Source organism: Oryctolagus cuniculus, chromosome 17 (assembly GCF_051225735.1).
Source record: "Oryctolagus cuniculus isolate XC-2025 breed Fujian yellow rabbit chromosome 17, ASM5122573v1, whole genome shotgun sequence".
NCBI classification, from domain to species: Eukaryota; Metazoa; Chordata; class Mammalia; order Lagomorpha; family Leporidae; genus Oryctolagus; species Oryctolagus cuniculus.
This window is the reverse complement of record NC_142883.1, coordinates 46,206,737-46,640,324: the sequence shown is the minus strand read 5'-3', so window position 1 is coordinate 46,640,324 and position 433,588 is coordinate 46,206,737. Positions and strand designations below refer to the sequence as shown.

Genomic DNA, 433,588 nt, shown 5'->3' with positions numbered 1-433,588 from the left:
ACTGCTTGCAATGCCAGCATCTTGTATTGGAGCGCCAGCTCAAGTCCAGGCCGCTATGCTTCCAATCCAGCTCCCTACCAATGCACCTGGCAAAGCAGCAGATGCTGGCCCATGTGTTTGGGCCCCGGCACCCACATGGGAGACCCAGATGGAGTTCCTGGCTCCTGGCTTGGGCCTGGCCCCAGTCTGACCACTGTGGCTATCTGGGGAGTGACCCAGCAGATGGAAGATCTCTTTCTTTCTCCCTTTCCCTCTCTCACAATGCCTTTCAAGTAAGTAAAATCTTTAAGAAGACACACATACAATCAGGCGGGGATTAACATCCTCCATGGGTACAGAAGCGCCCCCGCTCAGAGCCCGTGGATTAGGACGGGCCTCTTTCCCACACCCAGGCTGCGTCTCTGCCCACTCCTCCGGAGGCAAGGAACAGAAGACATGCTGAGCACTGGTTTACCAAGGGGAGCGACGACTTACAAAGCCGCTGGCCCGGGGTCAGCGGTGGCGTCAGGCATGGCTGGATCCAGGAGGCCATGCTGTGTCATCAGTTTTTCTTTCCCCACGTCTTCCCCATGCCGCCTCGGTGTAGCTTCACGTTCAGGCAGAGTCTTAGCACCCGTCAGCAACAGTGGCCACTGACATCCTCACGGTTCTTTGAAAACCAAGAGTTACTCCTGGGCGCCCACCCAGCGTGCACGTCAGTCCCAGGCCAGGCGTGTGGCTGAGCAGCGGTCATGTGCGCACCCCTGAACTCACCGCCGCGGTCAAGGAAATGGAGGACGTGATGGCTGCAGGGACCCAGAGTGTGGTGGGGGCGGGGTCAGAGGCCACCCCGCTGGGTGCATGAACCAGAGTGTTCTAGAACCTTTACAGAGCCTACCGAAAGCGATTCCCTAAAGAGCCGTGGCATATAGACAGAGATGTGGCCACTGCCCTCCGAGTGGAGGCGGAGTCATTTTTAAAAGGCCGAGGCCAAGGGTCATGGGCGTGGCTTGCAAGGCACGAGCTCATCTCCCCAGGTCCGGGTTGACTACGCACTTATCTCAGAGCCAGCTGTCACCCAGGACAAACACTGTCCCATCATCACATGACCACAAGCTGCCCAGAGCAGACGGTGGCAGTAGCCCCGTCCAGCCATCATCACTGGGTTTCATGATTTGTACCTGGTTTCGGTGGAGCCCAGGGTGGGTTTAAACCGTGAGGGCTGGCCTGGTAGCAAGAACACGGCTCACTGCGAGAGCACGAGCAGGCCTTTGGGTTGCCTGGCACCCAGGGGCTCCCTGCACACACAACGGGTCCGGGCCGGAACAAAGCACTCCCGAGGGCACCGCAAGGGACAGCAGCATTCGTGTGAGCTGGCACGGGCAGACCCCGGTGACTGCCGCCTCCTGCTGGGGTGGGATTTGGCACAGCCATTAGGACGCGGCCGTGCACTGGGCGATGCAGCCCTAGCTCCCTCCCTCCTGCCCCTGCACCCCACAGCAGCCTCAGCACTGAACTGAGGCTGCAGAGCCCCCAGGCCAAGCCGTGCAGAGCAGCCATGCGTCACTGCGACACCCACTGCCCGCGCTCAGAGGACCCCAAGTTTACTTCCAGGAGGGGTGCTGTGTCCTACTGGGTTGAGGTCGCTGCTAGGCGAGTGAAGAGCCAGCTAGCATTGCATGGGCCTCCTTGATGTCCTTGCTTTTTCAGTCGTACATCAGTAAAGCTGGGGAAGGAAGCAAGACGGGCCGGTGTGCCCTGGCTGCGCTCGGGGCAGGGTGCACCAGCCATCTGCGGATTCTTTCCCGGATGCGTCTGTGCCTGTGCTGGTTGACTGGCATGTCATAGCCGGCAGGTGCATCTGTCTCGCACAGGAATTATCTCCAGTTAACAAAGGAGGTGACCTGTGCGGATCACACACTCGCCTGAGCTCTGCTCCAAGGTCTCGGAGGTCTTTTCAGGTCCTGTTCACCCAGCAGCTGCGGAACACACTGGCAGTGACAATCGCCGTGTCCCCGGCACCGGCCCTGCCCAGGCAGGGCGTCAGCCACCCAGCACACGATGTCCTTCATTTCCATGCTCACCTCTGAGTACGAGGGGCCACAGCTTGGGGACCTGACACAGGGACAAAGAGGAGGAGCTGGCGTTCAAACCCATGTCTGGCTGGTCCCAAAGATGCTGTCTCCTGCTGCTAATTTCCGCATGCAGTGTTTAAGACAGGCTCCCAAAGCAGGCAGCGCCCGGCTGCACACAGCCCCAGAGGTCAACAGCAAAGGGAAGAGAGCGTTGCGGGTGGGGCTTGCACCAACACGGGCTGGCAGAGGGAGCAGTCCCTGGCCGCTGGGGCTGGCGGCGGAGCTTCCTGGGAAGACGCGGCCTGCAGCTGGGAGAGGGCTCTGCTAGGCGTCCTGGCCACATGGCATGCTTGGTCGTGGTCAAGGTCAAATCCAGCCTATGAAACCTCTGACATGTTCCCTTCTGATCTCCACTGGAAAGGGTTCAACCCAACTCAGCCATCCCCACTGCACCCCAGCACCCAGGGACCTCAGCCTGCAGCCACTGCCCGTGCCTGGGCCATGAGGATGGGTGTCTGAGGCCTGGAGGCCCCAGTGAGGCTCAGGTGGCTGGCTGCGGGTGCAGCGGGCAGGAAGGAGGAAGCCAGCTGCCCGAGCACGCTACTGCTGCGTAAGGAGCCATCCCCAGGGCAGGGCAGCAAGAGCCGTGGCTCAGGGGTCTGGGGCAGTTCAGCCAGATGCCTCGGGCTCTGGGTCTCTCGCCAGGCCGGGACCAGTGTGGGCAGCCACTTTTTTTTTCTTCAGTCCTGTGGGGCCCTGCAGTGCTAGCATGAACGTGAACCCATCAGCAACTCTGGTGAGCAGACTCCTGAGGGGATCCACCCCAACCAGACCTGCCGGGGCAGAGCCGGCTGTTTACCAAGACCCTCGCCAGTCCACGTGCACCTTGAATTGGAGAAGTTAGGGCCGCGCTGTGGAGCAGTGGGGGAGCTCCTGCTGGAGACACCCACATCCCGTGTGAGTGCCTCTCTCATTTATATATTTTTACTTTTTAAGTTTTTTTTTAAAAGATGTATTTTTTTTTTATTGAAAGTTATCAGGTTTGTTTTTTTTTTTTTTTAATTTTTTACAGGCAGAGTGGACAGTGAGAGAGAGAGACAGAGAGAGAAAGGTCTTCCTTTGCCGTTGGTTCACCCTCCAATGGCCGCCGCTGCAGCCGGCGCACCGCGCTGATCCGATGGCAGGAGCCAGGATCCAGGTGCTTTTCCTGGTCTCCCATGGGGTGCAGGGCCCAAGCACCTGGGCCATCCTCCACTGCACTCCCTGGCCACAGCAGAGAGCTGGCCTGGAAGAGGGGCAACCGGGACAGAATCCGGCGCCCCGACCGGGACTAGAACCCGGTGTGCCGGCGCCGCAAGGTGGAGGATTAGCCTATTGAGCCACGGCGCCGGCCTTAAAGATGTATTTATTTATTTGAAAGTCAGAGTTAGAGAGGAGGAGGGACAGAGAGAGAAAGAGAGAGAATCTTCCATCCGCTGGTTCGTCCTCCAAAGGGCCACAGAGGCCAGGGCTGGGCCAGGTCAAAGCCAGGAGTCAGGAGCTTCATCCAGGTCTCCCACATGGGTGCAGGGGCCCAAGCACTGGGGCCAGCCTCTGCTGCTTTTCCAGGTGCACTAGCAGGAAGCTGGATGGGAAGTGGAGCAGCCGGGACTTGAACTGGAGTTGTATGGGATGCTGGCTCACAGGTGGAGGCTTAACCTGCTGCACCATGAAGCTGGCTCCAAAGAGTAGATTTTCTCAGAAATGATTGTAGAAGATTCTGGTTCCTGAGCTCAGAATTGCCTTCCCGTGACACAATCATTTATTTTTTTGGTGTCAACTGGACCCTCTTCACACCACGCAATGAGCCTGGGCTTGGGGCTGGCAGTGTGGCTCAGTGGGTTAACACCCTGGCCTGAGGTGCCGGCATTCCATATGGGCACCGGTTCGAGTCCAGGCTGCTCCACTTCTGATCCAGCTCTCTGCTATGGCCTGGGAAAGCAGTAGAAGATGGTGCAAGTCCTTGGGCCCCTGCACCCGCATGGGAGACCCGGAAGAAGCTCCTGGCTCCTGGCTTTGGATTGGCGCAGTTCCAGCCACTGCGGCCAATTGGGGAGTGAACCAGTGGATGGAAGACCTCTCTCTCTCTCTCTCTCTCTCTCTCTCTCTCTCTCTCTCTCTTTCTTCCTCTCCTCTCTCTCTGTGTAACTCTTTCAAATAAATAAATCTTTAAAAAGAAAATGAGCCTGGGCCCTGGTGCAAACACTGACACTTTCTCCGGCCACTGCTGGGACAGACACAGTGCCTTTGGCAACACCCATGAAATCACCATGGGACAGGTGCTTGGCCTGGCAGTTAGTATGCCCGCGTCCCATATCAGAGTACCTGAGGGGAGTCCCACCTCTGCTCCCCACTCCAGCTTCCCCCGAATACAGACCCTGGGAGGCAGCTCAGCTCGCTGGGTTCCTGCCACTCCTGTGGGAGACCCAGGCTGAGTTCCCCACCCTCTGCTTTGGCCCCAGCCCCGGGCATTATGGGCACGTGGGGAGTGAACTAGCGGGTGGGAGCTCCGTCCATCTGTCTCTCTACCTCTCAAAAAAAAGTGGTTTTTTTTTGTTTGTTTTTTTGTTTGTTTGTTTTTAACTGTGGCAGGCTGTTAGCTTGCAAACAGCATAAAACCTCCTACTACTTCCTGTTCTTGACTTTGACTAAGGGACAGACCCACCATCTGACGCTCTGGTTTCTTTACACTTAAATGGGATCCCCAGAAGCTGCGTGATGTTCTACACTCAGGCTTGTTCCACTTTTCAAATTGCAGAGGAAATGCATGCATATAGCAGGCAAAATAGAAAACAGAGACACACACACGCACACACACAAAAGCTTAAAAACCACCCTGGCCTGAGCCCACCCTTCAGGCAGCAAGCCTTATTTCTTCGGGACGCATCCTTCCAGAATTTTCCTATTAATACATTTACATATGGGAGAACAAAATTAATAGGATAACAATACATATGAGATCTCTAACTGTTCTCCTAAAAATGTGGCTCTGGGCTCCTTCCCAAGTCAGTAGATGGACGCCCCCATGGCACTTGGCAATGCTGGCCGGCCATGCCACTAACAGACCATTCGATCCCCTTCTTGTGAACATGTAGTTGGTTTCCCGGCTTTTGGCTTTTCTAACCAACTCTGCAATGAATATCCTTGTGTGCACATTGTAGTGCAGCTTTCCAGGGCTTTGGGTACATTCTTGAGAGTGAAGTTACAAGCCAAGAAATAATTAAAACAATAAACACTTGCATTGCTTTTAACTCCTGCCAGCGACTGTTCCAAGCACTTTGCGAATACCAGTTGATGTCATCTTGACAGCAGCTCAGTGAGAAAGAGCTCTTGTCGTCTCCAGTTTACGGAGGGTTTCAGGGACTTGCCCAAGGCCACACCGCTGAGTGACAGTGCAGCTGGGACTGGAAGCCAGGCGTTCCAGCTCAGAGCCCTCGTACGCCTGTCCCACTGTAGATTACCACCTATCTTATACCTTTACTTATTTATCTGAGAGGCAGAGACACAGGTAGAGAGAGCGAGGGAGCCAGAAACACAGAGACACAGAGCTCTGATCTGCTGGGCCACTGACGCCCTCAGCTGTGTCATCCGGGGCCAAACCTGAAGTCAGGAGCCAGAAACCCAACCCCGGTCTCCTGTGAGGTGTTAGGAACCCAGCTACGGGAGCATCACCACTGCCTCCCCGGGTCCGCCTTACAGGAAGTGGGAGCCGCAGCCGCAGCCGGGGCGGGAACCCAGGCCCTCTGATGTGGGACACAGGCGTAGGAGTCCCTAAGCCTAGCACCCACCCCACTGCCTACCGCAGATGTCCTCTTTGCCTTTCCCGTGAGTCAAGGAGGAACCGGCACCCGGAGAACCGTGCCCCATGTGCAGCGAAAGGCGGCGACGGCTTCCTTGCAGGGGACCCAGGGCCCACCCCGCTCAAAGCTCAGCCCCTCGCCTTAGCCCAGGCCCTGGTGACAGCCCCTCCAGCCTGCGACCCCATCGCCACCTCGCCTGTATCCCTTCACCCTGGTTTTAGGTTTTAGGGTCTCTACCACATCGGAGGCACTGAACCTCAGAAAGTTCATAGGAAACAGAATTCAAAGAGAAGTTCATTTTGGTACCAAAAAACTGAGAAAAGCACGGGTGAGCTGTCCGTGACGCACGTTTCCTGGGCACGTTTTGAAGACCCCCTGCGGGAGGGGTCTCCGGTTCTGCTCCCTTTTGAAAGCAGGCAGGCAAGCACGCGCTTAAAGGAACTCTCGGAGCCCCCTTTGCTCTGTTACCAGCAGCTGGCTTGGCCACCCACGACCCCTGCGCTCTCCTGAGACAGACGCCCTGAGCCCTGATGGAAACCACAGACCCCGGGGGCGCGCGGAAGAGCCCCGGGGGCACCACGGCCGCACCTTCCTCCGGACTGGCCTGTTCTTAGCGCCATCAGCAGCTTTCTCCCAAACTCCTAGCAATGGTTTCGTGCTGGGGACAAGACGAGCGATTTTAATTTTTGCTAATGTGTATTTTCCAATTTTTTAAAAAATGAGCACATATCAGGCACGTGATAGAAACACTATGAGTGATATACTTCTCTCATCTTTTTCAACCTGAAAGCCAGAGAGAGAGAAGCACACATGAGACAGAGAGGTCTCTGGTCCAGGAGTTCCCTCCCCGCAGGGCTGGGCCAGGCGGCAGCGGCAGCAGGAGCCGGAGCCGGGGATTCCATCCAAGTCTCCGACCTGGGTGGCAAAGATTCAGCTACTGGAGCCACCACCAGCAACCTCCCAGGGTGTGGCATTAGCAGGAAGCTGGAATTCCAGAGCTGGGGCCCCTGCACCTGTATGGGAGACCTGGAAGAAGCTCCTGGCTCCTGATCGGCTCAGCTCCAGCTTTTGTGGCCATTTGGGGAGTGAACCAGCAGATGGAAGACCTCTCTCTCTCTCTCTCTCTCTCTCCCTCTCTCTCTCTCCCTCTACCTCTCTGTAACTGCTTTTCAAATAAATCTCTCTGTAATTCTTTCAAAGGAATAAAATAAACCTTTTAAAAATATTTATTTACTGGGCCCGGCGCCATGGCTCACTTGGCTAATCCTCCACCTGCGGCGCCAGCATCCTATATGGGCGCTGGGTTCTAGTTCTGGTTGTTCCTCTTCCAGTCCAGCTCTCTGCTGTGGCCTGGGAGTGCAGTGGAGGATGGCCCAGGTGCTTGGGCCCTGCACCCACATGGGAGACCAGGAGGAAGCACCTGGCTCCTGGCTTCGGACCGGCCCAGCGCCAGCCGTAGCGGCCATTGGGGAGTGAACCAATGGAAGGAAGACCTTTCTCTCTGTCTCTCTCTCTCTGTAACTCTACCTGTCAAATAAATAAATTTTTTTTTTATTTACCTACTTACTTTATTTGAAAAGCAAAGAGACAGAGATCTTCCATTCACTACTAGCCAGTACAGATCTGGGAGAAGCCAGGAGCCCATAACTCAATCTGAGTTTCCCGTATGGGTGGCAGGGACCCAAGCATTTGGACTATCACTGCTCTTCCCCAGGGTGTGCAGCAGCAGGAAGCTGGAGTCAGAAGTAAAGACAGGGGGCTGGTGCTGGGGCACAAGGGTTTACTTTGGCGACAACAGCATCCCACATGAGCACCGCTGCTCCTCTTCTGATCCGGCTCCCTGCTAATAATGTTCCTGGGAAAGCAGCGGAGGATGGCCCAGTGCTTGGGCCCCTGCACTCATGTGGGAGACCTGCAAGAAGCTCCTGGCTCCTGGCTTTGATCTGGCCCCGTCCCAGTCATTGTGGTCATTTGGGGAATGAACCAGCGGATAGAAGACTTCTCTCTCTCTCTCTCTCTCTCTCTCTCTCTCTCTCTCTCTTTCTCTCTCAACTCTGATTTTCAAATAGACAAGGCAGGCAACCAAAGTTGGTTAACACGAGAGCTCCCAGCTCTGCAATCAACAGGTTTAGCATTCTTCAGCGTTTCATCTCCCTAAGCCTCGCTGGTCACAGGCTCTTATTTGTGTTCCACAGAAAACATTTTGGAGAACAGCAATAAAAACAAAGCACTTGATAGTGATGGTATGCAATCCAATGATTGCAATCTGATTTTCAAAACAGGCATTGCTCACAATAGGAGGTGTTACCCAGTCACTAGGGTCTCCTTTCTTAAATTTCTGGAAGGATACCAAGCAGGCTACGATGACCCAAACTATTGTTAATTCACCTACTACCTTCTCTCTCGGGGACCAGCTAAATCTGCTATACCTAAAGCTTGGGGAAACAAGGATTATCAGTTTTCACACACCCGGCTGTCCCTACACACACACACACACACACACACACTACAGCTTTATTCTCATGTGCTTTAAATATTTTCGCAAAACCTTGGGACTGCTGATTAGCTGATTCCCACTTTATGGGAATTTATACTATAAAACCTATTGGGAACAAATAGCTCATTGTTATTCAAACAGCCAAATGAAACTTAATTCCTATTCAGAAGAGACTGGCTTTTTATCAGAATGACATGGCACTCCTGGAGCCTATTTGCTCCTGGTCTACCTCACAAGACCAACAGGTCCGGCAGGGAGGGAACAAGGGGCCTCCCTGCGGGTGCTGCTCAGGGAGCTCGCTCTGCCTCGCCCGGAGGGGCTGGCGGGAGCAGCCCACGCTACTTGCAAACATGGTGCTTGGCAAGCTGTGATTTTAAGCAGAAGGAAACCGAAAAAAAACAGCAGAGGCGGGAAGGTCGCTCTGCTCTGCTCCCACCCCCTTCTCCCTGAGCCAGCCACAGGAACGAGGATTCCGGGGGCACAGGAGCTCCTGGCTCCTGCGAGGCCCAGCTCCGGCTGTGGGGGCTTTTGGGGAATGAACCAGTGGATGGAAGATCTCTCTGTGTCACTGCCATTCAAATAAATAATAAACCTTTAAAAACAACCACCTAGGATGCTAGGATTCCTTTCTCGGCCCCTCCTTCCCTGAAACAGGTGGCTCACCCCGGGGGGTGCCCTCGCTGACCTCCGCCCTCCCTTCTCTCCTGTGAGCCCTCCCTTCTCTCCTGTGAGCGTCCTCCCCTCCACCTGTGGGGAGGAGCCCACTGGGGAGGCCAAGAAGAAACTGGGAAACACGGCCTTGCCACACACACCCCGCCCCCAGTACTACCACTGGACCCCACCCTGCTGCCCCCCATCACCTGCTGCGCCACCGCCCACAAAACACACCCTGTCCCAGGCTCTCTGCGCCTCCAGCTCCGAAGGCCCCCGCATCACCGTCAGGCTTACATGGAGTAGAGATACACGTATGTCTTGCTAGCATGTTTGTGTGCAGGGGTCTCAGCCGAGAACCTGGCGCAGGTGAAACATGTCCCTTCCTCTCCATGCAGCCTGGGAGGGCTCCCTGGAGATCACCCACACTTCTGAGACATTGGAGGGGAGGAGCCCCCGACTCGATGGAACCTCGGGCATGACGCCCACACGCACACCTCTGGCAGCTGGTCCCAGCAGTCCCTCTGTCTGTCGCCTGCAGGTTTTTCCTGCTCAGGGCCAGGGGCCAAGTGACACACGGGTTGGACTAAGGCGAGCACTTCTTCTGGAAGGTGGGAGAAGGGCAGTCTGGGAGGGGCAGGGGAAGGAAGGAGCCAACATTTTTGGGCAGCCCAACTTTAGGAACGCGTTCCCATCGAATCTGAAACAAACCCCCTAAAGCCTTCCTGCGCCTAGGTGTCCCGGGAACTCCCCCACCCCGCCACTCGCAGACTAATGAACGCAGGTACATCTTAAGGCGTCTCAAGAGAAGCAGTTGTGTTTCTCATTTTGCTTATATAAATATCAAAGAGACTTCTCTAGGCTTTATTTTTTTTTTTGATAATTTATTGTTAAATGAAGAAGTCACAAAGCAAAACAGAGTGGGACAGATGTCAAAGGTAAATTTAAAATATACTTTTTGTCAAATACTATCCAGTATGTCCCAAGGCCAGAAACAGGCAAAGAAACGCTAAGGCACTCATTCAAATGATGTCTTCCGGAGGCCTGCCATTGGACAGGAAGACGACTCTTCTCCGGAAACACAACTCATTCCTATTCCATGCAAGCCATAAGTTAAGAGACGGAACAAAAAGCTTTTTAATTAACACATAAACTGCGTCTTCCAGATACACTTAGGAATGTTTGTTTTTTGTTAAGTTTCAAAAAAAAAAAATCACTGCTTCCGCCTTGCACACAAACAGGAATCCACTCTCAACGGATGCCACAGGGCCCACACGGCGCGGCCACAGGGCCCACACGGCGCGGCCACAGGGCCCACACAGCGCGGCCACAGGGCCCACACAGCGCGGCCACAGGGCCCACACAGCAGCAGCAGCCACAGGGCCCACACGGCGTGGCCACAGGGCCTCAGCACGCACTTCCTGCCCTGCAGCTTGCAGCAAAGCAGGTTTGGGGGAAAAGAGGATTAGAAGGAGCCAGATGGGCTCCCGCCCGCGTGACTTCACAGGAGCGCTCCGGACACGCACAGCCGCCACTCGCCACTCGCCGCCCCTCACTTTATAATAAGGGAATGATTCACCTGAACTTGACACAATCGCTCCAACACCAAAACTAGCATCTCACCCCAAGGCCAAGCTCACCACTCTCCTGTGCCGGGCACCGGCCCCGAGGCTGCCAGGGGCTCCGCCGGGGCAGAGCGAGGCCTCCGGGATCCTCCCGACACGACCTGGAAGTTGCCTTGCCTACTTAACTGACCACATCATGAAATCGATAGGAAAACCCATTCTTGTCCTTCAGCGCTGTGTAATTCGCCCTCCTAATGCAGGGAGCACTTGCTGCTCTGAGGTGGCCCGGGGTCCCCAGTGCCTGCCTCGGGGTCCCTGCTGAGCCTCGCCCTGGCACACTCGCCACCCGGTGGGCTCTGTGCAAGGGGACGCAGCAGTCAACACCGCCATCCGCCCAGGACTCCAGGACAAGGCTCGCTCCAGGCCGCCAAAGACTTCCAAACGGGGCAGTTCCCATCCAACCTGCTGTCAGTGTTACCCAAGCGCCACTGTGGCTCCAGGCCACCCGGGAGAGCAGTCAGTTCCGCTGTAGGAAAGACGCAGGGCAGCCTCGGAACCGGGAGCCCGCGGGGCACGCAGCTTCCCAAGCCCCCTCCCCGTGTAGCCTGCGACATCACGGAGACGTATTCCAAGGAAACACGTACAGCCGTTCTTTCTGACAGCGGGGAGGAAAAGCCACCTGCTACTTGCTCTACTCAAATACGCAGGGATCTCCAGGACGTTGGAAGAAGCCGAGGCAGGGGCCAGGGGAGATGGGGCACTGCCCCCCCCCCACCTCCCGGCCCGGGCACCCCTGCCTCTGCAGCAGGCAGAGCTGACTTCACAGCTTCTCTGGGGCGTCCTGGGGCACACCCGACTCCACCACCATCACTTCCGCTACCCAGGGCCCGGAAGAAGCGGGCAGGTGTGGGAGTTGAACGCCGACTCCGACCCTGCCCTGAGTTCACCTCAGTTTTACCGGGTGCAGGGGCCGGTTCCTTTGCACTGGGACTGGACTGACATTGGCGTTGGCGGAATTCCTCGGCAACTGTGACACCCCGCTGACTTCCGAAGAGCAAGTCGCCACTCACTGAGGCGGACACTGACAGCCGCCGCCTCCGGGAGGCAGCCCGGCTTGGGCGCAGCCCCGGTTCCCTTCGTGGAGCCCCAGCAAAGTGTTTTTCCAAGCATTCTTTAAAAATGCTGTCTTCTCTATGATGAGACCTCTGCTGTATTTTGCCTCATGGAAAAAAAAAAAAAGGCGGGGGGGGGGGGTGTCTGGGAACTGCAGAGCACTTACCAGGAGTGTGGCAGGAGCCCGCGGCTCAGCTCACGCCGGGCAGAACCAACCTGGCGGAAGGAACCCGAGCGGAAGCCACTGCTCCCCGCTCGGCCACCCGCGGGCCTGACTTTCCCCAGATGGCCCCAAGCAGGGCGAGCGTTTGTTTCTTTTTATTTTTCTTTCTTTCTTTCTTTCTTTTTTCTTTTCTTTTCTTTCTTTCTTTTTTTTTTTTTTTTTTTTTTGAACTTTTTCTTGTTAAGGCATCTTATATCATGGTTTGGGTTTTGTCTTGGTTTTTTGATAACATGAAAAAGAATTAGAGAATTCCCAAAGTTTTGGTTAGCAGGAAATACAAATGGAAGTGAAATTAAAAAATGGCATGGAACGAGCCGCCCGCCCCACAAGCTGAACCCGCACAGGCGCGTGGGCACCGCGCTGGCACCACGCTGGCACCGCTCACGGGCAGAGACGTCTGCGAACCTGTTCTCAGGCCCCTCTTCAGCCCGGGGGAGGGGGCGCTCCCCTCCCCCTCCCGCCTCAAATGCTGGCATTTTCCTTTCCCTCAGTCGCCGTTATTTTTCTTATGAAACTGAGATCTGGGAGATGACCCAGGAAAGGCGCTGCTTCGAGAAGCCATCGGGAAACCGCGCCACAGCCCGAGCGCGGCAGCCGTGAGCGCCCGCAGCGGTTTCTTCCCTTCTCCCGCAGGCTGCGCGTGGAGGCACCGCACGGTCCGCGGCCCGCGAGTCAGCATTCATCCGAGAAGCAGTCGCTGCCCAGGAACTCCATGGCCTCGAGCTCCACGCTGGACAGAAACCGCCTCAGCTTCTTGCGGCAGTTGTAATCCAGGGTGGTGGTGTAGACGGTCTTGGGGTACTTGGGGTAGACGATGGTGGTGCTGAGGAAGCGCGCGGGCTTGTGGCGGGGCTCGAAGCGCACCTCCGCCTTGTAGCTGCGCCACGTGCAGTTGGGGACGCAGGTGACCGTCTGGCTGCAGGAGGCCACCGCCAGCCCCAGGGGCAGCTGCACGTCGTCGATGAAGTGCCGCTCCGAGTCGTACTTGACGGAGGACGTGTACCTGGGCAGGAGACACAAGGCAGCGTGAAGCCGCGCCCGGGGCTGGGGGACCCCTGACGCCCCAGGCAGGGTGCAAACGTTGAGCTGAGGCTGCTCCAGGGAGAAGCAGCCCAGGGTTTACGAAGCACAGGTGCAGTCGCCTGCGGGGACCTGACCTGGGATCCCCAAATCTGCAGACACCCAGGTCCCACGGTAGAGTCTGGGCAGCCCTCCCACCACTTTGTACCATCTCCAGGTAATGCGGAGCCCCTGATAGGACGCATGCGCAGTAAACGCTACGAAAGCCATGGTCACACGTCCTTGCCGAGGGAATAACGAATGGCAAGAGGAAGTCTGGGTTGCATCGGCAGTGTGCAGTCCGCAGAGGCGGGGCCGGCCAGGTGCCGTCCAGTGCAAGTGCCTGGCTTCCAGGACCTCACTGAGCTCCCCAGCAACCCCAGGAGAGGACGTCACAGGCCACATTGGAGCCGGAACAAGCAGGGGCGTGGGACTCCGCCAGCGCTCCGTGTCTCTCACTGGATTCTGCTCTGAGACCGTAGTCTAGCTTCTTCACTAAGGTTTCCCGGCCTTATTTCCTCTTTGAGCAAAGGGCACTCAGGAACAAACGGGCAGAGTCAACACAAAGCAAGGGTGCTGGGCCCACGCTCCTCAGAGGGACTTCAAGAAACCCACCAAGGGGTCGGCGGGTGGCACCGCGGCTTCAATCCAGCTCCCAACTAACGCCCCTGGGAAAAAGCAGCAACAGATCCCCAAGCGCCTGGGCCCCTGCACCCACACCGGGAGACCAGGATGGAGTTCCCGGTGCATGGTTTTGACCTGGCCGAGCCCCAGCTGCTGTCATTTGGAGAGTAATGCAGCAGATGAAAGTGCTCTCTCTCTCTGTTACTCTGCCTTTCAAATAAGTAAGTAGATCTTTTTTTAAAAAGTTATATATTAATTTTATTTGAGAGGCAGAATGCCTGTTGCATGAGTAAATACATCTTTAATTTTTTAAGGATTTATTTATTTTTATTTGAAAGCGTTACAGAGAGCGGAGGGGAGAAGCAGACAGAGAGGTCTTCCATCTGCTGGTTCACTCCTCAAATGGCCAAAAGGCCGCAACAGCCTGAGCTGGGCTGATTCGAAGCCAGGAGCCCAGAGCTTCTTCCAGGTCTCCCACATGGGTGCAGGGGCCCAAGGACTTGGGCCATCTTCCGCTATTTTCCCAGGCACTCCAGCAGGGAGCTGGATCAGAAGTGGAGCAGCTGGGACTGGAACCAATGCCCATATGGGATGCCGGCATCACAGGCAGCACTGGCCCCAGTAAATAAATCTTAATAACAACAAACAGAAGCTTACGGATGGGCAGAGTGGACAGTGAGAGAGAGAGACAGAGAGAAAGGTCTTCCTTTGCTGTTGGTTCACCCTCCAATGGCCGCCGCGGCCGGCGCACTGCGCTGATCCAATGGCAGGAGCCAGGTGCTTATCCTGGTCTCCCATGGGGTGCAGGGCCCAAGCACTTGGGCCATCCTCCACTGCACTCCCTGGCCACAGCAGAGAGCTGGCCTGGAAGAGGGGCAACCGGGACTAGAACCTGGTGTGCTGGCGCCACAGGTGGAGGCCAGCCGGATGGAAGATTGATCTCTCTCTCTCTCTCCCTCTCTCTATGTAATTCTTAACTTTTAAATCAATCGATTTTTGAGAAAAGCAGCTCATGTCAAAGCCTATTATGAAGAAACTATACGGATTTCAAAATCGCTTTCACAAAGTAATCTTTTAATTCCACTTTCCACAAACTTTTTGAAGTCCCTGAGTACAATGAGGTGGCCTCTATTGCTCTGTAGGGAGCCTCCTTAACGAGAGGATGAAGGAACACGAAAAATAAAATTGCGGATGCTGGGCCAGGTGGATCCTGGTTGCTCTGCTCCCCACTTCCTGCTGAGGTGCCCAAGAAGCAGCAGGTGACGGCCCGGGTCCTTGCGCCCCTGCCACCCATATGTTCCTGGCGTCCACCTGGCTCAGCCTTGGCTGTTGCAGGCATTTGGAGAATGAACTGCTGGGTGGAAGATCTTTTTTTTATTTATTTATATATTTATTTATCTGTTTGAAACGCAGAGTTACAGAGGCAGAGAGAGAGAGAGAGAGAGAGGGAGAGAGAGAGATTGATTTTCCATCTGTTGGTTCACTCCCTAAATGGCAGAAATGGCCAGAGCTGTGCTGCTATGAAGCCAGGAGCCGCTCCAGGTCTCCCACACAGGTGCAGGGGCCCAAGCACTTGGGCCATCCTCCACTGCACTCCCAGGCCACAGCAGAGAGCTGGCCTGGAAGAGGGGCAACTGGGACTAGAACCCAGCGCTGCTCCACTTCTGATCCAGCTCTCTGCTGTGTCCTGGGAGGGCAGTGGAGGATGGCCCAAGTGCTTGGGCCCCTGCACCCACATAGGAGACCAGGAGAAGCTCCTGGCTTTGAATCGGCACAGTGCCGGCCGTAGCAGCCATTTGGGGAGTGAACCAACAGGAGGAAGACCTTTCTCTCTGTCTCTCTGTCTATAACTCTACCTGTCCAAAAAAAAAAAAAATGGATTAGCAGGGACTCGAACCAGCGCCCATATGGAATGCTAATGCTGCAGGCAGCAGCTTTACCCACTCAGGCTGTGGCTTTACCTGCTATGCCACAGTGCCGGCCCCTGGAAGATCTTTCTCTCTCTTTCACTCTGCCTTTCAGATAAACAAGTAAATCTTCAAAAAACTCAGGAATGCTGGTTGTGAAAGCTTCACTGGTTGGGAGTCTCTCCAAACACAGGCACTAGCGGATCAATGAAACCCAAGGACAACCTGGATTTCCGGAAGAGACCATCCCCGCCCCCCTGTCACTTTATCAGCATTTTTTTGAAGTCCTTCCTTGGTAGTTTGGGAGCTCATGTGTTCATGGATGCAAAGCCTGAATGCACTCTGCTGCATATTATACAAATACAGGTGCGCACCCCAGACACGCAGCCGACAGCACTGCCGGCCGCCCGTGCCGGCGAGTCAGGCCCGGTGCAAAGGCACGCTCTCCGGGCGCTGGCTGCACAAGACACGAGCTGCCCGGGCGGAAGGGCTGAGCCGCTCACCTGCACGCCCACAAACCTCTCCGGCCGCCTCAGAGGGCCCTTTGTGCTCCCACAGCCACACCAGCTTCCAGAAGCCAACCCCCCAGAGCCCTCGGTGCCCCTGTACTCCTGGCTGAGTTCCCTCTCGGGGGCAGACCCAGGGAGCCTGGTGAGGATGTGACAAGGGACAAGGGTGTGGCGCCTCCAGGGCTGCTAAGGGCTTCTGGCCAGAGGAATGAACAGTGCAAGATCCCACACACCTGGGGGCCTCGTGGCTGCAGCGCGGATACCATGCGACTTCCTTCTTCACTGGGAGGCAGGAAAACACAGCTAACAACGCCCCCCCCCCCCCCCCCCCCGCCAAGTATCAGTCTGCTTTTCCTTTCCCATGGACTGCGCCTCCAACAGCACGAAACTTCAAAAATGAAATAAAATCAGGCCTGGAATATTTACCTCACTTCCTTCGGGGGTAAGGGGTCAAACTCCACTCCTTCGCCAAAGGACAGTGGGCACAGTCTTGGCGGGCAGCCGGCGGCCAGGGCACTGGGGACGGATGCTGGAGCCTTCCAGGACAAGGAGAAGGCAGTTAGAGCCGGCCCAGAGCCAGGGGATGCACCCCCCCCACACACACACACATTCCCGTGCCCCCCATCCCCATGCCAAGGTCACAGTCCTGAGCCTCCAGCTGTGGGGATCAAGGGCTGAGCCACACCTGGGAAGAGCACTGGACAGGGAGCCAGGAGGTCTGGGTTCAAATCCCCGTCCTTGCCCCCTGCACTGTCAGAGGACACTGAGCCATGTTCAGGCCAGGGGCAGCCTGCAAAGCAGACCTGACCCGCAGAGCCCCCAACCACGCTCTCTCTGGGACACTCTGGAGAAGGCTCTGACAAAAATCACCACTGGGAGTTTTTCTCAGCTAAGGATTTGGTGCAACTTCCTGCGTTTCTGGGGCTGTGGGATCAGCACCCATCCCACAGCAGGAAGCCGGCAAGCGCAAGTTCATGGGTGAGGTGAACCCCAGGATGTTCTCCACTTTGCCCTTGGTTCTCCAGCCTGCACAAGCATCAGGGGCCCTGCTTCACGGTGACAGTGCCAGCCCCGATGTGACGGCCGGTCCCACCCGGCTACTGGGGTCAGAGCTTCTGCATTAAGTGCAAAGTCAGCAGCCCCTGCGCGCCCTCCTTGCGTAAGCACCTGTCATTCTCTGATCTGAGAAGGAAAAACACCTGGGCCCAGGTGTGGTGGCGGCAGCCCCTCCTCAACACCTTGCAGGCGGCCTGAGAGACCCCCTGCATGACAGGCCACGAGCAGGGGCAAACAGGGGCACAGGGGGCAATGCAAAAGCCCACAGAGACTTGGACAGGACCGGGCAGAGGGTCCTGAGCACTCGGCTTCCGGGTCTGGGTGGGGAGTGTCCTAAGTCCAGGCAGAGGTCACGGTCGAGGCGAGAATCAGCTTCTGGAAACAGCCTCTGACTGGGACAGTTGGGCCATGCTCTGGCCGCAGCCCCACACCCGGACAGCAGGGGGCACCTCCCAGGCAGCTCCCCGACACACACCCCACATCCTTCTCCCAGGTATCCACACCAGCACCGGGTTCTCTGCCCTTCTCTCCCCTTCCTGCCCATCAACAGACGCTCCCCGTGCACCCACCCTGCCCCAGGTGCACCTCGGGGAGGGGGTGGGGCAGCCGAGGTTATAACCCCCCAGCCCCAAGCACAAAGCGCCCCTGGCACGGCTCTGGGGAACATCGGGGAAGGTTTCCCAGAGGAGGTGACCCGGGCTGGGCACTGAAGGGCCAGCAAGACCTTGCTGGAAGAGGTAATAGACCTTGTGAATGTCAGGGGGGAGGGGAGGGGAGGGGAGGGGAGGGGAGGGGAGCAGGCCAGCCTGCAGCAAGGCTGCAAACCCCGGAGGCTCCCCTGGAGGCAGGGGCAGTGCAGGTCCTTAAGGGGCCACCACGACTTCAGCCCCGGGGCAGAGGGCAGTAAACTGTGGTGGAGATTTTTTCGTTGAGTAAAAAAAAAAGTAAAGTAAAGTAAAAGGCTTAATACTGAAAAGGCCTCAGCCACCTGCGACACACGGGACACTCGGGCGCTCTCGGGACAGGGGCCGCCGCCAGGAAGTCAAGGCTAGGGAGTGACCGAAAGCAGGGCGCGCTTGCTCTCAGAATCGGGGAGCCCGGGGCACAGCGGAGTGGGCTCACGGGCCTCGGAAGGCAGGCTGGGGTCCCGTGCCAGGTCCCGGGGGCCCCGCCCGCCCGCCCGACCCGGGAGCGAACGTGGCTGAGCCGCAGCCTGGCGGCCACCGGGGGCGGCCACCCGAGGGAGGGGACAGCGGCGCGCCTCTCCCGGCCCCCGCGCGCCTCCCAGGCGACGACAACTTTCCAGCCTCCGACTCCAGCTGGCCAGTATCGCGCTGCTCCCGCCCGGGCTCCCGGCGACAGCCACGCCGACGGCGCGTCCCAGGCAGGGCGACACGGCCTGCCGGGGTGGGGTGGGGGGACGGGCGCGCTGGGGAGGGAAGGAGTCAGATCTGGGCCACTCACCGGGGCCGCGGGGGTCGCCGCCGCGTCGGGCTCCAGCGCCCCCGGAGCCGGCGCGCGCTCCCCGCCGCCGCCGCCCGCGCCGCCGCCCGCAGACGCCGCGAGCCCCCAGTGGCTGGGGCTGGGGCTGGGGGGCAGCCCCGAGTCCGGGCTGTCCAGGACGCCGTCGCCCTTCTTCTTGGCGTCCACGAGCTCGGGCACATCCTGCAGGCTCAGCCGGCCCACCATGGCTGGGCGCGGGGTCGCGGGCGAGCGAGGGCCGCGAGGGGCGCAGACGCGGGCCGGGGCCGCTGCCCGCCCGGCCGCCCTCCCTGCCCGGCCGCCCGCGCGCGCCGTCCGGGTCTCGCCGGCGGCCGCGCTCCGGGGCCCGCCCTCCGCCCCGCCCCGGCCCGCCGCGCCCGGGCCGGCCCAGCCCTCACAGGCCCCGCCGCGAGGACCGGCGCCAGGGGCCGCTGCGCTCCCGCCGTGCGCCGCCCGCGCCGAGCTCCGCCGGGCCGCCGAGCCCGCCCCCGGCTGCTGCCCACCGGCGCTGCAGGGGGCGCCGGGCGGGCGGGAGAGGCACCCCCAGCGCCGTCGACCCCCACCAGGCTACAGGTGGGCGCGGGTACCTTCCCCCACCCACTCGCCCACCCCCGCGCCAAAGCCCTGTGCCCGCGGGCTGGGAGGCGCTCGCCCCGGGCTCTCCAGAACTGGCGGTCGGGGGCAGCCGGCGGAGAGCCGGCCACAGCGAGCTCACAACTGGAAATTATTAATAGTTAATGTGCGTCGGATGGCTCCGGCCACTGCCGACGCTCACGGCGGCCCGGAGGAAAGAGGGCCCACCGCGGGGCTCCCGGGGGCCCTGGTTTCGGTGGGGGCCCACTCGGCAGGGGAGACGGTGACGTGGATGAGCTCAGCCGGCTGCCCGGGCGCCGCCTCGGGGGCCAGGGCCCCGCAGTGGGGGGAGGCAGCTTCCCCGCCGCCGCCACGGGAGCTGTGGGCTGCGCGCCCCCGGGGAACCCCGCACTGAGCAGACCCAGACGTCTGCCCTGGCCTCTGGCTTCGCAGAGAAGCCCCGTTGCGGGCAGGACCTGGTTTCAGGGGGTCTGGACTGACCCCAGAGCCAGCACCTTTCCCGGGATCCGCCTGACCCGCATGCACAGGGGGCACCCCTCAGCCCTAGGGGTTCTGGTGGAGTTCAACCAAGAGCCTGGAGATTGGGGCCTACGGTGTGGCGTAGCAGGTAAAGCTGCCGCCTGCAGTGCTGGCATCCTATATGAGTCCCAGTGGCTCCACTTCTGAGCCAGCTTTTTGCAATGGTGTGGGCCCCTGTACCCACGTGGGGGACCCGGAAGAAGCTCCTGGCTCCGGGCTTCGGATCAGCCCAGCTCCAGCAGTGGCAGCTATTTGGGGGAGTGAACCACCAGATGGATGATCTTTCTGTTTCTCCCTTTCTGTCTGTAACTGTCTCCATTTTGACCTGTGTCACCTGGGAGACCATTGGTTTCCCTGCACAGACGGGGGTCTGCTGAGCCCAGTGGACAGCAGATGTCACAGGCAGCTGGCAAGGAGGCAGATGATCAGCCCCTGGGCGAGGTCCACCCTGGAGGCCCCCTGCCTGGGAGCCAGGGGCTGATTCTTCCAACCCTCCCCAAATGCACAAAAAAGAGCCTTCCCGAGTCCCCAGAAAATAAAGGCCGGAAGGGATTTTTGCAAGGAGGCCTCACATCAGCAACTTGCGCTCCTGGCTCCACTCAGAGAGTCAGGTGGACCAGAACTTGCGGGCCGGGAAGAGCCCTCGCTGTGGTCAACCCTAGGGAACCAGCTGCTCTGAGCTGCCACCCCTGAGGGGCGGCCTCTAGGATCCCACAGTGCACAGCCTGTGGCGGCTGCCTGGGAAGGAAGGAGGGTGGGAGCCCTTGGGGCAGCCACTGTGCTCCACGTGGTGACCTTGGGCTGAGTGTGTCCTTCCCTCAGCCCCAGGCCTCCAGGGCACTCCTCTTGCAGCCCTAATTCAAAGCAGAACGTGCAGTGCATGCAGGCTGGGGGCGGCTGTGGTTTGCAGCTTCCTACTGCTGGGAACTCCTCGTGCTCGCTGGAGACATAAAAGGCGTTGTTTTGCAGTCTTGGGTCTTTACTGCAAGTGAGCTGGGGTTTGGGGAGAACTGAGGATGAGAGGGGAAGGCTCACCCACCACTTGCCAAGCTCCCACCTGGAACCTGGCTGCTGCTGGCCCCGCGCGATTGCAAGACCCCCAACCCCAGATGGAGAGTTCCAGAGATCTGAGAAGGCGTCTGTCTTGTGCCCTGTGCACAGGAACAAATCTGCTCACACAGAGGCCTCTGACCCATTTGCTTTGCTTTTTTCCAATCCCACTGTCCCAGCCTCAATAAGGCCCAGCTGTGCAATGCTCTCCCGGCCCCCCGGCCCCCGCTAGGGCCTCTCACTGGTCACCAGCCGGTGGTCCAGCGGCTTCACCGGCCACCCGGGATGGGTGCCATGTCTGCCAAAGCTCCAGACACGGCTGCGGGTGTTGCGGCTGGTGGGAGGGCCCGGGCCCCTCCTGCTGGTTTCCTGGATGCCTGCCCTGCTCCAGGAGTCAGACTTGAACCCTGCAGGGCAAGACCAATAATCAGATCTTCATAACACTAATACGACCTTGCAATTCCAAACCCCTCTTCCTCTCCTGCTCCAGATCTACCCTCCTGGCTCCTTTTCTTAAGGTTTCTGCTCAAGGCTCCTGGGTCCTACAGGCCAAGAGGCTGTCTGAACTTGGGGACAGCAGGACAGTCCCCCTCAGCCCCAGCTGGGACCCCTGCTGCCCGCCCTGCTCGCTCGCCCCTCTATGCACCTTTCTTTTTCTTTCTTTCTTTCTTTTTTTTTTTTTTTTTTTTGGACAGGCAGAGTGGACAGTGAGAGAGAGAGACAAAAAGAAAGGTCTTCCTTACGTTGGTTCACCCTCAATGGCCACTGCGGCCAGCGTGCTGCGGTCAGCACATAGCGCTGATCTGAAGGCAGGAGCCAGGTGCTTCTCCTGGTCTCCCATGGGGTGCAGGGCCCAAGCACTTGGGCCATCCTCCACTGCACTCCCTGGCCACAGCAGAGAGCTGGCCTGGAAGAGGGGCAACCGGGACAGAATCCGGTGCCCCAACCGGGACTAGAACCCGGTGTGCCGGTGCCGCAAGGGGGAGGATTAGCCTAGTGAGCCGCGGCGCCGGCTGCACCTGCTTTCAAAGATGCTGCTGCTTCCCAGGTTGTCAGCTAAGGGACATCCTCAGCATTGAGGATGCTCATGCCTGGCGGGCTTCTGGGGCCAGATCTGTCAGGGAGAGCATCTGAGAAGGGGCCTTTTGCTGTGAGCAGGCTGTTAGAAGTTTCTAGAAAATCAGGCCTTCTCAGCAGGACAGGTGATAAGCGAGACATCAACATATGCTAGCCACCTGCCCCTTTGTGCCCTGGCACAACAGTGGCCGTGTGACGTGAGCTTGGCCTTGGCTGCTCATCACACTGGCTCTAAGGAGTCGAGGAGCAAACGTTGCAGTACAGCAAGTTAGTCGCACCCTGAGATGCCCGCATCCCATATCAGAGCACCAGTTCAAGTCCCAGCTGCTCCACTTCCAGTCCACCTCCCTGCTGAGGAATTAGGCTCTGTGTTCCTTATTGAAATACCGTTGGTCAACAGCTGTCCTGGCCCTAGCCGTCAGAGTCCACTGTGCGTCTTCAGCCCAGGCCCACAGCTCTTTCGAGAATTTGCTCTGGGGCAGGGTCTGCGTGCTCGCGTCTGCGCTGCTCTTCTGCGAGGCTTGCTCACTCACTGCCCGATGCCAGGTCTGGAGACTTCAGGCAGGGTGCAGAGGCAAACAGCAGGGCAGGGTGTGTGGGAGACTCTCGGAGGCCTGGAGCCCGGCTGTCTCAGAGTCCCTGGTGCAGAGGGGACAGCGCAGCAAGGGTGGAGCTCTGCCGGCCCCTCTGCTTGTCGCTGAGGGGACCCGAGGCGTCCTTCCCTCCAAATCCCACCTGCTTCATGGCCAAGGAACGGCTCAGACTGCCTAAACGATGGGGACACGGAGCACGGTGGGATCCACCACGACTCACGCTCCCCTCGCACTCCCGGCAGAACTCAGGCTTAGTCTCCTCCAGTGGAGAGCATCGCAGGTCCCAGCATTCAACCCCTCCTGCAGCCAATCAGCTCTCTCCTGCCAGGCCCCCTGCACAGGTGCTGCACAGGTGCCCAGGGCAGGCAGGAGCTGGAGTGGCTCGGTGGCGTCTTACCTTCTATGACTCTGGGTGATTACTGCTCCTGTCCCTTCCTTTCCTCTGGTGGTCTCGGGGGCGGGGGGGGACTTATATAACCTCGTGGCAGTGAGGATGGGGTGGCTGGTGGGGAGCACCCATGCCTGGGCCGTCCCTCCACCTCTCTGGCCTTGACTGAGGTATTATGTGTTGTGCTTGACCGCCGAGTCCCTCCCTTTGCTTTTGATGTCCATTTACTGCACCTGCGCTGCCTCCAAGCTGTCCCAACCCAAGGTCTCCTCCAGTGCGCAGCCCTTTTACCCCTTCTCGGGAAGTGGGCGCTCTGGAAGCTCGGGCACTCTGAGCAGCTGCACCTGCACACGAGAAGCTGCGAGGGACTCTGCCGTGGTCTGTCTTAGGCCCACCTGGCTGGGCCACTCCTCCTCTCTCTGGGCCAGGCTGCACACAAGATGGCTCCGTGGAGACTGCAGCTCCCAGGTTCACTGGTGGAAGCCAGACTACGGCCTTGAGATCGGCACTGCCTTCAAAGGGACGGGGCCCATCACACAGCAGGGATCAGCCAGAGGGGTGGGCTTCTCAGGGACCTGGCAGCCCCCAAACCAAGTCAAAGCCGCTCTGGCATTTCCTTTTCCACGTGCTGGTCGGAATTCACTTTTGGCCTGTGTGTGGTGGGGGACAGTGAACGCTTGTGTCAGGGTGCACCGCCCCTGGAATGACCATGGGCATTGTATGTGAAGTCCTCTGGGGCCTTGGTATTTAAATTTTTAAAGCATACTTTTAGAATAAGAGAAAATCAGGAGCTGGTGTTGTGGCCCAATGGGTTAAGTAACCTGGCTGCTGCGGGCATTTGGGGAGTGAACCAGTAGATGGAAGCTCGCTCGCGCATACTCCCCCCCCCCTCTTTCAAATAGATACAATCTTAAAAGAAAGAAAGAAACAGAACCAAAATGTTACACATTCCACTGTTCTTGCATTATTGAAATACCGTTGGTCAGTAGCTGTCCTGGCCCTAGCCGTCAGAGTCCACCGCCTGCCTGCAGCCCAGGCCAGGCCTGGCTTCCAGGGCTCATATCTCTCCTGCAGAATGACAGAAGTCCATACAAGGCTTCAAAGCCACCTGTGCCATTGCACCTGAGCGTGCTGCTGCAGGAGCGGGGCGGGTGCAGGGGTGGGGGGGAGTACAGGTCAGAAAGGACAGAAAAACTGCCCAAGTTAACATCGACATACTGCCTGACCCCAATCACAGCGGAGGGCCCCCGACGTCAGGGGTGGACCATCACTGTGCCCCCGGGAGCCCTGGCCGCGGCGGGGAGCCGCGCGTCTTTGACTCAGCAGATCTGGAACGAGGAAGCCTTCTTGCACGAGCTCAGGGCAGATTGGGCCACACCTGGACTTGGGCAATGAAAACCGAGGGGAACTTCCGTCTGCCGGGCTGCCCCAGAGCGAGCCGCGGCCGCACCCTCCAGCTCAAGAATCCGGAAGCAACACTGGGGCGCACTGGGGACCCACGCAGCGCCAGGAGTGCACCCAAAATGGGCTCCGGGAGGCCCCCCCCCCGGCAAGAGCCGGTGACATTTCACTCCTGTGCATCCCGTAAGTGGGGGTGTAACCATCGCTGGGCAGTGGCCTACAAAAATGCAAGCACAGGTATGCAAAGACCAAGACTTCAGCCAGGAGGTGTCTATCCCTAAAAGTAGGAACAATTCGTTTGCAGCCTGATGGCGAGGGGGCTGCTCCGCTGGCGGTGAAACTTCTAAAGAGGGATTCAGCTTCCCCAGTTCTGGAGGCCAAGGCCAAGTCCACCAGCCCTGCAGACTGGGCATGTGCTTCCAAGACGACACTTTGGTGCTGCCTCGTTACGCGATGGGTGGCAGAAGGGATAAGGGGCCCAACAGTGCCTCGTGATTCACTGCAAGGTCGCGAAAGCCCTAGCCTTGTGACGTACCCACTCCTAAGGGCCCGGCACTTTCTGTTCTAAAATTGTATGTGTTTGAGAGGTAGAAAGAGAGAGAGAGAGCGGGTGAGTGAGAGCTCTTCCATCTGCTGGTTCACTCCCCAAATGCATGCAATGGCTGGGGCCGGGCGAGGCCATAGCTGGGAGTCTCCCATGGGTGGCAGGAACCCAATCACTTGAGCCCTCACTGCCTCCCAGGGTCTGCACTAGCAGAAAGCTGGGGTCAGCAGCTGAGTCAGGCAGCGAACCTGGGACGCAGCATCTTAACTGCCAGGCCAAACTCCCAGAACAGGCCTACTTCCCGATGCTGCCACATGGGCAAGTCAGTATCAACGAATACATTCTGGAACCATGCATGCATACATTCCAACCACAGCGCTGATGGCCTCACTGCTGGGAGACCTGAAGGATGAAACCACCCGGCCCCGGCGTAAAGAGGCGGCGGAAAGACGGCCACTAAGCCACAGAACAAGGCGCCAAAGCTTGAGGGTTTTGGTTCTGTCTTTGGCAGAGCCCCCTCCCCGCCCCTTGAAGACCCGGAGAAACTCTGGAAGGAGAGGAGCACCCTGATCCCCCTCCACGTTGTTTCACTGTTAATACAAATTCTAACATTCCACCTTAAAACCAGTGTTTCTATTACGATATTTGATAAGGTAAAGACAACAGAAGCAGCAGCCCTGGAGACGGCAGGAGATGGCCCGCAGAGCCACCGGGGTGGTCAGGTCGGCGCGAGGGGGGACCAGGCGCCCACCCCCTGCTCCTGAGAAATGCAGGGGCATTGTGGGGCTCAAGCTGAGCGGGAGCACAGAGGGCAGCTTCCAGGGGCTGCACGCGCGCCTCCCTGGCCCGGGACTGCTTGGATTTCCACGCTTGTGTGCGATCGTTAACCATGAAAGGCGTTCAGGAGAAACCACCACAGTGGCTGCCAGAGGTCTTGAGACAGAGGAACCAGGAAAGGAGGTGGTGCCACCTAGAAGCAGGGCGTGCAGGAAGGGAGCCGCGCTGACCCCGAGAGGGTACAGGACCTCTGCTTTCTGTTGCTGCAAAAAGGCTGAGACTTCGCCCAGACAAGGGGCGGATTTAGCTCACAGGTGTGGGGGCTGCCAGCCCAGGAGCAGGCGGCCGCATCTGTTGGGCCTCTGCTGAGGGCTCCAGTGGCTGGGTGGCAACATGGGGGTGGGGGAGGTGCGCAGACGGGGCCAGGTGCCTGGGGTGGGGGCTCCCTGTACAACAGCCCACTCTCTGGGGCACCAGCTGGGGTCCTGGGAGAGCACCACTAACGCATTCCAGGAGCATTGCCAGTGACCTTGCCTTTTAAAGCTTCCAGCACCTCAACACCATTACACTGGGGACCAAGCTTCCAGCATGAACCCCAGGAGACATACCCCGTCCACACCACAGCCGGGGGAGGCTGACAAGGACAACAGGACATGGGGCTGGCAGGGACACCCAGGACAGCAGGCAGTGCTCAGCAGGAGAGCACAGGGAAAACAGCAGAGGTCAAAGACCTCAAGGTCAGGTCACAGTCAAGGCCCAGGAGGAAAGGAGCCAGCAGGGAGGCTGAGCCACTGCCCCCAGGAGGGAATTCCCACAGGGAGGGTGCGAAGAGGACATGAACGTGACCTTGATGAGAAGTTTCAGGAAGGTGGTTGAAGTGGGAGCTGAACTGCCTAAGAGGAAATGCACGTGAGGACGGGGGCGGTGGACCGCTCCGCTGAAAAGCTAACCAAAGCCACGGGAGAAGCATGGTGCCGGCAGTGGGATCACTCCTGCAGGTGGGGCGGGGAGGGAGGCCCGGGCTGGGCAGAAGGGTAGAGCCCCTGGAGGGCCGGCAAAGGAAAGCAGTGGAAGGGGGCAGCACGGTTCCGGGGTGGCAGCCGTGGTGCCAGTCGGTCCTCTCTCGTGGCAAGGGGGAAGCAAGCGTTTGTAGTTCTCCAGCCTCACTTTCCCATCTGCAAAAGCAAGGACCTGGACCAAAGCCCTCAAAGAAACCAGGCCCCCAGTCAACGCTGATGCTTCAATGCTGAGCTTATCCACTGGAGGGTGGGGGCGGCTACTTCGGTGCACAGCAAATCCCCAAGGCCTTCGGGCTGGTGCAGAGGGGAAGGGGCCGCCTTGAGGCCGCAGCAGTCCCCAGGCCATTGCCTCAGGGTCTGAGGCCTCTTCTGGGTGAGACTTGCTGTCACTTCCCTTCCACCCGTGCAGAGGCTGCGGAGCACTGCAGCCGCAGACACGCAAGGCCTCGGGTGTAAGATCTGGGGCTCCTGCGGTTTTGCAAGGATCCGGCTTCCCTTGCACGGTTGCCCAAGCCTCACTCTGCTGGGTGCTGGGGGAGGGGCTTGCTACCTAGAACACGGGTAAGGAAGGGTTACACAGCCGAGCTGCCTGCAGGCCCCGGTTCAGGGGATGTTTACTCAGAATGTGGGTGACAGTTCAGGAGCTGTTGAAAGGGAGGTGCACTTCAGGGGCTCTTTCCTGTGTTCTGGTGCCGGCTGGTGCCAGGCCTCCGCCTCCCTTGAGGTCAGAAACACAGCGAGCGGCACATCTGGGGGAACCTTGCTCCAGAGACGTTCGGTGGGGTGAACAAAACCAACACAGACTGTTTTGTGTCTGCTCCTTAAAAACCGCATTAACAGGACCCGCATCTGGAATATGGCAGGCTCAGGTGTGAGAAGCTGGAGCACCTTGGCTGGGTCATCCCTTTTGCTACCAGGGTTGTTCCTGCCCCTGTGTTGGCATTTTTCTTTTAATTTAATTTACTTGAAGGGCAGAGAGATCTCCCATCCCCAGTTCACTTTCTTTTGTTTTGTTTTGTTTTGACAGGCAGAGTGGACAGTGAGAGAGAGAGACAGAGAGAAAGGTTTTCCTTTGCCGTTGGTTCACCCTCCAATGGCCGCCGCGGCCGGCTTGCTGCGGCTGGCGCACCGCGTTGATCCGATGGCAGGAGCCAGGTGCTTCTCCTGGTCTCCCATGGGGTGCAGGGCCCAAGCACCTGGGCCATCCTCCACTGCACTCCCTGGCCACAGCAGAGAGCTGGCCTGGAAGAGGGGCAACCGGGACAGAATCTGGATCCCCGACCAGGACTAGAACCCGGTGTGCGGGTGCCGCAAGGCGGAGGATTAGCCTAGTGAGCCGCGGCGCTGGCCCCAATTCACTTTCCAAATGCCCGCAGCAGCCAGAGCTGGGCCAGGCTGAAGCCAGGAGCCCAGAACTCAATCCAGGTCTCCTATGTGATGGCAAGGACTCAAGTGCTTCCCTGCTGCCTCCCCAGGTCCGTATTTGCAGGAAGCAGAGCTGGATGAGAAGCAGGCACTCCCACAGGGCATGTGGGCAGCCTAGCCATCGTGGTAAGCACCGCACTGCCCACCTCTGCATCTCTAACTGAAGAGTATCTGTGATGGGAAGCGGAGCCGCTTAAACAAAAGGAAATGACACTGTTTGCAAATTCTTAGCTGGATCAAATCTCTATTCTGTGCAACCAAAGCAAGAGAGAAATAAATCGGATGCTCGGGTTGATACAGCTTGTCATCTACAACCTTGGATGTGCAATGCTTTCTATTCCCTCAAAGAGTTTCATTGATTTGCCTTGCAAACAATTTGGACTCATAAAATACATTATTAATCTGCTCTGTATGGTGAGGGTCACATGTGAAATTTTGTCTCATGGCTTTGGAAAGTACTGGTGTAGGACCAGGAGTGTGGATGACAGAATGAGACCCGAGCTGGACCCTGGCTTCACCCTTTCCTGGCCAAATAGCCTTGGGCATGTCACTCTTCCTTTCTGAGCCACCGAGGTATCACATGGTGGCCGGGCACAAAGAGTCCTCAGTCAGTGGCTCCCTTTTTCTTCTCGCTCCTGCCCTCCCCAGGCACAGAGAGCATTGAAGTGCCCAGACCCTCTCAGGATACTCAGATGCAGGTCAGATAGCAGCTGAGCCGGCTGGGACCTGGGCTCCCGTCGTCAGCATCCTCCCCCGACAGCCCGGCCAGCCAGCTGCACAGCAATGTTCGGACCCACCAGGAGTTGGGAGTGGGGTGCACCGGATGCACCAGGCATGAGGTTGTGGAGGTGTCTCTGTGAGCTGATGTTTTCTTTGCACAACACTGAAGCCTTTTCCATGTGCCTGCTGCAGCTCCCCAGTGGCTGCCCGGCTGGCCTAGCCACAAGGCTTTATTTTGGGAAGAGCCCCGAGGGAGGAATGTGGTCTCTTGGGCAGCTGGTGTGTGTATTTTCTGGCTCCCTGGGAAGAGCCTTGCCCGGTTCCAGCCCCGCACAAAGCAAACAAGCGCAGGAAGCCGGGTTCCTTGCCACCGTTTCACCTGCTACCCCAGAAAGCTGAGGCCCACTCAGCAGATACTTCCCTAGGCCCCAGAGATACAGGGGAGTTGGCTGGGAAGCTGCTCCTAATTTCTTGTTGAAAAGTTGCCCCAGACAAGGAGGTGTGGCAGCCCTGCAGATTCCACTAGCTTACTGAGCAGAAGCCCGCGAGCCCTCAGGCTAAGTGAGGAGCATTCCCAGGGGGTGAAGCAGTTAACAAAATTCTGTCACATCATTCTGTTGTCCCACATTCTCTGCAGCAACATCCCTGCAGGGGACTGAAGGAGCCAGATAGGAACCTCTCGGCTGACCGCAGGGACTCAGCCGGCCTTGGGAAAGGTCACGGCTTCTTTGAAGGGCAACTGTAAAGTAATCCGGACAGATTGTGAACCCAGGCCTCGCCAGGTAGGGCTGCTTGTCTGAAGATAATCTTGCTTTGTAGGTCAGAAAAAAAAAAAAAAAAAAAGAGTGCAGGCAGGCTTGCATTAGCCGCACACGGTACTGAAGAGCTGTTTTTAGAAGGAAGGTTTTGGCAGCCCCTCTCCCTCCTCGTTTACATTCAGAGGAAACGTGCGTGCCCCATTTCCCGTAACAGGCAGCCCGGCCAACAGCACCTCGAGGGAGGAAGCTCTCTTCCCAGTGTCTGCAGGTTTATCCCGAAACGCTGCAGGAACAGCAGTGCCAGGGCAAAGGGCGCAGGACGCAGTCTTTAAAAACTCCTGAGTAGGCTGCGTCTCGTCATCATGACCCAACAAGGCCAGCAGCAGACAGCCTGCCGTTTGCCACACTCGCAGCCATCCAGGGCTCCACAGCAACCACAGGACCAGCCACAGGCTCCGCCCGGCAGGTGGTAATGAACCCTCCCCATTCCACTCTCCCGTCCCGCTTACGGAGTCAGTGCACACAACCCAGTGCTGTCTGACCTTTGCAGCCTGTCGCTTACAGTCCCTGTTCTCAGAGACTGAGAACCAAGGCTCAGGGGACCCACGACTCGCCCAATGTCAACCTCGTCACAGAAACCTGCAGCTCAGCCCGTCTGTGGGCTTCTGGTCCCAGGCTGCTGTCCTTTCACATGGACACACTGTGCACACCCCGCTTCTCACCTGCTGTGTGGGCAGGAGGAAGAGAACTGGAGGCACACCACGGTACACTGCCCTCTTGGGCAGCTCACTGGGAAGCCTTTCTTATTAGATTGATCCCTGGCTGCCCTGTTAAAAACGGAGCTGGCAAAAACAAAGAATGGAAACTAGGTAACGAGCTCGAAGCCAAAGGAATGGATGTGCTGCACCAGATTTTCCACTGGTGAAAGATCGCCTGACTTCCCAAAAACTCTTCACTGCAGAATGCCCACCCAGTTACTGAGAACACAGGATTAACTTACTGTGTGCGGGAGCGGGCTCCCCGGCAGTCGCTGTGCTGGGACGGTAAGGTAGACACGGGAAAGTCACAAGTCACAGAATCATGCAGAGCGTGAGAAAGGTTCCAACGCAGAAGCCCGGCACATTACACACGTTAACAGAGTGGTTCCCCCGCAGTGGGCAGCCGGGCCCTGACCCTGACCCCTGACCCCTGCATCAGCAGCCACACCGCTCCTGTGTGTCTGCGCTGCTCCCTTACGCTGTCAGAGAGGGGACATCTTCCCCGGGGGAGAAGGGCAGAGGCTGGGGGTGGGGGGAGCCCGGGGCTGCTGGGCTTGCTAATTCTTTCCTACAGTCCGCTCTGTTTTCTGTCAGGGGTACGGAAACACTGCAGCAGCAAATGACATCCAGTAACGCTTTAATTAACTGCGGTATTTTGTGCCCCGGTATGCACCAGGAAATCACTTCCAGATGGGCAAAATCAGAGATATTTACCCAGAAAAGCAATCCTTTTATTCAAGAAATTTATGTCTCCCAGAAGCGCAGAACTCTGCGGGTCCAAGAGGCTATCTAGCTTGACAGAGACTAGAACGCGCCTGGAAATTTCTATTTAATATGTGAAATGCCCCGGGACTCGTTACCTTCGACAACTTTGCAGGAGTCCGCCGTTTCCAGGGCTACTGCTTACATGGCCCCGCGTGGCTCTGACGGTTTTATTTTTAGGAATCTGCCTTGGAGTAGACAAGAAGTGTGAAGCGTTTGCCTTCACCCTCAAGCAGCCTGGCTATTTTGAGAACTCTCTTCCTAGGGAGAGGAAGCACATTTCCAGCTGTGCACTCCTGGCACCCCCGGAGCGTTCCGTAAACAGGCAACTAGGTTTCCCTGTCCGGCGGCAACTCAGGATGGGCCGGGGCGACACCCGGCAGCCCTCACTCCTGTTCCCTCGCACACAGGAGGCCCCGGGCGTGAGAGGCAGGCAGTTTTCGGGTGCTGCTTTGTTCTGTGAGAGAGAGGAGGGCTGATAGTCACCCTCGTCCCCAGGATGGAATCTGGGAGTGAAAACACACCGTCGGCGGTGGCTCCTGTCTCCCAGGCACAGTCTGGCAGGCACCTGGAAGCCTGTCCACAGTAACGAGGAGCAGACTCACCGATTATAGATGATCAGTACTTATTTTAACCAAAAAGTGACTTGGAAGTTGTTTCTATTCACCGATTCTTACTGCGGCTGACGTGAGGGCAAGGCACGGGCGCAGTGTCAGGCCGGCTGAACCACAGAGCTGCCTGCTTTGCCGAGGGGTGCTTCTTTATACACTTTACTTGGAAGGGACAAGGACAGCCACAGCTCTGTGAGTCCCGCTCACTAAAACAGAGTCTCCCGATCATCCTGGGGACAGCCTGCTTCCTGGTGTGCAGTCCCTGCCTGCTGTCGACGCACGCTTAAAACTTAGCGCAGAGACTCTGCACCGTGTTGGTACCAGCTCCACTGTACAGCAGTTACACTTGCTCAGAGGACCAGAAAAGCATACACTTACGAGAATGTGCTGTGGGAGCCCTTCCAGAAAGCAAATTTCTCTCATTGCAATGGTTCTTAACAAGGAGTAAACAGTATAATCACCTTTGGAACTTCTGAAACTATGCGCTGGTTCCCGGTGCAGCTTTACCGACTCAGAATCTCCGGGCATGTTTTTAAGCAGGGCTCCAGGTGGCTCTGACGCATCCCTCCCATGGAGAAACACGCTCTGCCTTCACGGGGTGCATGCACGGTGTTCAGTCGCCATCAACGAGACATTTAACATAACTCCTACTGACATCGCTTGGCTCCTTGGGGATCACTGACAGCGTAATAAATCAGGCAAGCAACTTCCCTGGCTGTGACCACCAGCTGGGGAAACGGCAGCCTGACATCTCAATGCTGCTATGGAGATGTCCAGAAAAGACGCCTCCTCGACAAAGAGCCTGAAGAACCGCGGGGCCGTACACACTGCGAGTGGCCGGAGCCAGGTGCAGGCACGCCCTGGCTCTCCCAGCTCCCCAGGCCAGGCACGGGCAGCCGACCTGGCCGCGGTGTTTGGAGGTGGGCCCACCACCCCTCCTTTCCAATTAGTGCAGGCCATACAGCCTCAGGGGGGCAACCTGGCAGCAAAGTGGAATCTGCCCGCCGAGCTGCCTGCTGCAGAATCTCTTCCCCATTGAGTTCAACTAAGGGCCAGGCCTCTTTCTTTTGCCATTTTTTGTCTTCCCAGGGTTCTTGAACTTGAGATCCTCAATACACTGACCTTCAAGGACAGGCTGGAAGCTGATGACAAAATGAGGCCTGGGACGGGAGCTGGGACGGGCAGATGGAGTTGATGAGACGGGCAGGGGAGCAGCGCAGGGGCACACACTGGCAAAGCAAGATCAGGGCCAAATACTCGCCTTCAAACCTCGCTTCCCACAGTATGGCTGCCACAGGTTTTGTAGGTTCCAGAACACTTCCTCTGTCCTGAACACTGACCTGTGTGCGGCTGATGGTACCTCATTCCATCCTCAAGCCTCCTGACAGAGCCCGTCTCCTCCATGCTCTCCCAGTGAGCTGAGGCGTGCTGGTCAACCAGGTGACGGCTGCCCCTCTCTGGACCAGGGTGCTGGGAGGGGCTGACCCAGTGGGGGCAATTCTCTTGGGCAAAGCTCTGCCGCCGAGAGCCCGGGGAGGGCAGGCTGCACTGTGGGTCGTGTGAGGTTCTCTTCCTAGGACCCAGGCTCTTCCTTGCTAGCCACGCGGCAACACGGCACTCGGCTCAGCCCGTCAAGTCTGCTGTTTCCGATGACTCTGAACCAGGTGTGTGTGTGCGGGAGGGGGCTGGTGGGTATGGGTGTCCTGGGCTTTTCCATAGCTTCATCTGAGGAGAAAGCCTAGAAGACATGTCCCAAGAGAATGCTGGCCCCTGTACCAAGGCAACCCCTTCTACAGAAATCAGAGTGGGGATGAAGAGACAGAACAATCTGCTCACATACCCCGCTGAGTGCCAAGTAGAACCCTCTCTCCAAGTCAGATCTGGGTCTGTCCCCTCCCCAGCTCAGGGGCCCGACAGCCCAGGTGGGGCACAGGCAGCCTCCAGGGTGGCAGACAGGCGCCCTCTCCGTGGGTGACCGCTACGAAGAGGAGAGAAGCAGGCTAAGCCGAGAAGAAGACCAAAAGCAACATCTGTCCCAGGAAGCTCCCTCGGAAGAGTACCGTGCTGCTCCCTCTATCACTCGTGAACTCGGGCCCCAGAGCCACAGCCGAGTGGGAGGAAAGTGCCCGGTGCCCTGGCTAAGGGGTGACCTCCCCCAGTGGCATTGGGAAGGGATGAGAGCCAGGCTTCCCACCTGTCGCCTGCATGGGTGTATGGTGGAAAGCAGGGCCCACACGTTGGAAGGCAGGGCAGGGCTGCCAGGGTGAGGCCGCGGGAGCCAGTAACGGCCCAACTGGTCGAGAGCAATCCCAACAGCAACTGCTTCTGCTTTAGGCATCATGGATCATCTCAATTGCCTTTTTATAACCCGGCTCTTACTCACAGGAATCAAGACAGGGCATGGGGCAAACATGTCAACAGCCCCCGAAGTTTCACGACAGGTGATCTGAGGGTTACGGGAACACAGGAGCGGATGGGGCTTCGGGTAACCAGGTGCTGAGGGATGCTGGCCAGGAAAGAGAAGGCGCCCCTGTGTGCTCCTACAGTCTCTTTTTAATGAGTTTCTCGAGTTTGCGGATTCGCGAGGACTCCTGTTCCGGGGTTGGAGCCATCAGGGACAGAGAGCTGGAGCCTTCTGGCCCTGAGGGCGGGGCGGGGAGCCGCTGGCGGAAGAGTTCCAGCATGCTGCTCTGCTCACTTCGCTTCAGCCCCTGGGTGCAGAGAGAAAGCAGAGCCGTCACGCTGAGGCCATGCAAGCAGCACAATGACTGCAGGCTGGGGATGCACCCGCTCGTCAGGCGACTGCCAGCCCTGGCCAGAGAAAATCAGAGGGAGGAAGGGTGATGGGAGCCAAGGGGGGTGGGGGACAGGTGAGAAGGACGGGGAAGGCGCTGTTCCCGCCCTCGCTCTACTCCAGCCCAGCCTCCTCCCAGCGAGGCATGGAGGTCGGCTCCGAAGCCTCAAGTTCATACACCCAGGCCCCTCCTCTCCAAAGGCTTCTTCCCATCTGCCCAGCAGTGTGGTGCCGGGCACACGGGCCAGCAGCCTACCTCCGCCCCAGTGAGAACCACCGAGTGTGAGAGGGACAAGCAGGTCTGACAGAATGAGACACTGTGCTCACCTTCATGTCCAGTATCTTCTGGAAGGTTTCTGTGTTGCAGTCTGTCAGGAGTTTGATGTAGTTGTCGACAAACACCACCAGTGGTTCATGAGGGGCCATCACTACCTACAGGGGCAGGAGACAAGCTTAGGCCCTGAAAGAGCACTCGTGGCTGGGGGCAGGGGTCATCTCCCCTAACTCGTCAGCTGAGCACAAAACGATTCCATCAGGTTTTGGGAAGCGGCGGTAACCCCGTTAATCAGAGCGCTGTTTCTTGGGGTTGCTGTGTAATCATCGGATTTGCCTGTTACAGCACAGAAGGTTCCGACGCCGTAGGCCTGGGTGGGCTCCCAGGCCAGGAGGACTTGGGAAGCACTGTGTGGAGGGTCTGCTGTCTGAGGCACTGCGTGCACACAGGGTACCAAGGAAGTGAATCTTCTCGGAAACAGAAATTTCAGAGCTGTCTCCCCCTTCTGTGTGCCTAGAATCTAGAAGTTCACTCACCTACCTTCATTAAAGCCATCGACAGACAGATGGGGGGAAAGGAGGCATTGAACGCCTCGCATTCATTGCCATCGGGCTTCGGGACGCGGACGGACGTGATTTTCTCCCTGCAGCAAGCTGACTTTTGTTTGGAATCCCTGAGAGTGCACCAGAGAGGGGGCAGGAAGAGCTCCCTCAGCACAGCCTGCAGACAACTCCTAAACTGTACGCTCTTCTCCCCAGCGGGGGAAGAAAATGATGAGCTGCTTCTGATGTCCGCACTTGGCTCCACAGCTGTCTGGGGCCTGCGGCTGCCTTTTCCCCTGCCATCATTTGAGTTACTGTTTGGGAAGGAGGACTGACGAGCCTGCAGGCCCTGAGCCTCCAAGACCACGACTCGATAGTACCGCTGTTCTCTGCCCTCGCCCTTCTCAGAGCACAGGTGAAAATCAGATGCAGATGCCCGAGGCTTCAGACAGGCTCAACACCATCACCTGTGACTCAATATTTTGTTAAATGAGGCTTTAAAAAACCCATTTGCTCGTTAGATTCATTTAGTACAACATCTGTTCAGGTTCGTTTAATGCTGCAAAGCACAGACGGCCAAGAGGCTGATGTGGAAGGGCGTCACGGACAGCCGGGCCTGGAGTCCCTGCTGAGAAGTAAGGCTCCCTGCCTTGCGCAGTGATTCACAGCCACAACGCCACCGACTTCCAGTTTTGGCCAAATCTAATTACAAGAGATTCCCTTGACAACAAAGAATTTATTTGTCAGAAAGACAAAGTAACCGTCCACTGACTTTCAACAGTATGATGAGGCCAACATTTAGTTCAGCCAAAGGATCTGGACAGCCCTTTGGGACTGCTGGGGATGGGCCGTACTCTGGGCTTTCAAAACCAAAACTAGAAGGGAAAAACGATCCAGTGACTTCCAGCGGCTCCCGGAGGCAGCCACGAGCCATCACCTTGAGGATCATCTCGGCCCGCGTCATGCCCTTCACGACAATCTTGGTGTAGCTGGCGGGGGCCTTCCTCACCACCTGCGAGCCGATGGACGGGAGGTCGAGCAGGACCATCTTCAGGGAGTGGGTGTCCAGTAGCAGCTGCGGAGTGAAGTATAGAATTAGGAGCCCCTTCACCGGGACATGACACCCAAGCACCCACGCCGGCTACTAACATTTTCCTTGTGATGCCTGTAATACGTTCTCTTTGCAGACAATTCAGAAAATACACAGAAACATAAAAGAAAAAATTATCATTTCCACTACCCAGGCAAAACAATATCAAGAGGCCATGGTGAAATGTGGTGTTAAAAACACTAGAAGTATACCATATGCATACACAGTTTTATATCTTAGTTTTCATACTTAATACATGAAGTTTGTATTCCATTTTTCCATCATGGAAGTTTGGAAAAACACATGATTTTCTTTTAAAGATTTATTTATTTATTCAAAAGTCAGAGTCACAGAGAGAGAAAATCTTTCATCCACTGGTTCACTCCCCAGATGGCCGCAATGGCTGGGGCTGATCCAGGCTGAAGTCGGGAGCCAGAACCCCTTCTGAACTCTGACATGCACGCAGGGGCCCAGGCACTTGGGCCGTCCTCTGCTGCCTTCCCCAGTGCATTAGCAGGGAGATGGATCAGAAGCAGAACAACTAGGACACAAACCGGCACTTATATGGGATGCTGGCATTGCAGGTAGCAGCTTTACCCACAATGCAAGCCCCCAAAACCATGGTTTTGTTTTGTTTTTTTTTTTTTTTTTGACAGGCAGAGTTAGACAGTAAGAGAGAGAGAGAGAGAGAGAGAGAAAGGTCTTCCTTTTCCATTGGTTCACCCCCCAAATGGCCACTATGGCAGGCGCGCTGTACCTATCCGAAGCCAGGAGCCAGGTACTTCCTCCTGATCTCCCATGCAGGTGCAGGGCCCAGGCACTTGGGCTATCCTCCATTGCCTTCCCGGGCCACAGCAGAGAGCTGGACTGGAAGAGGAGCAACCCAGACAAAATCCGGCACCCCAACTGGGACTAGAACCCAGTGTGCCAGCGCCGCAGGCAGAGGATTAACCAAGTGAGCCGCAGCGCCGGCCCAAAACCATGATTTTTAATAGCTATAAAGTACAACTATGGGTTGTCTGTGCAAAACTTCAGGATATTAAACTATTCTATTTAATTTGCTTCTTTAATTTTTCTTAAGATTTATTTATTTGAAGGTTGAGTTACAGAGAGGCAGAGGAACAGAAAGAGAGAGAGAGAGAGAGAGAGAGAAAGGGAGAGAGAGGTCTTCCATCTGCTGTTTCATTCCCCAGATGGTTGCAACAGCCAGAACTGCACCAATCCAAAGCTAGGAGCCAGGTGTCGCTCCCCCTCTTCGTGGAGGAACGACACAGGACCCTGCGCTGTTCTTTCGTCTGCTCGGCCCTCCCCGGGTTTGCTGCTGGTTCTTCCCGGGTTGGCTACTATCCCTTCCACCTCCGTGGAAGGGCAGTTCCCCCTGGCCGCATTCCCCACTTCCGCAGGGGAGCGGCACACCGCCGGCCGGCTCTCTGGGGGCTGCACGGGTTCCCTTAGATGTTCCCCATAGATGTTCCTGGTGCATGCCGTCTCTCTCCTCCTTTATAGTCCTCCTCCGCCAATCCCAACTCGGCTGCCCACACGCCGAGTACGCTGCTCTCCTCCAATCAGGAGCAAGTCCTACAGTTTATTAGTTGAACTGGAGGCAGCTGTGCGGAAGCTGTTTACTTCTCTCCCAGCGCCATATTGTGGGAGAGCAGATGCATAGAATAAGTCTTAATTCCAGTAACTCAGTCCAGTCCGGATTGCTCCCCACAGATCCCCCTTTCTTTTTATTTTTTGGCGTTGATACGCGCCTGTCTTCGGTGTCCCGCGGCACACACTCTGCTGTACTTGCTAGAGTTGCCACAGGCTCTTACAAGTCCTATCCATCAGGCAAACCGAATCCGGGTCCTCTCTTCGCCATGTTGTGAGGAGGTTTTTAGGCGCTGATGCGTGCCTGTGTTCGGTGCCCTGCAGCGCATGCTTTGCTCTGCCTGCAGGGGCTTACAAGCTCTATCAGGCAAACCGAATCCAAGCCTTCTCATTGCCTTTTTGTGGGGAGGCCTTACTGATGTTAATTCGTGCCTGTCTTCGGTGACCTGCGGCGCATAAGCTGCTAGCCGCCGCAGGTGCTCATCGTGCTCATCGCCTCACTTAATCAGGCAGACCGAATCCAAGCTCTCACATTGCAGTGTTGTAGGGAGGCCTTTCTATTTCTCTATTTCTCTATCTCCGGGCATTCCTATTTCTCCCATTTTACTTCTATCTTCCAGCATTCCTATTTCTCTTTTACTTCTAAACTTCTGTTTCTCTTATCCCCGCAGCTTCCCGCTGCCCGCCCCGAGGCTACTTCTCGGCGGCTTCCCGGCTGAGCCGCTTTAGCCCGCGCCTCTCTCATCTGCGCAGCTTCCCGGCTTTGCGCGGCTTGGCTTCGCGCGCTCCGCGGTCTCCACGCCCTTCGCGTCTGCACCACGGCCTCGCGCCAGCCCCGTTCCCTATCTATTCACGCCCCGTGCTCTCTGCACGCGGCGGCTTCCGCGAGTAACACAGCGTAGCTTACGTGTCCGCCACTAGCATTCAATCTAAGTTCCCCGGGCTAGCCTGGCGAATTCAACCCAGCATACGTCTCCGCCCCACGGTTTGGCTTCCCGTCCTTTGCTCCCCGGGCTAATCAGACGGATCCCAATCTGGCTTACGTCTCAGCTTCTGGTTTCAACTTTTCGCCCCCTATTCCCGGGCTAACTTGAGAATCCCAAAGTGGCTTTCGTGTCCGCCTTGGCCTGCCCCCCGCGGCTTCAATTTCCCTAACATTTTTCTCTACCCGGTATGTTTCCCCAAGCTTTCCTCCAACAATACTCCTCCCTCATTTCACCTGGCCTCTCCCCACAGTCTGCATCCGAGTCTGTTTGTTCTAACTTTCACTTTCGCTTTCGACCTTAGAGATTTCTCCCAGCTTCCCCCCGTAGTCCGTATCCGAGTCTATGCCTAGGCTTTCAATAGCTTCTTCCGGCACCCTTTTCGTCCGGCTTTTCCCTAGGCTGTTTGCTAGTCTCTCTCTCCGGTATTTTCCCAGTTCTTCCCGTTTCTTCCCTCCTAAGTTTCCTATCCGTCCTAGGTTTCCTATCCGAGCTAGGTTTCCTATCCGACCTAGGTTTCCTAATCCGAGTCACGGCACCATTATGTCGCTCCCCCTCTTCGTGGAGGAACGACACAGGACCCTGCGCTGTTCTTTCGTCTGCTCGGCCCTCCCCGGGTTTGCTGCTGGTTCTTCCCGGGTTGGCTACTATCCCTTCCACCTCCGTGGAAGGGCAGTTCCCCCTGGCCGCATTCCCCACTTCCGCAGGGGAGCGGCACACCGCCGGCCGGCTCTCTGGGGGCTGCACGGGTTCCCTTAGATGTTCCCCATAGATGTTCCTGGTGCATGCCGTCTCTCTCCTCCTTTATAGTCCTCCTCCGCCAATCCCAACTCGGCTGCCCACACGCCGAGTACGCTGCTCTCCTCCAATCAGGAGCAAGTCCTACAGTTTATTAGTTGAACTGGAGGCAGCTGTGCGGAAGCTGTTTACTTCTCTCCCAGCGCCATATTGTGGGAGAGCAGATGCATAGAATAAGTCTTAATTCCAGTAACTCAGTCCAGTCCGGATTGCTCCCCACAGCCAGGAGCTTGGATCTTCTTCCAGGTCACCCACGTGGGTGCAGGGGCCCAAGGACTGGCCATCTTCTACGGCTTTCCCAGGCCACAGCAGAGCACTGGATCGGAAGTAGAGCACTGGATCGGAAGTAGAGCAGCCGGGACTTGGACCAGTGCCCATATGGGATGCCGGCACTGCAGGCAGTGGCTTTACCCGCTACGCCATGGCGCTGGCCCCACTTCTTTAATTTTAATATTAATAATAAATGGTCTGGTGAACAGCTTGTACATATATTCTAGGTCTGTTAATAGTATTTCTTAGCAGAGTCTTCAGGACAGCTTAAAACATAAGGACATTTCTAAGGTTTTTGGTACATATCTTGAACTGCTTTCCAAGTGGAATGTACCTATTACCCTGCCAGCAGTGCAGACTGCACCCTTACTGGCACTGAAATCTGTCCTAAAATGCCTGCCTACTCATTAGAAAAAACTGCCAATTCATTATTGCTGTTATTTTAATGCCTTCATAAGGCCCTGCCTTGCAGGTACTTAATAGTTCCCGTTTGGCCGGCGCCGCAGCTCACTAGGCTAATCCTCCGCCTAGCGGCGCCGGCACACCGGGTTCTAGTCCCGGTCGGGGCGCCGGATTCTGTCCCGGTTGCCCCTCTTCCAGTCCAGCTCTCTGCTGTGGCCCGGGAGTGCAGTGGAGGATGGCCCAAGTGCTTGGGCCCTGCACCCCATGGGAGACCAGGAAAAGCACCTGGCTCCTGGCTCCTGCCATCGGATCAGCGCGGTGCGCCAGCCGCAGCGCGCTGGCCGCGGTGGCCATTGGAGGGTGAACCAACGGCAAAAGGAAGACCTTTCTCTCTGTCTCTCTCTCTCACTGTCCACTCTGCCTGCCCCCCCCCCCCCAAAAAAAAATAGTTCCTGTTTAACTGCTTGCTAAACTTACCTCAGTTGATGGCCGGGTTATAGGGTGGGGTGGAGGTGGATGGGCGCTGTATTTGCCTTTCCCCCCGCCCCCAGGCAGTTTGGACCCACAGCTCAGACTGCTTCCTGCTGTTCCCCCTGCTGTGACCAGGTGGCAAAGAAACAGCTGACCCAAGAAGGGTGTACTTGTGTCTGCTGGTCAGTTTAGGAGACCTGGTTGCTCCACTTCTGATCCAGCTTTCTGCTATGGCCCAAGAAAGCAATGGATGATGGCCCAAGTCCTTAGGCCTCTGTACCCTTGTGGGAGGCCCAAAGGAAGCTCCTGGCTCCTGGCTCCTGGCTCCTGGCTCCTGGCTTCGGATGGGTCCAGCTCCAGCCATTGCGGCCATCTAGGAAAACGGAAGACCTCTAGCGGATGGAAGACCTCTCTCTCTGCCTCTTTGTAACACTGCCTTTCATATAAATAAATACGTATTTTAAAAAAAAAGACACTTAAAGACTGCAAACAACCTGAATGGCCATAAATGGCAGAATGAACAATAAATGGTGTTGTTCATGTGAGGGCTATGATCCTGCATAAAATGAAAGGATGCAAGAGATATGTCTCACCATGGATTAGTCTCAAAAATCATTCAGTTGAGTAAAAACAGCAAGTGGGGGAACGGACATGTATAGCACCATTTATATAAAGTTTAAAAACCTGCAGAACAAAATCATATACCATGTGTATTCAATATATATGCACATATCAAAACATATGTGGGGATGATAAAAATAAAGACCAGAATAGTGTTTACCTTTGAGTACAGAGGGAGAGGGAGAGGGAGAGGGAGGGCAGGGTAGGGTCCCCAGGGGGCTTCAGCAATAACTATAATTACTTACTTTACATAAGAAAGTTACAAAGTGAAAGTGGGAACATGTTGGATTTTTTACTGAGTGGTAAGCTGATGTTCTTGACATTATCCTCTATACTTTTAATAAATGGAAAAAAATTTTTAAGGTATGCTGTTTGAGGTCTGGCAAGAATTCAACTTTGTCTTCCATGTAGCAAATTCTGAGAGCTTTGTCAAAATTCAAAGCTGTGCCTTGGCATTTATTTATGGGTAGAAAATAACCCCCCATGATTATACTTTAAAACATATGAGGATACTTCCTATTTCTCTACACCCCCTAGTTCCCAGAGATATGCTATACGCATAAATAATTGCACAGTCTCAAGTGACAGGAAGAGGTCGGAATGAACCAGACATAATTCTCCAGCGTCCCCGTATCTAGGGAGATCTGACACGTTCGCTTGCAGGCCAGTCTCAGTGAAACTCTGTCTTTACCGCACAGTGGAAGAGCTGGAAACCGTGGCCTCGCTGCTTTCACATAGAGCAACACAGTCAGAAAAGGCGGGAATCAGTTGAACAGATCTAGCAGCTGTGGGAAGTGACGATGAATGGCTCCATTTAGCATGAAAACCCGCTGGTTCTCAACCTTGAAAGTAGCTAATAATTCATCTTTTAGGCATGAGACTTTGGGCCAGAGTTGGTCACTGCCGAATCTGCACTGCAGAGAGAATTCTGGGACTGATGTGAGCTGACTGATGCTGCAGGGTGCAAGGCAACAAGAACCTTTGGAGAGGACCCTGTGCTTCCTAACGAGTGTCCTACAGTTCCTGGAGGGGTGAAAATCTTGAGTGCATAAGACAAAGGCACACTCCTAGAAGGCAAAGGACCTGATGTGCACTGCCAAGTTCTGCCATGAGGAGCACAGAGGGGACATTCAAGGTCTCAAGGACGGAGAGACCCGGCTGGGGATGTCCTCTGTTTTTCTTTTTCTCCACTTTAGGAATAGCTCCCACACAGCACAGTACACACAGAGCCAGCAGACCGCTCCATGACCTTCTGCATGCATACACAGCCTATTGCTTACTTGAAGAAACAGGATATCGCTGGCATCACTGAAGGCTCCCTCGTGCTCTCTTCCAGCCAACACTCTCCTTTCCTTCCCACAAAGTAAGCCCTCTTCTGGCCTCCATCACTCTACATCGGCTTACTGCTCATAACCCTGCTGTGGTTATTATTTTTAAAAAAGATTTATTTATTTGCAAGGTAGAGTTTAGAGAGAGAGAGGGAGACAGAGACAGAGACAGAGAAGGAAATCTTCCATCTGCTGGTTCACTCCTCAACAGCCAGGGTGGGCCGGACTGAAGCCAGGAGCTTCTTCTCTGTCTCCCGGGTGAGTGCAGGGGCCCAAGCACTTGGGCCATCCTCCACTGCTTTCCCAGGCTATTAGCAGAGAGCTGGACTGGAAGTGGGGCAGCCGGGACTTGAACCAGTGCCTGTACGGGAAGCTGGTGCTGCAGGCAGTGGCTTAAGCTGCTGTTCCACAGTGCTGGCCCCTGGTATGTGGCTTTTGGTGGTCATGAGGCCTCACCTCTAAGGTAGCGGCTGGTCAAGAGTAGAACTGCTAGATCCAAGGGGCAGCACATGCTTAGCTGTAGTAGAGGCTGCCAAACAACCTCCCAACGTGCCAGTGTGTCAACTTCCATTCCTCCCAGCATGTACGGTGGTTCCAGTTGCTCCGTATGCTCACCAACACTTGATTTGTCAGTCAGTCAAATTTTAGCCATTCTGAGATCATTGTGACTTTAATTTACATTTTTCCTGATGACTAACAAGCTATTGGATTTTTGGATATCCTTTCCCTGAAATACCTATTCAACTCTTTTGTCATGTTTCTGTTGGCGACTCACCTTTTTCTAATTGATTTGTTAGAGGTTTTTAAAAATATGGCTTTTGAATACGAACACTTAGTTATATGTACTGCAAATATCACCTACTCTGTGACTGTGACTTTTTTTTTTAAATAAGATTTATTCTATTTATTTGAAAGGCAGAGTTACAGAGAGAGAAGAGAGAGACAGACAGAGAGACAGAGAGAGAGAGAGAGGTCTTCCATCGGCTGGTTCACTCCCCAGGTGACTGCAACCACCGGAGCTGTCCTGATTTGAAGCCAGAAGCCAGGAGCCTCTTCCAGGTTTCCCAAGCAGTTGCAGGGGCCCAAGGACTTGGGCCATCCTCCACTGCTCTCCCAGGCCACAGCAGAGAGCTGGAACGGAAGTGGAGCAGCTGGGACTAGACAAGGGACATGAGATGCCAGCACTGTAGGCGGCGGCTTTACCCCCACACCACAGCGCCGGTCCTAGGCATAGTGCTTCTAAGGCTTACCCTGGCACAGCATGTCAGGACTTCATTCCTTTGAATGGTTCAACAATACTTCACTGTATGATTATATACATTTTGATAATCCACTCATCATCTGATAAATGTCTGAGATGTTTCTATTTCTTGGCTGCTGCTATGAACACTTGTGTACAAGTTTTTGTGTGAATACATACATTTCTTCAATTCTTTTGGACTTTACCTAGGAGTAGAACTGGTGGATCATGTGGTAACTCTATGGTTACTGTCACACTGTTTTCCAAACTGGATTTACTGTTTTAAATTCTCACCACCCATGTATGAAGGTTCCAATTTCATGAAATCCTTGGTGGGATTAATTTTTGTGTATGGTGTGTGATAAAAGTCAAGATTATAATTACCTATCACTATTTATTGGAAATTAAGTGTCTATATATGTGTGGGTCTATTTCTTTATTTAAATGGAAGAGTTACAGAGAGGTAAAGGCAGAGAGAAAGATAGAAATAGAGAGGGAGAGGGAGAGGGAGAAGGAGTGGGAGAGGGAGGGAGGGAGGTATTTTCCATGCACTGGTTTACTCCCCAGATGGCTGCAATGGTTGGAGCTGTGCTGATCCAAAGCCAGGATCCAGGAGCTTCTTCTGGGTTTCCCATGTGGGTGCAGGGGACCAAGGTCCTGGGCCATCTTTTACTGTTTTCCCAGGCCATAGCAGACAGCTGGATTGGAAGTGGAGCAGCTGAACTGGAACTGGTACCCACATGGGATGCCAGCACTGCAGGTGGCGGTTTTACCTGCTATGCCACAGCGTCAGCCCCTGTTCCACTTCTGATCCAGCTCCCTGCTAATGTGTCTGGGAAGGCAGTGGAAAATGGCCCAACTGTTTGGGCCTCTGCACACACTGTGGGAGACCTGGAAGAAGCTCCTGGCTCCTGTCTCCTGGCTTTGGATTGGCTCAGTTCTGGCTACTGAGGCCATATGGGGTGTGAACCAGTGGATGGAAGACCTCTCTCTCTGTCTCTACCTCTCTCCATAACTTTGTCTTTCCAATACATAAAATAAATCTTTAAAAAAATTAATGTAAGTCTTGATATCCTGAGGTTTAAGTTCTCCAATTTTGTTCTTTAAGAGTTTTTTTGTCTTTTGCATTTGTCTACCTTTTAAAATCAGCTTATCAAATCTCTCCCTCCCACACCCCCACACACCTCTGCTGGGATTCTTATTTGAAATGTACTGCATCTATGGATTAATTTTGGAGGAATTTACATCTTTTTAATAGTTTTTTAATTCATGAACCTGAGCTATTCTGACATCTTAAAGATTTATTTTAATGTGTCTTTAACATTGTTTTCAGTGTAGAAGAGTTATACATTTTTCTTTTTTAAAAATGTTTTATGATTAAAAATATTTATTCATTTGCAAGGCAGAGAGACAGAGAAACAGAGAGCTCCCGTCTGCTGCTTCACTCCCCAAATGCACAAACAGCTGGGGCTAGCCCAGGTTGAAGCTGAGAACTCAATGCATGTCTCCCATGTGGGAGGTAGGTACCCAACTACTTGAGCCTGCTGCCTCCTGGGGTGCATATAAGCAGGAAGCCAGAATCAAGAGTGGAGCTGGTTCTCAAATCTAAGGTCTCTGATATGGGATGCACACATCTTAACCAGTGTTTTAACTGCTGGGCCAAATACCAACCTGCATATTTTTCTTGATATATTCCTAGGTAGCTAATGTTTCCTAATGCTACCATAAATAATTTCACTCGAAAATTTAAAAAAATTTTTAAATTTACTTGAGGGACAGAGACACAGGGAGAGGTTCTATTCACTGGCTTACACTTCAAATGTCCCTAATGATCATGGTTGGGCTGGGGCTGGAGCCAGAGCCAGTACCCAATGTGTGTCAGGAACCCAAATAGTTAAGCCATCACCACTGCCTTCCCAGGTCTTCACTGGTGGGAAGCTGGAGTCAGAAGCTGGAGTTGGGAACTGAACTCGGCATTGTGGTATTGTATGTGGGTGTCCTAAACCACCAGACGAAACAAATGCCTGCTCAAAATTTTTCGTTTTCATTCATTTATTTAAATTTTATTTATTTGAGAGGGGGAGAGAGACAGATGGGGGTGGTGAGAGGAGAGAGGGGTGCTCTCCCATCCCCTGTGATGCTGTGGCTGAGGGCTGAAGCTGGGAGCCAGGAACACAGTCTGGGTCTCCCATAAGGGTGGCAGGAACCTCCCAGGGTCTGCATTAGCAGGGAGCCAGAGTCAGTAGCTGGAGTGGAAAATGAACTCTGGTACTCTGGTGTGGCACATGAGCATCTTAACTGCTAGGCTAAATGCCCACACCCACAATTTTCATATTTGTTTGTTGCTGATACACAAAATAAATTTTTAATATTGACTTTATATTAAGCAATCTTGCTAAATTTATATTCCAGTAGTTTAACTGTATTTTTTGAAGATATTATTAACAATCACAACTTCTGTGAAAAACAACAGTTTTGTCTCTTCCTTTTTTATCTGTATACCTTTTGCTTAAAATTTTTTTGCTGGGGCCAGCGTTGTGGCACAATGGGTTAAGCCATTGCCTGCAACACCAGTATCCCTTATGGGCACTGGTTTGAATCCCAGCTGCTCTACTTCTGATCCAGCTCCCTGCTAATGCACATGGGAAAGCAGTGGAGGATGGCCCAAGTCCTTGGGCTCCTGCACCCACATTGGAGACCTCAAAGAAGCTCTTGGCTTTTGCCTGGTCTAGCCCTGGCCTTTGTGGCCACTTGGAAGTCAACCAGTGGATGGAAGTTCTCTCCTTCTCTGTCTGTAACTCTGCCTTTCAAATAAATAAATAAATAAATCTTTTAAAGATATATTTTTTGTTTTATTTTTTCCATATTATCTTAGCTAGGAATTCAAGGGCAACATGGGATAGAAATGGTGACAACAGACACTCTTGTCTTATTTCTAATCTCCAGAGAGAAAAAAACTTTCTACATTTGGCCAGTGAGTGTGGCATTTATAGTGATTTTTCATTAATTGGTTCATGCTTATTATAGTGCTGGCTGGTCTTCCTGTCTCGGGGTCTCTGGTGACAGTGTCGATGTAGTGAACCCCTCTGGAGGGTGGCTCTCGGAGCCTAACTCCTAGCTGTGTGTGGCACAAAGGAAGGGCTCTTCTGACCAAGCAGCAGGAGAGGCAGGGAACTCTCAGGGGGTAAGGAGGGCTTCATGGAAATCAGGATGAGTCAGAGTGATTGAGACAAGGAAAACTGAGAGGTGGTAGATAAGAGATTTAAAAAGTTCTTTGGAAAGAAAGAAAGTACTGAGTAAAAAGAACATTCTACTGTCTGGGCAGAACCACATATAGACACAAAAAAGGAAAGGAGACAGTTCAGCTGTTCTGAACCTAAGTTCTGCCATCAGAAAATCTAGAAAGAAGCCAGTTTAATTTCAGGAAGCATGGGCGTTTTGCGTCAACTCCCAAAATAGACTTTTATTTTAGATTATACATGAATGGGCATGTATAAAGTAGGAACACTTTTTTTTTTTTTTAAATCTTAATGTGCTGGGGAATTTCAAAGTTACATCAAGTAAACAGAACACGCTGACTGAACTCATGGGCACCCCCTATCCAGCTTCAGTAACAACATTCTGCCATTCTCATTCCACCTGTGCTCTGACCCTGTGGCATTCATCCCATCTTCAGTTCAGGGGACACCTGGCAATGTCTAGAGGCATTCTGGCTGTCACATGTGACAAGGTATATCTGGAATCTTGCATGTACAAGTAATGGATGCTATTTAACATGGAAAGGATTCTCTGCATCAAAATGTCAACAATGCAGAGGCTGAGCTACCCTGCTAGGTTCACTTCCCCTAGCCCTCACTCATTTTTTTTTTTTAGATAAAATTTATATATGTTGAATAATTCTTAACTGTATACTTTTAAAATTTATTTATTTATTTGAGATAGAATGATCATGAGTGAGCTCCCATCTGCTGATTCACCCTGCAAATACCCATAATGGCTGGGGGTGGGCCAGGCCGAAGCCAGGAGATGGGAACTGACTCTGGGTCTCCAAAGTGGGTGGCAGGAACCCAACCACTGAGCTATCACCTGCTGCCTTCCAGGGTGTGCGTTAGCAGAAAACTGCAATCAGGAGTGGAGACAGTGACTCCAACTCAGAAAGCAGGCGTCCTAATTGGCACTTTTACCCCTAGGCCAAATGCCTAGTTTTGGTAAATAGTTTTGACAAATGGATATACCTTTATACTTCATGTCCTCTAATAAGCTTTTGTATATAACCTTTATCAGATCTAATAAGTTCCCTTTTCTTAAAAAAAATATTTATTTCTTTTACTTGAAGGATGGAGTTAGAGAGAGAGAGGGAAGTAAGGGGCAGAGACAGAAAGAAAGAGAGAGGAGAGATTTTTCATCCACTGGTTTACTCCCCAAATGGCTGCAAAGGTTGGGACTGGGCCATTGTACACTGCTTTCCCAGGCATATTAGCAGACAGCTGGATCAGAAGTGAAGCAATCAAGGGACTCGAACCAGCGCCCATATGGGATGCTGGCATTGTAGGTAGCACCTTTAACCTGATGTGCCACAACAATGGCCCCAAAATTTCTCTATTTCTTTTACTAAGGCTTAAGAAAATTTTTTATCATTAATGGTTATATTTTATCAATCCGTTTTATAAAATATTGTTAAAAACACCCTGCTATCACAGATCCCTGCTGATATGCCTGAAAGCAGCAGAGGCTGGCCCAAGTGCTTGGGCCCCTGCACTCACGTGGGAGACCCAGAGGAGGCTCCTGGCTCTTGGCTTTAGCCTGGCCCAGCCCCGCCCGGGTCGTTGAGGCCATTTGGGGAGTGAACCAGCAGATGGAAGACCTCTCTCTCTGTCTTTACCTCTCTCTGTAACTCTTTCAAATAAATAAAAATAAATCTTAAAAAAAAACCTGAGACTTTTATGACATTTTATATAAAAGCATGCCTGAGAATCACCATCCTACATTTTCATTTTTCTAACTGCCAGGATTATCTCCTATCTGCTGTGTTTGGGCTTTTAAAAAAAAAAAGAGGTTTAAAATTTGCTTTAAACATTTTTTTGTTGTTGTTCAGATGTGTAGTTTTTTAAAAAGATTTATTTACTGGGAAAGCAGAGTGACAGAGACAGAGGGAGAGACAGAGTGAGATCGATCTTCCACAGCTAGGAGCCAGGAACTCCACGCAGGTCTCCCACATGGGTTGCAGGGTCCCAGGTACTCGGGCCAGCAACCACTGCCTCTCTACACACATTAACAGGAAGCTGGATCAGAGACAGAGATAGCAGCAGAGAAGCCAGGACTCAAAACCAGCTTGCTGATCCGGGATGCTGGCACTGCTGCAGTTTAACATGCTGTGCCAAACGCAGGCTTTCAGAGAATCTGGGATTTTTGAAATAGGTGGGTCTAAAAGTCAACATGGTCAAATACGGTGTGTATGTGAAATGCTGCATTGTGGATAAACTATAAAGACATTATACTAAATGAAACAAACCAGTCACAGGAGGAGAAACACTAGGAGGTACTTAGGGCAGGCAAATCCTCAGAGACAGCCAGCAGACTGTGGCTGCCAGAGATGGGTGCACCCGCCAATGGGTACAGAGGTTCAATCTGGGAAGGTGAAAAAAGTCTGGAGGAAGCGGTTGCACAGCAAAGGTGTACAGGCTCAATGCCACTGAACTGTACATTTAAATACGGCTATAAATGTGAATTGCATGTTATAAATATTTTACTACAGTTTTTTAAAAAGTCAACATTATACATAAGAACAAAGGAAAAGAAAACTTGAGAGACATGAAGTGTATTGTGCTCCGAGTATTTCAGACTACACAATGTGACAGATCTATCTAGCAGGGGCTCTTGCAGCTGGGTGTTTTGGCATAACAGGTAAAGCTGCCCCCTGTGATGCCGACATCGATATGGGTGCTGGTTTGTGTCCTGGCTCCTCCATTTGTGATCCAGCTCTCTGTTAATGGCCTGGAAAAGCAGTGGAGATGGCACAAGTGCGTGGGGCCCTGCCACCCATGTGGGAGACCCGGAGGAAGCTCCTGGCTCCTGGATTTGGCCTGGACCAGCTTTGATCATTGCGGCCATCTGGGGACTGAACCAGTGGATGGAAGATCTCTCTCTCTCTGTAACTCTTTCAAATAAATAAATTTTAAAAGTGTGAGGAGAAGGCTCTTAGGAGTGTCCGGTTCAGTGCTCTTATTTAAACAGGATGAAACCGGGCCCATGGGAGACACTGTTTATGATCACAGGGATCATTAATTGCAGTGGGGACCCGATCCTACGTCTCCTTCCCCCCGACCATACTGTGCTACTTTCTCTGTTGTTAAGTTGGGTGAATGGATACCATTTCTACTGTGTGCTCAGTCACAGACAACTATGGCCATAAGATAATTAATGACCCTGCAAATCCCACAAGGTTCTATGAAAATCACAAACCAGCAAGAAGCATTACAAATTCTGGTATGGTTCAGTTCCATGTGCCCTTGCAATTGCTCAAGTGGAGGCCAAAGATTAAGAACTCACTTTATAGAGTAATCAGGAAGAGGACCAGGAGCAGGGAAATGCCTACTTTCTCATTTTCAGCGTAAGTATTTAAGTATCACTTACATTTAGGACCTAGCACTTTTGTGGCAAAGCAGATGGATCTGAGATTAGGCTGAATCTTAATGCCTTGAATTTCACAGCTGTGGTTAAAGCTTGGCGTACAGGCCTCCACCAATGAAAGCAGAATCTGCTTCACTCCATGAACATCTCTGTTACCTCTGGATTCATATGGTTCCGCTGCCTGAGAGGACACGCCTCCTGCTACATGACTGCTCAGGTTTCAGAGCCCAGAGATGTACTCAGCACAAGCAGGGGCCCAACTAAACCTCAGCTTCACACAGAGTCCTGCCGGGGCCACGCTGGCCCGCAGTGTCCACCTCTGCCCTCTCCCCGGCTGTGCCTGCAGAGATCCCCGCCCTGCTGCTCCCCACTCCTACTTGCCTGGGGTCTGATAAAGTAAAACTCCAGTTCCAGCAGATGGTTTTCCCATCCACACCTAAAAGCAGAAGTAAACACTGGTCAAACTGAAAATTTTCTGTTGCTACTGGCTTTGGGTCTGAGCTGATTATTCTAATGTTCTTTTAAAGAAGGGAAAATCTGTATAAAATGGATATGACAGTGCATTTAGATCACAAAATGAAAATATCCTGGTTATTAGACAATTAAATCAGCTAGCAAGGCCTGGGCAAAGCTCAAACTCATGTTCCCAGTGAGTCAACTTTGTGTTGCAGGGGCTTTGTCCAGTCTGGAGACAGAAACACAGCAACTGAGAACTCAAGAACTTCTCCCACAGACCCAGATCGTAATCAGCCACACCCTTTGGGATCACACACGACAGTGAGGTGGAAAGAATGGGTGCCCAGTAAGTGTGTGCTACTGAAACTGGAGAGACACGCCAGGGCGTGTTCCTGCTGTTTCCAAAGGAGAGAGAGAGAGAGAGAGAGTGAGTTCTGCGGCTGTGACAAGGGTCAGGAATGTCTGGACGCTGCACTGCTGCAGTCAGGCCCATGTGGCGTCTGAACCCTCACAACCTCCCAGGAAGCTTTCCGAGACAACGTTCTGACTCCGGCTACCACTGGCTGGCGAGACAGATGGGTGATGGAAACAGAAACAGAGTCATGTCCCCGGTCTCAGGAAGCTTAAAATTACTAAGAGCTGGCATTTACTGTGGCTTACCACATGCCAGACTATGGCAGGCACGCTGTGCATTTTCTCGTTTAATCCTCACAATTACTCCGTGGGGTGGCACTGTGATTTCAGAGCACCCGCTTTACAGACAAGGAGATTAAGCCATTTGTCTGAGGCAAACGGTTGCCATGCTGCAGACAGAGGATTCAGCCTCGACCCCTATAATCCCAAAGCCCAGGCCTTAATGCTCACACCACACTTCCTTTCCCGATCCTGGGAAGGCCACTCATGGAAAGAGGGTTACAAAGACATTGCACGTCACAGGTTCAAGAGATCATGCTGCTCACAGACGCTGGCTATGGCTCTTCATGAAGACCATGATGCCCTGGGGCATGTGCTAACTTGCCGTCTTACTGGGCATGACTCTGGCTGGAAAGCAGAGGCCAGGGGGAGGGCAGGGGAGCTAGGGGAGAGCTGAGCTTCAACCACGTCTGCTCGCTCACTGGAAGAGCAGGATTTGTGGAAATGTCTTGGGTTACAGAACCTTCTCATGCTTTGTAAGCATTGACAGAGGTCTAGAGAGGATTCATTTAAATGAATGTGCAAGAATCACTCACGGTCACCATGAAGACTTGGCATCTCAGTGGGTGCTTGGGCTGCACATGACTGTCGTAAAGTCTGAACTGTTCTCTAACTCAGATTGCTCAAGTTCCAGGTCACAGGTGACAGCAGGCAGGAGGCCTGTAACTCAGCTCATCCACCCAGAGGTGACAGGCATGCTCTCGAGAGGTGTCTTGATGCACAGAATTCAAGTGAACTGAGTGGGGCTGGATGAGTCAGCTTCTTGGGAGAGGTGAACAGTACCAACGAGATAAGCCCTTTCGCTGCTTGCTACTCTTAAGTGGTCCCCGCCCTGGCCCCCATGGGATCTGAAGTAATCACAGCCTTCGCTGTTCCTCCGCCTGGAACGTTGCTCCTGGTCCCCCTGAGCTTCAGCTTTCGCAGGTGCTTTCTTTGACCGCCTCCTCTCCCCCTCCATTCCTCCTCTGCTCCCTGGAGATACTCCTGCACGTGAGCGGGTCTCCCACCCTTCAGCACACAGCTGAGATGATCTTCATCTACTAGAACGTGAGCGTCATGAAGGAGAGTCCTTTTCTGTCTTGTTCACTGTGGGATACTCTGCATCCAGAACAAAACCTGGTACTTACCTTGTAGGTGCTAAACCAAAAATTTAAAACTAAATGGGGGAGTGGACTGAGGAAGTTACCAGGTCATATGAAACAAGGGACATCAACCAATTCATGTCTCCAGAGCACATATGGACAGGAAGGGCATGCACTGGATTCTGACAAAGTCCATCTTACCTGCTCTGCTCCCACCATGCTAATTGGCTTGCACTTGAAGAGGTGAGTGATAAACTTGGGAATGAAGGAGCTGTGGATAAGAAAGAAGGGGCAAATTAGGCTTATTCTCTCTTTAGTAAAGAACTGAAGACACTTGTTAATTAAAGCTATACTTCCTTCCAAGAGAACACAAAGAACCAAGGCACATATCACTGCCTTCCTTTTCTTTCCAACCAAAGCCCTGCTTTTGTTCAGGTACGCAAGGTCTTCAACTGGCCCAGTCACATCAGAGTGAAGGACTTCACTGCAAGGCTGGGGCAAGACTCTGTCTTCTTCACTGGGACGTTGCTACATTTGGATATAACATCAAGAGCTGCCATTCTGCCATTCTGAAGATGAAGCCAGTCCAAGGGCACCAAGGGAAAGGACCTGAGTATAAGGACATCATTGAACCACCAAGTCAGCCACCACTCTTGAATCTGCCCTACCACTGGGTTCTGGTTAAATGAAATAAAAAATTTACTACTATTTTAGTAAATTTGAATCAGGGTTTCCATTATTAGTAGCTGGAAACAATCCAATAGATATAAGAGCAAAATAAAATGGCACAGTCAGGGAGTCTTAAATGCAAAACAGGGGCTGGTGTTGTGGCACACAGGTGTTGTTTGCAATGCTAGCATTCAATATCAGAGTGCTATTTCAAGTCCTGGCTACTCCGCTTCCCATCCAGCTTCCTGTTAATGTGTCCAGAAATTCAACAGATGATAGCCCAAGTACTTGGGTTCCTTCCTGGCTTCTGGCTTCAGCCTGGCCCAGACCCAGCTGTTGTGGCCATTTGGGGATGGAAGATCTCTCTCTCAGTGTCTCCTTCTCTTTCAGTCATTCTGTTTTCCAAATCAATCTACTTTTTTTTTTTTTTTTTAGATTTATTTATTTATTTGAAAGTCAGAGTTACAGAGTGAGAGAGAGAGAGAGAGAGAGATCTTCCATCCACTGATTCACTTCCCAAGTGGCTGCAGTGGCCAGGGCTGAGTGAGTCAGGTCGAAGCCAAGAGGTGCATCCAGGTCTCCCACATGGGTGGCAAGGACCCAAACACTTGGGCCATCTTCTGCTGCTTTTCCTGGGCCTTTAGAAGGGAGCTGGATTGGAAGTGGAGTAGCCAGGATATGAACTGGCATCCATATGGGATGCTGGCATTGCAGGTAGAGGCTTTATCTGCTGTGCCACAATGCTGGCCCCACAATCAATCTTAAAAAAAAAAAAAAAAACAAAAACGCAAAGCCAAGGCCAGTGCTGTGATGTAGCAGGTAAAAGTTGCTGCCTGCAGTGCTGGTATCCCATAGGGGTACCAGTTTGGGTCCCAGCTACTCCACTTCCGATCCAGCTCTCTGCTAGGGCCTGGGAAAGCAGTAGAAGATGGCCCAAGTCCTTGGGCCTCTGTACCCACATGGGAGACCCGGAACAAGCTCCTGCCTTTGGATTAGCCCAGCTCCGGCTATTGTGGCCAATTGGGGAGTGTCCTAGCGGATGGAAGACATCTCTTCCTGTCTCTCCCTCTCTCTGTAACTCTGCTTCTCAAATTAATAAATAAAATCTTTTAAAAAAATGCAAAGCCAAAAAATAACTGCTAAGAGATCAAAAAATAATTAGGGATAGGTGTTTGTACAGCAGTTACATTGCTTGGGACACCCACATCCCATACTGGAGTGCCTTGTTCAGGCTGCAGCTCTTCTACTCCTGATCTAGCTTCCTGCTAATGTGCACCTTGGCAGGTAATATATAAGGGTTCAAATATTTGGATTCCTGCCACCTATGTGGAAGACCTGGATTAAGTTCTGGGTTCCTGGCTTTGGTCCTGGCTATTGCAGACATTTGGGGAGTAAATCGGCAGAGAGAAGATCTCTCTCTCTGTTTCTCTATCTCTAGGTCTCTGCCTTTCAAATAAAATGAAAATAGAATAAAAACACTTAAAAAGAATAATAATCATCAGATCAAGAAACTAAATACAGAATCCTGAAAAATGTCCTGGGTCCCGACAAGTAATCTGGATCCTTTGGGCTGATGGTGCTCATTTTGGGGAAAGGGTGAGTGAAACTGAAACATGTTGGGAGGGTTTTTTGGGAAACACTGCAGAGGCCTCAATCAAGAAAGCTGGTTGCACTGATCTGGAACAGAAGTTGTAGAACACAAGGCCGGCCCGGAGGTGTCACGAGGGCCCACGACAGAGGAAGGAATGATAGAAGTGAAGCAGGATTTGCAGGCTTAGCTGAAGGCTGGCTGGTACCTCTCTCCTCACTCTTCAAATGCTGCTACCAAGTCTGCAGCCTCCTCCTTCTTCAATCTCTACTTCTTTTCCTGTGCACTTGTACCCACTCTAATATCTAATGAGTCAGATGCCCTAACAGAACGGGTACCAGCACCCAGCATATCCAACTTAGCCCCTCTCCGGACTCCAGGCACAGTGGACTGGCTCTCTCTCATCCATTCAGTGACCCATTCAGTGACCCAGTCTAAAACCTAGGGTTACCCAAGACTGCCCCTCACCTTCAACTCCAACATCCATTCACTCACCCACTCTGGCCCTGAATGCTCTTAGCGGCTCTTCCAGACCATCCCTACTGGCATTGCCCTTATCACTTTTTACTTTGCTACCAATCTCAGGTTCTTTGGCATAACTGCAAACAGAAATTGACAAGAGGCCAATGTACAACCCAGACCAGGTTTACTGGCGTTTATGCTCCAAATACAAGAGAGACGGCATGCTGGGAAGGACTAGCTCTTGGGCAGAAGGTTAACAGGTGCTTTTATGGGACTGAGAGGTGTGGTGGTTCACCATGGGCATCCAGTTGGATCTGCACCCAGCCTGGTGCACCCAGCCTGGCTTGTTCTCTTCGGCATTCAGGGACTGTTGATTCTTCTGCACACAACAGCTGAAGATGGCTGTGTTGCTCACTACTGCCACCGCAGGAAGGTCACATTATGAGTCACACTGGACTATTTTGAACAGGTGACCAGATTAGGGAATTTCCTAACGGGGGGTGGGGGTGGGGGTGGGGGGTGGGGGAAGAGTTGGAGGGGGGCCTGGAGATGGATACCTGTCAGGTTGGGAGGGGCCTGATTGAGTGAGTCCCTGAACCTGAACTCTTTCAGTAGGTGCCTAACTGGTTTCCCTGCCTTTGGTTACATACTTTCTTTTATTTTATTTTTTTTTAATTTTTGCTTTCTTTCTTTTATTTTTTTTATTTTTTGACAGATAAATTTAGACCAAGAGAGAAACAGAGAAAGGTCTTCCTTCTGTTGGTTCACCCTCCAAATGGCTGCTACCGCTGGAGCTATGCCAATCTGAAGCCAGGAGCCAAGTGCTTCCTCCTGGTCTCCCATGCGGGTGCAGGAGCCCAAGCACTTGGGCCATCTTCCATTGCCTTCCCGGGCCACAGCAGAGAGCTGGACTGGAAGAGGGGCAACTGGGACTAGAACCCAGTGCCTATATGGGATGCCGGTGCTGCAGGCGGAGGATTAACCAAGTGAGCCACGGCGCCGGCCCTAGTCACATACTTTCTATCCCAACTGCTGCCAAAAGTACTTATTTCAAACACAAATATAAGCAAGTTCCTCCTCTGATTAAAGCTCTTCAATGGTTGCAGCCAAGACCTTCCTCGGTTCTCGATTCTCTGTGTTCAGCCTCATGCTGAATCCTGGCACCCTGTACTTCAACCTGGCCGATCTGCCTGCATATCCCATGACTTTGCAGGTGTGAGTGCTTCTGGACCTTTGCATACACTGCTTCCCCTGCCCAAGCACCCTTTCCTAAGGCTTAGACTCTGCCCAGGGGTGGCTTTTCTAGGAAGCTTTCCCTCCACCATATTCTATACAATGTCCACAGGCCCCTACCTGAACAGCTAACCTAACCGCACACTTGACTGTTAAGGCAAATGAAGATGAGGACTACGTTTATTAAGCCAAAGCACTTAATTCAGTATCTGGGACACAGGAGTTACTCGAGGGAATGCATGCTAATAAATGTTTTAATTATGGTAGCAGATACCACTCTTTGGATATCAGCTTGGTATCAACACTTTATCAGGAAACTGACATGTGACTTCTCATTTCAGTTTTCTAACCCCTATTAAGAGATTTGTCTTATGGGGGCTGGTGGTGTGGCAGAGTGGGTAGAGCTGCTGCCTGTGATGCTGGCATTTTATATGGGTGCTGGTTCAAGTCTGGGCTGCTACACTTCCAAACCTGCTAATGGTTCTGGGAAAGCAGTGAGGACGGCCCAAGTGCTTGGGCCCCTGCATCCATGTGGGAGACCAGAAAGAAGCTTCTGGCTCCTGGCTGCGACCTGGCCCATCCCCAGCCCTGGTCATTTTGCAGCCATTTGGGGAGTGAACCAGTGGATGGAAGATCTTTCTCTGTTTCTCCCTCTGTTTGTTTGTTTCTTTCTTTCTTCCCTTTTTTTTTTTTTTTTGGACAGGCAGAGTTAGACAGTGAGAGAGAGAGAGAGAGAGAGAGAGAGGAAGGTCCTTCTTCTGTTGGTTCACCCTCCAAATGGCCACTACAGCCAGCGCACTGCCCTGATCCAAAGCCAGGAGCCAGGTTCTTCCTCTTGGTCTCCCACGCAGATGCAGGGCCCAAGCACTTGGGTCATCCTCCACTGCCTTCCCGGGCCACAGCAGGGAGCTGGACTGGAAGAGGAGCAACCGGGACAGAATCCGGCGCCCCAATCAGGACTAGAACCTAGGGTGCCAGCACCACAGGTGGAGGATTAGCCAAGTGAGCCACGGCACTGGCCTCTCCCTCTGTTTCTGTAACTCTGCCTTTCAAAATAAATAAAATAAATCTTAAAAAAGAGAAAGATTTGTCTTATCTCCATTACTGAATGGAGGAGAAACAGCTTAGTGGATGAGGAAAGTTGTGTGTGTGTGTGTGTGTGTGTGTGTGTGTTTTGTTTTTGAGAGGCAGAGAAACAGAAACAAAGAGAGAGTGTCCATCCACTGATTCAATCTCCTATGCCTGAGATGACTGGGGTTGGACCAGGCTGATGCTGGAAGCTAGGAACTTAATCCAGGTCTCTGCCAGGGACCCAAATACTTGAGCCATCACCTATTGCCTCCCAGGGTCTGCATTACCAGGAAGTTGGAATCAGGAGCAGGATGTGAGTATCCAACCCTGGTACTCTGATATGGGAAGCAGGCATCCAAACTGATGCCTTAGCCATTTGCTTGTGGTTCTAATCGCAGTTCCAATCAGTAGGTCACCTTGATTATACAAAAGGCTGACATTGTTTCAGACGCCAAATGGTGCCAAAGGAAACATCCCTGGCTGTGCACTGGTGGAACAGGAAAGGAAGTTAGGGGAAAGGAGCTGAAAGCCCAGAGGTCAGGTCTAGGGGTCGGCCTGCTGACCAGAAAGGAGTGTGAACAAGCCACTGTTGGGAAGGGATTCTTCAGTGCTGTCAACTAGGACCAAACAAGCAATGTGAGATCAAATTCAACCAATAACTGTTCTGTTGGCACAGCTGTAACCCAAGTTACTTCACACAGGAGTCATCTATGGTTGAGCCGTGGAGCTGGCTCTGCATGCTACTCTACAGGCGAGGCATGGGACACAGAGGGGCCAGCCACATGTCTTGGCGGAGTGAGTCCCAACCATATGATGACTGTGAAGGGCTTCTGCAGGCCATCGGGTGGTGTCAATTACCTTTGGCTGGGGAACCGTCACCTTAAAACCGCCACCCCTAAGGTTTCCAGTCTTAGACTAGGATTTTACCAGGATGTGAAAGTACTATGGATCAAAACACAAGTACTTTGTAGATTATGGTTGAACTTTCCAAGATGTGAGAGATGGGTATCCTACCCCCAGTCAGTCACTAACAGTAAAATATTTACGGGGCTCAGAGGGAATATGAGGCTGATGCTGGGATGAGCTAAGCAATGGACTCCTTATTCACTTTGCTGTAAGTTCAATCAGACCCCTGGGCAGCCACAGTGGAGGTTTTCAGTCACAGTAAATCTTTATAGAGACACTGCTTCTACCAGCATTATGGGGAGTGTCACAATGTGATTTATCAAGAAGGCTTTTAACACACACTAATGAGCACCCAGAGAGTGAAGAGAATGTCAGCTCCTAGTCCATCTGCCACACTGCAAACATTAATGCCTCCCCGGAGAGCATACGCTATCCTTTCTTGACAAACCAGAAACTAAAGCTAACGCTACAAGCCACTCAATTATTGTTGTTCCTAAGGGATTTATCTGTGTGCGAGAGAGGGAAAGCCCTACTTGAATATAAACTGGGAGAGATTCAGGGAAGACAGGAACTTGGAGCCCTGAATCATCATGTGAGAACCCTAACACAGTAGCCTGGGCTGGGCTGACCTTCCCCAAGCCCTCTCCTGAGTAGTCAGCCAAAATGCTTGTTTGATAATTGAGCAGAGGAGACACCGACCCGCTACACTGCTTGGTCTCACGGGAAATGGTGCTATAGCCAGATGCTGATTGGCGAAGGACCAAACCATTTCCTGGCTTCAAAACTCAAGGCAGAAACGGCCACACACGAGGCCATGGCCGCAAGACATGCAGCTCTGTATTTACTCCATCTACCTTGGCAACAGAGTTCCATGACTTGCTCTTCTCCATTTCTAGTACCTGCCCAGGACCCAGGGACATTCACAGATGGATTCATTTTGGCGGTCACAGTAACAAGTACTATTGGGAGGAAGAGAAGGCTCAAAAGAAACAGAAATGACAGTCCCTACCATTAAAAAGCTTACACTCTAGCCATAAGCAATGTGCATACAATAAATCACTGGAAAAGAATTTTAATGATGCCAACCTGGGCAAGGGGTGGTGATGGCCATATAATTCAGAATAATAAGATTCCCTCAACTCATTTTTGTTTGTCTTGATGTGGCTGATGATTGTATTGCTATAACTCTATGACTTTAAGTAGCACATTTAGCTTTCTTATTATGCTTCTTTTGGGTACAAATTAAAATTAGTTTGCCTGTAGTCACTAGAATGAGATCAGTTGCATTGTGAGCATACTGGGTAGCGTGGATGGCATTAAAATACCCATCTGGCATTGTGTAGAAAGGGTAAATATAGACCATTATACATTTTTCCAAATCCACAGAATGGACAACAGCAAGAGTGAAACCCAACGTAAACCATGGACTTTGGGGCAACGATGGTGTGTCAGTGTAGGCTTATCAAATGCAGCCAATGTACCACTGCGGTGGGCGTGCCGATGACAGAGGAGAGGCTACTCATGTGTGGCAGCAGAAGGTATGTGAGGAATCTCTGTGCCTTCTGCTCAACTGTGCTGTGAAAATAAAACTGCTTTTAAAACAAACCCAACCCAGTGCTGAAAATGCTCTGGGACTTACTTTGCAAATTTAATGCAGAACTGAGTGAAGTATTTCCGCGTGGAAGCCAGGTTGTCGCGGATGATAGGGACATTCTGCTTAATGTGAAGAATGACAGAGGTGACATAGGGGCTCTGGTCACCAACGTGCTCCACGTTCTGCCACTGCATCTGAAATAGAGGAGAGGGTGAGGCTTGAGATCCTTTGCAGAGCAGTGTCACCTGTAGCCAGGGCAGGGGCAGGGTGGAGCAGAAATGAGTTCACAGCTTGGTACCACGGGAACTGGCTCCTTCTATCCTGGGGAATTTGTATGACCAATTTTTTTTTTTTTTTTTTTTTTTTTGACAGGCAGAGTTAGACAGTGAGAGAGAGACAGAGAGAAAGGTCTTCCTTTTCCGTTGGTTCACCCCTCAATGGCCGCTGCGGCCGGTGTGCTGCAGCCAGCGCAAGGCGCTGATTTGAAGCCAGGAGCCAGGAGCTTCTCCTGGTCTCCCATGCGGGTGCAGGGCCCAAGCACTTGGGCCATCCTCCACTGCACTCCCGGGCCACAGCAGAGAGCTGGACTGGAAAAGGAGCAACCGGGACAGAATCCAGTGCCCCAACCGGGACTAGAACCCAGTGTGCCAGCGCCGCAGGTGGAGGATTAGCCTATTGAGCCGCAGCGCCGACCTCTTATTGCTTCTTTTAGGCAAGTTACTTGCCTGATTTTGCCTCCATTGCCATGTTTGTCAACATGACTTATTAAGAACTCCATATGCATAGTGTGGTGCAAATCCTGCAGAGAGGTAAGTTTGAATGCTGGCTCTGCCACATGCAAGTTAACAGATCTTGGACAACCTCTCTGGGTTTCAGTTTCCCTAACTGTGAAAGGGGAGTAACAGAACTACCTAGTGAGAACTACCTAGTGAGCCACGGCGCCGGCCTTGTCTGACCAATTCTGTACTGGCTGATCATGAATAGTAACAAGAATGCCCACCGGTCCTTGATGGTGGAGTAGAACTCAGAAAACTTTCCCTTTCCTATCTCGTCCCTGTCATGCTTGGAACAGCTTTCCTTCTAAGTTGCTGTCTTGTACAGGGACCTTTACCTGCCACATGAATAGGAATCTTGCTTTTGTTTATCCTTCTGTTTCATTTTATTTGAAAGACAGAAAGACTGACAGAGGGAGATCTATCTACTGGTACAGTCCCCAAGTGTGCATAATAGCCAGGGTGCTCCAGAACCAGGAGTCTGGAACTCAGTACAGGTCTTCCACATGGGTGGAAGGGACCCAAGTACTTGAGCCATCACCTGCTCATCAGCAGGAAGCTGATCAGAAGTGGAGTAGCCCAGACTCGAAGCAGGCACTCTGATTAGAATGCAGGCACTCAAGCCGCGACTTAACCCCTGTGCTGCACACCGACCCCAGGGATCCATTCTTCTGCCAAGTGTTCTATTAGTAGTGTGGGAGAACAGCGGAGAGGACATCCACTCCAAGTGGACACAGTGTGGAAGACTGGAGAGGCAGCTGGGCTAGTGAAACAAACCCTGGAAGAAAATTAACTTACACCTTTCTCTCAAGTAATTGGTAAGAGTTTGGAATTCTTTAAAAAGGAAACTAGAAATGAGAAGACATGTGAGCTTTGCTTCAAAGTCATCTGAGGTTGGAGGAGTGAACAGGGGTGTAAATTAGTGAAGCTGGGTGCTGGGTACACAGGGTTTATTGCACTGTTATCTTTACTCATGAGTGTATTTGAAATTTCCCACAATAAAACATTTTAAAAGGTGTGCCTGTAGAATATTAACACTCTTAAAACCTTCAGGACCGTGACAAGATTTCATTAGAGGGAAAGGAGAAAGGATCTCTGACAAACACTAGGGGCTGATTGGGTGAGAAGGGGAGCAGGGCAGGAAAGAGGTCTGTGCCTAGGCCATGAATGAGCAGAATTAGGGTGTGTGTTCTGGAAACATCTGCAGTAAACTGACTGCAGAATGGGCCCTAGAAAGCAGGAAGAAGCAATGGGTTGGTGCCCGCCCTTCATGGGTGTCTACGGAAGAATGGGACAGCACCATCTCCCGGTCTGCCGGTAAGCCCACAGGGAATAGGCGCTGTGATCTTAAGAAAAGCAGGCATATGCTGCAGTTCTGCTGAGTCAGCTTTCAGACTGGAGCTTCACTGTCTGCCACAGAGATCCTGCAAGCACAGACCGTACAATACGTTCACAGAGGGAGCTTGGTGGTTCTGAAGCCGGTTTCTCTGGCAAGGAAACACTGTTTTTATAGAGCTCCTGGGGAAAGGAGAAATTCAAGACAGAGTGAAGTTGTTTAAAAGAATCCTATTGTATATGGAAGAGTCCCCAGCCCTGGGAAGCTCAAACAACACTATGTTTTGTCCCAGTGTTTTTTCAAATCAGCAGGTACTCATATTCTATAAGTGTTCAGTGTGCGTAAGCACACTGTGACCACAGCAAAGTGGGAACAGGTCTCTTTGCTGCTAAATGATAGGAAGACCAAGGTCCAGAGACATGAAGAGTCTTAAGCAAGGGTTTACAACCAGACAGGAAAAGGTCCCTAATTTTTCACTGGGGGAAAAAAACCGAAGCAAACAACGGAAGAACAGTAGACAGGTCTAATATGAACTTTATATTCCAATGCTTTGGTTATGTGTCATGTTTTCCACATTATCTTTTATCTTACTAAAGATGCCTCTTTTTCGATCTGATTTTGTAGCTTTGACCTATCCAAATAATGAGCACCCTAGGTGACGTTAAATGAGCTCACAGGATGAGGCCAGAACTGACGGGCCTGTGAAGTCTGCACTTCAGCTTCTCCCAGAGCTGCAACGAGCCTTGCGGCAGAACACACTGGGTACACAGAGAGAGCTAGGCAGGCTTGACGCCTCCACTTCCAATCAACAAGAAGCTCCTCCATGGTAATCAGCATTGTGTTCCAAGTTGGAAGCATCATGCATTTCAAATCTGAGAAGAGCTTATAAACAATTACCAAAACACTGTATGTCTCCATTCATAGAGGAGGCCCATAAACAGAGGTGGTGAAGGGCTCTGTCACTGGTTACAAAGTAACTCTGAGGCAAGAGGGCAGGAGAAACCTGGGACTTCCTCCAGTTCTTGCTGGTGAGTCTGTACATCATCTAATTCTTCTTGAAACCACTGGCCAAGTCAGTGCATATCCATGTTAGGAGTATATTGGAAAAGAAGTGATTTGCTTTAATACCTTAGCCAATGATGACTCCACTGGTCAAGTTAAAAGAAGTATTAGCACAAGTCAAGTGAATTCATGATTTCAAGTACTAGAAAACAATCAGAATTGGCATTGCCTTTACTATTTTTTTTCAAATTTATTTGCCAGGTAGAGTTATAGACAGTGAGAGAGACAGAGAGAAAGGTCTTCCTTCCGTTGGTTCACTCCCCAAATGGCCACCAAGGCCGGCGCTGCGCCAATCCAAAGCCAGGAGCCAGATGCTTCTTCCTGGTCTCCCATGTGGGTGCAGGGACCCAAGCACTTGGGCCATCCTCCATTGCCCTCCAGGCCCACAGCAGAGAGCTGGACTGGAAGAGGAGCAGCCGGGATTAGAACCCAGCGCCCATATGGGTTGCTAACGATGCAAGCTGAGGATTAACCAAGTGAGCCACAGCGCCAGCCCCAACCTTTACTATTTTTTAAAAATGCGCAAAACACAGCTGGTAGCAATTCTGTCTGGTCACTACTCCAGATGGCTGAGGTCTCACGCAGCCCATCCAGGGTGACTGAAGGTTTGGGTTACTTGAATTGCTCAGGATACTAATGCTAGATTGAACCTACTGTGTGCAGGTCACTTTGTCTTGGGAAAAGGTCTCCTGAGAAACTAACCTTCCTCAACTGAAAACTTCAATTCCCACTTTTTCAGTTTGATTACTGGATTAAAGAGCTACAAAACAGAGACTTAGAAATTCAGACTTTGGGAACATTTGGGAGACTAGAGGTAAGGTTTAGGATGCATCGCTGTGGCCCCAAGCAACGGATGTTTCGCTCAAGTGTACTTTCACTCACTCTTACTCCCCCCTCACCACTTTCACTCCTACAACAATCATTTGCTGGATTTACAGGTACCTTCTGTATGCACAGCACTGAACCATGCATTGTGTGGGGAACAGTAAGGGGGAAGGAATATAATTTTTTTTTAAAGATTTCTTTATTTGAAAGGCAGTGTTTAAAGAGAGGGAGAGACAGAGACAGAGAGAGAAATGGTCCATCTGCTTGTTTACTCTCCAAATGGCTGCAACAGCCAGGGCTGGGCTAGACCAAAGCCAGGAGCTAGGAGCTTCTTCTGGGTCTCCCATGAGGGTGCAGGGGCCCCAGCAATTGAGCCATCCTCTGCTGCTTTCCCAGGCATATTATCAAGGAGCTGGATCAGAAGTGGAGCATCCAGAACTCACACAAGCACCGATATGGGATGCTGGCATCACAGGTGATAGCTTTGCCTACTACAGCACAACACTGGTCAAAGGCAGAAGAAATATTTACAACCATCTACCTTGTGTGTACCTGGCCCTGGGGTTGACACTGTCACACGAACTTACTGCTGACAATGATGCAGTGAGGGAGGTATGGTTACTCTTGCTTTACAGACAGGCTTGAGGACAATGAGTGACAAGCCTAATGAGGCATAACTTGCAAGCTGGCGGGACTGAGGACTGCTGGTTTGTCTAACTCCAAGGCCCATGTTATTTCTGTTTTACTGTGTTATTTTCCAAAAGAAGAGTTATCCCCCTAAATGAACTCCAAATTAGCTGAAAGAATTATGGCAAGAAATATCCACATCTGGAATGAGGGTGTAAATATATAAATGATGCAGTAGTGGTGATGGTGGTGCAGGGGAGGAAGGAATGACCTCTCTCACCTCTTTGCCCAATCATATGTGTTCCTCAACCCCAAAGGAAGGAAAAAAATCAAGATGATCTAGAACAGAAAGTAGAGGAACAAAGGGTTTAAGGTGTTTGTGTATTACCATTCACTGATGGGCTAATGGGAAAATGAATTTAAAAGCAATTAAGCCGGCGCCGTGGCTCAATAGGCTAATCCTCCACCTTGCGGCGCCGGCACACCGGGTTCTAGTCCCGGTCGGGGCGCCGGATTCTGTCCCGGTTGCCCCTCTTCCAGGCCAGCTCTCTGCTATGGCCAGGGAGTGCAGTGGAGGATGGCCCAGGTGCTTGGGCCCTGCACCCCATGGGAGACCAGGAAAAAGCACCTGGCTCCTGGCTCCTGCCATCGGATCAGCGCGCTGCGCCGGCTGCAGCGGCGGCCATTGGAGGGTGAACCAACGGCAAGGGAAGACCTGTCTCTCTCTCTCACTGTCCACTCTGCCTGTCAAAAAAAAAAAAAAAAAAAAAAAAAAAAAGCAATTAAAAAATATCAGAATAGTGGAGCCAGCACTGTGGCATTTTGGGTAAAGCTGCCACCTGCAGTGCTGGCATCCCATATGGGCACCAGTTCGAGTCCCAGCTGTTCCACTTCAGATCCGGCTCTCTGCTATGGCCTGCGGAAGTAGCAGAAGATGGCCCAAGATGTTGGGCCCCTGCACCTAGGTGGGAGACCTGGAATAAGCTCCTGCTCCTGGCTTCAGATTGGTGCAGCTTCGGCTGTTGCGGTCAATTGGGGAGTGAACCAGAGGATGGAAGACCTCTCCCTCTCTTTCTGACTCTCCTCTCTCTGTGTAACTCTTTCAAATAAATAAGTAAATCTTTTAATGAAAGACAACTCACGGAATGCTCTTAACATAGTGCCTCACACACATGAATTCCATGGTAAATGTTAGTTTTGGTCATAATTTTAATAATAAATTCTTTGTACTACAGAATATGCAATCACTAAAAATATGGTAACTCTCTAGATTAAATGCTATAGGAAAGTATTAACATCTGCTAAGGGAGAAAAACAGGTTATAAAACAATGTATAAAATATGAACTTATTTTCATTTTAAAATGTATCTGCATAAAAAGAAATATATCTGTTCACTGGAATTATGGGTAATTTAAATTTTTTTCATTTAAAAATTCTAGGGGTGGGAGTTTGGTGCAGTAGTTAAGCCACTGCTTGAGATGCTTGCACATCCAGGTTGGGATGCCTGGGTTCAAGCCCTGGCTCTGCTCTCAATTCCAGTGGAAGGTAATGTGCATCCTGGGAGGCAGCAGGTGATGTCTGAAGCAGTTGGTCCCTGACATCCACAAGGGACGCCTGGATGAAGTTCCTGGTTCCTAGCTACAGCCTGGCCCAGCTCTGCCTGTTGTGGACATTTGGGGAGTGAACCAATTGATGGACAATTTCTCTCTCTCTCTCTTTCTCTCACCACTCCCTCCCGCCTTCTGCCTATCCCTCCCCCCAATGACAGAAAAAGAAAAAAAAAAAAGACAAACTAAATAACTGTATTTTCTAAAATGAAGGTGATTTGCTTTTATAATAAAATGTAGTTTTCTTCAATGGAAAAAGAAAGATGTGTCTTTATAACTAGAAAGTGAACTTGATGGTTTTCAAACCAGGGTGTTCTGTGGGCCTTCTGAAATAGATCTGCATTTTAATGACAAGGAAAAAAAAATGAGAACAAATTTGAGGACTGTTCTAGTTATTTCCAAATGTCTTTGGGGGATGGTAATATGACTTCCTAAATTAGCACATGTTCACAATCCTCAAACCGATTAGAAATTACATGCCAGACTTTAAGGGAATTTAATTTGCATGGCTACTTTCTGTTTTTTTCTAAAACTACCATTAATGGGCAAAAAGCTAAGTATGTTTCATTTTGGACAGAGGGTTAAATTCTCTCAAGTTCGTGTTGTGAGTGGTCCTAGGAAAAAGGACACAGTGAGGAGCAGTCCATGTGACCATGGGCCTTATAAGGAGGCCACAGATCTTATTTCTCATCCTACTTGTAAGGCCATATTAGACATACTCATTCCTAAGGACTTGCAGAATTTATATCTAAAAGACAGAACTCTTTATATTCCACCAAAACAGTCCAAACAACTATCTTTTCAAGACTCTAGAGACAGTTTTACTTCTGGCTTCACTACTAAGAGACCCATGGCTTTGGGCATAATATGAGAGTAAAATACTCAGCAAACACATCAGAAGGCCAGTTCATTAATTTTCAAGAAAAAATATACCAAGCAGACTGGAATGCCTGGATTGGCTGCCCAACACACTTCCCTCTTGTTGGGAAGTCATCAAGAAAAGCTGAAGACTAACATCTAACGCAGTGACCGAATGCCTGGTGAGATCAGAACCGAGGGTGCATGAACACTTTGTCTGGGGCACACTGACCGACTGCTCTCATTTCTTTCTTCCTTCCTTCCTTCCTTCCTTCCTTCCTTCCTTCCTTCCTTCCTTCCTTCCTTCCTTCCTTCCTTCCTTCTTTCTCTCTTTCTCTCTTTCTCTCTTTCTCTCTTTCTCTCTTTCTCTCTCTCTCTCTCTCTCTCTCTCTCTCTCTCTCTCTTCTCTCTTTCTCTCTTTCTTTCTCTCTTTCTCTCTTTCTCTCTTTCTCTCTTTTTTTTGACAGGCAGAGTGGACAGTGAGAGAGAGAGACAGAGAGAAAGGTCTTCCTTTTCTGTTGGTTCACCCCTCAATGGCCGCTGCGGCCGGTGTGCTGCAGCCAGCGCAAGGCGCTGATTTGAAGCCAGGAGCCAGGTGCTTCTCCTGGTCTCCCATGCGGGTGCAGGGCCCAAGCACTTGGGCCATCCTCCACTGCACTCCCGGGCCACAGCAGAGAGCTGGACTGGAAGAGGAGCAACCGGGATAGAATCCGGCGCCCCAACCGGGACTAGAACCCAGTGTGCCAGCGCCGCAGGTGGAGGATTAGCCTATTGAGCCGTGGCGCCAACCTCTTATTGCTTCTTTTAGGCAAGTTACTTGCCTGATTTTGCCTCCATTGCCACGTTTGTCAACATGACTTATTAAGAACTCCATATGCATAGTGTGGTGCAAATCCTGCAGAGAGGTAAGTTTGAATGCTGGCTCTGCCACATGCAAGTTAACAGATCTTGGACAACCTCTCTGGGTTTCAGTTTCCCTAACTGTGAAAGGGGGAGTAACAGAACTACCTCATAAGTTTACTGTCAGAACTAGATGAGACAATGCATTTGGCTGTCTGATTCCTGGTAAGCCCTCAATAAACAGTACCTTGTTACTGTCTCATTATTCTGAGGGAATAATGCAAAGCAGTCTGAAAGGTAAGGTTGACATAATTTATCAGCAACACTACTGTGATCCAACAGTTACAGCTTTGGAAGCTCCAGTGAACTTTCACCATATTTTGCTTCCTCTGCTTGGCACTGTCCTGTTTAAGGCTGCCCTGCCAGAACCCCATCACTCTGCAATTTCCTCTCCTTGTCCAGCGGCAGGGCTCTTGCCCACGTCCAGGGGAGCTAATAGTTGAGTGTGGGCATTCGTAATTCTGACTTTTCTTCATTAAGCTCAAGGATGCTACCTGCTCAAGTAAGATACCCACTGAGAAGCATCATTTCATTTTCAACTGTACTTTTTATGAGCCTAAAGATTTCAGGGAGTTGATGAACCTGCCACCTGCAAAGATGGCCAGGTCTCCTACTCTATGTCTGCCAGCCCCACCCAGCTAAATATGCTCACCAGAGTTATCCACATCTCACTTTGTCAGCAATCTTTGGTCAAAAGGGTGTTGTTGTGGTCTTTGACTTCTCTGTCTACCCTCAAAGTCATCCAGTACTGCTGTGAAGTAAGTACTGTGTCATGCCACAGACACCCAGAGAAGAACACTTGTAGCCCTCACATTGTTCAAAGCTGAACAGGGAAGGCAGAGATGCAAACATTAATGTAAAACAAAGCAGTCTTGGCGTCTAGACAGTGTGGTGGTTTGAAGGAGAAAGACAAATACTCTGGGTGAGATAAGAACTGGTGACATTGTAAGAATAGCCACAAAAAATGTTGAAAAACAGTGTTCAAAAAGAACAAAGTTGGAGGACTTGCACTTCCTTATGTCAAAGACTACTACAAAGCTGTAACAGTGAAAAGGGTACACTGTCACACACACATGGATTAACGGGACAGACCTGAGAGTCCAGAAATAATCCAACCATTATGTATATTGTTAAATGATTTTTTCAAGAGGGGCAAACTCATCCAGTGAGGGAAAGATCATTCTTTTGGGGGTGGGCATTTGGTATATGGGTTCAGATACCACACAGGGCAACTGCATTCCACTTTGGAGTGCCTGGGTTTGAGTTTTGGCTCTTCTCCAGATTCTAACTTCTTGCTAATGCACATCCTGGAAGGCAGAAGTGAAGGCTTAAATACTTGGGTCTCTGCCATCCACACGGGAGACCCACATTGGATTTCTGGCTCTTAGCTTTGATTTGGCCCGGTCCCAGCTGTTGTGGGCATTTGGAGATTAAACAACTAGAAAGGAGATCTCTGCATGTTTCTCTATCTTTCTGTCTCTCTGCCTTTAAAGTAAATTTTAAAAAGAAATAAAAATAAAAATGGAATCCTCACTTCAACAAAGGGTGCTGTGAAAGCTGGATATCCACGTGCAGATACATGAAGCTAAATCCTATCTTCATACCGTCTACAAAAAATCAAGTCAAGATGGGCTGAAGACTTAAATGTAAGAGCTACAGATCTTTGTAAATTTGTGATTTTGGCGTTAGGCAATTGTGTCTTAGCTGTTGACACCGAAGCATAAGTACCAATAAATTAACAAACAAATCTTTAGCAAAATCAAAGGATATTCTCAGGAAAGGAAAATACAAATGACAAGATGGGGGAACATATTTGCAAATCATATATCTGATAAGGGTTCTGGTATCCAGATTATAAAAAGAACTTTTACAACTCAAGAATGGAAATAAACATAGCCCATTGTAAAAATGGGCAAAGGGCTTAAATGACATCTCTTCAAAGAGGATAGACACATTGCTAACAAGCACATGAAAAGGCACTCAGCATATTCATCATTAGGGAAATGCAAATTGAAACTACAATGAGGTATCACTTGACACCCCGAAGAATGATATAATTTTAAAAAATGGAAAATAGGTGTTGGCAAAGATTCAGAGAAACTAAAATCCCATACTTTGCTGTGGGAATGTAAAATGGTACAGTCACCTTGGAAAACTGTTTGCCAGTTCCTCAAAATGTTAAATGTAGAGTTATCACATGACTGAGCGGATCCACTCCTAGATACATATTGAATAGAACTGAAAATAAAATCTCATACATGAATGTTCATAGCATTATTCCTAATAGCTAAAAAATAGAAATAACTCAAATATCCACCAAATGATGAATGGCTAACAAAAGGTGGTGGATCTATACAACAGAATATTATTCAGTTATAAAAAGGAATGAAGTACTGATGTATGGTACACCACAGATGAAGCTTAAACACTATGCTAAGTGAACGAATTCAGGAAAAAAGGTCACATGTCATATGACTCGATTTATGTGAAATGACCAGAGTAGGCAAATCCATGGGGACAGAAAGTAGATTAATGGTTGTCAGGGAAACAGGGCATGACTGCTAATGGGTATGGAGTTTCTTTTAGGGATGAAAAAGATGTTGTAGAATTTTTTTAAAAAAGATCTATCTATTTATTTAAGAGAGAGAGAGAGAGAGAGAGAGAGATTATTCTCTACCCATTGTCTCACTCCCCAAATATCTACAACAGCCAGAACAGCCAGGGCTGGACCAAGCTGAAGTCAGGAGCCAGAAACTCTATCCTGGACTCCCACATGGGTGGCAGGGATCAGGTGCTTGGGTCATCCTCTGCTGTTTTGCCATGCACATTAGCAGGAAGCTGGATGAGAAGTGGAGCAGCGGGGACTCAAACCAGCACTCTGATACAGGAAGCTGGCACTATAAAGGGCAGCTTAATTCACTGCACAACAATGCCAGCCCTGATACTGTGGAGTTCTATAGTGAATATGCTCCTGTGAATATACTAAAACCCACTGAATCATACACTACAGAAGGACAGATTTTGTGTATATGGATTATACTTCAGTTTTTAAAAAGGGGGCAGATATCTGAACTAAATCTTAAAAGGTGTTATTAAGTAGACAATAATGGGAAGAAAATTCTAGGCAGAAAGAATAGAATGAGGAGAGGCATGGAAGCCACAAAAAAAGCAATGTACATTTAGGGATGTGGAAATGGCTCAGAGAGTAGAGTACGGGAACCTACACAGGTGCGTCCGAATTGAGCTAATAAGCTGGCCAAGGGACAAATAATGACAGCCCTGTAGGTCAACAAGGGGGAGACCGCGTGGTGCCGTCAATGGGAATGAGGTCTCCTCTAGGAGAGTGAGCTACCAAATTGCCTGACTCAGCCCATCTTGTCAAGGAAGCCTCTGCTATTAACTGAGAACATGCAACAACTCTACTCCCCTCTGGCAAGCACAACTTCCACTTCCCTGACCACTTATAAAACACATTTACTTATAACCCAGATGCTTCTGTTTTTCCCTAGCAGAGTAGAAGCTTCGTGAGGACAGTCTTGACTGCATCAGTCCATGCTCAGAGTGCCCTATGGAATTCCTAAGATGTTTAATGAGATTGGCAATTTTGACAAAACCTTCAACGTCCTTAGCTTCACAAACCTTGCTCATTTGGCATGAATGCCCTCCTACTGGCAAGTTTGTTCAAAAGTCACCCTGCTCTATCCCAGACGCTACGTCCTCCGAAGGCTTTCCTTGCCTCCCTTCTTGGCTGTGAACTCGCCCCTCTTTTAAAGAGGTTGTATTTTGTACTTTTCTTAAGGTACTGATTTTTTTCAGACCTTCATGGTACAGTTCTCTTGCTCCATATTTACTGGGATCCAAGCACCTCAGGATACTACAGTCAGTGCCTTGCCCAGCTTTGCAATTCCCAACACTGTGTTGGGTAAAGTCTGAAATGAACTGTTCAACTAGTGGCAAAGGTGACAGAATAAGAAACAGAAATAATCATTACCACACAAGTTTTTAAAAAATCCTAGAAGAGGCTGGCACCATGGCTCACTAGGCTAATCCTCCGCCTTGCGGCGCCGGCACACCGGATTCTGTCCCGGTTTCCCCTCTTCCAGGCCAGCTCTCTGCTGTGGCCCGGGAGTGCAGTGGAGGATGGCCCAAGTGCTTGGGCCCTGCACCCCATGGGAGACCAGGAGGAAGCACCTGGCTCCTGCCTTTGGATCAGCGCAGCGCGCCGGCCGCAGGGGCCATTGGAGGGTGAACCAATGGCAAAGGAAGACCTTTCTCTCTGTCTCTCTCTCTCTCCCTGTCCACTCTGCCTGTAAAAAAAAAAAAAAAAATCCTAGAAGAAACAACACAAAACAGGATGCAGGCACAAATAATAGTGTGTGTTGAATCAATTTGCGACCACTTGGCTTGTTGATTTTCATCACATGGATTTCATTTTGCTAGAACTCCAGAAGACCCAGACAAAAAATTAACGCTCTCCCAGATGCTGCCTGCCCAAGTCTGTGGTTTTCCTATGATATAAACAAAAGATTCTGAAGGTAGGATCTCTGCTAATTCTTGCTGGTGTGGGTCTGGGGGCAGGCTAAGGATAGGGGGATTTTGAGGGAAATCCACCTAATGAGCTGACAGTTCGTGTAAGCAACACCTGCAGTGTTAAGCTCCCTCCAACTGTTATTGTACTGGCAAAAAAATTCCACTCTTACTTTGGTAAATGCAAAAATTCTTTCACCAGCTGCATTCCAATCTAAAGTGTGTGGCAGTTCAAGAGAGATGGCAGCTGGAACATATCACATTCAGGATGTAGGGAATGCTCACCAGCAGCTAGGGGATAATCAGAGCCTACAAAATGAACCCTGAGAGCCATGTTCCTTTAAGGAAATGGATTAGCTTCAACCTGCCTGCTCAGAGTATTCTGCTTCTAAACACTGAGAATATTAGAAATATATGTCGTAACTGATTGGTGAAAGGCTCAGTCTTTTGAAGAGAAACTCCGAGACAGCTGTTATTTCAGGACTTCCCTGTTTGCTTCATGAAACTCCAAAGCCTAAGTTTTGGTTCTGGCCTCATTTTTCTTAAATATTTACAATCTATGGCAAAATCAAGTGTATACCAAATGCCTGCTAACCCGACCTGTGACACGGCCACTCCTCCTGACAAGAGGAAAAGAGAACAACATTTCTTGAGCACCTGCTATGTGACTGGCACCAGACCAGCCCCTCTCTTCACGTTCTATCCTCGCAACAAGTTGGGGAGGCAGACATCCACATTTCACCCACAGAAGAGCCAAATTGGGCCCACTCAGGAAAAGTCATTTGGTCAACACTCTCAAAGGAAAACCTGGAAGGGTTAGATCTGTCTAACTCGAAGTCAAGGTTCTTTCCGTTGCCCTGTGCTACTGGCCTGGATGCCTCAAAGTAGTTGTTTCTCCAGAATGTGCAAGAATGCTACCACAGCCTACGACTCTGGAATTGGAGCTGGCAGGCATTTTCTGCAAAGGAACAGACAGTAAATATTTTAGGCTTTGTGAGCAACATGGTCTTCCTGTTGTCACTCAGTTCCACCACTGTGGCACAAAAACAGCTACAGGTAATATGTAAATGAACAAACGTGGTTGTGGTCTCAAAAAAAATGCATAAAAATAAGCCTTTGGCTTCCTAGCTACAAGGCAGCTTCATGCTGTTTGGGCTTAGAAAGCAACAATCGCCTATTTCCACACGAGAGTGTTCCATATTCAAGACAAGATGGGGGTAGGGTAGGCAGTGAGCAGTGTTGTGGAACAGCCTGCAGCACTGGAATCCTACCTGGGTGCCACTTCGTGTCCTGCTCCCTACTAAGGGCCTGGGAAAGGCAGTAGCAGACAGCCTGAGTGCTTGAGGCCTTGTCACCCATGTCAGGAACCCCTGGCTCCTGGCTTTGGCTTGGCCCAGCCCCAGCCATTGTGACCATTTGGGGAGTGAACCAATGGATGGAGTATCTCTCTGTCTCTCCCTTTCTCTCTGTAACTCTGACTTCCAAATAAATAAGTCTTAAAAAAAAAAAAAAGACAATATAAGGGTGGTACAAGATTTGATCCATGCACTTAAGGAATTATATTTTTTTGAGAGGAAGAAAAAGCACAAGCACATAAAAGCCAAATATAGCAACCAAAGTGGCACAGAATCACCAAAGCAGTGGATCTGAGGGCCAAGGGCTGACTGACAGGTTATCACAATGTTAGAAAACCAGAGTTCACAACCATCAAATAGTTTTGCACTGGCACCAGAGCTCAGAAAGAGTCAGAAAAACTTCCCAGTGCACAAGAATGAAGAATGAGTCAGAGTTACTGCTTTAAGCACTAACAAAAACAACCATTCTTGGGAGACCACAGTAAGGTTTTTAGCATGTGTCAGATGCTAATTAAGATTCACCAAACACATTTGCCACTCCCCCACTCCCCCAACAAAGGACAAGCAACTGACAAAAGGCAAAAGGCAGTAGAAGAAGCGAGTGCCTCAGGGAACTCTGGGAGGTCCTCCCATTCTCCTCTCGCTGGTATCTCTGGAGCCTTGAAGAGCAGAGAAGCAAAGGTCTATGGAAACTACCAGGTCATCCTTGGAAGTCTGGTAGGGACTGGTTTCCTGAAACCGTACCTTGCTCATGGCAGTCAGGGCAGGATCACAAGCAGCATCGAGGTCCTGAACCAGCAGCTGAATACTGCTGGAGATGACACTGCAAATCAAACAAATTATTCTGGTCACCACTGAAAAAACGATTACCTCATGACTTGACACAGCTCCTTCGAACAGTTCAGACACGCGTGTACAAGTGAGATGCGTCATTCCGTCAGGAAGGCATGAGCTTTGATGAATGACAATGGAAAAGCTGTCTGGCTCTCTCTGCGTGTCATGATCTTACTCGGAGTCAACCCCATCACAACACAAGGTTCCAGGTCAGTCTCCCTGACTGCAATTTCAGAAACCCCTCTTTGCAGCCTACTTCAGAAGTACCCATTTCCCAAAAATATTTATGTCAGAACCAAAAAAAAAAAAAAAAAAAAAAAAAAAAAAAAAAAAAAAGAGGTGAGAAAAGAGGAGGAAACAAACTGAGAATCTTGATTTTTCCTACATTTAGTAGTTGACGTAAAAGCAAAAGCTTGGCTCCTCTGTTTCATTTAATGGCAGCAGTAGAGCAACTAATCACAACAAAAACACTGCAAGGTAACACTGAGGAACTATTCCAAATGGTGTGACTGTTTGAACTTACTGGGCAGAGTTGCCAAACACACGCACACACGCACACTGGCTGAAATCTGGTCGTTCACACACCCTATTTCAAAACATGGGGGGTGGGCCTGGCCCTCTGTGGATTTAGGTGACAGCACAGAGGAGACCTGGAACCTGACTTTCCTGCAGGGATGGTTATGGGAAGATTTCTTCTCTTTGATTATTTTCAATAGTGCCACAGTGAAGACCCTATAAGCTAAAAGAATGCCTGCATCTGGGGAGGCAGAACGGGAGGCAGCTGCACCACCTTTAATGCTCGTCCTTAGTGGCTGGTGCAGAACAACCAGGCCCAGCAGAAGGCTCTGGAGACCTCCTAGGTTCTGTAGTGACTAAAGTTCGCAGCCTGGGACATGCTGCTTCCTGAAGCAGGGAGGGCAGGCCCTGGCAGTCACGAGTGTGAGGTACGTACGTGCTGAAGGTGTCCATTTCTCCAGTTAGATTGATTCGTTCAGTCAGACTTACATCAACTTTTTCTTTGAGTTTTTCTTCTAGCTGTCAAGAAATGAGAGAAATAGAAACATGTTTAATGATTACCGAAAGGAGTAAGCTAACAGTAACAGCTAACCTTAAGTTTGATGACGCGGGTATGGTTTTATTGACTGACTCATGTAATTCTCATACCCCTGTGAACAAGATTCTAGAATTATCTCCATTTTGCACATGAGAAAAGGGAGGAGCTACCTACTTAAAATACTAAGTAGTAGAGCCAGGAATCAAACTTCCTCCAAAACCTGCATCCTTTAGTGCTCTGCTTTTTATGACACATCTGTAACTCCCACCATTAATTCTGACAAGATCCAGATTTTAAGATATTTTGTGATTCATGAACTGCAGACTTGATAGTGGTGGTAATATCAGATAAAATATTTAGTAAGTGTTAGAATGAGCCAATTACCTAGATAAAGTGTTGGGGATACATTGGGAAACAAAAGAAATATGGTCCCTGACTTCATTAGCCTATGGTCTAGGACAGAAATAGCCAAAATGCCCCCATAGTTTCAAAGAAAAATACAATTGGCCAGGAATTATAACTATTTGAAAACATCCCTGGAAGTTGGTTAATATAGCACTTCGAAATCTCTCAAACTCTAAGAATGACATTTCGTTTTAAATTTCAAAATGCTCTTAGGGGTATATAAATCAGTGTAAGCTTTTTGGGAAGCAATTTAGTAAGTATACACACACTATTTTTTTTTTAAAGATTTATTTATTTATTTGAAAGTCAGAGTTACACAGTGAGAAGGAGAGGCAGAGAGAGAGAAAGAGAGAGAGACGTCTTCCATCCAATGGTTCCCTCCCCAGATGGCCGCAACAGATGGAGCTGCGCCGATCTGGAGCCAGGAGCCAGGAGCTTCTTTGGGGTCTCCCACATGGGTGCAGGGGCCCAAGGACTTGAGCCATCTTCTACTGCTTTCCCAGGCCACAACAGAGAGATGGATCAGAAGTGGGGCAGCCGGGACTTGAACCAGTGCCCATATAGGATGCTGGTGCTACAGACTGGGGCTTTAGCCCACTGCGACACAGCGCAGGCCCCTGGCATGATTTCTTGAATTTTAGTTTCTAATTCTTCATTGTTCAGATTCTGATTTCTCTTTAGTTTCTTTGTCCATTTCTCTTTACTTCTCTGTAATTTTTTCTTTAAGGAAACTGGGTTGTTTTCCTGTAGGTTTTCTCATGTTTGGGTTTTGTTGATAAAGTCTACAGTTATGAATTGACCTGTTCCTGTGTCCCTTGTATTTCCTGTAAATGGGTAGTTATAAGTGAAAGCTTGATCAGGCTCACATTCTTTGTTCCGAGAAGACTTTGTGACAGTACAGATTTGAGATCTCAGCAGTCACTGAGGCTCAATGCCTGCACCCATTACTCCATTAGGAAGTACAGACACGGATATTTTAAATTTATCTTTCTTCTTCTTTCTTTGTTTAACTTTATTTATTTATTTGAGGGGAAAAGAGGCAGAAAGAGGGATCCTACCTGCTGATTTACTCCCTAAATGCCTGCAACAGCCAGAACTAGGCTGAGACCATAGCAAGTAGTTTGGAACTTAATCCAGGTCTCCCATGTGGGTGGCAGGAACCCAATTAACTATCTTCCAGGTTCTGAAGTCAGAAGCAGAACTACACATCCCAGCTATATTAATCACTAGGCCAAAAGCCCACCTATCTTCTTTACTTTTTAGCTAAACTTCAGCTACAAAGAGAAACTTCTTCCTGTTAATGATACATATCAGATATGAAAGGCAGGACAAAAACTTTTCCTTTATTTATCAATATTTGATTCATACCGGTGGTTCCTTAACATCTTCAAAGGTGATAGATGAAAATTTTTTTAATATTTATTTATTTATTTGAGAAGCAGAGAAAGAGAAAGAGAGGTCTTCCATCTGCTGGTTCCCTCCCCAAATGGCCGCAATGGCCGGAGCTGGGCTGATCTGAAGCCAGGAGCCTGGAGCTTCTTCTGGGTCTCCCACACAGGTGCAGGGGCCCAAGGACTTGGGCCATCTTCTACTGCTTTCCCAGGCCATAGCAGAGAGCTGGATCAGAAGTGGAGCAACTGGGTCTCAAACCAGCACTCACAAGGGATGCCGGCATTGCAGGCGGCAGCTTTACCTGCTACGCCACAGCACCAGCCCAAAGAATGCTACTTTTATAATCAGGAAAAACAACTTGCAGTAAATAAAAATGGCCACATATATGAGTCATCAAAAGTTTCTGATCTAGTAATACTTCTAGAATTTCTAAGAATTTGTTCTAGAAAAGTAATACTAAACATTTAAGGTGCTATATTCAAAAGATGTTATTTGTAGAACTTTTACAAAAGCAAAAATTTGAACAACAAATAATTATCAGGGACATTGTTAAATAATGTGATATAGTCCCTTAATAGAATGTTATATAGCTACAAACAAGGGCAGTAATAAAGATATTACAGCAACAGAAGAAATGAAAATGCTATAATACTACTAATAATAAAGAATACAAAATTGAATTCAGGCTATAAGATATAAAACTATCTATGAAAAAGGATTGAAAAGGAAAGAAAGAAAACATGTCAAATTGCTAACAGAATTATTTGCAGGTGCTGGGATTGAAAGTGATTATTTTTATTGTTTACATTATGGCTATTTTACTCAAAATACTGTATTTATATGTGTGTATGATTTTCTGCACACACATAAAATAGTTAAATAGGGTTTCTATGGGGCTGGCATTGTGGTGTAGTGGGTAAAGCTGCTGCCTGAGACACTGGCATCCCACATGGGTGCTAGTTTGTGGCCCTGCTGCTCCACTTCCAGTCCAGCCCCCTGCTAATGGCCTGGGAAAAGCAGTGGAAGATAGAAGTCCTTGGGTCCTTGTTGCCCACGTGGGAGACCCGGATGAAGGTCCTGGCTCCTGGCATCAGCCTGGCTCAGCTCTGGCTGTTGCAGCCACTTGGAGAGTGGACCAGTGAATGTAAGACCTCTCTTTCTTCATTTCTATTTCTCTCCTCATCACTGTGACTTTCTAATAAATAAATAAATCTTGTTTAAAAAAATAGTGTTTCTTCATAAAAGAGCTCAGAGCCCTGCCCTGGAGGCCCTCACAGACACTGCCATCTTGCCCCAGAGTGCTGGCACTAAGTGGATCGCTGACTGCCAAGTGTTACGGGTCATCCCCTGTGGCACGCAGCGTGATCACATCCCCAGCAGAGCAGCGCCTCTGCCTCTGGCTGGCTCGTCCTCAGCTGTGGGCCTGCGGGAACACTTCTCCAGCTCCTGCTCCTGCATTTGTGCTCCGGCTATCCTTTAACGACTGTCTTCCTATAATCCAGACATGGGTACATAAATACAAAAAGGTGGGAGGATGGACTCTTCCCAAATTATGTTCTTCCTCTCGGCCTTAGGAGATCCCAGACCAAACGTGAAAAAGAACTTCTAATCCCATGTCGAAGGCTGAATGGAAAGTTATTCCAGGTCTTCCTTTGGCTCCATCAGTTCTCTGAACTACTGCCATTTGGGGACTCCAATAGTCATCACTCTTTCCTGCTTCAGTTCCCGAACGTCAGCATCCCAAACAATGGTTGTTTGTTTCGGCAGAGTGAGAATGCCATATCAATTTCAGGAGACATATAAAAACCCGAAGGATTTTTCTGCTTAGCTTAGTAACACTTCTAAGGGTGGAAGAACTGCCCCTGACTCATCGCCACCACAGGCTGGGTCCTAGTACCATTAAGCATGCTCTTAATTTTCTCCTATGGGAGACGGTGCTGCTGACCCACTTTCAGGAGGTCACGCCCGCTGGGCGGCTCACACAGCTCCGGGAGGAGGCCGGTCACACATTTCTGCCCAGTCTCCTCTGAACAAGGCCCTTCTGTAGGATGGCTGCCCCGGCAGTCTTTTGGCTGTACCCTGAGTTCACCTCTGTGGGAGGCCAACTGGTCTGCCCAAGGCTGTGGCAGCAACAGCCCTGTTAGGGCTCAGACTTCCTGACTGAACAGTGTGACCCAGAGTTCAGGACAATGAGGTGGTGGGCGGGGCGGCCGGGAAGGCTCACCTGCTGAGTGGTGGCCAGTGAGGTGGTGGGCGGGGCGGCCGGGAAGGCTCACCTGCTGAGTGGTGGCCAGTGAGGTGGTGGGCGGGGCGGCCGGGAAGGCTCACCTGCTGAGTGGTGGCCAGTGAGGTGGTGGGCGGGGCGGCCGGGAAGGCTCACCTGCTGGGTGGTGGCCAGACAATGAGGTGGTGGGCGGGGCGGCCGGGAAGGCTCACCTGCTGGGTGGTGGCCAGACAATGAGGTGGTGGGCGGGGCAGCCGGGAAGGCTCACCTGCTGGGTGGTGGCCAGTGAGGTGGTGGGCGGGGCGGCCGGGAAGGCTCACCTGCTGAGTGGTGGCCAGTGAGGTGGTGGGCGGGGCGGCCGGGAAGGCTCACCTGCTGAGTGGTGGCCAGTGAGGTGGGGGGCGGGGCGGCCGGGAAGGCTCACCTGCTGAGTGGTGGCCAGTGAGGTGGTGGGCGGGGCGGCCGGGAAGGCTCACCTGCTGGGTGGTGGCCAGACAATGAGGTGGTGGGCGGGGCGGCCGGGAAGGCTCACCTGCTGAGTGGTGGCCAGTGAGGTGGTGGGCGGGGCGGCCGGGAAGGCTCACCTGCTGAGTGGTGGCCAGTGAGGTGGTGGGCGGGGCGGCCGGGAAGGCTCACCTGCTGAGTGGTGGCCAGTGAGGTGGTGGGCGGGGCGGCCGGGAAGGCTCACCTGCTGGGTGGTGGCCAGACAATGAGGTGGTGGGCGGGGCGGCCGGGAAGGCTCACCTGCTGAGTGGTGGCCAGTGAGGTGGTGGGCGGGGCGGCCGGGAAGGCTCACCTGCTGGGTGGTGGCCAGACAGTACTCTGCTGTGCTCAGGATGCTGCAGAGGAGGCAGAGCTCCTCGAGGGTGAACTTGGCAGCTTCTGAGCCCTCCTTTTCCTTGAGGAGGCTGCTGATGGTCAGCCCTCCGCTGCTCGTGGTGGTTCTGAGGAGAAAGAACAGGAACTGGTTAGGCTGGAATGTCTAACTTGCTCCCTCAACCGGAAACTGCACATTGTCAGACAAAGACGACGGGGAGGAAAGGCTGGACGCAGCTCAAACAAATCCACAGACAAGGAGTCCTTTTCCTCTTGACCTTGCCTTGACCATCATCTGTTAAGATCCTCTCACCAAAAAGGGAGAGAGGATTCTAAGCATCAGCCGGTAGTTGGTCACACTAACCATGTGATCTGATGATCACAGAGAAGCCCACTGGGCTGCTTTTCCCTTTAGCTTGTAATTTCCTGATACACAGAACTCATTTAGGATCACTGGGAGCTCAACAGCTAGTCCCCAACTACTTGTGTCTGGAAAATCCTGCACTGGAAGTTGTGTGTTGTGCTTGTGGAGTACACAAGTGAACACTACGGCACGGTGCATGCTCGGGAGACCAAAAAGCATCTCACACCGCCACAACTGCATTTTCTGTGGGGCAGCCCCTCACCCTCAGCCCCAGCTCCCAGTGACTTCCAAGGTGGTAACCTTACCCACTAGTATTAAGATGCTTTGGAATCCTCTGTGGGTTCCCTTCTCCTTGTCCCCACTTTTGTGAGCAGTCTCTTTACTATGAAAATCCCAGCTAAGGACGCCATTTGTTTCCTGCTGGGATACTGACCGAGACCCATGGGAAAATGCTCCCAGGATGATATTAAGCTAAAAGCAGCAAGCAGGGTATAAAGCCATAAGCAGCCTAGTCCCAGTTCTGTTAAACAAATGAAAGCACACATATCACATACATTGTATATAAAAGATGGAAAGATATATACCAAAAGTTGAACAAGTTTTCTTAGGTGGTGAGATTACAGATTATAGATTTTAATTCTTCTTCATGCTTTTCTGTGTTTTCTAAGCTATAATGAATTTGTATTATCTGCATAATTAGCACAAAATTCTTAAAAAAAATTTTTTTTGACAGAGTGGACAGTGAGAGGGAGAGACAGAGAGAAAGGTCTTCCTTTTGCAGTTGGTTCACCCTCCAATGGCCGCCGCAGCTGGCGCGCTGCGGCTGGCGCACCGCGCTGATCCGAAGCCAGAAGCCAGGTGCTTCTCTTGGTCTCCCATGGGTGCAGGGCCCAAGTACTTGGGCCATCCTCCACTGCACTCCCTGGCCACAGCAGAGAGCTGGCCTGGAAGAGGGGCAATCGGGACAGAATCCGGCACCCTGACCGGGACTAGAACTCGGTGTGCTGGCGCCGCAGGCGGAGGATTAGCCTACTGAGCTGCGGCTCCGGCCTGGCCAAAATTTTTTAAAATAATTTTTTCTATAGTAAAAGAAGTTATCATTAGTAAAACATTCCTGTCACTTCAAGTCTGGAAAGGATTTTATTCTTTTTCCTCTAAATAATGTAAAACTCCCATAAGTGACATATTTTAGTGACAATGACAGAAACTAACTCCAGGATTATTAAATTTAATGATGGGAGATTTGTAAATGCTAGAATCAGAAACATTACTTATGGTCATGATCGATTACAGTAAAAATTACTGTATAACCAACCTGGCCCTAAAGCCCTAGTCAAATCATCCACTAACTTTAAGCAATAAGCAATGTAACAACACTTTATGTCCAGACTAATACAGTGTTAAGCAATGCTCCTGTCTCCACCAAATCCTACCATACCTTTAAACAACAGACTGTCCTGCAAGATGCAAACACATGGTAAGAAACACTTGAGAACCTAACAAGACAAGGGAAACAGCACTGACATGCCTCCCTCGTGGCTAGCACTCCAGGGCATCATTTCACTGAATGAGGTCTGAATGAAATTGCTGATGCTATGTTAATAGTTACTTCCACCATCATCTCACTTTTTTTGGGGAGGAAGGGCAAGCACCTATAGTGGAATTCGTGTGAATGAAGCCCCATGTTAGTGGAACAGAATCCCTTTAGACCACTGTGGTAAGATCTGACCTACAGTGGCAGCCAGCATGGGGATTTCTGCTAATGGTCTTGATCAGCTGTGGAATGTCGTTAGGGAGGAAATAGTTTCAGGCCCTGGGGAACTCAATCACACTGTTTTCCTCCTTAGTAGTTCAGTAAACAACTTCAGAGTGGATTTCCTAGCAGATTCCATATTTAGGCATACTTACGATCTCACTTCACCACCCAGACCACGAAGAATAGGACTCACTTGGGCAGATTGCCAGAGAGGATTTTCCAGGCATATTCTCGGAGGTACTTCTGGAAAATGGTGGTCAGGGCGATCATTGGCTCCCCAGTGCTGAGCTGAGAGCACTGCACCATGCACTTCTTGTAGTAGACAAAGAGGTCGGCACAGCTGGGGAGCACGGCACCCCCTTCATCAGTATTGGGCTTAGGTGGCCCTTGGGCTTTGAAATCAGCCACAAACCGATCTATCAACTCTCCAAGGTTTCTAGAAAGAAAAAACAAAATGTTCTTTTACTTCAAGAAAGGCAAGGCAAATGTGCTTTTTTGCAATGTACATAAATTACTGCTGAATAATCATTGCTACTGCTTTTTATCAATATCCTCACTCGCCACCACCACCCCTGTGCTAAGGGTGGCAGCGAAGCTCGGTATTTGTAGGCTGTTTTATGTTCGCAGGGCATTTCATTCCCACACCGACCCAAATCCCTGTGAAAGACACGAGTGATTGTTGGCCCTCTAAAAGAAGAGAAATCAAGACTGAGGCTGTTTGTCACACAATTCAGTGGTAGAGCTGAGTCCAGACTCCAAGTACATACAGTGGTTCTACTACCATATTCGTACCATCTCCCCATTCCACAAGTGAAGGCCCTGGATAACAACAGCAATCATTTTCTGAACACTTATGCTCAAGGAGGCATTAGGTTGGTGCTTTGGATGCATCACCTCATTGAATTTCATTTATCCTTCACAATAACCTTACAAAGTAGGCACTACTCTCACTTTTAAAGTTAACCACTCTACTGCTTAAAACACAAAGTTACGATGTCAGCAAATATTTAGACATCACAAACCTAAATGTGTCCAAGAGACAGATGCCTAAATAAAGAGAAACTGTAAAAACATACACAAAAATTAACACTTTTCTTCTCTTTGAATGCAGCTTTTTCTTAGCACTTCCAAAATCAAACACATTATGATTTTTTAAATCAAACACATTAAAAAAAAGAAAGAAAGCAAGCAAGCAAGCATCCTGTGACACAAGGGGGTAGGAGCAGCTCCAGATCTGCCCTGGGCCCCGGTGGTAACAACGGGTGCAATTTTCTTCTCTTTCTCACTCCCAGATCCCTGAATGTGCCTTGGCCACACGGAGTCATGACTTGTCAGAATCCAGCAGAGCTCTGTCGATTGTTCTCTGCACTGCACTGCACCGCTGTGCTGTGTGAACAATGGGAGGGACCCCCTCTACTCTTGACATTTTGCATCTTTTTAGGTTTCTGTCTAAGGCTACAGGAATCCAGCTGTGTTTTTAAAATGTATTTATATAATAGTCAAGAAGAAGAAAAAAAGGAACCACACACAGCATCAATTAGCAGGGACAAGAAAAAACTGACATTTTACTCCAGGGCTTTTGTTATTGAAGGTTTATTATATCCAGATGTGGCTACTCTGCCGTCAAAGAACTTCAGGCTTAGGCTGGGTCTTTGTCTGTGGCGACAGAAAGCAGGGAAGGCTCTCGCTCATTTGCCCTGGGAAGCTACGTGGCCACCACCCCTATTCCTCACAACCTCTTCTTGCCTCAAGTTTCCCCTGGCCCTCCAGCCTCTCCTCCACAGCTCACCCTACACACTGAGCAGTGAGTGTCACCTCCTCACCCCATGACTACCCCCTCCTGCCTGGCCGCCACGTTCTCCCTCCATATTTCATTCACCCTTCAAGTTCTGCTCAGGTACAACCACTCACATCAATTCTCTCTCGCAACCACAACATCCACCATCTATCACGTACTGACACTGGATTAAGAAAAAAAATTCTATTAATTGACTCACTCACTCATTCATTCATCCATTCAGCAGAGGCAAAGAAAAGCAGAGAGAGGACATTCCCATCAGCTGGTTCACTCTCCAAATACCCACAATGGTCAGGGCTAGGCTGAGGTGGAAGTGGAGACAAGAATTCAATCTGTTTTCCCACACTGGTGGCAGCAACCCAGTGACAGGATGCATCACTGCTGTCTCCTATGGTCCGCATGGGTAGGAAGTTGCAGTTGGGTAATAAACCCAGACACTTTAATATGGGACAAGAGCATCTTAACCACTGGCCTTGATGCTTACTTATAAAGTGTAAGGACACCATGGGGCTGGCGCCATGGCTCACTAGGTTAATCCTCCGCCTGTAGCACCGGCATCCCATATGGGCACCAGGTTCTAGTCCCGGTTGCTCCTCTTCCAGTCCAGCTCTCTGCTGTGGTCCAGGAAGGCAGTGGAGGATGGCCCAAGTGCTTGGGCCCTGCACCTGCATGGGAGACCAGGAGGAAGCACCTGGCTCCTGGCTTCAATCAGCACAGTGCACCGGCCGTAGCGGCCATTAGGGGAGTGAACCAATGGAAGGAAGACCTTTCTCTCTGTCTCTCTCTCACTGTCTATAACTCTACCTGTCAAATAATAATAATAATAATAAAAAGTGTAAAGGCACCAAATATTGAAAAAACACGCCAGCCTTCTCCTACCCGGGGCCCACTATAGGCAATGCTAATTAATAATGGCTCTCTTTGTCACTGAACTTTAGTGTCATTCTAGAATCTTTCTTCTTCATTTTTTAGGAAAGATTTACTCATTTACTTAAAACAGCGACAGAGAAAGGGGGAGACAGAGGTTGATCTTCCATTTACCTGGCTTACTCCCTAAGTGGCCCCAACAGCCAGGTCTGGGCCAGGCCAAAGTCAGGAGCCAGTAATTTCATTTTGGTTTACCACATAGGTAGCAAGAGGCCCAAGTACTTGAACCATCTTCTGCTTTCTTCCCAGGCACATTAGCAGGAAGCTGGATTAGAAGCAGAGAAGCTGGGACTCAAATAGGCACTCCAGTAAAGCCACATAAGCAGTGGCTTAACCCACTGTACCACAACACCAGCCCCCAAAATGCTCCTTGAGACAGCACTACAACCAGTCACTCGTAACCTGAAGTCGGTACAAAAGGTGGAACTGCTTGCTTCACAGCAGAAACTCCCGTGTCATGCCATGTTATCATAAGCTCCTTGAGAACAGAGATCACGCTTACGCTACTTCTGCTTCCCTGGCCCACTGCGCACACTACGTGTGGTGCTGTCATGCTGATGCCCATATATACTTAGTTGTCAACTTCCACACTGTGCTCCTAAGGGATGGGCATGGAGTGGTGGGGAGAGAGAGATGGATGGGGCTGGTGTAGTGGAGAACATGTAACAGAAGGCAAAGGACTGCACCTCAGTCTTCCTTCTTATGAGACTCTAGTCTCCAAGCTGACAGTGGCAACCAAAACAGGGGCCAGAACTCTGAGGCGCATTCACTTTCATCACTCTTCTCTTCCCCAGAAGCTGGGTACTTACCCACTTACTTCCTATTTCACAGTCAACTGATGAGTAGGATAATAAAACAACTGTGACCACAGAAGATAGAGAGAATTCTCACTTTAAAAGAACTCTAAATATCTACATTTTTGCAGAATGCCTACTGGGTTACTTTTGACATTGTTCTCCAGCATGGATGAGAAACAAATCCATCAGGAAACCTTCCTCTCCCTTCCACCTCCCATTCGGTGCATCGGCAGGCTTTGATGCCACCCATTAGAAATGGGGCCAGCAACGTTTCTCAGAAAAGAAGGGAAAAAGTTACCCCAATGGGAATGGGTAAGGTTCATTAGTTGTGAAAAAATGATCCAATCAAAGATTGATCAAGTACTTATTATGTGGAGAGTTTGGTGGCCTGTTAAGTTTAAAATATAAATGATTTTTTTTTTAAAAAAGTTATTTCTTCCATGCAACAATGACTCCCCTGATTCTTGGCATGGTCTTTGTGTAGGACCTGTGGAGCAAGGGATGCATGGGTGAAGGAGTAGAATCACAAGGGGGTGCCTCTTACACTTCAGAGCAAGTACAACCAAGCAGAGTTTATGAAAGGCAAAGTCTGGATCTGGCGCTGCACGGATTAAGACACAGTTCCTGAAGCAGGTGTGTGGCGCAGTGGTAAAGCCGCCACTTGAGATACGCACATCTCCTATTGGAGTGCCTGGACTCGAGTCCCAGCTCCTTTCTTGATTCCAGCTACCTGCTGGTGTGCACCCTAGGAAGTAGCGGGTTATAGCTCAAGTAGTTAGATCCTTGACAACCAACTAGAGATCTGGTTTGAGTTCTGGAGGCCCAGACTTGGTTGTTGCAAGCATTTGGGAGAGTGAGCCAACAGAAAGAAAGCTCTATCTTTGTCTCTGTCTCTTTGCTGCTCAAATAAATAAATGAAATTAATAACAGCCCTGAGTAGAAGCAGAAGGCATTGTTGCCTCCATTTTGTAGATGAAAAAATCAGGTTGAGAATATGAAGTTACTTCCCTAAGATCACAGAATTTATTGGAGCTGGGTCTGATGCTAAGCTCTACATGGTATACCATGCTTTGAATTCAAAACTATAAAATACTACACAGCTAGACGGTATCACTGCTGTTACCTACATTTTCTCCAGCTTAAAGAACCAAGGCATGGATGTGTGGTTTCTTTCGTCCTCTTCTCTGCAGCTTGAGTTTTGTACTCAAAGAATGTTTAAGCATTTCAGGGTATCACGTGACACACTGTTGGGAGTTCTACTGATAATGCCCTAGGAGTAGACTATTGCAGAGTGGTTATCAGTAGAGGGAAAGGTTAAAACAAGAGGAGGGAAAAGGCTGGCGCCGCGGCTCAATAGGCTAATCCTCCACCTGCAGTGCCGGCACACTGGGTTCTAGTCCCGGTCGGGGCGCCGGATTCTGTCCCGGTTGCCCCTCTTCCAGGCCAGCTCTCTGCTGTAGCCAGGGAGTGCAGTGGAGGATGGCCCAAGTGCTTGGGCCCTGCACCCCATGGGAGACCAGGAGAAGCACTTGGCTCCTTGCTTTGGATCAGCACGGTGCGCTGGCTGCAGCATGCTGGCCGCAGTGGCCATTGGAGGGTGAACCAATGTAAGGAAGACCTTTTTCTCTGTCTCTCTCTCTCACTGTCCACTCTGCCTGTAAAAAAAAAAAAAAAAAAAAAAGAGGAGGGAAAAAACACCCCACTGAAGACTGGGCTTATCCACAGATGACCAAAGCCATTTCTTCCAGTGGATCTGCAGTTAGCATTCACAGAAATAATCCACTGGAAAGTAAAGTAGTAGTTAGAGCAGTAGTAAAGTAGTAGTTAGAGCAGTGGCAAGGGAGGTAACGAAGGGTAAAGCAGCTGAAGACAGACTTCTGAGAGTTACAGAGCTTGCTCATCCAAGCACTCACGTTAACATGCACCTTTTCTGCTTCCCTTTTGTTGGGGCCAACAATTTGGCTCTTGGGCAGCCAGTGGGTTTGGGCAGGGAAGGTTTGATTGAGCACCTCTGGGAGGCTGGTTACACATAGGCAAATGGAGCAAACAAATGAATATATTAAGCCAAGTTTCTCACTGTTGTAAAAGGTGGTTACCAACATGGAAAAGAAGAGGCTAAAATAAAACTATTGTATTAGATTGGAACTTAAACTATCAGCAAGAATTCATGGTTTTAATACATAAACAGGTATAAAAATAGTCATAGATATGCATGAGTAGATACATGTATATTTATACACAAAAATGTCTTTCTTAGCCCTCTCAGCTAACAGGACCTAGATGCGATGACATCCAAGCAGCAAAGAGCATTCCAAATGTCTAGAATTTGGTTTCTAAATACCATTTCCCATCAAAGGAATAAGGGATTCTTGGAAAAACAGATGATTCCAGAGATGGGATTAAAAAAAAAAAAGCTAAGATAAGCCTTGTATTTTTTTGTTGTGCCTAAAAAGAAGAAAGTATTTAAAAAAATGACAGGCATACATAACAAGAATGAAGAACCAGCTTGTAGGGGTTCTCAGTGGCCCAATCTGGGATGATTTGGCATTAAAGTAAATAATTATGGATCCTGAAAGAGAAAAAGGATGACAGTAGAAAAACTGGTGAAATTCCAGTATGGTCTGGAGATTAGTAAAAAGTATGATACCAATGTTAACTTACTAGTTTTGATAACTACCTATGTAAGATGTTAACATTAGGAGGAACTAGGTGAAGAGAATACGAGAAAATTATACTACTACTGAAATTTTTTGTAGGCACAAATATATTCTAATACAAAGTAAAAGAACAAAAAAGACAGTAATGTTAATAATCCCTTGAATAAAATAGGAACCCATGAAGCCATGCTGTTACAGAGAATGTTGACATTTTTTATTTGACAGGTAGAGTTACAGACAGTGAGAGACAGAAAGAAAGGTCTCTCCTCAAATGGCCGCTACGGCCGGTGCTGCGCTGATCCAAAGCCAGGAGCCAGGTGCTTCCTCCTGGCCTCCCACACGGGTGCAGGGGCCCAAGCACTTGGGCCATCCTCCACTGCCTTCCTAGGCCATAGCAGAGAGCTGGACTGGAAGAGGAGCAACTGGGATTAGAACCCGGTGCCCATATGGGATGCTGGTGCCACAGGCGGAGGATTATCCAAGTGAGCCACAGCGCCAGCCAAGAATGTTGATATTCTTAAAGGAGAATGTCAACTAACAGATGTAAAGAGATGACAACTAGACAAGTTATCAATTGGCAACCCTCTTAGTAATAAATGATTCAAGTAAGAATCATCAATGAATAGTAAAATAAAGAAGTGAACAATGAGAAAAAGCTATGATATAGTCTTAAGGATTCTCCCCAAACTTATTGTTTATTAATATATCAAGAAAACTGGAAGACAACATCCTAATGATGTAATACAAATGAACATCAGAAGTTATGATACAAACTGACATTGTGAACCTCCTGGTAAGCTTTTTTTTTTTTTTTTTTTTTTTACAGTCAGAGTGGACAGTGAGAGAGAGAGACAGAGAGAAAGGTCTTCCTTTACCATTAGTTCACCCTCCAATGGCCGCCGCGGCCGGTGCGCTGCTGCCGGCGCACCGCGCTGATCCGATGGCAGGAGCCAGGAGCCAGGTGCTTCTCTTGGTCTCCCATGCGGGTGCAGGGTCCAAGGACTTGGGCCATCCTCCACTGCACTCCCTGGCCACAGCAGAGAGCTGGCCTGGTAGAGGGGCAACCAGGACAGAATCCGGCGCCTTGACTGGGACTAGAACCCGGTGTGCCAGCGCCGCAGGCAGAGGATTAGCCAAGTGAGCCACGGTGCCGGCCCCTGGTAAGCACTTCTAAGAATACAGCATCACTTACACATCAATTATAAATCACAAGGAAACATCAGATACACTCAAACTGAGACATTCCACAAAGTTACTGGTCTATAAGCTTCAAAAATTTCAAGGTCACAAAACACAGAGACAAGTTATTCTTCTGGATTGAAGGTGAACAAAGAGGAAAAATAAATGTGAGCTATGAATCCTGGATTGATTAAATGGCAATATTGGATCAATGTTAATTTTTTATGTGGTTATGTGGCTGTATCCTTGTTTTTGGAAAATAAGGAATAATATATATTTTAAGGAATAATAGTTTGAGAATTCTAATGGTAAAAATGAAACACATTTGTGTAAGTGTGTGTACGTGTGTGTGAGAGAGCGATGGGAAAGGTAGCAGTTAACTGAGAGATCTGGGTGAAGGATGTACAGGAGCTTCCTGTGTAGTTCTTGGAGCTCCCACTTCATGCCCCTTCCCTGGGTTTTGGCTCTGCAGTTCTATTGCTGCTGCACTTCTGGCTAGGGTCAGTGCTGTCAGAATGTCCCCTGGGCAGGTGGAAAGCTGGGGAGATGAGGGAATGGACCCATGCCAGGCCCAGCAGAAAGCTGAAACAATGATAAGGCCACACACCCCCATAAGGGCCTCAGACATGATCAGAGTGAGGGTAGGGCAGGACCAACTCCTAGGCAGGCCCGCTCCTGAGTACAATTTACTGTGTGCCAAGGTCCAGCATGTCACCTCTCCATCCTCACCACAGAGTCTGTGAGGTAGGCATTATTAACCTCGCCCTAGAGAGGACAAAAAATCTGGCTCCTGGCTTCAGACTGGTACGTGCAAAGCTCTGATGCAAATCCCGGTCTGTCTGGCATGCAGGTCCACGCTCTTTCCCCTGTACTGTGTTGCGTCCCTGTCACATGGAGTTTGTGACTGGTCTGAGACTATCCTCTTTCGCAGATCTGTGAGTCAGTGTGACGGAAAGAGTTCTGTTTTGCACAACGTTAGTCCCCATCTGAGTTGCTTCCTCAGCTTCAGGATTCTTTGACTGAAGGGAGGAAGGGTTTCCTGGAGTTCCTTGAAATTATACTCAAAACTGTGTGTGAGTGTATGTGGAATCCTTCTCTTTTTTGACAAGAGGATTTCCACTGGGTTCCTACAAGGATCCATGACTTCAAAAGGGCTGTCTGACTCTCTCCTTTGACAGATGAGGAAATGGAGCTCTTTAACTCTCTTTGTAACTTCAAGCCTTTTCTGCTTACTCTGGAGCGACAACAGTGCAACCTACGCAGTTCTCCTCTGGGTCGCTTCCGCTGCCCGCCTCGCGCCGTGGAAACATGCTAGGGAGGCCAAGCAGCAGGGTGAGAGGCCAGCACTGCATTTTTCGTAGAGAAATGGAGACTCCCTAAGGAAGGAGGTCTGGCTCCAGGAACAATGAATGTACTTTGTATGAGGCAAGGCTGCATGGCGAGTGGGAAAACGGCTCTCCAGGTCAGGTAGGCTTTGTGAAGGACGTGCTTTTCTCAGGTATGCGCCTCACACCCTGGACCCCATAGCTTCTAAGTCTTTCTAAAATCAGATTCTGGATTGGTAAGAGGAGATGGAGCTTGAGCCAGGTGGGTCACTCTTAAACCCGCTAATGTGTACAAGCAAATAACTGACCCTTTCTCTTGACTCTCAGTGGCGTCTTACTAACTTCCTGGGAGGAAACTTGTGAATGCAGAAGGCAGTGCTCTCAAAGGATGAAACAGTGACACTAACTACTGCCCCCTGTGCAGTAGCTGCACACATGTCCAGTTGACAGGAGGAGGGAAACCAGCCTTTACAAGGCAAGCAACAGCAAAGCAACTTTTTTGAAAGCACTTGTTTTAAGCTATTTTATAAAGTTCATGTAAAAAATCTGTATGCATTTATTTAAGAAATGTGTAGAGGGAAGGGGAGGGAGAGAGAAAGGGTGAGGGAGAGAGAGAGGGAGGGATGGAGAGGGAGAAAGAGAGAGAAAGAATGAGAATGAACTCTCATTTGCTGATTCACTCCCCAAATGCCTGCAATCACTGGTTTGGGCTGGGCTGAAAGCTGGCAGCTGGGAACTCAGTCCATGTCTCCCACATAGGTGGCAGAAACTCAATTACTTGAGTCATCACTTATGCCCCCCAGGTTCAGCATTAGCAGGAAACCGAAATCAGGAGAGGAACCAGGTATGGAATCCAGGCACTCCATCTAGAAGTAGATGTTTTAATTGGTGCTTCAACCACTAAGCCAAATGTCCCTTCTGGGATTTTAATAAGAAATATGAAGCAATTTAGAAAATAAAACAGGGGCCAGGGACCAGCGCTATGGCAGCGCAGGTAAAGCTGCTGCCTGCAGTGCTGGCATCCCATATGGGCGTCAGTTTAAGTCCCGGCTGCTCCACTTTCAATCCATCTCTCCGCTATGGCCTGGGAAAGCAGAAGATGGCCCAAGTCTTTGGGTCCCAACATCCACATGGGAGACCTGGAAGAAGCTCCTGGCTCCTGGCTTCAGATCGGCACAGCTCCAGCCATTGTGGCCACCTGGGGAATGAACCAGCTAATGGAAGACATCTTTCTCTGTCTCTATCTCTCTCTGTAACTCTGCCTTTCAAATAACTAAAATAAAGTATTTAGAAACAAAAAATAGGGGCCAGAGCTGTGGCAGAGTAGTAGGTTAAGCCTCTGCCTGTGGCACTGGCATCCCATATGGGCACCGGTTTGAGTCTCAGCTGCTCCACTTCCGATCCAGCTCCTTGCTAAAGGCCTGGGAAAGCAGTAGACGATGGCCAAAGTGCATGGGCCCCTGTACCCAAGTAGGTAGCCTGGAAGAAGCTTCTGGCTTCAGACTGGCCCAGCTCCCAGCCACTGTGGCCATTTGGGGAGTGAATCAGTAGATTAAAGACCTTTCTCTCTGTCTCTCCCTCTCTCTGTAACTCTACCTGTCAAATAAATAAATAAAGTCTTAAAAATAAAAAAGAATTTTCTCGGAGCTGCTGCTGTTCTCCTTCTGTCAGCCATGTTCTGGTTCTCCTACAAGCATTTGAAGCCCAGTCCAGTGCATCTCCGGTCAACCCAGCTTTTCCAAAATCTGCCCTCCAGCACGGAGAGGCCTCCAACAGCTACTCTGACAGCAGCACATATTCAGGCAAGAGGAGGGGTCTCCCTCCTTGGCCAAAGCCCCTCACAGAAACCACAGATACAAATGTGCACACACTCTTCTGGCTGTGGAAAGTCGTGGCAGCAGTAGGCTCCTTTGTACCGATATTTGGAACCTGTGAGTTTGTGAAAAGGATATACATTAAATGGATGATAAGTAAAATAAAGAATCCTTGAGTTCGCTGTTAGGTAAACAAACAAATGAGGGAGAAGGGAAAGCTCGTCCTTGAGGTGGAACTCCAGCGAGTAAATACAGGAGAGAGGACAATCAACATCTGGCGAACTCTGCAGTAACAACTACTTCAGGAGGAATCATCAAGGGACTAAACAAGAGTGGGCAGAAGCCTGATGAGAAACAGGAAATTTACATAGTCTCAGTCTCCCCCTGCAAGATACTGACTAGTTACAAAGAAAAACAGTGACTCCATGGTAGAGAAAGCTGGCCAGAAACACCACCTAAAGGAAGTGATCGAAAGGAATATTAGCAGTAAAGAGATACATCGACCTAACTCCCGGAACTATGCAAGGGGTCACATCGATATATTCTTGCCAAAAACACATAACCTGGTTTACTGCAGAAGAAACATTAGCAAACTGAAGTTGAGGGCACTGTGCTGAATAGTTGGTGGATACTCTTTTCAAAAAGTTGAGGTTGCAAAAGATAGAAAAGACGAGAAACTATTCAAGACTAAGAAGGCCCGAGACCTAACTGTATGATTACAGATACCTGAACACGAAATGGTATGTTAGTAAGACAAAGCTTTTTTCCTGATTTTGATAACTGTGGTTATACAAGATGTTAACATTCTCAGGGGGGAGGGTATGTGAGAACTTCTTTTCCTATTTTTGTAACTCTAAATTATTAGAAATGAAAAGTTAAGTTATACTTGAAAACATATACATCAGAGATTAGGCATTCTTACCATGTCGAGTACCTAATGCTGTAAGGCTTTCTGGGCTGACGTACACCAGGGCTCAACACCAAAATGCAAACAAGGGGAAGTGTGGGGATCCGTATGGGGCCTTATTAGAGTCAAACTCGGGCTCCTGAGATTTACAGACACAATAAATAACATTGAAGAGATGTAAAAATACCCTAAATGGGTTTCCAGAGAGGGCCGCAGGCGAGCCAAGTCCCTCCTCCGGCTTCTGGAAACAGTTGTGCCCTTGTAAGACCCCGCCAAGATCAGAGGGGTGAAAAACGCAGGCAGAAGACAGAAAAATGTACACCACTCACTTGTCTTGGGACTCGATGTACACATAGAGATGAGGCTCAAAACACTTGGAAACAAGGCCGTGAAATGGATTGTCTGGGGCTTTGGGCTTCTTTGGCTGCAAAGAAAAAAAAAAAAGAAAGAAAAAAGAACTCTATATTTGAGCAATCTTTGCAAAATTTCAAAAATAGTCACTTCAAAAATTCACATGAAGCTTCCAGGCAAGCGAACACTTGATGTCACTGTAGCAGGAGCACACCCTGCATCATGATCCATCCCAGGCTGAATTAGTGTCATTTGCTTGCTTTGTATGTGGTGAGAGATTTACTGTGACTTTGATAACACGTGCATTTTTCCTTTGAAAGCTATTCATCATCTGACTGTTTTAAAAATTTAAATCCCGGGGCCAGCACTGTGGTACAGCAGGTTAAGCCACTGCTTGAGATGCTGGCACCCCATATGGGTACCAGTTCAAGTCCCAGTTGCCCCACTTCAGGTTCAGCTCCCTGCTGACGGCCTAGGAAAAGAAGTGGAGGGTGGCCCAAATGTTTGGGCCCCTGCCATCCATGTGGGAGACCTGGATGAAGCTCCTGGCTTCCATCTGGCCCAGTGCTGGGCATTGTGGCCATCTGGAGAGTGAACCAGCAGATAGAAGCGGGATGCAATGGTTGGAGCTGTAAGGCCGCCACCCTGCAACATCAGCCCCAAACTCTTTCAGAAATAAATACATCTTTTTTTTTTTTTTTAAAGATTTATTTATTTGAAAGTCAGAGTTACACAGAGAGAGAAGGAGAGGCAGAGAGAGAGAGGTCTTCCATCTGCTGGTTCACTCCCTAGCCATCCCCAGATGGCTACAACGGCCATAACTGTGCCAATCTGAAGCCAGGAGCCAGGAGCTTCTTCTGGGTTTCCCATGTGGGTTCAGGGACCCAATGGCTTGGGCCATCTCCTACTGATTTCCCAGGCCATAGCAGAGAGCTGCATCAGAAGTGGAGCAGCTGGGACTCGAACCAGTGCCTATATGGGATGCCAGTACTACAGGCAGCGGCTTTATCTGCTACGCCAAAGCGCCAGCCCTAATAAATACATCTTAAAAAAAATTTCACCCCTGATGAATAGCAGCACTTTGTGTTTGTGTGATTTAGAATTGATAAAATGTTTTCACGATTTAATTTTTTAAAAAAAGATTTATTTACTTGAAAGACAGAGTTACAGAGAAAGGTAGAGCCAGAGAGAGAGAGGTCTTCTATTCCACTGGTTCACTCCAAATGACTGCAATAGCCAGAGCTGAGCTGATCAGAAGCCAGGAGCTAGGAGTTAGGAGCTTCTTCCAGGTCTAACCACGTGGGTACAGGGACCCAAGAAGTTGGGCCATCTTCTATTGCTTTCCCAGGCCATAGCAGAGAGCTGGATTGAAAGTGGAGCAGCCAGGACTCGAACCGGTGCCCATATGGGATGCCGGCACTGCAGGCTGGGGCTTTAACCTGCTGTGCCACAGTGCCGGCCCTTACGATTTAATTTTTTTTTTTTTTTGACAGATAGAGTTAGACAGTGAGAGAGAGAGAGACAGAGAGAAAGGTCTTCCTTCTGTTGGTTCATCCCCCAAATGGCCACTACAGCCGGCGCTGCACTGATCTGAAGCCAGGAGCCAGGTGCTTCCTCCCATGCAGGTGCAGGTGCAGGGACCCAAGCACCTGGGCCATCCTCTACTGCCTTCCTGGGCCATAGCAGAGAGCTCGACTGGAAGAGCAGCAACCAGGACTAGAACCCAGCACCCATATGGGATGCCAGTGCCGCAGTCGGAGAATTGACCTAGTGAGCCACGACGCCGGACCCTATGATTTAATGTTTTTTTGTTTTTGTTTTTTTTTGACAGGCAGAGTGGACAGTGAGAGAGAGAGAGACAGAGAGAAAGGTCTTCCTTTGCCGTTGGTTCACCCTCCAATGGCTGTCACGGCCAGTGCTGCGGCCGGCGCACTGCGCTGATCTGATGGCAGGAGCCAGGTACTTATCCTGGTCTCCCATGGGGTGCAGGGCCCAAGCACTTGGGCCATCCTCCACTGCACTCCCTGGCCACAGCAGAGAGCTGGCCTGGAGGAGGGGCAACCGGGACAGAATCCGGTGCCCTGACCGGGACTAGAACCTGGTGTGCCGGCGCCACAAGGTGGAGGATTAGCCTAGTGAGCTGTGGCGCCGGCCCCTATTTGATAGCCTTCATTTGCTCATTGTTACTGTGGCCAAGCACTTTGCTATAGAACAGTATCTCGCTGACTTCCCACAACCATCTTCCATGCAGGTATTATGACTTATATGACACCTCAAGTCCTAGAGGTTCAGAGGCTGCTGTTTTGTTTTGTTTTAAAGAGTTTATTTATTTGAGAGCCAGAGTTATAGAGAGAGGGAGAGACAGAGAGAAAGATCTTCCATCTGTTGGCTCACTCCCCTGAGCTGGGCCCATCTGAAGACAGGAACCAGGAGCTTCCTCCGGGTCCCCCATGTGGGTGCAAGTGCCCAAGTACTTGGGCCATCTTCCACTGCTATCCCAGGCCATAAGCAGAGAGCTGGATCAGAAAAGGAACAACTGGGAGTCAAATCAGCATCCATATGAGATGTTGGTGCTGCAGGTGGAGGCTTAACCTACTATACCACAGTGACGACCCTCAAAATTTTTAATTTTTTAAGATTTAAAAAATTGGTAATATTTTACCATATTTACTTCACTTATATTCTACACATATATACTATTTTTTAAAAAACAGATATTAATATCACAGAATGTGGGTTTCATGACAGTGGTCAAAAGTGATCATAAAGGGGACGGAAGAGTAGCTTGCCACACACATGGTATAATTCAGCGCAGCAATGTTTGTAACCACATATCCAATAATACAACATCCACACAAGTTTTAGACTGTACATTTTAATTTCCACAAATAACAGAAAACATGTGATACTATTTTATCCATTTTACAAGTCAAAAATGCATAGAAATTTATGCCCGGCAGTATGACAAAAATAATACTTTCCTACTATAGTGGGTTATTATTTTGCTACATTTTAACAAAGAACTGTCAAGTCATTTTAACTCAATAACAAATTACAGTGATAAAGACATTCCAGCCTTTACCCTTAATCACAGAACAATTTGAAAAATTCCTCATGTTTTGAAGTCAATTTAACTACATTTACTTAGTTTATCAAATGGGATATGATTTTTTAGAGAAAACTCAACTGCCAAAAAAAATTAGAAAAATACAAACAAAAACAAAACCACTTGTACAGTTACAAACCTTCTTTCTAGTCTGTTTAGCTTTATTCTTTCAGCCAGTGACTGGTTTAGATCTACAACTCTCATATATCATTGTTTTCCTGCAATACTTCCTACATTTTTTGATTTCACCAACAAGTGTTAAGAAAGAGAAAGGTGGGGCCGGTGCTGTGGCTTAGCTGGTTAAGCAGCTGCCTGCAGTGCTGGCATCTCATATGGGCGCTGCTTCTCGTACTGGCTGCTCTACTTCTGATCTAGCTCCCTGCTAATGCGCCTGGGAAAGCAGTGGAAGATGGTACAAGTGCCTGGGCCCTCACCCACATAGGAGACCCAGATGAAGCTACTGGCTCCTGGCTTCCACATGGCTTCCAGCTGGCCCAGCCCTGGCCATTGCAGCCATTTGGGGAATGAACCAATGGATGGAAGACTCTCTCTCTCTCTCTCTCTCTCTCTCTCTCACTCTCTCTCTCTCTCTCTCCCTTCCCTCACTGCCGCTGCTTCTTCCTCTCTGTAACTCTACCTTTCAAATAAATAAATAAAAACCTTTAAAAAAAAAAAAAAGAAAGAGAAGGGTGAGGGACCAAAATAGGGTTGCTAATTCTTTATTTTGTTCCTTTCTCACCACAAAATCTTAAAAGAAAAAACATTTTTTTCCAAAGATTTATTTACTTGAAAGGCAGAGTGACAGAGGGAAAAGGAGAGATCTGTGTGCTGGTTCACTCCCTAAATAGCCGCAGTGGCTAGGACTGGGCCAGGCTGAAGTCAGAGGCCTGGAACTCCATCCAGGTCTCCCACATGGGTGGAAGGGGCTCAAGTACTTGAGTCATCTTCTGCAGCTTTCCTAGGTACATTAGCGGGGAGCTGCATTGGAAGTAGAACAGTTGGGACTTGAACCAGTGCTCAAATGGGATACTGGTATTGCAGGTGTCAGCTTAACCTATTGCATCACAAAGCCAGTCTCAAAAGAAAAAACATTCTATAGTCCCAAAGTTTCATGAAAATAGCAACATAAAGGTAGTCCTTTTTAAGAATGACAATTATACCAGATGGCTAGAAAGACAATATTGTCTCTAGTTTTTGCCTTAGATCAATGAAAACCTAGGCTGGTACTGGTTACCAGATTGAAACTTGGAAATCAACAATAGCTTATATAGCAGGCAAGCATTTAAAAACTATATTTGCTATTTAATTCTTTTCCAAACATCTAAAAGATAAACAATGAGAAGCCTACACTTTACTTTCTATCTTAAAAAAATGTCTATTTTGGGGCTGGAGTTGTGGTACAGTAGGTAAAGCCACCGCCTGCAACGCCAGCATTCCATATGGGTACCGGTTCATGTCTCAGCTGTTCCACTTTCAATCCAGCTCCCTTCTAAGGACCTGGGAAAAGCAGCAGAGGGTGGCTCAAGTGCTTGGGCCTCTGCTACCCATGTGGGAGACTCTGGAGAAACTCCTAGCTCCTGGCTTTCACCTGGCCCAGTGCTGGCCTTTGTGGTCATCTGGGGAGGAAACCAGTGGATAGAAGATCTTTCTATCTCTCTCTCTCTCTCCACCCCCTTCTCTCTATAACTCTGCCTTTTAAAGTAAATAAATCTTTTAAAATGTCTATTTTGTCTACAAAAGGATCCTTAGCTAGACCTCTGACTAGGGTTGATGCCACGGTATAATTTGGGCACAAACTGACACCCATAACACTGGGTGAAATGAACTGCTCACATCATTTTTTGAAAACTAGTTTGCTGAGCTGATTGACACAAAGAAAGCAGCAGGGACATGTATTGTAATGCAGCAGGGTTAAGTCACTGCCTGGGATGCCTGTATCCTGTATCAGAAGGCCTGGCATTGAATCCCACCTTCACTTCTTTTTTTAAGATTTACTTATTTATTTATTTGAAAGAGTTACAGAGAGAGAGAGAGAGAGAGAGAGAGAGAGAGGTCTTCCATCCGTTGTTTCATTCCCCAGTTGGCTGCAATGGCAAGAGCTGAGCTGATCCAAAGCCAGGAGCCAGGAGCCTCCTCCAAGCATTCCTACCTGGGTGCAGGGGCCCAAGGACTTGGGCCATCTTCCACTGCTTCCCCAGGCCACAGCAGAGAGCTGGATTGGAAGTGAAGCATCAGGGACTTGAACCAGCGCCCAATGGGATGCCAGCACTGCAGGCGGCAGCTTTACCTGCGCTGCCAAGGCGCCGGTGCCCCACCTTCACTTCTAATCAAGCTTCTTGCTAATGTGCATGGGAGGCAGCAGATGGTGGCCCAGGTGCTTGTGTCCTACCACCCATGTAGGAGACTCAGATGGAGTTCTGGGCAAATAATGATTACCCTTTTCTGGTCATTTCAAAAATACAACATTGCAATAGTTAGAAACATTATGGTAATGATCACTAAAAATTAAATGTCCATTTTAGGCACACCTCAATCTTGTACTTAGCCTGTTCTTTTCATCATCTAAGACTCCTGTGTCTACATTTTTTGGCAAAATTTCCAGTTATTCCTAAGAATAACTGCAGTTTGCTTTAACCATCTGGAAGCCAATACTGAAAGCAAACCTTATAGTGGACTACAAGAGGGCCACACAAGACTGGTTCCCTGGGGTGTCTGGCACAGTTAAGACACTGTTTGTTGGGGCAGGCACTGTGGCATCGCAGGTTAAGCCACTGTCTGCAGTGACAGCATCCTATATGGGCACCAGTTCAAGTCTCAGCTGCTCTACTTCCAATCCAGCTCTCTGCTATGACCTGGGAAAGCTGTGGAAAATGGGCCAAGTGGTTGGGCCCCTGCACCCACGTGGGCAACCTGGAAAAAGCTCCAAGCTCCAAGCTTTGGATCAGTCCAGCTTCAGTCATCGTGGCCATTTGGGGAGTGAATCAGCAGATGGAAGACTCTCTGTCTCACCTCTCTCTCTCTGCAACTCTGCCTTTCAAATAAACAAATCTTAAAACAAACAAACAAGCAAACAAAAAGACACTGTTTGCAGCACCCAAACCCCATATTAGAGTGCCTGAATTGGAGTCCCAGCGCCTCTGCTTCCAGTCGAGCTTCCCACTCACGTGCACTCTGGGGGACAGCAGATGATGGCTCAAGTACTTTGGGTCCCTGCCATTTAAATGGGAGACCTGGACTGAGCTCCTGACTCCCAGTTTTGGCCTGGCTCAGCCCTGTTGTTGTGGCCATTTCGGGGAGTGAACCAGACCATGAAGATCTGTCTTCTGTGTCTGTGTCTGTCCTTCTGCCTTCAAAAAACACACACACAAAAACCCCACTGGTTCACTGAGTGAGTCTGCTGGAGGCGGAGAGCTCCACTCCAGCGCAGATGCTCTGGGAGGCCGTTTGTACTTCAGCTCTGACGGTTATATGGAAGTGGCCCGCATCCCTTCCACTTTCCCGAGGCAGTATCTCTTTTCTTATTTTACACTTTTCAATAAGGTGACTTGTCAAATGAATAAACAAATGTTACTTAATCCATCTAACTTTGTAAAACTGGATATCCTGATTTTAGATTTGGAAAATATGACCACTATACCCCAAGGTCTTGATTAATTAAAATATAATGATGAGTAATACTTCTTTTATTCAAAAATTTTTTTTTCCTACTGAAGGAAATATTCACACTTCTGTAGTATAACTTCCGGTAATCATAAATGGAAGCTTACATAATATACAATGTTGGCATTTTTAAAATGAACATGGACATTGCGTATTTGGCTCTACCGACTTACCAACAATGTTTTAATTTATCACTTTAAAATGAGTCCATACTTATATTTGGGAGTTCTCAGTAATATTCTTACAATTTTTTCCCCTAGGCTTGACACTACTTAAAAAAGAAAAAAAGAATAACAACAAGAAAGTTGAGGAATGGGAGTTAATTGCCTGGCAAAAAATCCTGGACGGCAGTGATGCGCTCCTCCAAGGGCCACATCCGCGGTACTCCACGTGGCCGGGAGGGCAACCGCGCAGACATCTGAGCAAGAGGGGCTTGGACCCGTTTCCTGGCCGGGTAATGCGCTGCAGTGATGTCAGCTACCACCACTGGGGGACGCTCTGGAGGGGCACATGCAACTCGCCACACTATGCTGGCAACTTAGGAAGTCTAATTACTTTAAAATACAAAGCTTTTTAAAGTAAATGAAAAGTGGTTCAGAAGAGTTGAACCCTGCATGTGAAGAAATTTCAGGAAAACCTTTCTTTATTTTGTTTATAGTTTCCTTTATGCACAGAAGAGACATACAATAAAAATCTGTCTGAATAAGTCTAAAGGGCTCATTCAGTACATTTAAAATGCAGACCCCAAGTGATAAGAGAAAATGGGTAATGGTCTTCCAACAAACGTCTGTTTGTCAGTTTCCATAGGTCCTGTACGTGGTAAAACCCCACAGAACACCCAGAAGGATGCATAACCAGACAGGGCTGGCATCCCAACCCTGCGTTTCCTTGCCTTGTCCCCTTATGGTGCTCTTCTGCGATGAGGACACACTGCTTGGTCTTGTCACTGCAGCACCCAGCTCAGCCTACCATGTGAGCTGAAGCTTGAGGGTATAGGAGTGACTGCCAAAGTTTCTTTCTTTTTCTTTTTTTTTTTTTTTTACTTTTTCCCCACAGGGCTGTCACCTGTGGATATAGTGCTTTATGACTGTGCTCATGCTCAGACAGTAGGTGCTGGAACTTCAGCTCCAGCTGCTGTCTCCCTTTCTACTCTCTAGCTCCAGCTTTAAGAATGTACTAAGTCATTTAGTGGTACCATTCAGCTAGATTTCTGAGTCTGTGAATTCTGTCCAAAAGCTGCAGATGTTTAAGCTATTTCCTCCTGGAGTTTGATGGAATAATAAAAGGTTACTGTTGTCGCAGTAAGGAGGTCTGCAGCTGGTCCCATTTCCTTTTATTACTATCCAATGTAAACAGATTAAATCTAAGTGCTCCAATCACCAAAACGGTACATTTTAAAACCAGAAATTCCTGACTTCTCATTCTTTCTTTTTATGCTTTGAGCACCCCCTACCCCTACCCCCTTTCAGGTATCATTTTTTTTTTTTTTAATCTTTGGGAATATCTTGGCAACTGATTGTTCATAGCCTCTTCTTAACTAAATGCCTATCATCTACCGTAGTGAGCAGGAAGTAACCCTGACCTTGAGGGCCCCATGCCCTTGACTGAATTCATTACTAACATCGTGAGGCATCCCTCCCTGACACCAAACAGGGCTTCTGCTCTTCCTTGTGTCCAGCTCCAGAAGCCAACAGGCTGGTGGGAAGGAGGAGATGCTGGGGCTCCCACCTAACCACACACAGAAGCCCTGGGAGGTCGGGGTAGCACTGAGGAGGCATTAGTCACTGGTGTGTAAGTTTTATTACTAATGAGTAGCAGCTCATGGAATTGAGGATGGATCATCTAGTCCAGGGGTTTTCATTTTTTAAAGAGACATAAAAGGGCCAGTGCTGTTTTGTAGTGGGTAAAGCCGCCTTCTGCAGTGCCAGTATCCCTTATGGGTACCGGTTCAAGTACCCACTGTTCCACTTCCATTCCAGCTCCCTGCTAATGCACCTGGGAAAGCAAAGAAGATGGCCCAAATATCTGGGCCCCTACACCCATGTGGGAGACCCAGAAGAAGCTCCTGACTCCTGGCTTTGGATCCATTCAGCTCCAGGTGTTGTGGCCATTTGGGGAGTGAAACAGTAGATGGAAGATTCTAACTCTGCCTTTCAAATAAAATAAATAAATCTTTTTTTAATAAAGAGAAACATAAGACTCCTGTTTCAAAAAAAAAAATTCTATCTGAAAGTCTTCAGTACAAATCGACTCAAAATGGGATGCCCTGATTGCAGGGACATAGGTCCCTGGTCTCCTCCCAATTCCACATAGCAACATCTGATAGGAGATAAAAGAATATACTTTGCAAAAAATTAGCCCTCTTGGGGCCCATGCTGTGACATAGTGGGTGAGGCCACCGCCTGCAGTACCAGCATCCCATATGGGCACTGGTTCAAGTCCTGGAGGCTCTACTTCCAATCCAGCTCTCTGCTATGGTCTGGAAAGGCAGTGGAGGATGGCCCAGGTCCTTGGGCCCCTGAAACCGCATGGGAAGACCCAGAGGAAGCTCCTGGCTCCTGGCTTCAGATTGGTGCAGCTCTGGCCATTGTGGCCGGATGGGGAGTGAACCAGCAGATGGGGGACCTCTCTCTCTCTCTCTCTCTTTCTGTGGCTCTGACTTTCAAATAAATAAAATAAATCTTGAAAAAAAAAAAAAAAAAAAACAATTAGCCCCGTAAAGATAAAAAAAAAAAAAAAAATAGGGAGGCCAAGAGAGAATGGGAAAAAAAAAAACAAACCCTACCTAAGGTCACATGGTCAGTTAATGGCAGGCCAGAGCCCAGCATTTTCCTCACTGTATGATCTGCTTTGCCCCACATATTCATCATATGTTAGTGTTTTGTCTCTAAAACAAGCAGGTTGGGGCTGGCACTGTGCCATAGCAAGTAAAGCCACCACCTATGATGCCAGCAACCCATATGGGTGCTGGTTCAAGTCCCCGCTGCTGGGGCCAGAGCTGTGGCGCAGTAGGTTAAGCCTCCTCCTGCAGTGCCAGCATCCCATATGGGCGTTGTTTTGAGTCCCGGCTGCTACTCTTCTGATACAACTCTCTGCTGGCCTGGGAAAGCAGTAGAAGATGGCCCAAGTGCATGGACCCCTGCACCCGTGTGGGAGACCCAGAAGAAGATTCTGACTTCTGGCTTCGGCCTGGCCCAGCCCCAGCTATTGTGTTCATCTGGGGAATGAACCAGGGATGGAAGATTTCTCTGTGTTTCCTTTTCTCTAACTCTGGCTTTAAAATAAATTTAAAAATCTTTTTAAAAAGTACATCTATATAGTGTATTAAAAAATCATTACCTGACAAATTTCATCTGGCAAAATTGACTTTATAGGTAAAGGAGACTCTCTGTATCATCCAGTTTAGTAACATCCAGAAATGACTAGGCTAAAGAGCAACTCTTCATGGCAGCAATACCATCTGTGTTCAAGGGCACAATGCTGGACGTGATGTTGGCAGCTCCCAGCACTGGGAAGACTGTGGGCCCTGCCCACAGCACATGTGCAACAGGTGCAGGCAGCCCAGTGTGGGTAGAAGACACAGCACGGGAATGAGCTCTAAACCCAGGTCCCTCCCACCCGAGTCCTTGCTCACAAAATGTGAGAACTGAATTTCTGCAGTGAGAAGAAATCTTTCGTTTTCTCTTGTGACAGCAATAATTGGATAATTTTAAATCAACGACATCTAATCTGACACATTTTTAGGACACAGCCTCAGGCTATCCCTTTAGGTTTGTTCATGTACTTTTTTTTTTTTTTTTTTACAGGCAGAGTGGACAGTGAGAGAGAGAGACAGAGAGAAAGGTCTTCCTTTGCCGTTGGTTCACCCTCCAATGGCCGCCGCGGCCGGCGCGCTGCGGCCGGCACACCGCGCTGATCCGATGGCAGGAGCCAGGAGCCAGGTGCTTTTCCTGGTCTCCCATGGGGTGCAGGGCCCAAGCACCTGGGCCATCCTCCACTGCACTCCCTGGCCACAGCAGAGGGCTGGCCTGGAAGAGGGGCAACCGGGACAGAATCCGGCGCCCCGACCGGGACTAGAACCCGGTGTGCCGGCGCCGCTAGGCGGAGGATTAGCCTAGTGAGCCGCGGCGCCGGCCTGTTCATGTACTTTTATACTGGTGGCTCACTTCTCGTTCCCCCACTCTTGAGACACAAAGGTACTAAAAAAAAAAAAAAAAAAAAAAAAAGAGCACTGGGAAAGGATTCCTACTTTTTGACTTTTGGACCTGGGTTCCAGTCTCAGTACTTCCACATTCTTTTCTTTTCTCTTTTTAAAGATTGGTTTATTTATTCATTTGGAAGGCAGAGTTACAATAAGAGGCAGAGGCAGACACAGATAAAAGCTTTCCATCCCAAATAGCTGCTATGGCCAGAGCTGGGCTGATCCAAAGCCAGGAGCCAGGAACTTCCTCTGGGTCTCCCACATGGGCACAGGGGCTCAAGGACTTGGGCCATCTTTTACTGCTTTCCCAGGCCATAGCAGAGAGCTGGATTAGAAGAGGAGTAGTTAGGACTTGAACCAGTGCCCTTATGGGATGACGGCACTACAGGTGGCAGCTTTACCCACTACACCACAGTGCTGGTCCCAGCACTTCCACTTTCCAGCCAGGAAACCCTGGGAAAGTCACTTAGTGTCTATGAGCTACAGTTTCATCACCTGTAAAGAGGTAGGCATCGTGAAGACGAAATGAAATCTAGCAAGTGAAAGACTTTCATATTACAAAGCATGATGAAAATGTGAGGGGAACATCTTATAAGCATTTACTCGATGGACCAGACACATTTTAGTGTAGCACTTCAGAACTGCTCCTGGAAAGTCTATTCCTATAGCTCCTTCCAGGACTGTACACCTACCCTCACCATGCCAGAAGCACAGGGCTAGCTGCAAAGTGCATGGCTATGCTTCCCCAGCCAGTCTCCCTCCTGGTGGAGTCTGTAGAAAACAATACTAGAAAATAATTCTCCCATAGCCAAGTGTAGAAAATTAAAGAGAAGGCCCACTAATCCAGAGAGGAAAAGTTCTGATTTATTGCTCTAACCTCTCTTGTCATAAAACGGCAGTGAAACAAAACCTCCATTCTGTAGGATGAAGGGAGAGGAAATTTAGAGTCGGACAGAAAAATCCAAAGGAAATTAAAGAGCTGGTGTGCTCTGGAAAGTAACTCTCCAAATATGCCATCGGCCACCTCGGTATTCCCAGGCCTCCCCAGCAGCTTCCAGACCTAAAGCGATCGGCTTACACTGCGTGGAGGTCTCTCCTGGCCGACAGTGCTGCTTACTTCCCTGGGATCTTTCAGCCTCTCACATCATCACGGTACCAGGTGACAGTACAATCAAAAGCTACACTGACAAGTTCAGGAGATGAGGAATAAGGCAGAGCCGAATTATGCTGGCCCCACAGCATGGGCATGTAATCAAGCTCATGTGCGTTGCCAACTCCTGGCCGTGAGGCTCTTCAGGCGCAGAGGGGTGGGACAGGAAGTGCTGCTCTTTCACTTGGTTTTCTACATGCACTTTCAGATCAAGGCCTTCTATACAGATCACCAAAGCTATAATTTGAATGAGGTCAACAGCAAAAGAACCGTATCTGGAGCGAGCCTGTTCATTTTCAGAAACATTAGGCAGGCTACCTGTGGTAATGTGAACCAGACTTACTTGATCTAAATCTCCTTTCTCCACTGGCAGCTCTTCCATCTCTGGTGCTGTGTCATCTTCCAGGAAGGGATTGGTAGATGAAGGTGGAGACTCGAGTTTTTTCTATTCAGAGGATATAAGAAAAAGATAAGGTATTTTCTGAGCATACATAATAGCCTTCCCCATTGATCTGCTTTTGTCAAGATTCCCCAACAGCTATGTAATGAGAACTCATCTAATAAGCAGGAACAGGCAGCATGGACCATATTCTCACCTCCAGGCTTTGCTTTTCCAACCGCTGGAAACTTTATTATTCATCCCAATACTTCAATCCTAATCTAGCTAAAACTCCCACTCATCCTTCAATCCTCAAATTAGAAGTCCTCTCTTCTGGGAAGCCTCTCCTATTTGTCAAGTTTGGGTCAGATGTCCCTGCCATGTGCTCCCAACCTACCCTGTATGTTCCCCACCCAGGTATTTATTAAGATATTGCAACTGCTCATTTTTCTTCTCCTCAGGAGATTTCAAGATGACAGAATCATGTGTGTCACATTCCCCACCCCCTTTCTGGTGCCTGACAGACAACAGATGCTCAAGAAACATGACTGAATGCAAATGCCAGATGAGTTTGAACTCAAGAACAAGCTATAATCCCTTGTTTTAGATTACAGTCAAGAGTCTCTACCCAAATAAGTCCTATTACAACAATCACAATGATCCCAAATATGACTACTATTTCCAAAACCTATCACCGAGTGGGATCACAGGTCAGTGGGGAAGCTGAGGGCAGAAGATGGGGTTTCAGCTCTGACTGTGCTGTGCTGGCCAAATCATCTAGCTTCCTTGAGCCACAGTAGCTTCATCTGCTGAATGAGGACCTAGCCACAGGACTGTCTGAAGGATCAAATGCAATAAACTATGTGAAACCCTAGAAGCAGCACATGACACATGTGAGGGTCACTGATGATGCTAATTCCACTGCAACAGAACGGAGAGAGCACTTGGGACATTTTCACATTGACCTAGGGATGTTGTTTACACCCGTGAGTTGAGAGTTGTAGCAGAAAGGAAGCCAAGTGGACAAGTAGGAGAACTAGGACTGGGCGGTGCTGGGGATGAAGGGATGGGACATGGAATGGCTCTGTGAAGACAAGAAGCCAAGTGGAAATGGAGTTTGCAAATTTACTCTGACATTTTAGCATACGCCAGAGCAGCAAGTTGAGCTAATCCCTACGCCTAGAGGGACAGCACATGGGCTGTGGTGTGAATGACTTCGCCAAGTGCCAAGACGTCTTCTGAAGATATTAGAAACAAAACCAAGAGCAAAAATAAAAACCGAAGACAATTCTGTTTACAATCATTTAAACTATTTAACTCCTGGCCAGAAAGCTTGGATGTTGTTACGCAGATAGATGTAGCTTCAGTGGATGAGGAAAGCCTTGCACTGATTGCATTAGCTGAGGTAGTCATTAGTAACACAATGACTTTTTTTTTTTTGGACAGGCAGAGTGGATAGTGAGAGAGAGAGACAGAGAGAAAGGTCTTCCTTTGCCGTTGGTTCACCCTCCAATGGCCGCCACGGCTGGCGCGCTGCGACCGGCACACTGCGCTGATCCGAAGCCAGGAGCCAGGTGCTTCTCCTGGTCTCCCATGGGGTGCAGGGCCCAAGCACCTGGGCCATCCTCCACTGCACTCCCGGGCCACAGCAGAGAGCTGGCCTGGAAGAGGGGCAACCGGGACAGAATCCGGTGCCCCGACCGGGACTAGAACCCGGTGTGCCGGCCTACACAATGATTTTTGTGGTATCCTGGTGAGAGATGATAGGGTCTGACAATCAAGCATTTCAAATATGCATACTACCAATTTTGGCTTCTTTGCCTGATATGGGAAAAAATTCCTATTAAACTTAAGGTTATTTTTAGAAAGCTTTAGTTGTCTTTTTCCAGAGTTGCTGGTATTTTAGGGAAAGAGGAATATTGAGAAGGGAAATCTACCAAGCCTAAGCTTTAACAAAAACAACAAAAATTTACATTAGGAGAAGGTGTTTGGCACAGTGATCGAAACATCACTTGGGGGCTGGCGCTGTGGTGCGGTAGGCTAAGCCTCCGCCTGCAGCGCCAGCATTCCACACAAGTGTCAGTTCATGTCCCGGCTGCTCCTCTCCTCTTCTAATCCAGCTCCCTGCTGATGGCCTGGGAAAACAGCGGAAGATGGCCCAAGTGCTTGGGCCCCTGCACCTATGTGGGAGACCCAGAAGAAGCTCCTGGCTCCTGGCTTCAGATCAGCCCAGCTCCAGCCTTTGTGGATATTTGGGGAGTGAACCAGCAAATGGAAGATCTTTCTCTCTCTCTTTCTGTCAATAGCTCTGTCTCTCAAATAAATAAATAAAATCTGAAAGAAAGAAAAAAAGACAACACTTGAGAGGCCTGCATCCCATATCAGAGTGCCTGGCTCAAGTCTTGGCTCCTTTGCTTCCAATCCAGTTTCCTGCTAATGTGTACTCTGGAAGGTAGCAGAGGATGGCTCAAGTACTTGGGTCCTACCACCCACACAGGAGACCTAGATTGAGTTCCAGGCTCCTGGTTTCAGCCTGGCCCAGTCAAGTTGTTATAGGCATTTTGTTGTGAGCATTTGGGGGAGTGAATTAGTGGATGGGTCTCTTTCTCTCTGTCTTTGAAATAAAATGAATATATAAATTTAAAAATTCTTATAAAACTAAATTAGTGAACAGCATTGGACTCTACTGGCTTACTCGTGGGTTTTGGGCTCATACCACTGAGCTATGTCACTGATTCGGAATCTTCCAGTGCTCTATAGATGTGGAGAGCCCATGAGGGTAGCAGGAACCTAATCACTTAACCAACACTACCTGGCAGGAAGACAGAGTTAGAGCCAGAGCTGGGGATTGAACCCAGGTACTCTAATGTGGAACACAGGTATCTCAACAACTAGGCTAAACACCTACACCAGTAGGATTATTTTCTTCTTACTGGAATTGGGCAGTCACTGGGGATTTTAAACAAGGAAGTGAAATGATCTCATTTGGATTTTAAAAATATCATTACACTGTCATGGGAAGAATGGACCATAATGGAAGAGAAGGCAAGAGCTGATGGGGTACTGGATTAAGCTGGAGATGTGGAGACAGAGAAAAGTGGCCAGGCTTGGGACATAACTAGATGACAGAGCCAAGATGATGGCTGAGGAGACATCAGGGTGAAGGAAAGAAAGGAATGAAGGATCATCCACTCTGTAGCCCTAGCAACAGGGTGGCTGGTACCGCCATTAACTGAGATGGGCATAGGCAGCAGTGAAGGCACAAGCCCTGCAACCTGGGTCCACGGCCAGGCTCCACCACGTGGATGTGTTAACTTCTCTAGGCCTCAGTTTTTTCTTTTTTAAGATTAATTCATTTATTTGAAAGTCAGAGTTACCCAGAGAAAGGAGAGGCAGAGAGAGAGAGAGAGAGAGAGAGAGGTCTTCCATCCAATGGTTCACTCCCCAATTGGCCCGCAACAGCTGGAGCTGCGCCGATCCGAAGCCAGGAGCCAGGAGCCAGGAGCTTCTTCCAGGTCTCCCACATGGGTGCAGGGGCCCACAGCAGAGAGCTGGATTGGAAGTGGGGCAGCCGGGTCTTGAACTGGCACCCATATCGGATACCGGTGCTTCAGGCCAGGGTGTTAGCCCGCTGTGCCACAGTGCCGGCCCCACAGGCCTCAGTTTTCTTATTTGTATCAGGAAGGGATATTGACAGCCCTCTCAGAGAGCTTCATGAGGATCTATGAGGTAATGTGTACCATACATGAGACATAATGCACATAAAGCACCTTAACACACATTTTGGCACAGAGTGGAAAAGTTCAGTAAGTAGCTTTCCTTAGTATATAATAGGGGTGAGCAACTAACTAATTGTTGTGATTCTCTTAAGGAAGCAACTTGCAGAAGGGAAGTAGGTCAGAGTGCAGAACTAAGTCTTTAAACACATTTCTTTTAGGGGTTGAGCCTGTGGCAAGAAAAGCCTCTGCCTATGGTGCCAGCATCCCATGTGGGAGCTGGATGAGTCTTGGTTGCTCCAGTTCCAATCCAGCTCCCTGCTAATGTGCCTGGGAAATCAGTGGAAGATGGCACAAGTACTTGGGCCCCAACATCAACGTGGGAGACCCAGAAGTTCCTGGCTCCTGGATCCAGAATGGCCCAGCTCCAGCTGTCGCAGCCATTTGGGGAGTGAGCCAGCAGATGGAAGATTTCACTCTGTCTCTCCCTTTATCTCTCTTTGCAACTCAGCTTTTCAAATAAACAAATAAATCTTTAAAAAAAATTTTTTTTTCTTTTAAGCACGACAAGTGAGATCCTGACTCTGCTATCTCATCTCGTTGGGATCTCTCCAAGAAATGAAAGCAAGGGACCCATCAACTTACAAGTGCAAATGCACAGTGAGTCACTCCCTCATCTATAGTGATGTCCTCACAATACTGCATAGATCACCACCCTGTTGACAAATGCTTTATTATGAAACCCTGAGGTGCACATACAGATTTCTGCTACAGAGAGAGCTACACAACTGCCCAGATGGATTTGCTTGTGATGAAAGAAAAAGCCGTTGCAACAAGCAATCTCTGTGCAGCTCAGACCTCTGTGCAGGAGCCCTGTTGTCAGAGCTGGCCAGACCACACTTCTCAATCCTGCTCTGCAGCTGTCGTGGACCAGAGAGAATTACTAGTTTGGAGTTAGATTTTAAATAACTCAAATGACATATTCCATGAACTCCATGGTTGCTAAATGAAGCTAAAAATTTGCCAAGAAGTAGACGACTTTCCAATTAAAAAAAATTCATTCTTTTTGCTTCAAGTGATTTCATGTCCATACAGCAAGGTAAAATTCTTCATATATTTAATTAATTTCTACTGACTAAATGACATGGGATTCCCAGCAACTCCAAAGCAATAAGGGCCACAGGACAGCCAAGCTGTCTAATTTACTGTTGGGAAGAGCAAGTCTGGCTTTAGTTATGAGCATATCCATGCCCGAGTCTGCCTACACAAATCCCTTTTTGGGGCCCTAACTGGACACGTCAAATTATCAAAGAAGGAACTCTGAAATTTAAGACTAATTTTTTTCCTTTCCCTTGAGGAGAAAGGTTTCAGTTATGAGATGAAAGTACCACAATTTCTGCATTTCTCATTCCATAAATGCTTCACTCCAGCCCAATTCCTGGTGTGTCTATAAAGAGATGGCCTGAGGGCTTTTGCTGATAGTCAAGATTGTGAGCCCAGTACTATGCACACCTGGTGTTTACTATGTGGGACCACTCCCGATACCACATGTGCTCATCTTATATTGTGACAGTTATTACAGCTTTCTTTCTCCTCCTAGACCATAAACACCTGCCTGATTCCATTTTCTCATCTTTCCCCAAGGTCCTCCATAAAGAGGAAGCATCAGAATCATTCATGAATAAATGTTGATCAGATGCAAAGTTCTCAAAATCCTCTTCAGAAACATGGGAAATGTTCTATTTTTTGTAAATGAAACAAAAAGCCTATATATGTGTGTACGTGCACGTTTGTAAGATAGCATCTCAAACATATACCCCATATTATTAAACAGTGGATACCTCTGAGAAGAGGGATTTAGAGCAGCCAAGAAAGATCTGTCTTTTTAAAAATTTATTTGAAAGACAGAAGGAGAATGAGAGAGACAGAGACAGCTCTCATCTGTAGCTCACTCCCCAAATGTAAGCCAAGAGCCAGGAACTCACTCCTGGTCTCCCATGTGAGTAGCAGGAACGCAATCAAATCACTTTAGCTATCCCTGCTGCCCACGAGGGTCTGCACTGACACAAAGCTGGAGTCAGAAGTGGAGCTGGGTATGAAACCCAGGCACTCAGATATAGGACACAGGCATCTTAACCAGCGTTTTCACAGTTACATGAAATGCTCATCTTAGCTAGATTTTTTTCTTTTAAAACATTTTATTTTGCTTGAGCTTTTAGCAAACATGTGGCATGTGTTACTGGGTTGGTTTTTTTTTTTTTTTTTTTTTTTTTTTTTTTAGCTGAAAGAATACATTCAGGGTTTGGTGTTGTGGTGCAGCAAGCCCAGCCACCACTTGCAAGGCCAGCATTCCACACAGGAGCACTGCTTTGAGCCCCGGCTGCTCAGCTTACAACTTGGCTCACTGCTGAATCACCGAGGAAGGCAATGGAACATAACCCAAGTGCTTGGGCCCCTGCCACACATTTGGGAGACCTGGGTGGAGTTCCCAGTTCCTTGCTTTGGCCTGGCCCAGCCTCAACAGCTGTGGCCATTTGGGGAGTGAATCAGCAGATGGAAGATCTCTTTCTCTCTGTCACTCTGCCTTTGAAATAAATAAACTTTTTATTTATTTTTTATTTTTTTAAAGACTTATTTATTTATTTGAAAGTCAGAGTTACACAGAGAAAGGAGAGGCAGAGAGGTCTTCCATTCGTTGGTTCACTCCCCAAATGGCAGCAACAGACAGAGCTGCGCCGATCCGAAGCCAGGAGCCAGGAATTTCTTCCCAGTCTCCCACGCGGGTGTAGAGGCCCAAGGACTTGGGCCATCTTCTACTGCTTTCCCAGGCCATAGCAGAGAGCTGGATTGGAAGAAGAGCAGCCAGGACTAGAACTGGCATCCATACAAGATGCCAGCGCTTCAGGCAAGGGCATTAACCCATTGCACCACAACGCCCGCCCCCTAAACTTTTTATTTTTTAAAAAAAGGATATTTATCTGATGAAGAAGATATATAACTAAACTCATGTAGCATTTTTCTAAAATTCTTAATATTTTTAAATTGCACTATAATTCATGTAGCATAAAATTCATCATTATAATCCAGTGGCTGTAGGTATATTCACAAGATTGTGCAACTCTCACAACTTCCTAATTCCAGTGTTTCTTTACCTTGAAAGGAAACCTCACACCTATGAGCTGTCTCTATGGGTCAGCCTAGTCCAGACATTTCATGTCAGTAGAATCATGTAGGATGTGAACTTCTGTGCCTGGACTCTTGCATTTGGCATACATTTCCCACATTCAGCCACTTTGTAGTACGTGTCAGTACTTCATTTATTTTTATGGCTGAACAATATTCCATTATATAGATATTCCACAATTTGTTTATCTTTTAGTCCATTAATGGATATCTGAGTTACTTACACCTTTTAGCTCTTGTAAATAGTGCTACTATAAACATTTGTGCATGAAGCTTTTATATGAACATATGTTTTAAATTTTCTTGAGTACATACCTAAGAGTAGAAACTTGAAATAAAAAAAAAAAATCAGGGGTAGCATTTGGCCTAGCAGTTAACATACCACTTAGGACACCCATATCCCATATCAGAGTGTCTGGGCTTGAGTCCTGGGTCTGCTCCTGACATTAGCTTCCTTCGGCAGCAGGTGATGGCTCAAGTACTACCACCCCCGTGGGGGACCTGGATTGTGTTTCTGGCCCCCAGCTTTGGCCTGGCCCAATCCTTGTGATTGTAATTGGGAAGTTAAGCATCAGATGGATATCCTCTGTCTTGTCTCCGACTCTCAAATTAAAAAAAAAAAAAAAAAGAGAGAGAAACTTTTTTTTTTTAAGTTTCAAATGGCTTTGCCTTTTTCATTTGGCAGAGTTAACCCTTTCTATTAGACATCCTTGCATTAACATTGTGATTCTAATAAAACATCACTAATATCAACAGTCACTGAGAGGAGAAACCAAGTTGTTACACTCAAAAGAACAGAAAGAATAAGAATCCAGATAGCAGTTTCAAACAAAGGCAATTTAAACTTGAAAATGCTCATCTCTTTTAACCCTATAATTCAATGAGTACCACAAGGATCTCAAATGTGAACAAAAATTTGTTCAGAAAAACGTTGACGTGAACTTATTTATAAAAGTTAAAAAAAATAAGGGTCTAACAGAAAAAGACTGACTAGGGAAATTTTGGAACATCTGAGATACAATAAGAACAGTGGATAAAATCATCATATACAAAAATGAACTCAAAGTGGATCAAAGACTTAAGTGAAAGATCAAAAACTATAAAACTCTTAAGAGGAAACAAAGGTAAAAATCTTGTGACCTTGAGTTTGACAAGTTTCTTGAATATGACACTAAAACACAAGCTACAGCAACAACAAAATAGTGTAAATTGGACTTCATCAAAAAACCCTGCATGGCCAGTGCTGTGGAGCAGCAGGGTAAGCCACCATCTGTGACACCAGAATGCCAAAGGAACACAAGTTTGAGTCCCGGCTGATCCATTTCCGATCTAGATCCCTACTAATGCATGTGAGAAACCAGCAGAGGATGGCCCAAAAGCTTGGGCCCCTCCCCTGGTTCTTGGAGAACCAGATAGAGTTCCAGGCTCCTGGCTTTACAATGGCCCAGCCTGGCCATTATGGTCATCTGGAGAGCAAACCAGCAGATGGAAGATTCTCTCTCTCTCTCTGCCTTTCCCCTCCACTTGGCCTACACCTGTAACTCTAACTTTCAAATACATAAATCCTTAAAAAAAAAAAAAAAAAAAAAAAAAAAAAAAAAAACCCAAAAACTTACATGTCAAAGGACACTATCAAGTGAGTGAAAAAAAAACTCAAAGAATGGGAGAAAATGTTTGTGAATCATATATCTGATATAAGACAGACTATATAAAGAATATATAGAACACATCCAGAACACTTATAGACACAGAAGTCCTACAACTCAAAATTAAATGGACAACCCCATTAAAAATGGGCATAGGACTTGACTAGACATTTCTCTAAAGAAGATACATTAATGGTCCATAGCACATGAAAAGACAGTCAATGTCATTAGTCATTAGGAAGAAGCAAATCAAAGCTGCACTGAGGGGCAGGTATTAGGTGAAGCAGTTAAGATGCACTTAGGACACCCACATCCCATGCTGGAGTGCCTGAATTTGAGTCTTGGCTCTGTTCCTGATTCTAGCTTCATGCTAATGTGCACCTTGGCAGGTAGCAGGTGATGGCTCAACTACTTGGTCCCTGCCACCTATGTGGGAGACTGGATTAAGTTCCCAGGATTTAATCCAGCCTGGCCCAACCTTCACTGTTGTAACCATTTGAGGAGTAAAATCAGTAGACAACAGATCTTTGTGTGTCTATCCATCTGTCTCTCCACCTTTTAAATATGTGAGTGATGGGAGCTGGTGCTGTGGCATAGCAGGTAAGGCCTCAACCTGCAGTCCGGCATCCCATATGGATGCCAGTTTGAGTCCTGGCTGTTCCACTTCTTATCCAGCTCTCTGCTGTGGCCTGGGTGGGCAGTGGAAGATGGCCCAAGTCCTTGGGCCCCTGCACTCGCATGGGAGACTGGAAGAAGCTCCTGGCTCCTGGCTTCAGATCACTGTAGCTCTGGATGTTGCAGCTAGCTAGAGAGTGAACCAGTGGACGGAGGACCTTTCTCTCTCTCTCTCTTTCTGACTCCCCTTCTCTCTGTGTGTGTGTAACTCTTTCAAATAAATAAATAAATATAAAAATAAAAAAATGAGTGAATGAATGTAACTACATAATATATATATAAAAAGAATACATCAAAATTCTCATCTTAAAATGATGGGAAAATAGATGTCTTTCAGCTCCTCTATTCTTGCCTATAACTTCCAAATTTCTGTCTTGACCATGTATTACTCTTTTCTCAGACACAGAAACACAAAAGCTAGTTTCCCCTTAAAATGTATTCAAATGGAAGAATATATTCCTTTAGCATTAATAAAATATTTACAAAATATTTCCAAACACTAAAGGAAGCCCATCAGGTAAGAGAAGGCTATTTCCTTGGTCAAGACAAAAGAGACAAAAGTCCTAGTGCTACGACGTGCTGGGAAACCCTGCCTCTTCGAACTCTTACTAGTGTGAAGCCGCTGGAAGCCTGGGAGAGTAAAACGTTCTGTGCAGGCTTGCAGAAGTAGAGTCTTTTGCAAATGTGCTGATGTTCAAATTGCATAGCTGATAACTGCACTGATAGTTTCTGTTTATAACAGCAAATTTTCTTTTAAAGATTTATTTATTTATTTGAGTTACAAAAAGAGAAGCAGAAAGAAAGGTCTTCCATCTGCTGGTTCACTCTCCAATTGGCTGCAATGGCCCGTGCTGCGCCAATCCGAAGGCAGAGCCAGCAGCTTCTTCCAGGTCTCCCGCGTGGGTGCAGGGGCCCAAGGACTTGGGCCATCTTCCACTGCTTTCCCAGGACATAGCAGAGAGCTGGATTGGAAGTGGAGCAGCCAGATCTTGAACAGGTGCCCCTGTGGGATGCTGGCACCGCAGACAACAGCCTTAGCCGCTTTGCCACAGTGCCGGCCCCAATAATAACAATTTTAAAACTGAGAAAGCATAGGAGTATTTCAAAAAGCTTATAGAAAACAGAATTAAAAGATAAGTTTATTTTGGTGCAGAAAGCTGAAATCCATGCATAATTTCTTTATAATACATACTGTCCACATGCTTTTTGGAGTACTCCTGTATACATATATATTAAAATGACCCCTATCAACCAAAGGGCAATTCTACTTAGAGAGGCAACGGCCAGGAGGAAAGGAAATCCAGCTGCATGAAATAGGGGAAAAATTATTTTCTCTAAAAAAAAAAAAAAAAAAAGCCTAAAACCTCTTAAATTCAATGAGGCAGTCATAAAAACCTAACCTAATCTATTCTGCTTTCAGCAGAAGGCTGAACATAATATGTTCACCTTCAAGCTAATCATCAAGTCACTAATAATGCATATGGATATAGTTAAATCACATCCAGCGTTTGCTTTTAATTTGAAGGCATGTAAATTTACAGGTGATCCTGAATCCCTCCTAAAGGGTCAGAAGTGAAGGCAACTGGAAAAAGCATTGGCAGCTCTCTTTCTCAAGTAACAGTTCTAGAACAGGACACTATAAAACTTGATAGAGCTAGTAGAGTAAACACAAGAGAAACCCTGTCCTTAAGGCTTTTTAACTCTAAAGTTCTAGCAGATGTCAAAGTCACATCTCTCAAGAAAGAACTAAAGGAACTGGCACTGTGGTGTGGTGGCTGAGGCTGCAGCCTGCAGTGCTGGCATTCCACGTGGGTGCTAGTTTGAGACCCAGCTGCTCCACTTCTGATCCAGCTCTCTACTATGGCCTGGGAGGGCAAGGGCAGTAGAGGACGGCTCAAGTGCTTGGGCCCCTGCGCCCACATGGGAGACTGGGAAGAGGCTCCTGGCTCTGGATCTGCCCAGCTGTAGTCGTTGCAGCTATTTGGGGGGTGAACCGGCAGATGGAAGACCTCTCTCTCTGCCTCTGCCTCTCTATAACTCTCCTTTCAAATGGATAAGTGGATCTTTAAAGAGAGAGAGAGAGAGAGAGAGAGAGAGAAAGATGATGCATCACACTGGTCAGTTAGGAGGAGCCAGTCACCCTCTCAGGCTCACCATCAATGTTTCACCCCCAAGTCCCCAAGGATTTAAAAGGTTCTGAGTGATACAGTGAAGTGAATGCCTACAGCCCAGGGACAGGGCAGCGAGAAGGGTATCTCTGGCCAATTCTGCTCCTTGGCTGACTTCTTACCTGCTTCATGATAACTGTCCAAGGAATTCACTAACTTCAAGGAAATTTGCATATATAAAATGGTAATAAAATATATCGTTACCATTTCATAGTTTATTCTGATACTCTGAAGCAAAATGGTGGCCAAAAAGATTTCCAAAAAAGTATATCTTGGAAGCAGGACAGCATGGGGAGTAGGCAAGAGGTCAGGAAGCAGCAAACACTCAGGTAAGGAGCCCAGGAGCTAGACTGGAAGTCAGGGCAGCCTCTTCCCAGTGTTGTCTGTTGGGATCACGGTTGGTGGCCACGACTAACTCACTAGAGTCCTTGCCACTGAAGGTTGCAGAATACAGGTAAAGAGCTGTGGCTTGGGAGCAGACATTTAGTCCAGTGGTAAAGATGCCTACATCTCCAGGCTGGCACCGTGGCTCAATAGGCTAATCCTCCGCCTTGCAGCGCCGGCACACCAGGTTCTAGTCCCGGTCGGGGCGCTGGATTCTGTCCCGGTTGCCCCTCTTCCAGGCCAGCTCTCTGCTGTGGCCAGGGAGTGCAGTGGAGGATGGCCCAGGTGCTTGGGCCCTGCACCCCATGGGAGACCAGGATAAGTACCTGGCTCCTACCATCGGATCAGCGCGGTGCGCCTGCCGCAGCATGCCAGCCACGGCGGCCATTGGAGGGTGAACCAACAGCAAAAGGAAGACCTTTCTCTGTCTCTCTCTCACTGTCCACTCTGCCTGTCAAAAAAAAAAAAAAAAAAAAAAAAAAAAAAAAAAAGCCTACATCTCACACTGCAGTGCCGGGGTTCAATGTCTGGCTCTAGGGCTGAATCCAGCTTCCTGCCAGTGCAGAACCAGGGAGGCAGCTGTGATAGCTCAAGTAACTGGCACACATGGCAAACCTGGATTGTGTTCCCAGCTCGTGGCTCTGGCCCCACTCCAGTCCCAATGTTGAAGGCACATGGGAGTGCTGACCCTGCTTCCTTCCTCTCTGCATCTCAAATAAATAAAAAATAATAATTAAAAAAAGAAGAAGTGGCATCACTTGGCCCACAGCAAAGCAAAGGCAGGGACCAGGCTCAGTGCAGACATCACCTAAGAGTGAGAACCTTCGCATCTCCCTAGTGAAGCCACAGAGAACAACTGTCCTGCCTCGCCGATGAAGCCACAGAGGTTCTGCTGCCTTTCCAACAACTCATGTTCAAGAGAAAATCCTTGAAGGCTGTGGGATAGCCATTGTTAGGACTTATAATGCAGTATGGTTGCCAGATCACAATAACCAGGACAAAAAACAGTCCTGGGGAAGAGGCTGAATTAAAGAAGTGAAACGATTGGGAGAAGTCTGAGTAGAAGACAGCTAAACAACGAAGTGTGGGTGAACAAAGAGCTCCTGGGACTCAGCAGGATTTTCTGGTCAAAGATTTATACTCTGAAGTTCTCTGCAAACTTGACAGGAGATGACTGCAACAACAGAGCATCTGAAGGGGAGATTCACACGCCAGTTCAACAAGACAGTCTCAAACACGGTAAACCAAAAGAGAAAGGGATTGGGAGAAAAGGCTCAGGTCTTCCTAGCTGACTACTGACCACCGACACATAGCGCAGTATCTCCCAGAGATGTAAACACTCTAGTCCAGGAACTCGGTCCCAGTGGAATAAGGAAAGACAGAAGAGGGCGTTCTGCTCTGAGAACAAGCCCCTCCAGCCCTGTCCCCCTTGCACCAAAGTGGTGGCTGCCCACTTTGACAGTCCTACACCTGTTTTCTCCACAAAAGCACTGTCTTTTGCAAACTGTAGTAGAGTCCTGTCAGTTTTTCAAGGTCTCTCCATGGTTACCCTGCTCAGCAGCCTCAGTTGGCCTAGAGGAGGTCTCCCCTGCCCATACTACTCCAGTACACAATTTTGACCTTTGAAGGATTTCCCTGGACAGAGGACTGTAGTATGTCTTGGGACAGACTCAACTTGACAGACTACTCTGATCGTCATATATAGCGGGGCCATTTGTACTTCTGTGATCCTATGGCTCCCTAAATGTAAAATAAAAATCACCAGGAAACAGGATCCAGCTGAAGGAGGCAAAGCATGGCTCAAAACAGGGAGTTGGCATGAATTTTATCCAAGCGTCCTTCTTCAGGACTTATTCCCCACCAGTTAGCTGGATGCCTGACTCATGGAGCATGCCTTATGCTTTACTGACCCTGCCCAGCCAGAAGCCATGGGAGCTCTAGGGGCTACTCCTAGAGCAGAGCCTCTGTGCAATTCTTAACCTCCTTGTTGGAGCTCAGTGGGGCTGACCAAGTGCTGCATAAGTCTGCTTGACACGGGGCCAGAAGCGTGGCGTGGGCAGGCAGACAGGAGAACCAGTGGGAGGAAATGAGGCGAGTGTCAGAGCCAAGCACATACCTCTCACAAGAAACACGTGCTTCCTCCAATGGCATCTCTGTCAACTGTTTCCCTTTGTGACTTGCATTTTCTTTAAGGACATTCGCATCTGGTCCGTGGCTTTTTTCCTGTGAAGCTGCACTTGCTTTTCTAAAGGGTTTTCTTCCTCTTACTGGTTTTTAGAAGTTCTTTATATTTGTCATTAATCATCAGTCTTGTACAGCCAAAACTATTTTATTATCCTTTAATTATGTGTATCATCTTTTTCCCCCCCAAAATAGAATTTTGTTCTTTTTATATTGCCAAACTTTTGGGTACTTTTCTTTATAGCTTCTGGGGTTTATGTCTTGGCTATTCCCCATAGCACTGTTATTAAAGGATCGTCTGTTCCTCTCATTTAACAAGGCAGGTGGCTCACTAAATTACAGCACTGTCAGTGCTAGACCATGAGTCTCTCTTAACTGCTTCTCCAAGGACTTTAGTACCAATCATATCGTTTCTCTAACATACCAGCAGTTTTATGACAACAAATTTTCTATAAAAAAATAGAAATTTGGGGGCCTGAGCCATGGCGCAGTAGGTTAATCCTCTGCATGCGATACCAGCATCCCATATGGATGCCAGTTCTAGTCCTGGCTGCTCCACTTTCAATCCAGCTCTCTGCTATGGCTGGGAAAGCAGTAGAAGATGGCCCAAGTCCTTGGGCCCCTGCACCCACGTGGGAGACTGGAAGAAGCACCTGGTTCCTGGCTTTGGACGGATCGGCGCAGTTCCAGCCGTTGCAGCCATTTGGGGAGTGAACCAACGGAAGGAAGACCTTTCTTTCTGTCTCTCCCTCTCACTATCTGTAACTCTACCTGTCAAATAAAATAAATAAAATCTTCAAAAAAAATAATAGAAATTTGGCTTCTCCATGGATAGGGAATCTGAAGAAAGCACACTGAAGTGCTAACAGGGAGCCTGGACCTCCAAATCAAAAAGGTTTTCAGAAAGATACTTTGGAGCAGGTCTTTGATTACATAGAGATTAAATATTCTTTTTCTTTTATTATTTATTTGAAAGGCAGAGAGAGAGAAAGAGCGAGCGAGCTTCCATTTTTTGGTTCACTCCCCAAAAGTCTGCCATGGCTGGGAATGGGCTAGATTGAAGCTGGGAGCCGGGGACTCAATCCAGGTCTCCCATGCGGGTGTCAGGGACTCAACTACTTCAGCCATCACCTGCTGCCTCCCAGCATCTACACAAGCAGGAAGGCTGGAGTTAGGAGCCGAAGCCAAGGGTCAAACCCAGGTACTCTGCCGTGGGATGCGGACATCCTAATTAGCAGCTTAACTGCTGGCCAAACACCCACCCAGATTTAATACTTTTAACCAGAAATACCACATTCTATCATTCCAAAGTAGGGGGAGAGTCCCAGGCATGTGTACCTGGTTTGAGGTTTACAGAGACACACTAACCTGGTTTGTTTTTCAGAAAGGCTAAAAGGCAAACCCTAAGGCAAAAACATATCCTAACTGTAATCAACTTTGATAGTTGATAACGCAATAAGGTATTTTTAACTGAGTAAGTAAAACCTGTATGACTCAGAAAATTACCAGTCTGTAAAATGGGACCAATACTTAGATAAAATGAAGATAGGACATTCTAAAAGCATGAGAAACTGTATAACACACAAACAACAAAGCCATAAGAGTACTGTCACTTTTCACAGTAACTCAGTCAAATCACTGGAATGGGGTTTAAGCACTTGAGTCAACAGGTGGATTCCCGGTCACTGAAAATCACTGAAACACCAAGGCCCAGCCACACAATTCGGCCTCCCTCAGGAGGTCTTACCAGGCTTCCATCTGTCAGGGTGCAACCGGAGAAGCGTTTTGCAAGAAATCCTTCAAAGTTAGTTGTTCTCTGAATGGCAAAAAGAAGCAATTTCACTTCAATTTCCTTGGCTCTGGTACGCATAATCTTGGCAAGTTCTGTCCTTCAGAACAGAGATAAGAATGTTGTCAAACAAAGCAATCATTCATTCAAGATAAGACAAATAAATACCTTTAGCTTGCATTTAAAAAAGTATATGTGATCATTTCAAACCCTGAAGTCTACAACTAACTTGGTCTAAATCCCCTTAAACATTCCAAGACATTCTGTTGATGCCTGAAATCATAGATAGTTGTTTCAGAAATCAACAAATCATACACACACACACACACACACTATACTTTCTCCTGTACTTATATATTTATGATAAAGTTCAATTTATAAAATAGTCACATTAAGAGGGTAAGAACAATAGCAAATAAAATTGAATAATATAATAAGACACTAATAAAATTATTTAAAGCTTATGAATTGTCCATTTCTGGAATTTTCCACCTAGTATTTTTGGGCCGCATTTGATTGTGGATAACTGAAACAATGGAAACCAAAATTGTGGCTAAAGGTGAATTAATAAATATATTCTAAAAAATAAATTTTAAAGTGAAATTATCAGCCAGTAAAAAAAAAATCAAGGATTATGGATGCTAATTTGTTACTAATATGTAAACTGGTTACTACTATGTTTTTTGGTCTCTAAAATTTATTTACTCATTCATTCATTGAAAGACAGACAGAGACATAGAGAGAAATGAGGGATGGGAGAGTGGGAGAGAAAGACAGAGACAGATCTCCCACCCCCTAGGTTTGCTCCACGAATGCCCACAACAGATGGGGTGTGGCCAAGCTAAAGCCAAGAGCCGGGAACTCAATCCAGGTCTCCCTTGTGGGTAAACTATCACTTGCTGCTTCCAAGGGTGTGCATTAACAGGAATTGGAATCAGAGGCAGAGCCAGGCACTATGTCTTAACCACTGTGCCAAATGTCCACCCCATGACTATGTTTTTGTCTGTAAGTTTTTCAATAATTTAAAATATATGAAGTACTTACTTGTGTTTTATTAAAATACATATATCCTATATAATCTCACTAATCATTAATTACTGAATTACAACATTTGCCCTCTTCCACAGAGCTCAGTAACTCTCTCTCTTCAACCAGAGAGCAGAAACGCTGGAGACTGGGATCCTATGTAAAAGGTGACACAGATATGCTTCGTGGCTCCTGCCTGGGAAGCTCATGCGTAACTCACTCCAGTGTTCTGTTTCAGATTTTAGGTTATTACAGAACAGTGATATGTGAATTTTTAGAAGTACTAAGCTATCATCATCTTCCCACACAAATAAATGACAAAGTCAAACAAAGAGCCTCTGAGTTTATTTGAGAATGATGTATCTGTAGGATTTTTGCCAAAACATTAACAATAAAAGCTTGGCAGCAACGCTGCCATTAGCTGAGACAATAGCAGGTATTGACGTTCACAGAGAATTGTTGGCTTTAGTGTATTTCCAGTCTCTTGCAGGCTTCATTTTTCACAGTTACTTTGCATGTCTGCTGAACTACAGGCCTAAGAGAATTAGCCAACATTTTCTCAAGGAAGTCACTCTTTGATAATCAGGATTCAGAAGGTGACAACCGCAACAGAACTTGAATCTATCCTTAAAAGGTTATCTCTATCTAAGGTAGCAAACTTGTTTCTTAAAACAATAACCACACAAAATGTATAATACAAGAGTGAATTTTAATGTAAACTATGGATTCTTGGTGCTAACATGTCAGGGTAGATTTATCAGCTGCAACAAATGTACATTCTGGTGGGGGATGCTGATAATGAGGGTGGCTGTGCCTGTGCGGAGGCACAGAGTACACGTGCTCAGTTTTGCTGTGAATCTAAAACTGTACTGCAAAATAAAGCTTCTTTAAACCAATGCTCCTTAAAACCTCTTTTATTCACAGTATGTCTAAACCCTGCAATCTGTACTTACTATGGTTTTAAGGAAGATGACCATCATGAATTACGCTAAGGGGCTGAAACATGCTTAGATAGGCCTTTTTATTAACCTGGTGTTAGATATTGTTTCGTACCACTGGAAGAGAATACACAAGGGATATTCAAACAGTTTATGCAAAATGTGTATTATGAAGATAATATACATGGATCTCAAAAAAAAATCTCTGCACCAAAATAAACATACCTTTCTATTTAATTTTTCCATGAACCTGAACTACTTTCATATAACTAATAAGAGCCAGTTACAATCACTGTTGTTGTACTGCTGCAAGTAAAGAATAAAAAAGAGGCAAGTATTTGGCACAGTAGTTAAGGTGCTGCTTAGGATATCCGCATCTTGTACTGGAGTACCTGAGTTCGAGACCCAGCTCTGCTTCCAATTCCAGCTTCCTGGGAGGCAGCAGTGATTACCCAAGTCCTGGGGTCCCTGCCACCCACATAGGAGACCTGGATCAGATTCTGGCTTTGGCCTGGCCCAGCTCCAGTCATTGAGGAGATTTGGGGAGTGAATCAGTAGCTATAATATCTTTGTCTTTGTTTCTCTCTCTGATTTCAAACAAATAAAAATTCATTAATAAAAAAGTTGGATTCTGGGACTGGTGTTCTGGCATAGCAGGTTAAGCCTCTGCCTACAGTGCCAACATCTCATAATGACACCAGTTCGAGTCCCAGCTGCTCCACTTCTAATCCAGCTCCCTGCTAATGGCCTGTGAAAGCAGTGGAGGATAGCCCAAGTGCTTGGGGCCTTGCACCCATAGGAGATACCTGGAGGAAGTTCTTGGCTTCGGCCTGGCCCAGCCCTGGCTGTTGCAACTATTGGGGAGTGAACCAGCATATGGAAGATCTCTCTCTTTAACTCTGCCTTTCAAATAAATAAAATAAATCTTTAAAAATTAAAAAAAAAGTTTGGTTCTAGACCTCTGTCATGTATATACTGAGCTAATCCTCTTGGGCTTTAATTCTCCAACATAAAGGGACCATTTGGCCTGGGCTAAACTCATGGATACTGTAGAGAGGATAAATGAGAAAGTTATCAAAATGTTTAGAGCACTCAGATGTCAGTAATACTAACCATCCAGAGACTATAAATATCACATTGAGAGTGGCAAATTTGTTCAACAAATATTTCCTGAGTGTCTGCTAGGTCATTAAAGTAGATAAACTCCTGTCTCTCTGGAACCATCTATCTAGCATGGGGGCCAGGGCCATAGCGTAGTGGGTGAAGCCACTGCATGTGGTGCCGGCATCCCATGTGGGTGCCGGTCTATGTCCTGGCTGCTCCACTTCCAAACCAGCACCCTGCTAATGTGCCTGGGAAAGCAGTGGAAGATGGCCTAAGTGCTTAGGCCCTTGCACCCACCCATGTGGGAGACCTGGACAAAGCTCCTGGCTCCTGGCTTCTGGCGGTTGCAGCCATTTGAGGAGTGAACCAGTGGATCTAAGATTTCTCTCTGACTCTTCCTATCTTTCTCTGTAACTCTGCCTTTCAAATAAATAAATAAATCTTAAAATAAAAACATCAAAATGATGATTGTATACACAATGTTTTCTGCAATACAGATGGCAAGGGAAAATGTGAGGGTGATGAATCACTACTGTTAAGTCTGGCTGGTACATCTTAAGTTGGTAAAGTAGAGAAAGGAGACTTAATTAGAGACAAGGGCTATGTCACAGCAAAGTCCTGATGCCAACAAGGAAACAGAGAGGGGCTGGTGCTATGGCACAGCAGGTTAAAGCCCCGGCTTGCAGCACCAGCATCCCATATAGGTGTTGGTTCGAGTCCCGGCTGCTCCACTTCCAATCCATCTCCCTGCTAATGTTCCTGGGAAAGCAGTGAAGGATGGCCCAAGTGCTTAGGCCCCTGTACCCACATGGGAGCCTGGAAGAAGCTCCTGGCTCCTGGCTTCGGATCACTCAGCTCTGGCTATTGCGGCCATTTGGGGAGTGAACCAGAAGATGCAAGACCTCTGTCTCTGTCTCTACCTCTCTCTGTAACCTTGTCTTTCAAGTAAATAAATCTTTAACCAAAAAAAAAAAAAAAAAAGAAGAAGAAGAAGAAGAAGGAAACAGAGGTGGCCCAAACTCAGTTACAGGTGTGGTGCCAGTCATCTGGTGGCGTCTGGAAGTGGCACCCAATCCACAAAACAACATGGAACCACTACAGACTAGGGGATTGATTTTGAAAATTCAGGAAGCACTGGAAGTAGCAGAGAGATGGACTCTACCTTGTCACATGGCAGAATTCTACTGCAATCCTCTCAGTCATGTACCACTCACGTGGAAACATACGGCCATATTTCTCCTCATAGTCCACAAGCTGGCGTTTTATCCAGGCATAACGTCTGTCAATTTTGTCCAGCCAGGCAACCTTATGAAAGTGAGGAATAAAAATCATCCCAGTGCTTAGAAGTGGTATTGACAGTTTACAAAAATAAGAGAAATACAGAAATAAGAAAAAGACAACCAATCTCTGTATTTCCCATAGTAGTAAAGAATCCAGAATACTTTTTTCATGTGATCCACAGGTTCTTAACCTGAGGTCCACAGTTGGGCTTCAGGGGTCTACAAATTTCCTAAAACTGTATGTAAAGTTTTATGCATAAGTGCTTTTTTTCTGGGGAAAAGATCCATAGATTTCATTAATTTTTCCAGAGACTGAATGACTTCAAAATGGTTAAGAACCACAGAGCTGTAAAGTCTACCACCAGGATTCATGGTTCAACAAGCAACACTATAAGATAGTATTCTAACGACATATAAATCAGTAGGCCTGACAGCCTTCATTTTTCAATAAAACGCAAATGTTACATCTGATCTCATTTGATCAATACTTACATCTTGATTTTCTTGAAAAAGCACTAGATATTCTGACAGGTGCTGTTTAATAAACTTTTTGATGATTTCCTGCTTGACTCTGGGGTCCAAAATATTAGCAACCAGACACGCATCTCGTAGGACATTGCTGGGTCCTCCTGGCCTCTAGGAAACAAACGACATGCACCAGTTCAGAAGCCAGAGGCAGTCTTCAAATCTCACGGTCTCTGACAGCTGCTGCAGCCTGTTTCTCACTGTTATCATTATCCCCACTCCCTTGACACTCATTCTCCCTACTGTGGATGCATATTTTAGTTGCTTGTTCCTTGATGAAAGCATCATTAAGCTAGTCTCGCAGTAGCCATCAGAAAAACCACCCTGTGAATCAGCAATGAGACATTTCGGAAAACAAGGCCAGCAAAGACCGTAGGGAATTTTACTTTCTGAATGCCAAATGGAAAAGATTTAAAAAAGTCAGAAAGACACTAGCATCTGATGTCCAAGACTCTGTCAGAGAGGCCTAAAAGTCAGAGCGACACTAGCCTTACTCAACGCGTGGCACTTCCCTGACTCCCCACTCTGGGACGCCTACTCTTATAGTGCTGTATTTGTGCCAAATATTGTCGGAGCCAGACAGGCAGCCAAAAGCAACATACTGTGATATTGGCCCCTTGACCTGCAAAGAATAGTGGAAGGACACTGACTCGCCACCAAGGGAAGACCTTCGTTATTATAGAAACTATTTCAATCTAGCTGAACCTTTCTTGATAGGAAACCACTGGATGAGTGTGGCTGGCTGAGGGGACTATAGGAAAAAGAACACTTGGAATCTACTCTTGGCTTGGTTAGGAAGCCACGTATCACTGGTGCAGTTATTCAACCTCATCTGAAAAATAATGGACTTTAGGTAAATGAATAAGGTAATTCTAAATCTTTTTTTGTTTTTGGTCAATTTTGTCCACTCCTATGCATCTCAGTGGTATTTAAGTGTTTCCCTAAGACCTAAAAGTGTTGCCTGAGAACTAAACTGTTAGAATACTGATTTGCTCCACACTGGATGGTTGTCACATCATCCCCAACACACTAACTACTCAACCCTTGCTTTTGGATGAGAGTGTTTCATTTGACAAAGAAGTCAGAGAGGTCAAAACTTTTTTGTTCATGGATTTTTTTCACATATAAAAACATGATTAAGTTATCTTGGATACTTTAAAAAATATCTTGATTCCATTTGTAAAATAGGAATAATAACACAAGGCCTTTAAGAGAAATCAATACCTCTGACAAGGAAAAAGAAACATCGGCACTGTGGTATAGCAGGTTAAGTCACCACCTGCAGTGCCGGCATCCCATATGGGCGCCAGTTCAAGTCCCAGCTGCTCCACTTCCAATCCAGCTCTCTGCTATGGCCTGGGAAAGCAGTAAAAGATGGCCCAAGTCCTTGGGCCCCTGCACCCATGTAGGAGACCAGGAAGAAGCTCCTGGCTCCTGGCTTCAGATTGGCGCAGCTCCGGCAGTTGCAGCCATCTGGGGAATGAACCAGCAGATAGAAGACCTCTCTCTCTCTCTCTCTCTCTCTGTGCCTCTCCTTCTCTGTGTGTAACTCTGACTTTCAAAGTAAATAAATAAATCTTTGTAAAAAACAAAACTGTTTAAAATAACAACAAGTCACAGAGCCAGAGAGAAGACAGATGAATCGTAAAGAAAACCCTTTAATTTCATCCGCCTGGTGGGACCTGGGAAAAAAGACAGAAAGCAGTTCATGGTTGGTTCCTTCTACGTAATTAAGACTAGCCTCACTCACGTCCTTCTGAACTGGCTCGAGCCTGAGATCAGACAGTGGCGCTCACAGTCAGAGACTGTCCCCACAGTCCCTTTCGACTGCTCTGCCCTGCATGTTCCTCAAGTAGCACAACAGGAATAATGGCTTGTCAACATCTGCCACCTGCCTGCAGTTATATCAGAGAACTAAGGAAGATGACGTCTCCAAGAACAGTACTTTACAAATAAATACCTGATTACCTGCAGATAGCCACAAAACGACATGAAAGTCTGGAGCAGTTTTCCTAAATAAAGCTGGGGCGGCCACTCCCCCCTACTTCCTAAGTTTCCTTTATGGAGCACAAAGAACAAATGCTTAAGATATTTCCAGTTATTGAATTATAAAGTAGATCCAGGAAATGTCCCTTGGCCCAGGAGTGAAACCATACCCCCCTCCCCCCACCCAGTGCCGCAGGGAGGGCTGACAGCCTGTGTGTGCTTCGGTTCATTTCTGCCCTTAACAATTCTTTCTCTTGAAATAGCTCAAATAATACAGAAAAAAGATTCTGAGGATTTTCCCCTCTTGGACACATGCAAAGCATTAGGATGACATCTGCTACAATTTGAAGGAGAGAGCTAACAGCAGTTAACTAAGTCCAGCTAAGTGCAGGAAAGCTTGTTATATGAGAAGAGTAACCAATAGCTCACACACAGAATACTGTGGGCTTCGCAGACACAACACAAACAGCTCTGCTACCAGTGAGAGCTAAAGGGCAGTCATTCCAAAGAACAGGATTATGTTCATTAGAAGTGAGTCTCATGGTGTCACCCTGAGAATTACATAAGTCTGCGGATACTCCTCCCCGTTGTCTTTTCACCAAACCAAAACCCATAAATTATGTAACAATCCTAAAAAACACTGTGGCTTGAAGATTTTTTTTTTCAAACACAGCCATGAGGGAAAAAAAAAAAAAAGAAATGTTTAGGGCAGACAATATACAAAGTTTGACATAGACTAAATGAAACCAAAATAAATCCTTAATTTTTAAGGCTGGGAGAACATCACTCTGGAAATATTTAAAAATCAAGGTCAGTCTCATTACTCTCAATTTTCAGCAAACATATATTTGCTGCCAGCGACTACTTTTGGAATGATAAATGAATGGCAACTATAATGAACATGAATTAGGTAGGCAAGATTAGTAATAATACCTAAAGACTGAGGGAAAGTGCAAAATAGTACCTTGGTACCCTGGGAAGGAAATGCTTCTTCAAAATCTGCCAGGATTTGCTGTCCTAACTCAGTCTGCGCAGCTTTCACTCTGTGATAAGAAGAGCACACATCAGCATCGGCACCAAACACACAATCCATAAGGAGTAAAACTGTGGAAGTCTTCAGACAGCATCCAGGCGGGCTGCAGGAGAGTGTTTGGCTGGATGAGCGTGGCCACGCTCTAGTTGGCCGCAGGTTTACAGGATCGGGACCCAGCACCTGATGGAATTTTTGTATGTCCAGAGTTGTTCAAGGCCACCCTCCACCTGCTGTGAGGTAATCTGTGTTAGCCTTCACAACATTTCATAGAAGGGTAGTTATGCTATGGGAGAATGTCATATACATAATGACACCCAAATCAAATATAAGCCCATTTTGGATTGCTGGTATAACTGTTCTCTGGCTCCTTGGAGAATGGGATGAGGGGAAGAAGGCTCCAAACTGTTTCGGGGTGTTTTTGTTTTGCTTTGTTTTAAACTTAGAGACCAAAAGGATCAACATTTTTAAACACATGAACAGAACGAATGTTTTCTAAAGTAAAAAGAAAAAGAGCTCAATTATAAGATGAACTGCTAACTAACAGCGAAGGCCACTGCATCATTATCAATGCTCAGCAGACTGTGAAGATGAAGACTGAACCGCAAGGCACCCAGTCAAAGAGAGGAGGTCAGTACTTAACAGCGGTTTGCATGTGTACCAGGAGTTCAAGATGTTAACTGTCTTGAATCAAACAGAAGATGGGAAAAGTGCTAGGATGAGGAAGGAACGGTCTGCCCGTCAGCACCCCCTGCACGTGGTCGCACCCTCCCCGTCCTGCACTAGCTGCCTTATGCTGGTGGACGCCTCGTGCCAGCAGACTCCCAGAGCCGGAGGGAAACTAGGCTCTAGGGGTGTTGCTGAAGTGCCTGAGCCCGAGACAAATACTTCAGCTCTGTGAAAGCAGCATAAAACAGCATGCTTCCTTTCTTGGTCTCCACCCTGCTACTTTGGAATTAACTTTATGAAGTTTCTAGAAATAGTGAACAGCTCAAAACCACAATTTCTTTGGCTACGAAGGAGTACCTGGCAACTTGCTGAGTTTTTTTTTTTTTTTTTTTTTTTAATGATGGGATAGGCACAACTCACAACAGTCTGTTTTTTCTGTGGCATAGTTATAATTATGCCTTATTCCAAATACTTTCCAGGGTTTTTCCACTATCTTTAAAACTTTTCAGACTTTTCAAACTTTCAAACTTTTCTCATAGGTGTGCTTGCAACCTTTTAAAGTCAGTTTTCAAAGTTTTCTCAGCCAGAAGTGGCTGAGATAAGGCTATTACTGGAATAGCCTCGCCTCCCAGATCAGAATCAGGGCCATCATCTAAAGTTGCCCAACAGACAATGGGAAACATCCCTAGAGCGTGAACTCAGATAGGAGAGAAAGGAACATTCACAAAACTGCACCTCAGAGCATCTTGTGACTCCCACAGCATGGGCCAACAGATGGCCTCCTTCGGTGCCAGGTCACAAGACACAGCTTCCCGCAGTCATCCCTCTGTTCCTTCCCTCCCCTTGGAAGCACAGACACAGCACGAGTTCCCTTCTCAACCAGGACAATCTCTGGAGGGGAAGGCTTACCCCTGGCCAGAAGCACGTGGGGCCGTACTCCCAGGGCTCCTGATCACCTCCATGATAATCACAACAGACCCAGCAACGTCTCTTCACGCCCACTACCCCGACATTTCCTCACCCACATTCTTTCTGACTCTGAGACTAAGGTGGCTGAAAAGGCAACAGGCGTCCGTCACAGGGTTTTGGCACTACCAGAGCACAGAAGTGAACTGACAGACAATGATTTGTAGACCTCCTTGCCATGATCTGCAGTCTGTTTTTAAAGTCACTTCCGGGCACAGGCGAGACTTGAGCTGTGTGTGCCCCACAACTAAGAACACTTGTGAAAAACAGGGTAGGGCTAGAAGCCTGTATTAGAGGACTTCCAGTGTCCTCTTCAGCAGTGACTGATCTACAACTGTCCTCTTTCGGCACTAGCTGGCAACAGCATCCATCTCTGCAGGTGGCTACAAATTGTATGTTAATTAGGGTAGGAAATGAAGAATAAGCTTCTGCATTTAAACACTTCCAAAAGAAGTTTGTAAAGTGTGCGTCAGTGCCTTGGGTGAAAGAGCATTCCCTTACAGAAATTACTGATGGGTATCAACAAACCCAAATGTGAACCCATGCATCGTGGAGGTGAGAGGTGAATCAGTCTTTACAGCCAGTTGCCTCAACAGGATCCTAGAAGGAAATCAACATGTAGATTAGTTCTTTGACCTCACTTCTTAAATTCTTTCCTCTTCTAACAATGGAAGGTAAGTTCCTACTGTGAAATGATGGATCAAGTGAGAAAGTCAGCATAGCAAACATGAGTTAACCACCGGGGGCCAGCACCGTGGAATAGTGGGTAAAGCCGTTGCTTGCCGTGCTGGCATCCCACATGGGTGCTGGTTCCAGTCCTGGCTGCTCCACTTCCAATCCAGCTCTCTGCTGTGGCCTAGGAATGCAGTGGAAGATGGCTTTGGATAGGCGCAGCTCTGGCCATTGTAGCCATTTGGGGAGCGAACCAGCGGATGGAAAACTTCTCTCTCTCTCTCTGCCTCTGTCTCTCTGTAACTCTGCTTCTCAGATAAATAAACAAATCTTTAAAAAAATTAATCACCATTTTCCTATTAATTTTTTTAAAGATTTATTTATTTATTTATTTATCTGAAAGGCAGAGTTACAGATACAGAGAGGGAGAAACACAGAGAAAGGTCTTCCGTCCGCTGGTTCACTCTCCAAATGACTGCAATGGCTGGAGCTAAGCTGATCTGAAGCCAGGAGCCAGGAGCTTCTTCCAGGTCTCCCATGCAGGTGCAGAGGCCCAAACACTGGGCCATCTTCCACTGCTTTTCCAGGCCATAAGCAGAGAGCTGGGATAGGAGCAGCGGGGACACGAAATGGCACCCATATGGGATGCCAGTACTGTAGGCAGAGGTTTAGCCCCTATGCCATGGAGCTAGCTCCCCTACTCATTCTTAAGAAAATCAACCAGGTTGGTGCCACGGCTCACTAGGCTAATCCTCCACCTGCGGCACTGGCACCCCGGGTTCTAGTCCCAGTCGGGGCGCCGGATTCTGTCCCGGTTGCTCCTCTTCCAGTCCAGCTCTCTGCTGTGGCCTGGGAAGGCAGTGGAGGATGGCCCAAGTGCTTGCGCCCTGCACCCTCATGACCGGGAGGAAGCACCTGGCTTCTGGCTTTGGATCAGCGCAGTGCGCTGGCCATAGCAACCATTTTGGGGGTGAACCAATGGAAGGAAGACCTTTCTCTCTGTCTTTCTCTCTCACCTCTCACTGCCTAACTCTGCCTGTCAAAAAAAAAAAAAAAAAAAAAAAGAAAAGAAAAAGAAAAGAAAAGAAAAGAAAATCACCTACAACTAATGGAGAATATTGTAACTATAAATCCCTCCTGGCACCCAACTGAGCTCCACCTGTTATGCAGCGACAACCCAATGTTGGTTACTCTTAGGAAATGAAAACCAAGTGTCTCTGGCATCCTCCATGTCATGTAGCCTTGGGGTGTCCAAAGGTGCCCTTTCTCAGATATGTTATCAGTCTTTATAAGGGGTGGTAGCAGAGGAACAACAAATTATGAATATTATTCAAACATCTGTGGATAAAGTATCTGATACTTTTGTTGCCCTGTTGATAGTCCCAAAGAAACAGTTCTCAAATAAATATGTTCATCTCCCAAATTACCCAGTCTGTACTGAACAGAAGGGTTAATTAGTCAGATGCTGCATTTCCAAGCACACAAACTCTGTAAAGAATCTCCACCTAGAATCACAGAGTGACAGCAGGGTGGGGGTGTGGGGTCTTCTGAGATCATCAAGGACCATCTTCACACTTGGGAAACTGAGAAGGAGGCCCAGACAGGAAGTGTCACAGTTACACAGCTACTCGGGACTGATCATTGCCTAGTTCAGTTCTCTTGTCATTCTGCCATGAGACCGTCCAACCTGCCAAGACTCTCTCACATAGAAGGGATCTTCAAGAACGTTATGGAAAATGCACATTATGAAAAATCTGTGCATGGATTTCAAATTTTTATTGCTTGAAAACAAACTTATCTTTTAATCCCATTTCCCATAAAATTCTGAAGTGCCCCTGTGTAAAAGGCTGGAAATAGCTCTGAAAAATATATTTATAGTTCAAGGGTTTCATGGTTTTCAAAAAATGTAAGAATCTTCCATGCTTTCTCAGGAAATGTTAACTGGCGACTAGAAACCTCTGTGTTCATGAATATGCTTAAGTCAGAAGGATTTGACATGTAAAGATATTAAAGAGAAAAAAATTTTTCCTTCAATGCTACATTAAACACTGACGCATTTGCCAAAAGGGTAGTTGGAAGAAACCTCTATATTCAAACCAAGGCTCATGGACTTTGTATTTCAAATGTACAGGCAAAGACTTCAGAACAGAGCCTCTCAAATGACTTCTAAAATTTATAGACAGCAAGATAATAAATTAGAGAAACTGAAAAAGTACATAGGGTGTAACTCTCCTGCTTTCTCTTCTCCCTCTCATCAAACAGCTATTTCTATCATTTCCAGATGGCTCTGCCATTGCTACATAAACATAAAGGTGGAAAATTCTCCAAAAATGATGCTAAAAATAAGCAGTTCTTAAAGTTTCAGGGCTTCTTTAAAAACAATTGTAGTCAAGTACTGAAACCAAGAAGCTTGTGTTCTAGTTAGTGTTTAATAGCACAAATTCTGTATTAACCTACACACAATTATTGTAAATACAGGCCATGACATGAACTAATGGAAAGCAAATCCTCCCATATTTGTAGCAACCCTATATGATAATGAATGTTTGGAGCACTAACATACAATGATAGAACACTGTATGTTTTCTTTTTAAATTTTATTTATTTATTTGAGAGGCATAGAAAAGCAAAAAAAAAAAAAAAAAACAAAAAAAAAAAAAACAAAAACAAAACTCCAATCTGCTAGATTATTCTCCAGATGCCTAAAATGCCCAGGGCTGGGACCACAATCCAGTTTCCCTTCCTGGTGGCAGGAACCCAATTACTAGGGCCATTACCACTGCCTCCCAGGGTCTGCAGTGGTGAGGAGTTAGAATCTGGAGTCAGAGCTGGGAACTGAACCCATCCGATATGGGATGTGAGCCTCTTAACCACCAAACTAAGTACTCACTACAGATGTTCTCTTTTAAGGCAATGTCATAACGATAGTGATCACTAAGTTCCTTCAAATTTTTAAAACCACCTCTTGAAAAAAAGTTTAAAAGTGAGGAATATACGAAAAGCACAGGCAGCAAAAGTAAAATAAACGATAGGGAGTACATCAAACTTAAAAACAAACAAACAACAACTTCTAGGGCTGGAATCATGGCACAACAGGTTAAGCTGCCACTAGCAAAGCCAGCACTCAAAGTGCCAGTTTCAGTCCTGGCTGCTCTTCTTCTAATCCAGCACTCTGCTAATGTACTTGGGAAGGCAGCAGAGTATGGCCCAAGTACTTGAGCCCCTGTCACCCATGTTGGAGATCTGGATGGGGTTCCTGGCTCCTAGCTTCAGTCTGGTGCAGTCTAGCTGTTACAGCTGTTTGGGGAATGAACCAGCAGATGGAAGATCTCTCTCTCTCTCTCCTTCTCTCTGTCACTCTGCCTTTCAAATAAGTTCACATAAATGGCCAGTGCTGCAGCTCAATAGGCTAATCCTCCACCTAGCGGCGCTGGCACACTGGGTTCTAGTCCCGGTCGGGGCGCAGGATTCTTTCCCGGTTGCCCCTCTTCCAGGCCAGCTCTCTGCTGTGGCCAGGGAGTGCAGTGGAGGACGGCCCAGGTGCTTGGGCCCTGCACCCCATGGGAGACCAGGAGAAGCACCTGGCTCCTGCCTTCAGATCAGCGCGGTGCGCTAGCTACAGCGCACCAACCGTGGCGGCCATTGGAGGGTGAACCAACGGCAAAAGGAAGACCTTTCTCCGCCTGTCAAAAAAAAAAAAAAAAATTTCACATAAATTAATCTTCATTTAAAAACTTTCTGTTGGCCAGCGCCGTGGCTCAATAGGCTAATCCTCCGCTTTGCGGCACCGGCACACCGGGTTCTAGTCCTGGTCGGGGTGCTGGATTCTGTCCCGGTTGCCCCTCTTCCAGGCCAGCTCTCTGCTGTGGCCTGGGAAGGCAGTGGAAGATGGCCCAAGTCCTTGGGCCCTGCACCCCATGGGAGACCAGGAGAATCACCTGGCTCCTGGCTTCGGATCAGTGCGGTGCGCTGGCCGCAGCGCGCTGGCCGCAGCGGCCATTGAGGGGTGAACCAACGGCAAAAGGAAGACCTTTCTCTCTGTCTCTCTCTCTCACTGTCCACTCTGCCTGTCAAAAAAATAAACAAAAACTTTCTGTTTAGCAAAGTAAGCAATCCACAAAATGAAAAGGCAATGTACTGATTATGAGACAATATTTGGGAACCATATATCTGACAAGGGGTTAATATCCAAATCACTTATATATAAAGGAATTCATAAAACTCAGTATCAAAAAAACCCAAGTTTTAAAAATGGGCAAAGGACCTGAATAGACATTCTCCTCCAATGAAGATATAAAAATGGTGAACAAGTATATGAAGGGTGCTCAACACCACCCATCATCAGGGAAATGCAAATCAGAACCACAGTGAGGAAACGGGCATTTGGCCTAATGGTTAAGATGTCCACATCCCACATTTGAGTGCCTGGGTTCAATTCGTGGCTCTGGCTCTGACCACTTTCTCGGTGGCTTCACATTCCCAGTCTGATATGGCAATCAGCCAGCTCTAAGCACGAAGGGGTTAGGAAGGATGAGGGGAAGGGTGGTGACTTCCCTAGCACTCTGCCAAGCTCTAGTCCAACATTCCTTAATAATTCTTTGGCATTTCTACTATAAGATGGCACATTGAGCAGCACATGTTGCAACTTTCCATTTCAACACCAAATCTTCAGAAATAAGGGAAAGATTTTAATAAAAATTCAGAACTAGGCAAGAAGAGAAGTGGTAGACTAGAAACTCTTAGCACTTCCAGGAAGGACTAGATTAAAGAAAAAATCACTGCCTAAGACTGCTTCTAAATAATGAAAGCCAGGGGGCTCACACTGTGGCGTAGTAGGTAAAGCTGCTGCCTGCAATGCTGGTGTCCCATAAGGATGCCAGTTCTAGTCCTGGCTGCTCCACTTCCAATCCAGCTCTCTGCTATGGCCTGGGAAAGCAGTAGGAGATAGCCCAAGCTCTTGGAACCCTGCACCCATGTGGGAGACCTGGAAGAAGGTCCTGGCTCCTGGCTTTGGATCAGCACAGCTCCAGCCACTGTGGCCATTTGGGGAGTGAACCATCGGATGGAAGACCTCTCTCTCTCTCTCTCTCTCTCTCTCTCTGCCTCTCCTCTTTCTGTGTAACTCCAATTTTCAAATGAATAAATAAATCTTTAAAATATATATATATATAAAAAGAAGAGCTGTCTGTGGTACACACAACCAAAGAACACACCCTGCTCTCTCCCACTAGCAGGTGGCATTCCTAAACAGACTGACAGACGATGTCAAAAATAACAAGTGAACTTTCAGTTAAGACTCACCAAATATTTGAAGAATGTTATTACCAAGAAAGAACTGCCGTGCTCAACAAATTGAAGACCTTATACCAGAGCACAGAGAGACAGAACAGGCAACTCAGAGCTTTCAAATACATATAATTTATATTCTCTGAGAGATTTAAGATGCTATTATGTCCATGAAAAAAAAAAATAAAGAATCATCTAGGTATTTGAGGAATTTAAAAGTTGGATTATTAAAATAAAGATTCAACAGCTGAACCAAAAGCATAATGGGCACACGTGAAGAATAAGTTAAAGCAGGAAGACTGAATTGAGGAATTCTTTCAGAAAGTAGCCCAAAAGGACCAAGAGATGGAAAGTATGAGGAACAACAACAACAACAACAAAAAAAAAAAAAAAAAAAAAAAAAAAGGACACATGGCATCAGATGTAGAAGTTCCAATATTCATGTAATAGGAATTCCACAGAGAGATTAGGAAGAACGAAGCATAGACAACCAAAGGAATAAAAGAGAACACTTTCTTAGAACTTGACAGACTCATGAGTCTTTGGATTAAGCATACATGAGAGCAACACAAATGGAAGGGAAATGTACACCCTCCTAAAATTCCTGACCCCACTCAGTCCCAAATATCAAACACATCTAGAGCAAAAGAACACCAAACAGAAGTACATTTTCTTACAAAGGAATGGGACTCAGATTGACTGCAGGTTTTAAATAAGCAATACTGACTGCCAAACAATATATCTGCTTATTCTGTCACATAATAGTTAAAAGGCGGAAACAACCCAAACTTTCAAAAGCAAATAAACAAACAAATGTGGAATATACTCATACATACAATGGACTATTCAGCTTAAAAAGGAATGAAATTCTGAGGCCAGCACTGTGGCACAGTGGGTTAAAGCCCTGGCCTGAAGCACTAGCATCTCATATGGGCACTGGTTCTAGTCCCAGCCGCTCCTCTTTCCATCCAGCTCTCTGCTATGGCCTGGGAAAGCAGTGGAAGATGACCCAAGTGCTTGGGCCCCTGCACCCACTGGGAGACCCGGAAGAAGCTCCTGGCTCCTGGCTTCAGGTCAGCTCAGCTCCAGCCTTTGCAGCCATCTGGGGAGTGAACCAGCAGATGGAAAACTTCTCTCTCTGTCTCTACCTTTTTCTGTAACTCTGTATTTCAAATAAATAAAATAAATCTTAAAAAAAAATGAAATTTTGATACACATTAGGACACAGCTGAATCTTGAAAACATTATGTTAAGTAAAAAAAAAGTCAGACATAAAAAGGCAAATATGGTTTCATTTCACTTATATGAGGTAGCAAGAATAGGCAAATTCATAGAAACAGAAAGTAAAATAAGAGGTTACCAGAAAAAAAACTATTAAAATAAAATTTAAAATGGTTAAATAATATGAGATATGTTATATGCTGGAATTGCATACAACAATTAAAAAGAATGTGGTAAGTCTATACACACAAGAGTACTTCAAAGTGTGGAAAAAATGGAAATTAAATTAAAAGCTTATTTTGGTGAAAAAGTATTAATCTGGGGCCAGCACTGTGGTGCAGCAGGTTCATGCCCTGCCCTGCAGTGCTGGTATCCCACATGGGCACCGGTTTGAGACCCAGCTGCTCCACTTCTGATCCAGCTCTCTGCTTCTTGGCCTGGGAAAGTAGCAGAGAATGGCCCAACACCTTGGGCCCCTGCACCTATGTGGGAGACCTGGAAGAAGGTCCTGGCTCCTGGCTTCAGATTGGCGTAGCTCCAGCCGTTGCGGTCATTTGGGGAGTGAACCATCGGATGGAAGACCTCTCTCTCTCTCTCTCTCTCTCTGCCTCTCCTTCTCTCTCTGTGTAACTCTTTAGAATAAATAAATTAATACTTTAAAAAAAGTATTAATCCATGCATAGTTTTTTCATAACACATTTTTTTTTTATTGTTTTGACAGGCAGAGTGGACAGTGAGAGAGAGAGAGTCAGAGAGAAAGATCTTCCTTTTGCCGTTGGTTCACCCTCCAATGGCCGCCGCGGCCGGCATGCTGCGGCCAGAGCACTGCGCTGATCCAAAGGCAGGAGCCAGGTACTTATCCTGCTCTCCCATGGGGTGCAGGGCCCAAGCACTTGGGCCATCCTTCACTGCACTCCCTGGCAACAGCAGAGGGCTGGCCTGGAAGAGGGGCAACCGGGAAAGAATCCGGCGCCCTGACCAGGACTAGAACCTGGTGTGCCAGCGCCGCTAGGCGGAAGATTAGCCTAGTGAGCCATGGCGCCGGCCCATAACACATATTTTTCACAAATATTTTGAAGACTCTTCATATGAAAGGATATCAAAGATCTCTCTCCTCCCTCCCTCTCCCTCTATCACTTTGCCTTTCAAATAAATACACTTTTCAAAAAATAATCAGAGTTCAGAATAAAGTACATAGTATGAATCCATTTACTTAAAATGACAAAATTGAAATTATAAATTTATGTAAATCTAGATTAAAAACCTAAGAGAAATTTATTAGCTCGGTTTTAGTCACCAGCTCAATAGGATCTGAAGGGCAGCTAAAGGGACTAAGTTTCATCTGTATATTTGAGTTCTTTAAATAAAATAAAATGTGTACACATAAACTTTACTTGTATAATTAAAAATTAAGACATTAGGAAAAAGGAAGCCTGTAGCAGTCAGGCCTTATAAAGCAGGCAGAGTGGAGAACGATGTCTGCTGCTAAGTGCCAGCCCCTTCACTGTGTCTTTGCAGTGAGGAACGTCAGGGTTTGTCCCTGCCGTCTCAGAGTTCCGTGCCTCACAGAAAAGGCATTAAATTCACCACCCCTTGTCCTCCTTTAGCACCCTCATCTTCCTCCTCTCTGAGCACCTACCTCTCTTTCTGCTGTATCTGAATCTGAGATTAAAACTCAACAGCAGTAGAAAGGAAAGAATAAGATTAGAGAGAGTCACCATTTTGTTGTCAGAGGGTCTAGAGAGCACCGGACTTCCTTTCAAACTCTGCCACAGCAGCGTGGCACACCCCCGACGCGGGGAGTGGACAGAAGCCATACCCGTGTCCTCTGGAACCTCGGCAGCCTCGTGGCTTCCAAGACCTGATTTCTCAGGAGGTCCGTTCTTGGAACCTGGCCGCATTACTATCAGGAGGCCCAAGCAACCCATGGGGCCAACCAGGGATCTTAGTCCATAGCACGGCTGAGTACAGATGAGCTGTTCCCACTGAGCCAGGTCAAAACTGTACGAACAAAACAACTGTTTTAAGTTATTACATTATGTGGTAGCTTGTTACAAGGAAACAAATACTGGAACAGTTCCCTTCAGAAATACGGAGAACTGAGAGCAGTCCACATCAGCAACTGCAGCTACCTGACGCATCACCAGGAGCCTGCGAATACGCCTGCCTCAGAGTGAGGTCACTTTCCCACGGTGAGACTCCACAACAAACACGCTGAGCTCAGCGTCTCAGTGCTTTCTGGCATCAGCTTCTCTTAAGGGAAGATCACACTCTCCACCGACATCTTACCTTTCAGAAAGCTGCCGGATCTGCGGGATGCCCATGTACTTGTGGAAGTGCTCCAGGACATTCATCACGCCCTGCAGGAGATTGGCAACTTCCCCATACTGCCTTCTCCTGGTCATGGCCCTGCAAGGAAATAAAGAGTGGAAAACTTAAAAACAAACAAACAAAACCACTAAGGGCACAAAATACAGATTTTGAACAATTTACTCTAGCTCTAAAACAGACATCAACTCAATTTAATAAACACATACCACGCACTGGGTATGTGTGGTGCTGTACACCGGAACAGAAAAATAAGACCTGGTCCAAATCCTTAAGGTGATATCATTTAGCAAGGGAGAATGTCAATACATACCTCAGTAGTAACATGCAAGATGAACTAAGTTTTAAATGGAAGTACAAGTTATGTGCTACGAGGATACAAAAGAATGTGTGGGTGATGGGATTCTCATTGGGTGCGGGAGGAGAATCTGGGAAGAATTTATGAATTTGGGATTTGGGTTGCGTATTATAGGATCAGTAGGCTTTGTACAGAGAACAGAGGGAGAGATGTTATTAGCCAAGGCTTATAGAATATAGACAAAACAAATACATCTTTCTAGGAGGATACAATAGGAGACATTTACATAGTAACTCAAATCTGAAGGTTTTAAACCAATAATAAGCAACTCTGTCAGAGATATCGACTTTCCCCTTTGCTAGGGCTAATGAGGCATAAATAAAAGGATGCTGATGAAATCAAGTTATACCCAGTGAGGAAGTACAAGCTATTAGATCTAAATTTTTCATTAGGGTTGGGCTTTTAAATTAAATTTATAATTTATGACCTTCTTAAGAGGATTTAAAAAGCCAGGATCAAGTTCAGGCTAAGGTGTTATGTTGCCACTGCTGCCTGGTCTGAGAGTTGGTGGCAAACACTGGATCCCTGGGGAAGAAGCAAAGCAGCCTGCTTTTCCATCTCCCTGGCCTGCTGCCCCGACTGACAGCTCCTCCTGGGAAAATGGAGCAGGGATTCCCCTGACACTCATACAGTGTCTGAGAGAGGTCAGGGAGGCGTCTGCTTCCTCCTCCTTCCCTACAACACACTGCCCATGGCCCTGCTCTAAGACTCTGGATGCGATATTCAGATCAGTGTTTCTGCGAAGATGCTCTGTCCACACATGGAATCAACCTGCAGGTGGGATGCAGAAAGCCTTAGGCTGAGACAGAGCACAGAGGTGCGCCGGGATGGCAGAGCCCTGCTACTAAACCAGAGTTTTGGATTGCTTTGTTATGGCCAACAATCAATTCTTCCTTTTAACACTATTTCCAATGTTCTCTTATTTAAGTCCTCCTACGAGCCAAACAAGAAGCTTCATTGTTTGAAAAACTGAATTAAAACAAAAAGGGGTTGAGTGATAAATCAAAGATCTGTTTCCACAAGTAGCTTCACTGACAGTGTAACTTGGCCCAATACCAGCAGGAAAACTGGCTGAGGCAGATGATTTAGGTGGGGAGTGCCTGAACCCCCTTGCCTGCCTTAACAAACACAGTCGTAAATGTGAATGGTCCATGTTCCTAGAGTATTCTCACGTGCATTATGGGTCTCCTTTCAGGCGTTAAGTTTTGAGCACCAGAGGGCACAAGGCAAAGTGATGACAGAACACTTCAGGCCAATTTGCACAGGGTGGGCCAGGATGGTGAGACTCTCCTGGCTGAGAAGGGAAGAAACCTGTAAGCCCGTTTTCTGTAGGTCATGGGATTCCTGTGGGCCCAGCAGAGGAAGTCGACATGGCTTACTCGAGGGAGTCGACACCACCCGCCAGCATGTGCAAGTGGTTCAGCGTGGTGATTGAGGTGGTCAGGTGGCGTTTGGCATGATCTAACTGCTTGATATCACGGGTGATTTCTTTAACCTAAATATTAAAAGACCACAGGGGAGAAAGGAAGAAGGTTAAGAAGAATGTAAATCCTTCTGCAATTAGCTCCATGAGAAAACAATGCAAATGAAGCCAGGACAAAACCTCTGGGTTGGCCCCAGGAGAAAATGCAAATATCCTTACAATATGAAATTCCAGTAATCCCCAACCAGTCCACTTAATTTCACTTGGCATTTATTCACACTTTGTTCTGGGTTACAAACCCTTCAGCTGTAGGAATAAAATCAGCTTTATTTTTCACCATGAATCGAACAATCCAAAGAGCAAGGCAGGACTAAGCATTCAGGGTGCGGGAGCAGCCCAGCCCATCTCCCGTGCAGGAAAGTAGGCCCTGCTGCTGCAATGCCTGGGTTCTGTGTAACACAGACAGTACTAGTCAGCTAACCCAAGGCAGAGGGTCATCATTTATGGATCCTGGGTTTATTGCCCAGGTCTGCAGCAAAGAAAAGAAGTTCTCTCAAACCAAAAGGCAACTAAAATGTGACCCCTGTCACATAAGCTTAACATGTAAGTTCCTGAGAGGACAGTCACAGTCTTTGGAAAAACAGAGAGCAATCAGGCAATAAAAATTCTGACTGTGGACCCAGCAGGTCTGCAGCTGGGAACACAAGTATATTTCAGTTGTTAGAAAAGTGTATTTGACAGTGATGCTGGGAAGAATTCTCCAACTTCACTAACATCCAGGTGCAATCTTCCACTCAGCTGAGTCCATGAGGATCAAGAAACTCTCTTTATGGCGATCTGATTTCCCAGGTTCTGTGATACTTAGAGGGAAGAGTGCCCTGGACACCAGGAATAGATATTCTAGTCACTGGATACACACATCCGTTAAACTGAAAAACCTGGAAATGAGTTGACATCATGGGATCTCATACGGTCATCACCTTGGCTGAACTCACACAGTAAAGATTAGGACCTACAAGCCTGCAAGGTTAACCAGGGTCTCAGCAGGGACCTCCCCATCAAGCCTGCATTCCCTCTAGAACCCTAAGGCCATTAATCTACCTCCAATTACATTAAGAAGGAGAGGGAGGCAGAGGGACAGGGAGGGAGAAACGGTGAAGACCCACGGAAACTCTACTGAATAACGAAGCTTGAGGCCAAAAAGATCAGGAGTTGTAGAATAAATTATTTGTATGAGTCTGGCCCTATAATCTGATCACCCACTTCTAACATTTAAAATCATCATCTTATTTCCTACACAGAATCCCTGTACCTCTTTTCTAGGTTCCTCAGTTTCAGCATTAATATCAGGTCTGTGACCACTGTGTTCAAAGTCACAGTCACCTACGATTTGTCACTTTCCCTGCAGCTTACTCATCCTGAAATCCTGAGTATTCTACCTTGGCCTCATGTTGAGAGTCCATTCCTGCCCCTTTCCTCCTTGTTCAGGCCCTCACTGCTCTGCACTGGAGCTTTTCAGTCCTAATATCTCCCATCACTCCCTACGCCATAGCCTACGCTTCTCTACACAGTCTGTACTGCTGGTCATTCCCTAAACAAAACCTTTGCTGGCTGGGCAGGCAAGGAGCGCTCAAGTCAAATGTATATGACACCATTCTGCAAACCAAGTAAGAATACTGTTAACCTCAGGGCTGGCACTGTGGCACAGTGGGCTAAGCCTCTGCCTGCAGCACTGGCATTCCATATGGGCTCTGCTTTGTGTCCCGACTGCTCCTCTTCCCATCCAGCTCTCTGCTATAGCCTGGGAAAGCAGTGGAAGATGGCCCAAGTGCTTGGACCCCTGCACCCACAAAGGAGACCGGGAAGAAGCTCCTGGCTCCTGGCTTCAGATCGTCCTAACTGTGGCCATTGCAACCACTGAGGGAGTGAACCAGCAGATGGAAGACCTCTCTCTGTCTTTCTCTCTCTCTAACTCTACCTCTCAAATAAATAAAATCTTAAAAAATAATAATAAATTAACCTCAACTGTGAACGATGGCAGCCAAAAAGGCACAGAATATGCTGTGGCTGGGTTTGGAGTCAGAAAGATCTAGGACTGAATTCCAGCTCTACCACTCACAATCCATGCCCTTGGACAAGTTTCTCAGCCTCACCAGGCTCAGTGTCCTCATCTGTAGAACGGGCAATCATAAAGATAATGACAACAAAATCTAGTTCATAAGGTTGTCATGGGAGCTAATTCAGATCACTTGGACAAGGAACTGGCTTAGTGCTGGGCACACTGCAAAAGCTCAGCAAACATGGTTTCCCTTCATTGCTACCTCTTCTTCCCTTTGGCAAAGCACTGTCCAGGAAAGCAAACTGCTTTAAAACGCGAAGTGCAGTAACTTTACAAGAAGCTCAGTCACACTGTCACTGTACCCCTTTGGCTGGAAGAGGGCACACACACCACAGCTGTAAAACTGGAATCATAAGGATGGCGATAAGTAAGAGACCTGAGTACAATAAACTCTAGCAAAAGATGCACTTGACTCCTGGTGACCATGCTTCAGCGGCCCTGAATGGTATAGAGGGGAGTGCCCCCTTGGGGAAGGACCGCAGATCCAAATCCCCAGCGTGACGTCCAGTGCCCTTCACATGGTGAATTTTCACAACACTGTGGGGTAGGTGCTGTTGTTCTTGTCTTACAGTTGAGGAAACTGGAATTTGGGGGTCTTATGTGACCTACGATTTCAACCCAGGAGCCTCCCACGAAGGAGGAGTGGGTGAACGCTGAATTTGTAGTCAGCAGAGTGCCCCTGTAAGTACACCATTGGGGATCCTGAATTTGTAGAGTGAGAACTTCATCAAAACCACATGTGTGTGTTTCCTGGGTGGAATACATCCCACATCCCAGATGCAGGCCCAGTTTCACAGTGCTACCAAGTTACCAATCACATACCTTAATTGAGAAAATGTGTGATATAAACAAAACCAAGAGAAAGGAATCCAAAATGACCATGAAACTATTTTGGGGGAAGGAAAAAGACCAGCTTTCCTTTCTAAAAGAGGGCTGTAGATGTAGGGCAGCAGGGATGGTGAGTCACTGCTGTCTAGCAGCTCTGCATGAACTGATCTGGAATGGGCTCACAGGGGCTCGGTTTAGAATGTGGGTGAAAGAAGTTGACAGGAAGTGGGAGGAAAAAGCCTATTACTTAGCATGACTGAAGGAGAAGTTAACTTCCTCTTTTGTTTTTTTTTTTTTTAAAAAGGGGGGGGTTACAAAGAAACCTTAACTTACCATTTGCTCTGATTTTTCTGCCTTGTCTTTGATGTCTTTGATTTTGCCAAAGAGCTGCTGAATAGCCTTCTGGGCCTCTTCAAGTGCCTAGAGTAAGAGAAGTAAGTGAAACACAAGCAGCAGTGCAAGCCAGCTCCCGTCACTACAATACAGTCAATTCCAGCCTCCACAGAAAATTACCACAAAGCTCTCTTGATTCACTGTGCCTCCACCAACTATTTTACTACCAAAGTAGTAGAGACCTCCAGAGTCTAGTATTTACGCCGGACTCTTACCGATCAGTATCATACAGTTTTACTTTAACTATTTGTTTACCTTTTTATTTGAAAGGCAGAATGACAGAGATAGAGAAAGATCTTTCATCTGCTGGTTCACTTCTCAAATGCTTGCAACAGCCAGGGCTGGGCCAGGCTGAAACCAGGAGCCAGAAACTTCATTTGGGTCTCCCACATGGGTGGCAGGGGCCCAGGGACATTAGCAGGGAGCTGGAATGGAAGTGGAGCAGCTGCAACTCAAACCAGCACTCTGGTATAGGCTATCAGTGTTGTAAGCAGCAGCTTAATCTGCTATATCACAAGGCCAGGCCCCATAAAGTTTTAATTTAAAAATTGAACTAATTCCCTCCACCTCACTGATTACTACATGTTGGTGATGACAATAAACAGGACATGCACAATTGTGTGTCTGCACAAGTCTATAGGAGACAGAGATGGGCTCTATGTTGGGAACAGGGGAAGCTCTGGATTAGCCTATTGAGCCACGGCGCCGGCCAGAACATGTGTTCTTCAGTGTCCAGCGGCTGAAGACTCCCTATAACTGACTGCTGCTCTGAGTGCCACCCACACCAGTCAGCATTTCACTAACCCCTGCACTCTGTCAATCATTCAGCAGGGCCTTCCTGAACACCTCCCATATATCTTGTATTACTCTAAGCACTGAGAATCCAATGGTAGACAAGATAGCTCCTGGTCACTCTCCCTGTCCTCATGGAACTTACTCTGAGAAGTGGAAGGAGGAGATATTGGAAAAGAAACTAAAGAAAAAAAGAAGAAAATGTCTGAGTGTGTTAGGTACAGAGAAGGAACTGAGCAGAGTGACAAGAATGTGGAAAACAATGGTCAGAGGGTCTCCTGAGACACACTGTATGAACTGGACCCCAGAGGTAGGGAAGACACAGGATTTGTAGATGTAGAGCAGGAGAATTCCAAGTAGACAGAAGAGCAAAAGCAAAGACCCTGAGATCAAAAGACCTTGGTGGTTTGGAGACCAAAAAGAGAGGCAGCAGGTGGTAATGCCATAATCAGAGTAGGAAGTATTCTGGAATATTCAGAGGTAGGCAGGAGCCAGGGCATGGAAGGCCTCAAAGGCCTGGTAAGAAGCATGAGATTCTATGCTAAGTGCAATGAGAAAACATTGCAGGGTCTTAAACAAGGAACTGGAGTATGGTTTATGTGTACAACAGCCCATGCTGGCTGCTATGTGCCAACGGGCTTATACAGAAGAAGGAGTGCAAACACTAGAGAAAGAACTGTTAGGAAGCTGCTGCAGTTGTCTAATGACAGATGGGGAGGTAGCTCTTGGGGATCAGAAACAGTGGGGCAATTTGGGGTTTATACGGAGATGCACCCTTCAGGATTCACTGATGGCCAGGGAAGGCTCGTGGATCACTCCTAGCTTTTGATTTGAAAAGTCAGTGGTGCCAGCACTGTGGAATGGAGGATAAGGCCGCCATCTGCAGTGCCGGAATCCCATGTGGGCACCTGTTCTAGTCCTAGCTGTTCCACTTCCAATTCAGCTCCCTGTTGTGGCCTGGCAAGGCAGTGCAGGATGGCCCAAGTCCTTGGGCCCCTGCACTCATGTGGGAGACCTGGAAAAGGTTCCAGGCTCCTGGCTTCAGATTGGTGCAGCTCTGGCCATTGCAGCCATTTGGGGAGTGGGCCAGCAGATGGGAGATCTCTCTCTCTCTCTCTCTGCCTTTGCCCCTCTGTAACTCTGCCTTTCAAACAAATAAATAAATCTTAAAAAAAAAAAAAAAGGTCAGTGAATGATTCCATTTACGGAGCCAGGAAGACAGGAGAAGGGACAGGTTCAATGGGCAGACATGGTGGTGGTGACCTGGAAATCAACAGTCCATTTTCACGGGCTGGGGCTGTGGAGGCATGGGTTAAGTCACTGCCTGCAACACTGGCATTCCATATGGGTGCCAGTTTGAGATGATGTTTTCTAAACCCATTGGAACTTTCTAAAAACTTTATAAGAAAGCACCATGGAGACCTCTGCAGGCAACTGACCACTAGAAAGGACTGACCTTGGCATGGCTGGCATAGAATTCTGGGATACTGCGTGTGGTATCATGTTATGAAGTGCTAATGGGATGGCAACCACTGTCTTCTAGCCAAATGCCCTAAGAAACAGGAAATTTGGCCAGGAATGCGTACAGGGCCAAGTTCTATCAAGAGATCTAAAGTCTGAAGGAGTCTGTGTGGCACTCCTCAGAGAGGGGGTTCTTAGCCCCTTTTCTCACTTATCACTGATCTGGCTTCTAACCAGGACTGTGCTGAGGGTACCAAGCTTCCCTTCCAGCAAACAAGTAAGACTTGCACACCCTCACATTTCACAGCCTTCAAGAAAGATAAACTGTCTGCCAGATTTTTTTTTTTCAGGCTGGAATACTTTTGCTTGTTATAATCATGTACTAAAGTTGGAGAAATTTAATGTAATTCTTTTTCCAGAGTCAAAAAGGTTCCTCTGAAGTATCCACTCTATCAAGCACATCCATTTTTAACACACACACACACACACACACACTCGTATGTGATCACAAACCTTCTGTAACACAGAGAGAAGAGCATTTTGTATTTGGAAGCATCATAAGACCTACAGAGGGAAACAATCTTATTTTTAAAAAATATTAAAACATTATTACTACATGGTTAATCAGAAAATATGGTGAAAGAAAGATTGTGGTGCTGTCTCTAGACTCTCTTTAAAATAAAATGTGGCTGCTTTTCCATTCCAAGCTATACGTGGATTAAAAACGGAACAAATCTCCCCAAAATGTCTGCTTTCAATCGCCCTGAGTGTCTCCCTCTACCCGGAGTTCCGGAATTGAGCACTGGAGCGTGGCCACAGCCTGCATGGGAGGGTGGCAGTAAGAAGCAGTCACTGGAGTGGCCTTCAGCAGCAACTCAAATTCTGTAACCAGGAGACCACTGAGCTAGCCTAGAAAGCTCGGCAAAACCAAAGGCAGTAGCTGTGTATTTCTGTGCATCACCAACTGTAGCGGTTCCTCTTAATTTTCCTTGCCTCCTGAAGCAGACTCTGAGCAGGCTCACAAAGCCACCCCAGGTCATGTGTGTGGAAGATAAGCAGCAGGGGACCTGGCACAGACTCTGCTGTCTTCTTTCTTTTTTCTCTTTTTGCAGAATTGCTGTCTGCCTCCTGTGTAGATAGAGGGACTCTGATCCAATGGCGGCGCCTTGAGAAGTAGACATCCCCTGTCGTTCTTAAGATGCATGTGATCTTGCAGTTTGCTCTGTGAGAGAGCTATAGTGCCTTCACTCTGTGCGTGTGCAGGCAGCCCTTCAGAGATGTTAAACGGAGATCCCATTTGTGGCTGGTGGAGGAAGGAGGAAAGGCTGTTCGTCTTCAGAACAACTGGTATGGTTTTAGATTGTTCTTTGAAGAAATAAGATGACTGGGAAGAAAACCAGCTTTTCCCACTATTTGGCTACCATTTTTCTTTTCCAATGTTACATTTATCTGCTAGTTCTCTTTTCTTTTATACAGTATGGAAAAGCAACATGTTGTTTAGTTAAAAGCAAGGGATTTTGAATCAGCACACTGGGATTTGACCTTTGGCCTTGCCACTGACTAACATGACCCCTGTCAATCTGCGTAATCTCTAGGAGGCAACCAAAATCAGGTCACCTTTCTCAGAGCTCTTTCTTTTCTTTTTCTTTTTAAGATTTTTATTTATTTGACAGGTAGAGTTACAGACAGTGAGAGAGACAGAGAGACAGAGAGAAAGGTCTTCCTTCCGTTAGTTCGCTCCCCAAATGGCCGCTACGGCCAGCGCTGTGCCAATCCGAAGGCAGGAGCCAAGTGTTTCTTCCTGGTCTCCCATGCGGGTGCAGGGCCCAAGCACTTGGGCCATCCTCCACTGCCTTCCTGGACCACAGCAGAGAGCTAGACCTGAAGAGGAGCAACTGGGATTAGAACTGGTGCCCAAATGGGATGCCAGCGCTGCAGGCGGAGGATTAACCTAGTGCGCCACAGTGCCAGCCCCCTCAGAGCTCTCCTGTTAGGAAGGAACATCGGAGTCAGTAGTATGTATCTTTGGAACTGTGGCCCCAGTGCTCTTCCCTCCTCTTGCACATCTTCTTACTGGATTATTACAGAGTCTGCTGTCCAAAGGGTAGACATGTTCTGGGCTGGGCCAAATCAGAATTATCTTGTAACTTCCCTGAACTAGAACTGGGAAACAGATTTCATCTCATTCTGGTGGTAGGAGCCCCCCGATGTGAGACTGGGTTAAACAGCAGTGAGGTTCCCCCGTGAGGGCAGGAGGCTGGTCTCCAGGTAGAGATGCTGGAGCTGAGACAGAGTTGCTGAGCACTGTTCCAGTCTGCGCCTACAGTAGTTTGACAAACCCAGCTGAGGCATCACTCTAACAATGGCCACACTGTTCAACCTCTCCTTCAAAACAAGACAAAACAGCATCCTTCCTCAAAATCTCCATTTCTGCTTACGGTAGTTTAAGTCAGGATTTTTGTCTTCTGCAACCAAGAGAGTGCTGAGTATATAAAACATCAAACCCATAAAAGGAGCTCTCTATACAGCAACTATGAATATTACTGCCAGATCTCCCAGAGTGCACTGCCTCAGGTGGAGCTATCCTTCTAACAGTCAAAGCTTGCCGACCAATCTTACTGCTTTCTAGGTAAGCTGATGAAGTTCAATATCTGCAGGCACACTCAGAAAAGTGGTTTTCATGTTCAAAATGAAATGCTCTACAGAAAAGTTTAAAAGTTTGGTCCAATCCTTCACTAAAAAGTGAATGCTGGAGCTGGCACTGTGGCACAGCAGGTAAAGCCGCTGCCTGCAGTGCTGGCATCCCATATGGGTGCGGATTAGAGTCCCGGCTGCTCCACTTCTGATCTGGCTCTCTGCTATGGCCTGGGAAAGTAGTAGAAAATGGCCCAAGTCCTTGGACTCCTGCACCTGCGTGGGAGACCTGAAAGAAGCTCTTGGCTCCTGGCTTCGGATTGGCGCAGCTCCGGCCATTATGGCCAATTGGGGAGTGAACCAGCAGATGGAAGACCTTTTTTTCTCTCTGCCTCTCATCTCTCTGTGTAACTGACTTTCAAATAAATAAATCTTTAAAAAAAAAAAAAGGTGAATGCCTACTATGTGTACTCTGCTAGATACTGAAAGAAAAGGATCACTAAACAGGGGACATGTCTTTGAAAGCTTATAAGAAACATAAATAACTGTAAGACAAGAATGATACCAGATGTTTGAATAACGAATCGTTCAGTGTCATTTGGTAAACAAGAGAATTCTCCAGACAGTAGAAACACTGATGAAGGCTACCACATCAGGTAAGTCCCACAAAAAAGCCACTGAAGGTGGACACTTAGTGTTAAGTAGTTTCCATTTACGGAAAGCCCTGCCTTTTGAAACGACTGGCCGCCCTGTCACTACTAAGGGCTGTTGCTATGGAAACAGGGCATCCCGAGCTGAAGCAAAGGAGCCTTAAGAATCCTCCGCAACAGCGACAGTGCATCCTGTTCCCCACACTGATGCCAGACAATAGCAGAGGCTGCAGGACTCTCCCAGCCCCGGATGGCTGCCCACGCACAGCACTGTGCCTCCCTGCATCCTCAAAGACACCAGGCACCTACTGGGTCTGGCAGCCCTGGTCAGAAGCCAGAGGGCACTCAGCAGACGAGAATCATTAGTGTTAATACTAATTCTTTCATAAGAAACCATTCAGAAACCTTGAGGATAAAGGGGCTTTATTTAAAGCACAGACATCTTTCCAAGTGCACAAATCTAAAGAATGTAAGAAGGGAGTAATTCTCACCTTATTTATTAAAATGCTCTGTTCCACATAGGTTACTTTTATTTATGATTTATGCAAACCACATCCACTTAAAATATGAACCAAAGAGCTCATTTTTATTGTTTTTAGGAGACAGGGCTGGGACACAAATTTAGCAGTGTCCAAACAAGACTAAACATTTACATTTTAAAGTTCTGCTTATATCTGTTATCACCCATAACAGAATACGCCAGCCCTGAAATAGCTGGGGGTGGGGGTGCATTCATGCACGGCTTCCTCTGATGAAATGCAACCCTTGAGGAGGTGCACACTGAAAGGAACGACTCCAAATGCCAAAAGAAAAAGAAATGTTTAAGAAAGAGTCTCAACTGCTTTTGCCAAATAAGAGGTACAGAAATTCAATACTTTAGGAAACAGAACATTTCAAGGAACAACTCGTCCAAGTTTAACAAAGGACGACTTCCCACAAACAGCTAAGACTTCCAGTTGCCAAGTTAGAGGCTGCTTAGTTCACCCTCATGCCCTATCTTACTGTGACTTCTAGCTTCAGCCACTTAGTAGTGCTCATCTACATCATGGGTCTTCAGTCAGGGGAAAATGTCCTTCTGTGGTGACTTCTGGATGTCCCTGCAGGGGTTTCTGGAGACACTTCCAGGCACCAAATGCCCTTTGGGCGATGGATCCCTTGGGAGCTCTACGTGGATGACTCTCTCCTCCTATCTCATCTCTTTGGGACCACAGTGGTGCCTATATGTTCAGTTACCCAGGCGTGCACTGTTGTTTTCATTCTTGAGCTCTTTTCTCAGTCCAATTTCTTTATTATGCTAAGGGAGATCCCACTGGTTAATGAGACCATGGTCAATGTCACTGGGTTCCCTTGCAAATCAGTTAACTTTTCAGGTTCTGTAGTGACAAAAAGTAGCTTCCAAATCTGCTTTAAAACTTTTGTCACTGTTTAGAAAAAGAATTTGGGGGGCCATTGTGGCACAGTGGGTTAAGCTACCATCTGCAACACCAGCATCCCATGGGAGTGCTGGTTCAAGGCCAGGCTACTGCACTTCCAATCCAGCTCCCAGCTAATGTGCCTTGGGAAAGCAGGAGAAGATGGCCCAAGTAATTAGGCTTCTGCCATCCACATGGGATGGCGTTCTAGGCTCCTGGCTTCAGCTTGGCCTGGCCCTTGCCATTGTGGCCATTTGGAGAGTGAATCAGCTGATGGAAGATCTCTCTCTCTCTCTCTGTCTCTTGCTCTTTCTGTAACTCTGCCTTTCAAGTAAAAAAGAAGAATAAGAATAATTCTTTAAAAAAAAAGAATAATAAATTTTGTATGTACAAGGATGTAGCCTATCAGGAATCAAAAAATCTGGATGTGTGATTAACTTACTGAATGTGATTTTAGGCAAGTCACAGAATGCCCAAGAGCCTGCTTCTTCATGTATAAAATGAGGAGACCATCATCTACATGGTCTAATTCACATCTCTGTGAGAATCAAGTAAAGTAATATGTGCAACAATGTTTTGTAGAATGGAAGTGAAACATTTATAATGTAATAAAACATTAGCAATATAGATCAAGGCAAAGGACTCAAAATTTATGTTTTACAAAAGCAACTCATGCAAAGCAATGAGTCTCTGCTTACAATGAATCAGTCAAAAAAATGTACTAGTTTTGTAACAGTACATTCTTAATTCTAGTGATCTGGAACACTTCAGGGCTGACAAGTGGTATCTAAATCTGCACACAAGATGCTAATTTAGTATCAGAAATCTACGAAGATCAGAATCTCCCAGCATTAAGTGAAAATAAAGAATAGATTTCTGACTTAACAGAAGCAGCCCTTGGCCTAGGTTATGATACCGGTCTTATCAGAGGAACAAGAATACACCATCCATCCTTACTATTCCCAGATGGCGGAGAACAAGAGAAGTTCAAGAATGACAAGAAGGCAAGGCTTGGTAATTAGGCCTGAGGTGGTGTAAAGACCCCTCAACTCACTTCTCCTGCTTGTTGAAAGACAGTGTTTTGATCATCAGATTTACTTATCAGTAAGTATATCTCCAGAAGAAATGTCTCCCTTCTAATCAAGGGCTGTTTTAGAGTGGCACTAATGGATTTTGCCTACCTTCTGTATTCTAGGTTATCAAACTTAAGAATATCAAAGGAAGCAGATTGGCAGGGAGGGGGCGGGGTGCGGTCAGGCCAGGCCTGCTGGGCTCTGCAAGCTGCAGGTGAGCCTGCATGCTAACCTGAGCCAGTGGCCCAGAGCCAGCCAGCAGGCGCCCCAGAGGCGGCAGCACAAGCAAGGGACCAGTGCACATGCTTGCTCCAGCTGCTGCCATGGCGACAGTGGCCCTAGTCCCCAGACCGGGCAGCGGCGGCCCAGGGCCTACTTTCAGAGTCTCCCTGGGGCTACAGGCGAGGGCCGGGATGCATGGCCATGAGGGCCCTGTGAGGCGCCAAGGAAAGGGTCACTGTGAAGTGTGACCTCAAGGAGCCATGGAAGCGCCTCACCCTGGAGGAGTGGATCCTGGAGCAGCTCACGCGCCTCTACGACTGCTAGGAAGAGGAGATCCCAGAGCTGGAGATTGATGTGGACGAGCTCCTGAACTTGGAGAGGGATGATACCCAGGCTGCCATGTCAGTGAGCTGCTGGTCGACTGTTACATACCCTTTGAGGTCTTTATTTCTGGACTGCTTGACCAGATCCGGGGCACGCAGAAGCTGAGTGCACCCCAGAAGTAAAGGTCCCTGACCCGGAAGAATGGTGACTCCCACAGGACAATCATTGCCCCTGGCCTCGTAGCAACAGCAATACCGGGGACCTTGTAGCCAGGCCTCCTGCCGGAGGGGCTTCTTCCCAACCACTTTGTTTCCCATTTTTAGAGTTCTCTTATTGTTATTCAGTGGATGGGACTTTTTGTGCTTTTATACTGACTTCGCGGTGCAGGCCCTTTAATAAAGCTAGGGTATGCTTCTGGTGCAGAAAAAAAAAAAAATATGGAAGGACACGTGTATATTGAGAGTCCACGATACAATGTGAAAACAGAAATTAGACTTTGTGGCATGTAAGGCAATACCACATGGAGCAAAATCAGTTTCTAATTTTTTAATTTTTAATTTAATTTCTTAATTTTTAATTTTTTTTTTTTTTTGACAGGCAGAGTGGACAGTGAGAGAGAGAGAGAGACAGAGAGAAAGGTCTTCCTTTGCCGTTGGTTCACCCTCCAATGGCCGCCGCGGCCGGCGCACCGCGCTGATCCAATGGCAGGAGCCAGGAGCCAGGTGCTTTTCCTGATCTCCCATGGGGTGCAGGGGCCAAGCACCTGGGCCATCCTCCACTGCACTCCCTGGCCACAGCAGAGGGCTGGCCTGGAAGAGGGGCAACCGGGACAGAATCTGGTGCCCCGACCGGGACTAGAACCCGGTGTGCCGGCGCCGCTAGGCGGAGGATTAGCCTATTGAGCCGCGGCGCCGGCCAAAATCAGTTTCTGGTATATTCAAGACTTTAATCTAGATAACTACAGAACACCAAACTGAAACACACTGAAAAAGTACTATCTCTGGTTTGACAAAATTAATCTCCTTCTCAGAGTCCAAATTAGAGCAGAGGAAATTTTCAGCTACATTACAGATTCCTGAAAATATAGATTTAAAACTGGAAATGCTGACAGAACAACCACAGCACTGAGTCTGGGCTATTCCAAATACTGCACCTCCACAAATGAAGGTGGGAAGAGGGAGAGGAGGTCAAGTTCTCACACACAGAGTTTCGGCTTCCTATCCATTGTTCAGACACATCTGAATGACTTCTTGTATGAAGGACCTGAAACCCAGAAAGCCCTGCTCTGTCAGCAGTAACACTGCCATTTTTCTAATGCACACCCACACACCCAGGATGGAATCTTCCTTACAAAATCTCTAACTACAAGCAGCCAAAAGCAAGAGGAGTTGGGGAAGAGCCAGAGCAGCTACCGTAGTCATGAATGGCATTTTCCTCTTTGGAGGCAGAAATTTTAGTCTACACTTGTGACTGCTTAAATTTAATGAGGAAACAGGTAGATGGCAAAAGTTATACTTAACTTTCCTTTCTTGGTTCCCAGAGAGTGCCAACTTTTGTGGCAATGCCTCAGAAGAATAATAAACCTCAGTGTTCCTTTTTGGCGTGCTATTTTCCTAAAACTATTTTCAATAATCATGTTACAGACAAGTGGGACTTGTGTTTCTAAGTTCAGGAAGGAAACAGTACAACTGGTGGACTTGCTAACTAAATAAAAGAAAAAAAGGGGTGCCGGATTCTGTCCTGGTTGCCCCTCTTCCAGGCCAGCTCTCTGCTGTGGCCAGGGAGTGCAGTGGAGGATGGCTCAAGTACTTGGGCCCTGCACCCGCATGGGAGACCAGGAGAAGCACCTGGCTCCTGCCTTCGGATCAGCGCAGCGCGCCAGCCATGGCGGCCATTGGAGGGTGAACCAATGGCAAAAAGGAAGACCTTTCTCTCTGTCTCTCTCTCTCTCACTGTCCACGCTGCCTGTCAAAAAAAAAAAAAAAAACAAAAAAACAAAAAAACAAAAAAACCAGGGTGGTTTTATTCTTATTAGGGGAGAGTATCTCTATTATAAGATACTGAATACAAAAGCTTAAAATGCTAGAGCTAGGGGCTGGCGCTGTGACACAGTGGGTTAAAGCCATGGCCTGAAGTGCCGGCAACCCATATGGATGCCAGTTCTAGCCCTGGCCGCTCTACTTTCAATCCAGTATTCCGGCTAATGTGCCTGGGAAAGCAGCAAAGGATAGTCTAGGTCCTTGGGCCCCTGCACCCACGTAGGAGACCCAGAATCTCCTGGCTCCTGGCTTCGGATGGGCTCAACTCCAGCTGTTGCAGCCATTTGGGGAGTGAACCAGCAGATGGAAGACCTCTCTTTCTATCTCTACCTCTTTTTGTAACTCTTTCAAATAAATAAAATAAATCTTAAAAAAAAAAAAAAAAAAAGGATGCTAGAGCTAATCTGAAACCCATAGTCTGGATTAAATGAAGACAAAAACAGGAAGTATGCTTGTATTAATGTATTCTGTGTCTAATGGAAAAAAATCTATTAAAGTTCAGAATATGGAAAAAAGTGTCCCAAGAAATTAAATTCTGAAATGATTAAAAATTGCCACATCATCCAGCAATTCCACTCCCCAGGTATTCACTGAAAGGCATTGAGAGCAGCGACTTAAACAGATACGTACATGCCAATGTACACTGCAGAACTGTTTACAATAGCCAAAAAGTGCAAACAACCCAAGAGTCCATGAACAAATGGATGTATAAACAAAATGTAGTATTTTCTATGCAATGAAATACTATTCAGCCATAAAGAGGAATGAAGTTCTGACACATGCTACAACATGAATGAATCTGAAGACATTCTATGTGAAAATGTCAGCTACTAAAGGTCAATGTTGTTGGACTCCACTTACAAGAAGGACCTAGAATAGGCAATTTCATAAAGAGAAAAAGTAAATTAAAGGCTACAGAAAGCTAGCGAGGTAGAAGGAGGACTTATTGCTTGGTGACTTCAGAATTCCTATCTGAGATGACAAGTAAGTTTTGGAATAGAAGCATTGATGGTTGTTAAGTGCCGCTGGACACTTAAAATGGTTAAAATCATAAATTGTATGTTATATATATATATACACATATATATAAATTATATATATATATATATAATTTATTTTATTTGAAAGTCAGAGTTACAGAGAAGCAGAGGCAGAGAGAGAGAGGTCTTCCATCAATGGTTTACTCCCCAGATGGTTGCAACTGGCAGAACTGTGCCAATCCAAAGCCAAGAGCCAAGAGCTTCCTCAGGGTCTCCCACAGGAGTCCAAGGACTTGGGTCATCCTCTACTGCCTTCCCAGGCCAGAGCAGAGAGCTGGATCAAAAGTGGAGCACCAGGGACTCAAACTGGTGCCCATACAGTAAAACAGCACTATAATCAGCGGCTTTACCTACAGCCACAGCTTTACCTAAGCCACAGCACCAGCCCCTTTATATATTTTTAAGATTAATAATGCCAGCACCCCAAGTTCTAGTCGCAGTTGGGGCACCAGATTCTGTCCTGGTTGCTCCTCTTTTAGTCCAGCTCTCTGCTGTGGCCCAGGAAGGCAGTGGAGGATGGCCCAAGTTCTTGGGCCCTGCACTCGCATGGGAAACCAGGAGGAACACCTGGCTCCTGGCTTTGGATCGGCGCAGCACTCCGGCCGTAGCGGCCATTTAGGGGGGTGAACCAACGGACAAATGGAAGACACCTTTCTCTCTGTCTCTGTCTAACTCTGCTTGTCAAAAAAAAAAAAAAAGATTAATAATGTGATCTATCAAAAACCATTGAATAGTATACTTTAAACACATGTATTGTATGTGAACTAGAGTTTAAAAAAGCTGTTAAAAATGTAGCAATATAACCTATGTGAGAGACCTAGATGGAGTTCCAGGCTCCCAGATTTAGTCTGGCCCAGGTTTGACCATTGCAGCCATTTGGGGAATAACCAATGAATGGAACACCTCTCTCTCTGCTACCCTGCCTTTCAAACAAATAAATCAATAAATCTTTTTAAAAATATATAGCAATAGGGGCCAGCACCATGGCGTAGCATGTAAAGCTGCTGTCTGCAGTGCTGGCATCCCATATGGGTGCCGGTTCAAGTCCTGACTGTTCCCCTTCCGATCCAGCTCTTGGACATTACAGTATGAGTTTATGTGGTTATTTTTACAGACACATGCCATTGTTGGAAATTAAAACTAAGAATTTTTAGAAAATCGGGGTGGGTGTTGTGGTACAGTGGGTAAGCCATTACTCGGAATGCCCAAATCCCATTTCAGAGTGCTAAGTTCAAGTCCTGGCTTTACTTTCCACCCAGCTTTCTGTTAATGCACAGCACAGGAGGCAGCAAGTGATGGCTCTAATACTTGGGTCCCTGCCACTCACCTGGGAAACTCAAATGGAGTTTTAAAAAATCACCTTTCCGGGCTGGCACTGTGGCATAAGTGAGTGAAACTGTCGCCTGCAGTGCCGACATCCCATATGGGAACCGGTTTGAGTCCCAGCTTCTCCACTTCCAATCCAGCTCTCTGCTGTGGCCTGGGAAAGCAGTAGAGGATGGCCCAAGCCCTTGGGCCCCTGCACTCATGTGGGAGACCTGGAGGAGGCTCCTGGCTCCAGATCAGTGCAGCTCCGGCCTTTGCGGCCAACTGGGGAGAGAACCAGTGGATGGATGACCTCTCTTTCTCTGCCTCTGCCTCTCCTTCTCTTTGTGTGCAACTCTGACTTTCAAATAAATAAACAAATCTTTCAAAAAAATCACCTTTCTTGGGGCCAGCGCCATGGCATAGCAGGTAAAGCTGCCACCTGCAGTGCTGGCATCCCATATGAGCACCGGTTCAAGTCCTGGTTGCTCTACTTCTGATTGAGCTTTCTGCTATGGCCTGGGAAAGCAGTGGGAGATGGCCCAAGTCCCTGGGCCCCTGTACCCACATGGAAGACCCAGAGGAAGCTCCTGGTTTCAGATTGGCTCAGCTCTGGCTGTTACAGCCAATTGCGGAGTGAACTAGCGGATGGAAGACTTCTCTCCTTCTGCCACTCCTTCTCTCTCTGCATAACTCTGACTTTCAAATAAATAAATCTCTTTATTTAAAAAAAAAATCACCTTTCTTTAATTGATCAAAGTTGAAGACAATCAAGCATCCTGAAGTTCAAGAATGGTCATGCTCCCCCAAGAAAGAGAGGCCACCGGACTGTCTCACATGTGGCAGAACACAGGAGGAAGATGGGGATGCCACACTGCAGACACGAATGAATCAACTACAATTTTTAGCAAATACTAAAGGCCACATGTAGGTTAGTACGATAGTATATAACCCTTCTTGGAATGATATGCACAGGGCAGTTTGTATCTGCTCTTAGGCTCCTTCTCAGGACCTCTACTGATACTCACAAGAAAAATTGGAGCATTCTCTCCTCTTATACACAAAATACTTGAAAATCAATTAAAATCATAAGACTCTACTGCTAGAAACAGAGAGAGGGAGAGAGAGAGAGCCCATTGTCAAGAGACAAAGGAGAAGAATCATATATCTGAACTAACAGGGTGTAGAGGAGGAGATTAAAAAATAATGATGAGGGGCCAGTATTGTTCATAGCAGATTAAGCCACCACCTGCCATGCCAGCATCCCCTATGGGAGAGTTCCATCTGCTCCACCTCCAATCCAGCTCCTTACTAATATGCCTGGGAAAGCAGCAACAGATGGCCTTGGCTTCAGTCTGGCCCAGATCAGGTTATTATGGCCATGTGGGGAGTGAACCAGCAGATGAAGATCTCTCTCTCCCTCTCTGCATAACTCTGCCAATTAAATAAAATAAATAAATCTTTTTTAAAAATGAATAAAGCATTACAAACAATCTAAAGGAAAAGGTGTTCAATGCATGTGAACAGATGGGGAATTACAGCAGAGGGCTAGAAATTACAAGAGTCAAATAGAAATGTTAGAAAAAGAACATGGTGTCAGAGCTGAGGAGTTCCTTCAGCTGACTCATCACATTTTACACAGCAAAAAAAAGAATTTGTCAATATAAAGTAAACTCAAACACAAAGAAGGGGAAAAAGAGAGAATCCCACAGCTACAGGATAGTTTGAAATGGTCCAATACAATGGAATTGTAGGTGCAGGAGAGAGAACAGAACAGAAATAATGTGGTTGAGAAATAAGGAAAATAAATAACAAAAGACATTAAACCACAGGTCAAAAAATACAGAGACTCCAAGCAGGGAAACTTGAAAAATAGAAGAAGCCATCAGACACTAGCTCCATCTTAGTGAAACTACTGAAAACAAGATGAAACATAAGGAAAATCTTGTTATCTATCTTTGTTTCTCAAATGAAAGAATGAACCTGAAAAATTAAAAACAATAGGATTAAATTAAAAAGATCTTTTTAAAAATTACTCTTGGCCAACGTGGTGGTACAGTAGGTTAATCCTCCGCCTGTGGTGCCAGCACCCCATATGGGTGCTGGTTCTAGTCCCAGCTGTTCCTCTTCCAATCCAGCTCTCTGCTGCTGGGACAGCAGTAGAGATGGCCCAAGTCCTTGGACCCCTGCACCTGTGTGGGAGACTGGGAGAAAGCACCTGGCTCCTGGCTTCGGATCAGCACAGCTCCGCCATTGTAGCCATTTGGGGAGTGAACCAACGGAAGGTAGACCTTTCTCTCCGTCTCTCCCTCTCACTGTCTGTAACTCTACCTCTCAAATAAATAAATAAAATCTTAAAAAAAAAATACTCTTAATTAAAGTTAAAAATCAAGGGATGGGGGTTTTAATGGCACAGCAGGTTAAGTTGCCACTTGGGACTCCTGCATCCCATATTAGAATGTATAGGATCAAGTACCACTTCTACCTCCACCTCTGCTTTTTTTTTTTTTTAACCTTAAGATTTACTTACTTATTTGAGAGGTAGAGTTATAGACAGAGAGAGAGAGAGAGACAGAGGAAGATATCCTCAATTCGCTGGTTCACTCTCCAAATGGCTACAACAACCGGGACTGAGCCAGGCTGAAGCCAGGAGACAGGAGCTTCTTCCAGGTCTTCCACATGGGTACAGAGGCCTAAGCACTTTGGCCATCCTCCATTGCTTTCCCAGGCATATTAGCAGGGAGCTGGATCAGGAGTGGAGCAGCTGGGACTTGAATCAGTGCCCATATGGGATTTTGGTGCTTCAGGCCACAGCTTTAACCTACTGGGCCACAAAGCCAGCTCCACCACCTCCGCTTCTGATCCAGCTTCCTGCCAGTGTGCATGAGAGGCAGCACGGGATGGCTCAAATACTTGAGTCCCTAACACACATGTAGGAGACCCAGATGGAGCTCCTGGCTCCTAGCTTTGGCCTGGCCTAGGCCTGGCTGTTACAGACACTTAGGTAATGAATCAGTGGATGAAAGCTTTTTTTCTCTGTTTCTAACTCTGTCTCTCTCTGTCACTCTGCCTTTCCGATAAATAAAAATGAATAAACAAACATTTTTTAAAAGTTAATTGTCTTGCCGGCGCCGCGGCTCACTAGGCTAATCCTCCGCCTGCGGCGCCGGCACACCGGGTTCTAGTCCCGGTCGGGGCACCGGATTCTGTCCCGGTTGCCCCTCTTCCAGGCCAGCTCTCTGCTATGGCCCGGGAGTGCAGTGGAGGATGGCCCAAGTGCTTGGGCCCTGCACCCCATGGGAGACCAGGAGAAGCACCTGGCTCCTGCCATCGGATCAGCGCGGTGCACCGGCCGCAGTGCCATTGGAGGGCGAACCAACGGCAAAGGAAGACCTTTCTCTCTGTCTCTCTCTCTCACTGTCCACTCTGCCTGTCAAAAAAAGAAAAAAAAAAAAAAAGTTAATTGTCTTTAGTAAAAATAGTTAACTATGTATTACAGGATTTATAACATGTAAAGCAAGACAATATTATATACATACACATAGTACATGCTATAATACTTACTGAAACAAAGGATAGGAGGAAAACAGCATTACCTATAATCTCAAATTCCAAAATTGGCACAAACCAAAGATTCTGTCCTTGTGTCGAGGATGCACCTTCCTGCCTCTGGAATGATGCTGCACCTGCACTGCACCCTGGCAAATGGCTACCACAGGTTAGATACCAGCACCTCTGATGCAACAGCAGGTATTCTGGACCACGAGTGGGCTGTACTACAATGTCCGTTCTCTGAGAACAGCACACCAAGGGCAGTAAGGAGGCTCTAATACACAAACCAGAGCAAGTAAACCTAGAGCTGCTGTAACACAGAGCAGTAGCGATGGACAGGAGTGGCAGTGATGGAAAAGCCACAGGAACCCGACAAATGCCTGGATGTACAGAATCAGGAACACTAATATTCCAACAGGTTAGATCACAATCAGTAGCAGCAACATCACTGCTATTTGCTAAAAAGCAGTGAGCTTGATAATGTGCTGGGTATTTTCAAATGGCTTACCTCTAATCTCTACCACCCTGAGCTAGGTATTACTATCTCCGCATCACAGAAGGAGAACCTGGGGTTTGGAAAAGTAGCTTGTTCAAGGTCACATAGATAGACAACAAACTTTAAATTCAAAGCTCGGGGCCGGCACTGTGGCACAGTAGGTTAATCCTCCGCCTGTGGTGCCAGCATCCCATATGGGTGCTGGTTCTAGTCCCGGCTGTTCCTCTTCCAATCCAGCTCTCTTCTGTGGCCTGGGAAAGCAGTAGAAGATGGCCCAAGCCCTTGGGCCCCTGCACCCACGTGGGAGATCGGGAAGAAGCTCCTGGCTCCTGGCTTTGGATTGGCGCAGCTCCGACCGTTGCAGTCACTGGGGAGTAAACCAGTGGACGGAAGACCTTTCTCTCTGTTTCTCCCTCTCACTGTCTGTAACTACCTCTCAAATAAATAAATAAATAAAATCTTATAAAAAAATCCAAAGCTCAAGTTTTGGGGTCTGTGTTGTGGCATAGCAGGTAAAGTTGCCACCTGCAACAATGGCACCCCATATGAGCTGGATTTGAGCTCTGGCTTTTCCATTTTCAGTCCAGCTCCCTATTAATGGCCTGGCAAAAGCAGCAGAAGATGGTCCAAGTGTTTGGGCCCCTACCACCCATGTGGGAGACCCAGATAAAGCTCCTGGTCCCTGGCTTTGGCTACTTGGGGAATGAACCAGAGGATAGAAGATCACACACTCTCTCTCTGCTTCTCACTCTCTCTGTAACTCTCAAATAAATAAACACACTTAAAAAAAAAAAAGCTCATTTTTGTTTTCACTTGACCAGGCTGCTATCCAATGTTACATTAGTGACAATGTCCAATTACTCCCATCCCTAGAGAATTCAAATAAAATGCTCAGTCCTTTATTGTACACAGAGGAGTTAAAATAGCTGCTGGACTCCTTATCTAAAAATGGGGAATTTTAGATGAAACTGAGAAAAATTTGGAATCACACCACAAATATGTCACTCTGTCAAAAAGATACTATCAAAGTTCCTATGCAATAAACAGAATGAAGCATGGCAGACAGACTAAGCCCAGTCATACTGCACTGAGAAACAATGGACATTCAGGAGACCTTGCCTCAACCACGGTCAGTAGTGCTCTCAAAGCAGGCAAAACTGAACATTCACTTGGATTCAATTCCTCAAGTAAAGGAAAGCCAACCTTGACCTCTGCACCAGAGGAAAGACAGCCTGACTGGGGAATGATGGAGAGCCCAAACAAAACTTGGGAAACGGAGCCCTAGCAGGGGATGTATTGGCTGTACTCCTGGGTCCTGTCCAGACTTTAACAATTTCTTAAGTTTAGTGTTGTCTGTGGCATTCTGAAAATCTTAAAAAAAATTAAAAAATAAAAAATGTCCATCTATTTTCACTATTAATGGGAAAAATTAAGGCTCTACTTGAAAAAGCCCAGTTATTTTAGATTTAATATGTTTTAGTAAGAGGAAACAAGTGGCAATTACCATTTTTTCCTAAACTATTTAAGGTCCTTTTAATAGTAATTTATTTTCTTCAACTTTTACCAGTCAGTGGATTTCATTTCCTTCCAAGAAAAGAGAAAGGATAAATTCAAAATGATACAAACCCTCCTGCTAGAGAAATGACAACGACAAATTCATATTCTCACAAAATGAAGATCAATGCTATGTCATGAAGTCTTCACCAGCTTCCTGGTTTAGAGTCTTGGAGAGCCCAATTATTTCTGTTCTAAAGCTTCAAATAGGTGGCATGCTAATTTTGAGTGAAAACTAGGAAGTCGAACATGCTTTGCTGATTTGGTTAGTATTTTTTATGATATTTCCATGCACAGTAAAGAAGACAAGTACTGGCTGGCGCTGCAGCTCAATAGGCTAATCCTCCGCCTGCGGCGGCGGCACACCGGGTTCTAGTCCCAGTTGGGGCGCCAGATTCTGTCCTGGTCACCCCTCTACCAGGCCAGCTCTCTGCTATGGCCCGGGAGTGCAGTGGAGGATGGCCCAAGTCCTTGGGCCCTGCACCCCATGGGAGACCAGGAGAAGCACCTGGCTCCTGGCTTCGGATGAGTGTGATGCGCCAGCTGCGGTGCGCCGGCCATGGTGGCCATTGGAGGGTGAACCAATGGCAAAAGGAAGACCTTTCTCTCTGTCTTTCTCTCTCTCCCTGTCCTCTCTGCCTGTCAAAAAAAAAAAAAAAAAAAAAAAAGGCAAGTACTTTTGGCTTCCTTTTTTGGGGGAAATCAAGACATGGAGAGGTGAAGAAATATGACCCTGGATGACAGCTGGGGTCAAGGGTTTTCTGGATCTGGCACTTTGTACCAAAAAGAGGATGAGAAGAACAGGAAGCCTCCAATGACCTGACACACAGCTGCAAATCCACTGCACTCTGATTTTCCATCGACAACTTGAATGAAGACAGAGAAGACAAGTCTGACAAATCTGCCTCTGACAAAATGATGAGGGCATCAAGATTCTGAAAGGTCTCAACAGGCTGAAACAATCACATAAAGCTAGCAAGATGAAATTAAGGTTGAGACACATAAAGTCTGGCATGTAATTTCAAAGAATCTCTTGCACAAATAGAGGAGGAGAAAGTTTAAATGAAGTTCATATGAAAAAAGACCTGAGGCAGTAGAGCAAACTGTTGGCCCACAGATGTGTTTTGTTTGGCCTTTGCAGTGTTTGTGAAAAATACAAAGCCAACAGTTAAAAACTGGGAGAGTCACACAAAAATCTGGATTTCTGGATTCTCTTGAAAAACTGATAGATCTGTCAACTCCAGGTCTGCATTCAAACATGACAATAACTGGTGAAACCCGATTTGTGGCTGTCCTCTTTAGAGAACACTCTCTCTCAATGGATGCCTATGGATGCATATCAGGGTACTTAAGATACCTGCTTACTTCCTTAACTCTGGGGGCATCTGTTTGCAGCTCTGGACTTGGGGATTTTTTCAGGTGATTGCCAACTCAGTAGAAGCCAATGATGTGACACGGCTCACAAAAATTTCACCAAATCCAAGGTGATGGAAGAACAATGTCTTAAACAGAGGTCCTTAACTTTTGCAGTCTCAGACTCCTTACAGAATCTAGAAAAATCAGGAGTCTTTTTTTCCAGAAATGTGTATCCATATAAAAATCTACAATTAATTTCAGGGAGGCTCAGTAAACCCCTGGTTCCCAAGTTTATGACTCCAGTCCATACCAAAGAGGTAAACAGTTCAGCACGGTGTGCACACAAAGATATCTACTGGGAACCACATTTCAGAGGGATGCTGACAAACTGCTGACCAGACAAGGCAACCAAAATGACAAAAGGGTCTGGAAACTACATCAGAAAGGTGAAGAAACTTAGAATGGTCAGCCTGGAAGAAAACACTTAGAAAGGAACATAATGCTCATTTTAAATTTCAGAAGCTGTAATAAGGAAAAGGGATTAGGCTTACACTGTCCACTTGGCAGAAGTAAAATCAGTCAGAAATTACAATGAGGTCAAAGTTACTATTTCAGTAAGTCTAAGGAAGAAGTTTCTTCCTATCACAGTTATACAAAACTCGATCAGTTTGTCCCGCGGACCAATCAAGTAGTGAGAATGAAAGGTCAGAGATGTTACACAAAGGATTCCTGAACTGGGTGGAAGGCTGTATTACACTTATCTAAAGCTTTTTACAATTCAGAGTTTTGAGGAGCAGAGCTGGAAAGGGCAATAGTAATTCTCTTCTTCTCCCAAACTTTCATCTTGCTCTGATCAAAAAAATAGCTACACTGCAACCAGGTTCCACCTAAGAGACAGAAACCCAACGGCCAACCTTCTTTTGGTGATTCAGTGACTTAACTGGGAATTGGTCAAGGTTTGGTCACCCTCGAAAATTCACACGTCAGTATTTTCTTCCTCTAACTTGCTCCCCTGTTTTCCTCTTTCTACCTTCCTTCAATCTGTCCATTTTAATTCATTGGAAGGCTGCATAATTTTGTAGCCTATCAGATGATGCGCTTGTTAAACTAAATTCATCTACAAAGTTTCAAAAAAGTGGGCATTTAATTAAAAGTTTTGACTGATGACTTCAGCAGATAAACATGGGGAGGACTCAGTGCCCACTGACTTTGCAAGAGCATCACAACCTGGTGGGAAGGGCCGCAGTCTAGAACAATTCAAGCTGGTCCACCCAGGAGGTGGCCAACAATTCTAGACTCTCCAAAATGTCCCACAGAGTACTAAGCCAGCAACTAGTCTCTCAGAAATTTCAAGAAACAGCTTTACTATGCCTTCAACTTCAGAATCGTTCTCTGTCCCCCAAATAAGTTTGAGTCAGAAACACCACTTTCCAACAAGAGTTTTTCTGCTAAAAATGTCTCTTAAGATACACTGAATGTGGAGTAAAAACTTTCCTCTTGGGGCCGGCGCTGTGGTGTAGCGGGTAAAGTCACTGCTTTTGGTGCTGGCATCCCATATGGGCGCTGGTTTGAGACCCTGGCTGCTCCACTTATGTTCCACCTCTCTGCTATGGCCCTGGGAAAGCAGTGGAAGATGGCCCAAGTGTTTGGGCCCCTGCACCTGCGTGGGAGACCTGGAGGAACAGCTCTAACGGTTGTGGCCATTTAGGGAGTGAACCAGTGGATGGAAGACCTCTCTCTCTCTCTCTGCCTCTCCTTCTCTCTCTCTGTGAAACTTTGACTTTCAAATAAATAAATAAATCCTTAATTAAAAAAAAAAAAAAACCTTTCCTCTTAACTACGCAGGTTGAAAAGCACACCTGTTTGGGTTGAACATGACTGAGATTAAACTCATGAAAGGAAAGCTTCCCTCTGTCCACATCGCCAGTCTCCTCCTGAGTGCTCCTCAGAAGCTCAGGAAACAAGTTCTGAAAGAAAACTTTCCCTGTGTTCCAAGGAAGAGGGAAACATGGGGCCTCTTGACCTATAAAACTCAATATTTTGGAACATCCATAATTCTCCCAAGTCTGTGCCAGTCAAATAGAGACTCCCTTCAGCAAACCACCAGCCAGCCAGGGCTGGAGAGTAAAGCTTTCATCCCTCAGAGCTGACAAGGACAGGACCCAAAAGCTCCCTGGAAGTGGGGGGAGCCACTTCAGCTTGCATTACAAACTGCTGGAAAAGACAGATGGAGGGGATGACAGGAAAAGCAATTATTTCTTCTGGGTTTCCTTTCTGTCTGGATTCTAAGGAGACGAATACAAAATTCCATCACAGATTGAAATGCTATCTAAACATTCTTGCAAATGTGGTCTTGCTCTCTGAAATATGACCTGCTCTGCTGCAGCAACCTGTAACCTATTACTACGTGAAGGTGGGGGATGCCCACACTCCTGCAGCCTGTCTAGTTCTGGGCCCGACTCTGCAGCGCTGCCACTCTGTGACCCACAGATTAACCATGAAGAATGAAAAGATATATATCCACAGAACATGACCCAAGGAAAAGTCCTCACGAATCATTCACTTGTAATTTCACATTCTTGGAATTTTAAACACCTGAGACTTTTTTAAAGTATTTTAAGGTTTTGAAGAGCCACTCAAAACAGTTATGCTATTATGCTAAACAGCAGTAAATTGAGACTATTCATTCACAAAACAAGTTTTTTTCTTTTTTTTGACAGGCAGAGTGCACAGTGAGAGAGAGAGACAGAGAGAAAGGTCTTCCTTTGCCCTTGGTTCACCCTTCAATGGCCACCTCGGCCTGCGGACCACACTGATCCGATGGCAGGAGCCAGGTGCTTTTCCTGGTCTCCGATGGGGTGCAGGGCCCAAGCACCTGGGCCATCCTCCACTGCACTCCCTGGCCACAGCAGAGAGCTGGCCTGGAAGAGGGGCAACCGGGACAGAATCCAGCACCCCGACTGGGACTAGAACCTGGTGTGCTGGCGCCGCAAGGTGGAGGATTAGCCTAGTGAGCCGCGGCACCGGCTACAAATCAAGTTTTAAGCAATTTAAAGGAACTTACACACTGATCTGATTGTAAAGGACATTTGTTTGCAACTAATAAATAATTTTATACACATCAAATATTCGATACAGTTGAGTAAGATGTTGTTTTGCATGCACTCTGGTGTACTGACATGTAAAAATGAGAAAGATACAGTTCTTACTGTGAAGGAGTTTATAAGCTAGTCAAGAGGACAAGATGTGTTCATTAGTGAGCCCAGGAAGACCACAGAAGCAAAGGAAAAGTACAAGCTTCGGGCTGTGGGGTTTGGGGCAGAGACAAGACACAGCTGACTGAGCAACACTGGGACCCATCTGCTCCTCTGTAAGACGAGGGGATGTGAACCAGATGAGCTCCAAGTCATACACGGTTCTAAAATTCTGACTCCTTTGGCATATGCACATGAGGTAAACAGAAAGAACCATAAAAGAAGCTGTATTTGAGGTGGCCCTAAAACGGATGAGATTTCGAAATGTAGCTACTGGAAGAAATAAAGAGGACAAAAAGCATTTCAGGCAGAAAGAAGAATATATAGCACAGATCCAGGAAGCACAGGGCATACTTGTTTAGCACAATGACTTCAGCCGGGTAGAACCCAACAGGAGACAAAATTGGAATGGAGAATGAATCTGAATAGTAAGAGCTTGGATTTCATTATTAGTCAGGAGTCAGCAGAGTTTCTGAAGAGGCAGAGGACATGGACAAACATCTATTAGGAAAGTTAATCAGTAAAATGGAGCTCAAACGTTTGTAGGCTACTCTGTTTTTTTTTTTAATTTATTTATTTGAGAGGCTGAAAGAGTGAGAGACAGCTAGAAAAAGTTTTCATCTGTTAATCTGATCCCTAAATGCCCATAACATCCAAGGGGCCAAGCTGAGAGCCAGGAACTAAATCCAGATCTCCCAAGTGGGCAGCAGGAACCCAATTAGTTGAGCCATCACCACAGTCTCCCAATGTGTGCATTATCAAGAAGCTGGAATCAGGAGCTGGGGCTGGGACGTGAACCCAGGTATTCTCATGTGGGACAGAGACATCCTAACTGACAGCTTAACAGCGAGGCCAAACTCCCACTCTGTTCGTCTTCATGACTTACAGGGGGCCCATTTACATGGGCCTCATCTGCCAGACAAGCAGTGCTTCATAGGAGTATGCCAACAGACTAAGAACCAGGCACCATACAAGAGACCAGGCAATAAGACCAGTTTCAGGGACCTAATACATCTATAAAGAAATACTGATGACAACAACAAGGAAGAAAGCAGATGACTTACAAATAGGTCAATGGCAGAGGGCTATTCAAAGGGAAAACAAAGGTAGTGGTAAAATTCAGGAAAAAATAGGGAGATGGATAAAACTGAAAATGGAGGGGGGTCCGCGCCGTGGCTCACTTGGTTAATCCTCCACCTGCAGCACCGGAATCCCATATGGGCACTGGGTTCTAGTCCCGGTTGCTCCTCTTCCAGTCCAGCTCTCTGCTGTGGCCTGGGAGGGCAGTGGAGAATGGCGCAAATGCTTGGGCCCCTGCACCTGCATGGGAGACCGGGAAGAAGCACCTGGCTCCTGGCTTCGGATCAGCGCAGCGCCGGCTGTAGCAGCCATTTGGGGAGTGAACCAACAGAAGGAAGACCTTTCTCTCTGTCTCTATCTCTCACTATGACTCTACCTGTCAAATAAAAAAAAAAAATGTAGGGGTTGGCATAGCAGGTTAAGCCACTGTCTGTAGCATTGGCATCCCATATGGGTGCCAGTTCAAGTTGTGGCTACCCTACTTCCAATCCAGCTCCCTGCTGAGAGAAAGGTCTTCCTTTGCCATTGGTTTACCCTCTGCTGCGGCCGGCACACCGCGCTGATCCGATGGCAGGAGCCAGGTACTTATCCTGGTCTCCCATGGGGTGCAGGACCCAAGCACTTGGGGCATCCTCCACTGCACTCCCGGGCCACAGCAGAGAGCTGGCCTGGAAGAGGGGCAACCGGGACAGAATCCAGCGCCCCAACCAGGACTAGAACCCAGTGTGCCGGCGTCGCAAGGTGGAGGATTAGCCTATTGAGCTGCGGCGCTGGCCATAAATAAATCTTAAAAAAAAAAAAAAAAAAAGGCACTGAAAATGTAAAAGAAAGAAGCTCATATCCCTGTGGGCCTCTGGCAGCAGGAACAGGAATATCGAGGATCGGAGAGTTCAGTGTAGGATGGCACCCTTCTCTCCACTCCAGATCTGGAGGCATAATGAACATTTTTAGAAATTAGCTATAATAGAGCCGGCGCCGTGGCTCAATAGGCTAATCCTCCACCTTGCGGCGCCGGCACACCGGGTTCTAGTCCCGGTTGGGGCGCCGGATTCTGTCCCGGTTGCCCCTCTTCCAGGCCAGCTCTCTGCTATGGCCAGGGAGTGCAGTGGAGGATGGCCCAGGTGCTTGGGCCCTGCACCCCATGGGAGACCAGGAAAAGCACCTGGCTCCTGGCTCCTGCCAGGATCAGCGCGGTGCGCCGGCTGCAGCGGCGGCCATTGGAGGGTGAACCAGCGGCAAAGGAAGACCTTTCTCTCTCTGTCTCTCTCTCTCACTGTCCACTCTGCCTGTCAAAAAAAAAAAAAAAAAAAAAAAATTAGCTATAATAAAAAATGCCAAAGAGGACAAATAACAGAAACGAAGCTGTTACAGTGTCACACGCCTGACCTCACTGAATTAGTGCAGAAAACGGAAAGGAAAACTAAAAAAGGCATGCTCAGCATTTCTGTTATGATAGCAATTCCTGAAATATGATGCCTCAACAGAAGAACAGAGTCTACATGCAAAGGAGAATGGTTAATAGACAACAGATGGCCCCCAGTCGCTGAAGAACAGCTCCTTCCCACATACTCTTTTCCTCCTCATTCCTTTCCAACAGCCCTTCCTAGCTAGATCCAAAAAGAACTGCAAACCTCTGAAAGGAACCTCAGTACCTGTTTGCCGACAAAGGCGGTTTGAGGAGCTGCTGCTTTCTCGGGTTACTAGCTTTTGCGCAACAAAAGGAAAGTCAAACCCTAACAACTTAGCTGTCAGACAAAAGCAGCAACCTTATTTAGCCACAGTAGTCGAAAGAAAGGAGGGCACAGGAGATGCCTGACGCTAAGGAGAAAAACAAGGAAAACGTCAGTTCTCTCATTTCGGTCTGCATGTCCCTGGCCCTGGGTGAGCTGAGCTCCCATGTGATCCTGGGTCACTGAGTGACAGCTCATGGCTGGTCTCGACAGCCTAACCTGGCTATAGGGAAGTCAGTCATGCACGTTTTCCACTGTAATTGTGACAGATCAGTAAGAAAGCACTCTGTAAGAATGCAGATCAACGTGATGGTCGCTGGGTTGCGTGATGGTCGCTGGGTTGCCAGTGTTGAGGAATTCAGAGGAGTGTAACTTAACACAGAGGAGCCAGCTACTTACCTGCCTCCCATCTTGCCCCACATTTGTCTGACCTCTTACAACAGTTCGAATATTGTCATCCAGTCTCCTAGCAAAAGAGTTGAAGGATACAAATCATTCAAATAATATTTATTCTACAAAGTTAGTAACTTATCCAGTAATCTCTTTAGATTGAATCTACTTCTCCAGAAAACCAAACAAAATGTGAATGACATAAGAATGGGGCCTTAGACCACACGAGGCAGCAACAGTAGTGCCAGGAACCAAGCCCAGAATGAGTTGTCTTTGTTTTAAAAAAGTGCTTAGTAAAAAAAAAGTGTTTAGTTTCACATAATATTCAGCAGTCCAAAAGGAAAACTTTTAGTGCTTTTCATGGAATAAATCAGGAATGACAAAGTTGTGGAAACTTTAGGGGTACAGAACAGAGAATTCAAATTATCCCACACAAAATGCCTTCCTCAGTAACCTCCTCAGTGACCTTAACACAGATGAGGGGCCAGGGTGATGTATGTAGTCAGTGCTTCACCCTCAGGGCCTTGACCATGCACTCTGGGGATGAAACAGATCCATGGCTTCCAGATCCTCTTCCCTCGTGGCTCAATTTACATCAGTAAATCCCACTATTCATTTGATGAATCCACTGAAGGCATGAAAGAGAGTGCATGGAGCCGGCGCAGTGGCGCAGCAGGTTAATGCTCTGGCCTGAGGTGCCGGCATCCCATATGGGCACCGGTTCTAGTCCCAGCTGCTCCTCTTCTGATCCAGCTCTCTGCTGTGGCCTGGGAAAGCAGTGGAAGTTGGCCCAGGTCTTCGGGCCCCTGCACCCATGTGGGAGACCCGAAAGAGGCTCCTGGCTCCTGGCTTCGGATCAGCACAGCTCCGACCATTGCAGCCAATTGGGGCGTGACCCATCGGATGGAAGACCCCTCTCTCTCTGCCTCCCTTCTCTCTGTGTAACTGACTTTCGAATAAATAAATAAAATATTTATAAAAAAGAGTGGAAAATAATAACCTTGGAAGTAGTTTTTTGGATCATCAGGGAAGTTCCATTTCTGCCCAAACCCTGAACACGTTAGTGGTCCCTACTGGAATTGTTCCAACTAAGGTCCACTACAACAATAAGGAAGCTTCTTTGTACGCCCTGAGGCACCAATGGAACATTGTGTTCATATAGCAGAGCTATTCACTGAAAGATACAAAGATGTGTGGAAAAAAAATTCAGTTCTTGGATTCAAAATGAATGTTTTTCCTCATCAAAAGTTTTAAAAACAATCAAAAAATCCCTCAAAACTGCATTTTAAATAATGACACCAACCTATTTCTATAGTAAGGATATTTTGTACCCAATCATGTGTCAAAACTGGAAATCCGGATATGGACAAACCAGCTATTGGGCAAGAAGGACACCTGATGACCAACCTGGACAATGGCACCCTGCACTAGTCACAGTGTTTAACACTGGGCCACAACCCAAACCAACGGCAGACCTGATACTCAGCTGCAATGGAAGCAGGCAATACCTGTGTGACTCCATCTCCTCCTAAACCTTGAGAATACCAAAAATAATAATAATAATAATAATAATAATATTCCTGGGGGAAATAAAAAATCATTTTTTTAAAGATTTATTTTATTCATTTGAAAGAGTTACACAGAGAGAGGAGAGGCAGAGAGAGAGAGAGAAAGAGAGAGAAAGAGAGACAGAGAGAGGAGAGAAAGTCTTCCTTCCGTTGGTTCACTCCCCAGATGGCTGCAACCGTCAGAGCTGAGCTGATCCAAAGCCAGGAGCCAGAGGCTTCTTCCGGGTCTCCCTTGCAGGTGCAGGGGCCCAAGGACTTGGGCCATCTTCCACTGTTATCCCAGGCCATAGTAGAGAGCTGGATCAGAAGAGGAGCAGCCGGGACTAGAACCAGCACCCATATGGGATGCCAGCACTTCAGGCCAGGGCATTAACCTACTGCGCCACAGCGTCGGCCCCAATCAAAAATCATTTTTAACAAATATATTCCCCAGTTCAATCTGGGCTGCCACAAAGACAGAAAGGGCAGGGATTTTTCTTTCACATCCCAGTACAAACCAAAAGAACAACAGCAAGTTGTTCAAAGTCTATCTATCAGTGGATGCAGAGAAAATAGTTTAAAAATCTTTTGCTCCCTTCTATAACTAGCTATTTTGGATAGACTGTCTGTTACGGTGTCTTTCCCTTTCTACAAATTGCAGATTGATCAAAGAATCAAGTTCTTTACCACAAGGCTCATATGGCAACTCAGATAAAAAGATTATTTCTAAAAAGTTACCATTTGCAGCAAACTTGAGATTCCTGCGTTCTCTAAAAAATAAAGTGTGATTTACAATGTGATAAACTAAGTTAACAATACTTTTCATTAATTAAAATTCACATGGTATTACTTACCTGATTTTCAGTCTAATTTTGTTCACGACTTCATCTATGTTTGCCAGAGACTACGATAAAGAAGAAAGTGCCCAGCTGTTACTTCACCTCCTGGAACTCCTCTTTCACAGAGAAATGACAAGCCATACAGGCTATTTACAAAATCTCAAAAAACTGAATTACATGATATGATTTTGACTTTTTTAAAAAAGGGGAAAGCAGTAGTTGGCAACTACTGCCAAATCTGGCCCAGTACTCATTCTTTATAAATAAAGTTTTATTGGAATATAGCCATGCCCACTCACGTACATACTGTTGATGGTTGCTTTTGAGCTACAATAGCAGAGTTAAGTAGTGTTGATATCATGGTATTGTCCATAAAGCCTAAATTTTTTTATTATCTGAACCTTTAAGTTTGCTGACTCTGGGATATACAGGATTGTGACAGATCCATACAATACTCACAGTGAATACATAAACAATGATAAGGAGCTGGTATTGTGGCACAGTAGGTTAATCCACTACCTGTAACACTGGCATCCCATATAAGCTCCAGTTCGAGTCCTGGCTGCTCTACTTTGGAACCAGTACCCTGCTAATGCACCTGGGAAAGCAGCGAATGACGGTCCAAGATGGGGAGTGAACCAGTGGATAGAAGATCTCCTTCTCTATCTCTCCCTCTCCCAAATTCTGCCTTTCAAATAAATGAAAATAAATCTTAAAAAACACTATCAGAACGTTGCATGACAAAAAATAGCCAGACAAAAGGGTATATCTTATAGGATTTTACTTATGCAGTTCAAAAACCAGGTGAACTATTCTCTTGTTAGAGGCCTGGGTAGTGGTTCTCTTTGTGAGAGAGGCAAGAAAGACCTTTTGAAGATGTCTTACTAATGTTTTATTTCTTGATCTGGTGGTGTTATTTATTTTGTGAAAATTCATAGTTTTACACTAATGATTGTGCACTCTTCTGTATTGTTATACTTTGATCAATAAATATACTTATTCATTTATTTCAAAATATTTATTTATTTAAGAGGTAGAGACAGAGAGAGCAGAGGGAAGGAGACTGTGAATCTATATGGTGGCTGGCTTCCAGTATGCCCAGAGGCACCAGGGCCTGAGGGAAGGTACCTGATGGCAGGGACCAGGAACCCACATGGTGGCAGGAAGCTATTTGAGAAATCACCTGTTACCTCCCAGGGTCTGCTGTAGCAGCAAGTTAGAATCAGGAACTGAACCCTGGTACTCTGATGTGGGATACAAGAGTCCTAATCAGTGTCTTAACTGCTGGGCAAAATGCCCATCCCAATAAATTTATTTTTTTCCAGGATATAAATCCACGAGAAAAAAAAGTCTGGATGGATACACAAGCATACAAGGGTAATTCAAAAAGTTAGTGAAAAATACCTATTAAAAAACCATGATGGTATTTTTTTAAAGAATTATTTTATTTATTTGAAAGACAGAGTTACAGAGACAGGTAGAGACAGAGAGAGGTCTCCCATTCTGCTGGCTTATTCCCCAAATGACTGCAACGGCCAAAGCAGAGCTGAGCTGATCCGAGACAGGAGCTAGGAGCCTCCTCCAGGTCTCCCACATGGGTGCAGGGGCCCAAGGACCTGGGCCATCTTCTACTGCTATCCCAGGCCATAGCAGAGAACTGAATTGGAAGAGGAGCAGCCGGAATGCAAACGGGCGCCCATATGGGATGCTAGCGCTGCAGGCTGGGGTTTTAGCCCACTGCGCCACAGCGCCGGCCCCACTATGATGGTATTTTAAAAAATTTAGTGGGCCGGCGCCGTGGCTCACTAGGCTAATCTTCCGCCTTGCGGCGCCAGCACACTGGGTTCTAGTCCCGGTTGGGGCCCCGGATTCTGTCCCGGTTGCCCCTCTTCCAGGCCTGCTCTTTGCTGTGGCCAGGGAGTGCAGTGGAGGGTGGCCCAAGTGCTTGGGCCCTGCACCCCATGGGAGACCAGGAGAAGCACCTGGCTCCTGCCTTCGGATCAGCGCGGTGTGCCGGCTGCAGTGCGCTGGCCGCGGCGGCCATTGGAGGGTGAACCAACAGCAAAAGGAAGACCTTTCTCTCTGTCTCTCTCTCTCACTGTCCACTCTGCCTGTCCAAAAAAAAAAAAAAAAAATTTGTGGTTGGGCCCGGCGCAATGGATCACTTGGTTAATCCTCTGCCTGCGGCGCTGGCATCCCATATGGGCACTGGGTTCTAGTCCCGGTTGCTCTTCTTCCAGTCCAGCTCTCTGCTGTGGCCCGGGAGGGCAGTGGAGGATGGCCCAAGTGCTTGGGCCCCTATACCTGCATGGGAGACCAGGAAGAAGCACCTGGCTCCTGGCTTTGGATCGGTGCAGCGCAGGCCATAGCGGCCATCTGGGGAGTGAACCAACAGAAGGAAGACCTTTCTATCTGTCTCTCTCTGTCAAATAAATAAATTTTTAAAAAAATTTTGTGGCAAAATCATATCTTTTCTATTTGAAAGGCAAAGAGAAATAAAGATAGAGAATGCCAATCTGCTGGTTTACTTCCAAAATGCCCACAGTGGACCCTAGCTGAGGCCAAAGCAGAGGAACCAATAATTCAATTCAAGTCTCCCAAGGTGGTAGCAAGGACCCAATCACTTGAGCCATCACCACTGCCTCCCAGGGTTTGCATTAACAAGAAGCTGGAGTCAGGAGTGGAGCCAGGTATCAAATCTAAGCATTTGGATATGGGTCAAAGTATTTTAACCAACCACAAGGTGAAACATCCATGCTAAAATAAACTTATCTATTAATTTCATTTCTCCATGAATTTTTATTTCATTTTTAAAAAAGATTTTATTATTTGTTTATTTAAAAGGTAGAGTTATAAGCTGGCGCCGCGGCTCACTAGGCTAATCCTCCGCCTAGCGGCGCCGGCACACCGGGTTCTAGTCCCGGTCGGGGAGCCGGATTCTGTCCCGGTTGCCCCTCTTCCAGGCCAGCTCTCTGCTGTGGCCAGGGAGTGCAGTGGAGGATGGCCCAGGTGCTTGGGCCCTGCACCCCATGGGAGACCAGGAAAAGCACCTGGCTCCTGGCTCCTGCCATCGGATCAGCGCGGTGCGCCGGCCATAGCGCGCCGGCCGCGGCGGCCATTGGAGGGTGAACCAACGGCAAAGGAAGACCTTTCTCTCTGTCTCTCTCTCTCACTGTCCACTCTGCCTGTCAATAAATAAATAAATAAATAAATATAAATAAATAAATAAAAGGTAGAGTTATAGACATCCATTGGTACTCCCCAAATGGCCACAATGCCCAGAGCTGGGCCGATCCAAAGTCAGAAGCCAGGAGCTTCTTCCTGGTCTTCCACATGGGTGCAGGGGCCCAAGGACTTGGGACATCTTCTACTGCTTTCCCAAGCTACAAGCAGTGAGCTGGAGCAGAAGAGCAGCCAGGACACAAATCGGCACCCATATAATATGTCAGTACTGCAGGCAGAGGTTTAGCCTACTATGCCACAACACTGGGCCCTCTCCATGAACTTCTGAAGTATTCTCATAGTAGCTGTAATCTATGAAATCTGTATTACTAGTTTTACTCCATGAAAAGGAGGAATTTCAAACTTTTCTTCTTCTTTGCCTATCAGTATTTTCTAATTATTCCACATAGACTATGCACTGTTATTGTAATTAAAAATTTTTTTAAAGATAACAACAAAGCCATTAAAAGACCATTTCGGGCCTACGTCCTAAGAAAATGTGAGGAAATGCTGCCCCTTAGTGGAGGAGAGGAGGTACAATTTTACAGCATCATTTTAACTCAAGTTTTCAAAACAGAATCTTATAAAAACCTCTTTCTCTCTCTCCCAACAGCTATTTTATCTCAGAAAGAATTGGGGATGGTATTAGAAGTGTGCTTATAAACTCATTCTGGCTACGGAGGGGCCAGACGCCCTCAAGAAGGTTTGGTAAGAGAAACAGGTCATGAGTGTACGAGAAGTCAGTCTTGGCCGTTCAGTCTCCCCTCCACTCTGACCAAGCCAATGGTTATCCAGAATTTTCAGAAATCCAAGAATAGCCTGAAGTAACAATGATTTTCCAAAAGAGAAGTTACTTTAATCTAATTCTGTCGAGTCTGTCACTTCAAAACTGCACTGAGTGTAACAAAAGTCACTGCCATGTTAACAACAGTGCAGGTGTCACAGGACCGGGGCTTTGGCCTAACTCCGATGCGGCTGACTTGCTGGGGGCAAGCTGTTGAACCTGAGTTTGTTTCCTCATATGAAAAATGTGCATCACAACTTCTAACTCTACTGGAACTCATTCTTTTTTAAAAAAAATTAGCTATTTTAAAAACATCTATTTTAAAGATGTTAAAATGTTAGGATGGAAGGGAGGGCATCTAGCCCAAAAGTTAGGTTGCCAGCTGGGATGCCTACATTCCATATTGGCGTGATACCCAACTCTAGCTCCTGCCTCCAGCTTCCTGCCAACAGAGACAGCAGGTAGGGCTCAAGTAACTGGGTTCCTGCCACCCAAGAGGGAGACTTGGATTAAGTTTCCAACTTGGCTTTGACCTCCCAGCCCTGGACTGGGTCATTTCAGTGTCTGGGGAGTGAACCAGTGGATGAGAGCACATGTGCTCTCTCCCCTCACGTGTCTCTCAGATAGATTTTTCTTTAAACATTAACACTTGGAAAATCATAGGTGAACATTAATCATGAGTTCTCTGTATTGTTCTAAAAACTTACCTGAAAATGGGGAATTCTATAAAAATTATACAATTTATACTTTTAAAGATTTTTTATTTATTTATCTGACAGGTAGAGTTACAGACAATGAGAGGGAGAGCCAGAGAGAAAGGTCTTCCTTCCGTTGGTTCACCCCCCAAATGGCCGCTACGGCCGGAGCTACGCCAATCCGAAGCCTGGAGCCAGGTGCTTCCTCCTGGTCTCCCATGCGGGTGCAGGGCCCAAACACTTGGGCCATCCTCCACTACCTTCCCAGGCCACAGCAGAGAGCTAGACTGGAAAAGGAGCAACCGGGGCTAGTATCCAGGGCCCATATGGGATTCCGGCGCTGCAGGCTGAGGATTAGCCAAGTGAGCCATGGCACTGGCCCCAAAATTTGTAACCTCTATAAAATTGGTAAAACTGTATATGACCAAAAACCTCAGAGAGTGAACAGAGTATGGAGGGAAAAGCAAGGCTTCCACTCATCTGTCCTGCCCGTGCCCTTGGGTCCTCTCCCTGAGGCAATGGCTCTGCGCCAGCTGCTTCCCACCTTCTGGGAGACAGACTATGCGCTAAAAGCACATCCAGGGGGCTGGCACTGTGGCGTAGTAGGTAAGGCCACTGCCTGCGGTGCCAGCATCCCATATGCACACCAGTTCAAGTCCCGGCTGTTCAAATTCCGATCCTGCTCTCTGCTATGGCCTTTGAAGGCAGTGGAGGATGGCCCAAGTGTTGGGGCCCCTGCACCCATGTTGGAGACCCGGAGGAGGCAGCTGGCTCCTGGCTTCGGATTGGTGCAGCTCCGGCCGTCACGGCCATCCGGGGATTGAACCAGTGGATAAAGACACCTCTCTCTCTCTGCCTCTGCCTCTCTGTAACTCTGCTGTTCAAATAAATAAATAAATCTTAAAAAAAAAAAAAAAGAAAAAGAAAAGAGCATCCAGGAGTGGTCTGCACTGTGCTTTTTTCACTTGACAATATAATCTGGACGTCATTCCACAGAAACCATTTCTTAAATTTAGTAATCCTTAGATATTCAAGTCTTGCTTAAGTTTTGACCATTTTTCTAAGAAGAGTAATGCAAAATATGCATGTAATCAGATGCTTAACTGTACTTTAAAAAGCAAAAATCTGGAAATGAACTAAATGCCAATCAACAGTTAACAGATTGGGCCTTGTTTATTCAACAGGCCTTCAGGCCACCAGTAGAGACAGGGCTCAGGGAGGCTACCAACTGACAAGGAAGACTGCCGGGATGCCACACTACAAGTGGAAAACAGTCTCGAAGCAGCAAGCACTCTGTGCTTATTCAGAGAACAGAAAGAAACATCCTACAGCCACAATCCTTGACTGACTGGCAGATGGCGGAGGGCGGGGAGGGAACAGATTTCCCTTTACGTCCCAGATTTCCTACTGGGGAAGCAAAAAGGAAAGTTGCTAACATCTAGTGTAGTTCTCCCACACAGCACTGTGCTAGACACTACACAGAAGTTGTGTCCCTTATCCTCCCGGCCTCATCAGGCACAGCGTGATCTTTAAAGGGAACCCTGGGATGTGGCCTCTGAAAGGACAGGCTTTGTCCCAGAGCACAGCTGCACTCACTGAGTGTGACTGCCTCCAACACCTCTGCTCTGTCCCACTCTCCATGCCGCCTCTCATGCAACGGATCTTCTTCATTTTTTAATTTTAATTTATTTGAGAGGCAGAAAGACAGAGACTGACAGGCAGACACAGAGAACGCTCAAGTGCTACTTCACTCCCTCAGTGTCCAAAGCAGCCAGGGCTGGGCAAGCTAAAGCCAGGAGATGGGAACTCAATCCGCATCTCCCAGATGGTGGCAGGAACCCATCTGCAATCCCCTAAGGTGTGCATTAGCAAGAAGTGAATTGAATTGGATGTGGAGCGGGAACTCAAACCTAGGCACTCTGACATGTAATATGGGAGGCATAGCAACGTCTTAACTGCTACGCCAAACACCCACCCCTACAATGGCTCTTGATCTTTTTCTGTACCCTAACACTTGAGACTTGACACACTCCTTCTGAAGAGTTAGTGCCCCACATGGCAGGAATCCTCACTGCATTTGAGGGCGCCTCCTGGGGAGAGCCCCGGAGGAATCCAGATGGGCCACCCCTAGGTGGAGGTAGTATATGCCCTCTGAAAACCACTCAGCTAGTTCAGCTGCATGCAAGAAGGTTGCACAGTTTTAATTTTAAAATGTTTTAATTACTGAAAAGTATTTCCTGGGTTTAATGGCAATTCATGCTGACTACAGAAAATAAGTAAATTCATTCTACACTTCCAGGAGAGTATAACCTCTACAGTATTTTTGCATCAATAAATTGTACTTTATGGTTCTTCCTATGAAAATATATGGCTTTTTTTTGGAGCTGGCACTGTGGCATACTGGGTGAAGCTGCCGCCTGCAGTGCCAGCATCCCATGTGGGTGCCAGTTTGAGTCCCAGCTGCTCTACTTCCAATCCAGCTCTCTGCTATGCCCTGGGAAAGCAGTAGAGGATGGCCTAGGTCCTTGGGCCCCTGCACCTGCGTGGGAGATGGGAAGAAGCTCCTGGCTCCTAACTTTGGATTAGCCCAGCTCTGGCCATTGCAGCCATCGGGGAGTGAACCAGCAGATTGAAGACCTCTTTCTCTGTCTCTGCCTCTCCTTCTCTCTGTGTGTAACTCTGACTTTCAAGTAAATAAATGAATCTTTTTTAAAAAATGGCTTTTTAAAATCAATAGATGATAAGCAATTTGGCATGCTGATTTAAAAAAAAAATTTTTAATAGAGATCTAAAGTATTCAGTGGTGGGGTGGGGGCTCATTAAAATTCTTTCAACCTGGGGCCAGTGCTGTGGCATAGCGGGTTAAGTCACTGTCTGCAGCACCAGCATCCGAGATGGGCGCTAGTTCAAGTCCCAGCTGCTCCACTTCTGATCCAGCTACCTGCTAATGTACCTGGGAAAGCAGAAGAAGATGGCCCAAATACTTGGGCCCCTGCATCCATGTGGGAGACCTGGGTAAAGCTCTTGGTTCCTGGCTTCAGTCTGGTCTAGACCTGACCATTGCAGCCATTTGGGGAATGAACCATTGAATGGATGATCTCTTTGTCTCTCTCTTTCTCTCTGTAACTCTGCCTTTCATATAAATAAAAATAAATCTTAAAAAAAAAAAACAAAAAAAAAAAAAAACCAAAAAAAAGTGAACCAGAAGATCTCTTTCTCAGTCTCTGTTTTTTAAATAAATAAAATAAGTAAAAATTAAATATAAAACCAAACAAATACATACACCAATGCTTCAGGAAGAAATGAAAACCTGGCTATTTCCTACATAATATTTTTAAAAAAGATTTATTTATTTGAAAGGCAGAGTTACAGAGAGGCAGAGGCAGAAGCAGAGAGAGAAAAAGGTCTTCCATCCGCTGGTTCACTCCCCAGATGGCTGCAACGGCTGGAGCTACACCAATCTGAAGCCAGGACCCAGGAGCTTCTTCCAGTCTCCCACATGGGTGCAGGGGCCCAAGGACTTGGGTCATCTTCTGCTGCTTTCCCAGGCCATAGCAGAGAGCTGGATCAGAAGTAGAGTAGCTGGGACTTGAATCAGCACCCATATGGGATGCGAGCGCTACAGGCAGTGGCTTTACCTGCTATGCCACAGTACCGGCCCCTCCTATGTAATTTTCAATTCAAATACTTATTTTTGTTTTTTGGGGGGATCAGCATTCTTGATAAGGTGGGACAAATATTTCAAGGCTTATAATGCTATCTTTATACCAGCTGTTACCAAATGTCTATCTCTAGATAATTTCTCGAATTCTCCTTTCAGAGAATGAGTTATAAAGGCCATTTATGAAATCTCAAAAAAGACAATCACACAGTATATAATTTTTTAAACTTTATTTGAAAAATGAACACATCCGGCTGGTGCCGCAGCTCAATAGGCTAATCCTCCACCTAGTGGCGCCGGCACACCGGGTTCTAGTCCCGGTCGGGGTGCCAGATTCTGTCCCGGTTGCCCCCCTTCCAGGCCAGCTCTCTGCTGTGGCCTGGGAGTGCAGGGGAGGATGGCCCAAGTCCTTGGGCCCTGCACCCCATGGGAGACCAGGAGAAGCACCTGGCTCCTGGCTTCGGATCAGCGCGGTGCGCCGGCCGCAGCACGCTGGCCGCAGTGGCCATTGGAGGGTGAACCAACGGCAAAAGGAAGACCTTTCCCTCTGTCTCTCTCTCTCTCACTGTCCACTCTGCCTGTCAAAAAAAAGAAAAAAAAAAAATGAACACATCCTTCAGAAAGTTTGGAAGGATATATACCAAGATACTAACAATGATGGGGATTATGGATTCCACACTCAAACATCCAACTATGTACTTCTACCTGGATGGCTCAAATATGATCCAAAATGACTATTCCTACACCCTACTCCTGCTCTACTTGCCACTGAAACCTGTTCTTCATCTTCACTCTCAATATTGGGTAAAGGCGTCAGCACCCACGTAGTAAGTCGGGCTAGGAATCAAAGACCAAAATCCTTCACATGGCTGCAATGCCCAGTAAAATGTCATTTCCTTAGGGGAGCCTTTGTGGATCCCTCAGACTGCTTTCCCCAGAGAAGAACTCGTGAGGGTGAGGTTCCCTCGTGGCCACCCCAGTAAGCTGAGCCTTCCTTATCTCTGTGCTTTACTCTCCACATTGTTAAACAAGAATGAAAACAAAGTGGAGAATTTACTAATTTGCTGAGCACTTAGAATGGTGCCTGCAGCACAGTGAACATCCTAACTACTGCTACAGGTGTGGCAGAAGTTAGGGCTCTTTTAAGAGGAAGAAACAATAATAATTATACAAATAAGTCACTGTAACCATGATTTACTTACATTATGTTAATTGTGCAATTATCTATTTAGAGATAGACTGGAAGCTCTGTGTTGGTAAGGACCATTTCTGTCTTGCTTAGCCGTGAATTTTAAAAATTAATTAACAAATTAATGAATTAGAGAGGCAGGGAAACAGAGAAGGATGGAGACAGACAGACAGAGAGAGATCCCATCTGCTGGTTTGCTCCCATTCGCTGTTTCAATCCCAAATCTCCACAACGCCCAGGGCTGGGCTGGGGCCAGGAGCTCATTCTAGGTCTCTCATGTAGGTGGTACGAACCCACCCACTGAGACTCTACTGCTGCCTCCCAGGGTCCTCATTAGCAGGAGCCAGAGCCAGGAGCCACAACCAGGAACAGGTACTCCACATCTTAACTGCCAGGCCAAATGTCCATCTCTAATTTCCTTCTAGAGCTCAGCAGAAAGGTGGGTTTTTATTGAATAAATAAGTGATTTTGAGATTCCACAAAAGCCTCTACCTTCAATCCTTCAGACACTAAATTCCATGAGTTCTGTCTCCAAAATAGCTCTCAGATTGTGTCTCCATCCCCAGCCTTCACACAGGCTTCATAAGTACATAATATTTTGGGGATACAGACTTAAAAATTAGCCCAGGAGAAATTAGTTCTGTGAGAACTAATGCCTCACTGGGAAGCAGGCAGTTTCCCAAATGTCGGGGACCGGAAAGCCTAGAGGACAGAGAGTCTTCAGGATTCCTGCTCTACTTAACCCCTCAACCTCAACCCCGCACAGCCCTGACACCACGCACACTTAGCATTTCCTGTCCCTGAGCCTTAGCCTATGTGTAAAATGACCTTCTTCTCCCTCATCATCTTACAACATTTACGTCGCTGCTCCCTGTTGAGAATGAGGCTCCCCCAGAATGCCACAAGCCTGCCTCCTTCATATCTATTAGGTCTCAGTTTAAAGGGAGCTTCCTTTAAAGATGCAGGCCATCATGTGCGCGTGCGCACGCGCATGAGAGAGTGAGAGAGAGAGAGAGAGAGAAAGATTGATTCTTATTTGAGAGAGAGAGAGAAAGATTGATTCTTATTTGAGAGAGAGAGAAAGATTGATTCTTAATTGAGAGAGAGAGAGAGAGAGAGAGAGAGAAAGATTGATTCTTATTTGCTTATCTACTCCCCAAATGCCTGTAACAGCCAGGGCTGGGCCAGGTTGAAGCCAGGAGCCAGGAACTCAGTCCAGGTCTCCCATCTGAGTAGTAAGGACCCAACTACCTAAGCCATGACCTGTTGCCTCCCAGGGTTCAGGGTCCACCTCAGCAGGAAGCTGGAATCAGAAGCAATGCTGAGACTCACACTCAGGTACTTCAATATGGGATGTGGGTGTCCCAACCAGCATCTTACCAGTTAGGCCTAATGCCCATCCCTATACTGGCTTTTCATGACAGAATTATCCATCCTTGATAATTTCTTATGGGTTTATTTGTTGACTTATTTCTTGTCTTCCTCCCCCACAACAGACTCCATGAGACCAAGAACTTATCTGTCACGTCTACCACTTCTCTGTAGCTTCTAAAACAGTGCCTGGCACTTGGCAGACCCTTACTAAATGACTGTCAAGTTCGACTAAATGAACAGTGAATGAATCCTGCAAGACTCCAAGGGAGGGCTACCTTCTTCCTGAGGTTTTCATTGTCACAAGAACTCTTCTTTGTTCCTCACTATACCACTCCACACCTTTCTTAGGGCACTCACTAGTGTCTCCCTCTACTTAATCATGAAGACCTTAAGGCATGGACTAAGGCTCATTTTTGCACCCAGTGCAGTGGCTGAGAACATATGATAAGCGCCCAATGAACATCTGCTTAAAGAATAATTTCATGGGCGCTGGCGATGTGGTGTAGTGGGCTAAGCCTCCACCTGCAGCACTGGAATCCCATATGGGTGCCAGTTCGTATCCCAGCAGCTCCTCTTCTGATCCAGCTCCCTGCTATGATCTGCGAAAGCAGCAGAAGATGGCCCAAGTCCTTGGGCACCTGCACCCACATGGGAGACCTGGAAGAAACTCCTGACTCCTGGCTTCAGATTGGCTCAGCTCTGGGCATTATGGCCATTTGGGAAGTGAACCAGAGGACAGAAGACCTCTCTCTCACCCTCTCTGTCTGTAACTCTACCTCTCAAATAATAAATAAATAAACTCTTAAAAAAATAACTTTATGAAAAATATGAGCAGGACGCTAGCTACCATTCTCTTTACTGCTACTTCTCTTTATTTATTTAAAAAGGAAAGCAAGAAGGACAAACAGGGAGATGCTCCATCTGCTGCTTCACTCCCCAATTGCCCACCACAGCCAGGACTGGGCCAAGCCAAAGCCAGGAGCCAGGAACTCTATCCAGGCCTCCCAAATGAGCAGCAGGAACTCAGTACTTGACCCATCAACTACTGCCTTCCAGGTGCAACAGCTAGAAGCTGGATCAAAGCAGAGGCAGAGGTAAAACTCCAGCCCAGGCACTCTGATATCAGATGCAGGCATCCAAATGGCAGCTTAACTTGATGTGCCACAACACCCACCCACCAACTCTGCTGCTTCTAATTCTGTTCTACTTCTCACCCAGACACCCAAAAGATAATTCTGTAGGAAAAATTCATGTGTATAGGCAAATCACCCAACAAAGTGAAACGAAACATAGTCTAAACATTTACTTCTTGAAATAGTGGTGAAAGTGAATTTATTAGACAACCTGACTACCTTATCCCTTTTTTCTATTACATTATAAAAATTCTTCCTCTTTCCAAATTTACTACAGAAAATTTGAGGGGATTCTTACAACCTAAAGGTACACTTTGTAATAACATGCTAATTACACAAAGAATTTCACTTTAATACAATTTAACTAACCATCCCATTTGATCGTGATGGAGTTTGATTTGAATCCAACCCTCTTACTTATCAAAGAGCTCTAGATTACACAGAATAACTCACCAACCCTAACACTCATGGTGAGCCACAGCCTACTGAAATGAAGAAAATCTAAAACTCTATACTTACTTGCTCTGTTGGAAAGAGGGTATTGATATACTCAACAGCATTGAAATCTGCTCGATCTAAAGGATCCTGACTCGGAAATACCTGTATAAAAAGAGAGGACTAATGTCAAAACATCATATTGTACATCATAAGTACATACAATTTGTATTTTATTTTTCAATTTAAGATACACATTCTAAAACACTTAAAAAGGTGATTAAAGGGCCCGGCACTGTGGCTCACTTGGCTAATCTTCCGCCTGTGGCACCGGCATCCCATATGGGCACCAGGTTCTAGTCCCAGTTGCTCCTCTTCCAGTCCAGCTCTCTGTTGTGGCCCGGGAAGGCAGTGGAGGATGGCCCAAGTGCTTGGGCCCTGCACCCACACGGGAGACCAGGAGAAAGCGCCTGGCTCCCAGCTTCGGATCGGCGCAGCGCCGGCTGTGATGGCCATTTGGGGAATGAACCAATGGAAGGAAGACCTTTCTCTCTCTCTCTCTCACTGTCTATAACTCTACCTGTCAAATAAATAAAAAAAAAAAATCTTAAAAAAAAAAAAGGTGATTAAAAATAACTGCCACTGTTCTACTTTTGTTTTTGTTTTTGTTTTTGTTTTTGGCAGGCAGAGTTAGACAGTGAGAGAAAGACCGAGAGAAAGGTCTTTCTTCTGTTGGTTCACCCCCCAAATGGCCGCTATACCTGGCACGCTACGCCGATCCGAAGCCAGGAATCAGGTGCTTCCTCCTGGTCTCCCATGCAGGTGAGGGACCCAAGCACTTGGGCCATCCTCCACTGCCCTCCCAGGCCACAGCAGAGAGCTGGACTGGAAGAGGAGCAACCGGGACAGAATCCGGTGTCCTGATCGGGACTAGAACACGGGGTGCCGGTGCCGCAGGCGGAGGATTAGCCAAGTGAGCCGCAGCGCAAGCCTCTACTTTGTTTTATGCATCATTTCTTTTCTCCCTACCAGACTGTAAGGTCCCTTAAGACAAAAAGCACACCTTTTTCCATGTTGTAATGCTTCCCCACACAACAGCTGCTCAATAAAATATCTGTAAATAAAGCTTTAATTTTCAACAATATCTGTAGTTTTAACATTTTGACACAATGAAAACAATGTGTGAATGAGAAAAAAGTTCCACATACATCAACAATCTCAAGAACAGGAAGAAGTCAGTAGGTAATGTGCACTATTAAGCTGACGGTGACATGGGTGTGCTCGTATTAGGAAGCCTTGATAACAGACTTAGGCACCATGTCTCAATGGCATCTCAGCAGAATTCATGAAACGTCAAAGCAATTTTATTTCTTCAGACACTGTCAAGAAATGGAGAGCTGGGGGCCGACATGGTGGCATAGGCGGTAAAGCTGGCACCTGCAATGCAGGCATCCCTTATGGGTGAAGGTTTGAGTCCTGCCTGCTCCACTTCCAATCCAGCTCCCTGCTAATGGCTTGGGAAAAGCAGAAGAAGATGGCCCAAGTGCTTGGGCCCCTATAAAAATCTACGTTGGAGGATAGCTCCTGACTCCTGGGTTTGGCCTGGCCATTTAGGGAGTGAACCAGCAAACAGAAGACCCCTTTCTCTGTCTTTCCTCCTCTCTTTGAAACTCTGAGTTTCAAATAAATAATAAATAAGTCTTTAAAAAATGGAGATCTGAGTGTTTGGTGCAGCGATTAAGATGCCACTTGAGATAGCCAGGGTTGGCGTCCCAACTCGGCTTTCCATCCCAGCTTTCTAATAATGTGTACCTAGGGAGGCAGCAGGGGATGGCCCGAGTACCTGGGTTCCTGCCACCACGTGGGAAGCCTGGACTGCATTGGTATCTCCTGATTTTGACCTGAACCAGTCCTGGCAATTGTGGGCATTTATGGAGTGAGCCAGTAGGTGGGAATCAAGTTCTCTCTCTCTCCCACTTTCAAATAAAATAAAAAGAAATTTAAAAAAGAAAAGAAATGGAGAGGTGGCATTCAGATTAACAGAAGAAAGAAAGCCACTTCTGAGAAATATGGCTAACACCCTTCAAAAGTCCCACCTTCAAGAACATGAAAAAAAGGTAGGTTATAAAAGCACCCTCCAGGGCACTGGATTTCACCATCTCAACATACTATAATTCTGGGAGGCAGCCTTCTTGAAGAAGCCTTCCAAAGAAATAGTGTCAAAGAATTTTCTAAGAGAGGTCAAGGACAATGGGTATAGGAGTTTAGGGTTTCCACAATGTTAAGGACAAGAGGAGGTAAGTGGATGAGAATAAAGTATAATACACATTTGTGGTGGGAGATACTTATGTCCATGTAATTTACACAACCTCAATTATATGCGCTCGCCAGAGGGGGTGCTGGCTACCAGGCCTGCTCTGAGCATATGCTCCACTGCAAGCATAGAAATGTAAATTGTTTCTTTCCTCAAATTGGGCAATTCTGGTATTCTTCTTACCGCTCCTGGGTGGTTATCCTAGGTTTTTGCTTTTATAAAAAAATATTTATCTATTTACATATTTGAGAAGGGGAGAAACAGAAAGGGGGGGAAGATGAAGAGAGCAATGAGACAGCAATATCCCATCCATCTGTTCACTCCACAAATGCTCGGAGACAAGAATTCCATCTAGGTCTCCCATGTGGGTAGCAGGAGCCCAATTACCTGAGCCATCACCACTGCCTCCCATGGTCTGCATTAGTAGGAATCAAAACCAGGCACTAGGATGTGGGATGCAGGAGTCTTAACTCCCTAAACATCTGCTCTTATCCTAGGTTTTAATGTGTTTTCATGTAGCAAGGCCCTAACACAAGCCAGCTATTTCATCTGGTAAAACCGACAGAAGAGATTACCGCCAATGCTGGAGGAAAAAACGAACAGCACTAGACTTATCAAAGAGATGCTGACACATTGTACATCCTAAAGAATTTGAAAGATAACATATCTATAAAGATTTCACTTTGTGAAATGACTGTGAGTAAAATGTGATTCTATCATATCAACCCTTCCTAAACCCTCACATATCACATTGGCAAGCTGAAGAATTTCTATCTCATACTATGGAAAGAAAAATTTTTAAATTCATCTTGACATCAAGATGTCTGCTTACTAGGTAAACCTATGGCAGGACACTTATTTATTTATTTATTTATTTTGACAGGCAGAGTTAGACAGTGAGAGAGAGACAGAGAAAGGTCTCCCTTCCATCGGTTCACCCCCCAAGAGGCCGCTATAGCTGGCATGTTGTGTCCGGCGCGCTGCGCCCATCCGAAGCCAGGAGCCAGGTGCTTCCTCCTGGTCTCCCATGCAGGTGCAGGGCCCAAGCACTCAGGCCATCCTCCACTGCACTCCTGGGCCACAGCAGAGAGCTGGACTGGAAGAGAGGCAACCGGGACAGAATCCGGCACCCTGACCGGGACTAGAACCGGGGGGTGCCAGCGCCACAGGCGGAGGATTAGCCTAGTGAGCCACGGCACCGGCCAGGACACCTGTTCTTAAAAAACACCACAAATGTGCTCTTCTGAAATTCGCTTTCAGTCAAACAATAACTGACTGTATTATTGGTTTCTTCCATCAGAGCCTAGTAAGCCCGAAGACTAAGTCCACATCAAATGTACAGGTTTTTCTTGTAAGTGGAGGCTAGTGGCGAACTGGTGTGGCCTGAACACCAAAAGCTTGCCCAGTGGTATGGTAGTCTCAGGATAGGCCAGATGGGGTTTACACGAGTAAGGCAAGCACTCCTAGGAAAACACACACACCAAAGTCTATAACAGGGACAACAAACACACTACTTAGTATAGTGGCAGACTCAATGGTAAGTATCAATGGTCAATATACGTTAACCATTAGTAATAGCAGAATTAATGTTCACTTCCAAAAACTTCCCAGAGGCATGAGCCTAAATCAGACATAACCATGACAATTACACTAGGAGAGACTTTTCTCCCTTTATCAGAAGCAATGCCCCGGATGAGGGTCTATATCGCTACTTCTAGTGTTGTTACCCTTAAAAATTCATGAGGACTGCAAAGAGAATTTCATCAACCAAAGGGTTCCCGCAGGAAAGGGAGGCTTCCCGGGAACATTCTCCAACCTGACCCTAACCAACCGACTGCAGGAGTCTCAACCTTTCAAGTGCATTTAACCGGCAGCTTTTCAACACTTCCCTCTGCTCCGCCAGCTGCTTCGGAAATCAGTGTCCCCCGCCTCCAATTTCGAGCCAGTCGCAAGGGGCAAGCTAGTCTGTGAATGAACCCCTACAACCCCCGACCCCCGAGATGCCACCCCCAAGGGTCTTTCTCCCAGGTTCACGCCTTCAGGAAGCACAGTCCTTCGCCGCCGCCCCGCAAAGACCGGCAAGGCCTAGAAGCGACACTTTCCCTCCCCCGGTTCCGAGACCCCTTCCCACCTCCGCCTCACCCCAAACCTTGCTCTGCCTCCTGAACCTGGCCCCCACCTCTCCCCAAAGACTTCGCCTTCCTCCGCTCTCCCCGCCCCCCCCATCCTCCGCACTCCCTTCTTGAGGGGGCGGAATGCTCACCTGCTCGATGGCGAGCTGCACCTCGGGCGTGAGCTGCAGCACGGCTTCCAGCTCCTCCACGAACTCCAGTTCCTCCTCCTCCATCATCCCGCCACCCAGCCCCCTGGCGACACCCGCCTTAACCCCTGCCTGCACCTCCAGCCGCCTCCCAGCCTCCAGAACAGCAAGCCCCGGCTCTGTCAGCCAAGCCCAGCACTTCCGGGAAACCCGCCACTTCCGGGATCCGGGGCACTCTGGGATAGCGGAGGACTGACCTCTGGAGAAATTCCTGTCACGTCCCGGAGTCTCCCGGGCAGCCCTTGAGCCCGGCGGCTTCTGCCTGCCCTCAGCTCGTCCTCTAGATGGTGGGGGCCTTCTTCACCTCGCCGGAGGGCCCGATGCTGGGGGGCCTGGCCCCCTGGCAGGACGTCGCAGTGAGCGTAAGCCCAGCAACGTCGCGACCGACCCCCCGCACCCCGCGCGGGGCCCCCTTGGTCGGTGGCAGTAGGTGTCCCCCTGCCATCGGGGGTGAAGTGACCCCAGCTGGTAAGTGGCGGCGTTGCCAAGGACGTTGGTCGGGTGGGACGGCGTCTACTTGGTAGAGATGTTGCGCTAGTGCCCAGCCGCTAGGCAGGGTTTTCCGGGTGACTGAAAGCTTCCCTACGGGGCGGGGGCGGCGAACAAGACCGTGTTCACTTTATGAGGCTGAATATCGGGGTCCGCGGCCCACTGCACCCTGATACCCCGTGTGATCCTGAAAAAATGACTCCGCCCCGCGTACCCTGCACGGACCTAGTGAGGGTGCAGTGTGGGGGTGTTTAACCCTGTGCACCAAAGGGAAAAAAGCCAGATCACCCTGTGCAACCACTTTTCCTGCAGACACTTAAAACAATGAGGGAGTTGCGCCAAAGGAAGAGTTGCTTTACCAGTTGAACGTTGTGAAACCGTGATGGAAGAACGGGAGAGGCCTGGCCCCACCTAGCTTTTTTTTTTTTTTTTAACGTTTTATAAGAGTTGCTTACAGTAAAGGAAAAAAAAAGTGGAAATTATATATTTTCTTTTTAATGTCTAACTAGCAATTATATGAACAATACAATTTCTAACAATAAAAATGCTTAAGATATAAATTGGCTATGCCATGGAATATTACCGACCCATAAAATCATGGTTTTGGAAATTATTTAATGACATGGAAAAATGCACACAATATATTTCAGAAGGCAAAAATATACAGCATAGTCCCATTTTATGAGTGTGTATGTGTATTTTGTGCCTATAAAAATGATAGCATGGAATATTACTTTTCCAAAGGTGATGGGATATAAATTTTTTAAAAACCTATTTTTTTTTATTTGTAAGGCTGAGACAAAGACAGAGAGATCTACCCATCTGCTGGTTCATTCCGCAATTGCCCACAACAGCTGGGGCTGGGCCAGGCTGAAGCCAGGAGCTGGGAACTCAGCCAGGTCTCCCACGTGGGTGACAGAGACCCAAGTACTTGAGCCATCATCTGCTGCCTCTCAAGATGCATTGGCAGAAAGCTGGATTGGAAACGGAGCAACCAGGACTCAAACCAGCACTGATATAGGATGCGGGCATCCCATGCAGTCTTAACTGCTGTGCCAGATGCCCTCCACGATGTAAGGTACATTCTTTGCACATTTTCCCAAATGTCTACAATGATTCTTTTATACTTTTATACTCAGAAAATGAATTCCTTTTAAAAAGGCAATTATATCTACATGTCTTGGACTTTTCCATTTTAAAAATGAAGATAATTTACGTACACTAAAATGCACCCTTTTGGGTTGCCGAGCCATGAGTTTTGATAAATGCATGCTTGCTTGAACCACTGCCACAATCTAGCTCTCGGACAGTTCCATCATCGCACAAATCTCCCTCTTACCCCATTTGCTGGCAAACGCTGACCCGATTGCTGTCCCTGTAGCCTTGGCATCCCCAGAATGACCTATAAATGGAATCATACAGTGTCACCCCTTGGGTCTGGCTGCTTTCACTTGGCTTGTGCCCTTGAGATTCATCCACATGGCTGCACGGAGCAGTGTTCATTTCTTCTTGCTGAGTGGTAGTCTACCGTGTGGATATCCCACAGTACTGGTCCATTCCCTGGATGAAAGATATTTGGTTGTTTCCAGTTTTTAGCAATGATGAATAAAGCTGCTACAAACATTTATGTGCAGATTTTTGTGTGAACGTAAGTTTTCTTTTCACTTGGATAAATACCTTGAAGTGGGCTTGGTAGTTTGTGGTGTGTCTGTGTTTGTAAGAACTGGTAAACTGTTGTCCAGAGTGGCTGTGTTTCCATATTCCCACCAGTAAGGTATGGGAGCTCCAGTGGCCACAGAGCATAAGTTAATGATGATATTTCCTAGCCCTTGCGTGCCAGACACCATGCTAAGCAAATTACTTGCATTGTCTCTTTTAAATCTACACAGCAGTCCTGAGATAGACAGTTATGGTCATTATACCCATTTAACAGAAAAAGAAATGAAAATCCAGTTACCATAAACAAAAACCCCAGATTCTAAAGATAAATCTTTTTGCTATTCATTCATCCATTCAATGAACTCACTGTTCCTGTTAGTGTTAGGTGTAAGGCTAGGTTCTGGGAATTGAGAAATGAGCAACACAGACCAAGTACCAGCCTCCATGGAGCTATTTCTGTGCATGAAAAGGGTATTCAGGCCAGTGCCACGGCTCAGTAGGCTAATCCTCCGCCTGTGGTGCCAGCACACCGGGTTCTAGTCCTGGTCGCCCTTCTTCCAGGCCAGCTCTCTGCTGTGGCCCGGGAGTGCAGTGGAGGATGGCCCAAGTGCTTGGGCCCTGCACCGGCACGGGAGACCAGGAGGAAGCACCTGGCTCCTGGCTTCAGATCAGCACAGTGCACCAGCTGCAGCGGCCATTGGAGGGTAAACCAACGGAAAAGGAAGACCTCTGTCTCTCTCTCTCTCACTGTCCACTCTGTCAAAAAAAAAAAAAGGTATTCATACAAATAAATGTAGACTTGTGATAGGTCCAACGGAAGACTGGTAAAGCATATGTTGAGAGACTCTACAGATTGAGTGTGTTCTCATTGGCTTTAGGGGTCAGAGAAGTCTTCTCTGAAGAAGAGATTTTTAAGTGGAAGGAAAGGATAGGGAGTGAATATGTGGATGACAAACAAAAGGAACAGTATGTACAGAAACCATGAGGATGAAAGAAACCTGTCAGGGTGATGGGGCTTAAAGGACAAGGGAAGGGGTTGGTGGTGTGGCACACTGGGTTAAGCCACTGCTTGTGATGCTGGCATCTCATGTCTAAATGCCAGTTCAAGTCCCAGCTGCTTGGCTTCCAATCCAGCTACCTCCTAATGTGCCTTGGAAGGCAGCAGAATTTGACCCAAATACTAGGGCCCCTGCCACCCACATGAGAGACCAGAATAGCATTCCTGGCCCCTGGCTTCAGACTGGCCTATCCCTGGCTGCTGTGGACATCAGGGAAATAAACCAGCAGGAGGAAGACCTCTGTATCCACCCCACCGCACCCAACCCCCACCCCTTCTTTCTCCCTCTCCCTCCCTGTAACTCTGCCTTTCAAATAAAAAAAAATCTTAAAAAAAGATTGGTAAAGAGGAGGATGGAGGAACAGGCAATGCCAGGTGGGGAGGGTTGTGAGGGTCCTGTTAAGGAATGGGCATCCACTGAAGGACTGTAAGCAAAGAAGTGGCCCACCCAGATTTACCATCCGTGTCATCGGCCCAGGTCCTACTACTTTAGCCTCTCTGCTTCTGAGCTGCCTGCATGTTTGTGGAGTCATGAAACAAGGGTGACCATGTCCAGTGCAAATTCATGCTAATTTCCAACAAGTGCCCTTCAATGCATGCACTGTTAGTTTTCTTTTCTTCTTCTTCTTCTTCTTCTTTTTTTTTTTTTTTAAAGATCTATTTATTTATTTGAGAGGTAAAGTTACAGAGACAGAGAGAGGTCTTCCTTCTCTTGGTTCACTCCCCAAATGGTTGCAACTGCAGGAGCTAGGCTGATCTGAAGCCAGGAGCCAGGAGCTTCTTCCAGGTCTCCCACATGGGTGCAGTGGCTCCAACACCTGGGCCATCCTGCACTGCCTTCCCAAGCCATTAGCAGAGATCTGGATAGGAAGAGGAGCAGCTGGGACACAAACCAGCTCCCCCCCCCCCTTTTTTTTACAGGCAGAGTGGACAGTGAGAGAGAGAGACAGAGAGAAAGGTCTTCCTTTGCCGTTGGTTCACCCTCCAATGGCCCCGGCGGCCGGCGCACTGCGCTGTTCCGATGGCAGGAGCCAGGTACTTATCCTGGTCCCCCATGGGGTGCAGGGCCCAAGCACTTGGCCCTCCTCCACTGCACTCCCGGGCCACAGCAGAGAGCTGGCCTGGAAGAGGGGTAACCGGGACAGAATCCGGCGCCCTGACCGGGACTAGAACCCAGTGTGCCGGTGCCGCAAGGCGGAAGATTAGCCTAGTGAGCCACGGCACCGGCCAATCAGCTCCCTTCTTAACCTACTACACCACAGCACTGGCCCCTGTATTGTCAGCTTTCAATTGCATTCCCCCCATAATCCCAAATCTTCCCCTCCTGTGAGGGTCCAAACTCCATTATATTCCTTCTCTCTGCAGATAAGCTACTAATAATGAAAATAAGTTTGGGTTTAAGGGAGTTACGCAGTACAAGAAGTGCAGGTGGACACTAGCTTAAAAAAACTGCATTGGGATAACTAATAACAGGCCAGACTGATCTGTTTATGATAAGCAAAAGAGGGAAATACCTCTAATGGAAGAAGACCTGGAAAGACAGATTATATGCCTTTAAGATAAATGTGGAGGTTGATGGGTGTGAGAAATTTCAGAATGAAAATAAACAGCACGTGATACTCTCACAAATGAGCCAGCCTTGAAAAAACAAAAAACAGTCAGGGCAGTGGTTAAGATACTGGTTGTGATGCCTGCATCCCATATCATAGTGCCTGGGTTTAAGTGCCAGCCTGCTTCTGATCCTGGCTCCCGCTAATGTGCACGCTGCAAGACAGCAGGAGATGAGGCAAGTAGTCGAGTCCCTGTCACCCACGTGAAAAACCCAGATTGGGCTCCCAGGCAATTAGGGAGTAAATTAGTGGGTGAACAGTCTCTATGTCTCTCTACCTCTCAAAAACTGTCTTTTTACACTCCTTTTCTGTCACAATCTTCCTCTAAAGAGCTGGGCTTTTTTGGGTGTAACTTCTTGTTAAAAAATAATGCAGGATATCTGAATGACCTGGTCTGTATTCACTAACTGCCAAGAGACAGCACTTCTCTCAACACTGATACAACCAAACACGCCCTCGACAGTTCTTGAGCATCATCACGCTTAGATTCTGTGTTACCACGAGTGCAAAGGCGCCCAGCCCAACTTGTAGCAGGCGAACGTAGTTTAATTTCACGTGACATCTGGTTCAGAGTGTTCTCGTGGTGCTTCTTCAAGGGCTGTTTTAGTAGATGGTTGTTCATGATGATGGTTTGTGTGTGTGTGTGTGTGTTTTGGTTTTCGCTGTCCTTCATTCCTGAATTTTCTAGATACACTAGACATGGCATTTGTTTTGATTGACATTCCCTGTTTCCTCGGCACTAGCTTTATTTTGATTGGTACTTTGGTTCTCCATGCATGTCCGTTCTTGCTAAGCAGATCCTAATCTCCGACTAGCTTCAGCAGCACTCCTGTTCCCACGGTCACAGCGGAGGCACTCGTCTTGCAGAGCCTCAGCTCTCGGATGCTTTTGGGTCAGGACCCTTCCCATTGTCTACACTGAGCTCATAGTAATCCCCTCATTTACTCACTGAAGTGATAATTATATAGCACTCCCTTTCGTGCAGTTCTTACACATGCCAACAAATACAAAAACACTTGCTCTATAAAAACTGACATTAACTAGTACAATCATTACTACCATCAATTCACTGTAACTAAAGCCCCAAAGTATCTCTCAATACTACAGCCGCTCCCAGACTTCTCTCCCTGTTTCTTTGGCTGCACTTCCTGCTAAGTTCTGATGATCCCGAGATAATGATTCTGTGAGCTGCCATACTTCTCCTAGTCTAAACCAGTACTTCTTAATCTTCTTTGAATCTTGGCAACTTGGAGAAGCTAAAGAACTCCAGGGGCTGGCGCTGTGGTGTAGTAGGTAAGCCACCGCCTCTGGTGCTGTCATCCCATGTGGGCGCCGGTTTGAATCTTGGCTACTGCACTTCCAATCCAGCTCTCTGCTGTGGCATGGGAAAGCAGTGGAAGATGGTCCAAGTCCTTGGGCCCCTGCATCCATGTGGGAGACCTGGAGGAAGCTCCTGGCTCCTGGCTTCAGATTAGTGCCGCTCCAGCCATTGTGGCCAACTGCCCCTCCTCTGTGTAACTCTGACTTTCAAATAAATAAATCTTAAAAAAAAAAAAAAAGAACTCCAAACAGATTGTTTTTCCATTTGGATAACATTTTGCATGCTGTTTTAATCAGGGGGATATTTCACTGAGTATTTAACTTTTTTTTAGCCCAAATCCTCTGCTAGCCATAGGAATCTTGTGAAAAATCCTCCCCCCCCACAGGATTCTGATAAGAGGTATGACCCTCATCCTCCAGGCAGAGTGGACAGTGAGAGAGACAGAGAGATAGGTCTTCCTTTTCCGTTGGTTCACCCTCCAATGGCCGCCGCGGCCGGCGCGCTGCGGCCGGCGCACCGCGCTGATCCGAAGGCAGGAGCCAGGTGCTTCTCCTGGTCTCCCATGGGGTGCAGGGCCCAAGCACTTGGGCCATCCTCCACTGCACTCTCTGGCCACAGCAGAGAGCTGGCCTGGAAGAGGGGCAACTGGGACAGAATCTGGCGCCCCGACCGGGACTAGAACCCGGTGTGCCGGTGCCACAAGGCAGAGGATTAGCCTAGTGAGCCGCGGCGCCGGCCAATATTATTCAAAATTCTAATAGTTCCCTCCATCCCAAGCCAGTCCCTATTTAAGAGTCATTGCTTTAAGAGACCACTCATGGGGCCAGTGTTGTGGCGTAGTGGTAATGTCAATGCCTGTGATGCTGGCATCTCATATATATGTGTGTGTGTATATAAGATTTATGTATTTGCTTGAGTTACAGAGAGGCAGAAGCAGAGAAAGAGAAGGAGGTCTTCCATCCAATGGTTCAATCCCCAGATGGCTGCAACAGCCAGAGCTGGGCTTGGTCCAAAGCCAGGAGCCAGGAGCTTATTCCAGATTTCCCACGCAGGTGCAGGGGTCCAAGGACTTGGGTCATCTTCTACTGCTTTCCCAGGCCATAACAGAGAGCTGGATCAGAAGTGGAGCAACCAGGACTTGAACCGGTGCCCATATGGGATGCCAGCACCGCAGGCAGCAGCTTTACCCACTGCACCACAGTGCTGACTCTGGCATCTCCTATTGATGCCAGTTTGTATCCTGGCTATTCTGCTTCCAATCCAGCTCCCTGCTGATGGCCTGGGAAAAGCAGTGAAAGATGTCCCGGGTGCTTGGGCCCCTGCCACCTACATGGGAAACCTGAAAGAAGCTCATGGCTTCCAGCTGGCCCAGCCCCAGCGTTTGTGGCCATCTGGAGAGTGAACCAGTGGATGGAAGAACTCTCTCTCTCCCTTTCTCTAAATCTGCCTTTCAAATAAATAAAATCTTTTTTTTTTTTTTTTTGACAGGCAGATTGGACAGTGAGAAAGAGAGAGACAGAGAGAAAGGTCTTCCTTTACCATTGATTCACCCCCCAATGGCCGCTGTGGCCGGCACGCTGCGGCTGGCACGCTGCGCTGATCCGAAGCCAGGAGCCAGGTGCTTCCTCCTGGTCTCCCATGCAGGTGCAGGGCCCAAGTGCTTGGGCCATCCTCCACTGCACTCCCAGGCCAGAGCAGAGAGTTGGACTGGAAGAGGGGCAACCAGGACAGAATCCAGCGCCCCGACCAGGACTAGAACCCGGTGTGCTGGCGCCACAGGCGGAGGATTAGCCTAGTGAGCCACGGCACCGGCCTAAATAAAATCTTAAAAAAAAAAATGAGAGAGGGAGGAAGGGAGAGAGAGAAAATTCATGCGGCCATCATTAGTTTCCAAATCTTTTATATACAAACTTGGATTTCTCGCCCTAGGGTCAGTCACATTTTCAACTGCCTGTGAAAATCTTCATTTGTTTCTTTTCAGCCCTAATTGTCCTTCCAAAATACATTCATCTGTTGTGTTCAGTGTTTAAGATTTTATGGGCAGGGGCTGGCTCTGTGGTGTACTGGATTAAGCTGCCTGGAGCACCAGCATCCCATATGGGTGCCTGTTCAATTCCCAGCTGCTCCGCTTCTGATCCAGCTCCCTACTAATGTGCCTGGGAAACCAGTGGAAGATGGCCTAAGTCCTTGAGCCCCTGCAACCTGGAAGAAGCTCCTGGCTTTGGACTGGCTCAGCTCCAGCCATTGCAGCCATTTAGGGAGTGGACCAGCGGATGGAAGATCTCTCTCTCTCTCTCTCTCTCCCTGCCTCTTCTCTCTATAACTCCACCTTTCAAGTAAAATAAATAAATCTTTTTAAAAAATGCTTTATAGGCAGATGCCGTAATCCACTATTCTACATCATGGTGAGTGCTTATAGGGATTTGCATAGTGCTTTATGCAAACACCTACATTTCCATATATTTCTTAGTGTTCACCATAGCCCTTGGATAGGTAGCATCGGAGAATGACACTGATACCAGGTCTGTTATGTTCCAACCCAGTACTTTTGCAGTAGGGACTCTCCAACCTAGCCAAAATTGGTCCTAACGACAGATATTACTTGGAAAAACCAAAGCCATTGCCTCCTAAGAGCTTATGTGATACTTCAGCACTTTGAAAAATGATGACACCAAAAACATGTGCATTATCAAGTTGTGTTTTTTTTTTTTTTTTTTAAGATTTATTTGAAAAGCCAAGTGAGAGAGAAAGGGAGACAGATCTTCCATCTGCTGGTTCATTCCCCAAATGTCCACCACAGCTGCACCTGACTCAAATCAAAGCCAGAAGTTCCAACTGGTCATCCCACATGGGTGGCAGACACCCAAGTACATGGGCCTCATTTGCTGCCTTCCCAAGCACATTAGCAGGGAGCTGGATCAGAGGTGGAGCATCCAGGACTGGAAGCAGCACTCTAATTAATGGGATGAGGGTGTAGCAAGTGGAAGGTTAACCTGCCGCACCACAACGCCTGCCTCATGTTGCAAAATACAATTTTTCATGTGCTCTTCAAGGCTATTCTTGCGTCATCATCGACTTTCTAACTGTATTTCACATTTGTTTCTTGTACACTCTTATCTAAGTTGTAGGATGTTTTGATCCATAGTAAATTCCTTCCCTCCTTACGTGTTCTTTTTTTATTTTTTATTATTATTTTTTTGACAGGCAGAGTGGACAGTGAGAGAGACAGAGAGAAAGGTCTTCCTTTGCCGTTGGTTCACCCTCCAATGGCCGCCGCGGCCGGCGCACCGCGCTGATCCGATGGCAGGAGCCAGGTGCTTCTCCTGGTCTCCCATGGGGTGCAGGGCCCAAGCACTTGGGCCATCCTCCACTGCACTCCCGGGCCACAGCAGAGAGCTGGCCTGGAAGAGGGGCAACCGGGTCAGAATCCAGCGCCCTGACAGGGACTAGAACCTGGTGTGCCGGCGCCGCAAGGTGGAGGATTAGCCTAGTGAGCCACAGCACTGGCCCACGTGTTCTTAAAATTTTTTAGGTATAAAAATATATGTATTCTTGAGATACACAGAGCTCGCACCTGCCACTTCATCCCCAAATGCTTGCAACAGTTGGGCCTGAGCACTGGACAGAGCTAGAAGTTGGGAACTCAATCCAAGCCTCCCCTGTGGACGGCAGGAGCCCAATTACTTGAACCATCCCTGTTGCCTCAACAGGGATGCTTACAACAGGACTGCTTACAGCAGTAAGCAGGATACTTAGAATCTAGTTAGAAGAGAACAAGCGTGACACAATCAGACCACGGCTGACATAATGAAACCATGGACTTACAACAGGAAAGAAGGAAGGTGCTAGGCAGCATCTTGACCAGCTCCCTGCTCTCACCATGCACTAATGTTATTTAAAGTCTCTGAATCCTCCTAAGACCCAGGCCGGGCAGTTCATGGCACCTGGCAGTGTGGGAATCTGCTCTGCCTGCAGGGCAAAATTCACAACAGTTGCTCAGCCTGGCCTAGCTCACAAGTCGAGCAGTCTTTAGATTGGCCAATAATAGTTCACGAGGTGGGGCAGGCATTTGGCGTAGCAATTAAGCTGCCAGTTAAAACACCTGTATCTCATATTAGGGTGACTTGGTTTGAGTTCCAACCACACTCCTGAGTCAGCTTCCTGCTCGTGTACACCCCAGGAAGCAGCAAGTGATGGCTCCAGTTGTTGGGTCTCGGCCACCCATGTGGGAGACCTGGATTGAGTACTCAGCTCCTGGCTTTCCAGCCCGGCCCAGCCCTTGTTGTTGAAGGCATTCAGGGAATGAACCAACCAACAGGAGCTCTGTTCCTCTCTGCCCCTCAAAGAAATGCAAATTATTAAAAAAAAAAAAAAGTTCACAAGGTCTATCACAAACACGTGGTAACCCTTAGCTGCCGCGTAAGCTCGTGCCAGTGTGCAAAACACTCAGGTTTTAGTTGCTCCGTTATAAACAGGATTCCTTCCCAAATATGACTTTACTCTCCTTGTCAATAATTAGCTTTCTCAGCATTGTTTTTAGATTTTGGCCATTTGGGTTTTCAACTGTAATTTTGTTGAGAAATAACACTTGGAGTTGGCGGTGCATAGTGAAAATCAACACAGGCCTAGTTTCAAAAAAGAATGGCTTTTCCTTCTTCCTTCAATTCTTTCTCTTTCAGATTTATTTACTTATTTGAAAGGCAGAGTCAGAGAGAGAGAGAGAGAGAGAGAGAGAGAGAGAATCTTCTATTCACTGGTTTACTCCCCAAATAACCACAATGGCCAGGGCTGGGCCAAGCTGAAGCCAGGAGCCAGGAGATTTTTCCAGGTCTTCCACGTGGGTGCAAGGGTCCAAGGACTTGTGCCATCCTCTGCTACTTTCCCAGGAGCATTAGCAGAGAGTTAGGTGAGCAGTGGAGCAGCTAGGATGGGATGCCAGCGTTACAGGTGGTGGTGTAACCCTCTGTGCCACCACACCAGCCTCCCTTCGTTTACCAAAGGCCTGCATAAATGTACTGCTTACTAATGGGGTTAATAGAGCACGGCCTACATAGAGAACAAACCAGATACTTAAATAGGACCTTGGGTTTCTATAGATATTATGATGCCCATTTTAAAGCCAGAAACTAAAGTGCTAATTAGTGCTAATGATCTTAATCATTTTAAGATTAAAGTTATCAGAAAAGGCCTTGTTCATGTTGTTATAACAAGGCGTGTCCATGAACAAACAGGGAAACTTCTTTCCCCTCTTTGAAAGATAATCTGTAACAATTCACATGACTTATTAAAAATGAGATTTTTGAAGTTTTAAATAACTTTGAAAATACTTATAATGTAAGTGAAGTATTGATATTTAAAATTAATTTAAAGCATGATTTCAAATATAGAACAAATGCACATAAAAGAGACTGGAAAGAGTTCTACCAAAATGGTAACAGTGATCAGTTATTGTGATTATTGTTTTCTATAGTGGGAATGTGTTACTTTATTTTAACATTTATTTTATTTATTTGAAAGAGTGACAGAGAAGGAGAAATAGAGAGAGAGGGAGATCTTCTATCTACTGGTTCACTCTCCAAATGGCCACAATAGCTGGGGCTGGGCCAAGCTGAAGGTAGGAGCCTGGGACTCCAGCCGGGTCTCTCTTGTGTGTGGCAAGGGCCCAAATACCTGAGCCATCTTCTGCTGCTTTCCCAGCAAGTGATTAGTAAGGAGCTTGATTGGACACAGAGCAGCTAAGACTCAAACTAGCGCTCCCATATGGGATGCTGGTATTGCAGGGGGCACAACATTGGCCCCATGTTTTACTTTTTAATATACTGCTTCTATGAGCAGAAAAAAAAAAAGTCAACTGATTTGAGTAAGCAAATTAGCCTCTGATTATTAGGAAGGCATCTGAATTTGTTCAAAGGGATTTTTCTGGTTCCTACTGACTCATTTCAAAGGCAATTTCCTTAATAGTTCAATATCCTTGAATTTTTTTTTTTGAACCTGAGTTTAGAAATGCTTACTTATAGGTCAGAATGACTATCCACAAACAGACCAATTTTGCATTTATCACAAAAGAAATGTGTGTGAAAGTGCTCTGTAAAAGTACAAAGGAACACACAAAGGCAAGCACTGCATAATCAGGTCTTTGTGTAAATTGTGATTTTTATTGACAAGAGTTATTATCACTGTGTATAAGCGTAGACTTCCCCTATGGTGTGCAGCTGTGCTCACTGTTTGCAGAAACCATGTGCACGGGGGTGTGACCGCGCTTCTCACACTCACAGTTGGCTTCTGCAAACAGTCTGCAACAAAACCGAGACAGCTGCCGAGTGGAGGTGAAGCCCGGCCTGGGTGCACCTTCACTGCGACAGGCGGGGGAGTGTAGGAGCTGGGAGCCGAGCTGCTGGAGTCCACGATGAACAGTAACCCCTTGCCATGCCCAGCACGTAGTTGAGCATGTGCTTCTGCAAAGTGTCTCACCTGATTCTCCTAGCCACTCTGGGATGCAGATGGAAGAAGCCCATTTGACAAGGGAGCTTAGTTCATTTTCTCCATGTCACACAACTTCTAGGCTGCGAAGCCAGGCCTGGAACTCACGTCCTGTGATCCAGCTTCGGTGCTGTCTGCCACGGCTGCCTCCGAGACAGTCCTGTCATCGGGGCACACAGTCCTGTCATCGGGGCACGTGGTCTGCTGGGAAACAAACATGGAAATAAGAGGCCAGGGTGGCACTGAGCAGGTGTTCTCACTGAGTACAAAGTGAAGGGAAAATTAAGAAGGGCAGTCAGTTCATTCACACTCTCAAGCCTAAGAGCAAGGGGCCTCTTTATCTGGCCAAATTTTTTCAAATGCATTTTGGTTTTTGTTGGCCTTAGCCTAAGGGAGGGATGTTCCCTGAGGCTGTCACTCCTGTCTGTATGCCTCCTTCTATGTCTTCCCATTCTTTTCTCCTGTTCACTTGATGTGACTGCCAGTGTCTGGATCTGGATCTGTGCCTACTTCCCTGCGTCCCAGAGTGTACCCTAGCCTTTGTCTATCTTGGTCTCTCCCCAAGGCATTGTCTTCCTGTGTGTTGTATCATTCTCACCATGTCTCTTCCTGTCACTTTATTTCTACTTTTTCTCTCCTTTCTGCTTTGTGTCTGCCTGAATTGTTCCTAATGAAGGGTGGCCCTAAAAAATAATTTTTAGTTCAGAACAGAGTGTCATTTTCTCTGACAGGATTTTTTAAAAGATGTATTTATTTATTTGAAAGAGTTACAGGGAGAGGAGAGACACACAGAGAGAAATCTTCCATTGCTGATTCACTCCCCAGATGGCTCTAATAACTAGGGCTGCGCTAGGCTGAAGCCAGGAACTTCTTCTAGGTCTCCCATGAGGGTGCCGGGGTCCAGGGACTTCAGCCATATTCCGCTGCTTTCCTGGGTGCATTAGCAGAGAGATGGATTGGAAGTGGAGCAGCCAGGACTCAAACTGGTGCCCATATTGGATGCCGACACTGCAGTCAATGGCTTAGCCTGCTACACCACAGTGCTGGCGCCTCTGATAGGATTTTTAAAGCGAGCGAGTAGATGGAGACCTCCAAGTTCTCTTTCAATTCTGGAGTTCAATATAAAGATGTTTCATGTGAGAACATCAATTGCTTTTCCTGTAGATGCATTTTCCTAGACTGGAAGACAATGTCCATGGTCAAGGACAGCAGTCCACACATCACTTCTGGCACTGGCTTGAGAATTCGCAAAGCCTGTCACAAGTAAATACAAAATCTAATTTAAGGCTGGGGACACCCGAGCACAGATATGGGGAGAGTTCCTGTAACCATCCCTTAATGGTAGCCGGAATGGGGCTTACAGAGACGGAAAAGCAGGCTCAAAGCCCTCCCCACTGGGAGCTTTACACATTCCCTGTTCAAGAGGTGAAACTGTGAGTCCTATCTTGGCATCTAAATTATCCAAGCTTCATTCTGAAACCCCCTCGAGCACAATTACAAACTCCTCCCGCCCCAGCCCCAGCCCCAGCCCCAGCCCCAGCATGGAGTAGCTGAATTCACCTGGAGCATGAACCAGAAACCCCAGCCTGGCGTGAGCCTCGCCACTCGGGAGGGTGGTAGAGCCATTTGCCAGTGTGCACTGAGGTTTCTCCATCTGTACAATGAAAACCATATGTCCGGCCTACCACACTGCGTTATTTTGAGAACCGAGTGTGAGAACATATGTGAAAGCCCTTTGAAAAATCGTAAAATTACTTATAAATATAAAATGCCATCAATAATAGCAGCACCACAGCCCATAAACTCCATCCCACACATTTATATTTGTGAGTACACAATTAGGAACAGTGGTAATTAATCAGAAACTATACTGTGAAGAATTATTTCCCTCTCCTGGCTTATCAAGTATGAAGTCAGTATAGTCATTACATATGTTGACCTTGAAGGCAGAAAGCAGAGTGCACATCTCTGCCACCAGCAGGGTGACCTTGGCAATTTTATTTACACACACACGGGTACTTCAATGAGTTTGTGGAAAAATGGAATTAAGTTTATTCTAGTGCAAAAAAAAAATTGAAATGCATGCATGGCTTTTTTATAATTAGTATATTCAGGAACTTTTTAAAAAATATTTATTTATGAGGCTGGCGCTGTGGCGCAGCGTGTGAACGCCCTGGCCTGCAGCACCGGCATCCCATATGGGCGCTGGTTCGAGACCCGGCTGCTCCTCTTCCGATCCAGCTCTCTGCTATGGCCTGGGATAGCAACAGAAGATGGCCCAAGGTCTTAGGCCCCTATACCCGTGTGGGAGACCCGGAAGAGGCTCTTGGCTCCTGGCTTCAGATCTGCGCAGCTCCAGCCGTTGCGGCCAATTGGGGAGTGAACCATTGGATGGAAGACTGCTTGCTCTGTCTCTCCTCTCTGTGTAACTCTGACTTTCAAATAAATAAATGTGGTTTTTTAAAAAGATTTTATTTATTTATTTGAGTGGCAGAATTACAGAGACGGAAGGAGAGACAGTGAACCATCTACTGGTTCACTCCCCAAATGGCTGCAATGGCTAGAGCTGGGCCGATCCAAAGCCAAGAGCCAGAAGCTTTTCCCAGTTTCCCATGATGGTGCAAGGGTCCAAGCACTTGGGCCATCTTCTACTGCTTTCCCAGGCTACAACAGAGAGCTAGATGGGAAGAAGAGCAGCCAGGACACGAACCAGCACCTATATGGGATGCTAGCGCCACAGGCGGAGGCTTAGCCCACTAAGACACAGCACAGGCCCCTTCAGGAACTTTTTGAAGACACCCCCCCCCCCACATGCATAATTTCAAAATTTTTTGCACCAAAATAAACTTATCTTTTAATTCAATTTTCTAAGAACTTCTGGAAGTACGTGTGTGTGTGTGTGTGTGTGTGCTCACAGAACTAGGATAAAAGATTTGTTGGAGGATTTGATGAGATAACACATGCAAATTGTTTGATAGAGTGCCTGGAATATAATAAATTCTGACTAAGCATTAGGTTTAAAATGTATCAGATATTTATTGAGCCCCTACAATGTGTCAAGCCTAGCTTGGGATACAAAATGAAATGATACAGTCTTTTGTTTCAAAAACCTAAGTCTGGTGAGAAAAACATACAGACCCATGAAAAACAAGAGGGTCACTACTCAAATGCAAAGGCAGATGAGAAAATGAATCCGTCTGGAAAAGACGCAGCCATCTTCTCAGAGGAAGAAGCATGTGGCTCCAAAGTTCTGAAGGGTAAGAGGAAGTCTGTGCAAACAAGGCTTGGCGCTCTGACTTCATCATTTGCCCACAGGCGTGAGATCCCTTGGAAAGCTGAAGTTCATGTTTATGCTTGTTGACCTGAACACTCCAGTGACTTCACTGAGCGGGGTGTCAGAGACTGATTTCACCTGCTCTTTCCTACGTGTGAAACATGTGTTGTTTTATTTTCATTTTACAAAGACTCCTTAAGAGTTGTACAAAAACTTCTGTGTAAAGGATAGATTGGTTCCACCACTTAAAAGGCTTAGCATTCTTGGTACAAGTTGTTGATCCCTTTAAAGAGTGGGGAGGCCCTGGAACCTCTGAGTCTGGCAAAGCTGGAGCTGGGAAGGGAATAGAAAGTGGAATGCAGAAAGATTTGTTCTGGAAAGAAGGAACGTTCACAGATGGCTATTTTTGATCTACATATAAATGCAAAACTATAGAAAGCTTTGCATTTGCCAGATACGTTAGCACCAAACTGAAGTGTCTGTCTCATTCTACAGGTATGCAAGAGGTAAACTGGAAGGCTAGAGATGGTGCCCTAATGGGCTGAAATTTCAGACATTTCTTTGGGCTTGCTGCTTCCTTAATAGCTAAATTCCTCATGTTAACAATATGTAAGAAGATGTCAAAAGCTGTGTTCACCCAAAAAGATCACAACTTAATAAAAGGAAAACAATCTTTCAGACCTAAAACACATTCTCAGACTCAATAATTAAAAACAAATTGAAATAAACAAAAAGAGCTGTGTTCACTATTGTTGCTATACCAGGAACCACCATTTAGAGTTAACGTAATTGGTAATGGAAATCACCTGCTACGTTATAGACGTCAGAATCAGGAATTTAGATCTAGAAGAGCCTTAAAGAGCTGGTAATCCAGCCTCCTCCTCATTTCACAGATGAGAGGACAGTGGCCCAAAGAGGCAGAGCCCCGTGGTCCCACACAAACGCCAGGTGTGGGGCTGTGGTCAGCATTTGAAGATATGAAGAGAACGGGGTGTGTGTGTGTGTGTGTGTGTGTGTGTGTGAGACACAGTCCAAAGCAGAGGAAAACTCCTCTCCCAAGCGAAGCGAAGCCAGTCACACTGAAACTACTGTATGAGGGCACCTCAGAAAAGATCACGGAAAAGAAAATGGAATGAAAAGATAAGCTTAGAAAGGGCATTTGGCCTATCTTTTAAAATGCTGGTTAAGATGCTTCCACTGGAGTGCCTGGATCCAATGCCCAGCTCTGGCTCCTGACGCCAGCTTCCTGCTAGTGCAGACCCTGGGAGGCAGTGGTGTTGGCTCAAGGTTCCTGCCCTGGACGTGAGTGCCCTGGATTGAGTTCATGACTCCTGGCCAGGCTGGGCTATTGCAGGCCTTTGAGGAGAGGGCCAGTGGGTAGGAGGTCAAATAAATACATAAATACCTAAAATCAAGCTAAGGTTACTTTGGTGCCAAAAAAAAAAAAAAAAAAAAAAATCCACGCTTGATTTTTTTCACAATACACATTTTTCCATAAACCTTTTGAAGATCCCTCCTCTTGGTCCACATGATTGGTGCTGAGTGAAAATGAGAGAGATTCCAATCCATTCAAGTTTAGGGCATGTAGCCCAAGAACTTTTAAATAAGGACACGTCGTCAACAACGGCAAAACAGTCACCAAGACTCTGGACAGTGTCTTGACCCAAACCCAAGGGCATCACAGGAAGCCTGCAGGCCCTTCGCGTGGACGGAGAGGAGCAGCTGGAGCTCAATACTGAGAGACTGCCCAGCAGTTGGCGGGACGTGGGACAGACAGACAGACACCTCTGTTGTGTAGAAAAACTGCTTCCTGACGTTTGGAGACGAAAGGTCAGAGGTGGCTCTAAGCCCGTCGGCCCGCGCCTTCCTTCCCCACAAAGGTGGTGCCCACCGCGCCCCTCGCACGCGGCACTCCCGGCCCGGACGTCGGCACCGAGCGCGTGCTCCTACCTGGCTTTCTCCGGCGCTCCTCGCCCGGGGCCGGGCAGGGCGGCGGGGCCGCGGGGGCGGGGGAGGTGTCCGCGGTGACGGAACAGAGGCCGGGAGAGCCTCGGCCCTTCCCGCCACTACCTGGGCCCCGCGGCCGCGCGGGAGACGGCGGCGGCAGCAGCCACTCGCCCGGGCCGCAGCGTTCGCGGACTCGGAACCCGCTCGGCTGTGCGCGCCTCGGCACCGGCCGGGGCAGCTGCTCCCGGGGGGCCGAGCCGCCGCCCACCCGCCGGCCGGCCGGGGGAATCCGGGGAACCCTCGGGGCCCAGGGGCGGCGGCGGCCAGACCCCGCCCCGCCCGGCCGGCCCGCGCCTATCGCGGCCGCCCGGCCTGGTCACGCGGAGAGCCGCGCTGCGGGCTCCGGGCCAGCGCCCGGCGGCTGCCGGAGTCGCGGCGGGCTGGGGCTGGGGCTGGGGCTGGGGCTGAGGCGAGGGCGGAGGGGAGAGAGAGGGACGGGCGGGCCGCGCCAGTCCCAGAGCCGCGCGCAGCCGACCCGAGCCACGCCGAGCGGCGCCGCTGCAGGCGGCCGGACCCCGCGCACCCATGCTGCTGACGCTGGCCTGGGGCTCGCTCTTCTTCCCCGGGCTCTTCGCGTTCTGCACCTGGGCGCTGCGCCGCTCGCGGCCCGAATGGACCGACATCGACTGCGTGATGATCAGCACCAGGTACCGAGCGCGGCGGGCGGCCCGCGAGGGCCAGGGCGCTGCCCACCCCACCAGCCGTGCGCGCCTGCCCAGCGCCCGGCCCCGCGCCGCTGCGGGCGGAAAAGGGGGGCGACAGGAAGCGAGGGGGCCGCCTCCCTGGCCTCCTTGCTCCTCTCTGTCCCGCCTGCCAGAGCTTCCCAAAGACCCTGTGGGTCCTGCCCTGGGGGGCCTGGGGGCGCCCACACTAGGCGGGGTAGGAGGCGCGCATCTCTCGGAGCCACTGCCCACCTCGCCGCCCTGGCATCCGGGGTGGGGGAAAGGCAGACCCAGGAGTTTGGCTCCGTGCTGCCCACCGCACTGGACCGAGGGCGCCTTCTTTCATTTTCCTTCTCTCCCTCCTTAGGCTGGTTTCTTCGGTGCAGGCTGTGCTGGCCACTGGCTCCGGCATCGTAGTCATCCGCTCCTGCAACAACGTGATCAGCGACAGGTAACACCGCGTCCGGGGCTGGGGCGCTTTCCGGTCTCCACGTGTTAGCGGCTCACAGGCGCTGGATCTCGACCAGCGCAGGCTGGTGGTCACGGACTAGAGTGAAAACGTGGGCACCAGAATCAGTGTCTGCTGCTCTCCTTCCTTCAGCATCCCCAGCCTACGGGAGCCCGGGAGGCTGTCAGGTGCGAGGTGGCCGCGTGGGTCCGGGTCTTCATGCCTGGGAGCACTGTTTGCAGTGGGAGTAAGGCTTCGAGTTCTTGCAGATGATCCCATTGCGGTCCCACTCTGGAGCATTCAGGGGCCAGGGTACGCCCAGTGCAAGCAGCAGAGCCCTGGCCTTGAGAGGAGCAGACCCGCCACCTCCTTCCTTGCAAATGCTGCTCTTGTTTTTCCTCTGGATTTGCTTAAGATGAGGAAGAGGTTTCTGGGGCTTGCAGAAAATGGACTTGCATATGTGCTGGAGCCCAGTCCAGCGGCAGGTCAGGAAGCATGCATCTGTCTGCAGTTTGAGTCCAACAAGCCATAAATTAAGGCCAGAATGGTCTATTTTATATGGTATTTAGAACGGAGCAGTGTACCGCTTCTACTTATTTTTAAGCCATTTTTTTCACCTGTTGTCTTAGGAAAACAGTTGCTTTTCACTGGTACACTGAAGCGTGGCCGTCAGATGTGCAGGGGCGCTTGGCCGGCCTTTCCTCATCCTTCCCCTGGTCAGACCGTGCCAGGTGTTGCTCCTTGCATTCCCGAGACTGGGGTGCAAGGGGAGCCTGGTTGAGCATCTGTCTCCCGGGGGGCCTGCAGTCGTGCTTGGCCATGATCCTGCTGTCTTCATTTTCTTTTTAAGCAAAACCAGTTATTGGTGATGAACTGTAGATGGTAAGTGAAGCTAGAACAAGCGACTTTGTATAGCACCAAAAGGCTTGCTCTGCTGGGTTCGGTTTTTACTGTAATTCAGTATTTTCCCATCTCATGCAGCAAACTCCCTCACTGACCCCAGACTGTCAGATCAAACTTGAAACCAGCCTCGTCTGCAAAGATTAAACCAAGGCAGGGGCATTCCTGCTGCATTCGTGTGAGTTAGCATGGTGGGCCGGCGGCAAGCAGCCCTGTGCATTTAAGGAACAGATTCTCGCCCATGACTACTGAGTTCCATGGCACCGCTGTTTGCCCTCAGAACCTGTGTGCTTTTGTGGCTTGAGCATGGTAGCAAGCCTGCTTGGTTTTAGGTTCCTCCTTTTATGTATCTTTATGCCTTAGAGTCCCCCCCCCAAAAAAAAAAATGGAAAGAGACACCGCATTTCTGTGCCATCCTCCTGAGTGAGGACAACCAGGGATGCTCTAGGCCCCTCCATCGCCTCACAGGGCTCCTGTAGTGGACAGCAAATCTTTTGTTGTTACACACCTACACTCACCCTCTGCCTTCATACAGAATGTCTAAGGACAGGAAGGGTATCGAGAAATCCTCCAAATCTTCTGCACGGTATAGTATGGGGCCAAGGATTTAATCTGATTCTTAAAGCAGTAGAGACCCTTGAAGAGGACTAAGTCACAAATGTAAGTTTTGTCAATTTAAGCACTTTTATTTGGATACTATATTTTTACATTTTCATACTTTGAGTTTAATCCTCACAGTAACTGTCAGAGAAGTTAGATGGGGATTACCATCTTCATTTTACAAAGACAGTAAATCACAGGCTAGTGGTGCCTAAGATTATAATCCAGATCTCATGCTAATAAGTCTTAAGAGAATTCTTCCTGCCTAAGAGTCAAAATTTCAGTTCTCACTAAATTGGTACTGTGTGCAGAATATTAGACCCTATGTGATACTCAGGGGAGGGGCCACTTGCGTTTTAGCCAAGCAGTAGTAGCTCTTTATACTTATGTTACTTGGGATTACTTCAGGAAAGCAGCTGATGGGCTGGCGCCGTGGCTCACTAGGCTAATCCTCTGCCTTGCGGCGCCGGCACACTGGGTTCTAGTCCCGGTTGGGGCGCCAGATTCTGTCCCAGTTGTCCCTCTTCCAGGCCAGCTCTCTGCTGTGGCCCAGGAGTGCAGTGGAGGATGGCCCAAGTGCTTGGGCCCTGCACCCCATGGGAGACCAGGAGAAGCACCTGGCTCCTGCCTTCTGATCAGCGCAGTGCGCCAGCCGCAGCACGCCAGCCGTGGCAGCCATTGGAGGGTGAACCAATGGCAAAGGAAGACCTTTCTCTCTGTCTCTCTCTCACTGTCCACTCTGCCTTTCAAAAAAAAAAAAGAGAGAGAGAGAGAGAGAGAGAAAGCAGCTGAGGGGCAAGCAGTTGGCATAGCAGTTGAAATGTCATTTGGGGCACCCACATCTCATACCGGAGTGCCTGGGTTCAAGTCCTGGCTCTGCTTCCAGACTAGCTTCCTGCTAATATGTACCACTGGGGATGCCAAATGATGGCTTGAGAGTAGTTGGGTCCCTGCCACCTACATGAGAGACCTGGGATGAGTCCCAGCCTCCCAGTCTGGCCTGGTACCCACCTGGCTGTTGTGAGCACTGGGGAGTGAACCTGTGGATGGAAGATCAATATCTGTCTCTCTCTCCTCTCCACACGTTTCAAATAATCTTTTTTTAAAAAAAGCAACTGAGACTATTGATAGACAGACTAATTATTGCATTTTTTTGCCTACATGGAACCTAATTAATTTTCCTACAAGTGTACTATATTTGCCATTACGATTTGTTTCCCTTTATTTCATTGTTAATTCACTAGCTATGTCGTGGTACCTGTGAGGTCATTCAGAAAGAGAGACTTGAATGGCACCCTCTGTAGCGTAAATTAGCGGTGTTGCAGGTCAGTGGGCTGGCACCTTAGGAAGTCACCCCTGAGACCAAGTGAAAATACAGGTGTGCGAGCCCTGGGCACACACTGTAGAATCTCTGGGGAGTGGAGCCTTTAACTAGCACTGCAGAGGGAATCTGATGTTCAGGTTAGTCTAAGAGCCATCAGATCATTTCTGCTAACACACGGAGGCGTAATTAAAATGTGCTGACTCAGCGAATCCAATCTGTCCCATCATGGCACATTATTTCTGTTTAGATTTTTTTTCTACATGCAATTTCTGTAGAATGCGTAATTATCACTGGGAACAACACTGTGGTTGCTGTCGAGACTCCTTGCTGTCTGCTCTGGGATACCAAGAGACTATCAGTTGGACTCCGCGAGTATTGATTCCTGCCTGGGATGGGTACACGGGAACCCCTGTATCTGTTGCAGGCTCTGCTGGTATCTAACTGCTGGTGTGTGGTGCTTGAGCTCCAGGGCCACGCCAGACTTGCTTTTCTTAACGAGCAGAAGTGGGATCAGCTATGGAACTGGAAAGAGAATGGCCAGCCTGGCTCCCAGAAGCTCCCGGAGGGGCATTGCCAGCAGTTGCAGGAGACTCGTGGGTTCGGAGTTTAAATCAGCAAACTACTCCCAACTCTTGAGCAACCAAGGAGTTAAACTGGAACGATTAGATCTGGGACTTGGGGCACCTTCCAAACCAGTTTCTTGGTGGGGCTGTTGAATCATTTGTAAGTCAGTTTGTGCCACAAAATGCCAGAAAGCCATTACAAACGAGCAGAGCAGCTCCATCAGGCAGGTGGCGAAGCTGCTTTAGCGCCCAGGGCGGAGTGGGTACCCACCTTTTGCCTCCGGCAGGCATGAGTCTGCCGTGTGATGTGGAGGACGTGGCCCACTCTCCTTACTTGCCAGTTTCAGCGCCGTCATTGTAAAGCGCCCAGAATCATAGCCGCTCAGTCAGCACAGCACGGAAGGGAGCGTGTCTGAGGAGGTGGCTTTGCGCCTTCACGCCCGACATCGTGATCATTCTTGGACCATTCCTATGCTTTCTTTCAGGCACTGGCTTGCCCGAGAGTACGTCTGGTTTTTAATTCCGTACATGATCTATGACACTTATGCAATGTACCTCTGTGAATGGTACCGGGCCAGAGACCAGAACCGTGGACACGCCACCACCTTCCGAAACTTCCTCAGTCAGAACCGCCTCATGATCACGCACCATGCAGTCATTCTGTTTGTCCTCGTGCCGGTCGCACAGGTACAGCCCTCCCGGACAGCCACCGGGCAGCCCTGGTGTCCCCGTCTCCTCCTTGAACGGCACCCCTCCTCTGTGCCAGCTGCTTGCAAGCAGTGGAGGAAAATCATGAAATCTGGAAACGTTCCCGAGCCTCGTTACCAACTGAATCGTTCTAGCAGTCCCCTAGGCCTCTGTGATTCCTCAGCAGTCGTCAGAGGTTCTGTCCATCAGACGTAAAGACGATAGGAAATACAGAGAGAGAAAGACAGTGCCCCACTAGCGACGGGGCACTGAATGCCTCGTTCTCATGTCACAACATGTCACTCAGAGCAGACAGCCACATCCATCTTCCCCACGAACACCTACCCAGCACGGAAGAGAAACAGAAATGCAGAGAAACTTACAGTCCTGAGCGCCTGCGAAGTGGCAGGCACTTGAGAGCTCCTAGCCCTATCCCGTGGGTGAAGAGTCTGGGCCTCTAAGAGTTGACTTCTGTCACTCAGTGGTGCTAAGTGACAGCTAGTACCTACTAGGCCCCACTGCTTGCTTGGAAAAAGAACAAGCAAAGGCTGTTAGATTCTGCAAGAGGCCGCTCTAGACTGTTCTGGGACCCTCCCACCTAACACACGGGCTGGACAGGCTAAGTGCCCTTGGCGTGGCTAGGTCAGACACAGGTAGGCTACACATTTCCTTCTGGCTGTCACTGAAATTCAGAGAAAGCTTGGCGTGTGATGCCGTCAGCCCCTGGATCTCGGGGAGGCAGCCGTCCCAGCGCTGGAAGTAGCGGAGCAGTCACGGGCTGTGCTCGCGCTCGGTATCTTCCCTTCCCTTCCCTTCCCGGTCTCGTGGTCACGTCACAGGGCCCCCACTGGGAGTGGCCTTCTGGTGGATCCATGCCCTCTACTCCTTCCTTCTCCTGCAGAGGCTCCGGGGACACCTCGGCGATTTCTTCGTTGGCTGCATCTTCACGGCAGAACTGAGCACTCCGTTTGTGTCGCTGGGCAGAATTCTGATTCAGGCATGTATGAAAGCAGTGGGAGGCAGTGGAGCCCGCTTTTCCCACAGGGTTTGGGGGACAGTGGGATCGGAGGCCCCGCAGCAGCCCTCACTGTCAGTCAGTCCTCCCGGCCAGGGCGGATTTGTAGCTTCTTTTTATATATATTCCCCCTGGCCACAGAGGTCCTCTAGTCCACTCTTCTGCCCTCCTGTCACCTGGGTGGCCCAGGCCAAGCTCAAGGCCACCATTGGAAGCTCTAGGAGGCTGCATGCATATATAACCGTGACAGCACTCAGACCACCTTTTCTACACCTCTGAGAAACCAGACACATGCCTTGGTGTCAGGGAAGCGGACGGCCTAGGTCCGGGTCAGTCCCCACGCCTGCTTGGCCTTTCCTGCCGTGGGACCCGGGCTGGGGATTGCCTGACGCCCGAACCTTGTGGTGACCTTGCATTCTCTTTCCCCTTCTGCAGCTAAAGCAGCAGCACACCCTTCTGTACAAGGTGAATGGAATCCTCACGCTAGCCACCTTCCTATCCTGCCGGATCCTCCTTTTCCCCTTCATGTACTGGGCCTACGGCCAACAGCAGGGGCTGAGCCTGATCCAAGTGCCATTCAACATCCCTTTCTATTGCAACGTGGCCAACGCCTTCCTCATCGCTCCCCAGATCTACTGGTTCTCTCTGCTGTGCAAGAAAGCAGCTCGGCTCTTTGACGTTCCCGAGGTCAAAAAGGAGGGGTAACCGCTCCTGGGGCTCAGGCAGGGAGGCTGCCTCCTCACAGGAGCCGCATCCTGCGCTCAGCATTCTGTGGACCAAATCCTCGCCCTGGGTGGCCTCAGCCTTTATGTATTGATAAGCAGATGGATTTGAGTTTTTCTAAAGAATATTCATATTGCCTCCCTCTTCTAACCTGCCCTTTTTGCAAAAGCACTTTTTCTTAACCATTCGATCCCGTCAGACCTCCACTGGCAGCAAGGTGGTTTTACTGCGAGCCTAAGGATGCTTCCTTGGGTCTTATCTCAAGAGCTCTGGGAGGTGGAAGCCCGGGGTGTGGAGACCAGTGGACCAGGGTGATAAGTGTCTGGGCGCCTGCCTGGCCCAAATGTTGGCGGCTGCCCACCCTTCCAGCCACTCAGGACAACATCCACTGCACTGGGCCAGCGGAGCAGACGACGACTTGGTTCTTGAAGTAATGTCTGCTTGCAGTGTAGGCCTGGGAAAATCACTGTGGGTAGAGAGTTTTCAAAGTGTTTACCCGGTAACCCGTTGGTTCTTTGCCTCACCCTCACTGCTGTGTCTACTGACTTCCAGTCAGAAGTCTCCCTGGCAGTGAGGCGCGGGGATGGGACCCTGAAGTACTTGAGTAGGCAGGAGGCCAAGAGGTCAGCACGACCTTCGCAGGCGGACTTGGTAGAAGACCAGCATCAAGCCCGAGTTTGCTGCAGTCACAGACACTATTCCCCTCTTAGCATGTCCCCTCATGCCCAGCTCTCCCCACATCCACACGCAGCGGATGCGTCCCCGACAGCTACGGGCAAACTACTCACTGGGTGATCCCGCTCTGGGCACTGTTGGAAGTGGACTTTTATGCTCCCAGCCATGAGGTGGCTCATCTAGACTGCAGGGTACTCCCCACAGAGCCCCTGGGCAAGCCAGAGCTCGTGGTCCAAAGCCCATTCCCTTGTTGAGCGTACTGCTGTTTAACCACAGGATGCTGGAGAGAGGGCAGCCTGTCTGGCCTAGTACGTCCCATGTGCTGACACCTTCACCCCATATGCAAACAGGATCCTCTGGTGCCAACACTAATCATTCCTTATCAACTAGGAGGGGTCTGAGACTGTGCTACCAGTTTTTCAAGTGGTAGTGAAAAACTAGAATTCTAGAAGTGCCTTCAACTCTTAAAAGGATGGAATGTCATGTAACAGCATCTGAAATTCTGACTGGTCGTCTTTAATGGGTGCCATTTACAAAATGTAAGATGCTACAATTTTTTATACTGTTTTATTTACTGTATCTATCTGTGTAAGTCATCCCTGTGGTGATTAAATTGCACTAATGTTTCCCAACTTACTCTCGCTTGCGAAATCCTTCGTTACCGATGTCCTGGGAGCAGCAATCCTTTGACCCAGTTTGATTGGCTGCACTGTGCTGTGTGCTGACGGCAGCAGGTGCGCCAGTGCTGAGCTGCAGGAGGACCCAGCCCACGTTACCCCAGCATGTTCCTGTGATTCAACACCCCGCGAATACAGTCTCCTGGAGTCCACGCTGAGTGGTCTCCTGTAACTTTAGGCCCTTCTCTTCATGGGTGAGTCCCACTGGAGCTGAGGGTGGAAGCCTAATTGTTGGTCACAGAGCAGGGGCTGGGGAACTGACCTGAGAAATGCCAATTTTGAATGAAGGTATGGACAGGCAGGTGATAGGACATGACCTTTTCCCTCTGTCTCCGGAAATAAACATCTCCTCAGCCAGCTGTTGCCCGTCCTGTAATAATACCCTGGACACCTTCAATTCTCATATTTACGCTCCTGGACACACTATTCTCTGCTCCCACTCATTCATCAAAACCGTGACAACCCCACCCCAGCCAGAAGATAATCACCCCTGTCCTTTAAACACATCTCTGTTTTCCTGACCTAGTTTGAACACAGCCCCCTCTGGGTCCACCGAGGGAAGGCTCCAGGGCAGGCATCCACCCAGAAGGCACCCATTTCTGTGAGGCCATTAATCTGCCCCCTAACACTTCAAAGTGTTTATTGGTCCAATCCTCTCCTTTTACAATGGTGCAGGCCTCTTGGGTGCGTAAATTACACGGCCAGAGGCAGAGCCAGGGTAGACCAGACTTTTTTCCCAGGGGCTGCTCTGAGATACTTGGTGAAATTTACTAATGAAACGTCTCTTGCAGAGGGTCTCAGTGCGCAGAGCGCACACACACCCTGCAGTATTTTTCCCCACCTGGTTTCACCTGTGGGCCTGTTTGCCCAGTTCCTCCCAGCGGGACTTCATCTCGGAGTCTCTGCCTACAGCCGTGCATTCAATCCCTGCTGAGACAGACTCAGGCAAGACGAAACTTTAACAGAATTTTATTATAGTTTGTTACAAATAAGTATGAAACTATTTCCTTTACACCATTATTGCCATATACTTTTTAATCCTGTGTACAATTTCACGGAACTGCGAAGCCTTGCTTCTTGGCCACAGCCCCTAGAGAACCCCTGGGGCGGGCCCCAGCTCCTTCCTGCCTGCGAACGTCAGAAGCTGTTGATCTTCTGCAGCAGGGTCTGGCGCCGCTCCTCCGGGCTGATGTTCTCGGCGATGGACTTTAAGAAGCGCTGCTCATTCACCTTCTGTAACAGGGAGCTGATGGAAGGGTTGGTCTTGCTCAGGGTCTCATAGCAGGTGAGGATTTCCAAGGCCAGCACATACAGCGGTTCACAGACCTCTTGGTAGAGCATGGCCATGATGTGCAGAACATGACAGAACACCTGGGTATAAACAAACAGGGTTTCCTGGGTCAGGTCCTGCTCTTGGCCTTGGGCGCAAGGGCCAACTGACTGTATCAGCCTAACGGAGTCCAGGAGGTTGGTCACACTGCTGCACAGGAGTTTGACCACGTGGCTCCAGCCTTCCATAGGAAGCCAATTACGACAACTCTGGCTGCAGAGAAACTGGAAAGCTCTCAGGAAGAGCACAGAGAGTTGCAGCTCCTGGGCAAAAGGCTTCAGGTTGAGCAGGGGAACAAACTGAATGTACTCCAGGCTATAGGGGACATGGAGGAGCTGTTTCTCCAACAGCTTCCTGGTCAGCTGGTGAAGTCGCTGCCACTCCTGGGGGCTGCACCAAGGCATGACTTGCACCAGGGCCACCAGAAAGCCCTTGCTGAACAACCGGACCTCCTCAGGATTGCCCACGTCCACCACCAAGAGGGACAGCATCTGCTCCGAGACGCTGCTGGACACGTAGCTGCACTCCATCCAGGCCAGAAGCCCTGTGCCCGGCCCATACCCTGGGTGGGCCTGGGAGGTCCACTCAGACTCAGAAAGCTTACAGATCTCAAAGAGTGTGGTGGGCACCTCGCACTTGAAGTGGCCCTCAAAGAAGTGCTTGAGTCTCAGGCCCACTGTCCAGTCCAGCTGCTCCAGCTTCCGGTGGAGCCAGGACAGGGACTTGCCCCAGGTGTCTGGGGAGAAGGTGTCCGCGTTGGCCGACACAGTGTCACAGAGCAGCACCAGGAGACGGATCACCAGATCTTTCCCATCCAGGGAGAGGCAGCGCCTCTCTTTGGGCAGCTGCCAGTACTTGCTGAAGCTGTCCAGAAGCTGGCACAAGCTGAAGAGGAGGGGGAACGGGGAGCAGGTCTGGAGCCAGTAGTCCTCCAAGCACGCGCTGGCCTCGAGGGTCTGCAGGCAGATCTTCAGGCTGAGGTCCACCTCGTCCATGTCCAGCATCAGGAAGGGCAGCACAAACTCCTTCAGCACCTCGTCCGGCTCAAGAAGGGCGGCGACTGGGATCCCCGGGGGCCTCACAGGCCTCATCAGGCAGCTCAGCAGCTCCAGAAACTGCTTCTCCTCTCTGGGTGTTGAGAACTTGGTCCAGACAGTTTCTCGGAGGCACGACACCATGAAAGTGCTGGGTGAACGCGGCCCTTCCTCTTCCGTGAACCTGAGGGCGGGGAAGGCGGTGAGAATCTGAGCCAGGAATCTGTGGGTGCCCAGGTTGATCACGGCCATGCTGCACATCTTCTTCACTGTGACCTCCGGGTACAGCACCACCAGGCGGGCCACGGAAGCTACAGCCCTGGCCAAGCCCTGCTCCGAGGTGCCCTGGGTGAGCTGGTTAAAAGTCGTATTGAGGTCTTCCTGGAAACCCTCCAGGTAAGGCAAGAGCTTTTCAGAGAGGCCCTTGCGCCCCCAGGAATGCAGCACGCCCGACAGGACTTTGTTTTTATCTGGCAGTGAGAGGTCTGCGTAACATTCCAGGATCAAGTGGATCACCTGTTTCATCTGAGATTCAGGGATGATTCTGTTGCTCGCGGTGACTTCTACCACCGTTTCTAGCAGCCTTAAAATCAAGCCTGGCTCCCGGAAGAGAGCCCTGTTGTTGGCCAGGCAGGCTACCCACTCGTCTGAGAAGGCCCACTTCTTCTCCGCAGCGAAGACGTAGCACATCTCCATGTGGCGCTCCATCTTCTGCTCGATGATGGCCATGGCGATGGAGGCCATGATGGCCTCAGAGCCCTTGTCCTTTGGCACCCTGCTTGTCTTCCTCAGGAAGCCCTGGACACACTCCGCCAGCTCGGACACCACCCGCCTCTCCTCCAGGGACAGGCTGGTGGCGTCCAGGTAGAGCTTCAGGTTCTGGCTGAAGGACGTCAGACTGTCACACAGCCGGTAGCTGTCGTAATTCGTCCCCTGGCTGCTGTTGAGCATGGCCTGCAGCTCCTCCCCCCACTCCCGCAGCAGGCTGTGCATGAACTCAAACCCCAGGAAAATGGTCTCACTCGGCAGCTTGGCCAGGGAGGTCAGGCTGACATCCCGCTCCGCCTCCTTGACCTTCTCTACCAACGCCTGTTGGTGGTACGGGTTCTGCGTGTCCGAATTCCATACAGAGATCACCGTGGCCAGTTTGTCCAGGTACATGGTCGCAGACACTTCCTGGGGGTCGTCCTCCATCAGCGCAAACACGGTCAGCATGTCAGCCAGGTTGGCCAGCGCACAGCACTTCATCCCCAGGCCCAGGATCCTGTTCTGGATTTGCTTCAACCCATTGAGCAGCATGGCCAGCAAGGGCATGGTGGGACACACATCTGGGTCCGACTTAAACCTCTTTGGAGGGTGGGAGAACTCGTCTGCAGGGTGCAAGTACTTATGGGCCATGGTCCTAAACTGGGAGAGCAGGGGGTCCTGCTGAGGGCCCTTGTGCTTCATCATCTCCCACCAGACGTCGAGGAAGAAGGCCACATCCTTGGAAGAAGTGTCAATGGCCATGTGCTCCAGGAAGCGCTCCAGTTCTGCACGGCAGACGGTGGTGGGCAGGGCCATCAGGAGCTGGATGAAGAGTCCAGATGCTTCCAGGGACTTGAGCAGCTCAAAGAGAACCGTGTGGTTGATGGTAGGAATCATGTTGCCTACGGAGAAGAATATGTCTTCCTGCCACCGAGCTTCCGTGTCAGAGGGGGTGACGGGACAGGGCTGAAGAACCTTGGCCCAGATGATGATCAGAGCTTTCTTCTTCCACGCAAAGGGCTGGGAGTGTGCTGTGGCCGAGGAGATCTCCCTCAAGGCCTCCACGATGGGCCGCCCAACGTGTTCCCAGTCAGACTTGGTCAATTCTGCCAACGCTTTGGGGCGGAATAGCTGCTCGGCCAGCAAGAAGCCCCCGTGCAGAATAGTCATTTCCTCACAGATGTTCAAAGGCCCTGCAGAGAGAGAAGCTGAGTGAGAGCGGGGGCAGTGAGAATGCCTCAAAGTAGTGAGCGCGGGTGGGAGGGAGGGAGGACAGTGGGCTGGCTGTGGCTAGCAGGGTTGGAGGGATGCTAAAGGTCTTCAGTGACACATGAGAGAGAGGCGAACAGGGAAGGTTTTAAGAGTGATTGCACTACGGCGCCGTGGCTCAGCAGGCTAATCCTCCGCCTTGCGGCGCCGGCACACCGGGTTCTAGTCCCGGTCAGGGAGCCGGATTCTGTCCTGGTTGCCCCTCTTCCACGCCAGCTCTCTGCTGTGGCCTGGGAGTGCAGTGGAGGATGGCCCAGGTGCTTGGGCCCTGCACCCCATGGGAGACCAGGAGAAGCACCTGGCTCCTGCCTTCGGATCAGCGCGGCGGCCATTGGAGGGTGAACCAAAGGCAAAAGGAAGACCTTTCTCTCTCTCACTGTCCACTCTGTCAAAAAAAAAAAAAAAAAAAAAAAAGAGTGCCTGCACAGGGGCAGTATCCTCTGGCCATGGAAACCAGAGTTGAAGCTCAGGAGGAAAGATCAGCCCAGAAATGTTATTCGAGGGGGTGTCTGTCCAGAGGAGAGCACTGGAACCAAGGCAGTGCATGAGCTCAGCACAAGTGTGGGAAAAGGAGCAGCTGGACTGTGAGGCTAGACCCTCCAGCACAGGGCTTGGCGAGCAGGGCTCAGACACAGAGACTACACAGGCCCACCACGTCTGATTAGAGGACATGCCTGCTGAGCTCGGTCATGATCAAGACACGAGAAAGGCCACGGCCCAGGAGCAAGCAGACCGGCCCCGCCCCTTTCTCTTGCAGCCTTGCGAACAGGCTGCAACCACTCTTCTGCCTGCCAGGGAAACAGTTTCTCCCATGGCTTTTTCCAGTCAGGGAAGACGCGCTACTTCAGACTTGGCTCTGTGGCGCAAACCAGGTGGTTGACAGAAAACATACAGCATTAGAGTAAGAAAAGCAATGTTTCCCCTTCAGCGGGCCATGAATTGACAAACTTATTAAGGCAGGCATCTCGGGTTTAAATCCTGGCTCAGAGCAATGTGATCTTGGACTGATTACTTCTTTGAGCCTGCCTTCCAAATACGGGAGCACAATATAGATGTCATGTTATAGCTGTGAAAATCCAATGATTCAAGCACTAGCCAGCCCTTGGCAACGGGCTGGTGCTGCTACTTCCTGATACCATCTCCCAGGGATGCGTATGGATTATAAGATACAACCACACGAAGCACTGGGCTAATTAAATGCTCCAATGAATGGTTTCTCCACACATTTCCACTGTCATGGGGGCCAGAGTGTGGTCACTATTCTGTGCTTCCCCGGCTCAGAAACATGAAAGGACACGGGTCTTTATCAGGTCCGTTACTTTGGGCCCAGGAACTAAATTCAGAGTGCAAACACTGCTCACTGTCCAGCACTGACTCCGCCCCTTCCCAGGACCCAGAGATGCAAGCCCTTGCACAGTCCCCCAAGCCCCAAGAGCACCTCTTCACCATTTCACAGGGCAGACGCCAGCAGAGAAGATGCTGAACGGGCAACACTGAATCACACAGCCCTGCAAGGGCGGCGGAAGGCCCAGGGAGGAGGCTCCCCCGCGCCTAGGCAGAACCCCCCCTTCAGCGGAGGAGCTGAAGGATCTGCCTGGGGCAATGGCTCTTCTCTCCAGCCACAGCTCTCCCACAGCCCCAAGTATGCTCCCTACTGAACTTATTCTGGCCAGCACCGGGCCAGGCTGAAGACAGCAGCTTCATCTGGGTCTCCTCCCACTGCTCTTCCCAGGCCATCCGTCCGGAGCTGGACTGAAAGTGCAGCAGCTGGGACATGAACTGGTGTGGCAGGCAGTGGCTCTGCCTGCTACGCCAAAATGCTGGCTCCTCACCTGTGACTCTTCTCGGCGCGCTGCGCCGATCCGAAGCCAGGAGCCAAGTGCTTCCTCCTGGTCTCCCATGCGGGTGCAGGGCCCAAGCACTTGGGCCATCCTCCGCTGCCCTCCTGGGCCACAGCAGAGAGCTGGACTGGAAGAGGAGCAACCAGGACAGAACTGGTGCCCCAACTGGACTAGAATCCGGGGTGCCGGCACCACAGGCAGAGGATTAGCCTAGTGAGCCGCGGCGCTGGCCAACCTGTGCCTCTTCTCAGTGTAATTTTATCGCACTATCAGCTCAGCAGAGCAGATGCATGGTCCCCAACAGACACAGGAATGTCCAAGTGCTCCCTGAACAAGCCCCAGGAACAGTTAGCAACTGGGAAAAACCCAAGTGTTTTATCACTAATGGTTAACTGGTGCCCACTTCTGATGTTTGCTAAGTGCCTGTGCACACCAGGCACCGTGCTAGCTGGTACACATGGAAGGTCTCTTTTAATCTTCAAAATAACCTTCTGAGGACTATTCCTGTTTTAGAGGTTGATGTTCAGGTATTTTGCTCAGGGTGTCACCACCACAAAGCAGTGGCACTGTGACTTACTGGTTTGAGGCCCTCCCCACCATGCACCTGGGAAAGCAGCGTAAGATGGGCAAGTCCTTTGGCCCCTGCACTCACGTGGGAGACCTGGAAGAAGCTTCCGGCTTCAGCCTAGCTCAGCCCCAGCCGTTGCCGCCATTTGGGGAGTGAATCAGTGAATGGATGATCTCTCTCTGTTTCTCCCTAACTCTGCCTTTCAAATAAATAATTTTTTTTTTTTGACAGGCAGAGTTAGACAGTGAGAGAGAGAGAGAAAAAGGTCTTCCTTTTTCCGTTGGTTCACCCCCAAAATGGCCGCTATGGCCGCCGTGCTGCGTCAATCTGAAGCCAGGAGCCAGGTGCTTCTCCTGGTTTCCCATGCAGGTGCAGGGCCCAAGGACCTGGGCCATCCTCCACTGCACTCCCGGGCTACTGCAAAGAGCTGGACTGGAAGAGGGGCAACCAGGACAGAATCCAGCGCCCCGACCGGGACTAGAACCCAGGGTGCCGGCGTCACAGGCAGAAGATTAGCCTAGTGAGCCACGGCGCCAGCCTCAAATAAATAAATCTTAAAAAAAAAAAAAAAAAAAAAAAATTCGCCACAGCTGCAGGGATGCCCCTTCCCGATCTGTCATTCCACCACCACGAGGAGCTGGCTGGGGGACAGACTCAAACCCTGCTCCACACCATACTACTATCAGCGTTTCTCAAGCTGCCTCCCGGGCTCAACCCGAGTTTAAGGGCATATCCCACAGGTTGGGACACTTGGCAGGAGCCACTGACTTCTATTAGGTCCTCCCTCCCTTTTTTCCAGACCTTGCCAGGATTCTCAACCAACAGGCAGGCAGGTTCAAAGAGCACCATATTCCAAGTGGGACACCCACGTCCCACACCCAAGTGCCCGGGTTCGAATCCCGGCTCCGCTTCCTATCCGGCTTCCGGACCATGTACACCGGGGGAGGCAACAGGTGACGGCTCAAGCACTTGGGTGCCTGCACCCGAGTGGGAGACCTGGACTGAGTGCCAGGGCATCTGGGCACTGAGCCAGCGGATCCCAGATCAGAAGAAAGCAGGGCTTCCGCAGCCGCGCGCCTCCGCCCAGGCCCCGCGGCAGGGGCACTCCGCACCCGGCGATCCCAAAGTTTACTCCCGGCCACTCGGCCAGGGCGGCGCGGTGTCGTCACGCCCACGTTATCCGGCAGGGAACGCAAGTGGGTGAGCAACTCGCTGAGCAACTCCGCGGACGCTCAGCTAGCGAGGCCGGCATGGCCCCCGGCACGTGCGCTAAGCCCGTCGCTCCCGGGACACCTCGCTTTACCGCCGCTCCGCTTCTCACGCACGACGCGGGACCGGAGGGCGCAGGAGGCCGGCTCAGGAGCGCTGCGCCCGGCCTCGCCGCCGCCCTCCCGCTCTAAGGACACCCTGGATCCTCCTCAGCCCCTCCCGACCACGAGGGCCCCAGGAGCCCGAGCCCGAGCCCGCCGGGCGTGCGCGGCGGGAGGCGGCGCGTCGCGGTCCGGCCCGGGGCAGCGTAACCGGGGCACCCACCTAGGTCCATGGCGGCGACGCGGGAGGTGGCGCGGGGGGCGCCAGGCCGCCAGGAGCGCGGCGCAGGCGCCACCGCACAATGGGCGGCGCGGGGGGGCGGCAGGCCCCGCCCACGGCCTCTGCCGCCGCTCTCGCGCCGTTCGCCGCCGACTCCCGCCGCTGCGCGCGCACGCGCGCTCCTCACCAGCGAGCTCGCGGCGCCGTGGCCGCCAAGCCCACAGCGCCCCCTCCCGGCCCGAGGCCTCCCTCCAGCCAGCAGGCAGGTTCCGGGGGCCTTCCTCTCCCGCCGCGTGCTCCGCCGGGCCACCCACCTGGCTTCCTAGGTCCCAGTCGGTGCTGTGCAGGAGCCCCCGGCCTCGTAGTCACCGTCCCACAGGACAGGAGCGCGGGTATGTCCCGCACACAGTTCACCCATACTGATAAAAACATGCACCTGAGGCCGGCGCCTCGGCTCACTTGGCTAATCCTCCACCTGTGGCGCCGGTACCCCAGGTTCTAGTCCCGGCTGCTCCTCTTCCAGTCCAGCTCTCTGCTGTGGCCCGGGAGTGCAGTGGAGGATGGCCCAAGTGCTTGGGCCCTGCACCCCACGGGAGACCAGGAGAAGCACCTGGCTAGGCCAGCTCTCTGCTGTGGCCAGGGAGTGCAGTGGAGGATGGCCCAAGTGCTTGGGCCCTGCACCCCATGGGAGACCAGGAGAAGCACCTGGCTCCTGCCTTCGGATCAGCGCAGCGCCGGCCATAGCGGCCATTTGGGGTGAACCAACGGAAGGAAGACCTTTCTCTCTGTCTCTCCCTCTCTAACTCTGCCTGTCAAAAAACAAAACAAACAAACAAACAAAAAAATCATACACCTGAACAGACACAGTGCCGTCTCCCTTTCCTTTCTAGCCAAGACCTCGTTACTGGCCTCACGTGTTTCTAACTCTTCCCCCCGCAGCTCCTGCGCCGGCTAGGAAGGCCAGAGGGGCCGCGCCTCAGGCATGGCAATGTGCCAGGTAGAGTTCGAGTTGGCGTGCGCGGCCGTGAAGCAGCTGAAGAACCCCATGAGCGATCAGGAGAAGCTGCAGCTGTACAGCCTCTATAAACAGGCCACCCAGGGCGACTGCAACATCCCCGAGCCTCCTACGTCGGAAGTGAAAGCCACGGCCAAGTGGGAGGCGTGGAACAAGAATAAAGGCATGTCCAAGATGGATGCCATGAGGAACTACGTGGCCAAAGTGGAAGAGCTGAAGAAAACTGAGGCTGGCTAGGGAAGCGGCACGGCTCCCCTGGCAGGGAGTGTGCTTCTCCAGTGCCCTGGAGGGGGGCGGGGATGGCTGGGCATCAATAAACCCTTAGACCACATGCCTGCGACTGCTCGTGGAAGGGGGGCTTGGGGCCGAGAAGCCCACTCCCCTGGCTCTCCTCTCGGCATGGGTCTGAGTGCCCGTCCCAGTCTCCCATGCCCAGAACATGGGAGCTGTTTGTCAGGGCTGGGAGGAGACTCACGGCACACGCCTGTCCTGAGATCAGCAACTTGGTCTCTAGAGAGGCTGGGGCCCTAGACCCCTAATTTCTTCAACTGACCAATAACCCAACACTAAGGGAGGGCAACAGGGCTCTGTCTTCCAGGAGCTCCACGGAATACAGCCGGGGAAAGGCAACCTTTCAGCGCCACGCATCACAACACAGCGGTTGAGAATTGGTGGGGTGCGTGGTTTTAAAATCGCAGCCTCTCAAAGTCACCTACCTAGCAGCAACCAAAATTTCTTGAAAGTATTCCATAGCTAACCCTGTAGGGAATGACACGAATGTACCCGTGTATGTGGGATCTGTTGGAGGCACACATGCCAAGCACACACAAGCGCCGGGGCTCAGCGGCTCAGCTTCCAGTCCTCAGCCGCAAGGATCAAAGCACTAAGTGGTATTCTCCATTTTCTCGGGAAAGTCAGGTCTGCGGGGGCTTGAAAAACCACAACTCCTGCAACATGCCCATTCTAAATCTCTATTTAAGCTCAAGGCACATCATAAAGCCAACACATTGCAGGTGGGTAAACAGCATTAACTTCAGTTATGCACGGTTGTAAATTTAAGAAAGGCGTTTTGATATATTAAACTCTAACGTACATAGATGTGTTAGTCATTTATTACTTACACTTAGAAAATTAACAAGCCATTGTCTAAAGACACAGAACCTTATCTGATTATATGCAGCTTGTATACTAACTTCCCCATGTATAGAAAGAAGTAAGAACTGATTCCCCGGGGGGAGGAGCAAATATAACTTAGTTTGCTGTGAAACTCATGACTGCTTCTCAAGAAAGGCAACTCAGGGTCAATGAAAAGTGTGGGGTGCTCCAGGGAAGGGAAGATGGTCTGTGAGGAGGCAGGCTGACTGCCCGCCACGGCGGCACGCCTCCCGCACACGCGAGAACAGGCCGGGACTCGGGGTCACGTCATACACACTTTTTTGCAACTGGTATCCTCCAGGTCTATCCGTTCCCTTCTCCCTCTCTACAGTCTGCGCCTGGCTAGCACTTTCAACTGAGAGACTCAGACTGGTCTAACAGTTTGATTTTGGAAGCCAATTTTCAAAAAACTTTAATAACACACCCAATACAATTCTGTTTGTAGTGACGTTTTTGGTTCTGTTCCAGTGATTAAAGCCAATTTGTCCCTTGAAACTAAACAGAAAACTACAAAAGAATTTTTTTTCAGGCTGAAGAAATCACTTAAGAAATTTTAAGAAATCTAATATGATGTTCTATCTTGGGAGGATTAAAAAAATTATATGAAGAGCATGGCACAGAGCCACCCAACACATGAAATCCCTGCTGCTGTTTCCTCTGGCTGCCCAAAATGTCAGAGCAAGTGAGATGGGGGTGCCAAGCAATTCTTTTGAAACAAGGAACAAAGCTCCTCTAGAACAATCTTCAATGTCAAGATCTGCCAGATCAAGACAAGAGCAGCTTTCCGTCATCAGGAACTCCAGTCCGACCATAACGAGCAACTGACTTGGATTTCTCTGAGCAGTTGTGCTTGTAACTCCTGCATGACTCACAGCTCATCAAAATTCCCTCCATCCCCAACCAAGGGTAGCGTCCCACGCGGCTGCCCCAGGTTGGAAAGTGACTGTCACACCTCTCGCACAGTTACACGTAGAACATGCCATTCCGGTGAAGAGTTTCTCCTCTGCATGGACTAGTCATTGAATTTCATTACTAAAATATGCCGTAGCTCTGAAAGATTAAAATCCACCTCTATCTTCATCACCAAGGCCCCCCGCCTGCCCAGCGCCTCTTGGGTGCTGGCCAGGAACCACGGCACTTGCGTCACACGATGTCTTCCATTAACCCGAAGCCTTTGGTTTCTTCTGCTTAGCAAACCACTCATCACTTTTATCCGCCGCCATCGCCTACAGAAACAAATGGAATATTTGCTTATTCTAAGTCTGAAAAGCAAAAGACACAGCCCCTGTTACATCTCACTGCGCTATCAGAACTCAAGGATTTAACACAGCTGGAGGAGTGGAGCAGTCTGTGACAGGACTGGGCAATTGCGTGGGGAGACACACCCTGCAGTCAAGGCCTTACAGAGCAGGCACCATGCACACCAGGATGTGGGCTCTTTGGCAGAAGAGAAAGTGCTGTCACTCCTAGCATCTGGATGGATGATGGGCTCTCAGGAATCTTGACGTGCTTGTGAGACTCGGCCTGATACTGGGCTTCACTAAGCTTTTCACTGGGTGCAAAGCAGCTGGGGGGCTGGCGCTGTGGCGTAGTGGGTAAAGCTGCCGCCTGCAGTGCCACATCCTATATGGGTGCAGGTTCAAGTACCCGCTGCTCCACTTCTGACCCAGTTCCCTGCAAATGTGCCTGGGAAAGCAGTGGAGGATGGCCTAAGCACCCTCCTGGGAGACCCGGAAGAAGCTCCCGGCTTCGGACTGGCCCAGCTGCAGCCATTGCAGCCATCTGGGGAGTGAACCGGCGGATGGAAGACCTCTCTCTCTGCCTCTGACTCTAACTCTGCCTCTCAAATAAATAAATAAACCTTTAACAATAAATTAAAAAATAAAAAGAACTTTAAAAAAAAGCAGCTGGATGCTTCAGCGAGCAATCCCAGCATCATTGCCTCTTGCTAAGGCCCTGAAAAGCCTGATTGACCAAGGCCAGTTCCGTCTGGTGAGCTGTGCACCTCTGCATTCAAGGTGCTGTCTTCAAAACCTTAGCTGTCACATAAGAAAAGTGTTCATTCAGTCAGTCAGGAAGCAAGTATGGAAGTCACCTTTTGAAGCAGTGGCGGTTCTGAGGTGCTACACTGGCGCCAGGCAGCAGAGGCCGAGGCCCTGAGCGGTGCACGGAGCAGCTGAGGGCTCGCATGTGGAAACTGCTATTCTGCACGCAGGGACACACACGTGTCTCAAGGCAACTTCTATGAGACATGAGTGAGGCAGGCGCAGACCCAAAAAAAAGGAGCAACCGATGAACAGGAGAGAGTGTGAAATACTCCTCTTCCTCACCCAAGTTGCAGGATAATGACTGTGGCTGAAAATCAGGGGACATTTTTCTCTCCATCTAACTAAATGTAGTCTTTTTTTTTTTTTTTTTTTTTTTGACAGGCAGAGTGGACAGTGAGAGAGAGACAGAGAGAAAGGTCTTCCTTTTGCCATTGGTTCACCCTCCAATGGCTCACTAAGCTAATCCTCCGCCTGTGGCGCCGGCACACCGGGTTCTAGTCCCTGTTGGGGCGCCAGATTCTGTCCCGGTTGCCCCCCTTCCAGGCCAGCTCTCTGCTGTGGCCCGGGAGGGCAGTGGAGGATGGCCCAAGTGATTGGGCCCTGCACCCCGTGGGAGACCAGGAGAAGCACCTGGCTTCTGGCTTCGGATCAGCGAGGTGCGCCGGCCACAGCGGCCATTGGAGGGTGAACCAACGGCAAAAGGAAGACCTTTCTCTCTCTCTCTCTCACTATCCACTCTGTCAAAAAAAAAATTAAAAATCTCATAAATATGCATAAGTTCCTTTAGGAGCCATAAAAAGTGAAGGAAACGAGCACCTAACTGGTTTGGGGAACCCAAGAAAGCATCTGAGGTTTTTTTTTGTAGTTGCAATTTTTTTAAATTTTTTTAATTTATTTATTTGAAAGTCAGAGTTACACAGAAAGGAAGAGAGAGAGAGAGAGAAAGAGAGAAAGATCTTCCATCCATTGGTTCACTCCCCAAATGGCCACACCAACTGGGTCTGGGCCAGGCTTCCATTGGTTCACTCCCCAAATGGCCACAACAACTGGGTCTGGGCCAGGCTGAAAGTCAGGAGCTTCTTTCGGGTCTCCCACATGGGTGCAGGGGTCCAAGCTCTTGGGCCATCTGCTGCTGCTTTCCCAGGCCACAGCAGAGCAGGATGGGAAGTGGGGCGGCTGGGTCTCAAACCAGCTCCCAGATGGCTTTACCAGCTACGCTATGACACCAGCCCCAGCATCTGAGTTTTGAGGGATAAGCTGAAGAAGAAGGGAGAAGGAGAAACCCTTTGGGTGGAGATGAGATGTTCTACTTGGTTCAAGTGAAAAGCTCAGAGAACTGACAGGCCAGCAGGGTCCTCAGGGAAGTCAGTGCAGGGAAGGGCTGGCCCTCTGCCAGCAGACTGGAGCATTTCTGGGATGCTGTACCTAGTGGAAGATGAGGCACTTTTCCCACTTTGATTTCTGTTTAGGAAATAAACGCTACCCGCAGGAAAGCTGAGAAGGGCTAAGCCACTCTCCTGTGACTATCAACAGGCACTGGGTGCCAGGCAAGGCTCTCCTCTCTACCCTGGACAGCACCTTGTGTCTGGGAGTCCACTTGTCCAAGCTAGAATCCTCCAAGACAGTTTTGTTGTTGTTTTTAGCATTTAAGATACTTTTTATTTTTTAAGACTTATTTATTGGGGCTGGCACCATAATGTACTGGGTAAAAGCTGTCGCCTGCAGCACCAGCATCCCATATGGATACCAGTTCAAGACCTGGCTGCTCTACTTTCAATCCAGCTCCCTGCTAATGGCCTGAGAAAGCAGTAGAAGATGGCCCAAGGGCCTGTGGCCCTGCACCCACGTGGGAGACCCAGAAGTACTTAAGAATTTAAGAGTAACATGATATGACATCTGGGATTTGCCTTAGTACTTCCCAGTCCAAAACCAGAAGAAAATTTGGGGTGGGGTTGGTGGGAGGAAATGATTGACAGATGGCATCACACAGGGATTTGTTGTGCTCTCTCTGGGTATACTGGAATCTTTAATCATGAAATATTAAAAAAACCAAAACCTGTCAGGGCCACCGCTGTGGCGTAGCAGGTAAGGTTGTCGCCTACAGTGCCGGCATCCCATATGGGCACTAGTTCAAGTCCCAGATACTCCAGCTCTCTGCTATGTCCTGGGAAAGCAGTAGAAGATGGCCCAAGTGCTTCAGTTCCTGGATCCTCATGGGATAACCAGAAGGAGCTCCTGGCTTTGGATCGGCATTACTCCAGCCATTGCAGCCATCTAGGGAGTGAACCAGCAGATGGAAGACCTCTCTCTCTCTCTCTCTCTCTCTCAGCCTCTGCCTCTCTGTAACTCCGCCTTTCAAATAAATAAATAAATAAATCTTTTTAAAAAAAAACCTGTCGGCCGGCGCCGTGGCTCAATAGGCTAATCCTCCACCTTGCAGCGCCGGCACACCGGGTTCTAGTCCCGGTCGGGGCGCCGGATTCTGTCCCGGTTGCCCCTCTTCCAGGCCAGCTCTCTGCTATGGCCAGGGAGTGCAGTGGAGGATGGCCCAGGTGCTTGGGCCCTGCACCCCATGGGAGACCAGGAAAAGCACCTGGATCCTGGCTCCTGCCATCGGATCAGCGCGGTGCGCCGGCTGCAGCGGCGGCCATTGGAGGGTGAACCAACGGCAAAGGAAGACCTTTCTCTCTCTCTCTCTCTCTCTCTCACTGTCCACTCTGCCTGTCAAAAAAAAAAAAAAAAAAAAAAAACAACAACAACAAAACCTGTCATGGGAAAACATGGACAAAGGGTTTGAACATATAATTCACAAAACATAAATAACCTATGAATAGGTGTTCCACAGCTTTTAAACAGGACAGGACAAATTAAAATCACATTGGGGAGGCCAGTGCCGTGGCTCACTAGGCTAATCCTCTGCCTGCGGCGCCGGCACCCTGGGTTCTAGTCCCGGTTGGGGCGCCAGATTCTGTCCTGGTTGCCCCTCTTCCAGTCCAGCTCTCTGCTGTGGCCCAGGAAGGCAGTGGAGGATGGCCCAGGTCCTTGGGCCCTGCACCAGCATGGGAGACCAGGAGGAAGCACCTGGCTTCGGCTCCTGGCTTTGGATCAGCGCAGTGTGCTGGCTGCAACGCACTGACGGTAGCGGTCACTTAGGGGATGAACCAACGGAAAAAGGAAGACCTTTCTCTCTGTCTCTCACTGTCTGACTCTGCCTGTCCAAAAAAAAAAAAAAAAAAAAATCACATTGGGGAACCATTTGAACATGTGCTAGAATGGCTGAAAAAAAATCAGCAAAATACTGAATGTTGGCGATGAAGCGGAGGAATGGAAACCCTCATACACATACAGTGAATGCCCAGATGACTTTGGACACCGGGAACTTTCTTTTTATGAGGAATAAAGTCTCTTCTGGGCTCAGGTCAGGAGTCATGGGTCATGAGGACTTCTGTGAACCTGAATTTCCTTCTCCACATTCTTTCTGGCCTGTTTCACAGCCTTGTAGCCTCATGTCCTGTTTCTTTCTTTTGGCAATAGATCTTGGCCTTCTCCTACCCCAGGTAGGCAAACTTTCTTATGGGCTTCAGGTGTGCAACCCTGAAGGCCAGGGGACCCGCCACCTGGTTTCTTGTCAGAGGAAGGCGACATCCCATCGGACACCCAGACGTGCTCCAGGACAGGCTGGCCTCGCTCGGCCCGAAGGGCAGCATGCAGTGGCTGTAGGCCCAGCAGTGGCAGGGGCATGGGATGGGTTGGTGTTCATTTGTCTTTGGAGGAAGCCCTGTCACTTTAACTTGTTTCTGTAGAAACTGCACGGAATGCAGGATATGATCAGTACCTTCTGGCCCAGTAGTAGCTGCATGGCCACAATGGCCATCAGGTGTGTAAGAGATGGCCTTGGCCATCCAGCACCAGGACCTGCCCTGCTACCATCTTCAGTAGCTCCCTGTGCCATTCAGCATCTTCTTATGCAGAAAAAGCAACCTGGGCCAGCGCTGTGGTGTGGCAGTGAAGTGAGCGCCTGCAGAGCCGGCATCTGCCTGGGAGAGCAGTGTCGACTGGCCTGAGTGCTTGAGCCCCTGCACCCACTTGGGAAACCCGGGGCAGGCTCCTGGCTCCTGGTTTTGGTCTGGCCCAGCTCCGGCCATGGTGGCCATTTGGGGAGTGAAGCAGTGGACAGAGATCTCTCTCTCTCTCTCTCTGTCTCTCCCTCTCTCTGTAGCTCTGCCTTTTGAATACAATAAATCAATCTTTGAAAAAAAAAAAAAAAAGAATAAGCAATTTGACTCCTAGATATATGCCCAGGAGAAACAAAAGAGATATCTAGAAGAAGGTTCAAGCAAGAATATCCACAGCTCTCTTCCTTATAACATATAAAAATATGGAAACAACCCCAGTGTCCCACCTCAGAGGAATGGGTGAACACATTTTTATGTTCATAAAATTAAGTAACATTGAACAATAAAAGAGAACAAACTACAAAATATGCGATTACATCAAAGAATCTCAGCAATGTTCTGCTGGAGCCAGGCACAAACAAGAACCTACTGAATGACTGTTTGTATGAAGTCCAAGAGCAAACAAAACCAACCCACAGTGGCAGGACTCCGAACAGTACTGCCTCTGGGAGGTGAGGGCACAAACCAGCTGAAAATGGCCAGGAGGGAACTCGCTGCAGGGAGGACAATGGTGTGCACTGAGTTTTGAGCAGTGGTTCTATGACAAAACACACCACGTTCTGCAGAAAGGTATCTCGTCATCAACAACAAATACTCATCTGGGGCTCAGAGAGGATTCAGGAACTGGAAGTGAGCAAGTCAGAGAACGGCTGATGGTGGAAGTTCACAGCAGAGGTAACCAGAGTAGTAGGTGACCTCCCTTCAGAGTAGAATGTAGAATAAGAGACAGCCAAGGGCTGTGGTGCAGTAGGCTAAGCCTCCATCTGCAGTGCAGGCATCCCATATGGGCGCCAGTTCGTGTCCCAGCCGCTCCACTCTGATCCAGCTCTCTGCTATGGCCTGGGAAAGCAGAGGAAGATGGCTCAAGAGCTTCGGCCCCTGCATCCACGTGGGAGAGCTGGAAGAAGCTCCCGGCTCCTGGCTTCAGCTCCAGCAGTTACAGCCATCTGGGGAGTGAACCAGCGGATGGATGGAAGACCTTTCTCTCTGCCTCTCCCTCTCTCTGTCTGTAACTCTGCATCTCAGATAAACAAATAAAATCTTAAAAAAAAAAAAAAAAAAAAAAAAAAGAGGCAGACAGCCAAGGGGGGACTGTGGGTAAAAGCTGCCCTGGGAAACGACCCAGGAAGGGGTGCCCGGCACTGGAGAAGCGAGCAGAGGCACGAAGGGGGCTCACAGGAGGGGGCCATCGGCCGGCAGTGGTGTGCAAGGGCGAGGAGGAGAGCAGAGCAGATTTGCCAACTGACAGGCTGCTTGGTTTCTCTTTCCCTTCATGATGACATTTATAAAGGCTGTATTTTCTAGATGTTTCCTGTTTTAATTAACACTAATTGAGTTTCTGCTATTATGTCAGCAGTCTGGCAGGCTTTCTGTAAACTACACAACAATCCTATAGGGTGGACACTCTCACTGCCTCAAAGTTTCAGATAAAGAGGCTGAAGTTTAGAGTTTAATTGCTTACGGCCAGTCATGTAGATATTAAGTGATAAAACTAGGGTAGACTGATTCATTCCTTTAATCATTCAACAGAACACAGAGTATCTATCACTTGCCAGGTATGTGCTAGGTAGGAGGTGGGGAACCTTTTTTATTGCCAAGGAACCAGCAACTGCAGGCCAGACAAAATTATCAACTTAATTAGACTTATTTATCAACTGAATTTATCAACTTCATTATCAACTTAATTAGACTGCAATGCATTTACTGAATTTCGAGCCCCACCTGCGGTTGCCTTGGCAGGGCCAGCCCAGATGATTTCGCAGGCCAGACGTTCCCCGCCCTGCACTAGGGGCTGGGATACAGAAAGGATCGCTGCCTGGAGTGCCTGATAACACAATGGCTGCTGGGCGGCCAGTGATGAGTGAACAAGAGCACGTAGCTGAGTGATGAAAGCCGTGTAGAATGCAGAGCGAAGTGTAAACGGGAGGTGGGAAGTAGGGACTGCATAGACACACTGTTTAAGAAGAAACCTGGAGCAGACGTGTGGCACCGTGGTTAAGGGCCACATCAGAGGGCCTGGCTTCCAGCCCTGGCTCTGCTCCTGACTCTAGCTCCCTGCTCTTCTGCACCCTGGGAGGCAGCGGCGCGGCTCAGACAGTTGGATTCCTGCCCCCCGACATGGGAGACCCGGACTGAGTCCCAGACTCTTGGCTTCAGTCTGCCTCAGCCCCAGATGTTGCGGGCATTTGGGCAGTGACCCAGAGGATCAGAGAGCTCTGTCTCTGCCTTTTAAATAAACAAATCTAGCTGTGAAGAAATCTGGAGCAAGGATAGAAGATAACTAGAAGGAGCTGCTGGGGCTTACTAGGATGCGGGCAAGAACACTTCACCAGGCGGGCAGAGATGGGCGTGGGAGGACGGAGGAGAGGTCACCGGAAGAGCAAAGGCAGGGTGAAGGCTTGGTTTCCAGGCTTTTCCATGCAGTGAGCAGAATAATGATACAAACAGGAGCAGTGGTTCCCCAGAGCAGCCTGAGGCCGTGGGAAGCACAAATGCTGAGCCCAGAGATGACATGGAAGCAGCAATGAAGACACAGCTCCCACTACAAAAGGACACGGTTCTCTGGCCCTTCCCGTACCCACGTAGTGCTGTCCCCACCGAGGCCTAATGAGACTCACGTCATCCAACAACTTGCTTCCTTCCGGATCCACCTTAGAAAGTTCTCGAAATGCTTCATCCCCGACAAAGCAAATTTCATGTCCATCCTGCAACAGTAAAGAGGAGAGCAGTTTGTCAGAAAGACGTTGCTGGGGAAAGCACTGGCACAGCTGTCACTTTCCTAAGTAATACTCACAGGGTCGGCCAGAATGACCACGTGCACGGTTGCTTTTCCTGGAGTATCCAGACTCACCAGGGGAGTCAGAATCTTCTGGTTCTCCCTTCTCATCAAGTCTTCTAAGTCGGGCAACTTGAGGACAACAAAAAGGCACAGTGAGCAAGGAGTCACGCACTACTTTGATGGCGTGGTCCTCATTAGCTGTAGAGTAGCAGCACGTCAATTAGAAAGAAACAAAGCACCACAGGGGTTCTTGAACCAACTGTTGAACTTGATACCAAAGCCACTATCACAGTGAGCCTAAAGAAGGGAAGGCCGGAGTCAGTGCTGTGGCATAGTGGGCTAAGCCTCCGCCTACAGTGCCAGCATTGCATGTGAGCGCCAGTTTGAGTCCTGGCTGCTCCTCTTCTGATCCAGCTCTCTGCTATGGCCTGGGAAAGCAGCGGAAGATGGCCCAAATGTTTGGGCCCCTGCACCCATGTGGGGAGCCCTGAAAGAAGCTCCTGGCTTTGGATGGGCTTGGCTCCAGCCATTGCAGCCATTTGGGGAGTGAACCACCGGATGGAAGACCTCTCTCTGTCTCAACCTTTCTCTGTCTGCAACTCTACCTCTTAAATAAATAAATAAAATCTTTCCAAAAAAAAAAAGAGGGGAAGGCCAGGCTTCGTGGCAGGGTTGAAAGAGCCAGTCACAAAGCGTAAGCCCAAGATCTGCTATCAAATATTACCTCTTTTTTGGGGCAAGAAAAGGCAATTCTTCCAAAAGCTGCTGCATGATCAACTGTACCCTTGATGCCCTGTAGCTCCAGCTTACACTGAAAAAGAGTTGAAGTGGGTTGATTTTGGAAACAGTTATATGCACATATGGTAGAAACTTCAAATGGTACTAAAGGGATAAAGTAAAGCTAGGTCTCCCTTCTCCCCCACCCCAAAGGCCCTGCTAAGTGCACACATGCATCTTTTTCTTATACTCATATGGTAGCACAATTCACGAAGTATTCTGTTCCTTGTTTTTCTTTACTTAATGTTATCAGTACATAAAGACTTGCCCCAGTGTTTTTCACAGCTACATAGTAATCTATTCTATGACTGAATGCAAATTATAGACATTCCTGTAAGCCACAGGCCCCTGGGGTTCTTATCTTTCAGTGTTACAAAGCTGTGACAGATAACCTTGTACTTGCTCTTTTGTGTGTGCAAGTTCATCCTAGGAGGATTGCTGGAGCAAAGTACAAGGACTAAACAGTACTCAAATGCTAAGTTATCTAGAAAAAGAGCAGATAGGGGCCCAGTGGTTAAGAGGCTCAATGCTCAGGTCCCAACAGGAGTCCCGGGCTCTGATACCCAGTTCCACTAATGATCCAGCTTCCTGATAACGTGGACTTGGGAAAAGCAGGTAAGCAAAAGCTCAAGTAATTGGGTTCCTGCCACCCATGTGGGAAACCTGGATTGAGTTCCTGGCTCCCAGTTTCAGCCCCCGTCACTGCGGGCATTTAGGGAATGAACAAGCAGACGCCAGTTCTTTCTCTGTCTCAAAAAAAAAAAATTAAATTAAATCTTGTCTACATCTCTTCTGACTAAGCAATTCCACTTCTGAAAAGCTATCTGTGTGGTGAGGTTATCACTAATTTCCTTTCTCTGTTTGTATAAATATTGAATCACTATGAAGAAACTATGGGAGCAATCTTCATGTTAACCTCATTCATAAGCCAAGTCCAAAGTAAGAGGTTTGTCATTTCTCCCCAAGATTGCTCACCTGGTTATCTGCATAGCCCAGCAAGGCCCTCTGCTTCTCTTCATCCTTTTCGTAAATTTTCATTCCCAGTAGATTAGACCAGTAGTTCAAGGACGTCTGAAGATCAGACACGGCTAGAGTTACTTTCACTACAGAATCTGCAGGGGAAGAAACGGCAGGCTTAAGTAGGTGAGTTCAGTGCCACAGAGTCGAAGGGCAAAACTGGCCCAAGTGGAAACAGAGATGTGGTTCACAGTTTAGGACGGAAGGGCTCATTATTCAATAAATGGCACTATGATAACTAGTACATCATTTGGTGGGGAAAAGCTACAGGTTTGAACTAACTCGCAAAACATATTTCTGATAGGTTAAAGAATGAAACCAGGGCCAGCACTGTGGAGCAGCAGGTTAAGGCACCACCTTAGAGGCCGGCATCCCATATGGGCACCGGCTCAAGTCCCAGCTGCTCCACTTCTGATCCAGTTCCCTGCTAATGTGCCTGGGAAAGCAGAAGATGGTCCAACTCTTTGGACCCCTGCGCCCACGTGGGAGACCTGGAAGAAGCTCCTGGCTCCTAGCTTCAGCTCGGTGCAGCTCTGGCCATTGCAGCCAACTGGAGAGTGAACCAGTGGATGGAAGACCTCTCTCTCTCTCTGCCTCTCTTTCTCTCTCTGTGTAACTACGACTTTCAAATAAATAAATAAATCTTTTAAAAAATTAAACAAAGCAGGAGAAAAATTTGAAATATTGTTACTTTTTGTAACAAAAAATTTTAAATCACCTTTAAACATTAACAGGAAAAAGACAAACATCAAAGAAAAATAGGCAAAAGGCACAAAACAGTAATCCATAAAGGAAGGGATTAGAATGGTCAACGAACGTATGAAAAGACATAAAACCAAAGACACTGGAAAGCATATAAAATATTTTGTTATCTAAGGGGCAAATTGTTTTCAAAGTCAGCACATTGCTGACTTGTTCAAACAGCCTGAGCACACTGCTTGCTTTGACAACATAAATTCTAACATTTAAAAACAAGTTAGCGCAGGGGTAAAACTCACAATTATCACGCACGTGTGAGTTAGTGCATTCCTGGGCAATAATTTGACAGAATGCATCAAAAGCCTTAAAAACGTCCATTCTCAGCAACTCAAAATGTAACTATGGATGTAAGAAGGGCTTTCGTCGCCAGACAGTCCTCACAGAGCTGCTGGGAACAGCACTGGCACAGCACAGCCAGCCAACACCAGCGCTGTAGCACCATGCAATTCCTACAGTGGAATGTGAAGAGACAGACCGTTCTCTCCATACATTTGAGTAAAAGATTAGGGAGATAAACAAAACTACTAACTGCAGTCATGTCTGAATTTAAAGGTACTGTTTTCTTTTTTCTGCCTTTTGCTTCTGCTCATCTAAGAAAATAATTTTATTTTGTACAAAGAATACAAATTAGAACACCTGACATCACTGCAAACTTTTGTACTGCACAGAGACTTTCTAAGGAGCTGTTCCACATCTACATCTGACTATGAAAAATTCAAAATATGTTTCTCGGGTTTTCTCTGCCTTAATCCTGTTTGCTAGGACAGCAGCACCATGACCAAGGCAAGGTGCTCCTCACAGTGTCCCTGGCTGAGACTGGAATTCAGTTTTCCCACTCATATCTTTGTTTGTTTGTTTGTTTAAAGATTTATTTATTTATTTGAAAGTCAGAGTTACACAGAGAGAAGGAGAGGCAGAGAGAGAGAGAGAGAAAGAGAGAGGTCTTCCATCTACTGGTTCACTCCCCAATTGGCCACAACGGCTGGAGCTGTACCGATCTGAAGCCAGGAGCCAGAAGCCTCCTCTGGGCCTCCCATGCAAGTGCAGGGGCCCAAGCACTTGGAACATCTTCTACTGCTTTCTAAGCCACGGCAGAGAGCTGGATCAGAAGTGGAGCAGCAGGACTTGAACCGGCACCCATATGGAATGCCAGCATTGCAGGAAGTAGCTTTATCTTCTACGCCACAGTGTCACCCCCCCAACCCTCCCCCCATTTCAAAATCAACAAATCCCAGTGGAACTGGAGCCTGGAGGGATGCAGGGACAGGAATGGGAACAGGCGGGTAGAACCACATAGCAGGGAGTGATTCCAGGGGACAGAGGCCAGCGGGGCTAACAGAGTCCACTACATCACCGACCAGAAGCTAAGGCCTGAAAAGTGCGGCCATTTCACATTACAGCAACATGCCAGGACGGTCGTGCAGGTGGGAACGCTTGGGCCCAGAGGTGTTTCAGACTCTGGAGTTCTTCTCATTTCAGACCATTTGCATAGACCTGACTGGTTAAGCACTGCTGATCTGAAAATCTGAAACCAAAATGCTTTCTGAGTGCTGACACTTAAAAAGGTTCAAATTCTAGAGCAGTTTGGATTTCCGATTTTCAGGCTAGGGATGTGCAATTGATACTGAAAGACCACGTAAGCCTGGAGAAGAAGACACAGTGGAGTTGGCTATAGGAGTTAGGGTCAGTACATAAAACAATCACTGGCAGCAAAAATAACAACAAATCCCTTCCGCTGCCGGGGAAGTACAGGACCGCCAGCTCTCTGCAAGTCCCACTCGGCCACTCCGCCTCCCAGGCTGGGAACTGGTCTGTGTTCTGCTGAGTGCCGGATGAGAAACAAGTCCAAGTGAACATGAACGTCAGAGCCAGCAGGAGGGCACTCGGCTCCCGGGGCAGACACGCGGGGGAAAACACAAATGATCCGGCTGCCATCGCAGGCCCAGAGGGAGACGGGAAGCAGAACCACCTGGGTCCATCCCCAGCACTCCCCCACCCCAACCTTTGTTTTGCTTTTGTTTTTGATTCACAGACTACATAGCTGAATTTGCAGAAATTAAATACACACAGCGAGACTGTCCCTGCCACGTGCGAGACACGCCTTGCCAAGTTTCCTTCCTGCCCCAAGCAGCTGTCGGTGGCGGGCTGCTCATGGCCGTCCCATCCCTGCCTCCCTGCCGGCCAACACTGGAGTCTGGGAACTGACCCGGCTCCAGGAGGTGGCTAACTGGTCTAGGGACAGTTCTACGTCCTGCGCCAGTGGCGGGTACCAAGTCTGACTGGAGGTTGGCCCAGGGGTTAGGTGCCACTTGGGATGACTGCCTCCCCACCAGGGGCCAGCGCTCTGAAGCAGAGTTCTGCCTCGGCTTCCTGCCAGTGTGCACCCACGTGGGAGGTCCAGGTGGAGTTCAGTCCCCGTCTTTGTCCTGCCCCAGTCCCAGGAGTGAACCAGTGGGCAGGAGATCTCTGTCTGCCACTCTGTCTTTTAAATTAACTTAAAAATGAAATTCTCAGAAAAGGGCAACAAGGAACCAGTTGTGAATGTGGGAGCACGCAGCACCGACCGCTGCTGGCACGAGGGGACTAGTCCTAGGAGGAGCAGATGGAGGATAACAGAGTGGACAAAGCAAAATGCTGGGTTCTGGGTGCATTGCTGAGCTGCTCAATCAATGAACCCTGACATCTTTCTTACTATAGTGTCTACCCTCTGAGCTAGAAAATATCCCTGTGGTTCAAACAGCTTGAGCTGGATTTTCTGTAATTTGCAGCTAAAAGAACCTAAATAGATAGGTTACCAGTAGGAGAACAGCAGCAGTCTAGCTCCCTTACAGTTATATACTCAAGTCTTTCTTTTTCTTAATTTTTTACATAATTATTTATTTGAAAGGCAAAGTGCCAGAAAGACCCAGAAAGAGAAGAGACCTTCTATCTGCTGGTTCACTCCCCAAATGCCCATAACATCCGGGGCTGGGCCAGGCTGAAGCCAGGAGCTGGAACTCAATCCAAGTCTCTCCACTGTTGGGGAGGCTGGGCCCAAACAGCTGAGCCATCATCTGCTGCTTCCCAGATGCATTCGTCAGCAAGGAGCTGGATCAGAAGCAGAGCAGCCAGGACTTGAATCAGCGCTCTGCCAGGGGATATGGGAGTTCCAAGCAGCAGCTTAACCTACAGGACCACAATGCCTGTTCCTTTAAAAACATTATTTACTTATTTATTTAGGAGGGAGGGAGAGAGAGAGAGAGAGTTCCTATCCTCTGGTTCACTCTCCAAATGCCAGCAACAGCTAGGGCTAGGCTGGTCCAAAGCTGAGAGCTGGGGACTCCATCCAGTTTCCCTTGTGGGTGGAGTGACCCAAGTACGTGAGCCATTACCGCTGCCTCCAAGGGTGTGCACTAGCAGGAAGCTGGAGTCAGGAGGCAGAGGGAAGGACTGAACTCAGGTCCTCCAATGTGGGGTACATCAGTCTGCACCACTGGGTCAAACGCCTGTGCCCATACCCTGAAGTTCCAACAAGAGAACATAATTCCTAAGAGAACAGTGAAGGCACTGGCTTGGGAAAAGCATGTCATGTGAATAAAGATTCCACAAGGGAAAGAAATCTTGCATCCTCTCTCCTTTCCATCAAAGACGCCTTTAGACAGAGGCGTTATGTCCTAAGATAATTACCTGCCTGAGGCGCACTGTGCTTCTGCAAGTAGAATCTATATCCTCCTGGGGCCTCGGTTTCAAAGACGCCTTCGGCAACTTCCGTGAGCGGCCACTCCAGCTTCTTGGCATTGCTGACGGCCTGGCTGGAAGCCAGTGTGATACCCTGTGAAAACAACATCAGCCCCGTACATAACTGCAACGGATCTCTGATCCAGCACGACGGCGAGCCAAAACCCCACTCTCCTCGGGCCAAATCACCCAAGGCTTCGCTGGCATTGCTGTGTCTTCCCAGTGATTGCACCGAGGGTGCTGGACGCTTTCTCCCACAGGGACAGACCTCCGTCCGCTGTAGGAAGCGTGCTCCGTTTAACACCACAGACAACCTCTTCTGATTTTAAAGCTCTATCCTGAAAAATCTCATTCTTACTTACTTTGGTTTACCAGCTACCTATGAGGTAACTAGTTTTTACTTTCATATTTTAAGTAAAAAAATTTAAACAAACTATCGAAGCATTCTTTGAGTCTAATCAAAGTATCCAATAATGTACACTTATGCCTCTGATAAGGCCAGCTTCGTTTCTAGCTTGGATTACGTTTAACAGATGCTCTGTTTCAGTCTTGTTCTGCCATCAACCATTCTGTAGTTAAGAGTAAATTTTCTAAAACACACCCCTTAGGCGGCTGGCATTGTAGTGCAGCAGATTAAGCCACTGCCTGTAATACCAGCAGCCCATATCAGAACACCAGTTTGAGTCCTAGCTGCTCAGCTTCCAATCTAGCTCCCAGCTAATGCACCTAGGAAGACAGAAGGTGGTCTGAGTGCTTGGGCCCTACCACGCACTTGGGAGATGGAGTTTCAGACTCCTGGCCCAGGTCCTGCCACGGCAGCCATCTGGGGAGCGAACCAGCAGATGGAAGACCTCTGTCTTTCTGTGGGGCTGGCATTGTGGTATAACAGGTGAAGCCGCTGCCTGCAACATTAGCATCCCATGTGGGTGCAGCTTTGAGTCCTGGATGCTCCACTTCCGATCCAGCTCCCTGCTAACGGGCCTGGGAAAGCAGTGGAAGATAACCCACATGCTTGGGCCCCTGTACCCTCTCTCCTTCCATTAAAGATGGAAGACCCAGGTGAAACTCCAACTCCTGGTTTCAGCCTGGTCCAGCCCAGGCCATTGTGGCCATTTGGGGAGTGAACCAGTGGGTGGAAGATGTCTCTCTGTCTCTCCTTCTCTCTTGGTAGATTTTTCAAATAAATCTTAAAAAAAAAAAAAAAAAAAAGAAAGAAAAGAAAGGCTGGCGCCGCAGCTAACTAGGCTAATCCTCCGCCTTGCGGCGCCGGCACACCGGGTTCTAGTCCCGGTCGGGGCGCCGGATTCTGTCCTGGTTGCCCCTCTTCCAGGCCAGCTCTCTGCTGTGGCCCGGGAGTGCAGTGGAGGATGGCCCAAGTACTTGGGCCCTGCACCCCATGGGAGACCAGGAGAAGTACCTGGCTCCTGCCATCGGATCAGCGCGGTGCGCTGGCCGCAGCGCGCCGGCAGCGGCGGCCATTGGAGGGTGAACCAACGGCAAAGGAAGACCTTTCTCTCTGTCTCTCTCTCTCACTGTCCACTCTGCCTGTCAAAAAAACAAAAACAAAACAACAAAACACACACACAAAAAACAAAAAAACCGAAAAAACCTCTCTGTCTCATTCTAACTTTGCCTTTCAAATAAAAATAATGCTTAAAAAGAAATAAAACAGACCACGTCCCATGGTCTATTCTCAAGACAACGGGTGGACTCTGCTTCTCCTCTGCTCAAAACCCCTGATGGTTTTTCGCTTCTCTCAGGGATAGCTCATAATGGCTGCAGAGGCCTGACCCACTGTGAGGCCACCTCCTACCCCTTCCCCGGCCCACCCCACTCGGGCCGCACGGCTTCACGGCGGGATCCTGAGCACGCCAGGCACTGCGTGAGGGCCCTGCCCACACTGCCCACCCCTGCCCGGGACACTCCTCCCTCAGAGATCCCCACGGCTAGCTCCCTTGCCTCCTTCAAACCTGGGCTCCCATGTCACTTCCTCACTCACACACACCTTCCCCACCTGACCTCAGATTAAAACCAGCCATCTGCCCCGGCCAAAAAGTAGCTGGAACCAAACACTGCTCACCAGGAAGTCATTGCCAAGCTTGTAGCTGCCAATGCCATAATTGTACGTCAGTTCTGCAACAAAATGATCATCCTCAGGCCCAAATCCCACCATGGTTTTACTCCATCTCCCATCGTAAGGCCTAGAAGGGGCAAAGAAAACAAGCCCAGTGACCGCAAGTAAAATCTGCCTCCCGCTTCCCCCAAGGAACTCTCTGGGACACAGGTGGGCGCTCCCTCGGGTCCCACAGACGGTGCTGAGAAGGCTCCTGGGCCGCACCGACAAGCTCCAAAATCACCTATCTGGCACTGACCGGGGGAAAGATCCATTTACCTTTACTTTAAAGCAGGAAGCAGAGTCCCAGACAGCTCCCCGGGGAACCTTCGTTTATTTCCTTGCCTGTCCTTCAATAAGCAGGCAATGGCCTACAGGCCTTGGAACTGTGCGTCTTGCCATGGCTGCTAAGCTTCAAGGTAATCGTCAGGCAGTGCTCACCCAGAGCCTGCATTTACTTGTTCACAGTAGGACATAAAATGTATTTAGTCTGTGTCCCTGGCTCCTGTCACCCTTGAAGCTCCGAGTGCCACGGCTGTCTTCGTTACTCAGTCAGTACCTTCACAGAACCCCTGAGTTTATGCTAAGGAACTGATTCAGCCTGAGTCCCTGGGACGGCCTCGGGACAGCCTCAGGACGGGGCTGGTCACCAGAAAGAGCCAGTGAGTGAAGCGGTGGAAAGACCAGCCTCACTCCCCTTCGGCAAGGCAGGGCCCGGCTCTGTTCCTCCGTACGAAAACTCCTGACCAAGGCTGAACGAGTTTCTGGGCGGCCGGCACGGCAGGGGCAGGGAGAGTGGTGTGCCCCCACCATGCCTCGCTCTGTGCGTCTCCGCTATCGGCTGTCTCTCAGTTGTATCCTTTAGAACAAACTGGTCAACAGTAAAGTGTTCTGAATTCTGCGAGACATTTCAGCAAATGATCGCATCCGAAGAGGGCTCTTGAGAATTCCGTTTACAGCTGGCCGATCAGAAACACCCGAGGCTTGGACTTCCGAACTGGGGGTGGTCTTATGGGACTGAGCCCCTGACCTGTGGGACCTGACACTGACTCCAGGAGGACGCAATCAGAACTGAATTACAGGGTAGGATACCCAGCGGTATTCAGAGCGCTGGCGAATTGCTTGGGGTACCCGAAGCACCGTGACACTGTAGAGGAAGGGTACTGCCCAGTGCTCCTGAGTGGCTTTGCTAACTTACTGCCTGTTGAATTTACTCCTGCCTCCTGTTCTCCTGGGGATCAAAGCCCAAAGGAGACTGTCAGACACAGGGGGCATACCCATTGCAGGAAGCTTTGCAGCCTTCTTCAAACTCCTCGTGCCGCAGAACCTGCCAAGGGAGTTCAGACAAACGACACAGCTTTACTTCCACTGCACCCGGCGAGTGTAGCTCAGACAAAAGGTCGAAATACAGGTACTACCATTTGCAGGCTTTATTTGTCCAAGAAGAAGAAGAGAAAGAAGGAAGAAGAAAAGGAAGAAAAAGAGGGGAGGGGAGGGAAGGAGAGGGGAGGAGATTACCTTCATGCTCTTCCTGGGCTACTTGGCCGATTGGTTACGACCCCCCATTCTACATCAGAGTGCCTGGGTTTGATTCCCCGCTCCAGCCTCCCTCCAATGCAGTCCCTGGGACGCAGTGGTGGTGAAGCACAGCCCGATAGCCAAGGCCAGGCTACCCAGCAAGCCGTGACATCAACTGAGGCTAGGAAGCAGTGCCGTGCTGTGCAGTGGGGAAGTCCGGCCCCAGCCTCAGAGCAGGCTGGGTCACTGACGATCTGGGCCTCGGCCTCCAGGATGCCGTGGCGGCGAGTGTGTAACTCACTAAAGCAGCTGCCACTGACCTCAGACACGGCAGGCGCCTGTGCAGGAGGCTCTGCGCCAGGTCAAACTCTCAACGCTTGTCCTGAAGACTCAAATCACAGCACGAGACGAGGTCCCTACAGCACCGTTCTCGACACATCGCTGCCCTGTGCGAGGGTGTTGAGCAAGCTCCCTCCTCCCAGCAGCATAAAGTCCAAATTCCTCGGCTCGGTGCTGCTATCAGAAGCAATCCCAGCCTCTAACCCTGATACCCCAGCTCCTCAAGCCCAGCCCTGGCTAAAGGCAGACACGACTGCTGTTTCCCAAACACACCCTATCCTCACATCGCTTATTCAGTGTGTGTAGTGTAACACCTCCCTTACATTTTTTAAAAAACTTGGGTTTGGAATTGTGGCACATGCTGGAATTTCCTATCAAAGTGCTGGTCAGAGTCCCGGCTACTCTGCTTCTGATGTGGTTTCCTGTCAAGGTACCTGGGAAGGCCACGCAAGTTGGCCCAAGTTCTTGGGCCCCTGCCACTGATCCATGTAGGAGACTTCGTGGAGTCCCTGGCTCTTGGCTTTGGCCTGGCCAAGCCCTGGCTGTTGCAGCCATTTGGGGAGTGAGCTAGCAGATGGAAGATCTTGCTCTCTTTCTCTTCCTACCTTTCAAATAAATGAATTAAATAAATCTCTACAAATCTTTAAAACTTATTATTTTTTGAAAGGCAGAGAGAGAAAGAGAGAGAGAATCCAATGGTTCACTCCCCAAATGCCCACAGCCAGGGCCAGAGCCAGGAACTCAATCCAGGTCTCCCACGTGGTTAGCCAAAACCCAGTTGCTGGGGCCATCGCGGCTGCTTCCCAGGGTCTGCATTGGTGGGAGTCGGAAATGGAAGCCAGGCACTCTGATGTGGAACTGGGGCGTCTTAACCGTTGGCTATACGCCTGCTCTCCCCCCTCTAACCTTGATCTTGGAAATCCTATCTATTTTTAGAGGTCAATTTGATTATTTCCTGATGACACAGGTTGGGAAACCTGTCCTTCTGTATTTTTATAATAGAAACACATAACACGTATCAGTCAAAATCCTACACAGAGAATCACGCATAAACCTCACAACAACTCCATGATCAAGAAGAAAATACAACAAGGAAGAGCTCTGTAGTGTTCTACTATCACTTAGGCAATTAGGGCTTTCAGTTCTGTTCTATGTACAAACTCAATGGCCACCCCACCCTACCCCAGATCATGAGCTCTAAATGAGGACAGATACCAGGCTCACGTGCACCTTGTTGCAAAAGCTCAGCCTTGCACCCCAAAACAGAGCAGACATCTAAAAACTGACAGTTGGATTCCCAGAAGGCTGTCTGCAACCCTCCTCTTCGGCACGGCCTCGGCACCGCCCAGCGCTCCTGCACCTCTGAAGAGGTCCTCGCTGGCGTGTTCCCTACCTCCAGCTAACCAGGAGCTCCCAGGGAACGTCCACTTAACGTTTTCCAGCCCAAGAACCGTTGCAGAATCGCTTCTCAGGGCTGGAGAGAGGCTGCTATCGGGTACCCGGGAGGAGAATGGATTCCGACCCCCCGCTTCGATGTGGGCTGATGAGAGGACCCGGGGCACTTACGCAGACAGGCTGCGGAGCCCGAAGGGACCACTCAAGCCAGCCCTGTCAGGAGCAAAACCTGTTATTCAGGTACCTACACTGAAAGGCTCCCCTTTCGGAAGAGACGGAGTTCCCGTTCGTTGCAAGAGCGATCTCTTTTTGTCTGCTCACGTCGCTCCGACCAGGCTGCGAGCTCGCCAGCGGCAGAAGCTTAACAAATACTTGCGCAAGAATTTTGTGTGCCAGCCCCCTCCCCCGCCAAAGGCCTCCTAACCCCAAATCGGCAGTTCGCACCGCTTTGCGCGGCGCCCACGGCAAGTCCGGAGCCTAAGCCGGGCCCCCATCCCCACCCCTCGCCCGCTTCCAGTCCAGCACCTTCATTCCCAGGACGTCGCGATAGAAACGCGCCGTCTCGAAGCGGTTTCCCACTTTGAAAACGAAGTGCAGAGCTCGTCGCGATGCCATGACTCCCGCCGCCCACACCGCCGCCGCGCGCCGCCAGCGCCGCCCCGCCCCGCCCGCAAGCCCAGCCTCGCGCCGATGACGCCACCGCGGCGCGCGCTCGTGACGCAGCTGCCGGCGCCGGGAAGATGGCGGCGCTGGCGGGGGTCGCACGGCGGGGCCTGCGGCCGTTGCTGTCGCCGGCGGTCCAGGCTGGCGCCCTGGATGCACGGCGCTGGGTGCGGGCGCTGCGACGGAGCCCCGTGAAAGTGATGTTTCCATCCGGACAGGTGGTGGGACGGAAGCCGCCCCGCACGGCGGCGTCCGAGGCCGGTGGCCAGGAGCAGCGACAGAAACAGCCGCCGCACGTGGCCGCGTCCGGGTCGCTCAGCACTTGGGAAGAGACCGGGCTTCGTTATGATAAGGCTTTGCCTGGAGACCGGAGGCTGAGGTGATGGGCTGCTGGGGCTCCCAGCGGGACCCCGTGGAGGACGTCCCCCCGGGAGAGCGCGCTGGGTTTTGTTTTGCGCGGAGTGTCCGTCTTCGGCATGCGTTTGTTGCTGTCCCTGCGAAGCCAGGTGGGTCTCAGAAGCGGGATGCTGACCGTCACTCGTGTCTCTCTGTTCCCGCCCACAGCAGTGTCATGACAATAGTGAAGTCCAGGCCGTTTCGGGAGAAGCAGGGGAAAATCCTGCTGGAAGGTCGCAGGCTGATAGCGGACGCGCTCAAGGCTGGAGCGGCGCCACAAGTTTTCTTCTTCAGCCGTCTGGAATATATAAAGGAGCTGCCGGTCGAGAAGCTTAAAGGGGTCCGCCTCGTTAAGGTGAAATTTGAGGATATCAAGGATTGGTCCGACCTGGTAACGCCGCAAGGAATAATGGGTCAGTGGTGAACCCAGCTTGGGCCTCGGGGTAGAGACCTAGGCTGACTTGCGCGCTCATACTTGTCTCACGGCAGCACATTTTAGTTAACCCAGACTCAAAATGTAACTGCCCCGTCTTTTCTTAAGACCCGCAGAGAGCTCGAGCTGTCGCCTCGCTGTGCTTTGCCCTCCGTGTCCCAGCGGCAGCGGCAGCCACTGTTCCCCTGCGTCTGTATTTCGGGTCTTCGTCGTCTCCAGGAAGAACTGGCGGTCCCAGAGCTTGCACTGTTAGGTCACTTCTTCAGCTGTCCTAGTAAAAACCGAAAAGGTTTGCAGGCAGGTTCAAGCCCTCCGTTCACAGAGCCCCTGCCAGTGTGTTGGTGGCTGGCCGTTAGCCGCCTTGTTCCAGAAGCATCCCTGAGGAGGGGCGCGCTTGATTGCCCTCGTTAGCCCAGTGAACAGAAAAGGCTCTCTTCATTGGATTGGATCTAGCTCGAGGTTTTATGTATCTGTGATGTTCTTGAGCACCTCAGGCTAAATATGGGGGAAGATAAATTCTTTATACCTTGTTGCCGTTGGAGTTCTAGTTAAGATCTGAGGCCCAAATGGCAGCAAGTGTGGAGGCTCCCCTTGGATGGTGAGGGGTAGTTGGAGGAGGGAGAGTTGTCATCCAGCTTGTAAGGCCAGGTCAGGACTTTCCACTGAGCGTGTTTCATAGTCCACGTGCTGGGCTCCCAGATTCCATCCTGAACTCTGCGGCCCCTGGTTGGGAGAGGAGATTTTGGGGTGCTGGTCTCTGAAACCCAGTGAGCCACAGGGATCTGTGCCCCTACACTCAGCCCATGGGGTGGAGACTTGGAATAGGAAAGAACCTGGAGTTACACCGAGTGTCCGTGTCTGCTTGCTGCCCCTCTTTAATTTGCACCGCGTGCGTCAGTGAGCGTCATTCATTTGTGCCACGCTTGTCGCCTTGGGCATGTGTGCTCACAGTGGCCGTCCACCTTGGACTTGTGGCCTTCATCGTGACGACTGTTTTCATCATTTCATGACTTAAAGATTGGTATTACCTAGCTTCTCCGTGTGATGCTGTTGTGGATTTGCGGAGGGTAGAGAGAGAAACGGATAGCACTGCCTGGCCAAGCTGAGACGCTCTGGAACCCGTGGGCACAGCGAGGCCTCTGCAAGTAGCAGGTCCCCTCACAGTAGATGCTCAAGGAGAAGGGAGGGACATCTGAGGCTCATGCCCCACTGAATGGCCTTGTGGCCATCTGTGCAGGAAAACAATGCTCATTTATTTTATATTTATTTGAAAGGCAGACAGAGACAGAGATACATCTGCTGGTCCCCTCCCAAAATGCCTGCACCAGTCAGGCCTGGGCCGTGTCGGAGCCAGGAGCTCAGTCTTGGTCTCCCATGTGAGTGGCAGGAGACTGCAGTAGAGTAGCTGGGACTGAAACCCAGACCTTTAGATCCAGGTATGGCCGTCCCGGTGGCGGTTTAGCTGCTGTGCCAAACCCCTGCCCCGAGTGTGGGATCTTCACGGCTCCCAGATGCCCAGTGCCATTCCATGGCCCCGACAGGTGGTGTAAACTTTTTACCTGCATTGTCTCTTGGAAAAATCCTCAGTTCTTTCTTGTTTCCGTGCAAGTACAGTCATTCTTTCCTAACCCCAGAGACCATTTATTGAAGTAATTATATACAACAAAATGTTCATAAAATTTTCAAGACTATGCAGTGCCTTGTGAGCATTCTTTAAAGGACTGGGATCTTTATTTGAAATCAGTGCATGTGAGGAGCTTTGACTGGTGCCCGACCTAAACAGTGCTGGTTGCTGTCATCGCCTCTGTGGTCAACGCCGTGGCTGGGCAGCGCATCCATGACAGTGACTTCGTTACACCAGGCGTTTCATGTACCCTCGAGCCATTTTTGTTCTAGTATCATAATCAGCCTGTCTTCAATACCTTCCATAAGGAAGGTACAGCGTGTGCTCCTGTGTGAGACGGAGGACAGAGGGACCAACAGGGCAGTGGCTGTGCCCGTTCTAAACCTCTCACGCCTCTGTACTTGAGCGAGAGGCGGGGCCGTGATGCACGCCCTCACGGTACTCCCAGCCCTTGCAGAGCGTGTGCTTAGATGGTGCTTCTGAGCCGGGGTCTTTCAGGAGCAGTCATCAGCTGGATGCGTTCACGTTCTTGGACTCAGGTTCTTTTCCTAGGACTGCACTGTTTGAAACGTGACGAAGGACGGACAAGCGTCAAGTCAGTATAGCAGACTGACAGCTGCTTTTGAGTATAGTGAAGCCAAGCCTACAAATAATTTTTCAGAAACCCCAGCCAGTGGGAATGTGGGCAAAAGTTAGAGCACCAAAGCAGATGAGACAGGGGGAAGCATGAATGAGGGAAGGAATCACCCAGAGGGGCTCACAGTCAGTTACCGGGAGCAGGTGTGCAGCCTCCCTGGAAATCAGGGACATGAGGTTAAAATGACGAGTGGGGGAGTGTGTTCTGTGCAGTGGCTGAGTCACCACTTGGGATGCTCGTGCACGTGTCAGAGTGCCTGGTTGAGTCTGGGCTCTTCCACTTCAAATCCACCTTCCTGCCAAGGTGCCTGGGAGCAGCACATGGGCCCCTGCCATTCACATGGGAATCGCATGGTTCCTGGAGTTCCTGGCTCCTGAGGCCATGTAGGGCCTGAACCAGCAGATGGAATATCTCCCTCTCTGTTTCAAATAAAATGAACAGAAATAAATAAAAATAATGAAATGCCTTTTTTTTTTTTTTCGTTAAAGTGACAGACATTGAAACAACTGCATAGTATATGCTGTGCTGGCATGGCCTTGAGCTGGAAAGCAGCCACCTGTGTGTCCCAGTGTGGACAAGGAGGAACAGGAACGGTCTGTGGGGAGGGCAGTTTGGCTCTGCTTGCTCACAGTGAGAGTGCATGGCCCCATGTGTCCGTGTCACTTACCTGTTCATGCAAGGGAAGTGTTTGCACGTGTGCACAGGGACACTCACTGCAGAGCTTGTGGTGGGGAACTTAAGCAGCGTAACCGTCGGGAGGGGGAGAGCCAGATGAACCCGGCACCTTCACGTGAACCGAGTGCCGTGCGGCAGTTGAAAGAATAAGGGGGCTTCAAATGAATGATGTGGTAAGTTCTATATGACTTGTTACTGAATAAAATAAGCAGGTTACAGAATGATGTGTAAGGTTATTTATTTTTTTTTTAAGATTTATTTGAAAGGCACAGCGTCAGAAAGAAAGCTTTCATCTGCTATTCAGACCCCAAATGGCTACCACCAGCTGGGTCTGCACCAGGTCAGGCCAAAGCCAGGAGCCAGGAACCCCGTCTGGGCCTCCCGTGTGGGTGATGGGGGCCCAAGGACTTGAGCCATTGTCTACCTTCCCAGACACATTAGCAGGAAGCTGGATAGGAAGTGGAGTGGCCAGGACTTGAACCAGCACTCCCATGTGAGAGACTAGCTTCACAAATGGCGTTTTCACCCACTGCCACGATGCCAACCTTGGGTTTTTAAGTTAAAAAAAAATATAAAATGCGCCTCTACAAGCCTTTGGGTGGTTGTACCTGGGTGTAGGCGGATGCACAGAACGAGTTCTGACCGGGGACACTCCAGGATTGAAACAGCTGCGGAGGGGAGCAGCACTAGTAGAGTGTTCATGGGGTTTGAATGTATTTGTGTTCCCTATAATTAAGAATATATGAGAAAATGATAAATGAGAAGTCAGGTTATTCCCAAATGTACCTCCTGTTGTGTTTCCTCAGGGATTTTTGCGAAGCCCGATTACAGCAAGATGACTTATCCAGAGAGTCAGCGTCACCATTCGCTGCCTCTGCTCTTGATTTGTGACAACCTCCGTGACCCTGGGAACCTGGGGACAGTTCTCAGATCTGCTGCTGGGGCAGGCTGCAGCAGGGTCCTGCTCACCAAAGGTAGGAGTGCCTGTTACTGCGTGGATTGCTGGCTGCTTTTAAGTGAGCAAGAGCTCTGGGCAGACATGGGTTCGAATCTTGGGCCACCCCTCAGTAGCTGTATGCCCTTGAACAGTGTTCTCTGTCAGTGTCCACACTGTAAAATGAGAGTAACAGAATCTCCCTTGTAGGGTTGTTTTCAGGATTCGGTGAAATGCTGAACAAAGCATTCTGTAGCGTGCCCGCTGTATCAGTAATTCTGTGACTGTTTATTACTTTTTTTTTTTTTCGACAGGCAGAGTCAGACAGTGAGAGAGACAGAGAGAAAGGTCTTCCTTCCGTTGGTTCACTCCCCAAATGGCTGCTACGGCTGGCGCCCTGCGCCAATCCGAAGCCAGGAGCCAGGTGCTTCCTCCTGGTCTCCCATGTGGGTACAAGCACCCAAGCACCTGGGCCATCCTCCACTACCCTCTGGGGCCACAGCAGAGAGCTGGACTGGAAAAGGAGCAACTGGGACTAGAACCAGTGCCCATATGGGATGCCGGCGCCGCAGGCGGAGGATTAACCAAGTGAGCCCAGCACCGGCCCCAATGTTTATTACTTTTAAAAATCATTTTGAAACCTGGTAGGTTACTGAAGAATGAAAGTCATTCAGGGCAAAGACATAGATGCCATCAGGTCCTGTATGGATCTTGTGGTCCCAAAGGTAGGTGAGGCCTATGTGCTCCTGACTTCTGGGTCCTGTGGAGGAAGTGAGGTCGGCAGACCATGACACACAAACGGAATCCTTTGGCCTCCTGGCCGCCGTGCGCCTCCGCCTGCATGTGAGCCTTGCTACATTTCTTCCTCTTCCATCAGGACAGCAGATTAATAGCCTGGCTCTGCATGGACCTGCCTGGCAGCTGGGACAGGCCTGAAGTGCCTGTTAGGACACCCTGAAGGCGGATGGGAGGGGCCGACCGTTCCGCCTGCTGCCACTGCTGAGACTTGCCTGCATGGCTCTGTGCGCCTCTTCCAGGCACACCTCGGTGCTTACCTCTCCCTGCCATGGTCGGTACCACGCTCCTCAGCCCATTGTTGAGTGCTGTGATAGCAGGTGTGGGCACAAGGATCGTGGGGGCTGGCACGTGAGAGGCGGGGGAGAAAGGGTAGGAGGACTTGGCATGGTGCCCAGCATCAAGGATGTGAGGGGGAGGAGGAGGGGCGATGGCTGCCCTCTCCCTGTTACCCAGACTAGAGGGCGCCTCCCGCAGATCTGGGCCTTGCCCCTCACCTGTTGGCCTCCAGCCCAGCTGCCATCTCCTGTCCCTGCCTGGTAGAAAGCCCATGGCTGGGGTGTGTGCGGGCCTGCTTCATTCTCTGTTACCCTCCTTCCTAGATCCGCCTTGCCTAGCTCATCTCTCCTGAGCTTGATAAGCTAACGTTAAAAATAACTTGTCCTGAGGAGACGGGTGGGATGGAGTCGGGGAAGGAAGTAGGTGAGTGGTGCGCTCACAGGTGTCCTGCCCCCAGCTGGCGCCCAGCAGTGGGCGCGCCTAGCGGATGAGAGGGGTCTGTGGCCCGCACGGGTGACAGGAGAAGCGGGTTGTGTGTGAGTGGCAGGGCTGCTGCTGGGCTCCAGTCCCTGGAGCACGGCACTGCACTGTGGCCTCACTTCCCATCTCTGCTGTCTTCCCTGCCGCCGTCCGGGGCTTCTTCCCGCAGAACTCGGTCCTGCTGGGCTGAAAACCTTCTGTGGCTTCGCCAGGCCAGCCTCCCAGCTCCCGCCTGCCAGCAGGCCTGCTCACCGCCCCGCAGCTCCTACACGCTGGGGCTCTTTGGCCTCCAGGTTCGCCCTCTGCCTGGGCCTGCCTCTGACTGGATCCTCAGTGCTTCACGAGCCCGCTCAGCGCTGGGTCTCGTAGCTGGCTGTGCCTCGTAGCCGCTCCGTGCAAGGGTGTTCCGTGACCTGCTCATGACCTTGTGCCTCAGCTTCAGCGAGCGGCCTGCGTACACGAGCCTGATACCGCCGCCTGCTCCGTCATGAGTCCCTTGAGGTTGGGGACTTTGTTTTTTTAGATTTATTTGAAAGCCAGAGCTACAGAGAGAGATTCACTGCCCAGATGGCCGCAGTGGCCAGTGCTGAGCCCAGCGGAAGCCAGGAGCTTCATCAGGGTCTCCCACGTTGGTGTCAGAGGCCCAAACACTTGGGCCATCTTCCCCAGATTTTCCCAGGCCGTCCACACGGCGTGGATTCAGAAGTGGAGCCACGGGGACTGTAAGGGATGCAGCGTTGCAGGCCACAGCGCCGGCCCCTGGGCTGTGTGTTCCTTCCGTTTGCATCCCCTGTGCGAGGTGTGGCGCTGTGTACAGAAAGTCTGCTCTCAGCAGAGGCAGGGGTCAGCCCTGTAGGCCCTGCGCAGGGCACGGCCGCACGTGGGCCAAAAGGTCCGGGAGCTCGTTCTTTACCACCCATCAGAATCGCCTGGATTTACACGAGTTCTCCGGTCTGGGCAGGGCTGTAAAATTCTGTGTTTTTCTTTTCTAGGCTGTGTGGATGCCTGGGAGCCCAAAGTGCTGCGGGCAGGTATGGGTGCGCACTTCCAGGTGCCTGTTATCAACAACCTGGAGTGGGAAGCCGTGCCGGAGCACCTGCCCCCCAACACCCGTGTCTACGTGGCCGACAACTGTGGCCTCTATGCCCAGGCCCACGCATCTGATAAAGCCGGTGTGTGTGATCCTCGCTTCCTCAAATTTCACAAGTCCAAAGAGGAGGTGGAGGAGCTAGAAAATGGAGCCGGTAAAGGCTGGCTCCCTGAACTTGAAGTCCAGAGTTACGACTTGGACTGGACAGAGGCCCCAGCAGCTGTGGTGATAGGCGGGGAGACCCATGGCGTGAGCCTGGAGTCCCTGTGGCTGGCGGAGCACACTGGGGGCAAGAGGCTGCTGATCCCCGTCGTGCCCGGTGTGGACAGCCTCAACTCGGCCATGGCCGCAAGCATCCTGCTGTTTGAGGGGAAGCGGCAGCTGCGGGCGAAGGCGGAACTCGGGAGCAGGAGCCAGAGTTACCACTGACGGGGGACTTCCGCCCAGCCCACCCTGAGGAGGCTGGCAGAGCGGGTGCCTGTGGCTCCCCAGGCCACGTTTGAGAGGCAAGAAGTAGGTAAGGTACCGTTCACTGTGCGGCTGTTGGGAAAAATAAACATCTCCATGAGTTGCTCAAAAATAACCCGGGTCAGCACTCCCGAGATCCCCGTCTCCATCAGCTTTGGGCGCTCCTCCTCCGGTGGCAGCACCTGCAGATGAGCCTCATAGCTCCCCTCGGATGGACGTTGTGAGAGATCACCGCTGAGGGGAGCCCCCTACCCACTTGCGGACGCTTCGCAGTCGTGAGAGCGTCCCTCCGGCTCTTCGGCCTGGGAGATCCGGCCCCAAGACGTGCAGAAGTGGTGCGTTCCCGGGGAAGGCCGGCGAGCTCAGGTTTCCGCGCCTGGCTGCGTTTTGGCACAGTGGGGAAGCCTTGCCAAGAGTCGCTGCTTCACGCCGGCCGGCAGCGGCGGTCCTGTCTGTGGGACTGTTTGTCCAGGCCTTCACGGAAACAGCCACTGTTGCTGTGCGTTTCTCCCCGTAAGGGCTGCTTATGTGGGAAAGAAGGAGCCGAGTTTAAAATCTTCGCACTGCGGCTCATCGCTGTGTGACAGGCCAGGCTGGGTGCAGCCACTGCTCACAGGGGGACAGCGCTGGGGAAGGCGCCGGGGCCCAGGCTGCGGGGAGCGGAGGTTCTGAGGATGCCCGCTTGGGTCCTTGGGCCCGCAACACTGCTGCAAGCCGTGCTCGTCTCACACCCCGGGGGACCAGGGCAGCTGGAACCCTACTTCCCAGGTGCCAGCCAGGAGGCAGCCAGGCTGCGAGCGTACTCATGAGCGGGAAGGGGGTGGGCGGGTGGAGCACAGGCCTGGTTTCAGGCACTGCCTCACACCCGCAGAGGGTGGGGTTGGAGACGCTGGAGTGGAGGGTGGCAGAAGTGGCTCTACCACAGCCCTTCCGTCCCGGGCTCCCAGAGTGGTCCACGTTCCGTGGGAGCCCGTGAGCTACTCCTTCTGGGGAGATCCCTTACGGACTCGTGAGGACCCGTGGACGCCCTTCCTTCCTTCCTTCCCTCCCTCGACACTCCCCCAGCTCCCCCGGCTCCCCAGTAAACTGTCCTGAGCGCACCTCAGGGCCGGGGTGGAGTTGCAAGGTGGATGCTCGGGTGGCAGCCTCCTGGCTGAAGCACTGGTGCCTCGTTCTGGCCCAGGCCTGCCTAGGGGCCCACACAAGTGGCCTGTGGTCTGTCCTCAAACCCTGTGCCCCGGTCAGCTCTTTAAAAGGCAGCTGACCCCAGCCTTTGCGCTGCACGAGGCTGAAGCACAGCTTCACAGGAACCCACGCCACACAAGTCCGGGGACATCTGGTCTCCCTCAGCGCCTTGGGGAAGCGCTGAGAAACAGGTCACCGAAAGGCAGCTCACGCCTGCAGCATGAAAGCAGCCCTGTCATTTGTATCCCTGACAGCTTTCCTCACAAAATAAACACAAAGAGTAGGACATACACCTTATCCTTGTTTACAGAAACAGCGGTGCGGAATACTAGCCAGTCACTCCAAGTCCACCTGATCACCCTGGGAACGAGAGAAAATAAGTGACGTCCAGTCACGGGCCTCAGCCTGGCAGACTGTGGGCACAACACGGGCCGGGGAGGCTGGTGTCCTTTGTTTTTAAGTGACCAAGGGGCGGTGAAGTCCTTATTTGCATGGTGATACTGCAAAGTCACCATCTTGGATTCTTCTGTTTTGAGGCCAAAATGTGTTATCATTTTCCCAGTAAACAGCAATAAAAACTGAGCTGTGTATGACAGGAAAAACACTGCTTGGCTGAGAAACGGTGAGAGTTGGCCAGGCCCCTCGCCTTTGTGTGGAAGCAGAGCGGTGATGCCAGTTTCTGCCACAAGGTGGCAGCCACGCCTCAAAACCCGCTCTCAGTGCTGCAGGGAGGGGTGGGGACTTTCCTGGATTTAAGTTGAAAAATGGGAAGGATGCAAGCCTGTGTGCCCAAAGGCGTGAAAGGGGGATGCCGCGCAGACTGTCCCACGTCTTGGCAGAACCAACAGTCACTGCAGCAGAGCATCAGGACATGGGGTGGCCAAGGCAGGAAGAACGTGCCCCGTTTCCCCTGGTGCCTGGAGCTCCTGCTGGGAGGCCCCCGCAGCGCCCTTCAGCACCGCGCTTTGCCCTTGATCCAGCCATGGGTACTGGGCCCTGCTTAGAACCTAAGGAGGAACAGGCCTCAGGGGACCTGCCGTCCGCTCCAGGGTTCCCTGCAGCCTCCCGTGTCCTGCCACACAGCTGAGCCCAGGAACAGCGTGGGAGGGCCTGCCGTGCCTGCTGGGAAACCTGCCGCACGGCCGGGACTCCCCTCTTGGCGGCTGCCTCGCCTTGGAGCAGGCCTGAGGTGGGCTCACCTGTGTGTGTGGAGGAAGCGTGGTGCTGCTTATAAACCCCAACGTGCTACCTCCTCTGTTTCCATCAGTGAGCGTAGTAAGGTAACAAGCTGGAAGCCACATCAGCGGCTGAGCCAGCTTCTCACTCTGGATGACTTCAAGTCTACACAGCTGAGCAGTCCTCGAGGCACGCCTGGGGACGCACGGCCAAGGCTCAGCAGCCAGGGGGCTGAGTGTCAGGTGTCACAAAGATACTGTTCTCTCTTTACGGTGCGTTCGGCGTCGGGAGTCCCGATTGCTCACTTGGGCAGAGCCACCTGTCGCAGTCTCAGAGTTGAGGTGGGCCAGGGCCACAACCAAAGCTGCGGCTTCCTCAGAGTGCTGGGCAGAAGGAGTGGATGCCGGCCTCTGAAGGCAGGCTCCATGACCGCAGGCCTGCAGGGCGGCCCCTGATTCCTCATAGCTGGGACCTACATGTCCTCTGATGACCACAGGAGATTTTAAATGTCTGTTTTTTTAAAACTCTTGTTTACTCGGAAGGCAGACAAGATAGAATAGATACACACACACACATATGTATATATAGAAAATAGATCAATCCTCTTTGTACTGGTTCACTTCCCAAGTGTCTGGAACAGCCCAGGCTGGGCAGGCCAAAGCCAGGAGCCTGGGACTCAACCTGGCCCCTCCCGTGGCTCAGGGACGGAGGCTTTCACAGGCTGCCACATTAGTTACTGAGAATTCAACAGTGCTGCAGAATGAGTACCACCCAGTCCTACTCACATCTTCCCTTACCCTGGAAGTACTCCAGAATGCCAGGTGGCAGCCCCCTGACAGCTGGCACATTCGCTCATCTTTGCACTTTGACATACAAGGCACACCTAGGCCATCTTCGTCATGCTTGCCCCATAGAAGGGGGAATCCTAGACATAAGGCAGAACCAGGGGCCGGTGCAGTATAGGGGTAAAGCCACCACCTGTGATGACAGCATCCCATTTGGACACCGGCTCAGGTCCTGGCTGCTCTACTTCCCATCCAGCTCCCTGCTAATGTGCCTGGGAAAGCAGTAGATGGTGGCCCAAGTGCTTGGGCCCCTGCACCCACGTGGAAGACTCAGATGAAGCTCCTGGCTAGGCCACTTGAGTGAACCAGTGGATGGAAGCTCCGTCTCTCCCTTTCTTTGTAACTCTTTCAAATAATTTTTTTTTTTTTTTTTTTTTTTTTTTTTTGTAAAAAGAAATAGCCAACATGAGAATCTCCTCCACCCGGCTTTTGGGTCCTAGGAAATACTTACCTTTGTACAGGCTCACAGACCACTAGCACAAATAACGAAGCACACAGCTGTGACTGTCCCCGAACCTGCAGTTTCCCGGGGAGGCCACAAGGTGTGCTCTCGTCCTTGCTGGCGGCTGCAGCGAGGGATTAGGTAAGGTGCTCACTTCAACACCGGCCCAGGGGCAACCTGGAAAGATCTCGGGCTCAGCATCCCCAGGTCCACCCTGGGGCCCTGGAAAGCAGTGCAGGGGTCCTCCTGAGCCTCGCCGTCCAGCCTGCTTCCCACTGTGTGCAGTCCTGTGGGGCAGGTGTGGGCCTGCCAGGAAGGCCGGGAGGTGGCAAGAGCAGAAGGCACCTGTGGGGTTGGAGCAGGTGGGACCCATACTCGGTCCCACACGTGCAGCGCTCCTGCGCGGGGACCCTGAAGGTCCCACCGATGGGTTCCCGGGCCATATCCTGCCGTCTGCACCATGGCTGGATTCCGCGTGTGGCCCTGGAACCAGGCAGCAGGAGGCGGAACAGCTTTTTCATGTCTTCAACCAGGCAACAGGAAAAAACAAAATCTGCCTGGAAACCACCACTTGAAGCTAGCCTGATGCCAAAAAGCAGGGCTGGCTCCTTCTGCTCAGTAAGTGATAGCCACTGAGTTCCGGGACACGTGGGGGTTGGGGAGCGATAGCAGGAAGCCACCTTGCTCCTGGGAAAGCAGCTGGCTTCCGTCTGCCCACTGGACACAGCAATCCCAAACACAGCCTCCTTTCCTTAAACAGATCTTTAACATGGGGAGACAGGTAGGGGAAAAAAGCCGTCTCCTCTCCGTCGTGCGAAGGAGAGGGATCTGGAAGTCATCGTGGGGCGCACAGCTCTGGGAGCCCAGCACACCGTTTTTACAGCCCCCCTCCTGCCTCCACCTGCAGGGCACGGCTCCCCTTGCTGCTGGCGTCGGGAGCTGCTGCCAGTTAGCAGGGCTGGCTGGGAGGGATTCCGGAGCTGCCCTGCCGCCCGTTTGCTCTGCACCATGGAGAAAGGGGCCCTCCCCACAGCAGCCGCCATGGGGGCCTCAGCCCTCCACGTGCACCCTAAAAGGGCACTCCTGGCGGCCGGGATCCAACTACGTGCAGCTCAGAACAGCCAGCCCAGGACAGCCCCCAGGCTCACAGGTGACCTACTTTTCCCGTGGCAACCCGCTGGACTGTCTGCTCCCAGAGACCTGGGATCACCTTTCCCCGAGGCAGTCCTAGGATAGGACACAGAAACCCTGCCCACGTTCTAAGGGCCGTCAGCCTCAGCTTGTATCCCGGAGTCCGTCCGGCCCAGGCCCGGGACACAGCGGGTTTGAGGGTCCCCACCTCCTGCACCCTTCTCAGAGAGGCCCTCTGTGGGCCTTCGCAGGCTTCAGGGCATTGGCTCCCTGCAGGGAGGGGAAGAGCAAGAACGTCCGAGGTGGGGAACTAGGAACTCCCTCTCCATCAGGGGCCGCACAAACCAGGAGGGACGGCGGCCAGCACAGGAGGGGCCTGCCTCAGGCAGCCCAGGACAAACAACCCCATTAGGGCTTGGGATTCTCGGACAGTTTGGAATGCAGCCACTAGGTGCCCGGCCCCAAAGAGTCACCCCAACCCCCACCCCCACCCAAACAGGTAGAGCAGACTTCACATACCAAGGACAGCAAAGGCCACGTGCTTGACAACGTCCAGATGCCTGCTTTATTTCTCGCTAGGTAGATGGCGTCTCAGGCCAGCAACATCAAACAACAGTCTAATTACCAGCTAAGTGTATACCTCTGAACTACAGATGGACAATCCAGTTCAGCAAGGGGCAGCCGTGCCAACAGCTCCTTAGCGCGGCCGGGTTCTCCAAATGGACGATTCCGGTGCTGAGTGGAGCCCAGGGTAAGGCCTGGGACTGTTTCACGGCCCTGACACCCATCTGAGATGAACACCCCGAAAATCCCAGGCCAAAGTTCACCGCCCAAATCTTAAGAACACGGCTGCTGTTTGGGGTTTTGTGCTCAATTCAGGCCCTTCGAGAACCCAGGCCGCCTGGCCTCGCACAAGGGACCTAAGGCTTCCGCTGCCAGGCCCCGGCCCCCTCCTGCTCCAGGGCACAGCGCCTTCTGCAGGCTCAGGGGAAAGCGAGGCGTTGGGAAGAAAAGGGAGTGACAGGGTAACCCGAGGGGGGTGCAGGGGCCTCGGCAGAGGTCCTGTGGCCTCAGACGCAGCACTGACCGTGCCAGCGAGGTGTGCCCAAGGGGTGGAATTCAGTCCCAAATCCCCAGAGAGGAGGAGCTGTTCTCTGAGCAGGCAGAAACCTGGGGCGGGTCAAGAGCAAGCAAGGGACGAAATGAAGGAAAGCAGCTCTCCTCTCACCGTGGAGCTCAACAAAACGGCCACTGCAGCCACTCACGCTTCCCACCTGAAACACCCCCCAAGCTTCCGTTCAGATTTGGAGATCCCTGCCCAAGAACCCACGGGCGGAGAAGGATGAGGTCACTCAGGGACGCTGCCGTCAGCAGCTCCAGCCACGGCCTCTGCTCCCCCGACACGCGTGTCACCGAGCAGCTCCCCCTGCACCGCCCCAGCTGTGTGGGGCCGTGTGTGTGTGTACGTGTGTGTGCTGACTCTGTGTTAGGGCCAGAGCCCTGATCCGCTGTCCCCGCACACACCTGTGCGGGAGAACACCCTGGCGGACCCGTCACCCACAGGCAGTGACCTGGACGGAGCACAGCCGTCCTAGTCCCAGGCCTGGCTGGGTGATGCCATCCCCACGAATGCCCAGCAGAGCTTCCCAACACCGTGGGTTCTACTGCTGCCAGGAGGACGCGCACCCCAGGGTGCTGGCAGAGGAGTGAATGCAGAGACAAGGCACCACAGAGAGGTGGGACACGGGGGCTGTGTGACTCGGGCCGCACCAGGAGAGTCCAAGGGCCAAGGGAGGGAAGGGGAGGAGGAGGAGACAGTTTTAAATAACGCCCGGAGGTGGCGGCCCCACTAGATGGGCTCAGGTTTGAGCTTCTCTGCTAGGAAGTCATTCACAAAGGCCTCCACGATGGCAGGGGTGATCTCCTCCACGTCCATCACGTACTTGGCCCGGGCCGACATGTCCAGGATGGTGAGCAGAGGGGCGGCCTCGGGCAGGTTGGTGTAATCTCGCAGGGAGTCGGTCATGTCATCCTGGAAGTCACCGAGGGGACAGAACACCAGGGAGTTAAAGAAAGAGGGTCCCCTAGGCCCGGCCTCCCCAGAGGGCACGGAGGTGGGACTGCCCCATCATCCTGGAGAGCAGGCTTCCCTCAAGGCTGGACGGGGTCTCAGCGTGGGGAGCAGGGGCCCCTGCCCACTGGGGAAACGGGGGCCACCTGGTACACTTCCCTCTCTGCATTCCCCCAGACCGCCAGGCGAGTCCGCCGGACGACCACGAAGGCAGTGTGCTCGTCTTCCACTCTGACAGATGTGATAGCCTTAGACTGGCTTAAAAATGTCCACTGATTTGAAAGAGAGAATGAGAGAGAGATATCTCCCATCTACTGGCCCTCTCCCCAGACACCTGCAACCAGGCCCAGGGTTGGGTCAGATTGAAACCTGGAGCCAGGATCTCCACTGGGCTCTCCCGCACGGGTGGCAGAGACTCCAGTACCTGAGCCCTCATCTGCTGCCTCCCAGAGTGTGCCTTAGGGGGAAGCTAGATGGGAAGCTGACCAGCTGGGACTTGAACCGGGCACTCTGATACGGCACAGCTGTGCCACAGTGCCCACCCTGGGTTGCTCAAGTTTGCAATCAACTCTCATTTATTTGCAACCCCACTGTGGATGATCTGAGGCCAGCCTGGACTCCCACCCCGCAGTGTTTCTAAACTTGTTTGCCGGGGCCTTCAGGGAGAGTCAGAGGTGCACAGGCAGCCAGAGCGCACACTGGCCGGCCACATCGATCCGGGAGGGAGGCTGGCACTTTCTCACGTAGTCCCAGCGGCCATCCAGGTGAAGTTCTCCAGCATCAGATACAGCTTTGCTCAAATATAGAGACAAACAAGGAGAACGGATCTGCGAGGCCACACCAGGAGGCTGCCTGCCCTGGGAGAGGACTCTGCAGGCCCCACGAAGGGCTCGGTGAGTGGGAGGCAGGAACTTTGTGCCTCACCAGGTTCTGAGACCAACACCCCACTCCTTTCTGAGAAGGCGCATCTTCAGGAAGCCTGTTATGACAGCCCTCTCCCCACCTGGAACCCACGCACCCTTGCCAGCCAGGCCTGGTGAGTCGGCCTCCTAGTGGTGTTCAGGCTCTCCGGGGCGACGGGTGATGGGCCTAGCAGTTAAGCTGCCAGTTGGGACACCCACGTCCCGTATCAGTGCCAGGGTCCAAGTCCCAGCTCTGCACCCAATTCCAGCTTTTTGCCAGTGTGCACCCCAAAAGCAGAGAGGATGCAACCCATGTGGGAGACCTGGATTGAGTTCCTGGATTTGGCCTGGCCCAGCCCCAGGCATAGTGGACATTTGGGGAACCTGATGATGGGAGCTCCTTTGTCTGTCTCTGCCTTCCAAATAATAACGGAAATCTTCTTGGTAAACAGAACGGAGATAGCTGGATAAATACTATGCATCTAACTCCCTGTAGGAGCCCAGACCAAGCCACGCACTCCACTGCCTCTGAGCAACTCACAGGGAGGTGAATTTTCTTGTCTAGTAAGGCTGCAGAGGGGAGAGGGGAAGGGATCACGCAGAAGAGAGCAGCCATGGCCGCAGTCCTGGGCTCAGAGGGTCTCAGTCAACGCCTGCTCTTCCCCGTGCCCACCTCCCTTCCATGTTGCCTGCCTTCTGAGCACACGGACAGAGAACGGGACCAAGGAAGCCCCCAAGGCCAGGAGCCCAGGTGAGGCACACAGGGAGAACGGGCAGCCAGGTGCAGAGAATAGCTGGTGACCCGGCTCCTCTTGTCCAGTCTTCTGGGCCAGGGACCCTTCTTCCTGCTCCTGCCTGTCACCCTTCTAGGCCTGGGCAAGTCTCCATTTGTCGGCACCTGAGGACAGACTGGAGCCCGGCTTCTGGAGTTACAGTGACCTCGCAGGCAGCCCCTCTGCTACCTACTTCCTGTGTGACTGGCAAGGCACCGCTCGGAGCCCAGGTCCAAATGCATTCAGCCACGGCTCCGAACACGGGGGGCCGATGACAGGAGGAAAGCAGCTGGCCAGCACCAGCGGCACTTCCCTCTGGGGGTCTGGGGAGCCGGTGCAGGTGGCACCCCCTGGCTGGTGCTGACCAGTTCCCAAAGCCCCGCCTGGCCCTTTCTGTTCTACACCCATCATTCCTCAGGGCCAATCTACAGTGGAAAGCGTGGCAAGGGCAGAGTAGCGCTGTGTGTGACACAGCTGGGGCACCCGAGGCAGCGCCCTTGAACCCTCTTTGTTCCGCTCTAGCTGGGGGAGGGAGACTTGAGCCGCTTACGAGGGTCCCTGCAGGGACAGCAGGGCCGGCTTTTGAGGCGGTGATGAATGGGTGCTTCAGGGCATCTGGCCATGTGCCTGTCTTTTGAGTACCTCTCCAGGGATCTAGACGCAGCAGGAAACAAGAATGGGGGGATCTGGCTAACTGGGGGTGCAGGAGTGGCTTCTGCGAGCAGGGTGGGACTGCAGACAGAGCATGCGTGCAGGATTCCTTGGGTGGGGGGAGTGAGTGGACACAGAGTATGGTCACCTTGCAGAAATGCCTGTTTGTGGGACCCAGACACCGACACCACGGGGGGCCAGGCACCTGCCAGGGTGGCTCTGCTCAAGGGTTCCCCCACCCCGGCCTTCTCCCTTGCTTGGTGCAGCCCAGCTGGGGTCCCTCAGGCAACAGACTTTGGGTGAAAGCAATTGCCTGCCCCGACTGTCCCAGCCAGAGTAGAGCACTAAGCCCGCTTTGCTTTGCAGGCCGCTGGGGAAGGACCAGCAAAGCCCATGCTTTTTAAAGCATCAGGGGCCTGGTTCTGACCCAGCACCGAGGGGAGTGACCCAGGTGTTCCGGCTGCTGTGCTCTGTGGCAGCCCCGGTGGGAACCAGCCCCAGGAGGGCTTCCCGCTGCAGAGGCCGCTGCCTGAGAGGGGCAGGACGGGCCTCCGCCACCAGTGACACAGCGCCTCTTGCCACCTCCCCGCTTGGGTCTGGCTGCTTCAGCCCGCCCCTAGACTGGTACTGCTGGTGTCCCGAATGCCCTTCCCACCCACGCTCACCTCCCCAGCCACAAAGAACAGAAGCGGTGCCTCCTCCTCCTTGGCTTTGTACTTGGCAATGACTTTCTCGGCTATCGGCTGGATCAGCTGCTTGGCTGCCTCAGACTCTCCATCATCCTCCGAGTCTGCCATGGGGGAGGAAAGACAAGAAGCGGGACCCCGTGGGGCCGGTTTCAGGGCCGGAGCTGCAGAAATGGCCGTGTGAGTAAGCTCTGAATAAAAAAGCAATTCCTCCTGGGACGCAGGCCTCGCTTCCTGCATGCGTGAGTGTGCACACATGTGCACAGACACACACAGACACGTGTGCACGCTACGTGCCAGCAGCAAAGCACGCTTGCACAGCGCTCTCCTGTGTCTGGCTCCCTGGGAATAACTCGCTTCCCCGGGGGGCGCCGTTGCCCCGCGGGGTTCCCAAGCCCACCCTGGAAGCTGAACTTCCCCTCTACAGGCCCTGCTTTTCTCTCAATCGTGGGACCTCAGACCTGTGGCTTTCTAGGGAAACTGGCACAAGGATCGGTGGTGAGGACTGAGGTGTGGTCCAGCTTTGACGGTGTTGGTGTTGGGGGCACCACAGCTGCGGGAATGCCAGCTTCACAGCTGGCAGCCGGATGGGCCTAGGGGTGAGGCTGAGTGCACCGGAGCCACAGACCAGGCCCCTCAGCAGGGCGCCAGGGCTCACTCTTGTTGCAACCTGTAGCTGAGAGCAAGAACAACACTCCCAAGTGGCCAGAGCAGGGGAGGGCACAGACAGAGGGCATTCACCCAAAACACCACAGCGCCAGAGAGACCATGGGTGCCAGACACACCCGGCGTCCACATCGGATGGGCGCTGTGACACCGTACAATTCGCTTGGCCTCCCTGGGACCCTGTTTCTGCATTTTTGCAGACGGCCACAACTTCCTCACCGAGCAGTGGGCCAGAAAGCCCCAGGGCGAACAATTCCTCAAGGCTGCCTCTCCCCAGGGAGCACAGACCCAGGCAGCCGTTCAGTTTCTTACAGGCAGGGGGCACAGTGGCCTTGGCTGGAAGCTGCTCAGTCTACACAAGGAACCAGGGTCAACCCCCTCCCCCCAGGGCCTGTGGACCCTAGATGGCTGCTCCTCTGTCCTGCCCAGGCCCAGCCCAGCCACCCACCTGAGCAATGTGGTTGGCCAGTGAGGACGGCTGTACCCCGAGGCCCCAGGCCAGCTCTCTCAGCCCCTGGAGCAGTTCTCCGGAGCACAGAGGGTCTGCAGAAGCAGCTGGAGTCAGCGTTGGCCCTCTGCGGCTGCTGTGCCTGCAGCCCTGCCTCTTTCCACCAAGGGCTCTGGTCCTGTTGGGGCTGAGGACACCCTCCAGGCTGACCTGTTCTGCCCAGCAGGCAGCTGCGGTGCAGCTCCCGGGACACCTCCCGCCCCGGCAAAGCCATGAATAAATCACTGGGGTCAGAAGCAAGGCTGGGGGGAGAGACAAAGGCCCAGGCAGTGCTGCCAGGGACAGGCACCAGCCACGTGAGGGCCACCCTGACTGGGGTCCCCAGTGAGTGCCATACCTACGAAAAGCACGAGGCAGGGGCCCTCGTTGAGCTGCACGGCGTTGGAGTCCGAGAGCTCCAGCACGGGCTTCGGGTGCCACGGGAACTCCCTGCAGTCCTCGTCGTTGAGCACCTCCACGCGCCCCTGCCGGGTGATCACCTCCCCCTGCGGGTCCAGCACGATGAGGGTGGGGATGCCTGCAAGAGAGAGCGCACCGGCTGGGCCCAGGGCACACACGCAGGCTCGATGTGGGGAACCCAGGCCAGGAAAGCCCCAGGCAGAATCCAGGCTCGGCCACGAAGTGGTTGTATGGAACCTTCCTGTGTGACCCTGATCAAGTCCGTTTGCCTCTCTGGGCCCTGGTGTCCTCAGCTGCCATGTGAAGGCCCTGTCATTCTACCTCCCACGAGGTGAGGGGCAACGGGTAACGCATTAAAGCACTCGGCACAAGGTTTCAGCTCAAGGCGCCCTCTAAGGAGATCCCAGAGACAGAACCATGGTGATATGACACCAGGATCTTGCCATGTTCCGTGCTTGTTAGGGACCCAGCAGCCTCCACACTCCCGACACACACACACACACACACACACACACACAGAGGAGCAGATGTAATGGGAGTCCTCACCCAGGCTAGAAGTGGAGCAGGGCGCCACCAGGCAGGAGAGGAGCCTGGGGCCAGGCTGCAGCAGGGGAATTGGGGGAGGATGACAGCTGTCTGCCAGAGAGCCCCCAGCCCAGCCACTGCCTAGAAGATTCCAGTGTCCACTGCTCTGACGGGGACAGTCCTTGGAGGCAGTAGGGCACTGGAGTCCCAGGCTGGAGTAAGAAATGCAACACAGAGGCCAGCGTTGTGGCATGGCTGGGTAAGCCACTGCCTGCGGTGCCGGCATCCCAGATGGGAGCGCCAGTTCAAGTCCCAGCTGCTCCACTTCTGATCCAGCTCCCTGCTAATGTGCCTGGGGCTCCTGCCACCCACATGGAGATCTGGAGTTCCAGGCTCCTGGCTTCAGCCTGACAAAACCTCAGCTGAGTAGCCACTTAGGGAGTGGACCAGCAGGTGGAAAATCTCTTTCTCTCTGTCTCTTCCTCTGTCATTCTGCCTTTCAAATAAAATAAATCTTAAAAAAAAAAAGAGCTTGAATTCATGCAGAAGATATTTAAAAAGAGACTATAACAGAGAGAGCAAGCGCGAGAGCAACACAAAGTTCGTGCCCGAACCATCACACTTAGCGGACTCAGAAGCCACGCCCCGGCTACAGTGGCCTTTGGGTCTGCCAGCCCCCTGCTCTTCGCCTCCTGCACCCCGCTGCTTCTGCTCCAGCCAGCGCTGACCCCAGCGACCGCAGCCCACTGTGTCTGCCTGGCCCTACCCTCTGGGGCCCCTTGTCTTCACTGGCGGCTGGTGCATTATCCTTGCATTATCCAGACTCGCCTTGTGTAGCCTTCTGGGATAGACCAGAGCTTGAATTCTCTATGAAAGCCAGAGCAATTTAATATTTATAGGTTCCAAAGCAGTCGGTCAGTAATTTGCTCCACTGACATTTCACTTCCCGGTGGGAGGGATGCCAAGGGACTGGGAGCATGGCCTCAGCATTCTGGAGCCTGTGGCGTAGCCGATCCGGTAGGTGTGCCATCAGCCCTGCTGTCACAAGGAATACGCGACCGCTTTAGGCTCACAGCTGTTAGAAGACGTGGCTGGGGGGCCAGCACTGTGGCTCAGTGGGTTAAAGCCCCGCCAGCATCCCACATGGGTGCTGGTTTGAGTCCCGGCTGCTCCACTTCCCATCCAGCTCTCTGCTATGGCCTGGGAAAGCAGTAGAAGATGACCCAAGTGCTTGGGCCCCTGCACCCGTGTGGGAGGCCTGGAAGTAGCTCCTGGCTCCTGGCTTCAGATCAGCTTAGCTCTGGTCATGGCAGTCATTTGGGGAGTCAACCAGCAGATGGAAGACCTCTTTCTCTCTCTAGCTCTGTACCACCATAGTCCCCTCCAACAACACCTTGGCACAGCTCCTGGAGCAGAGCTGGAAGAGGGTGATGGCAAGCAGGGGGTAACCAGAGCCTACTGTGAGGCCAGACGCAGTAGCAGGCCTGCGGGTGGCCAGCTTCCGCTCCCAAGAAGGGATATCGAAGGCAGAGAAGCCCCTCCCCGCTCAGTGCCTCAGTTTCTCTGAAGGCCCCTCATCACACCACAGCTGCAGCAGAAACTGGGAGAGTGGAGCAAGGAAACGGAGCCCCTGCTGATCCACTGAGGAACAGCTCCCCACACCTCCCCTAGAGCTCAGCCACTGCAAGTCCCCTCTTGCTTTTGATGATTTGAGCCCGTGTCTAAGAGCCCAAGACACGGTGGGTGTTAGACACTGCCTGCTTCCCATATCAGAGCGCATGGGTCTGAGTCCCAGCTCCACTGCTGCCATGCAGCTCCCTGCTAACGCGCACCCTGGGAGGCAGCAGCAGATGACCTGAGTACTTGGGTTTCTGCCATCCATGTGGGAGACCGGAAATGAGCTCTGGGCTTCAGCCTGGCCTAGCCTTGGCTGTTGTAGGCATTTCAGGAGGGAACCAAAGATGGAAGATTCTCTCTCTCTCTCCTCTGCCTTTCAAATAAAACAAAAGTAAATGAATACAAAACTCAGAAATAGGATCTCAGGACGATGAGGTACACAGGGGCAGGGGCAGTGCTGGGCATGACTGCATCAATAAAATCGAATCAGTAAAATCAGCGCAGTTAGACCTGGACCCAGGGAAGCACAGGTGTCTGATACATGGACAGGGTCAGCATCTCTACTGCGTGGTCCAGGCCGCCTCCTCACCACCCGATCCTGGGCTAGCTTGGCCCTAGAGCCTTCCCCAAGTCAGGGACCAGAGGGCCAGGAAAAGGGAACTCCCCTGTGCAGCGTGTCTGCTCTGTGCCAGGCACAGCACAGCTGCCGCCCCAGGTCATCCTCCTAACAGATGCTGTGGGGCACCACTCTCCCCAGCCTGCAGGAGGTAGTCGCCTGCCCAGGGCCCCCCGGCCCGTCGGTGGTCACGCTGGGACAGAAACCCTGGTCTGCCCATTGTAAGAGCTGCTGCTCTTCCCCTCCCTGCCAGGCTGCCGACTCAGCTGGGGACTCGGGTGAACAGGACAGGGCAAGGCCTCCCTCGGCTCAGGCTGTGGGAAGGAGGCTGGGATCATACCACGTCTTCCCTCACCTCCCGTCGGTCCCACTCCTCCGCCCTTGAAGCGGGTCCACGGACGTGGACACTTCTGGAACGCCGCCAACAGGAACCCTACAAGGCACGGCGGGGATTTCCAATAGATGCCTTTAGACACCCCAGCCAGGGGCTCCCTGAAGGGAGTGAAGACGGGGAGCGGCACAGGCTGACCTGAACCTGCCGATCCCAGCTGGGAGGGCCGGGAAGAACGGGCGGAAGGACAGGCCGAGTCCGGGGAAGACCCAGGCAAGCCGCTGGACTTCTCCGAGACTTCTCGCCACGGCTGCCAGGGGATACGGGGACTTTCTCATCGTGTTTGGTTGTTGTGAGGAACAAACAAGACATGTAAAATGTCTTCCACCCAAGTGGCTGCTATCCAGTAAGGCCCCCCCAAGTATCTGCTAGTGCTGTGAACCCGTTTCTGTTTTTTACAAAAGCTTTCCTGAAGCAGCGTGGCTCCTAAGAAGGGCAGACGGGTCCTTGCTCTGGTGAGAGCAGCAGAAACCTCTGAGCCGGGCTGGAAGACATTAGCTCTAGAAACAGAAAACAGGCAACGTCACGGCCACACCGAGAGCTCCAGGAATGCTGACGCCTGCCAAGCCTGCGGCTGGCACTCTCCTCCCCCCACCAGCCCAAGTGTAACTTTTGGGCTTACAGTGTATACCTGGTGTCCCTAGAGCAGGCTCAGCCCCAAGACCCCTGCCCTGGGGAGGAGGGCGGGACCACAAGCAGCACCTAAAACCCCTTCGCTGTCACCCACAAAGCGCAGACAAAACAGGGCGAGCCCTAAGCACTCTTTCTTCCCAGGAGGAACCCACTTGTGAGCATTTTAAACCATCTGAAAGCTCAGCGTGCCGACTGTTCCATGGGTTAGGTTGCTGGTTTTTCTCCTGCCAAGGAGATGGAGTTTTAAAGGGGAAGGGACTCCGGGGATGGAGATCAGAGCCGGGGAGGGGCCGAGCGCCAGGCAGGGCTGTGACCCAGCTTTTGTGGCATCTGGGTGGCAAGAGGCTCTGAGGGGGCTGGGAAGGCACCACAAAAGACTGCTGGGGCTTGGGGCCGGCACTGTGGCGCAGCGGGTTAAAGCCCCGGCCTGCAGCACCAGCATCCCATATGGGCACCGGTTTGAGTCCCAGCTGCTCCACTTCCGATCCAGCTCTCTGCTGTGGCCTGCGAAAGCAGTAGAAGTTGGCCCAAGTCCTTGGGCCCCTGCACCCATGTGGGAGACCCAGAGAAAGCTCCTGGCTCCTGGCTTCAGATCAGCTCAGCCCTGGCCATTGCGGTCATCTGGAGAGTGAACCAGCGGATGGAAGATCTCTCTCCCTCTCTCTCTCCCTCTCTCTCTCCCGCCTCTGGCTCTACCTCTCTCTGTAACTGTCTTTCAAATAAATAAATTTTTTTTCTTAAAAAGAAAAAAAGACTGCTGGGGCTGAGAGAAAAAAAATGGGAGGAGGAGCAGATTCTGGGACAGGAAGAGCAGGGAGAACATGGTGGCTGGCAGGGCACAAAGTGGGGGTACTTCAAATAGTTCAGGGAAAAACAGGGGCAAAAGACAGGCTTATTTTGGTGCAAAAAAGCTTTTGGAATACATGCATGGTTTTTTTGTTGCCATTTCCATGAACTTCTGGAGGACCCTTCATGTTATTTGTGCAAATGGTTGTACGGGGGCCAGTGCATGATGCGGCGGGTTCAGCTGCCACCTGCGGCGCCAGCATCCCGTATGAGCACGGGTTCAAGTCCAGCTGCTCCACTTCTGACCTAACTCCCTGCTAATGCACGTGGGAAGGCGGTGGAAGATGGCTCCAGTGCTTGGGTCATTGCACCCATATGGGAGACCCAAATTAAGTTCCAGGCTCCTGGCTGCAGCCTGCCCAGCCCTAGCTGTTGCAGCAATTTGGGGAGTGAATCAACAGGTGGAAATTCTCTTTCTCTCACCCCGTCCGCTTCTCTGTAACTCTTTCAAATAAATAAAATAAATCGAAAAAAAAAAAAAAGAAAAGAAAAGGAGGAAAAAAAGCCAGACAATGGCTGTCATGAAGGCTGCGGCAACATGGGTCACCCAGTGCAGTGTGTCCCTTACGATGAGGGGTATGGACGATGCCAAAAGGGACTCAGAAAAGTGACACAGTCAAGAGTGTGGATGGGGACACAGCTGAACCTGGCCAGCGGGTCCTCGAGACAGGCACAATGACACCTAACAGCAACACCCCTGTGACACAGGAACTCCAGAAACAACCCCTGCCCGTCGGGAGTGGACGTCAGCTGTGGCGTGCTCAGACAAGGAAACACTCTTGAGCGCTGCACATGAAAATGAACTAGACAGAAATATCGACAAGGGGAAAGCTTGTAGACTTAGCGATGAGCCAGATGAGCCAGAGAAGCAAGGCGGTGTGCGGCACGGGACCATTTTAAGCAGGCGCCTAAAAAACACCCAGAGCAGAACTGTGTGTCTTGCACAGATCACACGTCGCAGCGGAAACGTGCTGAAGACACGCTCAACGTGTGGAAGTGCTAGGAAGTTAGAAAGGAGCCTATGCCGTGTGAGGGGGCCTGAGGAAAACAAAGACCGTTGGAGGCAGCCCAGGATCTTATGCCTGGAAGTCCTGCCTGTACCCCAGTAACTCCCCAGGTGGTCTCAGCCCTCCCCCAAGGAAAGCTCTCTGCCTCACATCTGCATTCTTTCTTGCATGAAGACAAGAACCCACCCCACCCATCTCCGCTAGGAGAACACAGCAGGCAGCGGAGGAGCGGGCACCTCACCTGTATCTGCCACCAGGCTCCTGCTGGTTTATATTTTAAATACCTGAGCAAAAAACACCCATCCGGGGCACTGGTCACATTTGGTCCCATTTTTAAAAATATAATAGATTCCCCAAATTAAACAAGGCCCACACAGCAGCGTGCCAGGACGGCTCAGCCGGCACCCGCCCCGTGAAGGCTGAGCCTTCACAGAAACCTCGAGGGTGGCCGCTTGCCCACTGCTGATGGGGAAGAACCATCTCCAGATGCTTCGTTTCTCATGGAAACAGATTCCACCTCCAGTGGGTTTGTGGAAGGGGCAAGGGAGAGGGTAGAAGAAGGGAGAGAGAGAGAACGGCGGGAGGCAGCAGAGGAAGAGGGGGGCAGCAGGAGGGAGGCACAGGCGCAGAGAAACAGAACCAGATGCGGGGGAGCAAAGGGCCCGCCCACCACGGCCTCCCCGCCACCAGGCCCCAGGCCGTGTGCCCTCCTCCAAGGCTGGGGGCCCCGGCCCTAGAGAGAACACAGCGTTCTCTGACAGCCAAGGGTCACTGAGACAGTTGCTAATGAGACTTGCCTTCTGCCAAGTGTGTCTAAATGCTTTTCTCAAAGAGGCCTTCTTAAACAGCTCACGGGGCTACACGAAGCACGGAGATTGGGGGAGCCCAGGACTCGGGGGGAGCCAGCTGCTCCCCTGAGACACAGGAAAGGCACGGAGGTCGAATGTCAGGCCCTTCATGCACTCGGGTGACCCTGGAAAGACTGCTGGTTCCCACGGCTGGGTTGGCTCCAGGGCACCCACGCCCCTGCCCCCCCAGCAGCAGCACCAGCGGGCCTGGCGCACACTCAGCCTGAGGCCCGAGGCAGGTGTCGGCACTCTGTAAAAAGCCCGACCCAAGGCCCACCTGCGCCCCCACAACTGTCAGCACCGGCAAGGCCTCCCTCTCTCTGGGGCAGAAGGGGGACAATTGGAGTGCAGAGAAGCCTTAAGCCCAGCTCCCAAGATGCTCCACTTCCTGTTTTCACCTGGTCAGGTCAGGTATCTCCCCCTCTGCGGGGCACAAAGAAAGACCAGGAGGAGGGGTCACCTTGGGAGCGGGCAGGGGGATGTGTGCCTGGTGCTGCTCTGGGAAGGCACTGTCATCAAAACACTCCAGGGAGAGGACACAGGTGGCTGAGAGCCCCGTGCACACAGAGCAGGGGCTTTCCCGGGGACCACCCTGCAGGATTTGCTGAGACCAGACATTGAGAGAGCTGGAAGCCTGCTCAGACTCCGTGTCAGAAACATTCAGCATTCGATCAGAAACAATAGGAAGATGGGGTGGGTGTTTGGCCTGCGTCGCACACAGCGGTGCCTGGGTTCAGCTCCCAGCTCTGGCTCCTGACGCCAGCTTCCTGCTAATGCAGACCCCGGGAAGCAGTGGTGATGGCTCAAGTAAGTGGGTTCCTGGCACCCACGCAGCAGATCTGGACTGCATTCCCAGCTCACGGCTTTGGTCCCAGCCCAGGCCTGGCCCAGCCCTGGTTACTGTGGGCATTTGGGGGTGGGGAGTAAAACAGTGGGTGAAAGCACTCTCTTCCTGCCTCCCAAAAAATAAACCAATTTTAAGAGTTTTGTGATACTGTGGAGAATAAGAAGGAACACACAGTTCCTTTGGGTTCAGAGGTGTTTAGGGCTACAGAAACAGGCAATCATGAGCCGGTGCAGCGTGGGGAGGAGCCGCCAGCGTCTCAGTGAGAGGGACTCAGACCCCAGTGAAGCCAGGGCTGTGCACGACCAGGGCGAAACCCGGTTTGGGAGGCAAGGGTGCGGCCCCGAGAGCAGGGCCGTCGGCACGGCGGAGCTGGGCACACGCACCCTCACGGCCCTGAGCAGACACTTCCAGAACCGCGTTCCCTCCTTAGCAGGTGGACGACTGTCACACCCGGGGAGACCTGCGGTTGAGTTCAGAGACGTGAATCGAGCTCCTGCTGCTAATGTTCTCGTGTGTCAACAAATCGATACGTATTCGGCATGTGGCTTCAGGATCTGTTTTTTTTTTTTTTTTTTTTTGACAGGCAGAGTGACAGTGAGAGAGAGGGAGACAGAGAGAAAGGTCTTCCTTTGCCGTTGGTTCACCCTCCAATGGCCGCTGCGGCCGGCGCGCTGCGGCCGGCGCACCGCGCTGATCTGATAGCAGGAGCCAGGTACTTACCCTGGTCTCCCATGGGGTGCAGGGCCCAAGCACCTGGGCCATCCTCCACTGCACTCCCTGGCCACAGCAGAGAGCTGGCCTGGAAGAGGGGCAACCGGGACAGAATCCGGCGCCCCGACCGGGACTAGAACCCGGTGTGCTGGTGCCGCAAGGCAGAGCATTAGCCTAGTGAGCCGCGGCGCCGGCCAGGATCTGGTTTTAACAGAATGTCCCCTACTAGAGTACCAGGCCCATCCTCGGATTCCGATATTAACGGATTCTTGATTTTAAAGTGGAGGCCCTGACAACAGTACTGCCACACACAAGAGAACCTAGGTATTTCCGCTTTTATGTGTAACTTGCTGGAGTGAGGCAACTTATTTAACGACTTGGGAACATTTTGTTTGTCCTTTAAGTATTTTAAAAGGCTTAAAAGCATAAACCAGTTTAAAATGTTTACAGGAGGTTAATTTTGTGAGTCTAAAAGATCTCTAACAAGGAGACACTAAAATTTCCTAGACACATAAATAGAATGAAAAATTCAAAAATGTATATTAGAAGTGCAAGTAAGGTTGAGGATTTTTTAAACTTGTATTTTAATCAATCAAATATGAATTTTTAAAATCGAAGTAAACCTCTGCATAATCTTTTTCATGGATAAAAGGCTGCCAAGCACACCACTGGTGGCACAAGACGCAGGGTGGGAGCAGCAGGCCGGCCCGTGGCCCAGACGGGCTCAGAGAGCCAGGCGACGGCAGCCCAGGACGCCCGAGCCAACCGCAGACCCCTTTGAAGCGGAGCATGGAGGCCAGGAGCCCCAGCTTTCCTCCAAACCGGGCTCCTGCAGGGACTTCGGGACAGAGCGGTCAATCCTGCCTTTTTGTCGGAGGAAGCAGCAGGTCCCAAGGAGGGGAGGCGACTTGTGTGCAGCCGCACAGCTGCTGAGTGGCAGGGCTGAGCCTGGAACCCTCTACAGCGCTGTTTTTTCTCCCAAGCCCCACCTGCCCCGAGAGCAGCGAATGGGGGTGGCTAGGAAATGGTACCAATCCACACCCCCAAGAAGGCTTGGCTGGGGCACCCTGGGTCCTCCCCAGCACTCCCTGTGCTGCCCCGTCCCCTGCCACAGGGCCAGTGTGCATCACCTTCTCCCCTGAGAACCAGGCCAGAAGCCAGGCACTGACTGCTCTGCCTGTCTCTCTCTGCAGGAGTTTAGGGCCCATGAGGTCAGGAGCTTTGTGGTTCTCTTTCTTTCTCTCTCTCTTTTTTTTTTTTTTTTAGGTTTATTTTATTTTATTTGAAATGCAAAGTCACAGGGAGAGAGAGAGAGCTCTTCTATTTGCTGGTTCACTCCCCAAATGGCTGCAACAGCCCTGGGCTGGGCCAGGAGCCTCTTTCAGGTCTCCCACAGACGTCTGCTGCTTTCCCAGGCGCATTAGTAGCGAGCTGGATCAGAACTGGAGCAGCCAGGACTCGAACCAGTGCCCATATGGGATGCTGGCATTGAAGGCAGCGTCTTAACCTATGCCGCAGCACCAGCCCAGGCTCTGTGCTTTTAGTTCAGGAACAGATAAGCCCCTGGCAGACAACATGTATGTAACCATGTCTTGTTTAAAAAAAAAAATACATGAATAGGAAGTCCCTGGTCTGGGAAAGAGAGAAGAATGGTAGCTGCTATGGACTGAATGGCTCTCCCAAATTCACATGTTGAGGACGGGCATTTGGCCTAGCGGTTAAGACACCTGCACCCCATATCCAAGTGCCTGGGTTTCACCCCCAGCTCTGTGCACCCCGGGAGGCAGCAGCAGGTGATGGCACAGGTAGTTGGGTTCCTGCCACACACACGGGAGACCCGGACTGAGTTCACAGACGTTGGCTTCAGTCTGGCCCAGCCCCAACCACTGCAGACATCTGGGAGCGAGCAAGTGGGAGCGCTCTCTCTGTCTCTGCCTCTCAAATTAATTACTTTAAAACAAAAATCACATGCTGAAGCCCTGTTCCCCAGTGTGGCAGTATCTAGAGACAGAGCCCGTGAGAAGGAGGTGCTAACGGAGGCTAAGGTCCTGATCCCACAGGGCTGGGGCCTCTGGGAAGAACACACACCAGCGCCCCCTCCTCCAGATGTGAGGTCGCAGCCAGAAGGCCGCCATCTGCCGGCTGGCCGGGGAAGAGCCCACACCGTGAACCTGAGGGACCGCTGCACTTCCCAGCCCCGAGAACAGAAACAAACTTCTGTCTGTGTCCTGGTCTGTGCTATTTTGTCATGACAGCCCCGGCGGACAGAGACAGCCACTCACGGGGTGGCAGGATCTTTCCTATGGCTGAGAGAGACCTGTACATCCCTGGAGTAGAGAAGCAGCTGATGGAACAAGACGAAGACCCCCGAACAACAGAGGCAGAATTGCAGGCGGTGGGGACGGCAGGGCTAACAAGCGGACAGGGCTGGGGGAGGCCCGTGGCCTTCCGAATGGTGGGGGCTGCTGAAGGAAAGGGCTGCTCCGTGGCGGGGGGGGGGGGCGCCGAGAGAATGCAGGAGAGCTGGCTGCTGAGGCCAGACGCCAGCCGAGGAGCAGGGAAGGGGGTGAGACACCGACAGCCACAGGACCTCTGCCCTGGTCACGGAGTGAGGCCCCTGCTCCACAGCGCCTGTCACTCTGCCCCCGGGCCAGCCTGGGAAAGCTCTAAAAGTTGGTTCTTGGCAACTCTGCCCCACCCCCCGACATCAGGCAGTGGGTTTTCTTCTATTTTGGGAGTCAGAGGCAGTGGGATGCAAAACCTTGCCTAAATTTCTCCTAAAGCAGTACTTGTGTACCTGTGCAATGCTACTGACCAATAAGATCAAGGCGAAACGCTACAAGAGAACTCGCTAAGAACGCGTGCTGCTGCTGGGAGCAGTCACGGGATGCACATGGGTCACACACGCCCCCCTCCCACTCCCAGCCATCCTGGAGCACAAGCTAATAGGTGGCAGTGTAGGGGCAGGGAGCCGAGCACTGGGCCGTCTGTCTCAGCGCTCCAGGAGCAGCTGGCCCCTCCCCACAGTCAGGTGGTAGGGGCTGGGCCGCAGTCCCGGGCCCGCTCACAGCGCCCATCAGAAACCTCCCGGGACGACCAGCCTCTGCGATGTCTCTCTCCGTCTAGCCTAAACACCCCCATGGCACTGATCTCATTTAATCCAAACTTTTCAAAAGGCTCTAAGAATTCAAACAGTCAAGTCCAAAGATCTTGGCACTGCCCTCAAGGCCTTTGGTGATGAGGCCCCAGCAACCTTTTCCCACACTCTGCCCCCAACACACGCCACAGTCATTCCCATTCTGGACTTTGCTCTGCAATGTCCCAAACCCCTCATTTAAACCATACCCACTCTGTAAGGGCCTGTTCCAGAGCCACCTCCTCCAAGAAGTCCTCTTGGTTCAACAGCTCTAAGATGGTCTCCTCTGAACTCATTAAATGCTAGCTTGAGAAAGGTTCTGAGGGGTAGCCTATGGAATCAGTGGTCAAGGAAGCAGGGACACAAGACATTGTGCTGGGGAGAAACTGGGAACCGGAGGATGAGGAAGCAGGGAATGGGAGAGGCTGGAGTGGAGCCAGGAGAGGAGGGGGCTGAGGGAGGGCCGGCTGCAGGGTGGGGCTGTCGGGGGCCTCAGGGCCCCGAGCAGTGCCTAGGTGAAGCACCCCCTTTTCCCAGTGTGGACTCACTAAGCTCTTGCTTGCCTGGGGACAGGGCCTCTCGGGAGCAGCTTGCTGCTCCTGTAGCTGGGGACCACATACACACTTCTCATCCCCGTGCTGGCCAAGTGCAGGGGCCGCGGGGGGCCGGGCCGGCTCTCGCCCCTGGGGAAATGTCAGTGTGCCAAGGCCTTGTGCACGGTGACACTTATTTGAGCAGCACATGTGGGCTCTCTACACTCCGCGCCTGAGTTCTTCCCCTCTGGAAATCCCATCTCGCCCACTCAAGGACAGCACCGGGCCACCCTTCTAGTTACTTCCCTCAGAGCTCAGCTGCAAGGAGTCTCGACTGGTTAGTGGGAACTGAAGACATGGAATCCTACACATTTCAATCTGGGCCACCTGTTTTTCCCAAAAATGATTGGAGGAGGCATCATCTAATCCAATAAAAATAGATGAAACTATCACCCTACGGGGAAGGCAAGGAAGAGACTGGAGCTGGGGTCAAGGTGCTGCCAGGAGCGGCGAGCTCTGCAAAGCTGCTAACAGTGGCCGCGGCCCTCGACGAAACTCAGGACACACAGCAACCTCCACAAACAAAACCCCACTGCTTGCTCAGGAGCAGCTCAGCGCTGGCCGGGGCTACACGGTCACTTCCTGGAAGTGGGATTTCCTAGGTGGATGCTTAGGGCTGCCGAGCCGCACTTTGCCAGCAGTCTGCTTTCGTCCCTGCACTGGGGACTGGTGTATTTTCTGGAGGGGGTGGGGGTGTCCTTTGCAAATGTGATTCTGTGTTTTCATCTGTAAATGATGAAGTTATGCTGAGTGTTTTTTATAACTGTGCTGACAGTGTGTATTCTAAGCTGCCTGCTTCGTGTCTTGGATATATTTTCTACTAAATTGTCTCTCTCTTTTTAAACTGGCATCTGGAGAGAGCTCTTTTTCTAGGAATGATATTGATTCTTTGCCAAACGTATTACTAACATTGGTTACCTTTGTTTACACTTTTTGATATTTAAAACAATTTTTTTTTTTGTTTTTTTGTTTTTTGACAGGCAGAGTGGACAGTGAGAGAGAGAGACAGAGAGAAAGGTCTTCCTTTTGCTGTTGATTCACCCTCCAATGGCCGCCACGGCCGGCGCGCTGCGGCCGGCGCACCGCGCTGATCCGATGGCAGGAGCCAGGAGCCAGGTGCTTTTCCTGGTCTCCCATGGGGTGCAGGGCCCAAGCACCTGGGCCATCCTCCACTGCACTCCCGGGCCACAGCAGAGGGCTGGCCTGGAAGAGGGGCAACCGGGACAGAATCCGGCGCCCCGACCGGGACTAGAACCCGGTGTGCCGGTGCCGCTAGGCGGAGGATTAGCCTAGTGAGCCGCGGCGCCGGCCTTTAAAACAATTTTTTTAGGTAGAATAAATTTTTTGTTTTATTTTTCTGAGTCAGTCAACAAATATTCGCTAACTTGTCTGCCTTGTGACCCACACTGAAACTTCCTAAACTTACTGAGAAAACAGAGGTCAGTGCACTTGATCAAGGCCATTCATCTGTAGGTGGGGCCCACTGAGGGGCTGCCAGTGAGTGCGGAAGGGAACAAGGCCAGAATCAACGTCGGGGCCAGGAGCCAGGAGGGGTAGGACAGGTGACTTCCATCCTGGCCTGATTAAGATGCTTCCCAGAGCACTGTGAAGGTGTGCTCCGAGGCCCGACCATGTCGTACAGAGCCATGTTCTGTGCACATTTGTGTAACACACACACACACACACACACACACAAGCAGGGGAGATAAGAGATGCAGAATCATGGAGGAAGGGGCTTTGTTAGGGGAGTCGGAGGAGAGGAAGCATCCAACATTGGCTGGTATCTAAGGGGAGTGGAGATTAGAAAAAAAATCCAGGAGGATCCCAAAAATGTTGAAGGGCTGAGGTGGAAAATCCATGGTGACGCGAAGGTCGGGGTGCAGCTGCAGGGAGGCAGAGGCACGGAAGAACGGCCGAGCCGGTGACACTCAGCGAAGACCTGAGTCCTCCCGCCCCCCTGAGGGCCTCCAGTCATAAGCCAGAAACGGAGGCTAAGCAGCAGCCCAGGGGCTAAACGGCTGGGCGGCACAGTTATAATGTGACAGTCACCTCTCCTGGAGGGTGCGCAGTCACTCCCGGGGTAGGGACCTGAGTCCCCTGGGCAGTAGGGCAAAGCCCAATCCCACATGGTTTGTGAAGTGCAAACAGCACTGAGGACACACTCCAAACCCTCCACCCCGCCTGGCCCTGTTCCTCCACAGTCCTTGTGAACATCAAGAGCAGGTCTAGCCCGTGACGTCCAGGCTCCTTCCTCAATACTGTTTCTTGGCAGGGCCTTTGAGCTGATTTTCCTTAATGTTCTCAGCCTTCTTGGATCTCCCCAGCGAGGCCAAGTTCCCTACTACAGCCCCCTGGCTCCCAGGGCCTACCCTTCGAGCACTCACAGTTACAGCCAAATCTGTATAATGATTGACTGATTAGGACCAGGCTCCTCTCTGGAACTTTCAGCTCCACAAAGGCAGGAATTTTATCTATTTTCACTTGAGATGAGACGACCAGATTACGTCTCTGATGTCTGGAAGAATGCAATGGTGTCTAGCCGGTCCTCCTTAAGCACTGAGTGAATGAATGAATGAGTGAATGAAGAGACTGAACTCTGACCCCTGCCAAGTGGCGATTCAATTCTCCGCTCAGTGCCACTGGCCCAAGGCCATCCTGACACTCATCTCGAGGAACGCGCTCCTATCCCAAGGCACCCGTATTTTCAGCCTTGCCGCAAGAAAGCATGGGAGGAAGGAAGTCTGTGGCACTTCCTCTAAGTCGCCCGCTTGGGTGCCTTTCCTTCTGGTCCAATAAACGTCACACCATTCCAGCTCTGTTTGGGAAGGGAACTGCTTTCATCCTTGTTATTCACCCGAGGCGTGAGGCCCCCAGGTTCTCAAGAGGGTAGGCGGATCGACACTGTGAACACTTAAAGAGTGGTCCCGGGCCTGCAGCAAGGGCCTCACCTGGGAGCTGGCCAGAAAGAGGCTCCCGGCCCCACTGCATCCGCGTCTGCTTTTTCATGGGTCCCCAGGCAATGCTGGGGCACAGCTGAGACTGAGTCACAGATTTAAAATGAAACACTAACGTTCTTGAAACTCCAGCTCCAAAGCCATAGGCTTACTCTAACTGGTGAAGAGCCTAATGGGTTTCCTTACAGGCTGTGGGATTTCTTTTTCTTTCTTTCTTTCTTTCTTTCTTTCTTTCTTTCTTTCTTTCTTTCTTTCTTTCTTTCTTTCTTTCTTTCTCTCTCTCTCTCTCTCTCTCTCTCTCTTTTTTTTTTTTAAGATTTCTTTCATTATTTTCAAAGTCAGAGTCAGAGAGAAAGAGAATCTTCCATCTGCTGGTTCTCTCCCCAGATGGCCTCACCCATCAGCACTGGGCCAGACCAAAGCCAGGAGCCAGGAGCTTCCCCAGGGTCTCCCACATAGGAGGCAGGAGCCCAAGCCCTTAGACCATTTTCCACCACTTTCCCAGGAGCGTTAGCATGGAGCTGGATTGAAAGTGGAGGAGGTGGGATTTGAACCAGTGCTCATATGGGATGCCGGTATCATAGGCGGTGGTTTTACCCACTATGCCACAATGCCAGCCCCAGGCTATGGGATTTGAGGGTAAATCTTGATTTGTCCTTTTTTCTCCCCCTATTCTAACACAAGGAGCATGGAGAACTCAAATATTAGCTGTATTAGTCCAGGGCAGACTAGGAATTAGTCGTATTGGTAAAAAGGGAATGAGTTCAACTCTTAGAGTGGACAGTTAGTTGCTTCACCAAGGAAAAAACCTGGCTGGGCAAAGACTGGAAAGGCGGAGATGCACACACCATAAAGAATTAACAACTGGGACCAGCACTGTGGCACTGCGGGTAAAGCTGCTGCCTGCTACACCAGCATGCCATATGGTCACAAGTTCATGTCCTGGCTGCTCCACTTCGGATCCAACTCCCTGCTAATGTGCCTTGGAAAGCAGCGGAGGATGGCCAAGTCCTTGTGTCCCTGCACTCAAGTAGGAGACCCAGAAGAAACTCCAGACTCCTGGCTTCTGCCTGACCCATCACTGGCCGTTGCGGCCATCTGGGGAGTGAATGGGCAGATGGAAGATCTCTCTGTCTCTCCTGTGATTCTGACTTCCAAAGAAGTAATAAATCTTGACAACAACAAAGGGTTAGCAACCGTTCGCCTCACCAGGAATCACTTCTGAGCACAGTGACTAGTGCCGGAAGTCCTAGTTCTCTAGGTTCTCAGGAAGTGTTCTCGCCTGGAGGGGGACGCCCACTCAGCCCTCACCATCAGGCAAGAAGTGCTGCATACACACTAGGCGTTAAAGCTCGATGCCCCCAGCAATTCTCTGCAGCAGGGATTCATTGTGTCCATTTCACAGATAAGGAAACTGAGGCTCAAAGACTCAGAGTGACTCTTGTCTGTCTGACAGTGAAACCCTGTGGGACCGGTTTTTGGCCAAGTCACCTAGGAGCTTGTGCTGCATGGTCCGAGCACGCCAGAGCCCACAGTGCCAGGGGGTGAAAAACTGCTATCGTGCCAGGGCAAGTGTGTATTTTCCTTTCTAAAAGTACAGCTATAATGAGGTATAATTTACATACCATAAAAGTCACTCTGAATAATTTTTAAGATGACGAGGAATGTGAGTATTCCTGGAAATAAAGACGTTCTTTTTCCTCTGAAAGGGAAGCCTGCGATGCAGTGAGCCCAGAAGAGCAGGTCTCCGTGCAAGGAGCCCCACGGAGCCGGGGCCTGGAATGCCTACCTTGGATGCCGTACAGCCGGTTGAGGCGTGACCGCCGGGCCTCATCGGTGTAGGGGACAGCCAGCCAGGGCATCTCGCTGAAGTACTGTTTGAAGGACTCCTCTGACCTATGGTGACACACAGGAAGAACAAGGGTCTGTTAACCCTGAAATACTACCACTGTCCTCATCTGGTACCCCAGTGCACCAGGACTTTTTTTTTTTTAATATTTATTTATTTATTTTCAAAGATTTATATGTATGAGAGATCTTCCATCTGCTGGTTCACTCCCCAGATGGCCACAACGGCCAGGCTGGCCAGGCCAAAGCCAGGAGCTTTATCTGGGTCTCCCACGTGGGTGGTAGGGGCCCAAACACTTGGGCCATCTTCTGCTGCTTTCCTAGGCCACGAACAGGGAACTGGATTGGAAGTGGAATAGCCAGGACTCGAACCAGCACCCATAAAAGATGCCAGCATCACAGGCAACAGCTTTACAAGATAGGCCACAATATCAGCCATTGGGAATCAAATGTCTAATCTCTATTCTCCTCGAGGCTACGGAAGTGTGCTATTCTGCCAATTCTGGTGTTCACCAGGAAGCTACTACTTCTGTAACAGCAGGTGGATCTGGCCTGTGGCACAGCAGGTTAAGCTGCCACTCATGTGTCAGAGCGCTGGTGTAGGTCCTGGCTGCTCTGCTTCTGATACAGCTCCTGCTAACGCACCGGGCAGCAGTGGACGATGCCCAAGTACATGGCTCCTTGCCACTCATGTGGAGACCTGGATAGCTCCTGGCCCAGACCTGGCTGTCGTAGCCATTGGGAAAATGGAAGATCTCCTCTTTCAAATAAACAATTAAAAAATAAAATAAAATTAAAAAAGGCCAGGCCCCTTCAGTGCCACTCCATGACATCTTACTGATTATATTCACGCCCATCTTTTCATTTCTTACGCAGACTTACTTAGATACACAAAGCCACATTTCCTGTGATACTTCTAATTTGCGCAGGGGACCTGCCGTGCACAGGGCCACATTTAAACCAAGCAGACACCTTTGATTCCACGCATAAGAAACTTGAGGAAATTCACATCTGACCAGGTGACAGAAAGCAGACCAGGGGTTCCATGGGCCTGGGGGGTGGGGTGGAGACTGCCCAAGAAGGTGTGCAAAGGAGCATGGGAACGCTCTACAGCTGGTCCGTGGGATGATGACTACACAGGCGCCTGCCTTACGCAAAGCTCACTGGCCTGGATTCCCAAAAGGATGCGTCTTCCTGTATACGAGCTGTGCTTCAACAGCTTGTTTAGTTTCAAAAACAAAAACAAAAACAAAACAAAAAAAAAAAAGGTGACTGCTCCGTCTGGCCTGCCTTCAAGCTTGCCCCACTTACATGTGCTGAGATAGGAGCTAGGGCAAAGCGGAGCAGAACCGCGGGCCAAAAACCCAGCATGCTTATTCTTAATGTGTTGTATATACATATTAATGGTAATACTAGTACGCAAACAGTACTTTATACTTTGTGTATCTATGTGGGTGCAAGCTGTTGAAATCTTTACTTAGTATATACTAAGTGGGTCTTCTGTATATAAAAATAATTAAAAATGAATATTAATGAAGAATGGGATGGGAGAGGGAGTAGGAGATGCGGATGGGAGGATGATTATGGGGGGGGGGGGGAACCACTATAATCCAAAAGTTGTACTTTCGAAATTTATACTTATTAAAAAAAGTTGGAAAGAAAGGTAAGGCAGAAGAGATGGCCGTTAACCACCGACCAAAGAGGAAGCCGCTTCCTCGCACGCCTTACCTGTCCGCACTGACGAAGATGATCTCGAACTTCTGGCCTGCTTCCTTGATCTTGCGGTAGGACTCCACCAGGACCCGGGTGAGGCTCCGGCAGGGTGGACACTGAAAGGCAACAGCAGGCCCCTGCTGTGGGACGCACCGTCTCTGTCTCCCAGCCTCTGTCTCCCCTCAGAGGCCTGGAGGCAGACAGCAAAACCCTGTTTGCCAAAGAGGTGCAAATAAACTTGCCTCTCCTAATGGCAAGCACTCAGCACGGGTTCCTCCCAGCCCACAAAGGGGGCACCAGCGGACAGCATTTCAAACAACCCCCGACAAACCTCCCTGCCCCAGAAGTCTGATCCGAAGGGGTGAGGAGGAACATTCTTTCAGATCAGTGACAGTCAGTCATTTTCTTGCCGCTATGGCTATCATCGTCACAACAGTACGTGCTGACTGCATCAGGCAAGGAGGCATGAAGGCCAGGAGATTCCTGCCTGAGCAGTCACACCTCCAGAGGCCAGCCACGCGGGGCCTGGTGGTGACATGGCTGCTGTCTTCTGTGTGGACTGAGAGGGGTCCACTCACCCAGTGCGCAGAGAAGTAGACGCCCACGTGCGACCCCTCCAGGCTGCTGCTCTCCAGGGACTGCCCGTTATTTCTAAGCAAGGGCCCTGCAATGACTTCCCTGAAAGGCTTGGGCCCCCAGGGGAATTCCAGACCTGAAATAGGAAACAGATGGTGAGAATGTTAAGACTCCTCATTACAGCCAGATGCCTCGGACCCAGGAGGCTCAGAGCCGCAGGCAAGACAGCTTTATCACCAAACAGTGTTTATGTCAACACACCCACAGGACCTGTAGCTATGACAGGAATAAGAGTAGAATCAAGCCTGGCAGAGCCCTACCTACCCTAGGGCAGTTTCCAAACCTGCATGACCACCAGGTCTGTCTCGGATGCCCAGGCCCCGTCCCTCATCCTGGGGCTCAGCTGCATGGCTGAAGATGTATGACCAGAACAAAACACTACAGGCTCCCCCATCTGGTGATAGGGCCAGGTCTGGGAAAATCGCCGCCTGGGATGCAGACCACGGTTCAGCCACAGCCCTAGCATCTCAATGGATCCTCAACTCTGACTGCACTTTGGAATCAGCTGGGAGACCCACAAATATGCTCCTGTGCCCCACTTCGCCCCAAGATTCTGCTTCAACGGGTCTGGGTTGGGGCTCAAGGGCCAAGGGAGAGTATGAGTCTAATATAAAGAAAGGGTAAAATCCACCCACCTGGGGCCACGCTGTGGCGCAATGGGTTAACGCCCTGGCCTAAAGCTCCTGCATCCTATATGGGTGCCGGTTCGAGACCCGGCTGCTGCACTTCTGATCCAGCTCTCTGTTATGGCTTGGGAAAGCAGTAGAAGATGGCCCAAGTGCTTGGGCCCCTGCACCCGCGTGGGAGACCCAGAAGAAGCCCCTGGCTCATGGCTTCAAATCAGCGCAGCTCCGGCCATTGCCACCAATTGGGGAGTGAACCAGCAGATGGAAAACCCTCTCTCTCTCTCTCTCTCTGCCTCTTTTCTCTCTGTGTAACTCTGACTTTCAAATAAATAAATAAATCTTTAAAAAAAAAATACATGGGTACTTCAAACAGTTCATAGGAAATGGAATTAAAAGATAAGGTTTTTTTAAAAATAAAAAATCACCCAACCCACACACACAGCCAACATTCTGACCACAATCAAGCTCCAGGGAGAGTAACACGCCCCCAGCTCAACAGAATGGGGTTTCCTCACAGGGCAGTCCAGGTCCCACTGCCTCAAAATCATCTGGGGGTTCAGGGTTGGGAGGAAGGAGCACAGAATGGGTACAAAAGCCCACACTGAAGCTCTCGGGCAGGGCTGGGGAATGTGCACTTGTAGAGTTGTGTATGTCGCTGCTTAAACTTGAATGGATACAGATGCGTTCTATCAAGCTCCAGTTCCTTGCAACAGACTCAAATCTGGACAATCTGTGACCAGGGTTGAATCCTCCAAGTGGATCCGTAGTGATGGACAGCCCTTTCACCACTGCAGTGCAAAGGGGAAAGCAGCAGGGCACAGCCACCAAGCAGCCTCCCAGGTGCCTGCCTGGTGGGTCAATAAGCCCAAGAGCAGCAGCCAAGACATGAACCAGCGCCCCTCCATATGGGATGCCAGGGCCGCAGGCCGAGGTTTAGCCTACTATGCCACAGTGCCAGCCCCAAAAGCTGAGGGTTTTTTAGATTCTACCTCTTTTGGCCCACAAGTTAAAGCCCCCCACCACCACAAAAGGGGCATTCTGATGCCTTTGAAAAACAGCCCTGGGGGCCAGCACTGTGGCGTAGCAGTGCTGGCATCCTATATGGATGCTGGTTCAAGTACCAGCTGCTCCACTTCCAATCAAGCTCTCTGCTACAGCCTGGGGAAGCAGTCAAAGATGGCCCAAGTCTTTGGGCCCCTGTACCCGCGTAGGAGACCCAGAAGAAGCTCCTGGCTCCTGGCTTTGGATTGGTGCAGCTCCAGCCATTGTGGCCAATTGGGGAGTGAACCAGCAGATGGAAGATCTCTCTCTCTCTCTGCTTCTCCTTCTCTCTCTGTGTAACTTTGACTTTCAAATAAATAAATAAATCTTTTTTTTTGAAAAAAATCTTAGCCCTGGCCTATAGAGCATTCTAATTTCATCAAGTCTGTCTTCTATAGCCACGTAAACCCACTTGCACACATTTCACTGATAGCCCCTCTAGCAACGAGGAGGAGAGTGGAGAACAAGAATGGAACGGGAAGTTGGGAAACAGGGCAGACATGCTGAGGAATTACCTTCCGGGTCATCACGGATCACCAGCAGCCCATTCCTGCACACGACCTTCCCAGTGGTGGCGTCTAGGAATATTAGCGACGGAATGTTGGAAATTCGGTACTTGTTCCAAAGTTTAAGCTGTCAGAGGAAAAGTAAAAGAAGGAGGTTGGTCCAAAGCAGGCTAATGAAGGGTTCCTGTGAGCCCCTGAGGCCCGAGGGGCAAATGAACACAGACGCACTGAAGTACGCATAGAGGGAAACGGAGCAAAGCTGGGCCAAGGGGCCAAGTTAACTTCAGTCACATGGGCCCCTGTGGTCTCTGGTCTGTGACAGTGCAGGTGCTCGCGAGGCCCACCCAGGCTCCAGCCTCCACACAGGCTGGCAGAAGATCACACTTACTCTCTCCTTCCTCCCCTTGGGGGCGTATTCTCTGAGTATTCTCCTGCACTCAGGGTGAGAAGGAAGGGGCCAGCAGGTCATAGCAGCCACTTGCTCCCTCGCTTCCCTGACCTGCTGTGCCCCTTTAGCGCTTGGGGAGAAGGGTCAGGCTTTGCAGTGGAAGACCAAGGAGTTCCAATCTGCCCCTCTCCCCGCTCCACCAGGTGCCTGCACTTGGAAAACCCCAGTCACTATGGCTGGGTGCCGTTTGGCCTGCCAAACACCAGGGAGGCAACATCCTGAGCCAGCCCCAACCCTCAGCTCTCGGTGCCACTCTCAACAACCCCCACCTACTGGCAGGGTCCCAGGTCCAGGGTCTCAGGAGTCGTGAAGGCAAGAGCCCTGGGCTGGAAGCCAAGAGAGTCATGAGCCACCTGAGGACATTTCAGGGACTGACCGCATCTACTTCCACAGGGACACTGGACGGCCCTGCTGTGCAGCTGCGGACACTGTCTCGCTTTAGGAAGTAGCCAATATGATATGCCCACAGAACAACGAAACCGCCCAGGGACGTACTGCTTGAGATGTGTTCCCATCACTAGGTGACCTGCCACTGTGTGTGCAGTCTCCCTTGAAGGCCCACTTCCACAGGGGGAACATGCCTAGGTGGCTCCCTGGGTGCCCTGGAACTTAATTACCAAGCCCACAAAGCAACATCATTAAATAAGATGTCTTAGCAACACACCTCCAGAACAGACAGCTCCAGGGCCCCTTATGAGGCCAGGGAGCTGGGGGACCCCCTGCTGGGGGCCCAGAGAGAAGGCTGCTGCCTGAGCACTGATAGAACAGGACACAGAGGTGTCCTGCATGCAGCAGAGGGAAATGCCCACGGGGCTGGGACCAGCACTGCTTTTTATTCTATTGCAAACAGGAAAGGAGCAGGCCAGGGGATCTGCTGAGAAAGGCAGGGAGGGTTAGGGGACTCCACCCTCAGCCTCAAACCGGGTGGGCCTCACATTTCTGGGGGCTCACAAGCCCAGCCTGAGAGCAAGAGCAGCTCTGCACCTAGTTTCCAATGGCCGGGATTGCACCATCGCAGAGACCTGACTGGGCATTCAGATCAAACATTCCTAAGAGCAGAGCTGTCTCAACCCCAGGATAAGACAATCCTGCTGGTGGGATTAGCCTCGGAAGTATCCTGTGCAAGGGTCCAGCCAGGTTAATTTAAAAACCAAAAAAAAAAAAAAGGGGGGGGGGAGATTAAGATTGTTACGTTTTTCTTGTTGAAAAAGTAATTCCAGGATGGCGGGAGTAACCACTGGGGAAAAAAACGGGAGACGTGGCAAGCCACAAAAAATTGACGTAAAAATCACCCATGACTCACCACTTAGGGAAGCTCAGCCCACTTCATATTCCCACCAGCGGCAAAGGAGAGCCCACTTCCCAGTGTCCTCACTAGCATTGTCACAGAGGTTAGCTTTCCCAATTTGATATATCCCAGGCTTGTCTTTCCTTGTAGATGTTCAGGAGATACTGCGTTATAAACACTATTCTCCACCCGTCCCCCACAGTGTGGCTTACGTCTGGTGAGTGCTGAATTTCACTCAATGGATAGAGAGCAACGGAGCACCTACTGTGCGCAGGGCACAAGAAAGATCAAGGCAAAGTCATGGCCCTCATGGAGCTTCTACACTAGTGGGAGGGAGGGAGGGAGGGAGGAAGAGACAAGCGAGACCATGAATAGGAGAGTCATGTCAGAACAGGCAATACAACAGGTCCAGAGCAAAGCACGACACGCATCTGAGAGTGTGCTCTGGGGGAGGAAACGTCCGGGAGCTCAGGCCTTCAGGTGGAACCCAGCAAGTCGGGGGCCCTGTGCGGGGGCCGGGAGGCTGCCTGCAAAGCCTGGCCGGGGGGGGGGGGGGGCAGGGCAGCCTGGGACAGGGGCTGTGAAGAGGTCAAGGGGCACTCATGGACCGGATCTTTAAGGCCCTGTATAGACTGGGGTAAAGACAATGGGGTTTTATTCTAAGAGTAATAGGAAGCTACTGAGGCTATCGGGAGAGTGGTATGACCTGACTCACGGCTTAAAAGGTCACTGCGGCAGCTGGGAAGGAAGAGACCGCGGGGGAAGAGGAGGAAAGGCGGGAGAACAACTGGAGAGGCTAAACGGCCTGGGCAGGGCGTGGGAGCAGACGCGGGCCTCAGGGACAGCAGCAGACGGAGGGCACGATCTTAAAAATAAAAAAAAATAAAAAGATTTAAAAGACAGAGTGACCCAGGGAGAGGAGAAGGAGCTGCTGGTTCACTCCTGAAATGCCTGGAATGGCCAGGGCTGGGCCAGGCTGAAGCCAGGAGCCAGGAGCTCCATCCAAGTCTCCCATGTGGGTGTGAGTGTCAGAGGCCCAGGGACCTGGGCCATCATCTGCTGCTTGCCCGGGCGCATTAGCAGGGGGCTGGAGGGGATGTGGAGCAGCCTCAGGACAGGGTCTATTGTGAAGAGAATCAATAGGGTAAACAGAGAGATTGAACAGAGAGAGAAAGACCAAGGAAACACCTGGGTTAGGGCTTCAGCAAGTATGTCTAGGACGGTCCCACTAACCAAGGACAAGGAGAGAGGGGCACGTCTGAGGGGGAAAAACCAAGACTGGATGGGACAATCTTGCGGTGCCTGGTAGACGTGCCCCAAGCGGAGATCTCAAGTAGGCTTCTGGGTTATAAATCTGGAGTGTGGCAAGGATGGAGCCTGGGATCTCAACCAGGGATCAATGACTAGAAGGTATTTAAGGTCATGGCTCTGCCTTGATCATCTGCCTTGATCCTGATCTCTGCCTGAGATCATCCAAGGAGAGGACAGGGCTACGGAAGAGACCCCAGGGTGGAGCAGGAACCAAGGACACAGAGGGTGTCTGGAGTGGAGCACAGAGAAGTGGGGGTGGAGGGATGAAGACACTGGTGTCCCGGGGGTAAGGGGACACACTTTGGGGAGGAGAGGTTAGATAGTGCTGGGATGCTGAGTAAATGACAGAGAGCTGACCACAGAACACAGCCAACAGAGGCACACAGGGGTCTGGGCAGCAGGGGCACAGAACGGGGAGGGAGGAGCGGGGTGGGGGGAGAGCGGCAGGCAGACAAGGGGCAGAGGGAGCAAGGACGTGGACACACAACGCTCTAAGGGCCCCTGAAATGGGGCTGCAGCTGTGAAAACCACGAGGAGTTTAGGTCAGAGGCAGGAAGTTTTAAAGATGCTACAACATCTGCTGAGTGAGATAACCCAGAGGAGAGAGGAAAGACTGGTGAGAGGGAGAAGTCGAAGAACGTGAACGGGCAAGAAGGTGAGAACCAGGCGAAAACAGCTGATTTGTGATCTACGCTCTTAGCTCAAAGTAGTTCTCAGTCCGAGCAGAAGGCAGAACCATTTCCAAGCAAAGATTACCGTCTTTCCAATGGCTATGCCATTTCTTTTCTTAAGGAACTGGCACTTCCAAAACAGCACGGAGGAGCAAACATCCTCATCTTCCACCTGACTACAGCTGATGTGTCTTTAAAATCTCACTCTCAACTGAAACATAAGCCATCGGTTTGACACAGATACTCCTTAGTATTTATCCCATGCGTCCCACCATCCTATATACAGGATACCTATTAAGACTTAAACTGAGCAATAAATATACCATTTATGGTAACCTTGAAATAAATATTATGTTGTTGAAATATTCACAAAATTCACTAGGATCCTATCTTCCCTGGGGCTTGGGGTTCCCACCAGCAAATGATATCCTAAAACAGGCCCCTCCTTTTGTGTAGCACTTGTGCTACCCAAAGCAAACTGCAGTCCGTGAGCCTCACACCCAAACCTGGCCAATGCGACATGATTATGACAGAGTGGTCTGCGTGCGGGCACCACATCCTCACTGAGGCGCCAGCGTGTGCGTGGCTCTTGCTCAGCTGTTCTTAAACCAGGGGTGGTGAGACTCTAAATACCGAGGAGACACGCTGTCTGCTCCTTGCCATGGAAGGAAGAACCCAATCTCTCCTGGATCCCTCATGCTGGCAAAAAGACTTTTAATACCCACCCCTGCAGTGTCCCAAATCACAACAGATATATCTTCTTGAATCGTCATGGCAGAGGTAAGAAACTGTAGCACCAGGACTCCATCTCCTCCCTCCCTGCCTAAGGACACTCCGCTTCCTTTCCCAGGGGGTCTCAGGAAGAGAGCAGCTCTTGGCTCGTGCTTTCTCCATTTGTGATGAGATCTTTGTTTCCAAGTAAAAGTCCACGGTTGGGGGTGGGGTGGGGCGGGGAATGTGGCTACTGACTCACGTCTGAAAAGCTGATCCTTTTATAGATTAACCCACTGTGATCTAACATGGCCCATATGACAGTGGTTTATCTAGGAACTGACGCCATTCATCCGCGAGCTTTGTCTGTGGGATGGCATGGAACCGTCTTTCTCAGGCTGCAGCATTAAGGTTACTTGGCTCTGAAAAACAGCGCAAGACACAGGCATGGTCGTCCCAACCCCAGCAACTTCCACACGTGGCCCGGAAGCTGACTCTGATGTCAGAGAAGTCACCGAGGCCTGCTTTGAGGACGCCGCTATGCCGACGGAAATGGGAAAAGCTCAAGTTTAAAGAAACTCATCACCCCTGTGCCTTTGTGAGTGTGGACGTGGTATCTCAAGTCCACTAAAGGTTTTCAAAAAGGCCTCTGAAAACAGTGTTTCATACCCATTTTTGGGTCACCTTTGAAGATAAAAGCTACGGATCCTTTCACCACAGAAAAATGCACATACACAAAAAAGTCTGTGTGTAATTTTACAGAGTTCATGAATCCCTTGAAGCCTGTTAGTGGGACCTGTCTGATCACAGAAGGTCTGTGGACCCTGCATAAAGACCCCCTTGCCTTAAGAGTTCATTTTAGTGCAATCTTGGCCTTGATTCAATTGGGGGAGCTACAATACTGCCCCATTTTTATTCCTACGATTAAAACTTCCTCCAGGGGCTGGCATTGTGGGTGAAGCTGCTGCCTGCAATTCTGCATCCTGTAGGCACCGTTTTGTGTCCCAGCTGCTCCATTTCTGATTCAGCTCCCTGCTAAAGACCTGGGAAAGCAGTGGAAGATGGTCCAAGTGTTTGGGCCCCTGCACCCACATGAGAGACTTGAGGAAGGTTTTAGCTTCGGCTTAGTCCAGCCCTGGCCGTTGCAGTCATCTAAGGAGTGAACCTGCAGATGGAAGCTAGCTCTCTCCCTCTCTCTTTCTCTCCCTCTCTCTCTGTAGCTCTTTCAAATAATAGGCTTTCTTTGAAAAATTGTTTAAAAATTGCTCCAGTAAAATCAGTATTTGTCTAAAACCTAAGAGGAGGCCACAGTGCAAAAAGCTCACTATTGGCGTAGGTGTTAAGTGGAGGCTAAGATATCAGCTGGGACACCGGCATCCCATATTGGAACACCTGGGTTCAAGTCCTAGCTCCTGCTAATGCACACCCTGGGAGGTAGCCGGTGATGGCTCAAGTGTTTGGGCCTCTGCTACCCATGTGGGAGATCTGGATGGAGTTCCTAGATCCTGACCAGGCTGTTACATGCATCTGGGGAGTGAACCAGCAGTTGGGAACTCTCTCTCAAATAGATATTTTTGTTTTTTAAACTCCTCATCCTGCTGCAGCTAAACCTCCTAAACTCATTCAGGGCTGATGACTACCTGTGGTCTCTAACTCGCCCCTTTGCCTTCAGGATGGTGAATACCAGACCCACCCAGGACTGAGCACCAAGTACCCCCCCCTTTTTTTTAAAGCATCCCCAATATATGAATTCACTTTCTTCCTTGGCACATTCTATCACAGAAGAACACTTAATCCTCAGGGTCTCCTCCTTCAGGGGGAAGAAACACGGTAGGGTAGAAAGAAAAAGGCTTCCAATGGGGTTGGGCTGACATGCGGGCCCTGTGCCTTGTTACTTGCAGGAGGTGAGCTGGTACCAGAGTTTGCAGGCCACGTGCCCTCTCGGTGCACGGTAACACCCGCATCACAGGCACGGCATGCAGCTGAACCAAGAGGACGCCTGTGGAGACAACTGTGGCCCCCAAAGCATTGTGCACATGGGATGTATCACTCGTACTTGAATTTGATTTATGGCTATTTCTCCCTTGTCTTGTCAGCATTCCCTTCAAAAAGGGAAATTCTCCTGCCAGCTGCTTTAAAGCCACTCAATCAGTCGTGTAGATAGTGGGCTGCAGACAACACCGTGCAGCGAACGGGGATTTCCTTCGGCAGCACATGGCGTGTGCCACGAGAACCTCTGCAAAGCGCATGCGTCCTCGGATTTGGGCCTGTTTGATGTGGCCTGTTGGCCGTCTCCGCTCTCCTCATGCCCTCACCCCCGTGTTTAGATCTGCAGATCTTAAAAGCGCATCTGGAATATTTTTTCAGATGAGTTCTGTGGGTTCTGCTTTTCTCTGAAATGAAGAGGACGCCTACCCCACACATCTGATTCGGCAGCATTTCCCCACCTTCTGGCCTGGACGACTAACGCACGAAGCACGCTGCCATCGACTGCAAAGGCGCGTGGCAGGCAGGAGGGGCTGAGTCAGCCGGCTGCCACTGCAGCAGCTCGGAACCGCGGGCAGCGGAGGGCAGGAGCTCACGTTCCACCGGCCCAGGGAGGTTTCTGAAAAGGCTAACGGTGACTTACGCACTTTGGAAAGGCTACCGCGGCTGACCTGCTGCAGCTGGGTTGACCACGCCAGTCTCACACCCAGTGCTTGCTCTCCCTAGGGACAAGTCTGGCAAAAAGTCCACCTGAAGTTCATTTTGAGGATACCTTTGACTGCCCAATCACCTTCTTCCACGGCTGCCCACCAGCCAGGTAACTCTGATGAGTATGGCCCAGCAAAACCCCAAGCAGCAAGGCAACAAAGATGAAACAAGAAACAAGAGCAGACGGTACTAGCTACACTTGGCGAAAATCAAAAAGGATGACAAAATGGGCTATCCAGTTACTTGAAAGTTTCCATTCCTCGGCCTGCTGGCTGGTTCTGATTCCAAAATCATGGTTGGAACTATCACGCCAGGAATGCCGGCCAGAAATGCATTGACAGTGGCCCACGAAACAATGAAGCAAACATCGCAAGGGACAGTACTGGCCACGGGGAAACCGTAAAAATGCAACTGAGAAAGTCAAGCTCCTGGGAAGCGCGGGTGGGGCCGGTCAGCACCCGCAGATGCTGCAGGGAAACCTGGCGGTATCTGAGCAGCCCCAGCTCCTGAGGGCCACACAGGATCCGCCCTTCAGCTTGAGGATCAGGTCTTGAACTTGACCGGGGGTCTGAGCTGCTATTTCTCAACAGCTGCTGCGAATCTGTGGGAGGAAGCCAAAGCTAACACAGATGTAGGATTCATCAGCACACCCCCTGGCCAGGTCAGCGGAGCCTTCTCAGGCAAGCTGTACTGCCGCTCTTCCACCAAGTGCTAACTGCAGGCAACACTGCCTTCCGGTGAGCAGCATCTACAAACAGATCCTTAAAGCTGTCCCAACCTTTCCTAACCAACCTGACCAATGCCAGTTTATACAGTCCGACAGGAAAATGTCCCCTCGTCCCACCCTCCACTGTCAAGGCATCATACACCCTAGAGGCGGCTGAGCACGGGCTCTGGAGCCAGCTACCCACTTGCTAGGCAGACTGCCAATGGTTTCCTCATCCGTAAAGTAGGTAACAGAACCTATACCTCACTGGACAGTTAGAAAGATTATATACGTTGCATTAAGTGCTTAGAACAAGGCCTGGAAGGCAAGCATTTGGCCTAACGTTTAAAGCTGCAGTTTGGGACATGGACATTCCATATCTGAGTGTCAAAGTTCGAGTTTCCGAAGCTCTATTTCCAATTCCAGCCTCCTGGAGCAGGTGGTGGCTCAGGTGGTTAGGTCCCCATCATGTACATGGGAGACCTGGGTTATGTTCCAGGTTTCCAGCTCCGGCCTGGCCCAGCCTCAGTAACTGTGGGCATCTGGGGGGTGAACCAATGGGCAGGAGCTCTGTCTGCCTCTCAAATAAACATTTTTTTTTTTTGACAGGCAGAGTGGACAGTGAGAGAGAGAGAGAGAGACAGAGAGAAAGGTCTTCCTTTGCCATTGGTTCACCCTCCAGTGGCCGCTTCGGTCGGCGCGCTGTGGTCAGCGCACTGCGCTGATCCGAAGGCAGGAGCCAGGTGCTTCTCCTGGTCTCCCATGTGGGTGCAGGGCCCAAGCACTTGGGCCATCCTCCACTGCTCTCCCTGGCCACAGCAGAGAGCTGGCCTGGAAGAGGGGCAACCGGGACAGAATCCGGCGCCCCGACTGGGACTAGAACCCGGTGTGCCAGCGCCGCTAGGTGGAGGATTAGCCTAGTGAGCCGCGGCGCCGGCCTCAAATAAACATTTCAAAAGCAGAGAATAAGGCCAGGGGCGGATTAGGTACCACGTCAGTGTTAGCTGCTAACATGAACATCAGTTATTGCTGTTACTTCAGCATCGTCTTCTAAATGTCCCAGCAGGCCCTTGCCCCCATACCCCCAAAGTTAACATGAACTCTTTGATGTCCTCGTCCCTTAGCAAGATTCACAGTGCATGATTTGGTCTGTAACTGAAGTTTTCACGGCCTGGCAGAGCTGTTGGCCAGGTACTGTTGCTGTGAGAACTAACTGGATAATACATGTGCAACTCAGAACACCGCTTGGTTCCCCCGTCAGTGCCAGGCAACGTTAGAAATATTGGCAACGATGATGGCTCAAGAGAGCAAAGCCTTTGCTTCTTCTCCATAAGCGGGAACCGACGTCCCCTGCAACCCCCGCTCAGCACCTGTGTCAGCTACAGGCTTCCACTCTGGGGAGGAGGAACGAGAGGAGGACTTCTTGAGGGACCTAGAGACGACCCCAGGTAGTCAATGGCAGTGATTCTCAGACGCGTGTGCCGACCTCTTATGTTAGAAGCCTCGTTTCGCTTGCAAGATACTCGCTGACGACAGAAATCACTCGGCTGCTAGCATGAGAGGCAGAGGGCCACTTCCTCCTTTTATCTCTTTATCCAACAGATGCCAGTCACCTGCACAGCCGGCCTTTCCCGGCACCTCGCTGGCATGTAGCAAACTATGTGGCCACTTCACTTGTCGTTCCAAAGTGCTGTCAAATGCACGGACGCGTCAGGACAAAGGGCCTCGCGTTCTGCTTCTCAGCTTGAACACAACACAGTCACCGCCCCGTGAGCCTTCCTCCAGTGTGACTGCTGTGTGCTGGCAGCCCAAGCCCTCCACTGCATCAAGGCGGGAAGGAGGCAGAGCCTGGGCGCTGGGGGCAGATGGCGCGGGTATGAACCCTCCTCTGCCACCTTGGGCAGCCCCCCACACCTCACTCTTTTCAACTGCAACCTGGTCCTGCAGGCTACTGTGAAGTTCTGCAGATCCTTCTAGGTTGTGGTGAGGCTAGAGAATGCACACGAGCTGCTTAGAAATGTCCCTGTAGCCCAGCTGACACTCCCATGAGAATACTTCTCACGTGTGCACATCTGGATTTTATATCAGAAAGCTCATGCCAGGGCAAGGAGCTTTGCACAGGTATGGGTATGGCAATAAGGACATCACAGTGCTGCCAGTCTCCGCCAGGGCTGGGACCCAGAATTACCCACACAAATAAATACAGGATATTTTACAAGGGATTTTGGCCAGAGGTTAAGTAGATCAACCCTCACACAGGGAGAGCTGAGGGCTCTCTACTTGTCCAGTACCAGTTCAGGGAGAGGCAAAAGCACCCACTGGACAAAAGCTGCAGTCTTTCCAATTAAACCCATCCTAAATCCTTCCAATGCAGCCCCTGGCTTCAGTATGGGGAGGAAGACACTTCCCAGGCCAGCATCCAGTCTGTGGGTCCTTTCTCAGGACGGGGGAGGGTCAGAATGCAGCTAAGAAATGGTGACTAGTTCTAACCACAACTCCCAGAGACACAAGGGGCTCCTGGGGCCACGCAGGCAGACGTGAAAAGTTAAGAAATACACACGTGGTGCTTCATGCGCCAGGGAGGCTGGGTCTGGCTGACAGGATCGGCAGTGACTGTGGTTTTGCGAGCCCAGCGGTGAAGGCCACAGTAGATGCTGTGGCGAAGATGCAGGGTAAACAAGGAAAAGAGCTGAATCCCAAGTGCAGCCAGCATTGGAGGAAGCTGACAGAGGGAAGTGAGGCAGACTGTAAGGCTCCGGGGCCCTCCTCCTCCTGACTCCTTCCCGGGAGTCACATACCAAGTAACTCGGCTACTAAGCACCCCTTCAGAGGGCAGAACCTTCAGACTGGCTTCGATCAACAAACATAAATTAATGAGTTATAAAAATACTGTTTACAGGGGCCAGCGCTGTGGTGCAGAGGGTTAAACGCCCTGGCCTGAAGCACCAGCATCCCATATGGGCTCCAGTTCTAGTCCCGGCTGCTCCTCTTCTGATCCAGCTCTCTGCTATGGCCTGGGAAAGCAGTAGAAGATGGCCCAAGTCCTTGGGCCTCTGCACCACATGGGAGACCTGGAAGAAGCTCTTGGCTCCTGGCTTCAGATCGGCACAGTTCCGGCTGTTGCAGCCAACTGGGGAGTGAACCATCGGATGGAAGACCTTTATCTCTCTTTCTCTCTCTCTGCTTCTCTTCTTTTTGTATAACTTTGACTTTCAAATAATAAATAAAATAAATCTTAAAAAAAATATTGTTCACAGAGGTTAAGAACCCGCATCAACAGCAGAGTGCTCTGTGCCTGACTGCAGCCTGCTGCTAATGCACACCTTGTGTGGTGGTGGTGATGGCTCAAATGATTGGGTCCCTGCCACCTCCACGGGAGGTGTGGATTGAGTTCCTGGTTCCTGGCTTTAGCCTAGTTGAGTCTCTGCTATTGAACGCATTTAGGGAGTGAACAGGCAGATGGGAGCTTGCTCTCTCTTTTTGCCTCTCAAATAAATTAAAAAAATTTTTTTAAATGGTATCCACAGATAGAAAGGCAAACATGTAAATGTTTTCTTCCCATCCTTTCCAAAACACTCAAATATGAAGTACCTCTGAGTTGCCGTCGTTGGTCCACGGCTGGCCTGCAACTCAATGTCATTTGTAACACCAATCAAGGAGGTTCGTTTGCTACACCACACAGCTTCCCAGCCTCATGACTCGTGGGCCCGGAGATGAGCAGTTTGCTGGGAGCACAAAGCGGCATATGGCTGCCAGGCTCTTCCTGGCCGACACCACAGATGGAGGGAAGGCTGCTCCGGCTCCCCACACTGCAGTTCTCGCAAGCTGACAGAAGGGATTTCCTAAAGCCCCGTCTGCTACGGAAACCTCCACTGGGCACAGTGGTTTGGAACAGTCAGGGGGTGGCTGGTAATGACAGACTCGGGCCAGATGCTCTAGAGAGAGGAGATCCAAGGGAGCGGCTGGGAGGTTTCTTAGCAGAGCGGACAAGGAGCCAGAGTGGGTCTGCAGTCAGACGGTTCTCATGGTGGCCCTTGCTGACAGGATGGGGATGGAGGGCGGGTGGTGTGGGGCAGGGACGTCCAAGCCTGCCCTTTGAGAGACGCAGCATCACACGAGTGTAACCCAAAACATCAAGTTCACGCTGAAAACAAATCCTGAGAGTGTTCACACCAGGTCTTTATGCGGCCCATAAGGTTGAAACCAAACAAGAAGGAAGAAGGAGCCAAGTGGCAGCAGCAAGGGCTCGATGGAAGGACGTGCACCTTTCCCTGTGGGTGTGGGGGGTCTGCCGGAGGAATACGCTCGTGGAGGTGGTGTCCCCTCCCACCCTGCCCAGGTGGATGCCACCAGCTGCCCCCAGTGAGCCATCTCGCAGCACCCGTCAGACGTGGTCAGATCTGGCAGCTGGCTGGAGCTGGTGAGGTTTGCTAGTTTGTCCATTATGTTTTTTAAAATTAAAACAAACAAACAAACAAATCCCATCCAGAAACCCCTCTTCGTGTGAAGACAGTCCTTCCTCGGGGGGACAGGACAATGGGGCTCCCAGCCTGCTCAGTGCTGGGTGGGCTGGGAAGCCACGACCCCGAACTCAGTCTGAAGGACGCATCAGCACAGACCTACCACTGTAGAGGAGATGCCCATGCACCAGGCACAACAGGGACCGCTCCAACAGGAGAGGCAGGTGGGTTTCCCGAACGATGGAAACCAGGGGACCTGGGGAACAAGCCACTGAGTCAACAGCAAGAGAGAATCTCACCCTTCCCGAATCTACTGTCACCATCACAGGGCCTGGAACTGAAGGCCACCTCACATCTCCCTCGCTGGCTGGGAGCGAATCTTAGGCTGCTTCGGATCTGCAGTGCCTTCCCCGCAGGCACTGGATAAAGGCCGGCTGACGCTGCTCGGGCCGACAGTGCACCAGTAGCTCCTCGAGCTGGGCCCCACAGATGCGGCATCAGAACGAAGCAAGCCGCCGCGGCGTTTTCACACGTTCATCGTGGTTCCTACCCAGCTACTCAATAAGCTGCCATCCAAAAAAAGAAATCAGGCAAATAGGCTCACAATTTGCTACAGCTTCCAGTAGATCAGGAATGTGATTGCGTAATGCCTACTAACCCAAACGCTATAAATCACGAGGCGGGAGGGTCAGCTTTTCCACATCCACTCTCTAAAATGAAAATAAGAGCAGGAAGTGCGGTTGGTGAGCGTGGCGGCCATGTTTATCATTTCAGCGCCATCCATACCTGTCCCGCCGTGGAGCCATTAGCACTCAGCAGAGCACTCCTTCCAATTTCCTACTTGATTGTTATTTCATCAGGGTGATGCTTTCTTTTTTCTTTTTTTTTTCTTTCCTGCCCTGGCTGCACAGAAAGCTCTATTTCTTGGCAGAACTTTCTGAGTGCCCAGTTATAAACCCCTTGTTACCACTTTCCTGCTTCAGGAAGTCCCCAGTGAGACTCTGCCAAATGACAAGGAGAGGAAAGGAAACATTTACAATGATGTGAGAAATCCCCAGTCTGGAAAAACAGATCAAAGGGAGCAGTCAGAAGGGACCCGTGTGCATGGAGCTGGGGGCTAGAAGGCTCTCCCTAAACTGGACTGGCACCATCACCGCACCGGGAAGCTAGCTAGCAAGCCAGGCACCTCCCCGCATGACAGTGCCATCAGCCACCCTGCCACGGGTCAGCTGTGTCTGAAGCGAAAGGAATCATACTGCAGAAGCCATCCCGAGAAGCCAAGTTCCCCAGGTCCCAGTGCGCCTTCATAGAAAAATGGCCTGTGACTCCCATGGTCTCCCTCCACCAGCTCCTGCCACGAAAGGGTCCCTCAGCACAATGAAGTAAGTAATAGCAGGGAGAAAGAGAGAGGGAGGTAAATGGTTTGGAAAGTAGAAAACAGGGTGGAAAAATGAAATTCAAGACAGATGTGTGAGAGCCGCAAACATATGTCCTTGAATTTAGGCGTCCAAGTGATTCATGGGAGAAAGCCATGCACACTGTAAAGAAATGAACAGAGGAGTAAATACAGAACACAGGATTGCATTCCCCTCGTATTATGCAGAAACATCAACCCCCATGCCTCTTTCTGCTAGGTAAGGCTGTTAGAACACCGGGCAAGCAGAGGATCCAAGATGAGACTCCAGCGATTAGGCAGAGGTCTCTGTCATCCTCAACAGGAGGGTCGACCACCAGCAATTCATTTCTGATCCCCAATGCGGCTTTCCTTCTCTCCAAAAGGTATGGCTGCTTCTTAACATCAGTAGAACTTCATGCATAGTAGCATTTGCCAGGCTAATGCCTGGCCATTAAGAAAAAATAAAGCAGGAAATTTCGAAGGGCGTTTTCATCAAAACACAAAAGTCTAAGACTGTGGCCGGAAAGACATTTTTACAATGCGGTATTAGTATGTGTTGTTTTACTTCTAAACAGCTAACTCAAAGGGGCCACTGCACAATTGATTCCAAATGCCTCATATGGAGAAAAAACACAGGCAACCTGCCTCGCTGCCCAACCCCTCTCAGTTTGAGACTTCAGAAGGTAACAGGAAAGAGGAAAACAGCAGGAGGCTGGACGCACTGGAGAACCGGGGTGAAGCAGGGCAGGGCCCAAGGACGGAACCTGGCGGGCTTGGGAGATGACAGGGTTTTCCGGGATGGGTCAAGTGTCACATTTCATGACCCTGCTCAGCAGAACCTCAGGCCCACACCACACGTGCACCTGGTCATTTGTCATCAGCAGGCATTTCCTGAGTATCCCAAGCCTACCAAGTACTTGGGCCAGATGGTGTGGGGATAGAGACACGAAGACAGAGTTTTCTGTCCTTAAGGAAGAAAGGAGACTGGCAGGTATCCAACCTGCTTCCTCTTTGGACACCCACCAGGCGAGCTGTCCCTGCAGCAGTAAGCCTTGGGGCATGGTGTTCCCTGGCCGCCAGCCTTAGAGCAGGGGTGACAGAAGTTGGCGGGCACACTTGATCTAAGACCAATCATCTTCTCTCCTGAGAATTTCGAAATGAATACAAACATGCATTTGGTACAATCAGCGCTTCTGAGCCAACTACACGCTTTGACGAGGATACTGGAGGGCACCATGCTGCTCCTCTCAGCCTCTGGGAGCCCCCCTGCCCCCCCCCCCATCAGTTCCCTTGAGCCTTCACTCCCACAAACAATCATCACTAGCAAAACATGGCACGGATGTGAGTAAGATAAAAAAAAGTGCTGATTAGATGACACAGGAGCTGGGGATCAAAAACGCAGGGAGAGGGCAGGCAGGGAGGAGCAGAGAGAAACAAATCTGCCAAGGGAGGGGGGACCGACATCAGAGAACAGAGAGAAGCGGTGGAGCCACAGGGACCTGCTGCTGCAGTCCCACTGCTGGGCCCGCTGGCTCCCAGCTGCACTCCATTTCCTGCATCTGGATGCCCAGGGATTGACGGCTAACTCCGAGAGCCTAACTCAATCTGCTTGTGCCAGCCCAAGTGAATTTCTGTTCCTTTCGTAAACAACTTCTAACTAAGACAGATGTGTGGGTTTGTGTGCAAAGAGAAGGAACCCATCAACATCAAACCCCGCAGGGCTCCGGGCTTAAAACACCAGCGAGAGAAAAGCAGAATGACCTGACACCCTTAACCCTTTCCATTCCTTTTCTCGTGGCTCATTCTCCTGTCCTTCCCACAGAATCCTGGGGCGGAAACTCCTCCCGTCAGGGATGCAGACAGGGCACAGGTGACCTGCCTGAGTCGGTTATGGAATCGCTTGCTCGGTGCAGGTGCAGTTTTCTGAGTACTTTTGATCTACAGTTTGATGAGTCCGAGGGTGCAAATAATCGAGAAGGTAGACTCCCTCTGAGGTGTGAGCTTGTAACACCACAGGTGTGGATGTGAGAAGAACCAGGCTGGTTCTCCGCCCTGTGGGTCAAAGGGAAGGAAGATGGCCATGAACAAACTCAAATGTGCCAGGAAGAGCCCTTGAGTTTGAGTTCCCAGAGTGGGACTCCCCCTCCAAGACGGTTCTGCACCATCTCTGTCCAGGGGGCGCTCCCCCGAGCTCTGTCAGGAGGAAAGAAAAGTCTGGGGCTTCTAGAGACGTGAAAAATAAGGAAAAGAAAAACCAAAGCCCTTACCTTACATTCCCAAAATAGCACAAAGGATATTCATAAGCAGACATAGTAAGTCTCGCCCAACTTTAATTTTTTAATGATTTTTCATTTTATTTAAGAGGAGGCAGAGCAATGGGTGGGGGAGAGAGAGAGAGAGAAAGCGAGAGAGAGAGAGAGAGCGCACGTGCTCCATGTACTGGTTCATCCTCTAAATGCCTACAACAGCTGGCACAGGGCCAGGCCAAAGCCAGGAACTCACGCCAGGTCTCCCATGTAGATGGTGGGGACTCAACTTCTTGAGCCATCACCTGCTGCCTCCCAGGGTGCCCATGAGCAGGCAGCTGGAATCAGGAGCAGGGCCAGGATTCAAACCTAGGCATTCCCACACTGGATACAGGCATCCCAAGCAGTATCTTAACCACTATGCCAAATGCGCACCCCTTCAACTTTGTTTTCAGAAGACAGCTCAAAAATGAGAGGCTGTCATGGGTGGATACTCCCAGGCCACATGTGCTGGTATCTTCCTGGAGCAGGCCAGTTCCAGAAGCCTTCGGTGCCTCAGAACCAAAACGAGCAAGAGTGTAAAGTTTCCGAGGTTGCAACAGCCCGGGCTTTCTCCTCCAGAACCGAAATGTCCCAGTGAATCAGACCTTGAAAATGCCACTAATCACTTGCTTAGGAAACTTAAAACTGCTCAGGGCTTCTGAACAGAAACCACACACAGATGGATTCTCCATAAGGAGCAAGGATTTGCTGGGACATGCTGACCATTTTAAAGAGCACAATAATCCTGTCAACCTTCGCAGAACCCAACTGTTAAATGTCAACAAGTTTCAGACCGGTCTCCAGACCACCCGTAGCAGACTCTGCCTCCCGAAGCAGGGAAACACGGCCGAGTGGCTGGGCTCTGGTGCACTTGAGCTCTGTCTTTTGCTAAGTGTCAGTGACACACAGTGTCCTCCAGGCTGAAGTGACAAAGGGCGAGGCGAGCGGCTTCAGGCTACACACAGAAATGGAAAGCGTACAGAAAGTGCGAGGGGGGACAAGGAGGCCGGCTGAGGGCTTACAGAAGAAAGATGAGCTCCCCCGTGCCCCCAGTCACAACAAAGGGCAGCGGGGGGAGCAGAGGGGTGCAGTCGGCCAGGCCGCGCGGGTCACTTCCCCAACAAAGTCACTTCCGCTGTAAACTGGGAAAATCATCGCTCTTGCCTCTCAGGCTTGCTACGAGGATTAAACCAGATGTGAAATCCAGATGGCTCCTCCAGTGCCTGTATTCCTCCAATTCGGCCGTTTCACGAGTGTCATTCACAATTTGTGCCCTCACACTCCGACTCTTTTATTTTCTTCTTTTGCTTTGAATAGACTCTTTCCTTTTAATACATAAAAGTCTGTCTTGGAAGGGAACTTTATATTGTCATTATAAATGGAGAACCAGGACTGCTGACTGCAAATAGAGGGTGTCAACGTAAGAACAGCAAAGACAAACAAGTATGCAATTTTCTGTAGCCCCCTTGGTCTGCAGAAGGCTCTTGGGCCCGCTTTCACTATCGAAAGGGAGATGAGTCACTTTTTCAGAGGTTTAGAGGGGGCAGCACATCCAGACTTTGTGCTAATGGAACCAGAGACTGGACGACTAGAAAACACAGGACGCAGCTCAACCAGGGGCGATGACCTCAGAAACAGCCCTGCCAAGGCCCTGTGGCATTAAACCCCCAAGGCCCTGTGGCATTAGAGGCGATGGTGAAAAAAAGGAACAAGAGTCTTACAGACTCGGCTTACCCCTGCAAACTAGCTGAGACCCCCCAGCCCCTGGAGGGCTCTTTGCCTAGGAGGAAACCCTTCTGGCTCAGAATTATTCTTCTGCTATCTGGGGACCCCTCAGTGACATCTCCCCTCAAAACCCATCAGTGAGCGCCACCCTTGGCCACAGCTGGCAATGGCTCCATCAAGGAACCTCACAAAATCGCCAGATCCCTCCTGACAACAGCTGTATCTCACTCCCAAAACACGTCCCTGTCTTCTCTCTTTCCTAATGTCCATACTGAGGTTGAGAAAGTTTGAGCAGGGGGAAACTCCACTTTCTTTTCTAACCTGACTCTCAGAGCTCCAAGGTGATAGCCGATTTGGATCTGGGATCCTTGGAGTGGGTGTAGACCAGAAAGTAGGGCGGAGAACAGAGGGAGGACCACTGTCTACTCCTGTGGTCCAGGCCACAGTATGGAGCAGGGTCCCCCTAACACTTCCCAAACCCAGCTGGATTCATCCCTACACATGGTGGTCTCTGGAGCATAGACCCTAAGAGGGAAGTTTCACCAACGACGCTGAGTGGACAGCAAACATCAGACACCTGGGAGCATACATGCGGATCCAGTGAATCTGATTCTCTGTGGGTGAGGATCCTGTCAATCTCAGGAGAGCTCCTAGGTGATGCTTAGACCCACCCACCAAGGTGTGAGTCACACATGCCCTTTCCCACATGACACCGCTTTGTCCCTAGTGCACTCCCCCGTTCCCCGTTTAATTTTCACTCATCCCGTAGAAGACCTCAGGTCAAACATCCCCCCTCAGGGGAGCCCTCTCTGAGAGCTACCCCCTCCCACGTCTAACCGGGCCCCTGCATGGTCACTGTCCTTCCTGGTGCTTGCCATAGTTCTCACTACGCATCTGTGTGACTGGCTGTAGGACGCCAGGGGACTACAGAGCTCTGTGAGGGCAGGGGGACCCTGCTCACCGGTGTGCCCTAGCTTCTAGCACAGCACCTGACACAAAGGAGGCTTCGCTCTCTCTCTTTACATATCTATCTATCTATCTTTGCTGATTAAGTGGATGAATCTGGAGTAGCTAAATAGCTATCTCTAATTCTCATCTCCCATCATACCTCAGGATTCTAACTTTTATTATTATTATTTTTTTGAAAGTCAAAGAGATAGAGATCTCCTATCTGTTTGGTTCACTCCTGAAATGCCTACAACAGCCAGCATTGAGCCAGCCCAAAGCCAGGCGTCAGGAAGTCCATCTGGGTCTCTTCCTCCTCCTCCTCCTTCTCCTCCTCCTCCTCCTCCTCCTCCTCCCCCTCCTCCTCCTCCCCCTCCTCCTCCTCCTCCTCCTCCATGTGGGTGGCAGAGACCCAAGCACTTGAGCCATCATCTGCAGCCTCCCAGGGTCTGCCTTGGCAGGAAGCTTTTTTTTTTTTTTTTTTTTTTTTTGGATTTAGTAACACCAAGGCCTGATAGTTATTTTATTTCAAATTTAACAGACTACAGCAAGTGCTCTACAGCATAGCATATATTACAGATCAAATACACACATTTCATATGAAGGACCCAACTTGAAAAACCAGAACTTACTCTAAGTGCACTTGCAAGGGTAAACAAGGCTCAGGAGAAGATGTTAGAACAAAGATCTTCCCAGACAGCCTTCAAAGACAACACATCTGTGGCATTGCTGGGTTCTGGAGTTTTATGTAAATGCCCATTTCAAAATCCCTGGAGTTGTGCGTGCCTCTGGAGCAGAGCCAGGACTTGAACCCAGGTACTCCACTATGGGTTCGGGCGTCCCAGGCTGACCTCTCTCGCTAACTTCTCAGGTACTTGGAAGTCTTTGTTACAGGAGGTACTTGGAAGGGGGCCCCTGCTCCTCAGCTATTTTTCAGTTAAGCAGATTAAATGATCACATGTGCTCACCTGAGTAGAGTTTTCAGTTTAAAATGTTCCATAAACTAACAGAATAATAAGAGAGACAGCCCTTGAATCTCTTGGGTAGGACTGTGCCCTTGAGGGGTTCCAGCACAGCTGGGCCCAGGGTCAGAAGCAGAGGGAAGTGAACACTTTCTACCCAATCCAAAGTGTCTCCTTGAAGACTACTAAAAACTTGATTGCTACCCCAGAATCAAAACGTCAGTAAAACTTTGCCCAGATTTATCCCATAAGATCTATTCATGAATAAATTTGTTGAAAAGTTTTGTTTGAATTAGTGTAACTCTTGCCCTGAAAACACACCCCAGAAGGAAGCAATCCTCCCATTCTTCAACAAGTACAGACACGGTCCCATCTGATCCACCACCAGCTCTGGCAGCCAAACATCCACAAATGTTTAGCTCTGCCATGGGATATGTAGAATAAATTAAGTTTAGGGGAAAAAAATCATAAAACAGGCCCCTAAGTCTAAAGACTCTGTGTACCTTGGCAGGAGGAATGTATGTGTTACAACAAATCCTATCCAGCGTGCCAGAAAACTCAATCAAAACCAGCAGAAAATGATTCCTGTCGTATGAGACAGGCAGCGCTACAGCAGTGCCCTAGGGGATGGGGAGATTGGGGTGGGGGTTCAACCACCTTGCATCTGCCAAAATTCTTCTCGGGAAACAAAAGACCTAAAACTTGGACTTCAAGGAGATGGACATCCAAAGTCAAGGGCTTTTGAAGCACAAAACAAATGTGAAACCCCCAGGCAAGCCTTCTCACAGAGCTCTTTACCTCTAGGACTCTGCCTGCACATGCTCTGGGAGAAGAATCTGGAAGTCGTCGTGGGGCACACTCTAGTGCAGGACCTACCAGTCTTCAAGGTACAGCTCTACTGGACACTGTGCAAAGCATGCATCTTTCACTGGAAACTGAAATTTCCATGGCTGAGGCTGCCCTCCAACTGGATGGCCAAGTTCACCTGGACCACAGTCGACTCTAGCTAATTAGTCTACAAAGCCCAGCCGGATTGCTCATAGTGAAGCAAGACCTAACTAGTGAGATGGAGCCCTCCTTTGGCAGAAGAGGCAACACAGAGAACCAACTAGTTACCTGCTTAATAAGCCAGGGTTCCACAGGCCAGTGTTTTGGATGGCAGCGGGCCTGTTAGATTCTCTTCCACCCTGGAGAACCCCATCAGAAACATCAGATCATCTGTGGCTTTCATGGACCTTAGCTCCTTCACACAGGAAAAGGTCACAGGCCAAGAGCATGGACCTGACCCTGGGCTCCTGAAGCTCATTCAGAACCTGTAGCATCATGGTTCTACCAGAGTCACTATTGCAAGTGTCTGCTGGAGGGAGAAGTTTCCAACAGATTTCAACAGGCTTCCATTCGGGCCTCACTTCCTTGTAACTCTGATAACAGACAGCACTGAGATGACCATCACACGTGCCGCTCACTCAACAACAAAAAATACAGATAAGCCTCCTTTTACCACGTGTGACACAAGTTTATCATGCAATTAACTGCTACCAGAAAGGCTAAGCATTATCTATGCTGAAGCTAAAATCATTATTTTTGGAAGATACTTTCCAGTTTTTAGCTGATTTTAGTCACTTGACTTGTAAATCATGCAGCAGTCCCATGTGATAAGCTTCACAATGAGGTCGTCATCCAGGGATTCATCGGGGACCAGGATCACAGCTAGGAAGACTGAGGGATCCCTTGGGAGTTTCTTTCTGGGCCAAAGTGACAAATAGTTTACACATTCCGAACTTTGTTCAGTTTTAGATCACACCACCTTGAAAGGCATGTGGGAACTCCATCACTGCCCTGCCTGTGTGCGCCAGAACAGATTCGAATGTGTTTCTCAGGTGAGTCCCAGCCTTCCACCAGCAGTCTTCCCAAAAAAGCAGAAACTAGGAGAGTGGGAGCCTTCTAAGTTTGTTTTTATTGGAATCCCTGGCCTGCACAAGAGGATGCCAACCTACCCCCGGCCCATCTGTGGTCCAGGTATACCCAACAGATGCAATACTACACTCACTTGGGGAAATAACAGTCAAGGAAAATGCTAGAAGAATATGCTCCTGGATACTATAAAATATGTGTCTCCTTCAAGGCGGAGGAGCAGGGAGCTGTACTTCATACTGACCTCTCTACAAAGCAGTTCTACTTGATCTCTCTTTGGTGGAATATCATCAGCATCTGTCAATGGCTATCTTAGGAAAAGCACGCATTCATAATAAGACATTACTGAACACATCACTCAATAGACTATATAAACTCCTGGAAGAAATACTCATGTTTTTCTTAAGCAACTGGTGTTGTTTTCTCTTGCATTCATTAAGAATTATGGAACAGATACGGTTTCCCTTGTACCACTGGTTGTTAGGAAGCTCATGCAGAATTTCACATTTTCTTGTGGCAGGTGTACAAGTCACCATGATAGGCATTTTTAGTCTCGTTATTTTGTTCTCTTCTTCCTTACTTTCTTACTTATATATGTCTTCTTCTTCCTCTCCCTCTTCTTCTTCCTCTTCCTCTTCTTCCTCCTCCTTCTTTCTTTCTTCTTTTTTTAAAGCTTTAGATGAAGCTTACTACCTGCTTTTGGATGCATTCCCAAGCAACCTGACTACGGGAAGACCCGGATCTTCTTCTTCTTCTTTTTTTTTTTTTTAACTTTCTAGAAAAGATTTACTTGAAAGGCAGGGTGACTGAGCCAGAGAGCAACCTTCCATCTACTGGTTCCCTTTCTAAGTGGCTGAATAGCTGGGGCTGGGCCAGGTGGAAGCCAGGAGCCAGGAACTCCATCAAGGTCTCCCATGTGGGTGGCAGGAACTCAAGTACTTGAGACACCATTTGCCACTTACCAGGAGCATTAGCAGGGAGCTAGAGCTGAAGTGGAGTAGCTGGGACTCAATCAGCACTTGGATATGAGATGCGGGTGACCCAAGTGGAGGTTTAACCCACTGCGCCACAAAACCTGCCCCTCGTATTTTATTTTTGTCTCACTCTACTTTAGTTTATACTGACATATTGTACGTGTTCTCATATGTCAGCTTGAATCATTTGTTGAACCTGGGCTGGAATGTGCCGAAATAAACAAGGGTCTTCAGAAAGCTTGTGGAAAATGAGTATTATGGAAAAACTATGCATGGACTTTAAACTTTTTTTGCACCAAAATAAATTTGTCTTATTTCCATTTTCCATAAACTTTTTCAAGTGCCCTAATATTCTGTTACTAGAGAAAACCTCAGTGCCCTTGCTTTGAAATAAGGATGACTTTAGACATACATCAAACTACCGTGAAACCCTGGTTTTCAAGGGCATTCTAAAAAGTTCAGTATAAAAGCTGTCGCCATTTCTATCAGTGTTTACAGCTTCCACTAGGGCATCAAAAATATTGGGCAGAGTTCCTCTAAGTGGCACTCCTCATGGATACTTCATTGGCACAAGGCTTCTCCACTCACTAACGGAACAGTGAGGATGCGATTCCTTTTGTGCTTTTCCTTGGCCTTCCCAGTTACTTCGAGGGAAAAGTCTTAGTTTAACAGCAGTAAATGGTGAACACTGCTCTAGCACCTGCTCATCTAAAGACATAAATCTAAACTTTAAAATGAGTATATTGGGGCCAGCACTGTGGCATAGCGGGTAAAGCTACTGCCTGCAGTGCTGGGACCCCACATAGGCGCCAGTTCAAGTCTTGGCTGCTCTACTTCCTATCCGGCTCTCTGCTACGGCCTGGGAAAGCTGTAGAAGATGGCCTGTACCTGCAAGGGAAGACCCAAAAGAAGCTCCTGACTCCTGGCTTTGGATCAGAGCAGCTCTGACCATTGCAGTCTTTTGGGGAGTGAACCAACAGATGGAAGACCTTTCTCTCTCCTTTTCTTTACCTCTGCCTCTCTGTAACTCTGCCTTTAAAATAAATAAATAAGTAAATAAATCTTTTTTAAAAAGTATATTTTTAAATATATATTAAGCGCTGGCAGCAGTACAGCTGCTCTTTTGACATGACAGGCCACAAAGGTGAGAGTGACTGAAACACAGAACTGATCGGCAGGGTGAACACCTCCGGCTTCCCTTTCTATGCACATTCAGCCAAGAGTGGGCAGCAGCCAATCTTCCACATTTATGTCCTCTACTCTGAGCACCCTGTCCTGATCAAAACGGACTTTAGCCTGCAAGGAGGCACTGACAGACGACTTAACGCTGGAGGGACTCCAGGACGGAGTCCATCCCACTCCACTGTTTGGAAGAGTTTTTTTTTTTTTTTTTTTTTAAGATTTATTTATTTATTTTAAAGGCAGAGTTACAGAGAGACAGAGGCTGAGAGAGAGAGAGAGAGAGAGAGAGGTCTTCCCTCCATCCTGTGGTTCACTCCCCTGAGGCTGCAACTGGTGGAGCTGTGCCAATCCAAAGCCAGGAGCCAGGAGCTTCCTCTGGGTTTCCCATGTGGGTGCAGGAGCCCAAGGACTTGGGCCATCTTCTATTGCTTTCCCAGGCCATAGCAGAGAGCTGGATTGGAAGTGGAGCAGCTGGGACTCGAACAGGCACCCATATGGGAAGCGGACACTTCAGGCAGTGGCTTTACCCACTACGCCACAGCACTGGCCCCTGGAAGATTTTGTTACCAAAAAATTTGCTACTCCAGGAAAGGACCAAGCTAAACCAGGAAATATTTTCAAATCCACTTTCCTGTCTAGCTCGGTTTTAAGATACAAGTCCTCTCAGTCTGCTCTCCAAGTCATATTTAACAGTTTATTAGATGTGTTAATCTACATTGACTAATAGTTCAAACTTGTCATTTGGAAGTGGGATAGAGAGTCCCTCCCTAAATTCACAAAGGAGTTAAGACCAGACATACTGGAGAGATTCCTGCAGAGGTCATGTGGAGTTTAGGGGAATTTTTGGTTTGGGTTTTCTCCTAGTTTTAATTGCTTATAAAAGCTCCTTAATGTCAAGTAAAGAACAACAACAACAAATGTGAAAAATTAGCTCCCTAAGATGTTTATTCAAAAGAAGCAAAATATGTGTTCCCTGTAGCTCTTCTGTGTAGATAATATTGTAGGAAAAGGAAAGGGAAGCCCAAATCACCCACGTACAAAACAGCAGCTGCACAAGAGGCCAGCCCGAGAAGCGACTTCTCTGCTTAGGCACAACCTGCTTCAGGACCCTGTCTGCACCGTGGATGCCACGTCAGCTCCGCTCCTGTCAACCGTGATTCACCGGACCGTCCACCCACACGCAGACAGCTCCGCTGTGAGCGGCCTGCCTGTCCCGGTCATCCCTTACTGGTCTCCCCACAAGGTGCTTTGCTTTCCCCCATATTACTAAGCAATAGACAAAACTAAGCAACTTCACAGAGTGAGGGAAGGCAAGGAGTTCCACTGTTTCTAACAGGTTCCTGCTGGTCACGGCTGACCCTGAGACACCACACTTCAGACTGCTCCAGCCTACAGGAACAGGTGTCAGGACAGCAAGGTACTGGTTACTTCTGCACTGAGGAAGACAGAAAGGGTCAATGAGAAACTAATGAAAAGGGTTTACCTCTAGCCATGGAAGTGAGAGTCCTCTTAGTTATGCTGCCTTACACAATTTTGGTTTTTGAACCTCATAAATATTTTACTAATTTAAAAGAATAAAATCAGGGGCTGGCGTTGGGGCACTGAGGGTTAAGCCACTGCCTACAACTCTGATGTCTCACATGGGCACTGGTTTGAGTCCTGGCTGTTCTACTTCTGATCATGCTCCCTGCTAATGTGCCTAGGAAAGCACTGGAAGATGGCTTGAAGGGTGCTTGAGCCCCTGCACCCATATGGGAGCCCCAGATGATGCTCATGGCTCCTGGCTTAGGCCTGACCCAGACCTAGCCTTTGCAGCCATTTGGGGGAATGAACCAGTGAATGGAAGAGCTCTCCCTCTCTCTGTGTAATTCTACCTTTCAAATAAACAAACAGATCTTAAAAAAAAATCAAGTCAAATAAAAAGCATGAGGGGGAAAAAGCACATTTTACAGTTGAATGGACAGGAAAATAATTCAGGTGACTCGGTTGGCTCTCTGACTGTTCATGCTTACTTGGATGCATGCAGTGTGAGGACAAGAGGAATTAACAACAAATTTTGAACGTTACTGAGGAGGTTGATTGTTGGCCATGGGGTCGGTGCTGGACACAGAAGACACAGAATGGGGAGAGTAGGGAAGGGTCTGTGATGCCAGTTCTGGAGTACATGTACCAGGCTCACTTGCGGTCTAGCACAGCACTTTGTTCTGACAGTATCTGGAAGCAGTGAGAGACCCGGCAACTTTTTGTTTTTGTTTTTGTTTTGTTTTTTTTTTTTGTTTTTGTTTTTTTGTTTGTTTGTTTTTTGTTTTGACAGGCAGAGTGGACAGTGAGAGAGAGAGACAGAGAGAAAGGTCTTCCTTTTTGGCGTTGGTTCACCCTCCAATGGCCGCTGCGGCCGGCGCGCTGCGGCCAGCGCACCGCGCTAATCCGATGGCAGGAGCCAGGAGCCAGGTGCTTTTCCTGGTCTCCCATGGGGTGCAGGGCCCAAGCACCTGGGCCATCCTCCACTGCATTCCCTGGCCACAGCAGAGGGCTGGCCTGGAAGAGGGGCAACCGGGACAGAATCCGGCACCCCGACCGGGACTAGAACCCGGTGTGCCAGCGCCGCTAGGCGGAGGATTAGCCTAGTGAGCCGCGGCGCCGGCCAAGACCCGGCAACTTTTTGCCCACACCTTTCCACAGGCCATTTCTCCACCAAAAGGAGGGTGGGTCTCTTGGAGAAATAACTGATCCAAGACCCGGGCAGAGAAAGGAAAAGCTGAGCCTGAACATCCTACCCCGTGCCAGGAAAGCAAGGAGATGCTCCAAGAACACTGGGGACGTTCGAAGAGGACTCAACAGCCATCTTGAAAAGACTTCCATTCACCGAGGTGGGGACAATCAGAGCATTAAAACAATGAAGTCAACAGACCAAAGCGTTTGAAATATTTTTAAAAATGCATGAGTACAAAGTGATACTTAAAAAGGGATTGGGGTATACAAGGGGCTCTTATTTATGAAAGATAAAGAACTAATAAACATAGAAGGAGTGATGGCTTGATTCAGTTTCAGGAAAGGACCGCCAACAACAGCAATGGAGAGCAAAGCTACTGGGTAAGAAGTTACTGGAAACAGAACACTCCCACAGTCCCCAGGTATCACCACCATTCGCTACCAAGTAGAGAGGTCTGACCCACATGACTTAACTGAGAGTTCATATATAAATTCCACATCATCAATAATGGGACACAACTACCATGCATCCCCTGTTAGAGAGAACGGTAAGTAAACATCACTTCTGTCATATCCTGGACAACAATGGTTGACCTGAATCTAATCATGGGGGAACAATTTAACAAACTAGGGTGGGGAAAAGTCTACAAAACAACTGACCTGCAGGCTCCATGTATCAGTGCTCAATTTCTTGGGTATCATGAGGGTATTGTTACTAAGGGAACACATCCTATTCTTAAGAGATACATACTGACATGTTTGGGAGTGAAATAGCACAATGGATACAATTTCTTTTCAGACAGTGCAGGGGGAAATGTCCCCACCACTCACCCATACCTAGATCCACGCTAGAGGTGTATAAAAGATGCTTCCGGATCAGCGGCAGCATCCCCTGAGCCCTTCATGTGCCCTTCATGAGCCCTTCATGTCTCCAGGTGGTGAACGCAGGGGAGGGAGAGATGATGGGCATTCATTTCCTACTCTTTAGATGTTGAGCAGGTTTGAAATTTCCCCCCATGAAACATTGGGAGGGCTGCAAGAAGCCTTAATCCACTTCCTTCTCAGGGAATCAAAGCCGTAAGTGAGTCTTGAATTTTCAGCTTAAGGAAGGGCTGGATTAGACAGAGCTGCGGCCTCTAGCTCCATGTACAACAATGGGGTAAGCCACTAGCCTCGAAGGTAACAGATTGGGCGGCGGAATGGAAGCAGGGCTGGCACTGTGGTGCAGCAGGTTAGGCGGCCACTTGTGGTGCCGACTCTCATATGGGAACGCCAGTTTGAATCTCAGCCACTCCACTTCTGATTCAGCTTCCTGCTAATGCACCTAAGAAGCCACCCAGGTGGAAGAACAGGATAGAGTTCTAGGCTCCTGGCCCAGACCTGGCTGTTGCAGACATCTGGGGAGTAAACTAGCAGATGGAAAATCCCCCACAATTCCCTTCCCCACTCCCACCCCACCCTTCCTGTCTATGGCTCTGCCTTTGAAATGAATAAAAGAAAGAAAAATGGGAAAACAGAAGAAACCGTCAGGCTCTGCCTCCATGAACTGCAGCCCTTGGGTACAGGCTGCTTTTCCCACATCAACCCTGGTGAGACCCAGATGAGTTCCTCCAAAGACTCAACTCATCTTGCATTTCTTCCCCTCCAGACAACTCTCTAATCCAATGTCTCAGAAGACTTCTGAGGAGACTTCCATTGAAGATCATTTCTAAGCTAATTGTAATGGAAACCGTAATTATCCCCATCTCTCCCTCTGAGCCATTCTAATTAACGGGCTCCCTTAAAGAATGCATTTGGGAAGAACAAGGAGGAGGGTACACGGTTCAGTGAGCTGCTGTGCAAACTCCTGGAAATGTAGATGACCCAGGAGTCGGCTAATCTCTCTGCAGGTCAGGGAAGGGCCAGATACCCCAAAGCCTCCTCATTTCATTCAGTACTAGTGAAAAGCTGAAGGGTTTAGAAATTAAAGGGCTGATTCTGGCTTCTTACCCACTTCAGCCTCCCCTGGAAGTCAGGCTCTTTTGGTTTCACAACTGGATCCACATGGGTTTATATAAAATCATGGAAGGGGAGCAAAGAGATCATCTTGCCCACATAGTGAGTAGATCAGGAAGCCAAGGTGCCCAGAAACCTTCTGTGTGGCCAAATGTTGTTCATGCTCCACACTCTGTGCTGCCTTGTGGGTGTAATGCACCTGCTATTCCTTGTATCAGAGAACAGCGATTTCTGGGCAAAGGAAAACATCAGTACTTTAAGCTGACCATCAGAAGCTAGAGTGGAACGTTTTCTTGTTTTTTTTTTGTTTGTTTGTTTGTTTGTTTGTTTTAAGATTTGTTATGTATTTATGTGAAAGGCAGTTACAGAGAGACATCATCCATCTGCTGGTTCACTCCCCAAATGGCCGCAGTGGCTAAGGTTTGGCCAAGCCAAAGCCAGGAGCCAGGAACTCCACTTGAGACTCCCACATGCTGGGTAGGTGCCCAAGCACTTGGGCCATCTTCTGTTGCCTTCCCAGGCACATTAGCAGGGAGCTGTGTCAGAAGTTGAGCAGCAGTGTTGTGGGGCAGTGGCTTAACCTACTACTCCATGACACCAGCCCCATGATATGTATTAAATACAATAATTTCCCTCTTCTCCTATATGAAGAACCATTGTCTATCAAGGTTAACAATGTAGCAGCAGGCATTTAGCCTCGTGGTTAAGACTCAGTTAGGATGCCCACGTACCCTATCAAAATACCTCAGTTCAATACTCAGCTTTAGTGTCTGACTCCAGCTTCCTGCTAACACAGGTCCTGGGATGCAGTGGTGATGGCTAGGTAACTGAGTTCCTGTCACACATACGGGAGACCTGGATTGCATTTCTAGCACCCAGATCTGGCCATTGCAGGCATTCGGGGAGAGAACCAGCAGGTGGGAGCTCTGTCTTTCAAATAAGTAACTTTTAAAAAAGATGTATTTATTTGAAAGGCAGTTAGAGAGAGAGAGAGAGAGAGAGAGAGATCTCCCATCTGCTAGTTCACTTCCCAAATGGCCACATCAGCCAGAGCTGGGCCAGGCCAAGGCCAGGAACCAGAAGTTTTATCCAGGTCTTTCACGTGGGTGGCAGGAGCCCAACCACTTAGGCCATCTTCCACTGCTTTCCCAGGTACATTAGCAGCGAGCTGGACTGGAAGTAGAATAGCAGGGACTCAAACTGGTGCCCATATGGGATGCCAGAGCTGCAGGAGGTGGCTTTACCTGCTACACCACAACATAGGCCCCAAATAAAGTTTCTAAGTTAACAGTAGACATACTCTTTGGCTTAGAAACTGCAGTTCCAGAAAATTATTCTATAGACATGCATGACTGTATAAGAATGTTTATCATGGCATCATTTGAAATAGCAAAAAAAAAAAAAAAAAAAAAAAGAAAGAAAGAAAGGTGAAACATCCATTTCTAAGTGATTGGGTAAGTAAATTATGCTGCATCCATTCAATGAAATACAATGCTGCTATTACAAAGATTGAAGCAAGGCAGCATGTACTGATAAAGACAGGCAAGATCTATCTCTGTTTTTTTAATCAAGGGTTTTGTGGTTTTCTGGTCAACAGAACAGACCTCACCCATAGCACATGCATGTTTGTACACGCATGGAAAGAATATTCCAGAAGCACACAGAAGAAACTTAACAGTGACTATATCCTGAGTTCTACTTCTGTTATACCCCTTAGTATGGTTGAGTTTGTGTTTTTTTAACCAATTGCATATTCTGCTTTTATAATTAAAGAGAAAAGGGGGGGAGGGCTGGCTGTTCTTTCAGGAGAAGTCCCAGCAGCCTCCGGGCTTCCTCAGCTTCAGCTCAGGTCCTATCCAGTGAAGAATTTTTAACCGAATCAGCAATTAAACTGCTGGATGTGAACTAATCTAGCTTGCTATCTCAAAATATATAGTCTCAGTGCAACAAACAATTTGAACATGGGTCAGGGCAAGGCCAGCATTCAAATACTGCTGTGCTCAAACCCTCAGCTGGTGCCAGCCTCAGGCTGGAGTCAGAACATGTGAGTGGAAACATTGCACAGGAAAGAAGGCTGCTGCCAGCTTGGTCAGCAGGTTCCCAGAGCTCTCCAGGGAATCCTTCCCAGTCCCTCACGGTCAGGCCTGGAGTGGGGCTCACAGCTACACTCTCACCGTTGCTGCAGGAGACACTTGGCACAACTGCATAGCTCAGAGACGCCAGGGGTTTTTCCTCAAAGCCTGGGAGAACAGTAGTTTGGGCCCTGGAAAAGTCCCTAACTCAGGCTTAATAAGAGAAAAAGAGACAACACTTGGGAGACTGAAAACCTAACAAATGAGTTTTCGGCCAATTAACTTGCAAAGGAAATGCGGAACCTGCTTTAATGTAAGTGAACATGATGCCTTGTCATTAATGAGACCATGACCTGTTCTGAAGTGGGGGGCAAGGCTTGTGCTGTGAGCAAGGCTTGTGGGGCTTCCTGTCTGGACCCCTGCAAAACCTACAGAGTGGTCTCCTACCTCCAGACTTTTTTTTTTTTTTTTTTTAAGACTTTTGAAAGGCAGAGAGAGAGAGAGAGAGAAAGGGACAGAAATCTCCCACCTAACTCCCCGCATGCCCACAACAGCGGGGCTGGGCCAGGTTAATGCCAGGAGATCCAGAACTCAATCCAGGACTTCTGCATGGGTTGCGGCACCCAAGTACTTGAGCCATCACCTGCTGCCTCCCAGAGTGTGCTCCAGCAGGAAGCTGGAATTGGGAGCAGAGTCAGGACTTGAATCCTGGCACTCAGATATGAGATGTCAGTGTCCCAAGCAACATCTCAACAGCCACACCAAACACCCACCCTGCCTGCCTGTTTTTGAGACCACTATATGCTTGGACTCATCTCTGCCTTTCTCCCCTACACACGTGATACCCTGTCCTGTTTCCCTGAATCCTACTCTCTCTTCAAGACTTGATGGGAATCTCGACATCTCCCTGACCTCTGCATCTTCTGTGCGCATCCCCCTGACAAAGCCCTCCTTCGCGCTCATCAGCGGCAACCCCACTGCTTCCATGGTGGCAGCCTCAGCAGCACTGCACTCTGGGCTGGGCCCACCATCTAGCTAGTCTGAGTGGGCAGAAGTCAAAGGAGACCGTCAGGAAGGACAAAGAAGAGAGGTGCTTCCTGTATCCCAGCAAAGGGATTGCCGCAGCCAGAGAACAGCACAGAACTTCACAGGGACAGGGCCACAGGTCCGCCCAGAGCTGTTTGTCACTCCAGAAGGCAGGTGGTGGCCCCGGCCACGTCCCACCCCAGCCGCCCGTATTAAGTCTGGCCCTTCTGCCGATGAGCTTCTAGACTTGCTAAACCCAATCCACCACACAGTTCCTCACCTCTCATCTGTTTCATTATTTGTAACCTTCCCAACACCAACCTGCTTCTCTTTAAAGGGTGGGCAGGCAAAGAGGCCTCTGAGGTTACATCAAAGGCCAGCAGGCCTCAAGGAGGCCATCCAGACACTGACTGGGAGAGTCTCACCAGGCACTGGCTTGTGCCCTCTGATCAGACAGCTCTGGGTGAGTGACTTGAGGTTCCAGGGGGCTGTGTGACACAGCTCTGCTCTCACCTGACACGGGCTACTCACACTGACCACCAGGTAGAGGGAGGTCTCCGCAGCACCCGGACTGCCAGCAGGACCATCTCCTCAGGGCGTTTGGCCACAAGTTCCTGTCCCTGGCCACACCCGTGTTCCTTGTACTCTGAGCGTCATTTCTGCAGCATCTAAACTTACTTCTTCAGGCAGATGCTGTAAGAACCACTGGCAGGTGCAGCTTCCAATGGAAACATGTAGGAAGGGCTACTCACTGAGGAAAGATCCCTCAGTGTAGGACCTAGTTCCGTAAATTATCCGGAGAAATGAGTGAAAGGAAAGGGAAATGTGTTCTATAGGTGAAATCTTGACATTGTTTTTTATTGCCTCTACTCTTTAGTAGTCTATGGACGATTAATTGCTAAGTCCTGCCAATTCCTCTCCAAGCGTCTCTGGGAACCAATTCTTCAACTTTTTCATCTCAGCCACAACTGCCGACCTGCTGCCCCACTGTCAGAGGCAGAATCTGGGAGTCTTCATGAGGGAGGCAGCTACTGGGCACTGGGTACTTGCTCTGCCCAGTGCTTCCCAGCCCAGGGGAATTTACTTCCCAGGAGACATTAGGTGATATCTAGGGACAATTTTGTTCTTCTACAATGCACAGGACAGGCCCCTCCCCAGTGGCCTGGCTCAGAATGTCCATAGCACCAAGGTTGAGAACCCCTGCTCTAAGCCTCTGCTGGAATTGTTTTGATTTCCATTTGGCCCCAGTCATTTCCTAATTCCAATTGTCCAATGCAGGAATAGGGGGAATGAATTAGAGAGACAGATGGTGGGAAAGTGAACTCAGCAAGACACTGGTTCTGTCTGTATTATGAGGAAAGCACCTTGAACCCACTGTGTGATTTGGAAGTGTCATGGGCGATCTTTGATAGTTTCAGTCTTATTATCCAGTAACAGCTAGGGGCTGTTAGCAGGTAGTAGCAGGTAAAGCCACTGCTTACAGCGCCAGCATCCCATATGGGCACTGGTTCAAGTCCTGGCTGCTCCACTTCTGATCCAGCTTCCTGCTAATGGCCTGGGAAAGCAGCAGAAGATGGCCCATGTCCTTGGGCCCCTGTGTGGGAGACCCAGAAGCTCCTGGCTCCTGGCTTCGGCCCAGCCCAGCCCCAACAGTTGGGGCCATTTGGAAAGTGAAACAGTGAGTGGAAGATTCTCTTTCTCTCCCTCTCTCTCTGTAACTCTGTCTTCCAAATACATAAATAAATCTTAAAAAGGAAGAAGAGTTAGGAGGGCTAAAGGAACACAATGGGCTAGAAAGGGCCAGTTGAATGAAGAAACCTATCCCCCTAGTCTTCTGAGCACACAGTTTGCAATCAATCGCATTCCAGAGCTGCAGGCTTTTATCTGAAGCCTGGTGATCCTCGCAGCTCTAATTCTGGGGCCGCAGCTGCAGCTACCATCAACCCAACCCAAAGAGCATCTACCTGTGATACAACCTGCAGTTCCAATGTGACAGACTGGTCTCCTGTGACCACCTCATGAGGCAAACAAGTGTGATTATTGCTAATAACACTAAGGGCACTGTGTGAATCATCTGTTTCTCAAATATAAATCCTAGCGCGTGCATTTACTTTTATAATCTTCTTTGAGCAGAAAACATTGAAGTTACACTAACCTTGGAATTACATGTTTTAACTATCCCTGATCTAGCAACCCGCCTTGCTGATGAGCTATAACAGTTACTCCCAAGCTTGTAAAATGCCTTTATGAACAACATGCCATAAAGCATGTGTGGTGCTGTTTTCTTTATTCCCTAGGAAACTTGGGGGTAGGGTGTGGAGGAGGAATTGTCAAAATTTGGACATGCCCCTAGAAGTATGCTATGTGTGGAATTCCATACACCATGTGTGCTGTGGCACAGAAACAGAAAATAAAAAAAAGCTGAGGGCTATGGTTCTAATACAGAACAAAGAAGGCCTAAAGCAGTACCAGCTGTAGATGGAAGAACCAAGGACAGGCAAGAGTTCCAGTATTAAGTCCTGGCCTTTTAGCCAACTTGACAAACATTCACAGGCCAGGAGATTGAACCACATCATTAAAAGAGAAAGACAGAAAACAGCCTGTGACAGCTAATCTTATGTGTCAACTTGCCTAGGCCACAGGGTGCCCAGATAGTTGGTTAGACGTGATTCTGGGTGTGCCTGTGAGGGTGATTCAGAAGAGGATTAACTTCGGAATTGGTGGGCCTCATCCAATGCATGAGAAGCCTCAACAGAGCCAGAGGCTGAGCAAGGGTGCTCTTCCTGACGGACTTCTGCCTGCACAATTGCACTCAACCTGTGACTGACACCACGGGCTGTCCTGGTCTCCGGCTTGCAACTCCAGGTCCAAGGACTTCTCAGCCTTCATTCCTATATAAACCAATTCCTTATAACAAATCATCTGTCTATGGGTATAATTAAAATGCACTCATAATTTATTTTAATGTATTAAATATCTTATGAAATATTAAAATATAACATTAAATATTAAAATATAATAAACTACATAAACCATAATGTAAGTTTATGATTTATGAGGGGGGGTCTTCAAAATCTTCATGGAGGGGCCAGCACTATGGAGCAGTGGTTTCAAGCCCTGGACTGAAGCACCAGCATCCCATTTGGGCACTGGTTCTAGTCCCGGCTGCTCCTCTTCTGATCCAGCTCTCTGCTATGGCCTGGGAAAGCAGTAGAAGATGGCCCAAGTCCTGGGCCCTTGCACCCATGTGGAAGACCTGGAAGAGGCTCCTGGCTCCTGGCTTAGGATTGACACAGCCCAGGCTGTTGCAGCCATCTGGAGAGTGAACCAGTGGATGGAAGATCTGTCTGTCTCTACCTCTCTTTGTAACTCTTTCAAATAAATAAAATAAATCTTTCAAAAAAAACTTCATGGAAAATGTGTATTATGAAGAAACTGTATGTGTTTCAAAATGTTGGCACCAAAATAAATTTATTTTTTAATTCCATTTTCCATGAACTGTTTGAATTCCCTTTGTATTGTATAAATTTGATTTGAAAGGTAGAGGGAGAGACAGAGAGAGCTCTCTCTCCACTGTCATTCTCCAAATGCCTACAACAGGCAGGGCTAGGCCAGGCCAAAGCCAACAGCCATCCTGGTCTCCCATGTAGGTGGCAGGAACGCCGGTACTTGGTCCATCCTCTGCCACCTTCCCAGGCTAATGCATTATCAGGGAGCTGGACCGGAAGCTGAGCAGCTGCGCCTGGAACCAGTATTCCAACATGGGATGCTGGCGTCACAAGCAGCGGCCTAACCCACTGTGCCATGATACTTGTCCTGGTGTAAATCTTATAGTTGAAAATCCTAACATATATTTTCTATGGTAAACTATAAATGGATATAGCATAGATCAGCATTTACATTCTATGATTCTCCGCCCTGTTGCTTCTGTTTCTCTAAAGAACTGAGTCTCTTACAAAGCCCAAGTCAGTCACTTTTGCCAGGCACAGGGAGAGTCCATCGGCCTGGAGACCATACAGTGAGGAACACAGCCCCTTACCGGGACTTCTCCTAGGCTTATCTCAGACCTGAGCCTCTGTGCGGGAAGGTCGGAGGTAGTGAAGCTCCTGTTATTAATGCTGGGTCTATCAGTGCACCTGTGGGAAATCACCTTCCCCCTCACCAAAGTACAAACAAATCCCCCAAGCTAATTAAGGAAAAATGCTTAAACCTCCATTTAGACCACTTGCCCAGGGGAAAGCGAGGGGAGTTTCTGTATCACTTAGGACATCCAAAGAGGGAGAGAAGAGAAGCCCCACAGGAGTTCAGTGAGTGTGAACACTGCTCAGCTTCTTTGGATTTGCCCACCCCACCCCCGAACATGGGCAGACTCATGTCCAGTCTCCCCATTCTCAGCTCTCGGGCACAATCTGTGCATCACAAAGGCAGCCAGTCATTGTGCAGAAGAGTCTGCATGAGAGAACCAGTCTGCTCCAAGTGCATAAATAAGAGAGCTGGGACAAAAGACAAAGATGGCAAGAGGAAAGACTTTTGAAGAAACATATGAACGGTGCAAAGAACATGATACAACCAGTTAACAATCAAAATACTGTTCACTGCCTGTGGACATTAACTCTGTGCCAAGCACTATAATACAATGTTTGATGTACACTTACTTCCTCTTTCAACCCTCACCACACACTCCTCTCACCTAGGCACTTTTTTTTTTTATTTTACAGATTTATTTATTTATTTGAAAGTCAGGGTTACACACACACAGAGAAAGAGAGGCAGAGAGAGAGAAAGAGAGAGAGGTAGAGAGAGAGAAAGAGAGGTCTTCCATCCTCTGGTTCACTCCCCAATTGGCCACAACGGCTGGGGCTGCACCAATCCGAAGCCAGGAGCCAAGAGCTTCTTCCGGGTCTCCCACGTGGGTGCAGGAGCCCAAGGACTTGGGCCATCCTCTACTGCTCTCCCAGGCCATAGCAGAGAGCTGGATAGGAAGTGGAGCAGCCAGGACTTGAACTGGCGCCCATATGGGATGCCAGCACTGCAGGCGGTGGATTTACCCGCTACGCCACAGCGCCGGCCCCACTTAGGTACTATTATTATCAATGCTATTCAACAGATCAGCAAGTGGAGACTCAGAGATATGTCACTGATTAAAGGAGCAGATCATAAATGACAAAGGAAGGAATCAAACCCAGTTCTCCAATCTCAAAACTCTTGACTTGTCTTCCGAGACACTTAAAGGCTAAAGGTCCAGTTAGGTTGGTGTGAAATGAAATAGTTTTCAGCAGAGTTTCTCCACATGAGAGTGACAGTTTGATGAGATGATAAGAAGGTATTATGCTAGGGGTCAGCACTGTGCCGTTGCAGGCTAAGCTTCAGCCTGCGGTGCTAGCATCCCTCATGGGCACTGGTTTGAGTTCTGGCTGCTCCTCTTCCGATCCAGCTCTCTGTTGTGGCCTGGTAAAGCAATGGAAAATGGCCCAAGTGCATGAGTCCCTGCACCTGCATGGGAGACCCGGAAGAAGCATCTGGCACCTGGCTTCGGAACGGCGTAGCTCCAGCCATTGTGGCCATTTGAGGAGTGAACCAGTGGATAGAAGACTTTTCTCTCTTTCTCTCCCTTCCTCTGTAACTCTGCCTCTCACATAAATAAGTAAAATCGAAGAAGAAGAGGAAGAAGGAGGAGGAGGAGGAGGAGGAAGAGGAGGAGGAGGAGGAGGAGGAGGTATTATGCTGGTTGGAACATACAGTGGGTCAGCTTTGGTAGAAAATAGGAAAACAGGGTTGCAGTTTCTCAGAAAGCTTAACAGGATTACCAAATGATCGGGCGATTTCACCTGGCTATATACCCAGAAGAATGGAAAGCAAGTACTCAAACACAGGCACATGCATGTTCACAGTGGCACCACTCACAGAGACCCCAAGGTGGAATGGACCCAAATGCTCACTGACAGATGAACGGATTGAATGGATAAACAACGGGAGAAAAGTTGGCAGCTGACAGAAACGAAGTACTAAAACAAGCTTCAACTCGGACAGACCTCGAAAACACGCTACGTGGAGGAAGTCAGACACAGAAAGTCACATGTCACACAATTCCATTTATACAGAACACCAGCATGTGTCTACACATGGGCAGAAAGCAGTCTTGTGGTGGTTTAAGGCTGAAAGGAGCGAGAGAATGGGGAGTACCTGCTAGTAAGTATAGAGTTCCATTCTGGGGTGATAAAAACTAGATCAAAGTGCAGATTGCACGATATTGTGTGAATGTACTGAATGTCGCTGAATTGATTATTTTAAAATGGTTAGGGGGCTGGCACTGTAGCGCAATGGGTTAAAGCCCTGGCCTGAAGCACCAGCATCCCATATGGGTGCCGGTTCGAGTCCCGGCTGCTCCACTTCTGATCCAGCTCTCTGCTGTGGCCTGGGAAAGCAGTAGAAGATGGCCCAAGTCCTTGGGCTCCTGCACCCATGTGGGAGACCTGAAGAAGCTCCTGGCTCCTGGCTTCAGATCGGTGAAGCTCTGGGGGTTGCGGCCATGTGGGGAGTAAACCAGTGGATGGAAGACCGCTCTCTGTCTCTACCTCAGTCTGTAATTCTGTCTTTCAAATAAATAAAATAAATCTTTAAAAAATGGTTAATTTTCTGCTATGTGTTCCCTCTCAATTATTAACCTTTTTTAAGAAGGCATCATAGACAAGCCAGTAATTATGAAAATACCAAGACAGTACAGGAAATTAAACACCAAAGGACAAGCATTGGATTAGCTGGGGAGGGACGCTGAACTGCAGATAAGAAATGCAGGTACCCAGATTGGGGGGGGGGGGGAGCATGCTCCTGAAGTGAATGCTAACACGCACACACACACTTTTATTATTGTCAAAAAAAAAAAAAAGAGCTATTGAAATTTCGAGAGTGAGACAATAAAAAACTGCTACTTTGCGAAGGCAAGCCAGGCAACATACAGCACTCCTGGTTCTCGACCCCATCCAATTGTGGTAGTTTATTACATGCTTTGTGTCCTCTCTGTTTGTGTAGATCTCTCCAACAAAGAAAACATCTTGAAGGTGTTCTGAAATCCAAGAATCAGTGTCATTGCCTTGGGATGGGCACTTGGTGCAGTGGTTAAGATGCTGGTTGGAGTCCCGGCTCCAGCTTTTGATTCCTGCCTCCTGCTAACGCACACCCTCCGATGCAGCAGTCAGTGGCTCAAGTACGTGGATCCCTGCCACTCACATGGCAGATGGGGATCCAGTTCCCAGCTTTGGCCTGGCCTAACTCTGGCTGCTGTAGGCATTTGGAGAATGGACCACCAGAAGAGCAGATGGGAGATCTCTGTCTCTCTGCTTCTCAAATATATTAAATAAATAAGCATTAAAAAAAAAATCTTGGGGCTGGTGGTGTGGTGCAGTGGGTTAAACTACTGCTTACAACACCAGCATCCAGTATCCGGGTGATGGTTCAAGGCCTGGCTGCTCTGCTTCAGATCCAGATGCCCAGGAAGGGAGCAGAAGATGCCCAAATACTCTGGCCCCTGTTACCCACAAGAGAGACCTGAATGGAGTTCCTGGCTGGTGGCTTCAACCTGGCCTAGCCCCAGCTGTTGCAGCCATCTGATGAATGAACCAGAGGATAGAAGGTGTTTCTCCCTCTGTCTTCCCTTTCTCCTCTCTCTACCTTTCAAATAATCTTTTTTTTTTTTTTAAATATGTTTGGGAACTCCAATAGCACTTACTGTTAAGTATTATTCATTGGTTATTGTTTTTGTACATGATCATCTTTACTCCTCACTTAAATGTTAATTATAGCCCATAGCAATGTTACACAATCAGAAATAGTTCTTGATATATTAAATCAACATGTGGGGCCGGCACCGTGGCTCACTTGGTCAATCTCCGCCTGCAGCGCCGGCATCCCATATGGGCACCGGGTTCTAGTCCCAGTTGCTTCTCTTCCAGTCTAGTTCTCTGCTGTGGCCGGGAGGGCAGTGGAGGATGGCCCAAGTGCTTGGGCCCCTGCACCGGCATGGGACACCAGGAAGAAGCACCTGGCTCCTGGCTTTGGATTGGTGCAGCTCCAAAGTGACCATTTGGGGAGTGAACCTATGGAAGGAAGACCTTTCTCTCTGTCTCTCTCTCATTGTCTATAACTCTACATGTCAAATAAAAAAAATATATATATATATATATATATATATATATATATATATGGGACCGGCACTGTGGTATAGCAGGTAAAGCTGCCACCTGCAGTGCTGGCATCCCATAGGGCACCGGTTCAAGTCCTGGCTGCTCCACTTCTGATCCAGCTCTCTGATATTGCCTGGGAAAGCAGTAGAGGATGGCCCAAGCCCTTGGGCCCCTGCAGCTGCATGGGAGACCTGGAAGAAGTTCCTGCTGCTGGCTTCAGATTGGCTCAGCTCCAGCTGTTGTGGCCATTGGGGAGTGAACCAGCAGATGGAAGACCTTTCTCTGTCTTTCCCTCTCTCTGTCTGTAACTCTGCCTCTCAAATAAATAAATAAATCTTTAAAAAAAAAAAAAAAAAAGGAACCTGTGTAAAGGGTGAGAGTGTAGATGAAGCTGAAAGGCTGAGTGGGCTTGGTGGCGCCAGGCATTGAAGTCCAGTGTGTATGGCAGTGACATGAATGATTGGTGCTGCAGAAAGGTGGTTCAGTGTTCATATAGGAGGGTGAGACTGGAGTTTGGTGACCTCACTAAGGGAGTACAGGAGCAGTCACACCCTGACTGGACCTAATTAGACTCAGAGAATAGGGAGAAATGAACCCAGAAATGCCAAGGTTTGTACTTGGGTAAATGCATAGCATGACTGCAGTTAACCAGAGCCTTGAAAAACCACCTAGAATCAGATAAAAGTTCAATGGGCAGATAGGGAGGGGAGGAGGAGAGGACAAAGTGTAGGAAAAACTGGTGTAGGGTGGGGGGACATGGGGGTCTGGACCCATGGAACTTTGGGTGTACCTGGCAACCAGGCAAGGTCACTGCACGTTGACTGATGGGTAGGAGACGTCCAACACGGAAGCCGTCAGTGACCTCGCCAGGGTGGAGGGAAACCCATCTGCATCTGGGGTGTGGCCTCCAGCAGGGCGCAGCAAACAGGTGGCTCAGAAGAAAGAACTTGGCTTCCTGTGCCTGTTTTAAGCCAAAGATCTCTAGAAAATTCTCTCACAGGTATGGAATTCAACCACAATGCTCACTGTGGTGAAGCATTATAATGCTCCAAGAAGAAAGTGAGGAAAAAGATGACACTGAGACCGATTAATCCTACAAGTAGAATCTCTGAGCTATGTTTTGTTTGGTTAAGAATAGAAATGTGGGGCCAGTCCTGTGGCATAACAGGTTAAGCTACCACCTACAATGCCAGCATCCCATACGGGTGCTGGTTCAAATTCCAGCTGCTCCACTTCTGATCCAGCTTCCTACTAGTGTGCCTGGGAAAGCAGCTGAAGATGACCCAAGTACTTGGGCCCCTGCACATGGGAGACCCCGATGAGGCTTCTGGCTCCTGGCTTTGGCCTGTCCCAGCCATGGCTGTTGAGGTCATTTGGGGAATATCTCTCTGCTCCCCCCAATTTTGCCTTTCAAATAGGTAAAATAAAAATAAATAAATAAATAAAAAGGGAATGGAAATTCCACTTTTATTCAAAGCAAAAAAAATTTTTTGAAACGCAGAGACACATAGAGCAGAGGCAGAGAGGTCTTCCATCTACTGGTTCACTCCGCAGATGACCACAATGGCTGGAGCTGTGCCTGTTTGAAGCCTGGAGCCAGGAGCTTCTTACAGGTCTCCCATGCAGATGCAGGGGCCCAAGGACTTGAACCATCTTCCAGTGCTTTCCCAGGCCATAGCAGAGGGCTTGATTGGAAGTGGAGCAGCTGGGACTTGAACCAGTGTCCATATGGGATGTGGTACTGCAGGTGGCAGCTTTACCCACTACACCACAGCGCCGGCCCCTCAAAACAAATCTTTGAAAGACAAGCTCAAGGGTGAGGTTTCATTGAAGGGCTGAAAAATAAATTATGAGATCATAGCAATTTTAAAAACAAAAATGATTTTTTAATGAAAAAAAAAAAGTCTTTATCCTCATTCAGGGCCTAATTCCTAATCCTGAACACAATGCAACACAAGCCCTGGAGGAAATCATTCTCCTGGGGGGAAGAGGAGGCAGGGAGTGAGAGATGTCTCTTTAGTCCCTCATGTATAAAATGAAAGAATTTAATTAAATAACTTTGGATTAACTACCAGGGCTGAGGTTTATGATAAGGTTGTGTATTGGGACACACAAAAGAAGAAAATGTCTTAATAAGTATTCCTTTGTTGCCAATTTGAGCCTTTCTGTAAACTAACGTTACACTTTTCCTGGAGAGAAAATCTTGGAAATGACCCATTTCCCCAACAGGACAGCATTTCCTGTAATTCACATGTGGTAGAGCTAAAAAAGATCATCTGGACCTAGTTCAGGTAGGCCAAGGAGAAATTAAAAATAAGTATGTATTTTTTTGATTACAGTCAAACAATCAGAGTCAAAACAAGGAGGCCATAGAAAACTCACAGAGTCTTCCGAGCGGCCCTGAGCACACACCACTGGCATCTTCTCACAGGAAAGAGCGGAGGGCGCTACCTCCCCACCCTACATCAGGGCAGGGGCGAGGATGCGTCCATCAAATTGCCCGCACAGGTAGAGCAGTGTCCTTTCAGATGAAGAGTCAGCTGACTGTGCAGGAGAGCCACTTCCAGCTGGAAACTGAGGCGGGCAGTGGGTCTGGCATGGGGGCAGACCATCTGCAACGAGGCCCTGCTCTGACAAGCCCAGGGTGCAGGCTTGTGCTACACACACCAGGCTCTGGTGGCTCCAATCTCTGCAAACCTTCCCCCCACCCTGCCCTTCCTGCTCCACCTGCACTGGGGATCTGGGGCTGGCCTGTGCTCCGTGAGCACCTGCGCTGAACAATCCCACAGCCTTTTGTGGTGGAGCCGGGAGCCAGGGCAGACAGCAAGCAGACAGGGTCTGAACACTGCCTCACCTGCAGATGGCTGCACAACGTCTTCCCAGAAAAGGGAAAGGGAGTCCTGCATGGGAGAAGCACAACGTTGACCCTCACAGAAGATAACAGAATGAAGGAAAACCAAAGCCCTTGGGTGAGAGCCTCGGGTGGTAAAGGTTTCTTCTCATGCCACAAAATGGAAAGTTGAATTTGACATCGTGAAGATTAATGGTAATTCTACTACATAAAACCTCAAAACAGGCAAAAACCCCACCGGCGTGTTTAGGCGAGCACACTTAAGCTGAAAATTACCCAGGAAACAAGGAAGGGAACGCTGCACACATGCAACGGTTTCCTTTGTCGGAGAGGAGGGGAGCCTGGGGAGGAGCACACTGGCCGTTTCTGGAGCCTGATGATACTCCGTTTATTTTTTAATTTTTAATTATGCCTTTCAATTAAATAATTTTTTTAAGATTTATTTATTTATTTATTTGAGAGGCAGAGTTACAGAGAGACAGAGGCAGAGAGTGGTCTTCCATCTGCTGGTTCACTCCACATATGACCACAACGGTCTGAGCTGTGCCTATCAGAAGCCAGGAGCCAGGAGCTTCTTCCAAGTCTCCCACGTGGGTGCAGGGGCCCAAGGAGTTGGGCCATCCTCCACTGCTTTCCCAGGCCATAGCAGAGAGCTGGATTGGAAGTGGAGCAGCTGGGACTCAAACCAATGACCATATGGGATGCCACCAATGTAGATAGCAGCTTTACCTGGTATGCCAGAGCGCCAGGCCCACAAATGAATGAATGAATGAATGAATGAAAGAAAGGAAGGAAGGAAGGAAGAAGGAAGGAAGGAAGGAAGGAAGGAAGGAAGGAAGGAAGGAAGGGAGAGGAAAGGAGAGGAGAGGAGAGGAGAGGAGAGGAGAGGAGAGAGGGAGGAAGGAAGAAAGGAAGGAAGGGAGAACATTCTCAGAAGAGAATGTTTTATAGGGTTACTGCCCTAAGGACAGGCCCTGTGCTGGAAACAACTCTGGGACAGAAGCTTCCAGCTTTGGGGACCTAGAGGACATCTGGGGGCATAGCTGTGTGCTCAAGGCCAGGCAGAGGTCAACAGCGGAGGACCTGGGGAGGCAATGGGCTCGCTGTCTCCTAAGAGGTGACATAAAGGAGATGACTATGCGGATGGAAGTCTGAGCACAGACCTACAGAGCCCAGGAGGACGTGAACACCACGAGCTGGATGCTGCCTGGCCAGGTATAATCACAGAGGGAAGCCAACAGGGCCCCCAGGGGCCAGACATAACACATTAGGAGAGAACTGGGGGGTGCCCCTCCATCCTGAGGAGGGGTGAATGGAGAAAAAGCTCCGTTAAGTGACTGAGCCAGTCTCTTCCTCTACTGTGTGCGACCCACCAATCCACAGAATTGGAAAACTTCCCATTTCTAAATGGAAAGGACTAAATAATAATAGAAAAATACAGTACAGACTGGTTTTCTCTCTTTCATTCCAACACAGGCAAAAACTGCCCATGAGGCCCAGGAGACAGAGGCCGGAGGAAGAAGAGGAAGCAAGATGGCTCTTACTAACCCTTAGCTTCTGAGACATGGAAACGCCCTGCCCATGGCTAATGCGTCTCTCTTCCCCCCTGAGCACCCGGCAGAAGCTGCTGCTGGCTGTTCTATCAGTAGTCTTTGCTCTTGGAGTCTAACCAGCACAAGCCTCAGGTTTCCACTGCATGCACAGCTCTCAACTCGCCCTATACCACCTTCATGACCTCAGGCTAAAGAAAGGAACAGGGCAGCCACAAACAACCTGGGAGGAGCCCCTTGGTGTTCTCTCCTTGCACAAAACCAGGTTCAATGCTGGGAGCACCAGATACACCCCCAGAAACGAACACCCAAGAGCTCCTGCTAGGCAAAGATTTAAGGAGGAGCTGCCCCAAAAAAGGCCAAAGTACAGAACGGGGGCAGCAAAGCCATGAAATCTTGGCCTTATCACTGAGATGAACACATCTCAAGACAGACTCAGAGCAGCTGGTATTTCGGCATAGTGGGTAAAGCCATCACCTGCAATGCTGGCATTCCATATGGGTGCCAGTTTGTGTCCTGTCTGTTCCACTCCTGATCCAGCTCTCTGCTAATGGTCTGGGAAAAGCAATGGAAGATGGCCCAAGTGCTTGGGACCCTGATACCCACGTGAGAGACCTGCAATAAGCTCCTGGCTCCTGGCTTTGGCCTGATACAAACGGCTCGTTGTAGCCATCTGGGGAGTGAACTAGCAGGTGGAAGACCTCTCTCTGTCTGTCTGTCTCTCTCTATAGCTCTGACTTTCAAATAAATAAATAGAGCTTTAAAACAAACAAAGACAGTCTCAGGGGTCTGTGGGTGGGGATGGCAGGACACCCATGATCAGCAAGAGGCAGAGAACTACAGGGCTCACTGAGGTAAGTTAAGAAGTGTGTCCAGCCACTGTCCAGGGGGGAAAGACAGCACTTGTGGGGGACAGAGATGTGATGGTCACTGGGGAGGGTCAGCTGGGGACAGCTGGCATGGAATATCCCTCCACACTCTCCCTTTCCACCAGCCTTAAAAAAATATCCTCTGGTTCTTAATTTAATTTTCCAGCCAGCTACCTAGTGAGGAAAAGCAGTGGGGCATACAAACATTCAGATACTACAAAAGGGAAGGGCAGTCCCTTGTGAAGTAACAAACTAACCCGAGCAAGGGGGAGTCTGACCCCAATTGGCTCAGCAACTCTGGAAGTGCCAGTAAAATGTGTTTCTGCCAGGGAATGGCCTTCCAGCACCTGCATTCCCAGCAGTAATCTCAAACCTGGGACATTGGCCCACGCCGCAGCTCAACAGGCTAATCCTTCGCCTAGCGGCGCCGGCACACCAGGTTCTATTCCCGGTCGGGGCGCCGGATTCTGTCCCGGTTGCCCCTCTTCCAGGCCTGGGAGTGCAATGGAGGATGGCCCAAGTGCTTGGGCCCTGCACCCCATGGGAGATCAGGAGAAGCACCTGGCTCCTGCCTTTGGATCAGCGCGGTGCGCCGGCCGCGGCGGCCATTGGAGGGTGAACCAATGGCAAAGGAAGACCTTTCTCTCTGTCTCTCTCTCTCTCACTGTCCACTCTACCTGTCAAAAAAAAAAAAAAAAAAAAAAAAAACCTGGGACACTTCGGGTTTTCTCCAGATATTTAGCTGACATGGAAGCAGGACAGACATGGGTATGAAAGACTGAAAGACAATGTGCCTGGCCCAAGGCATCCACTGGCAAGAGCCCTAAGATGATAAAAGGGACACCGAAGGAGTCGGCATTGTGGCATAGCGGGTGCTAGTTCAAGACCCGGCTGCTCCACTTCTGATCCAGCTCTCTGCTATGGCCTGGGAAAGCAGTGGAGGATGCCACATGTGCTTGGGCCCCTGCACCCACGTGGAAGACCTGGAGGAAGCTCCTGGCTCCTGGCTTTGGATCAGCCCAGCTCCGGCTGTTGTGGTCATTTGGGGAGTGAGCCAGTGGATGGATGATTTCTCTCTCTGCCTCTGTCTCTCTGTAACTCTGCCTTTCAAATAAATACATAAATCTTTAAAAAAAAAAAAAAGAGGGGCACCGAAGACTAAGTAGTCCTGAGTCCGGTCTCCTGGGAGGGAGAGAGCACCAGGAAAAGGATGACAGTGCAGGGCTTGGGCGAAGGCTGCCCAAAGGTCCTTGTATCTGGGTATTTTTAATTACAGCAGGGGGTGTGCTCTAAAGGGGACTGAGGATTTTGTAGTCTACCTCCTGTATCTAGTCTTTCATTTCTCAGCCACACATCACCTTGGACATCAACTGCCGTTCCCTTCACTTTCTGCATGTGCCCTATCTGGAAGGAAGCTCTGTGCCCACTGTGATGCTTGCTTTCGATGTCCTTTAGAAAATCCTAAACCAAGGCTCCTAAGACAGCTCAGAACAACGGGACCACACAAACGGCAGATGGAGGCAGGCGGGGTGGGGGAGTGGAGTTTGACTAAAGTTAAAGGCTCTGCATTTAGGACTCATTGCATCGGACCCCCCTGTCGATTGTTCAGCCAAAGCTACTCTCAGATCCTGACCATCAGGCAGACTGGATTTCAATCGGGAGAACTGTGCAAGGGTCCCTTCTTGTACAGAGTCTCTCCAGCGTTATTCTTGGCTCTGCTAACATTTCTTTGGCTTTAAAAAGTCAATAAATAAAGCAAGCAGAAGGTCCCTGAACATCCAGGCTGGACTAAGGGGTTTGGCCTTTACCCAGCCAAAGGGAATATTTAGCCCTGGGAGATATACTCTGCTGGATACCTGACACTTTCCACATGATTTTTCCTTGGGAACCCAGCAGTGCCCGGGGAGGCTTTGTTCCAGGAGAGTGGATGTTGCTAAGTTACCAGAACCCACTGTGAAGAAGGAACAACCAGGACTCCAGGAGAAAACAAACAAACAAACAGAAAAACACCAGCAGGACCAAGCAAAGAGGGGGCAGGAAATAAAACTCCAGCTGAGCAATGACTTATGAGGCGCTTGACGGGAAACTGCTGGCTCCTGGAAGTTTCGGTTCCAGAAGGAGTATGGAGACCCGCACTGAAGTCCTTGTAGTGGTGTGACATACGCAAGGTCCACATGGAAATGACAGCTCTCAACTACGCTGGGTGCTTGCAATCCTGGCCTAAACCAAAAAGAGAAAAAATGCCTTCATCACATTCTGTTACTTATGCTAACAAGGCTGCCTGACAATCTGGATGCACAAACTTTATCTAGTAGGAGCCGGCTGCCAGGTACCGTCCCTGGGGAGAGAACAAGAGACAAAGGGCTGGAGGCAGTGCAGGGGCAGGGTGTGCAGCAGCAGGGCAGTGCCCGGCTCCATAGGGGTGACCCAGGACACCACACTGCTGGAGCCGTCCCAGGGTCCGGGCATGCCCAGTCCTTCACTCCCTCCACTAACACCCCGCAGCTTTCTTCTCCCAAGGGAAGAGGCCAAGGAAAGAATTCATTTTATTTGTCAGAACTCTGCATAAGGTAAATAAACACAAAAGAAAGTATGTGTGAGCCAATTAAAGAGGAATGCCGGCTTCTGGCCGCTCCATGACCCACTTTTTCCATCCATCTGATCTAAGTGAACCACCGTTCACCACTGAGGGGGGCCTCAATGGCTGGTGAGGGCAGGGTGGGCAACAAAAGAGAAAGAGGTGTTCCATGTGTTTCTGTAAGCCTTTTCCAAAGGGGGAAAAAATAAAAAAGCAAAATTCATCCAATTCCCACTCAATGTAAAGGAAGTGTAGGAGAGTGGGAAGAACTTGGGCTTAGTGTGAGAGGCCGGGGGCTGTTACAACCACTAGTCAGGAGGTTCAGACCCTCCCCCAAGCCTCAGCCCCCTTACTGTAAATCAGCAGATGTCGGTACCCGGTTACTGAGACAACTAGAGGACCTCGCCCACGTTCGGAAAGCACAGGGCACACAGCGTGTGCTCCTTGCGAGCTCCTTTCCCTCCACCTGGGGCTCACACCAGCAGGCGCAGAAAAGCACAGGAGGCAGGCCTTAAGGAACTTTCAGTGTCATGAACAGAATAAACCACATCTTAGAACAGCACTGGGGACAGCTCAGCAAGACTTTCTTTAAAACACTTCAAGAAAGCTGGGTTGCACTTCGGTCTTCAGACAACCACTATTATAAGTTGCAATGACAAAACACAGTTGGGATGCCAAAGAACTTTCTAGATGCACTGGAACTTACAAACATTGACAGATTTACTCAAAATGTTGGACTCCAAAAGAAACCAAACAAAAACCACAAGAATCATTATGGCTAATGGACTAACTCTGGCCAGGAAATAGGTTACAATCTCAGCTCTGTGACCACTGGCTCCTTGGCAAGGTTAAATGAGAAGATACAACATGGTCCCTGCACAAGGTAAATGCCTGGTCAGTGACTAAGTTACTAATGTTTCAACACAGTGAAAAGCTCTGAAGCCCAAAACCTGTAGCGATTCTGCAATTCAAGGCAAAAAAGGAGCCTGTTGCAATGCAGAGATAAATGAAAAACCCAAACAGGTTAATGGGTGAGAGTTGCAGGGTGCAAAATGGTGGTGTAGGCCTGGGGTTTCTAGGGTAAGGCCGTGGGCATTTCTGGGCTCAGTGAGGAGTGAGACACCAGAATGCTTTGTCCTTGCTCCCCAGGACATGCCACACAAAGTGTACCCCACTCACAAAGAACAAGGCAGAATGTGACCACTGCACGGTCCCTCTCACTGGGCAAAAGAAAAAACACCCACAAATCAAACATACAAAGACAATAAATTCAAAACAGCAAAAAAGTCGGCACCTCACGTGTAAAGGATCTTAATTAAACAGTGGTAAACATGCCAATGGGAACTCAGGGTCTGGACCCACTTACCATGAAAAAAACTTGATTAAGAACAAATCCCTTCTAAGAAGAGGAAAGAACCCAGCACCTCTCATGCACATCAAATGCTGTTCTCAATTATCCTTTTTCCTCTGAACCTCACAAAGTACCAGCAGGTGGGAGATAATTAAAGTTTTAATAAAACTTGCTTCCCATGCCTCAGTTGGAACCTTTTTGTTCTGCAAGCTTTTCCCTCTCCAGCCCAAAGATGCACCCACAAAGGAAGGATTTTTCAAAAGAACATTTTTCTGGTTACATTTGGGGTTTTACGACTTTAGGCAGACAAGGGCGGAGGAGGTAATTTATGAAAGGGAATACTGCTCTTCATCCATATTTGCATTCTATAAGGGAGTGAGTTTGGTTTTGGATTCTCCTCCCATGCCTCTCAGGGGAAGAGAGTCCTTGCTCCCATTTGACGAGATTTATGGAGCAGTGAGAGTTCTGTGGGACTGAAGCTGACTACGCCAGCTCGCTTCGTGAATATGGGCTCTTTACTTGCAGGAAGTGCTAAGTTTGCATTTTTCCCTTACAAATCTTTCATGTTTAAAAGTCATCAACTTATAGCTTACCACCCACTCACACACTCAGCATTCACATAAGACTTTTCCAGTATAAAAATACTATTTTTTTGTGCAAAGTTAGCTTTTTTTTTTTTTAAGGTTTATTTATTTATTTGAAAGAGTTACAGAGATAAAGAGTTAGAGAGAGAGAGAGATGTTCCATCATTCCATTTGGTTCACTCTCCAAATGGCTGCAACAACCGAGGATGGGCCAGACCAAAGCCAGAAGCCAAGAGCTTCTTCCTGGGTCTCCCACGTGGGTGCAGGAGCCCAAGCACTTACTTGGGCCATCCTCCACTGTTTTCCCAGGCACTTTAGCAGAGGGCTGGATTGGAAGTAGAGCAACCAGGAGTCAAACGGGAGCCCGTAGGGATGCTGGCATCACAGGTGGTGGTTTAACCTGCTACGTCACAATGCCGGCCCTATAGATTAGTTTTTAATGACCAGATCTTCAAGAGATGATCCTAGTCCCACAATGCAACACCAGCATTACAAAAGCCTAACACAGTATGCTCTGGATATCAACTCTTAGGAATTCTCCTTCTGCACTAAGACAGGATGACAACTCTCTCTTCCTTTTCTACAAAGGAAATGGGGAGGTGGGTGTTTGGCTTAGCTGTTAAGATACCATTTGGAACATCTGCATCCCATATCAGAATGCTGGGTTCAAGTTCCAATTCTGTTCCCAATTCCAGCTTCCTGCTAACACACACCCTGGGAGCAGAAGGTGATAGCTTAAGTACTTGAGTCTCCGCCACCATGTGGGAGATGTGGATTGAGTTCCTGTCTCCTGGCTTCAGTCTACCGCAGTCCCGGCTGCTGTAAGTATCTGAGGAGTGAATTAGCAGGTGGCAGATCTCTGATCCTCTCTGCCTTTCAAATAAATTAAGTAAGTAAATTTAAAAAAAAAAAGGAAATGGAGGCAGTGAAAAAATAACTATGATGCTAAAACACAGAAGACCTGTACCCAAGACTTGGGCTTCTGGTTCTAGATGGGTCAGAGACCACAATGCACTTGAGAGGAACATAAGCCCACCCCTCCATGTACATGTGAATAATTATAATCTCAGTATTTAACAGGGCTCAGACCTCAGAGGCTGAATTTAAGAGGGTGCGAGTAAAGGAATGTGTGTAGGGATTATGGCAGGAATGCTGCATGCAAGTCACAGTTCATTTTCTCCTCAGTTCTTCCCCAATCCACCTGGGTGCCGCCCTGCACAGCTGGGCCGTCCTTCTTCCCAACGCCAGGTGCTCAAGGTGGCCTCTCAGCCCTGCAGCCTCACAATCCCTATCACCACCCCGACGCGCACACACAACCACGCCAAGGCAAGTGCCTGTTTTACAGGGTCCTGAGACCCCAGAACTGTGGCCATTCTGCTGGGAGAGGGCTGTCCCACACATTGCAGAATGCTCAGCAGCACCGCTGGTCTCAACCAGGAGGTGCCAGTAATGCTCACTTAGTTGTGGTCATCGGCTCCTGCTCCTGACTCCAGCTTCCTGTTAATGCAGACCTTGGGAGGCAATAATGATCATGCAAGCAACTGGGTTCCGAATTCCCATGTGGAGACCTGGACTAAGTTCCCAGTTCTAAGTTTTAACCCTGACCCACCCTGGCCATTGTGGGCATTTGGGGAGTGAGCTAATGGAAAGGAGCTCTGTCGGATCTCTCAATTAAATAAATTTTATTTTTTTTAAATGCTGTATTTACTTATTTGAAAGGGGGGAGGGAGGGAGGGAGAGAGAGAGAAGAGAGAGAGAGCAAGAAGAGAGAGATCTTCCATTTGCTGGTTTACTCCCCAAATGCCCACAAAGGCTGGGGCATGGTCAGGCCAAATCCAAGATACCGGAAGTCCATCCACATCTCCCAAGTGGATGGCAAGGATGCAAACTCTTGTGCCATCATCTACTGCCTCCCAGGCACATTAGCAGGGAGCCAGATTGGAAGTGGAGCAGCTGAGACTCAAACCAATATTACAACCCAGGATGCAGGTGTTCCAAGCAGCAGCATAACCCACTGCACCACAGCACTCACCCACTAAAATACATGTTTTAATTAAAAATAAAAAGTCTCTAGAAGCTCAGAGATTTTGAGGGCAAAAAAAAGATTCCATTTAATAATAACAAGGTAGATACATATCAACGTACATGCCAAAACCAACAGAATGTACAACACAGGAGTGACCTCTAATGTGAACTGTGGATTTAGTTTAACAATGTTAACAATGTATCAATATTGGCTCATCTATTGTCACAAATGTATCACACGAACATCCAACTTATTAATAGAGGAAACTGGGGGCATGGCAGGGTTAGGGGAGAATGAGAAGTCTAATATACCTAGTGCTCTATTTTTCTGAGAAGCTAAAATTGCTCTTTAAAAAGTCTATTAATTTAAAAAACAAAAACAAACAAACAAAAACCTCTCCAGACATTGCTGTATGCCCCTCTAGGGCAAAACTGCTTCAGTTGAAAACTCTGCTATAGAGGGATGGGAGCCTGCCCACTCAGGCCAGGCCAGATCTATGGTAATGAAAAAATCTGGCGACTTTTTTCAGTACATCAGTGTAGCTCTGTCAGGCCACACTGCTGCACGGAGGTTAGAAAAGCGGAGCTTTCTGAGTGTGGAGGGGATTGCTTAGACTCCTCACGGGCATAATCCTATTATGGGAAGAACCAAGGAACCCAGTCTCTCAGGAAATCCCAGACAGGAGCTGGACAAAGGGGCTCAAATATTCTTTATCTGGCTCAAAGACAGTGCCTAGGCCACTACATTCAGAATCTTTGATAAGAATTCCCTCCTGGGTTTTGACTTTATCAAGAATTCTCTCTATGGCCCAGTACCCTGAGATAAGGAGGTACCCTGAGATAAGGAACCGGAAGCTTCAGGCTTCAAAGAGGCTCAGAGTATCTGACCCCCTCTCCCTCGCCTGGGGATCCTCCTGGTGCGGCCTTCTCACAGCTCTGCCTCTCTGTCCTGATCTCTCTGCTGGCTCTGGCACAGTCTTGAAGGAGAGACTCCTGCTCTGTGGATCTGTGCAAATGAAGATGTGAGTCTATTGAGTTTAAATCCCAGTGGCACTTAAGTGTCTGGCATGTGGGCAGAGCCAGACCCTCTGGCAGCCTACCCAGCAAGTCACCTCAGAGGCTTCCCCTAAATCCCAGCTCTCTCCTTGGCCTGTGCCCTGATTTCATTTTTCTTCCCTCCACCAGATCCATCTTGTCCAAAGGAGGAAGAGAGACTGACGCTGCAGCAGAGTAAGCTAAGCTTCTGCCTGTGGTACCAGCATCCCATATGGGTGCCAGTTTGAGTCCCAGCTGATTCTCTTCCAATCCAGCTTTCTGCTATGGCCTGGGAGAGCAGTAGAAGATGGCCCAAGTGCTTGGACCCCTGCACCTGCATGGGAGACCCAGAAGCAGCTCCTGGCTCCTGGCTTCGGATTGATGCAGCTCTGGCAGTCGCGGTCATTTGGGGAGTGAACCAGCAGAATGGAAGACCTCTTTCTCTACCTAACTCTACCTCTCAAGTACATAAATAAATCTTAAAAAAAAAAAAAAAAAAAAAAGCAAGGAGGAAAGAGGAAGCTCCCCAAAGAAGCTGAAAATGAGAGAATATATCTATCAGTGGAAACACTGGCATTGCTAAGGTGACAAAGCCAGGTACAGGGGCAAAATAGAATTCATCAGCTTTCTAAGACTGCTGTGGCCATTCCCTGCCCAATTAGACCCCCTCTTTGCCAGCATCATTGATTTTTCTCAATACTGTCAGTGTCTTCCACGTTTGAACCTTTTGGTAAAAGGGGCCTTAAGATGGGCCAGGGTTTTCGGGAGGATTAAGTTGGCTCAAGTGTGTATATCACTTCACAAGGTACCAGCACACAGTGCATGCTTGCCAGATGGTTTTAGCTATTATTTGTGCTTCAGCTTCACTTTAAACCAAAACTTAAACAATCTAAACATTTAATAAACTGCCCAGTCCTCCCACTTCTCATCTTGCTAACCCTAGCCCAGGCAAGTGTCTGTGGCACTGACATTTGTGTTTATAGAGAAAGCTGTTCCTGATAAAAGAACCTTCTCGTCTAGTTCAAAACCCCCTTAAATGCTCTCCCAACAGACAGCTGAACCTCTCCAGATCTCTGAGACAATGACAAAGACTAAGCAGTCCTGACCACTTCCATGTGGTCACTCAACAACTCACCCTGTTTCTCAGTTGCTGCGTATCACATGGAATATTCTTTTTCCCCCCCAAACCAATCCTTTCATACGCTGGACTCTTTAAACAATGCCTCTCATAGAGAAGTCCCTGCAGCAGATATACACGGGATCTGTAATGGAAACTCCAGGCTGCCCAACAATAATGCCACTGTCACACGCGCGTGAGCCTTCACGAAAGCCAGGGATTGGCAACCCAGGGCTGCCGTGCCCAGGGAAATTATTTCCTGTGGGAGAAAGAAAACAGCCTTCAGCTCCTGGCAGGTCCCGGGCAAGCCCAAGCCAATGCTGTCTTCGGGGAAGAGAGGCAGAGGTAAGGGCTGTTCCCACTCTCAGATGCCCCGGTTGGGAAAGGTGGTGGAGTGAGAATTAAAACCACAGCATCGAGGCCTGGCTTCTTCCTAGCATCATGGAAACAGAGCTAGAAGAAAGCTTGTGGGCTGCCCAGCACTGTTTTCGGGACAATCAATTAGCGAGATGGATCATGTGGTCAAGACAGAGAAAAAGGAGAAACTCAATTCCTTCCCGAAAGCACCTTCCAGGGTCGGATGTTTCTTTATCCCATCAATCAGATGTAGAAAGGCAATCACTTAGATTTAATAAGAGAAGGGAAATGCCGGGCACACGCATTGACATCCTGCATGTTCTGCTACTATCGGAAGGAAATAGAGAAATTACAGACAGCAGAGCTGATTAGCTTCATAATGCTGGGTCCCCTGGTGATGGGCAAAGACGTCTGCAGTACAGCGTGCTCTCGAACTTGGTGTTAAATGAATTCTTGGCTCAGTGTTACTTAAGGACGGCTTGACATTGTGCAGCTAGAAGTAATGCCTGTGTTGAGCTAGCTGAGCAGTATTTAATGTTCAAATAACCAACTGGGGCGCTTTCTTTCCTCCTTAGGCCCTTCCAACGGGGCTCCTCCCCTAGCTCAGGGGCTCTCAACCTCAGCACTAGGGGGCTGGGTCATCTCTTTGTGGTGAGGAGCTGTCCAGTGCATGGCAGGATGTTTGGCAGCCCTCTTGGTCCTGAACGCCATTTCCCCAAGTCTAGGCAGATGACCCCAGATGAGAACCACTGTCCCAGTTCTGTGCGTTGTGCTCGTCGGGAACAGGCTCCTGCTTACCCCAATCTTTACCCCTAACTCCTATTTTGCCGTCAGCAACCAGTTTGGACACCACTTCCTCTGCCAAACTCTTCTGCCCACCCCCAAAGAGGGTACAGCTGGGATTCCCACCCTGCCCTGTGCATGCTTTTCTTACAGCACAGATGCTATGGTGCAGTACTGTGCCATCTCTGGATGACACTCAACAATTCATCCATCCATTCACTAACTCAGCAGATACTGAAGTGCAGGATACAGGAAATGGGACCATGAGTAAGACACTTGGGTTGCTGCTCTCAGGGGCTTACATTCCAGTGAGGGAGGACAGTCAATAAACATTAAAATGCTAGCCATTACCAAGAGCTACAGAGAACACAGCTTGCCCCTCTCCCCCAGAGAGCCTGCACTCCTGGAGGACAAAGACTGCTTTATGCATTGTTGTATCTCCAGGAATCAGCACTGAGCCTCAAAAACCAAAAACAAAACCATGGGCACTTCCTTGCTTTCTGTCCAGGCTCAGGCGCTTTCTGCCGTCCCTTAGGTGCATCGGTTCCTAAGCTTCTTGAAGGGAAAAATCTCACCCAATTTATAAGTTTCAGAGAGTCCATCACCAGGTTTTTGTTATGAGCAAAATGATACCCTCCAGCTACAATTTTGAACACCAAACTTTTACTAGAGATATAACCAAACACCGGGTGGAGAGAGACGGCACTTTATTCGCAGGGAAACTGAGGCTCAGGGCTGGTGAGTTGCCCAGTGTTGGAGCTGGGCATCTGGTGTGAGAGCCTTGCTCTTCCCCACCTTCCATATCATGGCCTCCTGTAGGAATACGCAGACACAGGCCAGCTAAGAGCCTCAGGGCAATCTCCTACCTCCCAAGCCAGGGCGAGCCAGGGTGGGAAGGGGGAAGCGGTGACTTTATTTACGAGCAAAATCAATCTGCTAGCTCAAGGAGAATGAAAAGGGAGGACACTCATTTTTCAAATTCTTACCACTGGGACTGGGCTAAATGTTAGCACTTCAGTAACAAAGCCAAAAACCACTCAAAAGCTAACACATACAAAAAAGGTAGCCAAAAAATCGTGCCTTTTTTTCCTAACAAAAAAAAAAAAAAAAAAAAAAAAAACCTTTCTAATATTTCCAAGCATGGGACTATTCTGCAGAGATGTCGAGAGAGGACTCTGCCTGATGGGGGGAGGGGAGCATCTCCTGAGAGGCAGGCGGTTCTGAGAGCTAGGCACGGCCTCTAGGGCAGTGGAGATGTGCATCCACTTCACCTCTCTCAGTCTCAACACAGCCATCTGTGCAACGCAGGGAGCTGGCGAGCGATGACTGCTAATGTACACAGGGTAACAGTTCCTGGCACAGAAGCTGACACGGAACTGATGCTGGTGCCTTTCCTCTCACAGTGTACTCCAGGGAAGAACTCCGGCCGTGCAAACATGAGACCTGGCTTTAACTCCTAACTCTGCCTTGACTCAGTGGGATGCAAGTACTTCAACCACCCCAAGCTCACCTTCACTGGCGACATGCAGAGTTCAGGACCTACCTCTCACAACAGTCACCAGGATTAAAGGACGTGTGGTCCACTAAAGTCAGCACAACACAAGCAAGTGGTAGACACACACACACATACAAAAACGTTAACTGGGGTCAGGCAGTTGGCCCAGCACTTAAGATGCTGGTTAAGAGGCCCTATGTCTGGGGCCAGCACTGTGGCATAGCAGGTAAAGCCACCACTTGCAGTGCAGACATCCCATATGGGCACCGGTTCGAGTCCTGGCTGCTCCACTTCCAATCCAGATCTCTGCTATATCCTGGGAAAGCAGTGGAAGATGGCCCAAGTCCTTGAGCCCCTGCACCCACATGGGAGACCTGGAAGAAGTTCCTGGCTCCTGGCTCCTGGCTTCAGATCTACCCAGCCCCAGCCACTGTGGTCAACTGGGGAGTGAACCTGTGGATGGAAGTCCTCTCTTTCTCTCTGCTTCTGCCTCTCTGTAACTCTGCCTTCCAAATAAATAAATAAATCTCAAAAACAAAACAAAGCAAACAACAACAACAAAAAAACCCCAGAGGTCCTGTGTCTGTATCAGAATACCAGAGTTGAAAGCGCAGCTCTGGCTCCTAATACCAGTTCCCTGCTGGTGCAGACCCTGGAAGGCAGCACCGATGGTTCAAGTGACTGAGTTCCTCCCACTCATGTAGGGGACCTGGACTGAGTTCCCGGCTTCAGCCCCGACTAGCCCAGTCCAGGTCTATCTGGTCTGTTTCTCTGCCTCTCAAATTTTTATTTTTTAATTTTATTTATTTATTTATTTATTTATTTTATTTTTTGACAGGCAGAGTGGACAGTGAGAGAGAGAGACAGAGAGAAAGGTCTTCCTTTGCCGTTGGTTCACCCTCCAATGGCCGCTGCGGCCGGCGCACTGCGCTGATCCGCTGGCAGGAGCCAGGAGCCAGGTGCTTCTCCTGGTCTCCCATGGGGTGCAGGGCCCAAGCACTTGGGCCATCCTCCACTGCACTCCCTGGCCACAGCAGAGAGCTGGCCTGGAAGAGGGGCAACCGGGACAGAATCCGGCGCCCCAACCGGGACTAGAACCCGGTGTGCCGGCGCCGCAAGGCGGAGGATTAGCCTAGTGAGCCGCGGCGCCGGCCTCTGCCTCTCAAATTTAACAACAACAAAACACACACGCGCACACACAAACCTTTAAAAAAGTTAGCTCAGTCTGAATTAGCCACATTTTGTCCTATCAATACTCACCGTGAGATTCCCCTCAGCTTGCTCTTTAAACATGGCCCATTCTGCAATGCCAGCAACCCATATAGGAGCTGCTTTGGTCTCAGCTGCTCTATTTCTAATCCAGCTCTCTGCTAATGTATTGGGAAAACAGGAGAGGATGGCCCAAGTAGTTGGGCCCCTGCTACCAAGTGGGATAACAGGATGGAGTTCCAGGATCCTGACTTTGGCCTGGCTCAGCCCTGGCCCTTAAGGCCATTTGGGAAGTGAACCAGAAGGTGGAAGGTCTCTGACACTCTGCCTTTCAATTAAATAAAATAAATCTTAAAAACGAAGAAGAAGAAGAAGGCGGGGCTGGTGCTATGGCACAATGGGTTAGCCACCATCTGCAGTGCATGCACCCAGTATGGGCACAGGTTCAAGTCCCAGCTGCTCTACTTCCGATGTAGCTCCCTGCTAATGTGCCTGTGAAAGCAGTGGTGGATAGCCCAAGTCCCTGGGCTCATGTACCCACATGGGAGACCTGGAAGAAGCTCCTGGCTTTTGGCTTCGGCCTGGCCATTGTGGCCATTTGGTAAGTGAACCAGAAGATGGAAGGTCTCTATCTGTGTCTCCTTTTCTCACTTTCTGTAACTCTTTCGAATAAACAAACAAATCTTAAAAAAACAAACAAACAAAAAAACCAGTCCACACAGTTCCATCTGCCTGAAAAATGGACAGCAATGCTAATCAGTGGTTCCAGCCCTCCACAGTCACCTCCCAAAACTGCCCTCAGGGTATTTGCCCCAGCTGCTGAGTCAACATTGAATCTGAACATGGAGGAAAGTATTACTGCTATCAACCCACTCGCATCAATCTTCACTGCCCCTGCATGTATAAAAGGCAAATACCTGCCAAATATTCCAGGCATAAGTCAACATCAGCTTTAATATTCTTAGAAACTGTAAAGCAACAGAAAAAATGTTTTTAAAAGATTTATTTATTTACTTGAAAGTCAGAGTTTTACAGAGAGAGGAAAGAGAGAGGTCTTCCATCTGATGGTTCACTCCCCAGTTGGCTGCCACAGCCGGAGCTCCGTCAATCTGAAGCCAGGAGCCAGGAGCTTCTTCTGAGTCTCCATGTGGGTGCAGGGGTCCAAGGACTTGGGCCATCTTCCACTGCTTTCCCAGGCCATAGCAGAGAGCTGGATCGGAAGTGGAGCAGCCGGGTCTTGAACCGGCGCCCATATGGGATGCTGGCGCTTCAGGCCAGGGTGTTAACCTGCTGCACCAGAGCGCTGGCCCCCAGGGGAAAAAAAATTAACTTCCAGGATCAAACTCTGATATCCATGAAGTTGTACACCAAGCAAAAGGCCTCAGAATGTCTTTCTGAAGCCTAAGAATCACGGAGAAGGGGCTAAGAATTCCTTTAGAGAAGCAGGCACAGATTTGTTAGGGGCAGGGCGGGGGAGGGAGAAAACAGCACAAGCTGGGCTATCTCACTCTGCCTTGCTCTGCCTCCTTCACCCACAAGTGTGAGCAGAGGAAGGTGACTTAAAGGCAGGGTGGGTCAGTGGCAAAGCCAGGGGTTCTCCAGGACTTGTTTTCCTTCCTCTCTATTCAGAGAGAAGACAGAAGGGAAGGACCCCAGAAAACAAGTACCACCATATCACCGAATTCCCTATCACTCCACCTGCCGTGTGCTTCAACATTTCGTGGCTGTGACAACAGTAATAAAAAGCTAACACACACTGAGTGCTTACCTGGTCCATTCCGTTAAAAGTTTTACACTCACGAGCTCATTTAGTAAGCATGATAACGCTTCGAGGTATAATAGATAATATTCCCATTTTCCAGGTACAGCACTCAAGTTCAGGAAAAACTTAAAGAACCTGCCTGAAGCAAAACAACCCATAGACGGACTGGAACCCAGGCAGGCAATCTAACTCCACGGCCAAAGGGCCTGACATGTGCCTCAATCCAAAGATTAGAATCCCTCCTGGAGGGATCTCCTCAAGAGTCCTCTAACAGGCTCTCAATAAAATTTATGTTCCAACCCTTAGGGCCTAAAAGTAGGGTTTTGGCTTAGGAAGCCAAGCCGAGATGCGGTTGGAGATTCTGCCCGTGCTTGAGTATCCCCTGGGAGGCCACTGCATACATTCACAAGTTCAACAACGGGCACAAGGGAGAAAGGATTACCCATTTTCCTTATCAACGGAGTTTGATGGGAAGAGATAGGCGCATCTCTGGAGTTAACCATGACTATGTGACCAAGGGTTTGGAGAACATTGATTAAAGAAGCATTCTCCTGATGGATGAAAAAATTACAGTTATGGTCATCTACCCCGTTGGAAGGTTGTGTGAAGTATTATGTAACATGCGTTGTACTATACAGTGCTTAATAAAAATGAACTGAAAAAAATATTCATGTTCCTTGGTTTGTGGAAAAAGCCACCAGGCTGTGGAGCAGGTCACAAGGCTATGGACAAGGAGGAGTTAAGGCTGCACTTAACAGACTGAGAACTCCAAGTTTTCTTGGTGCTGTGGTCTGAAGTCAGACTTGCAGTATTAACTTTAATGTAAATTTTTTTGGAGGTGATTCATGTAGGGTTCCTGCCAAGAATCTTAATAATTAGCCTGAATTAGACCAAACTGTGTCTGTACATGCCTGACAACAGTTGCTGATCTGAGGATGCCCCACAAAGCTTGGCCAGGCAGATCTCGGAAAACCTGGGCTGTGTGGGCAGCTGGGCAGCAGGGGACGGGGACCTGAGGGCTACCTGGGACTCCAGCCGCCTTTTACCAATTAGTGGTGGCTCTGGTTTAATCATATCCCACAGCCATGAGGGACAAAAAGAAGGGGTACACAAAGAGGAAAAGGCTCATTAAAGAAAATCTGTTGCCTTTCCAACAGTCTCTCCTCTCCCACGGGCTGAGGACTGTAGAGGTTCTCCTGTCTGATGTGGTCGTTTTCAGTCTCTTTCCTGCTCTGGCATGCCACATCTCCATCACAAACAGGACTTCTTTAAGGGCAGGCAAGAATCCCAGTATTTACTCCCACACCCTTAAAGGATAAAACTTTTACAGGGTGGGAGCCTGCACTGTTTGGCAAAGTCCCCCAAAGGATCCGCTTCCCATTTTCTTTTCCTCTTCTCTGTTGGTCACATACAAGCACATGTGAGTGCCTACACACACATACACACACACACAAAATGCTATGGATGTAACACACAGTCCCCAAACACATATAACACATCAAACTTGTCTTGGTGAATGCTGCATCACAAAACCACGTAGATTATATATATAAATTATATATAATAAAATTATAAGATAAAGAATATATAAGCTTCTTAGAGCAGTCTTCAAAATAAAAGAGGAAGTACAGGTCAATCTGTCCCTCAGTATACAGGGGTATTGTTAGAAGGTCACACAGTAGTCAAATATAAAGGTGTATTATTTATGTAAGACACAAATAATATTATTGTAAACCAGTGGGAAAAAGTTCTAGAACAGGGCTATCCAATATATACATGTGAGCCACATATATAATTTTAAATTTCCTCAGAGCCACACTGAAAAGGCAAAACAAAAGTCACAGGTGATTAAACTAATATAGGTAAAATATTATCATTGTGGCATGTAATCAAAGGAAAGAAATATTAATAGGATCTTTTGCATTCTTTCATTCATACAAATCCACTGCGCACTTTACACTTTCAGCACACCTCAATTTGGAGCGGTTATGTTTTCAGGTGCTCAGTAGCCACAGGCTTAGTGGCCACCAGATGGACTATTCAGCTATAGGAAGTAGTACAGCACAGTGAAGAAAAGTCTAGACTTCTGCTTACTTTTTAGTTGCACATTTCGGGGTCGGTGCTGTGGAGCTCCAAGTTAGCTATTGTCTGCAGTGCCAGCATCCCACACGGGTGCTGGTTCAGGTCCCAGCTATTCCACTTCCCATCCAGCTCCCTGCTAATGTGCCTGAGAAAGTATCAGAGGATAGCCCAAGTCCTTCAGCCTCTACACCTACATGGGAGACCTGGATGGGGTTCCTGGCTCCTGGCTTTGGCCAGGTCCAGCCCTGGCTGTTGCAGCCATTTGTGGTGTGGACCAGCAAATGGAAGATCTCTCTCTCCCTCTTGTTTATTTATCTGAAAGATAGAGTTACAGAGAAGGAGTGAATTACAGATAGAGATCTTCCAACCATTGGTTCACCAGGAGCCAGGAACTTCTTCTAGGTCTCCTACATGGGTGCAGAGGCCCAAGTACTTGAGCCATTTTCCACTGCTTTCCCCAGCACATTAGCAGGGAGCTGGATTGGAAGTGGAGCAACAGGAACACGAACCAGCACCCACATGGGATGCCAGCATTGCAGGCAGTGGCTTTACCCAATATACCACAACGCTAGCCCCAATAAATCAATCTTTAAAAAATAAATAAATTGTACATTTCAGAACAACTGGTCTGTAAATAATGAACACATGCCACATTTTTCAGCTATCTCTGTTTTCCATTCATGCTTCCCCATTTACTACTAAATGGCTCTGAGCAAGTAACATATCCTTGACTGTCAGTTCCATCAAATGTAAGTAAAGATGAAAAAAACGCCAATACGCCTTCCCTTATGGAGCTGTTGTCAAGACCATATCCTAGTATGCATATGAAAGTGTGCTGTACAGTACAGCTGCTAATTATTTTTATAGCTTCTTTAAGTGAATAAATCACCCTGACAGATCAGCAGCATTCTTCTCTTTGGCCTACAAACATTTTGCACCTGTCTGTCCTTCCTTCCTAGTGGGGCATAAAAGCATTAAGAAATGTACATTGGTGATGCCCTAGCATTGTGATCCTATCAGAAGTTATAAACTTATTTTACCAAAAAAAATTCTATTACAATTTCTGACTGATATTTAAGCTTTTGTCAAATAGCTATTTTGTTAAAATGAATACCTTGTTTTATTTAAAAGCACACTGTGGGGGGTGGAGGCAGGCAGTGTTGTGGCATAGCTGGTAAAGCCACTACCTGCAATGCCAGCATCACATATGGGCACCGGTTTGAGTCTCACTCAGCTTCTCTAGTTCAGATCCAGCTCCCTGCTTACATCCTGAGAAAGCAGTGAAAGATGGCCCAAGTACTTGGGCCCCTGCTACCTATGTGGGAGACTCAGAAGAAGCTCCTGGCTTTGGCCTGGCCCAGCCTCGGCCAACGCAGCCATCTAAGGTGTGAACCAGAGGATGGAAGATCTCTCTCTCTCTTTCAAATAAATAAATATTTGAAAATAAATAAATAAAATACATCACTAGTCACTGTCTGCAAATTCTGGAGGGAGCTAGCCCCACCTCCAAGGGAATTAATGCAAAAAACATGCTCGGATCTAGCAAACTAAGATAAAGAATTACCCTCCCAACCCATCTTATTCCTTTCCTCCAGCCTCCGACTCTTTTAAGTTTCAAAAAATTACCTGTGAATGGAGATGATTGCTTCTGTCTGCAATATTTTAGGATAGAGAAGAGAACTGAAGTCTAAATATTTCTTGATGGCTGAACAAAAAGCCTAATGACACCCTCAGCCCCATCCCAATCGTTACGGTAATGGAGACAAAAATGCAAGACTTGAGTAGCAATTAAGTGAGTAAATGAGTAGGAATTATTTTTACAAAGAGTGATTTATTCGAAGAGAAACCAGAGACAGCTTCTGTCTTCAAGAAATTAATTATAGCCAGGAAACAAATCAGTGTTTCCAAACCCAAGCCAAGTACTTGGCAAGTGCCTCCTCCCATGAAGACACAGAACACTGACTGTGGGGAGGTGACGAAGACCCTCAGTGACAGCATCCCTCTACGGGCAAGCCTAATTTCAGATTCCTGAAGGCCAGTCACATCCAGGATCAGCCTTCCCCAGTGCACGGTCCACACAGTGCTTGCAAATATTTCAGCAGCAGGAGGAAGAACAGGCAGGAGTTCCGCAGTTAGGGAAATCCTGGGCCAACACAATTTCTCCGGGTTCCTCTCCTGCGGCCCTACACAGACTGCAACACGGCAGTGTAACGGTGCATCGGTCCTTTCTTCGGATGTCAGATGTATAGCATTCTCAGGCTGACATGTGCACATCTTTCAACGTTTCCACTTTCATTAACAGCCACAAAATATTCTGGGTGGTAAAGGGGAAAATGGAGGCAGGTTCCCTCCTCTTGAAACCAGTGGTGGGCCTATCTTTGTTGGCTTCACACTCAACCTGCACAGCCAGGGGACACTCAGGGGCACTAGACTCAGCACTGACTGAAGGAGCAGGCTCAGTGGCAGCTCTCCCATCACTGGGAAGTTCTCTCTTCTACCTCTCAGGCCATCCTCAGCACTCCCTCTCCACAGCCTCTCCATAGGTATCTGTGGCCCTGATTCAGAGGCATTCCTGCTCTCCTACCTAAACCTGATTCAAAAGTATCAATATTCTGGAACAGAACATAATTATAACTCACATATTTTTTTAAATAATAGAGGAATGGTATTTTACATTTTTGTAATCTTTTCTTAAGATTATTTATTTGAAAGAGAGAGAGAGGGAAGGAGAGAGAGAAGGGGGAGAGAGGGAGAGGGAGAGGGAGAGAGAGAGAGAGAGAAGGAGGGAGAGAGGGAGAGAGGGAGAGAGGAAGAGAGCAAGTGGTTTTGTTCCTCAGTTTTAATCTCATAAGGCATGGCAAAATCTGAAATTACAAATGCTCATAAACTCACCAAACGTTACATAACTGTCCTCCCTGAAATTCTATAATTTTCCACTGTTTGTCATCAAACAGAATGGAAGCTTTTGGGGCTGGTGCTGTGGCATAGCAGGTAAAGCTGCCGCCTGCAGTGTCAGCATCCCATGTGGGCACCGGTTCTAGTCCCGGCTGCTCCTCTTCTGATCCGGCTCTCTGCTATGGCCTGGGACTGCAGTGGAGGATGGCCCAGGTCCTTGGGCCCCTGCCCCCACGTGGGAGACCCAGAGGAGGATCCTGGCTTCGGGTCGACGCAGCTCTGGCTGTTGCCGCCAATTGGGGAGTGATTCAGCGGATGGAAGACCTCTCTCTCTGCCTCTCCTCTCAGTGTGTGTGTAACTCTGACTTTCAAATAAATAAGCCTTTAAAAAAAAACAAAAGCTTTTTTATGTGTATATGTGTGTGTGAGAAAGAGATAAAATCAAGAGAGTATGTACGCTCGACATCACCAAATACTTCTAACCTGAAGGCAGTTATTTTGCCAAGAAAAAAAAACTTTAGTCACTTCACCTATTCACAGTAAAGATTTCGTGCAGACTTAGAAAGGCAATTGATTTTCACCTAAAAATTCGGTCCAGTTCTACTAGGCTGGAGCAACATGTCACACCTTCTAAATCAAACAACCCATGACTCAAACTCTAATCTTTGTAAGTGACACATAGAGATGATAAAATGTTTTCCAAATGTTATAGGATTTGTTTTTTACAACTCCCAAAGCATACTATTGTCTGTTTTTTGTTTTTCAAAGAATTTATCATCAGTTCCAAGTTAGGGATCAGTTGCTACAAATACTCAGAACTTATTTTTTTGTAACATACTTTCTATATACAGCGTTATTGCTTCAATGAATGAATGCCAACAAATGTGGTCAATATTGCTTCCAGATTCTTCAAGCAATCGTATTCCCTGTAACAGTCAACCCAATCCTGTCTGTGCTTGGTTACTTAATTTTTGGTCATTTGGAAACCCAAAATGACTTCTTTTTTTAAATTTATTTATTTATTTGAACGGCAGAGTTACAGAGAGGCAGAGGCAGAAGGAGAGGGAGGGAGGGAGGGAGGGAGAGAGAGAGAGAGAGAGAGAGAGAGAGACTTCCATCCACTGCTTCAATCCCCAGATGGCCACAACGACCAGAGCTGGGCCAATCTGAAACCAGGAGCCTGGAGCTTCTTCTGAGTCTCCCATGTGGGTTCAGGGGCCCAAGGATTTGGGCCATCTTCTACTGCTTTCCCGGGCCATAGCAGAGAGCTAGATCGGAAGTGGAGCAGCTGGGACTAGAACTGGTGCCCATACGGGATGCCGGCACTGCAAGGGCAGCTTTACTTGCTATGCCACAGCGTCAGCCCCCAAAATGACTTCAAGTGTTTTTGTTCGTTTTCTTTTTATTTATTTGAAAGGCAGAGAAAGAGACTCACAGACATCCCCCACCTACCAGTTTGCTCCCCAAATGTCCACAATAGCCAGGACCAAGCCAGGTTGAAGCCATGAACCAGAAACTCAACGTAGCTCTCCCAATCAGGTGGCAGGAATCCAAATACTTGAGCCATCACCTGCTGCCTCCCAGGACACACACTAGCAGGAAGCTGGAATCAGGGGTGGACCTGAACTCAGAAACTCCACCATGGGGTCCAGGCATCCCAACCACTGCATCAAACTCCCATAGCTCAAAATGACTTTTGTTAAAAGTGAAAAGACAGGCACATCTGGGCCACTTTGATTGGCAGTAGGATAAGTGATGTGGGGACAGGGCACAGTTTATAGACTTTCTCACCTAGGCCTTCCTCCATACAAAACAGGTGGCAGAGACTCCCCTGCCTCAATGAGGCAGTCAGCCCTGTTTGAGTGACTGTGGACTTTAAGCAAGATTCCTTTTTGCTCTAGCTTATCTTTTGTTTTTTTTTTTTTTATTTTTATTTTTTTAAAGTATTCCTTGCTGATTAACTCCATTCTGCCTATTCTCTCAAAGAACTCCAAGTTCCCACAGTACATATGTATTCAATTTTATTGCTTTGCACTTTGATCTATTGCTTTTTAACTGTTTAAGACATTTTTTGGTGAACACGATGTTTGTATCCCAAACTGTACTCTAAACTTCTTTACAATAAAAAAATGCCCGGCCCCCCCTTGGGATTTTTTTAAACTATGACTACATTAAACCTATAAATTAATTTTGAAGAAATGACATCTTTACAATATTTCATATTTCCAGCTTGGAACAATTTGTTTCCCTACAAACACAGGTCCTTTTTTTAAGTCTAATCAAAGTTTTGTAGTTCTCTCCAACCATAAAAAAGAAAATATGCACATATTTTCAAGTGAGTTTTTTTCCCTCCTCGATCCCAAGCTGACCCTGAGAGGTCATCACTTGCAATGGTTTCTTATGCAGCTTCCAGAAGATGTGCGTATACATATTTATTTAAGCATAAATATCACTGTCCCCACCTCTATGCTTTCAAAGCTAGGCTGGTTAGCAGTTTCTTACCTTTCAACCGGCAAAGGAAAAATATTCTAAAGGCACAGATCCACTTTCAGAGATCAGACAGAAGGAGCTAAAAGACAAACTGGTAACACACGCCGGAGCTAAACGTAAGCACATGTGACACAGAACACAGGCTACCAGTTTTCTGAAAGGCTGAATGGAATTCCATGGCATGGAGACACCGCCATGGACTTCACCAGTCTTTTGCTCACATCTAGAATATTTCACACTGTGTTGCATCCGCAAATATCGTCACAACAAACATCTCTGAACAGTCTGCATCTACCAACATTGCTTTGGACATCTTTGTTTATATTGGTAGGATCTGCTGGATAATTTCCTAGAAACTGGACTAGTAGGTCAACAATTCTATAAATTTTGAGAGACACTACCAAAGAAACTGCATTGGTGTTATCCTTCAAACCGTGTGTGAGAGCCAGCCTCCACGCACCCTTGCCCAACACCGTGTATTGTCCAGTGTTCTTTTTTGCTGGTCTAATCGTGACATGCCGTATTTCATCAGCTGCACTTCTTTAGTCATACGTAGAACCACATATCTTTTCATGCTTGCCACCATGTTTACATCATTTTCTCTGTTCAAATTCTTCACCCAAATTAAGCCCTTTTACGCATTAAGGGGAAAATGGCCTTTTTTCTGTCATATATGTTGGAAATATCTTTTCCCAGTCTGTGGTTTGTCCTTTGATCTGGTTCCTGGTATTCTGAATCACACAGAAGTTTTGTTGGAGTCATCTCTTTTACAGTCACCAACAAAACCTAGCTTAGTTTTCTCAACGCTAACTTTCTTTCAGAAGAAGTGAAGTCAAAGAGAAAAATTAACGAGTCACCAAAATGCCTTCCCCTGATTTTGTAAACAGTTCCAGGGCTGAATGACGCAGCGCATCCCGAGGGAGTCTGGCAACCCTCTCTGCTGCCAGTAAAAGATGCCCTGCCGCAGCTGTCTCAGAACAGATTTGATCACAGATGAAGATTTTGGCCCTTGCGCTGCCATAGCAGAGGCCCATCAATACAACAGCCAGTTCAATAGACTGTGAAAGGCAACATGGTCACTTTCCCAGAGATGCAATAGCCCAACCTGAGCCCAGAGGAGAAAATGATAATGAGACAGGTTCTCCAACCACCCATGACGTCCCCAGGCAATGCACAGATGACAGATGCTCACAGACACACTTCTCTCCTGGCACCTTCTCTTTCCAGTAAATGAGCAGACAAAAATGAAGTAGCAAAAACATTTCTAAATTTCTGTTCACCCACACTGCATCAAGAAGTCGCTCACCATTATGACAAGGATATTAATTTTAACAGTGTGTCCTTGGCCGGCACCGCGGCTTACTAGGCTAATCCTCCGCCTGCAGCGCCAGCAACCCGGGTTCTAGTCCCGGTTGGGGCGCCAGATTCTGTCCCGGTTGCCCCTCTTCCAAGCCAGCTCTCTGCTGTGGCCACCCAGCTCTCTGCTGTGGCCCCGGGAAGGCAGTGGAGGATGGGCCAAGCACCCGCATGGGAGACCAGGGGGAAGCACCTGGCTCCTGGCTTCGGATCAGCGCGGTGCGCCGGCCGCAGCACACTGGCCATGGCAGCCATTGGAGGGTGAACCAACGGTAAAGGAAGACCTTTCTCTTTCTCTCTCTCTCTCTCTCTCTCTCACTGTCCACTCTGCCTGTCAAAAAAACAAACAAACAAACAAAAAAAAAACCAGTGTGTCCTCCCAAAGAAGGAAAGAAACTGTATTTTATTTGGTCTTGGTATGGGAATAAGCTAGCAAATTAATGTTGGCACAACATCGATAGCTAAGGAAACCATAATCAGTGCACCACCACAATGACACATGTGAAGATTCAGGGTTTGGCGGGGGGGTAAAGTAATTACTTACTTAACAAATAGTGCTTGAATCCCACAATGTACCTGGATCTACAGACACAGAGTCCTTGTCTCCAGAAGTACACAGTCCATGAGAGACGGAAACATCTACAGTCATGAGTGCCAACCTGTGTTCAGTTTATTCATGGAAGAATTTACCAAGTGCCAAGGAAAAACATATGGAGCATGTCCCATCAGACTGGAAGTCAGAGAATAAACCACAGATAGGATGGGTGTGGACGACTCCACCAAGAAGCTTGGAAATAAGAGAGAGAGTGATGGGGACAGAAGCTCAGGGAAAAGAGGGAGGAGGAAGACTTGTTTTTAAGGAAGGAGATACACACAGATGGTAGAGGATAAAGATAAACACAGGTCCGGGCCGGTGCTGTGGCTCACTTGGTTAATCCTCCGCCTGCGGTGCCAGCATCCTATATGGGTGCCAGGTTCTAGTCCCAGTTGCTCCTCTTCCAGTCCAGCTCTCTGCTGTGGCCCAGGAAGGCAGTGTAGGATGGCCTAAGTGCTTGGGCTCCTGCACCCACATGGGAGACCAGGAAGAAGCACCTGGCTCCTGGCTTCGGATCGGCATATCTCTGGCTGTAGCAGCCATTTGCGGGGTGAACCAACAGAAGGAAGACCTTTCTCTCTGTCTCTCTCACTGTCTAATTCTGTCAAATTTAAAAAAAAAAAAAGAAGAAGAAAAAGATAAACACAGGTCTGTAGTTGGTCAAGCAGGCAAGATTCCAAGAGGAGACAGGAACAGATCTGATTCAGCCAATGCTTAAGGGTGGAGACAAAGAAGAGTCACTGGTGGGCTCTGTGGCTCTAAGTTACAGCTTGGAATGCTCACATCACTCACCAGATGATCAGTTCAAGTCTGGGCTACCCCACTTCTGATGTAGCTCCCTGCTAATGTGCCTGAGAAGCAGTGGATGATGGCTCACGTACTTGAGTTCCTGCCACCCATATAGGAGATTCAGACAGAATTCCTGGTTCCTGACTTGGCCCAGCCCAGCTCTGGCTATTGCAGGCACTTGGGGAGTAAACCAGCAGATGGAATATCTTTTTCTCTCTGTCACTCTGCCTTTGAAATACATATATAACTCTTTAAAAAAAAAAAAGTAACAAAGACTTGCTTCTAAAATTCTAGAAGCTCACAGGCCACTGGACGAGGTAATTATACTCTCTCTCCCTCTCTTACTCCCTCTATTAAATTGCACATTTAGGCATTACGACATGGGAAGTCCAAGGTAGTGTTAGGTACATGCAAGGTCTACCTAACTCTTATGGAGGACTCAGGGCTTCCTAAAGGAACTACTAAATTCATAGACTCAACAGCACAGGTAAAGGCAAGAAAGGAAACGGAGCGAGTAAAAATAATAAAGCAGGTGGAGTAGGAGAGACAGAAGACAACTTCTACTGGAAAAATTTTATAGTTGAAGATTTTATAGTTCAGGCTAAGTAGAATTATGGGTAAACTATATAAAATTAAATTAAAATTCAAGGTGAACCTCAAGGAATTATTTCTAAGAAAGGAGTTCAAGTAAGAAGGAATCCATACATGTGCAATCAATGTTCACTGGTTTTGGTGCAGGAACAGAGAAACAAGGACCGTCTACAGCCAGAAACTTGGTGTGGCAATAGACCCAACAAGGCAGGAGCGGCGGGTTCTCAGAGACTAGGAAGTGAAACACTAAAACGTGCGACCACTTACAAGATTAGAGCTGAGACTGCCAGGGTTTTTTCCCCTGCCCCTAGAGTTTCTGGTCTCCAAGCAATCAGGGTTCTGTTTTTATTTCTATGCTCAGTTTTAAACCATATTTTTAAAAGGCACTTCTTGAAAGGCAAAGATTGGGAAAAAATACTGAAGCTCTTAAGCACTCCTGTCTAGCTGCCAAAGCATTGTTTTAGTCAAATGTCAAATGAAAAGGGAGAAACATGATGATGATTTTATTTGAATTGCTTCCAAGGAAAAGTAACCTCCAGCAAAACTCTCAGCCCACTTTGCTGGAAACGCTGGCATGTCGACAACAGAAATGGAAGCAGAAAATTGCATCTTGCAGAAACCATGTTATCAAACAGGGACAACCACAAGGAGTGACAAGCTCTGAGGTTCCTGTGGCTCGGGATTCATGTTATCTTTTTCTACTCCTTCCTGCTGAAAATGAAATTACTTAAGACACAATTTTCCCTTGCAGGCGGCTTTTAGAAATGAGTAAAGGTCAAACCTCTTGTTTTAAGTAAATATATTAAACTTCAAATTCAATGAACCAAAAAATAGACGCAAAGCAAATACATATAAATACATTCCAAAGCTTTAAAATTAAGGAGATTTTGGGATATGGGAAAATGAGAGTCTCTCTCGTTGAGATGTGCAGTTGCACCCCCGCTGGATTAGCCACTGCAGATATCCAAGGAATCAGAGTCCCCTGCAGAGGACCGTGAGCCTGAATGTGATGCTCACAGATTACAGCAGCCGGCAGGCCTCTGGGTTGGTGACCACCTTAACCACTTCTCTAGAAATCTTCAAACCACGTTGAGGTTAGGTGTTTTCAGTGATCCTATGTTCACTCATGAAACACGTTTATTACACACTCACTAGGTGTTCTGTTGCATGTAGACTTCACCAGGGTGGCATAGTGGTGCAGCAGGTTAAATCGCCCCTGAGATGCCCACATCCCGTATCAGAACACCAGTCTGAGTTGTAGCTACTCTGCTTCTGATCCAGCTCCCCGCTAATGTGCCTGGGAGGCAGCAGAAGATGGCTCAAGTTCTGGATTCCTTCCACTCACATGGATGACCCAGATAGAGTTTCTGGCTCACGACTTTGACCTGGCCTAGATCCGCCTGTTGCAGGCATTTGGGAAACCAGCAGATGGAAGATACTTTCCCCACACTCCTTCGCCTCCCCTCCTCTTTCTGTCACTCGTCTTTGAAATAAGTCTTTTACCTCCAACAAGACTGCTTGAGTGACAAGGGGAGGCTTTGTTCTGAGTCTGTGACCCTGCCTTTACTCATGACCCTCGGGGCAAGCCACGGATGCCACGCTGTCACTGTGGCACTGTCCCAGATCCTCCTTGTTCCTTCTCCACATGCCCCCGCACGTTGATCACACTGCCGTCTCACTCCTGACCCTGTCTTCGTTTCCCACTTTTTATTTCCTGCCCACTGTGTGAACTCGGCGTTGCTGTCAACGCGCTCTCTTCAGCCTGACTTTCTGCTGTCCCTCAAGGGCGTGGCTCAGACTCGCTTCACCATCACATCCCACTTCACACACCGCTAACCCATTCAGCCTCTTAGAGGTAAGCCCTGGGTTCCAACACTACAAGAGGTGCATACAAAGTGCATCCCTGGAGCAATGGAAGGGGAAACTAACAAGAGCACAGTAGCAGAGAAAAATAATGTGGTTTATAGACAATTTTGTCACCCACAACCCCTAGTGGATAATGGAAATGTTTACTGACCCCCTACATTATGGAAGGTGCATAGCCCATGACAAGGCCTGGTACAGAACAGCACCTCATTAAATATTTGTAGCAAAAATGAAATATCACTTTTATCGAAAAAGTTGTTTGTCAGGGCCAGCATTCGTGTCCCGGCTGCTCAACTTCCAGTCCAGCTTCCTGTTAGTAGCCTGGGAAAAGCAGTGAAAGATGGCCCAAGTGCTTAGGCCCCTGTTATACCCACATGGGAGACCACGATGAAGCTCCTGGCTCCTGGCTTCAGCTTGGTGCAGCCCTGGCTTTTGTGGCCATGTGGGAAGCAAACCAGCAGATGGAAGATCCCTGTCTCTTCTGATCTCTCTGTAACTCTTTCAAATAAATAAAATCTTTTTACAATTAAAAAAATAAAATGTTGTGTGTCCAAAGAAGAAAATAACTTTCAGGAAGAATGGACCAAAACCGAACCATCAGGAAATTCAAGCTCATGTCTCCCTACACAGCAGAGCCTTTCTTTCTGTAACCCAAGAATGACAAATGAGGCTGGGCTGGGCCTGGCCTTTTGTTCTAGAAACACTAGGAGCAAATGTCTGGCACAGCAGTTAAGATGCTGCTTGGGATGTCTACGTTCTGTGCCACAACACCAAGTCCCAGACTCTGCTCCACTTCTGACTCCAGCTTCCTGCTAATGCACACCGTGGGAGATAGCCAGTGATGACTCAAGTACTTGAGTCCCTGTCACCCTGGTGGATTGAGTTACTGGCTCCTGGCTTCAGACTGGCCCAGCCTCAGCTTTTGTGGGCAGCTGGGGAGTGAACCAGTGGAAGGAAGAGTTTACACTCTCTTTCCCTGTCTCTCAGTATTTCAAATAAACAGCAAAAGAAAAAAAATTTTTTAAAGAAAGAAACAGAGCCACTGAACCTAGGCTCATACAGGTTTGCTCTGAATTAAGACTACTTTCCTTTGTAACATTCCGTTTGGAGGGAAAAGGAAGGAGGGGTCCAAAGGAAACCGGAGGAGTCCAGAACGTATCAGCAAGCACGTCACAGCATTGTATTTCCTTGGCCGCTAACGCCCGCCTTCACCTGGCTATTTCAGCTTCCCACTACCTTCCAAGTTTCTTGACTTAAGAAAGGTTTGGCTGAACCCTTGGTGAAAATAAGGACTCAGAAAACAAAGCAAATTCTATCACGTTTTCACAGCCTCTCTCCTTATTTATTAGAGAGAAAGAGAGAAAGAGAGAAAGAGAGAAAGAGAGAAAGAGAGAGAGAGAGAGAGAGAAAGAAAGAAAGAAAGAAAGAAAGAAAGTAAGTAAGTCTCTGGGATTTTATTCCAGTTAAACAGCCTTCACCATAAATCTATAGAGCAAGACAACTGCTTGATCCCGAGATGCTGTCAAACGCGTGTGCTGTAAGCGCATGAAAACGCCCTGTAATCTCAGCAAGGCGGGGACTGTAGTAATGCAGCCAGCCCTGTGAAGACTAAGTCAAATCCCCTTCTATAGCACCAGCTCCTCCTGTGGGTTACAGAATCTCCATCCCCCGGGCCTCCCTCATTGAACTCTCGAAGTTTATCTCATTCGGCTTTCAGACGCCGCTTTGCATGAGACAGGGGCGCACTGAGTCAGCACTGATCAGGCAGTGCGTGGCTCTAGACCAGCAGCGCGTGGGAAAGTAAGCTGGAAAGGAATCCAGAAATCCAAGCAGATGCGAAGCGGTCCTGGTAGATCATACTGCTGTGCCAGCTCACTTAGCTAAACCTCGACGGTCACTGACTTCTGACTTCCGGACTGCAGCAGACCTCAGCTTCCGCCAGCATCCTGGATGTCCCCATTACCCATGTGACTGGGCCCCACTTCCATAACATCCTGCATACCAAGGACTCCCAAATACCCCCAAATCCGCAATTACAAACTTAGAAATCCTGCTTCCTGGCATCCACCTCTTCAGCCTTCAGGAATCTGGCAACATGGTATGACTGTTCAGATTCAGCCTAATGAGCTAACACGCCCACAAGACCATTCTCTCCAGCAGCCCCTGAGGATGCCAGGCCCCACTGGAGGCTGACTTGCCCACCCGGCAGTGCCTGCACAAACCCCTCCCCTGACTATGCTTGGCCTCCAACTTCCCATTCCCAGAGCCCACTCGCTCCCAACGCGGGCAGGCCTCCCTGAGTTCCCCCACATCTGCAGTGTGCTCCCAGGCTCCCAACCCCTACCCAGATCTGCCTACTCTCTGGCCTATGCCCTGGGGTCAGGTCATCAGTCACAGTCCCACTCTGCTAAGCCATTCTCCAGCTCCTCCCCCTCAGAGGCACCTGAAGGAGTCACCACACAGCAGGCCTCTCAGCGCCCTCACACGTGTCTACGCTGTTGTTTCAAAGGCTTACCAGGAAGTCTCCATTGCAGCCACGGACCCTCAGCAATCTGGCCTCATCTCCACAAAGAACTCAGAGGGCACCCAGTAAGGACTCGTCCAGTGCCAACTGCCCAGACGCCCTCCTCATCTCCTCGGAGGCTGGTATCCCACCTCCCACCGTGAACTCTTCCACCTGGGCCCTCGTTCTGTTGTCCCAACTCCGCCGCTTACAGGCTTGGTGACTCAGGTTCCTCACCTGCAGACGAGAGCATCCAGCTCAGCGATCTGTGGTGAAGACGGAGACGACGTCAACAAGGCCTGGCACTCACAAGGTGGGTTTCCCGCGACTGCTCCCTCTCCTCCTCCTCAACTTACAGAAAGTCTGCACCACCTCACAAATACTGCTTATTCCCCAGTAACCACTTTGGCTCAGCATCAAGCTCTCTGACTCACCGGCTCCTTCAGCTCTGCACAGGCCAGCTTTTGCTCTCGCAGTTCCACCGTCCAGGCTGCCAGTGACACTTAATGGCAAACACTCTGCCATCTGACACCATGGCCCTCCAGCTCTGCCTGGCAACTCTTCACTTGCCTCTCCCGGCTCCCCCGTGTCTGTGGTCTGTTCTTCATGGCCCTCTACTCCGGCCCTTCTCCCTGCCCGCAAAAGATGAGCTTATTTGCTCCCACAACCTGGACAGTCCCTGGAATGCTAATTCCGTATCCACTGCCCACCAGGCTTTGCTTCTGGGGCTCTCCCTGCCCACTAACTGCACTTGATTGTCACAAGGGAACCTCAAACTCAAAAAAAAAAAATCTATTTATTTGAAAGTCAAGTTACAGAGAGAGAGAGAGGGAGAGACAAATCTTCCACCCGCTGGTTCACTCCTCCAAGTGGATGCAACAGCCAAGATCGAAGCCAGGAGCTTCATCTGGGTCTCCCATGTGGGTGCAGGGACCCAAGTACTTCCTCCACTGCTTTCCCAGGTGCATTAGCAGGGAATTGGATCAGAAGTGGGACAGGGGCTAGTGGTGTGGCATAGCGGGTAAAGCTGCTGCCTAAGTGCCAGCATTCCACAGGGGTACCGGTTCAAGTGTCAGCTGCTCCACTTCCTTTTTTTTTTTTTTTTTTTTTTTTTTTTTTTGACAGGCAGAGTGGACAGTGAGAGAGAGAGACAGAGAGAGAAAGGTCTTCCTTTGCCGCTGGTTCACCCTCCAATGGCCGCCGCTGCAGCCGGCGCACCGCGCTGATCCTGGCAGGAGCCAGGAGCCAGGTGCTTTTCCTGGTCTCCCATGGGGTGCAGGGCCCAAGCACCTGGGCCATCCTCCACTGCACTCCCTGGCCATAGCAGAGAGCTGGCCTGGAAGAGGGGCAACCGGGACAGAATCCGGCGCCCCAACCGGGACTAGAACCCGGTGTGCCGGCGCCGCAAGGTGGAGGATTAGCCTATTGAGCCACGGCGCCGGCTAGCTGCTCCACTTCTAATCCAGCTCTCTGCTATGGCCTGGGAAAGCAGTAGAAGACAGCCAAAGTCCTTGGGGCCCTGAACCCATGTGGGAGACCCAGAAGAAGCTCCTGGCTCCTGGCTTTGGATTGGCCCAGTTCCAGCCTTTTCAGCCACTTGGGGAATGAACCAGTAGATGGAAGATCTCTCTCTCTCTCTCTCTGCCTCTACCTTTCTGTAACTCTGCCTTTCAAATAAATAAATAAGTCGAAGAAGGAAGAAGGGGGGAGGAGGGGAGGAGGAGGAGGAGGAGAAGGAGGAGGAGGAGAAGGAGAAGGAGCCAGGACTCAAACCGGTACCCATACAGGATGCCAATGTTACAGGCAGTGGTTTAACCCATTGTGCCACAGGACCAGCCCCAGACAGATACTCCTGACCATCTAAATACTGAAATACCCTAGCAACTCTTTCCAAGGGAGTCATGGGTCCTGCATGGAGTGGGCCTGAGATGTCCCTATCCTTTGCAGCCCCACTCAGAGGCAGGCATCCTTGTCACTGGAGGTAGCTGCTCTGCTAAATACTCCTTCATGGGCTGGTCAAGGCTGAGAATTCGAGTTGACTCACACATCTATCCTTAAAACCCCACCACTGGGGCTGGCGTTGTAGCATTGTGACGAAGTGGGTAAAGCTGCCACCTGTGACGGGGCATCCCATATGGGTGCAGGTTCATGAAATGGATACTCCTGGAGAAAAATTTATACAAGACTAAGACTAACTTAAGAAATAAAACTCTTGAATATAATAATCATAGGATATCTATACAATCTTGTCAAATTACCTTCTGCCCAGCATCTGGGTTCACTTTGGGTTGATTTGGTATCAGATGCGACATTGAGGGAGAGAAATGAAGAGGATAAGGGAAGAGAAAGTCACTTGAACAGGATGGTCTCTCATCACTCAAAATGAAACATTATTGAGGAATGAAGAAATTTTATGACAATATTAAACAAAAATACTGAATAACTAGGATTTCAGCACTATTAAAAATATGAAATCAGGAAATACCAAGTAATTTCACTTCCAAAGTAAGATGTCTCACCTCCATGCTGACTCAGTGCCAGAACATCATAGTGGTAGCACAGATGCCAGGATTCTTGGAGTTCAGATTATCCAGTATTGCTGCAATCGGTGTGTTGATTACAGGAGATAAACTGTCTCCAAGTAAAGGAATCATTCTGTGTCATATTGAAAAAAATTTATCACCTGCCCAAAATGGCTCCAGGCTTAGGCAGTTTCTTTCTTTCTTTTTTTAAGAAAATTTTATTTAATAAATTTCAAAAGTACAACTTTTGGATTATAGCGGTTATCCCACCCGCAAACCATCCCAACTCTTACTCTCTCTCCCATCCCATTCTTCATTAAGATTCATTGTTAATTATCTTTATATACAGAAGATCAACTTAGTATATACTAAGATTTCAACAATTTGCACCCACACAGACACACAAAGTATAAAGTACTGTTTAAAGAATATTTTTACCGTTAATTCTCATAGTACAACACATTAAGGACAGAGATCCTACATGGGGAGCAAGTGCACAGTGACTCCTATTGTTGATTTAGCAATTGACACCCATATTTATGACGTCATTAATCACCCGAGGCTCTTGTCATGAGCTTAGGCAGTTTCACAGGCAGAATCTTTCAAACCTCTATAGGGAGAGATCATTATCACGCTAACTGAACCATCCCAAAGCCCAGAAAAAGGATTACCAGTGATCTTTACTTTCTTTTTTATCCTTTTCCATGTTTTCTGAAACCATAAAATCAGCCTGTATTATTCTAATAACTAGAAACACTAAATCTATTCAATTTATAGGAAGTTTTAATAAGGATTCAATTAGGGATTTGTAAAAGGCTTTATGCAAATGATGTGCTATCGGAGCAAACAGATGAAAATTAAATCTCAATAATTACGAATTTATTCCTTATTTGTTTGCAGCACAGTATTAGGCACTAGGGATGAGACGGTGAACCAGACACACACAACATCCATCCTCATGGAGTGTGTTCTTGTGAGGAGACAGACATCAAAGGATCTCCAAGACATATATAATTTGAAATTCTTATAAGTGGTATGAAAGAAATACATAAGAGGGGGCCGCCGTGTGGCACAGCAGGTTAAGCTGCAACCTACGACACCGGCATCCCATATTGGCAATGCTTCCTGTCCCAGCTGCTCCACTTCAGATCCAGCTGCTGCTAACGTGCCTGGGAAAGAAGCACGGGAAAGGCCCAAGGACGTGGGCCCTGACACCATGTGGGAGACACAGAGTTCTGGATTCCTGGCTTCGACCTGGCCCAGTCCCAGCCATTGCAGCCATCTGGGGAGTGAACCAGAGGGTGGAAGATCTCTTTCTCTGTCTTTCCCTCTCTCTGTAACTCATGAGGAGGGGAGGGAGGGAGGGAGGAAGAAAAGCAAGCAAGCAAGCATGGGATACAATGAGAGTATATTTGCTACTGGAAAGAAGATCTTGTCTGGGAGTCAGGAATGACAGATTATCAAGCAACTGTTCAACTAATGATGTGCTGGTGGATATTTGATGACACAGAATATTCAGAATCTGGTAAGTGAAAGCTACAAAACAGTATTATGATCTAGCCCTGTTTTTCTACTTTTTAAACATATTAATTACACTGAAAAAAGACTGATGGGTTATACAACACAATAAAATTTAATGTTAGCAATGGGGAGATTTATAATCCCCATCTTCTTGTGTTCTGTATTTTTTCAAATTCTCTAAAAGACCTTACATTACTTGTGTAAAACTCATGGCTTGCAGAAGTCTCATTTGATTTTTACCTTTTGATTGTGGTGAAATGCACATAAAATTCACCATTTTAATCATTTTTAAGCATACAGTTCAGCAGTGTTAAGAATATTCACACTTTTATGCAACCATCACCACCATCATCCAGAACTTTTTCATCTTCCCAAACGGAAACTCTCCACTCACTAAACACTAACTCCCCATTCCCCTGCTTCCCCAAGCCCCTGGCAACCACCAAGCCTCATTTGATTTTAAAATATAAACATTCAAAGATCAAGCCTCATTCACACCTTATGGGTAAATTGCTTTCATCACTCAGAGAGACTGCCTGAGTAAAGTGGGAGCTGCAGTTGCAGAGGGAAGACTGGCAACTGTGGCCAGGGGACAGGGCTCTTACAGGCGGTCTGGGAGGGCAGAGGCGCTCTCCGCTTTGAAGTGTGGCTCAGGGCTGTGGGAGTATCCAGGACATTCAAGTTTAAGGAACAGGTGGCCATAAACTCCTGCTTCTTTCAGTTCAGTGTTGATTGTCTCTGGCGACTAAGAGGCACCCGCATACACATAGAGGACAGAAGAAAAGATGGCCACGTCAGCGGAGAAGGTCCCCAGAACCCAAATGCAGGAATTTCCTTGACAGCTGGCCCCGTGGCACCTGCCTGAACACGTCCAACAACAGGGGCACAGTGCAGCCTGACATTCCAGAGAAGGACGTCCGGACAGCTTCATAAATCCCAAAGCCATAAACACAGAGGAGGTTGTCGAGGCTTCTGGCTTTGTCATGATTTTTATTTTTAACGTCTCACCACCCACTATTAGTTAACCACCTTTCCAACTTTGTGTAAAAGCAGGTCAACCTAACAAATTTTGCCCTGGCTCAAGGAGCTGCTTGAACTTTCAGCAACTCCCTTGTTTCCCTACAGAGAGTACAGGGCATGGGAGACTTAATCCCAACACAGTGAAATCCATCACTCTAGCCTTTAACATTTCCAAAACTCCCTTTTTCTGATGGGGACCTATGGCTTCTTTGAACGTCTTTGCTTTTTCTTCCCTAACATCGTGAATACCAGCAGCTGATATTCTTTTTTGAAACAGCCCCTTTTCACAAAAAAAGTTTTAATTACTGGAGAGTTACAATGGAGCTGCAATTCAAATCTATGTCTCAGGAAAATTACAAATTACCCCCTGTCAGGAACCTTAGGGATTGATTCAGGCTCTCAGAGTGGAGACAGTGTGACTTCTGCAAAGTCTGAGCATCTGCTGTCTATTGTGCGTTTTATTTTTCTTCCTCCCAGCCCGTCTTTATTAACAGCAGGAACTCACGTGGTTATGGATGATAAAAGGGTCTGCCAGTAAGTTCTTCTGCTCATCTCCTACCCAGTGCAGCAGGAAAACTGTTGATAGCAACCCCCGGAGGTGAAGGAGCACAGGAAGAGGAAGAGAAAGAAGTGAAAGCGAGGGATGATTTGGCTGAGGGGCAAGAGCAGGTGCTTCCAGACGAGGCTCTGCAGACAGAATCAGCACAGAGCTCCAGGGGGCAGAGAACAATAGGGAGGAAAAGGGAGACAGGCTGAACGGAAGAGAGGTGAAGCTCATTGCAAGATTCCGCCTGGAGAAAGCCCTGTCCACCCCCTCACCTGCTGTCCTCTAATTACCCAAGTTCCTTGCACCACCTGCAATCTCACCAACTTGAGCGCTTATGTTAACAAAGAATTTCTCTGAGGGGCTGGGCTGGTGGTAATTACAAAACAGAGGCGAAGATGCACATCATAGATAAAGAAAAACCACAGACTAGAAGCTTGAGGCAGATTGGCCAAAAATCTGGGAGAATTACTTAATTGGCAGGCCTACGGTTGGAGCTAGTAAGAACACAGATGAAGGTGTCCTGCAAATCAAGTGCTGTTCAAGTGAGTTAGGGTTCAAGAACTCGCTGATGAGCACAGAGCACAGGAAGCAGGGTCCCAGCGACTCAGCACACTTCTTTAAAAAGTGACACCCAACTAGCTTTGTATCTCCTGTCAACGGTGTGGCAGTTTGGAACAATGTGGTGCACTCCCATATGTGCTTTCTATGGAATCCTGAGGACAGGATGGAGACCTTAGGGCTGGATCAGGTGAACTGGTAACTAGCCAAACCACCGCACCCCAGAAGCTCGAAATCCCAGATGACTATTAACCTAGAAGGGCTAATGGAAGGGCTCTACTGTGGCCACGTCCAGCTCAACACTCTCAATTCCCTCGGGAAAAAGGTATCCGGGACCATGGTTCATGTGTGCAGGTGTTGCAAAACTAAGATGAGCAAATCACTTCCACGTTATCATCAGCTATGAAATCAGAAAAACTTTCATGATGACTGTTTGCCGTTTACACCTAACTCCCATACAATAAAGCAAGGGCCTTAAACTGGTGGCCTGCGTATGAGTTTTGTTTGGCTTGCCCAATGTTAAGAAAAAATTTGAACTGGCTAACAGCATGTAAAAACTAGTTTCTCATAAGATTTGGGGACTGGCATTGTCGTGCAGTGGATAAGGATGCCGCCTGTGTTGCAGGCATTCCATATGGGCGCCAGTTCATGTCCCCGCTGTTCCACTTCTGATCTGGCTCCCTGCTAATGGTCTGGGAAAAGCAGCAGAAGATGGTTCAAGTGCTTGGGCTCCTGCCACACACATGGGAGACTTGGAAGAAGCTCCTGGCTTTGGCCTGGATTGTAGCCATCTAGGGATGGAAACCAGGGATGGAAGATCTCTCTCTCTCTCATATATATATATATATCAAATATATATTTATCAAATATATATATTTATCTCCCTCTCCCTCTGTAACTCTTTCAAATAAATAAATTATTTATTTATTTATTTGTTTGTTTGTTTTTTGACAGGCAGAGTGGACAGTGAGAGAGAGAGAGAGAGAGACAGGTCTTCCTTTGCCGTTGGTTCACCCTCCAATGGCCGCCGCGGCCGGCGCACCGCGCTGATCCGATGGCAGGAGCCAGGAGCCAGGTGCTTTTCCTGGTCTCCCATGGGGTGCAGGGCCCAAGCACCTGGGCCATCCTCCACTGCACTCCCTGGCCACAGCAGAGAGCTGGCCTGGAAGAGGGGCAACCGGGACAGAATCCGGTGCCCCGACCGGGACTAGAACCCGGTGTGCCGGCGCCGCAAGGCAGAGGATTAGCCTAGTGAGCCGCGGTGCTGGCCCTCAAATAAATAAATAATTTTTTTTAAAAAAAGGCAGACTTTAAACTTTCCAAAAAATCAGAAGACTTGACAACACCAGGCCTCCATTACCTAAGGGCAAGCTGGTGAATGGATGTGGTTTTCCCCTGGACTAACCCTGGCCCTCTAATTTGCATCTGCTACCACCTGGCCCAGTTTATTCATGTCACCTGGTTGGCTCTTCATTAACTCTGCCCAACTGCATTAGCTTTTCATCACTATAACAGATACCTTACGTAAGTTACTCATGAGGGAAAGAGGCTTATTGGTGGCTTACAGTTTTAGAGGCTCACAGTCCAAGACTGGGCAAGCCGCACTGACACAGCCCTGTGGTGAGGATAGAGAACAACAACGATGGAGCACCTGCGCTGGAATGATCACACGGCGAGCCAGGAATCGGAGGGAGCAACTGCGTCTGACTCAGGCTTTTATAAGCAACCCTCTTGGGAGAACCACCTTCCAAGGGCATGCCCCCAGTGACCTCAGGACTTCCCACCAGGCCCACCTTCTAGACACCACAACTGGATTATGTGTCCACCCTCTTAGCACCATCAATCCGAGACTTTGGGACTCAACCATCTGCATGAGTTTGGGAGCTATGTCCTGTTCAAACCCATAGCCCCCATAACTATAAAGCTGTGCCTTAAACTCAAGTTCAGTCTTCTCTCACCTTCAGCTGGTGCAGGTTTTGCTCCTGCAGCACAATCCAACACCTCACCACAAATTCACCGTGAAAACATGTGAATATATATACATATACACACACAGAACTTCTCAACTTTAGTATTCTTTGGTTTATTTAATCTTTCCAGCATCCTGGGAGGGTGGTGTTTATTATCCATAGTACAAGGGAAATCAACTAGCTAACAGAAACAAGAAAGCCAGGATTTCAACTCATAATATGGATTAAATCTTGATCTAGCATTTCCCACAATACCATGCACCCCCACCCCCACCCCCACTGGCATCCCTAGAGACAGCTCTGATTCCAGGCTGACCCAACCAGAAGAGGTTCAAGTCCAGACTGCAAAGCAGCTGGGCTGGTCTAAAAGGAAGACTGCATTTGGAATCCTTGCTTTACTTCCTTTTTGAATCTTCTTTTAAAAAACGGAATAGTAGTAGTTAATCCAAAGACAGCTGATTCTCATTTACACTTAACCTGTGCTGAACTCACACACTAAAATTTAAAGCTCTGCTCTTGAAAATACATTTTTTTTCCCTTTAAGATCTCCTTGGTAACACTCCTAACTGGTTTTTGGGCCACCCAAGGAAAAAAAAAGTCTGGAACCAATCAGTGACTGAAGCTAGAATAAAATCCAATTGGAAACCAACTTAGGAAAGTAAGTACTAAAGCAAAATTCTAAGGTGAAAGCTGTGTAACAGATCTAGAAAACAACCTGTCGGCCGGCGCCGTGGCTCACTAGGCTAATCCTCCGCCTTGCGGCGCCGGCACACCGGGTTCTAGTCCCGGTCGGGGCGCCGGAGTCTGTCTGGGTTGCCACTCTTCCAGGCCAGCTCTCTGCTGTGGCCCAGGAATGCAGTACTTGGGCCCTGCACCCCATGGGAAACCAGGATAAGTACCTGGCTCCAGATCAGTGCAGTGCGCCGGCCGCAGCGTGCTGGCTGCGGCAGCCATTGGAGGGTGAACCAACGGCAAAGGAAGACCTTTCTCTCTGTCTCTCTCACTGTCCACTCTGCTTGTCAAAAAGAAAAAGAAAACAACCTGTCCAGGAAGGTTGAGGGTGGGAAAGTCCCAGGAACGGGGACTTCATAAAGCACCAGACTGAATCAAGAGTCTGGGGCTGAGGGAGGGGGCACTGAAGGTATAGTCAAATAACACAAGGGGGTAAAGGCAATTAGAAACCTCAGGACAAACAAAAATGTCATCGCAACTATCGCTTGCATTTGCCATGAACAGTATTTGCAGATACAACAATACCACTATTGAGTGGCTGGCTGACTTCCTACACCACACAACGCATGGACCACAGTTAGATAACGCAATGTAAACATTACCAACCCTGACAAACTAAAAGAGAAGGTACAAAACTCAGATGGGGGAGGCACAAGAAACTGAAAGGCAGGAGAGAGAGACACCAACGTTCCCGAATTATAAAAAGTCTTCATTGAGGCACAAGGATTACAGAGAGGCAGGGCGTGTTATTTAAAGCTAAAAGTGTAACCATGAAAACCATGCATGGTGACATAATTACAGCAAGAGGACAAGGAAAGGAGAGGTGAGTTTGGTTTTAGTGGCCAGTGATCCATCCCAGCAGAAAGGCAACACGTGGTGTTGGAAAAGAATCCACAGAGAAATAGCAGCAGGAATGCACTTATTATTTAGAGATGGGAGGTGATTACCAAACTTTAAAAAAGGAACAAAGCCACAACTCTTTTTTTTTTTTTTTTTTTTGACAGGCAGATTTAGACAGTGAGAGAGAGAGAGAGAGAGACAGAGAGAAAGCTCTTCCTTCCGTTGGTTCACCCCCCAAATGGCCGCTACGGCTGGCACACTACGCCGATCCGGAGCCAGTAGCCAGGCGCTTCCTCCTGGTCTCCCATGCGGGTGCAGGGACCCTAGCACTTGGGCCATCTTCCACTGCCTTCCCAGGCCACAGCAGAGAGCTGGACTGGAAGAGGAGCAACCAGGACAGAATCCGGTGCCCCAACCAGGACTAGAACCCCGGGGTGCTGGTGCTACAGGCGGAGGATTAGCCTAGTGAGCCCCGCTGCCGGCCAAGGAATCTGCATTTTTTCAAGCCCTCCATGTGATTCTAATGAAAAGCACAGGTCTTGAGCAAAATAAAATTGAGAGGCAGTCTCTGGTGCCATCCCCTAAAGCAGCCACAGGTGAAGGCCTAAGCGCCTCCTAAGAAGACAGGCGTTTTAGAGGACTCTAGCTGGTTCCCGCTAGGGTCAGGGCTGAAGACAGGGGTGGCCTGTACCCCCTGGGAATCCTGTTGGGGACCAGCAGCAAGGGCTTGTCACACTGGAAGAGGTTGTTGGGAGCTACCCACCTGCCAGCACCATCAGTGGGCCATGAGGGGGCTATGTGACCCGTTGGCCGGGCAGTTGAGTGAGTTGGGAATGCCCTGTTGTGGCTGGCTTCGCTTAAGTCATCTGTTATTATAAGGAAGCAAGGGCACTTCACTTCTAGCTTCTGACATTCTGTCGGGGCTCTCAGATATCCTTTGGCCAGTTCTGACTTAAAATAGAGCACAGTAGGAGTGTGGAAGCGGCATCTTCGGCCCTGTGTGCGCTTGGAGGATGGGCTCCAGGGACTGCTCTGTGCTTCCCAGTTTCTCACTTCTGCTTCTGTCTGGGGCAGGGTAGAGGAGAAGGGGTGGCCTCGCGCGGGCAAGAGTCCCAGGAAGGTAGAGAGCGTCTCGGGACTGCCGCCATTTCCCTCTGCAGACCTTGGCAGACATGGAAACCAGACAAAGCCTCAGAATCCTTCTCAACACCGAGCTGGAAAAGCCACCACTAATCCATCAATGTTGACAGGCGAGATGAAACTTATCACACCCAGCTCGGTACACCTGAGTATTTCATCATCAGCAGAAGCCCTAAAGGATGACACAGCACACTAGCGTCTCCTAGTAGGAACAGCAGACTGTTGTTAATGATTTATAATTTTCTGCATATCTTCCTACTTAGGAAATGAGTTTCGAAAGTTTATTATGAGCTACACAAAACAGGACTCCCTTTCCTTCTTCCCAAGCAGCCTTGCTAGAATTTAGGCCCAGAGATTGGTGGACTGATCTATGGGCTTATCCATCCTTCACATCCCTAATAAGGAAAATTAAAGTTGGAAGTCCCGGAAATCCATTAGAACTAGTTAGCGTCCCACCTGCACATAAGACAGCAATCTCAATTTTCAGTCCTACTCCCTGTCTTCAAAGTGCTTATAATATAGTTTGGAAAGCCAAACAAACAAACAAAAAATAAATAAATTAATACAGGTTAAGTGTCAAATCTCTAAAAAGGAACTAACACCAGAGGTTTCAAAAAGGGTGAATATCAGGGCCAGTGTGTGGCATAGTGTGTTAAGCTGCTGCTTGTGTCGCCAGCATCCCGTATCAGAGCGTAAGTTCAAGTCCCAGCTGCTCCACTTCAGATCTGGCTCCCTGCTAATGGGCCTGGCAAAGCAATGGAAGATGACCCAGGTGCTTGGTTCCCTGCCACCCGGGTGGAGTTCCTGGCTTTTCATTTTTTAATTCTGTCTCTGCTTTTAGATAAAATGAGAATAAATAATAAAACAAAAAAATTTTTATTGAGGCAGATGGGAATGAGCCCATTCTGTGGGGTATGGGAGGAGGCAGGTTCCCTGCCAGAGAGTAGTGAATGCGTGGAACTGGACTTGGTGGATGTTGGGGCACCCACACGGAGGGGCCGTATGCGCTGGGCAGGTGAGAAACTCCTGCTCTAAGGAGGCGCTGGGTGAAAATGGTGTTTGCAGCATGGAGGGACGGAGCATTGGAGGATACAACAGAAGAGATGGATCCACAGTCTCCTTTCTAAATTAAGATCCCTTCTGGGTACAGTAACACTGAACGGCCTACCGTCTCTCCTTGACTGCCACCCGCAAGACAGCCAACTCGGATCAACTTCCTTGTGTTATCAGACCTATCAGGCCTGGTCTCACCTCTGCAACCAGCACCCTAAGCAGCACTGGGGGGTCACCGAGGGGAACGACGACGACAGCGATGGTCAATTTTAGGTGTCAACTTAAGGAAAACCCAGACAAACAGTAAAGCATCATTTCCAGGCGTGCCTGTGAGGGTGTGTCGCAGGAGACGGGCAGGAGAGCTGGTGGACTGAGTAGGGAAGATGCACCTTCTGTGTGGGCAGGCACAACTGTCTGGGGGTCTGGATGGAGCCAAGAAGTAGAAAAGTGGATTTCCTCCCTCGCCTGGAGCGAGGCCCGGCTTCTCCTCCTGCCGCTGCACATCAGGACTTCAGAATGTCCTGTCTCTGGACTCCCGGCACTTGCACCAGGCCCCTGGGGTCCTCAGCCTTTGGTTTCAGACTGAGCACTGCACTGTTGGCTCCTCTGGTTCTGGGGCCTCGGCACTTGAGTGGAGGCACACTACTGGCCCCCAGGCTTGCTGACAGCCTAGCTTGGCCTTCTCAGCCTCCACAGCTGTGTGAGTCAAGTTCCCCGAAAAGTCTGTCCTCATAAATCAAGTATCTACATACCTGCTTCTATGTATACCCTATGGGTTATCAGTCTGGAGAACCATGAGTAATCCCCATTCCTAATTGGTGAATTTTAGGGACAGAAAGGTACAACAGTGAAGGGCTTGGGGTCCGTCATTATCAGTTTATCAGAGATACCTAATTTCCCCACATCTCAGTTTCTGCATCTATGAAATGGGGCTGATAGACTACATCTACCTCACAGGGTACATTAAATAAATTAATCTATGTAAAAATGGGCCGGCGCCGCGGCTCACTAGGCTAATCCTCCGCCTTGCGGCGCCGGCACACCAGGTTCTAGTCCCGGTCGGGGCGCCGGATTCTGTCCCGGTTGCCCCTCTTCCAGGCCAGCTCTCTGCTGTGGCCAGGGAGTGCAGTGGAGGATGGCCCAGGTGCTTGGGCCCTGCACCCCATGGGAGACCAGGAAAAGCACCTGGCTCCTGGCTCCTGCCATCGGATCAGCGCGGTGCGCCGGCCGCAGCGCGCCAGCCGCGGTGGCCATTGGAGGGTGAACCAACGGCAAAGGAAGACCTTTCTCTCTGTCTCTCTCTCTCACTGTCCACTCTGCCTGTCAAAAAAAAAAAAATCTATGTAAAAATGTAATATAGGTTACATAAATTAACACAGGTAAGAAACAGAACAATGTCTCACCTGAAGCAAGTGTTCATTACATGTCGTGATTATGAATATCGCTATCCCGTATATTCACTATGCTGGTTCTAAGGATACTTTCATGGATTATTTATTTCAAGTCAACCAACTCCTTGGCTTCTGAGAAACTCTAAACACTCCTCAGCTGCATCTGGATTCACATAACCATGTGATTTTCACACAAAATTATGAAGCTGGAGAGAACTGATTAACTCCCTCTTTTAAAGATAAGGATATTAAGACCCAAAAAACATTGTCAGAGCTTGGCAAAAATGTCCTGGCGATTGTTTTGCATTGTCCAAGAATGCAAAGAAAATCAGAGATGAAGCAGCCAGGCCCTCCTCTTTAATCCTGCTCAGTTTCAAGCTTTATGACCACTTGTATAGCCCCTTCCACGCACTTCAATATTTGCAGCCTGAATCCCCCTAAGAGGGCTAAAAATTCACCAGTTTCCAAATCCTCCAAGGCTCCAAAAATCCAAGATCATTAGTGTCTCATTCCTGGCGCCACTGGGACCAGAAAACAATACAGCCAAACACGTAAGAGGTATTCTGTTCTGATATGATTCCGTACTCCAGGTTTGTGGTTTCCATTTACAGATGCCAGCGTTTGCAACCGAACACAGAATCATGCGGACTGGTGAGTGTGCGTCACAACCAAGGCAAGGCCTTTGGGAGAGGAGCTGGGGCCATGGGAGAAAATCTGCTTAATAAAAAGATAAGCAGCCAAGAAATAAATTACATGACTGCTCACAGAGAAAGCACAAAAGGAAGGAGGGGGAGAGACGTCATGCCCATATTGTGAGAGGGACAGAAAAGCTTTAGGGAGAAGGATGGGGGCTGGGCAAGAACTGATTTTCTAATATTAGATTCGCCACATGCTCAGTTCCAGAATCCCAGCCCAAACGAGGGCCCCCCTACAGCCAAAGAGTCCAGGGCAGCCTTCTGCTTCGATACACTTTTTACATCAGGACTGTGCATGGATGCCAAAGCAAATCCCATCCATCTCAACTCCTCGCTGCAACGCAAAATTACTCACAGGGCTTATCTTGAAATTCTTCCTTTCATCTTTGCCTCCCACTAACTTAAAACAATGCATTTAAAAAAGACTCAAGACCCCTACAGTAAATCCATATTCCTGCTGTTCACAGAGCACTTACTAGAAAGCTATTTATCCTGAACTCTACACGGTCAATTTGGGAAAATATGCCTTCCTTTAAGCTGCTTTTTATAAAATAAATAATAGCCTCCACAAATACCAGAACACTATCAATTTGGACCAAATTCATGGATTCCAGTACAAGCAGCCAAGGTCCTCCAGCCTCAAGCACAACGTCCCTTGCCCTCTATTAATTGGGAAACACACAGATGGGGGGGACAGGGCTGTGTACCTCACCAGGCAATTTAACAAAGGACATGGCATTTTCTAGCTTTCGTTCATTTACAAGAAGACATTTGCCTTTTAACTTTATGATTATAGAAGTCGTAAATGTAGACTACGACAGATTTGGGAAGTACAGAAGGAAGAAAACCAGGGAGTCGCTTCTGAAAAAGTTCTTGAATCGATGACTTACAGTCAATAAAATTCCAGTTCTGGCCAAGTTCCAATTCAAGTAAGGACATGGTTCTAACCTGATTCCAAGCTGACGTTCTAGTTGGATGGAGTGTTCACTGGCTGTCATTCATCATTGCATCACTTTGCTGTGTTCTTTCAAAGAGCCGCAAGACTCCACCCCGCTTCCTAAGTTGCTGGGGATTCTAAAGCGAAAAAAAAATCACCTTATCCCCTATATGACGTGGCTTATGTGGAAGCCAGAAATCCCCTCAGCTTAAGAACACTGAGAAGTGGGGGGCTACCACAGGGCTTACAGTGCCTGGGGGACAAGGGGAAACCAGAGGCTGCTTTGTGGGCAACCAGCCAAAAACCGAGGTTTGGTTGAGGGCAACTCTTAGAAACCAAATGCTATGAAACTGGGTCAGGACACGGCCTGAGGAAAGCACGGGGAGGACCTGCTGGCCAAGGCAGAATAAGGAGGAGTCCAGATAAAAGGGATAACGTTTAAAGATCTGGAAAGTTCACACAAAAAGGGCAAGACGCCAGCTTAGCATCCAATGAGGGTCGTGACACATGAGCGCTCTGATCAGTAAGTGGGGTGCTTGTTCGTTCAGCACACACTCACTGAGCACCCCCTGTGCTGTTCTGACCGCTGCAGAACACGAGCAGGAACAACAGAAGTCGCTGCCTCTGACATCCCAGGCTGCTGGTGACGAGGGTACTGACTGCCGTAGCCACCTGTGCACCGTGCCAGGCACATCCTTCAGCTTACCCAAAATAAAACCGGCAGCCCTGCTGCTATGAGCTACACCATCCTGGGTTCTGCTCCTGCTTACATCAGTTGTCCTCCACAGGATGGCTTGTGCCCAGCCCCGTCACTAGCATGCCACTCACATTCAACCTATGACTGAAGACACAGACAAAGGCCACAACGCTGTGTCAATGCTATTCACAGAGTGCCTGGAGAAAATAATCTTCTTCCGTTAGATCAAAACTTCCTCTCTGACAATGCCTTTTGTGTGTGTTCTACCTTCGCTCTCTGTCTCAGGCTCTGCAGATGCTGGTGCGTTGGAGAGTGACTGTGTACCTGACAGCCGCAGCCCCGACATGCCTGCTTGTGCACTGTGCCCGACCAGGGCCAGCAGTCACCTCAGGGAGAGAAAACCAGGTGTTTGGGCTCTGCCTGCTGCCTGGGCTGCCCAATCTTAGCTGTGCAGACAGTAAGGAAGGAGGGTGTGATGGACTCTGACCCAAACAGGGGATGAAACATCCCTCAGGTGTCGGAGCTGCCAATGAACCAGCGTTCAGAATCCATTTTTAAAAATTCACTTATTTTCAAAGCAGAGGGAGAGAGAGAGAGAGAGAGATCTTCCATCTGCTGGTTCACTCCCCAAAAGGTCCACAGAAGTCATGGCAGGGCAGGCCAAAGCCGGGAGTCCAGAACTCAATCCAGGTCTCCCACACGGGTGGCAGGGACCTACATTCTTGAGCCTTCTCCTTCTGCTTCCCAGGGTGCGCATCAGTGGAAAACTGGATCAAAAGCAAAGCAGCCGGCACTCAAGCCAGGCGCTCTGATACAGGACACAGGCATTCTGTCCAGTGTGTAGCCACTGTGCTACATACCTGGCCCCAGAAGCCGAGATTTCATGACACACTTTTTCTAAATCAAATTTTATTTATTTCAAAGGCAGTAAAACAGTGAGAGAGAAAGAGACAGACAGTGAGACAGATCTCCCATCTGCTGATTCATTCCTCAAATGCCCACAATACCCAGGGCTGGGCCAGGCTGAAGATAGGAGCCAGAAACTCACTCCAGGTCTGCCATGTTGGTGGAAGCCACCACTTTCTGCACATTAGCAGGAAGCTGGAATAAGGAACAGAGCTGGGACTCAAACCCAGTTACTCCAGTATGGGATGCAGGCATTCTAAGTGGCTTCAACAATTGTGTTAAAATTCCACATCAAGATGTTTTTTCCAGGGGCTGGTGCTATGGCACAGGGGGTAAGGCAGCCACCTGCAGTGCCAGCATCCCTAATGGGCACCCGTTTGAGTCCTGGCTGCTCCACTTCCAATCCAGCTTTCTGCTCGGCCTGAGAAAGCAGTAGAAGATGGCCCAAGTCCTTAGGCCCTTGCACCCACGTGGGAGACCCAGAAAAAGATCCTGGCTCCTAGCTTTGGATCAGCCCAGCTCTGGCTGTTGCAGCCATTTGAGGAGTGAATCAGCAGATGGAAGATCTCTCTTCTCTCTGCCTCTGCCTCTCTGTAACTCTGTCTTTGAGGGCCGGCGCTGTGGCTCACTTGGTTAATCCTCCGACTGTGGCGCCCGCGTCCCATATGGGCGCCAGGTTCTAGTCCCAGTTGCTCCTCTTCCAGTCCAGCTCTCTGCTGTGGCCCGGGAGTGCAGTGGAGGATGGCCCAAGTGCTTGGGCCCTGCACCAGCATGGGAGACCAAGAGGAAGCACCTGGCTCCTGGCTTCAGATTGGTGCAGTGCCGGCTGCTATGGGAGTGAACCAACAGAAGGAAGACCTTTCTCTCTCTCTCTCTCTCTCACTGTGTAACTCTACCTGTAAAATAAATTAAAAATAAATAAATAAATTTTAAAAAAAAACTGTCTTTGAAATAAATCTTTTTTAAAAAAATTTTTTTCCTAACTTGCAAATACACACAACATGCTTTACCAAGGCATTAGAGTAAAATTGCATTTACCCATGAAACCTCACCTTTACTGAAAAAGTTAGAATGATATAAAATTGGGAGTATCCCAGAAAATGCAGCACGTATGTTCACCATCACAATCCCTACTGATATAAAAGACACAGAAAATAGCTTTAGCAGATGGCTTGGCCGGGCCCTCTCGTGAACAGCATTCTCACAGGGCTGAGGCCTTCAATTCACAGGATGATGTGAGTGGCATGCTGGTGACACCGAGAGACAGTCAGAGGACAACTGCTGTAAGTAGGAGCAGGCCCTTCCCTATGGTAACCAACAGCTAATCTCTAAGGTTGCTATCAAAATTAAATAAGCCAAGTTGTGTCACTACTTAAAACAGTGTTGAGCCCTGCACCCCACGGGAGACCAGGATAAGCACCTGGCTCCTGCCTTCGGATCAGCGCGGTGCGCCAGCCGCAGCGTGCTGGCCGCGGCGGCCATTGGAGGGTGAACCAACGGCAAAGGAAGACCTTTCTCTCTGTCTCTCTCTCTCACTGTCCACTCTGCCTGTCCAAAAAAAAAAAAAAAAAAAACTGTTGAGTACGTAGAGAATGCTATGTGAGTTCCCTAAGTAAGAAAAAAGGAGGGGGAGGGGCAATGGAGTGATATACCGCATTAAGCCATAGCGTTAAGCCACAGCATCCCATGTTGGAGCACCGGTTTGAGTCTGGCTGCTCTGCTTCTGATCCAGCTGGTTGCTGATGCTAATGCACCTGGGAAAGCAGTGGAAAACGGCACACAGATCCTTGGATCTTTGTCACCCACTTGGGATACCCAGATGAAGTTCCAGGCTTGTGGCTTCAGCCTGGCCCAGCCCCAGCTGATGAAGCCATTTGGGGAGAGAACCAGTGAATGGAAGATCTGTCTCTCTCTCTCTCTCTCGTTCTCTCTCCCTCCTTCTCCCTCCCTCTCTCTCCTTGCTGTCTTTCAAACAAATAAAATAAATCTTTAAAATAAAAACGAAAAGAAAAAAAAGAATGAAGTTTAAAATGCTATAGTTTGGCAAAGCATACTTAACAAAAATTTGTTTTAATTCCAGGGACTCAGCACTAATGAGAAAACTGTTAATGGTCTGAATAAGACTGCCTCCTGAAGTCATAAATTAATCCCACCAAGAGGGTAGGAACTTAACCCAATTACAGAGTTCAGAAGGAGAGCCCAGTGGGCGGTCCTTGGGTCCCTGGGGGCGTGTCCGAGTACCTGGCAGCAGGAGAGGGCTGGAACAGGAGGACTGAGAGGGACAGCTGCTCTCTGCTTCCTGGCTCACCTCTACTCAAGCTCCACATTCCACCTTTGCTGCCGTCATCAAGAGACCAAACCAAGGGGGCCACCTAATCTTGGGCTTGAATCCCCAAAACTGTGAGCTAACTGAACCTGTTCTCTCTTTATAAAGTTCGTTTTCTCCAGTATGTTGTTGCAGGGATGAAAAGCTGACTAATGTACTGTCCACACCTTCCAGGAGCACCCAGCCCAGGGAAGAGAAGGTGTCAGGGCTGTGCCAGGGGACTGTGGCTGCGACGTTTACAGCCACTTTGTGGGGGACAGCCTGCCTGAGGCGCTTTGACATCTGTGTGGCTGGTCGGCCTTTCACTGAATGCCCCCTTGCTAGCCTGGTGTGAGGTTGAATAGAGTTCTCTGGGTCTGTGACTGGCTAAACACTTGAGTGAAAGAAAGCTTCAGATTAATCGAGACATAAAAGTACATGTAATATTTAAAGCTAACCAAAAACAAAGGGTAACCATGAAAAGTGATGGACAGATTAATGTGATTAATTGCTTAACTGTAGTAATCATTTCACTATTCATGTCTATTAAAACACCCTAGTGTGTATATTTGGTGTATACAATAAAAATTGGTTAAAAAGCAAGATATGACATTTGAACAATGAATATTTTATTATATTAAGGAATTATCAATTTGGGAGTTCTATAATACTGTTGGTTATTTTCTTTTTGAAAGGCAGAGTTACAGAGAGAGGAGAAGAGACAGAGAGAGACCCACCATATGCTGGTTCACTCTCCAAATAGCCTCAAGTGCAGGGGCCCAAGCACGTGGACCATCTTCCACTGCTTTTCAGGCCATTAGCAGAGAGCTGAATCAGAAATGGAGCAGCCACGTCTCAAACTGGCACTTGTATGGGATGTCAGTTTTGCAGGCAGAGGCTTACCCATTAGGCCACAATTCAGGCCCCATTATCTTTTCTTTAAAAAAAATTACTTATTTATTTGAAAGACAGTGTAACAGAGAGGGAGAGAGGGAGGGAGAAAGAGAGAGAGAGAGTACACGAACCAGTGTTCATGTGGGATGCCAGGGTCACAGGCAGCAGCTTAACCTGCTGTGCCAGCCCCTGGTTATTTTTTTTCAAATCCTTACCTTTTATAGATACACATTAGCTGAAATGAAAGTATGTCGGGGCCAGTGCTGTGGCATACTGGGCTAAGCCTCCGTCTTCGGCGCCAGAATCCCAAAGGGGCACCGGTTTGTGTCCTGGCTATTCCTCTTCCAATCCATCTCTCTGCTAAGGCCTAGGAAAAGCAGTGGAGGATGGGCCAAGTGCTAGGGTCCCTGTACCTGCATAGGAGACCCAGAAGAAGCTCCTGGCTTTGGATTGGCTCAGCTTCGTGGAGGCCATCTGGGGAGTGAACCAGAGGATGGACGACTTCTCTCTCTGCCTCTGCCTGTGTTGGTAACTCTACCTCTCAAATAAATAAATAAAATATTTTAAAAAAAGAAAAGGAAGTATATCAGGGATTTGCTTCAATGGAGGAGGGTACAGATGAAAGATTGGCTATGAAATCATCATTGCTACAGCTGGATGATGGGTATGCGGCAGTTCATGGTATTATTCACATATATATCTGTGTGTGTGTATTTGAAATTCTCTGTAATGAGAAAAAAATTTGCTGTGATCTTTTTAAAAGGAAAAATGGCATGTGCCTTTGGCATAGCAGTTAAGTCACTACTTAGGACACCTGGTTCATGTCCCGGCTATTCCTCTTCTGATCCAGGTTTCTGCTAACACACACCCTGGAAGGCAGCAGGTGATGGCTCAAGTAATAGGGCCCCTGTCACCCACATTGGGGGCCTGGGTGGAATTCTGGGCTGCTGGCTTTGGCCTGGCCCAGAACTGACTACTGGGGGTGACTGCAGAGTGAACCAGCAAATGGACAATGTCTCTCTGTCTATCTTTCAAATAAAATTAAAATAATTAAAAAGTTAAAAAAATAAATAAGTAAAATAAAAAAGAAAAAGGGAGAGGTATGGCTAAAAAGAAAAGCTCAGGGAGTGGACATCTTGCATAGTGGTTAAGACACTGCTTGGGATGGCTGCATCCGGTATCGGAGTACCTGGGTTCAAGTGCAGGCTCTGCTTCTGGTTCCAGTTTCCTGCTAATGTGCACCCTGGGAGGCAACAGGTAACGGCTCAAGTAGATGGATCCCTGCTATCCATGTGGGAGACCCAGAGTGAGATCCAGTCTCCTGGTTTTGGCCTTGCCTAGCCCTGGCAACAGCAGGCATTTAGGGAGTGAATCAGAGGATGGGAAATCCCTCTCTGTTTCTGTCTCTCCATCTCTCTGCCTTTCAAATAAATAAAATAAATTTAAAATAAAGACCTCAGCTTGCCATTAAAAACAAGAAGCTGAGTTCAGGCACTCCAAGAGGGAAATGGCCAGGGAAACAGAAGGAATCCACTTGCAGGGTCGACCTCCAAGCCTACTTGGAGGAACTCAGGAAACAAAGAAGATCCCTAGGCAGTGATCACCACACAACTAACAAGGAGTTTCAGGGGAAGCTTGGGTGGGGATGAAAAGGAAGGGAAGACGGGGAGAGTGTCCATCGGCAGGAAGAACACGCGCTCCTCAAAGGTCATTGCCAGTTCAAACTCATTTCCTTCCCAGCACGTCCAACAGACTTACTGGGAGTCTCCCCACCACCCCTCTCCAACACGCACTCACACAGTCAATTCCACTCTTCTCTGCAGATTCCAAGGAGGCATCCTGGAGTCTGACATCAAAGGAATTACAGCTGGCAGCCCACAACAGGTCACGCTGTCGGAGAGATGCTAGGAACCACTTGAACAGCAGAGAACTCACAGGGCGTTTTATTATTATTATTATTATTTTTTAAAAGAGCTCAGAAATGTCTTTCGTTTTAGTTTTCATTGAAGGACAGCTAGCTCTAGGGGAACAGCTTTGAAGTCAGACAGCCCAGAGCTGTACTTAGTGGCAGGCCAGCGAGGGAAGGAAAATGCTGCACGCAGCGGAAAAACACGGAGGGATCCACGCTGGCCCATGGCTTGGTCTCACGTCACTAAATAATAGCCCAGAAGATTTATGCTTGGTGGAAGGACACGAAGGGAGGAAAAAGAATCGTGGCTGGATATAAATAGTGCAGCTGGGACCAGATTTGAAAAGGCCACCAAAGCCACGCGGCAGTTACCCTTCTGGGCAGCAGCAGTGGTACAGAGAGGTTAGGAGACATGGACCCCGGGGAACCCCACCAGCCTCTCACTTGGAGAGGCAGGTGCCAGAGGACCAGAGAGGACAGGGAGGAAGGAAAAGCACTTCACATGGATGGCTTTACTTGTACATGTTTTCATACGCCTTCAAATATACCTGAAATCAGGATCTGAAAAGCATGGGATAGGGCAGTGGGGAAGGTATCCCAGGGCAGCGATGTAGGAGCTACAGCAGGCAGCAAGAGTGTGCCTTGATGAGACAAACAGCCGTGTGGTCCCAGACACAGCTGATAGCTTGCTGTGAAAGCTGAGAAAAAGAAAATGCCCTCAAGCAAAACTGACCCCATCCCAGCAGCTCCACAAACACCAAAGAAAGAGAACAGAGACGTCCCCTGCTAGGCCTGCAACCATGTCCAACATCTTCCTTACTCCCATCAGGATGCCGAGGACTCGAGCAGGGACAGAAATTATCCTAACAAACTCACGATCGGCAAGGAAAATGTGCCGGAAACAAGGCCGAGAGAGGAAAACCAAGTAGAAAGTACTTGCTGTGGGGCCGGCCTCGTGCTTCTGCCTGTGACAACGGCAGCCCATAACAGCACAGGTTAGAGTCCCAACTGCTCCACTTCCAATCCAGCTCCCTGCTAGTGCTCCCAGGAAGGCAGCAGAGGACGACCCTGCCACCTATGTAGGAAACTGGAATGGAGTTCTGGGCTCCTGGCTTCAGCCTGGTCCAGCCCTGGCCCAGTCATGGCCATTGTGGCCATTTGGGAAGTGAATTGGTAGGTGGAAAACTCTCTCTCTCTCCCTCTCTCTGTCACTCTGCCTTTCAAATAAATAAAATGAATCTTTAAAAAGAAAAGAAAGTGCCTGCCCTATCTATAGGCAAACACAGAACCTGACAGAACTCTCTTCACTCAAGGACAACCGAACAATGCACTCCTTGAAATCACCACCAGTCGGGTGCAACAGAACAGCAAATCATTGCATTCAAGATACAAAGAGTCAGCCACTGGAAACAGGAAAAAAAAAAAAAAAACTTGGAGAACATATGCCTGTTTTTAGGCCAAATGTTTGAAAAAGAAAAAAGGCAAACCAACAGAGCCAAATAAAATGAGAAGATACCACAAGTAAAAAATGAAGCTTTAATATAAAATACATGTAAAACTTTTAAATAAAACAAAAATAAACCTGTATTAAAAAGTAAAAACCATTTCAAATCCATTTTAAATCTCCACTTAAAGACAATAAAAACACAACATAACCAGTACCCCAATACCAAAGACTCAATGAATGATAAAGAAAAAAATAAAGAAAATCAAAAGAAATTAAAATGATGAAGATGAAACTGAGAACAGAACACACAAAAGAGAAACAAGAATCAGAGCGAGAACAGAACCTCTGTCTAGCAATTCTTCTAAGAACTGACCCTACGAGAACAGCCAAAGACTTTATATTAAAAAAAACAAGTTTATAACAGAGCTAATTATGATAGCAACATTTGGAACTGGGTCCTGCTTGCCATAATGGGGAACTGTTAAATAAATGATGGGAGCTCTACACAGTGGAATACCCTGGGGCTAACAGAGACTGTATTTTACACTCAAAATGTGCTCTGAACTTGTATGACATACAGAAAAGGAGAGGCTGCATTGTGAAGAACATCAATTACCTCTAGCCAGCAGGTGTACACGTGACTTCCCCCAATATACTTCTTTGTATCTTCCAATTTTCTATAACGATCCAGTATTTCTTGGAGAAGAAAACCATATCCCAATAGATGCTTTGGTTTAAAAACATAGAAAAAGGAACCTTGGATAATTCAACATACAACAGGTCTGTGGAAGATAAATGTAATGGAGGTCAAAGACAGCCTCCCTCACAGACTCCCAGGGACAAATCCCCTTGCCATTCAGGACTGCTTCATGTAAGGACTCAGTGGATTTTTCAGAACCCTCCGAAACAGGATCTCACAGCCCAGCCGTAATGCTGCTGCCTGTGTTTGCCTCCACACAAGCACTAAAGGGTGGGCAGGCACGGGACCCCAACTTCCCTTTCGTGTGCCAACATATTTCACGGTTTTCAAACAACCTGTCCATTTCCAAAGGTAAATATTAGGGTTAGCCCCTTCCCAGGCATCATAATTCTCTCCTGACCAGAATGTTTGTGAATTTTAAATCTCTCAGCAGAGGTACTTGTCCTGCAGGAAGTTACCCGGTCAACAACTGACTCCAGTGCTGTATCAACTATCAAGTTCAAGGACCCCCAGGAAAGACTAGGGGCAGGGAAATGGAGCTGGCAGAGACCACTGGCCAGAGGGTTCTGGGATCACAGTGGGAGAGCAGACAGGATTCCTAGGCAAGGTCCCAGGTAATCACTCAGGGCGGTCTGTTCTCAACTCCTTGGACACTTTCTTAAGGACTGTGTCCAGCTTTCAGACACTGAAAATAGGAAATACCTGGCCCTGAAATCACCTATCTTTCTTCAAAAGGATGTTACTAATGCATTTTAAATTAACCCTTCCCCTCAAAGAATCCACAGTTACCATTCATACTTTATGGACCCCACCACCACCAAAAAAAGGAAAATGAAAGATTTGTAAAATCACAAAGTTGGAAACAGCCTTAAAATCAATTCAGGTCAATGTCTTATGATGGGTGAATTGAGAAGCAAAATGAGGTCTACACATACAACAGAATATTATTCAGCCTTAAAAAGGAAGACAGGGGGCCAGTGGGTTGAAGCCCTGGCCTACAGAGCCAGCATCCCATAGGAGCACCAGTTCGAGTCCCAGCTGCTCCACTTCTGATCCTGCTCCCTGCTAGGGTGCCTGGGAAAGCAGAGGGGGATGGCCCAATTCCTTGGGCCCCTGTACCCATGTGGGAGACTCAGAGGACTTTCCTGGCTCCTGGCTTTGGATTGGCCCAGCTCCTGTCCGTTGCAGCCATTTGGGGAATGAACCAGTGGATGGAAGCTCTCTCTCTCTTTCTGTCTCTACATCTCTCTGTAACTCTGCCTTCCTTTTTTCTTTTTTTTTTTTTTTAAGATTTTATTTATTTATTTAACTGAAGAACCGAAGTGACTCCATTTTAAAAGCAAGCAGCCTCCCTTTCCCATAGCAGACCCGAGTCCTTGTAAAAGCAGGCGTTCAGGCACTCTGGAGATATCAAAGCTTACCAGGGACAGCTAGCTCCGTAGACCAAGGACAGCACAGTAGAGATTGCTAAACAAAGCAACTCCCTGGGCCCAGAGCTGTAACTCCCAGTACCCAAAGCTTCCATGCTGTATGTAACTCTTTTTTCCTGCTGATGTAGCTCTTTTTTCATTTAAAAACTCTCCCTAACAAAGACCGGAGCCTCACTCCTTCCTCCGCTGTGCTGGTTGGTTGGATGGGGTCCCTGTCGCAGCTTGTACTCCCGAATAAACCTTGCTCTTGCAGTTCGGTGTGATGGACTCTCTGGGGGTCTCTGCGGGTGGGCACAACATATTGTTTGGTGCCCAACATAACAGGTAGAGTTACAGACAGTGAGAAGGAGAGACACACAGAGAGAGAGAGAGGTCTTTCATTTGCTGGTTCACTCCCCAAATGGCTGCAATGGCCACAGCTGGACCGATCTGAAGCCAGGAGCCAGGAGCTTCTTCTGGGTCTCCCATGCAAGTGCATGGGCCCAAGTGCTTGAGCCATCTTCTACTGCTTTTTCAGGCCACAACAGAGAGCTGGACTGGATGTGAAGCAGCCAGGACTAGAACTGGCACCCATATGGGATGCCAGCACTGCAGGTGGTGGCTTTATCCCCTACGCCACAGCACCGGCCCCAATGCACCATTCTAAGTGAATAAGCCAGTCACAAAAAAGATAAACACTATATGATTTCACCTATATGAAGTTCTTAGAGTAACTAAATTCCTATCAACAGAAAATAGAATGGGGGTTGCCAGGCGCTAGAGAGGGAAGAGGAATGGGGAGCTGGTGTTAACGGGTACAGAGTTTCAGTGTGGGAAGATGGAAAAGTACTGGAGGTGAATAGTGGTGATGGCTGCACAGCAGTGTGAATGAACTGTACACTTAAAAACGGCCACAGTGGTAAATTTCATTATGTGCATTCTAGCACAACTTTTAAATTAACTTTTTCAAAAAAAGTCATTTAGCTCAACAATTCTTCCTCTGAAAACCAAACCAAACCATAACAAACACGCTGGGGGGAAATGTCATCACCAGAAGGAGAGCTTCAAATCTGGGCTCCCCCTGGGGGCGGGCACGTGGCTCAGCAGGTTGGGCTGTCACGTGAGGCACTCACGTGAGGCACTCACGTCCCACATGGCATCCTGGAGTGCCTGGGATTGAACCCACCTTCCCAGCTAGCTTTCTGATGATGAAGACTCCAGGAGGCAGCAGTGACAGCCCGAGTACTTGGGTTCCTGCCGTCCACCTGGGAGAGGACAGAGTTCCACCCGGCTGTTGTGAGCATTTGAGGAATAACCCATCAGACAGAAGATCAATCTCTCTCTCTCTTCCCCCACCTTCAAATAAATAAATAAATAAGTCTTCAAAAATACTCTTTGGAAAAAAAAAATCTGGGCTATCTCACCTACACTAAAAAGTCCTGACTTCAAGCTTCAAGTTCATACAGATGCTCCCTGTATGAGGATGACCTCCAAAAGCAGTTATTTTTCCACTCACTGGAGAGGACTGGCTGTGTGCCCCTCAAAGATGGTGCTTTCTCTCACCTGTTCACCGCACCAGCCAGCAGTCCTGCCTGGAACAACAGGGGAGCTCTTCCAGCTGAACAGACGGCAAAGGGCCAAGAATGTGGTAGGTGTTGCTGCTGCTGTTGTTTATTTGTTGCAAATAGCTGAAAGTCCCCAGAACTTTTCTCCTTCATCTGTGGCAAATTATCCTGTTCTGGAAAAGTAGAGCAGTGGGGGTGCACATTGTGGGGCAAGGGGGAGGGGATTATGTGCCTTAAAGGCACCCAACTTCGTGTTGGGATTCCCAGCAAGTCAAATTCCTCACTTGCAGAAACTAAACCAATAGAAACATCCAGAAAAGCTTGGGCAGAGGTCAACATTTTTTAAATTGTGGCTGATGGGGTCAGTGTTTTCTTTCAGGCGAGGGCTGCGCTGGGGAAAATTTAACAACCAGCAATAACAAACCACCTACCGACTGTGAAACATACTGAGAGGGGAAAATTGGGTGCAAAATAGAAATAGACTATTCTAAAATGGAGTCAGACGCCCAAAGGGGTCACAAGAGGAGAGCTCGAGGAACCGCTCTCTGTCACCAGCAACACGCCTTGGACAACACAGCACTTCTCTGTCAGGTCTTCCCCAAGCCTGCGGTCCTGTCCCGTGACAAGCCTGTCCTCTGTTGCCACCCAGCCCATACCCTCTCATTAGCCCTCCCAAGCACTTTTCCACCAACCAAATTGCACGGGAGCGATTTTCCTTAAATGCCCGAGCACCATCTCATTTAACGGCTGCTGAAATCATCCTACATTCAGCACAAGGGTTCCTGCCTGCTTACCAAGATCCTCCATGTAGCAGCCCCGCCCTGAGGGCAGACTATTCCTCCGCTCCCAGCCAGCACCTCTCGGGACCTGGGGTGGAGCAGAGTGGTCCAGAACGTGTGTGTGATGGAAGCTGGCTGTATTTCAGAGCTGGCCCTGGACTTGAACGCCACCTCTGTCCCTCGCTAATCTGCATGGCCTGGGAAAGTCACTTTGCCTATCTGAGCCCCCATCTCCTCACATGAAATATGGAGACTAAAGCGACCAACCTCACAGGGTTGTTGAGAGGATCCTACAGAAAAGCACACATACAGCACTTGGCACAGGGCTTGTTCTCTCCCTTATTCTCTCTAAACATGAATGTCCCTCTTCTCACAGCACTGCGATCAGGAACAAATACCGAGGAAAGCACTTTGAAAATGGTCAAGTGCTGTGTACACAGAACGTGCATGACCGACCACTTGGGAATTCCCATATCAGACCCACACTGGGCAACTCCCGACAATGCACCCAACCCCCACTTCCAGCCCCCAGGCAAGCCCTACCCCTCATCACCTTCTCTGTCCCAGTGGGTCCTGAGCTCAAATTCTGATCCTCCCACACCATCTTGCACGGCAAAATGCCACCTGCCCTTCTGCTTGCCTGTAAGCAAGGCTACAACCTCTCTGGAAACCCACGCATTACCAGGTGCAAGCAGAGCACAGGGCTGGGAGCTGCAGCACCAATGACAGCCCCAAAGGCCTGATTCACCAAGAGGCCACCCAAGGCCAAGCTGGGTCCTCATGTAGGTCATCCGGCCCACACATGCTTCAGATTTGAATTAGGTGACGACACCTGGAAATCCAGAGAGTCCACATCCTGTAAATTTTATTTTTTTATTTTATTTTATTTTATTTATTTATTTATTTTTGACAGGCAGAGTGGATAGTGAGAGAGAGAGACAGAGAGAAAGGTCTTCCTTTTGCCGTTGGTTCACCCTCCAATGGCCGCTGCAGCCGGCGCACCGCGATGATCCGATGGCAGGAGCCAGGTACTTATCCTGGTCTCCCATGGGGTGCAGGGCCCAAGGACTTCGGCCATCCTCCACTGCACTCCCTGGCCACAGCAGAGAGCTGGCCCGGAAGAGGGGCAACCAGGACAGAATCCGGCGCCCCGACCGGGACTAGAACCCGGTGTGCCGGCACCGCAAGGCGAAGGATTAGCCTAGTGAGCCGCGGCGCCGGCCAACATCCTGTAAATTTTAGATGATTTAACCAACCTGGCTGGTGTCCCCCGTGGCTGCTCCCTTGAGATGAAGGACGCTCTCCTCAGTGTGCCCCAGGCCCACCACTCCCTGCTGCATCCCGGCTTACACTGACTCCACTGGTTTCACAGAACAGAGCTGAAGCAAAAGTGAGATACAGTTTGGTCCTATCTCTGCCACAAGTTAGGACACAGGGTGGGGGTTTGGCCTTAGCAGTTAAGATGCCTGCACCCCACATCTGTGTGCCTAGGTCTGAGTCCCAGCTCCATATCCTGAACCCAGTCTCCTGCTGATGCAGACCCTGGGAGGCAACACATGATGTAGCTAGCTCAGGTACATGCGGGAGAGCCAGGGCACCCAGCCTGAGCTCTCAGCTTTGATTTGGCTCAGCCCCTAGCCCCAGCTCTTGAGGGCATTTGGGGAATGAACGAGTAGATGTGAGCTCTCTGTTTCTCTCTGTTTCTCACTCAAATAATAAATATGTTTCTCTGCAGAAGGCAAGATATTCCTCTGTTTGGTAAGCACACAAAAGAAGACTATGTAGAAATTTCCAGGTGCTTCATGCATTTAGGGGACAGTAGGTATCTAACCTTACCGCCCCCAAGTGGGTCTTTTAAGGAACCTTGGGGGCTGGGGCTGGTTGTTGTGGCATAGGAGGTTAAGTCACTATCTGTGACACAGGGATCCCATAAGGACACTGGTTCCTGTCCTGGCTGCTCTACATGCAACCCAGCTCCCTGCTAACACATCTGGGAAAGCAGTGGAAGACGGCCCAAGTACTTGGGCCCCTGTACCCAAGTGGTAGACCCAGATGAAGCTCCTAGCTCCTGGCTTTAGCCTAACCCAGCCCTGGTCATTGTGGCAAATTTGCAGAGTAAATCAATGAATACAAGCGTTTCTCTCTCTCTCTTTCTCCCTCCCTCCCTCCCTCCCTCCTTTTCTCTGTGTAACTCTGCCTTTAAAAAAAAAAAAAAAAAAAAGGAACCTTAGGGAATAGACAATACAATAGACTAGAGTTTCCTAGACAGAAATTAAATGCCAAGAAGCCAGTGACTATTAACAGCATGACCCTTTTCGTATCTTTAACCCCAGTGTAATAGAGAGGCCCAGTGGAAGTGCCTACAAGCACACACAGCCATCCCAACACCCCTTCCCACTGGGATCTGGGCGGCCCTCTCCCACTTGCTACCACTGCCTACGTCTTTTTTGGTCTCCTCAATCCTGCCCTTTCACAGAAATGCTAATCTTTCTGGGATGTCTGGCCAATCAGGAGCTCCTTTAGGTTAGGCCAGCAAACCACAGGCTGGAAATGTCCTTGGGGTCCTGGGACCTTGACTGTTTCACCCTGCTGGCTGCTCAAAGGGCTCTTTCTTTGCTGCCAGTGACACTCCCTGGGGAGGGAGAGACTCTGTGTGTGTGTGTGTGTGTGTGTGTGTGTGTGTGTGTTTAGAGAGAGAGCTGGGTCAACCCAAGGCAGGCAGGGGGTGGTGGATTCTAGGTGCTTGATTGAAAGTTCAGGCTTTTAAGTCACTTTCCTGAACTTTTCCTTTCCCAAGAGTCTGTGGCTGGTGTGCTCATGACCCAAGCTCACCTGATCACAGGTAACACTCTGGCTAAGAAATTCCTGCAGAGAGACAGGGCCACGTTCGCTCCCCAGCTGTGCCCAACACCATACACTCATCAGACACCATGGCACACAGGTGAAAAAAGCAGGCTGTGGAAGGGAGACCAACCAGCCAGATTGATCTGTCACTTATATGCTTAGTGGACACACCTCTTATTCTCTCTGGGCCTCAGTTTCCTTACCTGTAAATGGGAGCTGCCCCCGCCCCTGCACTGTGGTGCAGTAGGTTAATCCTCTGCCTGTGGCACTGGCATCCCATATGGATGCTGGTTCTAGTCCCGGCTGCTCCTCTTCCAGTCCAGCTCACTGCTGTGGCCCGGGAAGGCAGTGGAGGATGGCCCAGGCACTTGGGCCCCTCCACCGGCGTGGGAGACCTGGAGGAGGCTCACAGCTCCTGACTTCAGATCAGCTTAGCTCCAGCTGTTGTGTCCATTTGGGGAGTGAACCAGTGGATGGAAGACTTTTCTCTCTCTGCCTCTCAAATAAATAAATAAAATCTTGAAAAAAATGGGAGGGGGGAATAATGCGATTTCATAGGGTCCTTGTGAGAATTAAATGAGGCACTGCATGTAAACCACCTTCTACCACAGTGCCTAGCACGTGGAAAACGCATCCTTCAGTGACAGCCCAGGTCAGTTATTCACAGCTGAGCACAGCTCCAGGGCCAGACTTTACATCCTGGCTCCACCACTGAGCAGCAGCAGAGCTGGAACACCTTACTCAGTCCCACAGCGCCTCCCTCCAAGGGTTGCCTGAGGACAGAGGAATACCTACAGAGCACTTGGGGCCTGTGCTGGCCCAATCAATGACAGCTGGAAGTCTTATTATGATGCACCCACCTCGATCAGGAGCACTATTCTAGATGACAAAGCGCTAGAGACCTGAGGATATAGTCATGGCTTAAAAGCACAATTAAGAAGTAACCACCAGGACTGTCAGACTCATGGGTGTCCGTGTGTGTGTGTGTGTGTGTGTGTGCGCGCATGTGTAAAGGAAAGGCTGAAACCGCACCTACTCTACTTTGAAAACACTATGGGTGACCCAACTGACTTGGTATCACTATGTACAGAGCTGTACAGTGCCAGGCACTGTGCACTATGCTGGGGACATAAAAGTGAACAAGCAGACTGGGAGTGTGTGCCCTAAAACCTTCCCCCTAGGAGGTTCTGAGTACCAGCCAGTGTTGAAAATCACCACTAGGAACCAGCTCTTGGGATAAACATAACTGAACCAGGTCCCAACACAACTGCCTCTGTGACCCTGTGCCTTGCAGTTGAGAACCATATTCCCTACAATTACATGATATGCAAACCTGGGGCAGGTAACAGCCTCTCTTCCCTCCTCTGGCCTCCTCTGCTGTGGCCCCACCTCCCTTCCTCAGTCTGGAAAGGGGTTGTGGAGTGAGGGCCTCCAGCCCCCTGGTGAACCTCCCTCACTCTGCCAAGAGGCAACAGCTGGGTTTGCAGCAGACAGACATTACCCCTCCTCAAGCCCCAGCAGCCAGGCCAGCCCCCCAGTGCTAACAGCCATTTCGCTAGTAGCTTCTCGGGGACTATGCTAAGGCCAAGCAGCTCAATAGCCAGCAGTATAGGTTCTGTGGAGGTACAATAATTAGAAGTATGCCAGATGCTTGAGAAGTCACTAAAGAAGAGGCTTAAAAGAAGCCCTTTAACTTAGAAGGCAATTCCATCCACCTTACAAATTCAGTGTCCTCTGAACACACATCCATCTGTCACAGCAGGAAATCTCTTAACTAGCAAAATAGCAAGAGAAGGAATTCAGATCAACATCCCGGACTGAAGCAATAAAGCTGCTGTCGGTCATCCCTTCCCCCTGAGGCAGGAAGGAATCAAGGAAGAATTTCAGAATCTTTTTATACAATTAAAGAAAGGGATCCGGTGGGGGGGGGGGAGGGAGCGGGTAGAGAGACGAAGAAGTTTCAGGTTTGCTATTTTAAGCTCTAAATAAATCATGATGAGAACATGCTAGAAGACTTTATTTTATTTTTAAGATCTTATCTAAGACAGGAACTGATTCTGGTGTTGGGTGGGGGTGGGGGTGGGGGTGGGGGTAAGAGGGGTGGGGTGCTGGGCAAACTGCAGCAGAAGTCTTTCCACCCCTCACCCACTCCCCAAAAGCGAAAACTCGGGGTTTGGCACGTGCTTGCAGAAATTTACAATCTTGAATTACAGCTCTCAAATGATTCAGATTCCACTATAACAAAGCTCAGAAAACATCATTAATTAGATGTGAAGCCACTATAAAGAAAACCCAGTGAAATATTCAAGACCCTAACCAGGATGGCAGCAGCGGAGAGAACCAGCCAACATGATAAAGAGGACACAGCATGGGCGCAAGAGGAGCTGCGAGTTATAGCTCTGTGAGAAAAACACGTGTTCGCCCAAAGTGCTTTAGAATCTACTGTTGTCTGCTATTTCTTTATACACTGTTACTTCAAGGTCCAATCCTTGATCATTTATGAAACAAAAGCGAACAAAAACGGGTAGAGCCTTAGTAGTGTGCTTTATAAAAGGCATTTTCCTTGAGAAAAATCAAAGTCCTTTAAAAAAAATCAGCTGGTTTCTTGGCAATTTCAAGGTCTTTACCCATTAAGACTGCATCTCTGAGCCCGAGGCCCTGGCTTGGGCTGGTTTAACCACTTCGTTTTAAGAGAGTTGCTTCGTTTTGCCTTGGTCCCTCGAATTTTCTTTCCTTTTTCTCAAATGAGAAAAGTGAATGCATGCTAATATATGCTGATATACACACGTTCATAAAGTGTACCCCACCCCCATCTCTACCTTACTGTAAGATTTAAGAGCTTATCACTCACATCACGAGAGCTTTCTAACAAACACAAACCAAGGCGGTCAAGGCTAGACTGCAATTTTCCTTTCTCTGCTCTCTGTGGATGCCCGAGATCTCTTTTTGCAGACACGCTGTGGTTAAAGCTGGACTCTGTCTCGATCAATACATTTTTTACATGGGAGCCAGGGGGTGCCTGTCAGCTGTGGGGAAGGAGCCGCCTGCTGCAGGCGCTCTCCGTGGAGGCTGGCAAGCCCCACTTCCATGTATGGAAGTGAATGAAAGCAGTAAAACCTCAGGCATGAGTCTGGGCAGGGCTGGGGTGGGGGCCAGCATTCCTCACCGAACAGCCAGCCCTGGCCTGGGGAGGGGGGTGGACAATAGGAACCCTTCGCCTGGGGTCTCAGGGATTCTTTCACTGAGCAGGCCACAGGGGCAGAAGTCAGGGGGCACAGGAAAACAGTAGGCAGAGCACACTCAACAGCCAAAAGGCACCCCGGAAGCAGAGGTTCACGCATTCCCAGAGGGTGCACAGAAGGAGCCAGGCTGTCCCAAGAGCCACAGCCTGAGTTCTGAAAACCAGTGCCATGCAGCTCACGCACACACTGACCTCAGTTCACTGGAATGCAGAACTCTCCACAATTTGCCATGCCTCACCATGGCTCCCTCAAGGCTAGCACGAACGGAAGGATGGTTTTTTTTATTTGCAGTGAGCCTGTGTGTGTGTGTGTGTGTGTGTTCTAAGAAATTCATGACGGTTACTCACTTCTTGCCAGGTTAAGTCTGGGGGGTTGCAAAAATAAAAGTGCAGATCAGACTGTGGGGGCTTGAGTCAGCAGATCAAGGCTGGAGATCTGCAGGTGCCATGGACTATGTGACCCTGAGAAAGTCACTTCATAACTCTCCTCAGCATTCACTTCTGTAAAATGGGTTAATAACTGTTGGTGCCCCAGGGGGCTGCTGTATGAAATGTTATACCCAGAACAAAGTGAATGCTATAAGACACTAAACAGAACGATTAATGACGACAAGGGATAGAACTGGCTAGAGGAAGGCTTGACACGACCTGCCTGGAATACACAAATCCAAGGGACACGTGCGCCCTCCCTCAGCTTCTGTGGCTCCTGCTGTGGCTCTCCTCTGGTCATCTGCTTGTCTGTCCCCAGGTCCTGCTGGTGCTCCCAAGGACTCTTCCCCCAGGCTGCCGCCTCCTCTCCACACACTCTCTGGGACACTCAGTCCCTCTGGCTCTCCTGGTTGGTGACTCACAGATCTTTTACGGGCACAGATCCACTTGTCTGCAGAGTTTACTCAAACAGCTACATGGTCTGCTTTGACTTTCCCTAGCCTCCCCAAAGCCAAGCCCCCTCCACTTGGACACCAGCTACCCACCCCAACGCCATCAACTCTTTCCTCCCTCCCTTCAGAGGCAGAACAGAGCCAAGGATAATCTAAACACACTTCTCAACTCCACGCCCTCCTCATCCCCATCACCTCAACTTCTCTCATCCACGGCTATTCAACAGAAGTCAATGCAATTTAAAAACTTCTAGGGGCCAGCGCTGTGGTAAGCGGGTAAAACCATCACCTGCAGTGCCAGCATCCTATATGGGCACCAGTTCACGAACCTGGCTGCTCCACTTCCGATAGAGGTCTCTGCTATGTCCTGGGAAAGCAGTGGAGGATGGCCCAAGTGCTTGGGCCCCTGCACCCACATGGGAGACCTGAAGGAAGCTCTGGGCTCCTGGCTTGGGATCAATGCAGCTCCAGTCTGGGGAGAGAACCAGCAGATGGAAGATTCTCTCTCTCTCTCTCTGTAACTCTTTCAAATAAATAAATAAATCTTTAAAATTTAAAAAAAAAAAACTTCTAGTGGCCACATTAAAAATCAGGAGGATTAGTGGGGGGGTGGGTATTTGGCCTAAGAGTTAAGACCCTACTTACCCCTGTACCTGCGGAGACTAGGAGGAAGCACCTGGCTCCTGGCTTCGGATCAGCGAAGCACCGTCCAAAGTGGCCATCTGGGGAGTAAAACAATGGAAAGAAGACCTTTCTCTCTGTCTCTCTCTCTCTCACTGTCTATAACTCTACCTGTCAAATAAAATAAATAAATAAATAAATAAATAAATAAATAAAGACCTCACTTAGGACATGCACATCCCATATTGGAGTTCCTGGATTCAAGTTCCAGTACCAGTTCTACTCCTGATCCCAGGTTCCTACTAATTCACAGTAAATGACAGATCAAGCAGTGGGTCCCTGTCTCACATGTGGGAAACCCAGATTGAGTTTCAAGCTTCTGGCTTCAGCCTGGCTCAGCCTCAGCTGTTGTGGACATCTGCAGAGTGAACTAGAAGATGGGAAATTTGTCTGAATCTCCCTCTCTATGAGTTTCTCTGCTTTTTTTCTTTTTTTAAGATTTCTTTCCTTGAAAGGCTGAGGCAGGAAGAGATAGATCTTCCATTTACTGATTCACTCCCCAAATGGTCCCTACAGGCCGGGCTGGGCCAGGCTGACACCAGGAGCTAGGAACTCCATCCAGGTCTCCCACTTGGGTCACAGGGGCCCAAGGACTTGGGCCATCTTCCACTGTCCCAAGCTCAGTAGCAGGGAGTTGGATCAGAAGCAGAGCAGCTGGGACTCCAACCGGTCTACACAGCTACAGTGGTTATCTACCTAATGTGATTATAGAAGCCCTTGCTTCAAGCCCATCAGTGGTCCCCATCAGGACATGATCTCCAGTCCTGATGTCCCTTCATTCCCTACCCCCTAGCCTTGTTCCTAATTTACTCCTCTCACTTCGGGCCCAGCCATGAGGAATTTCAAACTGCAGATTATGTAACCTCAAGTGTGGTGTGATATACCAGGTTTAACACACTTATCTATTGATGTATAAACACTGCTACAACACAGGAAAGTACAAATAACAAGGATACATTTGCACAGAGAGAGAGCTGGAAAGATGGGTTCTAAAATGTAACTAATCATGACCCTGATTCGTGGAATTTGGATGTCTCCAGGGTACAGTGGTGAAGGAGGCTGTGATGCACCTCATGGAGAAAACCCAAGCATCAGATAAGCTTCATTCAGACAAGAGTCACAGTGCTGCTGGTCCCAAGCTCAAGGTTAACAAGCAAAATTTTAAAACACACATCTATAAAACAAGGTGTCTTTAAACAGGGATGCACATAAAACAAGGCTACACATTGATCAACTGTGGAAGAATGCTGCAATCAGGGACTGGTGGGAACCTAGCCCAGCATGTCCCCTGGGAGCAATGCTTCAGTGTCTAGTGTTTGTGGTGACTTAATACAACCGTGGTCTTGTAGACAGTAACCACAAGAAAAAAAGAGAGAGAAGATAATTGCTACAGCTCGGGTGTAACACCGAGCCCAGAGCTGCCACTGGCAGCAAAAAGGGTGAGACTCAGAGGCAGGCACCTGCCTGGAAGCTCCACCATGAGGGTTCTTCCCCCCTAGAGGAAAGCTGCAGAGAAGAGCCCAGAATGAGAACAGAGGGGCTGAAGGACTGGCTTTGGGGGTTGGCAGGAATAGGTGAAAATCCAATTATTTAACCTTTGTGTTTACTGTCCTCATGTACAACCAAGAGTGATAAACAGTGCGGCCACCCTCCCCTATCTTGAGGATAAGCTCCAAGATCCCCAGGGGATGCCTGAAACAGCAGACAGTATAGTCCCAAGCCCTGTGCACACTGTGTTAGTTCTATGTGCCCTGGAGCACTGTCACAGTACCAAAGCTATCTGTCCTTGCGTGTGTTATGCCTTGGGTCTCTGCATCACTACTGTTGCACTTCGGGGCCATGATGATATAAAAGGGGGGGGGGTGGTACTTAGGGGCCAGTGTTCTAGCACAGCGGGCTAAGCTGCTTGAGATGCCAGCATCCGATCTGGTGGTGCCGTTTTGAGTCCCAGCTGCTACTCTTCCAATCTAGCTCCCTAGCTCCCTGCCAATGCACCTGGGAAAGCAGAAGATGGCAACTGCACCCATGTGGGAGACCCAGATGAAGTTCCTGCTCCTGGCTTTGGTCTGGCCCAGCCCTGGCCGATGAGGACATTTAGGGAGTGAACCAGCAGATGGAAGAACTCTCTCTCTCTCTCTCTCTTACTCTGCCTTTCAAATAAATAAATATTTTAACAATAAAGGTTACTTAAGCACAGGCACTGTAATACTGTGTGGCTATAAGTAGCAAACAGTAGGTAGTATATACAGTGTGGACTTGGTGGACAAAGGGCTGGCTCATGTCCAGGGTGGAACACAGCAGGATAGCGAGGTTTTGTCACACTATTCAAAACAATATAAAATGTATGATTGTTTAATTCTGGAATTTTCCATTAAATTTCTCAGATTGTGCTGACTCTAGGTAACCAAAATCACATAAATGGAAACAGTGGGTAAAGGATGACTTCCGCGGGATGGAATGAAGATCCAATGAGATAACACATGAAACGCACTTAACAAGGTGGTTCCTGGAACCTAGTCAGGGCTCAGCAAGCAGAAGCAACTATTCACAACGTTTGGGACACCCTAGCCCAGGAGACGGCTCAGCAGCTCCCTCAAATACAGATGAAGGAACACAACCCCACTCACCAGGAGCAGGACAAGTTACTGCAGATGTAGCACCAACCCCTTCTGGGTACCATCTTTAATGAATTTCCAAAAGGGGTCAACCCCAGAATTTCATCCCATCCAGCAGTAAACTTGTCAGGACTCATCAGCCAGGTACAGCCTTATTGACCTATATACTTAGTTCCCACTGCCCTCTGATGAGTTGCAATTCACATCTCCCAGGTGACCACTGTAAGAATCCAAAGGGGAGGGAAATGACAATGCACAGGGACTGGGGGACTCCACGCTGCACCTTCAAACTGCAGATCAACAGAGAGACCTGCACTGGGTTTCAGGAAGTATGAGCGAATTTAGAAAAGTTCGTGGACATGGAGTTCATTTTTGGTGCAAAAAAGTAATTTTAAATCCATGCATAGTTTTTGCATGATACACATGGTCCATGAACTTTATGAAGCCTTCTCATTTGCATGGATTTCAAATTGTTTTTTGCACCAAAACAAACGTTTTCTGCAAGCTTTCTCTTTTAAAACTTTGAGAGGCCAGGAGACAGACGGATGGAAAGAGCTCTCATCCTCCAGTTTACTCCCCAGACGCCCACAATGGCTGGAGCTGGGCCAGGCCAAGGGTGGGAGCCAGGAACTCAATTCAGATCTCCCACATGGGTGGCAGGGACCCAACTACTTGAGCCACCACTGCTGCCTCCCACGGTGTGCAACAGCAGGAAGCTGGATTTGGGAGTGAAAGCCAACACTAGAACCTAGGTACTCTAATACTAGATATGAGTGTCTAATCTACGTCTCGTCGGTGAGGCCAAACACGCAGCCCATCCACAGACTTGCTGAGGTTCCCTTGTATTTGAAAGCACACCAAGAGGACTCACGAGCAAGAACTGTCATAGAAATGACGCCCGCTCCAAAGTTTCAGAACCCAGCAGCCCCCTCCAGGACAAGTGTGTGTCTCAGGGCTGTCCCACTCCTTGTTTTCCTCCTACTCCAGCTCCTACCTGCCTGCTCAGGTTGAAATGGCCTCAATCAAAGCAACACGATGAATTCCTGTGGCATCAGGGCTGAGCTCAGAGCTACCCCTCAACCTGAGCTCAGGGCTCAGGTCAGAACTACCCTTCAACCCCACAGGGAAGGGCACTGACTGCCTGAATCCTGAGCCTCCTCTCCCTTCCCTCACGGCCCAACAGGAAAACAATACTGCGGCTGTGGAGTCATCTCAATGGAATCTCTCCTCCACACTTAGGAGCCCCATCAGCCCAGCCTCACAAATGAAGCACCTGGCTCTTTTTAAATTCCCTCTTTACGTTGCACATCTTTCAGCCCTGGTAATCCCCTTCTTAAGAGCTCTGTGCTGTTGTGCAGTGAGGTAACGTGTTTGTTTTTTCAGCATGAGTTACAGCCACTTGAGGCTTTCCACATAGGAGGTCTGACCTGAGTCCCCCGCCTGACCCCAGGAAAAGGGCTCTGCTCTCAGGAACAGGCTCCTGGGACCGGGAAGCAGCCCTGCTTTCTAGTGGCCAGGACACATAAACTTACGTGGGAAAATGAGGGCTGTGGCATTTCCCGCTTTTCAGCAGGCTTATCTCTCTTTCCTATGAGCAAAATCTGGCACTGTCGTACGGACACCGGTTGGACCTTTCTTGCAGGGTTGCTGGGAAGAATGCCAAGAAACATCTCTGAGCCTGCACTAAGGACGCCTAGAACTCAGAGGCTGGTCGGCCATGTGGCTGCCTCCTCCAGGCCTCGGCTTTCCTAGCTGTAAAGGAAAAGGGTTGCTACATGATCCTCAACACCCTTTCCAGCGTAACATTCGATGACCATCAGGGCAGTTGTTTAATTATGACGACAGCACCAGTATTAGGAAGAATCTGTGTGTGGTTTTACTTGAGGCTCATCTGTCTGCATGGAGTTCCCTTCCTCATTTATTTTTTTTATTTATTTGAAAGGCAGAGTTACAGAGAAGCAGAGGCAAAGAGAAAGAGAGATCATCCATCCACTGGTTCACTCCCCAAATGGCCGCAATGGCCACAGCTGGGCCCATCCAAAGCCAGGAGCCAGGAGCTTCTTCCAGGTCTCCCACATGGGTTCAAGGGCCCAAGCACTGGGCCCGTCTTCTGCTGCTTTTCCAGGCCATAGCAGAGAGCTGGATCAGAAGTGGAGCAGCCAGGACTCAAACCAGCGCCCATATGGGATGCTGGCACTGCAGGCAGTGACTTTTACTCACTTGGCCACTGCACAGGCCCCTCCTTCCTCTTTCTACCTGAACGCCAGCAATCCTTCAAATCTCATGGCCAAGCCATTCATTCTTTCTTTTCATAAAATGTTGAGCCAAATATGCATTACTAAGAGGTGCCAGGTGTAGCGAGTAGGAAGGACACGGTGGTGAAGAGCACAGGGTGCCTGCCCTAGGAACCTTTCCACCCAGAATGGCAGGGACCAGCTCCTGACCAGTTCCCACACACCAAGGACTGTACTATCATTCAGCATCTCAGACCTCCACAGCAACCCTGATGAGGCAGACACTATTATCATTCCCATCTGAGGTTCAGAAAGATTAAAAGGAACTTGCCCAAGGTGTCTAAGCTAGATAGTGAGAGAAATGACCCTGAACCACGTCATGCAGCAGAGGGGTTGCCCTCTCAGGCTGCTGTCTGTCCAGGTCACAGGACTCCTGCAGGCAACCCCCTCCCTACCAGAACCAATACACTAGCATGATAGAGACTCTAAATTTATATATGTATTTCCTGCCTTATCTCACCTGCTAAAGGACGATGCCTTTGAGAGCAGAGATTTTGTCATTTAAGTCTTTGCATGCTGACACTGCTTGAGGCAAATGAAATGCTCAGAAAACATGTGACTGACCCAGGCTTAGCAGTGCCCACACAGAGCAATGAAAAGTAAAAACTTGATGTTTGTAATATGAGCACATGCCGTGTGAGAAATCCAGTTTGGGCGCTTCTTAGGCCCTGTCACCACTCCCTCAATATTACACAGCAGTAGAAAACTCCTGGAGAAATGTCATTTCCTTTATTTGACAAACAGAAACCATTAGCCCAGAGTATCCTCTTTTTTAAAAAGATTGATTTATTTATTTGAAAGAGTTACAGAGAGAGAGAGAGAGAGACAAAGAAATCGATCTTCCATTCACTGGTTTACTCCCCAAATGGTCACAATGGCCGGGGCTGCACCAGGCCAAAACCAGGAGCCTGGAACTCTATCCAGGTCTCCCATGCAGGTACAGAGGTTCAAGCCCTCCAGCCATTTTCTCCTGCTTTCCCAGGAGCATTAGCAGGAATCTGGATGGCATTAGCAAGGAGCTGGATCGGAAGTAGCGCAGCCAGGACTCAAAGCAGAGTTCATTTGGGATGATAGCATCATAGTCATCAGCTTAACCCTCTGCACCACAATGCTGGCCCCCAGAGTATCTTCTTCATGCTCTAAGGAAGCAAATAGAAAATGCATTCCTGCAACCTGGCCCAAGATAAAGTCCTTTGGTTTGAGTGTGGCGTCCTTGGTACAGAAAGCATCTGTTTCTTATCTTGTGGCATGTCTGGAATCCAGACCTTCTCTCCAAGCAAACCCAGGAAAGACCACTATCACCTTGCAAACATACAACTGCAATCCACTTCCCGGAGTCTTCAGATACGCAATCACACCTCTAAGTCAGCATCACCCAGAATGCAATTTCCTTAAAGATCTGCCAAAGGAACCTTTGCTTTCTTCAAAAAGGTAGAAATGTTCCCACTGAGCACGGACAGCCTGTGACTCATCAATTTTCCAACATACATCATCGTCTCTCCATCCATACTTACACTCCTCAACAGGATCAGATGAGCTTTCTCCTTCTCAACTTTCCACTTCATTCCCACAGGTTATTTATATCTAGAATATCTTTCTTGCTTAATCCACTGGACTCCCCTCCCCCTCGTTTATAAAGATCACTTTCAAGTTGCTCTCTCCATAAAGTTTTTTTTTACAGTAGGTGCCTGCCAGCTGCTCCTCCCCACCCCTCCTCCTTGGTTCCTTTGCTCAGGAAGACACCGTGATGAGCAAGGCTACTCGTCTTCAGGAAATGCTACACTGCTACCTAGATCAAAACCGGGAGAAAAACCCTGCACTGAAAGCATTCAAAAACATGATGCCAGCTCTTTCAGACAAGAACCACATTATTTTCCTCAAACAGATTCATGTTTTTACTACAAAAGTGATTATATGCACAACATCTGGAAATCAGACACCCACCACCCATAGATGCCACCTTCCTAACATAACAATAATCAATTTGGAGTACTGACTTCAAATTTTCTTCTGGCTGGCGCCGCGGCTCACTAGGCTAATCCTCTGCCTACGGCGCCGGCACCCCGGGTTCTAGTTCCAGTTGGGGCACCGGATTCTGTCCCAGTTGCTCCTCTTCCAGTCCAGATCTCTTCTGTGGCCCGGGAGGGCAGTTGAGGATGACCCAAGTGCTTGGGCCCTGCACCTGCATGGGAGACCAGGAGGAAGCGCCTGGCTCTTGGCTTCAGATCTGCGCAGCGCCCTGGCTGTAGCAGCCATTTGAGGGGTGAACCAATGGAAGGAAGACCTTTCTGTCTCTCTCTCTCACTGTCTAACTCTGCCTGTCAAAAAATTTTTTTTTCTTATCCCGGGATTCCTGTGCAGGTAGGCACAGAAATGGCTCACTATTATTGACAGCTTTACAGAATACTGTCATGAAGGTAAGAGGAAATAAGGTAAGCACCGTAGTTTTCTCACCTATTAAGACACACATTCAATCTAAATCTACGACTAACTCAGAAAATACTCTGACTTCTAAACTGACACTACTCCCCTTTCCATTCTTTTTTTTTTTTTTAATTTGAAAGGCAGAGTCATAGAGACTCAAAAGCAGAGAAAGTGAGAGTGAGAGAGAGGTTTTCCATCCGCTGGTTCACTCCCCAGATGGCTGCAATGACCAGAGCTGCAGCGATCCGAAGCCAGGAGCCAGGAGCTTCCTCCATGCTCCCATGCAGATGCAGGGGCCCAAGGACTTGGGCCATCTCCTACTGCCTTCCCAGGCCATAGAAGAGAGCTGGATCAGAAGTGGAGCAGCCGGGTGTCGAACCATCGCCTATATATGGGATGCCAGCACTGCAGGCAGTGCCTTTACCAACTACGCCACAGCGCCGGCCCCCTCTTTCCATTCTTAAGTCTCTTCTTTAAGGTTTACTAGGTCTTTGAAGAGTTTATCTTCCATAATTTCTATTATCTATCTACTTTTTAAACATCCCCAGAGCAACCCATTGATTTTTCACAGATGAACTGCTTACATGAACCCATAACCAAATGAATTGTGAGTTTTTTTAGTTTTCTCACACAGAAGAGAATAAACAATGTTCAGGGAAACAGGGAAAAGTTGAGTATAAGATTAAGTAAGAAGATTTTTTAATTTTTATTTATTTGAGAGGCAGAGAGACAGAAACAGAGAGCTGCTGGCTGACTATCAATTACGTGGGCCATTACCACAGCCTCCCAGGGTCTGCACTGGCAGGAAGCTGGAGGCAGGAGCCAGAAGCAGGTATCAAACCCAGCTACGACAGGGAGACATGGGCATCTGAACCACTAGGCCAAACATCTGCCCCTCCACAGACAATTGATGTAATATTTTACATTTTTCTCAAAGCAGTAGATTCAGCCAAGACATCAGTTTTTCTAAGTGGAACAAGTCACTCTGAACAACTCTCAGGAGCTCACAATCTAGAACAATTAGTTCTAACCACCTAATAAAATGAAGAACCTCATATACTGAAAATAACAATTCCTCAGTTTATCTTTTTCATAACTTCGGATTTCAAGGGTGGAGGATTCTCTAAAAAAAAAAAAAAGTAGCACACATTAGTCAATAAAAACCTATACTAAATACAAGTAGCCTAACACTAATCACCACAGAAGATAGCACAGTACAAATGCCCAGCGCCGGGAGGCCTCTGTCCCTGTACAACTCTGAACCCACTCGGGAGAAGGGAGACCGACAGCCTCAGAGAATGAACCTCTTACTGTATCCGCACAGCAGGCCGAGCAGTGGGCCCGTCACAGGCTGTCTTCTCGCTGCTCCATGTCAGTGAGAGAGGGGCCCCTCCTGCAAACAGGAACTGCTTTTACCTGCTTTAAAGCTCTCCTCAGCCTGCGCACTGAAGGAGTGCGGCAGACTGAGCTGTGTCATTCTAAGGCTAGCGGTGGCCTGCAGAATTCCGTTCCTTGTCTCTAGGTGTGGAGGGTCATTGCCAAGGCAGACAGTCCTCACGTTATCATAGAGACACAGTGACATTTTAAGCCTTTACCCATTTGTGACAGAAAAAGCAGCACCTAGGGCTAGCATTTTTGCAATGCTGACATCCCATATCCATGGGCCACCTGCCTGCTAATGTGCCTGGGAAAGCAGCAGAAGATGATCCAAGTTCTTGGGGCCCTCCATCCATGTGGGAGACCCAGATGGAGTTCCAGGCTCCTGGCTGCATCCTGGCCTAGCCCCAACCATTGAAACCATTTGGAGAGTAAAGTAGTGGGTGGAAGATTTCTCTCTCTGTCATTCTGATTTTCAAATCAATCAATCAAATATATATGTGTGTGTGTGTGTGTGTGTATAGCAGCACCTATCAGGGAAGCCAAGAATATTAACAAGATTCATTGAAAAGTCTGTGTAACAGAGGTGCGTGCATACACACAGATGCATGTGGTTACAGATGTCTAAAACCCTCTGGAGAGATACACAAGAAACTGATCAAGATAAGTTATTTTCAGGGAGGCAAATTATGGTCCACAGCAGAAGGGAGACTTTTCCTTGCACATCTTTCCTTTCACTTGAATTTTGTTTAATGTACTACCTTTCCAGAAAATAAAAGGAACTGTAAATGCTGTACTGTAAATGCTGGACCTACTTCTGTAAACTATATTTAAGCATAAACATTTATATATGCAGTATATGCATGTTTTTCTGGAAAGATGTATAAGACACTATTAACAGTGGGTATTTTTGGAAAGAGAGTTATTTTTACCATTAAAAAATGAAATGAAAAAAAGCTACTATGTGAGAAAATAGTATATTAGCAATATGCTGAGCAAAGGCATATAGTGGCTTTTCATATAAGCAGTGGTGTAGGCAGTAAAGGCATAATCTCTGCTGGGTGCCCAGACAGACAAACCCCTCTCCCCGTGAGGGCGTGGGATCTTTTGTTCCACATTCGCCTGGTAACTATTGGCTCTGGCAAAACAGACTGGCTGATCTCAGGGAAAAGTCACAGTCTGAGCCTTCGCAGGAAGGCTGCTTCAGAAAGCACTTCAGAGCGAAACTGTGCCACCAGTCCCTGCAAATTAATACTTTCATAAATCCAAATGAAAGACAATATGTTCAAGGGGCATTAAGTAGTATTTTACTCTTAAGAACACTTGTACAAGCTTAAAACAATGCATCTAAGGGTTGAAGCCAGGGGCCTTCTACAAATTTAGGAAACCGATTTCCCCCCAGGAAAGTGTTTTAAGGCATTTAATTCCAATTCATCCTCATGCCTAACGTTTGAACCGTCAGAATTCTTAGGTGCCAAACCGCAATGTGTGTAAGAGATTCGTGTGTAATCTCAAATGGGCAAAGCTTTGGATAAGAAAACAAATCCATTTCAAAATAAGGTAATTTTTTCAAAATAAAGTCACACATTAAGAAAAACAAACATCTCTGCCTAAGGACACTGGATTGCTTTGTAGCTAGTAACTCTCTATGGCGAATTTTAAAACAAAATGCCACAGTTAATTAGCCAGCAGGGTTCTTGTCCTGCATCCGATGGGGGAGGGGGAATGACATTAAGAAAAAGATACCCTCAGGCTCTATTAGTGCCCTAATGAGACGTGGGGGAAGGGGGTTTAGGGGTAGGAGATAGAGCTGTCAATCTTGCCACATGTGGGCCGTGCTGAGACTTAAGCTGCTGCCTGCAGTGCCGTGCCTGCATCCTATATGGGTGCCGGTCCCAGCTGGTCCTCTTAGGATCCAGCTCCCTGCTAATGCGCCTGAGAAATCAGCAGAGGATGGCCAAGCACTTGGGTCTCTGCACCCACGGGGGAGACCCGGATGAAGTTCCAGGCTCCTGGCTTCAGCCTGGCCCAGTTCCAACAAATGTGGCCATTTGGGGAGTGCGCCAGTGGATGGAAGATCTCTCTTCCTCTCTCTCTGTAAGTCTTCAAATAAATAAATAAATCTTCATTTTATATATATATATATATATATATATGACAAATAGGGGATGCTCAACCACATACTGTCAGGTGAAACTGGACACTGTGCTGTCCAGCTGACAGAGTGAGTCTCTTCCATCAAGGTAGGAACTACAACCAAGAGGGACAAACAGGCCGCAAGATTACTTAACCATTGTCTATGTTTTCACAACAGCAACCAACAGGTAAAAGGAATTTCAATTTCCAGAAGAGCAGAAAAGGGGAGATTCTGCAAACTACCAACTGGTGAATTTGACATCAACCCTTAAATAAACCCTACAGCATTTATTATGATTACTAAACACACATTTAGAAAATGAATCAATCGGGGCCAGTGCTGTGGCACAGCAGGTAAAGCTACCGCCTGCAGTGCCGGCATCCCATATGGGCACCAGTTCAAGTCCTGGCTGCTTCTCTTCCAATCTAGCTCTCTGTTATGGCCTGGGAAAGCAGTGAAGATGGCCCAAGTCCTTGGGCCCCTGCAACTGCATGGGAGACCCAGAGGAAGCTCCTGGCTCCTGGCTCCGATCAGCCCAGCTCCGATTGTGGCTGACTGGGAAGTGAACCAGCAGATGGAAGACCTCTCTCTCTCTCTCTTTCTCTCTTTCTCTGCCTCTCCTTCTCTCTGTGTGTAACTCTGATTTTCAACTAAATAAATAAATCTTTAAAAAAAGAAAAAGAGGCAATCAATTAGAAGTGAGCATGCACCCATCAAACACAAGTCATTTCAGACCACTGTTTAGCCTGGAGAAGGTCTGCAGTGGGGTGCCACAGGTGGGACTTCCAGATTTAGTCAACATTTTTGTCAACTGCCTAATAAAAGTCTAGAAGGGATCACACAATTCAACCACATCAGCATCCAAAGACTTCAACAGACTATGAAAATTGATCAAACCTAAAAAAACTTGCTAAAAGTGCTAATTATGAGATTTTTATATTAAATCCCTATTGTTCAGGTATATGATTGGGGCCACACAGTGTGATTGTCAGAAAGGGTACTGTAACCTCAGTCTGCCTTGGTAAGATCTAGAACAAAGGAGGGTATGCATCGCTTGCTCTTGTGTGTGAGGCAACCCAGTCTGGGGGCCAGCCTGCAGGAGAGGTCCAGGCAAACCTGGAAAGGCAGGGCTCAGACACAGGCACATCACAGAAATGGCTCAAGGCCTGAGACTCTCACGCTTGCCTGCAAGTCTTTGAAGAGGGGATGGCTAAAGTCAGAAAGAACTTCCTCGGGAGATGGTGCATTGAGGTCACGTGAATTTCTCCAGCATGGACTGGATGACCACCTGCTGGGCACACTCCCCACAGTAACCCCCCTGATTTCCCTTGAGGAACCTCCCCTTCTTGATGCTCAGCCCACCTGGTGTGTGGCCCTAGCCTCTGGCTACACAGCTGTGGGTGTGACTCAGGCTTGGCCAGGCAGAGTACTACACAACCCAGTTGTGGTGACCTATTCTCGGATGGAGGTTGACCAAGCTATACCAGCGAGAAAACCAGCCTGCCAGAGGTCAGGGCTCACACAGAGACAACACAGCAGAGATGAGGAAAGGCAACCCAGGCTGGGGACAGCAGTTGAGGCACCCAGGTCTAAAGGCAACCTGAGGGGCCGGCACTGTGGTGTAGTGGGTTGAGACTCCACCTGCAGCACTGGTATCCCATAGGGGCGCTGGTTCATGTCCTGGCTGCTCCTCTTCCGATCCAGCTCTGCTATGGCCTGAGAAAGCGGTGGAAGATGACCCTAGTCCTTGGGCACCTGCACCCATGTGGAAGACCCAGAAGAAGCTATGGCTCCCGGCTTCAGATTGGCCAGTTCCGGCCATTACAGCCACTTGGGGAGTGCACCAGCAGACGGAAGATCTTTCTCTCTGTCTCTCCCTCTCTCTGTCTATAACTCTGCCTCTCAAATAAAAAATACAATCTTTAAAAAAAAAAAAAAAAACAAGTAAAATAAATAAATAAAGGCAACCTGAGCCAAGACTTCTCAGCTACCTGCAGCCAGGACCCTTCTAACCCAGGAGTCAGTATCCTGCAGACCTAGATAAAGGGGAGACATGGACGAGAAAAATTCAGGACTACGCCGAGATGGTAAACAGAGAAAGCTTAAGTAAAAGGGAACAACAAGGAAACTGTGAGGGAAAGTGTGGGGGGAACTTCAGGTTAAAACAGACTCTCTTCACCACAGGTTAAGAGGCAGAGCTGCCAAATGTAATGTGTGGTTCTTACCTGGACTGAAACAAACCTACTGTGAAAAAAAATTACAAGACTTACAGGGACATTTCAACACCAACGGGATATTTTGATATAAAAGAATTACTGTGGGGATGGCACTGTGGCTTAGAAGGTTAAGCCTCCACATGTGGCACTGGCATCCCAATATGGGCCCCGGTTCAAATCCTGGCTGCTCCTCTTCCCATCCAGCTCACCGTTAGTAGCCTAGAAAATCAGAGGAAAATGGCCCAAGTGCTTGGGCCCCTGAACCCATGTGGGAGACCCAGAAGAAGCTTCTGGCTCCTGGCTTCAGCTCTGGCCCAGCTCTTGTCATTGCAGCCATTTGGGGAATGATCCAGAAGATGGAAGACCTCTCTCTCTTTCTCTCTCTCTCTCTTTTTCTCTCTGCCTCTCTGTAACTTTTTTTTTTTTTTTTTTTTGACAGGCAGAGTGGACAGAGAGAAAGGTCTTCCTTTTGCTGTTGGTTCACCCTCCAATGGCCGCTGCGGCCGGCACGCTGCGGCCGGCGCACCACACTGATCCGATGGCAAGAGCCAGGTACTTATCCTGGTCTCCCATGGGGTGCAGGGCCCAAGCACCTGGGTCATCCTCCACTGCACTCCTGGGCCACAGCAGAGAGCTGGCCTGGAAGAGGGGCAACTGGGACAGAATCCGGCGCCCCGACCGGGACTAGAACCTGGGGTGCCGGCGCCATAGGTGGAGGATTAGCCTAGTGAGCCGCGGCGCCGGCCTCTGTAACTCTTTCAAATAAATAAACCTTTTAAAAAAGAATTACTATTTATTTTAGATATGATATGATGCTGTGGTTCTATTTATTTTCAAATTTTTATTTATTTTATTTGAAAGACAGAGACTGACAGAAAGAGATAGAGAGTGCCCATCTGCTGATTCACTACCAAAATGCCTGCAGCATCTGGGGCTGGTGTTGGGCGCCCAGAACTCAATCCAGGTCTCACACGTGGATGACAGAGACCCAACTCCTTAAGTCATCATGTGCTGCCTCCCAGAGTTCACATTAGCAGGAAGCTAGAAATGGAAGCAGAACTGGGACTTGAGCCCAGACACTCAGATATGGATGTAAGCATCAAACTAGCAATCTTAACCACCAGGCCAAATATCCACCCCTGTGGTAATGTTGTAATAGAGTTACTTCATGAAATGTTTATGAAGAAAATGATAGAGGCCAATGTTGTGGCAAAACAGGTTATGCCACCACCTGTGACACTGGCATCCCATATAGGTGCTGATTCAAGTCCTGGCTGTTCCACTTCTGATCCAGCTCCCTGCTAATGGCCTGGGAAATGCAGCAGAAGATGGCCCAAGTGTTTGGGCCCCTGCTCCCAGCCGGGAGACTCAGATGAAGATCTTGTATCTTGGCTTTGGCCTGGCCTAGCCTGTGGCAGTTGCAGTCATGTAGGGAGTGAACCAGCAGAAGGAAGATCTCTCTCTCTCTCTCTCTCTCTCTCTCTGCCTCTCCCTTTTTCTCTGCAACTCTGATTTTCAAATAAAGAAATCAATCTTTAAAAAAAAAAAAGATAAACTGCGATTGTCTTCAAAATAATCTAGGACGTAGGAAGGGGAGTGGGTATCCATGAGTTGATGACTGTTGGATCTGGGAGGGTGCACAGAGACTCACTGTACTATTTCCCCACTGTGTGACGTTTATAAATGGCAGGAGAGAGATGCACAAACCAGTGTCTCTCCTGTACCTTCTCTTTGCTCAAAAGAGAGGACGAGTGCATCCAGTAATGCTGAGCAGCCGGTTAGTAGAGACGGCCCGAAATTATCCGCACACGAGGAGAGGACGCTTCATCACGAATAATAACTGCTGTCCTACTAGGAAACTGAAGAGAAACAAGGCATACTAGTTCGGTTTTTGTTACTGTCATGAGATACCTGAGGTTGGCTAATTTAGAAAGAAAAGAGGTTTATTCTGTCTCACAGTTCTGGTCCCATCTGGTGAGGCATTCCTGCTGGCAGGGTCCACAGCGGTGTGGGGCACCACATGGTGAGAAACAGACAAGTGTGTCTGTGTGTCTCTTGTGGTCTCCCTTCTTACAAAGCCACCAGGATTCAATCATGGGTCTGGCCTGGATGACCTGATCTAATCCTAATCAGTTCCCAAAGATCCCACCACTGATCCATGGGTCACACTTAGTTTCTACCCTCTTAATATCTCCCAATGCAGATCAAATTCCAGCACATGAAGCCTTGGGGACACATTCAAACGACACCCAAACCAAAGCACCAAGCTATGTGGTAGATCCCATATGCGAAGAACTAGCTATGGGGATGGGTGCAGCAGTAAAGGAGCTGCTTGAGACACCAGCTTCCCATATCAAAGGATCGGAGTTTGAATCCCAGCTCCACGCCAGGCTCCAGCTTCCTGAGAAAGTATGCTCTGGGAGGCAGATGGTGATGACTACCCGTGTGGGAAATCTTGTTTAAGTTCCTGGGCTTTGGCCTGGCTCAGCCTTGGATTTAAATATAAAAATAAAAATCGCTGGCTTTAAAAAGTTTTAATAAATAGTCACATAAAATAATACAGTATGTTTTTAAGAATTTATTTATTTATTTGAAAGGCAGAGTTACAGACAGAGAGGCAAAGACAAAGAGACAGAGAGAGAGAGAGAGAGAGATCTTCCATCCACTGTTTCACTCCCCAAATGGAGACATTGGCCAGGAATGGGCCAGGCTAAAACCAGGAGCTTGGAACTGTGCAGGGGCCCAAGGACTTGCACCATCCTCCACTGCTTTCTCAGGTGCATTCACAGGCAGCTGGATTGTAAGTGGAGTAGGTGGGGCTCAAACCAGCACCCAAATGGGACCCCAGCATTGCAAGCAGCAGCTTACCCCACTGGGCCACAACATCAGCTCCTAATGGAGTATTTCAAAGATCCCTTGGTAATAATGATTTTTAAAGTTGCATTGAAGCATACAGGTACTTCAAAAAGTTCATGGAAAATTTGTATTATCAAAAAGCTATAAATGGATTTCCATTTTTTACATGAAAATAAACTTCTCTTTTATTTCCTTTCTTCCAGAAACTTTTTGAGGCCCCCTCCTATATGCTTAAAACTGAAAAAATGCTGCACTCACACCTACAGTCACTCCCGTTTGGAGCAGTGAGGGTCGCAGCACGATTTTCCCTACTGCACATTGTTCCGCACAATCTTTATATTTCACATCAAACCCTGAGAAATGAGTAACAGATGAGGCAGCTGTGCTGAGAGCCACACTACGATCAAAAGAAAACTGTCTTGACCCGATCGTGTTTAAAGGGGAAAAAAGGCAACATCTTCAAACTTTAAACAGACCAAATCCATTCATATTTTTATTCCAAGGATATTGACCAAAAAAGACAAATAAAACACTGCAGAACTGATGCATCTGGATAAAATTCTCCTAGGAAAACAAAGAGAAAACCTGATCCCTCAGACGGCAAAATTCACCACACCCTGTTTTGTGACTATTCAATAGCAATCCAAGATAAAAGCTTCGTGAACCGTAGAAATATGACTTGAATGTATCTGTAATTGGTGTCTACATTGAAATACTCCAACGGGGAGCTGGGGAGGAGATGATAGATTTCATAGAAAGGAATGTTGAATGTTAAGCTGAGATTGCTTTTGAAAAAGGATTTTCTGACGTGTAGTTCATACAAAAATACATTGTATATGTGACCCAAGAGTTATGACCAGCAAGCGGTAGAGAATTTATGCTTGCTTTTAATCACAGATGCCACAGAACAAAAGTTTCCATTACAGCGCTGCACTCCGGAATAAGAGCACTCGGGAACGTTCAATTACCTTACTTCTTCCTTGTCATAAAGCAGAAGGCACATGTTTGAGATTTCACTGGAAGTCAGAACAGCAGTTTCTGAAAACCTCATAAAAGACAGGACTGATTTAGTCCTCGGATCTCGGCGGGATACCTGAAGTTCAATTTTGTCTCGGGAACAAAAGCACTAAAACAGCCTGCAGGCTTTGCATAGGATGAAGGGGAGTTGGGGGCACTTCCCCGGCTGAACTAAAAAAAGCGGAATCATTAAAAAGACCCTTAGAAACCATCACCACGCAAAGGCAGCAACAGAAAAGTTCTGGCTTTCCTGTCTGCCAGGCAACAGCACATGTTTTAAGCAGTTTAACTCCCTCTATCTTATTTCAGAGCGTTCTATGCACACCGAGAGTGAATCCAGACCCAAAGCCGTTTACTGAAGGGAACTTAGCTTCCTCCTCTTCCGTGGGGAATGTTTGATGTGAACATTTTTTAAGATACAGTTTCATGAGCAGAAAAGACCGAGTCTGAACTTAAGGGAGTTCAGCCAAACTCTTTCATCCGGCACTGTGACCCTGATCTATTAATCGGTTCTCTTTGCTTCATTCTCTGACTCCAGCATGCTTTGAACAGTTAAAACGCTTAATATCTGCCGATGACTGGTTGCTGGAAGATGTAATATGCATGCATTTCGAATTCCTTGGAAGAACGATGCTAGAGAAGCGCACACTAGTTATGAAATAAAAAAGCATGGGATGAGAGGTCTGCAGATGAAACTATTTTAAGCTATTTGACATTTCAGAAATGGAGAGTCAAGAACACAGAATCACAGTGCAATACAGATGCGCAGGAAGCTACCGGGACTCTCCCAGCTGGGACATTCATTTGCTCATTTAAATGTTCTTTAAAATATTCATTATCAAAAAAAAAAACCCACAAACTGCACAAAGGATATAAAATTAATACAGTTCAGTTAAGGCCCAACTCTAATATTATATGCTAAAATCAAACTAAGTAACAGTGAAGGTGCATATTTCAATTCACGTGATCTGGAAACTCCTGTGTTTTCCAGTTAACCAATCTAAAATTGCAGCCCTGTTTTCTGCGACACTATTTAATTTCTCAGTACCTCAGCCCTGATCCCCTTCCCTTTCTGGTTGGTTTCTGTCCTAAAGCAGCTTAAAGTCTAACAAAACAGAAAAAATAATTGTTTTCAAAAATCGGTGCACAGAATCTAGGGAGGCTCACAGAAGAGTCCTACCTAGAGGGAAAAGAGAGGGATGCCTCTTAAACAGGGACACCAGGGCTGTGTGCAGAAGCTGTAAACTCAGCCAGATGGGCAAAAAAATGGAATACTACACGTTCCAGAAATCCAAGTTCAGTGGAGCCCAGTAGCACAGGTGGGAGACGAGGCTGGAGAAGAGTCAGGACCACCCTCCAGAGCGTGGACTTCACCACAAAGGCTATGAAGTCCTAAAGAATTCTTCAGCAGGAGAATGACCAAGATCAGGGCTGTGTCTCTGAACTTGTCATTCCATTCTACAGACAGCTCTGGGCACTGCCTCTCGGGGTGGGGTCTGAGGATCAGGGCTTGTCCCCGAGTCATCTGTCGCTGCTGCGGCACAAGGCGAGTGCAGAGATGGAGAGGAGGCACTGAGAGAGGCTGAGCTTGACCTAACAGCCGCATTCAAGCTTGGGATCAACGGACTCACCTCAACGAATGGGACAGAGGGAAGTCGGTACGCTGTCCACCCATGTGAGGGATCACACGTACATGAAGCAGGACCACATAACAGTGTGACTGCTAGGAAATTTTAAAAATACATAGTGACAGACAATTTGAGAAGCTCTGGCCTAGAGAACCATTTCAAGGGGTCAGGATTGGAAGCAGAGAGCCCCAGGAGATGGACATTGGTCGGCAGTAGTCCAGAGGAAACCTGAACTCAAGCAGTGACAGCAGGAATGGAGAGATGGGAGGGAGGCAAGAGCTATCAAGGAGGTCAAGTCAACAAGACTCCATGCCTTTAGGATGTGAGGGGTGGAAGAGAATCAAGGATGGCTCCTGGGACCCAAGGACTCTTATTTACTCTGAAAATAATGGCAAGTTATAAAACACCACTATTCAAGAGCTTCATGAAAGTCAGAATTTACAAAAAGATTCTAAATTCATGGCCAGTATTCACTGCCCTTTAATAAGCATAATGGTAAATTAATGAAATACAGGAAAACTAAGCACCCTGGTGGTTAACACCACACACCACTGGGAATTCAGATTGTGGAGAAAGAAAACACATCCTATGCCAAGTCTATATTCCCTTCCTGAAATGAAATCAGGCAGTCAAGAGCCCATCTAGCTCTGAACAGGACAGCTGGAGCCCTGGAACCCCAATCCCCATCAGAAAAAAAGAAAGCCCCCAAGGGACCTGTTCATCTCCCACCCCAGCTGTACACAGCACAAAGCCTCCTTTCTCAAATCTATGCAGACATGAAAACAAGGGCTCCCACTGAAAGGAAAAGTGATAAAAAGAGGGTGGAAATTAAAAACAAGTCAATCAACAACCCTAACTTCAAAACCTATTGCTTTCCTTTGTACCCTGGTTCCCATCCCACCCTCCCAGATAATGAGACACATCTATGAGCAAGTGCTGTGGACAGCTAGGGCCTGAGCTGCTAACTGGAAGATAAGTGTCAATTCCCCAGTGGCTACACGTCTGAAAAATCCTATCCAATGGATTCCATAGCCCATAGCCGGGAAGGGAGGTGGGCCCATTCATGTGAGGCGTAGGGGTTTTACTACTCCAGAGACCCCCCACCATCCATTTCCCACATGAAAGAACAGCAAACTTTCATCCTCCAGTTGCCCAGATTTGAACAGCCAAGTTCAGCTCCAGACATGCGCAGAGCTTTGGCATACCATGAAGTGACCACCAAGTACATACTCTCTCTCAGTAAGGGTGCCTGACTGCTGATCATCTTTATGTTGTCAGCCTTTATCATGCCTATGTGTCACTGATCAGTAGTCTTGGGTTTCACTAGTAAACATAAAAATGGAGCTCAACAAGTATCAGTAATCTTCCAGAACTTCAGGGGATACTATTATTTTCCATTCATTTGCTTTTGTTGTTTCATTCTTTCCAATTTGAACTCCTTTCAATGACTTTGTATGCTTATAAGTTATTGCTCTGAGAAGTTAAAAATGGGGCACTGGCACCATGGCTAGAACCACTGTGGCTCTAACTGTAGTGGGTTAAGCTACCACCTGGGATGCCAGCATCCCATATGAGTGCCAGTCTGAGTCCCGGCTACTCCACTCCAAACCAACTTCCTGCTAATGTGCCTGGGAAAGCAACAGAAGATGGCCTGAGTACTTGGGCCCCTGCCACCCACTTGGGAGCCCCAGATGGAATTCCATGCTGCTGGCTTCCACTTGGCCCAGTTGTTGTGGCCATTTAGAGAGTGAACCAGTGGATGGAAGATCTGTGTGTGTGTGTGTCTATGTGTGTGTGTGTGTGTCTCCCTCTATGAAACTCTGCCTTTCAAATAAATTTAAATATATACATACACCTCATGGGAGTTGGTATTTAGCACAGTGGTTAAGATGCTGCAAACAATGCCCTCATTGTGAATCAGAAGTCCTGGATTCAAGTTCTGGCTCCACTTCCGATCCAGCTTCTTGCTACTGTGCACTGGGAAGATGGCAGGTAATAGCTCAAGGACTTGGGTCTCTGCCACTCACATAGGAGATCCAAATGGAGTTCCAGACTCCTGGCTTCCACTTGGTTCATTCCCAGCTGCTGCAGGCCTTTGGGAAGTGAACCAGCAGATAGGAGAGAAAGAGAACACTTATCTTCAAGAGTGAGATCTTCCCACATGGATGGCAGGGGCCCAAGCAATTGGACCATTATCTGCTGCTTCCCAACATGCATTAGTGGGAAGTTGGATTGAAAACAGAAGAGCTGAGTCTTGAACTGGCACTCTGGTATGGGATGTGAGAGTTGCAAGAGACTTAACCCATTGTGCCACAACATCTACCCCACACCTAATTTTTGTTTTCTTATTTATTTATTTATTTATTTGAGAGGTAGAGTTACAGAGAAAGAGAGAGAGACAGAGAGAAAAGTCTTCCATCCGCTGGTTCACTCCCCAAATGGCCACAATGGCCAGAGCTGGGCCGATCCAAACCCAGGAGCCAGGAGCTTCTTCTGGGTCTCCCACATAGGTGCAGAGGCCCAAGGACTTAGGCCATCCTCTACTGCTTTTCTAGGCCATGGCAGAGAGCTGGATTGGAAGTGGAGCAGCCAGGACTCTAATCAGCACCCATATGCCAGCACTGCTAGAGGTGACTTTACCCACCATACCATAGTGCCAGCCCCTGGAAAAAAAAACATTTTTTTAAAGATTTATTTTTATATATTATTGAAAGGCAGAGTTACAGAGAGGCAGAGGCAGAGGCAGAGAGAGAGAGAGAGAGAGAGTCTTCTATCCACTGGTTCACTCCCCAAGTGGCCACAATGGCCAGAGCTGGACAGATCCAAAGCCAGGAACCAGGAGCTTCTTCTGGGTATCCTAGGTGGGTGCAGAGGCCCAAGGGCTTGGGCCATCCTCTACTGCTTTCCCAGGCCACAGCAGAGAGCTGGATAGGAAATGGAGCAGCCAGGACATGAACCGGTGCCCATATGGATGCCAGCACCACAGAGCTGGCTCCACACCTAATTTTTAAAGCTGTACCTTTTTGCCATCTTTTGTCACCTTAAAAGTGAATAGAAGAAAAGACGCAGTGATCTGCTAGCATCCTGGAAACCACTGTCTTATTGGCGTAGTATTTGGATTTGAGGAAGCTTGAGAGAGACGGAGTTCTAAGACTAAGGGGATACCAAATCTTGTTCTACCCAAAGAACCTACAAAGGGATGCAGGTGAATTCTAGGCCAAGTCTCTGATTTGATATGAACCAAAAGAACCACCCAGAGCAGCCACACAGGGTGGCTGGAGGATGCACACTCCCCTCCTGGCTGCAGCAGGCAGACCAGGGATGCTGGACCAAAACCCCAGACTCTGCCACTTGCCCTCCCCAACATTCTCTCGCCCCTTCTATCACTTGGGAAGTTCTAAGACCAAGCCAGAGCCCAATAAACCCATCCAGAGGGAAGCTACTGATCTGTACCCTTTGATGTCAACACACTCACCCCAACCAAATGTTTCACATCAGGCACCAGGCCAGGCAAAGCTGAGACCTGTGGCTTTAAAACCAAAACCAGGCTCACCTCTAAAATGCCAACATGGACCCTGGAGACAGACTCTCCGGTTTCAGCAATTGAGTAACTTACACTGACCTAAAGGAACAACCAAATCCTAAAAGACCAGATCTTCACCACCTTGCAACTCTTCATCACATTCTCTCTCTTCAGCAACGTGAATAACATCTACCAAGCTACTTATTAAAACAAGTCTAACTGCCTGAACTTCAGGATTACAGGTTTCCTGGCATAAGTGCTCTTACAAATGCACTCAAAGTTCTACTATCATCTAATTACAATTTCTATACAGCTGTGTAATAAGGTGTGTGTGCTGGAAGCCAAAAAGAAAAAAAAGTTTCAATGACTTTAGTACCTACCGCTGAAACAAGCAGAAACAGGACAATCTTCCATAATTTAAAAAAAGAAGATACTGGAATTATTTATTTTTTCCTCACAGCTCCAATCAAGGTGAGAGGAGCCAGGCAAAATGCAGGCTTAGCATATATGGTCATCCCCAGACTTTCTTACTCTGTAAAGCAGAAATTAATAAAAGAAGAAGAAAAAAAAGACATACCACACAGCATTTTCTTTCCCCACCATAATTTTTCAATTTTCTTTAGAGAAATGCCAGCCAATAACTAATCAGAACCATATCCTTCGTTATCCCAATGGGAAGAAGTACACAAATGGTTTGAGAGAACAAATGTTAATGAGAACTTTAAAAAGTAATCTGGATCTTTGCTTTTCCTTCAGTTGTAAAACAAAATTCCCTTCTTTAAAGTTATTTTTATAGATGGTAAAAAAAAACAGAGTCTGTCCACAAGGAGTGAAGTGTTCATCCATCCGGGGCCCTGCACTGGGGGTGCTCCGACTGCTCACTGTTCTTAAGGTGAAACTGGCATCACAAACTCACAGACTCCTATCCACTCCAGTGTGGAACAAGAGAGCCCAAAACTGCCAGTTACAGAAAAGGACACGCTGTCTCCTCCGTGTTTCCCTTCCAGAGTGCGGACATGGCTTTTGTAACTTCCAAGAGTATGTTTTCCTTAGCAAGCACAGAGGAGGCTTTTCACCTGGTGCACACCCCTGGGCGTGTTTCTGGGATCCGATGTGGAGTCCCCCTGTTCAGGAACATGGAGGGGCAGAAGCCACCCCAAAAACCGACCAGTTTTAGGGCACAAAGTGAACCGTAGGATGTGAGTCAGAAACATTCTGTGCAAAATATAAAATTTCTCAGAAGCCCCGGCACCAAGGTTGAGGCACGTTCGGCACTCTACACTGTATTTTCGAATGAGTCTGCGCTGTATCATGCAGAGTCTATTCCTAGCTAGCGGTACTGGCAGGTCCAGGCTAGGACCACGCAACACTTCTTTGCATACAAAGGGACCGGCCAGGGCACAGAGAAGCAGGCATGTGCTACTTGTATCGAATATTTCTCTTTTTCAGAAAAAGCTTTTTTTTTTCCTTTTTTTTAAACATTTGCAAAACATCTCAATTTGTTCCATATTCTAACTATTCAGCCAATTCATTCCCCTTCTGTACAAAACACAATAGGCCTTAGGCTGCAACATTTTACCATCGTTGTATGTTTTCAAAAGCTAGAAATTATTTGCATTGCCCAGTAAGAACATCATTTTAAACAGATTTTGGCCACAACAGAAACTCGCCATTACATTGAAAAAAATTTTTTTTCTATACTCAAAAGGATCATAAAACAACCACCACATAAAATTTGCATATTTGGAAACAGAAAGTACTAGCCATGTATATTCATAGCCTATCACACGTATAAATCAAACATGGGTAGAATAATCTAAGAAGTGGTGAAAATGCCAAGTCCTGCCTCTGTGTGGTTAGGGAACCCATGTTCTTCCCACGTTAAATACACAAACTCTATCTGTTCCACTGTATTTCATACTTTAAATCCCAATTCGGTAACTTTCCCCGCTTAGGGATGGATGATTTACTCGAGACATTTGGGGTCCCAGCATAAGCCTTTTGCTCTCACTAAATCTAAATCATGCTTCCCTACAAGATCCACACACGTAAAAGAAACACATGGCATGCGTTACCATCCTCCCCAGAGGAAGCTAAACGCCCGAGCAGCCCTTCTGTCCACTCCATAAACTGAGACCCCCTCAGACACGGAAGGGTCTGGATTCACACCCCTGCCTCGGGCACACTCCTGAAGCAAGCCCGCTCCAAACCCTTTTCTGTTTCTATGCGTGACAAACACCCCTGGGTTTGTTTTATTAAAACAGACATCTTCATCCAACAGACGCACTCAGAAACCCAAACTAATTTCAACAGCAAACCGGGAGGACGGAGAAGTTGACAGCGAAGCATAAATCTCCCCAAATCCCCGTTCCTCCAGTCCTGCTGCCCCTATGGGATCAGCCCAGCAGTTCACGCGAAGTATGCCAAGACAACGGCGGCCCACCGCGAAAGTGAGGGCGGCAAGTGCCTGGGAGCGAGCTGGACAGTCAGACAATGAAAAGCTCCCCGGTGGCCCCTAACTCAGCCGGGGTGGGGATAGCCGCGGGAGGAGGAAGAAGCGAGAGGGAGCGAGCTCCCTCCTCGCCCCGGGCCACCCCCGGCGGCTGCCTGCCCACGGCAGGGTTGGGGGCGGTCTGACCTCGGCCTCGGCCTCCAGGTCCCCAGTCACAAGGGGAGGGCCCCCCAGGAAAGCAGATTTCTTTCGGAAAGAAAGGAAACTTCCTGGTTCGAGCATTGTGGGTAGGGGGCTAGCGCCCTCCCCCACCCACTACAGGGATCCGCAGAGAGTCCAGGGGTCGAGAGAGGGGGCCCCTCCCGGCACCTCTCCTGGGGGGGGGGGGGGAGGGGCTGGCGGCGGAGGGCCCCCGGGTCGGAGCCCCCAGCACGGCCGCCCCCTCGGCGAGGGGGACGTGAGCCCGGGCCTGGGGCGGTGGGGGGCCGAGAGGTGTCAAAGTTGGGCAGCGCGGGCGCAACCCGGCCCCGCGCCCCGCGGAGTTGCCGCGGGAGCCCCCAGCCCGCAGGGGTGCGGGGACACGGTGCGGGCGCAGAGAGCAGCAGGCGGGGAGGCGGGCGCCACGCCGGAGGCTGGGGCCCGGCTCCCGGGAGTGCGGCCCGAGGCCGGGGGCGCCGGCGAGGCCCGCGCCGCTCACCTTTCTGTGCTTCTCCTTGTAGGGCAGCGCCAGCCACGGCATGTCCCGCACGAAGTCCTGCCACTGCCTCTGGTCCTGATCTGAGGACACGAAGACGATCTCCAGGCGGCTCCGCGGCTCGGGCTCCGCGGCCGCGCCAGCCCCCGGCCCCGGCCCGGCCCCTGGCCCGGCCGCCGCGTCGCCCCTCAGGCGGCCGTAGAAGGCGGCCAGGCTGGCGCTGAGCTGCGCGCAGGGGGCGCTCAGGCTGCAGCCGAAGTAGAGCCCGAGCAGCGAGATGCCGCGGGCGCCCAGCGAGTGCACGTCCACCTCTTCGCCGCCGCCCGTCACCAGCTTCTCGCCGAGCAGCTCCTCCAGGAAGCCCGACATCCTGGCCCACCGCAGCCCGGGCACGCGGGCGGCAGGCGGCGGCGATCGCGCTCCCTCAGTCCGCGCGGCGGGCGGAGGCGGCGGCGGCAGCAGCGGCGGCGGCGGCAGCGGCGGGCGCGAGGGAACGCAGAGCCCCGCCCCCTTGGGCCCGCCCACGCCACGCCCCCTCCGCGGCCGGCCCGGGGCCGCGGTCCCCGGGGCAGGGTCCGCCGCAGCTGGCTCTGGGGCGGCCGGCCGGGCTCCCTCCTTCAGGCCGAAGTGCGCGCGGAAGCCGCCCCGAGTACAGACCTGACGGGAAAGGCTCCCCTCTGACAGGAATGCCCGGGACCTGAGCGATGAAAGGACCTGGACTTGGCCGTCTTTTCCCCACGTCTACGCTCCCTTCCCCGGCCCTAAATTCAGGCCCACCACCACCACACTTCTCCAAGGATTCCCCCCAGCCCCGCACTCGAGTTCTGCACCCTTTCTCCTAGCTCCTTTCCCTCCGCTCCCCAGCCCAAAGCCTGAGGCCCCACTGAATATCCCCCCACACACACACACATCTCTCTCTCTCTCTCTCTCTCTCTCTCGTTGCTGATCAGGCTGGGTCATACTGCCTGTGCATGTATGTCTTGTGCTCTCTGTTGTACGTGGATTGGAGGATGCCACATCTTGCACTAGGGTACTTCAAAAAGTTCGTGGAAACTGAAAAAATAAGTTTATTTTGGTGCAAAAATGTTGGGAATCCAGGCATAGCTGGGGTCTTCCAAAGCTTCCCGGGGGGGGGGGGTGTTTATCCTAGAAGGTAAGACCCCAGCTTCCCACACCGGAGTACCTGGGATCCATACTCAGCTCCAGTCCAGATTCCATCTTCCTGCTCAGGCAAAGCCTGGGAGGCAGCAGTGATGGCTCCAGTAACTGGGTCCTTGCCACCTCGTGGAACAGCTCAGTTAAGCTCCTGGCTCCCACGGGGCATCTGGAGAGTGAACCAGCAGATGGGCGCTCTCTCGGTCTCTCCAATCAACAAAACTTGTTTTAACTGCATGGAAAAATGTGTGTTATGAAAAAACTAGGCATGGATTTCCAAAGAATTTTGTACCGAAATAACTTTATTCACTTTAATTAATTCCGTTTCCCCATGAACTTTTGGAAGCGCCCTCCTGTTCGCTGTGGGTCTTTTAACAGGGTGCTGGGCACAGCAGGGGCAGAATCCGGACCGTCTGTGGGTTGCTCGCGGGTAGCCATGTAGGATTTCAGCGGCTTGCTCCCGCCCCCCAGGGACTCTCTTCCATCTCCACAAACGGGGCCGGCAGATGCTGTGGCACCTCTAACTCGGGGCTGGCTGCTCTCCTAACTCAGCTCCAATGCTGCTATCAAGTTTGTAGGTAGCTGAGAAAAATTCTAGGGAAGTGTGTGTGTGCGCGCCAGCTGGCAAAACGCGCCCGGCGCTTAGGGAGAACCCCGACTGAACAGGTGGTCTGTGGCACGTCTTCGCCCCTCCCCCACAGACACTCAAAAAGCTGAACACAACGCCCACCCAAAGTCGGTGTGGATCAGCTCAGATACCAACACCGGGTGAAAGCAAAAACAAATAAAAACCGAGTCCCCATCAGTGCTTGGGAAGGTATTTCTTGGGCATCTACTGCCATCTAAAGGAAGGAGTGAGGGAGAAAACCAGGCCTACCAGAGCCCAGCCTGAGAGCAAATGCCGGCCCTGGTGGAGCCAGGCACAAACAACAGCTCTCCCCACACAAACATACGTCCCAGGCTCCTTTCTGCCTGTAAGTTGGCATAAAGGTAAACACTCGTGGTCCCGGCGCTGTGGCATAGTGGGTTAAGCCATTGCCTGCGGTGCTGGCATCCCACATGGGCACTGGTTCAAGACCTGGCTGTTCCACTTCCGGTCCAGCTCTCTGCTATGGCCTGGGAAAGCAGTAGAAGATGGCCCAAGTCCTTGGGCCCCTGCACCCGCATGGGAGACTGGAAGAAGCTCCTGGCTCCTGGCTTCAGATTGGCGCAGCTCCCGCCTTGTGGCCATTTGGGGAGTGAACCAGCGGATGGAAAATATCCCTCTCTTTCAGCCTCTCCTCTCTCTATGTAACTCCTTCAAATAAATAAATAAATCTTTTTTTAAAAAAGGTGAACACTCGTGCCTAAGGTTTTTCACTTTTCTAGGGTGGAACAAGGACTCGCACAGCTTTGCAGCTCAGGGAAATGTTACCACATAGACCGAGGAAAGACACGGAAATGGGAGCCAACAGTGGCCAGGCCATCTCTGCACATGATATCCACTTTCCTAGTACCTCATTACCCAGCTCGTTTCACCAGTAGTATTTGACTGGGGACTGTTTAAAAAAAAAAAAAAGCTATTTTTTTAATTTAGAGACAGAGAAATCTCCAAATGACTGATTTCACACCCCACATGTCCACAACAGCATGGGCTTCACCAGGCTGAAGCCAGGAGACATGAACTTGGTCTGGGTCTCCCAGGTGGGTGGCAGGGACCCAAGTACTCGAGCCGTCACCAGCTGCCCCCCAGGGTGCACATGAGCAGGAAGCAGGAACTGGGAGCAGAGCCAGGCCATGAACCCAGGCACTCTGACATAGGATGCGGGCATCCTCAGTGGCAGCTTAACCACCATGCCAAATGCCTACTTTACAGCAAGGTCAAATTCCATGTTAAATTTTGAGAATGTCATGTCAAAATTCTGTGCCACTCACAGACAGTATTATAAAGCACGCAGAAAGTATCCCTTTTTAGTGAAATCATCTTAATATCTTTTACTTATTTTTCTTTTTAAAATTATTTATTTTTATTTGAAAGGCAGAGAGAAAGAGAGAGAGAGAGAGAGAGAGAGAGAGAGAGAGAACTTTTATTCAATGGTTCACTCCCCAGAGCCCGCAACAGCCAGGGCTAGGTGTGGCTGAAGGCATGAGACAGGAACTGAATCCAGGTCTCCCCCACAGGTGGCCCGGGCCCATTACTTCAGCCATCACCTCTGCTTCCCAGGCTATGCATTAGCAGGAAGCCAGCAGCTGGGGTTGGGAGTAGAGCCAGGACGATGCACTACTGCTTTCTAAGTGCTACATAAAAAGTGTGCATACAGGCACTGCTGACAGCATGTTAGACAGGTGGATCCCTGTATTCTGACACTCTCAAATGAACAGTAAAGAAATTTAAAAGGGGGTGGGCTTTCAGCCTGGTGCTTGAGATGCTCACATCCAATTGCAGAGTACGTGGGTTCCACATTCAGCTCCAGCTCCTGAGTTGCAGCCATTTGGGGGCTGAACCAGTAGCTGGGAGCGCTCTCTCTCTCTCTCTCTCTCCCCTCTTTTTCATAAAGAATGTATGTAAGTATATGTATCCTATGGAAGCCACAGGACATGGGATGTAGTGTGGAGGTGGGTGAAGAGGGAGCATGGTGACTGCACACTTGGGAAAATAGTGACCTCGTTATTAGAGTACTTACCTTGGGGATGCTGGGTGCAAGTCTGACATAAAGAGGCGGTGTGTTCAGCATTTCACTTATTGGAGTGTGTCCAAACTAGCATCTGGCACCTGGGAAAGTGAGAGTTCGAACATACTGCACATGAAATATAAATAAAACTTAGAGAATTGTTGGTGCAGCAGCCTTGGTTACACGCCAAATGCTGCAGCTGCCTTCTAAAGGGGTGTGGAAAGAGGGATTTGCGATGGAAAGGATTCAAAATCATAATTCTAGTGCGTGTTTGTTGCAAGAAGAAGCCCAACGAGACTCATTCAGCTCCCTGTAAGGAATTAACCAGTGTCCTCTGACTTGTGGGGAGTACTCTCTCTGCGTATGTGGTATAAGAGATGCACTTAAAGAGACTGTCCCTGCTGGTATTTAGCTAGTTACACTTCTGAAAATTATTGTTGTTTTAAAATATGTGCTCAGGAGCCACGACATGCCTGACGGTCATGATACAGAGTCTTCTGAGAAGTTGCGTTCTAAGGCACATGATGGCATACAAAACATACAGAGAAAAACATATACTTGTCACTTTTTTAAAAAAAGATTTATTTGGAAGTCAGAGTTACAGAGAGAGAGAGAAAGAGAGAGAGAGAGAGAGAGAGAGAGATCTTCCATCCGCTGGTTCACTCCCCAGAAGGCCACAATGGCCAGGGCTGGGCCAGGCCAAAGCCAGGAGCCAGGAGCCTCCTCCGACTCTCCCACGTGGGTGCAGGGGCCCAAGGACTTGGGTCATTCTCCGCTGCTTTTCCCAGGCCATCAGCAGGGGGCTGCATCAGAAGTGGAGCAGCTGGGACCCTATCCAACAGCCACATGGGATGCCGGCGCAGCAGGCTTCACTACAACACTGGCCCCTAGATAAATAAATCTTTTTAAAAATGTAAAGAATGCCTAAGTCACAGTCAGTCTTCAGGTACAGTGACACACACACACACATGCACAAAGATAGTAGACAGCTACTACTGCACTGGTGAAACCAGAAAAACACTGGAAAACTGGGAAGAGTCTAACTGTATGGCTGCGGATAATTCAGTCATGACACAGTCATCATCTGGAATACAATCTAGTTCTGAAAACAATACAGGGCCCGCGCTGTGGTGCAGTGGGTTAAAGCCCTGGCCTGCAGCGCTGGCATCCCATAAGGGCACCAGTTCTAGTCCCAACTGTTCCACTTCTGATCCAGCTCCCTGCTAACGTGCCTGGGAAAGCAGTAGAAGATGGCCCAAGTGCTTGGGCCCCTGCACTCACGTGGGAGACCCAGAAGAAGCTCCTGGTTTCAGATGGGCCCAGTTCCAGCAGTTGTGGCCACTGGGGAGTAAACGAGGAAGACTCCTCTCTTTGTCTCTACCCCTCTCTGTAACTCTTTCAAATAAATAAAATAAATCTTCAAAAAAAGAAAATAGTAAGAGGTTTCTGTGTATACTGCATTAGTCTAGGAGGTTCTGCAGAGAAACAGAGCCAATATATAGAACGAGCTTTACTGTAAGGAACTGACTCCTGCAACCAAGGAGGCTGAGAAGTCCCAAAGACTGCAGCTGGTCAGCTGGAGACCCAGGAAGAGCCAATAGTACAGTTCTAGTCTGAGTCCAGAGGGCTGAAAAGCAGGCCAGTGATGTCAGTTCTACTTGGCCTCTGAAGCTGAACACAGCAGAAGCCCTGAGTCCAGCTCCAGAACAACTGACCAGAGGGCAGGCAGGGAGAGAGGAGGAGGCGCAGCCATGGTGGGGAAACACGGGAAAGCGTCTTTGGGCCACTCCTCATGTAACTTCCTTCTGCCTCCAGAGCCTGCTCTGGCCGGTCATGTATGACCATTTCCATCGGACAACAGATGCTGCGCTCCTGTGCGTTGTCTTCCTCATTTGAGTGCAAAATGCCAGCCATTTGACAAGTGACCCAAACAACTATGAGTTTCGAGTGTGTTCCCAGCTTTCTGAATCGGTGGATCAGGTAATATTTGGTTCATGATAAGCACGACGTGGCGGCCCCTGGTTAAGCATAAGTCTCACATTTTTTCCCCAAAGATTGATTCATTTATTTTGAAAGAGTACAGAGAGAGAGCCGGCGCCGTGGCTCAATAGGCTAATCCTCCACCTTGCGGCGCCGGCACACCGGGTTCTAGTCCCGGTTGGGGCGCCGGATTCTTGGAGGGTGAACCAACGGCAAAGGAAGACCTTTCTCTCTGTCTCTCTCTCACTGTCCACTCTGCCTGTCAAAAAAAAAAAAAAAAAAAAAAAAAAAAAAAGTACAGAGAGAGAGATAAACAGATAGAAAAAGATTTTTTCAACCACTGCTTCACTCCCCAAACGGCTGTAACAGCTGGGACTGGGCCAGGCCAAGATGCAGGAGCCCAGAGACTTGGGCCATCTTCTGCTGCTTTGCCAGGCACATTAACAGGGAGCTGGGTGCTGTGGCACAGCAGATTAAAGCCTTGGCCTGAAGTGCCTGCATCCCATATGGGTGCCAGTTCTGGTCTGGGCTGCTCCTCTTCTGATCCAGCTCTATGCTGTGGCCTGGGATAGCAGCAGAAGATGGCCCAAGTCCTTGGGCCCCTGCACCCACATGGGAGACCTGGAAGAAGCTCCTGGCTCCTGGCTTCAGATCAGCTCAGCTCTGGCCATTGTAACCAACTGGGGACTGAACAAGTAGATGGAAAATCTTTTTCTCTCTCTCTCTGCTTCTCCTTCTCTGTGTAACTCTGACTTTCAAGTAAATAAATAAATCTTTTTTTTTTTTTTTTTTTTTTTGACAGGCAGAGTGGACAGTGAGAGAGAGAGACAGAGAGAAAGGTCTTCCTTTGCCGTTGGTTCACCCTCCAATGGCCGCCGCAGCTGGCGCGCTGCGGCCGGCGCACCGCGCTGATCCGATGGCAGGAGCCAGGAGCCAGGTGCTTTTCCTGGTCTCCCATGGGGTGCAGGGCCCAAGCACCTGGGCCATCCTCCACTGCACTCCCTGGCCACAGCAGAGGGCTGGCCTGGAAGAGGGGCAACCGGGACAGAATCCGGCGCCCCGACCGGGACTAGAACCCGGTGTGCCGGCGCCGCTAGGCGGAGGATTAGCCTATTGAGCCGCGGCGCCGGCCAATAAATAAATCTTTAAAAAATTTCTTTATTTGAAAGGCAGTTACAGAGAGAGAGAGAGAGAGATCGAGAGAGAGAGAGAGAGAGATCTTCCATTGGCTGGTTCACTCCTGAACTGGCTGCAATGGCTGAGGCTGAGCCAGGCTGAAGCCAGGGCCAAGCACTTGGGTCATGTCCTACTGCTTCCCAGGTACATTATCAGGGAGCTGGATCAGAAGCAGAGCAGCTGGGACTTGAACCAGAGCTCTGGTATGGGATGCCGGTGTGGCAAGCAGGGGCTTAACCTGCTGCACCACAATGTTGGCCCCCCACCTGTAACTTTTTTAAGTGGAGCAAAACACATATCCACATGCAAATATAATGCTTATATATGCAAAAACTATATCTGGAAAGGCATTTAAGAAACAGTAACAGGCTGCTTGGGGAAGGAAGCTGAAAGACTAGGAATAGATATGAGAA

At 49.3% G+C, this 433,588-nt stretch overlaps 8 protein-coding genes, 2 long non-coding RNA genes and 1 other non-coding gene across 19 annotated transcripts; 4 read left to right on the top strand and 7 right to left on the bottom strand.

The window, feature by feature from the left end:
• Positions 1 to 9,904: 9,904 nt before the first annotated feature.
• RFLNB (refilin B) lies at positions 9,905 to 18,933 on the bottom strand. Its single transcript, XM_051824574.3, has 3 exons — positions 18,562 to 18,933; positions 16,468 to 16,577; positions 9,905 to 12,945 (listed from the first exon to the last, which is right to left on the bottom strand). Exons 1-3 carry the CDS (start codon positions 18,784 to 18,786, stop codon positions 12,615 to 12,617), a joined length of 666 nt encoding a protein of 221 aa, XP_051680534.2. The 5' UTR covers positions 18,787 to 18,933; the 3' UTR covers positions 9,905 to 12,614.
• Positions 18,934 to 28,182: 9,249 nt separating this feature from the next.
• On the bottom strand, positions 28,183 to 33,553 carry LOC149121215 (uncharacterized). The gene is made up of 2 exons (XR_016223907.1): positions 33,416 to 33,553; positions 28,183 to 33,313 (listed from the first exon to the last, which is right to left on the bottom strand). It is a non-coding gene; the product is annotated as an uncharacterized LOC149121215 (long non-coding RNA).
• A 366-nt stretch (positions 33,554 to 33,919) lies between these two features.
• Positions 33,920 to 205,823, bottom strand: VPS53 (VPS53 subunit of GARP complex). Of its 3 annotated transcripts, XM_070061169.2 has the most exons (22): positions 193,047 to 193,266; positions 188,554 to 188,634; positions 175,992 to 176,041; positions 173,600 to 173,666; positions 147,167 to 147,253; positions 143,843 to 143,958; positions 142,067 to 142,186; positions 130,898 to 130,976; positions 127,915 to 128,058; positions 127,305 to 127,447; positions 123,033 to 123,174; positions 107,297 to 107,398; positions 94,815 to 94,909; positions 83,275 to 83,517; positions 80,942 to 81,089; positions 76,023 to 76,105; positions 74,981 to 75,059; positions 60,411 to 60,559; positions 53,044 to 53,113; positions 36,123 to 36,260; positions 34,697 to 34,801; positions 33,920 to 34,286 (listed from the first exon to the last, which is right to left on the bottom strand). In XM_070061169.2, the coding sequence occupies exons 1-22, from the start codon at positions 193,131 to 193,133 to the stop codon at positions 34,116 to 34,118; spliced, it is 2,499 nt and encodes an 832-aa protein (XP_069917270.1). In that variant the 5' UTR covers positions 193,134 to 193,266; the 3' UTR covers positions 33,920 to 34,115. The 3 variants fall into 3 exon arrangements, with proteins under 3 accessions (XP_069917270.1, XP_089173698.1, XP_089173697.1); XM_089317572.1 differs by lacking the exons at positions 175,992 to 176,041; positions 193,047 to 193,266 and adding an exon at positions 205,711 to 205,823; XM_089317571.1 differs by lacking the exon at positions 175,992 to 176,041 and having other exon boundaries at positions 193,047 to 193,259.
• LOC127484528 (small nucleolar RNA SNORA31) lies at positions 175,577 to 175,704 on the bottom strand. The gene has a single exon (XR_007911589.1). It is a non-coding gene; the product is annotated as a small nucleolar RNA SNORA31 (small nucleolar RNA).
• TLCD3A (TLC domain containing 3A) lies at positions 193,272 to 219,229 on the top strand. Of its 5 annotated transcripts, XM_051824573.3 has the most exons (6): positions 193,273 to 193,571; positions 194,385 to 194,670; positions 212,030 to 212,113; positions 215,983 to 216,184; positions 217,086 to 217,181; positions 217,635 to 219,229. In XM_051824573.3, the coding sequence occupies exons 2-6, from the start codon at positions 194,615 to 194,617 to the stop codon at positions 217,902 to 217,904; spliced, it is 708 nt and encodes a 235-aa protein (XP_051680533.3). In that variant the 5' UTR covers positions 193,273 to 193,571; positions 194,385 to 194,614; the 3' UTR covers positions 217,905 to 219,229. The 5 variants fall into 5 exon arrangements, with proteins under 5 accessions (XP_089173701.1, XP_051680533.3, XP_089173700.1 ...); XM_089317575.1 differs by lacking the exon at positions 194,385 to 194,670 and having other exon boundaries at positions 193,272 to 193,571; XM_089317574.1 differs by lacking the exons at positions 193,273 to 193,571; positions 194,385 to 194,670 and adding an exon at positions 210,275 to 210,823.
• LOC149121214 (uncharacterized) lies at positions 208,835 to 209,727 on the top strand. Its single transcript, XR_016223908.1, has 2 exons — positions 208,835 to 208,976; positions 209,489 to 209,727. It is a non-coding gene; the product is annotated as an uncharacterized LOC149121214 (long non-coding RNA).
• Positions 219,230 to 220,227: 998 nt separating the features above from the next.
• Positions 220,228 to 228,106, bottom strand: GEMIN4 (gem nuclear organelle associated protein 4). 3 transcript variants are annotated; one of them, XM_089317569.1, is made up of 2 exons: positions 227,908 to 228,106; positions 220,228 to 223,578 (listed from the first exon to the last, which is right to left on the bottom strand). In XM_089317569.1, the coding sequence occupies exons 1-2, from the start codon at positions 228,023 to 228,025 to the stop codon at positions 220,412 to 220,414; spliced, it is 3,285 nt and encodes a 1,094-aa protein (XP_089173695.1). In that variant the 5' UTR covers positions 228,026 to 228,106; the 3' UTR covers positions 220,228 to 220,411. The 3 variants fall into 3 exon arrangements, with proteins under 3 accessions (XP_089173695.1, XP_051680529.3, XP_089173696.1); XM_051824569.3 differs by lacking the exon at positions 227,908 to 228,106 and adding an exon at positions 227,597 to 227,745; XM_089317570.1 differs by lacking the exon at positions 227,908 to 228,106 and adding an exon at positions 227,597 to 227,686 and having other exon boundaries at positions 220,228 to 223,593.
• On the top strand, positions 227,845 to 228,938 carry LOC100359324 (diazepam-binding inhibitor-like 5). Its single transcript, XM_002718892.6, has 2 exons — positions 227,845 to 227,985; positions 228,533 to 228,938. The coding sequence occupies exon 2, from the start codon at positions 228,576 to 228,578 to the stop codon at positions 228,843 to 228,845; it is 270 nt and encodes an 89-aa protein (XP_002718938.2). The 5' UTR covers positions 227,845 to 227,985; positions 228,533 to 228,575; the 3' UTR covers positions 228,846 to 228,938.
• A 764-nt stretch (positions 228,939 to 229,702) lies between these two features.
• On the bottom strand, positions 229,703 to 251,050 carry GLOD4 (glyoxalase domain containing 4). The gene is made up of 9 exons (XM_051824572.3): positions 250,926 to 251,050; positions 248,426 to 248,475; positions 247,116 to 247,236; positions 244,985 to 245,129; positions 240,518 to 240,654; positions 239,490 to 239,576; positions 238,781 to 238,894; positions 238,605 to 238,691; positions 229,703 to 230,989 (listed from the first exon to the last, which is right to left on the bottom strand). Exons 1-9 carry the CDS (start codon positions 251,013 to 251,015, stop codon positions 230,924 to 230,926), a joined length of 897 nt encoding a protein of 298 aa, XP_051680532.1. The 5' UTR covers positions 251,016 to 251,050; the 3' UTR covers positions 229,703 to 230,923.
• Positions 251,051 to 251,140: 90 nt separating this feature from the next.
• On the top strand, positions 251,141 to 258,986 carry MRM3 (mitochondrial rRNA methyltransferase 3). The gene is made up of 4 exons (XM_017348913.4): positions 251,141 to 251,442; positions 251,628 to 251,872; positions 255,635 to 255,802; positions 258,309 to 258,986. The coding sequence occupies exons 1-4, from the start codon at positions 251,141 to 251,143 to the stop codon at positions 258,833 to 258,835; spliced, it is 1,242 nt and encodes a 413-aa protein (XP_017204402.3). The 3' UTR covers positions 258,836 to 258,986.
• A 5,206-nt stretch (positions 258,987 to 264,192) lies between these two features.
• NXN (nucleoredoxin) lies at positions 264,193 to 426,719 on the bottom strand. The gene is made up of 8 exons (XM_002718895.5): positions 426,217 to 426,719; positions 291,413 to 291,530; positions 289,173 to 289,306; positions 288,610 to 288,710; positions 286,823 to 286,929; positions 270,248 to 270,427; positions 268,716 to 268,840; positions 264,193 to 265,685 (listed from the first exon to the last, which is right to left on the bottom strand). The coding sequence occupies exons 1-8, from the start codon at positions 426,580 to 426,582 to the stop codon at positions 265,503 to 265,505; spliced, it is 1,314 nt and encodes a 437-aa protein (XP_002718941.1). The 5' UTR covers positions 426,583 to 426,719; the 3' UTR covers positions 264,193 to 265,502.
• Positions 426,720 to 433,588: the final 6,869 nt, after the last annotated feature.

Coding starts and splice junctions, on each gene's coding strand:
- RFLNB (XM_051824574.3), bottom strand. CDS start 18,786: ATGGTGGGCCGGCTGAGCCTGCAGGATGTGCCCGAGCTCGTGGACGCC. Junction 16,578..18,561: donor CGGCGACCCCCGCGGCCCCG/GTGAGTGGCCCA, acceptor TTGTCCTGGAAG/GCTCCAGCATCCGTCCCCAG. Junction 12,946..16,467: donor TTACCCCCGAAGGAAGTGAG/GTAAATATTCCA, acceptor TCTCCTGCCCAG/GTACACGTCCTCCGTCAAGT.
- VPS53 (XM_070061169.2), bottom strand. CDS start 193,133: ATGATGGAGGAGGAGGAACTGGAGTTCGTGGAGGAGCTGGAAGCCGTG. Junction 147,254..173,599: donor TGGGGCAAGATGGGAGGCAG/GTAAGTAGCTGG, acceptor CTCTTACTCTAG/GCACTTGAAGAGGCCCAGAA. Junction 94,910..107,296: donor AGAAAGGAGATTTAGATCAA/GTAAGTCTGGTT, acceptor TTTTCTTTGCAG/CCAAAGAAGCCCAAAGCCCC.
- TLCD3A (XM_002718891.6), top strand. CDS start 211,526: ATGCTGCTGACGCTGGCCTGGGGCTCGCTCTTCTTCCCCGGGCTCTTC. Junction 211,648..212,029: donor TGCGTGATGATCAGCACCAG/GTACCGAGCGCG, acceptor CTCCCTCCTTAG/GCTGGTTTCTTCGGTGCAGG. Junction 216,185..217,085: donor TCCTCGTGCCGGTCGCACAG/GTACAGCCCTCC, acceptor CTTCTCCTGCAG/AGGCTCCGGGGACACCTCGG.
- GEMIN4 (XM_089317569.1), bottom strand. CDS start 228,025: ATGTTTTTATCAGTATGGGTGAACTGTGTGCGGGACATACCCGCGCTC. Junction 223,579..227,907: donor ACTGGGACCTAGGAAGCCAG/GTGGGTGGCCCG, acceptor CTCTCTCTGCAG/GGCCTTTGAACATCTGTGAG.
- LOC100359324 (XM_002718892.6), top strand. CDS start 228,576: ATGGCAATGTGCCAGGTAGAGTTCGAGTTGGCGTGCGCGGCCGTGAAG.
- GLOD4 (XM_051824572.3), bottom strand. CDS start 251,015: ATGGCATCGCGACGAGCTCTGCACTTCGTTTTCAAAGTGGGAAACCGC. Junction 240,655..244,984: donor GCACAGTGCGCCTCAGGCAG/GTAATTATCTTA, acceptor CTTCCCCTGCAG/ATTCTGTAGTGAAAGTAACT. Junction 230,990..238,604: donor GAAGCAAGTTGTTGGATGAC/GTGAGTCTCATT, acceptor TTGTTTCTGTAG/GCGATGGCGGCGGATAAAAG.
- MRM3 (XM_017348913.4), top strand. CDS start 251,141: ATGGCGGCGCTGGCGGGGGTCGCACGGCGGGGCCTGCGGCCGTTGCTG. Junction 251,443..251,627: donor CCTGGAGACCGGAGGCTGAG/GTGATGGGCTGC, acceptor TCCCGCCCACAG/CAGTGTCATGACAATAGTGA. Junction 251,873..255,634: donor AACGCCGCAAGGAATAATGG/GTCAGTGGTGAA, acceptor GTGTTTCCTCAG/GGATTTTTGCGAAGCCCGAT.
- NXN (XM_002718895.5), bottom strand. CDS start 426,582: ATGTCGGGCTTCCTGGAGGAGCTGCTCGGCGAGAAGCTGGTGACGGGC. Junction 289,307..291,412: donor GATCCGTGATGACCCGGAAG/GTAATTCCTCAG, acceptor TTCCTATTTCAG/GTCTGGAATTCCCCTGGGGG. Junction 288,711..289,172: donor TCTACTTCTCTGCGCACTGG/GTGAGTGGACCC, acceptor GTTGCCTTTCAG/TGTCCACCCTGCCGGAGCCT.